Genomic DNA, 482,574 nt, shown 5'->3' on the forward strand with positions numbered 1-482,574 from the left:
TTTCACTTTTTGCAAGACTGTTTGTGTGATTCTTGTTTTAAGGGGGAGGAAAGGAGGAAACATTAGGAGAATCCAGTCTGCCTTAAAGCACCCTGGATTGCTTGAGCTAAAAGACTAAGACTAGGACCCTCCTACCTACGGGACTGCCTCTCCTGGTATGCCCTGCGGAGGACTTTAAGGTCCATACATAGCAACACCCTAGAGGTCCTGGGCCCTAAGGAAGTCAGATTAGCCTTAGCCAGAGCCAGGGCCTTTTCAGCACTGGCCCCGGCCTGGTGGAACGCTCTGTCTCATAAGACCAGGGCCCTGAGGGATCTGATTTCTTTCCGTAGGGCTTGTAAGACAGACTTGTTCAGCCTGGACTTTGGCTTGGAATCAACTTGATCTCCTTCCCCTCTTTCCTTTCTCCTTCTGTGATGGAACTCCTATTTGGGGACTTCCCTGGCTTTTTTCTGGCCCACGTAGGACCAGTCTGGATAGTTGGCCTTGGTGAAGACTTGACATTTTCATCCCCAAAAAGTTTTTGATTTGAGTTCCTACTGAAATGAGGCTGCATTTTAATGTATTTTAATCTTGTTTTTAAGTTGTATTTCATTTAATTGTTTTTAATACCTGGTGTTAGCCGCTCTGAGCCCGGTCTTGGCAGGGGAGGGCGGGGTATAAATTATTATTATTATTATTATTATTATTATTATTATTATTATTATTATTTATAAAAGTTTCCCCTTTAAGCTGCAAAGGGATGGCACTCTGCTGAACTCACAATGGAAGGAAGGAAGAAAGGAAGGAAACATAATATCTAATAAATATATCCTCTCCTAGCATCTAGTCACATCCCAACATTAGGAACATTTGCATTGCAGACCAGAGAGCCAGTGTGGTGTCCTGGTTAGAGTGTTGGGCTGGGTCTTGGAAGGTAAAGGTAAAGGGACCCCTGACCATTAGGTCCAGTCGTGACCGACTCTGGGGTTGGGGCACTCATCTCGCTTTACTGGCCGAGGGAGCCTGCGTACAGCTTCCAGGTCATGTGGCCAGCATGACTAAGCCGCTTCTTGCGAACCAGAGCAGCGCATGGAAACGCCGTTTCCCTTCCCGCCGGAGCGGTACCTATTTATCTACTTGCACTTTAACGTGCTTTCGAACTGCTAGGTGGGCAGGAGCAGGGACTGAGCAACGGGAGCTCACCCCGTTGCGGGGATTCAAACCGCTGACCTTCTGATCAGCAAGTCCTAGGCTCTGCAGTTTAATCCACAGCGACACCTGCATCCCTGGGACCTGGGAGACCAGGATTCAAATCCCCCACCCCCAGCTGGGTGACCTTGGACCAGTCACTGCCTCTCAGCTACCTCACAGGGTCCTTGTGGAGACTGAATGAGGAGGCAGAGAACCACACATGCCCCCTCAAGCTCCTTGGATGAAAAAAGCTGCAACCAATACAATAAGCAAACAAATACTCTCCCGCTGAGTCTCTTCTTCCCTATAGCAGGCCACCCTTTTCCCACACACACACTGTGGGGCTTTGGGGGACTTGCAGCTTAGGCACCCCCTCCTGCACCCGCAGGAAGGATCCTGCTGCCCAAGAAGCCAGGCCGAGCCCCGTGGACTTAGGAGCCAGCCTTGCCCCCATCCCCATCCACGAGTGGCGTGCCTGGCGATCTGCAAGTGACCACGGGGGCAGCTGCCCAGTGGGCAAGAGAGAGGGGGCCAGGTGGCAGGTGGCAGGGGGTGCGTGTTGTGCAGGAATCTTGGCAGGTGCCTGCCAGGCCCAACAGATGTTTCAGGCCCTCATTAGCCTCCTCCTTCAGCACGGCTGCCAGCTCCCATCTTCATCACCCCCTCTTTGCCCGCATCTTCCTGGCTCCCCTGTGTGGGCCGGTGCATTGTTCCCTGAGCGGTGCCAGCCTCACCCTCCTTCCCTAACCCTCCCCTTCTTCTGCCCGCTTGCAACCCACCCCCCGAAAAAGGCAAGGTGGGGGGGCAGGGCATAAAGAGGGGAGGCTTGGGGTGCAGTGGGGAAAGCTGGCAAAAGCCCCCTGCCTCGGATTGTGGGCTCAGTTCAGAATGTGACTGTTATAAGAAAATACTGCTCCTTTTCCCTTATGGGGTACCCAAGAGCCCCTATAGAGTCCTTAAGTGGGTTCCCTATCAGTAGGAGAAAATAACAGAGGCCAACCAGAGAATATTGAGAAGCAAAGCAGCTAGCAAGCCTGATTTTTATTGAACTGTTGCAACAGGGTCCTCACTCACCACACGCAGGAGGCAGGAGAGACCCCGAACAATGGTGTGCAAGCCCTTATATAGACTTTTGAAGCTGCCCACCCTGTAGCTCAAGACCACCCCCCAATACATCATTCATACATCACAGAAGGAAACAGTCTACAGCAGAAATCCTGTCTGCCAGGATACCTGATAATGGCCACTGATTCCTCTACTGGGCATCTTGGCCATTCTTTTGGGATGGTAAATACTTTGTTCCTGATTCCAGGTCACAGGCTCACCTATTCATACACAAATATGCCCTTAAGATAGGATTTCTGAGCAAAGAGACATTGGGGAGGTTTTCCCATTTCCTTCCTCACTGCAGAGAATATTTGAGGTGGCTGGAAGAGTCAGAATGGCTTCAGGATTGCTCTCCTGTGCTATTTCAGACCTGTGGTTTATATACAGTGGTACCTCGGGTTAAGAACTTAATTCGTTCTGGAGATCCGTTCTTAACCTGAAACTGTTCTTAACCTGAAGCACCACTTTAGCTAATGGGGCCTCCCGCTGCCAGTGGAGCACGATTTCTGTTCTCATCCTGAAGCAAAGTTCTTAACCCGAGGTACTATTTCTGCGTTAGCGGAGTCTGTAACCTGAAGCGTCTGTAACCTGAAGCGTATGTAACCTGAGGTACAACTGTACTTATGTATGTGCTTGCCTTGTAGATTTATGAACATATGATTTATATAGATGAGACCTTAGAAGGGTGGGATTTTGCCCAGCAGGTGGGCAGGAGCAGGAGCTACACCTCCAGCCCCTAAAACCAGAGCCAGCAAACCTGGTTGCTGAGCAGCTAAAATGAGATGATAGATCCCTGGAATCGGAAGGGTTCTCAAAGGTCATCTAATCCAACCCCCTGCCATGCAGGAACCACGGCCAAAGCATCCCTAACAGATGGCCATCCAACCTCCATTTAGAAACCTCCAGCAAAGGAGAAACCACCACCTTCTGAGGTTGTCCGTTCCACTGTTGAATATCTCTCAACCTCAGAAAGTCCTTCCTAATGTTGAGTCAGAATCTCCTTTCCTGTCCCTTGGCTCCATTGGTTTGGGTCCTCCCTTCTGGAACAGCAGAAAACGAACTTGCTCCGTCTTCCGTGCGACTCAAAGCTGCCCGGAAATAAGACGCCTTTTCTCTTCTTCCTCTATACCAGTTTCCAGGGCGAATGTGAAGACGGCTGTCCGTTTCCTTGTCATTTTCAGGGTGGAGGGTGTGCGGAGCTGGCTGTCCACTGTTGGAAACAGGAGGCTGAACTAGGTGGGCTGGCCTTGGTGTGAGCCAGCAGGTCTCTTCCAGTGTTCCCAGTTTGTTGAGATCCCTGAAGGAAACGGACTCAGCTTCATATCCCAGGGGTCTGCCCTGGCCTCCAAAACAAGTTTGTGTGTTACAGTGGTACCTCAGGTTACAGATGCTTCAGGTTACATACGCTTCAGGTTACAGACTCTGCTAACCCAGAAATAGTACCTCAGGTTAAGAACTTTGCTTCAGGATGAGAACAGAAATCATGCTCTGGCGGCAGGAGGTTCCATTAGCTAAAGTGGTGCTTCAGGTTAAGAACAGTTTCAGGTTAAGAACGGACCTCCAGAATGAATTAAGTTCTTAACCAGAGGTACCGCTGTATTCCTGTGTTCCTGACTCCCCTAGGCGAGCAAATGTTTTTCGGAAGGAAATTTGTTTGGGATCTGAAAGAATCAGATTATATCCTTTCTTTCCACTGAGTGACCCTTTGACACAATGGTTCTCAAACTTCTTTCTCTGGGCCAGAGAAAAATTTCCTTGTGCCACACCGAGTTTTTCTTGTTGATAAGAAATACATTGGAAGGGTGGGTGCTGTGGTCTAAACCACAGAGCCTAGGGCTTGCCGATTAGAAGGTCGGCGATTCGAATCCCTGCGACGGGGTGAGCTCCCGTTGCTCGGTCCCTGCTCCTGCCAACCTAGCAGTTCAAAAGCACATCAAGGTGCAAGTAGATAAATAGGTACCACTCCGGCGGGAAGGTAAACGGCTTTTCCGTGCGCTGCTCTGGTTCGCCAGAAGCGGCTTAGTCCTGCTGGCCACATGACCCAGAAGCTGTATGCCGGCTCCCTTGGACAGTAAAGCGAGATAAGCTCCGCAACCCCAGAGTCGGCCACAACTGGACTTAACAGTCAGGGGTCCTTTAATACATTGGAAAGTGAAAAGAAACAACTTCTAGCAGTGCTTGATTTATAACACAGAATACAGTTTATCTTTAGAAGCTTTTTTAGAGACAAGGTTGCATAACCTTCTAGAACAATTATCATATCCGAGGATGATTAGGCCAGCTTGGATGGTCTTGTCTCCTATATCTCTCTCTCAACAAATAAATCACTCCCAGTCTGCCTAAGTAAACAAGACAATATACAAGGTTTGCCCACTTAAAAGTCTTGCCAGGATTCAACAGTTACAGCAGTGAAAATCAGACAGGCAGCAACCCTTAAAAGTTGCAAAAGTCAATAGTCCAGTTCCAAATGGAGTGTGCTCCCTGGAGGAAAGTTCACAAACACCCTGTCCCATTGCAGGTATGAAGAAGAGTGTGCAGTGACAGGGAAAAGAAGATTAAATTTATATTGTTCCAAAAGCTTAGAGGATGTGACATCATGCTAGATATCAGTCATGTCATGGAAACCGCTTGCCAAAAAAAATTTCAATCTCTAATATTCTGATTATTATCAAAGCGCTGTGAACGTACATGGAGCTTCACAGAGCTTCATCAGCATAAATGAAATAAAAATTAAACCCCTAAATAGTCTGATCCCCAAGTCCAAGGGAGCATGGAGTCTTTAAAAAGTCTCTGGGGTTGAAAGCAGAGGGTGGCCGAGGAGACTGCAGGGCCAAGAGAAGTGTCCATGAACACATTGTCACGGTCCGGTTCGCGGGCGATCAAAATCCCAGCAGGGGGCGTCAGGACCGGGGGCAAGATGACGGGGTGGGAGCAGGAACGGGGGTCCAGAAGCCAGGATTCAGGAAGCCAAGAGTCCGAGGGTCAGAGAGCTGGGAGTCAAGAAGCCAAGGGTCAGGAAGCAAGAAGTCATGAAGATGAGGGTCCAAGGATCAAGAAGCCAAACACAGCAAGGCAGGGAACGTGTTGCTGTGGCAAAGATCCGAAGGGAAATGCTGACCTTATATCCCTTCCCGGCTTTTGCCACCAGGTGCTGTGAGTTACCAAGTCGCCTCACCTGTGCGGCCGCACCTTGCCTCTTCAGAACAAACTGAGGAAGGCCCCAGTCCTGCAAAGTACTATTGGTCACAGGGCCTGCCTCCTGCACGCACACCTGACACACATGCTGGCCCAAGCGCAAGGCTCCACACGCTCAGCTGTGATTCCTTCATTGCAGGGGGTTGGACTAGATGGCCCTTGGGTGTCCCTTACAACTCTAAAATTCCATTCTATGATTTTCCTGGGGGGCCATTAGAGGGCTCAAAGGTGGGCAACTTTCCCCCTCCTCCCCCAAACGCTCCCTGCCTCTCTCCTCCCCACCAGCAGAAGTTGTGGCCAAGGCAGTGGACAACGCAGCAGCAGCCAAAGGAATAAACTTTTTGCACCCTCCCCAGACACAGACAGACACCCACCCCAGCCCACAATTGCTAAAGAAGTCGAATGGACTTGCTTGGAAGGCGGTGGACTCTCCTTCCAGAGGTCAGATTTGTCATGGATGTTTTTGCAGAGGGTTGGGATGGATGGCCTTCAGGGTGCCCTCCTACACTTCTGAGGTTTTAAGAGAGCCCCCCTCCAGGAACCTCTTGGACCCTGCCCAGCCTGGCTTCCTGCCTGCCTGCCTTCCCTTTTCCACCGCAGGATTTCCAGAGTCCTCTCCTCCAGCTCCAGGTGGCATCATTGCAGTCTGCCTGGCCTTGCCAGCTTTGCAGTTCTGCATGCGAACCAGGGCAGGCGGGCGGTTGGGGGGGTGTTGCGCCCCGATGGCAGGGCCTGTCCCACTCTGCCTCGTCACACATCAGATGTTGCCGTCGTTAATCAGTTTAATTGCTCCGGCTCCCCCCTCCTGCTGTGCTGTCTGCTCACTTTCTCCCCACACCTGCTTGGGGCATCCCTATTGCACCGGAGGAACACGCCAGTCCGTGCGCCATTCTGCTTGCACACGCAAACACGCTCCGGCCACACATATTTGGTGTCCCTGCAGCGCACGTGGGGGATTCGGGATCTGCCGCAGGATTTGGCTTCCAGGGAAACTTAGCTTTTCGTTTGCGAAAACAGGGAGCAAGTTTCTGACACTTATGATCGTGGAGAAAATACTGAAGAAACCTTGGTGGAGAAGGGAGCAACAGTATACAGAGCAATGCTGAGATCACAGGGCCCTGCCTCCTGTCCTCTGATCTATCTCCATTGATTTATATTTTTTTAAAAAATAATTTTTATTATGAATTTCAACATAGCAATTTATCAAAAACATATCATCCTCATCCCCCCTCCAGTTTTCTCTCCCTCCTCCCCAAGAAGAACGCACCATTGCGCCCCCGCCCGGACTTCCCTCAGCCCCTCTCTCTAGTTTTTCAACACACGTTATTCTCTGCATCTTATAAAATTGTAAAAATCCTTAAATTATCTGTCTGTATGTTACCAATAATGAATTTGTGATTGTTTATTCAAAACCTGCCAAGGAGTCCAGTTCATTTTGTTGTTTCTTTAAGTACTTTGTAAAAGGTTCCCATTCTCCTTTAAAGTCACAGTTGTCCTTGTCACGCAATTTGTGCGTCAGTTTCGCCAGTTCCACATAGTCCATCATCCATTGATTGATTGGGTTTACCTGCCTGCTGCTTTCCCACAATGAGCTGTGCCCAAAGTGCCTTACAGCAAACATTCAAAACATCAAAATGCAGAGCATTGGAAATACAAATAAAACATTGGCAAATTCAGAAATTGCAAAATTCAAAAACTTGGCAAACACAGAATAAATTCAATATTATGATAAATAAATAAAGATAGGGTTAAGTACTGTTGTTGCTGTTTAGTCCTTTAGTCGTGTCCGCCTCTTCGTGACCCCCTGGACCAGAGCACGCCAGGCACTCCTGTCTTCCACTGCCTCCCCCAGTTTGGTCAAACTCATGCTGGTAGCTTCAAAAACACTGTCCCACCATCTCATCCTCTGTCGTCCCCTTCTCCTTGTGCCCTCCATCTTTCCCAACATCAGGGCCTTTTCCAGGGAGTCTTCTCTTCTCCTGAGCTGGCCAAAGTCTTGGAGCCTCAGCTTCACGATCTGTCCTTCCAGTGAGCACTCAGGGCTGATTTCCTTCAGAATGGATAGGTTTGATCTTCTTGCAGTCCATGGGACTCTCCAGAGTCTCCTCCAGCACCAGAATTCAAAAGCATCCATTCTTCGGTGATCAGCCTTCTTTATGGTCCAGCTCTCACTTCACTGCTGGGAAAACCATAGCTTTAAAGCAAGTCAAGAGTTATCAATTATGGTGTCCAGTTCTGGGCACCACAATTTAAGAAAGACGTTGACAAGCTGGAAAGTGTGCAGAGGAGGGCAACCAAGATGATCAAGGGTCTGGAAACCAAGCCTGATGAGGAACGGTTGAAGGAGCTGGGTACGTTTAGCCTGGGAAGGAAGAGACTGAGAGGAGATATGAGAGCCATCATCAAATATCTTAAGAGATGTCACATGGAAGATGGAGCAAGCTTGTTTTCTCCTCCTTTGGAGGGTACGACTCAAACCAATGGCTTCAAGTTGCAGGAAAGAAGATTCCGACTAAACATCAGGAAGAACTTTGTAACCATAAGAACAGTTCAGCAGCAGAATGGACTTCCTGTGGAGGTGCTGGACTCTCCTTCCTTGGAGGTTTTTAAGCAGAGGTTGGAAAGCCATCAGCCATGGATGTTTTAGTTGAGATTCTTGCATTGCAGAGGGTTGGGCTAGATGGCCTTTGGCAGTCCCTTCCAACTCTACAATTCTATGATTCTATGTTTAGAAGAGCCTTCTGGGTCAGATCAAAGGCCGGTTACCTAGTCCAGTCTCCCATTTTCCACAATAATCAGCCAATATTGCAAATGCAGTCGACTCTCAACTTACGGTCCAGGGATAGCACATAAAGCCAAAAATTTGGGCGCTCTCCCAAGGTGAGTGCAATGGCAGGTAAGATTGGTAATGTTACCCCCTGCAGTCCCACCCTCTTTCTTTCTTTATTTCTTTCTTTCTTTTTTCCCCCAACCAAGTGCAAAGAGCTGAATTTGCACAAATTAAATGTGTGTAAGTTGCGAGCCTACTGTAATTTGAAAATGTTAAGCTTGGGCGGAAAATGAGGCATGAAAATTGTGAGCTTTTCGTATGGTGCTTTTATGCTGCACAAACCCCCTTGAGTGATGGGCCAACGAAGGCAGCAGAATTGGGGAGGGCGAAAAGAACAGCCCTTACCCTGTAGGACCTGTGGGCTGAGGGCAGCAGAAGGTAGCCTGACTCTTTACTAGAAAAGTCTGGAGGTGAGACTGTCCCAACACAGCTTGAAAAAAGAAAAGTATAAAGAAAATGAAGATTTACAGAAGGTGTGGGGAACTTTTGGCCCTCCAGAGGTTGCTAAACTCCCATCATCCCTGGCCATGGTCCATGCTTGCTGATGCCAACAGGCAGGGAGTTCCAGAGTGCATGTGCTGCCACACTAAAATATTGCTTTCTTACAAATTACCTGTAGCAGAGCCACTTCTGCAGATCTAAGTGGTCAGGGAGGTGCATGTGGGGAGTAGCAATGGGGAAACATCAATAAATAGAAAATAAGAGAATGCCGTGTGGGCGGCCCTGCACAAATCCACCAGGAATGTACTATTATTGGGTCAATGACAAGTTGCAGGAAATACACCTGCAAAAAACAACAACCCATCAGATTGGAACGGGAGGCAGTTTTGCAGTCTTCCAGAATGGCTGTAGCCCCCACTCCCTTCACCTCATCACCAGAGAGGACCCAAAGCTGATTTTAGAAGGTGTGTGTGATCAGAGAGCACTGCAAATGCAAGCAAGCAAGGAAAGGATACGGTTCTTAGTGCATCTGATGGAGTCAGCAGCCTGCCACAGCGAGCGAACGAACAGGAGAGTCTCTTAGGTGCAACCCTGCATTTTTATTCTCCGTTCTGTGCGACGGATTAACCCTGGGCTGGAACATTTCAGAAAGGCCGCTGCAACTACGGGGTGGGGGTGGGGGGAAGCCGGGCCAGCTGGCTCACAGTCCCCACCCCCACCCCTGGTCCATGACATGCCTGTGCCCCCAAAATGGAAGACCACCCTCCTCTGAGCAAAAGATCTGGCTGGCAAATGCCAAGGACACACACACACACACACACACACTGACTGTCCCAGAAGCAACAGCAGCTCAGGTTGCCAGCAGGCAGGAAGAAGAGGCCACCCTCTGCGACATCAGCTGCTGGGGAGCCAGAGGAGGTGCTGAGTGCCAGCACCTTCTCCCAGGTCAGGGGATGTCCCACCAAGGGCGGAGTCAGCTGGGCTCCCACCAGAGCTGCAGCTACTGGAGAGAGGGGCTCAGGCTGGGCCAACTTGGTCTTAGTTCAGCAGAGGCGGCAGAGGATGTGTGGGAATGTTCAGGGATGCAGGAGAGGATATATTGTCTGGTAATACCCTTTCCAATTTGTGTAAACTAGTTCACAGTTTAGCAGAGTAACATTCCCCTTTTTAAACTCGCAGCGGATGCATTTGCTCAGGCTCGCTAAAACCTCTATAATAACTGTTCTGGTATTTTCCCCTTATTCCCTCATAAAAGATAAGACACGACACAGTCTTCTATAAAAGTATAAAAAGGTTTACTCACACATCATTCTGTTCACAATAGGATCCCAGAAGGCAGACTTAGCTTAGAAAACTATCTGGAAACTATCTCATCAGGAGACAGTCCCTTTGTCCTCTCTTGGCTGGAAGCCAAGAGAGCATCTTTGGCTAAGCAGATATTGCTTCTTCGATGCATGTAGTCAAAGAGAGAGAGGTGGCTGCCCTGCCCTGTGCTTTTGTCATTACCTGCACAGGTGAGGCCACACCCACCCCTAGTCACATGCAGAGGAAGTCTGTCCCAGCCCAGAAGGAAACAGGAAGTTTACCTGCTGGCTGGACAAACATTCCTCCCCATGAGTAAACATGTTGACTCTAGGAATGTTGTACTTGACTGCTCTTGTGTTTCACATCCCACAGGATGGAGAGGGCCCTGTGGCCAGGTGTGCCCAGGGACACCGACCCCCTGTTCCCACTGGCCTGTCCTCCTGCCCCTAGCCTCCCCCAGAGGTTGCCAGAGCTCTGCCAGGCCGGGTCCCTCTGAGGGCAAGCGCAGGCCCTGGCTGAGCCATTCTGTGCTGGAAGAAAATCTATTCCAAACGTTTCCAGATTGAAAGGCCACATGGTGTCCACCTGTCAATGGAGGATAGCAAACTTCCAGAGCAAACTTTGTTTTCATTTTTGCTTGAGCAACAGGTCATCTGCCCTCTTCATGCCCCACAAAGCCAGAGGCTCTCTTCTGCCTTGGTGAAGCCCCACCTGGAATCTGGTTTACTGCTCTGGACACCACAGCTGGAGAAGGATATCGACAATCTGGAAGGTTGGCAGAGAAGGGAGACCAAGAGTCATGTAGCCCAACTCGCCGCAATGCAGGAATCTCAACCAAAGCATCCTTGAAAGATGGCCGCCCAACCTCTGCTGGAAAACCTCCAAGGAAGGAGAATCCACCACCCTCCCAGGGCGTCCGATCCGCCGTCCAGTAGCTCTTACCAGCAGAAAAGTTATTCCTGATGTTGTGTTGGAATCACTTTTCTGGCAATTTGAATCCATGAGTTCATGTCCTGCCCTCTGGAGCAGGAGGGAACAAGCATGTGCCATCTTCCATGTGGCAACCCTTGAGATAATTGGGGACCCTGCCCCCACCTCTGGCCCTTTCGTGGGTCGTCCTGCAAGGGACAGGGCAGAGGTTTGAGCTGGCCTGGAGGCAGACCTGGGGGAAACACCTCCCCCCAGTGGCGTAGCGTGGGTTGTCAGCACCCGGGGCAAGGCAAGTAATTTGTGCCCCCTAACCCGTGGATTTGCGCCCCCTAACCCGTGGATTTCCACCCCCTAACCCTAACCCCCAGATGTTGCGCCCGGTGCGGCCGGCTCCCCCTGCACCCCCCACGCTACGCCACTGCCTCCCCCTTCCCAAGAAAGACATTGAGATGGTTCTAGTTACCGGTAGGTAGCCGTGTTGGTCTGCTGTAGCCAAAACAAAATTTAAAAAATCCTTCTAGTAGCACCTTAGAGACCGACTAAGTTTGTTATTGGTATGTTTGAACATGTGTTGGAAATGTAAGGAAAAAGAAGGGACTTTTTACCATATGTGGTGGGACGGTAGCAAAATTCAGAAATTTTGGGAAATGATATATAATGAGTTGAAGAAAATGTTCCAATTAACATTTGTTAAAGAAACCTGAAGCATTTCTATTAGAGACTGTAGGAAAAGACCTGCCAAGGAAACTGAAGAACATTTTCATGTCTGTGACAACGGCGGCCAGAGTCTTAATAGCACAAGGACGCAGAATGAAGAAATCCCAACCAAAGAACTGTGGCAAGAGAAACCAATGGATTATGTGGAAATGGTGAAACTGACACATAAACTGTGACAAGGACAACTGTGACTTTAAAGAAGAATGGGAACCTTTTACAAAGTACTTAAAGACACAACAAAATGAACTGGACTCCTTGGCAGGTTTTGAATAAACATACACAAATTTATTATTAGCAACATACAGATAGATAAATTAAGGTTCTTTACAATTTTATAATATGCAGAGAATTACATGTATTGAAAAACCAGAGAGAGAAGCTGAGGGAAGTCTGGGGGGGGAGGGGGGTTCTTTCTCGGGAGGGGGGAGGGGGAAAATAGGGGGGAACTAAGGATGATATGTCTATTGATAAAATGTTATGTTGAAATTTCTAATAAAAACTTTATTTAAAAAATAGTTTGTTATTGGTATGAGCATTCGTGTGCATGCACACTTCTTCAGATACCTGAAGAAGTGTGTTTTCTGAAGAAGTGTGCACACGAAAGCTCATACCAATAACAGACTTAGTTGACCTCTAAGGTGCTACTGGAAGGAATTTTTGTATTGAGATGGCTGTCACCTGGAATATGGAGCAAGCTTGTTTCCTCCTGCTCTGGAGCTCAGGACTCAAACCAGTGGCTTCAGGTTACAAGAGATTCCGACTAAGCCTCAGGAAGAACTTTCTGGTGGCAAGAGCTGTTGGGCAGTGGAACGGCCTCCCAGGAGAGGACTCACTCTCCTTCCCTGGAGGTCTTGAAGCAGAGGTTGGACGGCCACCTGTCCTGGATGCTTCAGCTGAGATTCCTGCATTGGAGGGGGGGTTGGACTAGATGATCCTCGGGGTCCCTTCCAACGTTACGATTCTATCCTTCTCAGGGAGACCCCGGCACGCCTGGCTGGGGGAGAGCCAGAGGGTTGGGCGCTAGGACCCATAGCAGCTCTCCTGCCCCCCCACGCCCCCCCACGCGCCTTTGTGCTCCGCTCCTTGTCACTGGCCGCAAATGAAGCGGTAAATAAAGAAACAGATCAGCTTCTCTCCCCCCCCCCTCGGGGGAGGCCGCAGGCAGCCGCCCGCCCAGCGGGGGGGGGGGATGGAGAGGGGGAGAGAAGGAGAGTTCATTAGTTGTGGATGGAGTCTGTTTCATTGTTCACTCTATAAAAGCAATTAAAGGGGGTCGCCTCGCACAGCCGTGGAGCTGAACGGCGGGGGGGGGAGCTCCATTACATGCCCTGCCACACCAGCACGGCTGCTGCTGCAGTGGGAGGAATGGGCTGGGGAGGGAAGCCGGGAGTGGGGGCTCATCAGGCCATCCCTGTTGGAGCGCCTTGCTTCCCAACTTCAGTGGGGGAGTGCGGGGAGAGCCGCCAGGTTACTAGTCCCTGTGGATTTCCTCTGGGTTTGCAAGGAGCCGGACAGAGCTCGGAGGGAGAGGGGTGAAGGCTCACAGCCCAGCCCCCCCCCCGTTGCTGCTTGGCACCCACAGTCGCGCCCCGCTTTCCTGGGTGCCGGGCAACCTGTGGGTGCTGGAGAACTGGGGGTGGGCTGGCGGGCTGGCTCAGGAAATGATAAAAGAGGGGTTTTGGAGTCGCTGGAAGTGAGAGAAGAGAGCGCCTTCGTGAAAGGGCCTCTCAGCCTCATCTACCTTGCAGGGTCGTTGTGTTGATGAAATGAGGAGAGCAGCGCACGTCACTCACTGCAGATGGTGACAGCAGTCACGAAATTAAAAGACGGCTGCTTCTGGGGAGAAAAGCAATCACAAAACCTAGACAGCATCTTAAAAAGCAGAGACATCACCTTGCCAACAAAGGTCCGTATAGTTAAAGCTATGGTCTTCCCAGTAGTGATGTATGGAAGTGAGAGCTGGACCATCAAGAAGGCTGATCGCCGAAGAATGGATGCTTTTGAATTCTGGTGCTGGAGGAGACTCTTGAGAGTCCCATGGACTGCAAGAAGATCAAACCTATGAAGGAAATCAGCCCTGAGTGCTCACTGGAAGGACAGATCCTGAAGCTGAGGCTCCAAGACTTTGGCCACCTCATGAGAAGAGAAGACTCCCTGGAAAAGACCCTGATGTTGGGAAAGATGGAGGGCACAAGGAGAAGGGGACGGCAGAGGACGAGATGGTTGGACAGTGTTCTTGAAGCTACAAACATGAGTCTGACCAAACTGCGGGGGGCAGTGGAAGACAGGAGGGCCTGGCGGGCTCTGGTCCAGGGGGTCACAAAGAGGCGGACACGACTAAACAACCATAACACACGTCACCTGGAGCTCCTTGGGGGAAATGGTGGATCAATAAAACAATGCAAAACAACAACAACATCTGGTGCCCTCCATATGCTACAGCGTCCGTCATCTCCAAATTTCCTCACGAGCAGGCCCATATGCCAACCAGGCACCTGTGAGCCACTTGCAGAGGTCTTCCCTGGCGTCCACAGGGTATGCCTTCCTGCCCCCTCCCTCCCCAGTTGAAATTAGGCTTGAAATAAGCATCCAGGTGTTACCTGTAGGGGAAGGTTTGGGAGGCACACAGTGCTCACACCTGTCTCCTCGTGTTTGCAAACATGTCCAGGGGCCCCAAAAGGTTGGAGAGCCCGGCAGCGCCACACAACCCTCCGAGATGCAGGAAAAGGACATTGCAAGAGGTAAAAACTGAGAGAAGATGCTTTGCTCCCTCTGTCACAATCAGTCCTATTTTTCAGGGGGTACTCAGGGGTACACAGGACCAGCACCTCCTTTTTTGTTGTTAAAAATGTGGCACTTAATGTAACAACTTCATGGTGTGAGGACCGGTACATATTTTTCTAGAAAAAAAGCACTGGTCACAATACTAGATTCCAGGTTCACTCAGGGCAACTGACTGAGTACATGGCAGATTTTATACAAATAATTTTTATCTGAATGCATTCAGTGCCCCAAGTTGCGGCAACTGCAACCGAAGGGTGTTTATTTTTTAATTTTAAAAAAAAGTGTTAGCAAAGCGTACCACTTTGTTCCTGCTGTTGAGACTGTTTGAAGGTCAAATGTCCTCCCCCCCCCCCCCCGACCATTGAACTTCTAGCTCTGAAATGGTGAACAAAAACCCTGTGGTTTTTAATTCAGCATTTCAGAGTTGCAAATTCTGGGAACTTTCTGTTCAAGGATCTTTAGCCATGAATTAATAATCCCGAAGACAAGCTAAATGGACCCTCCATGGTCCAAGATAGTCTACCTCTGGACACTAGTTGCAGGCAGACTAACAAGGGAAGGGAGGTTTGCTGACTTCATGCCCTTACCTGTGGGCTTTCCAAGGGCATCTCCTTGGCACCTGGGGGAAAACAGGATGCTGGAGCAGGCAGCCTGCTGGTCTGGTGCAAATGCCAAACTCTCCTGTTGTTTGGATGCCCTGGGAGCTCCAGGCAAGATGGATCCTCCTGGAAGAGGCTTCTGCTGATAATGCTTCGCACACAGTCAAGAATTGCTTCCAACTCGTTCCCCTGTGATATGGGATGCAGGTGGCACTGTGGGTTAAACCACAGAGCCTAGGACTTGCCGATCAGAAGGTCGGCGGTTCAAATCCCCACAAGCTCCCATTGTTCGGTCCCAGCTCCTGCCAACCTAGCAGTTCGAAAGCACGTCAAAGTGCAAGTAGATAAATAGGTACCTCTCTGGTGGGAAGGTAAACGGCATTTCCGTGCACTGCTCTGGTTCGCCAGAAGTGGCTTAGTCATGCTGGCCACATGACCCGGAAGCTGTACTCCAGCTCCCTCCACCAATAAAGCGAGATGAGCGCCGCAACCCCAGAGTCGGCCACGACTGGACCTAATGGTCAGGGATCCCTTTACCTTTATATTCCCCTGTGATGGAGATGTGATGGGGGGCAATGGCTGTACCTCCCGGGCAGGAGTTACACCCTCAGGAGAGCAGAGAAAGGAGGCCAGGCAAACACACATACACACACACACACACCTGCAACTCCAAGCCTGATCACACACCCTTGACCCCAGGGAGCAGGGGTTGAAAGATGGATGGGTGAAGGTGGCCGCAGCGATAAGGCTAATGAAAGCAGGAGTCCAGAGAGAGACTCCTCTCCTGGGAGTGCCACGAAGATCTGGGGCACTAGAACAGGGGTCAGCAAACTTTTTCAGCAGGGGGCCGGTCCACTGTCCCTCAGACCTTGTGAGGGGCCAGACTATATTTTGGGGGGGGGGAAATATGAATGAATTTCTATGCCCAACAAATATCCCAGAAATGCATTTTAAATAAAAGGACACATTCTACTCAGGTAAAAACACACTGATTCCCGGACCGTCTGCAGGCCGGATTTAGAAGGCGATTGGGCCGGATCCGGGCCCCGGGCCTTAGTTTGCCTACCTGTGGACTAGAATGTTGAAGGCCTTGGATTGGCCTCCACGGCAGACAGCAAGGACAGGGAAAAGGAGGTCCTTCTTCACACGGCACACAGTTAACCTGTGGAACTCTCTCCCTCAGGAGGCAGGGATGGCCACCACCTTGGACAGCTTTAAAAGAGGACTGGAAAAATTCACGGAGGGGGGGAGGGCTGCCGATGGCTCCTAGCCAGGATGGCTCTCCTGCGCTTCCACAGTCAGAGGCAGCCATGCTTCCAAATGTCTCTTGCTGGAAACCACAGGAGGGGAGAGTTGCTCTTGCGCTCAAGTCATGCTTGCTGGTTCCCTGGAAGAGGAATCTTAGGTTTTTATGAATCACAGGACCAGAGAATTGGAAGAGTCAGCAGGGACCCCAAGGAGGGAGAAGGGCAATCGTGCTCGAATCCTGCTTGCTGGTTGTGGGATGTGAAGCACAAGAGCAGTCAAGTACAACATTCCTAGAGTGAACATGTTTGCACATGGGGAGGAATGTTTGTCCAGCCAGCAGGTCAACTTCCTGTTTCCTTCTGGGCTGGGACAGACTTCCTCTGCATGTGACTAGAAGTGGGCGTGGTCTCACCTGTGCAGGTAACGACAAAAGCACAGGGCAGGGCAGCCATCTCTCTCTCTGTGACTACATGCATTAAATAAGCAACATCTGCTTAGCCAAAGATGCTTCCAGCCAAGAGAGGAGAAAGGGGCTGTCTCCTTATGGGATAGTTTCCAGGTATATGTTACTTTTCTAAGCTAAGTCTGCCTTCTAGGATCCTATTGTGAACAGAATTATGTGTGAGTAAACCTTTTTATACTTTTATAGAAGACTGTGTCGTGTCTTATCTTTTATGAGGGAATAAGGGGAAAATACCAGAACAGTTATAATAGAGGCTTTAGCGAGCCTGAGCAAACGCATCCTCTGTGAGTTTAAAAAGGGGAATGTTACTCTGCTAAATTGTGAACTTGTTAACACAAGTTGGAAAGGCTATAATCAAACAATATATCCTCTCCTGCATCCCTGAACATTCCCACACTGGTTTCCCACTGAGGCATCTGGTTGGCCACTGTGAGCACAGGATGCTGGACTAGGTGGGCCATTGGCCTGATCCTGCAGGCTCTCCTTATGTTCTTATGCGCATGGAATGATTCCCAGGAAGGGAGTGGAGGTGGGGCTCCTGGGTCTTTCAATGAGTTAACTTTGACACCACCTTTGTTTTGGAGGTTCACAAACAGTCTTCTAACTGCAACCCCTGTGCTCCATGTACACACAAACTCTCAGAGTCTGAAGGCTCATCCTCTGAATGAGCCTGTCTGTCGTTTGGGGACACAGGTGTCTGTGGGAGCATCTTTGGCTAAGCAGATGTTGCTTCTTCGATGCATGTAGTCAAAAAAAGAGAGAGAGCTGTCCTACCCTGTGCTTTTGTCGTTACCTGCACAGGTGAGGCCCTGCCCACCTCTAGTCACATGCAGAGGAAGTCTGTCCCAGCCCAGAAGGAAACAGGAAGCTTACCTGCTGGCTGGACAAACATTCCTCCCCATGTGTAAACATGTTCACTCTAGGAATGTTGTACTTGACTGCTCTTGTGTTTCACATCCCACAGGATGGAGAGGGTCCTGTAGCCAGGTGTGCCCAGGGACACCGACCCCCTGTTCCCACTGGCCTGTTCTCCTGCCCCTAGCCTCCCCCAGAGGTTGCCAGGGCTCTGCCAGGCCGGGTCCCTCTGAGGGCAGGCGCAGGCCCTGGCTGAGCCATTCTGTGCTGGAAGTAAATCGAACGTTTCCAGATTCAAAGGCCACATGGTGTCCATGTGTCAAAGGAGGATAGCAAACTTCCAGAGCAGACTTTGTTTTCATTTTTGCTTGAGCCTCCCAGGAGCTTAAGCTGCCTAGACTGGGACAACCTGCCTGCAGCCGCCACCTTTGCTTTGGTAACCTTGAGGTCGGATTCCTGCAATGCGCTTTCTGTGGGGCTGCCTTGGAAGTTGGTTCAGAAACTGCAAGTGGTGTGCAATGTGGCCGCCCAATCACAGGCAGGCTCAAGGCAAGCAGCTCCTATTTCACCAATCCTGGCACAGCGGAGCTGGCTGTCTGGAGGTTGCCAAACCCGATTCAAGTGCTGGTTTTGACCTAAGAAGCCCAGTACGGATCAGGACCCCAGTATCTTTCAGGGCGCCTCTCCCAGTAGGAACCGACTTTCCTATCTTCATCTGAGACCTTTCTCTGGGTGCCTCCTCTGAGGGGAGTTGGGGGGGGTCTCTACTAACGGAATACCCTTTCCAGTGGGGTCCACCTTGGGCAGCTGCTCCCAAACCTGTTTCCCGCAAACCACCAGCCGGAGAAATGGCACGGGGGTGGGCTCATGCCCTGCTCCGGTGCAAGGAGAAAATTAACGGGGCGGGGGTGTTGTTGGGGGTATCTCAGCTGCAGAGGAAAAGTTCACTGCTCTGAGCACATTCAGAGCCTCCCCAAGCTGTATTTTAGCATTTTCAACAAACCCTCCCGTGCCCCTCTCCGGGTCCTAACCTTCAGTAACTCGTTTAATCCTGCCTCCCACCCGCTCTCGTTTCCCACAATTTTTAAGCATGGCGCACATGTGTCGGGGGCTGGGCTAGGCGGCCCTTTCGGTCCCTCCTCCTCCTCTCGACTCTACAGTTCTCTGTGCAAAGCGGGGCAGTCTTGGGAGCCAAGTGGCGGCGCCGGGACTGCAGCTGGCAAGGCAGAGTCGCTTGGAGGACGCGCTGCAGCAGCGCGCGCGGGGTGGAGATGCGATTCCGTGCTGCTGCAATGGGCCGCAGTGGGAGAGCTGAGCAGGCGCCTCTGGAAGGTGCGCAGGCGGCCACAGGGAAAGAGAAAGTTGCCCCTCTCTCCGAAAGCCCACTTCCCCACCACCCTCGCCCAAAGCCAACGGCAAGTCTCCTATGCCCGGAGCCTCTGCACAGCCCTTGTCCCTGTCCGCCCGCCCTTGGCTGGTCCCTGCCTTCTGCTGGAAGGGAGGAAGGAGATGGGCTGGGGAGCCAGCAAAGAACTTTCCCAAATTCTCAGCGCAGCAGCCAGCGGCTCAGCAGAGGCCCCGAGTCAAAGTCAAGGAGCGCCATCTAGTGGGTGAAGGGGGGCGACAGGAGAGCAAGGAGAGAGAACACTCCCCCCCCCCCGCCCCGAGGCTGCAGGGTGGGGGTCCAGCTGTGGGACCCCGGTTGGTGCAGGATTCCCATCAGCCCATGGCAGCTTGGCCAGCGCTCAGGGAGGAGATGGGAGTTGGAGCCCAAGAAAAGTCCCACCATCTGGACCGCTGAAATGGGTGCAACTGGGTTCTGAAATCCGCACACAAGCAAGCACACCTGGGTTCAGACTGATGCTTGGAATATTTCTGTAAATAGTCCTTAAATTTCTTCCAATCAGAAGAAGACTGGAAGAAATTTAAGGACTATTTACAGAAATATTGTAAAATTAATGAACTTTGAAAGATGCTGGATTGAACTTATGTGGTCTCTAGCTGTTATGATAAAAAGAACTGGGATTAATATTGTTTAAGTTATAAAATTTAAAAAGTTGATTGGGAAAAAAAAGGTGTTAGTTAAAAGGAATGTTAAGAGATTAGGATTTGCTGGATTAACAATTTGAACTAGAAAACAAGAAGGGGAGGTATGAGGAAGTCAAAGAAATATGTTATTGAAAAATTGATATTGAAATTGATTTGTTTTTAATATTTTTCTTTTTCTTTTTGTCTTTGTATAAAATTGGAAAAATTGAATAAATTTTTTTTTTTAAAGGAATTCAAGCTACTGAAAGTTTGGCATTCACTTTAGCGAAATGAGCAGGATGCTTCGGAGTAGGAAAAGGCGGCGGGAATCAAGCCTTGCTTTCCCCCAGAGAGCTGTGGAAAGGCTGAACTGAGCATTGCAGAGTGCTCTGGCTCAGAGCCTGGTTTAAAAATCAATTCATTTGCTGCACCCCCAGCTTCTCTCCTTGTTTGGGGGGCTGTAGGTGACCAAAAAGGGACATGGGTGGCGCTGTGGGTTAAACCACAGAGCCTAGAACTTGCCGATCAGAAGGTCGGGGGTTCGAATCCCCGCAACGGGGTGAGCTCCCGTTGCTCGGTCCCTGCTCCTGCCAACCTAGCAGTTCAAAAGCACGCCAGTGCAAGTAGATAAATAGGTACCGCTCCAGCGGGAAGGTAAATGGCGTTTCCGTGTGCTGCTCTGGTTCGCCAGAAGCGGCTTAGTCATGCTGGCCACATGACCCGGAAGCTGTATGGCAGCTCCCTTGGCCAATAAAGCGAGATAAGCGCCACAACCCCAGAGTCGGTCACGACTGGACCTAATGGTCAGGGGTCCCTTTACCTTTTTAGGTGACCAAAAAGGACAAAGGAGATGGTGTTGGACTTTCGGAGGAAGAGAGAACTAGCCCCACTGTACATCGGGGAGGGCTGTGTGGAGAGAGTCTCTTCCTTTAAATTCCTAGGAGTTTATCTCAGTGAAGACCTTACTTGGAAAATCAATACAACCCAGGTGGTTAAGAAAGCCCAACAGAGACTCCATCTCCTCAGAATATTGTGGAAGAACGATGTCAATCAACATTTGATGATCTCCTTCTACCGGTCCACAATAGAAAGTGTCCTTTCCTACTGCATCACGGTGTGGGATGCTGGTTTGACATCATCTGATAGGAAGTGCCTACAGAGGGTGGTGAATACAGCACAAGATATTATGGGCTGTCCCGTGAATCTGCTGGATGAAATAGCGGAAGAACGTTGCCTCAGGAGAGTGAGGAAAATTCTCAGGGATGATACACACCCTGGCCGGCACTTTCTTGATCTCCTGCCCTCGGTCAGAAGATATAGAAGCAGGATTAGTGGCACCAACAGGGTAAAGAACAGCTTCTATCCTGGGCTGTTAGGCTGCTGAATGAAAAGATAACCACAGGGCAACTGACTTTCGGGTTTGGTGGGTGTGCGTCCGTAAACGAGGGGAATTAAGACTAAGAGAGCTGAGTGGGGGTGCTTGTGTAACCTCACTGTATACAAGTTGTACAAGTGACAATAAAGAGCCAGTGTGATGTAGTGGTTAAGAGCGGCGGACTTGTAATCTGGTGTAGTGATAAAGCGGGGTATCAAATCCAAACTCTTCTATTTCAGTTTCAAAAGTCGGGGATAGCAGCAACTACCAGAGAGTCAGACTTGACTGGCTGCTCCACAGGGCAGGGTTAAGCTCCTCTTAAAGAAGAAGAGTTTGGATTTGATATCCCGCTTTATCACTACCTGAAGGAGTCTCAAAGCGGCTCACATTCTCCTTCCTGCCCCACAACAAACCCTCTGTGAGGTGAGTGGGGCTGAGAGACTTCAAAGAAGTGTGACTGGCCCAAGGTCACCCAGCAGCTGCAGGTGGAGGAGCGGAGACACGAACCCAGTTCCCCAGATTACGAGTCCGCCACTCTTACCCACTAGGAGCTGGGCAACAGATAGGCTTTCAGGATGAATTTGGGTGGAGTTCCTCTTGGACCACTCCAGCGCCAAGAGGTTTTTGGGTCTGGTCATGCTGGAACCATTCCTCCCAGTTCCTTTGGGCCACCCACCCTCCTTCTCCCATTCCATGGAGATCTCCCCAGGATTGAACCTTTGTAGACACAAAGCAGCTCAGAAGACATCTGCTGAAGGACAGAGAAGAAAGGAACCAGGCAGACCCTGGCAAAGGACACACTTTGGACACAATCATCACCCAGAACAGAGTGCCCACCTTTAATAGCCAAGCACACACCCACCCCTGCCCGCTCCCCTCACACACTCGTGTTCTCCCCGTAGTCCATGTCGTCGTCGTCGTCGTCGTACCTCTCCGGCGGAAGGTGTCTGATGACGTGACGCGTGGAGACATCCTCATAGTCAAAGAAGTTGAGGTTGAGGTTGCGGGCGATGCGGCGCCCCACGGAATCGAGAAGCTGGGGGGAGACACAGGCAAGGTGGGGCAGGTTGAGCAGGCCTGGAAGGATGGAGCGTGTTTTCACCCCTCCAACTCTCAAACGTGGGGAGAGCTGGGCAGTGAGCCCCAGGGGCACCTGAGGCCTGCGGGGGAAGCAGAGGGAGCCCCCTAACCCTCACCACCCCTTTTGCTGGACCTCTGCGGTTACTTGACAGAAAGGCCCTTTTTACATACAGATGGGAGTCAAATCCAAAAGTGGAAATGAAGACAAGGTGGGTGCTAGGAAGTGAACTCCGTCAAGAGCAGTAGGAGTAGACTTCAGATAAGATAGCGGTCCAATAGCAGTCCATTTATTTATTTGATTTTATTTTTTGAATTTCTATACAGTGGTACCTCGCAAGACGAAATTAATTCGTTCTGCGAGTTTTTTCGTCTTGCGAATTTTTCGTCTTGCGAAGCACGGATTCCCTGGGTATTAACGGTTTTAAGAAAAAGGAAACAAACTCGCAAGACGTTTTCGTCTTGCGAAGCAAGCCCATAGGGAAATTCGTCTTGCGAAGCAACTCAAAAAACGAAAAACTCTTTCGTCTTGCGAGTTTTTCGTCTTACGAGGCATTCGTCTTGCGAGGTACCACTGTACCGCTTTATACTTTTAAGAAAAATCTCAAAGCGGTTTGAAGCATATTAAGTCAATAAAACATAAATAAAACAACCTGGAGAAAGTCCAATATAGAGCATACAGTCAAAGCAACGTAACAGAAAACTAAAATATTACCATTGCAGGGGGTTGGAGTAGATGACTCTACGATTCTACGATTCCGTCATTCAGTGGGAAGGGTAATGTGAAACACGTCTCCCTTTCTCATTCAGAAATCTAACATATGGGACAAAGCCCAAAGCCCTTCAGAAATGTGGCTTGCCCCTTCTATACACACACACACTGAGAGAGATGCTTATGATGTGTGACCAGAAGCTGCAGGTGGGCATTAGTGCTTAGAATTCCACGGCTAGATCCCAGGATTGGGGTGGGGTCAGTAAAATAGTAGGTCTTATCTGAGAGGGTTAATTATATTTGGAATGCAATCATAAATACACTTGTACCTCCGGTTACATAAACTTTGGGACACATAAGCGGCAAACCTGGAAGTATATTTCCAGGTTTTTGCCGCACACGCATGCGCAGAAGCAATAGACCGCTTTTGTGCATGCAGAGAAGCACTCTAACACTGCGCTTACGTGCGCAGAAGCGGTCTCTCCAGTTGCAAAAACCTTGGGATCCGGCCAGACCTCCAGAACGGATCCTGTCTGCAACCGGAGGTGCCACTGGACTGTTATGTAGTCAGTGGTCTGTGTTTGCCTGAGCTTGAGTCTAGACTAAGGGTCCTCCTGTGTTCTGAATCGATACATGGTATCCAATCACAGAGCATTTCAGGATTTGGGCCTCTGCCATTGGCCCTTGAACTCTGAGTTGTGATTTGCAGCTTGGACGTTTAGACAGCCAATCATGTTGGGAGAGGGAGTGGCCCAGGCTTTCAGAAATGTATATAAGCTGTTGCTTTGCCCCTGTTTCCCAGTTATGTAGTTCAAAAAAGTTTCTTGCTGTTATCGCTGTGCTTTGCCTTGTGGGAACCCACCTACACTTCAACTACCTAAAGAGCTACCCAGGAGACCGACAGGAGCAGCGCCCCCTTTAAGAACAAGGAAAGAAAAATCAACATGCACACACCGAAGCACACATGCACACGAGAACCAACCACCAGGTGGCACATGTGCAATGTCTCTCCCTATGATCACAGAATGGTAGAGTTGGAAGAGACCCCGAGGGTCATCTAGTCCAACCCGCTGCAATGCAGGAATCACAATGGAAGCACCCGTGATGGTTTAGATCATACTGGAAAGGAAGTCAAGCAACGGGTACTAGTGGTGTGTTGACGACAACCTAGAGAAACTTTGTGGCCCCATAGCTTTGTGAGAAAGCGTTGGATTTTTCTCCCAGTGTAGGGATTTCCCCCAGTGTAGAGATTTTTCTCCCATTGCAGGGGGATCAGAACATGGGAGAGGCTGGATCCATCCCTGGGATCGTGGGTAAGCGACTCGGAGTGTCTTGAGGGTTTGCTGCTGTAGTTGGGAAATCTTGGTATGTCAAACGCTCTTGCCCTGGTACTTCGCCTGGGGCGTTTGCCCAGTGAAAGGACTCGCTGTGTTTTGAACTATTGTTGCTGTGTGAGTGTGGGTTTAGCTAGTTATATTTTACACTTTCCTAGACGCAGAGACCAAGAAATGGAGAACCATTAAGGTTTAGGAATCTGCAGGGCCAACGTCTTTACTGCAGTTACCATTCGGATTGTTTTGGAAGGTGCTCCAACCATTAGGCGCGGAAGTGGAGTATCTACATGTATATCAAGCCAATAAATGCATCAGATATCCTGTGTGAGGCTGGACCTTTGGTCCTCCATCTGCCATGCATCTGGTCAAGACACAAAGCCCTATAACTGGCCCAGTAAGGGTCCACCCCATACCTCAAACTGGTCCGTCAGTGCAGCCAGAGTGAGCACCTCCAGGCGGTATCCATTGATAATGAGGCTGTAGTAGCGTTTTCCGTAGGCTGGAACAAGGAGGAAACAGAGTGTTACTATGGAGGCTGCCATTGCAGAGTCCGAGCTCTCCTGGTCCAGTATATGGAGTGCAAAATAGATAGATGTAGATCACCTGTGTGGGGTAATTAATAAAAGAATTGACTAGATCCCTAGATCCAAAGTATGGGGCTATACACACTTTAGAAAGAGATCACAGCAGAGTATTAAAATCATGCAGCGCAGTGAAGCACGAGGAATAGAGGCTGTTTGACATTTTAAATATCCTGTTTACAGGACTACCCCTCTCTACCCCTCTCTCAATAAACAGACCACACCGTTAGTAGGTTTAAATTATGGGTAGGCAAACTAAGGCCCAAGGACCGGATGCGGCCCAATCACCTTCTCAATCCAGCCCATGGACAGTCCGGGAATCAGCGTGTTTTTACATGAGTAGAATGTGTCCTTTTATTTAAAATGCATCTCTGGGTTATTTGTGGGGCACAGGAATTTGTTAATTTTCTTCTTCTTCTTCAAAATATAGTCCAGTCTCCCACAAGGTCTGAGGGACAGTGGACCAGCCCCCTGCTGAAAAAGTTTGCTGACCCCTGATTTAAATGCTTTACTTACAAACTCTAAAGGTCAGGTTCATGTGTTATCCCATGCAGCAGCAAGAAGAACAGAGGCTCTTCTTCAAACATCAGGAAGAACTTTCTGGCAGTAAGAGTTGTTTGACAGGTTGTGAATTCTCCTACCTTGAAGGTTTTAAAGCAGGGGCTGAATGGCCATCTGTCCGGGATGCTTTAGCTGAGATCCCTGCATTGGAGCGGGTTGGACTGGATGACCCTCAGGACCCCTTCCAATTCTATAATTCTGTGATAAGCCTTGGGCTTACAAAATACAGGAAATTATTTCTGAGCACGTGGTCAGGGCTTGAAAAAGTCAAGCCCAGACATGTTGCCTGGTCAATTTCACATGGTGGAATGAGAACTTCACTTCCTCCTCCACGTGAGGTGAAGTCTAGGAAGAGCACTCTGTGGTCTTAACCCCTTCATGCATTAACTAGTCCTAAGCATGCTAGTTATCTTTGGCTGCACACAGGAGCGGCCGTAGCTGTCATACCAGGTGCAGCTGGTAAAAGGCACGTTGTCTAGCCATGGAGCAATGAGCCTGGGTCCAGGAGCAGCCCAGAGCGCATGCCTCCTCCTTCAGGGGCTGATGGGGGTTACAGTCAAAAACAGCAGTGCAAAGGCTTAAGTGAAGCTTTCATAAGAGCATAGAAATATCCAGCTGGATCAGGCCCATGGCCCATCTAGTCCCGCATTCTGCGGCCAGTTTGCTACCAGCTCAAGTCCTAGGTCTTCCTAATACAGTGGTACCTTGGTTCTCAAACGCCTTGGTTCTCAAACTGTTATGTACTGAGTTGAATAGGATCCAAACTGCAGCAGTCTGATTGGTCCTAGAACAATAGGATTCAGAATGCAGCAGTCTGATTGGTCCTAGAACAATGCAGCAGTATGATTGGTTGGCAGGAACCACCCAATCATGCTCCAGATAGAAGTGAATCCACAACCTGATTGGCTTACAGTAGAATTCCGGAATTAGCCAATCATGTGCAGCCCATTGTGTAAATAATGTATATAAAGCAGATACTTTGAGGACTTTCATTCATTCCTCCTCACCACCATGAGCTGAATAAAGAGCATGAAATCACTTTGCGACTCTGAGTATATTTCACTGGCGACGAAGGTGGGATCCCGCTGAGCTGACTGCCACACACAGCACCGCAGCACCGCCACCTGCCACACCGCTGCCTCGCACCGTGTATCCAGGCTTCAGCTCCGGGACACAAGGAACTCAGAATGGCAACCGACAGCAGCTTCTCGCCGTTCAACCCAGCATCTGGAGACTGGGAAGCGTACGCCTCCCGTTTCACCTTCCTCCTAGAAGCCAAAGGGGTCACCGAGGAAGAAGACGCCAAGAAGAGGGCAATATTCTTCAGCGTCTGCGGAGAGGAGACGTTTGAAATCGCCCGGGCTCTCCTTGCGCCTGAAGACGTTGCTACTGTTCCATACAAAACAATAATGGGACAGCTGAAGGGGCACTTTTCGCCACAGCCCTCAGTGGTGGCTCGTCGAAATGCCTTCTACGCAAAGCGGCAAGCCCCTGGGGAAACCATAACTGGGTTTGTGACCTCTCTCCGCCAAGCTGCCCGGTTCTGCAACTTCTCAGAGCTGGAGAACATGCTTCGTGACCGCCTCGTCGGTGGCCTGAAGGATGAGAAGCTGCAACGACGCCTCTACGCTAAGAAGGACCTAACGTTCCAGGTCGCTCTGGAGGAGGCCCTGGCAACGGAAGCTGCCGAGAGGTCGACGCAAGAGGCACGGCCGAGCCAGCCGTCCCAACAGAGGGTCCACCATGAAGACCTCACCGACGACTCAGGATCTGACAAGGAGGAGGTGCACCGAGTACAGCAGCGCACTCAAGCAGCCCACATACCACAGCTGCCTCGACGAGAAGGAGGGAACTGCGCAAGCTGCGGGGAAAGTCACGAGAGGAGGACCTGCCGTTTCCGCAACGCAGAGTGCAGGCAGTGCAGAAAATTGGGACACATCGCCCGGGTGTGTCGAGCTCGGCCCGCCCGACGCCAGGCATCAGATGACCTATCCAAGAGCCCCAGGTCCCGGGGCCCAACGCACCAAGGCAACTCGACGGAGCTCACGGACTTCCAGGTATACCAGTTGCCCCACCCCAACGTAGAGAAAATTTATGTAGAGGTACAGATAGAGGGGGCCCCATGCCGCATGGAGCTTGACACGGGTTCAACTCTATCCATAATCTCGGCAAGGACCTTAAGGAAACTGTGTCCTACTGGGGGTCCCAAACTCAGGCCGGCCCCATTCACCCTCCGGGACTTCCAGAAACGTAAGGTCCCCACAATGGGGGTGGGGACCTTCAGGGTGCAATACCGAGGGCGGACGCGGCAACTGGACTTGCTTGTGGTCAAGGGCCCCTACATTAGCTTACTGGGATTGGCATGGTTTGGACCACTGGGGCTAGCCGTCACCGGGGTGAACCACACAAGCTTACAAGTGGACGTGGACGCCATATGCAAGGAATTTCCGGGGGTTTTCGATGGGAAATTGGGACAGTATACGGGCCCCCCCATTGCTCTACAGCTTGACCCCGCAGTACGACCAGTCAGGCTCAAGGCCCGCCGGGTCCCGTTCGCTCTGAAACCCCGTATAGACGAGGAATTGGACCGACTCGTGGAGCAAGGAGTGCTGGAGCCGGTGCCTAATGCCCCCTGGGAAACCCCAATCGTCACACCCGTCAAGCCTAATGGTTCGGTCCGCATCTGCGCAGACTACAAATGTACCATAAACAAGGCCCTCACGGCCCATGCATACCCAGTGCCAGTGGTCAGCCATGTCCTTGCTACCCTGGCTGGGTCGAAAATTTTTGGCAAGCTGGACTTGGCCCAAGCATATCAACAGCTGCCAGTAGATGAGGCCACAGCAGAGGCACAGACGATTGTGACGCACAGAGGAGCGTTCAGGGTAAAGCGGCTGCAATTTGGTGTCAGCGTGGCACCAGGCATATTCCAGAATCTAATGGACTCTCTCCTTAAAGGGATTCCTGGTGTCACCCCCTTCTTCGATGATGTGTTGATTGCCGGGCCCACACCAGAGGAGTTTGAGGACCGCCTCCGCACCGTTCTGCACCGTTTCCAGACGGCGGGCCTCAAGGTGAAGCGGGAAAAATGTCTACTAGGAGTGCCTCAGGTGGACTTTCTGGGATTTATGGTGGACGCAGAAGGGGTCCACCCAACTGGGGACAAGGTACGGGCCATTTGTGATGCCCCAGCGCCCAAGAACAAGACTGAACTTCAGGCCTTCTTGGGACTATTGAACTTTTACCATTCCTTCCTTCCCCACAAGGCGGCGGTAGCGGAGCCCCTACACAGACTCCTGGACAAGCGGGCCCCTTGGGTGTGGGGCCAGCGCCAGGAGGCCGCATTCCAGGCAGTCAAGGACTTGCTGGTCTCAAACTCGGTCTTGGCACACTTCGACGAGAGGCTGCCAGTGGTGCTAGCATGCGACGCCTCGCCCTATGGCATTGGCGCTGTCCTGGGACACCAACTCCCGGATGGAAGAGAGGTACCGGTGGCATACTTTTCCCAGACACTCAACGCAACCGAGCGGAACTACTCGCAAATCGACAAGGAGGGTCTGGCAATCGTGAAGGGAGTAAAAAAATTCCATGATTTCTTGTACGGGCGGCCCTTCACCGTGGTGACTGACCACAAGCCGTTGCTTGGCTTGTTTGCCCCCGAAAAGCAGACCCCCCAAGTGCTGTCTCCTCGCGTCCTCAGGTGGTCAATTTTCCTTGCCAGCTACCAGTATGCACTGATTCACCGCCCTGGGAAGGCGATGGGCCATGCGGACGCCCTCAGCAGGCTACCACTACCGGAAACAGGCCCTGACCCAGCACCTGCACAAGAAGTTATGAGCCTGGAGCTGCTTCCTGACCGCCCCATTCAGGCACAAGAAGTTGCACACCATTCCAAGAAAGATAGGGTCATCTCCCGGGTCCTGGACTGGGTGTGGAGGGGATGGCCCAGCAGCAGCCCTGGGCCAGAATTCGCCAGCTACACAACCCGCAAACATGAACTGTCGGCCCACAAGGGGTGCCTGTTATGGGGAAGCAGGGTCGTTGTTCCCCAGCCCCTCCGCAAAAGGGTCCTCACAGCCCTACACGAGACACATCCAGGGGTAGTAAGAATGAAGGCCCTTGCCAGGAGTTATGTGTGGTGGCCGGGGATCGACGGAGAGATAGAGGCCTGGGTCAAACACTGCCAGGCCTGCCAAGAATCCCGCCCAGATCCCCCAAGGGCCCCAGTCCAGTCCTGGGAGTCCGCCCGAGCACCATGGTCACGCCTGCATGTGGACTTCGCTGGCCCCTTTCAGGGGAAAACATTCTTCATCGTGGTGGACTCCTACACCAAATGGCTGGAAGTCGCACTGGTACCGTCCACTTCTACGTCCGCAGCCATCCGAGTACTACGCAGGCTGTTTGCAACCCACGGGCTCCCTGACACTCTCGTCTCAGACAACGGGACTGCATTTACGTCAGGAGAATTCCAAACCTTCACAGCGCAGAACGCCATCCGCCACATCCGTTCGGCGCCATTCCACCCTGCCACCAATGGCCAAGCAGAACGCATGGTGCGGACCACCAAGGACACCCTTCGCCGCATGACGCAAGGGGATTGGGAGTACCGCCTTGCCACATTCCTTCTAGCACAGCACAGCACCCCCAGCTCAACGACTGGCCGGAGCCCCGCTGAACTACTAATGGGTCGGCGCCTTGCAATCAGATTGGACCGCCTTCACCCCGATAGAGCTCAGGATGAGGTAGTGGTGGGGGAAGGCAGGAACCCCCGGACCTTCGAGGCCCAGGACCCAGTGTACACAAAGAATTTTGGGGCGGGCCCTGCATGGGTACCCGCCACAGTCACCAGGGTCACTGGCCCCGTGTCGTACGAGGTGCTAACAGATGGGGGGCAATGCTGGCGCCGCCACTGCGACCAGATACGGCGACGATTCCCGGGAGAAAACCAGGAGGAGGAGGACAGGTCAGGGAACAGTGGGGCAGGGAGGCCCATAGAGCAGCAGGAGCAAGCAGGAGAGGCAGAATCAGTAAATACAGAGGGGACCCGTGAGGCCGAAAGGACACCGGAACCAGAACCACGACTGAGCGAGCCGGTTGCGCCAGACCAAACAGCCCTATCACAGCCAGCATCCTTGGAACACGAGCCAGAACCTGAACCCCGGACCAGGGAACACCCCAGGCCGCAACGCACACGTCGGCCGCCGGCGTACCTCGAGGACTATGAATGCGACCTCCCGGGCAGGACTGGAACTTAGAGGGGAGGGGTGTTATGTACTGAGTTGAATAGGATCCAAACTGCAGCAGTCTGATTGGTCCTAGAACAATAGGATTCAGAATGCAGCAGTCTGATTGGTCCTAGAACAATGCAGCAGTATGATTGGTTGGCAGGAACCACCCAATCATGCTCCAGATAGAAGTGAATCCACAACCTGATTGGCTTACAGTAGAATTCCGGAATTAGCCAATCATGTGCAGCCCATTGTGTAAATAATGTATATAAAGCAGATACTTTGAGGACTTTCATTCATTCCTCCTCACCACCATGAGCTGAATAAAGAGCATGAAATCACTTTGCGACTCTGAGTATATTTCACAAACGCTGAAAACCCGGAAGTAAGTGTTCCGGTTTTCTAACGTTTTTCGGAAGCCGAACATCCAATGCGGCTGTCGGTTATTGTTTCCAGGGCACCTGCACCAAGCCGCGCCTTGGTTTTTGAACATTTTGGAAGTCAAACGGACTTCTGGAATGGATTAAGTTTGACACTTTTGCTATTGATTTTGCATCTTTGTTTTTGAGGCTTTTTCGGTTAATTTGTTTTTGTGACTGTGTGGAACCCAGTTCAGCTACTGACTGATTGATTGTGTGACCGCAGAAATGGATAAAAGCCCCCCATCCAAACAATGACTATAATTAGTGCAGGTAAGAAAAAATAATAATTTTAACTTTTATCATCTACAATACTGCCTTATTTATTTCATAGTACGGTACATTGATTATTGCTTTCATTTTATGGGTCTCATTAGAGAGTAAAATTCATGTTAAATTGCTGTTTTAGGGGTTGTTTATAAAAGTCTGGAACGGATTAATCCATTTTGCATTACTTTCTATGGGAAAGCGCGTCTTGGTTTTGGAACGCTTTGGTTTTGGAACAGATTTCCGGAATGCATAAAGTTTGAGAACCAAGGTACCACTGTATATAAACCCCATAGCAGATTGGGACCAGTTAACCTGTGTGTCACCCGCTTCAGTCTGTGGAGCTGGCGCTGTTTCAAGTGCCACATTGCCCTCATTCCGCACTTGTAAGAAGTCTTTTAGTGTGGCAGCACCTTCACTTGGGGAACTCCCTGCCTCTTGACACTAGCTAGGTGCCGTCGCTGTAATCTTTGGGGTCCCTGATTTTCTGGAAGCAAGCCTAACCGGACTTGTAGAAGCTGAATCGTGTCTTTTTAACCTATGGTTGAATTTTCATTGTATTTTGAATGCTTTTAAATATTTGTTATTAGCAATCTTTTACTGATAACATCAACGTGCAATTTTAATCATGTGTAGGCTGCTCGCAGGGTAAAACTGTAAAAAAAAGCTCACCAACTTTGGGGTAAAACTGTAAAAAAAGCTCACCAACTTCAATCCTAAAAAAAGCTCACCAGCTTTGGTCAGCCCTCACGCATGTTCACTTCGTTAAATCTGGCCCTCTTTGAAAAAAGTTTGGGCATCCCTGGAGGTTTTATTACCATCAGATGGTTATTAAATGTTATTAGTTAAAATGCAAAAATAGGATAAGACTGAGTGGGACTCAGCAAGTAGCTTAGCAGGGGGGAGAGATTTGAGGAGAGGTGTTATGTACTGAGTTGTATAGGATACAAAATGCAGCAGTCTGATTGGTCCTAGAACAATAGGATTCAGAACGCAGCAGTCTGATTGGTCCACAGGAGCCACCCAATCCAGCTCCAGGTGGAAGTGAATCCGCAACCTGATTGGCCTACAGGTGAATCCCGGAATTAGCCAATCACGTGGGGCCCATTGTGTAAATAATGTATATAAAGCAGACATTCTGGGGGAACTTCCATTCCTCCTCACCACTATGAGCTGAATAAAGAGCATGAAATCCACTCTCGACTCCGAGTATATTTCAAGAGGGAAGGCCTGGACGTAATGGGAGAGGAGGAGGAGGAGGAGTTTAGCAGAGGAGGCGACAAGGGTGCCTTCTACATGCCCCCCCCCCCCCGCCATGCTGGTGGTACCATCGGGCTGCGCTATCAACCGCACGTAGATCTGATGCAGAGGTCCCTCCTGCCAGAGGATGCCTTTGATGTAGAACTGGTAGACCTCCTTGATGTGGTTGATGATCAGCCGGCGCTTGTGGATGTTGCTGATGGACAGCCAGAGTCCGGTCAACATGCCAAAGACGAAGAAAACTGTGAAGTCTTGAGTGCCCTGAAAGGAGAGCAAAGGGTCCAGGCAGAGAAGGTTAGGGGTGCCAGGGGGGAAATGAAGCTTAGAAAGAGGTCCATCAGCTGGAAAACCCTGCTCCTCATCAGGGTCAACCCGTTGCCTCCAGGAATCTCAAAAACAGGGGAATCGAAGGCAAAATCTCTGCCCACAGCTGCTCCTCGGAGCCAGGTGTTCACCTGGACCAGTGTTCCCCAGCCTGGTGGCGTCCAGATGTTTTCCAGTCAGGCCTGAGCCAAATGGGACTGATGAGGATTGCAGTACGAAACATCTGGAGGACACCAGCTTGGGGTATATTGGTCCAACTAATCTGTTTTCTTCATCCCCACCAAAAAAACAACAACCTGGAGAATCTCCTCCCCAGCTTGGCCGATTCCCTTGTCCAGATGTGGGAGATCTGAGATAAGTCAGCTCAGAAGGACTGAGCAGGGACGTCTCCTGTGAATCTAAGTTTGGCCTTATTGAAGGGAGAACAGGATGCCTGACTAGATGGGCCATTGGCTTCATCCAGCAAGCTCTTCCTAATACCAATTTGCACAAACACACGTGCAGACCCTTAACTTCACAGAAGAAGCACAGTTGAGGCTGTGTACTTGATTGCATCAGTTCCCGAGACGCAAAATGGGAGCAATGATGATCTCCCTTACAGGACAACTCCCTTTTATATTGCTATTCAATTCCATGAATGTACAGTGGAACCTCAGGTTGTGAACGATCCATGCGGGAGGCACGTTCACAACCTGCAGCATTGGCAACCCTGTGCATGCGCAAAGCACGATTTAGCTCTTCTGCGCATGTGCGAGCACCGAAACCTGGAAGTTCCGGTACTTCCGGGTTTCGGCGCATCCTTAACCTGAAAATGCGTAACCTGAAGCATCTGTAACCCAAGGTACCACTGTACCTGGTAGTTTGTGGAGGAATTAGCTGGTGCCCAACTGCAAAGCGGTGTCAGGAGAGACAACAGAAAGAAGGCAAAGTCAAGAGAGCAGCGAGGGAGGAATGTGAGTTAGCGCAGTCGCACAGACCCTTTGGGGTGTGGGCCAAGTGACTAGCTCAATACTTTCAGGGGAAATCTGTGTTCCCACAGCGGGGGAATTGTGGCAAGACAAATACATCTCGTTGGTACCTGGTTCTCAATAGTGGCAAGAATCATGTGCCTACCCGTGGCGCTTTGAAGTGAAGTATGCTGAGCCCCAAAGAAAGCAGGAAAATCACCAGTCCTTTCCAGATCATGTCCTTGTAATATTCAATCACAAATACTGTAGGGGGGGGAGGCAGAAAGGGCAAAATTCAGGACTAAGCCCCGCGGAGCTGAGCTATAGGCCACCACACCCCGGGCTGAAAGTCCCCAACCTCCCTCCCTCCCTCAGCCCAGGCCACAGAATCCAGCATCCCCATGGCCAGAGCTGTGAAGCACCCAGAACACAAAATTAGAGCTCCTGATGCGCATAAAATTGAAATTGTGTTGCATATTTCAATGATACAAAACATGCAACAGCGGAGAACTGTTTAGACACCTTTTTATTTGGGTGAGTAAGCTAAGACACAGACTCCCCCTTGCTATCATGAAGATATTCTGAAACACGGAAGTTTAAGCAGCTAAGTTTCCCTGCCTAACCCCAGACATGCATCTTGCATGAGAGTAACTCCGGAGAATAGCTCCCTGTCTTCTCCCGTGTCAGAGACAGGAATAGGGCTGGGTTTGTGGTATGAAAATAGATCTGACCCATGTGTGGGTAAATTAACAAAAGAATCGGCTGGGTGCCTGGATTCAAAATGTGGGGCTTTGCACACTCTCAAGGGGGAGACAGCCCCCAGCAGGGTTAAAAACACTCTTAAGTTAACCAGCAGCATAGTGTGAAATATGAGTTATTAGACCCTTCTCCATATCCCATTTAGTCTGCCTTAAAACACGTCCCCTCTCTCTACCCCTGCAGCAATGACACACAGTCTTAAGTATGTTTAAAGGCTTTCCTTACTAAATCCAAAGGTCTGATTCAAGCACTGATCCATGCAGCAGCAAGGGGTAACACAGGCAGATTACTCTTGGGTGCAAAATGCACAATATCGTTTCAAACATGCCATCTGAACTTGCTGCAAGTTCAGACATGTCCATACTGGTTGGTCACATGGCTGGAAGAAGTAGTAGCCATGTTGGTCTGCCATAGTCGAAACAAAATAAAAAATTCCTTGCAGTAGCACCTTAAGAGACCAAGTTTGGTATTGGTATGAGCTTTCGTGTGCATGCATGAATCTGAAGAAGTGTGCATGCACATGAAAGCTCATACCAATACCAAACTTAGTTGGTCTCTAAGGTGCTACTGGAAGGAATTTTTTAATTGTTTTGATGGCTGGAAGAGAGTGTGAGAAAGGAAGAGAAGCACTTTCACTTCCTCACAGGGGAGGCATGACCTAGCTGAGTCTAGGAACATGACTCTGTTGCCTTAACTCCTTCATGCATGAAGTAGCCCTCCTGCACAGTTATGTTTGACTGCAGTTTCCAGCACTGGGGAGGCTGGGGTGGGGGGAGATACCGTTTGACGGTTCCCTACGATGTGTGCAATGGTTGCCAGAGCAGACTTCAAGTATAACGGTGGCCCGTCTCAGGCAGTCCTCCAACCGCACAATCACAAAGACCCAAGAAGCCTTCCTAAGGCTTCGCTCCTCACCTTTGGGCTGCTGCACTTGGAACGGAAAATACTTGTTCTCCTTGAGCAGCTCAGGCAGGTTTTTCTCTCTGCTGGCAAAGCTGCAATGCCAGAGGACCAGGGGGCCCTTGAGTATAGCCTTGGCCATCCTGCTGGGTCTTTAAGGGAGCGTCTCTGCACTTTCTCCTTCCTGGAAAAGAACTGCTGGGGAGAAGAGGGAGGACACTCGTCACGGGCCGGACAGACTGTGGCTGCAACTCCTATCAGCCCTTTTTGAATGGTAAGCATTTGCAGATTCTTAAGGTAAAGGTAAAGGGACCCCTGACCATTAGGTCCAGTCGTAACCGACCCTGGGCTTGCGGCGCTCATCTCGTTTTATTGGCCAAGGGAGCTGGCGTTTGTCCGCAGACAGCTTCCGGGTCATGTGGCCAGCATGACTAAGCCGCTTCTGGCGAACCAGAGCAGCACATGGAAACGCTGTTTACCTTCCCGCCAGAGCGGTACCTATTTATATACTTGCACGGACGTGCTTTCGAACTGCCAGGTTGGCAGGAGCTGGGACCGAGCAACGGGAGCTCACCCCATTGCAGGGATTCGAACCGCCGACCTTCTGATCGGCAAGTCCTAGGCTCTGTGGTTTAACCCACAGCGCCACCCGCGTCCCCTTTGCAGATTCTTACTTACCCCTTAAGAATCTGACTTCCTTTCCTTATAAAGACTGCCTCTGTCTTTCAGAGAAGGCGTTGCTAAGAAAAAGCCAGGACCAAGAACCAGGACCAACCAGTGCCCAAATTATTTCTGTGCACCTGTTCCCACCTGGTCCTGCAGCAGGTGTGGGACAGTCACGGGACAGCTTCCGTAGCAACGGCGGCCAACAGAATCCCTCATCCCCATGGAAACTGGGCTTACTCCACAGACAAGACCACAGCTGCTGCCCTCTGCAGAATCACGGAGGAAAGTGCTTACCGGTAATTCAAGGAGTGCCACACACACACCCCGTGCCTCCCTCTTCACTTTCTCCTCCCCAAGAGCTGCACATAAGACCACCTCTCACCAAACTGAATGGGAAGCTTGCTAGAGTTAAAGTGGAATGTCATTCATTTATTTATTAAAAACAGTTGTATACCACTGTGCCATAAAAATGCGTATCAAAGCGCTTTCAAGCAGTAAAACATAAACCTGTACAATAAAAATCATGTTAAGAAGATAAAAACAGACAGAAATTGACTACTGTGGAATGATGTATTCTTAATTGCCTGCATAGGCCTGGTGGAACAGGAAAGCTTTCAGCAGGCATATGAAAGTTGGCACAGAAGGCACTCACTGAATCTCTAGTAGGAGAGAGTTCCACAGGACTGGGCCAATGACACTAAAAGCTCGCTAAAGGATCTTCTAAATCACATCCCTGACATGGGTAGGCAAAACAAGTCAACGTTCAATGGCAGCAACTTCACGCAGATGTTACGAATAGCAGCTCCCCCTTATCTTCCTAGTCTAGATTGGACAAAGTGTTTTTAGGGGGTCCAGGTGCAAGGATAAGAAAACATCCAGAAGTTGCTGGATAACTCCTGTTTGAGCAACCAGCTTTCTACAACCCAGGCCCAGAGAGAACACAGAGTCACACCCACTGTGCAAATTTTAAAAAAACTCTTTTATTCTGGTAGAGTTTGGAGCTACAAACAATAGAAAAGACAACAGAAATAAGTTACAAAAAAGGTGGGGACACAGCAAGTAGAATGTTTCCCCTCCCAGTAGTGCAGCGAGAACATCACAGTCTCTTTTCTCCTTGCAAGGGACAGATCCTGCACCTCTGCTGCCTTGAGAAAGGTGTAAGACCCCTCTGGGAAAGGTGTAGGTGCTGAAAAGGGCAGGAACTTGGCTTGCTGAGGCAAGGAGAGACAGAACTGATCCTCCTGTTACGGTATTCCTGGAGAGGCAGCTGCTATGAGGCATCTCCTGGTGTGGCTGGCTCTTCCGAGCTGGTCAGGAGCTGCTGCAAACACTGCCGGATTTCACCGTAACCCCGGTACACCTTCTTCATGCCCCGTGGCAAATGGCGGCAGGATGACAGGTTGAGGTAGCTGAGAGCAGGGCAGTTGGCAATCAGGGTGCTTATGGGGAGAAGGAAAGGAGATCAATGTTAAGCTCCTTCTCAACCTTTCTGGTGTGGGGAATTGGCAAAACATTAGATTATCACAAGGCCACTCGTAATGTGAAGGTCAGTAACAGGAAGAAACACCAATAGGGTTCCAAAGGGCTGACATGCCTGTGCTTTTCCCCTGAAGGCCACAAGTCTGATCAACCCAAAGCTTGGAGAAAGACGCACATGCCTTCCAAAATGTCTCAAATGGATTGAGAACAAGAGATTCCATAAATGTGAAAACAGTGCAAAGTTCCTCCCAACTACTCAGGAATGTGGCTTCCGTCCCATCGGGGACAGGGGGCTTGTGGGTGGGAAAGCTGGCCTGAAAAGCAGCCATTATTCAGGCCAGGCCTGCCAACAAGTGAATTCTGCAGGGTGCAGCATTCCGGGCCTGGAGCTCAAGCCAAGGGATTGTGGTGGGTCTGGGCATTCCCAGGGCAGACTTGCCTGCCAGGCAAACTGAAGCCAGCACAGGGAGCACCATTCAGCAGAGGTCATGTTGTGAGTGGCACTTGCTACTTTTTGGTCTAACCATAATCCTACACAAACCAGAAGAAATCCACCGCCTCTGCTTTTGTACTGCTGGCAGTCATCTACACAGCTGCCTTTCAGCACCAGACAGAGGGTGTTTTCATTTCCCCAAAGATCCAGATAGTGATGAAACTGTTTTTGACTATTGCCATTTTATTTTCTTAAAAAAATTATTAAGATGTATGTTTTAAGCCATAGTGAAATTGTTTGCTTGTTTTTACTTTGAAGGGTTATGGATATTAAATGATTACATATATTCAACAGTAGCAAGACACAGCCCAGAAGCGGTTCTGTCCAAAGATTCTCGCCTTTCCTCAAAGGAAGGTAGCATCCAAGTAGTATATAAGTGGCCCCCACATTGTTTCCCTCAAGAGTTGAAGAGAGGTGGGTTGGGACCTAGTTGCAGGAGGGGGAAAGATGATCTCAGGGAAAACCCCCGCGGCTCACCTGACTGTATGGAGGGCAGCCTTGGTTCCCGTGAGGTTGAGGGAGCGCAGGACTGGCTCCCCTCTGGCGCTGTCTCCCTGAGTGAAAGCAGCCATTGCTTGCTCCAGATCATTTTCGCTGAAGCTCTGGCCGGTCAGATCCAGCTCTCTCAAGCTGTGGTTCCACTTCCAGGTGATGAGGGGGCTGCCTTGGAGGGGCAGGTGCAGGTGGCTGGCACTACAGTACAGGCCCAGGTAGAGCTGCTCTAGGTCTGCGGAAGACATCTGGTGTCAGGAGGGACAAGCGTAGTGACAGCATGGAAACGTACAATGATTAAATAATATAATCACATGATACAACCGCCACGTGGGTGTATCTTACACCAAACAGGGTTGGAAGGCCAAACTCATTATCCAGTGATAAAGCCATGTTTCACTGAAACAAATATCATCGCTATCGCCACTGCTTTTGACTGGGGCAGTCCTGTTTTAGATAACTCCTAAAAATCCCATGTACCATCCTCTTGCCATAAACTGCAGGCCGGACAACTCTGCTATGGGCCCCTTATGAGGTGGCCAAGAGGACCTCCCTACACCCAAGATCTGTGTAGTCTCAACTTCATGTGCCTGAGAACTCTAAAACTACACACAACAAAAGCAGAGCTGTGTGCTCCACACACACAATTTACTTCACTTGGTTTTGCATTCAAATTCCCCTTTCCCCTCGCTGAGTTCTTTTGTCTTTTGGGGGAATAAATGCCTGAAAGAATGGCTGCACAGAGATAATGGACGCAGAAGGGGAAGGCTCAGCTTCCTCCACAAGCATGGCACCCATATTGAAGAGGAGACCTTATTCCCTCAGGCAGCAGCCCAGCAGTACAGTGGTACCTCAGGTCACATACGCTTCAGGTTACAGACTCCGCTAACCCAGAAATAGTGCTTCAGGTTAAGAACTTTGCTTCAGGATGAGAACAGAAATCATGCTCCGGTGGCACAGCGGCAGCAGGAGGCCCTATTAGCTAAAGTGGTGCTTCAGGTTAAGAACAGTTTCAGGTTAAGAATGGACCTCCGGAACGAATTAAGTACTTAACCTGAGGTACCACTGTATTAGGTAATTCAGCTCAGCATAAGGGAGCTCCTAAAAGGAGGAGTCCCAACACGCAGGTTATAAATGACTGAGCCAGGTCTTGCTTTAAACAAGCAGATTTGCCAACTAAGGTAAGTATGAGCATGAGTGATGGGATGATGATGATGATAATTAGGCTGCCCAGAAAGTGGCCTAGAAAACTCAGAGGCGACAGATCCTTCCACACCCACCTGGACAGGGCAGCAGCTCCAACCCCTTGGGGGTGACACGGAAGCAGCCGCGCAGGTCGAGCACACGGAGTCGGCTCGAAGTGCACAGGATCCGTTTCAGCATGCTGTCGTCGACGAAGGAGAAAGAGGTTGTGGCCAGGCACAGCTCCTGCAGCTGCGGGAAGCCAGGGGAAGTGGGAGCCGAGCGGGGAATGGGCTTTGGGTAGCAGATGAGGTTGAGCAAGCGCAAGACCTGGAAGGAACAGGCAGAACAGGAGGGTGAGGAGGGCAGCCCTGAGCTCCGAATTACTCATCAGCCACAGGGCAAGGAGACACCAAACCCAAATCCCTGCCCCGAGGGAAAATCCTCCCGCCTGAGTTCCTCTCTCAGACATACCAACAAATAAAGCCACACCCACCGTGCATCTGTGGAGCGGTTAAAAAATCCAGGTAACTCAAGCAAGAAAGCCAAGCCAGGCCATCTGTTACCGGATAATTGGAAGGGGGGAGAGAAACCTCCCTCCCCCCGGCTTGCCTCTCCACACCACAAAGCAAAGACTCTGCTGCACATTACCAAACCATTCACTCACTCGCAAACCACACAGAGCTATTTCCCTGTCCTGGCTGAAGTCTCTTGCTTGTGACCCCCGACCTGAACCCAAGGGAGTCAAGGTTAGGCGACTGTGGGGTGCTCCAAGGTCTCCCTGTTACACATCTCAGAAGAAGAGAAGGCAGCCCCACAGCCCCCGTTAATCCACACACACCTGCAGCTGTGGACAAGCTACTTGAAGCTGTTCAATCGGAAGCTGAAAGTGCTGAGTACTTTGCTCTATCTCTGTGTTCACCTCTAGAAGCTGCAGTTCTGGGCAGCTGCCATTCTGGAAAGCAAAGTCAGATATAAATGACAACCGAAAATGGCACTGGGGTCCAGCAGGACTAGTTAAAACCTAGATTCCATGAGAAGGTCTGATCCTGCACGCCCACCAGCCTAGCCTCAGACAACAGTGGGGTACGAAGTCAAGCTTTCTCTAAAGATCTCAGCTGGTGATCAGTCTCGCTTGGACTACTGCAATGCGCTCTATGTGGGGCTACCTTTGAAGGTGACCCGGAAACTACAACTAATCCAGAATGCGGCAGCTAGACTGGAGACTGGGAATGGCCACCGAGACCATATAACACCGGTCTTGAAAGACCTACACTGGCTCCCAGTACATTTCCAAGCACATTTCAAAGTGTTGGTGCTGACCTTTAAAGCCCTAAACGGCCTCGGTCCAGTATACCTGAAGGAGCGTCTCCACCCCCATCGTTCTACCCGGATACGGAGGTCCAGAGCCGAGGGCCTTCTGGCGGTTCCCTCCCTGCGAGAAGCCAAGTTACAGGGAACCGGGCAGAGGGCCTTCTCGGTAGTGGCACCTGCCATGTGGAACACCCTCCCACCGGATGTCGAAGAGAAAAATAACTACCAAACTTTTAGAAGACAACTGAAGGCAGCCCTGTTTAGGGAAGTTTCTAATGTTTAATAGGTTATTGTATTTTAGTGTTTTGTTGGAAGCCGCCCAGAGCGGCTGGGAAAACCCAGCCAGATGGGCAGGGTATAAATAAATTATTATTATGATTATTATTATTATTATTACTACCATATGCCAGGAAGTGTTCCTTCAGACACCCTGAGCCAAAGCTGTTCTTAATACAGTGGTACCTCTAGTTACGAACTTAATTCATTCCGGAGGTTGTACATGATTAGAAGTAAAAAACGGCATTTTGAATTGGGGCCGGAAACTGACTGTGAGCCAATGCAGCTCAAAAAGAATGTTGGTCAACAGATGTTGGACATCCAAATCCTATTGGCTTCAGCCACATGGCCAATGGTTAAGCTTGATGGGAGATGCAGCCTCTGCCCCCCCCCCCCATTCCTGGTTTAAGAATAAATACATTTACACCCAGTATCTCCATTGACAAGTTCATGGGAGGGGGGCTTGGATAAACTAAATGCTTTAAGCTGCTAGGGTGGACAAGAGTCAAGCATTCAGGTGGTTTGCCTCAAAGTTCCCTAGGATCTTTTTCACATCCTCAAGCTGAACAAACTGAAAAAATATGCATCACAAAACCTCCAGAGTGTAGTCCTTAAGAGACTTCCTTTTTTGGATGTGAGCTGCAGTACTCCAACTACACATCATTAAAATCATTACATTTTTATACAATACTCCTAATGGGCAAAGTTGTTGCGCACATTGCGCCCTCTCCTCTGTCTTTACAACTCTATGGAGTTGGCCACCCTGGAAGAGAGGTACATGACAAATGCAACATGACCCAGAGAGTCCATTGGATAAGCAATTCCGTTACCTTGGTTCTTCCAGATCTACATCCAAGGCTCTACCCCTTGGACCACACTCTCTCTCCAACCCGAACCTTAGGAACAAAAGTGCTACTATGAGGCCAACTGAACGAGAGACTGCAAAGCACTTTCTTTCCAAAAAACAGAAAGGTTTTCAAGCGCAGCCTAAGGATTGCATCTGCTGGGGGTGTTTCAGTTCTGCATGTCCTGCACTGAGTCCCAGGGGGCTGAAGTAAATGCACTATGCACCCACTCCAACTCTATCATTTGTGAGCTGCCCCCTCAGGGAGGACTGCTCCCCAGCCAGAGATACAACATTGGTTACAATAGTTATTCTGTGACAAGTCAATCCCTCCATGGGGTTTCAGCTAAGTTTACCAAAAGCACAGAAAATATGGCATTCAGCCGACTGCTGTACGTTAACCATAAATGGCGGATCCGAGTGCCAGCAGCTTCCAGAAAGCTGACCACGGCCGAAGGGTCAACCTGGAAACGCAGAAGAGAGACATCGGTTATGGAGCTCAATACTGCAACCAATCTGCAGCTGAACATCTACAAGAGAAGGCAGTGGGATCCAGGTTCAAGCCATTGGGATCCAGGAACTCTGCCCTCTCCTTGAGACACGACCTTGCAGTTGCTGAGCACAGCCACCATTCACCTGAGAATTCTGCAAGTTCAGGCTTTCCAGTTGCAGGCAGCCTCCGGCCAGTGTGCACAGAGACTCAGTGGTCACGCCACGGCAATGGGACAGCTTGAGAGATGCAAGGAGTGGGCAGGATTTGCCAATTGCCTAAATAGTCCAGGACAGAAAAGGGAGATTAGCTGACAGAAGATACCTTGCCTCAGGTGTCAAGGTGTTCTACACATTACGGAAAAACACAGCACTGTATCACAAAAATTAAACAAAATGGTAGCGGTTGTCTTGTTTTGCATCTTTTGCCCGCTTCCAAAATTCGGGTTTTTGCATGCCAGTAAAAAGGATGCGGGTGGCGCTGTGGGTTAAACCACAGAGCCTAGGGCTTGCCGATCAGAAGGTTGGCGGTTCGAATCCCTGTGACGGGGTGAGCTCCCGTTGCTCAGTCCCTGCTCCTGCCAACCTAGCAGTTCGAAAGCACGTCAAAGTGCAAGTAGATAAATAGGTACCGCTCCAGCGGGAAGGTAAACGGCATTTCTGTGCGCTGCTCTGGTTTCGCCAGAAGCGGCTTAGTCATGCTGGCCACATGACCCGGAAGCTGTACGCCGGCTCCCTCGGCCCATAGAGCGAGATGAGCGCCGCAACCCCAGAGTCAGCCACGACTGGACCTAATGGTCAAGGGTCCCTTTACCTTTACCTTTAAAAAGGAATAAGATTGCAGTAGCCTCACCCACCTTCAGGACAAAAGGCACGTGGCTTTTCCAGTGGCAAAGAGCAAAGTCTCGGAGGTGAGAAAACCTGCAAGGAGCAAGAGCATAAAATGATTCCGCGTTCCGGACCTGATGCATATAGGCTCCAGAGGAGCAGGGAGACGGCTAGGGAAGCCACAGAGTCACTGCCAAAGAAAAGGCGGTGGAATCTGGCGGGTGACTTAGGCTCCTCACATTCAAAGACTGTATCCCCCACAAAGAAAAGCAAATACTCACCGGTTGGCAACCAGCCACCCCATTGTGTCCAGGACTTTCTTCTCTAGAACAGAATGTTTCTGGCCTGGGGCAACCCAGCAGTGGCCAACAGTCACCTTCTGCCAAAGCGCAGGGTTGGAAGCTGCTCCGTACCAGAGCCGGCACACGCGAGCCACCCTAGAGATAAAACCAGCAATGACTGTCACATCTCACAGGGCCACTGGGCATTACAGCTACTCACTGTGAGTATCTGGGAAAATAATGCATGCTCTATGGCTGCCTTTGCCAAGCTGGTGCCCTCCAGATGTTTCGGACTACAACTCCCATCAGTCCCAGCCCGCACAGCACAGGCCAAACCACGAAGCCAGGACCAGGTTGACAAAGGCTGCCCTGTGGGATCTCTTGCTTCTCCTCAGGCAGGATGCTTTCCTGCCCCTTGGCTGCGGCCACAGCACTCCATTTACCTACAGAGGAACGGCACTGAGCCTTCCGATGCCACAACATGGTGGAATATCTGGACCAGGATCTCCACTGGGAGGCACTCGCCCCAGGAACTTCCAGGTGCTGGCTGGGTGCTGAGGGGGAGGGCCTTGCTTTCTTCTCCTTGATCCTCAGAAGCCACATGCCGGTTTGCCAAAGTCTCTCCTTTTACGCGTTTCCTCCCATGTGGAAGCGCCTGCTTCTTCAATACCTTCTTCTTCTGCTGCTGCTTCCCTTTCTTCTTGGGCACTTTCCGGAGCGGCCGCTGTCGTGTCTCCTCCACGTTGGAAACTATCAGCAGCATGTCATTGTCCGTCTCGTGCACAAGGTAATGAGGGGCAACTCTCCGTGGGGCTTTGCGAGCCGCCTTCTTCTTCTTTGCTGGGGCCTGGCCGGCAAGCCCCGTCTTCCCACTCACTTCTGCCCCCCTCTTGCGGGGAACCCGTCTCAGAGAGGAGGGGGGCAGCCCTGGAGACAGCTCACTCCTTCCAGGCTTCTCATCCATGCTGGCCGTCTCATTTATGATCATAAGGGGGTGTCCAGTGAATTCTTCCTGGGGAAACGTGAAAGAACAACCATTGTGGCAAGAAGGGATAACAGAATTTATATACCCCTGGTGGTTATACAGTCATACCTCGAGTTGAAGTTATACTTCAAGTTAAGTATTTTCGGGTTGCGCTCCGCGGCGACCTGGAAGTAATGGAGCGCGTTACTTCCAGCTTTCGCCGTTCATGCATGCGCAGACGCTCAAAATGACATCACGCGCATGCGCACAAGCGGCAAAACACGACCCGCGCAGATGCGTCTTATGTTTGCTTCAGGATGCGAACGGGGCTCCAGAACGGATCCCGTTTGTATCCAGAGGTACCACTGTACAGTTCTTTCCCCCAAGTTATCCAAGTCCTTGAAATGTACTATTTCAGTAAGTCATAAAGCAGGCCTGTCTCATTATTCCCACGCTGTGTGCGCGCGCACAAACACACATGTGTCCATGGCACTTGCTTAAGGCCACATCATGAGCTTATGGCTCAGCTGAGCTGGGGCTTCCACCTCACAGCTCCTACTTGCAACTAGAATCTTCTCCACATTCAAGGAAGTCTAAGGTCTGACTCTGACCGGCCTTGCCTAGAGCAGGAAGCCACCCCCTTCTCTATTATGGCCACACCTGAACCACTGAGGATTACCGGCTTCCTGCTGCCAGGGCACAAGCGGGCTGAAGCCGCCTTCCAGAGCCCCCTTTCCTGCCGAATGCCAATGGAGTGGCTGGGGAAACCCAGCCAGATGGGCGGGGTATAAATAATAATAATAATAATAATAATAATAATAATAATAATAAATGCCTATAGGGCATGAGAGAGTAGCTCAAGGACCCTCTTCTTCTTCCCCTGCTGCCCAGGCGCTGCCTCATCCAAGCCCCATCCCTCCACTCCTGCCAGCAACGCTCAGCCTCTTCTTGCTTTGGCTGGGGAAATCGCAGCTGCCAACGGAGCCAGGTGCTGGGCAGTTTGGCCCTGTTATAAGAATTTTAAGGTCATATATATATATATATATATATATATATACACACACACACACACACACACACACATATACATACATATATATATAATAAATGTTCATAAATGTACCAATGTCTGGAGCAGCACAGGGAGACCTTCCTGAAACCATTCTGACTCCCAAACTGACCAAATGTTTTCTCTGCAAGGGGGGAGGGGGCGAGGGAACCTTCCCATTGTCTCAGGAATTGGGTAATCACCATCTCAAAGGAATGGCCAGACTACCAGGAAAGGCGATCAGATAAGGCATTATCAGATAACCTGCCAGACAGGAGGTAAACAACGCACTCAGATTTCTGTTGCAGACCGCCTTTTCTGTGATGTATGTATGATGTGTCTGGGGGGGGGTCTTGGACTCCAGGGCGGGCAATTTAAAATGTCTAAATAAGGGTGGACACACCTTGGTTCTGGGTCCTCCTCATTTCCTGCGTGTGAGGGGAGCACCCTGTTGCAACAGATCAATAAAGATCAGGCTTACTAGCTGCTTTGCTTCTCAATATTCTCTGCTTGGCCTCTGTTATTTTCTCTGACGGATGGGGAACCTGCAAAGGGCTCTATGAGGGCTCTTGTGTCCCCCATAAGGGAATAAGGGCGGATTTTCGTTTACAACAGTGGACCAAGGGCATCCCGGAGGACCCTGGGAAGGAGGAGCTGCTCCCTCGCTCCTGGGTCAAGGGCGCCGCGGGGCATTGTGGGAAGGCAGCCCGGGCGGAGAGGCGCGCAGGGGATGCTGGGACAGAGCCGGGGGGGGGCTGGGCTGCTCCTGAGGGGGGAGATGGACGCAGGCCGCGCAGGCCAAGGCGCCGCGGGGCATTGTGGGAAGGCGGCGGGGGGGCGGGGCATTGTGGGCCGCCGGGAGGGAAGGGGGGCCCCCGAGGGCCCGCTGGGCATTGTGGGAAGGAGCGCGGGGGATGCCGGGAAGGGGGCCGAGCGGAGGCCCGCCGCGCGCTTACCTGGCCTGCGGGGCTTCCGCCGCGTCCCCTCAGCCGGGGCGGGGGCCTGGGAGGGGCGGGGCTCCGGGAGGAAGGGGCGGGGCTTCCGGCGAGGGCGGGGCCTCCAGGCTGCGTCCCGGTCGCCGCCGCCGCCGGCAGCACGTGAGTCGCCCGGGAGCGCGGGAAGGGGGGGGTCTTCCCGGGGAAATAGCGCCTGCTCCCCCCCCCCGCCCCCTTCAGCCGCTCCTCGGGGTCTCCCTCCCCCCGGCGCCCCCCCGAGACCGAGCTTCCCTCGGGGTCGGAGTTGGGGCTCCGCCGGGAGACTCCGGGTTCTCTCCTCTGAGGAGACCCCTCGGAGCAGCAGGGGAGGCGAGGAGAGGCTTCGCTTTCCGGCAGGCCGGGACCCCTCGAGGTCATCCAGCTGGGTCCCCCGTGACAGCCTCCCAGTCGGGAGAGCCCTCCGGCCCTCAGAAAGGGCTTCCCCGTCTCCTTTCTTGCCCCCGGAAGCCCCGGGTTCGGGTCCTGCCCTCCGGAGCGGGAGGAGGCCAGCGGGGTCAGGCCGGGACGGGCGCCCTGGAAAGTGCCTTCGGGAGGGAGGCAAAGTCTGCCTGGTGCGGCGCCCTTTGTCCCTCGGGGACCGGCCAAGCGCTTCGGGGAAGGCCACAGGCAGGGTAGAAATGTAATTATTATTATTATTAATAATAATAATAATGGCTGTTTGTTTTCCCCACCTGACAGCCCAGTCATCGATATTCAGTGGTATAGTTCCTCTGAACATGGAGGTTCTGTTTAGACAGAACGGCTTATGGCCGGTAATAGTTCTGTCACCCTCCATGAATTTGTCTAATCCTCTTTCAAAGCTGCCTAAGCCTGTAGCCATTGCCTCTTCTCAGGGCACTCAGTTCCATAACTTAATTCTGGATTTTGTCTGCTCTGAAATCAATTTTGCTGGCCTGAATTCTAAAATTATGAGAGAGGGGGGGGGGAACCTATCTCTGTCCACCTTCTTTACACTATGCATAATTTTGTAAGCAATCATGGCTTTCCTTAATCTTTTTTTCCCTTTCTAAACTAACATGAGGCACTCATGCCAGGCACTTTAATCTTTCCTAGCAGGGAAGGTGTTCTTTGCCCTTGGTCACACTGGCTGCCCTTTTCTGCATCTACAATTCATTTTTGGAGATGTGACCAGAACTGAACACGTTATTCCCAGTGTGGTCGCACCGTAGATTTGTGTAAAGCCAAGATTCTGGCCGTCATGTTTTCTGTACCTTTCCTGATAGCGCTGAGCACAGAATTTTCCTTCTCCCTCACCCTGAGTTATTGCATATTAATTTGACATTTTCATTGAGTTACCCACCAGTGATCTCTTTCCTGGTCAGTCACTGCCTGTTCAGCCCCCAGGCCTGTACCCGAAGGGGTTGGGGGGGTGTTTGCCCTTTTAATGCCCATTCACCCACTTTGGAGAGGGGCTTCTGGAGCTGTCTGAAGGCCACTTGGCCTTTTGCCATCCTGAATAATTTGTTGTTATCTACAGCCTAGGTCACTACGCTGCTCACGCCTGGCTCCAGATAAGTTACATACAAGTTCAAAAGCACAAGTCCTCTAGACTAGAGGCTCAGCTTCTCACTTCCCTCCATTGTGGGACCTGTCTGCTTACTCCTACCATCTGCTTCCTATTCTTTGCCCAGGTGCTAAATCACGGAAGGCCCTTTTCTTTCATCCCTTGTGCTGTGCCTCTTAGACTTCAAAGTGTAGAAATATTCTTTGTTTTTGCTGCGGCAGACTTACTCCCTTTCCTGTTTGGAAGCTCTTGATAACGTTCTCCCTTGGAGTTGTAAAGGGCAATGAGTAACTTAAGGGGTGAGGAGCAAAGTCTGCTGCTGCTGTTGTGCTACTGGGGAACTTGCAGCTGCCTGGTTCAGAGAAAGGCTGATGGGAGCAGGGATGTCCCGGTTCAGGTGCTGAGGATATTAGAGAAATTAGCTTAATGGCTTGGTGGAGGTGGCAAGTAAGAGAATTGCAGAGGGCATTAAGAGAATCTGGAGAGATTGATAAGAACTCCTCTGTTTTGTAGTACCCCACAATGAAGATTTGGCTGGAGGAGAGTGCAGGGGAAGAAGGACATGCATTGAAAGAGTGAGTTACCCTTTTGGTCTTACGTCTTACATTTGCATCTTAGCCTTATTCTTAAGGCAAGTATAAGGAACATACGTGGCCCTTCTGGTATTGATACGCTCCAACTCCTACCTGCCCTGACCGTGGACAGTTCTAGCTGTGGCAGATGGGAGTTGGAGTCCAACAAGACTGGGAGGACGACCGTTTGTTCAGAAAGAGACAGGGACCTGTCCAAGGCCATCAAGCTGAGCTGGAATTCGACTCTGGTCACCACTTTCATTCCAGCAGCACATGCTGGCTTTCGATTCTGCTGATGATAGGCTCTGTGCTTCCAGGTTCCTTGACCCGGGAGAAGTCAGCCGGTGTTGCTGTGACATCGCTTGAACTTTCCGTCCTCTTCCTTGGTTGGCGACCTCAGAAGTGATGCTTCTCCCTCTGCAGTCTCCCAGAGGGGTTTGCGCCTGAGGCTGGTGGAAGGTAAGGTTTCTGTGCCTCTTCTCTTTCTAGTTACAGGTAGGTAGCCGTGTTGGTCTGCCGTAGTCTACAAATTCCTTCCAGTAGCACCTTAGATACCAACTAAGTTTGTTATTGGTATGAGCTTTCGAGTGCATGCACACACATCTTCAGATACACTGAAACAGAAGTCAACAGGTTTACCACACCTATCAGCCAACCATCCATTCCCACCACCCTTTTGAGTAATACCCCTCCCCACCCTCTCACCCTTCTGTTTCAGTGTATCTGAAGAAGTGTGCATGCAGACGAAAGCTCATTCCAAGAACAAACGTAGTTGGTCTCTAAGGTGCTACTGGAAGGATTTTTTTTGTTTTGTTTCTTCTCTTTCTGCCTCCCTCGATGTTGGCAGTTGGGAATGTTTCTGGCAGGAATGCAAGAGAGTGTTGTGCAACTATTTCTGCATATGAAGCCCATCCCTAGAATGTGCAGAAATAAAATTAAAAAGTGCCGTGGGGGTGGGGGCAGCTTCTTGCCTGTTGGGGCTGGATTTTGGCAGGCAGAGCAGATGTTTGTGGTGCCATTTCTGTTCCTTTCAGACAGGATGAAACATGCTCCATGGTAAATGAGGCAGCCTGCCTGCCATTTTCCCTTCTAAGGCAAACTTGTTTTGGTGAAGGGAAGCTGTGCTGGAACATCAGCTATTCCTGCACAAGGTCCTCTGCTTTCATCTGCAAATCCAGGTGCCTTGTACCAGGGTCCGAAACTCCCATTGTTCTGGGCGCATTTTGCGACGGAATTTCAATTAGCGCAAGCAGTTTCTGAGCTCTGGGTGCAGTCCTGCACCTGAGATTTCAGAGTAAAACTGCAGAGTGGAAGGAAAGAGGGACCTTTTTTGCCTCCCTACTTCCAGCTCCTCTCTGAAGACTGGAGAAGAGCCCCTCTTAGGAATATTAGCGGGGTGGGAAGAGGAATTACCAGACCATGTGAAAAATGAGCACAATATTTTAGCTGCAGTTCATTGATTTTCAGCTTTGTATTCTTGTTATAAAAAAGAGCACACCTAGACATTCCGTTGTGGCGCCCATAACCTTGGTTTAAGGTGCCCTTCAGCTCCTGGCTTTCCTGTCTCCGTTTCTAACACTGCCGGGCACACATCACTTGGAGAGCACTGCGGTGATTAGGCAGGGAACAGGTGGTGGTTCTGGAACGGTAAACAATCATGGAAAACGGAGGGGAATTACATTGGCCTGTGCCGACATGGGAGTGGTGGCTTTAACGTCCCAGCGCGCATTTTTGTAAATTTCGGAGGGGATTTTTCTTATTCAAGTTGGGGGAAACTGAGGGGAACATTTTGGTTCCTTTGCGACCGTTGCTTTTGCAAGAACAGGTGGAACGGTCTCTCTTTAGCAACCCGTCTCCTCGGCTGAAGGGAACATAGTTTATTCAGAGAGTAGGAGCATTTGCCTTGACGTGTTCTCAGAACGTGTGGTGGTAGGAGCGAGGCCGCGTGCACAAGTCCCACCCCCTTCTCAACCAACTCCACCTCCAACCTTTGCACATACAGAAGGGAGATCTGAAGCGAGGATCTCTGCAAGTTCAGCTTGCCATCCTCCCATGTCACCAGAAACCCTAGTGGATTTCTGATGCAATAACTTCCCTCTTCAGGCCTTCCCACTTTGCATGCAGAAGTCTGAAGCTATAGCCAATGGGGATGCCTATTCCTGTTCCTCCCTCGCCATGCACACACTGAACGCTGGGGGAGGGGGCTGTTGGCGCAGGAGAAACTCCAGTTGCAGCATCCTATAGCCTTTTCTGGCAGACAGAACTGGAACCTCCTGATATTGAGGACAGAACTCAGTATGCCACGGGCCTTTAAGATCAAATTGAATACTGAGTGCATGGCAGAGTGATATAAACTCAGGTCCACACATGCTTTCTTTGCAGCCGTTTAGTCTGTCTGTCTTTTACTCATTCAGAAGTATGTCATCCAACAGGGGTGGGGAACCTCCAGCCCCCAGGCCAAGTATGGTCTCACGTGAGTCCCAGTTTGTCCCCCGAGACGGTTTCCCCCAAAGCATGCCCACCCTTCCCACAACTTTCATCAAGTTCCCCGTGATTGCACAGCCAGTCACTGCCCAAAGCAGGCTGGAAGCCCATCAGCTGACAGCGGTGCCTTCAAGCCCACTGGGTCAGAGGCTTTTCAAAGCATCAAGCGGGGCTCTTTGCAAGCCCCGTGATAATCCCCGTGCTTGAATTCCTAATCACAGGTCCTTGAATCTGACCCTTGGCTATCAACCAGATCAGGTTCCCAACCCCTGCACTCAGAGGTTAGGCAAATCCCACAGCCGCCTTGTCTTTAAGCAGAAGCCCGGAAGCCAGGAATTGGACGTAGACAAGTAAATGGAGGAGGAAAGGAACTCCCTGCCCTTCCGCTGCCTAGAAACCAGGCAGGTTGTTGTTGGAGGAAAACCCAGCATCAAAATGCAGCTCTCTTTAGGGAAGTTTTTAATGTTTGAAGTTTTGTTCTGTTTTTAATGTTCTGTTGAAAGCTGCCCAGAGTGCCTGGGGAAACCTAGCGGGGTAGAAATAATAATTATTATTACCTATGTTCCTCCTCCGCCAGCCACAAGCAGTCTAGTGAATAAAAAATCAGGCTGGTAAAGTTTGTGAGCTTATTTACAAGGCTAACCTAGAGGGTTTGAACTTAATTGTGCATCATGTCATTGCATGTTAGCATATCCTGTAGTGATGCCTATGCATGTAATTAAGGGAAATTGCAGCTACCCTTTAGTTTGTTGCACCATTAAGTGCCATATTTCAGAAGTAAAGTTCACTACAACCACTGCTCTGCCTGTTATATTTCCAAGTAAGGCACCTTTAATGATTTCCACTTATGTAAGTAAATACAAAATACGTAACAGATCATTAGCTGCAAGTCAGTTGCATGGAATAGACTTGCAGAGAAATCTGCAGTGTCATGCTCCTTGGCAGTGAATTTACAATTTCATGCTCCTTGTCAGAAAATGGTGCTTAGGAGCATCACTTCTAGATAAGGAAAGTCAAGAAACGCCCCTCTTGTCTCTTCATTGCTGATTACACACCCTCCTCAAAGGTAAGGTTTTATTGGGGTGGCAAATCAGGGTGTCAATGGGCAGGACAGATTCCTGTTTTGTGCTGCATTTTCATGCAGAGCCTTAGCTTAAAATGAGCTGAGGCTTTTTGAACTTACCAGCTATGAATTTTTCACTCCTGTTATTAAATGCAGGGTGTTTGATCACTACAACCTTATGGTAAAAGTGAAGCCACCTTCTCAGTTCTTATTTTTTAAATATTATTCAAGGGGGAAACTTGTGTGAGTGTGTCTCTGAAAGGCAGGGAGAGGGAGAGGCACACAGGATTGCAATTCACTGGAGGAAGAGGACACATCAAAACCAGAAACCATGATGGTGCACCAAACAACAAATGAGGGCACCATCCGGATGGGAAAGGGCCATAGCTCAGTTCCAGAGCATCTCTGCTTTGCATGCAGAAGGTCCCAGGTTCAAGTCCCAGTGGTATCTCTAGGGAGGACCAAGTGAGCAGAGTCTGACATCCTGGAGAACCATTGCTTCCAGTCAGCGTAGGCGAGATAACTGAGCCAGACAGACTGCAGCTTCCTATGTTCCGCCTGCCTCTTTTGACTCACTCACTGGAGGGCTTGGAGCCGCTCATTGCCGTGGGTGACCCAACTGGTCAGACCAGCCAGGCAGCAAAGGACAGGAGCCCTTTCTCGTGGGCACAAAGGGCTCGGCTGCTCCTTTTTCAGGCAGCCACGGAGTGGCTTTTCTCCTTCCAGAGCTGACTCAGCAGTTCAGAGCAGTCCTCTGACTCGGACCCCTCCTTACTCTGTCCATGCAGCCTCATGCCCAGGTGACCACCTCCATCTTCCCCCACACTGACCACGGAAGGACACGAAAGAGAGAGCCGCTAACTGCCGGTCTGTGATTCTTTCTACACAGAAGCTGATTCCCAGCACATCATCTTTTGCTTCATAATAATAATAAGGTAAGTGATGTACATGCAGCAACATATTTGGAAAGACAGAAGTACTAACTGGAAGCTGGTTTTTGCTTCCAGTGGTTTTGCTTGGTTTCTGTGGAGAATGTGTTATATTGTCTTATACTGATTACTTCGTTTTGTATTGATTTTGTGTTTTGCTTGCTGGAAAATCTCAGATAAGGAGGGAGATCTTGGCTACCTGTTTTTATAGTATCACTGGTTGTGGCCTTCTGCTCTTTCAAGCAACTGCTCTTGAAAAGTAGAATATGCCGTCACCTCTTCATGTTGGATTCAGAGTGCAGCCGCAGGCAAGCAAGAATTCTTGTCTAAATTGCACTTTTTGCTTGATTTATCTTGTGTGCAGAAACTTGGGAATCCTTCCTGCATGCAGCAAGCACCACATTCAGCCCCCAGTTTTAAAATGGGTTGGAGAGGCGAGGAGGTGATGGCAAAGTCTCTCTGCCCGTTCTCAGCCCTGGTAGGGCCACTGCCAAACTGGATGTTCTCAGACTAGATAGGCCAAGGGTCTGGCTCTGCTTCAAAAGGCTTCTTCTCGTCATCATCTGCGCATTGGGCCTCTGATTAAATAGATGTGCATTTCCTCCCCTCCCTCTAGGGATGGCTAGTGTTGTCCCATAAAGTCTCCTGGCATTGCTTATGCTGCAAGATACAGCCTTGCTTTAGATTTCCGGACCGGCTGTCTTCACTCAAGGTAAAAGCTGCGTTGCTCTTGACTTTCCATTCCTCTTGGTTCCAAAAGTCAGTTGTCCCCACAGAGCAGGCTGGCATGTGCTTCCTGACGCCGGGCATGGAGTGCCCTGCCAGGCATTTTGCAGGCCTCTGAGTATCCTGTGTGCAAGCAGGCAGGAGGTATTCACCCATTGCCATCCCTGCCCCATGCTGCTTTACTGCAGCGTAAAGCTGTGTGCTTGGAGGGAGGGAGGCGCTGCCCCAAGGAGCTTGCACCCTAAATCAGTGCTTCTCAAACTTGGGTCTCTGGCTGTTGTTGGACTACAACTCCCATCATGGCCAACCACTGGTCCTGCTAGTGAGGCATGATGGGAGTTGTAGTCCAACAACAGCTAGGGACCCAGGTTTGAGGAACGCTGCCTAAATCTTCCTTCCCCAGCCTGATGGCCTCCAAGTGTTTTGGAGCGCAGCTCCCTCCAGCCCCAGCCAGCCTGGCTGAGGCTGCCAGATTTAGCCATTCCATTTATAATCTGCCCTTCAACCTCAGGTCTTGCAGGGCAGTACACAGCTGAATTACTTTCCTTTTTAAAACAAAAAAACTAAAGCTTAAAGTATGACACACACGTAATGGATCTTGTGAACTGCCCTGAGACCTGCGGGTATAGGGTTGTATGCCAATAATAATAATACATCAGTCTTGCATTAGAAGAGAGCAGTTCTTCAGCTCAGCCTTCCCCAAATGCCAGGAAGAGAAGGTACGCATTTGCTGACTCCAAAAACAACAAGGCGGAAACGCCACCCCTTGGTTCTGTGACCATGGAGGCCCTTCTCCGGGCTCTTAACTGCGAAATTATATTGGTTGGTCACTGCTGCAGACCTGAAGGCGTTAAGGTCAGCAGATTAGAGGAGAGGCACTCCGTCCCAGCCCGCCATACTGGCCTTTAAACTCCAGCATCAACACCTTAAATTGGCCCTGGTAGCAAACAGCCAGTCGCTGTAGATCCTTAAAGATCAGGGACACCTGTCAGCATCTTGGCTGCCACATCTTGCATCGCCTGCAGCTTCCGGGTCATCTTCCAGGGCGTATTGCGGTCGTCTGGCCAAGAGGTTACCAGAACCTGCCCTCCTGTGGTGGTTCTGCTCCAATATATTCCTCTTGGGGTGGCTGCTCTAGTGTTCGCCAGTGAGAAGAGAACAGAAGGAGGGGAGGGACCAGCGAGGCCGGGGTGGCATACGGGGGTGCATGTGGGCAGTTTGGATTCCTTTGCAGCCGAAGGTGAAGAGCCCACTGGCTCGTCTGTCCTCCCTCCCTCTCTCTCCCCAGGCAAAGAGGATGTCGGCCTCGCTGAGCAGTCGGGCCATCGCCTCCCACGTCCTCGTGGCCCTCTTTGGGATGGGCTCCTGGGTCTCGGTGAACTCCCTGTGGGTGGAGCTCCCCGTCGTGGTGAAACTGCTGCCAGAAGGTGAGGAGCAGGGCCTGGGGGCTGGCTGGCCCCTCTGGCGGGAGGGAAGGAGCCTTGGCTGCATCAGGAAGGAAGCTGCTCCTGTGGGGAGGCAGGAAGGGGCGAGAGGGATCAGCCAGGCTCTTGGGGGGCAGGACAAAGAAGGAGGGCCTGGAGGGGTGTGCCCAGACAATGCCACCTCTTTCCTGGCCTTGGGAGGGGCTTTGGTGTCCTGGCTGGGGAGACTCCACAGGCTGCAGCCCCTGCTGGGCTCTGAAAGCATATGGCAGGGCCGCACCCACTTTGGCTGGACCTGGAAGCAGACGTTCTAGGTGTCTCCTCTCCCCCTGTGGAAAAGTAGCCAGCTTCTCGCTTGCAGATGCTAAGAGGCACCAGAAACTGCTGTAGCCATATTTCTGAGAAGTCCAGAGTGGGGGGCTGGCTCCTCTCCAGGGCTGCCTCCATGCAAGCCATAAGACTTGGGACGGGTTTCTTATCTTAAAAGACATGCAAACAGGGTGTGTGTAAGAGACAACACGATAGCAGCTTATAAAACTATGCATGCATGGAGAAAGTGGATAGAGAAAGGTTTTCCTCCCTCTCTCACGTAACGCTGTAACTCGTGGGCATCCAAGGAAGCTGTCAGGGCACTGCCATCAGAACCGGGGAGGGAGGCAGGGGGGCCGTTGGGATGCAGAGAGCCTCCGAAACTCCTGAGGAGCAGTTCCTCTTCCAGCGATGGGAAAAGCCACACCTCCAGTGGAGAAGAGGGGGAAGGGGCAGCCGAGTGAGGAAAGGGCTTGCGGAGAGCCCTGGCACCTCACCTGGCCAAGCTGGCCAGGAGGGACGCATGCCCCTTCCGTCGCCCACCTTGTGCAGAGGGGTGAAACGCAAGGAGGGGAGGAGGAGGCTTGGGGTGCCAAAGTTCTTACGTTGGGGGAGAAGCCGGAAGGGGCCACTCCCGGATTCTGCAAGTGACTGAGACAGACATGAACTTGGTAGATCTGCACTGTAAATAGTTTGCACAATAAAACCTGTAAGAGTCAGGTCGGAGTCCTGCCTGCCTGGTTACTCACGAGCAACCACCACCAGCATCTGACAGAAGCTGATAGTTGGGTGATTGAGGACAGATCCAAGTACTTCTTTATTCAGTGCATAGTTAACCTGTGGAACTCCCTCCCACAGGAGACAGTGGGGGCCACCAACCAATAAGGCTTTAGAAGACAATGAGACAAACTCGCGGAGGAGGGCAAAGGGGGGCTCCTCGCCAGGACGGCTCTGCTCTGCCCCCACAGTCGGAGGCAGTGATGCTCCTGAATCCCAAGGGCTGGAAAGCACAGGAGGGAGAGTTGCTCTTGCACCCGGGTCCTGGTTTCCCTTTGGGGCACCTGACTGGCCTCTGTGAGAACAGGATGCTGGTCTAGGTGGGTCACTGACCGCATCCAGCAGGCTCTTGAAGAGCTCCAGGGAGACCCTTGGCTTCCTGGTCCTTGGGGAGCGTGTGCTGAGTCCACGACGGCCCCTCCACGGCTGAACCCAGTGATTGCAATGAAAGGAGACTGTTCTTTGCCGCCTTGCCTGGGGAAGGGAGGGGATTATGCTGCTTTCCTTTAGAAAACAAAATAAGGCAGGGAGGCTCCCTGTGATAAGCCCTTCTTTGTGAGAACTCCTTGTTCTGGGCAGAAGCTGCCCTGCCTGGCGTCTGTGTGGAGGCATCACGCTTGCTCCCTCATGGGGGACACAGGGCCTGGCAGACAAAGGAGGCCTTTCTTGCTCCCTTACTTTGCTCGACCCTTCGTGGCCGGGTCGGGGGACGTTCTGTAATTGCAGCAGAAAAGGAGAACGTTTCTCCACGTGTCGCTACAAATGTCCTGGCCTTGTGCTGCCTCTTTGAATGGCCGTGGTTGGGCTTCTGCAGAGTTCTAGCTGGGGGGGCGGGGGAGGCAAGAAGTGTGTCGGTTGATGAATGACTGGAGAGCAAGAGTTCAGCTGCAGAGAGAGGATGCAATAGCCAAAGTCACCTTGTTTCTGAGCCGCCCAGAAAGCCCCTAATGGAGCTGCTGCTTCTTCTTCCTCCCAGGCTGGAACTTGCCTGCCTACCTGACCGTCCTGATTGCCCTGGGCAACGTGGGCCCCGTGAGTGTGACCCTGGCTCACCACTTCGCCCCCGGGCGGCTGAAGGAGCGCTGGCTGATCCACGGGATCCAGCTCCTGGCCGTGGTGGCGGCCTTCTTCCTGGCCTTCTTCTGGGACCGCATCGTGGTGGTAGCCGGTGAGCCCCACAGCCTGGCCTTCCTGGTGCTGGCCTTCCTGCTGGCCCTGGTCTGCTGCACCTCCAACGTCTCCTTCCTGCCCTTCATGTACCAGTTTCCCCAGCTGTACATCCGCACCTTCTTCATTGGGCAGGGCCTCAGCGCCCTCCTCCCTTGCGTGCTGGCCCTGGGCCAGGGCGTGGGGCAGCTGGAGTGCCGCAACGGCACCAACGGCACCCAGCCGCACTTTCTGGAGGAGAACTTCTCGGCCACCACCTACTTCTGGATGCTCCTGGCCCTGCTGGTCGTCTCCGCGCTGGCCTTTGCGGCTCTGGTGCTCTGGCACAGCCGCAGCGGCCCTGCGGAGGAGAAGAGCTCTTCCCAGGACAGCGTGAAGACGGAGGAGTCTTTCCCGCTGCAGTCTGAGAGCGTGCCCGCCTCCAAGCATGCCACAGAGGATGCCGCGGCCGGAGAGCCCACCAAGCAGCCAGCTTCCACCTTCTGGACAGCAAGAAACATTTACCTGCTGGTGCTGCTGGGGGTCTCCAACGCCCTGACCAATGGGGTCCTGCCTTCTGTGCAGAGCTACTCCTGCTTGCCTTACGGGAACATGGCCTATCACCTCTCTGTGGTGCTCAGCAACATTGCCAACCCCGTGGCCTGCTTCACTGCTATGTTCCTGCTGTGCAGGTGGGTGGGCAAAGGCTGGGCTGGGCTGGGGGCTCCCCTTGGGACGGGGGCCGCTGTTTCTCATCTCTTGTCTCATGGCACAAGCACAAACACCCTGGCTACATTTTAAGAGGTGCTGGTACATTGTGAACTAATTTACTGTAATGCAGCTTTTCTGGTCTTAGAAGATACAAGAGAGATCCACTAGCTCTTCTGAACCAAACAGCATGTCCCCTGCTAGAAGTTGCTTATCTGTATTATCTGGTCATTCTATACCGTGACTAGAGTTCTGCGTTGAGAAAAAGGCCCACAAGATTTCCCCACTTTGAGCTGTACCGCCTCTGGGATGAGGAATGGCTTGGGGCTTTGATGGGGGGGGGCTGCCCTGCAGTCCTGCTTCAAATGCCCACCTGCCCAAGGCTGTAGTTTGTCCCTGAAACGGGAGAATTGCTCCAAGTTAAAATTCTTGCGAACACTGAAGGTTTCTGTAGGGCGATGCTGCCCCACTGGACCACAAGGAGGCAGCATGTGGCCAATGTTTCAGTGGGGAAAGGCTCTGGCGAGATTTCTCCTGACTGCAGGGGAAAATCTGGGGTGGGAGCGTGTGTCCCTTTCACATGTTCACAAACGCCTGGAGACGGGGGGGGGGGGGCGTAACTTGCTGCTTGAGTTCAAGCCGTCTTCTCTGCATCAGCTCCAGATCTCAAGGGCTTCCCTGTTTCTCTGCCTCTTTCCAGGTCGTCCCTGGGCCTGGGCATCATCTCTGCCGTGGGGTGTGTGTTTGGAGCCTATCTGATGGTGCTGGCGGCCCTCAGCCCCTGCCCTCCCCTGGTGGGCAGCCCTGCAGGAGTTGCTCTGGTGGTGAGTATGGCTGTTGATCTCTGGGCACAGGGGGAGGCCGCCAGGATGCTGGTCCTTCCCCCAAGGAGGAGGAGGAGCTGCTGCTGCTGCCGTGGCTGCTGAGCCCTTCCTCTGGCCAGGAGCAGATCCTGCACGTTCTTCCACAAGCCCTTTTCCAGGTCAGGCTGCAGTGGCAGCAGCGTTGCCCGCAGGGTGAGTCTCCCCCCGTTCACCACAACGAGGGTGAGCTCCGATCCCCAAGTCACAACAGCCTTCTAGTCCCCCTGCTTCCTCCGCCTTCGCCTGCCCAGCTGCCCAGGTGTTGCTGTTTCAGCTGACGGTTTCTTCTCTCGGCAGGTGATCTCCTGGATCCTCTTCATGGGCCTCTTCTCCTACCTGAAGGTGGTGATCGGCAGTTTGCTGCATGAGGCCGGCCACGCCGCCCTGGTCTGGTGTGGCGCCATCATCCAGGCGGGCTCTCTGCTGGGGGCACTCGTCATGTTCCCCCTCGCCAGCATCTACAAGCTCTTCTCGAGTGGGCAGGACTGTGTGGACAACTGCAGGCTGTGACGGCCGGTGACGGCGAGGAGGAGCAGCAGGAGGCCATGCTTCTGAGAGCCACCCTCTGCCGCCCCTCTCCAGGGCTGTCAGCACTTGGAGGGGGTTCAGTCCTGGCTGCTCTTCCTGGCTCCCCTCCAGCGCTGCCAGTTGAACCATCTCATGCTCTTGCCCCCTGGGCAGAGGAGAGAAACTGAGGGGCGAAGCGCACAGACCCCCAGTCCACCTTGCTTGGTCGCAGCCTCTCCTCTGCTCCCCACGGGTTAGTTAGAGCCATCTTGGGGCAACAGGTAGCAGCTTCCTGTTTGGAGGGGCTGGGTGGCCACGTGCTTAGGAGCGAGGGGTGCTGCTGCAGACACAGAGGCCTTAAGAACCAAGCTCTCCCGCCCCCCTTGGGACCAAAGCACTTCACCCCCCCCTCCCCACACATACCAACTCTGCAGACCCCACTTGCCTCCTCCCTGTTGGTGACCAGGCCCCTTTAACCTCTCAGGAATGGTGTCTTCAGAGGAGACAACTGGCTGCCATGGGGGGCTGCATTGTGGAAGTGGGGAGAGGGAGGGGCACCCCCCTGTGACTGGGGGGGGAGGAGTCAGGAATACTTTTATTTTTTAAGATCGGTTGACTACAGTTCCATTGGCTTTTAAAAACGAAACACCCACCCACCCCCTAATAGAAATAAATTAGGTAACCTGGACACGTTTTATGTACCTTGCGTTCTGTGCAAAATCTGCACAATTGCTGTTGAGGTTTTACACTAAACCGGGGGTTGGGGGGGTGTTTGTAGTGGCAAGAGTGTTGGACCTGGGAGTTTGTCCCCACTCAGCCCTGAAGCTCTTACTGAGCAGCCTTGGAGTCAGTCCCTGCCTCTCAGCCTAGCCTACCTTCCAGGGTTGTTGTGAGGATAAAATGGGGAGAAGAATCCACACTACCTGGAGTTCCTTGGAAGAAAAGGGGCATAACTGTGATGAAACAAGAGGGACAGCTAAGAAAGGGCTGGGACTCTTGGGGAAAGCAGGGGAGAGAGCAGAATAAGTCAGGAAGGTCCCAGGATGGGGAACTAGACTTTGCCGAAAGTGGCCCACCCTCAGAATTATGGAGCCTCCCCTCAGGCCTGTTCTATGCAAGTCTCGTCTAGAGCAACTGGTCTTTTTTCATACTTCCCTGTGACACTGGAGAGGCTAGAACAGGGCAGACCATTGAGGCAATTTTGTCCCGTTCCCCCCTCCCTGCAGCCTTTGTGCCACCTCCCCAAAGCCGGGTAAGTGAGGCGCTGGGCTCTGGGAAGGCGGCGCTGGGCTCCAACAGGGTCTGAGCGTCCGGCCACCTCCTTCCCAAAGCCTAGTTAGCGCTTTCCCAGCTTTGGGAAGAGCTGGAGGTGATGGGAAGGGTAAAAGGGCCCCTTGGTAGTTATCATCTCATGAGAGCGCCAAGAATATAGCTGGACTCCTTCCGATAGCTGGGTGCAAAGCCGTTTAGAGCAGTATAAACCAGGGTCGGCACCTTGAATTGGGCTCTGTAGTGAATGAGCAGCCAGTGCAAACCTTTCAAGACCAATGTTTTGTGATCTCTCACAGCTGTGCCAGTGAAGTCTCTCTGTTTTGCACCAGCTGCAGCCTCTGAAGAAAAGCAGGATACAACTGGCTTTTAAGTAAAACGGCACTTGCAGTGCAATCTTGTACATGTCTTCTTGGAAGTAAGTCCCATTGCATTTGGTGGGGCTTACTCCCAGGAAAGAGGGTTTAGGATCACTGCCTTGAACTGTATTGGTCGGCTAATTAACGCTGAGTAAGCCCTAGCCAGCCTGCCAGCGGCTGTGGCGGGTCCTCCGTGGGGCTGCCCAGCATGGCAGTTTGGGAAGTTCACCTGGCTCAGAAAGCGCCAGCAGCCAGTTCGTTCAACGGGACTTCTCAACCTGGTGACGGTTTGCCAGTCCTTAGAAGATCTGCCCCGGCTTCTGGCCACAACTGAATGTGCTGGTTTATTTATTTATTTAAACCGGATGCCCTTAAATGCAGGAAGGGCCCCCCCTCACTCCCTGCCAGTTCCTTTTCTGGGGTCCTTCTTGGGTTTCCCCCTCTGGCTCGATGGAAGCCACTGCAGACGGGCCGCAGGCACACCCAGCCGCCAGTCTCTCTTAGGCATCCGTTAAACCTTCAGTTGCCAAGTCCTGGGCAGTATGGAACCTCGATTGTTCTTCCAAGGATCATACAGATGGCTAACTTGTTGTAATTGATTGTTTCGTTCATTGTAAGCTGCTTTGAGCGGGGCTGGGGACCAAAGACGAGAGATATATTTTACTCTCTTTTTTTTGTATTTTATTTGCGATATTTTTAGGATGTTCTAAAGCACTTAGAGATCTTGGAAACCTGACGCTTATATGTCTATTTTGTATGTGATGCATTTCTTTTACGGATGTAATTTTACTGTTTTTCTTACGGTGCACACTACTGGAATATATTTTTCCCTTAATGCTGATGGGGTAAAAACTTTTGCAAAGAAAGTATAAATTGCCTAAATGAATAATGCATTTTAAATGAATAAAATGAATCAGAGTCAGACTTTACCAACTGGGTTGTCTTCAATTCATCATGTCCCACATAAAATGGAGAATACACATCTCAGGGTAGATAGGTGGATCTTCAGCATTTGCCAAAAGCTGTATATTAACGCATCTCTCTGGGGAGGGACTTACACAACTTGGGGGCTGCCACAGAGAAGGCCCTCTTCGGCTGCCACCACCCCGGACTTCTGTGGGAGCTGGAACTGTCAAGACAGCCCCTTCTTCTGATTTCTAATACCCAAAAGTGTCTGAAGGAGGCAGCTCTTTAGGTATTTGGGGCCCAAATCATTTAGGGCTTTAAGCATGAGCCCCTTGAACTAGGCCCAGAAACAAACTGGTAGCCAGTGGAGCTGTTTTGGAGGGGGGGTGTTAATGGGAGTTCTGAAAGCATCCCAGCCGGTGATTTGGCCGCTGCAATTGAGACCAGCTGAACTTCCCCAGTCTGCCAGAACAGCCCTTTTGTCCTTCCTCTGTTGCGGACTCTGGCTGCAAACCACCACAGTTAGTGCTGCCATCCCTTGAGGCCAATGGCCTTGATCATCTGCCACGGATTTGCAGTCCCTAAACTTTATTTTTTTTTATAATAATGTTTTATTAGGTTTAACAACAAAAAGATACATCCAGACATAATACAATAAACACACACAAAAATAAAAAACACAACAATGCAATCTTTCACAAAAAAGAAAGAAACAGTCAACACACCACAAATAACATAAATAACAAAAGGCAAACACAAATCTCTCTTTTCTAGTTATTCATCTTTGATTAACTTGTTTTCCTGACTTCCTCACACCTCCCTTTTTTGTATCCCTCTTTAACAGTTAACTCAGCAAATTCATATCATACTACTTTGTCCTTAAATATTTTACCTCCCAAATTTATAATTTCCAATTTTTATCTCTTGTTACTAGAACTTCTTTTTATTTCAATATCATCCACATTCATACATTTTACAGTGCTTCTGTAAATAAATTTTGAATTTCCTCCAATCTTCTTCCACCAACTCTTCTCCCTGGTCTTGGATTCTGCCAGTCATCTCAGCCATTTCCATATAGTCAATTACTTGCATCTGCCATTCTTCCAAGGTGGGTAGATCTTGCGTCTTCCAATGCTTCGCAATAAGTATTCTTGCTGCTGCTGTAGCATACATAAAGAAAGTTCTGTCCTTCTTTGGCACCAATTGGCCAACTATGCCTAGGAGAAAGGCCTCTGGTTTCTTCACAAATGTGCATTTAAGCACCTTTTTCATTTCATTATAAATCATTTCCCAGAAAGCCTTAATCTTCGGACATGTCCACCAAAGGTGAAAGAATGTACCTTTAATTTCATTACATTTCCAACATTTATTCTCGGGCAAATGGTAGATTTTTGCAAGCTTGACTGGGGTCATGTACCACCTATGCAGTCCCTAAACTTTAAGAGCACAGGGCAAACACTCCAGGGCAGCATTTCCCCAACTTTTTCCTGCCAGGGGAATGTTCAGGGAAAGGAAGATCTCCCAGGGTGGGCGGAGAAAGGGAAGCTCACAGGTGAGAGCCAGAAGGGATCACCTTTCTCTGCGTGGGACAAGATCTACCTGTGATCTTGCATTCTTTCTACTATGTTTAGATGGTGGTGGTGGTGATGATTCTAATGTACTAGGAAAAGTTTTAATATAATATTTTTTTAGCCTTTGGCTTGGAATCAATTTGATTCCCTCCCCCTCTTTCCTCTTTCCTTTTTCCTTTCTCCTCCTGTGATGGAACTCCTATTTGGGGACTTCCCTGGCTTTTTTCTGGCCCACGTAGGACCAGTCTGGATAGCTAGCCTTGGTGAAGACTTGACGTTTTCATCCCCAAAAAAGTTTTTGATTTGAGTTCCTATTGAAATGAGGTTGCATTTTAATGTTTTAATGTTGTATTTTAATCTTGTTTTTTAAGCTGTATTTCAATGAATTGTTTTTATATTTGGTTGTTTTTTTTAAAAGATATTTATTGAAGTTTTACAAAAACAAATTTACAAAATGAAAAAAGGTCATATAAAAAGAAAAAGATACAAAAAAAACAGAAAAATACATGAAAAAGAAAAAAGAAGAATAAAAATACAAAAGACAAATAGCTAAAAAAGAATTAAAAACAAATCCGTTTTTTGTAACTTTAAACTCATTATCTTATTTCCTTGGCCTCCTCACACCTCCCCTTTTTGTATTCCCATTTAATCAAATCAGCAAATCCTTACCCTCTTTCGTTTATCTTAACTCTGTATCTTAACATATTATAACTCTATATTTTCATCCATTATCAATTCATTTTTGCATATTCTTGTTAACTTTGTTGCTAATGCCACTTATTTTCAATCCAACATCATTTTAACATTCATTAATTTTACAGTATTTCTGAAGATAGTCTTTAAATTTCTTCCAGTCTTCTTCCACCAACTCTTCTCCCAGGTCTCGGATTCTGCCAGTCATTTCCGCCAATTCCATATAGTCCATCACCTTCATCTGCCACTCTTCCAGGGTGGGTAGCTCTTGTGTCTTCCAATACTTTGCAATCAGTATTCTTGCTGCTGTTGTTGCATACATGAAGAAAGTTCTATCCTTCTTTGGCACCAATTGGCCTACCATGCCCAGGAGAAAGGCCTCTGGTTTCTTCAGGAAGGTATATTTAAATACCTTTTTCATTTCATTATATATCATCTCCCAGAAAGCCTTAATCTTTGGGCACGTCCACCAAAGGTGAAAGAATGTACCTTCATTTTCTTTACATTTCCAACATTTATTATCGGGCAAATGATATATTTTTGCAAGCTTGACTGGTGTCATGTACCACCTGTAAATCATTTTCATAATATTCTCTCTTAAGGCATTACATGCCGTAAATTTCATACCGGTGGTCCACAACTGTTCCCAGTCAGCAAACATAATGTTGTGACCAATATCTTGTGCCCATTTAATCATAGCAGATTTAACCGTTTCATCCTGCGTATTCCATTTTAACAGCAAGTTATACATTCTTGAAAGTATCTTAGTTTTGGGATCTAACAGTTCTGTTTCCAATTTTGATTTTTCCACCTGGAAGCCAATTTTTTAATCCAAATTATAGGCCTCTCTTATTTGATAATAATGAAGCCAGTCTCGCACTTTATCTTTTAATTTCTCAAAACTCTGCAATTTCAATTTGTCTCCTTCTTGTTCCAATATTTCCCAATATTTCGGCCATTTAGCCTCCATATTGAGCTTTTTCTGAGCCTTCGCTTCCATTGGTGACAACCACCTTGGGGTTTTATTTTCCAGTAAATCTTTGTATCTTATCCAGACATTGAACAATGCTTTCCTGACAATTTTTTTTTAAAATGCTTTATGTGCTTTAACCTTGTCGTACCACAAATATGCATGCCATCCAAAAACGTTGTTAAAACCTTCTAGGTCCAAAATGTCTGTGTTCTCAAGAAGCAGCCAGTCTTTCAACCAGCAGAATGCTGCTGATTCATAATAAAGTTTAAGGTCTGGCAGGGCAAATCCACCTCTTTCCTTTGCGTCAGTTAATATTTTAAATTTTATTCTAGGCTTCTTGCCCTGCCAGACAAATCTGGAAATGTCTCTCTGCCACTTCTTGAAACAGTCCATCCTGTCCAATATTTGCAATGATTGAAACAGAAATAACATTTTTTGGCAATACATTCATCTTTATAGCTGCAATTCGACCCAACAAGGAAAGCTTCAAATTTGACCATATTTCCAAGTCTTTTTTCACTTCTATCCAACATTTCTCATAGTTATCTTTAAATAAGTTTAAGTTCTTAGCAGTCATATTAACCCCCAAATATTTGACTTTCTTAGCTAATGTTAAACCTGTCTCCTTCTGAAACCTCTCTTTCTCAATCGGTGTTAAGTTTTTCTCAAGAACTTTAGTTTTTGACTTGTTCAGCTTAAATCCTGCCACATGACCAAATTCTTGAATCAGTTCTAATACTCTTTTCGTACTAGATTCTGGCTCCTGTAACGTCAAAACTAGGTCATCTGCAAAGGCTTTCGGTGTTAGCCGCCCTGAGCCCGGTCTTGACTGGGGAGGGCAGGGTATAAATTATGATGATGATAATTACTACTAATATTACTTTTATTACTATTATTATTTTAAAAAGGAGCATCCAGCACCAAACTGGTTAGCAGGACCCAGTGATGCTCTCTGCTCTGCCAGAGACTCCATCCTTTTCACTCCACCCTGATTTCCCTGAGGCTGTGGAGCTCTGGAAAGCCTTTGTGCCAAACAGACCCCCCTCTGTCTGAGGCCACAGGAAGAGGGGTGGGGAGCTGCGTCACAGACAAACTCGGGACCAGAGGGCAACCCAGGGCTCTTGAAAGCAGGCGTCCTCTTGCAAGCTCATGGAGTGCCTCTGGGCCGACAAACGCCCTCCCTGCAAGGGTGACCCACCAGGGAGGTGTTTACTGCTAAGGCAGGCAGGGCTGGAGTGCATAGCTGTCAACTTTCAGATTTGAAAATAAGGGATCAGCAGCCTCACCTGTCCCAGGGACAGTCCACGGGATATCTAACAATCCGGGATAGCAGCAGGAAATGGTGCTGGAATAAGGGGATTTCCCGCAAAAAAAGGGAAGGTTGACAGCTATGGGAGCGTGGCCACTGCCCTGGTGCTGTTGCGTCTTCTGCTGCAAATCCACACCATGATCAACTCCTGCCCGGAAACCAATGTCCCCACTGTGGAAAGACGTGTGGATCCAGAATTGGCCTCCACAGTCACTTACGGACTCATTGTTCAAACCGTGTTTATGGAAGAAGAAGAAGAGGAGTTTGGATTTGATATCCCACTTTATCACTACCCGAAGGAGTCTCAAAGCGGCTAACAATCTCCTTTCCCTTCCTCCCCCACAACAAACACTCTGTGAGGTGAGTGAGGCTGAGAGACTTCAAAGGAGTATGACTAGCTCAAGATCACCCAGCAGCTGCAGGTGGAGGAGCGGGGAAGCGAACCCAGTTCACCAGATTACAAGTCCACAACTCTTAACCAGTACACCACACTGGCTCTCTCTGGAAGACAATTTTACTCGGCTATGAGGGATCACCAAAAATGAAAAGAAGAAGGCATGCCTAAGACCATCATCAGAGCCCTGCTGGATCAGGCCAATGGCCCATTTAGTCCAGCACCCTGTTCTCACAATGGCTGAATGAGCAGTTGCCTGTGGGAAACCTGCAAGCTCAGGATTCGAGCACAAGATCAACTCTCCCCTCCTGTGGTTTCCAAGAAGCGGTATTCTGAACCATCTCTGCCTCCAACGGACTACTACTCTGTGTGGCCAGTAGCCACGTACAGCCTCATCCTCCGTGAATTTGTCTAACCCCCTTTTGAAGCCTGTGGCAGGGAGTTCCATAGTCAAATCATGCGCTGCCCTGAATATTCCCGCATTCAGCTTCCTGGGATGTTAGGAGAGAGGGAAGAGAACTTCTCCCCATCCTCTGCCTCCGGGCCATGCATCACTTTCTAACCTCCTGTCTCTTCTCCAAGCCAAGGAGCCCCCAAGGCTGCAACCTTTCCCTGCCCGCCACACCCCCTGGGAAGGCAGGGTGTGACATCTGCAAGCTGACAGATGTGCCAGATCTGTGGTGGGGAGGAGGAAGCCCATCATGTGCTCCTGCTCAGCTCAGCTCGGCTCAGTGGAGCAGGGAGCCCCAGGGGCCAGGAGGAGAAGGAGGAGCATGAGCCTCCCTTGAGCAGGTAGGAGGTCAGCCTGGGGGGTGCTGGGGGGGGTCTGGACGGACACTGCAGGTGGTAGCAGCGAGGAGAGGGAGAGACTTGGGGTAAATGCGGGGGCAATCTGGCAGCCTCTGTGCCCCTTCTTTTGGGGAGGGTTGTTTTAAACGGCTCCTCACCTGCCGGACAGCCTTTCCACCTTTTCCTCCTCCAGCCCCCCAGAAGTTAAATTTCTACAAAATGCAGTTTTGCAATGTTCCCTTCTTTAGCCCTTCCCGCTAATGATTGATTCGGCATTCTTGAGTCAGGAGCTGGGGAAAAGGTTATGGGTAGTTTACTTAGACTCCCGGCTTCAGAAGGCAAGCGCAACAAACAGATGGAGCCAGGATGGCGCCTTCCCTGAACCACAGAATTGCAGAGTTGGAAGAGACCCCCACCCCAATGGTTCCATGGAATTCAGGGTGACCCTCTGGTTTCAGAGCAAAGGAGTTCCAAGTCCACAAAGGCGTCCCCATTTTCATCTACCTGGTGGGGGGACAGAGACACAAGGTGGGGGGGTTTATTAGCAGCATAAGTCAGAGTTGCTCTTTAAGGTAAAGGGACCCCTGACCATTAGGTCCAGTCGCGGACTCCTCTGGGGTTGCGGCGCTCATCTCACTTTACTGGCCGAGGGAGCCGGCATACAGCTTCCGGGTCATGTGGCCAGCATGACGAAGCAGCTTCTGGCGAACCAGAGCAGCGCACGGAAATACCGTTTACCTTCCCGCTGGAGTGGTACCTATTTATCTACTTGCACTTTGATGTGCTTTCGAACTGCTAGGTTGGCAGGAGCAGGGACCGAGCAACGGGAGCTCACCCCGTCACGGGGATTGGAACCCCCGACCTTCTGATCGGCAAGCCCTAGGCTCTGTGGTTTAACCCACAGCGCCACCCGCGTCCCTGTTGCTCTTTAGCCATACCTTAATTCCCAGGTGGAGGGGTGTTGAGTCTTAACCTGAGGGCAATTTCCCTGCCTGGAGAAATCATGGGCTCCCCCGACCACCAGATGGGGTTGGGGCCCTCAGCTGTCACTCACTGCAAGGGGGAAATAATCTCTGCCATTCCCCATTTGCTGTGTGTGTGTTTTTGTGTGTGTCTACATCTGCTTTCATAGAATCTTAGAATTGGAAGGGACACCAAAGGCCATCTAGTCCAACCCCCTGCGATGCAGGAATCTCATTTCTCTGTTCATTTTTCTGTCACAGTTGTGAGGAAGCTACTGAGAAAAATTGAAACTGAAAATTCAAAACAAAACGCTTCAGTGGTGCAATTTAACTCCCCATCCATCCCTGAAGTCAATGGGCATGCCTTTCATTAGGGAAGCAGCCCAAGGCTGCTAATGGGTCTACTCTATGCAGACAGTAATGCCCTGGACTGGGCCAGGGGTGTGGGGGAGGGGGGGCAAATGGCATCTTCTACCTTTTAAAGAAAGTAAGGTAAGAAGACAGTGGAAGACAGGAGTGCCTGGTGTGGTCCATGGGGTCACGAAGAGTCGGACACGACTAAACAGCAAGGTAAGAAAGAAGAAATAGAAAAGGTGAGAGCAGCAGCGGCAGTTCTTGATAGCCAAAAAACTAGGAGGCAGCTCCTGGGGCATCAACAGGTGGTGGTTTTTTTGGGGGGGTCAGAACTATTTCTGTCCTTGCTGCCTGCCTCTTTGTCCACCCCCACCCCCAAATCCTACCTATGTTTCCTCCTCCCCCAAGGTTCCCCCATAGCTCCAGATTGCAGCAGGCCCCCTTTTGCAGACTGCAACAATTCTCCTCTTTGGGAGGGGCAGGGGCAGTTTAAAATGAGGCCCCGATGTGGAAAAGGTGGCGGGACTTTGCCCCTTCTTGGGCCAAGTCCCAAGACCGTGTCTGCAAGAGGAGGAGGAAGAGACGGCTGCCTGAGAGCTCCATGGAGAGGAGGTTAAAGCCTAATTCTGCCAGGCTCCACAAGCACGGTGCCCCTTTGCCCCTTTGCCTGAACAGGGAGATTCCTGGCCAAGAACAGGAGAGATGGGAGGTATGGAGATTGTCCCTGGACATAACCAGCCTCCGAAACGCGCTTCAGTGCACATTTAAACATGCATCTCCCTAATTCACACTTTTCAAACACTCAGGGACTCAAAACACATCTAGCTTTCAAAATCTGCATTTCTCTGAATTTTGCAGTGCAGTTCACCAGCCACATAATATGTGCAAAAATGCATATATCGGGGAGAAGTGTCGATAATGACGTACATGCTAATGAAAGCAGCATAATTTTAGGGGAAATTGTGTAATTCGGGCAATGTTGCATACTAATATGCCCATTAGGAGAAATTTCTACTAGAAAGCTGGTGAATTTTCATGAGGACCATAGCTGTCAACCTTCCCCTTTTTGTGGGAAATTCCCTTATTCCAGCGCCGTTTCCCGCTGCTATCCCGGATTGTTAGATATCCCGTAGACTGTCCCCGGGACAGGTGAGGCTGCTGATCCCTTATTTTCAAATCTGAAAGTTGACAGCTATGGTGAGGACCTTTTAAAGAAATTGAAAACTGATGTGGAAATGTGGAGAAAGGAACTCAAGGGTGGAAAAGCAAGAAACCAAGAGAAACTGAAGTTGGCAGATTCGCCTCTTCCTGCCCCCCAGCAACACCTTGGGGGATTTGCTCCCCAGACCCTGAAAGACTTCTTTCTGCTGGAGGAGACAGACTGATGGATTCTACCTGGGTAGCAGCCGGAGCAAGCCTGACCCACAGACACTCTCTGCTTGTTTCTTGGCATAATATCACAGGGAGATTCACCTGCAGCACAGGCTCCTCCGACACTCCTGCTTTGTGTCGCCCAAAAGGAGAGCCCGAGAAAAAAGCAGGCAGACGAGTCAGACCAACAGAAGAGGTGCAAACAGCAGCAACAAAGATCTTGGGACCTTCAGTGATCACAAGCCCAACACGAGTCAGCTGTGTGATGCTGGAGGGAGGGAAAACTCAGGGGAGAATCGTCTTGGGGGGGTGGACCCAGGAGAGGCCTGCTGTTGCCCTCAACTCCTGCCTGGGGGTTTCCCTTAGAGCAGGGATCGGCACCCTGTTCAGACCCCCTATTAACCCAAACATTCATTGGGGAGCTGCCATTTAATCCTAATCTGCATGGTGGTCGTGCTCCTGTTGTGACCCAGCTTGAGTTTGGCCTCCACACACTAGTGGGTCCCGACCCACAGTGACATGGGGGGCGTCTCATTCTCTGCTGGGAGGGGAGCGGGGCCTGGGCCAGATGGGCCCCCTTTGGCCTGATCCAGCTGCTGCAGCTGGGCTTCTCTGACGCTCCCCAAGGCCACTTCCAGACCTATTTATCTGGATTTGTTCAATGTGGCTGGTGGTCTGATTTATTAGCAGGGAGTTGAGCTGGCCTTGGCGCAAGCAAGGGGGCATTTTCCTGTTCCTTGGTTGCGTAAAAGCGCCAAAGGAACTTTAACCATGCAACCGGATTCGGCTGAGATGGACTTGAATCCCAACCCAGACTAGCGGCAGTCTGCAAGGACCACAAATAATAATAAAACGTAATGATAATAATAATAAGATCCTAGGCGAGGAATCCGGGTGACGACACTGATGTCATTCAGATAGCAGCTCTCAGTCTCAATGTTCTCTCGATAAATTTGGCAACCTTCTCTGTTGTCGAGCTGTTCTGGTCGGCTAGGAGTGAGAACAATTTGGCTTCACAAGAGCGGCCCGGGATGGCAGATAGGAGCGGCGTGATGGTCTCGTCCCTGAGATCTTTATATAGGGAGCAAGACAAGAGAACGTGTGACACAGTCTCTACGTAGCCAGCTCCACAGGGGCAGAGCCGGTTCTCGAATGAAATTTTTTGATATCTACCTTCAAGAGCAGCTGAGGGTAACATTTAGTCTGGCCAGTGTAAAGGCCCACCTGAGTTTTGGAATGGTTAAGGTAGACAAATAAGGTGCCCGAAAATCAAAGTGGGAGGGGGGCAGATAAGCGTACCAAGCACTAAATTTCTTAATATAGGCCAGATTATTCTGCTGCTCAATATCCTTCATGCACTGGTCAATAAAGGTTTTTGCCTTGGGGAGACCCATTTTCAGGAGATGCTGTGCTTGGAGGCCACATGCAAGTAGTTTTTGATGCACTACTTTGGACCACCGACTTAATAGGTCATAAGATTTTATGGTAACTATATTCGTAATGTATTTTTGTCGGTGTTTGTCCTTTGATGCTATGGCCTGTCGGCTACGCAAATAAAGTCTATTCTATTCTTCAGGACCACAAATATTTGAAACCCTTTGCCTGACTGGCTTCCAGAAGCAGCACCCACCCACCCCCCAACATCTGCAACTGTTAAGCCTGCAGCCCAAACCCACCTCTCAAAAACGGAGGCGGATTGGCAGAGGGAGACACCGGATGGCTTGCCTTGCAGAAAAGGCCAGGCATTCACTCAAACCCCAGGGAATCTCAGGGCATTAACCACATTAACCATGCAGTTAACCTGTGGAACTCCCTGCCACAGGAGGGAGTGATGGCCACCAGTTTGAATGGCTTTAAAAGAGGATGAGACAAATTCATGGAGGAGGAAGAGAGGGCTATTGATGGCTCCTAGTCAGGATGGCTCTGCATTGCCTCCACAGTCAGAGGCAGCAATGCTTGCTGGAAACTACAAGAGGGGAGAGGGCGCTTGTGCTGGGGTCCTGTTTGTGGGTTTCCCTTTGGGGCATCTGTTGGCCCCCGTGAGAACCAGGTGGGCCCTGGCCTGATCCATCAGCCTCTCCTTATGCTCTTCTCTTCTTTTCTTTTTTTAATATTTTTTTTTATTCATTTTTCATTTTCGTTCATTACATCCATCTTGAATTCTTAACGTTTACTACATGTTCCCTCCTTCCCCTCCAAGACTTCCCCCAACTTGCGTTTCTGGTTTGTTTCTGTTTTCACCCACTTTGCTATCTCTCCACAGAAAAAGTTATTAATAACATCACATCAAACATCAAAAACATAAAAATAAAATTAAATACATCATCTTATTTCACTTTCTTCCAAACATTTTCTGATGCTAATACTGTGGATGTCTATTTAAATCCTGCCATCAAGTCTATTGCCTTTCTTTGTTTCTGCAAGTATAATATGAATGGTTCCCAATCTTTTTCAAAGTCTCTGTTGTCTTTTTCTCTTTGTCTGTCTGTCATTTTTGCCAATTCTGCATAGTTCATCAACTTCTCTTGCCATTGTTCTTTAGTTGGTATTTCTCCAGTCTTCCAATTTTGTGCGATCAACATTCTCGCTGCTGTAGTGGCATACATAAATAAAGTCCTCTTTTTCAGTATATCTTGGCCTAAAATACCTAATAGAAAGGCTTCTGGTTTTTTTACAAAAGTTATTTTCAACATTTTCTTCAATTCATTATATATCATTTCCCAGTAGGATTTTACCTTTTTGCAATCCCACCACATATGATAGAATGTACCTTCTGTTTCACATCTCCAGCACTTTTTCTTTGCGTTTTTATACATTTTTGCCAATTTAACCGGTGATAAATACCATCTGCTCTTCTCTCCTTAATCCGCTGCCTCCTTTTACTCTTCCAGAAGCGGCCGGCAGCTGCCAACCCGCCTCCCCCTGACCCTCCCGCCACAGCGATGAGCTTGGTGGTGCACGCCCTGGTCTGCCTGCTGGGCACCGGCTCTTGGGTGGCCATCAACGGCATGTGGGTGGAGCTGCCCCTCATCGTGCCCAGCGCCCCGGAGGGCTGGTTCCTGCCATCCTGCCTGACCGTCATCACCCAGCTGGCCAATGTAGGGCCCCTGGCCGTCACCCTGGCGCACCGATTCCTCCCGGGGCGGCTCAGTGAAGTGGGCGTCATCTACGTCATCCTCTCCCTCGGCTCCCTGGCCTGCCTGCTGCTGGCCTTCTTCTGGGGGGAGACCAGCGTGGTGGGCGGCTCCCCCCGGAGCGTGGCCCTGCTCAGCCTCTTCTTCCTCCTGGCCCTGGTGGACTGCACCTCCTCCGTCACCTTCCTGCCCTACATGCAGAGGCTGCGGGCGCCCTACCTCAGCACCTACTTCGTGGGCGAGGGACTGAGCGGCCTCCTGCCAGGGCTGGTGGCGCTGGGCCAGGGGGTGGGCACGCTCCGCTGCGTCAACGGGAGCCAGCAGGGCAACAGCACAGGCCTGCGGGCAGAGTACCAGCCGGCCCGCTTCTCCGCCACCGCCTTCTTCCTCTTCCTCTGTGCCATGACGGCCTCTTGCCTAGCTTCCTTCCTCCTCCTCAACCACCTGCCAGCCGCCAGGCGGGAGCAGGCCAAGGAAAAGTACCGGGTGCGAGTCCAGATGGAGGTGGCGGGCGGCGGGCGGGCCACGGTGGAGGAGCGGCCCAGGCTCAGCGACCCCGCGGGCAGCCTCTTCGGATCCGGAACCTACTCCTGGCCCCAGGTAGCCTACATCTTTGGGCTGCTGGGCTGGGTGAACGCCCTGACCAACGGCGTCCTCCCTGCGGTGCAGTCCTACTCCTGCCTGCCCTATGGAAACACCACGTACCACCTCTCTGCCACGCTGGCTGCCTTGGCCAACCCCCTGGCCTGCCTCCTGGGGATGTACCTGCCCAGCAGGTGAGTGGGCTGCTGGGAAGGGGGGCAGAAGGCACACACAGGGCCCTTGGCTGGGGTCAGTTCACAATATGTGCAGACGGTCTGGCTGAGTCAGGGCTTGCGCTGTCAATGGAGGGGCGTGGGGCAGACCTCCAGGATTTCCTAGAATTGGACGGGACCCTAGGAGTCCTCTACCTGTAGTCCAACCCCCTTCAGTGCAGGAATTGCAGCCGAAGAATCCCTAATCCAGAAGCCATCCAACTTCTCCAACAAAGGAGAACTCCGCCACCTTCCAAGGGAGTCCGTTCCACAATAATAATAATAATAATAATAATAATAATAATAATTATTATTATTATTATTTATTATTTATACCCTGCCCATCTGGCTGGGTTTCCCCAGCTACTCTGGGCAGCTTCCAACACAATGTTAAAATACAGTAATGCATCAAACATTAAAAGCTTCCCCAAAAAGCTTCAGATGTCTTCTAAAAATCTGGTAGTTTTTTTTTCTCTTTGACATCCGATGGGAGGGCATTCCACAGGGCGGGTGCCACTACCAAGAAGGCCCTCTGCCTGCTTCCTGGTAACTTGGCTTCTCGCAATGAGGGAACCGCCAGAAGGCCCTCGGAGCTGGACCTCAGTGTCTGGGCTGAACAATGGGGGTGGAGACGCTCCTTCAGGTCTACTGGACCGAGGCCGTTTAGGGCTTTCAAGGTCAGCACCAACACTTTGAATTGTGCTCGGAAACATATTGGGTTTCTTATGGTCAGAAAGTTCTTCCTGACATTTAGTCAGAATCTCCTCCCTTGCAATTTGACTATGTTGGTTCGGGTCCTCTCCTCTGGAGCAGCAGAAAACAAGCTGGCCCCATCTGCTGAGTGGCAGCCCTATAGAAGTTTGAAGGTGGCTCTCAGGTCACCTCTCTCGCCCTTCCGTCTTCTCTTCATGCCCTTTGCAGGCCCCCTTGGGGTCTGTGGGGACGGAAGACGTTTTTCAACAAGAAATGTAACCAATAATGGAGCTGGCCCAGGAAGGGTGGCTGGCATTAAGGCAGCGTGCCCAGGTTGGCTCCAGCACCAAATCCCTCAATCATCCCGATTTGAGCAGGACATCCTGGAAATACAGAAGCCGTCCCAGGTCCCGAATGGACCCCAGAATGTCCTGTTTTTTGGTCCCATGTTCTCACGGGAGCCGGCTGACTCACGCAAGAGCATGAGACCAAAAACTAGCACCTCTGTTTTGATTAGAGGGGGGTTGGAGGGAATGCAGCCCCCCAGCAGAGGCGCCGCTGAACCTGGAGAGGGCAGGATGCCCTGGGGTTAAGCCTGGCGGCCTCCAGCAGGCCAGGGCTGTTGGGAGGCTCCTGAGCTGGGATCCTGAGCCATTTCTCTCCCCCTCCCCGACTTCTTCCCCCCCCCCCCAGATCCTTGATGCTCATGGGAGTTTTGTCGCTTGTGGGATCCCTGTTTGCTTGCTACATCATGGCCATGGCAGTGCTCAGCCCTTGCCCTCTCCTGCTGCATGGATCCCATGGAGTCGTCCTCATTGTAAGTATCAGTGGGGGGGCAGGATAAGCACCCTTCCTCCCACTTCAGCTTCCTCAGGCACCCGGAGGCAATGCCTTCCACCACCGTCTCCCAAATCGGATGCCGAGCTGCCTCACCGTGGAATACACACACACACACACACACACACACACACACACACACACCGGAAGTCAGGCCTGCTCCACCAGTCCAGCATCAGCAAGCAAGCAAGTACAGGAGGGGCCAGGAAAGTGGGCAGGGGGAGAGAAACCCCCACCTCTTGTTTATTATGGGACATCTAAACAGACGTAAGGGGACGCGGGTGGCGCTGTGGTCTAAACCACAGAGACTAGGGCTTGCCGATCAGAAGGTCAGCGGTTCGAATCTCCGCAACGGGGTGAGCTCCTGTTGCTCGGTCCCTGCTCCTGCCAACTTAGCAGTTCGAAAGCACGTCAAAGTGCAAGTAGATAAATAGGTACCGCTCTGGTGGGAAGGTAAACGGCATTTCCGTGTGCTGCTCTGGTTCGCCAGAAGCGGCTTAGTCATGCTGGCCACATGACTCGGAAGCTGTACGCCGGCTCCCTCGGCCAGTAAAGTGAGATGAGCGCTGCAACCCCAGAGTCGGCCACGACTGGACCTAATGGTCAGGGGTCCCTTTACCTTTTTATCCTTCTTTTTTATTACTTTCAGGACAGCAATAAGAATTATAAAACCAACATACAGTGGTACCTTGGTTCTCAAACTTAATCCGTTCCAGAAGTCCATTCCAAAACCAAAGCGTTCCAAACCCAAGGCGCACTTTCCCATAGAAAGTAATGCAAAATGGATTAATTCGTTCCAGGCTGTTAAAAACAACCCCTAAAACAGCAATTGAACATGAATTTTACTATCTAACGAGACCATTGATCCATAAAATGAAAGCAATAAACAATGTACTGCAGTCACACAATCAATCAATCAGTAGCTGAACTGGGTTCCACACAGTCACAAGAACAAAAAAAACAGAGCCACAAAAACACAAAATAACGAGCTAAAACAGACAGACCTCAGCGTAATACTCAAAATGGAAGAGTAACACTCAAATCAGAAGCGTAACACTCAAAATGGAGCATGTTCGGCTTCTGAAAAACAGTTCATGAACCAGAGCACTTACTTCCGGGTTTGCAGTGTTTGGGTTCCAAGTTGTTTGAGTACCAAGGTACCACTGTATTAAGGAAAATATTTTAGCCAGCTGAACCGGCAGAAGGCATAGGTTGGCAGACATATCTAATGGGCTCCCATTTAACTCAGTATTGCCTGCATGAACTGACAGCTGTGGATCTCTGGGGTCTCCGTCAGGGAGCCCTTGTTAAGCAAGGAAGCAGCAGGATCAGTGGTGACCCAGGTGAGGGTTGAAGAGGCCAGGAGGGCGAAGAGGTCCTCGCCTGAGAGTCCAGGGTGTCACAACCAAAAAGGCCCTCCCTCCAGGCACTACCAGGCACATGACCTCATTGGGTGAGGGGCACCCAGGGAAAGACCCCTGGCAGCTGTTTTGGAGGCGGGCAGCTTCATGTGAGAAAAGGCAGCGCTTGATATCATGGCCTCCGAACAGAGACTAGTATCCTCTTCTCCCCACTGTGGACTGCAGAGCCCCTACGGATCAATCATGCACAAGATCTAACACCTGAAGGTGGCCCAATGTCAGGGTGCTTCAATGAACCTGCATTTGGTGGCCTTGAGACCCTGTGCCTTCACCCACTGCTCATCGATAGGGCACCCAGAGGCCCTTGGCCACCCCCTGCTGACGCTTGGCTTCCTTTGCAGATCCTGTGCTGGGTGCTCTTCGTCGGCCTTCTCTCCTACGTCAAGCTGATGATCGGGGTGGTCTTGCGGGATGAGGGGCACAGCGCCCTGGTCTGGTGCGGGGCGATGGTGCAGCTGGGCTCCATGGTGGGGGCCCTCCTCATGTTCCCCTTGGTCAACGTCTACAACCTCTTCCGCTCCGGAGACCCTTGCAACACCAGCTGCCCTGTCTAGAGGGGTCTCAGAGGCCCACGACTTTGCGAGCCAAGGATGGTGTCCATTAAACTTTAATTAGTTTAATGTTAAGTAAACGTCCAGTGCGCTTCCAACGCCATAAATCTTATCTCAGCAGAGAATTTCGTGCAGCGGTTGAAGAAGGCAGGAGAGTCAGTACCTTTCAATGAAGAATCCTGGAGCAAGCACTTTGGAACTCAGGAAAAAACTTTATTTACAAAAGAAAAACCCTGGCGATAAAGCACACATGCTTTTATCTCCGGCATAAAGAAAACTTTACTCTAAACTTAACTCATATCAGCAAACACGCCCATGGCCACAAACTGAGTCTGCGAGTCAGGTCAAGGGGGGGGAAACACACGGGTGAACTGACTATTTATACAAACTAACTCACATTCCTGGATGCTTAATGACTTCCAGCTGCTCAGTGATTAGAGCGCCTTGTTACCTCTTAACCCTTTAGTACCAACAGATGGTTGTGCAATCTCAACAACCCAGAGGGAACTTGGAACCCAGTGCCTAGAACCCTGCACAGCTGCATCAGATCAGGTGGACCTGAGACACAGTGCTTGGGACCTGGGGAGATGCTACAACTGCACCCACCCCCATGATGGTTGCAATGGCTGTGTGGAAATGTGCTTGCGCAAGTGTCACGGGCACAGATGGTGCAACATTTGCAGTTCATGGCAAATGGCATCAAGAGCTGCCCCTGCTGAGCCAACTCATGTGCAAGAGCAGGCGGACCAGCCCAGCTCAAAGCAGCGAAATGAAGGTCTCCCCTGGGCAGCTGGATCAGCTGCTGCTGCTGCTGCCTCATTCTAGCCCAGAGAGGCTACTTTCCTTGCCCTGACACCAGACAGGACATGGGGACCAAACATTCCTGAACTACAGGTCATCTCTATCGCTTGCGCAAAGCTGTGAATTACATTTTCACTGTGTTTTCTTTTTCCAACTTGGAGGCTCTGCTGTTCTGACATACCACTCGGACTGAAAACGACTAAGCACCCATCTGCAAAAGCTGATCCCCAAACCCTTCGGGTACAACATGGGTTCAGATAACTCATTGCCTTGTTTGCAGCCCCACCTGATGGTTTAACATCAATGCACCTTTCTGGGCTGTTTCTTTCCTCTTCACTCACACTAGGAGGAAACAAACCACAGTCCCTGGGATGGCCTTACGCTTGGATCGGGAACTGTCCTTTGCTTTGTCCAGCAAACCACAGTCTGCAACGCTACGGATTCTGGTTTGTTTGGAAAGAAACATGCAGGTCACGCTAAGCCAGAGGTGGTGGTTGGTTGCATGAACCAGGGAGAGCAAAAGGAGTGAGATTAATTTATGCACACTAAGCAAAGGTTTCTGGCAGGGGTGGGGAACCTGTGTTGCCCCCCTTGTATTGTTGGACTCCCATCAGCCTCAGTAGGCATGGCCAGTGGTCGGGGGGGGAGTGCTGGTCCAGCAACATCTGGAGGGTACAATGCGATGTGTGGACATGGGCTCTGTTGGCAAAGCAGCAACTTCTCCAACTGCTCAGAATCCCGAAGCTATTATTCCCCTCCCCTTTTAATTTCCAAGGCATTGCAGATGCTGCTTTGAAACAAATCGACATCACGTTTTCTTTTGAAATAAAGAGCAGAAGGCTGACAGTTTAGACAAGGTGTCCCAGTCTTGCCTGCCTTCATCTTCATACCGAAGGCAAATTGTTTTTCTTATCCATCTTAATTGATGGTTCTGTTTCTTCTCCCCACTGTTCAGCATACACACCCCGTGGCATTATGGTCACATCCGTAACCATTTCTCTATTATTTCTAATAGTAGTAATAATAATCCTCCTATATGTTAGGAGGGAGCAAAATAGGATCCGGCTGAATCTCATAACCTCAGACCCATGACTTGGTGCCACTCAGAATAGTCCTATGCTCAACAAATGAAACTAATTTGTAAAAATGTTACATGGGGGGGGGGGAATACGAGAGAGAGACATTACACACACTTTTGTAAATCAACAAAATCTTCAATTAAAAACAAATAATAATAATAATAATAATAATAATAATAATAATAATAATAATGTCCTGTGCTACCAACATGGCAGGAGTGCCTTGGGTGCTCTGGTCCATGGGGTCACGAAGAGTCAGACACGACTAAACGACTAAACAACAACCACCACCAACACAGTGTCAATCCAACCAACTCCCAGGGACTTACATCACGCACATGAAGAAAAACATACCCTTTTCCTGGAAAATACAACTCATGGGGTAGCAAAAGAGATTCCCTGTGCTCAGGGCCAGATTGAGGTTTGATGAGGCCCTAAGCTACTGAAGAGGAGCTTTATATGGCCAGCTGTCCTTTGTCAACAACAAATTGTTGCTGTTTTTTGTGTTCTGCAGGCTAGCAGGTAGGGCCCATGACTTACATCATAAGAGCCTACACAACACAAAACACTGTTGCTGTATGTAGCTTTTATTTTATTTGTTTTATATTTTGGAAATGTACATCCAGGTTTTTTCCCTTTCATTTTTTTGGGGGGGCCCAAGAGAGTGGGACCCTAGGCTATAGCTTGTTTAGCTTATACATAAATCTGGCACTGCCTGTGTTGTATTTAGCAGAAGCTTCAGATTGAAAGAGATCTGAAATTCAATTTCCTCCAGAAATGTAGAGCCCAGCCACGATCTGCAGTGCCGCACGGAGCTCCCAGGGGGCAGCAGAACCCCCCAAAAGACACAGCCAGGCACCCAGAAAGATGTGCAGGGGGGGCACATTCCAGGCAGCAGGACTCAAGAGAGAAGGGAGGCAGCGTCGCTGGCAAGAGCGCTGAGTGTGCCCATTGTCCTGTGTGGGCTGTGCCACCCGCCCTCTAGAAATGACCCCCCTCATGTCTTCCATAATCACTGGAATTAAAAGTGGGGGGGACTGGGAGGCACAGCCTCCTTCTGCCTCTCAGTGGCAGCAGCTCACAGGTGGTTGGGTTTAATTTCACGCTGTGAAAACTCCACCTGAGGACCAGTGCTCTCACCTGGCGACACCAGCAGATCCAAGCGTAGCAGCAGCGCTCCGTTCACAGGAAGCTGTGCAAAGGGACTGCGCTTGTTTCCTGAGAGCCTGAATTCCCACAAGGACAACGCAAAGTCTTGGGCACTTTGAAAACGTCCAAGTCCTCTCTGGCATCATGACGGAAGCAGGGAGTGGGCCGTAGCCCACAAACGCTGCCGCCACCATATGTGTTAGCCTTCAAGGTCTCACAAAGACTCTTCATCATTGCTCTAGCAAAGGCTAACATGGTTTTGCTCCCCCTCAAGAAACTGGGTTCACACCTGCCTGTGCTGAGCCTGGCAGGCACCCCTCTTTCTTCTTCTTTGGCTATCCCTCGTAGCCAAGTAAGATTGTCTTCCATGAACATGGTCTTAACATTGAGTCCATAAGTGACTGTGGAGGCCAATTCTGGATCCACACGTCCTTCCACAGTGGAGACATAGGTTTCCGGGTGGGAGTTGATCATGGTGTAGATTTTCCAAGTGTGCCTTCCTCTTAGCACGTTTCTCCCTTGCATCCTGAGTTCGAGTGTCTTCAAAACCCACAACACCTTTGGTAAAGGCTGTTCTCCAACTGGAGCACTCACTGGCCATTGTTTCCCATTTGTCGATGTTTATACTGCATTTTTTTAGATTTGCCTTGAGACAGTCCTTAAACCTCTTTTGTTGACCACCAGCATTACACTTTCCATTTTTAAGTTTGGAATAGAATAGTTGCTTTGGAAGACGATCATCAGGCATCCGCACAACATGACCAGTCCAACGAAGTTGATGTTGAAGAATCATTGCTTCAACACTGGTGATCTTTGCTTCTTCCGGTATATTAGTTCACCTGTCTTCCCAAGTGATGTGTAAAATTTTTCAGAGACACCGTTGATGTAATCTTTCGAGGAGTTGGAGATAGCGTTTATAACTGGTCCACGTTTCACAAGCATACAGTAAGGTTGGTAGTACAATGGCTTTGTAAACAAGCATCTTGGTTTCCCTGCGAATGTCCTGGTCCTCAAACACTCTGCACTTCAATCAGGAGAAAGCTGCACTCGCAGAGCTCAGGAGATGCTGGATTTCAGCATCAATGTTGGCCTTGTGGAAAGATAACTGCCCAGGTAGGAGAAGTGACCGACATTTTCCTTTTTTTTTTTTATAAGATATTTATTGAGATTTTACAAAAACATAAGTTTACAAAATAGAAAAAAGTCATATAGAAAGAAAAAGATAAAAAAGAGAACATACAAAAATACATTAAAAAGAAAAAAGAAGAAGAAAAATACAAAATACAAAAAACAAATAGATAAAAAGGAATTAAAAACAAATCCGTTTTTTGTAACTTTAAACTCATTAGCTTGTTTCCTTGGCCTCCTCACACCTCCCCTTTTTGTATTCCCATTTAAATAATCAAATCAGCAAATCCTTACCCTCTTTCGTTTATCTTAACTCTGTATCTTAACATATTATAACTCTATATTTTCATCCATTATCAATTCATTTTTGCATATTCTTATTAACTTTGTTGCTAATGCCACTTATTTTCAATCCAACATCATTTTAACATTCATTAATTTTACAGTGTTTCTGCAGATAGTCTTTAAATTTCTTCCAGTCTTCTTCCACCAGCTCTTCTCCCAGGTCTCGGATTCTGCCAGTCATTTCTGCCAGGCCCATGTAGTCTATCACCTTCATCTGCCATTCTTCCAGGGTGGGTAACTCTTGTGTCTTCCAATACTTTGCAATAAGTATTCTTGCTGCTGTTGTTGCATAGTGACCGACATTTTCCAATGTTACACCATTGAGTTGGATTTGTGACGCTGCAGAAGGGTTAATTTGTACTTGTTGGTGCAGCACTTTGGTTTTTTGGATGTTGATTGATAGGCCAAGCTTTTCGTAAGCTTCTGCGAAGACATTTAGGATGGTTTGGAGGTCATCCTCTGAGTGTGCACACACTATGTTGTTGTGACGGAAGTTATTGTAACCTTACTCTTTGCCTTCAGCCTGCTCTAATCTGAGGCGCCCCTCACCCCAATCCAGGTGGGGCATTCCCTACCCCCATGTTAGAGGGATCCCCCTGGTAGTTTTGCAGGAACCAATTCCCAAAACCTTCCTAATGCAACTTGCAACATTGAAATATGAGCTTTGGCGTCTCTGCTTCCCACAGGCAACCTGCGTGCAGATGGATTGTGTGAATAGTCCCTCCCGCTTTTGCTGCCCTTGAGTTGAAGTCCAGAGAAGCCCCCTCCTCTGCCTTTGGGTCCAGGCGGGAGGCCGCTGCTGCCGGTCCACTCCTGTCTGGGCCAGAGCACTGGTGGTGACTCCAAGGCTGGCTGGCAAGCTGGCCTGTCATTATGAAGATGGTGGTTGCGGCGCTGCCTCCAGAGCCCCCCTGAGCCCCACACTCTCGGGAGGCCCCAGAGCCCAATCGCACTCTGCAATCTCCTGAGCCACCCCTCCTGGAGACCCTTTCATCTGGGAACAAAAGCGCATTGAGCCCGGAGCAAAGAGCCCCTTGTTCTGCCAGGCCCAGGGAGGTGGGGGGAAGAATGCCAGGAGGGAGGGGCTGCCGCCCTTCGCAGACATCCAGGCTACACCTGCCTGCTCAGGGGATTAAAAGCCCCCCCTTCCCGACCCCTGGGGGGCATCCGTGGCCTACCTGGGTGCAAAGAGGGGGAGCCAACTACACAACTGCTTAGAGCAGAAAGGTTTCAGGAGGGAGTTTGTTGCGGATTTACTGGAGCATCTCCAACCTGGCACCCTCCTGGTGTTTTAGACTACAACTCCCATGAGCCCCAGTCAGGATGTGGGAGCTGTAGTCTGAAACCTCTGGAGGGTGCTCCGTCGAGGAAGGCTGTTCTATTGCCATCTTTTAATGTCAAGAAACCCAGCTGTACCCCCAGGAACAACTAACCTGGTGAGACACATGCTTCAGGCCTGCAAGATGCCTGCGTTGACAATCACAGGGCTGTAGATCTGGAAGGGACCCCAAGGGTCATCTAGTCCAACCCCCCGCAAGGCAGGAATATTTTGCCCAACACGGGGCTCAAACCTGCGACCCTGAGGTTAAGAGTCTCATGCTCAATATACGAGTTGAAGAAAATGTTCCAACTAACATTTGTAAAAAAGCCTGAAGCATTTTTGTTAGGGATCATAGGAAAAGACCTGCCAAGGAAATTGAAAAATATCTTTATGTATGCGACAACGGCGGCAACAGTCTTAATAGCACAAGGATGGAAGAATGAAGAAACCCCGACTAAAGAACTGTGGCAAGAGAAACTGATGGACTGTGCGGAATTGGCGAAACTGACACACAAACTGCGTGACAAGAACAACTGTGACTTTAAAGAAGAATGGGAACCTTTTACAAAGTACTTAAAGAAACAACAAATTGAGCTGGACTCCTTGGCAGGTTTTGAATAAACATTCACAAATTTATTATTGGTAACATGAAGATAGATAAATTAAGGATCTTTACAATTTTATAATATGCTGAGATTAACATGTGCTGAAAAACCAGAGAGAGGAATTGAGGGACGTTGGGGAGGGGGGTTCTGGTTTGGGGAGGGGGGAGGGGAAATGGGGGGGAATAAGGATGATATGTTTTTGATAAATTGTTATGTTGAAATCCTTAATAATTTTTTTAAAAAAAGAGAATCTTATGGTCGACCTACTAAGTTACCCCAGGCATTTGGTGAGGGACAGGGGCGGGTGCCCCCGCAGCCCTCCTCTGCTCAGAGGTCGCCCTCCCGCCCCAGACTGGTGTGGCGCATGCAGGGCTCCTGCTGGCAGCCTCCCCTCGCCTTCCCCCCCATGGCTCGCTCCGGGCTTGGCTCTGCTCAGCTGGGACCCTGGAGGCGCCCGGAATGCGCGCTGCCCCGCCGGCCGCAAGCGGCCCTGCTCAGGTGCGGCGGGGCTTCTGGCGCAGCTGGCCCCCTTCATCTGGCGCGCCGGCCAGCGCAGCCCCTTTCCCCGCCTGCAGCCAGGTGCCAGAAGCCCCGTCCCGGAGGGCCAGGCCCCGGGGACTCCCTGGAGCCCGCGCACATGGCTGCAGGCGAGAGCTGATCCCGGGGAAGGCTTTACGAGCCGACGGGGAGCCTGGCGGCTGCCTTTCATGCGCCCCAGCTTGGTTGCCGGCCAGCTGCCGGGCCGGGGTCTGCACAGTGTTCTCCAGGCAGGTGGGAGGAGGGGGGAGCAGGAAACCCACCCCCACCCCCAGCAGCTCCCCGCTCCTTCGGCTGCATTGTCCGGGGGCCAAATTTCCAGGTTACGAAGCATGACTTCTCCTTCCTCCAAGCCCTTCGTCTCCAGAGATGCACATCAAAGGCTGCTGCTCCCTGTTCAAGAATCAGGGCGGTCGCCTTAGCAAGGCCTGGACTTGCAAGCAGGAAGGAGGCAGCGGTCACAGCCAACGGGAAGGGTTCGCAAGTCATCTAGTCCACCCCCCCCCCCTCTGCAGTGTAGGAATCCTTTGCCCAAGGTGGGCTTGAAAGTGTAAAGACAAAGGCTTTGATCCTGCCCGGAGTATGGTAAATTTGGCAGTTTCAAGTCTGGCGGATGAGCCTAAGATTACAAGTCTCAGGCTCTGCCAAGCTGTAGCTAAGTTTCCTGCGTTGCGGGGTGTTGACTAGATGACCCGGGGGTGTTCTTCTAACTCTACAATTTTGCTAATTCTAACGTTCTCTGTCTCTCTCTCTGTCTCTCTCTCTGTCTCTCTCTGTCTCTCTCTCTCTCTCACACACACACACACACAGGGAGAGAGAGAGAGAGAGAGAGAGAGAGAGAGAGAGAGAGAGAGAGATCCTGCTTTGGTTCCACACTCCCATCAGTCTTCCATCCAGTGGGGATCTGCATTTGGCCCCACTTTAAAAAGGCACCAGGAACCTCTCCATTCTGAAGGAAATCAGGCCTGAGTGCTCACTGGAAGGACAGATCCTGAAGCTGAGGCTCCAAGACTTTGGCCACCTCATGAGAAGAGAAGACACCCTGGAAAAGACCCTGATGTTGGGAAAGATGGAGGGCACAAGGAGAAGGGGACGACAGAGGACGAGATGGTTGGATGGTGTTCTCAAAGCTATCAGCATGAGTTTGAACAAACTGCGGGAGGCAGTGGAAGACAGGAGGGCCTGGCGTGCTCTGGTCCAGGGGGTCACAAAGAGTCGGACATGACTAAAAGACTAAACAACAAGAATAATTGCGATCAATTCCTGCCTAGAGACCTATGTCTCCACTGTGGAAGGAGGTGTGGATCCAGAATTGGCCTCCACAGTCGGTTACGGACTCACTGTTAAAACTGCATTCATGGAAGACAATCTTGCTCGGCTGTGAGGAAGCCAAGGATCAATTGGTGGCACAATTTAAGGCTCCAGATTCCTTCTCAGCCCCTCTGATGCCACTGCTGGGACAAGCAGATACTTGTGATGGCTTCAGGTCATATATGGCTCTGTTTTTACTGAAGATGTGAGCTGCTTTATGGAGTGTGTGCTCAGAAAGCAAATTATAAATCTTTTGTTTCTGTTATCTCCTTTCCCCCCCCTTTGGGTATTTGCCCAGGACGATGTCTGCCTTTGCCTCCCCACCCCCATTTTATGTTATGCTGTTATTTCTATGTATGTTGTGCTATGGCCACACGGCTAATGCAATAAAATCTATATATATATATATAAATCTTTTAAATAAATAGAATAGCGTTTTATTTTAAAAGCATGACATCCCACACCCGCTCTCTCTGTTTGGGGCTCAGTTCAGGTTTGGTCTGGCTTCCACAAAGAGAGAAATGGGCCAGCAGTGAGATGGGCAACAAGGCTCCAGGGGCCAGTTGCATCGAGTTCCTGGCCCCGTTCAGGGGACCCCTTGGGCAGCCAGCCCTTTCCCCCTGTGGGGAGATTGTGGGCTCCCCCTTCTGAGGAGGCAGAGGTAGGGAGACGGAGCACGTCCAGCCCCCACCCCTCTTCAGACCCTCTTTGGAGGACAGGGAGCTGGCAGAAGACACTGGCAGTGGGTGGGGGAGCTGGCACAGGAGCGGCCTGGGTGCCAGGGGCCACTGCAGCTGCCTCAGTCCTCCCGGGGGCAGGCAGTCAGGCAGCCCTTGCAACCAGATCCAGCCCCACAGGCCCTGTGTCACCCCTGAGAAAGCCTTTAATCCAGGAGAGCTGAGAGAGGCCCCGAACAAAAGCGCATTGAGATGCTCCACAGCCACAAAGGGAGCTTTGTTCTGGCACTGGCACCTTCCGCATTGCTGGGGGGGGGGGCGTGGAGAGGTGTATCTGGCTGGGGGGGCAAGGGGGGCTTCATCTGCTCAGGCGATGAGGAGGGAGGACCCCAGGCCTGGACCGTCCTGGCAGGCTCTTCCTACAGTCATGGCTTGTGGGTGGGTGGGTGGGTGGATAGATAGATAGATAGATAGATAGATAGATAGATAGATAGATAGATAGATAGACAGACAGACAGACAGACAGACAGACAGACAGACAGACAGATACTGTATAGATAATCCATCATCAGAGCAAAGTTGTTCTTTCTAATCTTTGCACCCACACTTCTTCTTTGGCGATCCCTCATAGCCGAATTGTCTTTCATAAGCACGGTTTTAACAATGAGTCCGTAAGTGACTGTGGAGGCCACTTCTGGATCCACACGTCCTTCCACAATAGGGACTGAGTGGTGACCCCACTGGGCAAGGTAATCCAATCAGGGAAAAAGGGAGGCAGACTATGCTTAGGGCACCTTTTCTAGCCCCTCCCCCTTTTCGGGGTGAGCAGAGTGGATCCTAAAAAGGGCTGCTCAGTCATGGATACATCTGCTGATCTGCTCAACTGCCTCCTTCCTTGAGCCAGAACAACTGAATCTGTATCCACCGCCCACGTGCCGGTTCATGACTAGGGGCTTCCAGATTTCACAATCCTGCCCCCATTACCATTTGCCGATCGCCATGGAACTTTTGGGTTTGGGGATGGGTTTTTGGAAGACGCCTGTGAATGAATTTGTTTTGTGTGTGTAGATCAGTGCACGCTGACCAACGCACAGTCTTCGCAGTAGGGCTCTGTTCCGATCCAGCGAGTGAGGGCACCACCCACACCCCCCGCACTGAACTCCCAATTGTCCTTTGTGCTAATAAAGGGGTCCTTGCGTTCCACCGAACAAACTCCCCTCTTTGCTGCCTGGGTTAATTGATGGGGAGCAGGTGCCAAGGTCCAGGAAGGGCACCTGAGACTTTCATCATGGCGTAAATAATCCCTCCGGTTAAAAGCATCTCAGCTAGCAAAGTCTCCCTGGGAAGGCCCTCTCTCTCTCTCTCTCTCTCTCTCTCTCTCTCTCTCTCTCTCTCTCTCTCTCTGCTTGAGGAGCTGCTGGCAGCCTGAGAGAAGCAGGCGATGCCGGGGTACCTGTGCCCGGGTCTGGGGCTGGACTTGGGCTGGTGTCAGGCAGGGCGAGGAAGGGCTGCCCCTCATGGCTGGGCACCCCTCACCTTTGCTGCACAGCGGCAGGTGGTGGTGGGGAGGAAGCCCCCTGCCCCTCAGGAAGGGAGCCCAGGGGCTGCTCAGGGGCCTCTGTGGCTCTGCCCCTCCCACAGCAGCCACCCATCGCCCTCCTGCCCGCCTCTGGATTGGCTGGCCCCTCGCAGCCGGCTCCCCCCTGGAGGGGACAGACCCATATAATGGGCCTCCCGTGGCTCAGCACACAGAGTGTTTCTGCCTCCCCCAGAGTTCCTGAGACTGGACCCCAGCACCGCCCCAAGCGCCAGACGCCCAGGATCATGCGGGCACAGCACAGGTGGGTGCCAACTTTGCTTGGGTGCAGAAAGGGGACCCTGTGGGTGGGCTGGGTCCATGCACCTGTTTGCCCCAGGTGAATCCAGGTTTAGATCCCTGCCCAGGTGTGGGCAGAACAGATCAGCCTCCCCTCTCTCTCTTCTCCTCAGTTTCCCTCCTGTTATACCTGCTGCCAGGGAGCCTGGCTCAGTGTCTGGGGGAAAAGCCTGTCGGCCAGAAAGCTGACCAACTGTGGACCCCACTGGTCAGTGGGTGGTCTGGAGTCAGTCACCTGTTGAAGGATGGCCTTGCAGCAGGGTCCGTGTGCATCGGGGGCTGGGCACCTGCTGAGTTGCCCCCAGGACCGGAGGAGGCGTGGGGGTGGCACCCAGAGGAGGGGGAAGCCAGGGTCCCCAGGGTCCCCCCCTCCAGTGCTGTGCTCTTGCCCTGGCCTGTGGTTCAGCCATGGAGCTTCTGTTTGGACTCAGGAGGTCCCAGACTCAGTTCCCCATGGCATCTCCTGGTGGGCCTGATAAAAGACTCCTTTTCTTCCTAGAACCCGGGGGAGCTGATTCTGTTGCTCAGTAGCCATTGCACTTTTTAATTATTTCCTCCTGCAAATGTTGACCAAAATGCAATATTTAACAGTCGCTATGCTTTATAATCTACTTTGAATTGACAAATGCAAAAATATGTTTTATCCACAAAAATGTAAACCCCAAAGCACTGTTCAACTGAATATTTATTTATTCATTTAATTTCCTTTATGAATTGCTTCTTGTAAAGCTTCCCAAAGTGATTTCACAATGAAAACATATGTATATACCGGCTGGCTTATCCACACCTCCCCTTGTTCTGCTGCTTCCCTCACCCTCCTGGAAAAAACCCTGCTCTTTAGTGCTCAATCGGAGCTAACAGGAATTTGGGTTTTCCCCAGATTGCCATTTGTTCTGATGTATCACTAAAGAGCAGGTTTTCCCTTGGAAGGCAGAGGGCCAAAAGGGAAAACTTCCAGGACTCACCTGCATATGACAGCTATGTACATTTTACAATTTGTTATGTGCTGTAAGCCTCCCAGAGTGGCTGGGGAAACCCGGCCAGATGGGTGGGGTATCAATAATAAAATCATCACCATCAAGGAATCAGCAGGGTCTCACTTCTACAGCAGGGTCTCTCCAGCAGCTCCTCTCCACTGCCATGTGGTTGTTCTGCAGGAGATTTGCGGAGGGAATCGTGCCCCATCATAGCTGGGCAGGAGAGGAGCTGCCTTGTTGGGGGGCGGGGTGTCTCCCACTTCAGGCAGCCCCAGAGTGGTTCTGGCAGTTCCTGGGCTTCTAACAAACAAGGCAAGACTTGCTGGCAACACAGACTTTGGAGGACCCTAAGTCAGAGTGAGATTCAGGTCTCATTCCCAATATCCGTTTTGAGTGCCAAGAGCCAGCCTAGAAAACAAAGTTGAACGGGAGTGCCACTGAGCATGTACAGAATGCCCCCCACTTCTGGGATCAGGGGTGTGACTTCCCAGCAGGCCCCTCTCTGCTGTTGAAGAACCTGATGAACTTTTAAAACAATAATATTTCTGATTTAAGTGCTTAAAGCTCTTCCCATACCTTTGCACAACCAGCCATCCTTACAACACAGCCACGAGGCAGGACCAGGGACTTCACGGCTGAGCTGAGATTTCTGGCGTGGCTCAAAGCTCAGACTCTTAACCACTGTTATGTTAATGCTCCAGCCCCCTCTCCACTCTCAGCCCCCTCTTCCTTTCCGCCCCGCAGGTTCCTCTTGCTCACGGCAGCTGCGGTTCTGCTCCTGGCCATTGTGGTGGCAGATGGTGAGTTGCAGTCAGCACTTGGGGGGAGGGAGGGGGGCCTGAAGTTGGGGGTGTGGGACCCCCAGAAAGGAAAGAGGAAGAGGCACTTGTAGCTGGCCAGCATCCTGCAAAGCAGAGAAGCAGCTTGCCCCCCAAATACACAACCTCTGAGCGGTGAGAGACTCCAGGGATTCCCAGCACTTTTCCACTGTCCAGTTTCCTTGGGAAGAAGGTGAGCAGTTTAGAATACAGTGGTACCTCGGGTTAAGAACTTTATTCGTTCCAGAGGTCCGTTCTTTACCTGAAACTGTTCTTAACCTGAAGCACCACTTTAGCTAATAGGGCCTCCTGCTGCCGCTGCACCGCCAGAGCACGATTTCTGTTCTTATCCTGAAACAAAGTTCTTAACCTGAGGTACTATTTCTGGGTTAGCGGAGTCTGTAACCTGAAGCATCTGTAACCCGGGGTACCACTGTATAGGGGTTTTTAAAAAGCACATATATGCAATGAGCAGAGGCTGAAGGGGCTCATAGTGTTAACCCCACAACAGATCCTGCTTCTATATTAGTCGCAGCTTTGGATCCAGCACAGATCAAGCAGGTCTCTGTGTCTCCAGCTTCCGGCCTTCTTGCAGCTCGTATGAACATCCTCTGGCTATTGTTTTCCTAAATAGCAGCCAGGGGAGGGGAGGGTGGAGGAAAAGCACCCCCCAATTAGCCTGGAGGGCCCCCTCACTTAGTTGGAGCTCTTGCATCCCAGCTCACGCTTTTGTGACGCTGATGAGGACACTTAAGCAGCCAGCTAAGGCCATGGTCTTACACATGGCTAGGCAAACTAAGGCCCAGGGGCCGGATCCGGCATAATCGCCTTCTCAATCCGGCCCATGGTCTGGGAATCAGTGTGTTTTTACATGACTGGAATGTGTGCTTTTATTTAAAATGCATCTCTGGGTTATTTGTGGGGCATAGAAATTCGTTCATTATTTCCCGCCCCCCCAAAAAAAAATATAGTCCGGCCCCCCACAAGGTCTGAGGGACGGTGGACCGGCCCCCTGCTGAAAAAGTTTGCTGACCCCTGCTCTTACAAAGAGGCTGGACCAACTAGTTCAGGAACCTCCTCTGTACGATTCGATCCCTTGCTGGGTGCAGGACCCCGAGAAATGGAGGGGACTTGGGGCATCATGCAGACTGACCCTCACAACCCACGACAGCGATAATAAACAACCGCTTCTCTCTCCCTCTCTGCAGAGCCCCTGAGCTCCCCAAGTCCCACTTCCCCCGCAGGCAGCCAGACAACAGGTATGTCTAAGGGGGCTTGACTTTTGAGGGGCAAAGTCCTTCCCCTTTGCAGGCAGAGCAGCTGCTCCACTTGCCAGGGCAGGAACCAAGTGCTGCTGTGATCAGCTCAGCTCTCAGAGCAAAGGACTGGGTCCCAGGGATTCACTTTCTTGCTCCAGAATCCCCTGCGATGAAGAGAGCAGCAGAAAGGCTGAGCCGGGAGGGGGGTCCAGAAAGCAGGAAGGAAAGCAGACTCCCTGCAGTCCTCCAGTTCCAGATGTTTGGGACTACAACTCCCATCAGCCTGAATCAGGCGCTGTGCTGTCTGCTGGAAGCTGTAGTTCAAAACATCTGGAGGACACCAGGTTGGGGGCAGCTGGCCTGAACCTGTTTGGGGCTCTGGGTGGCTGAGGGGGAAATGCCCAAAGGGGCTTCATCGCACGGGACCCCCGGCCCCCCTTCAGCTTCTCTCTCTCCCCCCGTCTCTTGCAGAGCCCATGGCAAACTCAGAGCCCATCATCTCCGGTAAATCGGAGGCCTCGGGAGAAAGTAAGTGGAATCCTGGAAGCCAGAGGATCAGAGAACCAGAGAAGTCCAGCCCCTAATAAATTATTATTATTATTATTATTATTATTATTATTATTATTATTATTATTATTATTATTATTTATATCCTGCCCATCCAGCAGGAATCACAGCTAAAGAATCTCTGAGATGGCTCAAGCCAGGGGGAGATGGCTGTGGCACCTCAGGTGTGAGAGCGACGCCCTCTGCTCATGCCCAGGGACACTCTCGCCCTTGCTGCTACTTCACAACATCCCCCTGGAGAAGAGCTCTAGCAGTCCAAGGGTGGCCACAAACTGCTGCCTGCATGAGTTGCATGCTGCTCCTCCCCCCCCCCCCCCGTTACGCCTTCCTTGGCCATGCAGAGGCTCAGCCCCTGAGCTGGGTCCACGTTCTAAAATGAGCTGTTCAAGCTTGGGACTCGCTTTGGCTCCTGACCGACAGCCCACAGAGAGATGGAGGCCTGGACTGGAATGTCATCCAATGTCCAGAGGCTAAAGGGTTGTGGGGAGGCAGAAGATGGAGTGGGGTTCAGCCTCTCTGCCGTGCATCATTTGAACACCTGTCTCCATGTCCACAGGTGAGATCGGAACTCCTGCAGATCCCATGACCACAGGTAGGCTGCCCCCAGGCGAGGTGGAGGGTGTGCCGCCCCCATTGCCAGCCCACGACTCGAAGGCCTGACCCAGCTGCCAGTCTAGGCAGCTTCCCAGCAGCCAAGGGGTGGGGAGCACCTTGTCCTTTGGACCTCAGGTAGCAAAATGCCTTGGGCTGGGCTGGCACCATCCCTGCTCACTTTGAGGGCCCCCAGCCCCCCAGTATGACCCCCTCGTACCAAGAGGCAATGCCCCTGTTTGCTGATTCCTCTCTCGCTCCATCCCTGGACAGAGGTGGCCCCCGTGAGCTTTGCAGGGGCCAATCGCGCCCACACAGATGAGGTCAACGGAGACATGATGCTGAACAGTGATGCCTCCAACCTAGGATCCTTCAGCTTGGACCCGCTGCCCGGAGACACCCAGAGTGGTACGTCTGCCAGTCTGGCTGCCCTTGCCTTCTCATGGGTCCTTAGAATCTTAGGGACCCTGTGGGTCATCTAGTCCAACCCCCTGCAATTCAGGAACCTCATCTAAAGCATCCAGGTGGCCCCTGGTTAAGAACCTCCAAGGAAGGAGAGTCCATCACCTCCTGAGGGAGTCCGTTCCACTGTCTAGCAACCCCTCCTGTCAACTCCCCTATTCCCTTCTTATGGGGGGCTCTGACCTCAGCTGCCCTGACTTACAAGCCAGCCCTCCCCCAGGCCTGGCTGCGACTCCACAGAAAGCCCTGCCAGTGTCTCTTCTGATCCTCTCAAGGTTCGGGTCCAAAGGGGCCAACTTGAATAAAATATGGGGCGTCCTGGTAAGCCCCACACCGCATAATCAATCACATTGCCGGCACAACAATTGAATGGCAATGCCCATCAAATGGGGGGGGGAGCTCTTAGGCTCCTTGGAGACCTTTGAAAAAACCCCTGGGAGGGCAGTGGAGAGTCCTTGAGACTCAGCACTGCCCATCTGTGGGATATGGAAGGGACCTCTGTCTCTCTCTGGTTTCTCTAGGTCCCGCCATGGATGTTCCTGCTCATTCGCACGAGTCCCAAGAAAGTAAGTTCTTCCCGGGTTGGGAGTCACATCAGGGGTCTTGGAAAATGGGCGACTCCACAGAGGGTCTCTTGCGCTTGATGCGAAGTCTCTGTGTGGGGAGAACCCCTCCAGAGGGCTGTGCAAGGCTCTCTCCTGGGGGAGGCAAGCAGCGTGGGAGATTTAGGGGAGACCCGTCTGGGGCAAGGCTTGGCCCAACGGCTGCTACTCATGGCGGTTCTGCCTCTGAAGGACAACTGCTGGGAATCACAAGGGGGGAAATGGCTCTTGCGCACAAATCCTGCTTTCGGGTTTCCCTTAATGGGCATCTGGTTGGATGCTGGACTGGGTGGGCCCCCTTTGGCCTGATCCTGCAGGCTCCTCTTACCTTTACTCTAGCTGTAATCTGGGATGTTTTCCTCCCCAGGCTTGGACCATGAAGTGGATTCAGAGGAGACCCTCGCCTCCCAAGATAAGTGTCCCACAAAGGGCCACAGCACTGGTTGGCCCCTGGGAGAACAGGCTGCTGGCCTGATTCTGAGGTTCATTTCACCTTGAGTTAGTGGGATGCCTCTCCAATGCTCTCATCCGCCGGGGCCCCATTCCTGATTTTTCATGCTGACCCCTGAAATGTCCCCACTTTTGACCCCTGAAGGCATTGCAGTTGGGGCTGGTTCCTGCTCAAGGCCGCTGTGGCCTCTACTGTGAAATGCACTTCTGACCCCTAAAATCAGGGGTGGGGTGTTCCAGATGTTGCCAGGCTCCAGCTTGCACCAGCCCGTAAGGCAGTGAGGATTCTGCCGTCCCACATTTGCAGGGTCACCAATTTGCCGCATGTCCTCTTGTCCCTCGAGTGTCGGGGAGCAGAGCTGTTTCAGAACGTGCCGTTCCCAGGAACAAAGACCTCCTCCCTGGCACCACGGAGCCCTGGGAAGTGGGCATGCCACTGTGTCTGGGGGGGAAACCCTGATGCACTCCAGGCCCACCCCATGCCCTACACAGAGGGAGCATGTGGGGCAGGTTGTGCCCATTGGGCACCCAACCAGATTTGTTTGCAGGAACCTTGCAAAGGAGGTGATACGACCCCCTTTCCTTATTGAGCATTTGTTCCCATCGGATTTTTGGGAGGTTGTACAGCAAGGAGTGTTTCCAGGTTGCGGCAGGGGCCACAGCTCAGCGACACAGGAGCATCTGCCTGGCAGCAGAAGGTTCCAGGTTCAACGTTCAACGGCAGCTGCAGGCAGGGTTGGACACCCTGGAGAGCTGCCTGTCAGTGTAGGCAATACTGGGCTCTAAATCAGGGGTCAGCAAACTTTTACAGCAGGGGGCCGGTCCACTGTCCCTTAGACCTTGTGGGGGGCAGGACTATATTTTTTTTGGGGGGGATGAATAATCTCCTATGCCCCACAAATAACCCAGAGATTCATTTTAGATAAAAGCACACATTCTACTCATGTAAAAACACACTGATTCCTGGACCGTCTGCGGGAAGGCAACTGGGCCGGATCCAGCCCCCGGGCCTTAGTTTGCCTACCCATGCTCTAGATGGACCAGGGCTCTGATGTGGTGCAAGGGAGTGCCCTATGTGCCATCCAAATCTCCCTTCCTCCACCACCATGGATTTTAGTGCGTTTCCTGGTGCATTTTGTACTATCAAAATGTGTATTTTAAAAAAGTAGATTTGCTGTGCCAGAACACTTCAGGCATGAGCCTTGATTCCCTGTGTTCCTGCAAAAGAGTGGCAGCCTGGGGGGGGGGGGGCTCACTCAAGTCTCCCGAAGCAGCAGCTCCAGGCCTCCTTGCAGGGCCCTTTCAAAGGAGGCTTGTCCCAGGAGGTCCTTCAACTGCCGCCCCCCTCCAAACATCACCAAGGACCATCCTTGGTCCAACAGATCCGGCACTGACTCTGCAGTGGCTCAGGAATCACAGAAACAGCGTTGGGAGTTCCACGCAGGAGACCCATGGCTTATTTGAGAGGCTTGTGGGGGTCTGTGAGGCTGGCCGGTTGGCCTGAGGTATCGGCCAGGGAGATGAGGTGAGCGGCTTCTTCTCTTTTCTTCTCCACAGGCATGTGAGCAGCGCTGCTGCCTCCTCCTCCTCCCCCCCTTGCTGAAGGCCCTGAGATGCCCCAGTGGACAGCCATCGCCCGCCTGCTCCTGCGCTGCTGACTGAGCCTTTGCTTCCTCCTGCAGACTCCCCTCTCTCCACCCCCTTGTGCTTTTCATGCCTCCTTTCCTGCCACGGCTGGCCACAGGATACGCTTGGGGTGGGGGAGCAGGAGGTGCCACCCCCGGTTTGCACTGAGCCACCCAGCCTCCTCCTCTTCTCCTCCAGCCATGCCCACCGGCCTGAGCTGCTCCTCGGACACAGAGGCTCAAGGACTGGGGCTTTTTCTAGAGCCTTGGAGTTGAAAGGGACCCCAGGGCCATGTAGCCTGACTCGTGTTCAAATGCAGGAACCTGTCCACTGCCCCAGGCGTGCCAGGGGGCACAAGCCAAAGCTCCAGTCAGAGAGCCAAGCCACACGCTGCCTGCCTGCCTGCACACAGGAACCCAAATGAAGGTGTCCTAGAGGAAAAGGCCTCTCCGCCGTCCGCAGCCAAGCAACCAAGCCTGGTCATTAGCAGAGCAAAACCTGGGACAGCAGCTTTGACCCGCTGCTCTCTGGTGTCCTGCTTCCAGCTGCAGGAGCCTCCTCCCCAGGCTTTGCTTCCAGATCCTAGGCAGCTAGTCCCAGCCGCGTGTTGGGTCTCAGGGTACCCCAGCTCCCTCTCACCCCAGCCTTCAGGAGTCTTGGTTGCCTTCTTGGCCAGCCCAAGCAAGTTTCTAGCCAGAGCTTTCTGTGGCCTTTGGGCCAGTGGTGGGGTGTGAGAACGTGTCCCAGCATGGAAGGTGAGGCCCCAAGAAGCGGAGGGAGAACAAAGCAGAGTCCGGTTGTCTGGGAGCTTGGAGTAGCTCACAGAACAGAGGGGTTTCCTGCTGTGTCTGCACGAGGACCCATAACTGGCCAGCAATGAGCTAGGCGGTCCGGGGGTCACTGGTATGCCATTTGCTGTGCAAGCAGAAGCAGAAACTCCCAGATAGCCTCTCTAGGAAGGGCTGAGATTCCCTCTGCTATCCAGGAGAGCTGCTGCCAGCCTGTGCAGGCAATACTGAGCTAAGTGGAGCGACAGTCTGACTCGGCAGAAGGCAGCTTCCTAGATTGCAGGGTGGGAGGCTGGCTGGCTGGCTGGCAACAGTGCCAGTCTTTGATTCGTGCCCCAGAATTTGGGTGGGTGTGGGAAGCACATAGGACTAGACCAGGGGGCTACAACTCCCACCAGCCCCTGCCAGGCAGGAGAGGTAGTCCAAACCCTCTGGAGGGCACCAGTTTCTGCCATCAGCTCCACCCCCTCCCCCAGCTGGATTGTGACCAGGCCTGCTGCAGGGCGGAGGAGCCCCGTCCTAATTCCGAGGCTTGGGTTTCTGAGGGCAGTGCCCACCTTGAGGCAGCGCCTGGGTGCTGGCCAGGAGTCAGGCTGCTGTGTGTGTTTGGTTTGGGGAGGGGGCTGCTGTTCCCAAGGGGTCGTGTGGCTAGCCAGTGCCTCGCCAGCCTTTTCCCTGTGGCCCTGGGGGTTGGGGTGCCTTTTCTGTTGCTGTCCTGACCTGCTCTTGCCGTCCTGTGTCCTGCTCATGCACGCAGGTGTGGGCCTGCCTCCTTGTTCAATAAAGACAAGCAAACCACGTTAAGAGTCGGTGTCCCAGCACAGCAGGGGTGGCGCTGGCCCTTGAGCCACGTTCCAACTGGGGCCTCAGAACGCCGGGAGGGAGGCAGGGAGGGAGAAGACAGAGGTGAAATTTCAGAAAGAGCCATATGACAATGGAACAGACTCCTTGGGAACGTGGGGTGTCAGGGATTACAGTCATACCTCCGGTTGAATGTGCTTCGGGTTGAGCGCGTTTGAGTTGCGCTCCGCAGCAACCCCGAAGTTATTTCCGGGTTTCGCCGCTCACACATGCGCAGACACTCAAAATGACGTCACGTGCATGCACAGAAGCGGCAAAACGTGACCCATGCACATGTGCCGTCACGCCTTACGTTGCATTCAGGATGCGAACGGGGAGGGGGGGTGCCCTTTTCAACTCTACAATTCCATAATTCTAAAGGCTTGAAAAGGCTAACCAAAACCACATCCCACCCCGAAAGGTCATGTCAGGGCAAGCGCGGCGTATTTTTGCCCAGTTCAGTGTAGCAGGGCTGGAGCTGTCAGAGTTCAGCAGTTCACCAAGCTGAATTTGTGACTGACCAGGAGACTTGCAGCCAATTTTAAGGCTAGCTGTCTGTTGCCAGCTCTTCTCCCTAACCCACACAGCCCCTCTTGACCAGAAGCCCTATGACTCCGCGTGTGTTCCCCTGACTTGCCCTCGCTGTCACATTCCACATGCCACCCCCTCCGCTCCGCTAACACATTCCCCTGAAGGTCTTGGGCCAGCGGCCTGATCCTCCCTTGCCAAATGAGAAAACGGGGATTGCTACATGGAGGCCATTATAAGGGAGGAGGTCCAGAGTCAGAAAAGCATAAAAAGCATTTGGAGCATGAAAAGCTTCATAGCTGGGAAATCCAGAGCTGAAGGCCAAGGTCCCTGGCACCCCACAATGGCCCCTCTGCAAGCCCAGTGAGCTGTGGGGCAATCGTACTGGGCTGACGGACGCCCCAGGCTTGGCTGGAGCCTCATAGAATCATAGAGTTGGAAGAGCCCACAAGGGCCATCGAGTCCAACCCCCTGCCAAGCAGGAAACACCATCAGAGCACTCCTGACATATGGTTGTCAAGCCTCTGCTTAAAGACCTCCAAAGAAGGAGACTCCACCACACTCCTTGGCAGCAAATTCCACTGTTGAACAGCTCTTACTGTCAGGAAGTTCTTCCTAATGTTTAGGTGGAATCTTCTTTCTTGTAGTTTGGATCCATTGCTCCGTGTCCGCTAGTCTGGAGCAGCAGAAAACAACCTTTCTCCCTCCTCTATGTGACATCCTTTTATATATTTGAACATGGCTATCATATCACCCCTTAACCTCCTCTTCTCCAGGCTAAACATGCCCAGCTCCCTTAGCCGTTCCTCATAAGGCATCGTTTCCAGGCCTTTGACCATTTTGGTTGCCCTCCTCTGGACACGTTCCAGTTTGTCAGTGTCCTTCTTGAACTGTGGTGCCCAGAACTGGACACAGTACTCCAGGTGAGGTCTGACCAGAGCAGAATACAGTGGCACTATTACTTCCCTTGATCTAGATGCTATGCTCCTATTGATGCAGCTTCACAGCCCCCCACCTTGGTTTTTGTAAGGAGGTGGCCAGTTTGCAAGGCCCTTCTGCTCCCTGCTTGGAGGGCCCAAATTCTCCACCTCCTCTGGACAGGAGAGCCTGAGAAGATCAGCAGAGAGAGCCCCCTGCCTTGCTTTTCTTTCGAAGGCTGCAACTGGCTCATTTTCCTGCTTCAACCAAGAGCCTTGCCTGGAGTGGGTGGGTGGGAGGCAACCCACTGGCTTCTCTGAAGGATCCCGCCCCCCGGCTGCTTGGGCAAGGCAGGCCACAGTTCACTGATCCTGATCCGCAAACTCAGCGCTCTGGCCTCCCCCCCGTCAGCTGGTTCCAGCTGCTAAATGGAGCTTGGCAGGATTTGCTGGCTGGCCAGCTGGAAGGCTCAGGACCACTTTAGAGACCTGAGAGCAGAGGAGGAAGCGTCCAGCTGATGAAGGAGTGAACCTGACAGACAAAAGGCCACGGGGGGGGGGGCAGTGAAGACAGACACCACTGGCACCCTGCTCTATCTAGACCTTTGCAGAGACAGGATATTGTGGGGGTGGGAGCAGAAAAGGACCCGTAGTCTGTCAGGTGGTAGATGGGGCCCTTCTCCCCACTCTTCCGGTGTGGGTGGGAGGAATATTCCCTGGGCAGCAACTGGGATCCGCTTCCCAGTATTGGCTGGCAGGGTGGGCCCCACGGTGAGTGCGCCTCGTCCATTTTGGAAATAAAAGTGTGCTGCGCCTGGAGAGTGATGGGCCACTTCACGTATAGATACAGATATATAGATATATTTGAATATGTATATATAGGTATTTATATAGCAGGAGAGAGGAAGGCTGAGGGGGAGGAGGGGGCTTCTTCTCTCATGTAAAAATCCAAAATACAATTTTCTTCTAGTAACAATCAAAATGCAAATGTACAAATTCTTTACTGCTAAGCCAAGGGAAACAAGCCCCATGGGGGAGGGGGGCATGGGGTGGGGCAGCCTCCTCCCGCCCGGGCGCCCTGTAACATTCGGGGACACACGCAACAGCAGACGTGACAAAGGGACCCAGCCCTTGAGCCCCGGGTGCGAGAGGCACTCTCACTTCTCTTGAAATGCCAACAAGTCCATCCCAACGGGAGGGGGAATTCTCCACCTCCTTTTCTCCTTCCCCTCCCCAGTGAGAGCGACCCCCTCCTCGCTCACTTGCTCTCCTTCCTCTCCGCCTAGAGGGCAGGGCAAGGGGTCGGCGCTTAGCGTCCAGGCCTAGGGCGCCTGGCACCCGAAACAGGCGGTGGCAGCAGCCAAGGAACACACACACGTCTTCCGCCAATGGGCATCCCCCCGCCCCCCCAGAGCCGCCGCCCAGAGGGTGGGCACCCGAAGCACAGACACAAACACACCCTCGCAGCCTGGCCAAAGGGGAGAGCAGGGGGCTCGTCCGCAACGTCACTGGAGCAAAGCAAGGGGGCGGCTGGCCCTTCCTGAAGTCCGGCCTTCCTTCCACACTGGCCCGGCCTTAGGAGACGGAGGGGTCCTTCGGCTTGGGCGTCTCCGCCCCCGAGAGGAGGGCGATGGTGGGGTCCTCCAAGTACTCGTCCTCCGTGAAGCAGGGTCCTTCGTCCAGCTCAAAGAAGATGGGCATTTCCGTGTTGGCCATGTCCATGGAGCTCGAGTCAACCAGGAAGAGGGGCTGCGCTGTGTAGTGGACCAGCTGCTTGCCTACAGGAAGGGCAGAGACACCATCAGAAAGGGGGTGGGCGGCAAGGCTGCAGGCCCAGGGTGCAGGTGGGAGGACTGTATTGCAAGGGGTGGGCCAGATGACCCTTGGGGTCCCCCCAAGCCTAAAATTCTAGGATTCTGAGGCCGTGGGAAGGAGGACCCTCTCTCGGTTGGAAAGTCATGACTGCCCCCAGAGCAAGGCAGACCCCCCACTGCGGCAGCGTGACTTGCAGGGAGAGGAGGCGGGTCAAACAGGCGACAGAAACACACACACCCCCGCATGCCTCAGTTTCCCCCTGCATGGGCCAGGATGGCTCGTTCAGCTGTGAGGATGTCCATGCTCCTGCCTGGCCTTGGAGAAAAGGTCAATGCAGAGAAGCAGCGTGTGGAATTGGCAGGCGGGTGGGGGCAGGGAGAGGAGAGGAGCAGCCATGATGCCCACCTGTGTCTGCTGCAGAGTCTTCCACCTCCGCCGGCTTCTGCTGCTCCTGGCAGGAGAGGAGGTCTTGGATCTGCAAAGGGAGAGGAGGCGCTGTTGAGCCAAAGCCTGCGAGGCCCAGAGAGCACGGAGGGGGCTTTGCTGGGCATGTCTCACGGGAGTCAAGCCCCAGCCGCACACCCCCCCAGCCTTCCACCCATCCCCACACACAGGAGAGCCCTAGCTGGCTGGCACTACGTGGGTCTACCACCTCCCTGACTCCAGGGCACAATCCAGCAGGAAGTTCTCCCGCACAAGCCCCACTGAAATAAACAAGAGCTCCGGTTCACTTCAATGGGGCTGGTGCAGGAGAGCCTCCTGGGGAACTGCACCCTCCAGGATCAGATCTGGACCAGTCTTCTGCAGCCTCCAGGCTGTGCCTTGGTGGGTGGCGGTGAATAAACGGGGGAAGGGCTTTGGAGGGATGTGTTGGGAGTTAGGCAGCCTCCGTCTCAGCATCATCTTCCCATCATCACATCCAGAGAGCAACTCTGGGGAGTCTGCTCAGCTGATGGCAGGGCTGATCAGAAGTCTGCGCTGAGAAAGGCCCACTCAGCACCTCATTAGCAGCGCCTGAGAAGAGGTGCTGATGGGATGACATCACCCGACGGGGTTCTCCGAGGAGGCAGGGCGGGTGGAGAGCACTTTCAGACTCGCCATGTGGGGCTGGCCTACAAATGAAGAAAGGGGAGGTCCTTGACGGATAACTCCCTCAGCAAACTCACACTGGCCAAGCTGCTGTCCAGATCTGGCAAGTTCAAATCTGTCGCTGAAGGACTGAAGAGCTGTTGGCGAGAGAGAGAGAGAGGGGGAGGGAGGGAGGGAAAGCAGAGATTAATGTTAGCAGAGGGAGGAACAACCCCCCCCCAACTGCCCCTCCCGCTAGGCATAAGGACTCCCAAGCGGAAGACTCACATCCAGCAAGGCGCTGGTGTCCACGCTGAAGCCGTGGGTGCTCAGCATGGTCTGAAGGTTATCCAAGCTGGAGTCGATGGTGTCCAAGTGCTCGTTCAGCTCGTTCCTGGGGACACGAGAGAAGAGATGGCAGCGAGGGCCAGGATGGCTGCCTGCTTCCTCCAGGACCAGAGGCCCGTGTCTCTGAACTGCCAGCGGCTGGGGAACAGCAGGAAGGAGGAGAGGGCTGCCACAGAGTTCAACTCCTGCTCGAGGGGCTTCCCCACAAGAGGCACCTGGTTGGCCACAAGGTGAGGAGGGCTTCTTTGGGTTTCATCCAGCAGGGCTCTCCTCATGGTTCCTAGGGGTCCTCCTGGGCCAAGTGCATCTCCATCCCATCTTCCTGGCCCCCTTGTGCTCCCCTCACCTACCAAGGGCTCCAGCTTGCTCTTTGGTCGAGGAGGAAATGGCTTTGAGCCCGGCTGCCTCTCAGAAGCCTCCTTGCCCAAAACCTTAAGAGGAGCAAGACATCCCTTCCTGCCTGCTCTGGAATAGCTGTTGCACAGGCCTGCCATCACCCCCCCCCCCCAACAGACCCAGTGGCTATGGCTTCCAGTGTGTTGTCATGGCTAAAATGGCCGCTGTTTCTTTAACGCTTAAAAAGCTGGGTCAGCATGAGTCAGCGGCCTGCACTGGGTTGTATATAGAGAGTGAGAAATGTTAGTTTGTTGTTGGGTTGGTTGGCTGGTTAGTGAAAGCTGGTAGTGGAGTTGGTCAGTCGCTTTTGCACAAAGACTTTTAAGAATAAAAGCAGAAAGCACTCTGCAAGGATATTCTTGTGGACTCTTTTATGCCGACAAGGGTCTGAGGACCAGGCTGAGGAGACAAAGGGAGGTCAGAACCCTTTCCTTTTTTTTTTTAACAAACACTGACATGTGTAACCCTTCCGGTTTCTGCAAGCCTGCCTTGGTTCAGTTTACAGATCAGCAGGAAAAGCCTCACTGCTTAGACTCGGGGCTCTCAAGGGCCAGCGCCCTCCCCAAGCAGCAGAAGCAGCCTAAACCTGGTGCTGGTGAAGAGCCAATGGGCACGCAAGGGCTGGGCCCAAGCCCCTGCTGTGGAGCGGAAGGCGGGGGCCGCCCCAGAGTTGCCCAATCAGATTATAGACGTGGACTGAAGATGGGGACTGGGAAGGGCGGAGCCATTCAAAGACAAACGGGGAACGAGGGATGTGCATTTGGGGCAAACTCTCCACCAGGAGTTGTGGCCGCTCAGTCCGAAGGCAAATCGCCTGAAGCAGGCTTGACAGCTCAGGCAGGAGGTCAGTTCTGTACATGTTTTAAAAGCCAGGAAACCTGCTGCCAGTCACAAAGAACTCCACCAAGGAAGAAGGGGCAAGTGAAGAGCTACATCGAGCAGGGTTGGGGGAGACTGGCAGCACCTCCTGTTCGCCAAGAGGCCGCTGTAGGGGCAGCATTTGGGGCAGGGGCACAGATTTGACCTTCAAGGAGTGCACTGTGGCTGTTGCTGCCATTGCAGCACTAACGGTGTGAGGATACCCAGAGCTTACAGGGTTAGCTCTAGGGAAGTGAAAACGTCTTCACTTTCTGTTTTGGCTGCGACAGGAGAAGCATGTCTTCGCTTTCTCCTGGCAGCTGTTGTTTTGCTGCTGTACAATAAACGCTTCGTAGAATAGAAGAAGCAGTTGTACGAGAGTTTCTCTGCGTGCCTGAGATTCCTTCCGCACAGGCACACCACTGCGCAAGACACTCTGCTGTAGCCGGGAGAAGCAGGGAGACGCAGAGGAAGCAGGCTGGACGCCCCAGCGCTGCCGCTGTTCGCAGCGAGACGGACATTCAACAGAACAAGCGGGGGGCACAGTTCTTAGGGGCAGGATCTGTGGACCCTGCCGCCTGAGACCATCGCCTTGCCTTGCCTCATGGGTGGGCCGGCCCTGCAGCAGGGATTGGACCTGGGATCTTCTGGCGCTCCACCACAGAGATACGGTTTCCCTCAATGGGGTGCCCCATATTGGGAGGGATTACTTCAGCGTACGAAGGTGCTTCAGGATTTACCTTTCTCCACCCCACCCCCCGAGCCACAAGGGACGGGTGTTTCAAAAAGGTGTTTTCAACGTTGTGGGTTCAACTCCGGTTTGAAAGGAGTGTGGCACCCAATCCCCAAAGTAAATGACCCTCCCAGCACAATGTGGAAGAAGCGCCGAGGGCCTGGCAGAAAGGACACCTCCCCCCAGCACTCCCTGGTGGCGCAGTGCCTGGGGGGCAGCAAGCAATGTAAATGCTAACCCTTGCTGTGGTCTGTAGTGCAGTGAGGCAGAGGAAGGGCTGGGGAAAAGGCGGGTGACTTCGGACATCTGCGGAGGGCGAGCCAAACTGAAAGATACAAAGAGAAGAGGAACACTCGGATTCAGGAGCCCCAGAGAGTTCGGCACCTTCAGGGAGGAAACAGAGGTTACTTTCCAAAGGCAAGGAAGGGCAGGCAGCCGACCCCCTCCAGGAAGAGCAAGAGGGAGGCCCTGGGTGTGAATCAACTCTGGGAAGAGAGCAAAGAGCAGCTGACCGGAGGGATCCCACATCGGGGCAGGCAGGGAGAGAAGGGAAGGTGGGATGCTGCCTGCACAGGGGAACCAGCAAGCGCATTCCTGGGGCCACAGAGTCCTGTTCCTTGGGGCAGGTGCCTGATCCAAACTGCGCTTCTCTGGGGGACTGAGGGCCAAAACCTCCAAATTCCACCAGCAGAACCAGGTATTTGCAACTCACTGGCCTCAACCGGCTTGTTTTGCATCCAAATGCTGACTTTCCCAAGACAGGAAGTGCATGTCCTCTGCCCCCTGGTGGTGAGAACCTAAGAGGAAGTCTGCTGGACCAGGCCAATAGCCCATCTAGTCCAGCATCCTATTCCCACAGTGGCCAACCAGGTGTCCCCATGGGAAGCCCGCAAGCAGGATCCAAGTGCCAGAGCAGCCCTCTACCCTCCTGCGTTTTCCAGCAACAGGCAAGCAGCATCCCTCTCAGCACGTCTGTGATCCACCATCTTCTCCTTGTTCCTGGGGAGCAAAAGTAGGTGCCTCCCCACCCCCCGACAGATCACCTCTCCCTTCAGTTCCAGATCTCCAGGTTCCTTGGCAGGCCTCCACTGAAAGTGTGCAATCTGAGTGTGTCCTGTGGCATGGGCTACTGAACCGCACCCCCTGATCTCTGCCAAGCAGCCCCTAGGAGTTCCTGCTTCCTCACACACAGAATGCCCAGAGCACAGAGCAACGAGGGCCGTGGGCCTGGGAAGACAGGATGCTTTGTCCGGAGCTGAAATCCAGTTGCAACTGTGGGAGGGGCACAGTGGCATGAGCAGCCAGCACTATGAAGCCCCCATGAGTGGTCCCGTTGGCAAGGCCCACACCCAACCCTTGCAGAGGAGGAGAAACAGCCCACACCTGTCTCCAAATATGCCACTGAGAACTGGGCATCCTCTGCTAGGACCCATGTGCTTCTGCCAGTGCCGCAGGACCACCCTCTTATCTGGCCCAGGGAACCCCCTCCTGAATTTTGGAGCCTTCCTTCCTCCACCGCTGACAGCGCCACCACTCTAGCAGGCGATGAGGGAGGCCAGGAGTCCACAGCCAGACTGGAGAGAGAGAGAAAGGAAGGGAAGGGGCTGCCGCCTCTTGCTCTCCTGGGAACCAGGTGCTCCTGGCTTCCCTCACTGACCACCCGCTGGCTCTTGTGGCTAAGCTGTTGGGATGGGCTGGCTAGAAGTTTAAAACCAGCCTTAAGATAGTCTGCTCCAAGACCTGGAGGGTCAAGACATCCACAGCTGGCTCTCCTGGCACTGCAAAGAGATCTCAGGATCCCTGGGCTGGAGGGGAATCCTGGCCTTTCCTCTTCTCGGGACAAATGGAGACATGCAGAAGCCCAGCTCCCCCTGAGCCTCGGCTGCAGCAGAGGGCTGAAGAGGCCAAGATGAAACAGTGCGCCTGAAGGTTGGTGGTTCGAGCCCACCCAGGGACAAGTGGGGGAAAGATTCCTGCATTGCCGGTGGTTGAACCAGATGACCCTTTCGTGTCCTTTCCAACTCTATACAGTTCTATGACTCTATGGAAGAAGCTCAAGACTTGCAGGCCGGGGGGCAGACTAGCCTAGTGATCTTCTCCCTTGCAAGTTAGCTTTCTTCCAGCCCCATAGCCTCCAGCTTCAGATCGAATGGCTTCAGTCCAGCTGCAGACTCACTGCCTCTGCCAGAACTGATGCGAGAGCATGAGAAGAGCCTGGCTGCTAAATCAGCCCAGTGGCCCATCTTGCCCCACAGTGGCCAACCAGGTGCCCCAGAGGGAGACGGGCAAGCAGGATTCGAGTCTGGGACAAAGTGGCTCAGCTCAGGGCTGCAGCAATTGGCAATCCAGGCTGCACCGTGCCTGAAGAACGGGCTACAGCCACTTTGCGAGAGGCAGCGCTGGACCAGGACTTGAGAGACCAGGTTCACATCGCCACTTGGGCCAGTCACTGCCTCCTCTCAGCCCAACCTCCCTTGAAGGGTTGTGGGGATAAAATGAGGAGGAGCACCTAGTGCACCACCTTGAACTCCTTGGGGGGGAAGGTGGGATATAAATGCTGTCAATAAAACCACCCCCCTCCCCCCGGACAAAGAAGCAGGTACGCAAAGAGAAAGAGGGTAGGGATAAGGATGGCGATGGTGACGGCAGGACAGGGTGAGGGACCCACTGGATCCAGCCCGTAACCCTCGGGCAGCAGCCAGGTGCTCCCTGCGCACCCCACACTTACTTGTCCAGGCAGGCGACGCTGAGGCACTTTTCGGGGGACTGGGCCTGTTCAGCGGCTGTGCTGCTGCCGCCACTGTCGGCAAGAGGGGCTGTGGCCATGACGCCCCTGGGCTTCTCATCCTGCAAGATGGAGTCGATGAAGGCGGAGGGAGAGAGGGGGCTCTCGATGGCAGGAGTGCCGATGGGGCTGGTTTCTTCAATCAGAGGGCTGCGAGAGGGGCTGGGGGGCTCCTCTTTGATGTGGATCACGGGACTACTCCTAAGACAGAAGGATGGAAAGAAAGTAAGACGTGAGCCCTGGGCAGACAGCGGTATTCCTACATGGTCAGCAGCTGCCACCAGTCGCTCTCTACAACAGTGGGTGCCAAACTTTTTCTGGCCCCCACCCCCTTGGTCCCATTAACTCATCCCCAGTGCCCCCTGCCCTACCCTGTAAAAATTATTCAGAATAGCAGTTTGCACACTCCATCAAGGAAGATTAATAATACAATAAACTTAATTCATTAATTCAACAAAACTGAGGAGCGTGATCCAGCGCTACCAGCTTTCCAAAGTCATTTACAGCCCCAGAGCCCCCTTGCCAGGGGACACCACGGCCCACTCTGGGAAACACAGGACTCTCAGACAACCCCAGGAAGCTTCCGCCCTTTGGATCTGCTCATCCTGCCGCACGTTTCCTCTCTTCCGAGGTTTGGGAAATGAATCAGTCTAAGCTCTGCCACCCCCTCCTCCACCCGTGGCTTCTCAGCAGTGGGGATTTTTAAAAGAGAGACGAAGATGGGAAGGGGGGGTGAACATAGTTTCTCTGGCAGATGGAAATTCCCTCCAGTACCCAAACTCCCCGAAACGGCTTTATGTGGGAGGTTCAATTAGCCCCACTGGAATTGTCGCCAGGTATAAAAGAACAAAGCTGTGATGACCCACTTAGGCAAGCATCTGGTTCCCATTTCGAAGCGAAGGTTCCTGGCGGAGAGGCACACTCAGGGCAAGAGACGGGGGCTGCCGCTGTGGCGAGTGATTCTGCCCCATGCCAGCAGCGTCCGGCTCACAACTCAGCTGGCCTTGGGAACTGTCTGGGGCAGAGAACCAGGAAGGTCCCCTCCACTTCAAGGGCCAGGAGATACAGGTTCCTGTACGCAGAGAAGGCTTTGCCAAGCGGACCCTTCATGGCTCAGCAGCACAGGACAAAGGGCTTCTGGGCACAGGGCTCAGAGAAAAACGCCCTTGGTGGCCCTCCAGGAGCTCAGGCTCTGTGCGCAGGGATGGGGAACGTGCGGCTGCAGTGGCGCAGCAGTGGGCTCAGTGCAGCTCCTCCAAAGGGAGTGCCCTCAATGAGGCGAAGGCAGCTCTGCCCATATGCAAAGTTACACAGCAAGAAAGCTCCTGCATCTGCCGCGAATCTCAGGCTGGCATTCCAAGCACCAACAGAAAATGCTGCTCGCACACTTTGGGTCCGTTTACACAGCCAGGCCTCCTTGGGCTCAGCTCAGTCCACCAGCCTTGAGTGAGTCAAAGGGAGCAGAAGGAAAATCAACCACACCTGGGAAGAAGGGGGACTCCTGGGCAAAACCTCTTGTGAACGAAAAGCAGGAGGCGCTTCTCTCTCCCTCCCTCTTTGGGTGGCAGAATTCAGGCTTCCACAGAAGCACACAGTGACCCAGAATACCTAACCCCAGCAAAGGGTGTGTAAATTAACACCCTGTAAGGCCTGGACTGAGCAGTTCTTCTGCGGGAAGAACCACCCTGAGATTACCGCCTCTGAAACTTGATTGGCCCTTAATAATAATAATAATAATAATAATAATAATAATAATAATAATAAAATTTATTTATATCCCGCCCTCCCCGAAGCCGGGCTCAGGGCGGCTAACAACAATAAAACAGTACAACAGTGACTTCCGTGCCACACCCCGTCACTTTGATTTAGAAATTTGCTGAAAATCTTGACTGACTCAAATGAATTTTTAGCTACCCACTTTTCAGCCATCCTGGACACAGAGGGAAAAGTTGCCGGCCACATCTGCCAAAGGCCAGGAGTCGCAAGAGAGCCTTGGCTGGGAGAGAGCCTTGGGGCCTGTGCAGTCGGCAGTTCTGTTCCACCCCCACCCCCCAGGCAGCTTCCCCATTTCTGTGCCTTGGACGTCCCCTCCCCCTGCAACCAGAAGTGCCTGTGCCCTCCAGGCCCATCTGGGCGCCCACACAGGGAACCAAGCAAAGGCGGGCTGCTGCATACCTTCCATCAAGGCTGTTGCTGGGAGAGGCAGAGGGGCTGGACTGGGCCAGTTCTGTGACGTCAGAGATGATGGGGCCGGAGTTGGCGGAGGGGTCCGGGGAGTACAGGTTCGCACCACTGTATGCCGGGGGGGAGGCCTGTGAGGAGGACAGATATTGGCATGAGGCCCTAGGAGCCTTGAGGGCCCAAAAGGTGGTTGCCTCCTTGGGGCTGCCCCGGAGCCCAGCTTCCCTCTGCCCCAGCCAAATACTTACGGAGTAGGGAGGCTGGCTGTGGACGTGCTCCAAAGAGTACTGGCGACTGTACTTGGGCATGGCGTGGGCTGAACTGCTGTCGTTCAACATCAAGGGGCTGGAAGGGAAAGCCAGAGAGAGCCGTGAGGCACAGAGAGCAGAGGCGGCAGGCAGGCACCAAAGGGGCTACCAGACCGTTTACAGAACTTCTGAAGAGATCGCTCCTGACAGGCAGTTTCAGGCAGCCCACCCTCTAGGTCAGGCATAGGCAAACTCGGCCCTCCAGATGTTTTGAGACTACAATTCCCATCATCCCTGACCACTGGTCCTGTTAGCTAGGGATGATGGGAGTTGTAGTCCCAAAACATCTGGAGGCGAGAGTTTGCCTGTGCCTGCTCTAGGGTCAGCTCAGACACTGCAGGATGCTTTCTGGAAGCAGGAGCCCTGAAACGGTTTTGGGTTTGCAGGTTGTGTTGCTACTCTGGCTGACAGGGACCAGAGCAGGTGTGCAGCCCACAGGGGGCTGAGCTGGCCTTGGGGGTTCCTCCCATTTCACTGGACCCAGGAGTGTGGGACTAGCCCACCGAAGCCACTTCATGTGTCCACTCCAGGACTGCCTTCTTGCAAAGGAGCATCTGAGCCCATCTGTAGCCTTAAGACATCTCCTGCTTTCCTGCTGGAGCAAAGAGAGCTGCCCTCTTGCAAAATCATATAGCCATATCCCTTCCTGTGTGTTTGGTTTTAAAGACACCCCCCGCCCCCACCTCACAAGCAGCATGTAGGTGCTTCTCAGCCTTATGCAGAGGAAGAAAATTAAGAATCACAGAATTATAGAATTGTAAGGGACACCAAGGGTCATCTAGTCCAACCCCGTCATATAGGAATCACAGATCATAAAGCTACAAAAAGGAGACTCAAAGCACAACAGAAACATAATCAATGGATCAGGAGTGGGGAGGAGGAGTGTTTAGGGGGGAATGAGCAGATAACCATGCCCAAAGTATTCCTGCAGAAACGGCAGGAGTAGAGACAGGAAGAGGCAGGCGCAGATGGGAATTCCTCCCAGAGGTGCTTCTCGAGGGCAAGTCTGGAGTTTTCCAGGTGCAAATGTCTCAATGAGAGGCTGGGCTTAAACGCCACGGATGGTTCTTGAGAGTCACCCTGGGAGATGCTCCCAGCCAAGAGGAGAATCAAAGCACGGCCTCTGGATGAAGCCCACTTACATCTTCCTCTTCACTCCAAGGATACGGTTGGACTGCACCAGCGAGATCAAGAACTGGATGAGCTGTGGGAGAGAAAACGAAATGTCACCAAGCGCAATGCACACTTCTAGCTGGAGGAGGGGGGATCCTGCTGGACTGAGATCCAAAGGCACTCTGGAAAGGACCACCCTGCTCAGATCTCCCCCAGCACACGCACAGCTGACCACCAGCATGTAAAACCCAGCAGGCTGGACTCAAGACCTCTCCCAGTGACAGGTATGTGGGGTTCTTTCATGAGCAAACAGAAGCCGCTCTGTACATGCTCTGTAGTCCATGAGCGCTTTCTGATGTGGAATTGGCACTGCTCATGCACGCAGGGGAAATTGCTGTTATTGGTTTTAGAACGGTGCATACTCAGGGGAAAAATATCTGTGCATGTGCCCGAAAGAGGTGGAAGGGGGGAATCCCCCTACATTCTGCGAGGCTCTCCTGACTGGTGTGTATGGCAGGTGGTGGAACAGCAACACAAATCCATGACCGAAAAAACAGAATGTGGGGATCTGATGGGCCAACTACGCAGAGAGAGAAATTGGATCGGAAAGACCGTGATATAAAACTTCCAATCTAGAATCATGCCAAGGCAGTGGAAGGCTGGCTGAAAGAGGTCTTGTTTCCTGTCCTTAAGAGACAACGGCCCTTCACCCTCGAGGCTCTGGGGGGTCCATTGGCCAAGCCCCCTGCAGGTCAGCAGCCCCAGGCCTCCAGCTGACTGTGTGGCCTGCAGGGCAGGGAGGAAGCTGCCTTTTGCTGAGAAGTGAAGGCTGGGCTTACCTTGTTCACCACCTTCTGCTGCTGGGCGTGCTTCTGCCGCAAACTGGCCACCTCCCGCCACAGCGCTTCGTTCTCACTGAAAAGGAAGAAGGCAGCCAAATTAGCCTGGTCATGTCTGTGAGAGTCACAAGTGCGGCAGCCTCCCCGTCTCTACTTTCTCCTTTTCATTCTGAATTTGGGCATTTAAACGACCCAAGCTTTTTGTTTGAATTCTGCAATAGAGAGAGTCTTCCTGCCACAAAATAGAGTTGGGGGGGGCTGCTTCATGCTGGCACCCAATGCCCAGGTGGGATGTGGAAGCACCTGCCTTCTGCAATGCTTTTTGAAGAGGCTGGGCACTTCAGGTGTGGGGTGGGCAGGATGGCTCAGAGCCTCGCTCCTCCAGCCAGTGGCCCGACAGAGGACCCTTACTCCACCTGAGCTAGTGCTGCCCTCCGGCCCACTCTTCCCCCTCCATGCAAGTCTCCAGGCTGTACTCCAAAGGGACTGTGGAAATACTATTTCATGGATCAGAGGACTGGGGACTGAAAGGGGGATGGCTCAGGGTGGCTCAGGACTGCAGCTGAATGCGGCCTGGTGAAGACAGAAAAAGCTGCAGCACAGTAACCGATTCGTTTCAAGAAGCTGATGGAAACCGACTCCTAGGAGATGCTGAGAAATCTGTGCTGCCCCAGCTCCAATCCGTTTGGGAGCGGCAGCTTTCTTGCCTGCCTGAGGAAGCCTGCAGGGCTGAATGAACATCTCACAGGGCCCTCAGCACTTAAAATACGGTGCCCCCATAAATATCCAGTTCAAAATAGAAACAATAAACTGTAAATCAAAAGTTTATTTTTTTCAAAATGAAACAAAACCTACAGAAAGATGGAAAATAGTGTTTATTTTTATATACTTCCACTATTTATATTTGAAAAATATACATGCCCATTTTTATTCTGGGCTAGACATACTGGAAGCTTCATTTACTTTTAAAATTGCTGTTGTTGTTGTTGTTGTTTATTAAATTCCTATACTGCCCTTCATTTGCATCACACTTTAAACATCAAAGCAGCTTGCGGCAGCTAGCCGTATAAAAGCAAGCATCACAAAATTTGCAAAAGCAATTAACGACCCAGAATGCAGGCAAGCAATAAAAAGCAGCAGAAATGCGCAGACACCCAGCGCTCTCTCCTTGGGGAAGCTTTTCATATAGGCACGCGGGTGGGTGGTCCACCAAGTGAAACAAATTTGAGGGAGGCAGGTCGGTGGGCAGCTATTCAGCACCACAGCTAAAGGAGCCTCTCCCTTCAGGGGTAGCAAGGCAGCAACTGGGCTGGGGGTACATCAAGGGAATGCCTCTGCTTGTGGGCTCCCCAGGCACATCTGGGTGGCGGCTGGTGGAACCCGGATGCTGAGCTAGAGGAGGACCCTGGGTCTGGCCCAGGAGGGATGTCCTAGCAGTGTCTTTGGAAAACCCTGACCATAATTTCCGGCAGGTTTTCTTAGGGAAGTACCCCAAACTGGGAAGACCCCATTTCACACCCTTCCCTATTTCACGCATTAGCAAGGCAGAACTGGAAGCAGGATGTCTCCTCAGGAACAAGAGGGCTTAGAAACTCTAAAACCTAGCGTAAATTTATTGTAACTTTGGATAGAATTGTAGAGTTGGAAGGGACCTTCAGGGTTGTCTGGTCCAGTCCAATCCCCTGCAATGAAGGAATCTCAGCTAGGTGCTGTCGGTGATGTAGCTGCAGCCATGGTATGCTCTCTCATCAAAGACAGAGGCTACCGAGGTTCATTTGCCACTAAAAAGCCCCTCCCCACAAACTGTGCTTGCAAATACAAAAGTATTTGAGCCCCCTGAAGGCCTCTCAGGATCAGGGCGGTCGGATCCTGGGTCAGATGTTGAGCCCCACCTGCCTCCTCACTTTACAAACTGCTTGGGAGGAGGATGTGGAAAGGTAGGCCTGGGAGTCTGGACTCTGGCCCTCCCCTGGGGGCGGGGAGGGGGAGTTTTAAGAGAGGCAGGTGGGCAGAGGGTAAGAGTTTATGTCATTCTGGTACAAAATTGGATAAATAAAACACTCCTAAGATCTTTTCATAACCCCTGAAATGAAACCTTTGAAGTCGGCCCATATAAACTCTTCACCGCCATTTAATTGCTCTATAAAACAGTGTGCGAAGGAAAGTCTTTGAGTTTCCCTCCTCCCACTCAAAAAAAGGGCTGTTAACTCTTTGCAGGCCTTCTGGAGACCGCCGCCCCTCTGCGTGCTCTCCTAAAAACTATGAGGCCGCTAGAGGAGTCAGAAGACTGTCCCTTTGCTCTGCTGATGATGGGAGGCGGTGCACTGGGTGTGGGTGTGGCAGAAATGGCACCCTATGCCTTATATATGGCTCACATGGGGATTGGGGAGCTAGCTCAGGGTCACCTGGTGAGCATCATGTCCAAACTCGGCCAAAACTCTGCATCATATGGGTTCCAGATCTTTCTGCAGAGGACGGACAGCCCCCTGGGCTTTCCTGGAGCCGCCCTAGGAAAGGTGCTCACAAATGCACACAAAATTGCACCGCTGAAGGCGGCAAGCGACAGCTGACTCCTTCCACAGCCTCAGTTGCACCCAACACTCCGATCAGCATTTCCTTCCCACAGGCAGCCCCTACTTTGCCCTGGTATTTCCTGAGTGCAGAAGACCCATTTTCTGCTCGCAGGAAGCTCTGGGGATGTGCTAAAGAAAGGCGTCTGCTGGTCACCCGCATTGTCCTAAGGTGGGGTCTCCAAAGGGGTCCCTTGCAGAAGGGATGAAAGGTTGCTCTCAGTTAGTAGGTGGATGTTTGTGATCCCAGGACTTATTCTCTGCAGGGTGGGAAAACACTTTCTGTTTATAAAAATATTTATAGAACGCTATTTCATTTGAAAAAATCAAAGCAATTTGCAACAAAAATGTATAAAACCATGCAGTAAAAACATGTTTTTTAAAAAAAGGTTATAAACAGACATCAATAAACCACTGCAGGGAAATGTATTCTTAATTGCCTGCATAGGCCTGGGGGAATAGGAGTTTTCAGTAGACATATAAAAGTTAAACCAGAAGGCACCTGCTTATTAGAAACTGAACAGGCAACCACCGGCTGCACCAACTCCTTTGCAGAGTGGCTGGGGAAACCCAGCCAGATGGGCAGGGTATAAATAATAAATTATTATTATTAATAATAATAATAATAATAATAATAATAATAATAATAATAATAATGTGTGGGTTCACCCCACTCCTTCCAAGAAAGAGGAGCTTCTCCACCCACACATTCCCTTGGCTCTGGTCTTTAAACAAAAGGCCCTTGCGCCAGGGCACTTGGGGACCTGCATGGGGACTGGGGTGTTACAGACCCTCGCAAGTCATTACGATGAGAGGCATGCCATGTGGTGGGAAAACCAGGGGTGCAGTGGGTGGTTTGCGCCTGCAGTTCAGAATTAAAATCCTCTGGGGAACTATTTTAACAGGATTCTGAAAGGAGCCCCCTCCCATTTGGTCATTACAGCGCTGGGAGATGAGGCCATCAATCGAGGGTCCCAGCACGGCACTGCTGAGCCCTCTGCCCTCTCCCCTGCACTGTGCAATGTTTAAACATCAAAGGGAGCCAGGGTGGATGGTACGACTCAGAAAGAGCAGAGAGGGGCTTGCCGCACAGCACCTGTAGACAGGCCTTGTCAAAGGCCTGGAGGAAGCCAAACAGCGACTTCATCACATGGCTGCTGGCAGGAATTTGGGAGGAAGGGAAAGGAGAGTCTTGCAAAAAAAAAAAAAGAATATGGCAAGGGTGATAACAGCAGGTGCCCAAGTAGAAGCAGCTAAGAAAGGAGGGAGATGCAGCCATCTTGTTTGAGGGGTGGGCTTGTTGCTGGCTTGAGCCTGCTGCCTCTTCACTTTGCAGGATGCAAAGCTGCTCCCTTCTCCAGAATCAAACGGAACTGGGCAATGGCTGCACAGGGTCAAAGCCTGCCTGTCCACAGTAGGGAAACAAAAATCCCAGACTGCACACCACAAGCTCTGCAAGGGCGGCAGTTTTTTCTATTTTTCAGAAATCTGATGGGCTATACAAAACAACGTATTAAACACAAACACAGACACACACACACAAAATGGGTCTGGGAGAATTAAAATTTCTTTGGTGCTGAAATGACAACAAGGTTGGCAGGTCCATACAGGAAGGGAATGCCACAATAATGGGGCCACCACTGCAAAATTGTCTCAGCAGTTGCCACCCGCCTCACCTCAGACTGGGGTGCTGTGGGTGACATGGTGCTGCTAAATTGCATGGGGCATTAAAGGTGGGATAGGGATGCGGGTGGTGCTGTGGGTTAAACCACAGAGCCTAGGACTTGCCGATCAGAAGGCTGGCGGTTCGAATCCCTGCAATGGGGTGAGCTCCCGTTGCTCGGTCCCTGCTCCTGCCAACCTAGCAGTTCGAAAGCACGAAGTGCAAGTAGATAAATAGGTACCGCTCCGGTGGGAAGGTAAACAGTGTTTCCGTGCACTGCTCTGGTTCGCCAGAAGCAGCTTAGTCATGCTGGCCACATGACCCGGAAGCTGTACGCCAGCTCCCTCGGCCAATAAAGCGAGATGAGCGCCACAACCCCAGAGTTGGCCACGACTGGACCTAATGGTCAGGGGTCCCTTTACCCTTTACCTTTAAGGTGGGCCCTGACACTTCATATATAACTGTGGTCAGGTTTTTTCTGCCACTAGCCCAAGATGATGAAAGCGACCCCTTGCCAGGAGTAGCGCCCCCCCCACTACAAAACCTGATCGCAGCCAGAACAGGCTGAACACCATGTCTCTGAAGAGATGGAGCACCTCCTCTTGGTACTTTTCCCGGCCCTCCCCCAGCACCCTCCCCTGGGGCAAGTGGTGGGTGCCCGTTGAGAGGCCACTTTAGGCGCAGGACAAGGTGCCTCGGCACGCAAAGCAGCAAGCCTACAGTCAGAAGCACAGGTTTTCCTGGCACGGCCTCAGGACGCAGCTGGCAGCGGCTCACACATCTGAGCCCGCCATAAACTACGACTTCAGCAGTCCTTAACCTCATGGAACACCGTGGCCAGTAAAACCAGCTTCAGATGATCTCAAGCAGTGACTAAGCCCAAAGCGCAGCTGTGCGCAAGGAGGAAGAAAGGAGAAGGAAAAAAGACAGACGCAGAGCGAGAGAGTTCACAACGAGTGTCTTGCTCAGAGCCCATCAAAGCAATTCTGAGACGAAGCTGACGGTTGACTGTGGGCCAGCAAAGTCCCCCGTGACAAGCAGGGGCTGCGGTGCAACTCGCCAGAACAGCTGGAATCCATGCAGCATCTCGCACAGAGAGGCAGTAACACACCACATTACAACCGTCTAATGTAGAGGTCATAAAAGCCTGGCCCAGCGTCTCTGCCTCAGGCAGGATCAGCCAGAAGACTGGAGTCGTTAAAGTCAGCAAGGCGGAGAGGGCCGTGCACACTATGTGTGTGGGTGCAGGGGGGAGACCAGCCCTTCAGACAGGCTGTGGAGTCACCCCACCGCTCCCATCACTCCTGACCAGCGGCTAAGCTGCCTGGGGATGGTGGGAGTTGCGGCCCAACACCTGGGGCTCAAGAACACTGGCCGTGGCTTAAGACACCTGAAGCCCAGAAGATGGAGCAGAAGCAGCTTCCCCACCAGCCCCACAAGGAGGAAGTGGAGGGCTGGAGCTGGACTAGAAAGAACATGAGAAGAAGCTGCTGGATCAGGCCTGTGGCCCAACCCGTTCAGCAACCTGCTCTCACCGTGGTCAGCCAGATGCCCCCGTGGAAAGTCCAGAGGACCCAAGCAGAAGAGCCCTCTCAGGTTCCAGCAACTGAGATCTAAAGGATTGCTGCCTCTGATCCTGGTGGCACAGAAGAGCCATCGTGCCTTCTACAACCCTCTCCTTCATGAATTTGCCTAATCCTCTTTTAAAGCCATCCGGGTTGGTGGCCACCAATGACTCCTCGGCAAAGGCATTCCACAGTTTGCGCTGCATGAAGAATCTTCCCACATTCAGAAAGCTTCACCTGCCTTCCATATGCACCCCTCAGATGCTCCAGCTAATTGGAGCTCTTGACAAGGCAAGGCTGAACCTGGAAACATGGGCCAGGGGGCAGAGGGAAGAAGGAAACTGACCGGCCAGCTTCCTTGGCTAGGCTAGGCTGGAGCCCCACGAGCTCTGACTCTTGGTGCACAAGGGGGCCGGGGTCACCGTCAGAGAGGCAGGAGGCCACCATGCCACCACTCTGGTTTTCTGAAGGATGAAGCCTACTTGATAGGAGACAGCTGGAAAGGAAGAGGCCAGGGAGCCTCCTCCACGCCAGCGCTCCAGTCTCCTGCACCTCCTTAATGGAAGCAAGGCATTTATTTCCCTTCCCTGAGATTTACAGCCATTCTTCTTCCCCTTGTCCAGGCCTTGCAAGTGATGTCTCATTCCCAAACCTCAGCCAGCTGCACAGGCAGGGTATTGGCCTCCTCCCAACACAGCACACGGCAGAGTGCCGGCAGGGAAGCCTCCTTCCTTGCCCTGGGGGGAGGCAGGTGGGGGGAGTCTTAAAGGAGAGAATCGGGAACTCAAGAGGCTGGCTGCTGATCCTGGCAAGGGCTGGGCCAAGCCTCCTTTTCAAAATAAAGGTAAAGGGACCCCTGACCATTAGGTCCAGTCATGACCGACTCTGGGGTTGCAGCGCTCATCTCGCTTTATTGGCCGAGGGAGCCGGCGTACAGCTTCCGGCTCATGTGGCCAGCAGGACTAAGCCGCTTCTGGCAAACCAGAGCAGCGCACGGAAACGCCATTTACCTTCCCGCCGGAGCAGTACCTATTTATCTACTTGCACTTTGACGTGCTTTTGAACTTCTAGGTTGGCAGGAGCAGGGACCGAGCAATGGGAGCTCACCCCGTCGCGAGGATTCGAACCGCCAACCTTCTGATCGGCAAGTCCTAGGCTCTGTGGTTTAACCCACAGTGCAATACCTGTCTTGAAAAGTGATGAAATTGGCAGCTGGAAACTTGATCCAACCCACTGGGAAGCACATGCGCGCGCGCACACAGGAGGGGGAGATAATTTCCCCCGAGATCCCCTTCTACCCCCCCATTTAAACCAGTGGTTCCCAAAGTGGGTGGTAGCGCCCCCTGGGGGTGAGTACCCAGGGAGGTGCTAAGAGGTGAGGGGGCAGAAGTGGGGAAGTGCCTATCCGACTTTGAAAAGCTGGTATCACTGGATCAAGTTAATTGAATTAATTTAATTACACAGTGTTAATTGGGTTTGGAATAACTGTGCAATTCATTGTTACTGTTTCGAATGTTATTGTGCCATGATCTTCCTTAGTGGGCTGTACAAACCGCTGATCTGAATAATGCTTTTTATACAGTAGGGGGCACTGGGGATGATTTGATTGAACCGAGAGGGCAGGGCCCCCGAAACAAAACGCTTGGGAAGCACCAGCTTAAACCAATAATCAGGACACAATCTGCATGCAGAAGGGGAGTCAGGAGAAGCAGCGAACCCTCACGCCACCGCTCCCAGCCTAGACCTTTTTCCTTTTCCTGCTTGTCCACCGCTAGCCAAGGCTGCTTTCGGGCCCCGGGGCCCTGCAGGCCGGCAGCTTCCTCTAATGAGGCATTTCCGAGGCGGCTGGCGGCTCCAGCTTGGCCATCCCTTCTCTGGCTCCATTAGGCCCAAGCTCAGCTTTTCTGCAGCCCGTTACTGACAGACACAATCTTTTCTGCAAATGTTCCAGCGCAAAAAATATCCCCTCTGGTGAGTGTCAGAAGGATAATATATATTGTTGCTTTTGGAACCATAAAGAGAGCAACACAGGTCAGAATTATTATTTGGTATGATTTAGCGGGGGGGGGGGGGAGGAGAAGGAGAGGTGCCGCATCAGGGAAACTAATTCCGTTAGAGGGAAGAAGAGGATGGTGGCGGCAGAAGGCCAGATAAGGGTGTCTGCTCGGATTTATTTTTACCAAGAGAAATTTTAAACCTCCTCGTTCTGTGGGCGACGGGGGCCTTGTAAAAACGGCAGGGCCTTGTAAACGCAGTCTGGCCAGGAGGAAGTACTTGCGGCGTCCCCGCGGCAGGCCTTCGACATGCCGAGCCAAGCTAAACGGAGCCCCCAAAGGCGGCTGGGGGAAGGCCCCGGTAAACACAGGTGCAGTCACCCCGCTCGGCCCCCGCTCCCAGAAATCTGTTTAGAATTAGGCTCACGGAGAAGACACTGCAGCAAGACCAACTGGAGCCCTCCTGCCTCGCTTTCCTGCTTGGAAAGAAAGGCCTGCGAGGATTCAGAGACCAGAGAGAGAGAGAGAGGAGCAGGACCGGCTGATTTCACCTTCCCAGCCTCGCCAACTTGGTGGTGAACTTATCAAAGCTATCATATTTAAGATGATTTGCACCCTTTCTTTTGTTATCCCCCAAAATAGGCCTATCAGGGTGGATAAAAATCAATGATTAAAAAAATACATATCAAAAAAATCGGATTTTTTTTTATTTAAATTGGATTTTTAAAATAAAATGCTTTTGGAGGAAAAATATTTATAAAGATAGTTTTCTATTCAAGTTACATTATAGTCCAAAGGCTATTCATCAGGAACTAAGGATTTGTTTTAAGTTTTTCATGTGTGCTAAAACTCAGTCTAAGTTCTTTTGTAAAAAAAATTGTTTAACCACATCCGTTAACAAACATGGATACATATGCTATAATGCTATTGTTTTATTTAAACAAATTGTTTAAATTGTTATTAAGGAAATTATTTTTCTCCTTCCAATAAAGTACAGCAGAAAAGCTGTCCAAATATAAACAGTTCACTTACTAAATCTGTTAAGTCCTTGGCGATACCTTGAAGTGCTTGCCAGTTAACTAATAAGCGTTCACAGTTAACTTATTAAACCTCACAATAATTTCATAATTATCTGTCTATGTATTTCTAGTAGTATAACCAAATCAGTGATTTTTGATAACTGCAAAAACTACTCTGAAAATTTATTTTTCCAAAAATGAAGCCTTCATCTGGTTGTAAATGTTAAGATTATACCAGCAAAACTGAGTCTTTCTGTAAAAAAATTATTTAAATCAAGTCTTACTGACTAGTGATTTAAATTGTGATTTAAATCAAATCCACCCTGACTCTTATACTGGAAGTTTGGTAGAGGCTGCTGCTGCTGCTGCTGCTGTCACCATTCCACCCCTCAGCAGGAGACCCCAGGGCTGGTTACAATAACATAAATGATACCATTTAAATCAAGCCAACAAGCAAAACAGTCTTATATTAACTAAGAATTTCCAGGCAGGTCATAAACATGTTACATAATTACAGTGATATCCGGATTTACTTTCCACTCAAGGCCAGAATAAATGGGTTAATGTCCACAGCACAGGGATGGCCGCCCTCTAAACGCTGATTGGCTCCAAGCCACCCTATTGGTCCCGGTCAGCCTGGCCAACTGTCAGGGAGCATACTGGGAGTTGGAGTCCAGCAGCATCTTGAGAGTCACCAGAAATGCCCCACCCCGATGCCGTACTTTGAGTGTCAGGTGCTGCCCCACCACTGCAAGCATGATTCCACAGCCAAGATGACCAAAGCAGAGCGCACGCGACTCACCTGGTGCCATTTCCCTCACCACCCTCAGCCTCAGCCCAGCTGGTTGTGGGATCTGGAACCAGGCCTAAGGCCATTACTCTTGCATTTGACATGAGTCTGGCTTCCCAAGCCCCCAAGAAGCGTTTGCTAGGCTCACCTAGGAGACATCAAGCTCAGGAGCTACACGTCTCGTGATAAAAGAGCCAACAGCAGCTTTTAAAAGGCAGCTATCAGGTTCAAAACCACAACCGCTCCAAACTTTAAAAAAAAATCCCTGAAAGGAAGCTTCTGGCTCACAGATTCCATTTTTAGGAGGTGGTTAGGAATTGAAAACAAATGAAAACATAGGAAGGGGAAAGAGAGGCCAGCGGAAGCTGACGCTCTCAAAGGCCGAGAGGGAGATTTTCCAAAGCGAAGCACTGCCAAGCTTGGGCCCCCAAAGCCCACCTGCCTTCCCCACAGCAGCCCCCCTAAGTGTTGTTCTGGCTTTGGAGGGACTGGCTAGTTATTAAACATTAACATCTCCTATACAGCACTATGCACCACAAGGTGCAGGCCCATCGGCCTTTACAAGCATGCATTGGAGGCGGACAATAGAAACATTCCCTTTCGCAGTCAGGGCAGGATTCGAAGCCAGGGCTCTAAAAGCCCCCTTGGGCCAAAATGGCCTCTTGCATTTACCCATCCAACCTTTCACTACAAACACTTTATTCCTTGAGATCTCCCCTGCCCCCTCTTTTTTTTAACACCCAGCGCTTTAAATGCCACGCTGAGAAACATCAGAGTGCTCTTACGCTCATGTCCTGCTTGTGGTCTCCCCAGAGGGCCCACTGGTCGGATGCAGCACCTAAGCTCTTCGGACGCACGCCAAAACATGGGCCTACTAATTTTCCCAATAATAATAATAATAATAATTTATTTATATCCTGCCCTCCCCAGCCGAAGCTGGGCTCAGAGCTGCTAACAACAATAAAAGTAACACAGCATTCTAAAATCAATTCATTATAAAATCAGTTCAAATCAAATTGATGGCAACCACTGGACTAGAGTTCTGTGAGGATTACCAAAGGAGGGGGTCAGGCTGTGCCTCGGCCAAAGGCCTGGTGGAACAGCTCCGTCTTGCAGGCCCTGCGGAAAGATGTCAAGTCCCGCAGGGCCCTAGTCTCTTGTGAAAGAGTGTTCCACCAGATCGGGGCCACGGCCGAAAAAGCCCTCGCTCTGGTTGAGGCCAGCCTAACCTCCCTGTGGCCTGGGACCTCCAAGATGTTTTTGTTTGAAGACTGTAAGCTCTTCCATGGGACATACCAAAAAGAAGGCCAGCTATGTGGAGGTGGACTTGATCACAGCCACCCCACATTAGGCCAGCCTCTCCCTTACCTCCCAACCAAAGACTGAGTGATCTTTTGGGGGGGGGCTAATGAGGGACCAGTTTTCTGTTTTGTACTCCTTGAGGTGCCACTTGAACTGATGGTGTTACAATTAACGAAAAAGAGGGCCAATCTTCCTATGTGGATCTTGTGTTTAGACCCTTCAAGTTCGGGATCGCTAAACTCAAGAAGGCCACTGTAGGTATTGCCCTTACCCCTCCCTTCTTCCAGGGCACTGTGATTTTGCACAGTGAGAACAAGGTGCTCCCGGCAATTGGCTTGGCCTGCGCAGGCCACAGCAGCGGTCAGTAGTTCTGCACTGCATGCAGAAGCTAAGAAGAATCAGCCCAGGAAGCTGCCCTGGGAAGGCTTGTCTCTTTGGGGCCCGTGAGAGTTTGCTACAACCCTGGATTGGCCAGAGGGGAGGACCAAGATGAAGCACAGCTAACAAACCTTCACACTCCTGGCTCCTCAAGAACTTCAGAGTTTATGCTTAAGCAAGTAGGCTTTGTGCCCTCTACGGACAGCAGAAAGCACCCCCTCAGCTTTTTGATCTCTTAAGTCAGTCATTTCCTTGTTTACATGAGGAGTATATATATATATATATATACACACAAGACACACGCGGGCAGAAACACACCAGCACACACACTGTCCCTCCTCCACAGATGAGAAGGGGTTTGGCAACTCACTCCCCTCTTCCCTTGCCCACTCATCACAGCCTCAAACTGATGGTGAGGGGAGGAGGCAAGTTGCCATACCCAGCACTGAGTCTACTTTGAAATACTGTTTTCCTTTTTTTGCAGTTATTGTCAAAATTGGCAGAGTCTTGATGGAGCAGGAACAAAATCACTGTGGAGCTGAATCACCCCTGGTCTACACCAAGGAGAATGAGGTTCTGAAAAGGCACCATTGGGCTTCTTTCTTCTGCCAGATAGGGAGGTGGTACTGAAGCCCTTAATTCCCAGACACCACTGTCTAACCAAGACAGGGAGGCCAAGCTTCGCCACACTATGACCCCGAGCAGCACCGCTGTGGGCAGGCAAGAAGCATGCAGGCCTGGTCTCTGGGCTTGAAGAGGAACTCTAGGGCACAGCCAGGCAACAAGTCCGCCTGGAATACCCTCCCTTCTGTAAGCAGTTTCAAGCAGCTTGGCAAAACCTGACCTTGGCCAGCAACATTTCAGAATGGCCAAAGCCCCACCAGAAAGCCGCAAGACTGGATGACTCAAGAGACCGAGTGGTCATCAAGCTCCACATTCCATGGGCGAGGAGTCAAGCTGTTTACGGCTGGAGGGATCAGAGTTCCTGTCCTGGCAAGAGAACAGCTGGGCCCAAAGCTGCCAGGAGGGGCATCACAGCAGCCATAAAACAGGAAGGGGTTGCTGCTTCAAGCCACTGACTAATCTTCCAGGAAAAGTGGGATTTGCAAGCCTTTGCCTTCATGCCCCCACTCACCAAAATGAGCCATCCTCTGCAGCTGCAGATGATTTACAGAGGGACTTCATTGCTGGCCATCAAACCAGCCTGAAGAAATGTCCCCTGGGCTCCAGAACTCTTCCCTTTAAGTTCTCAAATGTGTGGGTGCAGGAAAAGTGCTCTGGGGAATTCTGGTGCAAGCTAAGCCCTCCTTTCGAGGCTCCACTCCCCAGGGGAAAGCATCAGACACTCCTTCCTGGGTCTCCCCTACAACTGAGCCGGAACACAAACTGCCAACCGCCAGCTGCTCACTGCATGCCTCACCTTCCACCTGTGCCTGGAGAGAAGGCAAGGCAAATTTTTCAAGTCCTCAATAGCCTGGGATAAGCAAACGTTAAGCAGTTGTCCCACACAGGCAAGAAACTCCCTGCTCTGTAAACTCCAAGTGGAGCGCATACGAGCCCCGGGGCTGGATCAGGGCGAAGGGGGCTCATCATGTCCCACATCCTGTTCTCGCAGTGGCCAAACAGAAAGCGGAAGCCCGCAAGCAGGACATGCTGAGTGCAGATGCCTTTCTCCTGCCCTTCACAACTATGGTGGTCTAAAAAAAGGCCTTTCCCAAGTTGGAACCAGCCTGTGCCTCCATCTGTCAGTGTCAAAATAAAGCAGCACTGTTCCACCAAGAGTTTAATTTGTAAAAAAAAATTAATCTTAGCTGCTGATGTAATTTTTAAAAATTAGTACCGTATGTTCCGGCATACAAGACGACTTTTTATCCCTGGAAAATCACCCCAAAAGTCGGGGGTTGTCTTATACGCCAGGTATACGCGTTGGGAAGGAGGAGAGGGAGCCGGTGAGAAGAGGCGCTCCTTCTGCCGTCGCTCCTCCTCCCTCCCCACAGAGGGGGACACGGAAAGTCCTTCCGAGTGCAGCGCTCGCCCACCCGCCAAACGCCTCGCCTCGGGCTGCTGCTGCTGCTGCTGTGACAGCAGAGGCAGTGGAGGGGTGCGTGCTCTGCCCCTGGCGGCGCTCAAACTCTCTAACTCTAAAACTCTAAAATAGAACAGCAAAAGTTGCAGGTCGTTTTATACGCCCAGTCGCCTAATATGTCAGAATCTATGGTATTTATTCTTCTCTTAACAAGGGCACTACTGTACAAGAGGAAAACTGATCAATAACAGGGCAAAGTCCACATGGTAAAGTGCCACAAGTTACACAGCAAGGACATGTCAGAAGGGCTGCTAACTAGTTTAACAACTGTGGTTGCCGCTTGTCATTTTAAGTGTGCTATGGGTGCATCAATAGTTGCTTTGCTATTATTAACGTTACCCTGGCGGCTAATGGGTGATACACCACCCTAGATGGAAGAGACAACGTTAGCATTGAAAACTCAACATGCTGGGTGAGAGAATTGAAGACAAAAACACAGCAGTCCATCACCGGGCAAGAAAGTTTGCTAAGGAGTGAGTTCAATTCCTGCAGCCATCAGGCGGTTAGCATATTATGCTACCTGCCAGCAGAGGGGGCTAGAACACAAAGCAAGGTAGACTCCCCCTCCCAAACCCAGAATACCCTTTCCCCCCTGCCCCTTGCATTGTACATACTGCTTCATGGCTATCAGCTTGGAGTCCATGCTCTCCTGCTTGCCCTTCATTGCCTGGACATCAGTCAATATCTTTGTCACGCTGTCCTGGCGAACCTTGATATCTTCATTCTTTATGCCAGATACCTGCAGGCAGAGGAAGATTTCTTACTTATGGCTCTTCATGGCTTCCAAACGAGAAAATAGCTGGCTGAGCATCACAGACAGAGTGTGCACTGCCTCTTCTCAAAGACAGCTACAGTCAGAGTCCAACAAAGCTGCTGAAGACCAATGCCGTATAAACTGCACACCCTGGCAAAGGCGGTTCCTGAGCCCATCTCAAAAAGTGGTAGGATCACCCATTTGCCAGCACAGCAGGCAAGCACACAGTTCACTGAAGTGTAATTTTATTTGCTTGTGCTTCCCAGCATGCACTGCCACTCTGCTCCTTGGCTACTGCATGGCAGAGTATGATGTACTTCTGAATTTTCTAGCGCTCTCTCTCTCTTTCTCTCTCTCTCTCTGTTTGTCTGTCTTTGTGTGTGTACTGCAATTTTGCACACACACATTTGACTGTTAAAAAAAACACCCTCAAGCATGGCTCAGGGGGCATGGCTCAGGGAAGTAACAGAAACAAGCAAGTTTGAACAGTGGGGGGCAGGGCAGTGAGAGTATGGAAACAGGGGCACATAGGTAAGGGTTCTGTGTAGCTTCTGCCTTCTCCTCAGTTAGGCTAATCTCAGTTTCAGAGAGAAAGCTATTTGCTGCTTTCATGAAACAATTTTGGGAATGCGGTTTGTTGCTTCTGGTGAACAGTTTACATGCACAAGGGGCACTACAGATAAGCAGAGACCGAAGAGGCACGAGGACAGCCAACAGACTGCAGAATTTACAGACAGGCTTATTTAGGGAGCATTCTCAATGCAAGAGAGGTGCACTGATTAACGTGACATGATATGCAAGACATCCTAGCCTACAAGATGGCTTCAGCTGAGCAAGGGACTTCCAGGCTGCTCAGCAAGGCAAGCAGTGCAAAAAGAAAAGTTCAACAAGAGGAGAGATTGCCAGGGCCTCCTGCCATACACAGAAGCACACAGGAGAAGGTGGCGCGTTGGCAAGTTCATATTCTTCTGTGAGCTCACTTATGCATGCGCACACTCTCACCCACCCAGGTGCCTATCACAGGCCACCTCAAATTGGGTGATCTGAGCCAAAGTTCAGACAAGACAAGGCAAAAGCCAAAAACACTGAGAAGGAAGAAGCAGAAATCTGCTCTCTGCACTATCCTGAAGCACCAAGGCAGGTAATGGCTGAAAGAAACAGTGCTGTTTCCATCCCGTTCCTCAAAAGCTCCTTTGAATCTGGGCCAGCGACTGTTACGAAGGACTCACATTGGTTACTTTCCTCTTGATGTTCTCTAGGAGGTGTTCTTGGCCGCGGAGGAAGTAGTGGTGCTGGAATTCAGTGTCATCCTTCTCAGGCTTCACCAGACCACCCTGCTCGATGTGGATTACTTTCCGGAAGCCATCTGGAAGGCAAAGGAGCAGAGCAGGTTGGCAAGAAGGTCAGGAGAATGCTGGAGAAGCCAGCCTGTATTTCACATGCAGCGTAAGCCTGTAGGGCAACTGGACCTCCCAACTCCGAGACTTTGCTTTCCCCCAGCATCAGAACCAGAAAGTAGTATCTGCTGAGTCTGCAGGTTGCTTAATGCTGTCATTTTCCTGAGCCAACTTTCCAAAGTGAATCATACAAAATAGCACATCAGCGAATGATCTCAGCTCCCAAAATGCAAGGCAGGTGTTCCAGGAGGAGGAAACACAAATTGCCTTGCTAGAGCAGAGCACGGTTCACCTAGTCCAAACTCGTCCCCCCCCGAGGCACCTGGCTGGCCACAAGCAGTGATGGACGTTCCTGTTTAGAACTCAGAATACGCCCTCTCTGAAGATGGAGTTCTCGTTTTTCACATTTAGAGCCATTAGCTGTTCACAGTCATGTTCTCCATGAACCTTCTACCTCCTGTTTGAGTCCCACGTAAGGAGGCACAAGCTCCTCCATGACAGACCCCTTGTAGTCCAGCTTGCAGGCCTGGTAATCAACCTTTTCTTTAACCCAGACACTTTTCGTAGACAATGCCAATTCTATGTTAACAGTGCCAAACATTTGATCCTAACCTAATTGTGCCAAGATGATCCGCCGTACGGCAGAAGAGGACTTCACTCTTTTCTTCACTACACCTGAAGAAGCTACTAGGCCAGCCTGAGAAGCCCCTGCACTTTTGCCCACAAGTCCTGCACGGTGCAGCTCATGTTCTGACGAACTGCCAAGGTGCCCTAACCCTACCTTCAGGCAAGCCCCTCGTGTTCACAAGAGACTTCTGAAGTCAAGCACACAAACTGTGCACCAAACAGAGAATATACTTACACATATTCAGCTGCCGGACAAAGCTGGCCATGTTGTTGTGTTTGAAGTATTTAGGAAGGACTTCCTTGGCAAACTGGCCTTGGTCGAAGACATGGAAGCTGTTTCCACTCTGCAACAACAGAAAGAGAGATGAGCAAGGCTGTGCGGCAGCATCGCCACTGACCTCAAGCAGCTGTTCTGGCCCCCATGGCTGGCAACCCCACACAGAGGGGTCATCCTTCAGGGCTTTGCCTCCAGCCAGTAGAAATAGGGGCCAGGTTCAGGCAATCAAGAACCAGATGGCAGCCACTTAAATGCACACAAGGGCAAAACATAAAAGCCCACAGTGGTTGAAGGTAATCACTGATCACGGCATTCAATCATGAGAAACTGGGAAGTCTGGGAAGCAGAAGGGTGGGTACACTGGGCTTAGTCACCTGACAAGTGGATTTTTACACCCTTTACAATGGGTGTGGTTGCTCACACATCACTCTCAAAATGTCAACCCCTGGAAAAAACCCAGAAGAATGTTTTTTTTGGGGGGAGGGGTTCAATTTTTCCATTACCCCCCTGGCAAAACTTTCCTATTTCTACACTACTCTTGGTCCATATGAAGATTTGACCAATAGGATTCTTCAGGAGGCCTGTGCAGAAGGCCTGTGTGGCTTGTTTAGTATCCTAAACCTGAGGAACTCCCTGAGCCAAAGCCCTCTGAGAAATCCACACAGGCAAAGGGTTGACCACAGATCTGCAGGGGGACTGAGCAGCTATTGTAGGCCTGCCAGATGCAGAAACCCGCCTGCTGCAACTATGGCAAAGTGGGCAGAGAGATGAGGCAAAAGGGCAGCCCATGTCAATGGCTGGAAGACTGTGTGGCATCTGCTGATCTTACTGCCTCAGTAGCCAGGCTGCCTTCTTCCTAACTCAGGCACAGAGTTCCCAAGAGCTGGAGGGTGGAGCAAGAGGGGAGGACAGAGAAGCAAGGCAGCCGGCAAGAATGTGTGGCTGACTCACCCAACATTCCTTAACTGGTGCCAACCCCACTGGATAGCACGGCAGCCCCAGAGTTTCAGCTACATACACAGGAGCCAAGTTTCTTAGCTCCACGGCAGACTAGGGAAAGACCTATGAAGTGAGGGACTCAACAGTGCCTGTGGTTTGCTCAGTGTGTCCCCATGTGAAGAACAGATAAGCTAAAACCTTGAGATTTACTTGAGTGCACTGGCCAAGGCAGTAGCTAACTGGGGCTCTCTTATCCAGAACTGTATGCCTTCTCTTAGGAGATGCAAAGACAGAGGGCAGAGGGGAGTCGGAGCAAGGCACTGAGAAGTGCCCACAAACAGCACATCTCTTGGTGCACTGCAGGTGGCCACAGGCCTCCTCTTGCCCTCTGCTTTCTCCATATACAGTCAAATAACACCAAAAACTCAGACGTGTTCCGGTTTTCAAATGTTTTTTAGAAACCAAACATCCGACGAAGCTTCCGATTGAGTGCAGGAAGCTCCTGCAGCCAATCGGAAGCCGCACCTCAGTTGTCAAACCTTTCAGAAGCCAAACGGGCTTCTGGAACAGATTCCGTTCGACAACCGAGGTTTGATTGCATTTTTTTGTTTTGTCTTAACCACATTTCCCTTCCTTTGAGGAATTTCCCTTCCCTCCTGCATGCTCACTTGAGCCAAAGGGCTGCCCAGGAACTCTAGCTTGACAATAGCCATCCCAGCTCAGAATTGCCTCAAGACTAGAAGCTGCCCAGCAGGAGCAATATTTCAACCTTTGACTATGCGAAAAGCATGCAACCCTTTTTACTGAGCAAGATGACATGACTTCTCTGTCTCACATAGCAGGAATTTTATTATCAAAATATAATAGTCTCTACAGGAGACAAAGAGAGAGAGAGATTTCAATCTGGCAGAGTGATATAAAATAGTGAAAGGCTTTTTACAACTGGATTTTCTTTCATGGCAGGAAAAAGCTCTGCCACTGAGTCATCTTCTTTTTAAGACAATTCCATATGGTGGGAGAACAAAACCAGCTAATGCCAATACTAGGATAGGTGGGAACCAAACCAGACCAGCTGTAGACAAATCACAACCCTGCAACAAAAGCATGCTAGCTCCAGAGCAAGAGGACGGCATCTCGGACCACCCAAAAATGCAGCAGAGAAGGATGCGCCGACCGCCAAAGCCCTGCTCACATGCACCCTGCACCTCTCCAAGGTTGCCTACCCTGGGCGAGGGTCTGCTACAAGAGCCCCGTCTCTGGAGCCACCGCTAGCAAAAGGATCACTTGGCACATTGCCCCCAAGCGCAAGGTCACACATCCCCCACATCTCCGCCAGGCCCTTCCTAGTCACTCCAAACACCAGATGTGGGCTTATCCACACAAGAGGCTCCAGCTTGAAAGGATCAGAACACCACTGACTCAAGTGGAAATAAATACCATTTGCTACACCAAGTGCCTAAAATAATGAGGTGCGGTACAAAGTTTTAGTACGCACATGGCCTTAGATCACTCAATACCAAAAGCCAACAATAACCAGGGTCTTACTGTCCACTTATTTGCCTTCTGAAAAAGCCAAGATTCAAGAGTCTGGAGGGACAGGGCAGCCTGATGCTGGAAGAGACAAGGTGCCGAGTTTTTCATTTTCTGTCATTTTAAAGACAGCAAAGCCTGTCTCTGCAGAAGGTGAGATGTGAAGGGCCCAGAAGGGGGAAAACACAAATTTTAAAAGGGGGAAAAGTTTTCTTGAATTTTCCTGAGGATTATTTCAATTATTCCCCAAGGAAAACCTGGAAATTTTGGGAAACACTAAAAAACAAAAACAAACAAAAACACCTCTTATTATTCTCTCCTACCGGCCCACTTTTTTGGGTGGGGGGGCAGTTTAACCCTTGGATCACATCGGAGTGCTGAAGAAGGATAAGGAGATTGCAGAAAAGCCGAATGAATTATTTACATCTGTCTTCACAGCGGAAGATGCAGAGCAGATTGCTGCGCCTGAACTAACTTTTGCAGGCAAGGAGTCCAAGGCCCCCCCCCCAACCCCAAGGATCAGTACTGAGAGCCGTGCTTAACTTGTTCACAAAGGACTTAAAGCTAGGGGTGAGAAGTGAGGCAGCCAAGTGTGTTGATAATACCAAACTGTTTGAGGTGATAAAATGAAGACAGACTGTGCAGAGTTCCAAAAGGATCTCCAAAAGGATCTAATAACTGCACAATGGATTCCATTCCATCAGACTGATGGGGCAGCAGCACTGCAGGACCTCCTCATTGCTTCTGCTGCAAGACCACAAACATTTGGGTCCTCTCCAAATCGTTTCACTCCTGCTGCTCACTACAAGGTCTCTGTAACTAGACCAGGGGTCGGCAAAGTTTTGGTGGCTTGGGCCAGTTCACGATCCCGCAGACGCTGCGGTGGGCCGGAGTGTGCGTGCGTGCATGCGCAAACGCTATTTCCGGTGCGGAGGAGGCATGCGCAGCTTCCCACTGGCTGCAGGAGCTTCCTTCAGCCAATGGGAAGCTGGCAAACGTCGCGGAAGGCAGTCCCCGCTCTGCTCTGGTTTAGCACGCCGCATGGGAGCCAACCGAGTGGGCGGTGGGGGTCCATGGGCCGGTTAAACGACTCCCATGGGCCACTTGTGGCCCATGGGCCTTAGGTTGCAGACCCCTGAACTAGACAAATGCTGGCTCCCTCGGCCTGAAAGCGAGATGAGTGCCGCAACCCCATAGTCACCTTTGACTGGACTTAACTGCCCAGGGGTCCTTTACCTTTACATTTTTACCTCTGTAACTAAGAACGAGTGCCTGAGCTGACTTTTTCCATTATCCCTTCCAGTCTGTTTCCCTTTTGTTGTGTGTCTTAAGATGGTGAGCCTGAGGGAGAAGACTGCCTTCTTATCAATCACTGTAAGCCACTTTGGAAGACCTTTTCAGCTGAAGAGTCTTGAATGTATCACAATTTAAATCACTAGTCAGTAAGACTTTTTTTACAGAAAGACTCATTCTTGCTGGTATAATCTTAATATTTACAACTGCCCCAAATAATCTTACAGAAACCTCTGGAAAATTCATTTACCGAAAAATTTAAGCATTTGGACTATAATGTAACTTAAATAGAAAACTATCATTAGAAAGATTTTTCCTCCCAAAGCATCTTATTTTTTAAAATGTGATTTAAATTTTAAAAATCTGGTTTTTGGGTTTGTTTGTTGATTTTTATCCACCCTGTCTCCCTTCCACCCAACCTTCCATTTCTACCTTGAAAAAATGATCACACACAGCAGGGCCTTTTGGCTGTGACATCTGCCTTTACGAATGCATAAAGTATCAAGGAAGATCCACCTGGCCTCATCATTTGTTAAGAATTTTGCCTTTTGGCTTGGCCTGGGGAAATTGTTGGTTTGTGCTGCTCTTGCTTGCACTTTCTGCCGATTAATTTTTACCTGCTGGTCTAGTGTTGCTATTTGTGTTGTGCTGCTGCTGCTGCTGCCGCCTTTCGCTCTTCTCATTTTTCATTTGTTTATTGCTTTGTTGGTTGCAGTTTAAACTTGGTTTCTTTATTTTTAGCTACTTTGGCTGCCTTGCCAAAACAGGAGGGTGTGAACTCTTTGAAATTAAAATCCATTGCACATTATCTGTCACAATCAATCAAAACTTCAATAAGGTAGATGAGTCAGAAATCTAACATCCAGGTTTAGGGTACATTTCTAAATTCTGATCTTGGCAAGCTGCAGCCGACCTCAGATTGACTGAGTCAATAAAGGCACTTGGGAGAGCTACATGAAGTCAGTAAAGCTTAATTTGGCATATGACACAGACCCTGTGAAGAGGCCATGCTAGTAAGCAATAGTATATTTATTATTTTATTTAGAGTAATTGTAACCTGTTCTTCAGCCAAAAATGCTCCCAGAGCAGCTTACATGAAATCAAAACAAGACACTCCCTACCTACAGGCTAATATGCTAAATAAATAAATAAATACACAATACACAAAGGAAAAGGGACAAGGAAGAAGAGGAAAATAAAATTCAAAACATAGGCACCAATGTCTCCTATACTGACCAGCTGGCATAGTTCAGAGGCTGGAGGAGCCTGATGGAGCTGGCTAGCTGCTAAAGGTGTCAGCTTGCCAATCAATACACAACTATTAGTAACATAATCACAGGGCGCTTTACAATATACACCCATGCCTTGCTTACAAGGGATACTTCTAACATATATGTTCACCACATTTTATCAAGACTGCAAGGAATCTTCCTAGTTTATTAATGGAGGCACATTTATAAGTGACAGCCTTCCGTTGAGATGGAAGCTATCACACAAATCAACTCCAGACCGGCTGTCACTTTGGTCAGCCCACAAAATTATGACCAGGAAGTCTGAAGATAAAGACGGAAAGAACAGTTGTCTCTGGTTTCTAACCCAAGGAAGACAGTCAACACACTCGCGAAGGGTCTACTTCTCCTTTCGGCAGCTGTTGGAAGACCCCGTGGAGCTGAATTTGAGTGGGCATGGGGAGAGAAAAGGAACAGAATTCCATGCTGGATATATCTCAAAGTCTTTAAGGGGCACCTAGAAGTATTCATTCCACTAAACCCCTATTCAACAGTTAATGGCAAGGCCATTTTGAAGGGAGGGCCTTAAGAGGTGGTAATGGTGGGCCAACCTCAGACACAAGAAATTACCAGCTACCAGTTATAGCGCCAAAAACTAAGCCCCTGCACCTTCCACACACTCCACCCAGTTTTGCAGCTGAATAACGTCCTTAAACGGGGCCTTAACACACCTTCTGCCAAAGTCAGAAGAGCCATGACTTGATTAACAAAGAAAGAACCCACTACTTGAGTAGAAGTTACAAACAGGCAGCAATATTAATATTTTGTATATTTATTTTGGATCCTATGATTTATGTGGAAATTGTTCTATTTGGTTGTGTACTTTTTGATGTTTTGTTTATTGTTTATGACTACTTTCATTACATTTGTAGTTCTGTAATTTTTTAAGCCCCCTTGCCTCTGAAGTAATCAGAAATACTGGGAGCAGCTAATCCCTTTCCCCTACCCCTAACTAGGGTTATGGACTTTCACTACTATTTTTTTAAACGAATACAGGATTATTTGTATAACTCTTTTATTTATTATTTTATCTATATTATAAAATTGCCTTCCAGTAACTTTTAATATTAGTATGAAGTCCAAAAGAGCACAAATAGTTTAGCATCTCTATCTGGCAGCACTGTAAATGATAATAATAATAATAATAATAATAATAATAATAGTAATTTATTACTTATACCCTGCTCATCTGGCTGGGTTTCGCCAGCCGCTATGGGCAGCTTCCAACAAAAGATTAAAAATACATTAAATCAACAGTCGTTAAAAGCTTCCCTAAAGAGGGCTGCCTTCAGATGTCTTCTAAACGTCAGATAGTTGTTTATTTCTTTGACATCTGATGGGAGGGTGTTCCACAAGGTGGGTGCTACTACCGAGAAGGACCTCTGCCTGGTTCCCTGTAACTTCCCTTCTCACAGTGAGGGAACCGCCAGAAGGGCCTCGGAGCTGGACCTCAGTGTCCGGGCAGAACGATGGGGGTGGAGACACTCCTTCAGGTATACAGTGATACCTTGGGTTAAGTACTTAAGTCGTTCCGGAGGTCCATTCTTAACCTGAAGCACCACTTTAGCTAATAGGGCCTCCTGCTGCTGCCGCGCCGCCGGAGCACGATTTCTGTTCTCCTCCTGAAGCAAAGTTCTTAACCCGAGGTACTATTTCTGGGTTAGCCGAGTCTGTAACCTGAAGTGTATGTAACCTGAGGTACCACTGTACTGGGCCAAGGCAGTTTAATGCCTTAAAGGTCAGCACTGACACTTTGAATTGTGCTCGAAAATGTACCAAAACCAGCTGATGACATGGCTCCCCAAATCTCTTTTCTGTTGAGAGCAGCTTTTGCATCTCATTTGGAAACCAAGGACCCAGAGTCTGGAGGAAGAATGGGGAAGCACACAATGCCAGATGCTTGAAGTCCAGTGTGAAGTTTCCACAGTCTGTGTTGATTTGGGGAGCCCTGTCATCAGCTGGTGTTGGTCCACTGTGCTTCATTAAGTTCAGGGTCAACGCAGCCATCTACCAAGAGATTTTGGAGCACTTCATGCTTCCTTCCGCAGATGAGCTTTATGGGGATGCTGACTTCATTTTCCAGCAGGACTTTGACACCTGCCCACACTGCCAAAAGTACCAAAACCTGATTCAATGCCCATGGGATTACTGTGCTTGATTGGCCAGCAAACTCACCTAACCTGAACCCCATAGAGAATCTATGGGGCAATGGCAAGAGAAAGATGAGAGACATGAGACTGAGCAATGCAGAAGAGCTGAAGGCTGCTATTGAAGCATCCTGGTCTTCCATAACACCTCAGCAGTGCCACAGGCTGATATCATCCATGCCACGCCGCACTGAGGCAGTAATTGATGCAAAAGGGGCCCAAACCAAGTACTGAGTACATATGCATGCTTCTACTTCTCAGAGGTCCAATATTGCTCTATTTGCAGTCCTTGTTCTGCTGATTTCATTTAATATTCTAATTTTCTGAGATTGTTAATTTGGGGTTTTCATCAGCTGTACGAAATAATCATCACAATTATAACAAATAAAGGCTTGACATATCTCACTTTGCATGTCATGAGTCTATCTCATATTTTAGTTTCACCTTTTAAGTTGAATTACTGAAATAAATGAACTTTTCCGCAATATTCTAAATTTCCAAGTTTCACCTGTAGTCCACCATTTGGTTACCACTTCAGCCAACCAGGCACCCCTTTTAAGAACCCAAGAAGTAAGACCTCAACACAGTGCAACGCTCCTGCTATTGTTCCCCAGCAACTGAGGTTCAGAGACAGGCTGCTGCCTGTGATTCTCTCCCAGCAATAGTATATTTTTTTTACTTACAGAGAAGAGTGGGATTTGCCCTTCTCTTCAAGCAACTATTTCCTCATGTTAATGAGCACATGGCTGTATAAAACCAACATTTTCAATCCTATAATTAGGTCATCAATCCTATAATTGGGACTCCATGAATTACTTCCCGCTGTATTGAATTAAGCTGCTGTTCATTCTCATTAGGTTGATGCTTACTTCAGAAACCCCTCAAGAGTACAGAAGAAAAGAATGAGAGGCTTTGCTTTCCTGCTCTCAAGGGCTTCAACCTAAATCAAACATCTGAGATGACACAAAAAGTTTAAAGAACTAAGGTTGCACTGCTAACTACACATACCTCAGAACAAACTAAACACATGCACAGATTGATGTGCAAAGTCAACAAAACTTTGTTTGAGGGAAGCCTGTATTCCAATGGGGTGGAACACTGGATATTCCTGTTTCATTTCTTTACATAGAAGCGTTCTGTACTGGGTCACTGCCTCTGAAACAGAATAAGCTGGGCACAACAAGCACCCTTTGCCACCCAGTGGCCCTCTTGCTAAGACTCAGGCAAGTGCTCCTTATGACAGGAATTCCCAATATGTCTTTCGGTAGGAATGTCCGTGGGGGGAGAAGGGGAATCTAACTACGTGCTTTCACTTTAGAGAATTGAGAAGAAGCAAAGAGGTCAGTGTTATGCATTCTCCTCTACACCTCGTGGCATTAAAGCTGAACAATCTGGAGAACAGATACTGAATCTCGCTGCAAGAGACATAAACATTCCCACGAAAACTAGTGACCAGCTTCACTCAGCTGTGCTGGAACCACAAAGCTTGGAATTCTGACCACAACCTTGACACTGAAAAAGACAGCTAAATATAAACTGGAGGTTATGTGATTGGAAAAGGTCACAAATGGTCTAGAATAAAAAGGCAAACAGGAACCATGTGGTAGAAAGAGCAGGGGGGCAAGGAGAAGATGACAAAACCAGCAACGGATATGGGAAATCAATGGCTACAATGATAGGGAAGAGGCAGGAAAGGACCAGTAAGTGTAGCCTGTTGGCAGGGGCCAGAATTACTGTAAAGAAATACTGATCTCTGTAGCCAGAATGACATAGCACCAGGGAGCAACCAGAATGTGGACACTGCCTGCAGATTGTGGCCTCCGGTCAGCATGGGCTCCTAGGCCAGGGGAAAGAGTTTCTAACCAAGACTGTCTTCTAGGCTGCATCAAGAGAAGTATAATGTCCAGGTCAAGGGAAGCAATAGTACTGCTCTATTCTGTGTTCATCAGACCACACCTGAAATAATGTGCCTAGCTCAGGGCACAGCAATTTAAAAAGGATACCGACAAGCTGGAACATGTGCCGCTGGCAACCAACATGATCAAGGGTGTGGAAACCAAGCCTTATGAGAAGTGGTTAAGGGAGCTGAGTATGTTTAGGTTGGAAAAGAGAATTGAGTGGAGATATGATAGCTATCTTCAAACATCTTGAAGGTCTGTCATGTGGAAGTTGGACCAAGCTTGTTTTCTCCTGATCTGGAGGACAGAACCTGAACCAATGGGTTTAAGCTACAAGGAGATTCTGACAAATCATCAGGAAAAACTTTCTGATGACAAGAGCTGTTTAGAGAAACAAACTTGTTTGGGAGCTGTTGGGCTGTCCTTGGAGATTTTTAAGCAGCGTTTGGATGGCCATATATAATAGATGCTTTAGTTGAGAGTTGGACTAGTTGACCCTCAGAGTCCTTTCCAACTCTATAATCCCATGATTCTATTATTCATATTGGAAAACTTGAAAATGTACTGCTTATTACCATGGCATCTTTTGAATCTGCAAAACTTCATTCTCAGAAACCCTGTAAGGTGAAATTCAGAAATGCTAGTGCAAAATTTGAGTGAAAGATGGAAAGTAGCATTAGCCATGTAATGGTAACTGGCAGCAGCCAATAAACTCGCACTTTATATTGATCCCACAGGGATGGGGGACCTGTGGCTTTTCCTATGTTGCAGGACTCCAAATTCCCTCACCCCAAACAGCATGGCTGCTGACCAAAGCTACAGTTTAATGAAGTCTGGATGGCCAGAGATTTCCCTTCCCTGCAGCATGTTGAACGACATTCGCTCTCCATGACCCAAACACTCCCATTGAGAGTTTCTCCGGAACAACAAAGCCCAACTATACATGAAGCCGAAACACTAAAACAAGTTTCCAGGCAAAACCACGCGCTCCCTTCCTTCATCTGGAAACGCCAGGCAGCCCTGACAGGGGATCGCACGGGACACCGGCGAAGGTCCCGCCGCGGGAAGCGGCGCATCTCCTGCGCACCAGAGTCCCAGCCGCAAGAGAGGAGCTGGGAGGGCCGGGGGCACCGGAGCCCAGAGACCGAAGAGTCGGGCAGGGGCGGAAGAAGGCGGCTCAGCCTCCGCCTCGCAAGGAGGACGTCCCGGGTTCAACCCCCAGCGGCCTCTCCTGCCCCACAGCCGGGGAGCCGCCGCCGCTGCCAGCCAGGGCCGGCAATAGCGGGGCCGATGGGCGAAGGGTCTGGCTCGGCGGCTTCAGGTCCGCCGCGGCCCGTGAGCGAAGGCCCCGGAGAGCCTCCGTGGGGCGGGGAGGGGAGGAGGGCGCCCCCCCCCGAGACCCCCGCCCGACTCCCCTCCCTCACCGGGCTCCAGCAGATGAGCGGGTCGGTCTCCGGGTCCTCCACGAGGGTCCACAGCTTGGTGAGGAAGGCGGGCACGTTGCTGCCCCCGCCCGCCACGCCGCCGCCGCCGCCGCCCTCCATGCCGCCCCTCGCCGAGGCCTCCGGGACCCGGGCCGGGCCTGCCTCCGCCGCCCGCAGGCCAGGCCTCCCTCTCCGCCAAGAGCCAGGCGCCGCCGCCGCCCCTCCTGAGGCTGCTTCCGCCGGCCCCCGAGCGAGAGAGCGGGCCGGGGGTGGTGGGGGGTGGGCGGGCGCGGCGGCCCCGGAGCAGCCTCCTTCCTGCGCCCTCAGCCCCTCAGAAGGAGCCAGGCATGGCCGCCGCCATCTTGTGACGCCGGATACACACGCAGCGCGCAGGCGCCGGGAAGAGGCTCCGCCCCCTCGCGCCTGGGCGGCCAGGGAGGGAAAAGGGCGCCGCGCGCATGCGCCGCCACTCCCCCTCCCCCGAGAGAATGCTGCCCCTTCAAAACACACGCTTTGCCTGCAGAAATGACCGGCAGAATCCGCGACCAGGGAGAAAAGTCAGCAGAAGAAGATTGGAAGAAATTTAAGGACTATTTACAGAAATACTATAAAATTAATGAACTCTGAAAAGATGTTGGTTTGAGTTTTGGTGGTCTCTAGCTGTTATGATAAAGATAATGGGAATTAAGATTGTTTAAGTTATTATCTAAAAAAGTGGAATGAAAATAAGGTTTATTTTAAAAGGAACGTTAAGAGATTAGGATTTGCTGAACTATTGGGATGAACTAGAAAACAAGAAGGGGAGGTATGAGGAAGTCAAAGAAATATGTTATTGAAAGACTGTTATCGAAATTGATCTGTTTTTAATATTTTTCTTTTCTTTTTCTTTTTGTGTTTATATAAAATTGGAAAATCTAATAAATATTTATATAAACAAAACACACGCTTTGCCTGCAGAAGCCCGGGGGGTGTATAGGGATGGAGGTTGTGCAGGTTTGCAGGTGTATCAGTCCATTCTGCCCCTATTGAACTCAGAGGGGGCGTGGCACGCAGAAGGGGGTGAAACTGTGCAGGAGAGGGTTATCAATAACTCGCCAGGATGGATACACTCTTCCCTTATGGCTGGAGGCAGCAGCAATAATAAGAATAAGAAGAATAAGAATAAGTTTTTATTTATACCCTGCCCTTCCCACTTCAGAAAACCGGGCTCAGGGCAGCTAACAGCAAATTTCAAATACTTAATTGATGCAAGAACAACAGCATAAAATACAGTATAAAATATATTGTTCAGAATTAAAAAATCAATTTACGGGGAAAATTCATCCAATAAACACTAGCTGGATAAATTAGTCCTATTTGGGCCAGCAAGGAAGCCAGGGAAGAATTAGCTGTGGGATCCCAGAGCGGGTAATCTTCATAGGGAGGGGAGGAAGGGGAATAAAAGATCAGGCTGAATTCAAATTAAAGGCCAGTCGGAATAGCTCTGTCTTACAGGCCCGCCGGAAGGAGGTTAAATCCTGCAGGGCCCTGGTCTCCTGGGACAGAGCATTCCACCAGGTCGGAGCCACCACTGAGAAGGCCCTGGCCCTGGGCGAGGATAGTCTGACTTCCTTTGGGCCCGGGACATCTAAACTATGATTATTCATAGACCTTAAGGTCCTCTGCGGGGCAGACCAGGAGAGGCGGTTCCGTAAATAGTTCCCGTACAATGCTTCTAAATCCCAGTTGGTGGAAACCACAGGAGGGAAGAGCTGCTCTTGTGCTCAGGTTCTGCTTGTGAGCTTCCCAGAAGAGGCTCCTGCCTCAATCTTCCTTGGCTGAAGAGTGGTATTCAAAATATTTAAATAAACATTTGCTTACTTTTATACATACTCGCAATGGCTCACAAAATATCATTAGCATCATATACACAGGATAATTTAGTTTCCTATGCATAGCAGGTATATAATGCTTTCAGACAATTTGCAGAACATCTGCAGCGCTTCCAGTCCAGGCCCCATGACCTTTCTTTTACTCGGCCGCCTGCCAGCCATTCTGCCTGGCTAATGCATCAAACTTGTTCCTAGCTCTTAAAATCCCCCCCCACTCTGGCTCCACCTTTAATATTACAGATGTTGGGAGGAAGGAGTGTTGGAGGTGGGGTGGGCATGGTTACGACAACCGTGTAATGTAGTCCATTGTTAACGCAGCAGGTTATAGGTGTGGTGTGGATGAAGCTGGTGTGTGTTTGCTGCTGCACTCACCCCATACAAACAAAAAACCCTCCCCTGTACTTTGCAGGAAAGATAAAAACTGCCATCTGGATCTTAATTTTGGAGGGAATCTGAAACAGGTGTTTAAATATCACATGGAGTTTAGTCTGGACTATGGAAATGGGGCTGATCTGCTGAAAAGGGTCAAAAACATTACTAAGCTGGAGTTCCCACGAGTGAAAGGAAAATATGAAGAAGAGTCGTGGAAGGGACATGGAAGAGACTTGAGGGCCTCGGATATAAGGATACCAGGTTAATGCGCTAGATTAATGGGACAAAAAGGACTGACAAAATCCGGGACCAGGAGGAAGGGATGCTGGATGAAGATTGGATTGTTTTACTTTTTTTTTTCCTTTTATCATTAGGACTGTATTAAAAAATTGATGAATGTTAGAAAAATGTTGAAATGGAACTACTTGGTTCTAGTAAAAATGTTTAAAGAATTAGGTTAATGATATGGTTATGAGAAGTTGGTAAAAATAAGATTTAAGTTTTAAGTTTTAAGGTTTGCTATAAGACAAGACGAAAATAGATTAAGGTAATGTAAGGACAAAATATTATGAACTATGGAAAGGATTTGCTGTTATAATTATTAACCAGGATACAAGAAAGGGGAGGAGGAGGAGGTCAAAGAAAGAAGGTAATGAAAGTTGAAAATTTGAGAATGATGGATGTATTTTTTCTTTTTCTTTTTCTGTTTTGTCTTTTTTTTGTTTTTTGTTTTTTATAATTTTAAAAAATCTTTAATAAATATTAAAAAAAGATAGTTTTCACTCAGGTCCACATATGCAAATAAGGAATTGAAAGTGACGTTCAGTGATTGGATAGTTACAGAAAGTTGCTACTGTTGCGTTGTAGTGGAGCTCTATATAAGCAGGCTGGTTGAACCCTTCAGTTCAGTTCTGTTCAGGCCTGTGAATAAACAAGAGCTGTCTGAAGAATCGCTGTGTCATCTGATATGTTCACCCACAACTTCACACCTGCCCTATGGGAAGCTGCAAGCAACATTTGAGCACAAGGGAACACTCCCTTCCTGTTGTTCCCCGCAACTGATATTCTCAGAAGCGTTGCTTTCTCATGTAGACAGAGCATGGCCTCCATTGGCCAACCCACCCATGAGGCAAAGTGAGGCAGTGCGCAGCACATCTGGCAGTGCTCTCCTTGGAGGCCAAATCTGCCTGGCATGCTGCCTCTACAGTGGCCTCTTCACTTACCCCTCCTTCACAATAAAAAAAATTCCTTCCAGTAGCACCTTAGAGACCAACTAAGTTTGTTACTGGTATGAGCTTTCGTGTTGTTATATCAGTGTGCATGCACACTTCTTCTGGTATCTGAAGAAGTGTGCATGCACACAAAGCTCATACCAATAACAAACTTAGTTGGTCTCTAAGGTGCTACTGGAAAGAATTTTTTTATTTTGTTTCGACTTGTTACGGTAAAAATCTGGGTGCGAGGCTGCTCAGCCACCCAGCTCGTCGGACTAAGTCCGCGGGTCCCTGCGGAGAAAAATGAGCTCAGCCGGAGACAGGAGCAAGCTGCAGAAGATCCAAGTTTATTGCGCAACAGGTTCAAGGCGAGATTGAACCGCGAGAAAGGGGTGACATAAACTTTTGAAACTTCCCTCCATGTCCCAGAATACAGTGCAAAATACATCCCAGTTACATCATGAATACATTAAGGAAAGGTTGGGTTACACAGATTACATCATGAATACATTAAGAAGAGGTTGGGTTACACAGGATTAACATATGGAGGAGGGAGGGGGGAATATGCAGAGCTGGAGATATGCGCAGATAAGCACATCCTGATGAGAAGACAATGGTCCATGTACTGGCATTTCCTGGAGGAAAGGCTTGGCAGAGTGATTTGACAGGATTAGGGTCTTGACACCTTGCTTGAGGGATTATGGAGGACAGGGGAGGTGTGATGGGGTCCTAGAGAAATTGAGCAAATTGGTACATTGATTTTCTATGAATTTTATAGATTTTAGTCCCTTTTGACATTGACAATTGGAAATAAATTGATATATTGTAGCGAAGAAGAAGGTGAAGAAGACATGCCCCCCCTTCCGTATCAGACTACAGCAGACCAACCCGGCTACCCTTCTTCACAGACAGGTGGGGGGAATCATTTTGTGGTTTGCCTCAGCTTCCAGCATGTTGAGCCAGCCATTGATCTGAGTACTAAACTGAGAGTTTCCCTCATTGTCCAAATTACGACCAAAATTCCATGCGCTAACCTTGTGCTTCATTACTTTGCATATAACTGTGCCGTGTGTTTCTGTGATTGACAGCAGTCACACAAAGGGAAAGGAGGAGAGCTTTTCTTTTTGCTGCTAGCTTTCCTTGAGAAAGGGGGGGGGGTTGGTTTGGAGTGACAGCTGCCTGTTGCTCAATCACAACTATGCTGAAGTCTTGCAGTTTTCTATTGTTTAAGAACAGGGGAAGAACCTGCTGGATCAGGCCAAGGGCCCATCTAGTCCACCATCTCGGCTCTGACAGCGGACGTGGTGGAAAAAAAATAATAATAATAATAATAATAATAATAATAATAATAATAATAATAATAATTTGTTTATCGCCCTCCCCAGCCGAAGCCACTGTGACGGCAGCAGAATATTATTGGCACAAAATGGAAGCAAGAAGAATTACTGACGATGGAAGAATGGCGGATGAAATTGATGGACTATGCAGAATTGGATAAATTAACTGGAAGGATTCGAAACCTGCGGGATCAGAGATTCTTAGAAGACTAGAGTAAATATACAAACTATTTGAAAAGTAATAGTATTGAACAGATTACACTAGTAGGACTGTAAGAAGTTTTGTAAGGAGAATTATATGAAATATTACAAGAAAGACTGAGGAGAATTATTAGTTGGTGACAAGAGTGATAGATATATTAAGAAATGCAGAATAAGTGCTAAAAAACGGAAAGCCAGAGGTGTTGACAGAAGTCTAAAACAACGTATAAGATAACTTATGTTATGTGATTGTTGGAAATGATATGCTAAAAAAACTAATAAATATATATATATATTTAATATTAGAAATATTGCAAAAATGGAGAAGGAGATGTGATGTGTTAAGAGATGTAAAGGCAATATTAAGTTAAGAAATGCATAAGAAGTGATTAAGACGGAGGATTATCAGAGGTGCTGATGAAAGTCCAATAAGAATGTATTTGTGATAAATTGTGTAGTATGTTTTATAATTTTGTATGTTAAAAACCAATAAAAATATTTTTTTTAAAAAATTTTTTTAAAGGAAATATACCCCTTGTAAGGAGCAGCTTTCTCTACGGACAGCTCTCATTTCGGAGGAAATGAGTTCCAAAGTCAGCCCGGAAGTTGCACTCGATGTGCACATCTACCCTTCGTGTGTCTATGTGCATCAGGGTCCCTTCGAAGCCATTCCTGCGACCATAGACTTACGCCATCGTGGCGCCTGCGCAGTAGGCGCGATTTTATTTTTTTTGCAGCTCGGGCCTGTGGGGCGCATGCGCGGAGCCGAGAGACCGGCGCGCGTGTGTTGACGTCACAGCTTCACCTCTGACCTTTCCCCTCAGGTTCCCCTCAGACCCGCTTTCCCCGCCGGTATTCGAATAATCCTATCGCTGAGGGAAAGGCGGCGACCCCGCCGTGAGGGAACCGAAGGGAGACCGCGCTCGGCTGGGAGGCGAAGGCCGCGAGGCGACGCGAGCGAGCGAGGGGGGCGGGGCGTGCTCCTTCCCGGCGCGCCTGCGCACTGGCCGGCAGCTGGAGCGGCGAGCGCACGCGGCGGGGACGTGAGGGGAAGCATGAAGGCCGCCGGGGGAGAAGGGAGCAGCCGAGGCGGAGGCAGCAGCCGGGTGAGGGCCGGGACGGGCGGAGGGCCGAGGCTGGGGGCGGAGAAGAGGGGCAGCCCCTTCCCCACGCGAGACCCCCGGGAGAAAAAGGGACCGGGAAGGTCCTCCGGGAGTTGCTGGGCCCTCAGGGGCCGGGGACCTGGCCCGCCCCTGCCTCATCCCCTTCCTCAACAGCCCCTGAGCCCCCCAGGCCACGCCCCCTGAGCTTCACGTGGCCCCGCGGAGGATTCGAACCCAGGCCTGCCTCAGCCGCCCTGCTACCCGCTCTGCCGCCCCAGGCTCTCCCTCTGGCAGGTGGAGCCCCGAGAAGCGCCTGGAGAGCCAGGGCAGGCAGCCCCAGCCCTGGCTGCAGAATGGTGGCGAGATCCTGGGGGGCGGCTGCCAGTCAGAGTGGGCAGTGCTAGGTCAGGTGGGCCAGGGGCCTGAGGTGTGGGGTGAGGCACCTTCCCGTGTCCTGTTGTAAATCACCATCTTGTCCTCTGATGAAGGGCACCATAGAAATCTAGTAATGGGGATGAGGATGGTGCCCCAAGAGCTCCCGATGAGCAGCAGTCTCTCGCTTATCAGGAGGCGGAAGGGCTCACTGGGCACTGGGCACCAGCCTCATCACCATTACTAAAAAAATAAAAATAAATTCTTTTTGGAAATGAATCAAGGGCAAGTTCTTTACAACACATCAAGCAAAACTGGGCCTTTTTCTTTGGCGATCACTTGTAGCAGAGTAAGATTGTCTTCCATGAACACAGTTTTACCATTCAGTCCGTAAGTGACTGTGGAGGCCAGTTCTGGATCCACACGTCCTTCCACAGTGGGGACATTGGTGTCCGGGCGGGAGTTGATCCCGTTGTGGATTTGCCAAGCGTGCCTTCCTCTTAGCACATTTCTCCCTTGCGTCCTGAGTTCGAGTGTCTTCAAAGCCCATTACACCTTTGGTAAAGGCTGTTCTCCAACTGGAGCACTCGCAGACAAGTGTTTCCCAATTGTTGGTGTTTATACTACAATTTTTTTAGATTTGCCTTGAGAGAGTCTGTAAGCCTGTTGTTGACCACCACCGTTACGCTTTCAGTTTTTAAGTTTGGACTGAAAACTGGGTAGCGATGCTGGAAGCTGGGTAAAATTGTCTCAACAAGAACTGGGTCTAGCATTGTTGGGTGGGTGGGTTGTTGAAGACAAGAGGCATATCTGAATGGCAGGGTATATGTTTCTGGTGCCCAAGGCAATTATTGGAAGGATGGTAATTAGTTATTGTCTCTGCAGGCTATTGACAACACAAGTGATGTTTGTAGCATTGTTTGGGAGAACCTTTTGGCCTACAAGGGGATGGTGATGATGATGATGATGATTTATTAAATTTCTATGCTGCTTTTCATCCGAAGATCACAGGGTGGCTTACAATATAGGGATTTGACACCCCTGCTAGTACACTCTTCTAATGTTTTCTGTTTCCTTCTGGCAGCCTCTCTTCAGCATCCTTCCCCTTGAGGAGCAAGAAGGGCAAAGTGATGATCTGACAGACAGTGATGAAAGTGTATTCTCTGGACTAGAGGATTCTGGAAGTGACAGCATCACAGAGGATGAGGAGGAAGACCACGACAGTGGGGTCGAGGAAAAGTCAGAAGGCGTCTTGCCCCCTGAAAATACACTTGTAAGTATAGAATACTCCGGAGTGCTGCATCTATGGCACTGTGTCTTTAGGTGATTCTTTTCGTGTAGCTTTTCAGGAGGGAGGTTCTGGACAAAGAAATCACATACAGTGGACACTCGGGTTGCGAACGTGATTCGTGCAGGATGCACGTTCACAACCCGCAGTGTTGTGTCTGCGCACGCTCGGGTTGTGATTTGGCGCCTATGCGCAAAGCACAATTTAGCACTTCTGTGGATGCGCAACCCCTGAAACCCAGAAGTAACCCGTTCCAGTACTTCCTGGTTTCGGCAGGTACGTAACCTGAAAAAACACAACCTGAAGCATCTGTAACCCGAGGTATGACTGTATTCCTTCAGTGGCAACACTTCAGAGGTTGTCATCCTGTCACTGTTCTACACATACATTGCATTTCATAGAATTATAGAGTTGGAAGGGACTTGCAAGGGTCATTTAGTCCAACTCCTGCAAGGTAAGAACCTTTGCCCCAAGTGGGACTCAAACCCACAACCCTGAGATTAGGAGCCTTGTGCTCTGCCATCTGAGCTATCCCTTCAGTTCGTATGTCATGCCTGTCATTTTGCAGTGAAGTTGGTTTTCCTTGGGAAGTTTCCCGTTTAAGAAGTTCAGGTGCACATACAATGTTAGACAAGCTCAGCAGCTTCAAAGTTGTAATTCATGTTTTGCAGGTGATTGTATGCCAAGCTGTGCAAGCGGAGTTTCACTTATGCAACAGAAGTTCCCCTTCCCCCTTTCTCCCTGTGCACCCCCAAAATTGCTCCAGAAAGTGTATTCTCGGGGTGCATGGAGGCTGCAGGAGGGAGGATGAGGAGGAGCCATTGTGCAAATGGGAGTACAGTGGTACCTCGGGTTACAGATGCTTCAGGTTACAGATGCTTCAGGTTACAGACTCCGCTAGCCCAGAAATAGTACCTCGGGTTAAGAACTTTGCTTCAGGATGAGAACAGAAATCATGCTACGGCGGCAGCGGGAGACCCCATTAGCTAAAGTGGTACCTCAGGTTAAGAACAGTTTCAGGGTGCGGAAATTTCAGCTCATGGTCCTCATTCCCTCATAGGCAGCCTTCCAGCGGACACATGTTAATTGTGGGTGAAGCAAAGAAAGTGACTTAGCTTTGTATGTTCTAGCCATGCAAAAGTAAAGGAAAGTGCACACACCTCCATCCAGGCAAGGAAGAGGCATTAGCACATTCAAGGACATGTTCCAGCCATGCAACAGCACCTCAAGAGGGTGCAGAGGAGGGCTGGTAAGGTGTGCGGCCTGTGGACAGTCTCAAGGACCTGTCAGAGAGGTGGCAAGGGAGGGGCTCAACTTCTCTGCCATATTTTTTTTTTAAACATAACATTGAAATCTCTATAAGTATGCTTTAATTTCTCTTCTCACATATTTTAGATCAAATACGTGTATTGTATTGGTACAAAATGTTTAACATGGGGTATCTTTTTTAGTTTTGCTTACTAAATACAAGTAAAATAAATGTGCTAAATTAGATTACTCTCTAGAGGGCATCAGAAAATATCCCAATGTGAACTAAAATATTATCGATGCAAATTATCCTAATATGCCCTGGGGCGTTTTCCAGATCAAAATTTTCTGGACCCATATCATTGTCACATTGCAAGGTATCTTCCTTAAAAGCAAAATAAAAGGCTTTAAATAAATAACAAAGCAAACAAATTTATATGCATGTGCAGAGAGAGAGAGAGACATCCTCAGTGAAAGAACTCTGTTGCAACCTGGATGAGCTTTTCTCCCATTGAATATAAAATGTGCTTCCCTAGGGAAGAGCAGGGATGTTTTATTCTTAGTAAGGATATACTGAGGGGAATTTCCCCCCTGACATAATCATGCAGATACCTAAAGGAGAATTGACAATTGCCATTTAAATGTTTTCAACTTCATGTTTTATCCATGGTGTTTTGATTTTTTAAAGCTACCTTTAGTCCCGGTTCTGGGGAAAAGGCGGGATATAAATAAATATTGCCATCCCCAATAGCTACTAGCCATGATGACTGTCTTTGTCCATGGAGTTTTCTTGGCAGGGATACTGGAGCGGCTTGCCGGTTCCTCCTCCAGGTGGATCACGTTTGGTCAAAACTCTCCACTATGACCTGTTCATCTTGGGTGCCCTGCTCGGCATAGTTCATAGCTTCTTTGAGTTATTCAAGCCCCTTCGCCACGGCAAGGCAGTGATCCATGTAGGGAGTGATCCATGAAGAAAGTGATCCATGAAGAAAGTGATCCATGAAGAAATGGAGGCAGTGAGAGATTTTACTTTCTTGGGCTCCATGATCACTGCAGATGGTGACAGCAGCCACGAAATTAAGAGACACCTGCTTCTTGGGAGAAAAGCAATGACAAACCTAGACAGCATCTTAAAAAGCAGAGACATCACCTTGCCAACAAAGGTCCGTATAGTAAAAGCTATGGTTTTCCCAGTAGTGATATATGGAAGTGAGAGCTGGACCATAAAGAAGGCTGATCGCCGAAGAATTGATGCTTTTGAATTCTGGTGCTGGAGGAGACTCTTGAGAGTCCCATGGACTGCAAGAAGATCAAACCTCTCCATTCTCAAGGAAATCAGCCCTCAGTGCTCACTGGAAGGACAGATCGTGAAGCTGAGGCTCCAATACTTTGTCCACCTCATGAGAAGAGAAGACTCCCTGGAAAAGACCCTGATGTTGGGAAAGATGGAGGGCACAAGGAGAAGGGGACGGCAGAGGACGAGATGGTTGGACAGTGTTCTCAAAGCTACCAGCATGAGTTTGACCAAACTGCGGGAGGCAGTGGAAGACAGGAGGGCCTGGCGTGCTCTGGTCCAGGGGGTCACGAAGAGTTGGACACGACTAAACAACAACAACAACAACATGATGACTGTGTTGCACCTCCGCTGTCCGAGACAGTAGGCCTAATAATACTCTTAATATTGGGAACTGCAGGTGGGCAGAGTGCTGTTGCACTCATGTCCTGCTTGCAGGTTTGCCACAGGGATCTGGTCACTGCGAGAACAGAATGCTGGGCCATTGGCAGGGAGGAAATTCTTGTATCTGTGCTGAATCTTCCAACGTTCTGCTTCATTTCGCGCTCATGAGTTCCAGTGTTGTGTGTGAGAGAGAAAAACTTTTCTCTGTCCACTACCTCTATCCCAGACATAACTTTATAAATTTCTTATTGCGTCCCACCTTACTCACCTTTTCTCAAAATTAAAAAGTCCCAAACAAAGCAACTTTTATTCATAGGGGACTCAATCCATCCCCTTGATTATTTTGATGGCTCATTTCTGAACCCTTTCCTTTTTGAGATGAGGTGACTAGGCAAGCTTTTCAATATGTGGATTGACGTGCTTACTTGAGTAACTGGTTTTCAACAGGCCTCCTAGTGCGGTTGGCATATTTGCATTCCCATATTTGCATTCCTATTAGGCCTCCCTGATACGTTGATCTGTGAGGCTTTGCTGCTGTCCATGATCCGACCTGTTTTGACTAAGAGAACATGTCAGTGCCTTTCATGCTCTGGCCTTCCTGTTGCAGCTGAGCTGAGCAGCTGCTTTTGGCGTGTGGGGCTCACTTCCCTCTCTCAGCACACAATTTTTCCTCTGGCTTGGCTTTAGACAGTAAGTTTCTTCGGTGTCAAGAGCCTGATGCTCTGTGCATTGTAAATAAAAATAATAGCAAATAGATAGATATATATATGCGCAAGGCCTCTCTGCTTCTGTCATCAGCCTTATTCATCAGGGCTTGGCAGCCAGTCAACTTGGCAGGGATCCTGGGGAGCATGAACGTGTAGAACGGAATAGACAACCATCAGCCGCCGATGGAGATGGAAGGCTCCTGTGCGTGCTGCAGCTCTGCCGCGTGCTCCAAAGTTGGGAATTCTTCTATATAGTTACTGGTGGCTCACCTTCCTCAAGGCAGAACCTCCTCTCTGGTGCATAGAAGCAGGAGGAGGTGGAGGAAGCAAAGGAAGACGCTTCACCCAGGGCTTAAGAAACTTCCCTTGATTTTGCTGGCTCAGGAGGGATAAATTTGTGATAACTAGACGATTCTTTGTCCCTGGAAGGCTGTCTTAAGTTGCAAGCATGCACAATTCTGTGGAGTGTTCAGACACAAAACAGCGGGAGGCAAGGCAGTTTCATCTTTGGAAAACTCTGGCAGGCCTTCAGCTTGAGTGGCCAGCTTTTGCCTGGGTAGTTCATTGGGCGACAGGTTGCTGGCCTAAGGAGCCTGGGTGCCATTTCCGTTCTGTTGTGAAGCTCAAAGGTTGGCCTTGGGCACATCCTTGTCTTAGCTTAACCTACCTCACACAGAGTTAGAACTGTAGAGGCATTTTGTGTGTGCTGGCCTTAGCTCCCTGAAGGAAGGGTAGGATTCAGGTTTCAAATAATGAAGAGGGCACTCGACTTCACAGACCTCCGAGGAAGCCGGGTGGTAAGGAAGAGAGGAACTTGCCTCCCTCTAACCTTGACAGGGAGGGAGCTTGGTTCTCTTCCAGCTGGCAATGGAGAGTTGCATGGGACCAGCATCCTCTGCACAGAGGAGCTCAGTCCTGCTAGTCCTGGATTTCCTTGGTGATGCCCCGAGGTGCCAGAGAGAGAATTGAAGAAGCACTTGTAGGGCTTCTGACGAAAAGGCATTTGCCATGTTAGAAGAGTTTTCATGGTGGACAGTACAAATGTAATAAATATTGCAGCACAGTTTTCAGATTAAAGGAGTCATACAGACGGTTACCGAAAAGCGGAGAAGAGTTGCAGAACAGACCCTTGTGCCACCCGTTCAAGAACTGAACTCTCTCAGTGGCTTCCATGGTGAGTTTTCAGCACCAGCCAGTGCTTCTCACCTGGCCACAAGCATTGCTGAATCAGCAGATGCAGGCACATCGGCTTACAGCCTGACCTCTTCACCTCGGAAGCCCTGGCTGCCGCAGCTGCTGCAATTACTCCTTCCGATTGCTTTTCCTGGCTGTCTCTCCTGCCCCCTGCTCCCCCCTGCACATTCCTTTTGGAGTTGCATGCTGCCCTCTGGTGGCCTCTTTGCCCACCTTCCTGCAGGAGACTCTGAACTGACTGCTCAGGGCAGGAAGCAAGGCCCTGTTTTGTGTCCATTAATCAAAAGTGCAGAGAGTGTGGCTGTAGAAAAATCCAAGAACAAGACTGCTGTGCAAGAAGGATGGTTCCCAGCATGTATCCAGGCTAGCTGTCACCAAGGGAATTCTTTTATATGCCTCTTGATAAAAGCTGCTTGGGAGAACCTTACACTTCATCTCACCTAAGCTGAGAGCCCTACCCTACATCTCCTGAGTCAGGAGGGTGGCACAAGCCTGCCCCTCCATCTTGAAAATGAACAAATGAGAATCAAAGCGTGAGCCTTGGAACGTTCTGCCAGAGGAGAAGCACTGGGTGGTGTTGTCTGAAGAACCCGCACCAGCCTGCCTTGTCCTAGCTCTCTTCCAGCTGATTGCCAGAGGGACAGGAGCGCAGCAACAGGAAGGGAAGCTTGGTCATTCTAGGGGCGCTTTGGACTGTGGGTGTCTCCACAGCAGCATTGCTCCACATGTCTTGTTCTGGAGGTGTACTGAGAGGCAGCTCTGGTGCCTGTAAGGGATGAGGAACTGGGCCAGTCTTGCTAGGCCAGGGTGCCCTTGGCAGTGACCCTGGGCCTCCTTGGCATGACCTGGCAGGTCGCCAGGGTGGCTTGCTGCACCAGTGGCCCATTTCTGCAGCATGGGGCTCTGCTCCAAGCTCGTGGAGTGTTGGGAGGAAGGAGAATTAGGGGGGGGAGAGCGGGAGAGACAGACAAAACCTTCTCAATGCCAAAAGCCTGGGAAAAAACTTACCTCCGATCTCCTTTTTTCAAAGACTTTAATAAAGCCTTTGTTTTTGCTGTAATCCCATCTTCTAGTTGGCCCTGTACTTTCTAGGCCCCCAGCCCCACTTTCTCCCCTTGGCCAGAAGGGTGGAAGTCAGAGAGGGGGGCAGAAAGGGCTGTGTTATGGGTTGCGTACAGCAGAAGGTGATCACACACTGTGCAGATTTTACTGCTCCCAGGAGGGGTGCTTTGTAGGGCTGCTTTTCTGATTATTCTGTCAAATCCTCCGGTAAAGCCCACTCCAGGCTGGGTCCCCTCTGAGCGGGGGAGGAGGGTGAATCTCTTTAACAGGGAAGGATGTGCAGTTCTGCCTGCACCCGCACGCCAGGCCAAGGCGTAGGTGCAGTCTGGAACGCCAGGCCCGTGGGCTGGAATCTGGCTGGGCTGGATCCTGTCCTGTCTCAGATCCTAAGAAGAGCCCTGATGGACCAGACTAAGGTGGTTCCATCTAGCCCAGCCTCTTATTGCCAGGAGTGGCCAGCCAGATGCCTTCAGGAAGCCCACAAACACGGCGTAGAAAGTAGGAGCCTTCTCCTGCTGTTATTGTATATGCAGACGCCTGCTGCCTCTTAGCTCATGGCTGCTGATAGGCCAAGCCATCTAAAGTACTGAAAGTTTCCATTCTGTCCATGCGTAAAGCATAGAGAGCACTGCTTGCTGTGTCATCTGGGGTTTGCACAGTATGCTCTAGGTAAGCCTTCCCAAGAAAAGTGCCCTTTGGCTGCTTTGGACTACAACTGTCAACTGCCCTAGGCAGCATGACCAGATGATGCTGGGGCTGATGGGGTTTGTAGTCCAAAACAGTGAGGAAGGATGACCTATATGTAGAATTGCTCATCTACCTCCCTGACTTTACATAAGGGGATGGCCATCACGACATCCTCTGACAACTAACTTGGGGGATTCATTCTGCATTCTGCAAAGAAATGCTTTCTGTTGTCTGTCCTGGATCAGACCAATGGCCCGTCTTGTCCAGCATCCTGTTCTGACAGGAGACAAACAGATGCCTGCAGGCAGGACGTGAGCAGAAGAGTCCTCTCCCCCCTGTGGTTTCCAGCAACTGGTATTCATTCAGCAGCCTCCCAGGTGAGGAGGTGGAGCATTGCTTTCGTGGTCCCTCCATCTGTGGAGGCAGAGAATAGCCTCCATCACGACTAGTGGCCATTGAAAGCCTTTTTTCATGAATCTGTCTAATCTTCACTTAAAGGCATCCAAGTTGGTGGCGAGTGAGTTCCACAGTTTAACTATGAGCTGCATGAATAAGCACTTGGTTTCATCTGTCCTGAATCTTTGAACATTCAACTTGATTTGATGCCTGCAAAGTTTGAGTGTTATAAGAGAGGGATAAAACTTTTCTCTGTCCACTTTCTCCATACTCAAATATCTGTCACATGGGACTGTCACACGGAAGAGGGAGCAAGATTGTTTTCTCCTGCTCCGGAGGGTAGGACTCAAACCAATGGCGTCAAGTTACAAGAAAGAGATTCCAACTAAACATCAGGAAAAAATGTCTGACTGTAAGAGTTGTTCAACAGTGGAACAAACTCCCTTGGAAGGTGGTGGACTCTCTTGGAAGGTGGTGGTTTTTAAGCAGAGCTTTGATGGCCATCTGCCATGGATGCTTTAGCTGAGATTCCTGCGTTGCAGGAGGTTGGGCTAGATGACCCTTCCAAATCTACGATTCTTAGATTCTCCTGGGAGAGGGTGGCTGCAGGTCTCAACTTTGTGGACTGTAACGATTTCTTTTTCATGTGTTGAGAGGGAGCGCCAGGATCTATGTAGTAGAAGACCTTAGCCTATAGCCCGAGGGAGGGAGGCCCTCACTACACAGAGTGTTCATTGCTGGCCATTTTGTGTAGTTTGGGGGGGTCTCCCATGCAATTGTGCAAGACACACAGCCTCTCGCTGCCTGTACATGGTAACTCTTTCTGCCATCCTGCTTGTCTTTCAGGCTGAAGAGGTTTCCAAGAAGAAAGTGCGATCGCACCGTAAGATCAAGGACACAGAACACAATCCACAGGAGGAGCCACTCTTGCAGAATGAATATGTGGAAGACAGCTCCGATGAGGAGGTAAGGTGGTCTCCTATGTTACTCTGTGGGCAGTGATGGCTTGCCAGGCCGTGCAATGCTAAACAAATCAAGGTCTCCTGCTCTTTGAATGAAAAGTGAGTTGGCTCCTTGTGTCTCTGTGTTTCCTGTGTGCTTTCTCAGCCACTGCTGACCCAATTTTTCTGTCATATGGACATTTGGCTGCATGGGTTACACTGATGTTTGTTCTTTACAGAGGAACTGGTGGTGTTGGGGTGAGGAGAGAGAGAGAGAGACTGACAACATCCTGCAAGAAGCTTAAGAGCAGTAGATGAGGCTGTGAGTCACACACAGGGCCCAGAGAGGTGGATTATGGGGTGGCTCCAGGGCAGTGAGAAAAAGGCTGGTGGAGGGGGGACAATTAGGTTGGCTTGTGCCTGCAGAGTTGCAAGAGGATGTGTGTGGGATTTGAGGCAGGAGGAGGACCATTGTTTACCTTTCCTCAGGCAAAATGTAAGAGGCTGCATTTTTCTGGGCTCATGGTCTGAGGAAGAAAAAAAACTGATGGTTTAGTGTTGAACGCTAAGTAACTGGACTAAATTCCAGGTGAATGAGGAAGGTAAATGGTGGTAAACACAAGTGAGGAAAATATTGACAACACTGAAGAGAGGATAATTGGATAGACATCGCAGCAGAAAAGGGTCTGGAGGTTACAGTAGGTAATGCACTTCGAATGAGCCCTTGATGGTCTTGTTGCAAAATTGCCAAGACCTCTTAAAGTTGTATTCTTTATTATTATTAACTTTCTATACCGCCCTTCATCCAAGGATCACAGGGCAGTTTACAATATATAAACACAAAAATACATACCGTTGTAACAAACAAAAACAACACCTCCCCTCCTCACACACGCAGTTTAAAAGGCCGTAGATTGCTTAATTATCCAAAGGCCTAGGAGGAGAATGTTTTTGCCTGGTGCCTAAAGATATGTAACGGAGGTACCAGGCAAGCCTCCTTGGGGAGAGCATTCCTCAAACGGGGAGCCAACCCACAGACCTGCCACAAAAGATGCTGCTTTCAGGGGACCAGGTCAGTTCATATGGGCAGAGGTGGTTCTTGAGAAGTTGCAGTCCTGAGCCATAAACTGCAGAAATAGTCATGTCCAAGGGCAGACACCTAATCAAGTTCTGGGCACTCTGTTTCTAGGCAGTTCAGAGCAAAATAGTGGGAGACTGTAAAGAAAGACCTCAAAAGAGAGGCAGGAGCTCTGTGTGGTGTATTTAGCCTGCACAAAAAGCTAGCGGGTGGGAAAAATACTGCCCCTAGCAGGGTGGAAAGTTCAGAAGTGTGCAAAGAAATAGGGAGGTCTCTGAGTTTGAGACATTGGGGCAGAATTGTTCCATGTTGACTGTTGTGGCCTGAGTGTCATGTAGCTCTGGTGAGTCACATGGACACAGCTGTTTCTCCTTGACAGAATCAGCACAAGGAGGTGGCTTTTTTGTTTTGTTTTTGTTTTTACAAAAGTCTGCTCTGTAAGACATAATTGAATTATTTGTTGGCATTTTAGTTGAAGAAGACAGGGATTTCCTTGCTGCCTTTGTCATTCTTGTGGAAACATCTGCCCCGAGTAATGCAGTGGAATAACTTGTTAGTTCCTTCTCAGCAAGCAGAATGTGGGTCAGCATTCCTAACCTCCTGTCACCTCCCGAGTCCTTGAACTCTCTCAGTTTCTGGCTGAAGGACAGGAAAGCTCCCTCCCCATTCCCCTGTCCCACCAGCCTGCCATTGGTTCCCTCCAGTTCTGCTTTCCCAACCAGCAGCCTGATCTCTTCCCCACAATGCCTGCCACAGCAGCATTAGCACTGCCTGTCATTCCTTTTTAGCAAGCGTGTGGCTGCATTTGCAACTGCTTGCCTCCAGTTCCCATTCTTCCACCCGGTCTATCAGATTCCCTATGTGGTAGTCCCAATCTAAGCAACGGAAGCAGCTTGAAGACTTGCTTAAAGCTGGCTGGGTTCGTCTTCTGTGAAGCAGGAAATGAGGGACATGGGGGGGGCAGGTTTGTGAATGTTGTCAATCCAGAGAAGGACCTGATGGTGTTTACTAATACCCAAGAGCTGGATGGTAAGGAGTGCATTCTGGAGGGTCTTCCTGTCACTTTGAGAGAGGCTATTTGAACCAGCAGCCAGTTGGGAAAGACTGGGGACAGGCTTCCCTATCAAATTCTCGTGTAGCTTTTAGTCAGTCAGAGCCAGCTGCCCAGGGTGACACAGAGGAGTGCTTCTTGCATATGGTGTTGTCTGAGTGGGATGATTATTTGGGGAGTCTGAGTGGGTGAGGCCACAAGAGAGCAGGGGGCTTGGACCTGGACTTGGCATCCCAAGGAATGAAATCCCTGCTTGCTTTTCTGACCCAGCAGAGTCATGTGTTCAGGGCATCCACAGACTAGAAGCCCACCTGGTCTGGAGCGGGAGCTGCGGAAGTGCCGGGTCTGGAATAGAGATTGAGAGCGTAATGAAATATATGGCCATACAAAACGCACGCTTGTGTAATGTCTCGAGCATTACCCAGGGACGCAGCTCTTTCATGTCTGAATCCAAGGTCTCTCCCTCCCCAGCTGGTCCTATTTCAGGGCCCCATTGAGGGGAGCACTGATTCAGAACCTGTTGACATCAGAGAGGCTTCCAGTGGCTTTGTTCCTGCCTCCCTCTCTTTCTGTAATTGCATTTATCTCTCCTCCAGAAGAGTCTGGATGCTGCTGCTTCCTGTGCCCAGGACGTGCGCTTCTCGCTGTGCATTGTAACCCCCAGGCACAAGCTTGCTCCCTTGAACTCTAGATTGGCAAGGCCAGTGTCCCCAGGGCTTCTGGTTAGAGACGCAAAGCTTTGGGTAATTAAAGTCCCTCTATCTTCAGGCCTGAGGACTGGGAGCCCAGAACGTTGTTTCAAGGAGCCTAAGGACACAAACTGAAAAACTCAGGTTTAGCAAAGAGCTTTGTACTCCTGATAGGTTGGAACTTAGAAGTGTGACAATCCCTGCTCTGGAGTCTTCCAGCCTACATTCAGAAGAAAAGCTTGATGATCACACTGAGGATAATAAAATGGGCGTGAAAACCCAGTGATGGAAGCAAAGGATGAGCTTCACCACACAACCCACTCACTTACCCTCTCTGTCTCCTGCGGGGGAAAATGGGACTGGCCCCCATTGGAAACAGGATGCTGGGCTTGCTGAACCCGTAGCGTGACTCAGCCTGGCAAGTGTCAGATTGTGAGTGGCCTGGCGCCTGTCCTGCGCAGCTGCAGGCTTGGCAAAGTCCTCCTTTGGGGATGGGCATAGAACGGAGGCGTGGGGAGAATGAGTGGAATGAGCGCGCGCGCACTCCTACGGAGGAGCTCTGCTTCCTTTCCTCTGCTCCGCCATCTTTCCTCTTGGTTTCCCCAGCCTTCCCCTTTCGGATCTGCCCTGCCCGGGGCTTTCTGTCTGGGCACATTCCTCTACCCATTTCCAAATGGAACGGCAAGTGGAGGTGTTTTGCTATGAGGTCATGGATTTAAAAAGAGAAGCCCTTCTAGGTTTGCAGTTTGTCTCCTTCCCAAGGCAGTTCTGTCCAGCTGGATGATTGTTCTTGCAGCTGTGCCACTAAGTGTTACCAGCCAAAGCAGCAGCGAGGAGAGCTGGCAATGGGTCTTTGCTCTTTGCTGGGCAGTGCCAAGGCTTGCAAGGCAGAAGGTGTCCTGCCAGAAGAGGTGCCTTTTCCAGAGGCAGCAGCTGGGTGCAGCCCTTTCCCCTCACCCCCTGGATGTGCCTGGCTTGTGAGGTTTGGCCCGGCCGGGCAGCGTCCTGTGGGGACGGGAGGCTGGCCCCAGGAGCCTTGGCCCAGGGCCTGGCTGGGACAAAGTGTGTTATCCACATCTGTGATTGTACACATAGGTATGCAGTTTGGGATCTGGTGCAGAACTGTCCTCTGATCTCTTGCAGTTTCCAAACTTGGGGCCGAGGGGAAGGGATCCAGGGGGCGTTCACAACTCTTGGTTCTTCAGTCCTGCCTACAGACCCAGTATCCCTCTTTTCCATGCCCTTTCCTCCTGGCATAGCCCTGTTTCCCTTCCTGATTATTTGCAAACCTGGTTCCTGTCTGCATCGTAGAGGTAGCAAGGTGAGCAGAAGGCAGTGAAAGTGTGCAAATTGCTGAGTTGCCTTGTTGGCAGCAGAACTGGGCTTCCTTAGCAGAGAATGGGGTGGGGAGGGATGATTCTGCTTCCTTTCCGGAGCATGACTGCCGTGCTAGCAGTGTTGTGGCTCAGCTCCTGTTCACCTGCCTGCCCCCTCTGCCCCAAGCGCTGGTGCTTCTCCCCCCTACGCCACCCCACCTTCGCCGCCCTCCTGGCCTGCGTGGGTTTGTGTAGCGAAGACTAGCAAGCAGCGGAGGGAGGCCCACACGGCTGCCCCTGCGCTGAGCACAGACTAAACTTCCTCCTACTGAGCTCCTGCTCAGTTGGCAGCCGCCGGCGTTGGGCCTGGCGTGCCGCCCAACTCCTTCTCTACCGTGTGTTCTGGGAAGAGACACAACAAAATAAATTGGTTTCCTGGCGTGGCCTGGCTGGGCCGTCCCGGATAAGGCAGCTCTGCTCGCCTTGCCTCCTCGCAGCAGCGCCTTGGACCGTCTCCCACTGCACCCCCGCTTGGCTGCAGAGGTGGCTGTTGCACAGTGGGGAGAGCAGAGGTGCCGCCTGTGCAGCTATGTCCCCGTCAGGCGGAGGGCTGGAGCTGGGGAAATCCCCGGCCCCCTTGCTCTTGCGCTCCTTCCCCTCCCTGCCCCCCAACACTGCCTGTGTGTGCCGCACTTGCTTGCTTGCTGGGCAGACCGAACGTCCCTCCTCCCGCCCCTTCAGCTGCCCGGAGATGAATGGCCGGGAGCTGGAGAGGCTGTCAAGGCCTCGCTGGGAGGAAGCAGTTTGGGGCTCTTGTTTGGTTCTGCTTCCTCCCACAATGACTATTCCATATGTCGGTGGATAATGAATGACGGCGCGTTGAGTGCTCCTCCGCGAGCCAGCGGCTGTTCCAAGCCCACTTCCCTCCTTCATGGTGCAGCTGACCAGGAGGTGGGTGGCGGGGGGAGAGTGTGCAGCGCCTGGCAGGACGGAGGGAGCTCTTCTTTCAGTAGCTGATTAGCTGAGGGAGGGGGGAATCATTCAGAATGTGCTCCTGGCAGGCGGCTTCTTGAACTCACTGCGCCACGAGCGGGCATGGCTTCCCAACCCACCAGCGCTCACAGCTGCTCGGCCTTCCCTCCTGCAGACGGTGTGAAGCTCAGCAAAGCTGTCTGTGAATGTCTGCTTCTCTGCCAGACCCACGGCAGAGGGGACATGCTTTGAGGTGCTGCTGCTGCTGCTGAAATCCATGCCAGCACTTTCTCCCAACTTTGAAAAGCTGACTGGGTGTCTTAGCCGCATGTTAGAGGGGAATCAACGGGGCTTCATCCAAGGGCTGCAGCCCTCTCCCTGCTGTGTAGGGAGCCACTGCTTTGCACTCATTATCAGTCTTTGCTCATACCAAAGTTGCTTTGACAAGACTTTGAAGGGGCTTAAAGGAAAACACAGCAAAGGGTGGCAGCTCTGGGGCACAGATTCTCCAAAGGCTTAATCTGCCTTCCCCTTGAGAGTCATGGAAAGTTGCCAGGGGAGCCCTGAGGTTCTCTGTGGCTCTTCCCAGTTAGTGACTTTGAGTGTCCTATGGTAGACATGCCTTCGCCAACCTGGTGCCCTCCTGGTGTTGTTGGACTATAGCTCCCATTATCCCCACCCATCATAGCCAGGGATGATGGGAGCTCGTATCCACCAGCACCTGGAGTGCACCAGGTCAGGAGTTGCTATGGTAGCCTGGTGTTCTTCAATGACACTGTTTGCTACCCTGGGGCATGCCTCACAAAGTCTGTTACTCCTGGCAACCCCTTGAACCCTGGACACAGTTCAGTGCTGCAGCTTCACTGGTGCAAGGGACTTCCTCTCCCTCTCTTCCCGCCTCCCTCTGCCTCTCAAAATAAGCTCTGGACTGTTGAGGGACCAGTGGGAGCAGATTTTGGGGGCATATATGGGTTGGGGAGAGGAAGAAGCGGAAGTCTCATTGGATGCATCCCCAGGTGTCTTCCATGTGTGCTTATGCAGAGACCAATAAGGAAATGAAGGCTGGGCTTGAGAGTGGGACTGGGCAGCCACCAGGAGGAAGAGCAGGGGTCAGCAACCCCCCCCCCAGTGGAAGTAGAAGGTTAAATTAGCATTCTAAGTTAACCTAATTTAAGAATATATTGTATGTGTATGTGTGAAGTTAAATCTGTATTGAGATTAATTAACGTCAATAAAGAATTTTTTCATCCAAAAAAAACAACACTTTTCCAGCACTTTTTCTACTGACCCTCAGACCTTGGGAGGGGGGTGGACTAGATTTTGGAAAAAAATTATATGAATGAATTCCTATGCCCCACAAATAACCCAGAGATGCATTTTAAATAAAATAACACATTCTACTCATGTAAAAACACGCTGATTCCCATGCTAGATTTAGAAGGTGATTGGGCTGGATCCGGCCTCCGGGCCTTAGTTTGCCTACCCATGAGTAAGAGGAAGATGTAAGGGCAGAAGGTTTTTTAGCATCTGGCTGTGAAAGCTGGATGGCCATTCTTTGTCACATGGACCGCACCCTGCTCTCCATGTGGAAGCCCCCAGGATTCGAGCATCCCCCCACCCACGCCCCACATTTATTTCCCCTGGGGCATGAGAGTTTGCTGGGGTCTCCTGCAGCCCTGCTTGCTCTGGGCTACTTCGGAAAGGAGGCCCTTCCAGGCGTAATTTGCAGGGTTCTGAATGCAGAAGGAGTCCGTGTTGGGGGAGTTGGGAGGGAAGCCATTCCATGAGCATCAGCTGTGGAGAAAGCAGAATGCCTTGGGCAGGAGGTGCAGGAAACAGGAGGGAATCCTGCAGAAAGGGCTGTGGTGACGCCACAGGAATGAATGTGATGCTTCAGGAGAGCTGGATTCTGGCCTTCGCCCCGCTGTCGTAGAGAGGGGAGCTCAGAACTGGGTGTAGCGAGCATATTTAAAGCCTGGGGAGAAAATATGGTTTCTTAATCTGGAGGCTGTTAAACCAGGCTCTCCTCGGTGTGCAAGGGAAAGCAGAGCATAATGAAGAAATCATGCCAGCAAATATGATGCAGGAGAAATGGGCACCGAGTCACGCTGAGGAATCTTTTGAAATGCCTTTGGGAGGCATATCAGACTCCACTGAGCTGGTTGGGATTCCAGAGTTTCAGCAGGGAACGTGCAATTGGGATCCCACTCCTGAGTTTGTTTGGTTTCTGCTTGCCTCTGGATAGATGATTTTCTTCCTGCTGGCAATAGGGAAAGGCTTAAGGCTCTGCCTCCTGCCCTTGGGACACTTCTACCACCTCATGGATCTGGGCCTCACACGTTTTCAAGGCTACACAAAGAAGCCTGCTTTTTTAAATTGTATTTATTTATTTGAATTTATATTTGCCCTTCACCACTAGGTCCCAGGGTGGTGTGCATTTATTCATTTAAAAAATCACTTAAAATCATACTTTAAACACTAAGATTACTGCGGCTTTCACAAGTCTCTGCAGTTGGTCTTCTTAACCCAATATGAGATGTTGTGCTTTTTCACTGCTTGCATGGAATTGCAGAATAGACACAGCCCTGCAAAGCTCAACCTTTTGCTTTTCATACAGATAGTAGTCACATCTGGGTTAGATTACGGCAGAGTACTGTATGTGGGATTTCCCTTGAAAAGTGCCGTGGTTAGAATTGCTATCATTATTTAAACGTATATGCCACCAAAAGACCATAGGGTGGTTTGCAATACAGAAAACAAATGTCCGTGCTTAACATAATAGCTGTACAATATAAAAATCAAAACAGGTGTAGAAATACAATTATAATCATAAGAGATCCATAATAAAATGCAGATTTTCCCTTTTTCTAAATATATTCTACCAGTCTTGTTTAAGTTGCAATTCATTCCAATTTGTTTCTGGCCCCAGTTCAAGGTGCTGGCTCTTACCAATAAAGCCATCGAGGGCTTGAGACCCTCAGGGCATCTGAAGGATTGCCTCTTCCTGCCTGGACCTGCCTCTCAATTGCTCTCATCTCTGGAGGGCCTGTTCTGCGTTCTGCCTTGAAGGAGACAGGGCAGAGCCTTTTCAAGGGTGACTGCTCAAAGGAGGTGAGACTGGTCCATTTGGTGACCTTTTCAAGAAGCACAGGAGGCATTCAGGGCACTGGAATCTTGCTGGCTGTGGGTTTGTTTTAGTTGGTTTTACTCTGACTTCTTAATGGTTCCCGGTTTTAATTGTACTGGAAATGTAATTGTTGGAAGTCTTGAGTGCCTTCTTTACTTTTTATATATAAGCACAGTTTAAAAAAACATTAGGGATCTCTGTGTGGGTGTAGAGAACTGGTGTTCAGGACCAGCTCACTTATAACAAAAACCAGCCGGAAATGGCAAGTCGGCAGCCACAGGACCTTGGCTGGTGCTAACAGCATTGAGGAGTGGTGGGAAGGACCAGCAGTTGGAGGGGGGTGGAGGTTGAGACTGGAGGGGCTGAAGAGGGTTAGCTAGATTAGGGGCAGGTAGCAAGGAGGGTCTGAGGAGACTGACTAGGATGCTGTGGCCAGCAGCAGTAGGAAGAGTCGTGGATGGTGGCACCTCCTGAGTTTGGGCAAGGAGCTGCTTGAAAAATAGGTTGTATTTGCTGTGCAGTGTGAAACATAACCTGCAGGGATGACTGAAAACCACTTTTTGCTTTGACTTCCCAGACCCAACAGTCAAGAGCAGCGCCCGAAATTAGCAGGCACCAGTTGCATTTTGCGACTGGCAGCCGGCCTTTTGCAACTGGATGGAGATGCCACCTTTGGCTCCTAGCATCTCCACCTGCCTGGCCGGGTGATTCAGGGGGTCAGCAGGGTAGTGCAGCAGCAAAAGACATGTCTGTTGCTACTGCGATACCCCGCCAAACAGCTGATTCACCTGGTAGCGCAGCAGCAGCAGCAGCAGCAAAAACAAAGATATGTCTTTTGCTGTTTTGCTAGTCTGCTGACCCCCTGAATCACCAGGCAGCAATTTTTTATTTTATTATTATTATTTTTTGCTGCTGCTGTTGCACTACCAAGTGAATCAGGTGTTTGGCGGGGGGTAGCACGGTAGCAAAAGAGGTGTCTTTTGCTGCTTCCCTAGCCTGCTAATCCCCTCATTCACCCTGCAGCAAAAAAATAAAATTAAAGTAAAACTACTGCTATCTGTCTTTTTTTTAAAAAATCCATTAAAGAAAGAAAATTGGTGACCAGGCATTCTGTTTTTGTGCCCACAATCCAGGTCCCAGGAGCCATATGGCTCCTAACTTTTGTACCCCAGTTTCTAATGCTGGAAGAGAGAGCATTGCAGACATGGGTTAAACCATTCAGAAACCAAATCCAGCCTTGTTTGTTAGCTGTGTTCATAAGCTGCCCTAGAAGAGAGTTCTCAAGGCCCCTGATGAGAGAGAAAACCATTGACAGCTCCAGCCTGGTTGGCTGCTGTGAGAACAGGGTGCTGCACTTGGTGGGCCAGGGGCCTGATCCAGCTCGCTTGTCTTTTGTCCTTCTGCCTTGGGCTCTCTCTCTGTGTGTGTGGCTGGCATTGGAACCCAAGCCTTGTATTCTGCCTCCTGGGCTTTGCCAGGGGTGTTGCAAGTGGGCATCTTGGGCTGCTGAGGGCTTGCTTGTTCGTTTCAGCTTCTCTCCCATCCTCTGAGCACACAGCAAGGCCCAGCACGCATGCCAGCCAGGAAACCAGGGTGGCTGGGTTATTGGGCAGTGGCGGGCAGACTGCTTTGCCTGCTGTTGCCCTCAGAGAGGTCAGTGCTGCCTGGCATCCTGCTCTGGTCCAGCTTAGCCACTTGGCTGACGTATCACCGCCTGTGTGCAGACGCCGGCATGGCAAGGAAGCCCAGCGGCACTTCTATTTTGGGCTCTCCAGGCAGAGAGCTGCCCTCTCTCTCGGCTTGGGGCTGGGTGTGGTGTGAGGCCCCCCTGCCGAAGAACGGGTGTGGGTGCCCTCATAAAAAGAGGGAAGGAATTACTCTGTCTTCTGGCCTCCCCCAAATTGATTTTTGAAGTGTTTGCATAGAAGTGTGTTATGTGGGAGGAAAAAGAGAGGGGGTTGGCAGGGAGAGCTTTTTTTATCCTGGAAAAAATGACATCAGTGAATAGTTGAAACGATCATCTCTCTCTCTCTCTCTGACCCAGAAAGGGAGAGAAACCCGCAGCAGCTTTGAGGTGAGGAGTGGAAACTTTCTTTCCATTTATTTCCCCCCTCTGTGCTCTGGGTTCGTCTCGGCTTACGGCTGCCCTTTTGGAGGCAGGTTTACCTCCATTCCGCCGGGGTCTGCTGGGATTCCTGCCTTGCTGCCGGAACCAGAGCTCCAAAGAGGAAGGAAAGTGGGCTTAGTCAACCCAGCCGTGTCTGGTGCTGTCGGCACCCGGCAGCTGCTGCTGCTGCTGCTGCTGCTACTTGCCTTTGCTTTCTCCAAAACGCCCGGCGCAGGTTGCAGAAGCTCAGCAGGGCTGCTTTCTGAGAGCTGTGCTCCACGGGCCATTTCTTCCACCTGTGCAGTTGTTAGAAGTGATGGATAGCTACGGCCTTCTCAGTTCATGGTACGAGACATCAGGTGTCACCTAGAGAGGTTATGCACAAATGTGGTCTCTGGCCATCGCAGGTCTCTTTGGGTGACTCTGGTTGTCCAACGTGCTGTGAAAGATTTCTCTTCTTCCCCAGGCCAGGGAACAGGTATCTCTTGCAAACTATGGAGAAAGAAAAAGCAGGGTGGATTTGATTTAAATCAAATCGATTTCAATCACTAGTCAGTAAGACTTGATTTAAATCACTAGTCAGTAAGATTTTATTTAAATCTTTTTTTTTTTTTTTACAGAAAGACTCGTTCTTACTGGTATAATTTTAATATTGACAACCAGATGAAGGTTTCGTTTTTGGAATAATAAATTTTCAGAGTAGTTTTTACAGTTATATCAAAAATCACTGATTTGGTTATACTATTAGGAATACACAGACAGATAATTATGAAATTATTGTGAGGTTTAATAAGTTAACTGTTTATATTTGGACAACTGTTATGCTGTACTTTATTGGAAGGAGAAAAATAATCATTTCCTTAATAACAATTTATTTAACTAAAACAATAGGATTATAGCATATGTATCCATGTTTGTTAACTGATTTGGTAAATGGTTTTTTTGTTAAAAAAAACTTGGACTGAGTTTTAGCGCACATGAAAAACTTAAAACAAATCCTTATTTCCTGATGAATAGCCTTTGGACTATAATGTAACCTAAATAGAAAATTATCTTTAGAACGATTTTTTCCACCAAAACCATTTTATTTTAAAATCTGATTTAAACCAAAAAAATCATTGATTTTTATCCACCCTGAGGAAAAGCAAATCTGGTCCTGTACCAAGTTCCTTGGCATTGTCTGCCTTCTCTCCCGTCATCCCTAGTGATGGAGGCACTTGGAAGCAGCAGCCGTGGTTCTCCCTTTTTGGTTGTCTCCAGAGCCCACCATGGCCAAAGTGCCCCCCTCAGCTCCCAAATGGGGAGCTGCTCATTTGGCTCTAACACATTGCAGTGCCTTTTCAAAGGTGGCTCCCTGCTTGTGGAACACACTTCAGGGTGAGGGGCATCTTTCTCCCTCATTATTTACTTTTAGGAGGAATTTAAAACATTCCTGTTTACCCAGGCATGTGATGATACTGAAAGATGCTGTTCCTGGAAATACTGAGTTCGCTGGTTGAGAATTTTTTTAACTGTTTTTAGAATGTGTTTCAAAATGTTTTTATTTCCTTTTGGAGGGAGAATAAATAAATAATTCCTTTCTACGTCCTGGTTGGGTGGGAACCACAAAACTGGCCAATTACCATGAAAATTCAAGATTTGTGGACTTCTCATTCCTGGAGCCCATCCTGGCTACTACAGTTTTTTTAAAAAAATAATAATATTTATTACTTTTCCAACAATTTAGACACTACAAAATAAACAATACAATACAAAAACACTACATGACACTAACACATTAAACTAACAAAACAAAACAAAAACAGTTTAAAACACATCAAACAATTTCAATATCTTATCTTTCATTCACTTTTTCAACGACCTCCTCACACCTCCCTTTTTGTATTCCACTTCTATTAATCGTTTCAGCAATTCCTTTCCATCTTCCTCTGTTTTCTATCCTATAATTATCTTAACATATTTTTACCTTATTTTTTCCTTTAATGCTCTATTAACCTATTTATACTTAATTCCTTATAACATTTCTACTAAAGCCATATAACTTCATTCCAATGTTTTTCTAACATTCATTAATTTTACAGTATTTCTGTAAATAGTCTTTAAACTTTTTCCAGTCTTCTTCCACCGACTCTTCTCCCTGGTCTCGGATTCTGCCAGTTCCATATAGTCCATCAACTTCATCTGCCATTCTTCCCGGGTGGGTAAATCTTGTGTCTTCCAGTACTTCACGATGAGTATTCTTGCTGCTGTTGTTGCATACATAAAAAAAGTTCTATCCTTCTTTGGCACCAATTGGCCAACCATGCCCAGGAGAAAGGCTTCTTCAGGAAGGTATATTTAAATACCCTTTTCATTTCATTATAAACCATCTCCCAGAATGTCTTAATCCTTGGGCATGTCCACCAAAGGTGAAAGAATGTACCTTCAGTCTCATTACATTTCCAACATTTATTGTCGGGCAAATAGTAAATTTTTGCAAGCTTGACTGGTGTCATGTACCACCTATAAATCATTTTCATTAAATTTTCTCTTAGGACATTACATGCCGTGAATTTCATACCTGTGGTCCATAACTGTTCCCAGTCAGCCATCATTATGTTATGTCCAACGTCTTGTGCCCATTTAATCATAGCTGATTTCACCATTTCATCCTGAGTGTTCCATTTCAACAGCAAGTTATACATTCTTGACAAATTCTTGGTTTTTGAATCTAACAATTCTGTTTCCAATTTTGATTTTTCCACCTGGAAACCAACTTTTTTGTCCAAATTGTATGCCTCCATTATTTGATAATAATGGAGCCAATCTCGCACTTTGTTTTTCAATTTTTCAAAGCTCTGCAATTTTATTTTGTCTCCATCTTGTTCCAGAATTTCCCAATATTTCGGCCATTTGGCCTCCATATTGAGTTTTTTCTGAGCCTTCGCTTCCATTGGTGACAACCACCTTGGGGTTTTATTTTCTAGCAAGTCCTTATATCTTATCCAGACATTAAACAGTGCTTTTCTGACAATATGGTTTTTAAACGCTTTATGTGCTTTGACCTTATCGTCTGGCTACTACAGTTTGAAGAAGAATTCTGTGGAACTTGAAAGCTTGCAAAATGCATTGTAAACTTTGGTCCTAAGCATCATATTAACCCAGCCCATTTTGGTGTTAGTAAAGTAGATTTCATTTCTTGCTGCAATTAAGAGACGTTGGTGCTTGGGTAATAATTAGAAAATGAAGGGGCACCGTTGCTCAACGGAAGGGTAATGAGTTGTTGTAACATCTACATCTTCAGAAATGGGTTGTGAAGTTGGTAAAGCGGATCTTAGGGTTGGAGAGGGCAGACCAGTGGGTGGCCCAGGTGTCTGGTCTCCAGCCAAAGCTGGGGGCATTGTGGAGCCCTTCAGAAATACTTTGGTTGCTTCCCACATTGCCATTCAGCCACGTGCTTGTCTGGGGGGCACCTGGGGGAGACATAGAGACACATCAGTGGGAAATGATGATAAGAACAGAAGACCCAAGTTCTTCCTTTTCTGCTTGGAGAGCTTATGGGCAGTGAGATGATGGATCCCGGTGGCATGGAGGTGAGGAGGGGCAAACCTGGCAAAGACCTGATCTCCTTTTCCTCGGTAGGTGAGCCTTGGGCTGCCTCCCATCCACGTGCATTTGTGTACATTCCCGCAGCAGGCAGCTCTCCTCGCCATGCTCAGGAATGTCTTGGCACCAGGGACGATGCTCCGATGCTTGAGCCCCACGTCATCCTGTCCTCTGCCCGTCTTTCCCCCCAGGCTGCTGCTGCTACGTTGGTTTTAATTTACACCCAGCATGAAGTATTTTATTTTTCTGGAAGGCAAGGGTAGGGTTTCAGAGTTCCTTTCCCCTCAGTTTAATTGAGCTTTAATGAAGATGGATCCAGAAAGATTTCTCAGGAAGAAAAGCAGTTCCTCTGCAGGGTTTATACTTAAGGCTAGGAATTCACTCGTCATCGGATCGGCTAGACTGGAAGATGCCAGCTCACGGGTACTTATTATTTTTATGTGAAAAGGAGTAGACAGTCCTTGTTGATTTCAAATAAGCCACAAATCTGGAGGCAATTGCAATCGCTTTTGACAGTGAAAGCCATGAGATATAGTTCCCCAACTCAAGAAATGATAAACCTTTAGGAGGGAAGGGACCGCAAATGGTGCGCCCACACAAGTGAAGCCCAAACTAGCATAAGCTGTACTTGAAAGTGCAGTAATGGATCTACCCTTGTTCCAACCTCCATGCTTGAGAAGAGAGTCTAAATTTATGTGGCAAACTCTTGAACGTGGAAAGTGCCCTCAGTGCAGCTAGCTCAGTATTGGCTCTCCAGGATTTCGGGCACAGCTCTCTCCCAGCTGTTACTGGTTTCTACTTGTAATGGAGCTGACAGCTTTGGAAGGAGCTGCCGGGAGCCCTGGGCATCCTGTCTATGGCACTCTCTTTGCTTCTCACCTGCTCCATTTCCCCATTCTTTTGGGAAGAAGCATAATAATGGCCCAACAGGGTTATCTTATAAAAGCTGAATGTTGGACAATTCAGGACAGACTCACCACTCCCACTCGATGTAGTGGTGGCCACCAGCTTAGCTGGATTTAAAAGAGAATTTCAACAGATTCATAGAGGATGACTACCAATGGGTCCTAGTCTTGCTTGCACAGTATGAGAATCAGTCTGCCTATGAATGTCAGTTGCTGAGAATCACTGCTGTTGCCCTCCAGTCCTGCTTGTGGGCTTCCCAGAAGAGGCAGCTGGTTGACTACTGTGAGAACCGGAACCTGGGCTAGAGCGGCCAGCTTTGGCCTGATCCAGCTGCAGCCAAGCTCTTCTTACGTAAGAGCTCCTTGATTGTGGCGCCTGTATCTTGAGGTTTGTCGCTCAAAGCGGAGGTGCCAGGTTGCAAGCGCAGCTCCAGCGCCTCATTTTTTTCACTCCCTCCCTCCCTTATGGCTTTCCGGGGTCAGTTGGGCTGAAGAAGGGGACTCTATCCAGATCCCCTCTCTCCCAATTTGCCCACACCCAGGAAATTTTTGTATCTTTCCTTTGCTAGAGTCAGGTTTTCCTATCACAGAAAAACAGCAGTTTTTCTCATTTGCACATTGCATGCAGATGGCAACCAAAGACCCGCGTCCGGATGTGAAGCCCTCTTTTCCATAGATAGGCTGCTGAAGGGGCCAAGCCCCTCCCCAGAGTGAGGAAAATGGCTGTTGGGGCAGTTGGCTGCAGGGCATGATTTGGAAAGCTCTCTGAAAGTTGCCCGCCTTAGCCTTAAACTCCTAGAACAGGCCCTTGCCTTCATGAAGGTTGCCAGAGGAAACCTTTAAAAGATGAAGGGAGGGGAAAAACATTGCAGAGCTGAGGACTGTCAGAGCATCTTGACTCTGGAAGAGAACTTGGGGGGGGGTGGAGGGAGAGTGGAATTCTTAGAGCAGAGTTACAACTGCATCAAGAATCTCATCATACAGTCTTTAACACAGATAAAAAATGATCCTGGGGGAAATTGGAGAATTGATTTAAAAACAGTAAGGTGGAGCTCAACAAATCTGTAAAATATTATGTATGGGGAAGGAGAAACCAAATAGTAGACTTGGAAGTGGCAAAAGGCTGTCTAGTCCTCTTCCACCCACCCACTCAAAAGACGCCTCCCAAGCCCACACAGTGCAGGAGCTCAGAGCAGACAGAAGGTGCCCTGAGCAAAGTGCTTTGAGAGCAAACGGCTCCAGATGTCTCAGACACACCAGCCGAGCTACATGCTGCGAAGAGAGAGAAGCACTTTCCTCTGCTCATCAGTTGGTCTGCAGAGGGTTCAGTCCTGCTGGCTGCTGCTTTGTGTTGCCCTCATGGATCAACATTGGCAGGTGCACATGGCTGCCTATTAGTCACTTGACATCATCATGATACCCACCTGTCAGAGTTGGCTCGCAGGGGTGGGGGGAGATAAAGGCTTGGTCTCCTGGGCCAAAGAGGTTCTCCACCCCTGCTGCAGCTTGACAGCTGCTGCCCCCAGTGTTGTTAGGACACAGGCCTCTTTCCAAGTCACTGTGGCTGTGAAGCTGATGTGGCTTGCTCTGTGAGATAGAGGATTCCCTGGTGGTTGTACAGGCGTCTGATGCCCTTACTTGAAGGAGGATGAGACATCTGTACCTCCACCCCATGATGTTGTTGGACTCCAGCTCCCTTCAGTGTTGTGGTCAATGGTCAGGGATGGTGATGAGGCGAGTCGTAGTCTGGAGGAGCACAGCATCTGGAGGCCCACAAGCTCCCCACCCTGACTGTAAGCAAACATCCCAAATGAGAAACACCTGCGAAGACTAAGGGACCTCCGGTCTATACAAGTTTGGGGTTGGGTCTCTGCGGCAGATGCACAGTCTTATATGCAGGGCTCTGCTCCCCGTGAATGTGTCCTCAGCTCTGTGGTTTGCCTTCCTCTGCTCTGGAATTGCAAAGAGGCCTGCAGCGTTGCTTTGATGGTAATCTTCGTTGTTACTACAGTTCTGCCATGGAGTCTTGGCAAGGCTTTGAGCTCCCTCCGTTTGCTTGCTCTGCCTCCTGAAGGAAATCTTTATTTAATGGGCTTTTCTGCAGAGCAGGGCCTGTGTTTGCCTAAGCAGGAGGGATATTGACATGGAAGTCTTGGCAGCTTCTCTCTGACAGTTTTCTGGGATTCTGGGCTGCCTTGTTACGCTTTCGGAGAGTTTGTGTGCGTTTGTGTGGTTTCAGCATTCTGGAGGGGTATGGGCCAAGGCCAACCTTTGTCACCTTTATTGTTTTCCTATGTCCAGTGCCTCTTAGCCATTTTGTCTCATCCACAATCTGTGATCCCACCTGATTACTAACACTGCATGCAGAGAAAGTATACAAGAACAGAGTCTCATCCTGAGTCAGAGCATTGGCCCATCCAGCTCAGTGTTGTCTACACTGACTGGCAAAAACTCTCCAGGCTTCTACACTACTTGGAAGTGCCGGAGATTAAAGCTGGGACTTTCTGTGTGGAAATCAGATCCTCCAGCACTGCGTTATGGCCCTTTCCTGAAGGTGAAAGCCTTGGTGCTTTGAGAGGGGTAAAAGGAGGAAGATTATAATTCTTTCAGAACAAAAATTACTGCTTAAGAATGGCACCAGTCACGGCTGTGTGTGTAAGTTCTTCTGAGAGGCAGCCAGGAAAGCAGAGGGATGGACACGTGCACAGGCTCATATCCCTTCTCAGCCATGACCTTGGGACACCCCATTATTGCTTTGCCACCATTTCCCACCTGTAAAATGGGAAGAACAGTGGCTTGCTTGGCTGGTGTGTTGTGACAAAGTAATAATAACGGCTGCAGCAAGGCAGTTTGTGAAGTGCTTGATTGTGATTGAAAAGGAGAAAGTAATTAGTCTGCTACAGTTAGAAAGATGTGAACCACTCTGATTCTGATTTGATTCTAATTGATTTTGATTTTAATTGATTGCTTGATTTTATCTTGATGTGTTATATAATTGATGTTAGTCACTCTGAGCCCAGTTTCGGCCAGAGAGGGCGGGGTATAAATAAAAATTATTATTATTATTATTATTATTATTATTACTATTATTCAGGCTTAGCTACCCTCCAGCTTTGTGCTGCCTCAGGACCCAACTGTGATGCTGCCTTGCTTCCTCCTCATTCTGGGGAGGGGCAGGGAAGTTTGCTTACCCACCCAGTTTGAGGCTGACATAGGGCTGTGCTTCATCTGTGTCTCTTATAACCTTTAACAAGCTGGGCCTGGTTTGCACAGAAGCAAGATCTGGGTGGTTCCTTTATAAGGGAGCTGTGGAGGATGGTTTGGGGGGGGGGCAGTGAGCAGTTTTTGCCCCTGGACTGCACAGTGTTGGAAGGTGCCCTGGGTACTTCTCCAGTGAGAACATGCAGCCTTGGGGGTAGCGAGTCCTTTGCCAGAGAGATGTGTGTGTTGCTGCCAAATGCAGACGCACCCTGTAACTCCAAAACTTCCAGCTACATGGAGCTCTCTGGAGTCTTCAGCAACGTGCTGCCATCCCACCAGCCAGGCAGTTAATAAGCAGGCCTGGTCTGCTTAACAGAGAGGGCTGGAAGGGGTCCTGCTGCAATGAGCCCTTCTTCCCATTCCCAGCCAGCTTGAGGGAAGGCTGGCCTGGAGCAGAGAGTTTCGTTTCTTCCTCTTGCCGGAGGACCTTGGCAAATCCCAGGGCACCAACAAGGGATATCTGTGCCCTTTGGGAGTGGCTCTTGAGGTGTCTAGAATGGAAAAGTCCAGTTGTCAAAGCTGAGAGCAGGACGCGCCAGTAGCAACAGCCGATTGGGGTAGTGGCAGCTGAGGCCAAAACACAAGGAATCTTGGAGGCAGAAAGAGAAACTTTCTCTGCAGGCCATAAATCAGCCTGGAAAAGAGGGGAGTTCAGGATCTGGCATGGAAGAGCTGTTGACTGCCTGGAAGCTGGGGTGCTGCTGTGCCCCCAAAGGAGAGTTTGAGTCTCTGCCGGGATGTGCAGGGGGAGAGAGGCAGAAACTGGAACAATCTTGCTGGGGAAAGGAAGGAGACCCTTGAGGACTTAATGCCCTAAAGGGAGTGCTGCATACCTTGGCCTGATGGGAGGATTGCTTCTGCTGCTTTGGGACGCAAATGCACACAAAGGGAGAGAAAGAAACATGGACTTCTTTCATAGAATCACAGAACTGTAGAGTTGGAAGGGATCCCAAGGGTCATGTAGTCCATCCCCTGCAGTGCAAGAATCTCAACCCACAGTGCCCCATCCAATTTGAAACCATACTGGACCCTGCTTAGCTTTGCAAATGTGCTAGTAGTTTTATTGCTTTGTGTTTGCTTTGCTATCTCTTAGTTCTGTGTCTTTTCTTTCCCCAATAAAATGCACCAGTTGTTTTAAGAGCTCCTTACTGATTTCACTGGCAGGTTCTGCCTACATCTCATATCTTCTAATCCTTGAAATTCACACTCCTGAATAGTGCTACAGGCTCCCCCCCACCAAATCAGTGCTACAGTCTTAAAGAGGGAGGGGGGTATCTGGAATGCTGTATGGCTTAAAAGTACTGTAGGACAGACAGACACCTCTGCAACCATTCACTATGGCAGATCCTATGGGATAATCCCAATAATATAAGCCGCCCTGATGTGAGCTATGAAAGACCGTGCTCAGGACAGCGACTGCTTTGATAATTGAGATTCTGAGCTGCTGTTTCTGCTCCTTTGGGCCTGTTGGGCTCTCGCCGTTGTGAGCTGGCCCCCTCCGTGGCGGAGGGGTGCCTGTGCTTGTGCAAACAAGGGTCTGCCTGTGCCCCCTCTTCCGCCCGCTGCCGCGTGCTCCCCTTCCCGCCCCATTCCCTTCAATTGGAGCTGACGCACGCTATTTGTCGGAGATAAAAAATAGCAGAGGAGTAATGGAAAGACAGAAGGCACAGGAAGGCGGTTTGGTCGTTAGAGACAGAAGAGCAGAATTAACGTGCAGTGGGGGATTTGGAGCGAACACTGCCTGCATTGTAATCGGAGAGGGGCAAGGGGGGGAGAGAGAGACCGAGTGAGCGAGACTGACCCCCAATCCCCTGGAGGGACGCGGGGAGAGTAGCAACGAGGAGAGAGTGAAGGATTCCAGAGGTGGACTGGCTTCCTCTTTCACCAGACAGACACAAGGGAGACGGGCAGGGCGCCAGCTCCTGTACCTGCACTTCCAATCTGGGCCATTGACAGCTGGAGCTACTTTGCAGGGGGGGGAGGGGGAGGCAGGCAGGGCAGCAGCATGCAGGCTCTTCCGCTGGAAAGGGGAGGGATGGTGCCTTGTGAAGTCGGGCGGCTGCTGCTGCCGCTGCCGCTGCTGCCGGTGGACGTGGTGGAGGAGGTGCAGGAGCCGTAGTCTCAAAGCAGTGGCAATGGAGGGGTGCCAGGGTACCCTGTCCCCAGAGGAGCCAGCCAGAGACCCTCAGCCAGGCAGTCTGCAACCCTGAGCTCAGGCGAGACGGGACGGACCTGGGGACAGATCTGCAGACACCGTCCCAGCTGGCAAGCGTTGAGCAAGCAGGCCAGCCTCCCTGGGGGAGGGAGAGCCTCGCAGCAGCTAAATCAGAGGAAGAAAGGGCTGCCACGCCAGTCCCACCGGGGGAAGAGGGAGGGGGGCACATGTGTTTCTTGGCAGCCTTGCAGGTGCAAAACAGTGACGCAGGCATAAGCACCTTGTGATGGATCATGTGGTGAGGGCAGCAGTTCATTCACTCTTCCACCCACCCAATTTGGGGCAGGAGGCCCAGGTCCTCAGTCCTCTTCCCCCTGGGTGTAGAGGAAGCCCCGCCAGGAGTGCCAAGGTCCCTCTTTGGGACAGCTGTGCATGTGGCTGATGGACCCAAAATGTGATGCCTTTCCCTCTTATTGTGGGGAGAGGAGAGTGTTTCAGTGCAGGGTGGGAAAGTGGGAGAAGGGCTGGGAGGGGTTGGAGGGCAGCTGGGCCCCCAGTACACCTGAGCCCTTCTCCGGGCTCCTCTGGCCTGCCTACTTTTCAGCTGCTTCTCCAATACAAATACATGCATGCATATAGAATCTTATTTGTATGCCGCCTTTGCACAGTTCAAGGCGGCTTACCACATGAAAAAAGTAGTCATAAGCAATAAATAAAGCATTTAAAAACAAAGCTGATCAATTTCCACATCAATCACAACATGATCTATAATACAAAAAACCAACAACCCCCCCCCCACTACTACCAAGCAGCACCCCAGCCCAAGAGTCTGTTCAGCAGCCTCAACTTTTGTAGCTGGAGTCAGTCAGGTGCTGCTCAGAGCACAGATGGGGCCAGGCAAGGTGTGGGGAGGGAAGGTGGAGTGGCGTTGTTGGAGCAGAAAGAGCAGGGCTGGTGGGGAGGAGAGTTGAGGCACTGCAGCCTGATTGCTGTGTTAAGACTGTGGATTGCACAGATCCATGGAGGCGTCTTCATGTGGTGGCTGCAGTGACATGTTGCGGGGGCACAAGAAGTGCTACGGTTTGCATTTGACTTTTTAGTGGCACCCGAGATGGTGTGTGAAGCATTGACATCTGCTTCTTTCCTCATCCCAGCCCCACACAGTGGGGGAGGGGGGCTTTTATAGGAGGCCCAAACGTGCCAAAGATGCCCAAGCCAGTTGTCCCTGTTCTGAACTCATGAATACTCGAGGCATCTTCTTGTCTTTACCTTGTTCCAAGCAGGGATTGAAGCCAGAGTGGCATCCTTTCCACCCCAGCCATCTGTGGGTTCCTGGAGGATTAGGAAGAGGAAATCTGGACTTAGGTTACTCTCAATATTGTGTTTTAATTTTCTTTGATTCTGATCGTGTTGGCTCTCTAGTCTCTCTTCTCCCCAGCCCCAAAGCCCTTAATAGCTTGGCTTTGAGCAATTCCTCTCCACGTGCTCCTCTGGCTTCTTGTTTCTAGAGCACCCTGGGGAGGTCCGTAGCCTTGTGGAAGATGACTGGAACTTGGTCCATGGGGTGGGAGCACCGGAGGGCTTGGCGCTTCATCTGACGTTGAGCGGGCTTGCTGGCTCCCACTTACTCTTGTGTTCTTCCACACTGGAAGATTTCACTTGCCCTATGGGACCAAAGGCTGGAGGCTTGTAAATCGAGATCCAGCTTGTGGCGTGTGCATTTGCTCTGGAGAAAATCCCCACCAGGGCGGGAGAGCAGAGGCTCCTCCTGCCAGTTCTGGTAATGCTTAGCAATGCTGCACATGCTCCTCACCTGTGCTCTTTGACTGCTTGGCCTATTTCAAACTAGCAAAGTTGGGTGTGGAGGAATGGTGCCTGTAAGAGGAGGAGGAGGAGGAGGAGGTGTGGAAGGGATTTCTTCAAATAAGTATATTGAACTCATGAAACACTCTTTGTCAGATGAACAAGTAAAGCAGTTGAAGCTGCTGACATGTTCATCAGTAGAGGACCAGAGTCTTCTGTCTTAGAGTGACCTCCCAGTTACTTACCACCTTCGGTTGTAGACTACTTTTGAAGTCTTTCTCAGCCCTGTAGACGCTGCACTCCTGAACCGAAGCTGGATGCTTTTATTTTTCTTGAAACCAGTTTGCTGGTCCTTCTGGGTTGAGATGAGTATTGGTACAGACAGTGTTTCAATGATTTCCTACTGCATGCAAACTTGTCTTACTGGACAATACATTGAGGATGTTTCTCTAAAAAGCTTCTCTAAAGCTTTTATACAAAATGGCTCTGTGAGTGTGAAGAGGCCCCCCCCCCTTTTAACTGCTCTCAGCCCCCTGTCATTCAAGTCCTCTCTCACTCTCTCTGTTTGCCGAAGGGCATTCGTTCTGGCAGTTGACCTCTTCTTCTGCCCCCACAGCTCTGCAATGTTCTTCATTGCCACGTTGGTGTTCAGATTTGAGAGCCATTGAGCAACCACCTGTTCAGAAGAGGCGCCACTTTGTATTAGGATGGAGGCACAGCTCTTGGAGATGCCTCTCCCAGCTTGCCCTCATGCTTTGTTGGAAGCTACCCAGAGTAGCTGAGGCAACCCAGTCAGATGGGTAGAGTACAAGAAATACTTATTATTATCATAATCATTATTACTGAAGCCCGTTGCCCATGGGCGCTGCAGGATTGGGGCCATGGCGTGCTCCACTCCCTTTCTGGCAGGTCCTGAGAGTGCTTTGCCAGCTGCCAAGTCCAGACACACATCCCATCCTATCTACGTCAAGAATCTTTTTCCTGGTGCATGGATTTAGAGCTACTCCAAAGAGCAGCTATTCCCATCTGGGAGTTTCCTTCCTGGGAGTGCCCAGCCTGCGTTTTTAGCTCTCTCTCCTCCAATGGGACACCCCTGAAAGTGATCCAGAAAGGAAATGCCTTTGCTTTGTTTATGCTTCCCTTGCTTGGTTAACCCCCCCAAAAAAAATATGGCTTCCTAAAAGCATAAGCCTGGCCACCAAACGTGGGCCCAGATGAAAAGCTGCTCTGATGCTTCCAGGAGACGTTCAGCCCTGCGGGACAACCGCTGAGTGAATAGTTCACCTCTCAGGCTCTTGCCATCTGGACTTGCCATTCAGGTGAGGCTTCAAGAGAATGTACTTAGTTAATTGTAGGCTTATAGGGCTCTGTCAGCCAAAGTATACAGAAACAATGCGGCATCAAACAAGCCCATTGTCAGGATACATTATGCACCCCGGGCAACCTTCATATTCAGAGCATGTATAAACAGCCTGATGTTTTATAAAACTTTTAAGTGGTATACAATATAAAAACAATATCACTGAAACAGAAATGCAACATAAAACCAGTAAAACAGGTGAATGAAAGAAAGGAATATTAGGAATATTAGAAGGGAATATTAAAAGCATTAATTTAAACAAATAGTCCCAGTTTATGGGTCAGGGAAACCTGGGCAAGAAGACAAGCCTATCCAAAAGAAGAGCCTAAGGCTGTGGGAAACCTGCAATCAGGCTTCAACGTTTATTCCCCTCCTGTGGCTTCCAGCAACTGGGATTCAGAAGCATTGCCTCCTCCAAGTGTAGAGGCAGAGCAGAGTCATCAGGGCTAGAAGCCACCATAGTTCTCTCTTCCATGAATTTGCCTGATCCTCTTGTAAAGCCATCCAAGTTGGTGGCCATCACTGCCTCCCGTGGGAGTGAGTTCCATAGTTTAACCCTCAAAGCATCTCAGTTGAAACATGCAAAGAGATCAGGTCCCATAGTTCTACACCTGTACTGCCATCTGCAGGTGTGGTCTGCTGCAGATGAGGGTAATTTTAACCTGATGTTTAAAGAGTCGGGCAAAGGTGTGTCTCCATGTGGAAGCAGACTCCCAAGTCTCAAAGAAGGAAGTGAGTCTCTGGAAATGTCCTTTTCCCTCCCCCAGTTGTGGAATACAGACAGATATTTAGGACTGTTAAAGCAGTCTCCTAGACCCTGTCATCGGTGATGTCCCACACCTGGGAAAGATTTCCATACTTCCTGTGCTAATAACTGCAGCTTATTGTGCCCCAAGCTGAGGACTACTGTCATCACAAATTGGGTCAGTTCTCTCACCTGGCCCCAGTTTAACCTCTTGGCTAGAGGGGCACCCTCTGGGGCAGATTGGGGGGGAACTGCATAGGGGAGGAGAGGAAAGGGAATCCCATCATGCAAGCACAGGCCCACTCACACAACATTAGATATCCCCACAGTGTTTTTGGATTTTATTTTTAATTCTAAAATAGTGTTTATGCTAGCTTATCTATACTGTGAGCCATATTTGCCTTGAAAAGCAAGATGTAAAAAAAGAGTCACAACATTTTGTGAGAATATACTGAACTTTCCACGAGGCAAAGCTTTTTACCATTCTTCTGAGCATGCACGTGCAAACTTAGTCAAACTAGTTTTTTTCAAAGACCTTTTTTTAGAAAGGAAAAGAGAAATTGACTTTTGGTTATTGCGCCTTTTTAAAAAAAATGAAATGTGAGTGTTGAGAGTCTCCCTTCTCTGCCCACCCCGCAGCCTTCAGCAACCTGGTGCTCCCCAGTTTCTGTTGAACCACAGCTCCCATCAGCCTCAGCATCACAGGGCCACACTGGCTGGGAGTTATAGTCTGCAGTGCCTGGAGGCAGCAGGTTGGCTTCATCGGACCCCACTTGACGTTAAGGTCCCTAGGACAAGGCTCTCGCCTCTCACCTCACAGCTGCAAAGCATTGTGTGAAACTGACCCGCTGTAAATGCCAAGGAGCACGGTGGGGCTTGGAAGGCCTCTTGGCGGTTTCTTCAGAGCTGTGGCTAGCCCACATGCATGGAGCACTAGTCCACCCAGGCACAGCCTTGCCAGTAAATTCGGTGCCCTGGGGCAACTCTTTTCAACAGCCGCCGGAAAGGTGTGCATAAAAAGGCTTTCCCTTTCTTCTGCGGGACCTTTGCAACTTTAACAGCCACCCTATAATTTTCACCTGTGTTCTTTTAATGCCTTCCCAGCTGTGTGCGTTGCCAGAGGGTATCTGGCAGGGGGCCTGCATGGGGAAGGCATGCGCATGGAAGCAATCGGGAGGCAGGCTCCAGGGCTGCAAGCCAGTCCTCCTGAGGGCTGGTGCTCAGGGCAACCCTGTCGCCTCCCACAGGCTGGCTGTCCCCTCTGCAGGCCAGGGGCACAGAGCAAATGGGGAGCACCCCTTCGCTCTTAGGTGGCTCTCACTTGCCCTCCCGTGTTTGGGGGGTGGGGTGGGGTGCTGGGGATGGGATGGACTCCAGCCAGCGAGGCATCTGCTGCTCAGCTGCTGCCAGGCAATGGCTCCCCGGGTGCTTATTTGGCTAATGTGTATGAAAGTGCCATAAAGCTTCTCGGCTGGCAGACGGCCCGTTGTCTTGGCTCTTGGCTCAACAAGTGGCCGGTGTTGAAGCCCCACCACCACACTGTGGTCAGTATGGGGGGAGGGAGACTCGGGTGATGGAGGCCCCGTGCTGCCTTGGTGGTGACAGCCGAGGCTCGGGTTGCTGCTGGTGCTTTGGAGTCTCTAATTTGCCCCAGATCCGTGACGGGGGGCTGGAGGCCAGCACCTCCCCACCACCTTTGCTGCTAAGGAAAAATGCAATGTTGAGGAAACTGTAGACACAGACCCACCAGCGAGGAGGTGGCTCAGAATTATGCAAGGGCAATGCAGCTCCTCACAAAACACAGAATGTTAGAAAGCAAACCACCTCTTTCCCCCATTCAGCTAATAGTAACCCGTGGCTTCTGAACTGACAGCCCCAGAGGCTCAGAACACCATCGTTTTGCTTCTGTTTCCATGCTTCTGGCTGCAAAAGCCTCAAGGGGTTGTGGATGCTGACACATCTGGGAGCCAGCCTGAACCACTGGGTGCTAGCCGCATGCCTGGTCATCTCAGTGTTCAACCCCAACTTCAGGTCATTTATGAACAAGTTTAAAAGCCCCTTTCCTGATGCAAGTCATGGGGGTACGCCAGTTCTTGTATCCTAGCCCAGCACTATGTTTCGTATGGCAGCAAAACTGCCTTGAGAGACAAGGAGAGGGGTGTGTGACCCTGCTTATTCTCTTACACTGTTTTGCAGCTTTTGATTCTGCTGCTCACAGTAATCTCCTGGAATGGATCAATGTGGTGGTGGTTGGGGGCATTGCATTACAGCGGTTCCTGTCCTGTCTTTGGGCCTGTTTTCCAGAGTAGTTATGGGCGTAGGAGCTCAGCAGCATGGGAGTTAATCCTGTGGCACCCCACAAGGTTCCATTCTTTCCCCCGTACTATTTAATATCTGTAGGGAGCTGTCATCAGAGGATTTGGAGTGTTGTGTCACCAATAAGCTGGTGGCATATCTATCTCTGAGCCACCTGAATCATGAGAGGCAGTTCAAGTGCTTGGAGACAGTGATAGGTTGGATATGGGCCAACAGAAGGCAAGACAGTTTTTTTCTGTCCAAGAGGCAGGGAGACAGCCTATTTTGGACAGGGTTGCAGACCCCTGGAAGGAGCAGGCAAGTAGGAACCAGCATTGTCATTGGAGATCCAGGCACCCTTGATGACTGGGAGTGCCTGTTTCCATTGCCAGTTGGTTTACCAGATCAAAGATAAGTTGGCTGCTCTAATCCATGCTCTGGTAACTTCTACATTGGATCACACTCTATGTGCCCCTCCCCCCCTTGAAGATGGTTCAGAATGAGGCAGCCAGGTTACTGGCCAGGGTGACATGTAGAAAACACACAATTTCTGTTCTAAACAGTTTATCCCATTCTCCTACATGACTTGGGCCCCACATACCTGAAAGACTGCCTCCTTCCCTACAGACCCTGCCAGATGTTAGATTGGTAGAGGAGGCTGTCTGGGCACATTCACCTCTCTCAGAGGTTCAAGGGCTCTTTCTGTGGTGGCACCTCAGCTGTGGGATTTTCCCCTTTATGGGTGTGTCTGGTGTCTTCGCTATATAGCTTTCAGTGTATGCTGAAAGCATACCTGTTTCTTTACTCTGGTCTTTGACAGTTAAAAAGATTGTTTTCACAACCTATCTGGACATTGTTAATTAAAGAATTACAGTTTTGTTTTACTGTACTTTTCCATGTATCAGACAAGGTTTTTTTTTTATTTAAAAGTTATGTTAAAAATTGGGGGTCGTCTTATACATGGATCGTACATGGGGGGACATGGGATTGGTTGGTGTAGCCAGCTGGAGATTTTCAGCGGTTCTTGGGCATGTTATTAGTGTCTGCGGGAAGGGCTGATGTTGATTGGTTGTTGCTGCAGCAGTTGGGCGGGCGATTGGCGGCTTCTTTTGGCAAGGGGACAGATGATAGGTGGCTTTTGTAATGCATGCGAGTGGCAGCGTAGGTCCATCGGGTGAGTGACTTTTGGCAATCCCCCCCTAAAGAAAGCTCAGCAACTCTGGGCAATCTCCCCCAAAAAAGCTCAGCAACTCTGGGCAATATTCCCCCATTTGCTTAATTTTGAGTCCCCAAAAATAGGGGACGTCTTATACATGGGGGCGTCTTACACACAGAAAAATATACGGTATTTTGTGGTTAAGCTATATTATTATTAGCCATTGACTGTTTGGAAAAAATTTGCTTACGACCCTTCTAGGTCAACAACCCAACACGCTTTATTCACATCTTCCACGTAAGCTCCCTCCAGTTGGGATGGGCGGATCCAGTGTCAGTGGCATTTTCAACCAGGAATGGGAGGAATGTTTTTGCAAATTGTAACCTACTGGATGCTTCCCCTACAACATGTGATGGCAGCGGCTGGGAAAGGAGAGGGCTTCTTGCTAGGAAGCCCTGCTGCGTAGAATAGCAGCGGTTGTGAGTGCCTGGAGATTGTGTCATCTCCAGTACGAGGCATCCAGTTAAACCTTCTCTCTTTTGTCTCTCTTCTTTTGCAATCCTGGCTCTTTCATGCCAGAAACCATTCCAAAAATCTAGGTTAGCTGTATTTTGGTCCCCAGAGCACTGGGGACTGGGGAACCTGTGTTCACCCCCTTCTTCCTGTGGTAGGAGAGCCCCTGCTGGCAGTGGCGGTGCAGGGCCAGGTGTCCTACAGAGGTGTAACACACCAGACAGCATGTTAATGTAGTGTTACTCTTGTCCAGGATACGGCTATTTGGAATACCAGCCACTAAGAGCCAAAGGTTGATCCGCCTGCCTGCCTGCCAGGCTTGTCTAGCATGACCATGAAGAAGGATAACCATGGACTGGAGGGTGGCTGTGCTCTGCCTTCAGGGACAGAGGCAGTAGTGCTTCTGACTACTTGTTGCTGGAAGCTCTTGTGCTCGGATCCTGCTTGAGAGTTTCCCTTATCGGCATATGGTTGGCCACTGGGAGAACAGGAAGCTAGACTAGATGGGCCATCGGCCTGACCCAGCAGCCAGGCTCTTACATGCTTATTGCGATCCGGTGGCAACTTCCTCTGCTAAATGTTGACCACTCTCTACGAGTGGTATCTGACGAAGTGTGCATGCACACGAAAGCTCATACCAAGAACTAACTTAGTTGGTCTTTAAGGTGCTACTGGAAAGAAAAAAAATTTTTTTTTTTTGTTTTCACTCTCTACGAGGAAGTAAGTTGCCAGTTTCTCCAGGGTGTCTTGCACTTGCCTCATTATTCCCCTTGAACGTTTTTTAGTTGTTCAAAGTCATTGACTTAAGAGGACCTGAAGCTAGAAGTTTCTCTCCTTTGAATTAAGGAGGTGTGTTCCATTTTTTAAGGGCACAGCATGCATGTAGAATCTAATTTGGATGATGCAGTATGTGACAGAAGGCTTTGTTTATGCTCTGTGCTAACTAGAAATTGCTAATCACAGCCGCAATAAAATAATAATATTTTTGTTCTGGCGTAGCATTTTCCTCTACAACCAAATAAGAATTTTGGCTATGAACATGGCTGTTTTTTTGTGTTTATTTCCTTAAAGTGTTTGGTTTTGTTCCATTTTTCTCTGAATAAACCTCTTTTATTGTTCAATATTCCTCTCTTACTCTAGTTATGTAAAAGTTCTGGCTTGCTGGTGAGAATTCTCACCATTTGATACTATTGAACATAGTATTCCTCTGGGGGGGGGGACGACGGATTTTTAGGGACACTAAAGGACTTTGGAGGCTCCAGGCTTACCTTAGTTGCTCCTTCTCATAGTCATCTGCTGCCCGCAAGCTAGATTTGAGGTCGTCACTAATAGGCAGATAGTGTATAAATTCGCACCATGCTTTGTAGGTTTCTATAACTTCCCTTAATAACCTGAGCTCAGCAGGCAAATTAATTCTGTCCATGTTTGGAAAAACAGCTTTTGTTTAGGTTTGAATCCTTGCTGTTGTTAAAAGTATATGAGCACCTGTTCTTCCTCTGATGGAAGAGCCCCATTTGAAGAGGGCCACAGCTCAGTGGCACATCACCTGCTTGGCATGCAGAAGATCCCTGGTTCAGTCCCCAGTGGCATCTCCAGGTAGGGCTTGCCTGGAACCCTAGTCGCCTCTGCGTTAGATGGACCCAGTTGTCTGATTCAATATAAGGCAGTTTCCTAGGTTCGCCACCAGCTCAAAGCACTGCTGTTTGGCACCTAAGCGTTTCTGCCTGCTTGGCGGGTGGCAGGTAGTCTGGATAGCTCTGTAGGCCTGTATCTGATCCCGTGGGATAGCTCAATCAGTGGAGCCTGAGACTCTTAATCTCAGGGTTGTGGGTTTGAACCCTGCATTGGGGAAAAGATTCCTGCATTGCAGGGAGTTGGTCTTGATGAGCCTTGTGGTCCCTTCCAACTCTACAATTTTATGATTCTATTGAATGTTATGATTTTATAATGCTATGGTTTTATTTAATCTGCCTGGGATCTAAGGCAAGCGGACCTCTTAGGAGACAGCTGGGTGCTCCCGTAAGTTGGTTGCAGCTCAGTTCCTTGTCTGCCCCCTTTTCCCATGGATAGCCTGACTAGCATCCCATGCCTTGCTCGGGTCCAGTGACCCTTTCTTGCTTGCCCACAAGCTCACATCTCGGTGAGACTCCTGGGAGGAGCTTCAGCTTCTGCCCCCAGCCTCCCACAGCTGCTGCCTTACCTGCAGGCAGAGCCCCCATGTGCTCCTGCCTTCTCTTTTGGCACTGAGCAAAGGGCTTATTCAGTTCCCTACCACAAGATGTAGTAGTTCATGGAGGGTAAGGCTGTCACTGGCCAATAGCCACAGGGATGGCTCTTCTTGCCTTCTCTTCTCTACACAAGGCATACCTTGGATGCTGCCAACCTCAGGATTGGCTTTGGGGTCTAACTGTCCACTTTTGATTTATTTCCCTCCCTGCCTGATTTATTTCCCCAGGATGCTCCACTCTGAGGCAGCGCCTCTTTCTCCCCCCACCAGTGATTGTTTTACGATGGCCATAGCGCTGGCAAGTGGCCTCTTGCCTCTTTCTCAGAGTTGCCTCCCGCCCGCCTCACACACCTACACAAATGCTGCAGAAGTGGAGTAAGCATTCCCCCCCCAAAAAAAACCTTTAAATTCGTCTAGAAATGCCAAGACCCAGGACGCTGTTGGCCAAATGGCTTGAGCCTAAAAGGAAGTTTGCATCCGGTCAGTACGACATAGTCTTCTCTCACCATACAAGCAAGTTGGATTTATATTATTATCAATGACATGAAACTCCAGCATGTATTGATTGTAACCCCACCCGAGGTTCTGAGAACAGGATGACCCATAACTATGGATTTGAAGGCAAGTCCAGGGGTTGCGCTGCGGTCATTCTTCTTGCTTCCCCCACGGGGAACCATGCCTTCCTCCTCCCTATAGCGGGATTCAGATCCGTGAGGATTGTTCTGCCGTGTGCAAGTCCATGTCCTTCTGCTTGCTGGTCAGGAAAGCCCCCCTCTCCAGTTGCCCCAGTGGCCACGCCTAGGGTCCCCGGCTCACTCGCCTCCCAGCACTGCAGAGCAGAGTCATTCAGAGTCCTGCTTCTCTTTGCAGATGAAAGCCTGCTTTTCTTGCTTGCAAAGCCAGGCCTAGAGGGTGCTCAGTCTCTCCCCAGGGATGGGCTGCCGTAAGTTCATCTTGGGTAGAACCACAGGGCTCCCAGTGGCAGCAGCAGCAGCCAGGCACAGGCCGGAAGATTCTGTCTTTGTTTTGCGCGTGTGGCTTTTCCATCTTTCCCCTCATAATCTCCTCCTCCTCCTCCTTCCTGAATCCATAATCATTTAACTCCGAATCGCCGACTTCCTGTCTCGGTCTTTACTCTGCAGAGGGCCAGAGTTGGAAAAGAAGAGAGTTAGACAAACACACCTGGGACCGCAAGCTGCAAGTGTGGCTGTTCCAAAGCTCCAGAGAGCAGCCAGGTGCACAAGGGATTTTGCTCATTATTTCTCTCTTTATTAAAAATATTTATAACCTGCCCCTCGATCTGCGCAAATTTCAGGACTAGTTCTGGAGCATGAAATAGCGAACAATGCAACAACCAACTATAAAACACATCATCAAAGACAAATAGCTTCATCTGAAACAGAAGAGCATGTTAAACAATCGCCAATTAAAATTTTTTTTAATACCTGGGCAAATAAGTTTTAACCTGGCACCAAGACGGTAACAGTGTTTGCGCCTTTCTCACTGCGAAGGGCACCATTTCACAGATGGGCACCATTCTCCCAGCTATACCCGTCGCCATGATGGATCACAAGTTTTTCTTTAGCAAACCCTCCAGGCTGATATAGGAAGAGGCGCTGCTTCAGGTATTTGGGCCTCAGCAGCTTGAATGGGGCTCGGAACCAAACAGGCAGTCAGTGTCATTTGTTCAGAACCGGTGCCACATGGTTCCATCCTGCTTTTCACTAGTTTCTACCCAGCAAGAGGCTGGGCCAAAACTCATTTGTGCCAAGGCCATTTTCTAACCCTGCAAAAAAAACAACAACAAAAAACCTTCCTTCCCTTGGGCGCTCTCTGCACCTCCCTCCACCCCACCCCCCAAATCACTGGCCGTTTCTCCCATGTAGCCTCTCCTGCTATTATACTATTACTTTGTTTAACAAAATGTATATACTGTTTGATCGTAAAAACAACAACAACTTTATAAAATAAAATGTTAAAAATACATCCAGCACAACCACAGTTACTTCATGTTTTCCAGTGATGCTAGCTCACAACACGGCACTCATTTTTCTGTGGATGCTGAAACCTGGCTTCCTGCTGCAAAATTTCATCTTCCATTCCCCTCCATCCTTCTGCAGCTAAAACAGAGGAGCCCTTTTTCCATCAGTGGGATCTGTTTCTGTTGCTGCGTACAGATCACAGGAGGGCTCGTTTGGTCTGAATAGATCACAACACTACGGCGTTTGTGAAATGTGCAAGGCAGGACTAGCTTTAGACTGAGTAGACCCAGTGCCCGGAGAAGCAGGTCCCTTCTACACAGAGCACGTGTTATCTCTTGCGAGATTGGGGTCGCCTGCCGAGCAGCCCATTGTGGCAAACCCCACCCCAACGCTGGGCAGAGGGGGGGGGGTCCTTGGGGACGTGGGATGTGGGAGTGCTGTGAGTGGGGCCTCTGCTTCTCAAGGAGCTGCCTGGTGCCTCACCCCAGCACCACACGCTGCACCCCGGCATGGCTTCCTGGCTGCCACAGCCACCCGTAACAGGCAACCTCATCCTTTGTTAAAGGGGAGATGGGGGGAGGAGGGGGGAGCGCAGAAATGGTAAAATTAAATTTCCCAGATGTTCAGGCCCCAGGAGCTCTCTTGCTGTCTGGAGAGGAAATGGGGATTCGGAAAATCCCGCCTCATATTTTTTCCCCTATCACCTTGCCTTTCCGCTGCCATTAAGTTAAGCAGGAACAGTAAATTAAGGGGATTGCAAAGCGGGTCCATCTTTGGGGGAGGGGGAGGGCAGGAAAGGCCCCTCCAAGCTGCTGCCTTGCGCCAAGCAGAGAGCAGCACGGCCGGCCTCCAGGTCCCGTCCCCCCCTCTTGCCACTGGAAGAAAGGGTGGCAGAGGACAGAAGGACCCTGGAGTAGCTTCTCCTGCCTTTTAACTGCCTAGGTGCTGCTTGCTTCAGCCCCCTCCCCCCACCCCATATGTGCTGTGCTCTGGCTGGAGCTTAAGAGGGAATGGATTGGGGGGGCAGTGCTGTAGCACTCTTAGGTCACAGGGGGTCTTCTAATGAACTAGCATTCATCTGCAAAAGCGTGTAAGCACAAGTAGAAAGGTGGTCACCAAAATCATCCCATAATATTTTGCCAGGGGGTGGGAGGTGCAAATAGGACTCCTTTACCCAGCATTAAGCAGCAGTGCCCCCTATCTCTCTCCTGATCCACCTTGAGTTTATGTGGACTAGGAAGCCACTGGGTCCACAGGCCACGTCACCATGGAGAGCTAGCACAAGGCAGAGGGCCTCTTGTGTGTGATGTTCACCTTGGGTTCCAGATGGGGAAGGTGGCTCTTAAAACCACATCCCTGGTCATCTTCACCGTGGCGTAGCAGCAGGCACAAACAGCCTTTGCTCATGCTTTTAACTTTCCACAGTGAGCTCCTGAGCTTCGTCTAACCTCCAGGAGAGGTTCTTGTTTTGGACGAGGTGGGGAAGGTTTTTGCTGAATGCGTCAAGCAAGCAACAGCTGCCTGTTGCACAATTTCTCCCTTTCCACACCATATTAGTTAAGCTTGCTTTTTCTATCACTTGCATGAGTGAGAATTCCCACGTGGCACTTTCCCTGTTTCTCAGAGGGGCCTCCTGGGAGTGGAGCTCAAGGAATTGGCTCCCTGGTGGCTCCAGTCACACCTGAATTTGAAGAGGTGGAGAAAAAGCCCTTTTATATCTTCAGGAAGCTTGCTGCTTATTCTGTCCCTGCTTTTTACTTCTTCTTTATTTAAATATATTTTTATTAAAGATTTCTTGGTTTGCAAAAGTATGTGCAACGTCTCTTTTTTCAAGATACATTTTTTGCAGATCAGATTCACTTGTTGAGACATTAGCGTTATATAGGAACCTGCTTTTCACTTCTGACCTGGACTTTTCTTGCAGCTCCCACTCAGCCTGGGGGGGGGGCAGCACTGTCTTGCTGTTTCTCTCCCCCCTCCTCCCCCCCTTCCCTGTCCTGAATGCCTGACCCCCATAGACCTCAGGAGGTGCGGCTGCCTCTATAGCTTTTGAGTCCACTTAGCCCCCTGCTGAGCTGGGACTTCAAAGTGGCAGCCTTTTCCTGCTCTTAAAGAAACAGCTGCTGGGGGGGGTTACAGCGCAGTTCTTTGCTGGGGGAGTCCTCAGCAAGCCAACTGTGCTTGCTTCCATTGACTTCACCAGTGTTGAAGCAATGATTCTTCAACATCAACTCCGTTGGACTGGTAATGTTGTGTGGATGCCTGATTATCGTCTTCCATAGCAACTACTCTATTCCGAACTTAAAAATGGAAAGCGTAATAATAATAATAATAATAATAATAATAATAATAATAATAATTTATTATTTATACCCTGCCCATCTGGCTGGGCTTCCCCAGCCACTCTGGGTGGCTTCCAAAAAAACAATAAAATACTGTAATACACCAGCGTAATGCTGGTGGTCAACAAAAGAGGTTTAAAGAGTGTCTCATGGCAAATCTGAAAAAATGTAGTATAAACACTGACAACTGGGAAACACTAGCCTGTGAGCGCTCCAGTTGGAGAACAGCCTTTACCAAAGGTGTCAAGGGCTTTGAAGACACTCGAACTCAGGACGCAAGGGAGAAACGTGCTAAGAGGAAGACACGCTTGGCAAATCCACACCGTGATCAGTTCCCGCCCGGAAACCAATGTCCCCACTGTGGAAGGACGTGTGGATCCAGAACTGGCCTCCACAGTCACTTACGGACTCACTGTTAAAACCATGCTTATGGAAGACAGTCTTACTCGACTACAAGTGATCGCCAAAGAGAAAGAGACTCTTCCCGTCCCCAAGCCTCCTCTCGGGGAACCAGGGACAGCCAAAAGGCATTCAAGGCATCCTGTCCTGCTACAGCCCACAAACTGCTCTTTGCATTCCAAGAAGCCCAAATACTTTATCTCTCCCCAACACCCAATCTCCTTTTTTGTAAATAGCCATTATTGCAGAGAGATGTTGTGGTTCAAAAAAGGCAATGGTCAGATCAGGTGGCAAGGAAAAAGCAGCCCAGTTTAATTGCTTCGAAGGCTGCGCTTGCACTTTTTGCTGCTGAAAAGTGCCTCAAGGAGTACTGCTTGCATGATGGCTTTGGGGGCCAGTTCTTTCTGCTTTGTGTTTTGTTGATTTTTAAAAATCTGTGGACTGCCCAAGGGGCGTGGTTAATTGGGTGGCATAAAAATATAAATAAAAAGCCTGTTTGTATCTCTGAAATGAGGGGCAATGTGGCATTACAGCCTTGTGTTGACACCAATCTCCCCACCACCCGACTAGCTCTGTGAACTTGGGACAGCAACTTCAACAGCAGTCGTGCCAGTTTGCTGGGGAGAACCCAGCCCATCTACTAAGAAAAAAACCCCAAACCACAACAACATTTGAAATGGCAAGAGACAGGTATGGGTGCCCCTCATGCTTGATGCATGTGCCACATTTTGCATGTGTGGCCAGTACAAAAACACCACACATTTTTGCTCTGGCCAGCAGGCAGTGCCTCAGCGCATTTATCAAACATTTTGAAATGATGCTTCAAAATGGCGACTCACGCCATTACAGTTTGCTCTGCTTCATTGCCTTATTGATGAACGTGCCGTTACTTGAGTGCAGCTAAATAGACCTAGCCGCAGCCTTCAATTTAGCAATCCATTCCCAGTGCAGGTGCCCCCCCCTCTCTCAGAGCTTTCTACCCTCTGCTTTCCATGGATCAGGTCAGCCAACTGGTGGAAGGTTCAGGGTGGGCAAGCTCACCTCCTCCTTGGGGACTGGTTTATAAGCCTCCCTAGGCATGGCGACTGGCACTGAAGGCACAGGGCGTGCACTTTAGAAATAAATAAATAAAATGCTCTTTAAAACCCTCTGGCCACTGTGGGGAACCGGATGCTGGACCACATACACCTGTGGTCCGCTCCTGCATTGATGCATGTTGGGGCAAGTGGCAGCTGCCACAGCCAGTGAAAGAGGTGGTGGTCTTCTAAAATCACTGGTAGCTGCCAGCTGTGTTTCTTCACAGCAGGAGAGCAGCTCTGTGTGAAGGGGGAGCAGCGACGTAGGGACGTGTACATGGCAAGTTCCATTCCTAGTGTATCTGCCTGCGCTTCCTCTCCGTCAGTCGTACCTAGTTGGCATGATGGGAGAGGCAGCAGCAATGGTGGCCTGGAAGAAGGAGCCCTGGAGATCAGGTCAAAGGGCAGTTTGCCCCAGGAAAGTATTGGCAAGGCTGGACTGCATAGGGGACACAAGTTGAAGGAGCCAGTGGGACAAAGGAGAGGACTTGGCCCTTCTTTGAACCAGCCTCTATAAGTCTTGGCTCCTGTGAGTGCCCCTGACACGCTTCTAACTTGCTCTTTTCCCTTCCTTCTGGGTGGGTGGGAAACTGGAGCTCGGTGGTACAGCACCATGTATGGAGAAGGCTCCAGGTTCGAAACCTGATGGGCATCTCCAGGTAAAAAGGTTAGATAGGAGGTGATGGAGAAGGGAGCCCTCCCACCCCCTCCAGACCCTGAGAAGCCACTGCCAACTAGAGTGGACCATACTGGGCCAGGCAGGCAGTGAGTCTCAGGCTGCTGCTGCTTCTGTTCCACAAAGCAAAGACACCAAAATGGACACCAAATGGATGTCTTTGCATCCATCTTCTCACTAGCAGCCCCCATCTCCACCCACACTCAGGGCAGCAAGAAAGCAATTCAGTGGGATTAAGAAACTGCTCCTTCACTTTTCTCTCCATGCAAAGAAGAAGAAAGAGGGCAGCAGTCTCTGACTTAGGGAGACGGGAGGCACTGCCACGGATTAGGCTACTCTTCCCCGTTGTGTCTGTGCTGCTACCTTTAACCGTTCAGGCATCCCCAGTGAAAAACAGGGGACTTGCTGGGTCAGACATAGGCAGATCTCACAGGAATGTGGCAGTATCAACAATGTCAGCAGTAAAATGCCCATAAGAGTACAAATTGAGGGCATTCTCTCCACTTTTGCTTCCTCTGCATAGCATTTGAGCATCCCTACAGCAGGGAGAATCAAAAGCCTTCCTTCCAGGCTGCTTCTCAGCAGTTCCCTTCTTCCACGTCATTAATTGCAAATAAATTGCACTCAACCTCTGCACTACTCCTTAGGGACATTCCTCAATTTTCCCAGCTTTTTTTTTTTTAATTGAGGGGGAGTATTTTCAGAATCCTATCTTAATCATTGTTTGTCTATTTCATATTGAATTAATTGATAAGCTAAGAAATGCCACTCAGTCTCTTTTTTGAAGAGTGGAGAAATGAGTTCTTGCACTGCCATAACTAGGCTGTTATGATGGGGCAAGCCAGTGTTTAGCAGATCAGTTGATAATAGTAGAAGGAGGTTTGCTCTGCGCAGGAAATGTTTGGCAAAGTATTAAGGCAAAAGCCAGTGGGGTGCTGGAGATGGTCACTTTTCCTGACCTGTATCTCCCCCTCTATTGTTCGGGGTGGAGCTTCCTCTGCCATGACCTTTTGAAGTCCCCCTGCCTCACAGATAAGTTTACAGATTTAGTTTCTGTTGCAAATCTCCCTTTTCACGCTGCTGAAACTCAAGAAGGTGCCTTTCCCCAGCTTCCTCCAGAGCTCCTTGCCTGAGTCTGGAGGCCTCTCTGTTCCCATGTGCCACATGCATGCCCACCTATCCAACATGCTGCTCCCCCAGAATGTCAAGAGCGTTCTTCCGCCAACACCCCCATGAAAGCAAGTTGCTCCTTGCTTTTTCTTCCCCTTGGTCTACATTGCTTTATGTGGGGATCTGCACATAGGCTGGAGTGGGCTGAGCTTTTTGGAACAGCTTTGAGGCTGCTCCTCTGCGCTTTCTGCCCCAAGAAGCCTTAAGAATTTGGCTGCTAGGAAGCTGTGCCCCTGCCCTCGCCACATGCTCAAATCCCCTTAGCTTGGGCATTTTGAACTCTCAGCTTTGGGTTCGTGTGGTGTAGGAATTTGCTCATTCTGAAATGCAGAAGCCAAGAGCTCATCAAATAGACCAATAATGTAGATTTACGCACCTTTTAAATTTGCGTGATAACGGGTCTCAGAGGCACAATCTTCTCTCAACAATTTCAGCCCAAAGACAGCAACTCTGAGAGTGAAAGCAATTTGGAAATTACACTGCGAATTCAGGGCTATACCACTTTTTTAAAAACAGCTTGCTTTTTAAGCAGTGTGTTCTTTGTCAGTGCCCCACAAATAGCAAAGATATTTGTTTTGCAGTGTCCTAAACCTTCCTTCCTTCCTTCCTTCACTCCACATAGATCAGTTGGGGGATCTGTTTATGACACACCATTTCAGTTAGGAAGAACTTGACTGGAATGTGGCAGTTGCCAAGCCTTGTGCCCTAGACAGCTGAGGGCATGTGAGACGAGGGGGTCAAAGGAGCAGAGGTCCCAGCTGGCATAGCAGCCTGCCTGCCTTTCCCCCTCTGCCCCTGTCATTCTTGCTCATGCTGCTTTGCTCAGCAGCTTAAGGGATCTGAGCCTCACCCTTCTATGCACCAACTTCCTTGCATATCCTATGTATGGTCTGCACAGCAAAGTCACACTTATCAACTGCCCTTCCTTTTCTGCCCCTCATGGGCTGAGAGTTTGCAGAAAGGAGAACTGCCCCCCTTGCGTTGTCTTTCTGGGAGGGTGAAGGTGGAATGGACCGTCCAGGGGATGCCTGTGGTTCTACCCAGAGCTGCTGGAGTCTGATGTTTAGGTGGATGGAGCCGTCTTGGCACTTGAGGCTCCTTGGACTCCCTGCCTCTTTTACTCTGATAGGAAAACAAAGGCTGTGTGGGGCGCTTTGTCTACACACGCACACAAGCCCAGAACTTTCTCCTTTTCTTGGGGACTGTTGCAGATGTACAGCACCTTAGTCAGTTGGTTCCTCTCTGTAAACAAAGGGCTGAGGTGAAGCAGCCTGAACTGCCAGGATTGGATTTTTATCCTTTTTCCTCTTCCCACATTTTTCCATATGCCATAAACGTCTTTATTTACTGCATATTTAAGAGCTTCATCACACCTTAACTGCAGTTGAGGTTTCGTAACTGGGCGCAAGAAGAGGGCAGAGTGGTGTGTCTGAACCAAGAGAGATTTGGGGACGGGAAGGAGGTTGGCTTTGGGAATGCTTCCAAATGCATTGCAGTGCGTCGTTTGCATGGCCCTCTCCTGCCGGGGCTGGAAGTAGCAAATGCAGAGGGCGACCTCGCTGCCAGAGGGGGCTTTGCTAAGCCCCCAGCCCTCTGACTGGTATGCTCACAGGCAAGCCATACTGGGGGCCACTCTCTGGATTCGGTCCCCAACACCTGATGGCTCCAGCCTGTCAGCCATGGGTAGCCTCCCTCTTAAAACAACGGCCACACCAGCAGCTGTTGGCAAGGAACTCTGCCGGTCACTATTTGTTAGTCCTGAACCCGCTTCTAGCCAATTTCGTTTGATGATCCTGACTGCGAAGGAGTCACTTCTCTTTCTGCATTGCCAGTGGATTCATCAGTTTCCACTCCCCATGTTACCTTCTTCCCCCTCTCCACCCCACACAATGCAGAAAACAGCTACAAGGTGAAGGCTTCATCAGCTATTATTATTATTATTATTATTATTATTATTATTATTATTATTATTATTATTATTTACAGCCCATGCCAACAACCAGGTTGTTTTGCTGGCCCATTTTCTGCCTTCTCTCTGCAGAGTTTCCAAATGTGGACACACTGCATTTCCTAACAACTTCCATTATGCAATTAGTGTGAGTAAGGAATTTTTCTCTCTCTCTCTCTCCCCCTCTCCCTCTCCCTCTCCCCCCCCCCCAAGATTTCAGACTAAAATGCAGGCGGTTCCCAGTAGCTTGGAAGTCCAAACCAATAATCTGATAAAATATATTAACCCCAGGTTTCAAATGTGGGGTTTTAAAACTAGAACCTTCCATCTTCTAAGGGGGTCAACAGCACAAAAAGATTGCTAGGCGATTTTCCACGTTATTTGCTTTCATGCTAGCTGAAAGGATATTCCTTGTTAAAACACAGTCAAAATAGCCCTTTCTGCTGGAGTATGTTAAAACTCCCTTTTGGGTTAATTTTTCCCTGTTGTTCAAATGGAAATTGCTGGAGCACTTGTTAAACTAACCTGCTTAATAAGAGACCAGCGTACAGCTGTTGCATATTCAATGGATATGTTTTTCTGGGGAGTGGGGAGTAGGAATCAGGGGGGTGGGCTGGTGACCCTCTGCATTCTGGAAAGGACCGTTGTTCTGGCTTTCTTCCTTACTTTCCTAATTTTATTTTCACAACACCCCTCCAAAGCAGTTGAGACTGAAAGCTGCTTGCCTCAGGATTCCTATTACACTTCAGGGCTGAATAAAGATCAGAATGGGACGAGGTGGACGTGTCTCAACCTCCCAACCTAAACTTTTTTGGGGCTGAGAATATATCTCCTGCTAAACAGGGGATAGTGCTCATGGCAGAACAGGCTGCAAATCCAGCCACTGCACAAGAAGACAAAAGTAAGCTTACAGCTACGCTAAGGGGGGCTGGTTTCTCCTCTACAGAGAAAATCCCCCCCTTTGGTTTATGAGAGGAGCAGTACAGAGGATGAGGGGCAAAGATGGTGAGAGATCTGTGCTTGCTGCCCATAACTTGGCTGGGTTGAAGTAAAGGAGGAATCTCAAGCAGCCCAAACCACCATGCCTGGGACTAAGGTTGGGAAGGGGGCAGGCAAGGTGGTTGCTCACTGGGGAGAGAAAAGCTAAGGAGATGAATGTGGGAAGTGATGGGTGGACAGGCAGTGACTTAAAATCCTTCCTTCCTTCCTTCCTTCCTTCCTTCCTTCCTTCCTTCCTTCCTTCCTTGGAAGCCCCGTCTAGCTCTTCATCTTGGGCATTTCCCCCAGACTGAAGAAGTGGCAGCGAAACTGGCGGTTTGGGTGATAGCTGAGAATTGGTGCAGGACAGCTGAGTTGCCATTGCTCAGGGCTGGGGAGTGGAGTATTCCTTCTCTCTACCCCAGACTCACCAAGGAGCTCAAGCCACTCATTCTCTGGACAGAGACATTTTTACCCAACCCTCTCAAGCACTGCGGTGAAGTAGGTGTTGCCTCGGACAGATGCCCCTCAGAAAGCCACCCCACCCCCCATGCTGGCTTGCCATTTGTGATGTGCAAACCAAGTGTGACCTCGGGGTCTTGGTGAGGGTGTGTATTCTCTGAGCCCCTTCACCAACACCTCTGGCTTCTCCCTGGTCTCTTGAGCGGTCCTGTTTCTCCTGCTTTCCTTGCACTTATCAGCTCCCCTCCCAGTCCTTTCCAAGCACCATCTCTCTTGGGCCTGCTTATGAGAGAAGTTCAATAATTTCCTCTGGAAGTGAAGTCTCCCAGAACCCTGTGGCACATGGAGGAGTTTATCCACTTTGACGGCAGTGCTGACTGTTCCTTCCCGCATCCCAGAATCGTCTTAACCTGCAGTTTCTTTGTGCTCCTTCCACCCCCTCCGCGCCCCCTGCAAGCCAGGAGAGCCCAGGACTTACCATCTTCCTCTGGTTGCTGAGGCAGAAAGTGCAGATCTGTTTGGGCTGGGAATTTTCGCTCTCCCTCATGGGGGGACTACTGCTGCTGCTGCCGCTGCTGTGACGGAAGAAGGCTGGCGTGGTGTGGCACGGCTGCCCATCTCCGCACGCGTCCCCCACCAGGAGGACGTTGCCCAGGTGTGAGATGTAGCTGGAGGCCAGGCGGAGCGTCTCGATCTTGGAGAGTTTCCTGTCGGCTGGCTCGGTGGGGATGAGTGTCCTCAGGGCAGTGAAGGCCGTGTTGACACTGTTGGTTCGGTCCCGCTCCCGCGCGTTGGCCGTGTGGCGCTGCCGGGGCTCCCTGTTGATCCGGTTTGCCTTCTTGCTGCGGCGCTTGCTGCTCTTGAGTCCGTACCCGCCAGCGTCCAGGTGGTAGGGCTTGTCCTCTGACCCCGAGCTCTCGCTCCCATCCTCCTCGTCCTCCGAGAGCATGCTGATGTCCGGGTAGAGGAAGCGGCTGGGGGCCGAGCGCAGCATGGCAAAGGAGGACATGGCCAGGAGGTCGGTGAGAAGAGAGTGGGGGGGGGCTTCCTCCTTGTGGACCTGCTGCCCTGTTACCTCTGCTCTCTCATCCTTTCGTAGTTCTGCGCAGTGCAAGGAAGAGGGGGGCAGGCAGCTCCCAGAAACGCCTTCCCCCTGACACCTTGCCGGTGGTTCTCATCCACTTTCTCTGACTGCTCTCCTAGCTGAGAAGGAGTTAAGCTCCGTGGTCACACACTGCACAGCTGGTGTCTCCTCTTTGCACACGTGTGTGTGTGTGTGTGCGTGCTTGCATGCGCTTAAAGCTGCTTTTGGAGTGTGGCAGGAGCCAGAGAGCATTTTATAGCACCAGTGAGTGGTCTGTCAGACAAGCCCCTCCTTCCCCTCTCCTCCTCTTGCTCTGCTTGCAGCAGTTTCACGCCTACCTGAGCATTCCTTCTTTTTCCGTTTGGGATGGAGGAGGGGTTGTCAGCCGGTGGCCGGAGGCTGTGGGGAGAGGGGGAGCCCTGTGTGGGCTTCACCTGTTGCTGCCTCCAGGACCCCAGACTCCCAGCCTGGCAGATGTGCTTGTGGGGTGGAGACCACAGAGGTCTTTGTCCATAGAAATTCTTCCCCTGCAATCGTGCGCTCAGACTAGAGTAGCTTGGAGACGTCTAGCCCTGCACAGCGTATTATTTGAAAGGATGGGGTGTGAAGCGCATGGTGACTGCTCTCTTGTCTTGAAAGGATGGGGTTTTGGGTTGGGGGGAGGGCGCAAATGTCTCCACTTGGTTGCTCAGAAGCCGCCACATGCCCAGGAGAGCAAATGCTGGAGCAGAGGTGGAAGATGAAGGGGAGCCACGCTAGACCCCCTGGCAAGGGGCTTTCCCTCCCCCTTGGAAGAAAGCCCACTTGGGGACGAAGCTGAGCCAGTTTGGAAATTAGTCATTCCTGGAGAGAAGTGAAGAACAAAGAGCACTCCAGTCTCTCTTCCCTAGTCACTTCCCACCAAGCAGAACCAAATCGATCCTGCTGCTAATGGAGCACAGCAGGAAGGAGAAGCCCTCCTGCTTCCACCAGGTCTGCTCTGGAGAAGCAGCAGAGGCAGCTCCCTCTCCTCTTTCTCGCCCGGATGCCTGCCTTTTCAGAGCCCCCCAGGACCCACGGAGCAGCACTTGCCTTTCCACCTTATGAGGGCATTCATTCATTCATCTCCTCCAGCCACACTCCTAATGCCTGATACCCTAAGCCAGGCTTTCCCAAACTTGGGTCTCCGGCTGTTTTTGGGCTACAACTCCCGTCGTCCCTGACCACTGGTCCTGCCAGCTAAGGATGATGGGAGTTGTAGTCCAAAAACAGCCGGAGACCCAAGTTTGGGAAAGCCTGCCCTAAGCTAAGGCAGGGAGCACACCACTCCTTCCTTTTGCCTTTGTGGCCCCACCCTGAGCTTTCTCTCCTGTGGCGCTTACGCATACGGATGGTGCCTTGGAATGAGCCGGACTATTTGGTCCATATATAGCCCAATATTGCCTGGCTCTCACTGGCAGCATGTGGCCTTTGCCAGCACCTGCCCTCTGGAGATACCAGGGCTTTTGAGCCTGGGACTTTCTGCCACTCAGCTACATACCCAGTAGCTTTTCTCCCAAACGGGTGGAGGCAGGGTAAAGCCTTCACTGAGGTGCAGAACAATTGGGCGCCTCCTAGCTGTTTCTCTGCAGAAGCTCAGAAGCCAGGAGATTGGGGGGTGGGGGATAAATGCACAAGAAGAGACCAGGATGCCAGGCTGACTTTTCTCCCTTGCCTAGCCGGCTAGACACCCCCAGGATTTGGCCTCCCTCCCACAGCCAAGAGGATAACCAACTTAGCACATAAAAAATAGCCCTTTTCATTAGCAGGTGGCCAGCAGGAGTAGTCTGGAATAACCAGGTTTGATATTCCTCCTCTTCCGCCTGAGAGCAGCAAGACTCTTCCCAACCCTCCTTCTCCCAGATCAGCCCTTCCATGGGAATGCAGAGCGCAGGGTAGCTGTCTCAGGTGGGGTTTTTTTTGGGGGGTGGAGCCTAGTGACCAGGTTGCCCTCCTTGCCATCCATTCACTTCCCACTTCCTTCCTAAGAAGGTGAAGAAACGCCATAAAGGAGGGGAGAGATCTGAGCAGTCTGGTGTGTGGAGGGGGGCACCCCTTCCTCTTCCCTCTCCACCCCCCCAGTCCCACATCCCTCCACTCTCCTGCCTTTCCCCCTGCCCCTCTCTTCTCCCCCTTCCCCCTTCCTCCACGTGGACCAGCTATTTTCAAGAAAGTGCTACTGGGAAAAGAATCCTTTCCCTTGCCAGGAATGCACACCGAGGAATGCCTGGGCTGTTCCAAGAGCAACTTCCAGACGTGTGGCTGAGTGACGGCAGCTCCTTGTGGAGTGGGGGGAGGACTATGGCGGGGGGGGGGGTAGAGGGCTGCAGCCTCCTTTGTGAGTAAGCGCTCAGGCTGATGTGTTAACTACACGGGAGGCGGGAGGGAGGGGATGGATGGATGGCTACTGGCTGCTTCCACAGAGGAGGGGAAAAACTCCCCTGGAGCAGCTCTTGGCTGCTGCCCTCTGCCTTGGCAGGCGCTTGAAATCCAAGCAAGGAAGGGGGCGTTGATTGTCTTGCCCTGACCTTTGTGGTGGCAACTGCAGCAGATTCACCAGGCACCCCCAGCCCCTCTCAGCCCTCTCCTGGCAGGCCAGCTTGACCTCTTCCCCAGTTGAAAAGAAAAGGCTCAAAATTCTGCACCAAGAGGATTCTGCCCAACCCGCCATTGTGTTTCTGAGGACTTTGCAAGAGAAGCTTGAAGCCCATCAGACACACTTGGCAAAGCCGCGGGGGACCGAAGCAAGTGGGAGCTGAGACCTGAGGCTGACACCAGAGCAGGATGCTGCTCTGGCCAGTTATTTCCCTCTTGGTGTGGGTGCTTGGAACCTTCTTTGGGGGGGGTGCGCTTTCCAGTGATTCCACGCCAAAGGCAACTGGTAGGCAGAAAATATGGACCTGGCAGCCTGCTAGCCAAGAAGGAATGCAGGGGGTGGCATGGGGACGGGTGAACTGTTTCTTCCTTGCAAGCCTGCTGTAATCCAGGAGTGCGGCTGGGATCACCAGCCAGTGTTGTGGCTAAGGCAGCAGCACCCCAGACACTTCTCCCTGGCGCAGTGCGCAGAGGGGCTCTGCAGTGCTCTTTGCACGTGCAGCCTGGTCATGCCGGGGGAATGCCTTGGAAGGGAGTCAGTTGGACGCCCTTGGAGCTGGCATCTTCCTCCTCCTCCCCAGGCCCAGCCAAACCTTCCCAGCTGGAAAATTCCTGGCAGGACCCTAGAAAGGGAGACCAGGGGTGCTGAGTGGACAGACCAGGGGAGCCTCTCTCTCTCTCTCTTCCGGGGACCTTAACCACCCACTTCCACCACCGTCACCCCAGCCACTTGTTGCTTCCTGTGTGTGCGCTTATGGGAACCAGATGGTGCAGCCTCTGAGTATGCAAGGGCAGAGGTCACATTCACACCTCCCTCCCAGACAGCCTGTAATTGGGAGGAGGGGTCCCCTTCTCTTGTGCGCTCTGCCCTTGAGCAAGAGGGAGAGGGGGTGCTGTCTGTGTGTGTGTGTGTGTGAGAGAGAGAGAGAGAGAGAGAGAGAGAGAGCGTGCAATGGCTGTAAGGAGTCAAACAAGGAGATCTATCTATCTGTATATCTCCACCCCCCGCCCCCCGGGAAGGGGTTTCTGTCTGGTTTTCTTCACTCTCCCCCATCACCACATGTGGCACCCCCATTTCCCGCAGAAGAGGATGGGTTGGGGGGTGCTCCCTGGGGTGCCCTCCAGTCTCACGCCCAAAGGCAAAGGAGCTGCATCTCCTGCCGCCTCTGCTCCCTCTTTCCAGAGCATGCCAAAAGTGGTAAATTCAGTTGTGTCTGCAGTGCCTTTTGGGTTCCACTCTGATGGCGCTGAGGAGCCCATGAATGAAGGGCTTGACATCTCCCACCTCTGGGGGGAAAAGAGCTTTAGATATCCGCAAGCGCCTGTGCCTTAAACCAAACCTTGGGCACATTGCATTCTGGGACACATGGTCTGCCTTGACGTGCTTCTCCAGATGTGTTTCCAGCCGTGTCCTTTGGCAAGTCAAGATGCTACACACTCACAGTGGTGATGGTGGTTTTGCCACCTAAAGGTGGCAATCTAATCAGCATGTGGGGGGGGGGGGGAATGTAGACTGAGTTCTGCTTTCCCAGCTGGGGGCCAATCCAGCGAAGATGGAATCACAGCAGATGCGGAGCTGGCCAAGCCCAGAGCTGGGGGCTGCCAGTCCTGCGAGTGCTGGAAAGTGTGAGGCTCCCTCCTCTGCGCACGGCTGCTGACCACCCCCACCCCCTCTGTACTTTAACAAGTTTCTGAAGGGCGCCCATAAATCCCCAGCTCTGCCTTTAATGAGCCGCTTGCCGCGCTCGGTGGTGGCGCCCGGCCGTGGTTCCAATCATGGAGCCATTAGAGGCAGCAGCTGAGTGTAGCCCTTTTCGGGATTTGCCAGATGCCGGCCTTGATGGGCCTCCCGCCTCCCCACACACACCCCGGCAGAGGAACCGAGGGGTGGCCATGCTGGAAAGAGAGGCACAGGAGGAGGAGGAAGAAGAGGAGGAGACTTTGCCCCCTGGCGGGAGCCCTGAAACCATAGGCTGCCCTGCCTGCTGGCCTTGTTCCACTTGCCCCGGGCCAGGGCAGCCCCCTTAGGCCCATGCTGTCTTTTCAAACAGGCAGCCTCTTCAGCTGCAAAGAGGTCTTTCCCAGCCCTGCTCCTTGGTCCTCTTCGCTGGAGAGAGAGGGGCTATCCAGGGATCGCATCTGGGACCTTCTGCGTACAAAGCAGGGCCTCCTCCCTGCATGCCGTCAGGAGGGAGGAGGGAAGCTGGTTGCATCTGGTGTTGTTTTTGTGGTCCCCTGGGAAGGTCTTCAGAAGCATCCCTCTGAGTCCGTGGTACAGGCCAGGCCAACCCATTGCTCTGCCCCACCTTCACCTGTGGTGGCTGAAGCTCCTCATTACTCTGACACACCTGGCTCCCTTATGAAGCCGTCCCTACCAGATGGTGCCAGCTGCAAGCCAGCAGGGTGGGTGAGGCTGCCTTCATTGGGTGGGTAGGGAGAGGCTGTCAGCAGCAGGCATTGTGGCTCTCTCTCTGTGCCTCTGCATCCACCCTGCCTGGTTTGGGGGTGCAGAGTCAGGATTTGAGGCCAAGCCAGGGGTGGTGCTGTTCCCTTGGACATCCTGCAAGAGCCCATTCATGGGTGAGGGAGGGGAGCAGGTTTGGACCTGCCATTGTGGGATGTGTGTGCGAGAGAGATGCCCTCCAGACCTTCCCCTGAACCTGAGCAGCTGCCTTCAGGCCTCCAGAGCTGGCTTTTGTCTTATCCCTCGCCCTCTTCCTCCTCCAGGACATCCGCAACACAGTGGGCAACATCCCCATGGAGTGGTACCAGGACTTCCCCCACATTGGCTATGACTTGGATGGGAAGAAGATCTACAGGCCCATCCGCACCAAGGATGAGCTGGACAAGTTTTTGGAGAAGATGGAGAGCCCCGACTACTGGTGAGGGGCTCTGAGCTGGCAGAGGATGGCAAGGGGAGGGGGGAAACACCGAGCAGGTCAGTCATGTCCTCTGCACATCCAAAGTGCTTCGTGTGCAGCATTATCTCGCCAGTCTTTGCAGCTGCCCCAGAAAGTCAGCCAGTGCCGTTGCAGACAGGGCTGAGACCGAGAAAGTGTGGCCAGCACAGGGCGAGCCTGAGACTCGGGTCCTGCCAACAACTCAGGCCCTTATAGTTCTGCCACCTGTGCCCAACAAGGGCTGGTCGGCAGGGTGGGCAGCCTGTCTCTCCCCCCCTTCACCCTCCCCTTTCACCCTACCCCAGGCGGACGGTCCAGGACAAGATGACCGGAGTGGACATCAAGCTATCTGACGAGCAGGTGGATCTGGTGCACCGTCTCCAGAGGGGCCAGTTTGGGGATGTAAATTTCAACCCATACGAGGTAAGGAAAGGCCTGCCGCCCAATGGCAATGAGGCTCCTCCTCTTCCCCGCCACTCTTCAGCTCTGCCCTCCTAAGCCCCGCCTCTCTTGCAGCCCGCCATCGACTTCTTCAGCAGCCAGGTGATGATCCATCCTGTGACGAACCGCCCAGCCGACAAGCGGAGCTTCATCCCCTCCCTCATTGAGAAGGAGAAGGTGAGCAGGGAAGGGAGGGGTCTGGGCCAGGCGTCTCCCATCAAGCACAGGTGGGGCAGGGGGCAGGGACAGAAGATTCAGGCATTATGAGGCCTGGATTTTCAAGCTGGGCTGGATCTCATGAGGTGCTCTCATTAATCCCCACATGCTCCTCCCCAACTAGAGGGCCCCACCCTGGTGGAGAGAAGGACCCCCCCATCAGTATACCCTGGAGGCAGCCCTGCCCCTGAGGAGCCCCATGCTGGAAATGCCTTGAGCCACAGCGAGCATTTGGCTCTGGGCACAGAAGCCAGGGCACTGAACTGGCTACAGCAGTTACTGCACACCAAGATGTTGCTGGTCAAGCCTGGTCAGAAGAGACATCCACTCAGTGCAAAACATGACCTCTGCATCAGCCAGCTGCTCCCCAGGCAGGTGGAGGCACCTGGTCCTAAATGTTCGCCTGCAGCAATTCTGGGTCCAGCAAGGGGCCCTGGAGGGCTTGCCAGCACTGTCTGCCCCTGAAAACACTCACTAGCATGCAGAAAGCAACATCTGGGCCAGGGGTCAGCAAACTTTTTTGGGAGGGGGCCGGTTCACCGTCCCCCAGACCTTGTGGCGGGCCAGACTGCACGCGCGGCAGAGAGGGCTTTTCTCTCTCCCCCAGCCCCTCCCCCTGCCTACCTATGGTGCTGCCAGTGCAAGGGTGGGCTGGCTCCAGAGAGGCTCTGTAGACTGCAGCTCCTGTGCCTGCCCTTGCAAGCGGCAGAGGGACGATTGGCCCGAAGGGGCTGGCTGGCTCCGGAGAGGAGCTGCCCAAAATGGCGCTCAGCCAGCTCAGCCCAGCCCCCTTCCTCCTCTAGGCAGGGCGGGGAGAAGTCAGGAGGAGGCGCCACGGTGTGTGATTAACGAAAAAAATTAAGGAAGGAATCCACACAATCCATGGAGGGCAATTGGGCCGGATGCAGCCCGTGGCCGTAGTTTGCCGACCCCTGATTTAGGCGGTCAGGAAAGCTTAAATGTACCTGAGCAAGAAGAAAGTTTATTGCCTGGAACACAGGAAAACAAGGAAACTGTTAGTGTTAAAAAGCAGGTTCCTAGGAAGGAAGCAATTCTGTGGCCCCACTTGAGGAAAAGAGAGGCATCAGCTCAGTCTCTGGCCAAGGGGAGCCTTGAGCACCATGAAGGCAGCCTCTTCCCAGGTTCTCCTTCCACCCACGGGGAGGAACAGGCAGCTCTCTCTCCTTTGCCAGGAGCTGCTTCCTTACTGAGCAGGTCCCCATTTGCAGGTCTCCAAGTTGGTCCACGCCATCAAGATGGGCTGGATCAAGCCCCGGAAGCCCAAGGAGGACACGCCGGCTTTCTATGACCTTTGGGCTCAGGAAGATCCCAATTCCATCCTGGGCCGGCACAAGATGCATGTTCCTGCCCCCAAGCTCCCTCTGCCCGGCCATGAGGAATCGTACAACCCTCCGCCAGAGTACCTCCCTACTGAGGAAGAGGTGAGTCGGAAGGAGGTGGAGCAGGCTGGGGGTGGCTGGGGTGTGTTTGGATCAGGGAAAGAGCGTCTGTGGGCCCCACTCGGGTGGGGAGGCAGAACACGCAGAGGGTCTCCTGGGGTCCCATCTCCAGCCGCTTTTCTACTTCCAGGTGACCTCGGTCTCTTTCTCTCCCTCTTCCTGCAGAAGCTGGCCTGGGAGCAGCAGGAGCCTTCGGAGCGCAAGCTGAACTTTGTGCCCCGCCGGCATGACTGTCTGCGCCGGGTGCCTGCCTACCCCCGCTTCATCCACGAGCGCTTTGAGCGCTGCCTGGACCTCTACCTCTGCCCACGCCAGAGGAAGATGCGGGTATGTAGAAGCTGCGGGTCTCTCCGGGGGGGGGGGGGGAATGCAGGTTGGCTGGCACCAAGGCCCGCCTGCCTTCCCTGAGTGGGACAGGATGATGAACAAATGAAGGAATATGCCACTCACCTTCCCAGATGGCTTCTAAGCGGCTTGCAAGTACAAAACCCACACCAAATTAAAATCCACAGTGGAACAGTTCCATCCAACCATTAAACACATCCATAAAATGTACACTAACACAAGGCAGTTAAGGGGCAGGATTGGAACAGAGTCACCACCTGAGATGCTGGTGTGCAGGAGAGTGGCAGGGGGCTCGGCAGTCACAAAGCTGAGACTGCAAAGGTCGGTCCGGCTTCCAGAGGCAGACATCTCCTCTGGAAGGAGGCGGCGGCAGGGATATGCCCCCCTGGGAGCCTGCGCAAAGGAGCCAGGCCTCTCCCCTTAAGGCAAGCTGCCTTCCTGGAGCAGAGGGCCCTGAGGAAGGCGGGAGCCCTTTGCATGCCATTTGCTCACAGCTTCCTTCTCTTCTAGGTCAACGTGGATCCTGAGGATTTGATCCCCAAACTGCCCAAGCCGCGGGATCTGCAGCCGTTCCCCACCGTGCAGGCCTTGGTAAGGCTTCGAAGGGACCCCACCAAGGGGAGGCAGGGGCCCCCTCTGGCTTTTATGCTGTGGGTGGGAGCAGGGTATAGAAGTCAAGGCTGTAAATGAGGGAAGAGACAGCCAGGGGTCCAGCACTGCCCTAGTCAATGGAGTGGGCAGTGAGAGCGCCGTGTGAGGAGTCTCTGGCCCATCCTTCCAGCCTTGCCTGCTTCACTCCCCTCCTTCTCTCGCCAGGTCTATCGTGGCCACACCAGCCTGGTGCGCTGCCTCAGCGTCTCCCCCAGTGGACAGTGGCTGGCCTCAGGTAAGCAGCAGCTCTGGACGGGCACCAGGAGCACAAGCCGCTTCTCGGTGGGGAGGGGAGCAGGGGCCACTTAGCCCTGCCCACCCTCACCCTGGTTGTGCCTGGGGTTGTGCAGGTTCCGATGACGGGACGGTGAAGTTCTGGGAGGTCTGCACGGCCCGGTGTGTGAAGACCCTCCCAGTGGAAGGCGCAGTGAAGAGCTTGGCTTGGAACCCCAACCCCACCGTCTGCCTGGTGGGCATTGCCGTGTGAGTACCCTCGCCCTTCTGGGAGCAGCCAAGGCGGAGAATCCTTCAGGGCGAAGGAGGGAAGGCAGCAGGGTCTCTGAAGGATCTGCAGACAGGGCTCTTCTGGCTGGGTGAATAGCACAAAAGGGATCCTAAGCGAAAGGCCGGCTCGTGCTTGGTGTCCTTGGGGAAGCAGTCACAAACAAAACTGCCCATGTCGCCCTGGCAGGGCCTTTACACAAACCTTGTGGCAGCTCAGCTAGAGATGCCGAGCACAGTTCTGCCACCACCTCAAAAGGAGGAGATGGTGCAGCTGGGAAGGGTGCCTGCCATGGGGAAGACACTGGGGCCCTTCTGCATAGGCCTACTCTTAACTAGTGGGGGAAGTGACAGCGTAGTTTGTGAACTCTTGAGAGAGGAGAAATGCACAGACACCCCCAGGACCCTCGAACTCGGGGCAGAGGGGAGAGGGAGGTCGTCCCATGAAGCTGTTTGCCAGGAGACGCAGGAGACAGAGGAGGAGCCCCTTCTTCACACAGCATGGGGTCTGTTGCTGCTGCAAGATGCGCTGAGTGCCTGCTTAGGTAGCTCCGAAAGAGGGCTGTGAGGGTTCGTGCACGGAGGAAGGGCAGTCTTGCACAGGGTGGCTGGATGGGAGCTCCAGGGGCAGAGGCAGCCTGTGCCACCAAAAGGCTTGGGCAGGTGGACAGCAGAAGAGGGCTACTCCCATCGTGTCCTGCTTGTGGGGAACCTGTGGCACATCTGGCTGGCCTCTAGTTCCTTCTGTTAAAATGTTTGCATGCCCCCTTTTGGCAGCTTTCAGTACAGCCAGTAAAACTGGGCCCAGAACGTGGGACTTGAGGAGCCCCCTTCTGATCCTGCCCAGCCAGGGTGTCCTTGCGCCACAAGCCAGGTTTCATCTGGGGGCTTCTGCAGACCCACCTCAGGGGCAGCTCCAGGCCGCATTGGCTGGGACCGTTGCTTCTCTGTGCCCCTGGGACTCAGCAAGCACAATGTCCTCCTCCTCCTCACCTTTGTTTTCCATTCCCCGCCTTGCAGGGAGCAGTCAGTGCTCCTGGTGAACCCCAGCCTTGGGGACAAGCTGCTGTCTGGGGCCACTGACCAGCTTCTGGATGCCTACGTGCCCCCCGAGGAGGAGCGGCCACAGCCTGTCACCTGGGAGGAGGCAACCGGAGAGGAGAGGAGCCGGGGTGTGCGCCTCATTGTCCGGCATGGGAAGGTACCCAAGGAGAGGAAGGGGGGGCTTTGGAGCCCAGGGTGGGAGGAGGCTTTTGCTATGGGGGTTGGGGCTGGACTCTCCCTGCTCTGTTAAGCCCAAAGCAAGGAGGGGAGCCCCCTCTCTGCTTATGAACCTTATTTGTGTCTCATCTAAGAAACGGTGCTTGTGATGAATTTTGCCTGAGCACCGAGAGCCTTGTCTTGCCTCCCTCCTGCAGTCCCTGAAGCAGGTGACTTGGCACGCGAAAGGCGACTACTTTGCCACGGTGGTGCAGGACAACAGCCACCTGCAGGTGCTGATCCACCAGGCCAGCAAACGCTGGAGCCAGGCGCCCTTCCGGCGCAGCAAGGGGCAAGTGCAGCGCGTCCTCTTCCACCCGCTGAGGCCCTTCTTCTTCGTGGCCACGCAGCGCTTCATCCGCGTCTACAACCTCCTCAAGCAGGAGCTCACCAAGAAGCTGCACGCCAACTGCCAGTGGGTCTCCAGTGTGGCCCTCCATCCGGCAGGTGAGCGGAGCCTGGGCGGCGGCAGCAGCATCCACGGGGAAGACCCACTTGGCACATGGGGGGGGGCAGCTGGACAGGGGTGGGCGTGGTGGGCCCTCCAAGGGGGAGATGCCTGCCCGCTGCCCAAGAGGATGAGTTATGCCTCCCCTCCCCTGGGTGCTGCCCTTGCCCGCTGGGGCCAGACTGGAGCTGCAGCGCTCGGGCGTCCTTAGGGGGAGAGGCCCCTGCTGAAGGCTCCCTGCTTCCTTCCCCCCTCAGGTGACAACCTGATCTGCGGCAGCTACGACAGCAAACTCGCCTGGTTTGATCTGGACCTGTCCACCAAGCCCTACCGGGTGCTGAGGTCAGTCAGCAGAGAAGCCAGGGATGGGTGCAGGGCCAAGCCGGATCTTGGTGGAGGGCCTCTAGGCTCCCCCCTTTCCCACCCACCGCCCAAAGACCTGCAGCTGCCCTTGACTGGCAAGGCAACACCCTCTTCCTGCCCCCCCCCCGCCTGTGTGGCTGCAGAGACGAGAAGGCAGGTTCAGCCCCCTCCTGTATCCACTCCAGCTGTTAACTCCCAGTGGAAGTTGGATGGATCTCAATTCACACCCCCATTTGCCAGCAGAACTGTTGGTTGTCTGACTCTTCCCCTCCCCGTGCAGAGAAGCACAACAGGTTGCCTGCAAGGCGGTGGTGCCCTCTTGTCTTGGGAATGGCCCTGAAAGGGATCTTACAATGGCCGCCCATTGGGATAGTTGCTTGAGTGCGAGGCTGACCTCCCTTGGCCAGACGCCCTGCCTCTATCCCACTGTAGACTCACATTTGCACAGATTGACTGCGTCTCCCTCTCACACACGCTTGCTGGCAGAAGGAGGGGTGAGAGGCAAAGAAATCCCCCATCCCTTTCCTTGCACGGAGGTTCTCCTGCTGGCGCTTGCGAAGCAATAGAGGAGCACCGCCGTGGCTGGATGAGGTTGACCTTCTCTCTCCCGGCAGGCACCACAAGGCAGCGCTGAGGGCCGTGGCTTTCCACCCGCACTACCCGCTCTTTGCCTCTGGCTCAGACGACGGCAGCGTCATCGTTTGCCATGGCATGGTTTACAAGTGAGTAGGAGGGTGAGGGGGGGGGGTAGAAGGATTGTTGGGGGAAACCCTCCTGCATAAGAGCCAGTGTGTGAGAGGGAATCAAACTCCTCTCCCCCCCCCCCATGCAGTGACCTGCTTCAGAATCCGCTCATCGTTCCGGTGAAAGTGCTGAAGGGCCACACGCTGACCCACGACCTGGGGGTCCTGGACGTCGTCTTCCACCCCAGCCAGCCCTGGGTCTTCTCTGCAGGCGCAGATGCCACCGTCCGGCTCTTCACGTAACCTCCCTCCCCGGGTGGGACTGCGCATACTGACTCGCTTTCCCAGGGCAGCGGAAGTGCCCTGGGCAGAGACTGAAGCCTGAAATACTTGTTTTATGATTAAATGGTTTAGATACATGATCGTGGATGGGCTCCTTTGTCCCAGGAAAGGAAGGATTCCTAAAAAATAGAGGGCAGAGCGGACGGTGGCCTCAAGGAAGGTCTTCCTGCACTATTTTTATTAGTAATTAAATGTCTATACCTATTTACACCTTTATATTGGAATACAGCTGTGCATGGCCCTGAGGGTCATCTAGTCCAACCCTCTGCAATGCAGGAATCCGTTAAGCATCCCTGTCAGGAGGCCACCCAACCTCTGCTTAGAGAGGCCCCCCACCTTCCAAGGGAGTCTGACCTACTTGTCAAACAGCTCTTTCCCTCAGAAAGTTGGCATCTCCTTTTTGGTAACTTGAAGCCATGGGTTTGAGTCCTACAAAATCCTAGGCCAAGTTCTGGCCCCCAATAGCCAAGGAAGCCTTGACACGGTGTTTCTGAGAAGCAATACTTTATTAAAAATAGGTTGTCTGGTTTTATGTACAAATTCTACTGAGGAACAATGGATGAACCTGTGGAAGCTCTTGGAAGGGGCCGGAGAGAGAGTGCAGGAGGGAAGGGGTCTTGCCAGCTCCTCTGTGCACAGTGGGAGAAGTGCCCCCGCTTCTCCCCAAAGTCCCAGATCCGTGTTAAGAAGATAGTCCACACCTGATGGGGGGAGAGAGGGAGAAGAAGCCCGTGGGGGTGGAAGAGGCAGCACTGGAAAGGGTTTTTCTGTGCTCTGGTGCCTGGACCAGCCGGCTCGTGCAGAGCAGCTCTGGCCTGTCCCTCGGGGGGGGGGGGGGTGCGCTTGGGACACGTGACTGCAGACTGTACAAGTGGGGGTCGTGGCACCGCCGGAAGAGTCCTGGGGTCGTGGGCCTCCCCTGCCCCAGGCGGACGGCGTTCAGTGAGTGCTGTGGAAGACGTGAGGTGCCTGGGAGAGGCCTCCTGCAGGCCAAGGCGGGCTTGAGGTGCAGCAGGGAGGAAGATCGTCCGGTGAAGACGCCCTGCCAGGGTCCCACACGGGATGCTTGGAGGCCCTCAAACAATCCTGACGAGGCGGCCCAGGGTCTCGGCCACCTTCACCCGCACGGCTGTCACGGGGTCCTTCAGCAGCACAGTCAGAGCTGGGGGGGGAGCAGAGCCCGTCAGCAAGAAGCCGAACAACTCCCTTTGCTGCGCAAGACGCAAGCTGGGGCCCAAGTGGCCCTTCTTATCCTCGGCCTCCCGTGTGCCCTCAGACTCCTCCATCCCAAGACCCCCAACTGGGCCCTATCCTGCTTGGGAGCCAGAGCCCCACTCTGCGACCTGGAGGGCCAGACGGCACGCAGCCTGGCAAACCCCGCCAGAGCCTCTGAAGGGCCCTGGGCCGCTCCGCCTGCTGGCACAGACCCAACTGCGAAGGGGAGCGCACGCCAAGAGTTCCTCTCGAGCAGCAGAGATACAATAATATTTTTCCAGTAGCATGTTTACACTGCAAATCCGAGACTCTCGCGTCCCTGCAGAGCGAGCGAGGCGGCCTGATTTATGTGCAGAGCCGCTTCCCGTGGCTCAGCACTGGCCAGCTGCAGGAGCTCCCCCCCCCCGGGGGCGCTGGCAGGCAGAGCGCCTCCCGCTCAATACGGGAAGCTGCGGTGACCCCATCCGGAGCCTGGCCTCCCCGCTCCCCAGTTGCATCCCCCACTCCGGCAAACAGACGGGCCTCTCTTCAGGACCACTCCAACAGCCAACGGAAAGATAGTTTTCCCTTTTTTAGTGGTTTTTAAGCTCTGCTGGAAAGCTCAGAGATTTTCCGAGTCTTACTCGAAGCGATGAGGTCACTGCTGACAAGGAAAAACAGCCCCGAAATCCAGGAAAGTTCGTTACTCAAACTGGCTTCCTCTGCTGCGCTTTGAATGGCAGGTCCCTGCTCAGGGAGGGACATGCGCTGGGCATGTCTGATCGCCCCACTTCACATCGCTGGGCCTCCAGCCCCAGCACGCCTGAGGGCAGCCAGAGGTGCAGGTGACCCCCCATCTCCCCAGGTCCCACGCAAAGGACAGGCAGCCCTCGCCTGCAATGCCCGGGTGGTCCCTGACCGTGTGCTGCCTGCGCTTTGAAGGAAGGTTTCCAGCTCTCTCCAGTTCCCACCTCCCCATAGACAGAACCCTCATTAACAACCTCCTTGTACAGGAAGACCAATAAAGGGGGCAATGGTCCCCAAGGAAGAGAAGGAGAACATTTGGCCCATTAGCACAGCACGCATGCTTGGTCCCTGCATTTTTCCGGCTCCTTCCGAGATGGGTGTCAAGGCCGACTCTGCCTCCACTGAACCTCAGGTGGAGACACTTCACTGCCAGCCTCTGCCACCTGCAGGCTGTCTCTGCCCCAGGACCCCAGTGCCCAGCTGCAAGGGCACAAGGCAAGCCGAGCAAAAGCCCCCCAGGAGCTGCCGTCCTCACCCCTGCCGGGGGGCACCAAATTTTGAGCACCCTGAAAGGGTACCACAGCAGGAAGGACCAGCCTCAGCTGCCAAAGGGACAGGAGCTGGCCTTGGGCACCAGGAACCACCTGGGTGGAGGGGGAGACCTCGGGCGGCAAAGCGTCCTGCGCCAGCCCTGAGACTCACCGGCAATGAGCTCATCCAGGTCCAGCTGTTGGCTGTGCTCTCTGTCCACGTGGAGAACAAGGAAGCCTGGAAGGGAAGGGCAAGAGGGTGACGCTCAGGGCAATGCAAGCGGCGAATCCCCTGATGCCCACCCAGCTGGGGGACAAAGGGGTGGCCAGGATCCGCTCTGCCCAGGGTGCCCCTTGCCCGCCTCACCTACGAACATGGGGGCAGCCGCCCGGATGTCCGGCCAGTTGCTCTTGAAGTAGAAGAGGTTTGTGGCCACCAGACGACTCAGCGTGTCGGGGTAAGACTGCATCTGCCAAGAGAGAGGGGAGACCCAGTGGAGGTGAGCAGTTGGCGCTGGAGGGGAGACCCCCCCTCAGGAGAGCCCGTCCACCTGCCCCCGCCCCGGCCCCACCAGAGCTGGAGGAAGGGAGCAGCAGAGACATCTCTCTTCTCCACCCCCCCCTCCCAACAGCACCCAGAGTAAGGGAGGTTCTGCTTCCATTGCCTGCCCCATTTGTTCCCCAACCCACTTTGGAGTCCTTTGAAGCCCTAAACAGGACCTCTCAAGAGCGGCTCCCACCCCCGTGAGCCCAGCTGAGCTCTCAGGGAAAACGCCCAAGGCTCTGCTCAGCGTCCGATTTGGAAGACGGGCACGAGCAGCGGGGCCTTTTCAGCCAGGGCACCAAGGCTGCTCTTTGCCATCTGGGTTGTCACAACACTCGGGCTTGTTTAAAATATCATTTATTAGACTTCCTGTATACCTGAAAGAGCATCTCCACCCCCATTGTTCAGCCCGGACACTGAGGTCCAGCACCGAGGGCCTTCTGGTTCCCTCATTGCGAGAAGTGAGGTTACCGGGTACCAGATAGAGGGCCTTCTCGGTAGTGGCGCCTGCCCTGTGGAAGGCCCTCCCTTCAGATGTAAAGGAAATACTGTATTTTTTGCACCATAACACTCACTTTTTTCCTCCTAGAAAGTAAGGGGAAATGTCTGTGTGTGTTATGGAGGGAATGCCTGCGGGTGGCAGGGGGGATCTGCTGCAGTCGTGAGCAGAGGATCCATGGTTCCCCTTCCTTCCCTCCTCCGTGGTTACAAAGCATGGATCCACATGGATTCTCAGGATTTTTGCATTGGGCTACTCCAAACTCACTGTCAGATAACATGTCTGTGGCCACAGCATGAACCACAAAAATCATATATCCACTATTTCGTTTAGAATATTTTTTTTCTTGTTTTCCTCTAAAAACTACATGCGTGTTATGGTCTGGTGCGTGTTATAGAGCGAAAAATACGGTAAGCAGCTATCTTCTCTTTAAAAGACATCTGAAGGCAGCCCTGTTTAGGGAAGTTTTTAATACTTGATGCTGTATTGTTTTTAACATTTGATTGGAAGTCGCCCAGAGTGGTTGGGGAAACGCAGCCCAATGGGTGGGGTGGGGTATAAATAATATATTATTATTGTTATTATTATTGCTAGGCACTCACTAGAAAAATATCCGAGTGACTTTCCAAACATTAAAACCAAAAAACACGGGGGTAGATGATAATACAGTGGTACCTCAGGTTAAGTACTTAATTCGTTCTGGAGGTCCGTTCTTAACCTGAAACCATTATTAACCTGAAGCACCACTTTAGCTAATGGGGCCTCCCGTTGACGCCGCGCCGCCGGAGCATGATTTTTGTTCTCATCCTGAAGCAAAGTTCTTAACCTGAAGCACTATTTCTGGGTTAGCGGAGTCTGTAACCTGAAGCGTCTGTAACCCAAGGTACCACTGTAAAAGCATTGCAGTGGTCCAGAGACAGACTGGGTAAAATTTAAAAAGGTGGCTGCCAGTTGCCCAGGGAGGGAAAGGGGGTCTCTGAGGCAGAGAGGGGGACTGACTCCTTGCTGTGCCGTTTCGGAGGGAGGGCTTGGGGGCCATGCGCTCTGATCAGGCAGGGTCTCAGCGACCCCGCCCCCCACTTCATACTCACCAGGTGTTTGCAGACGTCATTCATGAACTCGCCATAGTGGAGGCTCCGGTCCTCATGGAGGTGGTTTTGGAACATGTCGCAAAGGACGGGGCAGCCCATGCTGGGGCCACACTGGCGCAGGGCAAACTTGCAAGCCTGCAAGGAGAACATGGAGGGCGGCCTGTCAGCTGCCCCAAGAGCAAATCCTGCCCGCCCCCCGTGCCAGCCACAGCCCCTCCAACCGAAGAGACACGCACCTTGACGACCTCTGGCTTTGGGTCCTGCAGGTGAAGCAGCAGAGTGACCAGCCCATTCAGGATCTGCTCAAAGAAAGCCTCTTCGCAGCTGCCGGCACTGAACTTGGTCAGGTGGCCAAAGAGGAGGATGGACGACCGGCGGAGCTCATGCTTCTCCTGCAAGCGAAGCAGCGCCAGCTGTTGGGCTGTGGCGAAAGCGGCCCAGGGAGGGCCCTGCCTGTCCTCTGCCATCCAGCCTCCTCAGGGGGGTGTCCCAAGAGACCAGGGCCCTGCGGGGCTTGACATCTTTCCGCAGGGCCTGCAAGACAGAGCTGTTCTGCCTGGCCTTCGGTTCCGACTCAGTCTGACCCTTATGGTTTCCCTCCCCTTATGGTTTTGTTGAGGCTGCCTTTTAACCTGTATTTTAAATTGGTTTCCTTTTCCTTTTCCCTATTATGTTTTTACTGTAGTTAGCTGCCCTGAGCCTGGCTCTGGCAGGGGAGGGCGGGGTATAAATAAAACTTATTTTTATTATTAATATTATTATTATTAAATGCAAGCTCCTCCCCCCAGCCACGGACCAGGATCCCCACCAGCAGGGAAGGATCCAAACCTGCCATAGGAAGAGCTCTGGTGTGCTGTTCCTTCCCCCCCGCTCCCCCCGGGGGCTGAGCTGCCTTCTGCCCCAGCAGCCCCTTGGCCAGGGCAGCATCCAGGCCAGCTTCCCCTCCCGGAAACGCTTACGCTATCGAAGAAGGGCCGGATGCGGATGGCGATGTGGAGCAGCATGGAGCGGACGTCCCTCTCCTCCAGAAAGCCCAGGATCTTGGCAAAGCCCCCCATGGCTTCCAGGGCCACCAGGCTGTGGGGGTCGTCCTTGTCGTCCATGCCGTTCATCATGGAAGCCAGGAGCTGAGCCCCGTGACGCCTCACCTGCGGGGGGGGGGGCACACACCAGGCACCGTCAGTGGCAGTGCCAGGGGTGGGTGTGCCCCAGCGCCTCTGCTGCAGTTGCTGCCCCTCCGACCAGGGTGGCAGCACTGATCCAGAGGGGGCCAGGGCCAAAGCCCACCCTGGCACCCCTCCTGTGCCTGCTCTGCCCAAGCGAGAGCAGCCTCGTCCTGGCAGATATTGGGGAGGAGGAAAGGGAAGGTGCCCCCCTGAGCAGGGGAAGCAGAGGGGGCCCACTGGCATCTGCCCTCACCTTCTCCGGCGAGCCGGAAGCCATATTGCCCAAGCCGCGCAGGGCCAGCATCCGCACAGAGGTGCAGGGGTCCCTCTGCCGAGCCGTCATGCTGTCCATCACGGACGCCAGCAGGACCAGGTCGTTCACCACGTTGCTGCTGAGGAGCTGAAAGGCACAAGTGGTGAACACAGAGACACACCGGCCACCCTCCCCAGAGTCTGAGTCTGCAGCTCCCCTTGAGGCGCCCCAGGACCCCCCACCTTCCAGAGGAGGCTCCCCAGGGCTCAGGGTCAGGCCAGAAGGGAGAAGGATCAAGGCCCCCCCAGCCCTGCTCTCTTGCCTCGGAGCCTTTCCTGGCCAGACGACTCCCTCTGTCCCTGGCACATCGGGCGAGAGTGCAGGGCAGCTCACACCTCATCACCTTCCTGAGGGGGCTGGGGGGGGGGCGCAGGCGCCTGCTCCTCAGAGCTGCTATTTTAAAGCTTCAGCCGGACGGCAGGCCCAGGCAGGCAGCCAGCCCTTCGGCTCTGGGCCCACATCCAGCCACAGGACTCCCCACCGCTCAATCCCAGGCCACTCCATCAGCGGAGATGCAAAGAGGTGGTTTATGAGCCAGGATCGAGCCGGGCAGCGACAAGGCCACTTGGAAAGCCCCAGCTGGAGGTGGGGAGTCGGGCAAGGAGGTATAGGGGTTACAGCAGCAGCAGCAGGGAGGGGGGGAGGGGGGGCCTAACACAGCAGCTGGACTCCATTCCTCAGAGTGGCATGGCAGGAGGGATGAAGCGATGTGTTGCTGGCTGCTGGGGCTGAGGGGCAGACTTCCCTCTGGCGGGAAAAAGGGAGCTAAGCGGCAAAGCCCCTGCCTTGCATGCAGTGGGTCCCAGGTTCAGTCCCCACTGGCAGCCGTTCCTGCTGCTGCCAGTCAGTGCAGGCAATAGGGAGCAAGACAGGGAAAGTCAGCTTCCCAGGTTCCGCAGTCTTGGCTAGGGAGGGGCCCCCCTTGGCCACCTTCCTACCAGTCTACTAGTCAGGGGTGGGGGGAGAGGACAAATATTCAGAGAGTCTCCAGGGAGGGGTCCATGGCCACAACACACACAGACACGGCCAGACCAGAAGCTCTTGGCAGTCTCCCCTCTCATGACTGCCTTGCCCACCCTGGCTAAGGCCAACAGCAGGACCCCCAGCCCCCGGCCCCTTCGTGGACCCACCTCCGCAAAGAAGGCCGTGGTGGTCAAGCGCTGGCTGTCGTAGATGCTGTTCAGCATTGGGGAGAGGGTCTTCACTATCAGGGGCAGCTTGGGCCCAGCGTGCTTCGCCATGGCGCTGCGGAAGGAGAGGGCACCCACCCCAATTGAGATCGCCTCTCGCCACGTAGGGGGCAGCCCCCCCATGCCAGCTCTGCTCCTTGGGAAGTGGGAGGGGAGGGGGCTCCCATGTCCACCACTGCTTCCCCCTCCCAATGACTCCACAGCCCTGCCAGGAGATTCAGCCCAGCGGCTCTTCCTCTCCTGTCTCCCTGCCATCTCCCCGAGCTCCGCTCAGTCCCAGGGCCAAATTGGGAGGCTCAGTAGCCAAGAGCCTGGGGTGCAAAGAGAGATAACCAGAACTGACTGAATGCTGCCCGCCCCCAGGGCAACAGGACAGGATGTATGTCTCTGGGATTGGCAAACAGGTTTCCTGGGACTGCAGCATCTCAACACAAGAGCCCCTTCCGCTCCTGGCCTAACTGTGCCTGACTTGGCGAGAGTCCGGGACGCGGGTGGCGCTGTGGGTTAAACCACAGAGCCTAGGGCTTGCCGATCAGTAGGTCGGCGGTTCGAATCCCCGCGACAGGGTGAGCTCCCGTTGCTCAGTCCCTGCTCCTGCCAACCTAGCAGTTCAAAAGCACATCAAGTGCAAGTAGATAAATAGGTACCGCTCCAGCAGGAAGGTAAACGGCGTTTCTGTGTGCGGCTCTGGTTCGCCAGAAGTGGCTTAGTCATGCTGGCCACGTGACCCGAAAGCTGTACGCCGGCTCCCTCGGCCAGTAAAGTGAGATGAGTGCTGCAACCCCAGAGTCGGCCACGACTGGACCTAATGGTCAGGGGTCCCTTTACCTTTACCTTGGCGAGAGGCCAGGAACTGGTCCCAGGCTCTTCCAGCTGAGCCACGTCCCCCTGCCCAGGGCAGCCCCAGGAGATGGGCTCAAGCGGGCAGAGCCACCTCTGCCTGCCACCCAGCCGCTCACCTGGCCAGGACGGCAACGCCATCGTGGTGCCTCTCCACGCTTCTCAGGGACTCCCAGCCGCCCGAGGCCGACACTGCCCTGGCCACCTCTTCGCTGCCCCCCTGCGTCAGCATGGCCTTGAGGGTCTCCACGGCAGAGCTTGGGAGGGGGGGGGGAGAGAGAGAAAAGGTCCACTCGATTCTGCCTCTGAGAGAGGGGAGGGGGGGAGAGGGGCCGGATCCGGGGCTCCTGCCACCCCAGGCGCCTCTTGGAGCTGCTCAAGGCTGTCGGCTGCAATGCCAAGAAGCCCCGGGCGGCCGGCGCGGCTGCTCAGAGGAGGTTTTGCCTGCATTAGTGTTTTATGGGGGTGGGATTATTGCGCCATGAGCGGAGCGTGACATCTGGAAAACCTCCATTGTCCTATCACACTAAGCCCAAAATACGAGGGGAGGATATGATGATTTGGGGTCCCCCAAAACAGGAAACCAGCATTCGCACACAGACCAGGAGGGCAGCCTGCTCTTCTCTACCAGCGTCCCAGAGGAGAGACAGGTGCCCTTCTCTGGACCCAGCCTGGCTACGTGGGCAGGGGGGGGGACCTGGCATGGAGACTCCCAACTCGCTCCAGCCATTGCCAGGATCCTGCTCGCCAACCAGTTGGGAATCTGTTTGCTGTCTGCACACTGCTCTGGTGGAACACACCAAGGGAGTTTGCAGACTCTGACCAGGGAGGGGCGTGATTCTGCGGCCCCCCAGGGACGTTGCTGGACTCCCATCTCCCAGCATCCCTTTCCACTGGCCCTGCTGGGAGTCCAAGAACCTCTGGGGGATGGCAGGCTCCCCATCTCTGGCGCAGGGAAAGGAAGCCCGCAGTTGGGGCAGCGAAGCCAAAGTTGTGCCTTGCTTGCCAGTAGCCCAGCGAGGTGCACCCACCACCCCGGGGAGGCTGACCCGGTGGGCTTCTAAGTGGAGCAGCCAACTTGAAATGGCGTAGAAGCGGTGAGCACCCACAGGCACACGGGCCAAGGGACCCCCTGGCCAAACAGACCCTTCCTTCCCACGCCAAAGGACCCTTGGCAGGCGAATGCCGCTGTGGCCCCTGGACGGGTGTTGACACCATTAAGAAACACGATCGCATTGAAGTACCCAGTGCAGCCGCTGCCTGCCAGGCCAAGGTGCCAGGGGGAGCCAGGGGGAGCCAGGGGGCGCAGGGTCGTCCCCCAGCCGATGCAAGTGGCGCAGGAGCACCACACTCTGCACGCAGGAGAAACACCTGCTGCGTCTGACACTGCCCCACAGAAACCAAAAAAGCAAGCCCCACCTCCCTGAGGAGGGGCAGGGAGTGGATGAAGGAAGTGCAGGCGATGGCCAGAGGTGCCCAATGCCCCCCCCCCCCAGGGACAAGGCATCCACAGCACTGCTGCTCTGCATGTCGCAGGGGGGAGAGCCAGGCTCCCAGCGATTCACAGCAAGGCTGCTCTGAATGTGCACCCCACCCCCAAAAATTCAATTTTTATTCAGGAAAATGCTTCCCTGGCCTGTGCAGCACTGAGCAGCTCCTCCCTGCCTTGCTGGAGAGGCAGACGTAACCCAACCCGGCAGCCGTGAGAGAGAGAGAGCACGCGCGAGGGCACCTCTGCACGCATCATGCAAAGAATGCGAAGGCGAAAACCACAAGCCAGGCTGCAACAGGAAGAGCGATTTAATATTTCCTGATTTAGGGGGAGGCGAGTGTGTGGAAAGCGAGGGGGGAGCTAATCTCCCCACCGAGGTCAGGCCTGCCTTCATACCTAATACGTTATGGGCCGTGGCGCATTACCCAACCATCAGATTACGTGCGGAGACCTCGCTGCTGCTGCCGCCGTGTTGGTGAAAAAAACAAACCCCCAACAAAATCAGTTCCACATGGCAGGTAGAGGGAGGCAGCTGAGGGGGCTGGCCCAACGGTACCTGCAGGGGTCCAGCGGCCGGAGAGGCTGCCCGCGGCCGGCGCTCTTCCTCTCCTTGGACTGCATGTTCTTGGGGAGATGGACGCCCACCGTGCAGCTTACACGGAGCAGGAGGGAGACGAAGAGCTCTGCGTAGAGGCCCACGATGGCCGGGCCACACTCCGGGACAGACATGATCTCATGCAGAGCGCAGGTGGCCTGGAGGGGGGAGAGGGGAGGTCAGGAGGGGGCACCAAGAGCCGGGAGAGGCACCCTGGGGCGCTCAAGCAGGCTGCCCCCAAGGCAGAGGGCTCAAACGTCCCTGGGAGGATGGAGGCGCCCCTGGGGCTTTCTGGGGGGCAGGAGGTAACCCCTTTCCACAGCTTGAGCCCCACAAGGAAACCCCGGGAGCCTTTGCTGCCGGCCAGTGTGGAGAGATGGGCCTGCTCTGCTCCTGGGGGCCCCCCAAGTGTGGGCTGCTGGGAGGCAGGTGGGGCTGAAGAGCAACGCGCAGGTCTGAAGGCTGAAGCAGAACTTCGCGGGGTCAAGCAACCACAGCAGACACACCCCAATTTGTGTGTGTGTTTGTGTGTCGCATCTCGCTGCCGTGGCCACTTGAAAGCGGAGAGGCTGGGCTGCTCCTGAACAATGGCCCTGGGGTGGGCCGGGGGGGGGGGGTTGCAGAGTCCGGGGTCGGCTTTCAAGCATGACGGATCCGCTGGCATCTGCATCTGGTTCGGCGGAGGAGGAGGAAATTTTCACAGCTGCTTTCCTGCTCACAGAGCTGCCAAGCGGCGGCGTTTATTTTCTTGGGGGGATAAAACGCAAAGCGATCTCCCTGGAGGACGAACACCTGAGAGGGCCTTTATGAGCCGGCAGATTAGCACTAATAGGCATTATATGGCAAGGCCTCTTTTCCAGGGACCAGGCCTGGCACAGACACCCGAGGGGAGGAAATGAGGGCAGCGGAGGGGGCGCGGCAGCAGCCCAGGTGTGGGGGGCGGGGGGGGAGGAAGAGGCAGCAGCAGGAGGAGGAGGAGGGCTTCTTAGCAAGCAGGCCGGACACTCACCGCCAGGGGGAAGAAAGTGGCCACGCGCTCGGAGCCGCTGCCCCGCAAGAAGGACTTGTTCTCTTTGTAGGGGACGTCCCGGTTCACTTTCTCCAGCAGCAGCTCCAAGACCTGGGTGGCGAGGGGGGGCTCCGAGGCCAGGGCCCGCCACATCAGGCAGCTGCAGCTGAAATGGGGAAGGGGAAGGAGGAGAAGGCCAGCGTCAGAGGCTCCCCAGACCAAGGAGTGCCTCCACCTCCATCGTTCAGCCCGGACACTGAGGCCCATCTCCGAGGGCCTTCTGGTGGTTCCCTCCCTGCGAGAAGTGGATCTACAGGGAACCAGGCAGAGGGCCTTCTCAGTGGTGGCACCCGCCCTGTGGAACACCCTTCCATCATATGTCAAAGAGAAGAACAACTACCTGAGATTTAGAAGGCATCTGAAGGCAGCCCTGTTCAGGGAAGTTTTTAATGTGTGACATTTTATTGTATTTTCAATCTTTGTTGGAAGCCGCCCAGAGTGGCTGGGGAGACCCAGCCAGAGGGGTGGGGTACAAATAATAAATTATTATTATTATTATTATTATTATTATTAGAAGGCTGCGGGAGGAACAGCTTGCTCTGGGAGACGGGGAGCCATGTGCTTTCGGGCATCGGCCAGATACAGGGGCTCTCCCAGCCCAGGATGCTCAGTCACAGGGTCTTCTGGCTCCAGCTCCTGACCCAGCAGAGCTCCCTCCCCCGCTTGGCCTCGTAGTCCCCGGGGCTGAACTCAAGAGGGGCTCCCAAGAGCCACAGCCAGACCCTTGGCAGGAGAGACCCTCTGGGCTGCAGGAAGCAGAAGTGCAAAGGGTCAAGAGAGAAAGAGACCCCTTGGGCAGCATCAGGGCTTCCTCCTGGCCTGGCTGACCTCGGCCGGAGCCTTCCTGAGGGTTGTGCGCCACCTCCTTACCCTGGGGGGGGAGAAGGGAGACGGGGAGAAAAGCCCCCCCCCCCTGCAGCAAGGCCACCAGGAGCAGCTGCAGCGGCAAAGGCTTTGGCCAAAGGGCTCCAGCAGACGCAGGTGCAGAGCCGCCTACCTGTCCAAGGGCAGAGGGTTGCCCAGGAGGCTGGAGACCACGGCGGCCTTGTGCTGCGTGGCCAGGATGTGGACCGTCTGCTGGGCCGCCTTCCGGACAGCCTCCTCCTCCACCTCCTGCAGCTTGGAGTGCACCATCGCCAGGATCTCCGGCACCTGCGGGGGCACAGGGGGCTCAGAGGAGGCTGCTGCGACAGGAACCCCTCAGGCAGATCTGGAGGAAGGAGGGACCCCTCAGCTCCATCCTCCCTCCACCTGTGGGTCCCCAGAGTTGTTGGACTACAACTCCCATCGTCCCTAGATAGCAAGGCCAGAACTCAGGGACGATAGGAGTTGTAATCCAACATCATCTGGGGACCCACAGGTGGAGAACCACTGCCCTAGGGGGGAGCACGTAAGGGCTTCTGGAGTCCCCGTTGCCTCAATGCCGCTGCAGAGGCGCCCCCCCCCCAACTTGGCACTTGTTGCCAACTCCTCTACAAGAATGCAGGAATCACATCACAACTGAAACACCTGCGACAGGGGAAACCCGTTAGGGATGATTTAGTAGCAACCTCTGCATTGCAGGGGGCTGGACTTAGAGCTGTCAACGTTTCCCTTTTTTTACGGGGAATTCCCTTATTCCGAATAGGATTCCTTGCAAGAAAAGGGAAAAGTTGACAGCTATGGTTGGACTAGACAACCCTGGGTGGGGGGGTCTCTTCCAATTCTACAATTCTTTCATTAAGAAGGGGCAGCACAGAGAAGCCCGCTGAGCCTCTGCCCCAAAGACCCAGGATCCCAATCCAGGGAGAGCCCCCCCCCAGCCTTCCTCCTAGCACCCATGGACATTCAAAAGCCCAAGGTGGGAGGGAGGGGAGCCCCCCCCCCCGCCTCACCTTCTCCAGCAGGACAGCCCCGCGCTCCTTCAGGAGGGAGTTGACCACCACGGTGGCTGCGCGGGAACAGTTCTTGTCCGGATCCGCCAAGCCCTCCAGCATGGAGAGGAGGAGGCTGAGCAGCTGGTCGGGGGGGAGGCGCTTGGCTATTACCTGTTGGGCCAAGCAATAATAATAATAATTTATTATTTGTACCCCACCCATCCGGCTGGGCTTCCCCAGCCATTCTGGGCGGCTTCCAACAAAGATTAAAAATACATTAAAAGGAGGAGGAGGAGGACAGGAACTCACCAGGCACGGAACCGGCCCAGCTGCCCCAAGAGACCAAAGGGAAGCCCCCGACCCCCTCGGGCAACAAGCGCCCCCCCCCGCCCAGGCTGAGCATCTCAGGGTCCCACCTGGGCTATGTTGCAGCAGGCCTGGAAGAGGGTGTTGACGTTGGGGTCTCTCAGGCCGGTCTTCAGGGCTTTCAGCTTCTCCAGAGACTCGTCCTTGTGATCTCGAGCAAACCCTGTGCAGACGGAGAAGGGCAGCCAGGTCTTTGGGGGCATCGGGGGGGGGCTTTGCCCATCTGGGCCACACAGCTGCCCTTCCAGGACCATCTCCCCCCTCCCCTGCAAGCCCCCTTGGCAATCCCAGCAGCTCCTGCATGTGCAAGCAATATACCCCCCTCTGCTGTCCAGAGAAGGAACCAGCAGCCCAAATAACCGCTGCTCTTCATCTTTTTTTTTGGGGGGGGACTGGACTGAGTGCCAGCGAGTTCAAGGGAAAGGGCGAGATCAAGTTCTCCAGTTCCCACTCGTTTTGCTTTCCCCCCACCAGGAAAAAGAAGGCCGGTGGGAGCCAGGAGGTGGGAGCATGTCCTGGTTAAAATACTCTTTCGTTGAATTTGGGATTTTAATGAATTGCTTTCCGTAAAGCTTGACAATAGAAACACGTGAATGCGATGTCAAGTCCAGATACAGAGATGAGCAAATCACTTAAAAGGCTGGTTGACAAAGCAAAGTCCTCTTTGGGCCCCAGAAAGGCCCCTGTATGGGATGTCACAGGAGGGAGAGCGCAAGCAGCAGGGGGCCCCTGTTTCTGCATGGTATGCAAGGGGCCCTCCTGGGGAGATGGGATCTGCAGGGGCCCCTGAGATTGGGGTACGGAAGGGGTGGGAGATTGTTAGGGATCCTGGCGCCAAGATACACAAGGCTTCCTGCACCTCAGCCTTGGCAGAGCCAAGTATTGCAGAGGCCAGGCTGGCCCTACACAGGAGGAGAGGGAGGGACAGAGAGATCCCACCAGGAAGGTTCACGCTTCCCCCCCCGCAAGAAACAAGCGCTGGCCCTGGCTCTTACCCTCATAGTACAGCTGGATGTACAAAAGGCTGTGGACGCAGTCGACCGCGTGCTGGCGGGTGCCGGCCAGGGAGTCGGTGCAGCGGGGGGCGAAGAGCGCGATCAGCAGCCCCACGTTGTAGAAAGGGACCACCGTCTGGGCACAGGGAACACAAGGCACCAGGGAGGCCCATTGAGAGCACGGCGGCAAGGGGGCTGCCATGCCATGCCCCAGTTACAGTCCCCGCAAGGGGGCAACACTGGGCCACAACAACCCAAGCTGCTGTCGGTCAAACTCACGCAAGCCAGCAGGGCCAAGGGCTCACAGGAGCCCCCCAGGAGCAGGCAGGAGCCAGAGAGAGCCTCAAACCCTCTTGCAAGAGCTTGGCTCGCATCGGGAGCTCTTTTGGCACAGAAGGGGCCTGCCCTGCAGAATGCCCTCCCGTCAAATGATAATAATAAATAATAATAATACCTTTATTGTCATTGTACAACCTGTGTACAGTGAAATTAAATGAGCCTCCCTCCCCCTGCCAAACACTCAATCTCTTATTGAACAACACACCATCTCGCAAGTCAATTTCGCTATGTTCTTTTCCGTTCAACAGCCTAACAGCCCACGGATAGAAGCTATTTTTTAGCCTGTTGGTACGGCTGATTATACTTCTATATCTCCTGCCCAAGGGCAGAAGATTAAGGAGGTGCTGGCCGGGGTGTGAGTCATCCCTGAGAATTTCTCTCGCAAGGAGATAAACAGCTCTATGGCATTCAGAAGACACCTGAAGGCAGCCCTGGGCAGGGAAGCTTTTAACGTACGAGGTCTTCCTTTTTATATTCTGTTGGAAGCCGCCTAGAGTGGTTGGGGCAACCCAGTCCGATGGGTGAGTTACAATTACAATTGTTGAGTAAACTGAGCACTGTGAATGGCAGTTCTCTGCCACATGCACAGTCCAGTCAGGCACGATGTTTCGCACTCTCCACCAGGCACCACACAGGCCAAGCATGGAGCCGGGGAGACACGGCCAGTGTGCCACATTGGGAGGACTGCTGGCAGCACCAGCCGGGCACCAGGCCCCGCTCCCCATTAGCTCTGGGTCTGGTGTCAACACAAGGTGCCACAAACGCGGGATAAGATGCTCCAGACACACCTGTGGGCCTGAGCAGCCCAAATACCAGGCAATAGTAATAGTAATAATAATAATAATAATAATAATAATTTTACTATTTATACCCCGCCCATCTGCCTGGGCTTCCCCAGCCACTCTGGGCGGCTTCCAACACAATATTAAAATACAGTAATGTATCAAACATTAAAATCTTCCCTAAACAGGGCTGCCTCCAGATGTCGTCTACAAGTCTGGTAGTTGTTGTTCTCTTTGACATCTGGTGGGAGGGTGTTCCACAGGGCAGGCGCCACCACCAAGAAGGCCCTCTGCCTGGTTCCCTGTAACTTGGCTTCTCGCAGGGAGGGAACCGCCAGAAGGCCCTCGGCGCTGGACCTCAAAGTCCGGGCAGAACGATGGGGGTGGAGACGCTCCTTCAGGTCTACTGGACCAAGGCCGCAAATCAAAACAAAGGCAGCCCTGTGGCTGCGGGAGGGAGGGGGAGGCAGGCAACTCACGTTGACGTTCAGCTTCTCCCGATAGAACTCCAAGACTGCCGCGCTCACTTCCACGCCCCGCTCTCTCTCGTGCTCCTTGGCGGACTTGATCCAGGGGCTCAGGTGCTGCGGAGGGAGAAGGCGGAAATGGCAGCTCGGCCAGAGAGATCCCACAGAGGGTCCCCTTGCAAGAGCTCCCGGAAGGCGGCAGCAGAGACAGGGCAAAGGGAGGCCCTGGGAGGAAAGATCTCTCAGCCCTTTGCCCGGAAGGAGGGAAGAGAAGGAGGGAGCTGGTGTCTTGGAGCAAGAGGGTGGGGGAGAAGGGGGCAGACAGGATGCCTCCCCCTCTCTCCAGGGACTGCCACAGGTGGGCCGGGGCGGCTGCTCAATGCGCAGGGCCCGCCCACTGCAGGAGGGCTGTGGGAGCCCCCTGGGCCTCTCTCCTTGCTCCCCCTACCTCAAACATGGTCTGCAAGCCGTGGGGCGTCATGTGTCTGTGCAGGATGCTCTTCAGCAGGTCCTTGAGGGCACGAAGGGTGTCGCACCACAGAGGCTGAGCGTGGAAAAGGAAGGGAAGGTGAGGCCCAGGGGCCGCTTCCTGCCTCCCACCTGGGTGTGAAAGCTCCACACAGCTTCTCTCACCCCCATCCCACCCCAGAAGCCCAGTCCCACGTCCTGTGGAGCCCAGAGAGACTCCTGGGCAGGTCTCTGCCTCTGCCCGTCCCAGGCGCCAAAGGCCCGTCTGAGCACTCCCAAGTGGAGGGGACCCAGGGATGCAGCTCCCCCACTCAAAGCCACCTGGAACTCCCCCCAGGAGGGGGGCCGGTTGACAAACGCCAGAGGAGGAAGCATGTCGACCTGCGGCAAGGAGTTCCGCCAGTGCCACTGGACAAGGGCAGCCGGGTGCTTGCCAGAGCCCGTCCCTGCATGCCCAACAAAGCGGCCAGCTGTGGACGGAAGGGGCTGCTCAGGCAGGCAGGGAAGGGGGGGAGGCAGAGGGAGCTCCGTCTGGCCGTACCTCTTTCTGCTCCGCCTCCAGCCCCCCGTCCTTCTCCCTGGGGGCTTCCGGCAGGGGCAGGGGGAGGACGCTGCCCAGACACGTCTCCACCAGCTCAGCCTTCTCAGCCTCGCTCAGAGGCGGCTCCAGGACCCTGCAGAGCAAGTTAAGGGGGCCTGGGAAAATCTCCTGAGCAGGGGCACCCCTAGGGGCAGGAAAGGGAAGAGCTTCACCCAAAGCATCGTTCATGTGTGGCTCTCAGATCTGGTGGGCTTAGTTCATTTTATGGAGTGGCACTAGACAGGTTTGGAGGCCAAAGACACCAGCTGGGCACTGGACAGCTCTTGGCTTCCTGGCCAACCTCTCAGCAAACCCCTAAGTCTGAATCCCCCCCCAAAAAACCTCATCTGGGCACCCTGTGGCATCCCCGGCTGGTGTTCCTAGTTGTGCCTCAGATACAGGCTGGGGGGGAGAAAGGATACACCAGGAACATGCAGGCCGTCATCGCCTTCTGGCGGATGGGAGTTCGCAGGGAGTCCAGAGGCTCCGCCTTGATAAAATCCTGCGGAAGAGAAAGCGTGAGAAGAGGGAGGCTGGCCGCCACAGCCCCTTCCCCTCCCGGGATGACGCCCCCTCCCACACTGCAAGCCTCACGGGGGACGTGGAGGCAGATTAAAAGGGCAGACAAGGCAGAGGGGAGATCTCCACTGTCTTTCAAAGCTGAGCAAAGGAGGAAGAGGGGTAGCCAAGGGGTAGCCCAGCAGGTGTGCATCTACGACCCCTCTGCAGATGGAGCAGGCGGCCCAGAGAAACTGGGTCCCAGGCAGGGAGGGGAATGCACTCTGCACGGGCTCAGAGCACGCTGCAGCATGTCACGTTCTGCAAGTGCTGGCCCTACGGACCATCCCCGGGGCCGAATCGCTCTCCTGCCACGGGCATGCTCAGGGCTTGGGAGATGAGGCTAAACTGAGAGCCAAACGGGAGGAGCAGGTGAGGAGGACACAGGCCAAAAGCGGCTGCGAGTCCCAGCCATGGCAACATCCTCTCCTCACCATCATCTGCGAAACCAGCTCCGCCTTGCGGGAGAAGGTGAAGTCGCCCGACTGGGTGCTGTTGCAGATGGCCTGGCAGATGAGGCAGATGCTCCGGATGAGACACAGCTTCAGCATCAGGTCCTGAGGGCAAAGATACAGGGTGGCACCGAGGGCACCAGAGCCAGCCTCACAGGCCCTCTCTCGCTCGGAGGCGGAGGGTCGACTGCCACCCACCCGCCCAGGGGGGCTTTTGCAGGCCCAGAGGGGCAGGCATGGTCAGGAGAGGAAGGCCAAGTGCAGGAGGAATGTGGAAGGGGCTGAGCACCCGCCTCCCCCTGAAACGTGGCCAGAAGAGGGGGTGCTCCATCCCAAAGCCTTTCTCTGCATGGCAGAGGAAAGCAAAGACGCACCCCAGGAAAGAAAACTCCAGGGGACCCGGGGTCAAAGGGAGCCGTGGCCAAACCTCCAGCTGCTCGGAAGCAAGTCTGGTTCTGCTGCCCTGGGCTCTTCTGCTCAGGAGTGCCCTCGGCCCCCCTGGGGCCCCCCATCCCACCCCCTGCAGGGCCCTCGCGGCCGGGGGCCTCAAGGTCAAACCCCCCCCCAGTGAGGGGAGGAGGACGTAGCGCCAACTGGGCTTCCAGGCCAGCATCTCAGAACACCCAGCGTGACCCCACCAGAGAGATTAGTGCAAAGGACAGACCAGGAGAAAAATGTTAGTGTGAAGACTCCTTGCAATGGGCGTACACACCCCAACACACACCCCTTTCCAGGGGCACTGGGGGCCTCAGCCTCACCTCGGGGTGAGGGCAGAGTTAGAAAGTGGGCAGCCCTTTATGATGCCCTTTACATGGAGAGCTGCCTTATACCGCTCTATCCAGCTCAGTATTGCCTACACTGGTCGGCAGCCGCGGCTCCGCAGGGGTTCAAGCAAGCGTCTCTCCCAACCTTACTGGGAGATTCCAGGGGGGACTGAACCCTCTCCTTTCAAGGCAGATGCTCTCCTCACTGAGCTACACAGCCCTTCCCCTTTCTGTGGACCAGCTGCCCAAAGCCCTGCAAGGGGGCAGCAGTAGCCGGCAAGAGCTTGCCCTAAGCAGACTGGGCCTGCGCTTCCAAGATCAGCTGGCAAACCAGGGGTGGGATTCAGGGACCCTCTTCTGTGCGGCAGGAAATTGCCATCAGTTTCCTTATCCTGCCCTTGACAGGACAGATAGGCACCAGCCACAGGTGCTGAGTTGTGCCAGTTGAACCAATGGGAGCCACGGGGCAGGGAGCCTTGCCCCCCAGCCTTGCCCCCCAACCTTCCTCCTAAGAGCTGACTAGAGAAGAGAGAGAGGCAGACCGAGAGGACAGAGCAAGTGCAAGCCAAGGGCCTGACACTGTACCTTGGTTTCTACTTTTATTCCCAGAACCTGGACAAAATAAAGGAGACACGCATTAACCCTCCAGGAGGCCAGGACTGAGAGGCCACTGAAGCTGCCCTCCTCCCGCCCCCCTGGTCACTCCTGACCCCAACACCCCAGGCTCACCTTGGTGTTGAAGTAGAGGAAGATGTTGCGCAGGATGTCGGCATCGATCCGCGCCAGAACCAGCTCCTTGGGGGCGTGCTTGGCCACAAAGCCGTAGCACAGAATGAGGGTGCTCTTCACCTTCTCCACCTCGTTGTCACTGCGATCCTGGAGGAGGGGGAGGGGGGAGAGTTACGGGTCGAGTCGGCTGTGGATCACTGATGGAAAGATTTCAAGCAGCAATTTATTACGCTTCTATTTTATGATTGATGCTAATCTTGTCCAATTTATTTACATACATACCATATTTTTCGCTCCATAAGACACTTTTTTCCTCCTAAAAAGTAAGGGGAAATGTCTGTGCATCTTAGGGAGTGAATGCACTGGGCGGCAGAGGGATCCCTCAGCTACCGCTGCAGTCACGAGCTGAGGGATGCCTCCACAGCCGGAGCCATGGCTCCCCATCCGTCGCTTGCTGTGAAGCCAGGAGAGCAAGAGCCACTGCGCAGCTATCGTTCTTGCTCTGCTGGCTTCACAGCGAAGCGGGATGAGGGACGGACAGGAACAAGAAAAGCGAGAGCCGCTTACGTGCTCTGCGCAGAATATTTTTTTTCTTGCTTTCCCCCCTCTAAAAACTAGGTGCGTCTTATGGAGCAAAAAATAGGTTATTTACATACATGTTCTCTCCAGATATTTAGTTGTTATAAGTTAATTATGCTTAGCATACATAAGCATACATAGAATAGATCCATCTGGGTGTTGTACAAACACACAGGTCCTTTAAAAAAGATAAACAGGACAGGGCATGAATCTCCAGTTAAAGTAACAGAACCAAACACCTCAGAGAATAACTTTTCGCCTGCTGTCCACATGAGGAAAAAGTGTGTCTTGGTGATACTCATACCTTGAAGATACTGAACAGCCCTGCAGATTTTTTGAAGACGTCCGACTTCACGAACTCCTCCAGCTTGGCAAGGGTCTCATCCAGGTGACTGATGGCACACAGCCCCAGGCAGGAGGCAAGGCCCTGGAGGGAAGGGAGCAGACCCAGGCGTCAGGGGACAGAAGCAGGTCCAGCTGGAAGGCAAAGGAGACCAGGCAGGGGCCCCCCTTCCTCGCACAGAGAGCTGCGCAGAGGCCTCCTTCTGCCCACCCTTTGGGGCAGGTGGGGCTGTTTGGGCAGCCATTCCAGCCTCCTCACCTCTCGCTCAGCCTCCTCCTGATATCTGGCCGTTTCCAGGAGCTCCTGGAGTTGCTTCCGCACCAGATCCTTATTTGGGCAAGCGGCCAAGGCCGTCCCGATGCATTTGTAGAGGAAGTTCTGGTGCACAAGGAAAAAAAGGGGAATGAGGGCCGGAATATGAGCTCAGCTGTAACGACTGCCCACCGGGAACTGTCCAGAATTTGCCCCCCAGGACACAGCAGACCCCCAAGGAGAGAGGGGGAGCTGGGCAGTCCCTGGCCTAAAGAGAGCGGCAACCCCACAGCCCCCTGGCAGGAATCACTCAGCCCAGGTCAAGAGCCAGGAGGTTTGATCCTGGCCCTGCTCTCTCCTCGCCCCCTCCCCATACAGCCCAGGCCACAGACCTTCTCCAGAGGAGACCCGTTGTAACTGCTTAGCTGTCTGCCCATTTCCAGGATCAGCTGACTGGTCCAAGGTGTGTCCGAAATGGCCTCCAGGGTCTGTCGAAGGAACTGCGGGCAGAGGCATTGGCATTGAGGGAGAGCCCAAGGGCACTGTCAAGGATTTTGATAAAGTCCCCAGCAGAGAAGAATGGCAGATCAAATGGGTGGATTATGCCGAAATGGCAAAAATCACCAAGAGAATCAGAAATCAGGAAGACCAAAATTTTAATAAGGAATTTTATAATTTATCTTAAAAACCATTGTAAACAGTTAAAATCGTCAGTAGGCTTGGAATGACACTTGTAGTTTAATGGTGAATTTTGGACATAATGAAGGAGTAAAAGATTTGGATTATCATAAAAGATGCAGAAGGAAATGACTAACAGTAGGACCCACAAAGGGGAGGAGGGAAGAAGTCCAGGAGATCCTTTAGAATTGTTTTAAAAAAATAAATGTATTTATTCAGTTTTCAAATTAAAATTTTACAATCACAAACATACAACATAAAAACAAGATTCCAAGGAATATCCCGGACTTCCCTCCTCCTCCTCTTTGTGGGTCCTGCTATTGATCATTTCCCCCTCCATCTTCTATAATAGTCCAAATGGTCTTTAGAGCCTTGTTTCTATGTTGCATGTTGGATATGTGACTGTAAATTTTTAATCTGAAAAACCAAATAAATAAATTCATTTAAAATAAATAAATAAATCAAGTATTTTGACTCCAGTTGCTGGAAACGGCAGGAGGGGAGAGAGCTGCTCTTGCGTCCGAATCCTGCTTGCGAGTTTCCCTTTGGGGCCCCTGCTTGGCCCCTGCGAGAACAAGAGGCTGGACCAGATGGGCCCCCTTGGGCCTGATCCAGCTGTTCAGAAGCTCCCTTGCCCTCCCCTCAGGCTCTGCAGCAACCAGAAGCACCACAGAGCCCTGAAGGAAAGCCAAGTGCACCGAGAGAAGCTGCGCATGAATCCCAGGGCTGCAGCCTCAGAAGCACAGGTGGGTCTCACCTGAGCCCCTAGACTGGGGGGGGGGGAGGGAGGCACCCAGAAACAGATGAGGAAACATCTGATTGTGTTGCTCAAGTGCGCAAGGAGCAGCAAGGTGGGCATGTCGCTCTCCAGGAAGACAAGGACCCCGTCACTGTCACGGAGCCAAGGTTAAGAGGCTGGAATTGGGGGAGTGTGGCATCTGGACAGTGGCATCAGCAAACTTCCCGGTGGGCCATCAAGAGTGATGCTCAACTCTGTCTGTTTTTATCTGTTTACAATTTATCTGTAAATATTCAATATTCAGTAAACAGATAAAAACATTAGCAGGATTACTGCAATAACCTGCAAGTTTTATAACGGTATATATTTAAGGAAGATAATTAAATGAGCAAGTTAAATGAATTTGGATCTGCAGAAGATATTAAAAAATAAATTTAAGGAACAGCAGAAAGAGGGGGAAGGGAGTCAAATTCTGGAATATTAAATGGATTGTAAAACTAACGAAATGTATAAATTTGAAAAGTGCATATACTGAAAGGATTGATGCTCCGCTCTGAGGGGCCCCTCACTCCGAGGAGGAAGGAGGAGACTCGCTCACCTTGAGCAGCTGGTCTTCCCATTCCTTCTGGGACAGAGAAGCCTTCGTATTTGCTGGAAGACAGAGGAGAGGGGATTTGCACAAGGATTCCTGCTCCGCATCACGATACCCAAGGACCCACCAAGCTCAGTTCTCTGTCCCCTCCTGGCTGGGACTGGCTTCTCTTCACATCCAAGGGGGAGTCTTCCTCCACAACCCCCCCCCCAAAGCTATGCAGTTCGGGCTCCTGACACGGAAATGACAGACCCAACACCTGCCATATTTGAACAACTGGCGCACCCCCAATAGAGCGGCTGTTTCTGCTTCTACTGCCACAGATTCCCTGGAAGGATCCTGTGGACACAGTAGCCTCAGGGGGCTGCTCTGTATTCGGGGCCAGGCTCGTAGCTCCCATTCTGTGTGGAGGTGCCCCCCCCGGTCAAAAAGGGGGCGGCAGAAGAGTCAAGGGCTGGGGTCCCTTCCCGAGAGAGGTGCTCTGCAGCTGCCTCCACACCTTTACCTTCCAGGTGTTCCACCAACGCGGGGATCTGCTTGCCCCACAGCGGCCCCAGAGCCTTGTGGACGCTGAGGTGGAGCACGTTCAGGAGGCGAAGGACGGCGGCAGCACGGCCCTCCCCCACGTAAGGCTGGGAAGACACGACCTGGGAGGGAGAAGAGCAAGGGGGGGTTGCATATGGAGACCTGGCAGGCCAAAGGCCTGTAAAGATGGATTTAAAGGAAAAGACAAATCTGATCAGAGTGGAAGCAGGAGTCTTTGGGACATTTGGACTTAAAAGAAGTAAAAAACAAGATTTGGATTACAATTTTAAATATGGAGGCCTGGCAGGAAGAAGTATGAACTTTATGGGGACAGAGCTTCTCCGAGATTTGGCGTTTAACATAAAGGACTATCAAAAAAACCGGCAGAGAGGAAAGGAGAGAGACTTAAGGGCCTCGGATGTGAGATCACCAGGCTGATACCAGATGGATTGATGGACATTGGTTGGAGATTGAAACCGGGAAAAGCGGGGAGTGGGGTTTTGGGTATCCAAAGGCGGTACAAATCTTTCTTGTAAATAATTTGTTTTGTTATTCTAGATTAAAATGGGGAAATCGTGAAATGGAATTGGGGTTGACTTTAGAAAAAAGTATTAAGAATAAGATTTGATGTATTAAGATTGAGATTTATGTTAAAATTGGTTAAACAAAAAGGATTTAAATATAATAAGGTAAAATTTGGGGATAGGAACTTGTTGAATTAAAAATTGAATTGGAATACAAGAAGGGGAGATGTGGGGAAGTCAAGGAAAAATGTTATTGAAAGGTATATGTTTGTTTTTGGCTTTTTTTCTTTTTTTGTGTCTGTTTTGTTTTTCTTTAAATTTTTTGAAAACTTCAATAAATATTTTATTAAAAAAAAAAAAAGAGCAAGGGGGGGTTGCAAGGCGGCCTTCCTGGAGCCACACGCCAGAGCCACAGGCAGAAAGCCCTTCCCAGTTGGGGAGGAGGGAGCTTCCAAGCACAGCCTTTGGCTGAGAGCAGCACCCGGGCTCTGCTGGGATTCGCAGGATGGTGAGTAAGTCTGCAGGCTTCAACAGGCTGATGCAATACTCTGTGAAGTGCTGGGTCAGAGTTTACTCAGCAGGAATGTGACTGGCTATCACCTGTTTTAAAAGGAAAGCCTGTTCAACAGTAACTGTGGTGGTTGTGGTGGTGCTGTGGTGGAGAGTATTCATTTGCCTTAAGGAGCAGGTACTCTGTATGGACTGTTTTTGTAAATACTTGTATATAGCTCACATTAAAAAGACTGCACTGAAAAGAAACCTGGGACTCTGAGCGTTTCTGCTGAAAGCGCCGCGAGGAATTCGCGACAGGCTCTCCCTGGGGCAAGAGGGGGATGGTCAGCGGGAGACAGCAAAGGACCACCTCTCAGGAATGCTTCAGCTGTGATTCCAGCATGGCAGGAGTTTGGACTAGACCTAGGAGTCTAAATCAGGGGTCGGCAACCTAAGGCCCATGGGCCACAAGCAGCCCACAGGGGTCGTTCAACCGGTGCATGAGCTGCCCCCAAACCAAGCCGCCCGCTCAGCGAGTCCCCATGCGCTGTGCTAAACTGGCCCGACGCAGCATGGGGACTCGCTTCTGCGGCATCACAAATTGCATCTGCGCAGATGCAAACGCCGAAAATCACTGCCGTGCGTGCACTTGCGCGCACACATACACACACACACTCACAATCTGGCCCACAAAGGAATCTCTGCTGGAGTGAACTGGCCCAGGCAAGGTAAACTGTGGGAGTGCAAATATCCAGAGTGTGGGGATCAGGTGGGATTGCTATGAGGAATTATGAAATATGGAGCAAGCCATTGTGTCCGCCATGAAAGCATTGCATTGACTGGGTTTGATTCATTGACAATCATTTCTGATCGAATCCCACAGGCCTCTCCACCTCTGCCATTTGCTTTCTCTACACCTGACAGGCATGTATAAGCATTCCAAAACACAGGCCAGTTGCTTCATCTGGCATCCTCAGTACGTAAAGATAGTAGGTTACTTTGATGTAGTTTAATCTTTAGATAGATCTTAAGGGCCAGGAAGTGAGTTCACAAGATGGCGGCAAATACTGCCATCCTGTTTATTCCTGTCTATGACCTCCGGGGTTTTGCTGAATGCATTCCTCCTTTTATTCCTATTTTATTTACTCTGGACTACTATGCATGCTCAAGTAGGAAATAGTTTCTGTGTAATTAACAGAATTTCTTCTGATCTGACTTTGTCCCACATGGGGTTTTTGAAATGCTCAGAGGAAATCTGATTGGTTCTTACAAACACTGTGTAAAAAGTTCTTTTGTGCATAAAACGACCTGGGCCGAGGGGTGGAGAGGAATTATTATACGCACTCTTCCCAGAGTCTTGCTGGTCAAGCCTTGTGTATATTTTATTAATCAGAGTCCAATCTTTCCTTGCTTTGGGAACGCTACAGTAAACCTTGCCGACCCCTGGTCTAAATCCTGTTTTCACTAGAGATCCGGGCAACTGCAACAGCAGAGGACCCGGCCTGTGGAACGAACAGCTTCTGGATTGAGGATGGCACAACGTAATAATTTATGGGTGTCCCTATGGGTGTCTGGCTGGCCACTGAGAGAGCAGGACGGTGAGAGGGATGGGCGTCCCTGGGCCTGATCCCGCAGGGATGCTCTTGGGCTTGCTGCAGGAAGCTGGGAGCCACCAACCTTTCCTAGGCCAATGAGCCCCCATGCAGCTCAGGAGCCCCAGTGAGGCAGGTTCTGCTCTAGGAGGGGAAACTGCCTGCAGAGAAGACTTGCGCCACATGCCTAAGTGGAGGGCGGTTGGGCCCAGGGAGAGAGCGCCTGGACTGGGGGGGGGGGGAAGAGGCGTTCTCCAGGGCATGGGGGCATCTTTGCTGGGGTTGCCAACGCACCACCCGGTGTGGCTCCACAGGCGTTCTCACCCGTGGATCAGACTGGCTCCTCACACTTACCAGAAGCCTTGCCAGGAGAGCATGAGGGGTCGGGAGCGTTGCTGCAAATAAAGAGGGAAATAAACGGTAAGGCAAGACCGCCTGCCCAGGCACTGTGGGGCAGCAACAGCATCTGCATTTGGAGCACAACAGCCCTGCAAGGGGCAGAAGAGCCTCAAGCAAAACCCTAAGGTCTCCGCCAGGCTCCTTGCAGGGAAGAGTTTGGGTCCCGGGGCCTGGCCTGCACAGAAGCTTCAGAAATCAGAGCCGGTCTGTGCAGGACTCAAGCTGCAGCCCCCGCCCCCATTAGGCCCTCTGCAGCCCCACCCTCAGAAAGGTAGTTTGCAGAAGAACAGCATTTACAACAGCTGCCCAAATCAGGCGGCATCTGCCTTCCGCTTGCACAAGCTGACTTCATGAAAGCGGAGATTTCAGCAAAGAGCCAGCGCCCCCGGCAAGGGCGCACCCAGCCGGCCTCAGAGCAGCGGGATACGAACCCCCAGCTTCGTAGAGGAGCTGGAAGTCAGGCTCATCCTTCTCTTGCCTCTGCGCAGCCAGGAAGATGAGGCTCTTGCAGAGCGGGGTCAGGGCGTTGCTCAAGTGGATGGGGATCACAAACTCCAGGAGGTACGGCCAGAGGACCTGCAAGGGGAAAGGGAGAAGCAGGCCTTTGCGAGGCAGAACAGCAGGTGCTCCCTGGAGCAGGCAGGCAAAGCCAGGTGATGCAGGAGGCTCCCCACCTCCCCAGCGCAGCCACTGCAGACTGATGAGCACATGCCTCAAAATCTGGCCCTAGCCAGAGCATTCCCAGCAAGGCAGAAGCCGCTGGTGCAGCGTCCAGGGGCCCGGAGCAAGACCCACACGCAGCTCAGCGCCTGCCGCTCTTCCCAGGCTCCAAACGCTTTGGAAGTTCTCTGCGCTCCCTTTGGTGCAGCCCACCAGGAGCCAAGGGGAGGCCTGCAAATCCCTGGGACACTTTCCAGGTCAGGCAACGGACTGTACCACACACACTGCAGGGAGCACAGGTTGGTCATAGCTGCCCCGTGTGAGAGCCCAGGATGGGACGGCCATTCTGCAGCTGGTTTTAAAGAGGCCTCTGCGTGATTAGCCTTTGCTAGATGTTTGACACCACTTGGTGGAGCCCGGCAGGTGGAGCCTTGATCTGCAACCCGGGAAGCAGCCACGTCGAGCCCTTTCCTTAGGGAGACTCACGTCGGCCATCCTGTCGACCGTGGTGCTGATGAGGAAAAGCGTGTTCACGCTGATGTCCCGGACGTGGCCGTCTGTCAAGTCCTCCGTTTCCAGGGAATGTCTCCGCGGGAGCTGGGGGGGCTGGGCAGAATCAAAGTTACATAGGTAGGGAGCCCAAGCCCAACACCCAAAAAACCCCACTTCACTTCTCACAAGGCCTTTGCAAAGTGAAGCCACCGTGGGCACGAGAATGGCAGGTGGGTCCCACAAACCCTCGCTGAGACCCTCGACACCCCATCAACCCACGTGGGGAGATTGGGGACCCACCCTGAGGACTGTGTGGGCCTGGAATTCCCAGGGCCAGGTCAAGGGAACTGAACCAGAAAAACCGGCCATTGCCTTGGACACAGAGGAGATGCATATAAATGGCTCCCAAGGGTCAGCCCCCTGCTTGTTCCACAGATCTTGAGTTGGGGAGAGGCCTGGCCTTGAGGCTGCCTGCCTGGGCCCTGCTGCTCCTCTGCAAGAGCCTCACCTGGTCCGCGGGGAGGGCACACTGCCGGACGAGGAACTCGATCAGGGCTTCTCCGCCTGGCTGCTCCAGGTACCCGTGGTGGGCCATGGCGCTGATCAGTTGCACAACGGCCCGCTTCACCTGCGGAAAAGCACCCGGAGAGTTGTCAGCTAGGTGGGCTGCCCTTGGGACCCTCCCCCCTCCTCCTGCCCCCCCCCCAAGACTTCAAGGGAGGGGACTGCACAGGACTGCCCTGCACACAGGTCTCCAGAGGAGAGTGTAGTGATCAGATGGGATTACTATGAAGAATTATGAAATATGCATCAAGCCATTGTGTCGGCAATGAAAGCATTGCGTTGACTGGGTTTGATTCATTGATAATAATTTCTGATCAAATCCCACAGGCCTCTCCATCTATGCCATTTTTCCTCTACTGCCCATTTCTCTATGTCTGACAAGCATGTATAAGCATTCTGAAACACAGGCCAGTTGCTTCACTGGGCATCCTCAGTACATAAAGGTTACTTTGATGTAGTTTGTTAATCTTTAGATAGATCTTAACGGCCAGGAATACTACCCACCCTTCCTCTCATGTCTACTGCTTGTTTATGACCTCCGGAGTTTCCTAAAAGCATTCCTCCTTGCTCCCTATTTTATTTACTCTGGACTACTATGCATGCTCAAATTAGCTCTTTGTAATTTTAACTTTTAACTTTGTCCCCAGGTGGATTTTTTTTTAAATGCTCAGAGGAAATCTGATTGGTTCTAACGAACACCGTGTAAAAAGTTCTTTTGTGAATAAAACGACCTGGGCCAGAGGGTGGAGAGGAATTATTATTATACGCACTCCTCCCAGAGTCTTGCTGGTCAGGCCTCTGTGTGTATTTTATTAATCAGAGTCCAATCCTTCCTTGCTTTGGGAATGCTACAGAGAGCGGGGCTCTTGCTGCCCTGGGAGTGCTCCCCCAACACCATGGAAAGGCCTTCCAAAACATCAGGTTGCACAATTCCAGCCTCCCTGGCCTGACTTTAACTGCAACCTTTCAGGGCAGCTGCCCTGAGTGGGATGGTGAATTTCCTACATGAAATACAGAGCTAGGCAGCAGCTCCAGGCCCACTGCCCAGAAAGGGGAGCCACGTTCAGCCCTGGTATGGATGAGGGGCTTGGCCTGGCCATGTCCTCTGCAAGATCCAGACTGTCGCCAAGGGCAGCAGCTGCACTGGGCTGGGCAAACTCCTGCCCCACAGGGAGCCTTAGGCAGGAGGAGCAACTCCCCCCCCCCATCTCTAAGTGGAAACCACAAGCTGGGCACAGGGGACGCCACTGTCCCCTCTGGCCCTCCGGCATAAAGGACAACCCAGAGGGACCTTGCAGAGCAGAGAGGGCTTGAGGGAGGCATACAAATGCTTGCAAGAAGCTTCTGGTGTGCACTGAGCCCGGCCGGAAGTTAGCAGAGCAGGCCTGGAGGGGAGGAGAGCTGCCTCTTTCTGTCCCTCCACTCACCTTATTGCTGTTGTCCTGCAAGGGCAGCTTCATGGAAGAAAGGATGAAGGGCTTCTTAATCTCCATCTGAGAGGCTGGGAGGAAGGACAAGCAGAAAGGGCCATTTAGCCGGCCAAAGCTCCATGCAGGTGCAAGGCAGCCCTGCACCACCGCCACCCCAGCCCCACATCCAGCCCTCCATGCTCCTTCGACCAGGGAGCACAGCGTGGGACCCCCAACTGCCTCCCAACCCGGAGCTCTGAAGACTGCCACCCATGGAGGAAAGGAGCGTGGCCGAGGCCACGGAGGCTATTTGGGCAGTGCTGGCCAGCAGCCAGGCAATGCAGCGCTTCTCATGCGGAGACACCCAGCTGCTTCTCTGTCCCGGCATCAGAGCAGGCTGTCCTAGCAAGAGCCCAGGAGCCTGGCTGAACCGAGGAGAGGGATAATCTGCTTCTGCTGCAGATGCACCCACAACACCCTCCCTTTGCAGTCCTGGCTTGCTCATTCTGAATTGGCACCGCCTGCTGTGCAGCCCCCAAGCCTGCCTCTGGTGGGACCTCACACCTTTCTCTTTCCAAAAGGGACCAGGAAAGACTGCTGCAGAGTTGCACTTCCTGGCCCAGACCTTTTCAGACAAGCCAACAGAACGACCCCAAAGAGTCACAGCAAGGAGGACAAACAGGGTCTAGACCTGGGGTTCCCCACAGGGGGGCAATTTGATGCTTAAGGGGGGCAGTTCGAGAATGAGTTATTAACAGTGAATGCCCTTTTAGGCTTCCTCCCAGTGAACAGGAGCTCACTTTTTGAAGAAGAAGAATTATATGTCACGGGGAAAGGGGGGGGGTCAGGATTTTAGAGATGCTTAGGTGGGGCATGGCCCAAAAAAGGTTGGGACTCAAAGAAGGCGAGAGGCAGCCAACTCAAAGCTCACCCACCCTTGCCCAAACCGGACGCAGGATGAGCCACACAGCAACCATGGGGACCCAAGTGCAGCAGGGGGGCTGGTGCCAAGTCCCTGGCCTGGGAGCTTGGAGGCCCCCAAGGACTGGGCGGGGGGCGCTCAGCTTGCAAGGGCCCCTGAGGAAGTGCTGCTGCTCCTCTGGGGAGCCTGGGAGAGGCAGCCCCCCCCCCTCCGCCACTCACAGGCACTGTTGATGATCTGGCGCAGAATGGCGAGGCTTCCCACTCGCGTCCGCTCGTTGCCCGACTCCAGCTTTGGAAGCAGAAATCCCAGCAAGCGGTCCGGGAAGGAAGAGGCTGCAAGAGGGAGAAGTCGAGACCAGGATCATCACCGTCGTGCGAGGAAGATGAGTGTCCTCAGTCCTGGACTGGTGACCCTTTCTTAAGCTGGGCTCCAGGCTGGATAAACTATGAGGAAGGGGGGGGCTTGCGTCTTCTTGCAGAGTTATTTCCCCCATTTAATTGTTTCTTGTTTAAATGCATCTCTTTGTGCTGAAGGGGGGCGTTTATATTGGCCTATTAACAGCGGTAAAATAAGCTGTAGTCCTATCTTAAAGGAGCAGGTGGTTGATGAGGCCAGAAGATGTCTTTAATGATTTTATAGCAGGTCATTTGCTAAGCCGTGTTTCCTTTGGGCGAGTGTCCCATATTGCAAACTCTTTTGGGGTATAGTTTTGATTTCGAGTTTAAACTGTAAAATGTGAAATATAAAGTGTTTCTAATCTGTTGTAAAATCAGGCAATTGCATTTCATCCAGCAGCTTTGCTGCTACTGAAGTCAAATGAGCATAATGGTCACAAATCCAATACATTCAGGATTCGCATAGTCCATAAGAAATCCAGTTGCAGCAGACTTAACTTAAACTTACAATAACTTGATGTCAAATCCCGCAGGGCCCTGGTCTCTTGTGACAGAGTGTTCCACCAAGTCAGGGCCAGTGCTAAAAAGGCCCTGGCCCTAGTTGAGACCAATATAAACTCCTTGAGGCTTGGGACCTCCAAAGTCTTGTTGTTTATGGACCTTAAGGTCCTCCGTGGGGCATACCAGGAGGGGTGGTCCCATAGGTATGAGGGTCCTAGGCCACATAGGGCTCTAAAGGTCAAAACCAGCACCTTAAACCTGACCCTGGACTCCACCAGGAGCCAGTGCAGCTGGTAAAGCATACTGTGTTCACTCAGCCACTGCCAGCGGTGGCCGGACAACCAGGTCAGCCTTCCAGGCAGACACACAAAGGGCTCCAACCCAGGATCTGGACTCACAGGGCAGCCTCCCCAGACCTCCTCAGCCTTAGACCAGGCCAATCCCTGCACCAGTCCGGGAACCAGGGGGGTCCTGTGCAGCAACAAAGGAGCCAAAATGGACATGTGTCACAAAACCATTTGATGACCAGGTCAGGCAGCAGGAGAGAAGGACTTAAGGATTTGTTGGCTGAATGTTATAAGCTGCCGTTCAAGCCAAAATGAAAAAAGATTCCAAGGCAGTGTATAAAGAAATGCAAAGTTACAACTATGTTGCAACATATACAATACAACTAAGAGCAATAAAAGCATTCTACCAACTAAAGATACCATAATTCAAAAAGCCTGGGCAAATGAGGTCTTAAGTTGACACTGAAAAGTTTGCGGTGTCAGTGCCAGAGGCTCTCGCTTGCGAGGGCGTTGCACTCACTCAAGGAGCCACCACAGAAAAGGCCCTGCCCCGCTGCACTGAGAAATGTGCTCCATCACCTTCAACATGTTGTGGCTCTTTTCTGAACCTTTTCCAGCTGGGAACTTGAAGACCCCTCAGCTCAAAACACTGAAGCAGAAATCCCCCAGCGCCCCCTTCTGAAAGTAGAGGAGCCAGAGTTTTGCTCCAGAGCTGATCCCACAAAACACCACGACCAAAAGCCAACGCGAGAGCCAAGAGAATCCACATGGGCCCCCTCCTCCCCTGTCGGGACACGGGTTATCCATCAAAGCGGCTCCTGGGCCAAACCCTGGCTCAAAAGCTTAACTGCAACTTGACCCCGTTCCATCCCACAGTGCCTGGAGACAGGCTGCCCCCAGACACTTCAAGCACCTCGTCCCAAAAGGGGGGTATTGGAAAATGGGAGGTGGTTGTTCTAATCTTTTGGGTCCAGTCAGGATTTTTTTTTTAGACAAAATGGTCTCACGACCGCCTCCTTCAACCGTACTGATGTGCTGGGACTGCAGCAAGGCCCTCTGTGCTTCATAAAGAGATAGCAGCAGGGCTGTAAGGAAATACAGGCTTGCCCAAAGATTACTCAAGAGATGTGGGGAGGTGGAGAGAGAAAGAGGAAGAGCTCTTGCACAACGGAAGTGCGAACTGGAGGGCGAAAAGAAAAGAAGTCGCACTTCGACAGTGGACAAACGTGGCCAGAAGTCCGTGTGCCTGCCAGAAACGGCTCCTTGAAGAGTGACGGCTAGAGAGCCCTGCGATTTATGGCGCTGCAGGAACCCCAAAGTGGGAAGGGGGCAAAACACAGCAGGGCCAGAGGCGGCACAGCAGCAGGGCAGCCAACCTTTGCAACCCTGAGTGCCAAAAAGGAAGTTCTGAATTTCATTCTAAGTCACACGCACATGGGCTCCTATTGCTCAACATGCCACCCCCCACACCCAGAACTTTAAACTCTGCACTGTCACCAGGAACTGCGGCACCTGCAGCGGGCAATGCCCTCCTGATCAAGGACTCGTGACGCAGGACATCCTGTTGGCTATTTGCAGATTAGTAGCGCTGCAGAGAGCTTGCTGGGGAGACCATGCAATACAAGGAACTCCAAAAGAACTTTAACAAGGTTTTAATAACAGAAACAAAATCTCCTTTTACACTAAAGATAACAACAAACATGACCCAGCCCATCCCCCAGGGTGATGAGAGAGCTAGGTGCTGCCCCTTATATACTACACTCAATTGCTGACACAGCTTGATTAACACAACTCAGCAGCACCTGCTATGTTTCACAGCTGTAAGACTGGGTCTCGTTATTTGCCCTGGCCCTTAAAGACATACACAACTTGTGAAACAATAACGAACCTTTACATTTTAAAGTGACCATTCAACACATCCAACCCTACATTTTTGCCCCGGAGGACAGACTTATCAGGTGCACTACACAGCAGGTGCCCATAAGCCACAAGCCCCCAAGCAGGCAGAGGCTATGCAAGCTCTGCACTTTGGAGAACGGGAAGGAAAAAGCTCCTCCGTAACCGGAAGGGCAGAGGTCTGCTCCTCTCCAAGATTAGCAAAATTAAAAGCGGGACTTTGACTTGCAATGGATGGAGTGCTTGCAAAAAGCAACACAAGGTCCTGATGTCCCACCCTCAGCGCCCTGAAAGCCCTGCCCACCCCCCTCTCCCTCCAAACATTTCACCACACTCTGCCCAGGTCAGCTTCGCAGCCTTGAGGACTAGTAAGCTGGTTGCTTCTTTAAAAAAAAAAAGATTACCAGGAAACTCAGCTCCACAATCAGCAGCAGCCACAACCAACTCACAGTGGTTATCCAGCGAAAGAGAGAGAGAGAGAGAGAGGAGATATATCCCTGGGCTCTTACCAAGCACCGTGAAGCAGCGAAGGACCTCATTGTGATTCTTCAGTTGGACTGGCGTGGAGGAGTCCAGAGGGGAGCAGATCTGCTCGAGGAAGGAGGAGAAAAGGCCAGTGAGGCAGGAACTACATTTATTGTAGGGGTGCAGATATCCAGAGTGTGGGGTTCTCTATGTCTGACAGGCATGTATCAGCATTCTGAAACACAGGCCAGTTGCTTCACCAGGCACCCTGGGTCATAAAGATGATAGCTTTGATGTAGTTTAATCTTTAGATAGATCTTAAGGGCCAGGAAGGAGATGGCAAATACTGCCATCCTGCCTCTCCTGTTTATGACCTCAGGGTTTCCTAAAAGCATTGCTTCCTATTTTATTTACTCTGGACTACTATGCATGCTCAGAATAGTCTTTGTAGTTAAAAGAATTGCTTCTGATCTGACTTTGTTCCACGTGGGGATTTTGAAATGCTCAGAGGAAATCTGATTGGTTCTTACAAACACTGTGTAAAAAGTTCTTTTGTGAATAAAACAACCTGGGCTGAGGGGTGGAGAGGAATTATTATTGACACCTCCTCCCAGAGTGTTGCTGGTGAAGCCTCGTGTGCATTCTATTAATCAGAGTCTAATCCTTCCTTTGTTTTGGGAACGCCTTTATTGTTATCTGGGGCTGATGGGAGGGGTGGTCCAAAGAGCTTGGAGGGCCCCTGCCTCGGCTGGAGAGGCAGAGTTTAAAGGGTCGTCTCCCCCCCCCCGGCCCCCTTTCCCCACCTGCAGCTGCAGGGCGTTGAGCAGGGCTTCCAGCTGCGTGTCCAGCGTGCGGCTGCCGATGTTGACTGCTGCCTCGAGGATCTGGCACAAGCTCTGCTCGGAGGACACAGGGCAGGAGAAACACAGCGCAGCCCCAAGTTAGCAGCCCCACCCTCTGGGGAAGCAGCAGGGGAGAAGAGCCCTTTCCCAGCCCCACACCCAGGTGAGGCCCCCCCCCCCACACCGGCAGACCAAGGGGAGAGTGGCTCCTCGGCATCCTGTCTTGGCATGACTGTCCAGCCCACAAAGCAGACGGGACGCTTGGCAGCTTGGCCTCTGCCTCTCGGGAAGGCAAGGGCGAGCTTTGGCAGCAAAGCCCAAGGACAGAGGCCCGCAAACCCCCGTCCTCTCTCCCCGGCACCCTTCTCCATGCCTACCTTGGACACATAGTAGGCCTCTGCTGGCTTCCTGTAGAGGGCCAGGATCCCTGGGATGAGGCGAGGGAGCTGCTCCTCCAGCTTCTCACTGGGCAGCAGGTGACTCATGGGGCCAAGCGCCTCCACGACAGCCAGTCGAAGCTGCAAAGAGGGGCAGGGAGGTCATGGGCCTTCTATTTTGTATTTATTTAATTTTTATTGCATTTTCAATTTTATCATAATCATAGCTTCCATACATAATTCAATAAACTGAAACATCACTCTATCTGAGCACGGACTTCCTCCCGCCCCTCTCTCTGACTTCCGTACATATTTACTTTGTTCTTAGCTTTCCATAACCACCTTTTTACCTTCTCTCTTATTTTTACATTTCCCCTCATTAAATGTAAATCAGTTCCTTATATTCCCATTACAAAACATTTCAATTCAAAGCTACAAACGTTTTCAGGTGTCCACAATGTTCTTTCATATATAATATAAGGGCCACTGGCCTTCTAAGAGCCCTGGCCAGGGGGGGCTCTTTGAACCCGGCTCTGCTGCTGCTGCTGCAGCCAGGAAGGCTGGGGGTGCAGACCTCAGTCGGCCTCCGCCATCAACACAGGGCAGAAGGGAGCAGCCTCCATACTGGAAATGGGCATTCATGAGATGGGGACTGGAACCACCCTGAGAACACGGACTCAGCTCCCTTTCTAAATGGTGCCTTCAAAGCCAGCTACTGGGCCCTCACAGGAGTCATAGCATTGCTCCCAAACAAGCCACCCCAGCAAAGAGAACCAGGTTTAGTTGAGATCCTGATAATTTCTTTCGGTTTTTTTTACTGCCTCATATACAATTAAATAAAATTTTGTAAAGATGTTCTATAGGTGGTACTTAATGCCAGCTAAATTGGCAAAGATATACAAATTGAAATCCAACCTCTGTTGGAGATGTGGTGGAGAAATAGGAACAACAATACATATGTGGTGGAGGTGTGCGGAAATTAAGAAATTTTGGATAGCAGTACACGAAAAACTAAAGATGATGTCGAAAATATCAATAACAAAGAAACCAGAGACATATCTCCTTGGATTGATAGATGAAGAGATACCACCGGGGGGGGGGGGGGGAGAGAATTTTTCTATATGCAAGTACAGCTGCTAGAATAGAGATTGCTGCTAGGTGGAAGTCACAAACTATACCCACAAACGAGGAATGGATTTGTAAACTTAATTAATATTTAATTTTGGCAAAATTAACTGCTATAATAAGAAATCAGTCGAATCAAAAATTTTAAAAGGAGTGGAAATCTTTTGATGAATATATAGCAAAATATCGCTCAAAAAAAGATATGCTAATATGCCTAGATTAAAATGTGAAGTACTGGATGGAAGAAAAACTAATAAGGAAATATAATAAGAATATATAGATGATTTGAGAAGAATGTAGAATGCAAAGATTATTGTAAACTGTACAATGTGGAGGAAATCGAGTGGGGGCGGAGGGAAGTGGGAGGAAAGAGAAAAGAATAATATGACGTATTGAGGAAATAGAAACGTAAATGTATGGGGGGATGGGGAGGAAATGGTGTTGGCTTTGGTAAATCTGTATTGTAATGCAATATGTGAAAACCAAGAAAAAAAGATCCTGATAATTTCAAAAGCTCTCCCTTCCCATGCCCTCTTCCTCCCAGTCCTCAGTCCCTGGCTCTTCCAGGCCCCATCGAAGGACTTCCTCCTTCTGCCCAAATGGCTCCACCTCCTGCCATGGCTGCCATCTTGCTTGCTCTCTAAAGGTGCTGCATCTCACCCTGGAAGGGCGATTTACTCTGCAGGACATACAGAGCAAGGCACGTGCGCAAGGGAGAGACTGGGAACCAGCTGACGTCAGCCGCCTGCAGCGTCATCTATGGAAAGGCAGGTCTAGAAATAAAGGCGACCGACCCTCGTGGATAGAGGAGTCACAGGGCCAAAAAGGAGAGCCCAGCGGCAGAGATTTGTCTGAAGTGGCAGGCGGGGGGGGAGGGAGGGAAAGGCTCTCCTCTCCCCAGGGACCCCCGACCCCCAGCTCAACATCTCGCCCCACCTTTGTTTCCCGGGTCTGCAGCCAGTTGTTGAAAAGGACTTCGTAAGCACTGAAGATGTCGTTGGAGAAGGTGTCTCGCCTCACCGTCGGGTCCGGTGCCTGGTCCAGATTCGCCATGTACTCCTGGATGCTCTCGCTGAAGTTCTGCAAAGCTACGGGACAGATTTCATGCCAGCTGTGACTCCACACTGCCCCCCCAAGTCGTCCCTCAGCACATCTGGACGGCTTTAAAACAGGAATTCGCTTTTATCCTCCACAAATTGGTCTCCCGGCCATGAGATGCCTCCGGGATCAGAAGCAGCAGTCCCTGGGGCACCCAAGTGAGGGAAGGGGGTTGTGGAGCTCCTGTTCTGCTTGCGGGGTTCCCATAATGGCCCCTTGGCTGGGTCCTGGGGGGCACAGCCCACCCCCTCTTAGCTTGATCCAGCAAGCAGGCTCTTGTGATGCTCAAAACTACCAGCTGCTCTTCAGCTTCCCAGCAGCCTTGGGGCAAGGCAGTTATCAAGATCTAGGCCCCTTGCCTGCAAGTTCAACATGCACAGCGCCCGCCCCCTGCTGGCCCCACCCTCAAGACTTTGTTTGAGGGGTGGGCAGGAGACCCTTCACCCTCCTCTGATCACCCAGACCAGAAGGAGCCCATTGCAACTAGTCACCTTGTGTAGGATCTGTTTGATGTGAAGGCTGGCTCAGGATTCCTGGACCTCAGCAGGGAGAAAAGCTTCTCCAGAAATTGTCCTGAGCACAGCCTCCCCACCCAACGTATTCTACAGAGGTTTGGGGCTTCTCTGCACCTCCCCTTTCCTCAACTCTTTCCAGGCACAGCCTGCGCTTCAAAGCTCCGTGTCCGGGCACCTTTTGGGGGTTCTGGAGATCTCCCCGTGGAAGCCTGCTCTTTAAAGCTCCATCGGAGCAAATGGCAATCTGTGGAAAACCTGATGTTTGCTCCGATTGAGCACTAAAGAGCAGGTTTTCACGGGGAAAGCTCTGGGGCAAAAAAAGATCTATGCTCAGACACAGCGCTTTAGAATGTGGACCTACGCCTGGAAAGAGCAGGGCTAAAGCTAAGTGTGGATAAGCTCCAAGATGGGTTTTTAAAAAAGTTTTAACACAAAATCAAACATACAAGATGTACATGTAAAGGAGGTCAGTGAGAATTAATACCACAATAAACAGGCTAAGCACTCAAAGCTGGAAATCTGACTTTTAAGAAGCCAGTCATGGGTATGGCTAATGGGTGCAAATGTTATTGTCATGATGCATTCAAGAAGGGGTCGGCAACCTAAGGCCCAGGGGCCGGAAGCGGTCCAAAGAGGCTGTTTAACCGGCCCAAGAGCTGCCCCCGAACTGAATTGCGAGTCCCCACACGCTGCACTAAATCGGCGCAGCGCGACGCAGGAACTGTCTTCCGCAACTCTGGAAATTGCTTCTGCACCGTCGCAATTTCCGGCATCTGGGCATGCGCAGCAGTGATTTCTGGCGTCACACTGCGCCGGCCCAGCCCATGGAGGATCTCCGCAGGAGTGATCCGGCCCCTGCCTGGTAAGCCTTGCCGACCCCTGCGTTCAAAGGTCAAAACATTAAGAGGGGGAGAGGACAAACATTTTCCCCAACTTCAATTAGTTATTTTAAAGAAGAGAGAGTCCAACCGTGTTTAGTAGTAAATGCAGTCCCACCAACACATTCTCTGACAGTTTTGCACTAATCAGAAGACAGAGAGATGCACAGGCAAGCGTGTTCTTGGGCAACAGCCATGGCTTTGGGATGAGCCCAACGTGGCCATCGCAGCCCAGAACATGAAGACCACCACTAATTCAGCCGGGGAAACTGGAGCCACAATGCCTTTCCTACCTGATGGAACGCGGGGCCTATTTATCCCACTTCCTGTCCAAGAATCCTAAATAAAATAAAAATTGGCTCCTGGGCATTCAGTGGCTTGACCCACGGCCCTCCAGGGACAAATGTAAGCCGTGTCCTGTTAATACGGACACAGGCAAGAAATCTGCAAGAGAACGACCAGGAGCAGAGTTCGGTTTGCAGGAGACAGTTAGAGGCAAGGAGCTTTTTGGGTTTGAAGCCAACTCCCTCAGCAATGGATGGCCAGAGTGGCCCTATATTCATCGTTAGCAAGAAGCCTCACTGATTAACCTTGGAACGGTTGGGGGTTGAGTGCCATTTAATGTCACAGCTAATGTGGGGCATTTAGAAGACGCCATTCTTTTTAAGGGAAAATGCTCTTCACGGAGAGAAGGAGAACACACACAACTTCAGCATATTCCGTTGTTTGGCCTGAGATTCCTTTCTGCCCAACCACTGAGCACACGCAGCCCTGCCTGCTCCCCTTCCACAAGGGCACCTACGAGCCACAGCTCCTGCCTGAGCCACCAGAGAGCAGGGGGGGGACCCTGGCCGCCTTACCGTAGCAGAAGACGGTCCTCATGTTGTCCTGCTTGGCCATCCCCAGCATGGGCAGCATGGTCCCCAGAATGGAGTTCAGGAAGGGCACCATCCCAAACACTGGCAGGGAGGAGGAGAGGGAGGGAAGCTGGATGAAACCAAGTCCTTGGGGAACTCGAACTCAGAGCGTCAGCCTGGATAACCTATGGGGAGCTGGTGGTGGTGCTGCAGAGGGGGCCCCCTGCACCTGGTCTTTGCCCCCAGAGGACACCTGTGGTCTCCTAGCCACACCGTGGTTCCAGACCACCCATTCATCTCCTGGCCCCTCTCCTCTCCAGGGGGACAGAACTGCTAGGGATTTGGGGGGGGGGCAGAGGAGAGAACCACTGACCGTTGGTCATGGAGAGGTTGGCGAACGTCTGCACAATGAAGTAATGGGGCAGGATTCCAGGCTGGAACTTGGTCAGCACCTCCTCCATCACCTTGTTGATGAAGCGCCTGCCAACCGCCACCAGGACGTTGCTGGCCGCCTGCTGCCACTCAAAGATGATCTCCTGGAGCAAACGGGAAGAAGAGGCCTCTGCTGCATCACAGGCCTGCACCCCTCATGCCTGGGCACCCCATGGGGTGGGCAGGAGGACCAGGGAGCACCCACAGGCGGGTCTGTCGTGGCTCAAAGGCAGCCAGAGGTCATTTATTAATAATAATAATAATAATAAATTTTATTTATACCCCGCACTCCCCAGCCAGAGCCAGGCTCAGGGCAGCTAACACCAGTAAAATTTCAGTAAAAACATAATAGGAAAAAAACCCAATTTAAAATACATGTTAAAATGCAGTCTCATTTTAAAAGTAGGCCATAGATCAAAACCCTAAGGGGAGGGAAACATAAGGGTTAGACAGAGTCCAAACCAAAGGCCCGGTGGAAGAGCTCTGTCTTGCAGGCCCTGTGGAAAGATGTCAAGTCCCGCAGGGCCCTAGTCTTTTATGACAGAGCGTTCCACCAAGTTGGGGCCAGTACTGAAAAGGCCCTGGCCCTAGTTGAGACCAATCTAACTACCTTGTGGCTTGGGACCTGCAAAATGTTGTCATTTGTGCATCTTAAGGTCCTCCGCGGGCAGACCAAGAGCAAGAGGAGAAATCCCAGGTCCTCAGAAGGTGGTGGTCTGCGTGCCCAGAGCAGCTTGCAGGCATCTCCGCAACCTGGGAAAGCCCCCTCCAGCCAGGCCCCCGAGCGAAGAAGCAGCGCTCCCTGTACCTTTGACTTGGTCATCTCGTTGGAGGCCAAGAAGATGACGATCTTGGCTGTGCTCTTGTCCAGCTGAGCCAGGTTGCTCCTCACCACCGCCTCCATGGCCCTCAGGATGATGATGCGGTGCGGGTAAGCCAGCTGGAAAGGGGGAAAGGGGAAGGACGGGGGTCAGGGGCTGCCCAGAACAGTCCTGCACTCCAGGCCAAAAATCCAAGGTCACTTGTGCATTGCCCCCCACCCCAATATGGGGCACAATCCACAGGAGGTTGTTGAATGGTTTCTTTAACTATTAAGGTTCATTATTGTTTCGCAAGATGTGAATTTCTTTAAAGGCCAGAGCAAATAACATGACCTAGTTTTACAGCTGTGAAGCAGTATAGCAGGTGCTGTTAAGTTGTGGTAATTAAGCTGTGTCAGCAATTGGGTATAGTATATAAAGAGCAGCACCTAGCTCTCTCAGTACCCTGGTGAATGGGTCATGCTTATTGATACAAAGTAATTTAGTGTAAAAGGAGTTTTTGTTTTTAAAACCTAGCAAAAGTTATTTTGCCTTTCTTGAATGTGTGGTCCCCCCAGCAAGCCTTCTGCAGCGCAACTAACCTGCAAATAACCAGCAGAGGTTCCCTGGCACCAGAATCCCGATTCTAAAGGTGAGTTTCCTAGCACTTAAAGCAGCAGCAAAAATAAAAATAAAAAGCCCAGATGTCTTCAATATTGGGTGGGGAAGGAGAAGAAACTTTTGTTGACCTCAAAGCCTCCTGCTCTCTCTCCCCCTCAGCCCAAAGCGCATTCAGCCTCCCTCTCCTGCTTCCATGCGCCAAGAGGCTCTTCTCCATGCGCCACAGGCATCGCAGGGGCCCCATCCAACTTCACGATTTTGTGCCATTCGGCCAGAGCCAACCAAGCAGCCAGGCCTGCCCTGACTCACCTTGTCGTGCTGCCGCAGGTACTCCTCGCAGGCGTTCAAGATCTCCTCCGGCTCCGCTCCTCCCAGGTAGCACAGAGCGCTAAATATTTGCTCGTGGACCAGAGGGTCTTTATCTGTTGTGGCATCCATCAGGGTCATGGCCAGCCCTGAAAAAGAGACAGCAGGAAGCGAAGGATGGAGAGGAAGTCCACAAGCATGTCCATTACAGCATTCCCCCCCCCCAGTCATCCAGGGGTTGCGACAGGCACCCTCCTCCGAGGTCAGTACTCCTGCCAAGCTCATTCCATGGGCCCTGCCTATGCCCACACCTCAAGGAGTCCGACTGGTGGTGCTGTTGTGTTTACAGAGCCAGGAGCGACTATCTTGGCTCCTTCCTTCTTTCCTCTCAGGGAGCAAGAGGCCTCTGCACCACTGATGGAGCTCCCCAGCCCTGGGCTTCCACCTGGATCTGTGCAAATGTGGCCTCTTGGTTAGCACAGCACCCCAAACCCAACCCTCGTCTCTGGCACACAGCTCTCAGGTTTGGGAAGGCAACACCTGCCCCCTGGGATTCCTGCCTTGCTGGCAGAAGGGCCTTGGGGTCTCCAGGCAGGATTAGGAAAAGATTCCTGCTGGAGAGAGACGCTGCTGATTAGAGAGAGAGGAGAAGGGTTAAAGTTGTGGGTTATTGGAAAGAAAACAGCTTTGTGCCTTTATCACCTGGCCTTGCAGTCTAAAAGGCATCTTTGGGTTCAAGAGATCTCCTAACACCATGTACTGTTTTTAACATTCGATTGGGAGCCGCCCAGAGTGGCTGGGGAAACCCAGGCAGATGGGCGGGGTATAAATAAAAAAATAATAATAATAATAATTATTATTATTATTATTATTATTATTATTATTATTATTATTTTATTATTATTATTTATTTCCTCAAGGCACCCTCCTCTCTTGCTGTGGGCAATGTTTTCCTGTTTATGCTTTATACTGCGGGGGCTATACTTATCTTCTCGGACATGTCTTTTTTATTGTTGAGGCTCTTTAAGTATGATCCTACCACAGAAAAGAAGGACATAGGAGTAAAAAAATAAATAAATGCATTGAGGCTCCATGGAAAGATCCAGAATGGTGTGGTTTTTTTAATGAATACAGAAAGTGGTCAAGGTCAACTGGGAGCAGGCCAGGCTGCAGCAGACAAACTGCCAAGCTGCCCGAGTCTCGGAGCCCCAAGCTGCAGAACGAGATGAGGAGCAAAGGGGAAGGGCTTGGCCTGGTCTCGGGGCTGGAGGCTTCATTCCATCTTCCCAAGCAACACTGCCCTGTCACAGGGCACACAGACCCGGCTACGCACCTGGGACCACCCTACTTGAGACGCCACCATCCTTTTTTTTTATATATAAATATTTATTCAATTTTTCCAATTTTATACAAAGACAAAAAGAAAAAGAAAAATATTAAAAACAAATCAATTTCAACCACAGTTTTTCAATAACATGTTTCTTTGACTTCCTCATACCTCCCCTTCTTGTTTTCTAGTTCAAATTGTTAATCCAGCAAATCCTAATCTCTTAACATTCCTTTTAACTAACACCTTTTTTCCAATCAACTTTTTAAATTTTTTAACTTAATATTAATCCCAGTTCTTTTTATCATAACAGCTAGAGACCACATAAGTTCAATCCAGCATCTTTCAAAGTTCATTAATTTTATAATATTTCTGTAGATATTCCTTAAATTTCTTCCAATCTTCTTCTGCCGACTCTTCTCCCTGGTCGCGGATTCTGCCGGTCATTTCTGCCAGTCCCATACAGTCAATCAACTTCATCTGCCATTCTTCCAGAGTGGGTAGATCTTGAGTCTTCCAGTGCTTTGCTATAAGTATTCTTGCTGCCGTTGTAGCATACGAGACGCCACCATCCTAGCTAGGTGCTCTGTGCAAAGACTTAAGAGCGCCATAGAAAATATTCCATTCTTCCACCAGGCACTCGGAGCACCCAGAATTCGCCACAACCTCCTCTCGTCAGCCCTCCTCAACATCAGCCTCGCCAGCTCCCACCCAGCTCTTCTGCTGCTTGTGAATCCGAGGAAGAAAGTACGCGAAGGGAAACCCAGAGCACGCACAGCTGCCCCTCTGCTCTTGGAAGAGCCTGCCAGGGCCATGCCAATGTCAAGGAGCCCTTTTGCTCCAGGCACAGACCACTCCGGGGGCCGCTGTGGCACTCAAGAGGACGCAGAGGACTCTCCACAAGCCTCCTTGGCCTCACAAGAGGACCATGACGACAGCAGCCCTCCAGGAGAGTCCCTGGGCAGTGAGGCGACTGCCAAGCTGCTTAGTATTCTCTGTGCTGCCTCCTAATCAGCACACGAGGAACACGATGGGATGCTGGTAAGAGGAGCATTTCTGCCCCCTGGGAGAAAGATGAGAGGCCCTGGGTATTGGAGAGGACGGTGATGATTACCGTATTTTTTGCACCATAACACTCACTTTTTTCCTCCTAGAAAGTAAGGGGAAATGTCTGTGCGTGTTATGGAGGGAATGCCTACGGGCGGCATGCCTACGGATTTTCCTCCTCTAAAAACTATGTGCGTGTTATGGTCGGGTGCAGGTTATAGAGCGAAAAATACGGTAATTTTCTTCTCATTTCTATACCGTACAGATTTTAAAGAAAAAAGATCTCAGAGCGGTTTTCCAGATATTAAAACATCAAATAAAACAATCCAGACTAAACGGGGGCTGAGATGGTGCTGGTGTCTGCACTGGCAGAGCATGGCCAAATCCTGCATGGGGACGATGGGGCAAAGCGCCCCTTGAAGCCCACTGGCCCTTACAGCACAGGGGCAGGGAACCTTCGGTGGCTCTCTGGAGAGCCCTGGGCTCCAACCCCACCAGCCACAGCAAGAGTCAGGGATGATGGGAGATGTGATCCTATTGTGGCTCTGTCATAGGCCTCTGAATAGGAATCAAATCAAGTGGAATGCGGCTGCACTTGTGGGCTGCCCCCTTGGAAGCATCTAGCGGGCCACTGCGAGACCCAGAAGGCTGGCCTAGAGGGACCTTTTGTTTGACCCACGGGGCTCCCGTTGCTCCCGGAGGGAGATGGCGTGCTGCATAGAAGGTGAAATTAGCTGCATGATTATTCATTGCTAAAGGTTGGAGGTGCTAAGAAGCTCAGCCAGGAGCAGGAAGCCTCGTGTGTGCTCTGCAGAGGCTGCACATCTTGGCTGCAGCGCAGGAAAGGCTGAACAAAGCAAACCCCTTTCGGAGCTACGTGGCAAACATCCACGCCACTTCTCACATGAGCCATGGCAGACACGGAGGGGTCCGCCATGGAACGCCACTGGAAGTCTGTCACAGAAGGTGGCATCTCAGGAACCAAACTTCATTAAAAGGCTTTCCGTGACCATGAGGGTACCTTCCATCTTCTCACACAAATTTTGGCCACCTTTGGCCTAAATTGGCTTAAGACAGAATGCAGCAAAAACATGCAAAAATGTGGTACTTCCGTCCGTCTGATCATTCTACCAAAAGTCAAATCCACAGGCAAGAATGATCTGTCTGCCTCCACACCCTGCGGGAGACACGGGTCCCTTTCAAAGGGCATTTTGACTCTCAAGATGACCCAGAGGTGGTGCCCCGAGGGACCGCCTAGCCCGGGCACGTCCGGCAGCTGCTTTCAAGCCTCCAGCCGCCTTCCACAATGACCAGGAGGCCGAATCCTGCTTTCCCACCAGCTTTGCAACAGGAATATTGCTGCGCAGCAAAAGCTCTTCTGCATGAATCTGCCACGTTCTAGTCTATTCCTAAGTAGAAAATGCAAAGGCCGACGCCTGCTGCATGCGGAATAAGGGTTCCCTGACTTGCTGCCGGCTCTACAGCGATCTCAAAGCATATTTGCTCTGCATTAACGGGGAAGACAAGCGCACAGGCAGGCTGGCCAGACTGCATTATGAAATGCGAATCGTTCTGCTAGCCTGGTCAATTTATTTTCTATCATATTTTATTCACTCTCTCAGCTGCTGGATCCCTCTCCTCTACTGCTAAAAAGTACTAAAGGGGCAGAATGCTTTTTTTGGGGGGGTATTCTGCATCAGCAGCCCAGATGGACAGCATTCTGCAATGCATAAGCAAGAGAAATCTCATGCAGCTGTAAAATTTGCCTGTGTGTCTAAAGGGGGAGCAAGTCAAGAATCTCGCACCCGAGACACCATCCTTGCAGGAGTCCCAAAGTTAATTAGCCGACTTATTGAAGCCATTAACTTCAGTGAGGCTACATTAAAAAGCTTCCCTTTCCAATCTCAGAAGAGTTGCGGGTGCAGGAAGGAAGCCAAGCATAATATGTAGCAGGTCAAGGCAACTTCCAATCTATGGGTCAGGGAGAAATTTCAGCCAGGAGAAGTGGTTTGTGACAGGAGGTGCAGCCCTGGTCAACATAAACTCAGTCCAAACCCACCTGAACTGCCCCTTGAGAGATCTTCACCTACCAAACTTCCAGGCCTGGAAACTGATAGGCGAGAGTCACCTTGGCATATCAGATTCTTCCTGCAAACAGAGCTACAACCTGCTTTCTCCTCCCTCCTTCAACTGTTGTTCTGGCTGCCTAGGAAGCTGCCTTATACAGAGTGAGGCCATTGGTCCATCTGGCTCCATATTGTCCACACAGACTGGCAGCAGTGGCTCTGCAGGTTTCGGGCAGCGTTCTCCCCCAGCCCTCCTTGGCAATGGGTGCAAGGAGGATGGTTAATAGTGATATGCTGCCTTCTCCCCAGTCCAGGTGGCTTACACAGATAGAACAGAAAAAGGTAGAATCACAGAAAAGACCATCATTAAAATGTAATTAAACATTAATAGATTTTTAAAAAACAACAACTAAAAACACAGACAACAATAAATACATCACGGCACCAACCCTTTCTTCAAAAACAATCAGATCCTGAAGGCCTGGGGGAATTTTAAAAAAAAGTCTTCACCTGCCGAGGGAAGGACAGCAAGGAGAGAGCCAGCCTGACTTCCCTCTGAAGGGAGTTCTATTGAAAAAATAAAAAAGAAGGGAGTTCCATAGTTCTCTGGGGGCAGCCACGGAGAAGGCCGTCTCCCAAGGCCTCATCCAGCATGGCCTGTGAGGAAGAAGGGCCTCCCCGAGGAATCTGGGTAGGTTCGTATGAAGGAATGCAGTCTTTCAGACTGAACATGGGGGGCCCCTCTCCGCCAGGCTGGTGCTGTGCCCCTGAGCCCTGGCGCTTAGCCTGGCATTGGGCTCCGTCTTCTCCTTCTGGCTCAGCAGGAGCCCCAGGAAGCCACTAGAAAACGGTCTCCTTATCCACACCCCAAGACCACCGTGCCCAGCAAGCAGGTGGGGACTGGGGATGTTCCTGGCTGCTAACAGCGCTGGCGAAGCACTAGTCAAAGTGCAACCAGAAACCATTCACAGTCTGGAGCACGAGAGAAACCTGACTCTGCTGTAAAGGCATTTGGAAGGGTGGCTAGGAACCTAAAACTGGAAGCGGTTACTTTTGCCCTGACCAAGTCTAGTTAGGCAAGAAAACCTTAAATTGGAGTTTGTGGGGGAGGCAGATGATTGTCCCAGCAATTCCACTAAGACCAAGACCAATGGCTGCAGTAACCTCTGAAGCCCCTAAAAGTGATCACGTCTTTGGAAAAATTGCCCCCAAGCCCCCGAGCCTTTTACCTGCACACAAATACACACACAGAGAGAGACACACCAATCCTGCCTTCCATGGTTCTGCCGTACTTACGTTTCACCCGTGACTCAGACATCCTCCTTGTCTTTGGGTTTCCAGCCCAGTGAACCGAGTCCCGCTGCTCAATGTGTGAGGTTCCAGAAGACCCTATTTTGGTGCCGGAGGAGGAGGACACACTCCCGGGCAAATGCCTCTCGTGGTCTGGGAGCAAAGGCTAAGAGTCACTGCTCAGCTCCAGAGCTGGAAGGGCCAGAGTTCATCTTCTGAGGCTCAAGGAAGGGTTGGGGTTGGGAAGCCCCCAGTGAGCCAATTCCCAGTTCCAGAGAGACAACAAACAACCAGCAGAGGAGCTCTATGTCTCCAGATCTCTGGCCATTTCCAGACGACAGGTAACAGTGGTTGCCTCCAGCTCCCTCATCCTTTCAAAGCGAACGTCCGAGAAGAACACGCGGGAGGGAACTGGGTTCTCAAGCCGCTTCCTTCTTTCTTGCCTGGCCTGTGAAAAAGACAGAAGCTCTTCAGACAGGTCTTCACACGTGCTCTTCATGCTCACGTCTATTCATGCTGGAATCTCAATGGGTTTCATCGAGGCAGGAGAAGCAGAAGTAACTTACGGGCCAAGCAAGCTCAAAGCAACTCAGCTGCATCAATATTGCTGGGAAAGAGCAGAGGATTTGAAAAACGAGTGACACAGAGGCAGTGCCTTTCTGGACCAGGGTGTCCACTGAGGGCAGCATGCACAGCTAAAACCAGAAGTCAAAACACAATCCTGGCCCACATGAGAGAGGCAACCAAACAAGCCACACAATTAGCATTATTTGGAACCTCAAGTCTCCAAAGCACAAGGGAATTTCCCTTCCTCAGACACTTTGAATTCGCACAACACCCCTAGAAGAGGAGCGCCACGAGTAATAATAATAATAATAATAATAATAATGATTTATTATTTATACCCCGCCCATCTGGCTGGGCTTTCCCAGCCACTCTGGGCAGCTTCCAACAAAATATTAAAATATAGTAGTGCATCAAACATTAAGAGCTTCCCTAAACAGGTAAGTAAACAGAGTAATGAGGAGATGCCCCCTTCTCATTTATCCAGGTTCAATCCCGCTATGAAAAAAGACACAAGACATGCTCTCAGCAGAAACTAAACATACGGGACGAAAACGGCAAGGAAGCAAACTCTCCCATTAGTCCGATGCCTCCTCCGTCAAACAGACACGGCCAGGGCCCGTTCAGCGCCTGCAGTCCATCCATCAAACTAGCCCAAGGCCCCCCTGGCATCATGCATGACACTGACAGACACTAGACAGACAATGAAGCCATGAAGGGAGTTGCATACAGATTGTGTAATTGTCAAGAATCCTCTTGACAATTAATAGCTAGTTGGTTTAAATTATTTGCCCTAACCTCCCTAGCTGATAGAACATAGGTGATAGAACATAGATAACAACTTTAGAGGTTGTAAAATCGGTGGCTTCACTCAGCAGCCGCTTCACCCTCTCCGCCCCTTGCACAGCCAAGCCCAGAAATGGCGCAAGAGCTTATCCCGAAGGCAGGAGAGCTTCTCCGCCACACTCAGTAATCAGCCCCTGCATCTGGGATTAAAGAGAGGGGTGTGAGCACTGAAACCTCCGTTTCAAAGCAGAGCACCATTTAACAGGCCTCTTGCTCAGGGAATGGCAAGACCCAACAGTCCTCCAGACAGAATTTTAGGAGAACCCGAGATTCATTACAGCCACCCAAGCAAATCCCAGGCTGCATTCTGAATGTAGAGGGAGCCCAGCAGGTGAGGAAAACCCCAGAGAAAAACCCTTTGCAAAAGCCACAGACACTTCAAGCCTCAAGGAATTTCCAAGGACTTTAGAGGCGGCCCCTCAAACACTACAGCTGCTTGTGGTGGAGGAGAACTCTTCCTGCATCTGAGGAGCTGGACCCGGGTCCCCAAAGCTGCCCTAAGCCTGCCAGCCTTCCAGGGGCACCAAGGCCGCCTCTTGCTTTTGCTGCAGCAGCAGCAGCAGACCCCAAAACCCGGGCTCTGGAAGTCAGGACGCCGCAGACATCGCAACCTTGAGGACGGAAGGGGAAAATGAACATTTCTGGAGGGCTCTTTAAATGCACGGAGCAGTCGGGTGATGCAAGGGATGCAAGAGGAGAGGAGGGGAAAGGAGAGAATTTGCAGCTGCGAAGCAGAAGCCGGGAAGGGGAAGCCACGAGGGACGCCGAGAAGGCGGAAGGGGAGCAGCGGGGCCGGGGAGAGAGGAGGCGGATCGGGGCGACGGAAGCGGGCAGAGGCATCTCCCTTCCCGCGCCCCCTCCAGGCACCAGCCGCGCCCGGGAAGAGGGGCGCGAAGCCGGGAGGGGGAGAAAGGGCAGGCGGGGGTCTCCGGAGACCCCGAAAAGCTCGGGGGGAGGAGGAGGCCGCTGAGCCCCCCCCCGGACACCGCCGGCTGCCCAGGAAAGGAGGGAGGGAGAAGCCGAGGGAGCTGCAGCGGGGGGGGGGAGCAGCAGCAGCAGCAGCCCCCCCTCCTTACCTGCTCCGCCTTCCTCCGCGGCGCCCCCTGCGCGTCTCACCTGCCCGACTCCGCTTCCGGGTATTTAAGGCCCCGCCCCTCACCTGCGGGAGGGGGCGTGGCGTGGAGGAGAGGCCCCGCCCCCTGGCGCGCTTCCCCTAGAGGGGCGGGGAGAGCCAGGCGGGGCGGGGGGGACTCGGCGCCGGCCAGGGGGAGAGAGAGGCGCCCCCCCCCCCGCCTTGCACCCGAGAAGGGCTCCGCTTGCTGCGCCTGGAGAGGGGGGTCTCAGCCGGGGATGGGAGCAGTGGCGTAGCGTGGGTTGTCAGCACCCGGGGCAAGGCAAGTAATTTGCGCCCCCTAACCCTAACCCCCAGATGTTGCGCCCGGTGCGGCCGGCCCCCCTGCACCCCCCACGCTACGCCACTGGATGGGAGCAAGAAGGGGCCGCACCGCCCCCCCGAACACGGGTGCAAGGGGGCTCTTGAAAGGACAGCAAGGATAAGCAGTCGGAAGAAAGGAGGGCTTGGCATGGGATGCCCCCGACGGGCGCTTGATGCCCCCGGGCAGCCTGGGGACGGGCGAGGGTCCTCTTCTCCAGGACGCCGGGCAGGAAGAGGGGGCGCCCGAGTCCCGCGGCTCTTTCGGAGCCCAGCGCGGCAGAAAGCCCTCCTGCCCGCGGGTCTCTGCGCGGTCAGCCAGACCTCCTTTGTCCGGAGCCCCCCAGGGAGCGTCCCAGGGCCGCTAGCGAAAGGGAGGCGGGCAGCAGAGGCGCCCCTGGTCGGGAAACGGGGCCCTCCTGGGAAAGGGCTCCGAGGGTCATCCATCCCAACCCCGCTCCTTTGGCTTCCCAAGCCTCACCTGAGCCCGAGCTCGCGCATATTCGCTCTCGGGGGAAAAGCCGCTTTCTCCCCGGGAAACTGGAAAGGGCGAGCTCAGCTGGAAAGAAGCGCCCCGTCCCCGCTTGCCCCGCTCCAGCCGCAATCCCACCGGAAGTGAGGGCTCCCTGTTTCGCTCTCTACCTCTATGGCGCGCTCTCGCGACTCCGCCCCTTTTCGCGTAAGACAGAGAAACCGGCGCGTGCGCAGTGAGGAGCAGCTGCCCCGCCCCGCCCCGCCTTTCTCGGGCTGACTGGTCTCGTGACGAGCGACGCGGAGGGAGGCGCCGCCCCTTCCCTTTCGCCATTGGCTAGCAGACCCCCGTCGCGCTCTCTATTGGTCCGCCCCGCACAACGTAGCCCAGTTTGCGAGGAAACGCCTCGGTCTCCTAAAGCCATTGGCGGAGAAGGACGCCCGTCACTGAGGAGACACCCCGCCCCCTGGCTGAACTGCCGGCAGGCGCGGCCAAACTACACATCCCATCATCCCTGACCACTGGTCCTGCTAGCGAGGGATGATGGGAGTTGTAGTCCCAAAACAGCTGGCGGGTCAAGTTTGGCCACGCCTGTAATGGAGGCCGCCCAGAGGCATGCAAATAAGCAAACATATATATATATATATATATATATATATATATATATATATATATATATATATATATATATATATATATATATACACACACACACACACACACACACACACACACACACACACACACACACAGTGCATGAACCGCCTCGAGCCCCAGCCTGGCTAATATATATATATTTCTTAATATTTTTATTTATATATATTATTTGTAATAATATCTATCTATCTCTATATATATTATTTTAATGATATATATATGGTGAGCTCCCGTTGCTCGGTCCCTGCTCCTGCCAACCTAGCAGTTCGAAAGCATGTCAAAGTAAGTAGATAAATAGGTACCACTCCGGCGGGAAGGTAAACGGCGTTTCCGTGCGCTGCTCTGGTTCACCAGAAGTGGCCTAGTCCTGCTGGCCCCATGACCCGGAAGCTGTACGCCGGCTCCCTCGGCTAATACAGCGAGATGAGCGCCGCAACCACAGAGTCGGCCATGACTGGACCTAATGGTCAGGGGCCCCTTATTATTATTAGCCAGGCTGGGGCTCGAGGCGGCATGCAAAAAAGTGACAGGCACAAAAATTCCTCAAGCCCTGAATCGAGTTCAAGCCCCATTGAGGCTCTTCTGGTTCCCACTCGGACTCCAGAGAGACTTTGGTGCTGGTCTCCTCAGGCAAGCCAGTGCCAGGGGAGGGGAGGCCAGAGTCTCCTTCCTCCTCCCCCCCCCCCCCGTGGTGGCTGGGCTGCCCTGTCCCCATTTCCCAGAGGGAAGCCCCCTCCAGGGGGCAGAGCCTTCCTTGGCGGTGGCCTCCCGCTCCCCGCATACATCACATCCCGAGAGAACGCAGCAAAGTCACGTTTCTGCAAGACGCCAAGGACACGTGTTAAGGTCTTAAAAAGAGAAGGGGGTCACGGTGCTCTTTTGCTGATGCTTCAAAGATGTGGCAGGTTCCCCCCCCCACACCCCCCAAAGGCGCCCTCCTCCTCCATGGCCAAGGACAGGGTCCCCTTTAGTCCAGGGGGCGCTTCTAGGCCCCAGACGGACCAGCTTGGCTGCTCATTGATGTCCCCACCCAGCAGAGATGGACCCGGCAGCTCAGGGGTTGGCACTGGGCAGCCCACGTCAAGATGGGAATTCTCACAAAAAGGACAACATTCCCTGGGCTGATGCACAAACTTTTTGCCTGGCAAAGGCGCTGTGAAACTAAAATCCTTGCCTGATTGCTACAATAGGGAGTAACAGCTCACAGATCCTCTGTCCATATTTTTGAACATTTTACTCTCTCATGATTCAGCACATGCTTGCAAAATCCAGTGAGTTCCAGTCTTGGGTACAGTTCAGAACACAGAACAGTATGTGCAGCATCTCTGGAATAAGTTAAAACTATACACCGTCATCCTACCATTCAGTCCTACCATAAAATAAAGTCATTCTGCCGTTCTGGAAGAACCACATTGCACACATCGCTAGGTACAGTAATACATTTCAGCCTCCTACCACAAATCCTCTGGCTTTTTCTTTTTTGCAAAGGAAAATTAACGAACGAATGAATGCTTTGATTCCTCCACAGAGCCCCTTCAGAAAGGCCCCCTTCCTCATCCCCCCACGCCAGAGAAGTTACTTAGGAAACATGCTTAAAATCACGTTCAACTGCCGTTACACTCGAAGGTGGCTAAAGAGTGGCAAAGAGGTGAACTTCCCCTGCGCTGTTTAACAAATAAGAACATGGCCTAAGAAGAATAGGGCTGGCGCTCGGTGGCAGAGAATTTGTCTTGGACGCAGAAGGTACCACATTCACTCCCTGGCATCCACACTTTCAATAAATAAAAGCTAAGAAGACAGTTGCAGTTCAGGGAGTGCAGGCAGCCCCATGTTCAGTCCCCAGTGGCATCTCCCCTGGACCAGAAATGCTGGAGAGCCGTTGCTGCAAGTCAGTATAGAATATAATACTGAGCTGGATCAGGGACGCGGGTGGCGCTGTGGGTTAAACCACAGAGCCTAGGGCTCACCGATCGGAAGGTTGGCGGTTCGAATCCCCACGACAGGGTGAGCTCCCATTGCTCGGTCCCTGCTCCTGCCAACCTAGCAGTTCAAAAGCACGTCAAAGTGCAAGTAGATAAATAGGTACCACTCCGGCAGGAAGGTAAACGGCGTTTCCGTGCGCTGCTCTGGTTTGCCAGAAGCAGCTTAGTCATGCTGGCCACATGACCCGGAAGCTGTACGCCGTCTCTCTCGGCCAATAAAGCGAGATGAGTGCCGCAACCCCAGAGTCATCCGCAACTGGACCTAATGGTCAGGGGTCCCTTTACCTTACTGAGCTGGATCACAGACCCAGCAAGGTCTGACTGGTTACAGAGCAGCTTCTTCTGTTCCCAAGACCCCTCCTCAATCAGACCCAAGGCTCATTGGGTTCGGCCTCCTGTTCCCTGCAGTGGGCAAGTAGGTGCCCCAGAAAGCCCACAGGCAAAATCCAGCTTGTAATACAGTAAGAGTTTAAAAAGAAGCAATAAAATAGAATTGAAAATCCATTTGAAGATTTAAAGCAGACATGCTGCAAGCCACGTGAATTACTGTGATCCGTGGACCACTTTTTCTTCTCTGAGCCTGCCCTTCCCCAGCCCCCAACCCCACATCCAGCAAGCGCTGGTAGGTCAGATCCCAGCAGGGATCTCTCCAATATATTTGATCCATCTTGTCGCTGGGTCCTCGGTGCTGACCAAGGTTGCTATCTGACACAAAGATCAAACACTGGTTCTTACTTGGGATTCCTGCCTGAAGCAAAAGCGTGCGACTGTTTTTCACCAACCTCTAAGCAAGAGGGAGCTTCAGCTGATGGCAAAGGCTTCTAGGAGGAGATGATGGCATCAGCACACAGGTTCTACTCGGATGCCACTGAATCTGCCAGTTAGTAAGTGCCGGTTGCCGTCCTTGAGCCGTGTTCAGAGTCTGTTATCTCCATGAGCCAAGTTTCTGGCCAGAGGCATCTTCCAGCCCCAGAGAAGAGAGTGGGGGGCTTACCTTGCCAAGGGAACGTGGGACCCGGTCAGAGCTATTAGACCTCAGATCTATTGCTAACTCGCCCACAGCAAGAGGAGTCTTGCCTTCCTTCTTGACCCCCCGTTTTCGTTCCTGCAGGGAGGGTTTGGCTGTCCTGCCTGCCTTGCTGCTGCAGGAGCAAGAGAGGAAGGAGGAGAAATACATCCAGCGCTGCAAGATTGCTGGGGACCAGCCTCTGTCCAGGACGCTCCCAGAGAAGAGGCCGGGAAGGACCTCTGTGCCACCTGCTGGAGCGGCTTGGAAATGATTCCACTGATCCTCACGGCTACTTGCTTCAGGGATGATCTGTATTCTGTCGTAGCACAAGGCTGCGACTGGATAGGGACATGTTTTGGCTGCCAAAGTCACAGAAGCTGGGGAGGCTTGGCACCTGCTGGGAATGTGTCAGTTTTGCTCGCTGCTCCAGGCCCTCCAGGGTGGTGTGAGAGCTGGACTGAGAATATAGGGAGCTGCCTCAGGCTCTTGGTTCATTGACGCCAGTATTGCCTACACTGACTGGCAACAGCTCTCCAGGGTTTCAGGTAGGAATCTTTACCAGGCCTCCCTAGAAATGCCAGGAACCAAGACGGAGACCTTCCGCATGCCAAGCAGGCCCTCTGTCACTGAACTGTGGCCACAGGAACCAGGAGACCCGAGTTCAAATCCTCTGTCGGTCACCAGGCTCACTGGGCCACTCACTGCCAACCGTCCTTTCTAAGCAATAACAATAACTCAAGCCAAACGACCCACAACTCACCTGGCTTCTGCGACTGCCCACCTGAGAAGCAGCCCTGCGTGTTGTGAAGCAGTGATGGGCTTGCCGCTGCCTGTGCCCTTTGCGGCTGCTACCTGTGGGGACCCCGGTGGGAGTGACCCAGGGCAGCGCCTGCCCCCCTCCCCGAGGCCGCAGGTTCTAAAACTGCTTGTTACGCCTCGGTTCTAGAACTCTGCCTCTGGAATGCTTGTTCCGCCCCCGTCACTGTGGAAACTTCTGCATCTGAATAGCAACAAGGACTCTCTGGTCTTGCCCTTCCCTGTGCTCGGCCAGTGGCAGCCAAACCACTCAAAAGATGCGAAGAGGGCCGTGCTAAGAGCGAGAGAGAGGCCACCACTGGGGTGCTTTCCCTGCCTTGTAGAGCTGATGTGTTTATCTGGACTCTGGTTCCTCTGGAGTTTCCTGCCCGCCTGGGTGCAGCCCCTGCCCCTTGGCCTGTCGCAAGAGAGGGTCCTCCTTGCCGCCCTCCCGAGAGAGAGAGCCGCGGGCCATGAAGAGCTTCTCTAAGCGCGAGGCGGACAGGAGGACGTTCCTGGAGCAGGTTCGGGAAAGCAAGGAAAATGGCTACCTCCTCTCTTCCAAGAAGATAGGCTCGGGAGCTTTCTCCAAAGTCTACCTGGGTTATGCCACCCAAGAGAAAATGATGCAGAACTACAAGCTGGCCTCAGACCTCAGGAGCAAGCGGCACTCCATGGTGGGCACAAGAGCAGGGCTGGGAGGGAGGGAGGTGGGGAGTGCCAGCAGGTGGGGGCACCAGGAAAGAGTCTTGCCCAGCAGAAGTCTCACCACAGCTTGGCTGGCTCCCGTTCCTCCCAAGAAGCCTCTTTCGGGCTCTGTTGTGGAACTGCCCACTCCGCTTGCCACAGTTCCTACAGCATACATTGGCCTGCTGGGTCCGGCCAAAAGAGGCCTGTCCAGCCCACCACCCTCTTCTCACAGGGGCCAACCAAGGTGACCATTATGGGAAGCCCACAAGCCGTTTCTGAGCACAGCAGCAGCGCACACCAGGCTTGTGCTCTCCAGCGACTGGCATTCAGGGGCACAATAACTGCCTCCTGCAGTGGACGTAGAACCTAGATACCATGAGTTGGTAGCTCCGGCCCACCCAGAACCAATTGGACTGCTGGGTCCAAAAGTGATGCCCAGGAGTGGCACCATGAATGGGCTCTGGCAGGATTCTGGGCACCAGCCACTGCCCAAGGATGTTAGCTGTGGTCGCTGACCCCTTGGGCAGCCCACAAGCAAGCGATTAATTCAAAAGACACCTGGAAACTGTCACCTTTTCCCCAGCCTATCTTCCTTCCTTCCTTCCTTTGCCCCGACTTGACCAAATTGTTGTGTGTGCAGCTGTCATCGCGTGTTGGGTCTCTGTGCTTTGTGGCAACATTCTCCCCTTTCCCCCATACAAACACCTCCACACCCCAGACTGAAGGCAACTGTGCAAGGTGGGGGGGGGGCACGTCTGGATGCTCTGCTGCCTGCCTGCCTCCACCCCAAGACAGGGCATCTTGGTGCAGCAAATACCAGACCAGTCTGGGAGGGTTGCTCACCCATAGGGAGATTTCCCCACAGGGGGAATGGAGTGTTGTGAATGGAGTCCAGCCAGGAAGATCTGCTTCCTGGATTAAGAAGTTTGGGACAGACCTGCTTCCTAGAGATGGCCTTGTACAGCAGATCCTCACCTGCCCACAGACACCAGTGGGCTTCCATTGTGCTGGGTTGATGCAGAAACCGCCCCCCCCCCCAGGAAGTTGCCCTTGCAGGCGAAGGCAGAATGGCTCAATTCACACACACTTCCTTGAGGTCCACATTCAAACTCTGCTTTCTCTTCTCCCAGGTTGCTATAAAGATCATCTCAACGGCAGAAGCACCTGTAGAATATACCAAAAAGTTCCTCCCAAGAGAAATCTACTCCCTCAATGTTACCTACAAGCATCTTAATGTGGTGAGTCTGCTCTGGGCCGTTTGCGCTTTGGACAGGAAGTTTCACGAGTTCCACCTGCTGACCTCACCCCCACCCCATGTCAGGTGTGAAGGACAACCTGTAATTCAGACGCAGGCTTTGCAGACCCAGACGTAATGGATGAGGCACACAGACCCTACTGGCAGGGGCAGAGAGCTGGCAGGAGCCAAAAGGGGTTAAAAGACAAGTTGACTCCAGAGCCCAGACTAGAAGTCACAGCAACAAGCTGGGCATGTTGGGAAAGTGAGAAAAGAGAGGCCGACCCTTCACAGCCCAGCCCCAAGACAGAAATCCTTTATTTCCCAGGGACATTGATAGAATTGCAACCTTAACTAGTGAGCAAACACCCTGTGGCTGGCTTCTTATGCAGTAGAAACTGGGAGGATATTCTCACAAATTTGACCCCCAAAACTCAACACAAGGCTTTGGATTTTGCTCCCCACCCTGATTATGCGCAGAGGACACTGGTTGGTGCAGAGCAGCCCTCACTCAAACCAAGCTCCCTTTGAGAATCCCAGAGTCTGTGCATGTGCATTAGAGCGGCTGTCACCCGCATGGCTGCTGTTTGCCACAACATCCAAGACCACAGGGGCTTCCGTGGTCCTTGTGTCCAGGCAGAGGGCAGCCATTTGTGTGTGTGTGTGTGTGTGTGATTCATGTGGCACATCTTGCATTGCATGCCTTGCACTCAGGCAGTCAAGTTTGCTGCAGTTCCAAAGGATAATGGGGGTATCCAAACAGTTCCACTAGCATAACCACTTAAAAAAAAAAGTTTATTGGTTTTTTCACTAATTTATACATTTTAGCTTAACCGTTTCAAACATTAAAATACAATGTTCTTTTGAACATTCAGGCCTGCCTCCCTCCCTGGGTTCCATGTTCAAGATCAGCTTTGCTGCATCTTTTACCCTTATCCATCTATTAAATTCCTGCCAACCTAGCAGTCTGAAAGCACGTCCTAGTGCAAGTAGATGAATAGGTACCGCTCCGGCGGGAAGGTAAACGGCGTTTCCGTGTGCTGCTCTGGCTCGCCAGAAGCGGCTTAGTCCTGCTGGCCACATGACCCGGAAGCTGTATGCCGGCTGCCTCGGCCAGTAAAGCGAGATGAGCGCTGCAACCCCAGAGTCGGTCACGACTGGACCTAATGGTCAGGGGTCCCTTTACGTTTGTTTATTAAATATCTATAATTTTCATTAAAAATTCACATTACAAGTGTCATTACATCCCTACCAATAATTTTAACTGTTTACAGTGATCTTCTAAATAAGTTTAAAATGTACTCCAGTCTTTTAAAAATACTTGATCTTCCTGGTTTTGGACCTTCCCCGTCAGTTTCGCCATCTCTGCATAGTCCATCAGTTTCATCTGCCGTTCTTCTTTTGTTGGTACTTCTCCTTCCTTCCTAGCACTTTTGTCTGTTCAGCAGAACTTTTGCTCCTCTCCCACTGACCCTACACAGGTCTGGGTTCTTTCCCCAACATTCTGGGGCACAGGTGGGCAGAGGAAAGGAAGGCGAAGCTCCTTTGCGCTTGTGGAACTGCTTAGCTCAGTGGATGCCAAACTCTTTTGGGTCCCCCATCCTCTTGGGCAATCCATCCGGGTCCCCTTGTGACGAGGGTGGGCCGCTCCCCTGCAGATCCAGCTCTACGAGATGTACCGGAACAGTAAGCGCACCTACCTGGTCCTGGAACTGGCCTCCCGGGGAGACCTCCTGGAGCACATCAACGCCACATCGGACAGGAGGGAGCTTCCTGGGCTGGAGGAAGAGGAGGCGCGAAGGCTTTTCCGGCAGATTGTCAGTGCCGTGGCACACTGCCACAATGTTGGCATCGTCCACAGGTGACAGAAATGGCTGGGGGGGGGGAGGAGGGGAATAGCTGGGAGGCGGTGGCACGGAAGAGTCACTTCTGGGGCCTGGAAGACCTCCAGGGTCACCCCCAGATTCCCTCTCGGGAAGAGGAAGGCGGCACCAGGCGTCCAGCCCCAGAGAAAAGGGCTGCCTTGTTGTCTTTCTGGGCCGCGGTGGGAAATGATTTTTAGGCTAAGAGTTTGTTTGCTTAAAATATACATCACTTCCAACCAAAAAGTGACTCACAATCCAAGGACAGCAATAAAACCGCATCACAACATTCCCAAAAGCTCTGCTGTAGCAGCAGCAGCAGGATCTGACCAAATGTTCCACACTCCCCTTGTTCTGCTGTAAGCCACCCAGAGGGGCTGGGATAAATACCCAGATGGGCAGGGTATAAATAAATTATTATTATTATTATTATTATTATTATTATTATTATTATTATTATTCTGGCTGGTGACTGTGAGATGCCCCAAAGGGAAGCCTGAAAGCAGGACCTGAGTGAACAGGCATAACAACAACAACAACAACAACAACAATTTATTCTTGATACCCCCCCCCAATCTGGCTGGGCTTCCCCAGCCACTCTGGGCGGCTTCCAACACAATATTAAAACACAGCAATGCATCAAACATTGAAAGCTTCCCTGAACAGGGCTGCCTTCAGATGTCCTCTAAATGTCATATAGTTGTTCTTCTCTTTGACATCTGGTGGGAGGGCGTTCCACAGGACGGGCACCACCACCGAGAAGGCCCTCTGCCTGGTTCCCTGTAGCTTTGCTTCCTACAGGGAGGGAACCGCCAGAAGGCCCTCGGCGCTGGACCTCAGCGTCCAGGCAGAACGATGGGAGTGGAGACGCTCTGGGTGCTGCTCAAATTCCCAGGAAAACAGAGTGTTTGGCCTGGCACCAGAGTTATGACAAGTTTAGTGCACCGGAAAGGTCTCCCTGGGGAGAGCACCCACAGGCCCCATTCCCAGCTGGGAACCCTCAATGGGGGGGGTAGGGGGAGAGGCTGAAGTGATAGGTGGGGCTAGGAGAGAAAATGAGCAAGAGCAGAGACAAAATTGGGCTGAGCCATGGGCAGGACTCAGGACTCCAGGGGACATTCTGACCGTTTAAAAACCAGGTGTTTCTACCAGTTCCCACATCTTTCTATCCGTTGTCCAGGCAGGCAAGAGGCACTGTCTCTGGACATATTCCAGCCAGGCAAGTATAGGCCATTGATCAAGATGGGTGAGCAGAGCAGTCCGAGGAGAAAACATGGCTCAGAGTCCCAAGAGGCTTGGTACTTGAAAGGCTGGCTGCATTTTTAAAAAAGTTTTGGAAAGCTATGATGATATATGCATACTGCTTGTCCTTCAAGAACAGATGAAATATAAGAGGGCAAAAGTCCAAGTGATGAAGCAAAAATATGCGCAATAGACTTAACATAAGGAACACTAATTATCTAGCTGAAATGGTAAAGATAATAGTTTGCCCAGCTTCCTATAACTTTCATTTATTGAATTCATGGGTGAAATCCTAATTAACTGTGTTGTGAGACATTTCTGCAGTAGTCATTAATAAAGTTTTATAGCATTGGAAATGGAAAAAAATATATATGAAAGGCTGGCTGTATTTGGTCCTCAGTCCTGAGGTGCCTCACCCCTAACTTGCCATCTTTCACAAAAAGGGCCCAGAACACACAAATATCGCTTTGAATTCGACTTCCTAGTTCTGCCTTCATACTCACCAGTTTTGGACTGATACACAGATTGTTTAATAACCCAAAAGGGCACTGCAGGTCTGCACACTTTCCAGGATACGACTCATTCATTTGAGTGTTTTCAAGTTGGCCTTCATTCTGACAGCACTGAAGGGCCAGGACGACTCTGGGCGAAACATTCCTAGACAGCCATGCAAACACAGCTCGTTGCCTGAGACGGGCTCTATCATTTTATATTATTCTCTTTTAGCTTTTCTGCCCGTGGCCAAAGATTGCAAGGCAGGCAGGCAATGTCTGCTGGATGTTTCAGAGCCATCTTGTGCGCGGGCCTGAGCATGGGAGCTTCCTCAAGCATCTGTGGGCCCCTCTGGCTGATGTGCTGCTTCGCCTTCTGCCACAGCAGACCCAGATTGTTGCAAAAAGCCCCAAACAGCAGTTGAAAATAAATAAGCAACCTTAAGGGAAACATGCAGATTGTTTGGATTCTTTGTAGCAGGTCTGTTTCCAGGCTCTTCCTAGCGCTTACTAATGAGTCTCCAAACCTCAGTGCACATTCTTGTTCTTTCCTACATCTGCACATCTGCATGCTCTCATGGTGCACCTGGGTAAGTAGAGAGAGTGAAGATCTGTAGCTGATTCAAGCTCCTTTTGCTGCTTTTTGTTCCCTCAGAGACTTGAAATGTGAGAACATTTTACTGGATGAACGTGGCTTCATTAAGCTGACTGGTGAGTTTCCTTCCATTGGGACAGAGAGAGCAGCCTCCCATCAGCCAACATCATTTGTTTATGTCAAGTGAGCACTGGGTTCAAAATACAGCAGCCAGTAACCCAGATAAGGGAGCCATGGCCAGAGGACCTCATGGCATTCACTTAGCAAAATAAGAGCAGGTTTTAAGGACATCAAATTAGGCTCTGCCTTCTACATAAAAGGGACGCGGGTGGCGCTGTGGGTTAAACCACAGAGCCTAGGACTTGCCAATCAGAAGGTCGGCGGTTTGAATCCCCACGACGACGGGCTGAGGTCTCGTTGCTCGGTCCCTGCTCCTGCCAACCTAGCAGTTCGAAAGCACGTCCAAGTGCAAGTAGATAAATAGGTTCCGCTCCGGCGGGAAGGTAAACGGCGTTTCCGTGCACTGCTCTGGCTCGCCAGAATATAGTCATACTGGCCACATAACCCGGAAGCTGTACGCCGGCTCCCTCGGCCAGTAAAGCGAGATGAGTGCTGCAACCCCAGAGTCATCCGCAAGTGGACCTAATGGTCAGGGGTCCCCTTTACTTTTACCTTCTACATAAATCAGCCATTTCCCTCCTTTCAGCGCCGTGACATGAGGTCTCGCCGCCCGCCACCCCACCCCAAGTTTAATGTTTTCAGAAATTCAACTGGGACACACTAATTCCGTTGTGAGATGTATATAGAGAATTTATGACCCCAAAGCATTTCTGTATCTCAAGGGAAATTGGACGGATAAAATCTGCTCAGCAAAGCTGCATCCTCCAGTCGCCTCAAGTGAATTAAAATGGAAGGATTTCTTGGTCTTTATTGGCAGAGGCTGTGGAAACCTCACTCCCAGAAGCAGGAGCTTCTTAGTGGGAGCTTCTGCCTCCTTTTATCATCTGTGGCCAAGCCTCCCTTTCTGTTGCTCCCACTGGCCCACCCAGTTCCCAAAAGCAATAATGACCAGCTGGGAAACTTGGGCATGGATAAAGTGGTTGAGGGATGCAGCCCCTAAAACAGCCATTAATTCGCTTTCTTACTTGTTTATTGGTTTGTTTGTTTGTCTGTCTGTTTCCTGCCTTTTTCTCTGACAGCTTACAGATAAAAACAAGAAAACCTGCTGAAAACCTGGAAAAACCAATAATAAACAAACAATAAGCCATTGACAGAATTAAAACTACAGTGGTACCTCGGGTTACAGATGCTTCAGGTTACAGACTCCGCTCACCCAGAAATAGTACCTCAGGTTAAGAACTTTGCTTCAGGGTGAGAACAGAAATCGTGCTCTGGCGGCAGAAGGAGGCCCCATTAGCTAAAGTGGTGCTTCAGGTTAAGAACAGTTTCAGGTTAAGAACGGACCTCTGGAACGAATTAAGTATGTAACCAGAGGTACCACTGTATATTCATATATAAAACCGGTTTAAAACATGCCACTAAGTACAATGGAGACAGCTCTTTGATTAAAAGCAGTCCATTCCCCGAAGTCGGTTGGAACAAGGAAGTTTTCGCCTGCGGGCGGAAGGACAGAAAGGAGGGAGCCCCTCCCCAGCTGGTGCCTTCCAGGTGTTGGGCGCCCAAAATGCCCGGAGAGCCCGAGGCTGGCAAAGGCTCTTCTAAGCTGCCAGATGGTCTTCTTCTCTGCCCCCGTTGCAGATTTTGGGTTTGCCAATCGCTATTCCCTGAAGAATTCCCTAATGAACACCTTTTGTGGCTCCGTGGCCTACACTGCCCCCGAAATCCTCATGAGCAAGAAGTACAATGGGGAGCTGGCTGACCTATGGAGCCTGTGAGTACAATTGGGGGGCAGAACTGCTGGAGCATGTGGGGGGGGGGGCACCAGGGTCATGCCAGGGATGGGGCCTGGGCAGGCACAGGCAACAAGCCAAAAGGGCTGCGTGTCTCATTGGTTAGAGAGCATCTGCTCTGCAGGTTGAAGGCATCTCAAGGTAGGTCTGGAAATATCCTGTAAGGAACCCTGGAGAGCCCTTGAGGCAGCCAGGGCAGGCCATACTGGGCTAGATAGACCTACAATGGATGCTCTGGCCCAGAGAGGAAGCCTCTTGCCCTGGGCCAGCACCCCTCTCTGAACTCCTCCTTCCCGCAGTGGGGTGATCCTCTACGCCATGGTGACAGGGAAGCTCCCCTTCAAGGAGCGCCAGCCACACAAGATGATCCACGTGATCAAGCAGGGACTGGCTTTCCGACAGCCCATCTCACCAGGTAACAACGGCGTGGCAACACACGGCTCTGCTGCAGGGGCCCAGGGGGGAGAGGGGAGGCTCAGCTGGGCCCACACCTGCCACCCCAGCACCCAAGAAGAGGGGGAGACGGGCGTGCCTTCTTGAAAACCACTAGGACATTTTTTAAATGCCATTAGAGTTGCATTTCCTTACAGCTCTAGAGCCCTGAGGCCGTTCTGTAATCTCCAGGTACTTTGCAGAATCTCCTGTACCGCACTTGCAGAATTCCCTGTTGGTGGTCAGGAGGAACAGCAGCACCTGGGAGCCACTCTCAGCCAGTGCCAGGGAAGAGGATGCAGCCGCCGCAGACACATTGCCTGGAGCAGCCCCTTCCCACTGGCACCATCACCTCCAAGCAAATTATTGCTGGAGCTAGAGTCAAGTCAAAGCAGGCAGTGCCCAAGGCTGTGGCTCTCGCCCCAGGGCTTTGCTCCTCCTTCCTCTGGTACATGGGTAGGCAAACTAAGGCCCAGGGGCCGGATCTGGCCCTATTGCCTTCTAAATCCAGCCCACAGACGGTCCAGGAATCAGCATGTTTTTACATGAGTAGAATGTGCCCTTTTATTTAAAATGCATCTCTGGGGTATTTGTGGGGCATAGGATTTTGTTCATCCCCCCCCCAAACAAAAATAGTCCGACCCCCAGGAAGGTCTGAGGGACAGTGGACCGGCCCCCTGCTAAAAAAGTTTGCTGACCCCTGCTCTGGTGTCTCAAGTTCACCCAGTGCTTCTGGCTAGACTCTGGCAAAAGTCACATGGTCATTCACACTGCATCCCAGTGCTGTGAGCCCGACCACATGCATCAGGCTTGCTGGCATCAGTGGTTCCTTTACAGCATTTCCAATGGAGGCATCTGATCACGAGGCTCTACAGCTACCTGCACTGCGGGCATGTGATTAGTTCTGTGCCCTGTGCCACTGCAGGATGCCAGTGAAGGGGTGCGGCCATAACCCCTTACCCTGTGCCAGAGGGTGCAAGGACAAGATGCAGGGCTGCAAGCCAGCCAGCGGCACTTGAGATTCCACAAGGGAAACGGAGGCAGGTCTCCTGGCCCAGGCACCGCTGTGCTGGCTCCCTGAGCCCTGTGCTGTGGGTCTCACCAGCTCTTCTCCCTGCTGCAGAATGTCAGAACCTGATTGAGGGCTTGCTCCAGCTGAAGCCAGCTGCCCGCCTGGGCCTGCAGCAAGTGGCCACGCACCGATGGATGCTGCCTGCCACGTCGGCCATCTTCCACCGAGTGATGAGCTCCATGGGGGTCCACCCAGAGTGCAACCTAAGCCCGGAGAAGTCCCAAGCGGCACAAGGTAAGCGGACAGGCCCTGGACCCCCAGCTGCCCCCCTGAGGGAAGCAGATAAGGACAGGCAGGACAGACCCACACACCATCACCCAGGGAAGCAGGGAGCCACCCTGGAAGTGCAGCACAGCCTCTGCCTCTTTGGGTAACAGGGAACCCCGTTCGGGAAAGGTACAACAGACGAGGCCTCTGTGTGTGTACAGAGCTGCCCTGTCCTGGGCACCGTTTCTGGGCCAGAGGCTCTGCCCCCTGCAGGCAGCCAACTCCAGGACCAGACCCCTTGGGTGGCAGCCAGGCCAGAGAGCGGCAGGCGAATGAACAGTGGCAGGCTTTTCCTAGCCCTGGGGCACAATGGGGGTTCTCCTGCCGTCCTGCTCCTTAGGCTGGGCTGAGGCTGACAGGGAAAAGAAATACCCGGGGGCTGCAAGTGGGGGGCGGGAAGTGGGGAGGTGACAAGGCTCAGAGTTATCGGGGTGACTTGGGAAGGCTCCTTCTGAGCCAGTGTCGTAGCGTGGGTTGCTGGCACCCGGGGCGTCCAAGTGTTGTGCCCGATATGCCCCCTCAGAAATGTGTGCCTGGGGCCACAGCCCCCCTACCCCCCGTTCTGACGCCCTTCGCCTGCAGCTGGGCTCCTCCCAGAAGTAGGAGTCCTTGCAGAGCCCCTGGCGAGCCCCATGTGTTGCTGGAAAGCGCCCACCTCGTCGGGCAGAAAGGGCGATGCAGCCCCTGACCCTCCACTAACCAACTCCCTTTTTGCAGCGGAGCCCCTGGGCGCCACGTCGCAGCTGCCGGACCTGGAGAGCTCGGCCAAGGCGTCAGAGGGCGCCAAGGAGGGCCAGGTGCGCCCCACGCCGCGCGCCGCCTCGGCTACGGGTGCCTTCCCTGTGCGGGCGGCCAAGGTGGCGGCAGAGAAGAAGAGCAGCCCCGACGGGGCGGCCGGCGCGGCCAACTGCATCCTCCAGCTGCCGTCGCCGCGCAAGACGGAGCGCCCGCCGCGCCTCTCGCTCTACCGGCCCAGCCTACTCAGCAGCCTGCAGCCCTTCCACCACCTGCCCAACTTCCGAAAGCCCGGCTCGGGCTTCTCCACCAGCGCCTACGTGAGCAGCAAGCGGCTGGCCGACAAGGTGCCCGCCAGGGCGGCGGCGCTGGGTGCGGGCGGCGGCAGCGGCAGCGCGGGCGGCTCGGCCAGCCTCTCCAAGCAAGTGCACTCCCTGTACACCATGACGCCATGCCCGTGAGCCGCTGCCGCTGTGCGCCGCCGCGCAAGTCCCCGCGCAAGCAGCAGCCGTCCGCCTGTCTGTGCGCCCGTCCGGTGGGGCCGGTGCCTCCCCTCGCCGCCTCCGGCCGGGGGACGCAGCGCCCAAGGACCGGATGCAGTGAGCACTATTAAAGATTATTCAGAGTCCCTCCGCGCTGCTGCCTGCTCGTGTGTGCCCGCGCGGCACCGACCGGCGGCCGACCTGGGACTGAGGAGGCGCCGCACCGCCGGGGAGCCTGCGTGCTCCTGGCTCGACCGACTGCGCGTCTGCTGTTTTCTCTATATACAACAGTGTATCCTGGCTTGGCGTGGCTCTTCTTGCCGTGTGTGTGCGCGCGCAGAGGGGCAGGGGCACCCCCCCAAGGCGCCTCGCGGGAGGAAACTGGCTCCCACTCCCCCCAAAAATGGAACCCGTTGCTCGCAGGCGCCTCTGCATTCATGCCCGGAGCAGCTCCCCAGTTTCCCCAGGGCAGCCCATTCCCACGTGGAGGTTGCATGCGGGGCATTCTGAATCCTGCCCCCGACACCCCCTCAAAAAGGCCAGTGTTGCTTCCTGTCTCCTTTGCATCAGGAGCTGCTGCTGAACCAGCCCCACAACACAGCCCGGGGGGGGGGGGCTGGTCCCTGCTCAGGGCAGGTTTTGTTTTTTCCAGAAAGGAGATCTCCTGTCCCTCGTCCCCGGCCCCTCCCTCCTCCTTCCCAGGGATCCCTGTGGGCTTTTCAAAAACTTCCCACTCGCTTGCCTGGCTCAGATCTTCTTGCAGTTGATTCAGCCTCTTCTAAATCCACATTTTCAAATAAACGCAGCACAGACCCAGCGGAGACTGAGCTCTGCAGTCCGTTCAAGCCCCTGGTCCCAAGCCACCTTTGAGGGAATCCACCTACTGTATTTTTCGCTCTATAAGACGCACCTAGTTTTTGGAAGAGGAAAACAACAAGAAGAAAAATCCTAAATCCCAGAAGCCAGGACAGCAAGCGGGATTGCTGCACTGCGATCCCGTTGGCTGTCCTGGCTGTCCCCGGCAGGGGATGAAGGCTCCCTGGGCAAGGGAAAAGCCCCAACACACACTCCATGCGGCTCTTTAAAGGGAGTGCTGAGCAGAGCCTCCCGCCTGCATTTCCTCCATAAGACACACACACATTTCCCCTTACTTTTTAGGAGGGAAAAAGTGTGTCTTATAGAGTGAAAAATACGGTATTTCAGACCCTGGAAGGGGCAGAGAGAAAAAAAGGCAGCCAGCGGCTTCAGAGGCCAGTGTTGCCGGGACCAAGGCTGGCCAGGAAATAGTTAATTGCTCCCTCCTGTTGAATCCCATAAGACCACCACACCTCCCTGTGGAGCCGCTTAAGGGATGCCCTCATTTGCACCAATGCAATCCATGTCCCCCCTGGCCTGGCCCTCCAGGCCCTCCAGTTTCTGCTTAGCAAGAGACAGAGAATCTTTCTTCCGCCCTCAATCTGCTCCCAGAGCTGCCCTCTGCCTGGATCCCATCAGCTGCCACAGCCCTTTGCCAGATGACCCTCATTGTCCCTTCCAGCTCTACCTGAGCCCCCCTCACCTGCCTGGAGATTCTTCCCCATTGAGCCACAGGAGAGCAGCCCTGTCAGATCAGACCCTTCAAGTCCCAGCCAGCCCAGAGTCGCCTTCCCCCCCTCCCTCAGGCAGGGAAGGGGCCCTTCGAGAGAAGATGGGCATCTCACTCTCTCCTATTGCCACAGCTCCTGGGCAGCCCATGAAGCTGAGTGTTGGGAGGTCCAGGGCAGACAGAAGAAAGGCCTTCTGGACACAGCCCAGGGTTAAGACTGTGGAACACCCTCCCCAGGCAGAGGCAGAGGCGGCCACCCATCTGGAGGGCTTTAAAAGACAAATCCATGGAGGAGTCGGCTGTGGATGGCTACTATCTGAAGGCTGCAAATGCTACTTTGTGAGCTACCAAGAGCCTCATGCAACTAAGAGCAGCCGATAAAATTGCTCTCCCTTGGTAGGATCGCACTCTTTGCCCAGCCTTAAGCCCCTGCAGCCGCCTGAATCCATCTCTTCCTAGTATTTCAAGCTCCCTGCAATTTCAGCTCAGAGCAGAGTCTCTCATGTTGGAAATGGCTGAGGACCTCTGGAATGGGGGGGGGAGGAGTGAAGGGGAGCAGACGAGGAGCAGGGAAGGCGGGTTGCACCTAAGAGGAGCCCTTCCGCTGGATCAGGCCCAAAGCCCACCTAGTCTCGCATCCTGTTTTTTCAGTGGCCACCCAGATGGGAAGCCTTGAACAGGAGTCTTCCCCCCTCCCTGGGCAGGAAACAGGCAGCTCATCACTGACGGACCAAGAAGGCAGCCCAGAAATGTTCCTGTCCTTTCCAGGCTTAGAGCAGCCTTCCCCCACCTGTTGCCTTCCAGATGTTTTGGACTACAACTCCCATCATCCCCAGGGTTGTAGTACAAAACATGCAGAAGGCAGCAGGCTGGGGAAGTCTGGAGGAGAACATCCTGGAAGAGGTCCTTGTGCTGAAAGGCAGTCCAGACATCGCTGGTGTGGATCACAGCACATCTGGGGAGCACATCCGCCATTGAAGCAGACACACTGCTTGGAAGGAGGCTGGGGGGCAAGCGGCTGGGGGGATGGACACCTATAGCCAGGCAGAACTGGCCAGACTCACAGAGCTGCCTTCTTGCTCAGACTCCAGAAGAAGGGCAGGAACCTCAGAGAATCAAATGCCATATACAAACTGGGTCTTTCTGTGCTGGCAAACATTTTATTGGAGGGCAGTAGTGTCCTTGGGGCTGACAACTCATCGCCCTCTTTCTGTAGGTGGTGGCAGAATTATTATTATTATTTGTTTACTGAAATTATAGAACTCCCTATACCCGGAGGTCCCAGAGCAGTTCACAGAAAAGATCAACATAAAAGCCCACAATATTATCAAAATAAAAACACCCCCCCCGCCCTGGGCAGGCCAGCCCCCTCCCGGCCCAGGGAGGGCACCCAGCTCTGCCTGGACAAACTGCTGGCAGGGAGGGCCCACGCTCCACCTCCTGCCCTTTCCATTCCTGATGGGGCTCAGTTCTGTCGCCCCACTGCTGGCTGCTCCTTGGCCCAGGTCCTTGGCCAGCTCTCCTTTGCAGTCGCAGGGGCTTTGGCCTCAAGGCTGGCCGGGGCGGAGGGAGAGAAGGACTCGGGGTCTTTGTTTTCCCAGTTATCTGCACCTCATCTCTGCAGCCCTTCAGAGCCGGACGCTTGGCTCCTGCACTGCTGCTGCTGCTGCAGCTGATCTTCCTCCTCCAGATCCAGGCACTGCAGCTGCTCCTCAACCTCCGCAGGGATCTCCACCTCCAGCAGGTTCTCCATCCCAGCCTCCGGCTCGTCCCCAATGAGGACCTGCTCAGGGCAGAGGGAGGAGGGAAAGCGACCATCAGGCCTGAGCCCCAAGCAACATCCGTCCCGACCCCAAACAGCTGCGTAAGAGCATCAGGTCAAACCGGAAGGGCCCGGGGGGGGGGCGGAAAGCCCCCCCCACTGCACATCCCAGGGGGTTACAGAAGCAGAAACAGAACAGGGGGCAGGGATTCCAATGAACAAGCGGAAAGGGGGGAAATATTCTGAGTGCTCAGCTTCTGCATCGCTTCCTTGTGTGGCCCGAGTTATCCAGTCCAGTTATCCAGAAACCCAACTGGATCTCACAAACTTCAATCACCACCAAGCAAAGGTTTTGTCTCCCCACCCGCCTCACGGGCTCTGCCTGGATGCTTGGAGATTATTCGCCGTTTTAGTTCCCTGCTTCCTGATTAAAAAGAGCATCACGTTCTCCCTTTAATCTTTCCTCCAAGCTAAACACATCGGGATCAACTTGCTTTTTCCTTTAAAGCAGAATACGTTGGACTCTTCATCACCTGAACCCCTCTCTGATGGGTCACGCTGCTCGCTCTCCCTCCTGTCCCAAAGGAGCCCCCCCCCCACACAACAGGACCCAATCCAGAGCAGCCCGCGGTCATTCAGAGATTCCTCCACCCCAAGCATCTCCCAGCCATCCCTGGGTCTGAGTGACCAGAGAGAGCCAGGGTGCCAATCCTTGACCCCCCCCCACTCCTTCCTGCCCACCTGAATCAGCTTTTCACAGGCGGCCAGGACACCTGGGTCCTTTTCCCATTTGTGCAGCTCCCGCAGGATGAGGTAGGTGCCTTTCTCTCGCACCAGTCGGCGCCCTGGCTTGGTGGCTGTGAGCTGTGGAGAGAAATGGCAAAGGGTCGCCTGTGGCTGGGGTGGCGTGCAGAGGGTCTGCCTGGAGGCACAGGGTGGGAATCGAGCACCCCCCGAGGAAGCTGAACGAGGGAGGGGCTCCTCCATGCGGACGACAAAGAGTCCCCATGCACTGCCTCCAGGGGAACTGGGCAAAGGCGGTTTTCCTGTCCCAGCAAATATGAATCTGTTTAGGATCAGGCCGGCCGGAAGCAGCAGCAGACCTAGACGTGAAAGGGGTGCGGGGAACCTGGAGGAGGGAAGAGGCTCAACAGGCCAGGAGGGTGAGATGGAAGACGGTCAGCTGTGTGTGCTTGTGGAGCCTACAAGTTGTCTCCCCCAACACCCAAAGGGAGGACCTTCTCTTCTCTGGGGCAAATCTGCCCACAGGTCCCAGCAGTGCCTCAAACACTCCGGCTGCTCTGGGGCTGCTGAATTAGCTGCGAGGTTTTTCTCTGCAGGAGGGGGCTAACAAGGGCTCTGCCCTGCCTCCATGATCAGGGGCAGAAGCGGGTCTGGATCCCAGTCGCTGGAAACCCCAAGGGAGGAAGGTGCCCTTGCGCCCGGGCCCTGCATCCCCATTCCCCTTTGGGGCCCCTGGGAGAACAGGAGGCTGGACCAGGGGGGCCCCATGGCATCCTCCAGCAGATGCTCTCCTTCAGTTCTTCAGAGTTGGAGGCAGGGAGGGCAAAATCCACTTTCTCCAACTCTGCAATCCACATGGATTTAAGTTTGCATAGAGCTGAACTTTCTTTCCAAGACCCAAGCTTCCAGGAGTCTGAAGACTGAGAAAGTGGAGGAGAGGGGAGGACAGGACGACGGCAGAGATTTGGAAAAGGCCCTTCCTTGCCCAGGGGTCTGAAGGCCATCTCAGGCCAGGACTCACCAGCATAATGGCCTCCAGCAGCATCTTGCGGATGTCGGGGTCTGGCTCCCTCTTCTTCTCCGCTGGCAAGTACTGGAGGTCCAGGGGCAGCCCTGGGGCCAAGACAGCGCAGGCTGAGAGGGGCAAGCGAGCGGCCACAGCGCCCCACAGTCCCACCTCCCCAGGAGGCCCACTTCCCCAAGGCCCCCGCAGGACTGAGGTGGCCAAGACATCCCTGCCCACCCCCCGCCCCCGCTGGGGCTTCCTGGGGCAGACTCTGATCTCCTCTCCCCCCCCCTCCCCGCCTTCCCAAAGGGACCCACTTTCCATCTCGTCCTCCGGAAACTCCTCAGGTCCAGCCAAAGGGAGGAGGAGGAAGGGGAGAAGGTCCACCTCTTCGCTCAGCAGCCACTCGTGGTGCCCTGGGGGAAACAAGCGAGGCAAAGACCCTGCTGGGGTGGGTTTCTGACATGACCGAGGATCGCAGAGCCAGAGACAGTTGGAGAGATAAAATCGATATATGGAAATATCGATGAGAGGCAGAACCGAGATTTTGAGATGCTTTAAGGTTCAGACTGTGAGAAGCCGTGAAATCAAAATTACAATTCGGAAGACAATTTTTACTTATTTATTTTTATTGGATTATGAATTGATATGTTAATTGGATGTTTTTTATTGGAAAATTGATAAATGCTCTAACAGCAACAATGAAAACACCCTGCTGGGGTGGGGTCCAAGCCCCCCCTGCAAGAGACTGGGGGCACTGGCAGCGAAAGGAGTGCAGAAACTGCAGGACCTGCAGACTCCAGATGCAGGGACAAATTAAGCAGCCCCCACCAACCCACAGCCAAAGAAAGGCAGCAGGTTTATCTGGGCCAGGAGAGAGAGAGAGAGAGAGAGAGAGAGAGAGAGAGAGAGAGCGCACACCCCCAAACCCCCCACTTACCATATTCAAAGCAGCAGTTGCGGAGCGTGCCCACCACCCCTCCTCGGCGGATGGATGAGCGCGAGTACTGCGTGAAAGGCAGCAACCTCTGCACCACACACCTGGCAGGAAGAGGGGATCTGGGGTCAAGGAGGAGCCCTAAGGAAAAGCAGGGGCTTCCCTCCCTCCCATAATGCACTGCAGGCCCCTCAGAGGCACCTGTCACTCAAGCAGGGGGCATCTCAAGCGCTGAATGAAAGGCCTCCCTTCCAAAAAAGAATGACCTCTCCCTGCCCAGGTAGATCCCTCCTGTCAGAGCTCCACCCTCCCTGTTTGTTTTCTCTTTAGTTTCTCTGGTTTTAGAAAGCACAGAAACGTCATTTACCTTCCCGCCGGAGTTGTACCTATTTATCTACTTGCACTTTGACGTGCTTTCGAACTGTTAGGTTGGCAGGAGCTGGGACCAAGCAATGGGAGCTCACCCCCTCGCGGGGATTCAAACCACCGACCTTGGGCAAGCCCAAGAGGCTCAGTGGCTTAGACCCCAGCACCGCCTGTGCTCCTTTTTACTATTTGTATCACCTGGGGGAAAGAAGCTCCCCCTCCCAGCTGCCTTAGAACAAATTGGTGAAGGGGGGGGGGGAGCTCACCAAATTCAGAGAGGAAACATAGAATCAGAGAATTGTAACGTTGGAAGGGACACTGGGGGTCATCCAGTCCAACCCCTATGATGCAGGAATCTCAATTAACTCATACATGGCAGATAACCATCAAACCTCTGCTTAAAGTCTGCCACCTCTCATGGGAATCTGTTCCCTAGGACCCTCGTACCTACGGGACTGCCTCTCCTGGTATGCCCCGTGGAGGACCTTAAGGTCCCTAAATAGCAGCACCCTAGAGGTCCCAGGCCCTAAGGAAGTCAGATTAGCCTCAACCAGAGCCAGGGCCTTTTCAACTCTGGCCCCGGCCTGGTGGAACGCTCTGCCTCATGAGACCAGGGCCCTGCAGGATCTGATTTATTTCCGCAGGGCCTGTAAGGCAGAGTTGTTCCGCCTGGCCTTTGGCTTGGAATCAACTTGATTCCTTCCCCCTCTTTCCTCTCTCCTTCTGTGATGGAGCGCCTATTTGGGGACTTCCCTGGCTTTTTTCTGGCCCACGTAGGACCAGTCTGGATAGCTGGCCTTGGTGAAGACTTGACGTTTTCATCCCCTAAAAAGTTTTTGAGTTTCTGCTGAAACGAGGCTGCATTTTAACGTTGTATTTTAATCTTGTTTTTAAGTTGTATTTCAATCAATTGTTTTTATACCTGGTGTTAGCCACCCTGAGCCCGGTCTCGGCTGGGGAGGGCGGGGTATAAATAAATGGATTATTATTATTATTATTATTATTATTATTATTATTATTATTATTATTCCACTGTCAGTTCTTCCTGATGTTTAGTTGGAATCTCCTTTCTTGCAACTTGAAGCCCCTGGTTTGAGTCCTGCCCTCGGGAACAGGAGAACAGCAGCTTGCACTTGCTTTTCAGAACATGCCTCTGTTGGGACTGATATATATTTGCTACTCCCCCTTTCTTCCCGGCAGTCCTCACAGCAACCCCCCCTCAGCAATTCCTCCACATGCAGAGACACCCCATAACCCCCCCTCGACCCCAGCGCCCTCCCCCCTGCCCACACCTGCCTGGATCTGTCCAAGAGGAAGTCTCGGGCTTCCGGCAGCTGGCTGAGGTTCGACAGCAAGGGCCCCAGGTAGTGCAGAGAGGCCTCGGGGTTGAAGTCTTCGGTGCAGAAGGCGTCCACCAGGGCCGGCAGCCCCCCCAGGCTCTCCTGCTGGAGGGCGGCCAAGAGTGCTCTGCACGAGGCCTCCTCCCGAGACAGGTTGGAGAGCAGCGTGCAGACCTCGTTGGCCATGGGGAAGGCCGGATCCAGCAAGCGCTTCAGCAGGACGGGAAGCCCTTCCTTCAGGGCCCCGTGGGCAGCGGGCTCCGTGGCCAGGTTGATGAGGGCGAGGTAAGCGTCCGTGGCCATGCAGGGGGAGCGGTCGCTGGTCAGGGCCAGCAGGGCGGACACAAGTTCCGGATCCGAGGCCAGCAGCCGCCTGCCCTCCGGGTCGCCTGTCAGCCCCATCACATAGTGCGTGGCCCGGTCCTTCAGGTCCACACGGGTATCTGGGCGGAGGAAATCCAGCAGCTCGTGGGTCGGCTGCTCTGCCATGCTGGAAAAAAGGGGGTCTGCAGAGAGAGAGAGAGGGGGCACCCCATGAGCCAGCCTGTGTTCGGAGACCCCCAACTACGCAGGGAGGGTGCTTCATGATGATCCCCCTTCCTCTTAAAAATAAATGCTTGAAAAACAGGCACGATCCTGGACTATGCAGAATTAAATAAATTAACAGGAAAGGTTCGAAACCTGCAGGACCAGAGATTCTTAGAAGACTGGAGTAAATATATTAACTATTTGAAAAGTAATTGTGATGAACAGATTACTCCAGTAGGACTGCAAGAAGTTCTGTAAGGAGGACTATTTGAAATATTGCAAGGAAGACTATGAGGAGAGTTGTTAGTTAATGATAATTAAGGGTAATAGAGAAATTAAGAAATGCAGAATAAGTGATAAAGAACGAAAAATCATCAGAGGAGTTGATGGAAGTATAAAATATTGTATAAGATAAGCCCCCCCGGACTGTGGTGTGGGGCTGGTTTAGCAGCAGCTCCTGATGCAAAGGATCCAGGAAGCATATTGTATATGATTGTCGGAAATGATATGTTTAAAAAACCAATAAAAATGTATATATATAAAAAAGAAAAACAGGCAGGATTGAAGTTTATGCAATTATGCATGGCAGGGAGAGAGTGGATAGAACAGTTTTCCTCCTTCTCATGAGACGAGACCTTGTGGACATGCCATGAAGATGAACGTGGGAAGATTCAGGATGGATGAAAGCAAGTCCTTCTTCGTGCAGCACATCGCCAACCTGTGGAACTCCCTCCTGCAGGAAGCAGGAACCTGGATGGCTTCAACAGAGAATTAGACAATTCACAGGAGGAGGAGAGGGCTATGACCTACCAGCATAGCTCTGCTCTGCCTCCACCATCTGAGGGAGCAGCGCTTCTGAATCCCAGTTGCTGGAAACCCCAGGAGGGGAGAGGGCTGCTCTTGTGCTCGGATCCTGCCTGGGGGTCTCCAACAGGCAAATCACCCCAAAGGACATCAGAAGCCTCCACTGCCTTCCAGCTGTGAAGGGCAGAGCCAGACATTGTGGTGACCAGCCATCAAGAGCCAGCTCCTCCTCCCTGAATGTGTCTTTCAAAGCCCTCCAGATGGGTGCCTCTGCCTGGGGGAGGGAGTTCCACAGTCCAACCCTGGGCTGTGTCCAGAAGGCCTTTCTTCCGCCTGCCCTGGACCTCCCAACACTCAGCTTCATGGGCTGCCCAGGAGCTCTGGCGTTAGGAGAGAGTGAGGCGCCCATCTTCTCTCGAAGGGCCCCTTCCCCGCCTGAGGGAGGGGGGGAAGGCGACTCTGGGCTGGCTGGGACCTGAAGGGTCTGATCCGACAGGGCTGCTCTCCAGTGGCTCAATGGGGAAGAATCTCCAGGCAGGTGAGGGGGGCTCAGGTAGAGCTGGAAGGGACAATGAGGGTCATCTGGCAAAGGGCTGTGGCAGCTGATGGGATCCAGGCAGAGGGCAGCTCTGGGAGCAGATTGAGGGCGGAAAAAAGATTCTCTGTCTCTTGCTAAGCAGAAACTGCATGGCCTGGAGGGCCAAGCCAGGGAAGACATGGATTGCATGGGTGCAAATGAGGGCATCCCTTAAGCGGCTCAACGGGGAGGGGGGGCTCTTTCCTGGCCAGCCTTGGTCCTGGCAACACCGGCTGCCTTTCAAGAGAGATGCTTTTCTCTCTGCCTCTCCAGGGTCTGAAACAGGTGGACTCCCTCAAAGGTGGCTTGGGACCCGGGGCTTGAAGGGACTGCAGAGCTCAGTCTCCGCTGGGTCTGTGCTGCGTTTATTTGAAGATGTGGATTTAGAAGAGGCTGAATCAACTGCAAGAAGATCTGAGCCAAGCAAGCGAGTGGGAAGTTTTTGAAAAGCCCACAGGAATCCCTGGGAAGGAGGAGGGAGGGGCCGGGGACGAGGGACACGGGCTTAAACCCCAATCCCTGCCCTGATCAGGACCCAGCCCCCCCGGACTGAGTTGTGGGGCTGGTTCAGCAGCAGCTCCTGATGCAAAGGATCCAGGAAGCAACCCTGGCCTTTTCCAGGGGGTGTCGGGGGCAGGATTCGGAATGCCCCGCATGCAACCTCCACGTGGGAATGGGCTGCCCTGGGCATCAACGCGGAGGCGCCTGGGAGCGACGGGGTTCGTTTTTTGGGGTGGGAAGTGTTTGCCCCTTTCCTCCCGCGAGGCGCGCCCCCGCCCCTGCCCCTCCGCGCGCGCCCCCGCCCAGCCCGGAGTCCCGGCTCCTCACCCGCCTCTCCGCAGCCGCCACGCGCCCAGCCTCTTCCGGGGTGGCGGGAGCTCGGCCAATCGCTGCGCGAGGGCGGAGAGCGAAGCGTAGGACCCGGATGCTCCGGGCCAATGAGAAGCGGCACCCGAGCGCAAGGCCCGCTGGGACTTGTAGTCTGCAGCTGCCAGACCCTCCCCCGGCGGGTTTGGCAGGCGGTGGAGCTGCGGGGCGCAACTTGGCTGTTATGCACTGAGCCAGGATCCGAGAATGGGCAGGTAGGATCCTAGAATGCAACAACCAGATGGACCTGTTGGGTCGGGAGAATCCTAGAATGCAACAACTGATTGGCCTGCAGTATCAGCCCAATTTCTTGGGAGAAAAGCAATGACAAACCTAGACAGCGTCTTAAAAAGCAGAGACATCACCTTGCCAACAAAGGTCCGAATAGTTAAAGCCATGGTTTTCCCAGTAGTGATGTATGGAAGTGAGAGCTGGACCATCAAGAAGGCTGATCGCCAAAGAATGGATGCTTTTGAATTCTGGTGCTGGAGGAGACTCTTGAGAGTCCCATGGACTGCAAGAAGATCAAACCTCTCCATTCTGAAGGAAATCAGCCCTGAGTGCTCACTGGAAGGACAGATCCTGAAGCTGAGGCTCCAAGATTTGGCCACCTCATGAGAAGAGAAGACTCCCTGGAAAAGACCCTGATGTTGGGAATGATGGCGGGCACAAGGAGAAGGGGACGACAGAGGACGAGATGGTGGGACAGTGTTCTCGAAGCTACCAGCATGACTTTGACCAAGCTGCGGGAGGCAGTGGAAGACAGGAGGGCCTGGTGTGCTCTGGTCCAGGGGGTCACAAAGAGTCGGACACGACTAAACGATGAAACAACAGGATCCTAGAACAATAGGCAGGTAGGATCCTAGAATGCAACAAGGAGCAGCCCAATCAGGCCCCAGGAAGCAGAATCAGCCAATCAAACGGGACCCATTGTGCAAATAATGTATATAAAGCCTGAGGTTTTGGGGGGGAATTCAATTCACTGTTCATGAGATGCAGTAAAGAGCATGAAATCACTATGGGACTCCAAGTACAGTATATTTCAGGCTCCTTCCACACTGTTCCCCTGTTCTCCTGCCTGAGGGAGCCTGTCCTGGGATGGCCACGAGGGTCTGCTTCCCTTCTTGGGGCAAGGACAGGCTCTTTTGCTGACACCAGCAGAGATCTCTGTGCCCACATCCCCGGACCCCCAGCCCTGTAGAGCTGGAAGGGACTTTGAGGGTCCAAGCTCCTGCAGGCAGGGATCTCTTTTTGTCCTGGCAATTAATTATTATTAATTTTCCAAATCTGAAACAAATTATCAGCAAATTAATCCGAATTTAACACCAATTTTAAAAAAAAGACTTTCCAGCCGCCTCCAAGATGCTTCTTTTCCCTCCCTCCTTTGCTGCTCACAGTAAAATACTTTTTCTTAGGAATGGATGAAAAACAATTAGAAGCTATTTCCATTGACTGCACAAGCTCAATTCCTGTTTAGACATTTACCCAACAACTTCCTCAATTAATCAAATATAATTTATCTTTTTTTAATCGATCCATTAGTCATAATTTCAAATCCTATTTCCTCCCATACAACTTAATCATCCTGCCTTTTTGCGTTCACTGCATGTTACTTAAAATACAGACTCCATAAACATCCAGGGAAGTCTGTTTTACTTTGTTGTGCAATTCCCTTTTCACAAAACAGACCTCAGTCCATTTCCCCAGGCTTAACACGCTCCCCTCCCAGTCTTGCTATGCAGTTCTTAAGCCCAAACACAGCATGTTCTTATCTTTTCTCCCAGACTTGTTATTCTCATAACAAATACCAGAGAGCCTTACATCCCCCTTCCCTCTTTCTGAAAATACTTTAAACACCAAAGGACACCCCTCCTCCTGCATATCAACATCCCCGGGGGGTCCCCAAATCTGAAATAGCACGTTTAAGCAAAATCAGTCTTTAACAGTATTTTCTTTCAGAGATCCCATCCTTTGGTCCCTTTCATACTGTCCCTACTAAGTAATGAATACTGAGAGGGGAATGGAACTTCTACCCAATATGTTTTATATCGTATGTTGCCCAATGCAGGGATCTCAACCAGATCACACACGACAGATGGGACATCCAGCCATTCCACTCAGTGTCAGAAAGCTCTTCTTCCTGGGGGTCTTTCTGAGCTCCCCTGGCCCTTGCCTCTCCATAGGCTCAGAACAAGCCAGCCAGCCAGCCAGCCACTAACCCCCCACCCCAGGATAGGGGCCACCAAGATCAGGCCTTCACCTTCTCCTGGGTGTTGGTGTTTGGGGCAGGGGCAGGTCACATATTAACATTGCAAAGTCTTAAACAGCTAACAAAAACACTTAAACCTGACAAGCTATTTCCCCTCCATTGCCCCCATCCAGCAGATTCCTCCCTTTATGCATTGGGACTGAGGCTCTTCCATCCCCAGCACTGAGGTGGCTGCTGTCTCCAGCTCTCAGAATCACCAGCCCATTGCACAACTGGGCACCCCCAAAAATGGGTCTGGGGAGGCCATGACCAATGCCATCCTCGGACATCAAAGCCAAGGTTGGAGAGGGCCGGTCTCTGAGCATGTTCAGTGTGCTTTCATACTCAGTACCAAGATGGCCCTCGTAGGACTATATTCTACACTATCCTTCAAGACTGCTTGGGGAGAGGGAGGAGGAACTGGTGCACTTTTATATTTCCAATTTGCCCAATGTGACCTCTAGCTTGGTAGCTCATTCCTTCAGGTGAAAGGGAACTGTCTGGGGGAATAAAGGTGTCAGAAATTCTACTCAGTATTGATCCAGAGCAGAACTCTGACGTATAGTTAGCAGAGTAAAAACTTAAACAGGTTGCAGGATTCCCCAAAAATAGACCAGAGGCAATTAATATTTCATCCAGCAGAGCTTTGCTGCTACTGAAGGCAAATAAGCATAATGGTCAGAAATCCAATACATTCAGGATTGGCACAGACCATAAGAAATCCAGTTGCAGCAGACTTCACTTAAACTTGCAATAACTTATCATAAGACTAAAGCTTAACACTATATATACTATGTACAGAACATCACACTAGAAGGAAGATAGAGACAGTGAAACCCAGGCGCCTTCTGGCCTCTTATTATAGTCAGCGTGACCTTGACAGAAGAGATAGGAGAACCACTTTAAGCCAACTGTACTCCGCTTCCCAGAAGGAATAACCCAAACATCATGAACCCTCTGCTTGTTTCTTTTACGCAGAGAAGCTTCCAGAACCCTCTTGAACGAAGTAGAATAGGAATGATCTCTGCACATCAGATCAATACTACAGTGGTACCTCAGGTTACATACGCTTCATGTTACAGACTCTGCTAACCCAGAAATATTACCTCGGGTTAAGAACTTTGCTTCAGGATGAGAACAGAAATCGTGCTCTGGCGGCGCGGCGGCAGCAGGAGGCCCCATTAGCTAAAGTGGTGCTTCAGGTTAAGAACAGTTTCAGGTTAATAACGGACCTCCGGAATGAATTAAGTTCTTAACCCGAGGTACCACTGTACCAAGAAATGCAAACTGGCAAAAGGTGCTGGAAGATGTGCAAAGATGGCAGGAGATCGACACACTTGAGTCCTCTGGTACAAGTAACACGAGCACACTTGGGGGTTGGACTAGATGAGCCTTGGGGTCCCTTCCGACTCTACTATTCTATAAACTCCCCAGCCCTTGACTCTGTCAACTGCTTCCTTTGGACTCTATAGGTTTCCACGCTCCTTACTGTATCCAGATCAGGGAACCCATTTCACCTGTTGCACTGAGTTTAAGTCAAGAAGAAAACCTTGTTCTGGAATACATGCTGCCCCACATGGGTGCCCCCATCACCAACCCACACCGCTTCTGGCCTGGTTCACACCCAGACAAGGTGGGCCTGGTGGGAACAAGAACCACTCAGCAGACATTCATGGTTACTAAACATACTTTATTAGTCCTGTAAATGTCCTGAATCACATCTTTGAGCTCATGAGACTCCCTTTTGTGCCCTGTTTCTAGGAACCGGTCTGGCCGTCCCAGGTCTGTGTCTGAGCGGTTTCATCTTGCTCCAGTGCTTTCCCCAGAAAAAGCGGGGTTTTACCACTGAATCGGAGCAAACGGCCAATGGACTTCCTGCGGATTGCTGTGGGCTCCAATTCATGGCGAAATGTGGATTTTCCCAGGGAAAGTACCAGGACAAAAACAGAAACAAAACTCGCTAGCACACATTCCTGGAAAGCCCAGACCTGTGCCTGGAAAGGGCAGAGCAAAGTGGGGGTAATATAATAACAATAATAGTAATAATAATAATAGTAATAATAATAATAATAATAAACAACTCCAATCGTGGGTCCCACCCCCCACTGGGCTGCTCAGTTGCTGACCCTCAGTTAACTAGCCAGGGAATTCTTAGAACTTTTGTTTTAGAAGCACAAGAAGGCAGGGACAGAAGTGCAGGATGCCAGAAAAATGGCAATGGGGAGCGACGGGAGCCCTGCAAACAGAAAGAGGCTGACAGCCACAAAAGTTAAGGAGCACTTTGTGGTGTAAGTATTTCCCAAGAGCACGTGGCTTTGGAAAGAAAGAAACTCTACTCAGCTGCCAGGCAGACAAACCCCTGAAAGGGTCTGTAGGGCAAAGCGGAGAGGAAAAGCAGCGAGAAAGGCCAGCGGGAAATCGAGAGTCCGTAAGGCTTCCTCTGGTCAGAATACCTTCTCTGCAGGCTGCTGTCCGGTTCAACTACAGATATTGGGGTGTTTGTGTGTGTGGGAGAGAGAGAGAGAGAGAGAGAGAGAGAGAGAGAGAGAAAGAAAGAGAGAAAGAGAGAAAGAAAGAAAGAAAGAAAGAAAGAAAGAAAGAAAGAAAGAAAGAAAGATTGTTGAAAAACCAACAAGGTAAGTGTGTGGATATCCCTCACTGAGACTCCAAAAAGACATGAGATTCAAATAGGGGAGGTGTTGGTGGGACAGTGACCAGAAGGTTTTGTAGCTGCTTGTAGAGAGCAAAACACAGACCCCCCTGGCAAAGGTGCAAGAGAACCAGGGCTCCTTCCCTGCCCCCCCTTACAGGCGTAAGGGCAGCTCCTGAAAAACAGGGCAGGCATGAGAAACCCTGCGCCATCCAAGCAGTGAGGATGGAGAGAAAGGGCTCTTTTGCTTCACCCTTTGACCGCAAGGGGGGGCAGCTGGGATCAGGGGGGCAACAGCTGCCCCAGGAGCTCCTCCTGCACTCCCAACGCAGAGCTGCCCCCGCCGGCTCTGGGCAGCCAGCTTATCCACAAACAGTGTCCCCCACCCCAAACACTGATTCCACAAACACAACTCCAGGCCAACATCATTATTTTGTGTTGAGTGATGAAGGTCGGCCTGTCCGACTTATTTCCCCCAGAAGACGCCACAGAAGCTCTAAATAAAGCAGGGAGGGGCTCTGCAAGATTTATCTGGCAATATCTGCATTGGGGGGGTCATGATCCAACTTGGTAGCCATTAACTTGCAAGAGCCCCCCCCCCTGCCCGCTCTCGTGTCTGTCTCTGCTTTGCCAACGTAGCTCTCGGCTCCAGGTTGTCAAATGCAGAGAAAGAGACACACACACACACACACAGAAATAATGGGCTTGACAGCTTTTGCAGGAAACTCCTGCAAGGTCCCTGTGGAAGTGGGAGGCTTCCAAACCAAGAGACCTCAGTGGGTCATCCAGGCGGCACCGGCAGGGCAAGGGCCCGTCTCCATCTTCTCAGCCTTCAGCTTCCCACTCGCCTCTTCCTTCTCGGCGCTGCAAGTCGAACGCTTCCCCCAGATTCCCTCTTTGGCCCAGACATGGAGGACACCTGCCGTTTGGAAAAGGAGGAGAAGGAGGCATGAGGCTTCATGGGCACGGCAAAGCGATGGCCTGCAGGAGATTAAAACCCCAGGCAGGGACACAATCCGTCTCCTGGCATCACCTACACTTCGGAACTCCCTGCCCATTGATATGAAGCAGGCGCTTTCCCTAAATTATTTTCAGTGCCTGCTAAAAACATTGTTCCGACAAGCTGGCCCAGATGCTTAGAAAGTTGATGTGAGTTTTAATCTGTTTTTAGTCTTTTGCTTAAATTGGGACGCGGGTGGCGCTGTGGGTTAAACCACAGAGCCTAGGACTTGCCGATCAGAAGGTCAGCGGTTCGAATCCCCGCGACGGGGTGAGCTCCTGCTGCTCAGTCCCTGCTCCTGCCCACCTAGCAGTTCGAAAGCACCTCAAAGTGCAAGTAGATAAATAGGTACCACTCCGGCGGGAAGGTAAACGGCTTTTCCGTGCGCTGCTCTGGTTCGCCAGAAGCGGCTTAGTCCTGATGGCCACATGACCCGGAAGCTGTACGCCGGCTCCCTCGGCCAATAAAGGGAGATGAGCGCTGCAACCCCAGAGTCGGCCACAACTGGACCTAATGGTCAGGGGTCCCTTTACCTTTACGCCCTTAAATTATAGTTAAACCTTCTGAGTGATTTATCTTTTTTTTCCAAACCACTTTAATAATAATAATAAATTTTTATTTATACCCCGCCCTTCCTGGCACAGAAACCAGGCTCAGGGCGGCTAACAACAAATTTAAAACATTTAATTGATGCTTCAAAAAACAGCATAAAATACAGAATAAAACATGAATAACAATAAAATCAAAAATCAATTTAGGAGGAAGATCCATCCAATAAACATTAGATGATCCCCAGGGCTAGCTGGCTAAATTAGTCCTATTTGGGCCAGTGAGGAGACCAGGGGAGAATTAGCTGTGGGATCCCAGAGCAGGTAATCTTCATAAAAAGGGGAGGGGGAGGGAAGGAAGGGGAATAAAAGATCAGGCTAAGTTCAAGTTGAAAGCCAGGCGGAATAGCTCTGTCTTACAGGCCCAGCGAAAGGAGGTTAAATCCTGCAGGGCCCTGGTCTCCTGGGACAGAGCATTCCACCAGGTGGGAGCCATCACTGAGAAGGCCCTGGCCCTGGTGGAAGATAGTCTGACTTCCTTTGGGCCCGGGACCTCTAAACTATCGTTATTCATGGACCTTAAGGTCCTCTGCAGGGCAGACCAGGAGAGGCAGTCCCATAAACTTTGACGGGTTTCTTTCCCGCCCAGACAAGCTGTGCATAATTTTTATGAAATCACCACCACCATCTCCCTGGCCCAGGCTCCCCTCTCCCTGCTCTGCTCTCTAGCACTAGAATGGACCACTGAGCCAAAACCCAAGAGGGGGCTCCCATCTCCGTCGCCAGGCAGCACACAGGCCCCTTCCTGTCCAAAGGCAGCACTTTTTCCACCCCTATGAAGGCTTCCTCCCCCCTTAAGAAAACCCCTCTTATAACTACTATTAAGGCGGGTTAGCGCCTTTGGTAATGGCGGAATTCCTCTGATCGGGAGGAATTTGCTCTGTGGAAACTGGGTCTGGCCGCCGCGGCGAAGGCGGAGAGCCTTCAAAAATCACAGGCGGGTGAAGCCTGTGAACGTGGGATTCGGCGGGCACCTTTGGCGCCTCCCCTACTCGCAGGGAAACCCGATTTCGGGGCTCCGGAGCAAAGTGGGGTGAGCAGCGCGGTGCTGTGAATCGACTGCTTTTTCCATGGAGCGAAGCCGCACAGCCGTTGCCGGAGAGCGCTGACTTTTTCCTGTGGACAATTTGATTCTAAAAGAAACTACCCGTGAGTAGAACAAATTGGAAACTTTTAAAGAAAAAAAAAAAGACTTAATTTGGTACTGTAGCGGGGAGGCATAAACAGGAAGTCCGCCTTCCGCTTTTGTAAATAGATCTTTTTTCTTTCTGTAATCCTTAAACCTTTAATAAATATTACTTAAAAAACAAACAAACTACTATTAAGCCCAGAGTCCTCGTTTTGAGTCCATGCCAACTGTTTGAAGCCGAACAACAGCCCTTGTCTCCCGCAGAACTTCCCTCCCTGGGGAGGCACCTGGCAAAGGGGCCATTTACAAGCAGAGGTTGGACGGACACCTGTCAGGAACTGCTGGAGGCTGTGCCACCCACTTCACTCCATCCAAGTAATTCTTGTGTGTTTTACCTGCTGAACCAGAGATAGCAAACTGCTCACTTTCCACTTTCACAGGCACCTGGGGGGGGCGAAACAAGGGGGGGGCAGAGGATTTTATTTGCCATTTCTGGCTTTCAAGTCATCTAAAGCCATAAAAAAAAAAAAGAACTCTGACCATAGCTGTCAACTTTTCCCTTTTCTTGTGAGGAATCCTATTTGGAATAAGGGAATTTCCCTGTAAAAATGGGAAACGTTGACAGCTATGACTCTGACTAGCCTCCCAGAGAATCTTTCTCCATCCAACAAAAAAGGATTTGAGCACAAGTCATCACCCCCCCACCCCCGCCTTGCGGTTTCCCCAAACTGGCGTTCAGAAGCTTTGCTGCTGCCTTTGAGGGGGGAGGAAGGGCAGAGCCATGGCGACTAAGGGCTCCTCCTCTCCTCCATGAATTTGCCTAATCCTTTTTCAAAGCCATCCAGGTTAGGGGCCATCCTGTGGGAGGGAGTTCCACAGTTGAACTCTGCACCCTTAAAAGGGATCCTGGCCCGCAGGTTCACGGGCTGCAGGAGATCAACAACTACAGTGGTACTTCGGGTTACATACACTTCAGGTTACAGACTCCTCTAACCCAGAAATATTACCTCGGGTTAAGAACTTTGCTTCAGGATGAGAAGAGAAATCGTGCTCTGGCGGCGCAGCGGCAGCGGGAGGCCTCATTAGCTAAGGTGGTACCTCAGGTTAAGAACAGTTTCAGGTTAAGAACGGACCTCCGGAACAAATTAAGTACTTAACCCGAGGTACCACTGTACCAGACTTTTAGAAGACATCTGAAGACAGCCCTGTTTAGGGAAGCTTTTAATGTCTGGTGTATTACAGTATTTTAATATTTTGTTGGAAGCCGCCCAGAGTGGCTGGAGAAGCCCAGCCAGATTGGGGGGGGGGTATAAATAATAAATTATTACTATTATTATGACTCCTTCTGAGAAGACGCTTTCAACCAGAGCTTCTGGGTCCCAGGGCAGCACTTACGTGGGGCTGAGGGGCTCCAAAGAGAAGGCCTGTCTCCTGCTGGCAGCCCTCCAGAGCTGGGGGGGAGGTCCCCGGCTTGGCTTCCATGGTCCCCCTGTAGCTGGAGAAAGCCAAGTTGGGAAAGAGCTCAGTCACCAGCATGAGCCCCACCCTCCGCGTCCAACACAAGGGGGGGCTGCTCCCATTCCGCACCCTCCCAGATCCTCTCTCCTGACTAACATGGATGAATGGCCCAAGAGCAGGCAGGGGCTCTCCTGGCAAGTCCCAGGGCAGACCAGCAACTTGCGTCAAGCACCCTGGATCTGGCCCCTTTCGTTGAGGAGGAGGAGTTCCTGCAGCTGGAGTATTTTTAGCTGTGGTTCCAGGACCCTTGAGCTCCCCCCTCCAGCTCTAAAATCTTGTGATTCTGTTGGTCGCCAGGAATTGCTCTAGAGCAGCTTACCTCGGAGAGGGGAGCCCGGCAGGGCCACATCCTGCCCCAGGCGCTGCGGCCTGGCCTTTGTGCTTCTTCTCCAGCCGTGGTTGGAGGAGCTCCCCTGCCCTCTTGGAGCCATACGGGTACAGAGTCACCTGAGGGGGTTGAGGGGCAACAGAAGATATTAAAACAAATTAAGGAGCATACGAAGTTTCTAAACATCTGGGTAGGCTTGTCTAAGTATGAATGTCCTCAGCAGGGGCCAAAAGGAATAGAGTGGTACCCCGGTTTACAAACTTAATCCGTTCCGGCAGTCCGTTCTTAAACTGAAACCGTTCTTAAACCGACGTGCACTTTCTCTAATGAGGCCCCCCCACCGCCGGTGCCCTTCCACCGTTCAGATTCTGTTCTTAGGTAAAAGGAACCCTGACCATTAGGTCCAGTTGCGAATGACTCTGGGGTTGCAGCACTCATCTCGCTTTATTGGCCGAGGGAGCCGGTGTTTGTCCACAGACAGCTTCTGGGTCATGTGGCCAGCATGACTAAGCCACTTCTGGCAAACCAGAGCAGCGCACGGAAACGCCATTTACCTTCCCGCCGGAGCGGTACCTATCTATCTACTTGCACTTTGACGTGCTTTCAAACTGCAAGGTTGGCAGGAGCAGGGACCGAGCAATGGGAGCTCACCCCATCACGGGGATTCAAACTGCCGACCTTCTGATTGGCAAGCCCAAGACTCAGTGGTTTGGACCACAGTGTGCTTCAAAATGCTAACATCTGCAAAAGTAACATGCAAAGGCCCATTGTATATGGGGAAATTGCCATGCAAAACTGTGTTGACCAGTTGATAGTAAAGGTAAAGGGACCCCTGACCATTAGGTCCAGTCGAGGATGACTCTGGGGTTGCGGCGCTCATCTCACTTTATTGGCCGAGGGAGCTGGCGCACAGCTTCCGGGTCATGTGGCTAGCATGACTAAGCCGCTTCTGGTGAACCAGAGCAGCACACGGAAACGCCGTTTACCTTCCCGCCGGAGGGGTCCCTATTTATCTACTTGCACTTTGACATGCTTTCAAACTGCTAGGTTGGCAGGAGCAGGGACTGAGCAACGGGAGCTCACCCCGTCATTGCGGGGATTCGAACTGCCGACCTTCTGATCGGCAAGTCCTACGCTCTGTGGTTTAACCCACAGTGCCACCTGCATTCTGGTCTTAGACCGAGGTAAAGTTCTCAAACCGGGACACTATTTCTGGTTTTGCAGAGTTTGTAAACCAAATTGTTCTTAAACTGGACTGTTCTCAAACTGAGGTACGACTGTATAGTGAGTTACACAGTTATATGTTACTATGTTACAATTAAATATACGTAGAGAAGCGTTTTAAAAAAATAAAATTCTGATTAACCTGCAGCTTTGTTTCCTAAAACAGATCCTGGAGCATCCCTCCGATCAAAACACAAAGAATCAAAATTCAGGTGGGGAAGCAAAATCAGGCAGAGGCAGAGAAGGGGGCGCCTGCTTGGGACTGGAGGCACAGAAGGGGCTCCCCTGGGATTCGTCCCAAGGCTCAAACTATTGAATTTGTACACCCCCTTCACCCGCAGATCTCAGAAAAGTTCACAACACAAAAACGCAAGATAAAAAAAGCAAAATACATAATAAAAACCAGGACAAAAGCAAACCAATAACCCCCGTCCCCGCAGAAACACATTTGAAAGGGTATCGGATGTTAATTCGTTTTACCTGGACGGGTGCGAGAGAGATGGCTCCGATCCCGACATCCATGCATGTGGCCAAGGAGCTCGGGAGATCCTGACTTCCCTGCAGGACCCTCCTCATTTCGGGGAAACTGTCCTCTCCTTGTGTGGGGCAGGGAAGGATGTAACTGACGCAGGAGCGCCTACAAATCTTGTCAACCTTGGCGCAGATGGTCATTAATTCTGTTGGGGGGGGAAGGAACCCAAAAAGCCTGTTAATCTCTCTCTTTAGGCCCCACAAACCCAGCCATGACCACCTGAACCCCACACCCCTTTGTTCCCCTGGGTCTTCCATAGCCTCCCCTGGCAAGCAAAGACTTAGGGGCCAAACAGGTGCTTCCGAACTATGTCCAAGAATCAGCAACCCTCAGATCTTTTTCACACACAGAAGTGGGCCACGTGTGTGGCAGGGGCACAGGAAATGCCCCCCTCACCCCTTGGCAAGATTCCCACCCACAAGCATAAGAAAAAGCAGCCCCCACTTGGCTACCAGACACCGTGGAATCTGTTTTTCCAAATGCTTATTACGTATATAAGGTGGTATGAAACACAGTTCTACTCGGAGTAAACCTGCTGAAGTTAAAAAGCTCCAATGTCTGCATGTAAGAGCTGTTTGAGAACGGAAGGGGCTCTCATTCCTTGAAGGCCTTTAAGCAGAGGTTGGATGCTCACCCCTCATGGACCAATTATCATAGAATCGTAGACTGGGAAGGGACCCAAGATGCCAGTGACACGGCAGGGCATCGTAAAACGCAGCCCAGGCCAAGACGAGCCGCAGAAAACCCACATTAATAGCTGTCCACTTGCGCTTTCCCGGAGAACGGTCGGATTCAGCGGAAGATGGTCCTGGAAAGAGGAGTTTCTAAAACTTGCCTCCACCCCTGGAGCATCAAGGCTGCATGTTCCTCCGAGGGAAGGGGGGGCCGTGGATGGTGGGGGGCGGGGGGGGGGGACGGACAGCCGTACCTGAGGTTATCTTTGCGTTCTTCTGGACAGGCTTCAGCAGCGGCTCCAGCTGCATTTTCAGGGATGTCTGCAGCTCCTGGGCCAAATCCTGAAACCTCACTCCGATGTGTTGCTGGAAGGAAACAGTGCCACACTGAGGCAGTTGACCCAAGAAGTGCCCCCCCCCACTTGCTCCTTCTACCGCCTGCCCCGCTCTGAGCACGGGGGGGACGGGGACCCAGAGCCAGCTGTGCACAACACGGGGGCTTTCCTTCCAACAGAGAGACACGGGTGGGGAGATCCTGTGGCCCTGGCAGATCGCAGACTGGATGACCCTCGGGTTCCCTCCCCACTTTACAATTCTATGGTCCTGGACTTCTGGTTTCCTGCTGACTGAGAAGGGAGCGCGGAACCGATCGACCTATCAGTCCGAGACCCGCAGGGGAAAGAGGGGAGAGTGCCAAGGCAAGGCACCCCCCCAGAAAGTTCTGCTAGGGTTTCTCTCTCTGGAACCTCCCACAGACTCACCTGCAGCAGTTTCAGCCGCTCCTGCAGCAAGTTTGCAGCCGAATCAAAGACGGTGTGTTTCTCCGTGCTGATGAAATGCTCCATGCAGGCCTTCATCCGCTGGAAGTAGCCAGGGCCCGACATCTGGGTGCAAGCTGGAGGGGGAGCACATGGCACATCAGCACAACGCAGAGCCCTGACGCTTGGGACCCCCCAACTCTGCCCCCCAAGCCTGCCTTGCTGAACTGGATCCTACCATACTGCAAAACCCTTCCAGCTTCCTCAGAGACTCCCCCCGCCCATCACACTCTGAGCGCTCTCCCCTCCTGGGGTTTCCATAAGGGCATAAGAGCTTGCAGGATCAGGCCAGTGGCCCATTGGTCCAGCACCCTGTTCTCACAATGACTTTTTTAGGAATGCAAGAATCTAGACAGACTGCCTCTGGATCAGGAAGTTCCATAAGAGCTTAAGAGCAGCCTGCTGGGTCAGGCCAAAGGGGGCTCACTGAGACCCACATCCTATGGGAAACCCACAAGCAAGGTCTGATTTCCCCCCCTCCTGGGGTTTCCAGCTGCCTCCCACCGTGGGGGCAGAGCAAGGGCCATCTCAGCCAGCAGCACACCCCCCCCCAGCCCTTCTATTCTTCACCTGCATACGCTGGCTCCATGCGTTTCCGGATCTCTGGCGTCAGGATGCGGGAAAAGCTCCTCTGCCTTTCAGTGATGTAATCCATCAGACTCAGGGTGAAGTTGAGCAACTGAGGGAAGAGTTCAGGAGTCCGGATGAGCCTTCGATCCACGTGGTCCCTCAAAAACCCACCACTCACCCCATGTGACCCCAACGTGTTTGCAAATCCACTTTATAAAACAACAGCTATTCAATTTGCACACTGTCCTTCATCTGTAGATCTCAGGGCGATTTGCAGCATAAAAAACACAAAATACAGAATAAAAACAAGAACGAAACAACAACAGCACACAAACACAACCTAATAACGCCCCCCCTGGACCTCAGGGGCAACCGAGGCAGAGGGGCCCCCCCCACTTCCCCAGCCTCACCCTCGCTGAAGCCGCCTCCAACTGCTGGCGGCGATAGGTGTGTATTGCAGCTGCCGCCCCGCTGTGCTTGCAGAGCTTCTTCCGGAGGTCTTTGAAGAAGCGCCTCAGCTTGTCCAAGATGGCAGCAGCAAAGCCCTGAATGGACTCTTTCAGCTGACAGCTAGGAGGAAGCACATGCGCAGAAGGGTTGGGAGAGAGCCGGCTGGTCCAGCTCCCTCCTCCGGGTCCCCTTGCAAGGGCACAGCACCCACCTCCCCATCCCTGGCCTCCCCGAGTCCCATCCACGCAGCCTTTGGCCCCCGAGACCCTCGCAGGGGTGTCTCTGGCTGGCAGCAGCCATGCAGCTCTTCCCTCCAGGGCTGCAACTCAGCCAGCCAGCCCTTCTCTGAGAGTGCCATTGGAGCTGGCCTCAGAACTGCGTGCCCAGACCAGTTGGTCAATGAGAGTAGGCTGGGAGAGAAGATTTCATGCGCAGGAGGAAGAGGAGGAGGGGTGCAGGTCCCCCCCCCCCCGTGCATAAGGTTCACCCTCATCCTGCTCTGTTTCATTATTTATTGATATTTAGCCGAATGTTTCATTGATAGCTTCTCTGTTTCTACCAATGTACTTCTTGGCATGCTTCGTTTTTAAATTGTGGCACATGCATTTTCCCTCTTTGATTTATCTTACTGTGTTTTATGTTAACCACTTTGGGAATTCACATAGGAAGCGGTATCTAAATGTCGAGGATGACAGAACGGAGTCGCTCAGAAGGTTGCGGACTCACCTCCCTTGGAGGTTTTCCGAGCAGAGGTTAAATGGCCACATGCCAGGGATTCTTGAGCTGGGATCCCTGCACTGAAGTGGATGACCCTTGGGCCCCTGCCAATGTTACAATTCTATGATGGTTTTTTAAAAAAGGTAAAGAACCCCTGGACGGTTAAGTCCAGTCAAGGGTGACTATGGGGTTGCGGCGCCCATCTCGCTTTCAGGCCGAGGGAGCCGGCGTTTGTCCACAGACAGCTTTCTGGGTCATGTGGCCAGAATGACTAAACCACTTCTGGCACAACGGGACACCATGATGGACACCAGAGCGCACAGAAATGCCATTTACCTTCCCGCTGCAGCGGTACCTGTTTATCTACTTGCACTGGTGTGCTTTCGAACTGCTAGGCTGGCAAGAGCTGGGACAGAGCAAGGGGAGCTCACCCCGTTGCAGGGATTTGAATCATCGACCTTCCGATCAGCAAGCCCAAGAGGCTCAGTGGTTTAGACCACAGCGCCACCCACGTCTGTTTTAATACTATTACGACAACTAGCCTGGACCCTCGTTCCCACGGCTGCCCCAAGCAAAATGGGACGTACTTGAAGACCTCGTTCCACGTCACAGCCAGGGCCTCCCAGATCGGTTTGGCGAGGTGGCTGTTGAAATCCACCACGCAGTTGAGGGTCGGAGAGGCGTAGAGACCGTGGTGGTTGCAGACGGCCCGGTATGTGGCATGTGGGTAGCCATTCACCTGCGATGGGAGGAACAGAGAGCGTGGCTTGAAAAGTGGAGCTGGCCAAGGCTGGGCGGGGATGTTCTCCGGGGGCAGAGGCATGGAAGAAAACCCCACAGAATCAGACGACCAACGCAAGGACACAAATGGAAGCCTTCCCTGGCAGTGGCCAAACCAAGGAGGCAGAGGGTGGGCGCTCCCTCTGGGTGGCTCCCCTTCCCCACCCCCAGTTTGGGCACATGAGACTCTGCGCTCTTCTGCCTAAGCTCCACAGAAAGGAGCAGGAGATGCAAGGAGAGCCTGCAGGATCAGGCCAATGGCCCATCAGTCCAGCATCCTGCTCTCCTGGTGGCTGAACTGTGGGACACCAGCGAGCAGGATCTGAGCCCAAGAGCCCTGCAGTTTCCACCAACCGATGTTCAGAGGCGTCGCTGCCTCCCACGCCTAGCAGTGCTGCAAGGAGGACTCCCTTTTCTCTCCCGAGTCTCCCAACACTCAGCGTCACGGGGTGCCCACCCATTCCAGCCAGTGCTAAAAGGATCCTGGTGGATCGTGCCCTTTGCAAAGCGGGCTGGCTTTTGTATATCATTCTTTAGAAGACGGTCTGTATCCCGCTATATCATAAAAATGGAGGAATTAAGCCAGCAGCGGAGGCCAGGCTTTTGACTTCCCTCCTGCCTTGCTTCTATCAGCCTTACCCAGCCTGGCGCCCAAGATACTTTGGACTCCCCTAAGTCAGCGGAGGGTGGGGTGGGTGGCCATTTAAGCATTCTTGTTGGGAGGGGGCAGAGTGCTCTGCAGCAACATCATATTTAAGCAGAAACGAACACACAATAAATGTGGTTGCTGCTGCCTCAAGACCTGGGACTTGCTATTGAAAAAGGGCTTCATCTTTTAAAACGCCGGCCAACACCAGCTTGGTCTCTCTCCATGCATCTTCTGTGGCACAAAAGGCTTTCAGGAAGAGAGGAGCTCTGACTTACAGGGCAGCCCCAGCTCCTGACGACATCCTGGCACAGCTCCTTGGCCCGGCTGATGCCCTTGGCCAGGCTGGCGAAGAGAAGGCCTTCCAAGCAGCGCCGGGTGTCGCGGAGGCTGCAGTCGATGGCCTCCTGGAGGAGGCTGGGGAGCTGCTGCAGGGACTGCCACACACTCTCCTGGATGTCGCTCTGGGGAGGAATAGTAGTAGTAGTAGTAATATTTTTAAATTTATATCCCACCCTCCCCAGCCGAAGCCAGGCTCAGAGCAGCTAACAGTAAAAGTAACACAGTTTACATAAAATTACAATCAATTAATTGAAATACATTCTAAAATCAATTCATTATAAAATCAATTCAAAAGCAAATTAATGGCAACCACTGGGCTAGAGTTCTGTGAGGATTACCAAAGGAGGGGGTCAGGCTGTGCCTTGGCCAAAGGCCTGGTGGAACGGCTCTGTCTTGCAGGAAAGATGTCAAGTCCCACAGGGCCCTGGTCTCTTGTGACAGAGCGTTCCACCAGATCGGGGCCACAGCCGGAAAAGCCCTGGCTCTAGTTGAGGCCAGCCTAACCTCCCTGTGGCCTGGGACCTCCGAGATGTTTTTGTTTGAAGATTGTAAGGTCCTCCGTGGGACATCCCAGGAGAGGCGGCCCGTAGGTACGAGGGTCCTAGGCCGTATAGGGCTTTAAAGGTTAAAACCAGCACCTGATCCTGTACTCCACCGGGAGCCAGTGCAGCTGGTATAGGGATATGAGAGGCTGCAGGGCTCTCTGTAAGCAGCAACCGAGAGGCGATTCCACAGGTTGAGGGCACAAGTCACCTTGCACCCTTCTTCCAAGCCCTCCTAAGAACAGTGGAAGAGCCTGGCTGCAGGATCAGGCCACAGGGGGCCTACCAAGGGGTGGAGGGAACTCCCTTAGCCAGCTCTGGGAAAAAGCAATTCATTTTCCCGAAGCCTGAGCCCCAATGGGACGCTGCTGGACCCCAGACTATTATTATTTAACTGGTAATACAGCAGAGTCTTCTCTCTCTCCCCACCAGGCTTCCGCTCACACCTGCCACCTCCTGGCCTCGGACACTATTTTGGCTGCAGGAGAATGCACCTCTCATCGCAAATGATTCTGCGGCAGGGCAGGATAGGAGGGGAAGTGCGCCTTATGCTCAGCGCCTGGTTATACAGTGGGACCTTGGATCCTGAACGGCTTGGCTCCCAAACAAATTGCCGCAAACCTGGAAGTAAGTTTTTTCGGAAGCCAAACGCTAGCGCAGGAAGCTTCTGCAGCCAATCGGAAGCCGTGCCTAGGTTTCCGAACGGTTTCAGGAGTCAAACAGACTCCTGGAACGGATTAAGTTTAAGAACCGAGGTAGCACTGTAGTAGGACACCAGGCCTAAGGCAGTTCTTCTCTAGCTCAGATTGAAGTCTGAGCCACAGGAGAATGCCGGAGGCAAGCGTAATTTCTAAGGGCTCATATGCCCTTGTTCCACGGCTTCCCTTCTGCATGCAATTGGAGCAAAGGGCAATTCGGGTTCTCCCCTGACCGCCATTTGTTCTGATCCATCGCTAAAGAGCAGAGCGCAGCAAGGGGACAACCACACAAACGCCGGCTTCCTAGGCTTGGCTCCAGCAGAAGGGTGGATGAGCCCTACAGTGGGAAATACAACTTTTGGTGCTCGTCCTACTACAGGCAAGCTTCTAACTACTGCTGTTTTCATGAGAAAGAAGCCCGTTCCCAAGCCTTTGGCCCCTGCTCACCTCTGCCCTCTGGCTGGTCAGGTAATTCACTATTTGGCTGAGGACCCGAGCCAAGTCCCGGATGAGCTTCTCTGCCGCCCCCATGCTGTGCTTCAAGGCTGTGCGCATGGCAAACGCCTTCAAGGCCGGTATTTCTGGATAAAAGGAAAACAGGGAATAAACGCACAGCAGGCGCACCTTCCTTCACCTTCCGGAAGAGGTGCCCTGCGTGTCGACAGAGGATGGGGTCCACCCACCGCAAACGGCCGCAGGTTTGTGCATCTGACTTGCAGAAGGCAGCCTGTTCTCCTGAGGAAGAGGAGTACCTGTATCCTGGGGGTCGTGGAAGACTTGAGGCTGGCCGTCTCTGATCAGCTTCCCGCAGAGCTTGAGATATTCCGTAGAACTGACCGTGAACACCTGAAGCTTGCCGCGAAGGGATTCAACTTCCCCAGCGTTGCCAGAGTCCAACCTGGTGGCATCGCCTTCCTCCAGGTCTTCTTCACCGTCCTCCTCGCTCTCAGGAGATGCTGCTTTCCTGGTCATGTCCTACAACAAGAAGCTCTACCGTTATTAGAAGGTCGTTATCACTTTGCCAACAAAGGTCCATATAGTTAAAGCTCTGGTTTTCCCAGTAGTGATGTATGGAAGTGAGAGCTGGACCATAAAGAAGGCTGATCGCCGAAGAATGGATGCTTTTGAATTCTGGTGCTGAAGGAGACTCTGGAGAGTCCCATGGAGTGCAAGAAGATCCAACCTCTCCATTCTGAAGGAAATCAGCCCTGAGTGCTCCCTGGAAGGACAGATCCTGAAGCTGAGGCTCCAAGACTTTGGCCACCTCATGAGAAGAGAAGACTCCCTGGAAAAGACCCTGATGTTGGGAAAGATGGAGGGCACAAGGAGAAGGGGAAGACAGAGGACGAGATGGTGGGACAGTGTTCTTGAAGCTACCAGCATGAGTTTGACCAAACTGCGGGAGGCAGTGGAAGACAGGAGTGCCTGGCGTGCTCTGGTCCAGGGGGTCATGAAGAGTCGGACACGACTAAACGACTAAACAACAACAACAACATATAAAGCCTGGGAAAGACATCAAAGATTGTTAGAGCCCAAAACCCCATGGTGGATATCACTATTAGAGGTATTAACTGTTAAAAAGAAAAATACGGAAGGCAAATGGGCCACATATCAGCAATTAGTAAAAGAAGATCAAGACCAATTAACATCAAGACCATATGAAGAACTTAGCCAATATTGTAACACATGGCTACAATATTACCAAATTGATCACCTATTCAAGCACGATAAGATTACCGGATTTGGCAAAGAAGAATCAAAATTACAAACGAAGTTATTAAAAAATCCTAAAAAGATATTATCTAAAATGTATAATCTATTATTAGAATGGGAATTAAAAGATGAAGAGGTGAAGGACGTTATGATTAAGTGGGTCAGAGATATAGGCCACACAATTCGATTAGACCAATGGGAGAAATTATGGAAATATGATATCAATTTCACAGCCTGCGTCACAATTAAGAGAAAATATAATGAAAATGATACATCAATGGTATTTAACCCCGGTTATATTGGCGAAAATTTATAAATCAAAATCTAATTTGTGCTGGAGATGCAAAACAAAGAAAGGAACAATGTATCATATGTGGTGAGAGTGTGCGGATATCAAACAATTTTGGAGCAACATTCAAGAGGAACTTTTAAAAATGCTTAAAATATCATGTAATGAAAAACCAGAGGCATTCCTCTTGTGAATTATATCGACTGACATGCCTGCCACTAGGAAAAGAGTTTTCTTATATGCAACTGCTGCGGCCAGAATGATTATAGCAAAAAATTGGAAGGGAGAAAAAACTCCCTCAATAAGAGAATGGCAAATAAGATTTTGTGAATACATAGAATTAGCAAGACTTACAGCAGTGGTAAGAGGCCAGTCAGACCCAAAACTGATAGAGGAGTGGACTTGCGTGAAGGAATACATTAAAAAACATTGTTCTGGTATTCATACAGTCATACCTCGGGTTACAGACGCTTCAGGTTGCATTTTTTGGGTTATGGACCAGCCGAAACCCGGAAGTACCGGAACGGGTTACTTCCGGGTATCAGGGGTCGCATATGTGCAGAAGCGCTAAATCATGCTTTGCGCAGAAGCACTGAATCACAACCTGCGCATGCGCAGACGCACCGCTGTGGGTTGTGAACATCAGAAAGTCCTTCCTAATGTTTCGTAGGAACCTCCTTTCTTTCCATTAGTTTGGGTCCTACTCTCTTGGAGCAGAATATTGCTCCACCTGCCATGTGGCAGCCCTGAACCCTGCAGGTATAGGAGGGCGGCCCCCATCTCAGCTGTGTTTCATGTGCGTTTTGTGCAGCAGGTTCTCCCCCCGGCTAATGCCCCTGTGGACCTGCTGCCAAGGCAAATGCCAGCATGCCAGCCCCTTGCTCCTCCGCCCTAGCAGCTCAGTCCTACCTCCAGGCTGGCGCTGAACTCCAACTGAATCTGCTCCTTGGAATAATTATTCCGGGCCCGGACACAGATCAGGCTAATCTCGCGCAGCTTCGCCTCCTTCTGCCTCTGCAAGGCACTGATCTAGACAGGAGAGAGGCAACAAGGGGGGAACTGAGGCACAAGCAAAACCAGATACAACCACGGGAAGGTTGCGGGGGGACGGACCAGGGGGGCTTTCCCAAGCAAGGGGGAAGCAAGGAGGACAAAAAGCAGCCATGCCTGGGCTTGGAGGTGGCAAGATACAAGACTCACCCTGAACTCCTTCTCCAGAAGGTCATGGCGTCTTTGGAGCCAGGCTGAGTCGGAGGCATCGCATCCTGGTCTCTCCCACGGCGACGGCTGCTGCTCAAAAACACACAGAGCGTTATCATCTGTGGCTTGTGATAGCAAGAGAACAAAAAGCAGCCGCTGCCCCAAAGGCCTGGCTAGAGTTTAGCCTAGAGAAACTGGGTTTCTTCCTGCCTCTGAGCCCTCCCCAGGAAGAAAGCACATCTCTGGCGCTAAGCTGGGTCTTTGTTGCCATACGGCATTAGCCAGGGTTGCAGGAATATCCAGCCTAGCAGGGATCGGGGCGGCCCAAGACACCTTGCCACCTGAGGCAAACCACAAAATGGTCCCCCCCCCGCCCCACCCAGCCAGGGAAGAAGCAGGGAGCGAAGATCAACACCAGGAACAAAGAGAGAATAAAGATCTATATCATGATCCTCTTCCGCGGGGATCCTGCTGCCTCCCCTTGCCTCATGGGTGGTCCAGCCCTGGCAGGAATCAAACACACACAATTCACACAGGTGAAAGAATTCTGCTTTGCCCGGTGCCAAATTTGAATTCTGAGTTGTTCTTTTTAAACTACAAAATTGAGATGGCCCTGGAGAAGAAGGCGCTCCCTCGACTCAGATGGGCCTTGTGAGACATCAGTGGCATCTCCTGCTCTCGGTCTGCTCATCTCGCAAGCCTTAAAAGCAGGCTCTGTCGAGAGGCGTGCAGAGTCTGGGCACAGCTCTCCCAACACAGAAGGGGCCGTCTTTCAAGAGGGGCAAGCAAGGCTGATCTCCTGGGCCCAGATTCACCCCTCCAAGAGACAGCCAGAAGGCCACCCTGCAAGGCCGTGGGAATAAGGGCCTCTTCCCCCTCCCCAGCACCAGGAGGCACAGGCCCCCAACTCAAGGGAGGGAGAAAGACAGGGAGCTTTGCTCAGGACCCTTCCAACTCTGCAGTTCTGCGAATCTCTTGCTGCAGCTGGTTCAGCAGGGGAGCAAAGAAGGTTTCCGAAACGGCACATCCAGCTGGTTCAGCAGGGGGAAACCGCTTTGATGGGTGGTTTTTACAAACCTCTTGCTGCAAAGATGCGTAGAGCCTTTCCTTCTCCCTCTCGGCTTGCATTTTCTGATTATCCAGCTCTCTCACTTCATCTTCGATGGACTGAATCTCGCTTCTCAAGTCCAGGTTCCTGCAAGATTCGGGCGACTGAGCACTTTCAGGGGGAGCCCAGCCTCCTCTCACCAGAGAGTCCACTTTAACCACTAGCTTTCCAGCAGCGCTGATGGGATGACAGAATCCTAGGCTACCCAACAGCTCAATGTCCTCCACTTGCTTTAGACTACCAACTCCCATGATCCCTGGCAACTGGAAAGGCTGGCTGTGGCTGATGGGCCTTGCAGTCCAAAACACCTGGGAGGGCTGCTGTCTCAGAGCATCCTCTGCCCCACTGGCCATTAAGCAGCCAGCCAAACCTGCCCCCCCCCACGGTCCAAGCACAATGCCCAGGCAGCCTGGGATCTTGAAATCATCAACACAGCAGCTCACAAGGGCCAAGCAAGAGCATTGTGCGATTTGGGGATGCTGATCTACGGTGCCTCTCTCTGCCCATCCACAACAGAGGAGCATAAACCGAGGTTACCTGACTATATCTGTAATGTTGAAGCTGTCCGACTTGGTGCAAACAAAAGCCAGGCTGCCGTACAGACCGTCCATCAGCAGCTGCCTGCGCACACTCGCACTCAGGGTCTCCTTCGCCGTCTTGTCGTCCACGGCTCGGGTGATGCTGGCAACCACCCACACGGCACGGCAGTTCTTCAGGTACTGCGGGGGAGGAAGGAAGCGTCTGCTAAGCCAAGGCGGCTCTGCCGACACGCGGCAGACCCGCAACCTGGCGGCTTGAGCAAAAAGTAATGATACGCAACCAGGATCATGCCAGGGAGAAACGCTCCGGGGTCCAGCAGAGCAAAGATGTTGGCTATTTGCAGATTAGTTGTGCTACAGAAGGTGTGCTGGGGAGACCATACATTACAAGGAACGCAAAAGTAACTTTTGCTAGGTTTTAATAACAAAAACAAAATCTTCTTTTACAATACAGTGGTACCTTGGGTTACGTACGCTTCAGGTTACAGATGCTTCAGGTTTCAGATGCTTCAGGTTACAGACTCTGCTAACCCAGAAATAGTGCTTCAGGTTAAGAACTTTGCTTCAGGATAAGAACAGATATCATGCTCCGGCGGCGCGGCGGCAGCAGGAGGCCCCATTAGCTAAAGTGGTGCTTCAGGTTAAGAACGGACCTCCAGAACGAATTAAGTACTTAACCTGAGGTACCACTGCATATCAATAAGCATCACCCAACCACCAACCCATCCACCAGGGTACTGAGAGAGCTAGATGCCGCTCTTTATATACTATACCCAACAGCTTAATTAACATAACTTAACAGCACCTGCTATACTGCTTCACAGCTGTAAAACTAGGTCACGTTATTTGCTCTGGCCCTTAAAGAAATACACATCTTGTGGAACCTTCAAATTTAAAGAGAGCATTCAACAAACGCTTGTCCAACCCACAAACACACAGAGCCAGTTCCCCACCTCTTTGGCCACGCTGTCTCTGGCCGCGTTGGCGTCTCGGACGCCGGGCAAGTCCACCAGCACAGCCCCCGTCCTCAACACTTCAGCCTTGGCGAGACGGATCCGGACACATTTCACAATGGGCCAAAACTCCCCGCCTTTCATCTCCCGCAAATTGTCAGTTCGGGAATCAATGAACCTCTCAATGGCGGCGCGAAACTCTGTCGCCTGCGAGGGAAGCAGGGAGGTCAGCATCCGAAACCTGCCTTTTCAAGATATGCCTGGAACAAGTCAGAAAGCTGGAAGGGACCCCAAGAGTCATCTATAATAACAATAATAGTTTATTATTTATACCCCGCCCATCTGGCTGAGTTTCCCCAGCTACTCTGGCCCAACCCCCTGCGATGCAGGATCCACCACTAGCCCTTCAACTGGAGGACTCGGTTTCCTTGATACAAAGCCAGTCTCCTCTGCTTACACTGACGCAACAAAGCCGATTTCAGAATTTCAAAGGCACACGCCAATAAACGCTTCACTTGCCGTCTCAGCGCAGACGTGTTTCACCATCCCCAGGTGCTGCGTCACCTCCTGCATCTCCACCAGCTTCTCCAGCTCATCGACTCTCCCGTAGACGGCCTTCACGCGGCTGTAGGCGGCCCCAGCTTCCGTCTTGCGATCCGGGCAGCGCCTCTTCAGGTGGCCAAACTTGTCCTTCATGTCTTCAAGGAGAGCCTTCAGCTCCTTATCCCACTCCTGCAGGAGGGAAAAACACCATGGAGAACGGAAGAGAGAAATAAATAATAATAATAATAATTTTATTTATATCCCGCCCTCCCCAGCCAAAGCCGGGCTCAGAGCAGCTAACAAGAGTAAAATATTTCGAGTAAAATTACTTGAAAAGCAACTCCCATCATCCCCAACCAGCACAAAGGCGATGGGAGCTGGGAGTCCAGTCTGGAGGGCACCAGGTTGACAAAGGATGCTTTTGCATAGAATCACAGAACCCTAGAGTTGGAAGGGACCCCACAGGGTCATCTAGTCCAACCTCCTGCAATGCAGGAATCCCAGCTGGGAAGTCCCTGGCAAACAGCCCCCCAACCTCTGCTTGGAAACCTCTAAGGAAGGAAGAAGAGTTTGGATTTGATATCCTGATTTATCACTCCCCGAAGGAGTCTCAAAGCGGCTCGCCATCTCCTTTCCCTTCCTGCCCCACAAGGTGAGGGGGCTGAGAGACTTCAGAGAAGTGTGACTGGCCCAAGGTCACCCAGCAGCTGCAGGTGGAGGAGCGGGGAAGCGAACCCGGTTCCCCAGATTACGAGTCTACCGCTCTTAACCACTACACCACACTGGCTCTCAGGAGAGTTCACAACCTCCTGAGGGAGACCCTTCCGCTGTCAAGCAACTCTTACTGTCAGAAAGTCTTTCCTAAAGTTTAGAGGGAATCCCTTTTCTTGTAACTTGAATCCACTGGTTTGAGTCCTGTCTTTCAGAGCAGGAGTAAGCAAGCTTGTTCACTCTTCCATGGGACAGCCCTTCAGATATTGGAAGATGGCTCTCCTATCTCTTCTCAGTCTTGGTCATGCTGGCCACATGACCCGGAATCTGTATGCCGGCTCCCTCGGCCAGTAAAGCAAGATGAGCGCCGCAACCCCAGAGTCAGCCACGACTGGCCCTAACGGTTAGGGGTCCCTTTACCTTTTTATATATAAACCACATGTCTGAAACCCCACAGAAAAGGTCCAGAAACCATTTTGTCCCTCTCAAATTGACCTCAAACATTTCTCTGCAAGGTCGAAGGAAAATGGAAAAGCCTCCCCATTGTCTTTTCTTACACAAATCCTGTCTTAAGGGTATATCTATGTATGAATAGGGTGAGCCTGTGATCTGGCTCAGGAACTAAGTATTTATCATTACAAAAGACTAGCCAGGCTCCCCAGGGTATCCAATCAAGTGAGCATTAACAGGCAACCTGCCAGACAGGAGGTAAACAACACACTCAGATTTCTGTTGTAGACCGCCTTTTCTGTGATGTAGGTATGATGTGTCTGGGGGTGGTCTTGGACTCCAGGGCGGGCAATTTAAAATGTCTATATAAGGGCAGGCACACCTTTGTACTGGGTCCTCCTCCATCCTCCTGTGTGTAAGGGGAGCACCCTGTTGCAACAGATCAATAAAGATCAGGCTTACAAGCTGCTTTGCTTCTCAATATTCTCTGGTTGGCCTCTGTTATTTTCTCTGACGGATGGGGAACCTACAAAGGACTCTATAAGGGCTCTTGTGTCCCCCATAAGGGAAGAAGGGCAGATTTTTGTTTATTACATGATACTGGGGCAGTTTTATTTACCATTCCTCCATAACGATCCCAGGCTGCTTTGTTCCCCTCCGCTCCCCACTAGCCCCTTCCAGGTTGTCTTAGCCTCCGGTGCCCCCACGGACCCCAATTCAAGAGACCAGCCCCCACAGAAAAGAGCCGGAGGGGACCTGCCCCCCAACCGCCCAACCTACCTCTCGGGAGAGAAACTCCACATCCGCCTCGTAAGGGCTGCTTCCCTCCGCCCGGGAGACCTCCACCACCACGGCGGTGCAGGCTCTCATGGCCGAGGTGGGCAGCACAGCCTCCTCGTCCAGAAGGGCGTTCAGCAGGCAGCTCTTCCCTGCCCCTGTGTTGCCCACCACCGCAATGTGGGTCTGGGGCATCTGGGTGGCCTTCTGGAGAGATGCAACCTGTTCTCTTCAGGGGAGGAAGAAAACGAAGAATCAGCAACCAGCAGCTTCACTCTAATACGCAAACAGTTTAAATTCCATTGAAGTTTGATTACCTTTTCAAACAGTTATCTTTGCGGGTGTAATGTGGGAAATGGGTGAACCCGTGTCTTGAGCAGCCCAACCAGCCTCACTCCTGAGACTATTGGCACCAGGTCCTAGGTTTGGTTCCTATTCAAGGAATCCATTTCAGCCTTCATGGCATTAAGCCATGGTTCAGCATCTTTAGAGGTTAATTCCTGCACCTCTTTGAAGCTTGATGGTTCCCACACCTTCTCTGAGCTACCAAGAACAGCAGGTGCCGTCTTAGCAAACTCATCAGCAAATCTCTTTGGAGGTTTGCCTTTTGTGGCCCTTTCAGATCTGCGTACTAGAGGCAAGGCTTCTGCACTCATCTCCTCTTTCTTAGGAGAAAAGTGGCCAGTGGTGAACAGTGGTTCTTCAAGCTCAGTGTCAGACCCATCAGATGGTCTGATTGAGGCCTTTGCACTCTTGTAGTCTGCTGTGTCATCGTTGTCGCTGACACCAGCAGCAGCGCCGCCCACTGACCTGGAATCCGAACTCTGATCATCATCCTCATCCTCTGAGTGACTCTGGGAAATTCCCACATCTGGGTTAGTTCAGGGTTCTCACGCCAGCTGCCCTGGGTGGCCAAGAAGCAGTCCAAGGCCAAAGGGCCGAAACAGGACTCCTCCTCTACGAAACTGGCATTAAGCCAAGGCTGCCTTCAGCAGCACTGGCAAGAGGGAGAGGGATTTGCTCAGAAGAGGAGATGAAGGGGACATGCTGTTTGGTTCAGAAGAGCATGGAGAGCTAGTGGATCTCTCTTGTCTCTTTACAAGGTTTACTTCTAAGACCAGAAAAACAGTAGATTAGTTCATGATGTACCAGAATCTCTTAAAAGTTTATGTGGCTAGGGTGTTTGAGCTTGTGCCATGAGGCGATAAACACTTTATACTCTGAACTGAACCTAGTGGGAAAGGAGTTTTTTTTAACCAGGAACTCTGGAAAAGGCTGACTCCTGGGAAGCAGGAAGACTCGTGTTCTGCCGGAGCTGTGCAAACTCTGCTGATCACATCTAAGCCACACCTCACCTGCTGGGCGCTCTCTTTCTTTCCCATGCAAGATTTACCATTATTTAGTAGGAAGTCAGGTCGCTGAAAGTATTGGAGCCAAAGCTGATCCATTTAATTAGAGAAAAGCTATTGCTGACCCCTTTTGGACTTTTTGTGTGGAAAGTAAAATGAACTCATGATATTTAGGTTTGAAAACTGGAAAAATACTGGTTTATAGAAGGTAGAATAAATAAAAAATTGTCCAGTAGCACCTTAGAGACCAACTAAGTTTGTGCTGGGTAAAAGCTTTCGTGTGCATGCACACTTCTTCAGATATCTGAATTATTTTTTTCCAACTGCGTCAGACCAACACGGCTACCTACCTGAATCTAGAAGGTAGAATAGTTAGACGCTATCATGGAGCAAATGTTTTGATTATTTTTTTTTTATGTAACTGGCAGACAGAGAATGAGACACCCTTTTTCTTTTCCTTTCTTCTTCTCTCCCCCCATACACCCTTCTCTCTCTCATTTTCTTGTTTGTATACAGATTTTTTTCATCTTGTATCATAAAAAGCTGTAATAAAAATTTACGACTAAAAGAAAGTGGGAACATTTTACCTCCACTTCTCCATATGCAGCCGGTCTATCCCTTCCAGGGACTCCAGGGACTGCAAGATCTCTCCGAGGACAGACTGGCACTCCTGCAACTGAAACTCCACGTCTTGCTCGCAGGATGCCCAGTCTTTCAGGGCATCACTCTGTGCTCCAGCAGCGTAAGGCCAGCGGTCGCTCTGTGACTGGGTACCAGAAGCCCTGGGATGGCCTCTCGACTTGGAGGAAGAGCCTGCGTCTTCAGAGCCCGGAGGGGAAGGGCAGGGCACAGACTCATCGTCAGAGCCACCCTGTTCCCCATCCAACTGCCCCGTCACCTCAGCCTTCCGAGGTGCAGAAGGCCCAGCACCGTCTCCTGACACGGAGGAGTCTCTTTCAGAGCCCGGAGAAGGAGGACAGGCCACAGATTCATCGTCTGAGCACACGCGCTCCGTATCCAGCTGCGAGCTCAACTCAGTACCTTCTAGCCAACAAGGAAGGAGCAACCGGTCTCTGTTTCCAAAGTCTCCAGAGCTTGTGAAACCCTCTGGCTGCCTGTTTGCTGAGGCTTTGGGTTTATGCAGGACTGTGATGACTGGGGAGCAAGCCGTGGGGTACGCTGTGTCACAGCTGGGGCCGCCCTGCCTTTCTCCAGGACCACACGGGTCCTTTTCTTCCTTGAAGCGCTGCGAAACCCAAGGCACACCTGCCAAGCAACCCAGAGCACCATCTTTCTGTTTTGAGGGGCTGCAAGCAGGCACCTGATCGCCAGACACACCTGTGACCAGCAAGGAGTTCCCTGGAGCTTCTTGTGGAGGGCTGCTGGAGTCCTCAGGTCCTTCCCATCCTGCCCCACGGCTGCCACTGATCAGGTCCTGCTCAGGATCTTTCCCGATGCTCCCAGCCATGCTGGCAGAACCAGGATCCTCAGAGGCGGGCAGAGGCGAGCCTGGTCTGTTCAGCACCAAGGGATGCTCACCTGGATTGCTCACCTGAGGTGGGCTGGAGCAAGAAGCAGCCAGATCTTCGCTCTTCATGTCACCCAACAGGGGGCAGCTGGCTGGCTCACAAGCAGCAGCAACAGACGTTGTCCTGGAGGGAGAGGAAGTGAGATTTCCACCGCCGTCTGGGCAGAGATGCTCTTCGTTGGGCCACGGAGGATGTTCCACGTCTCTCCTCGCATCAGGAGACGATAATGCAGAAGGCGGGTCAACACCAAGGTCACGCTCCATATCTGAGGAAAGAATTTTGGAGCAAGGTGGCTGAAAGGGTTGCGGTGGGACCACTGCAAGCGTTCCTAGAAGTTACAGAATGTCTAAACCTTCGTCGTTCCCTTGGTTCTATAAAACCATCCTCAGGTCCTCCTTACCCTACACTATAAAAACATTCTTCAGAACAGCAGTTTGCACGACTCACTCAAGAAAATTCAGCAACTATGAATTGCAGGCTTATTTAACATCCAGTGAAAACTATTCAATATAATCAATTCAACAGAATTGATGGAGCTTGGTTCTGGGATATGAGCTTTTCGAAGTCTGATAGTCGTTTGCACCTCCAGTGCCCCCCTGCTGCCCCCCTAGGTAATCCTCCCTAGGGGGCAGCACTGCCCACTTGGGCAACCACTGGTCTAGACCCCTTCCAGTCTGGGACTCAACTGGCCTCGATGTCCTGACGGGTGGCCTTTATCCAGAGAGGGACGGTGGAAGAGTGATTTCTACAGTGTCTTCCGACACCACCTGCCATGGTGGTCCCTCCTGAACCAGCTCTGCAAGGTACGAACTGGAAGCACTGCTCTTCCTTTCCCTTAGGAACCATGTGGAAGAGCTCCCAGGTGCCACCCAAGCCAGGACAGGTTGGGCTGGGTCAGCTGGTTACCTCTGGTCTACCCTAGCAGTGGGGTGGTTTTCCTGGTGGAGACGCCAGGAGCTCCTCCTCCACCACCCGACTCTCCAAGCACAACAGCCTTGCTTTTCTGGCACCCTTTTGAATGGGTGACATTTGCCGCTATGTCTACATGCAGACAAATCACACGATCCTGAGACTGTACCATTCCAGACTCCAGATGGGAAGTCTGAAATTCCCACGTACCTAGAAAGAACAGCTCCAAGCCATTTCCCGCTTGTCCCATTATTTACAGGCACTTGTCCAAACAGTTTTGCCTTCGCCCTGTCATTTCCCCCCAGAAAACCAGTCTTTGGAACTGAATTGGAGCAAATGTCATTCCAGAGAAAACTCAGCTGACATTTGCTCCCATTCAATGGTAAAGAACAGGTTTTCCCAAGAGGCAGAGCAAGTGCAAGTCTGGATGAGCCCTAAATTGCCCTCCACCTCCCACTGCCTCTTAATTAATAATAATAATAATAATAATAATAATAATAATAATAATAATAATAATAATATACTGCCCATCTGACTGGGTTGCCTCAGCCACTCTGGCTGGCTCCCAACAAAAATTAGTAAAAGCCAAATACAGCACCACACCCTGAAACCTTCCCTGAGCAGGGCTGCCCTGGAGAGGCAGGCCCAATCCGTTCTGCCTCCCTTCCCCCTTCAGAAGATGCTTTTGAAACATACCTTGGCATGATGAACCTCCAGGGCTTCTCTGGAGAAGGACTCTCTCTGGCCTCTGACCAAGACCCCCTGTCTCCATTTCCATCACCACCTCTTGCTCTTCCTCCTCCCCATCAGTTGTGGGGCTCATAGAGGGGGCAGCCCATCCAGACCCCTCTACACTGGGAGCCTCGTTGCCGCCCTCTCCCTTGAAGGCGCCACCCTCTTCTTGGAGGTCGTGGGCGTCACATTCACCGGGAGCAAAGCTGATGGGATAGTCAGGCTCAGATGGGGGGTCACCGCTAGGAGTTGGGGTGCTTTCCCTGGGGGACACAGGCTGATGGGACGGCGTCTGTGGGTCTTCGTCAAACCAGTCCATGTCAGAAGTTTCTGGGTCAGAGGAAGAATCTGGTTCCACGTTTGCCTCGGCCCCCTTCCCCACCCAGTCAGAACCCCCTGTGGGTAGCCCATCGCCTTCTGCCCCAGAAGCGTCCCTGCCAGGCGGCCTGGGAGAACGTTCACAAGAGTGAGATTCGGCTGAACTGTTGGAGATGTCAGAGAAGAAAAAGTCCCCGTTCTTCTGACTGGGAGCACTTTCTGCCTCAGGGGACTTTGCAGGAGAGCTAGGGGGAGAATTCTGTACCCCCGAACACACAGACAACTGGAAGCTCTCCTCTTCTGAGAAATAGGTGTCCCACACGCTCTCCGGAATAGGGTCGGACATGTCTTTGTCTTGTTCATGAGAGAGGTGGCCTGACTGGCCAGACGGGGCGCCAGGGGTTGAACCTGGTTCATCCAGGGAGGGGTCCCGAGACTGGACTTTGCTGACTCCCTCTTCAGGTGAGCTGGGTTCACCTGAGCTTGGACGTCTCCCAGCCTCTATGATCTCGGCCGACTGGCAATCCTCCCCTCCAGTAGTTTCAGCTTCGTCTGCCTTTTCGTTTTCGCTTGCTGGCTTATCGGAGCAAAGTGTGTTTTCAAAGCACTCTCTCGTCTTCTGGGCAGAGCTCTCCCCGTTCTTCTGTTCTGCTTCGCCCAGGGACAGGGTTGCCTGGCTGTCGTGCTGGTTTGGAGGCTTCCCTGCAGCTCTGCCAAAGTGGCCCGGAAGCCCTTCTGGGTTCAGAGGAGCAGGAGGTGTCATGGTCAAAGGGTGCAGGTCAGGTGTAGATGCCCGAACTGAAACAGAATCCAGCAAGCAGAGCCTCTCCTCACACACGCTGGTCAACCTGGCAGCCTGATCTTCACTGAAATGTCTTTTTCTGAAGGAAGAGGCTTTTGACTCTTCCTCTTCCTTCTCCTGCAAAAGTCTTCTGCAATGCCCTGAGCCATCAAAAGCCTCACCAAACTCCCCAGAAGGGTCTGAACCACCTTCCTGTTGGCACCCATCTCCTGGGCACGGCACTGTTTCCATCTCTTGATGCTGGAGTAGCGGCGCTTCTGCTCCTCCCTTCAGGAAACCTGCCTCTTCCCCTGGAGTGCGGCTGGCAGGTGTTTCACAGCCCGAAGACTCTCTGATTGTTTCTCCAACTTCAAGAGATGCACCTGAGATTCCCACTCTGGGTTGGCCAGGAAACTCATCAACCGCCAGCTGATTTTCCTGAACAAGATCCAAACCAGAATCTCCAGCCAATCCTCCAGGACTCTCTGGGGCTTGATCCTCTGCACCAAATTTGGCATCGCCTTCTGCCAGGCAAGGAGATTCCACAGGAAGGCAGGCGAGATTGACAGCCACATGGTCAGCTCCTTCGACAGCTCGATCCTCCAGCTCCTCTCTCACCACGGCAGTTCTTGGCAAAGGAGGAGATTTCACCCCCACGGCCACCTCTGGGTTGTGGGTCTGAGGTACAGCAGCTGAAGCATCTTCTGGGTCACAGCACACCTCATCGTGGGAAGAATCGTTTTGTTCCAAACCTGCATCCAACATCCCCGAACCCTCCGGCGGCTCAGCACTTGCATCACATGACTCGCGAGCTGTGGATTCCTCAGGTGGCTTCCTCCAGGCCTCGTGATTCTCTGAAACACTGCCTGAACGCCAAAGCGGACTTCTCCCTCTCTGAAGGCTGCCTCTGTCCTCCTCCTCCTTTCCAACTTCAGAGCCAGAGAGGAGCAAGCTGAGCTGACGGCCACAAGAGGACTCTGGGACCTCTGCAGGATCAGTGTGGGTCTCCCTTGGGGCGTCTCCAGCAGTGACCCCCTCTCCGGCCCCAGGGCTTCCAGAGCCAGCACTAGGCGTGTCCAACGGGAGGCTGCCTCTTCCCTCGGTGCAATGGCAGCTCTCGGGGGTCTGTCCAAGCCCGGCCCCTTCCTCCCCAGAGTGGCCCCTTCCGTTCTCTCTTTCGGGGTCTGCCCGCTCAGCAGCCCCGTTTCCTTCACAGGCTTCCTCCCAAACGCAGCCTTCCATGCGGGAGTCTTCAGGGTAAAACAGCTCTCTCCCAACATCAGTTCCCCATCGGGGCTTCACTGCAAAGTTATCTTCCAGATCCTCAGGCTCAGGAGGCTGCAGCTGTCGCTGACCAGGCGCAGGAGACTCTTGCTGGCGTTCTAGGTGGGCAGAGGTCCCAAGAGGCTCGTTCTGGTCAGGATCCACCTTCACCCCATCCGAGCATCTTGCCCTGACACCGGACTCTTGGGCCTCGGCTGCACTTTCTCCATTCGGGTCCGTACCGTCTTCCCTGTCAATGCCACCTTGGTGGGCCAAAAGGGGACCCTTTTTAGCTTCCAAGCTCCTTCCTGCTTCCTTTTCGCTTGCCTGAGAAGACACCTGTGTGTTTGCACAGTAACTTTCCGTGTGGGGGACCTCTCCCACTTCAAGGTCATCTCCACTTATCTCAGGAGGACACTCCCTTGTCTTTCTTCCCTCCGAGTCTGGAGAGGATGGTGCCCAGCTCCCACCAGGGCTTTGGAGCGTCCCTTCGGCCCTGGCGCTGCCAACCATCTCCTCCCGCACTGCATCTGGACTCGGATCTCTCTCCAGGCCACCTTCTCCATTGGCTTCATCTTGGCCACCAGCTGCCCTGACGCTCCTTCCTTCCCTCTTCACCTCCCTGCCCTCAGGAAGATCATTGTTGTCCATCCCCTCTTGGCATTCCATCTCACCATTGATGACACAACTGGACTGTCCAGACAACTCAGCCGCTGATGCACCACCGGTAACAGTTTCAAGCAAAAGCCCATCATTTTCACTCATCCCTCCTTCGGCCTCAAGGATGGAATCAGCGGCACAGTCCTCTGGGCCTCTGTCAGATCCGGCACATGCATCCTCCATTCTTCGTTTGCTCACAACAACAGTGCCCTCCCCCCACTCTTCAAAGGGAGGTGTCTTTCTTTTGGAAACAGCCCCACAGAAAAGCTTCCCATCAACAGCCTCTGGATGTCCAAACGTTTCAACAGACTCTTCAGGGATCGCCCCTCCTGCCCAGGGACAGGAGGTTGAAGGCAATGCAGCCACCACAGCAGTCCCCTCCTCCTTAGTATCTGGTAGATCTCCTGAAGACAGGATCTCCTGCGTTCCTCCAGAGGATGCCACAGGATCCTCTTCTACTTGTGGGGAGAACTCGCCCTTGGCCTGCTCATTGTCAGCTGGGGCACCTACTTCTGAAGTTCTGGGCAGTTGCTGAAGGAGCCCCTCCGTCACCTTCTCTGTGTTTAACTTGCTGCCCTCTTCACAAGCCATTCCGCCGGGGTCGTCTTCTTTCAAAGGCTCTGCAGTCTCTACACCCAACTTCCTTCTTTTTGCACACTCAGTCTGGGTTCCCACTTCGGCATAAGACCGTTTTGCAACGCAGACCTTGCCACTTGCAGCCTCTGCATCCCCTGAGCCCGTCTCTGGCTCAAGGAAACTGCCATCTCCTGCAGCAGCAGCAGCAGTGTCCATCGCTAGCAGGCTTGCATTTGCAGGGGGCTCCGTGTCCATGTTGTCACTGCTGTCAGAAGCCCACTCCTGCAAGCTGATTTCGTCGTCGCTCCTCCGGGTCTCACAGGACAGGTTCCTTGGCCGCAAAGCAGGACTCTCTCTCTCGGAGTCAAACTCCTCTGGACTCCACTTTGCAGAAGAGTCACTATCCAGTAAGTCGCCATCTGTTTCTTCAGCAGAAGAAAAGTCATCAGAAGCTCTGCTCGCTGCATCCAGCTCAGCCTCTCCTGATTCAGCAGGGAGCTGTGCCAAATTCTGCACAGTGAGGTTGCTTGCCCTGTTTTCTGCCCAGCCAGAAGCTTCAGGTAAGGCCTTCTCCCTAGAGCTCTCCTGGTGTTCTTCTCTGGGGCTCTGAATTTCCATTCTGCTTGCAGCCCCTCTGACTTGCGCCTGGGCACCAGGTCCAGCTATGTCTTCAGGTCCTTGATCCACGTCCGCCTCTCTCATCTCTTCAGCGTGGTCAGAGTCACCAGGAACTAGCTCTTCTGTGCTGGAAACAGAGATCTCAGAACCCCCCACCGGAGAGACATCTGGGACCTGCGGCAGATCCTCCGGGAGCCCGGCTGCTGCGCTAACTGATATTCCGCTTTGGGGGTCATCTGCAACGGTCTCCTCGCTGCCACTTGAGGTGGAGGGATTCTTGGATTCTGGACTTCCCTGAGAGAAGGGGAAGTGTGTCGCCTCAAGGCTGCTCCAGGGAGAAGATTCTGCGGTGGTGCGCGAACCCTCCCCAGGCGAAGCAGAATGCAGAAGCGGAGGGACAGGCCTGGGAGCATCTCCTGGGGCAGAAGGAGGCAATGTCCCCAGCATTGGCTGACCAGGTGCTTCTGGCAAACTGGAAGCCAGGTTGAGAGAATTTATGGATGCTGATGATGTAGCTGGAGGAAGGAATGAAGCTGCAGAGGACAGATTGCTGATGGCCAGACGTTGGTGGGCTGAGCCAGACAGAGCGCCAGGTGGGTCCCCTGCGAGTGTGGGTGCAAATCCCATCCTTGAGCTCACTGGCACCGATGCCCCAGCAGATGCCAACGCAGGAAACTAGATGGAAGAAAGGAATCAAGGTTAGAATGGAGCGTGGGTTACTCACTGCGAAAATGACTTCTTTACAGCACCACGTGGCCCCTGAAGCTGGGGGTTGTGTCCCTCTATCAGCCCAGTCAGGAAACCTCCATGGTTATTTTGCATAGCTCCTCCTCCTGATGGCATCTTGATTGAATGATGGGTTTACTTATGAGCTGAGCCCAAAGCAGCTTTACAGCAAACATTCAAAACATAGAGAACTGGAGATACAAATATGCAACAGACAGAGCATGTCAGCAGATTAAAAAATTTCTTCAGTTTTCCTTGCTGGCGAGACCCTACGGCAAGTTGAGGACCTGTGAATTCAGCCTATAGAGCAAAACAACCCCAAGTGGGTACCAACCTGCACTGACCTAAGAAACAAAAAACACATCGGAACGTGTAATGGGAGAACCTAGAGAGGGTGTGGATGTGAGGGGTGAGGGTGGCTGTATGAAGAAGAGAAGAGTTTGGATTTGATACCCCGCTTTATCACTACCCGAAGGAGTCTCAAAGCGGCTCACATTCTCCTTTCCCTTCCTCCCCCACAACAAACCCTCTGTGAGGTGAGTGGGGCTGAGAGACTTCAGAGAAGTGTGACTGGCCCAAGGTCACCCAGCAGCAGCATGTGGAGGAGCGGGGAAGCAAACGTGGTTCACCAGAGTCCACCGCTCTGAACCACTACACCACACTGGCTCTCGTTTATGGCCCCATTTGCCATAAAAAGGCCTTATCAGAGAAAGCAACTGCATCGTAGACATTCAGCCTCTGTGAAACAAGGAAAACTTTTAGGATACCTAAAAAACCTCCTTCCTGTGGGATCACAGATCTTTGGGGCAGGAGCCTAGCATCCCTGCCTCAGGTGCCCCAAAATTCCCTATCCACTCTGGCCCTGTCTTAAATTCCCCAGGACATTATACTTAAGGAAGTGAATGCAGACACAAGGCTAAGAGGCCTGCTTCCTTGTGCATGCCAGAGAGCGGGGAACCTCCAGGCAAGGTCCTGATTCAGCGCTGCAGGGGTCCTCGCGTGGCCCCCATGCCACGCCCATCCGCCCCACACCTGCCGTCACAGGTGGAGTCAGATCTGGGGCAGGTAAAGGCACGTTGGGGAGGAATAAGCAGGAGCCCTGGGCAAGGGAGACTAACAGGCAGACCCTTGTAAATTTGGCAAGAAGCAGAGGCCCACTTGGGAGGTCCTGAGGGGAGCCGGTCACTGCCTAAAGCAGGGCTGGCCACAAACCCCACTTCTGTGCCCCACACAATCCGAAATCAAAGCATGCAGATAAAGGAAAAACCTTCCCCTGACGCCCTGGGGATGGGGGGGGGGGGCGATGGAGAGTTAGGCAGCCCCCACCACCTGACCAGGTCGCCTGTGGGGGTTGTCAGTGGGATTGACTCCCCGCCCCCCAAGTGCTGCTTTACACCCACCCACCCCACTGCTGCACCCATGGAGAAAGCAAGATGTCTGCGGTTTTCCATTTTACCCTTCGGGGGAAAGGTCTCCTCTCTCCGCACAGGCCTTGCACTTGCTCCACACTGCAGCTGCACGGCTCAAACTGAAAAGGGAACCAAAGAAGGAGGATTAATGAACATCACAAGAGTCCTCCTGGGTAAGCCCAGCCAGTCCAGTCTCTCCCCAATCAAATTTTGAACATTGCTATTTCCATGCCCTCCTTGAGCTGGCAGGAACAGCCCACACCAATAAAACAATTGAAGGTGTGAGCAGGGCAGAGGGAGGGCGCATGGGGGGGGGGGTGAGCACACCAAGGGACTCGGGGGCCACACCAAGGAGAGCCACAGGACTCGTGCATTGCGAGGGGGGCTGGACTAGAGGACCTTTGGAGACCCTCACAACTCTACAATTGTATGATTCTATCTCAGACAGACAGATAAATGTGCAAAGGAAGGCAGAGTCCTACCAAGTAATAAAACGGAGAATTTGGCTGCCGGACGCGACTCCCGGGGTTAACGCTCCTCCAGCACGGATGCCCAAAAGTAACCGTATCGCCTTCTTGCAGCACGACATTTTCTACGTAGAAATAAGATTTGAAACAATCAGTTTAAAGCTTTAAAAACAACAGCAAATCTCCTTGGCCAGACTTCTGATACAAAAGCAAATACACCAGAAATATGTCTATGTTTTTTCTGTTTTAAAATACTGCTTTTACCTGTGAGCTGCCGTGAGGTGGTTTATTATTATAATAAAAAACACCAGGCAGCCCTCACCAAGCACAATGATAATTTATTTATTTACCATTTTATTAAATTTGTATACTGCCCTTAATCTGTGGATCTCATGGCAGTTCACAATGTAAAGGACCAACTCTTCCTGCTGCAAGGAGAAAAACCGCAAGAGCAAAGCTTCGTTGATTTACTGCATTGTATGGACCTTGTATGGGACACGGGTGGCGCTGTGGTCTAAACCACTGCGCCTCCTGGGCTTGCCGTTCAAAAGGTTGGCAGTTCGAATCCCCGCGACGGGGTGAGCTCCTGTTGCTCGGTCCCTGCTCCTGCCAACCTAGCAGTTCAAAAGCATCTCAAAGTGCAAGTAGATAAATAGGTACCGCTCCAGCGGGAAGGTAAACGGCGTTTCTGTGCGCCGCTCTGGTTTCGCCAGAAGCAGCTTAGTCATGCTGGTCACATGACCCTGAAAAACTGTCTGCGGACAAATGCTGGCTCCCTCGGCCTGTAAAGCGAGATGAGCGCGCAACCCGAGTCGTTCACAACTGGACTTAATGGTCAGGGGTCCTTTACTTTTACCTTTCTGGACCTTCAGGGGAAGCAGGGACAGGTTGCCCACCTCTGCCCACATCAAGAGCCACCCAGGGCTGGAGATTTCAGGGAAGAGAGGACTCTCGACGGCCACGAGCCAGAATGGCTCTGCAGCCACAGGAAGTCCTGCTTCTGAATCCCAGTTGCTAGAAGAGGGGAGAGTTGCTCTTGGGTTTGGATCCTGCTCGCAAGATCCTCTTGGGGGCACCTGGTTGGCCACTGGGTGACTAGATGGGCCACTGGCCTGTTCCTTTGCTCAAGGTCATCTGCTGCAACCCGACAGCAGGCTCCGTGTCGGCCTCCCTTCTTTTCCAGAAGGTGCCCAGAGCAAGTATTTCCAATACAGTTGTACCTTGGAATCTATTCGACTTCCAATACATTCAGAAACCAAGGCGCAGCTTCCAAGTGGCTGCCGGAAGCTCCTGCAGCCAATCAGAAGCCGCGTTGGACGTTCAGGTTCCAAAGAATGTTCGCAGACCAGAACAATCACTTCTGAGTTTGCAGTGTTCAGGAGCCAATAAGTTTGTCTCGCAAGGCGTTTGGGATCCAAGGTATGACTGTAATTATCTGAAGCACATGAGACTTGGGCATGGGTTTGCCTGAGGCCACCCTGTGAGGTCTGTGCAGGGACTCAGACTAGACTTTCTAACACCCAGGCAGCACCAGCGCCCTGCCTGGCCCACTCTCTCGCTGCTGGCAGGCTTCCTCTGAGCTTAACTCTTTGGGCTTGCCTCATCATGTAGAAGGCTCCTGTCCAGGTGACAGAGGCTGCGTGTATTTCAGAAAATGACTTCACTCCTCTTTGTTCTTTCTCTAAAGAATCGGGACTGTTCTTGCTTGCCTGACAAGGCCATTGATTGCGTTGGGGGTTTCCAGAGAAGTGAGAGAGGATGGTGCGGATCCAGGTGCGCTTGTGTGGGGAGCCTGATGCAGGAGGAGTTGCTCACCTTCTGAACAAAGATGGAGCCCCCCCCCCAACTGGGGAACCTGACTCTGGGCTGGCATAGATGTGTGCAAACCATATCTAATTCTGATTTCTGCTAGACATGACGCTTGTTGAGATAACCTAGATACGTTTGTTATGCCTCCACGACTAAAGGAACATGTTCTCAAGGGGAAACATTACAAAAGTCACCACCTGGTGATCTTTGGATCTTCATCCAATATACAAATTTATGTGATATACAAATTTAATAAGAAGAATTCATTTAATAAAGTGTCCTTGTGTCCTGGCCACAGCACTCACCGCTGATCCGGACGTCATTGATATACACCCCGGTTAGGCTGGAATCCACGAGCTTGTAGGCCCCAGCCGTGCGGATCACCCGGGCGTGGATGCGGGAGATGTACTCGCGACTCCTCTGGGCAGCAGAGCTGAGGAAGGCGTCCACGGCGGCCACACTTCGGCCAACCAGCGTGACGGTGTTAGGAAAACTTGGAGGAGAGAAAGAGAAAGGGGGTGGGTACTGGGGGTCCTGTTATTGGACAGCAACAGCAGAGTGTGTGTGTGTGTCTATGGGGAGGGAGGAAATCAATACCATGCAATAGGACTGGGTGGTATCTGGTTTTCAACACTGATATATCGCAAGCTAAGCATCACAATATATCAATATATCATTATGTCTGAAATAAAGGTAAAGTTACGTAGACACATAGCATCTTAAAAAGCAGAGACATCACCTTGCCAACAAAGGCCCGTATAGTTCAAGCTATGGTTTTCCCAGTAGTAATGTATGGAAGCGAGAGCTGGACCATAAAGAAGGCTGATCGCCGAAGAATGGATGCTTTTGAATTCTGGTGCTGGAGGAGACTCTGGAGAGTCCCATGGACTGCAAGAAGATCAAACCTCTCCATTCTGAAGGAAATCAGCCCTGAGTGCTCACTGGAAGGACAGATCCTGAAGCTGAGGCTCCAATACTTTGGCCACCTCATGAGAAGAGAGGACTCCCTGGAAAAGACCCTGATGTTGGGAAAGATGGAGGGCGCAAGGAGAAGGGGACGGCAGAGGACGAGATGGTGGGACAGTGTTCTTGAAGCTACCAGCATGAGTTTGACCAAACTGTGGGAGGCAGTGGAAGACAGAAGTGCCTGGCGTGCTCTGGTCCAGGGGATCACGAAGAGTCGGACACGACTCAACGACTCAACAAATGTAGACGCATTGACTGGCTTCATGCTTTCCCCCAAATTGTGATTTTTGCTAAACACACACACACACACACACACACACCACAATTTGTGGTATGTTGCCAGGTCAAAAATTATGAAGCCGATATCATGATATGAACTTCAAACTGGTTTTGGATGATATATTTCCCAGCACAAACACACATCATGATTCACAACATATCGCCAGGTCAAAAACTATGAAACCGATACCACACAATGGACTTCAAACCAGTTTGGGATGAAATATTGATATACCTCCCAGCCCTCCTGTGCGATCCCCACAGCAAGAACCAGCAGGACGTCGGTGCTATCCCACAGAAAGCATGAAGTTGCCTGCAGTTGTGGGGGAAGGGGGGAAAGCGGCCATCGCTGAGCTCCTTCTTGTTTTTGCATTACGCCATGCCCCCCCCCCGCATTCATTTTGCGCCTGACGCTCCCAGCCCTTCCTCAAATGCTGAAATCTTCTCGCTGGTCAAGAAAGCCTGGCAGCCTGAGCAAGGGGAACGCCAGAGAAGAATGTGGAGGTGAGCAAAGCAGGAGTGCAAAGAGGCCGAACGCAAGGCATCAGGTCTTCAAGGCAGCCCAGCAGCCCCCAGCAATGTCTGGCACAGAGAAAGCCCCTCCATGGTGTAATAAACGAAAATCTGCCCTTATTCCCTTATGGGGGACACAAGAGCCCTCTTAAGAGTCCTTTTCAGGTTCTCCATCAGTCGGAGAAGATAACAGAAGCCAACCAGAAAATACTGAGAAGCAAAGCAGGTGGTAAGCCTGATCTTTACTGAACTTGCAACAGGGTGCTCACACCCCCCACGCAGGAGAAGGAGGAGGACCCAGAACCAAGGTGTGTCCACCCCCTATATAGACATTTTAAATTGCCCACCCTGGAGTCCAAGACCACCCCCAGATACATCATACCTACCATCAAAGAAAAGGTGGTTTACAACAGAAATCTGAGTGCATTGTTTACCTCCTGTCTGGCAGGTTGCCTGTTAATGCTCACTTGATTGGATACCCTGGGGAGCCTGGCCAGTCTTTTGTAGTGACAAATACTTAGTTCCTGAGCCAGATCACAGGCTCACCCTATTCATACACAGATATACCCTTAAGATAGGTTTTGTGAATGAAAAGACAATGGGGAGGCTTTTCCATTTTCCTTTGACCTTGCAGAGAAAACATTTGGTCAGTCTGGGAGCCAAAATGGTTCCAGGGATGTTTTCCTGTGCTGCTTGAGACATGTGGTTTATATATTTATGTACGTGTTTGCTTGGTACATTTATGAACATTTATTATATAAATATATACATATGACCTTAATTTTTTTATTTCAATGGACACAGCCCTCAGCCGGGACCACCCAGGCTACTTACTGGATGAAGTCAGCATGGTCGGGGGCTGCAGCTCGGCAGCCGATCCTGCGCAGGTGACAGGGTCTCCGTCCCTCACGGCAGGGCTGGCAGGGGGCTGGCATTTCAGGAGAGTCCCGCTTGCTCAGCAACCAACTTGCAGGAGGGCAGGTGCTGGGGAAAAGCAGCCAAGGTTTCTGTTAACAGAAAGCAAAAGACCCAAACATGGAGACAGGGAACTGGGAAATGAGCCAAGGGGAAGCAGGGCAAATTCTTGCACACCATGTAAAAACGGAGTCCGTCACCCACTCTTGAAAGGAGAAGCAACCATTAACTCCCCAGAGAATGGAGATCTACCACGGAGTTGTATAACGGCATGATGATAACCAGACCAAGCCCATCTCTACAAATCCTGTTTCCCAGCCACCTGCTTGCTTGGAAAAGAGAAGCAAAGTTTGTCCTCTGGGAGCAGAAGCCTGTGATTCCCATCCCCTTCATGCTTTTACTTAAAGAGTACCGTATTTTTAGCTCCATAAGACACACTTTTTTCCTCCTAAAAAGGGGAAATGTCTGTGCGTCTTATGGAGCGATTGTGTGGTCCCTGCAGCTGGATTGCCCAGGGGCAAAAAGCAGATCATGCTCTTTATTTGAAAGAGGGAAGTGGGTGTTGAAACAAAGCCGCTGATCATTTGCCGGGGAGAGAGATAAGGGACGCTAGAGATAAAGGAGGCTGCCTGGGAGGGGGGAGGAAAAGACAGCAAACTTGCAAGGAGAGGAGACAGGAAGACTAAAGCAATGAGGAGAGAAATTAGAAAAAAGGAAGAACAAAAAACTGCTCCAGCTGAGGAAAAAACACTAAGGCAAACAAGAGGGAAGGGGGTGTTGAAAGGAAGCAGCTGATCGGCAAGCGATCGGGAAGGAGATAAGGGATGCGATAAAGGAGGCTGCCTGGGAGGGGGAGGTAAAAGCCCATGGATTTTTGCATTGGGTCACCCCAAATTCACCATCAGATCACATAGCATGTCCATGGCTACAGCCTGCACCAAAAAAATCACACATCCACTGTTGCGTGGGGCCGCGATGGCGCAAAAACATGGTTACAAAGAACAGATCGACATGGATTCTCAGGATTTTTGCATTGGGCTACCCCAAACTCACCGTCAAGCAATGCAGTTGTTTTAAAACAGGGGTTATGTGAGATCTCACGGAAACCCAAGCTAGCAAGTTGGCCTTCTGGACCAGCTCAAGTTTCTGAGTTGCGTCACCAAGGGCAGCCCCACAAAGAGTGCATTGCAGCAATCCAATCTGGAAGCAACCTGAGCATGGAGCATAGTGGCTGAGTCATCTCTGTCCAAAAGGGCTCATAGCTGGCAAACGAACCAGAGTGGGAAAAGGACTCACAACTACAGAGGACAGCGTTGATCCAGAAGCACATCATCAAGTCCCAAACAGGCGGCTACCCAACTGGAATTCATAGTTTAGTTATACTACACACTTAACAAAAAACACCCTGATGTTTCCACTGGAAATTGGGAGGCCGGCACAGGAGAGAGGCCTATAAAATCCTGGCCTGCATAGGAAGAATAGATTGGGAAGCAGAGATCTGCACTTCCTTCAGGAACATTCATTTGGGTTTTATAAAGCTGAAAGAAAATATTTTTGTAATGTGTCACAGTAAACAATTAACTGCAGGAGGGGCTGACTGGTGCTTGGAGCAGAACCTTCTACCCAGGCGCCAAAGCAAAGGCAGCCATGATTCATACCTCGTAATTTGAACAAAAACACAAACCGAAAGTATCAAGAAGAAAAGGGAGTTACCGTATTTTCCGCTCTGTAAGATGCACCAGACCACAAGACGCACAGTGTTTTTGGAGGAGGAAAACAAGAAAAAAAATATTCTGAATCTCAGAAGCCAGAACAGCAAGAGGGATCACTGCGCAGTGAAAGCAGCAATCCCTCTTGCTGTTCTGGCTTCTGGGAAAGCTGCGCAGCCTGCATTCGCTCCTTAAGATGCACACACATTTCCCCTTACTTTTTAGGAGGGAAAAAGTGAGTCTTATAGAGCAAAAAATACGGTATTTTATTCAACAGCATTCTTTTTATTTCTTGCACGTTAATTAATTCTATTTTAAAAAAAGAAAAGAAATATGCAAGGTTTTACTAGCCTGCTTTTCACCCTCCTGAGGGGCCAAGGGAGGAGGAAAGGAGGAGGGTCTGCCCCTCCTTCACAGAAGCATTGTGTTGGAAGGGACCCTCCAGGGTCATCTAGCTCACCCCCCGCAAAGCAGGATAAGGGGATGCCAAAATTATCAATCTCTTTTAAAAAGATGACAGAACTGATTGCGGAAACTATCAAGGCATCTCTCTATTAGCTGCGGCCGGCAAAATTCTTGCAAGGATCTTAGCAAACCGTCTCGTAACAACATCCAAACAACATTCCTGAATCCCGAAATGGCTTTCGGCCTTCTAAGGGGACAGTGGACATGATTTTCACCGCTCGACTGCTTCAAGAAAAATGCAGAGAGCAAAACCAACCCCTGTATATGGCATTTATAGACCTGACTAAGGCTTTCGACACTGTAAATCGTAATGCCCTGTGGACTGTCCTTCTGAAAATTAGCTGCCCAGATAAAGTTGTGAACATCATTCGGCTCCTCCACGATAATATGACACCAACAATCACAGATCATAATGGCTCTCAAAGTGAACCATTCACAGTGGGATCAGGTGCTAAACAGGGTTGTGTTATTGCCCCAACTCTATTCATTATTTTCATTGCCATGATCCTACACTTTGTCGAAGGGAAACTCCCCACTGGGGTAGAAATCATATATCAAACAGATGGAAAGCTCTTCAATCTGAGCAGGCGGAAAGCAAAGAGGAAGGTTATCGTAACTTCCGTCATGGCAACGTAGTGTGCGCACGCTCAGATGATGACCTCCGAACTATCCTAAATATCTTCGCAGAAGCTTATGAAAAGCTTGACCTATCACTCAACATCCAAAAAACCAAAGTGCTGCACCAAGTACAAAATAACCCCTCTGCAGCACCACAAATCCAACTCAACGGTGTAACGTTAATCACATTAACTGTTACAGGAGAACATTTCCTAATTCACCAGCATAATGAATGATGATTCACACCCTGGCCGGCACTTTCTTGATCTCCTGCCCTCGGGCAGAAGATACAGAAGCACGATTAGTCGCACCAACAGGGTAAAGAACAGCTTCTATCCGTGGGCTGTTAGGCTGCTGAATGAAAAGATAACCACAGGGCAACTGACTTTTGGGTTTGGTGGGTGTGCGTCAGTAAACGAGGGGAATGAAGACTAAGAGAGCTGAGTGGGGGTGCTCCTGTAATCTCACTGTGTACAAGTTGTACAAGTGACAATAAAGTAATTCAATTTCAATTCAATTCCAATTCATAAGCAGGAAAAGGTTTTCCACAGGGTGGAATGGAAGACATCTAAAGGCAGCCCTGTTTAGGGAAGCTTTTAATGTTTGATGTATTACGGTATTTTAATATTTTTTTGGAAGCCGCCCAGAGTGGCTGGGGAAGCCCAGCCAGATGGGCAGGGTATAAATAATCAATTATTATTATTATTATTATTATTATTATTATTATTATTATTATTATTATTATGGTACCAGATGAAGAGTCCTGCAGGACTCGGAAAGCAGAGTCACAGCTCTGGGATGTTGTGGTTAGATGAGGGCAGCTTCGTCCTTCTCCTTTGTGAGGATGCAACCTCCCTCTTCCTCTGCTTCCCTCTGAGTAAATGGGGTTCCTTCCGCCTGCAGAGGCTGCCAAAGAAGACCCAGGGAGGGTTTGCCCCTGCTCTCCTGGCGCTCGCAAGAAGGGTCTCTGGGAAACGAGGAGGCGAGGGCTGAGATCCAAAAGGGAAGGTCTGCTTCCAAACCAGCGGCAAGGGATATTTTCTGGAATATCTGGAACTGGGACGTTCTCCGCCCCCCTTTCTAGCCTGTCCTCTTTGCCCCCATCAGGGAGGCCAGAGAGCTCAGAAAAAGCTCTCAGAAAGCTGCACAACTGCAAGGAGAAGCAGCAGAGGGAGCGAGAGGAGGAGGAGGAGGAGGAGAAGAAGAAGAAGAGGAGGAAGAGGAGGTTGGGCTTGATATCTCACCTTTCACTCCCCTTAAGACAGGCATATCCAAAGCCAACCATAGCTGTCAACTTTTCCCTTTTCTTGTGAGGAATCCTATTCGGAATAAGGGAAATTTCCCTTAAAAAAAGGGAAAAGTTGACAGCTATGAATCCAACCCACCAGTTGATTTAATCCAGCCCCTGTGGGAGTATACTATGTCCTGGGGTAAAATCCTTAAAAAACAAAACTCAACAACTTTTGGGGTAAAATTGTAAGTAAAACTCAACAACTTTGGGTTTGAATCCTAAAAAAAGTTCAAAAACCTCAATCCCAAAAATAGCTGAACAACTTTGGGGTAAAATTATAAGAAAAGCTCAACAACTTCAGCCCTAAAAAAAACTCTACAACTCTGGGTTTAAATCCTAAAGAAAGCTCAAAACTTCAATCCTAAGGAAAGCTCAGCAACTCTGGTCGGCCCTCAAGCATGTTCACTTCATCAACTCTGGCCCTCTTGGGAAAAAGTCTGGGCCCCCCTGCGGCTGAAGGAGTCTCCAAGCGGATCACCATCTCCTTTCCCTTCCTCTCCCACAAGGCGAGGGGGCTGAGAGACTGCAGAGAAGGGGGACTGGCCCAAGGTCACCCAGCAGCTGCAGGTGGAGGAGCGGGGAAGCGAACCCGGTTCACCAGATTACGAGACTACCGCTCTTCACCACTCCACCTTGCTGACCAGGAGCCCTGCAAAATGGCACCCTGCCACATCATTTTTAAAAATAATATTAATTTTCATCCGTTTTCAATTGCAACCCAATGATGGCCCCATTGTAACCATGCCAAATGAGTTACAGATAGGTAGCCGTGTTGGTCTGCCATAGTCAAAACAAAAAAATTTTTTCCTTCCAGTAGCACCTTAAAGACCAACTAAGTTAGTTCTTGGTATGAGCTTTCGTGTGCATGCACACTTCGTCAGATATGCACACTTCTTCAGGTATCTGAAGAAGTGTGCATGCACACGAAAGCTCATACCAAGAACTAACTTAGTTGGTCTTTAAGGTGCTACTGGAAGGGAATTTTTTTTTTGTTTTGACCATGCCAAATGAGGATACAATTACTAATACCAATAATCCAAATACCCAATTAAATAATTTAGGTTCCCCCCCCCCCCCGCATGCTAGAGTTGTCTTTCTTCCATCTCCCCTGCAGGCCGAGGACTCGGGCCGCCCCGCCTCAGTTGCTCAGCCCAGAAATGGGCGCAAGGGCTGCTCGGGGCCGGGCGACCCTCCCCCCCCCCCGGGCTCACCTGCCCTCCGGACTCTCCCCGCTCGGCGCGCTCCCGCTTTGGCGCCACGCAGACCCGGCCCCGCCCCCGCGCGCCTCCCGCGCCCCCATTGGCTCTCGCCCGCGCCCAAGCCCCGCCCCCCGCGGCGCGGCACGAGGAGGGCGGGAAGCGAAAGCGAAAGCCGAGGCGGCGGCGCTCCTGCGCCTGCGCGGAAGTCTCCCGCGCTCCCGGCTCGGGCGGGGCTGACCCGCGGCGCCGACACGTGTCCGCCCGCTCCCACGTGCGCGGAGCCCCGGGGGGCGCGGCTCCTCCCTCCTCGCTCCAGCCCCGCCAGGTGGGCTCGGCGGAGAGGCAGGAGCGGCCCCCGAGGCGGCTGAGCCCGACACGCGACCTGGCTCTCTGCACGTCGGAAGGGCTCCGGGGCGAGGGGAAGAGGGCCCGGGGTCCCAGGGCCGGAACCAGGCTGTGCTGGACCCGAGTCAGAGACCCAGTTGGGCACACACAGGCAGGCAGCCTCCATGGAGGCTCCACCTGGGGCAAAAAAAGGGGGAAAGGGACCATTCCCCCCCCCCCCCGCAAATGGTGCACGTGTGCTGCGCATAGCTGTCCACTTTCAGATTGGAAAAGAAGGGATCGGCAGCCTCCCCTGTCCCGGGGACAGCCTAAGGGATATCTAACAAAGCAGCGGGAAACGGCGCTGGAATAAGGGGATTTCCCGCAAAAAAAGGGAAGGTTGTGTCACGGCTGAAAATTGGCCGCTGTTTCTTTAATGTGAATAAAGCTGGGTCAGCATGAGTCAGCGGCCTGCACTGGGTTGTATATAGAGAGTGAGAAATGTTACCATAGTTTGGTGTTGGGTTGGTTGGTTAGTGAAAGCTGGTAATGTACTACAGTATTTTAATATTTTTTTGGAAGCCGCCCAGAGCGGCTGGGGAAGCCCAGCCAGATGGGCGGGGTATAAATAATAAAATTATTATTATTAGTGTTGACGTGTGTGCAGTTGGTCAGTCGCTTTTGCAGAAAGACTTTTAAGAATAAAAGCAGAAAGTACTCTGCAAGGATACCTTTCTCGTGGACTCTTTTATGCCGACAAGGGTCTGAGGACCAGGCTGAGGCAACAAAGGGAGGTCAGAACCCCTTTTTTTTTTACAAACACTGACAGGTTGACAGCTATGGTGCTGCTGCCCCTTCTTGCGACCCACATTCCCTTCCCGATGCCCCTTCTTCCAAGAGAAGAGCTCTGCCCACGAAGAGCTTTCCCTGGCATTGCCCTACGGAGCTGAGGCAGGGAAAGGGAGGCTTTCCTCCACCCCCTGGGCACCTTGGAGGCAGGCAGCCCGCCCAGGAGGCCCCGGGTTCAAACCAGCTCATATCCCCAGCAAGTCAGCCTTGCAGAGTTTGAAGGGATCCTCAGGGCCATCTAGTCCAACCCCCTCCAATGCCAGAATCGGCTCGTTTGGCTCGGCTTCTTTCTGACCTGCCTGGCACCGTGGAGAATCCAGCTGTGTGGCTGCCTTTCTCCTCTCTCCCGGCAAAGTTTTGCAGTTATTTCGGAGGCAGTCCGTGGCAGTGGACCTTGCTTAGCCTGCTGGGCTGCTGCTGAGTACAATTTTCTGGCACCGCTGCCTTGCACAAGTTGCGCAGGGGGAAGCTGGACCCTTCTGCGTCCTGCGCATTAAGCAAAAGTTCAAGTGTGCTGGAAAACGCCACCTCCCTGGTTCGCCAGGAGTGCTGCCATTTAACAAACAATCCTTCCTGATAACAGAACCATGCATGGTTCCTAAGCTGGGCAACACCCAGGGTGGCAGCTGCCCGTCGCAATTTGAAAATGATTAGGAAACTACAAAAAGCATGACCAGACAGAGAGGTTTTGGGTGACCTTGGGCATAAGTTTGCTTTTATTGACTTTTCATTTTGTCTGGATGCATCTGTGGCGGGCAGGCGGGCGGCCTCCCATCGCTGCCATCTGCCTGGTTGGGGCACCATGAGACGTGGCGCTGGCCAGCCCTCCAGCCATTGCCAGCCAGAAGGAATTTCACCTCTCGGATGGAACTTCAGGAGTCTCCTGAAGCCTTCAAGGGTAGTTGTCGGCGTATGAAAACTTGGGGATGAAATACTTCCGTACCAACTGCTGCATGGCGGTGAAAGACTTTGGTGATGCCGGCCTCGCCAGAATGGGTGGGAAGGGGTCCAAGTTGATTCTCGGCAAGGGAAGTTTCACAAAGGGCGCAAACCCCTTCATGAGGTAGCGCGGGAAGATGTACGGGCAGTAGAAGCCTGTGTTTGAGGGAGACAACAAAGAGGAAGAGGAAGGCCGTTGGGCGTGGGAGAAGCCCCTGGACTCCCCTTTCCTTCCTCGCCCCCGACTCTAATCCAGCAGAGATCAGCTGGGAAACAACTCGGCTGTCCGTTTTTCAACCAGCCACTGTACTTCTGCTTTCAACAACAGCTCAATGCACTGGCATCTTTTTTATTTAAATATTTATATAACTGCTTTTTTAAAAAAGACCTACAAAGGTAAAGGTAAAGGGACCCCTGACCATTAGGTCCAGTCGTGACCGACTCTGGGGTTGCGGCGCTCATCTCGCTTTATTGGACGAGGGAACCAGTGTACAGCTTCCGGGTCATGTGGCCATCAGGACTAAGCCGCTTCTGGCAAACCAGAGCAGCGCACGGAAACGCCGTTTACCTTCCCGCCAGAGCAGTACCTATTTATCTACTTGCACTTTGACGTGCTTTCGAACTGCTAGGTGGGCAGGAGCAGGGACCGAGCAACGGGAGCTGATTTGAACTGCCAACCTTCAGATCGGCAAGTCCTAGGCTCTGTGGTTTAACCCACAATGCCACCCGCGTCCCTAAGACCTACAAAGCAGCTCATAAAAATGTAAGAAATTGTGTACATCCAATAAAAAAACAATTCAAGTGGATCAAAGAAGATAAAGGAGCAGAGTAGCCATAAAATTCTAACGTCAATCTAGCCAGCGCTTTGAATTGTGCTTGGATATGAACTAGCAGCTAATGTAATAATAATAATAATAATAATAATAATAATAATAATAATAATTTATTATTTATACCCCGCCCATCTGGCTGGGCCTCCCCAGCCACTCTGGGCGGCTTCCATAGAAACCAAAAATACAGTAAAATATCACACGTTAAAAACTTCCCTGAACAGGGCGGCCTGTAGACAGAAGAATGGCGGAATAAAATAGCCCACGTCTTGAGCTCCCAAGAGGAGCCTGGTCACAGCGTTCTGAGATGCTAAACATGTTCAGAAGCAGGACCATGCGCCAACCCAGCCTAGATGTGATCATGACGGCAGGTGCGACTCTGGACAGCTCTGCCTTCTGCAGAACAAGTTGCATCAGGTGCACAAGCCACAGCTGTGCTCAGGCACTCCTGGCCAACGTTGCTCCAAGGTCCTAGGAGCACCCCAGATGGAGAGGAGTCCCTCATCCAAAAACCTGGACCAGCATCCCTGGGTCTTGCTTGGATTAGCGGGTGATGATAGTGTTATGGGCTGGGTCCCTTCTCATGCCTGGATCCAGCACAGTTTCAGTTCCTGGAATAGCCAGGTTAGCTTCCTAGTGAGGTAAGGGCCCTCTCCGTCTGGGCCATGAAGGTAACAAAGGAAGTGGCTGTGTGCCGGAAACCAAATGGGTGGGGCCCCTCCCTTCCCTCAAAGACAAAGGCCAGAGCTGCAAGTTGCTTTTTCAGGCTGGAAGCTGGCAGGCTGCAGGTTGAGCAGCTGAGAGTCAGAGCTCTGCCTGATTTCAGTTGTGTCTACGGGAAAAGCAAGACCCTCTTGGGGTGTTAATGCTGTGAACTCCTCCATCGCAGGCTCAGGTGGTGTACACATAAGCAAGAGATGCCAAAGCCACCGCGGTCTCTGCTGCCCTGCATTCCAAAGGAAACAAACCCTGGAAAAGTACCTGGAACACCTGGAATTTCATGCTGCCCAGAGATTGGGGTGGTGTGCAACAATAGTCACAATATTTACCTCCATTCTATGAAAATCTTCACCTTCCTGCTTTGTGCAGACAGGAATATTGGCTTGCTCACTGTGAGTGGGATAAATCTCTTCTGGGTAGAAACAGCGCCCCCCCCGGAATGCTTTCCCACCAGTGACACCCCAGAATACACAGGACACACCTCTTGCCCAAGGCTAGGCATCTAGGAGGGATTGTCGGATTAATCTGCCAGGTGTGTGCAGAGCTGCCACAGAAAAGTCTCCAAAGCTGTCTCTGGGATTATGATGGCCCTGAATCGCAGCCAGTTGCTTTAAAAAAGGCCAAGCCTGGGCATCTAAGTGCAAGCGCCAAAACTGGCAAGATGGTGCCAGCCGCTGGCACATACAAAGACGTGTCTGTTCATCTCCTCCTCTAACCTGGCCCTTGATTTGCCAGTCTTGTTTTAGAGATAAAAAAGGCAGAGTATAAACATCCTAGCAAGCAAAGACTGAAATAAATCTTTCCACATGTCAATTGTAGTCACAGAAAGCAATCTGGGGTCAAACTGAAGAACCAGTTAGTTTCTCCTGCTGCAGGAGGAAGGGTGGGCAGGGTCTGGGTGGGGGGCGGCAGAGCATTTGCCCCCAGTGCCATCCAGGCCCATTCACATCTGTTTGGGGGCAAGCAGATACAAGCCACAGGGCCAGGCAGTGGGGTGAAGACCCTCCCCCCGGCCACCGCAGCTACTTACGCTCGGGTATTCTCTTCCTCAACATGGCGTTGGTTTCTCCGAGCCGCAGGATGGCACGCTTCCTGTCACAACAAGGGCACGGGTTTACCAAGAGCAGCAGAAGTCCACGGAAATGGCACTTGCCCCCGTGCACAGCCTGTGATCCGTTGTGCGGGGAGCAGGCACAGGTGAGGCCAGGCTCACCCGCTGCACTTTTAGGAAGACACCACATATGGGAGAAGCAGCTGTGAGCCTGGCTGTGCTGGGCCCGGGGGTGACCCGAGTAACACGGTCCAGGTCCGGTCCCGAATCCGAAGGTTCCACTAGGAGTCAGTCCAACAGGGCAGGATCTAGCATACAGCAATGTTGCTCCTGCAACCTGGGCCGGGGTCCGACAGCCTTTTATCTTTGTTGGGGTAAGGGCCGGTCCTGATCCCCCAGTGACTCACTTCCCTGTCTCGCCCGGAGGCGAGCACTCCTCCTGCGAGTACTCAGGTCTCTCCTTCTCTCAGACCTCAGTCTCTGCAGCTAGGGAGATGTCCGTGGGTTAATGGACCCAGAGGCCGCCTCAGCCTCTCCTGACCCAACCGGTAGTGGAGCAGCTGTGAGTGATGGCCCAGCTGGAGGCAACGAGGGAATCCCCGCATCTGGAGCCAGGGCAGGCTCAGGCCCCTGACTCGGCCCAGCTGGTGTTTGTTGCAGGGGAACCTGTGCAGACTGGGACTCTTCAGGATCAGGCCCCAGACTTGGTTCAGATGATGCCTGAGGCAAAGGATCAGGTGCAGACTGAGACTCCTCTGGTTCCGAGTCTGAGCCCGAGTCCCAGGCCATCACACCGGCCTAAACTGGGGGCAGCGTTGTAGAGAGAGAAACACCCCCCCCAAAGTTCCAGAGTTGTTGGATCCTTCTATACTCTACCACAGCCACGGAAAGCCTGTGCCCCCCCCCACTTGGGTCTTGCTCTGGGGCTCCAACTCCCATCACCACCCCTGACTTTTAGCCCTGGTGGTTGGGGAAGCTGGAGTCCAGCAACCTCTGGAGGGCCACGCAGGACCCCCAGCCCTTCACTGCCCCCAGAAATCTGTGGGGAGGACAGACAGAATCATTCTGCCAAACTTGGGGGAACTGATCTGCCTTGTGGAGCCCGGGTGCGAATTCTCAGTGTTGCAGATCTAGCGAGTAGCCATTGTGCGGTCAATATTTTTTTGGGGGGGGGGGAGGCAGCAGCAACAGCAGCACCCCGAAAAGCCATGCATTTGCCTGGGCTTCCTCAAGTGTCCCGTGTGACAGCCCCCTCTTACTTCTTAATGGGAGGCAAGGCCATGACGGTGTCCTTGGGCGAGATCAGCGAAGAAGAGACCAGCTGCTTCATCTCCTCCAGTTCCTTCTCCAGCTGCTTTTCGACGAAGTAATGGATGGCGTCGATGGGGCAGACGGGCTGCATCCAAAACTGAGCCGCCTCCACCTGCAAGAGGAGAGCAGCCCTGAGAGTCCCTGGCGTGGCCACTTCCATCGCCCTGGGGGGCAGCTGGGGGTTTAGCGTGGGGCAAAGCTGGGCCTGGACAGGAAGCATCGGGGCACTTGGGCTTCCTCTCCAGAGGTGTCCAGTCTCTGGGCTGCTGTGTCCTGAGCCCAACTTGGGCCAGCAGGCCCTGGCACGGGAGGAGGAAGAAGCAGGTGGGGGGAACCTGAGTCTGGGGGGTGCGGGGAATCTCCCCTTTTCACTCCACCAACAAGGGGCTTTCTGAACTGGTGGCCTCACCTCCTTTTTTAATTTTTAATTCATCTTTATTGATTTAAAATATCATCTTACATATGTATTACATCAAAATTAAACACAAAAATATAATAGAAAAAAGATAAAGAAAATAAAAATAAAAAGCAAAAAAGAGTTAACAATAAGAAATGAATATTAGTTATAACATCCTGTCTTTTCTAATAAAGTCTTCTGAAAGAGACTTCCAATTGTTCTCGTACTTTTTCTAATGTCAATTTTATTGCACAGTTTGTTTTATAACTTTTCCTGTATATTCATCTAGTATATTTATTCCATTTGTTTATTATATACAAGTATCATTCAGTTCTGTTAGGATGTCATTGTTACAATATAATCTTATATATTCTTTGAATAGTCTCCATTCTTTGAATATTTTTTTATTTGGGGCTCCTCTGGCTTTTCCGGTCAGCTTTGCTAATTGAAAGTACTCTAGCATGAGTGATTGCCAATCTATTATACTTTCTGAACTGGTGGCCTCACCTCCAGGCTTCCTGACTCCTCCGTCTTTGGCTGCTCTGCATCGTCCGTGACGTCACCACTCTCTGGCTCCTAAGTCAGAGGAAAACGCACCAGTCAGAGTCCAATTGGGCAAATGTTTCTGACACATGGAAAAAACATGGCAGGATATCTCCAGCTATAGAGAACCAGGCAGAGGGCCTTCTCGGTGGTGGTGCCCGCCCTGTGGAACGCCCTCCCATCAGATGTCAAGGAGATAAACAACTATCTGACGTTTAGAAGACATCTGAAGGCTGTTTGGGGAAGTTTTTAATGACTGATGTTTTAATGTATCTTTAACCTCTTGGAAGCCACCCAGAGTGGCTGGGGAAACCCAGCTAGATAGGCGGGGTAGAAATAATAAATGCCGTATTTTTTGCCCTATAGGACGCACTTTTTCCCCTCCAAAAATGAAGGTGAAATGTGTGTGCGTCCTATGGGCCAAATGCAGGCTTTCGCTGAAGCCTGGAGAGCGAGAGGGGTCGGTGTGCACCGACCCCTCTCGCTCTCCAGGCTTCAGGAAGCTATCCGCAAGCCTTGGGAGTCCGCGGGAGTTCCCGCAGGGCTCCCACGGCTTGCGGAGAGCTGCCTGTTCTGGGGGCTGGGGTTGGGGGAAGCTCGGGCTTCCCCCGCCCCAGCCCCGTGCCTGGAGGGGAAATATTTTTTTTCCTTTATTTCCCCCCCAAAAAACTAGGTGCACCCTATGGGCCGGTGCGCCCTATGGGCCAAAAAATACGGTAATAAATTCTTGTTGCTGTTGTTGTTATCCAGTCTCCGAATGCATTGCTCATGTTCAGGGTTTCAGGCAACTTAGATCAGGAGGTTTGCAAGTCTTCTCCAGGCCTCACTCTGTCTTATTTATGGAAGATCCCTTTTCATTTAGTATTTCTGTTATTTATATATAATAGAAGGTGGCCTACAGATGTACTAAGAACAGCTGAAAACTTAGAAAAACAACCACTAAAAACAATTCAACATTAAAACTCTCTCTCTCTAAAATCTCATTAAAAAACCTCACTAAAAATGACAGATACTCTCACCCTTATGCATCTATTACAAAAACATAATTACCATAAATAATTGAATATTACAAGTGTCATTACAACCGTGCCAAAGATTTTAACTGTTTACAGTGGTCTTTTAAATAAATTACAAATTTACTCCAATCTCTAGAAGATACTTGATCTTCCTGGTTTCAGTAAAAGATGCAATAAACCTAAATTTAAATATGGAACCCATGGAGGGAGAGGAGGAGGTCTGAAGGTTTGAAAGAACCTTGTACTTTAATGTTTGAAATGGTTTTGTTTTAGATGTATAATATTATCTAAAACTCAATATTTTATTTTTTAATTTTTTTTTTTTAAAAAATGACAGATACTCAACCATCCAGGTTCACTCTTAGAGGGAATGTTTATAGCAGGTACCTTTTGTTAGACAACAAGGGGCATTTTGGGTGGTGAGCTCAAGGGGGTCTTCCCGTACCTGTGGACTCTCCTCCTTCCTCGCCCTCTTCTCCTTCGCAAGGGATCTCCTCTCTGCCCTCTCCTTCTTGCTCAGGTCTTTTCCCACCTGGAATGAAGACGCCAACAAGAGCCTCACTTTGCAGTTCAATACTTGCAATATGGTAGCTGTCGGCTGTTGTAGGCGGCCAGGGGAAAGGATTGGATGTTCCAGCCTGTCTTTTTAGGATATTTGGATTCACGTCTTTTGTCCGATATGCTCTGTGGTTCGGTGGAGGGTGACGGGGGGGGGCACTGTCCCCAAACTACCCCCACCTGCCTAGCTGCCCTCTTTCCTGGGGTGGCCTTGGCTGTCAATATTCCTCCTGCTCCTTCGTCTCAGCGTTCCCTGTAGAGAACTCAACAGGGAAGGGGAGGACGGGCTGGTCATTGGCTCTGGGGGCCAAAGCTGTGGGGCTCCCTGCCTTCTGCCCCACCAGTCTCCATGGGAACCACCCACCACTGGACTGAGCATTCTCTCTCTCTCCTGCAAGCCACCCAGAATAAAGAATAAAATTAAACAAATCTGGCCTTCCCTGGAGGGAAAAGAAATGTGATTCATAGAAATGTAAAGTCGGAAGGGTCCCAGGGGTCATCTAGTCCAACCCCCTGCAACACAAGAATCACAGAGGAAGAAGAGGCCCCTCCTTACCTGGCACAGGGACAGCCCCTCGCTCTCAGGTGCCACCCTGCCTGGTTTTGCAGGATTCTTCGGCAGACCTTACCTCTTTGTAGCTCTCGGGGGAATATTTCCCCTCCAGCCGCCTCTCTTGGTCCACGCTAGAGCCGCTCCACTCCTGGGTCAGACAGAGAAGATATACCAAGGGGCTTTTGAGGGGTGGTTGGAGGGTTAGCCTTTGGCCAGCCTGGCATCCCCCAGAGGTTTTGGACAGGTGGCTGATGGAAGCTGCAAGAGCTGCCTGGAAGGAACGGCCGCCCCTCCAGGCACCCAGCCTGGGCTGCCTTCACAAGATTCCTCTGTAAGTCTCCTCACCTCTTGGTAGCTTTCCGGAGAGGACATCTTGCTCTCCGTCTCCATGGTGGAGCGTCTCTTCTGCTGGAACAAGGAGGACAACATGTGAGCCAGAGCCCAGCTTTGAAATCACTTAGCATGCGTTTCAACCACTGTGGCTAGATAGGCAATGGATTATTCATTTCAGTTCATATGTAAATTATATATACCATATTTTTCGCTCCATAAGACACACTTTTTTCCTCCTAAAAAGTAAGGGGAAATGTTTGTGCGTCTTATGGGGCGAATGTGTGGTTGATCGCTGGCTCCCTTTTCGCCCCCTTGCCCAGGCCTCCATCGTTGAATGTTCTGCAGACGGAGGCCGTTTGTTTCCCCAGTGACATGTGACTGGCTGATTAGATTATCTGTCCGGAAATTGTAGAAACGGCTCCCTTTCCTTTCCCAAAGAAGCAGCAGAACTGTGAGTTGAACCCCATAAAAACAAGATTTTTTTCCCTTTGCAAAGTAAGCTCAACAACTTTGAGCTGATCCTCAAAAAAGGGGCTTTTCCCCTTTGCAAAAGAAGCTGCACAACTGTGAGCTGATTCCCCCAAAAACGGGGCTTTCCCCCTTTCCTCCTCTAAAAACTAGGCGCATCTTATGGAGCGAAAAATACGGTGATTTTCAGACATCTTTCTTTACAGATATTGTAATGGACGGACTGTCATTTCATTTGCTTTTTTTGTAATTGCCTGGAGTATCGATAAACAAGGCGGAGTAGAAAATTTAAAAAAAACCTGGATGAGCTGGGGGGCTCTGAAGGATGGAGACCCCCTGGGTGGGGGACAAGGGAGCTAATCTGAGAGGTGCAGGAAGGTGGGGGCAAAGGAGGAAGAGGAGGAGGAGGAGTGTTAAGTTGTGGACGAACATATCAGACGACACAGCGATTCTTCAAACAGCTCTTGTTTATTCCGAGGCCAGAGCAGAACTGAGCTGAAGGGCTCAGTCAGCCTGCTTATATCGAGCTCCAGTACAACGTTACTGTAGCAACTTTCTAAAACTATCCAATCACTAACGTCACTTTCGATCCTTCATTTGCATAACTATCTACAGTATCCCCCTGCTGGCCCAGGGTGAGAACTTCAGTACATAACACGGAGGAGGAAGGTGAGAACTGCCCTCACCCTTCCCGCAGTAATCAGCAAAGACCAGGCTGGACGCACAATACTTCTTACCTTCTGGAAAGGTTTAAAGGAATAATGCCTTCTGGATGGAACCTTCTGCGCCAAAAGCTGAGCTCTGTGCTCCTGGGAGGAAGAGAATCATCATGTGCCGCTTCCAGCGTGGAGAAAATAGTGTTTGTTTGTTGCCCAAAGGGCAAATCCCTTTGCTGTGCAAAAATGTGGCCTGGGACCCCACCCCAGGCCCCCACTGGAGGCAGCTTTCAAAAGCAGGAGCCCCCGGGTCATGGGCAGGCAGAGGGACACGCTGACCCGTAATATATATATATATATATATATATATTTTTTAAATATTTTTATTTTTCCATATAAACACAATACAACAAACATAAACATACAAAAACAAAAACAAAACAAAAAACATGTATCATTTCATATCCTAATTTCATATCCTATCTTCCCCGACTTCCTCATGCCTCCCCTTTCTGTATTCCAAATTCTTATCGATTGTTCAGCAAATCTTCCCTTATTTTAATTTAAATTTAGACTATTCTTCCTTATTTTCCTTGTCTTAACCATTGCTAATAGTAACCATTTACTTTCCAGTCCAACATCATTCTAACTTTCATTAACTTTGTGATATTTCTTTAAATAGTCCTTGAATTTTTTCCATTCTTCTTGCGCTGCTTCTCTTCCCTGGTTTCGGATTCTGCTCGTCATTTCTGCCAAGCCCATATAGTCTATCACCTTCATCTGCCATTCTTCCAGTGTGGGTAGTTCTTGCGTCTTCCAGTACTTCGCAATGAGTATTCTAGCTGCTGTTGTAGCATACATAAAGAAAGTTATATCCGTCTTTAACACCCCTTGGCCGACAATACCCAAGAGAAAGGCCTCTGGTTTCTTGGGGAAAGTATATTTAAATACCTTTTTAAGTTCATTATAGATCATTTCCCAGAATGCCTTAATCTTCGGGCAGGTCCACCAAAGATGAAAAAATGTACCTTCAGTTTCTTTACATTTCCAACATTTGTTGTCAGGCACATGGTAAATCTTTGCAAGCTTGACTGGGGTTATGTACCACCTATATATCATTTTCATAATGTTTTCTCTTAAGGCATTACATGCCGTAAATTTTATCCCGGTGGTCCACAACTTTTCCCAATCAGCAAACAAAATATTATGACCAATGTCCTGAGCCCATTTAATCATGACCGATTTAACCGTTTCATCTTGTGTATTCCATTTCAGCAGCAAATTGTACATTTTGGACAAATTCTTAGTACTGGGTTCTAACAGTTCTGTCTCCAATTTTGATTTTTCCACCTGGAAGCCAATTTTACTGTCCAGTTTAAACGCTTCATTTATTTGATGGTAGTGGAACCAGTCTCTCACCTTCCCTTTTAATTTCTCAAAACTCTGCAATCTCAATTTGTCCCCTTCCTTTTCCAAAATTTCCCAGTATCTTGGCCACTTGGACTCCATATTTAACTTTTTAACTGCCTTAGCTTCCATTGGCGACAGCCACCTTGGAGTTTTATTTTCCAGCAAGTCTTTATATCTGTCCCAGACATTTAGTAGTGCTTTTCTGACAATATGATTTTTAAAACTTTTATGTGCTTTAACCTTGTCATACCACAAATATGCATGCCACCCAAAAATGTTATTAAAACCTTCCAAATCCAAAATGTCTGTGTTTTCAAGAAGTAGCCATTCTTTCAGCCAGCAGAAAGCTGCCGCTTCGTAGTAAAGTTTAAAGTCTGGCAGGGCAAGCCCCCCTCTTTCCTTTGAATCCGTTAGTATCTTAAATTTAATTCTGGGCTTTTTGCCCTGCCAGACAAATTTAGATATGTCTTTTTGCCACCTCTTGAAACAATCCATTTTATCAATTATTTGCAATGCTTGGAACAAAAACAACATTCTTGGCAATACATTCATCTTTATAGCTGCAATACGGCCTAACAAGGAAAGCTTCAAGTTGGACCAAATCTCCAAATCTTTTTTCACTTCTCTCCAAGTTTTTTCATAATTATCTTTAAACAAATTCACATTTTTAGCTGTCATATTTATACCCAAATATTTCACTTTTTTAACCACAGTCAACCCTGTCTCATTCTGGAACCTTTCCTTTTCTATCTGTGTCAGATTTTTCTCCAAAACCTTTGTCTTAGACTTATTCAATTTAAATCCTGCCATTTGACCAAACTCTTGAATTATTTCCAAAACTCTTTTCGTGCTAGCTTCTGGCTCTTGCAATGTAAGTACTAAGTCATCTGCAAATGCTCTCAATTTATATTGTTTAGCTCCGACCTGAATCCCTTTAACCAGCTGGTCCCTCCTAATCATATTAAGCAAAACCTCCAGGACCGATATAAAAAGTAATGGGGAGATAGGGCACCCCTGGCGTGTCCCTTTTTCAATCTTGAACTCTTCTGTAACCACATTATTTACAATTAGTTTGGCTTTCTGTTCAGAGTATATTGCACCTATACCATTTTCAAACCCTTGGCCTACCCCCATCCCCCGGAGGTTCTTCAACATAAAACTCCAAGAAATGTTGTCAAAGGCTTTCTCGGCATCCACAAATATCAAAACAGCTTTAGTGTTTATGTTCACTTCCAGCTTTTCCAAAATGTCAATTATATTCCTTACATTGTTCGACAAGTGCCTTTTTGGGAGAAAGCCCGCTTGGTCCCCGTGAATCTCCTCCATCAAAACTCTCTTCAGTCTTTTTGCCAAAATATCAGCAAAGATTTTGTAATCCACATTCAATAACGAGATGGGTCGGTAGTTTTTAAGTTGGGTCTTTTCAGTCTCTGTCTTTGGTATAAGTGTAATGTAGGCCTCTCTCCACGTATCGGGTGCCCTTTTCCCCTCCATAATCTCATTGCAGACTTCCTTCAAAGGTTGTATCAACCCTTCCTTCAAAACTTTGTAGTATTTGGAAGTCAGTCCATCCGGTCCAGGGGATTTGCCCAGCGTCATGCCTTGAATGGCATCTTCTATTTCTTGTGCTGATATCTCCTGGTTCAATATTATCTTACTTTCATGCGAAACCTTTTTCAGCCCATTTTCCTCGAGGAACTGTTGTATGTCCATTTCTTTTTGCGGCCCTTGTGTGTAAAGTTGTCTAAAGTAGTTCTGAAAACAATTCCTAATTTCCGCTGGGTTGCTTATGTTTTTTCCTTCCACTTCTATATTTGTTACCGTGTTGAGTTTTTGTCTCTTCTTTATTTGCCAAGCCAGTAACTTGCCACATTTATCAGCAGATTCAAAAGTCTTTTGTCTCATTTGTTTAATTCTCCACTCTAATTCTTGATTCATCAGTTCCATATATTGTGTTTGATGAAATTTGATTTCTCTTAGAATCTCTTGGGATTTTGGCTTCGATCTTAATTGTTTTTCCCCTTCTTTTATCTTTTCCAAAATTCTCTCCTTTTTCTCATTTTGCTTTCTCTTCTTTAAAGTATTTTGCTGAATCAAAAACCCTCTCATCACGGCTTTGCTAGCGTCCCATACTATTCTTTTTTCTACTTCAGACCTTAAGTTGATTTCAAAATAGTCTTTCAAGGTTTTTTGGGCCTTCTTGCAGATCTCCTCGTCTCTAAATAAGGTGTCATTCATTCTCCATCTGAAGGAACCAGTTGTTGTTTGCCTCATCACCATCTTTACAGCATTATGGTCGGAGAAAGTTTTTGGGCAGATTTCTACTTTTTTTATATTCGGAGCCATACTGCTAGTCACCCAGATTTGGTCAATCCTTGTCCATGTCATTTTGGCTTCAGAAAAGAAGGTTCCCTCTCTTTCTAATGGTGTTTTGTTCTCCAAATATCAATCAAGTCCATATTGTCAGTCATTTCAAAAAAAGTCTTTGGTAGTCTTCCATCTTTTGTTATTACCTGTCTTTGTGCCTTGTCCATATTTGTTGAAACCACTCCATTCATATCTCCCATCAAAATTAAGTTGTAATCCATATGGTCCATCAAAATTTCATGCAACTTCTTAAAAAATTCAGCTTTCCCTTCGTTTGGTGCATAGATTCCCACTATCAAATACTTCTCTCCTTGAGATTGAATTTCAATTGCCAAATATCTTCCTTGATCATCTTTAAAAATTTGTTTCGGTTGCAATTTTTCTTTTGCATAGATCACCACTCCTCTCTTTTTTACTCTGTCTGAAGATATAAATTCCTGTCCCAGTCTTTTATTTATTAATAATTTTCTGTGTGCTCTTGTCACGTGGGTCTCTTGTAGGCAAATCAAGTCCAATTGGTCTTTCTTTAAGGCATGAAATATATTTTTTCTCTTCCTGGGAATATTTAAGCCATTACAATTCCAGGTTAGAAGTTGCAGAGCCATGATGGGATTATTTACTCCTTCCTCCTACAGCTCCCTGTTTTTGTTCCTCGTCTGTCGGTGGTACCGTATTCGTGTCCAGTGATGGATGCCCTTGTCCTGGAAATGTCTCTTTCTGTAGGTCTTCTTCGTGTTCTCCCAAGAACTTGTCTTTATCACTTACAGTCTTTATTCTTCTCTTCTTTCCCTTATATTTAAAAGACAAGCCTTGGGGAAATTCCCACCTGAATGGTATGTAGTTCTTCTTCAGCAGTGTCACCAGGTCTTTATAATGTCCTCTTGCGTCCAAGATACTCTTAGGGATGTCTTTAAAGATCTCAATAAAAAAGTCTTCAATTCGAAGGGCTGTTTGGTAGTGCAGGTTCAATATTTTATCTCGCTCCTCCTTTGATCTTAAGGTAATAAGACAATCTCTGGGTCGATTTCTCTTCTGTCTTATTCCCAATCTAAATGCACTTTCTATCTTAAAATCTTCTTTCTTCAGCTCCTGCTTCCAAAAATCAGAAAATTCTTTTGTCAAATCATCCACCAAGTTCTCTCCTTCCTTTTCCGGCACAAGTCTGATCCTCAGGTTCCTCTCCTTGCGTTGCATATCCTGCATAGAGAGTGCCAGTTCATATTCATCCAATTTCTTGTAAACTGGTGGAAATTTTTCCTCCGCAGCAGTTGCAATTTCCTTAGCTTCCTCGGCTATCTTTCGTGTTATAGATGAATCTTCCAATAATTTCCCAATTGCTTCTGCATTTGAGTTCACTTTATTCCCTAGGTCAGTTATACTTTTAGTATTTAGGTCAATTTTCCCAGAGATTTCTTCAATTTTTTTATTTGTTTCAGCAACTTGTACTTTAGTTTCAGCAACTTGCAATTTAGTCTCCGCACCTTGCTTTTTTAGTTCCTCCAAAGAGTCATTTATCTTCTCCAATACCTTAGCAAATGATTCTTCTGTAGACATTGCTTTCACTTTTGGCTTTGCAGCCACTATAGTTCCAGAGGCTCCTGTTACAGAAGCCCTTCTTTGCATGTAAGTGTCAATTTTGTATTGTCTGCCAGATCTCAAGGTTGTTTCTTGTAACTCCCCTTTCTCTTTACCATCTGCCATAACAAAGTCTTTTAGTCAAGGTCATTCCCAGACTTTGAAACTCACAAACAAAGTTCTCAAATTTTAAACTCCACTTGTTGCTGAAACAATTTGTAGGTCCTCTAGGGGGCGTAGAGTCAGTTCTATGCTGAAACAATTTGTAGGTCCTCTAGGGGGCGTAGAGTCAGTTCTATGCTTCTCAAAGTAATCCCACACTCTTCAAAAAAGAAGGAATAAAAGTTTCCTAGTCCCTTTCAATTTTTCTTTCCTTTTTCAAGGGGATCCCAGTCAATAGTGTCCTGTAAGTAACTTTGTAATACCACAGAAACAGTGTTTCAAATTGGAAGTAACCAAAGTCAATTTGAGATATTTTTTAGCTTCTTATAGCAACAGTCCTTAGCCGGTTCCTTTTCTCCGGCAGTCCGATCCCAGGTTAAAGAGCAGCGATACTTAATCCAATTCTTTTAAATTGGCAGGGAAACACTTTTAAAATCTTCTTCCCCCCCCTCCTGCCTTCGGGGGGGGGGGGGAGTTCTTTGCTTTGGTGGTGGATTTCTTAAATCCCGCAAGTTTCCTCTCAAGCAGTTACAGCTAGAATGCCTTTCGCTTTGATCTTGCTACAGAACGGAAAGCAGACTTCCTTTTTAGTGCTTGTCCGTCTCGGTGCCCAATTTCTTTACTTTTAGTGTCCAATTATATTTTAGCGGTCAATCCTACTCACGGATAGTTGTTCTTTTAATCCAATTTCCCGGGAAGAAGTCAGCGCTCTCCGCTAATGGCGACGCGGCTTCGCTTCGCAGGCTGGGTGAAGACGACTCTCAGCACCGCTCCAAGACCCCTCCGCTCCTCCGGAGCCTTTAAAAAGGCTATTTCGCAGCGTCGGGGGGGCGCAAAGGTGCCCGCCGAGTCTCCAGTTCACAGGCAACGCGCCTGTGATTTTTAGGGGTCCCCGCTTCGCCGTAGCTGACAGGACCCGAACCCACGAAGCAGATCTCTCCCGGAGCTCCGGTTGAGATCCGCCATTAAGCGCCGGCGCTAACCGGAAGTCCTCCCGTAATATATATATTTTTAAGTGACAAGTTTCGGGTGAGGTCTTTGGGGCCCACCAAATAAAAAACCTTTGGTGTCGCAGTATCCTAGCAGGTGATCTATAGAAATAGTCGGTGAAAAATGGCTTTTAGTTCATTTTTCTCAGGAAATAATTAAGCTTTTTTTTATTTTAAAAAAGCACATTTGGGGTGTCACTAAAAGCTTTTGGTGTCATAGCATCCCAGCAAGGGATCCACAGGAGGAGTTGATTTCTTTTTAATGGCAAATTGGAGGGGGCATAAAAATATTAATTTTAATATTTTGTTGAAAGCTACTCAGAGTGGCTGGGGAAGCCCAGCCAGATGGGCGGCGTATAAATATATTATTATTATTATTATTATTATTATTATTATTATTATTATTATTTTGCAGCGGGGGGGGGGAAGGTGAGTCATTCCTGCTTAAAATGCTGGCAGATTAGAGGTGGTTAAGTGGAGCATCTATAGGCTGGCACATCAACCATATTCTCCTAATCGATTCTCCCTGACATTTGGACTGGATTCTGGTGCTACAGCTTGGGCTCCTGGCTGCTGAGGTTGGAATCCAGCCGATGCCTGTAGGCGGAGCAATGAATGTAAAACTCTCCCTTGTCCAACATGCTGGCATCTACACACACAATCGCATCTCTCTGCAAGAGTCGTCGTCACAGTTCAAGATCAGGATTCCAGCCTGGCTAAATCACTCAAGGAGCTCATAGCTCCCAAGGGCCAGATAGAGAGGCCCGAGGGGGCCATATTTGAAGTTCCCAACCCCTGAAGTTCACTGGGCTGAAAGCCTTAATGAAAGTTAGCTTTTTAGCTGAAGGTTGTACTCAGCCGATGTAAGCCAGACCGTCCTCTCTGACGAAGGGAGATAATTCTAGCTACCCAGACAACTCAAGTAGGGAAGCTGCTGGCTGGGGAACTTCACTGGCAAATGACTGGTTTCTTCCCAGAGGAGGGAACCTTACTTTCTGAGCCGCACCTGTATGAAAACAGACCCTGACTCCTCCCTGACACGCTAGAGAAAAGGCCAGGAGAGAATGGGTGCGTTGCAGATTTCAGCCTGGCTCCTGCTTGCGGAGTTTGACAGATTCTGTAGCGGGGGGGGGGGGGCCTGGAGCCAGGGGACCCCTCCCCAGCCGAAGGAAGAGAGAAGGAGGAAGAGGAACCTTGAGCTCCTGCATCTTCCCTTCCAGCCAGCGGTCGCAGGTTCCTCGCATCGTCTCTTTGGAGTCGCTCGCCTTCACCGGCCAGGAGCTCAGCTCCTTGGTGAAATAGCTGTGGGCGTCCTGTATTCCCACCTCCTGCATCAGATTGTGAATAACGACCCTGAAAGGAGAAAGAGGCAGGTGGGCTCACGCTGCAAGGCGGGGGAATTGCACCCCCATGACCACTCCACCACATTTGCTGACCTGAGCCATAAAATACCTGTCAGAGCAATGAGTTAGAGGAATGTTTTTCCTTAAACACCCCTTCTCCCCTGCCGGTTGCTGTCCACCTGCTCTTTGAGAATGTGCATCTAGGCAAGGATGGAAGGGGGTGGTCTCTGCTGCCTGTAACTTGCTAACTGAAGGCAAACATGAGGGAACAGATTTGGGCGGGCAATTTGGAAATCCACGTGGTCCTAAAACCTGATTTCAAAACCATGCGGATAAAAGAAGCTGTGCTGAAATCAATTCACCTGTGGCATTTGTTTTGTTTCCCTTTAAACAAAACTTCAACACAGCCCTTTCAGTAAAATCTTTTAAAATCGTTTTCTTTTAAAGAGGGGGAGTTTTGTTTATTGAGAGAGCAATCAAGATAGAGCCAGCCAGAGCAGCTGGCAACTTTGAAAAGCTGGACAAACTGTCCTGAAGCCTTTTGTTTCCTCTGCCCCCCTTAAGGCTTAGGCTCCTACCAGTGACCCCCCCCCCGGCCCTTACTTGTCTGGGGTGTAAGCCTGCATGTAAAAGGTCATGAGCTCCACTATCAGGTCCTTGTTGTCCTTGTCCATCTTCACGAGGGCCTGCAAGGTGCCCAGGATGAACTTCCGATGCCTCCTTTCCTGGAATGTCGAGAGAAGACAAAGGCATCTTGGCAGGCAGACACAGGAGCCCACAAAGCCAAGGGCCAGCCTGGGCCAGCAGTGCCTACTCTGGCTGGCAGTGGCTCCCCACGGGCTTTGGCAAAGAGAGGAGGAGAGACAGAGGTCTTTTCCAAACTCCCTAACCTGGAGATGACGAACCTGGGTGTGTGGGGATGTCTTGGATATGCAAAGCAGCTGCCCTGAGATACAGCATTCCTGGATTACAGGGGGTTGGGCTGAATGACCTTTGGGGTCCCCTCCAATGATACAATTCTATGGCCCTGCAAGTCACTCCTGGGTCTGGCCAGCAGGGAAGTTGAAATCTATTGACAGGCGGGGGGGCTCCCTCTCTGGTGGGGTGAAGGGGGACACATTCCATCTGGCACGCACAACACTGGGGACTGCTGGCTGTGGGAAGAGCTGCCTTTTGCACACAATCTCTTTCCCCTCCTGGGAAAATGCAGTTTCCACCAGAAGGAAAGAACTGTCTTCAGGAACGACGTCTGCAGCACTTGCAACCGCTGGCTCCCCTTCCTCCCCTTGTTGCTTTGCTTCAAAAACATCTCCCACCCCTTTAAAAGTTCCCTTGGGCCTAAGTACCTTCTCCACCAGACCCAGTGGGGAGAAGAAGAAGAGAAGAAGAAGAAGAGTTTGGATTTGATATCCCGCTTTATCACTACCCTACGGAGTCTCAAAGCAGCTAACATTCTCCTTTCCCTTCCTCTCCCATAAGGTGAATGGGGCTGAGAGACTTCAGAGAAGTGTGATTGGCCCAAGGTCACCCAGCAGCTGCAGGTGGAGGAGCGGAGACGCGAACCCGGTTCACCAGATTACAAGTCTACTGCTCTTAACCATTACACCACACTGGCTCTCAAAAGGAGATCCCAGCTTCCTTTTGAGGGGCTGCTCAGTTATGAAGACCAGAAACTTTAGCCAGCGGCTGGGGATGGTAGAAGGCCAGCCCTCCACGCATGCGTGTGTGTGTGTTCCCCCAGCAGAATATGCAAGGCAAGATCTGCATGGCAGCACAAAGCGAGGAGCCCAGAGTGACCCTCACCCGGAGGGAGGGAGGGTCGTCCTTCTTGTTCAACACCTGGATAAAGGTGCTGCAGACCAGCTCGTTCATCCGATTCCCCATCTCGTCCTTCAGGCTGGCGATGGCTGCAACCAGCTCTGCCTTTTGGCCAAAGTCTCTGGTGGTAACCAAGAAGGCCATCATCTTCGTCAAGAACTCGTTCAAGGTCATCTCCGGCGGAAAGCCCTGGTGAGAGGGAAGGGAAGCTGCCTTGTGGGGGTTTGGACCAGACGACCCAGGGGGTCCCTTCCAATTCGAGGACTCTAGGAGCGCCTCTGAGCTGATGCCCTTCCTCCGGGAGAACCAGAAGAGCCTGCTGGGTCTTGAAAGAGCAAAAGAAATGGCCCCAGCAGTCGCAGGAGCTGCGGGAGGCCAACTTACCCAAAGGAACGGTCACACAGCCTGCCCCAGACCCACACGCTGCCCCGGAGGAATCTGCTCATTCATACCACCCTCTCACCCTCCCATAGAGATAAAATGTGCACAGCTTATCTTCTCTCTCTGGGGGTCTCTAGCAGCAAATGTTCTACCAGTGAGTAACAGCCCTCCTTCCCTCTAAGGTGAAAACCTAATGTTACTTTTACAACACCCCAACCTTCCAGAACTGGCTAGTTCTTTTGCAATGGGAGTTTAGGAAGAACTATGGAGGTGTAAACAGCCTCTGAATACCCTTCTGGCCATTGGGACCACTGGCAAAGAGATGGAGCTTCTCTTTACACTGGCCCAGACAACGCCCCCCCCCCATCGCCATTAAGAAACGGGGGCTTATCGGTCTCAAATTGCCATAAAGGGGAGGCGTCCCCTCAACCTCCTCTGTCTCCTCAGAACCATCCAAGGAGGTGAGGAAAGAAGCTCACTCTCGCTCTCTCTGAATCTCTTTTCTGCACAGAACTCTGCACATCCTCTGAAACCCAAGACTCACTCAAGCAGGTGAAACGCAACTAGCTAAGTTACATGTCGTCTGTGAGCGAAATATTGTCACCTTTCCCTTTTCTTTGCTTCTCTCCCCTCACATTTCCCAAATAAAATTGTTTATACTTTGATATTTGAATTCATTGGTTTACACAGGAATTTGGAGTCTCTCGTTAAAATTATTCCCCATGTGATAGGTGGCATGGCTGTTAAGCTTTCTCTCTTTCTCTCTCACACACACAGTTGTTCTGTTCTGCATCCTCTGGGCTTTCAAAACACAAATCTAAAGCTCTTTTTCATTTGACCTTTCTAGAGCTTAAGGGAGGGGTCCTTGTCAGCTGGGTTTAGAGATCCCTTCAGATCACAGTTGGACAGCAAAGTCGTTTCCAGGCTAGTCGGTTCTGCCCGGACACTGAGGTCCAGCTCCGAGGGCCTTCTGGCGGTTCCCTCGCTGTGAGAAGCCAAATTACAGGGAACCAGGCAGAGGGCCTTCTCGGTGGTGGCACCCGCCCTGTGGAACGCCCTCCCACCAGATATCAAAGAGAAAAATAACTATCCAACTTTTAGAAGACATCTGAAGGCAGCCCTGTTTAGGGAAGCTTCTAATGTTTAATAGGTTATTGTATTTTAGTGTTTTGTTGGAAGCCGCCCAGAGTGGCTGGGGAAGCCCAGCCAGATGGGTGGGGTATAAATAATAAATTATTATTATTGTTATATATAGGATCAGCCTGTGGTTGCAGGCCTGTTGCCATTCTTCCTTTGGGAGAAGACCATTTATACCAAAAGTGGCTCTGCCAGTAGAGGAAATCTTTGTCTTCCAGGTCTGTGGCAAGCAGAGCCCCAACTATACAAGGGACGGGGCAGGGAGAAGGTCCTGTGGGCAGCCGGACTCCTTGGCCCTCCTTGGCCCTCAGGGATGGTCTCCAGATCCTCGTTGTCCTTCAGCCTCTCACCTCAGGAAAAAGATCTTGGAACCACAGCATGTCCAGGAATGGCAAGACAAAGAAGGGAGGCTCTTTCTTCGGCTCTGGGTATTGAGATTCATCCAGCTGCGTCAGGAAGACCTCAGGAAGATCCATCTGGAATAAAGAGGAGGAACCATTTTTCACAATGTTCCTCCAAAACATTGCCAAAAATGCCAGTTTCCCATAAACCCGTTGGAGTGGTTAATATGCATTCCTTTCTAAATTAACCATAGTTACCATAGACCAAATTTTCTCCATTCAGATATAGGCAGATATATGCTTCCCCACATTTTTAGCTATTTATATCTTAGCAGCAGTTATAAGGTTAAACACAGTTTCTTGACCATTTTCTGGAATAACATATTTTACATAATATTTAGTAGAAATATTTTTTGTCCAATGGTATGTGACATCCTAATAGATATAATAGCCTGAACCAATTTTCAGAATATTTATTTTTGAGAACAATTCCAGATGTATGTGTAAAAACAAAAAATTTTTTTCCTTCCAGTAGCACCTTAAAGACCAACTAAGTTAGTTCTTGGTATGAGCTTTCGTGTGCATGCACACTTCTTCAGATACACATATCTGAAGAAGTGTGCATGCACACGAAAGCTCATACCAAGAACTAACTTAGTTGGTCTTTAAGGTGCTACTGGAAGGAAAAAAATTTTTTTGTTTTGACTATGGCAGACCAACACGGCTACCTATCTGTAACTAGATGTATGTGTAATTTGCTTTATTTAATCCACATCGCTGACATTTTATCCGATCCTAACTTACCTATTAAGTTCAATTTCTAAGGCATTAAATACTTTAAGCTATTTATCTTTTGTTTGTTTTGTTTATTTAAAACAAAACAAAATGAGGAAAAACCAAAGGAGACCCCCACACAGAGAGAGAAACTTGGGGGTCCCTGGCTTATGGGTCCCTTGCCACACAGGACCCTCTCAGGACATCCCTTGCCAGCAGCAGGAGAGAGGCAGGAGGACCATGCCAGGTAAGGAAGAGGTGCCCGCTTACCTGTTTTGTACTCGGTTTGATGCTGCTGATCTCTTCAGAAACCCGTGTCCTGGGCTCCTCGCCCTCCTTCCACCCTGGGAACGTTCTCAAGTGGCTTTCTGTCTCCTAGCAAAAGCAGAAGGGAAAGTGCAGGCCCCCTCGGCCAAGAGGAGACCCCCCCCCTTGTGTCCCACAGTGCCCCACCCACAGACAGCCTCCTGAGATGGCTGCACTTCCCAAGCTAAGCAGGTCTGAACCGGGACAGCTTCCAAGTGGGAGGCCAATTTGGAGCCCCCAGGCACGTCCAACAGGTAGATTGCGATCGACCGGTAGATCACTGGACGTCTGTGGTAGATCACCGGTAGATCACTGGCTCCCCCCCAAAGAAGCCAAACAACTTTGAAGTTGTTTGAAGTTGCTCCCCGCAAAGAAGCTCAACAACTTTGACCTGAACCCCCAAAAACTGGGGTAGATCACTGCCAGGATTTAACTCTTGGGAAGACCAGCAGTTAGAGCTAGGTTGGAGCAGCAAAGCAAGCAGGCATTGCGTTGTGGTTTTGCCCCAGGGTGTCTCAAACGTGTCTTGCACGCTCCCTGCCAAGGTTTGTCCTCTCTGGGTGCTGAGTTTATTTCCTGCCTGCTCCTTTCACAGGCTTCCAGGCAGCCCAGGCCCGCAGCCTCTCTGCTCAGCCGCAGCCAGCCGCCCCCCCAGCAGGCCGGGCACTGAGGGTGCAGGGGGGACGCCCTGCTCCGCCTTACCGGCTCCACCACCCTCACGAGTCTCTCATCTCTCTCATCCGCCAGCATCTCCTGGCTGTGAAACTGCAGGGCGGCCACCGAGTTGGGGATGAAGCCAGACGATAGCCTGGGCAGCGGCGCGTGGTGGCTCTCCAGCTCCTGGCAAGGGAGAGAAAGGCAGTTCAGACAGCAGCCGCCTTCCGCACCCCAACAGCAAACCTTGGGGGCTTGCCCCACCCCTTCTGGAATTTTTGTAAACCTTGTCTCATTGGAAAACTTCATAGGGAATATTGGGTGACTTTCGACAGGTGCCTGCATTTCAGTTCTCGTATTCTTTTGGAAAGTGGGAATTTGCTAAATTCAGCTTTAGGTGTGAGCGGAATTGGATTTCTTCCCCTACTCCCTCCTGTGAAGGTCACACAGAGCTTGTCAGCCATACACACATGCTCTTTAGTGCTCAGGTCTCCCTCGTGGGTGTCCCCCAGAGAGGCACCTGGCTGCTGGACTAGATGAGCCATGGGCCTGATCCAGCAGGCTCTTCTTACAGAGGTCTGCTTCGAAGGCAGAACCTCCACACCCAGGAACAGTCTACATCTAAATCCCAGGTAATGGGGGGCAACGAGGGGAGAATAGCGTTGCGTTCAGGTCCTGCTGGGGAGCTTCCCTTAATGCCCATCTGGTTGGCCACTGTGAGGACATGATGCTGGACCAGGTGGGCCTGATCCAGCAGACAGGCTCTTCTTAGCTTCTTATGCCCAGCCAGAGCACACCTAAGCAGTGGTCCCCCAGCTTAGCTTTTCTAGGGAGAGAGAGCCCCCCCCCCCTCGCCCGGCCCTGACACTGGAAATGCAGCTGCTCAGGGCGCTGCCAGAGAGGAGGAGCATTGCCAACTCTCTGCCTCAGGCCCTGGCAGCAGACTGGCTTGTGGCCTCTCCTTGGAGCTAGAGGAGGAGGAGGAGGACAAGGGCGAAGGAGCCAGTGGCCCAGAGAAGCCTCACAACCTGCAGTCTGAAGTATTCCTTGCTGCCAGAAGGCGGCCTCTCGGGAAAGAAGCCCTTGATGATGCTGGAAGATGTCTGGCTCTTTATGCGGGAAACGGAGCCCAGGGACTTGGGCGAAGACTCCTGGCTCCTGGCAGGCGAGGAGGGAGACAGCTCCTGGCTCCCGACTGGCAGAGATGGATGGGACTCCTGGCTCTTGGCTGCGAAAGATGGAGACGACGTCCGGCTCCTGGCTGGCAAGGGAGGAGACCCCTGGCTCTTGTCAAGCGAGGAAGGAGACCCCTGGCTCTTGCCTGGCGACAAAGGAGACCCCTGGCTCTTGTCAAGCGAGGAAGGAGACCCCTGGCTCTTGCCTGGCGACAAAGGAGACCCCTGGCTCTTGTCAAGCGAGGAAGGAGACCCCTGACTCTTGCCTGGCGATGAAGGAGACTCCTGGCTCTTGTCTGTCGAGGGAGACTCCTTGAAGACGACACTCTAGGCACACAATCCATGGTCGCCCAGGTGAGGCACAGAGGAGGACACCTGCGTACCCCACTCCTTTCCCCCTCACCTCGCTTGCACCTTCTGCCCCCATCTCCAAAATGCCTCCCGCCAGCCAGGGAATGGCACAGGACACAGAACCACCCCAACACCCGCCAACGTCCACCTCGGGGGACTTGCCAGACCCTCCTGCGCTGGAGCCCAAAGACATAGAATTACACCCACAGTGGGTGGGCCGTTTCTTTTACAGGGGAGGGGGAGATTCTCCCTCTGGCGGTGGCTGAGAGAAATGGGGAACTGCGGGGGGGGGGGTTTCTGCTGGGCTCTGGGGTGGCGTCAGAACTCCAGCGAAGCTGAGAGTAGGAAGATTCTGGACAAATAAAACTAAGTCCTTCTTCACGCACCACAGAGCGAAACTGTGGAACTCCCTCCCTCATGAGGCAATGATGGCCCCAACCTGTTCATTTCCGTGGTTTGGTTGGAAGTCACTTTGGGGTGCCTTGGGCAGGATAAAGCTTTGGTCAGGGTGCTGAGGGAGGACATCCCATGAAAGCCGCACCTGCCAATTGCAGCCCCCGAGGGAGGCAAGGATGCGGCAGCAGCAGGTGAGCCAAGGTGGGCCCCCTCTTACCTTCTCGCTCTTGATGGGCTCCCCAGGGAAACTGGGGGTTGAGGAGAGTTGTGAAGGGGGTGAGACGGAAGCACCCATTTTGGACTCTTTGATTGCATCCAAGTCTTTATTCAGCTGAAGAAGAAGAAGAGTTTGGATTTGATATCCCGCTTTATCGCTACCCGAAGGAGTCTCAAAGCGGCTCACAATCTCTTTTCCCTTCCTCCCCCACAACAAACACTCTGTGAGGTGAGTGAGGCTGAGAGACTTCAGAGAAGAGTGACTGGCCGAAGGTTACCCAGCAGCTGCTTGTGGAGGAGCAGAGACACAAACCCGATTCCCCAGATTACGAGTCCACCACTCTTAACCACTCCACCACACTGGCTCTAGGGTGAAAGGCGAGGAAAAGGAGGAGCTCGGGTTAACTTTGCAGGCCAAACTCAGAAGGGTCTTTTGCCAGACTTCAGTCCTCTCTTGGGACTATAATGATTATTATTAATGACCCGCCCTTCACCCTAAGGTCCCTGGGTGGGTTGCAACATTCAAACACAATGTCATTGTGGGCTGGGGCAGGGCGGGGGGTTCAGTCTGGATGATGCCCCGAGTCCCTTCCAATACTTGGAGCCCTGCATGTAGGGAGGGTTAGAATTCAACAGAATAAGTTGCCAAACTAGTCAGAAAAGATCCATTGTAAGACTATTATTTATTATTTATTTATTATTATTTATTATTTATTAAATTTCTATACCACCCTCCAACTGAGGATCACAGGGTGGTTTACAATATAAAAATGAAAAAATACATACCATAGTAATAAACAAAAACAATGTCACCCCATCTCCCCACTGTTTAAAAAGCCATAGATTGTCTAATTAGCCAAAGGCCTTCGGAGAAGAGGAATGCTTTTGCCTGGCACCTAAAGATATGTAAGGAAGGCCCCAGGTGAGCCTCCCTGGAGAGAGCATCCCACAGGTGGGGAGCCACCACAGAAAAGGCCCTCCTGCCATAAAACATGTCTCTCCTGTATTGGTCTGTACAGCCCCCGCAGGCGCCGTAACTCTCCAGCAGTTTGACTTTACCCCTGAAGAGAGACTCTTCCATGGTCTTCCAAGACAGATGGAGGCAACACACTAGCTGGCCATGGAAGTGTCCTCACCAGCCTCCCAAAATACTGTCCCACCCCCAGCTGTGTGTGTTTGTGAGCTGGGCTGGGCTGGAAGCTGGAACCACAGAGACCTGCTTGCTCTGTGCTGGATCCAAAGCTGAGACTGATGAAGAAGCAGGCTGGGCCGGGTGTGGATGCTGTGAGGCTCCTCCATCCGATGCTCAGATTGCAGAGATGTGTGAGTGAAACCATCTCAGCATACAAAAGGTCCCGGGTTCAATCTTTCACAGCATCTCAAGCTCAAAGGGCCTTACTGCCCAAATAGCCCACCCTAGTTAAAGGGCTCTGAGGAAGACCCTGCAGAGAGAGTGATTGCTGCCAGCCAGAGAAGACAGCACTGGGCTGGACAGACCAAAGATCAGGCTCAGGGTCAGGTAGCAGCTTCAAGTCCGCCAACAACTTCTGGGATCAGGCGAGCACACATTTTAAACAACAGATATGGTGTGTGCCCATTTGTCAGTCCGTGGGCTTCCTGCTTCCATGCCCCCCTGCCCCCACCTCTGGAATCTCACCGTTGCCCGACGGATCTTGACCTTGCTGCCCCTGGTGTCCATGCCAGAGAGTATGAGGCCTGGGGAAGGACGTCTTGTGCTGGGGGGAGATATCTCCGCTTCGTCCAAGGGAGGGCTAGAGCTGGGCTCCAGGACCTCCTCAGGGGCTATCACCACTGGCGGGGGCACCGGAGGGGGCAGCCTCCTCCTCTTCTCCTTGGGGGGTCTCTTTCCCTTTTGTGCCAGGCCTAACTGGGAGACAAGAGGGGCACTCTCAGTCCTCTGCCGCTGCCCCAGCCCCTTCCCCACTCCAGCTGCCCCCCAAAGACCCTCACCTGCTCACTCTTGGTCCTCCTCACTCCAAAAAGCGGGAATCTCGCTGGAGGAGGAAGCGGGGTTAAAGCTTCTTTGATTTCAGACACAGACGGGGCTGTTGAGAGGACGGCCTGTGGGCTCCCCTCTGCAGGGGGGCTGGTGTCCTGTGGGGAAGGCGGGAGGAAGGGGGTCTCTCACAAACCAAGATGGCGCCACACAGTCGCCCCAAGGTGCCACCTTGGACAAGGACTCAGTGGCATCACCTCAGGCAACCCAAAATAATAATAATAATAATAATAATAATAATAATAATAATAATAATAATAATTTATACCCTGCCCATCTGGCTGGGTTTCTCTAGTCACTCTGGGCAGCTTCCAACAGAATATTAAAATACAACAGTCTCTTAAACATTAAAAGCTTCCCTAAAAAGGGCTGCCTTCAGATGTCTTCTAAAAGTCTGGTAGTTGTTTTTCTCTTTGACATCTGGTGGGAGGGTGTTCCAAAGGGCAGGTGCCACCACCGAGAAGGCCCTCTGCCTGGTTCCCTGTAGCTTTGCTTCTCGCAGTGAGGGAACCGCCAGAAGGCCCTCGGCGCTGGACCTCAGTGTCCGGGCAGAACGATGGGGGTGGAGATGCTCCTTCAGGTATACAGGACCGAGGAGGCAAAAGGCTTTGGCAAGCCCTGGCGGAAAGGCTGACGCTCAGCCTCAGGGCCGTATCCCCCTGTTGGCTTCAAAGGCATCTCTCGCCAAGGGAAACCGAGGAAGGGCCAGTGGGAGTCGGCCTTTGGCTCAGAGCCACCGATGACAGGGCAGGGACACCAGGCAGGAGACCCCATGGCTCCTGGGGCAGAGCATGGAGGGGGGGGCGCCCCACAAGTTACCTCCAGCGTCTCTGGACCTTGCAGGGAAATGGGTGGAGGGAAGGACCCCAGGAACATGCCGTCTGGCCCATAGAGCTCCGAAATGGACTTTGCCCGGCACATGGCTTCCAGCACCTCATCAGCATTGAAGGTGTCCTCCACCGGGATCTGGGAGGAGAGAAAAGGCGGAGGGGCGGAGACGCAATAAACGCCACCTGTGAGGATGAACATGCAAAACTACCCCCCCCCCTCTCTCTTCCATGGCTCTGCAGAGGAGATGCTCAAAGGACCAAAAGCTCCTGGGAAGTCTGACCTCTCCTCCCCTCGCCCTTCCATCTGAGGCAGGGAGGGGCTGCAGGACCTCCTCCACGGAGACCCCCTAGCCTGGAAGGTGCCCCTTCCCTGCCACCAAGTCCCATCGACCCCCCAGCCCAGTTCAGCAGCCCAGCCCCACCTCAATTTTGGGTTGCGGCTTGTAGAATATCTGCAGGTATTTCTCAAAGGCCTCTTCCTTCATTTCCTTGGTGGGCCGCGATTTCTTGGTCACGCTCACTTTCCCCTTCTGGACCAGCTCCAGATCCTGGTCCCTGTCGGCCATCTGGGAGAGTCCCTGCAAGAGGGTGCAGGACTCAAGGCATCTCTGCCCCTCTCTCCTCCCTCCCATGCTCTGCCCCACGGCCAGAGAGCCCCTTGCCCAGCCAGATTCAGCCTTGGGCATGTGGGCCTCCCTTCTCCCCCCCTCCAGACACGCTCTCCCCTCCCGCAGCCTGCTTTCCCCTTGGGAAGTGCCTGATCTTTGCTCTCCCTTGAACCCTCTTGTGGAGCTGGCCTTGGCACCAGCGAGGGCACTGCTGCCCTTTGAAGCAGCTCTGGTCTCCTCAGGGGGAGCGGCAGGCCTTACCTCCGCCCTGGCGTGGATGTCGCGGAGCACTCTGGACTCCTGCAAGGCCATCCTGCGGGCTCCAGGCACAGGGGACCTGTGTGTGGAGAACAAAAGAGAGACAGACAGAGGAGACGCCAGAGGCAGCTTGGCATCCTGACTTTGGACCTCTCCCCAGGGATGCTCAGCTGCTCCTCTGTCCGAAAACAGCCGCCAGCACCACCCTGGGCCACCCAGTGGCCTCTTTGCCCTGGGAACTGCCTCCCCAAACAGAACCACAGAATGGTAGAGCTGGAAGGGATCCAGCAGGATTCTTTCTCTGCCCTCCTTCCTCTCCCTTCTAAAACCAACCTTTCTATGGTGCCTTTGCCACAACACCTCAAGCTCCTGCAGCCCCCCCCCCAGGCACACTGCAGCTTAGCCTACGCAGGGATTGACAAAACAAACGCTCCAATTCCTCTGTTTCTTCCCTGCCTCCATTTCCTTTCCCCTCCTAAAATGACAGAATGTAAAGTCCTCGGGGCAGAGACCTGTCATTTTGCACCCTCAACTTGCCCTGTGTGCATGGATAGCGCTAGATCCATAGGTGTCCTCGTCTCCGCAGCCCTGCTAAGGGGCACCAGAGCGAGGGAAGGAGCCAGATGCTGTACCCCTGGCGCTGGGTGCTCAGTGCCAAGGCTGCTTTCCAGAATCTTACTCGGTCTCCTCCAAGGGCGGGTCCTGCTTCAGCCGCCGGACGTTCTCCTTGACCAGAGCCTCAAAGTGGGAGTCGCTGATGGGGAGAGGGATGCCCTTGAGGGGCTCCAGGAACCTGGCGCACAGCAGCTGCAAGAGACAGGAAAGGGTCTTTGTCCCAGGGCACAGACTTCCCCAGCAAAGAGCACGGGGGCAGCAGCAGGGAGCCTGGCCGGGTGGCCTGCCCCCCACCCCCAAGGGACGCCAGGCGCCCCACCTTCATCCTGTAGTAGTTGGGCAGGTACTTGTTGTGGTGGATGAGGAAGACGTGCTTCTCCAGCCCAACCAGCAGGTCCCCCCAGTGGTTGGCAAAGGCCAGGCTCTCTGGGATGCTGTTCATCTTCAGGTGCCTGCAGGGCAGAAATGCGGGGGGGTGAGCTTGTCTTCCAGGGACCCTTCCCCAAACCCCCACAAGCCCCGGTTGGGCAACCAGAGCAGAGGACCTAGCACAGACTCTCCGCCATGGATGGAAACATTAAAACCACAAGGCGCATGGAGAACGCCTTAAGCTCCGCTTTAAAACCCCAGCAAAACATTTGGTTGTCACGTGTGGGAAAGGCGCGGTCGCCTGAAAGGTAGATATGGATATAAAGTCTCATTGGATCCTTCAGCTGGGATTCCTGCATTGGGGGGGGGGGTTGGGATGGATGACCCAGGGGAGTCCCTTCCAAATCTACAGTTCTAAATAGAAACAAGAAATGGATGGATCAGGAAAATTAAAGGGAAGGTGGGAAAGGAATTTTGAGAACAGCAGCGATGGAAACTCCAAACGCTGGTGGGGAAGTGGAGGAGGAGGGTTGTCTGCAGCTATTTTCTTTTATTTTCCTCGGGTGTCGGGAGAGGTGTCAGGAGAGCAAACATTTCAAACTTCCAACAGCCTCCAAAACAATCAGGGGGCACCACACTGCCCTGCAAGCAAAGCAGGCACCCCTGTGTGGGACACGACATAGAGTTGGCTTGCTCCGAATGAAGCCTGCTGGATCCCCATGGCGCTTGCTCCCAACTGAGTGGGTGCCAGACTGGGGCTGGTCCCTGGGCGTCTCCAGACAAGGCTGGGGGAGAGCCCTGCTCAAAGCCTGCCAGAACCATTGCTACCAGTCAGTGTAGACCAGGGTTCCCCAAACTTGGGTCCCCAGCTGGTTTTGTACTACAGTTCCCATTATCCCTGACCGCTGGTCCTGTGAGCTTTGGATGATGGGCATTGTAGTTCAGCAACAGCTGGAGACCAAGTCTGGGGAGACCCTGGTGTGGATGATGCTGAGTTGGAGGAACCTGTGGCCTGCAGCTTCCGATGCCCCTGTGCTTGCTCACCAAAGGCATGCCAGCAGACATAGGATCGTAGAGATGGGCTCCCCAAGGGCCATCCAGCCCAACCCCCTGCGATGCTGGAATGGCAACCAAAGCATCCCGGACAGATGGCCCCCAGCCTCTCCTTAAAGGCCACCTGCTTTCCAGTGCTGGGTGCAAAAGCTGCAAGGAGGAGAGAGCCCCATTGGGAGCAGGAGGCTGCCCCAGCCCACAGGACACCCCCATTCCCCATTCAGAATCCAGCCCGTCAGTCACCGCAGCAGCTTGTTCTCAATGTCCCAGATCTTCACGGATCCATCTCTGCTGGACGAGGCGAAGAGCTTCAGGTTGGGGCAGCAGCAGAGGCCTGGAGGAAGGGAGGCAGCGAGGGGGCGGCAGCCGTGAGACAGGAGAGCCGAGCCCCCCTTCCCTCCCCCCCGGCCTGGCCTTTGCGCCCTCCCGGCTCCCACGCACCTGTGATGTCGTCCTGGGCGTCGTCTTCGGGTTTGTGCTCGGAGCGCGTCTGCTTCATCAGGTTGTAGTAGACGACGCTATAGGTGGCCGTCTGGGGGTCCTGGAAGGCCACCGCCAGCGTCTCCCCCAGGGAGCACAGGTGCAAGGCAGGGGAGGCACAGGAGAAGCTCAGCAGCGGGACCAGGCACTCCGTGGTGTAGGGGAAGACGCGCCACATCTTCACCGTGCGATCGGCACCTGCCCCAGGGGCAAGGAGAGGCACAGGGTCAGCCCCAGCAGATCTACACCATGTTATTGCCTTGAGTTTGGAGGGGCTGGTCTGCATGATGCCCGAGTCCCTTCTAACCAGGGGTCTTGTTCAGTGGCAGAGCTTCATGCTCCAGCACCAGGGGGGCAGAGAGCAGGCTGGGGCAGGGCTGGTGCGTGTCCTGGGGGCGGGGCATGCCACCTGTATGGGTATGGTGCCCAGCGCAGACGGGGGGCAGCCATGATGGCACCCCACCAGGACTGCACTGCCGGGGGCGGTGCACTCCCCCCCCCCACTCCTCTTCCTCCACCAGTGGTCTTGGTTCCAGCAAATATTCTAAATATCTAATGGTGGATTCCACTGTTTAACTCGCCATAGAATTTTGCTGTAGCCACTTAGCAGAATTACCGTATTTTTCCGTGTATAAGACTAGGTTTTTCCCTTTAAAAATAATGTCAAAAATTAGGGGGCGTCTTATACACGGATACGTCTCCTGCCCTTTTCTTACATCTGAGTCCCCAAAAATAGAATGAATGGTTTGATTTTTGTATCCCTGTATTTCTATCCACCTCTGAACTGCTAAATTCCTGGCCCCTGTCTCTCTCTAAGTACTGTACTACTGAAGGGCCCAAATCATTAAGATGTTTAGGCTGGAAACTGTACCTTCCTTGCAGTGGGGCAGGAGAGCTGAAAACATTCCCAATATACCGTATTTACATGAATCTAATGCGCCGTCAAATCCAATGCGCACCTCAAGGTGAGCATTACATTCAAGTAAGCGTGATATTTCACATCTGGCAACCAAGGTGCCCCCTGGGTTTCAGATAGCGCATGGGCAGACAAATCCAAAAAGGCCCAGACACAAATTTTCATGCCTCTTTAGCAGCTCTGGTGGCTCACTGACCAGAAGCGATGTATTTAGCATTAACTCTGGAAGGGTAGATTCGATTCTGACCAAACTAAGTCTCCTAGAGCAAAATATACATCCAGAGGCTTCTTTGAATTTACCTCATCCTCTTTTAAAGCCATCCACGTTGGTCAGGGTCTCCTGGGGGAGGGAGCTCCAGAGCTGGACTACCAAAAGACCTTCTCTGACCTTTGGGGACACCAACTATAGAGGGCAGAAGGGGCTTCATCCCCCTCAATATTTGTGGGTTGGGGGTCTGAGCTCCTCCCCGTATTACCACCGGGCAGCACTCGTGTGCCTGGGGGGGCAGATACATGGAGGGTGAAGATCTGCACCCCCCATCCCTGATATTTGGGTTTGCCTAACCAGAGGACTCACCTGCCGAAATGATACACATCTGCGTGGGGTATTCAGCCAAGGCTGTGACCGCTTGGGAGCCGTGAGCGTCCACCTTGTACCGGTTTCGGGCCAGAAACCACTCCACCACGGTCAGGAAGCCCGTTTTGTGCCCCAAAATTAGCAGGAACCTGGGGGGGGGGAGGGGAAGAGAAGCGTCCTTTGATAAGCATGTTCAGACAGATATGCATGGTGGAATGGCAGCTTCTGGGGTCGGGGGAAGGATTAGTGCAATCTGGATGTGGTAAAAGAAAATAAAAAGGTTTGCACAAGGACAAATTCAAAAAGAGAGTTTTGCTGCAACCTGGGTTGACTTTATAGATTTCGTGAGCATAGCCAAACCTGGTAATCTTCTTGCACCAGCGCTTTGAACTGTGTGCTTGGCATCATTTCCTAACCCCCCCCTCTCCCCGCCCAGGTTCTTGGGTGAACCTGGCTCACCTGGGGGAAAAATAACATCCTTCTGCCATGTGGCTCTTTAGTTATATGAATAGTCTAAGGTTTCATTTTTGTTCTCACTTCAAGCCACCTCAAAGCATTATTTATTTTAAGACTTTCCATGATACTTTTATTTCATTTCATTTTTTTATGTGTATCATGACTTGGTATAGATATTACTTGTAGTTTGATTAGTTTGTCAAACTCTATCATGATTTTATATGTTGACACCAAATCAGTGACTGTGCATGTTTCTAATGGGGAAATTCCAGTTTTGGTGTTCTACAGCTCCTGCTTTTGAAATGTGATGTTTGATGTTCTTATTGTTAAAATATTAATAAAAAATACAGTATTAATAAATAAAAAAACAAATAGCGGGGGTGGGGTGGGGAAAGGCAGGCAGACATGGGGAATGTAAAGCACAGGATTTAAGGCACATGGAAAAGCAATGTCTGCTGTGGTCTGCTGTGTCTCAGGAGGACAGCCCAGGTGCCTTGGCCCTTCCAGCAGAGCGGGGAGCCTGGCTACCGCTAGGCAGGGCAGACTCTGGTTTTCAGCATCCCATGTGCCGGGACGCCTGGAGCCTCTGCTACTGGGAGTTTAGGAATGGAGTTGCAAGGGAAGCTTTTAATATTTGATGAATTATTGTATTTTAATGTTTTGCTGGAAGCCGCCCAGAGTGGCTGGGGAAACCCAGCCAGATGGGTGGAGTATAAATAAATTATTATTATTATTATTATTATTATTATTATTATTATTAACCCCGCAGGCTCTTCTGAGGGTCTTCTGATGAGAGTGTGGGCTCCCTTTACACGCCAAATTAACTCATAAGGGAACGTTGACCAGCAACTGCTTTGCTGCACCCCAGGCAGGATGAAGGAGTAGTTGGGAAGGAGGGTGGCAGCAGCACCTACCGGAGAGTAAGACCCACTGGCAGCCCTGGCAATGAAGGAGGTGAGAGGGGCTTCTCTCAAAAGATGTTAAATTATTTTTGTATGCCACAACTGCTGCTCGTATTTTGTTAGCTAAAAAGTGGAAAACCCAAGAATTACCAACGATAGAAGAATGGCAGATGAAGATGATGGATTTTTCGGAGCTAGCCGACCTAACCGGAAGAGTCCGCGACCAGAAGGAGGAGGAGTATCAGGAAGATTGGATCAAATTTAATGATTACTTAGATAAATATGTTAAGTTAAATTAACTGAAAACAGCTTGCAGATACTTAATTGGCTTAGGATTTTATTTATGTTAAGTGATGAATTAATATGTTTAATTTCATAATGTGAAGATTTAAGAATGTTAATGTTTAAGTTAAATTTTATAAGAACTGTGATTTGGAAAACCGTTAAAAGGATATGCAATGAAATTCAACCAAGGGGAAGCAAGGAAGTCATTTAACAATGTTAATAAGTGTAATTTTCAATAAGGCTATGATTTATGTTTGTTTGTTTATAATGTTGTGAAAACCAATAAAATTTTGAAAAAAAAGAGAGGGGCTTCTCTCGAGTCCCGCCCCGTCCATCCCACCCGCTTTACCTGTTTTTATCCGGGAGTTTCAGCCACTGCTTCCTGTAGCCCTTGCAATCCACCACATCCAGCCACTGGGAATAGGCCTTCTCTGGGTCCAGCACGTGGCTGTAGACCAGGAGGCAGCAGGGGGCAGACGCCCAGGTGTGGCCCGGAAGGCTCTTCTTGACCTGCATGGGGTCCTGGGCGCTGTTGACCCACAGCACGGCCCCATCCTCCATCAGCACAAAGAGGGTCTCCCGGGGCAGGCAGTACGCCACGTCCAGACCCTGGCGGGGGCTGTCCAGGAAGAGGATGCCGATGATGACTCCGCTCTGAGCATCCACCATCCGCACGGTGGAGTCCTGGCAGACGCAGAGGGCGCGGACGGGGAAGGGACCCAGGGCCTCCAGGTTGACGCAGCTGATGCGCCGGACGCGGCAGCCCACGGGCGTGTACAGCGAGTAGAGCTTGTTGATCTTCCAGAGGGTCAGGGAAGAGCCGGAGACGGAGACGACGTGAGAAAGGGTCACGGCCTTCAGGGTCTCCACGGGCTCCGACAAATGGACCTGGTCCACCTGGTCAATGGTGTTGAGGTTCCAGGTGCGGATGGTGCCGTCCTGGGAGGCGGAGAAGATGAGGGGCCTCTGAGGGTAGATGGTCACAGCAACGACCGGACCTGGGGGCACAAGGTGGGGGGGCACAAGAAGCTCAAAGGGGGCCAAAGCCAGTCACAGCTACGTGGGGATGGAGACAGGAGCGGATCAATGCCTTCGCGCATCTTCAGAAGAGCTGCAGGAAGGAGAACAGGCTCCACCTGGTCCTGCTTTGAGCTCTTGGTTCTCCTTACTGTGGGATGTGAAGCACAAGAGCAGTCAAGTACAACATTCCTAGAGTCAACATGTTTACTCATGGGGAGGAATGTTTGTCCAGCCAGCAGGTAAACTTCCTGTTTCCTTCTGGGCCGGGACAGACTTCCTCTGCATGTGACTAGAGGTGGGCAGGGCCTCACCTGTGCAGGTAATGACAAAAGCACAGGGCAGGGCAGCCATCTCTCTCTCTGTGACTACATGCATTAAATAAGCAACATCTGCTTAGCCAAAGATGCTCTTTTGGCCTCCAGCCAAGAGAGGACAAACTATCTCCTTATGAGATAGTTTCCACGTGTATGTTACTTTTCGAAGCTAAGTCTGCCTTCTGGGATCCAACTGTGAACAGAATGTGAGTAAACTCTTTTTATACTTTTATAGAAGACTGGTCGTGTCTTATCTTTTATAGAAGCTTTAGAGCGTCTGAGCAAACGCATCTGCTGTGAGTTTAAAAAGGGGAATGTTACTCTGCTAAATTGTGAACTTGTTAACACAAGCTGGAAAGGCTATTATCAGACAATATATCCTCTCCTGAATCCCTGAACATTCCCGCACTTACAACCCAGTACTAATTCATATAGCTAGATGTCTTGGCCAGGATAGATATTCAAATGTCCAACGGTGGCTCAGCAGACCTTATCAAAGACCTAGAGACATTCAACATCAACAACTGCTCGGCACCCTTATGCCTTTTAGCAGCTGCGTGCTAGGCAGAAATTCAACAGGTTCAGCCTCCCATCGTTGTATTTTCATGTTGGGAAAAACTCCCCCATTGACTTTCTGGCCATAAAACTATCCTGTAGGAGGAAAGAGTGGCTATTGCAGCCAGGGCTGCCCCCATGACGATGAGGCACCCCTCTTGGACACGCCACTCCTGCGAGGGAGGCAGCAGCCAGAGGTGCTGCAAATGTGAGTGTGTCCCAGCCTAAGGGGGAAAGAGGCGTCGGTCTCTTGCCAAAGGCCTTCCTAGCGGCTGGGGGGGGGATTCTTCAGTTGCCCTTATCTCCGCATCCTGGCTGAGAGTGACGCACCCACGCTCACCCGTGTGGCCCACAAAGACCATCTGAATGTGCCAGTTCTTGTCCCAGACCTTGATGGTTGTGTCCCGTGAGGCCGTGATGGCACAGCCGATCACTTCGCAGTAGGTGAGGTCTGTGATCACCCTGGGAGAGAAGACGAAGAAGAGCAGCCCGGGTTACATCAGGTCCTTCTTGGACTGCGTGGTCTCCAGGATCCCTTACAACTCTACCACTCTACGATCTTATGTTTCCATGGACCATGCAGACCAGCCCTCCGCTTCCCAAAGCAGCTCAGTCAGGTGGCTCTGAGGTATTAGCAGCAGGACACAAACCAAGAACTGCCACCCTTTTCAGAGCCCCAGGGTTCAGTCACCACCACCACAACTTGTGGGAGAGAATTCTGGATGTTGTGCTTTGTGCGCGAAGAGACATTCTCTCTCTCTCTCTCCCGTGTCTTCGGGATCTACTTCCCATTGGCTTCCTTGGATAAATGCACCCCCTCCCGCCTCTAGTCTCAAGTTTGGTTGTAAGTTGCTTTGGGTTGCCTTGGGCAAGATAAAGTCACTAACAAATTTAAGAAATCATAAAAACAAATAACGCTGGGGCCACAGGAGGTCAAGTGGAGGTGCTTCTCAGTCATGGGGGTGGGGTGGGGGTCAAACTAGCCGCAGCCTGGGTGGTGCGCAGTGGGAAATTCCACTGGGCCATTCTGAAGCTCTCTAAGCGCGTTAATGATTAACTGATAATGTTCTCTGCTCTTACAGGTGAGTGTTTAACCTTAAGTCACATGATTAAGGTATTCAATTGCAAATTTGCCATTTTGAAAGGGAGTTGCCTTTGGGCTCTTTGTTCTCAGGCACAGCGGGAGAAGGAGGTGTAAATTACCCTCTCTGGGAGCTGTATAGACTCAGGCTGGATCCAGGTTCGTGCAAGCTATGGAATAAACAGAGCTTTGATTTTTGCAGATTGTAATTATGTTATATATTTAAGTTATGCTTGAATATACACGCACTTTATACAACTTTCTGGAGGTACCATTGTTTTGTACCTGTTTTTGAAGAAGTTCCAGTTAGTGAAGCTTTGAATCTGATTTATGGGTCTGGACAATTTGTATTCTAATAGGGTTCAGTTTTTATGCATCCGATTGGTTCAAGCTGCACAATATTAATATCTCCAATAATTATCTCCCTTAGTGGGTTGTGCAAGCCATTGCTCCGAATGATGTTTTTTATAAAGTAGGGTGCGGGGGCCACTGGAAATGAATTAACGGAACCAAGTGGGTGGCAGACCAGAAAAGTTTGGAAACCGCTGCCTTATATAGTCGAAGATGGAACAAGGAGGAACCTGCCCCAGCTCTGTGCCCAAGAGAGCAGCACTGAAAGCCCATCCTTCCATGGGGGCATCCTGTTCCCAGTGGGGCCTCTCTCCTTGCTGGGAAGACCGGCTCTCTGCGGGGCCCGGCAGGAGCCTCACCTGTTGTGGAGCTCCTTCTTGAAAGAGAGGAGTTTCCCACTGGAGATATCCCAGGCCGCAGCGCCTGTCGTGCTGGAGGTGAAGCAGCGCTGGGGCTGGAAGCTGCTGGTGTCCAGGGCGATGTGGGAGAAGACGTCTCCGGGCCCCAGGCCCTCGCTCAGGACGACGCGGCACTGCAGGCTCCGGCAGCCGTAGCGGAAGTCCCAGATGGTCAGGTTCCCGTCCCCCGCGGTCACGATCCGGTTCAGGTTCTCGCTGTAGATCCCGCATCGGATGGGCATGGTGGAGCGGACCTGGGAGAGCAGCTGGAAGCCGGAGTCGAGGACCTGGAGGCCGCCCTCGTCCCAAGCCACAAACTGGTTGACCAGGGAGGCGTGCAGGATTCCCGCCATGGGGGCAGGGGCCCTCAGGCAGCTCTTGTAGGAGCCCTCCTCCTTCAAGGAGTGCAGCTTGTTCTCCGAGTCGAGCACCACAAAGCGATTCCCGTGCACATCGTGCGTCACGCACCGCACGGGGCTGCCCAAGGCTGAGCGACTCAGGTGCTGCAGGCCGTGGCTCAGGTGGATGGGCTTCAAGTCCTCCTTCTTCATCTGCAAGAGCAAGACGAGGGACAGGCAGCGTTGGCCCCCCACCAGCAAGAGCATCGGGCCGAGGGGAGTGCTCTCTGCGCAAGCTTATTCCAGGACTGCATGAGCCTCGGGTCCCTTCCAACTCTTCCATGTTATGATTCCTTTTCTGGAAGCGTCATGGGAGCTGCCCGTTCCTTGGACATGGGCAGAGACCCCTATGAGGGCACCAGGGGCTCAGGCCAGTGGCGGAGGAAGGGGGTGCAGGGGGTGTGGTCAGCCCCGGGTGTCATCACTGAGGGGTGTGTGTGTGACAAAATGAATTTTTAAAAAATTGGGCTCACAAAACTTTTAAGGAGTGACGTGGTGCCTTAGGTGCCTGCAGGTTCCACATTGCCTGTAACAGCAGCGTGGGTCTTGCGTCTGCCTACTGCCTCTCAGCCGCCCTACAGCTGAGGGGGAGGTGGAAGACCCTCGTGCCTATGGGACCGCCTCTCCCGGTATGCCCCACAGAGGACCTTAAGGTCCATAAATAACAACACCCTAGAGGCCCTAAGGAAGTCAGATTAGCCTCAACCAGAGCCAGGGCCTTTTCAACACTGGCCCCGGCCTGGTGGAACGCTCTGTCTCATGAGACCAGGGCCCTGCGGGATCTGATTTCTTTCCACAGAGCCTGTAAGACAGAGTTGTTCCGCCTGGCCTTTGGCTTAGAATCAGTTTGATTCCCTTCCCCTCTTTCCTCTTTCCTTTTTCCTTCTGTGATGGAACTCCTATTTGGGGACTTCCCTGGCTTTTTTCTGGCCCACGTAGGACCAGTCTGGATAGTTGGCCTTGGTGAAGACTTGACGTTTTCATCCCCAAAAAGTTTTTGATTTGAGTTCCTACTGAAATGAGGCTGCATTTTAATGTTGTATTTTAATCTTGTTTTTAAGTTGTATTTCAATCAATTGTTTTTATATTGGTGTTAGCCGCCCTGAGCCTGGTCTTGGCTGGGGAGGGTGGGGTATAATAATAATAATAATAATAATAATAATAATAATAATAATAATAATAAAGGCTCCAAGCGTCAGAGAGGCTTGCCCCGCCCCCATGGGCACAGATCGCCCCCCCCCCCAGCTGCAGGACACGCCCCCGCACCCGGCACCTGAACGGCCAGCTACGCCGCTGGCTCTAGCTATGAGGTCCCAGAGACCTTGGAGAGCTCTCGGGGGATCAGGAGGCTGGGAAACACCTTGATGGCAGAACAAAACAGGTTAAGGCAGGCCCCACAAAGGGAGCAGCAAATATTGTCTGCTTCTGCGAGGGGCTCAGAACGCGAGGCAGAGGAGCTCAGGACAACCAACAGGGCTTGGCCCTGACATTCTCCTTCAATTTCATACAGTTTGGATTTCAGCTCCTACTACCCAAATATGCTGGGGCACCACAGTATGCAGCACATAGTTTTAAAAATGGAATTTGCTCCCCAAAGATGCCGTCATGGTCACCTACTTAGATTTCTTTAAAAGGGGATGTGCCACATTCATGGAGTAAAAGGCGAGCAAAAGCTGCTCGCTTCAACAGCTGTGTTTTACTGCCACCTGTTGGAGGCAGAAAATGCCTCTGAATGCCTGGAACCCCAGATGAGGGAGGAGAGCCCTGAGGGACGTGGGTCTTTCTCGAGGGCTCACCCAGGCATCTTGTTGGCCCCTGATATTCAGAGCACATTTGCAGGGAGCAGGAAGAGAGGAATAAGGTACCAACGGATGACCATTCAAGGCACTGGATGTTCCCTTCCACAAGAGGGTTCATGTGAGCCCCCTCCAAAAGCCTGTTTGCAATGGCAGGAAACATCTCTGGGACACCTGAAGCAGCAGGAGGATACTTGAGACAGGTGCATGGTGCCATTTTCTGAGCAGGTCCAAGTGGCTGGTGCCCTGGCACCTCTCCTCTCCTGATCCCCAGGTGCTGAGGATTTCACTGAGATACAGCTGCCACACCTGGATCCCCCTGGCCAGACTGGCTTCTCCCCCAAGAAATGTACCAGGTCCAGAGCGCGGCGGAGGCGTTTCTGGAGTTTGATCCAGTGTAGGTACGCCCTGCTTGGCTGAGCCTTGGGTACCGGCTGTGGCTCATTCTGCTTCTCCTCCTCCGCTCCCACCTCCTTCGTATTTTCAAAGGGCTCCAAGGACAGGCGCAGCCGCTTCCTTCGCTCTCCACGAGTGGCTGTTGGAGGAAGATGGGAGCTGTAACGATGTCACTCACAAGTGACCCATCGGTTCCCTCCACACCCCTGTGAGGTGCTGTTCCATTTCCCCCTTTTTACAGGAAGTACTCTTTTGTACAGGGGGACGCGGGTGGCGCTGTGGGTTAAACTACAGAGCCCAGGGCTTGCTGATCAGAAGGTTGGCGGTTCAAATCCCCGTGACGGGGTGAGCTCCCATTGCTCAGTCCCTGCTCCTGCCAACCTAGCAGTTTGAAAGCACATCAAAGTGCAAGTAGATAAATAGGCACCACTCCAGCAGGAAGGTAAACGGCGTTTCCGTGCGCTGCTCTGGTTTGCCAGAAGCGGCTTAGTCATGCTGGCCACATGACCCGGAAGCTGCACGCCGGCTCTCTCAGCCAATAAAGCGAGATGAGCGCCGCAACCCCAGAGTCGGCCACGACTGGACCTAATGGTCAGGGGTCCCTTTACCTTTACTTACTCATTTGTACCCATTTGTCTCTGGGTCTCTCCCTCCCCACACAAGCCCCTGAGAGCATCACCCCTTGGGGACAACTCCTGGCTTAGCTCAGCAGCATGATGAGGCTGGTGAACACACTCAGGGGCAGGATCTGGACCCCTCAGGGCTGCTATTAACACCACCCCACCCCGATGCAACCCTGCTTACAGCTTCTGCGTTCCGCCTCCATCGTCCCTGTAAGTTCTGCCTTACTCTGGACAGCAGACTCCTCGTATCAGGGGAGAACAGAGCAGCTCATCCACACAGAGGATGCTGAAGGGCAAAGGGAACCAAACACCCTCCTATAACCTGCAAAGCTGGACTTGGAACCAGCTTTCAAGGCACGGGGTCCGCAGTGGAACCTGAAAAAGTAGCAATAATATTTTTTTTTAAATAATGATGTTATTAAAAGCCCAGCCACCCTGGGTAACCATTAACCATGAGAGTGTTTCTGTAGAGGACTGGCTGAGATGACTGGCAGAATCCATGACCAAGGGAAAGAGACGGTGGAAGAAGATTGGAAGAAATTTAAAGTTTATCTTAAGAACTGTTGTAAAATTAATGAGTGCTAAAATGTCATGGGTAATGTAAAACAGAATTGCAGTGACAAATAATTGGGTAAGAGAAAAAGGATTAAAGTGAATTATAAGTAATTGAAATTAGGGGTTGCTGGAAAAGTTTAAAACAGGGATGCAGAAAAGGGAGGTATGGGGAAGTCGTTGAAACAAGGTTTAAGGAAAAGAGGTTATGAAATTATACGTGTTTATATGTTTGTTTGTTTATGTGTTGTCAGTTGTATTGTGTTTTAATATATGTTGGAAAATCAATAAAAATTTATTTAAAAAAAAAAAGAGAGAGTGTTTCTGTAGAAATGCAGAGGGCTTTCAGCTCATCTGTTGGAAGCGACAAGGCAGAATTGCAAATTATAGTCCATATTTATTGGAAGTACTGTGCTTTTTCATATGTACATCCAGCTCAGTATTCCCCACAACAGTAGGCATGTCATAGGGAATTGGGGAGAAGATCTAATGAGAGCCGCCCAAGGAAGCCACCCATCCTAGGTCTCATCGCACATCAACCTAAACCATGGATTCTTTAACCATAAAATCACCATGAGTTTTGTTCCGATGGTGGTGGTGGTGGCGATTTATTATTATTATTATTATTTCTTACACTCCCTTCACCACAGGGTCCCAGGGAAGGTTGCAACAATTTAAAATTCAGTATTAAAAACAGTTTAATACCAATTACAATCACAACTAGAGAGCGTCCTATCTCAGCACATAGCTGTCAACTTTTCCCTTTTCTTGCAAGGAATCCTATTTGGAATAAGGGAATTTCCCTTAAAAAAAGGAAAACGTTGACAGCTATGTCTCAGCAGGCAAAGGCCAGGCGAGGTAAAAGAGATGCATGTTTCTTAATAAGATATCAATATCCATCCCATCATCAGACAGAATCTTTCCAGGGCAGGTTAGATGATGAAATGCAGATGATTAAAAGCAACGTAAAAACCAGCCTGGACAATTGTTCAATGTATGAGTTGCGCTTTCCACCTGCTACATGCAAAGCCACAAAATGCAGACCTGTGTATCATCAGAAGACCCCAATGACATACACAGAGAGATCTCAGTGAAAAGCTCTAGCACCCATTTCTTACACAGCTCCCCCCCCCAAAAGTGAGGTACCTCTCTGGAGGACCACCCTCTGGAGCTCCGGCCCAAACACCTGACAACTCCACTTTCCTCCAGAGTGACAGCCCCGTTTCTCTCAGAAAGCCCTCCCAGGCCTCAGCTCAGGCTGCCTCCAGGAAGGGCACAGGATCAGGGCCTGGGAGGAGGAGCTGGCACCTCCAGGGGTGCCAGGCCCTGCCCAGGCTTTTGCCCAGCCCCATCCCTGGGGGGTGGCAGCAGCAGGAGAGCCTCCCCTCGTCTCCTTTGGCTCCCAGGGCTTCGCACTGCCCACTCGCAAGATGGCAGCATTTACCTGGGGCCTGCGGGAGCCTGGGCCAGCCGAGCCTCGTTGCCATGGAGACAGGCGTTCTGTTGTCTAGCAGGGCAGGCCTGGCCTGGTCCTCAGGGCAGGAAACGCAACCGGAGAGGGATGCAGGCGGGCGCAGGGAGCCCTCCAGGCAGGGCGCTGGGCTTGGCACACCCAGAGGGGGCGCAATGAGATGCCACCCAGTCCTCAGGAGGGAACAGAGGTCCCTGCCTGTCCGCACTTGCATGTTGGCCCAGGGATGCCAACCTTGTGAGTGTGGACAGAGGGCGGGCGAGGAGGGCGGCCAGCTTAGTTCTCCCCGTCCCTGCAGAATAGTGAGCATCCCTTTGGTCTCCTAGGTGGCCACGCTCTGGCCTGCCTTCTCTGATGAAGAAGTTTTATTGTTATTTATTTACTTATATATTGTGTTTCCACCCCCCCCTTTTCCTTCAAGGAGCTCAAGGGGGCCCGTATGGGTTTTCTTCCTTCTCATGTTCTCCTCAGAGCAATCCTACAAAGCAGGCTAGGCTGAGAGGGAGCGAATGGCCTCCAAGGTCATTCACGGCTAAGCAGGGATTGGAATGCTGGTCTCTCCCAGATCCTGGCAGGGCGCTCTAACCACTGCCCCACCCTGCAACCCAAGGAGGTCTTTGAGGATGAGATGGCCGTCTCTCACCCCAGCAAGGGGTCAGTTTCCTCAAGAGCCCCGGAAGAGGGAGAAAGGCTTCCTCCGGACTCAGTTCAGTTAGGGGTCTTCCTTCTATGACGCCTGTGCAGCTTTAGGGAGAGGGTGCAATTCCAAAGGGGGCTCCGTATTGTTAGCAGAGGAGGAGCGGCTTCTCACGGACACACCACCAGGAGCAGGAAGCCAGGCCGTGGCCCCCCAACCAGGCTGTGTCCCCTTCAGTGCCCACCTTTCGGAATGAGTTCTTGAAGGGCAGCAGGAGGGAAGCAGGAGAGGATGGAGAGACTCGCCTGTGAAGAAAAGCTGCAGCGTCTTGGGGAAGGAAGATTAAGGCGTGACATGGCAGAAGTTCATGGAGAAAGTTGAGAGAGAGAAGTTTTCTCCCTCTCACAACCCTAGAACTTGCAGACATCCCAGGAAGCTGAATGTTGGGAGATTCAGAAAGTCCTTCTTCACACAGCACAGAGTTAAACCGTAGAACTCCCTCCCCCGGGAGACAGTGGTGGATGGCTTTGAGAGAGAATTAGGCAAACGGGTACCAATAATAATAATAATTTATTATTTATACCCCGCCCATCTTGCTGAGTTTCCCCAGCCACTCTGGGCAGCTCCCAATCGAGTGTTAAACACAATGCAGCATTAAGTATTAAAAACTTCCCTAAACAGGGCTGCCTTCAGGTGTCTTTAAAGATAAGATAGTTGCTTATTTACTTGACATCTGATGGGAGGGCCTTCCACAGGGCGGGTGCCACTACCAAGAAGGCCCTCCGCCTGGTTCCCTGTAACCTCACTTCTCGCAATGAGGGAACCGCCAGAAGGCCCTCAGCGCTGGATCCCAATGACTACCAGCCCGAGTGATTCTGCTCTGCCTCCATGGTGGCTCTGCTCTGCACTCCCCGTTGCGAGGAATCAAGGCTTCCAAACGCCTGCTGCTGGAAACCTGGGTGCTGGCACCCTAGAAACCCCAGCCAGCTCTCCCTTGCAGGGCAACAGCACAAAGCGTAGGCCAAGGGCCGTGAGTCGCACAGCACTGGCACCAGATCAAGCAGCTGCCAATGGTCAGTGTCCCCAGTGACTTCCTGGAACCAGCAGGAAGAGGAAAATGATGAGCAGGAAGCATTCAGGTGCCACAGGTGACCCCCCCCCATGCCAGGGCAAACTTTTAAGGAATATTGTGGGACTTCTGTCGGGAAGGGGGAATACTGACCAGGACAGACACCAGACACTTGAACCCAGCAGCTGAAACTGAGGCAGGCCCAGTTGAATTCCATTAGCCTTCCCTACCACAAGGAGTCAGAAGAATATAAAATTGCCAGCATCTTTTCCTCACAGCGGCTGACCAGATGTCCTTTATTTTCCTTCCTTTATACACCACCTTTATCTTCTAAGGATCTCAAGGCGGCCTGCGTGGTTCTCCTCTCCATTTCATCCTCACAACCACCCTGTGAGGGAGGTTAGGGTTTTTTTGAGAGAGCCCAGCAGGCACTAGAGTTTGTTACACACACTGTCTCTTTACCCGCCTGCATTTGTTTTGGGGCAGGAGACATATGGGAGGACGAGGGCAATGTTAATTGGTTGATAATGATTTATGTAGAAAGGTGGGGAGAATGTATTAGAAATAAAGGTTGAGCACAGTCCCCCGAATACTCCCCCCCAGTAGTTGGTGGAGCTGCCCCCTTGTCCCACAAATTAAGGCAGACTTGGTCTGAAATGCTTGCAGTGCTGCAACTTTGCCCCCCTCTCAAATGTCAGTGGAGAAACAGGAACTTCAGAAGTGAAGAAGCCGATGGAAAACATTGAGAGTCACCACTGGCAACATCTCTCCCACCCAGTTGGCACCAGTGGACGGAAGCAATGCAAAGCAGAGGGTCTTTTGCCAGAATCCAATTTTGGCACAGGCTAACATGGCTGTGGTCTAAACCACTGAGCCTCTTGGGCTTGCCGATCAGAAGGTCGGCAGTTCGAATCCCCACAACGGGGTGAGCTCCCCTTGCTCTGTCCCTGCTCCTGCCAATCTAGCAGTTCAAAAGCACGTCAAAGTGCAAGTAGATCAATAGGTACCGCTCCAGCGGGAAGGTAAACGACGTTTCCGTGCATCACTCTGGTTTTGCCAGAAGCGGCTTAGTCGTGCTGGCCACATGACCCGGAAAAACTGTCTGCGGACAAACGCCGGCTCCCTCGGCCTGTAAAGTGAGATGAACACCACAACCCCAGAGTCGTTCGCGGCTGGACTGAACTGTCAGGGGTCCTTTGCCCTTTTTCTTTTTAAAAAAACACTGGCTTCCTGGGTGTGGTCTTGCAGGTTCCTCCTGAAGACGGGGCCTCCAGCTCTGGCCTGAGGCTGCTCCTCCCCCAGTAACCCCATGCAGTGGAGGCGAGGGGGGCAAGCTTCAGATGACACAGACACCCTCCTTGTTGAGACTTTCTTGTCCCAGCAGGCATTTTAAGGAAGTGTTCTGGTTTATGATACTTTTATTATTTCAACGTCTATATGGTTTTTAGACACCACTTAGAAATGCTACTGATTAAATGGTATATAACTGTCTTAAATAAATAACACACACACAAACACACATTCAAACCAGTTAGATTGAAGGCTTGACTGTCTAGGCTCAGTGAAGATACAACTGCCCCACGTCCCTCTACCAAGGTGTGAGCCAGGACTGGCTGACCTTTGCATGTTGCTGGCAGGGTGGAGGAAGAGGCCGCAGAGTACTGGCGCATGTGGATGATGTCACCACCCCCCAACCCGTGAGCCACACTGTGGTCCAGACCCAGACCCCTGAAGTTGTGCCAGTTCAGGGGCAAGAGTGCCATTTCTCAACCCTCCAGAACTACCCTCTGTCTGTCCACACATACAATTCACCACTGGGATATCAAGGCAGACTTACCAGGGACAGGGAGAGAATTCTAGAAATCATTTTGCTCTGTTGTTCTTTGCCTGCCCCAAAGAGAGCGAAAGAGGCTGGGGCAGAAATGCAAGAGCAATCCTGAAGGATGAGGCTGACCCACAGAAGCGCACAACACCCCACCTGTTGCGCTCACAGCTACAGCTTCCCAGGCAACAAATAAGTTCTGAGAGGGCTGTGGGGGGCAGTCACAGAGCAGACCCTTCCCTCTGGCACCCTCTCCCCCTAGCCGGATGCTCCTTCGAGGAAACAGAACGATGTCAAGTCACAGGGAGAAAAACGTTTATAACTGCAACAATAAAATTGCTAGGCAACAGAATTAAACAGGAGGTGGCAAACAAGCCAGTGGATCTAAAGGGAAAGAGGCCAAGGGGTGCTCCAAAATCACTTGCTGCCTAGCACAGGGGCAAGGGAAGCAGCGGGAAGCAGCAGTGGGGAAGCCTCAAGGGGACCAAAGGCAGGCTACTTCTCAATCCAACCTTTTTTGGGGGGGCGTTGAACAGGGGACCAGGCCTGTTGTTCTTGGCAGGTTGCTCCAAATGGTGGGCCTGGAGTGATTTTGCCCCAATGAGAAGCCAAGGGATAGAAGCTCCTACAGGCATAGCCCTCTGGAATCAGATCACAAGACTGCAGAAAAGACGGCAAGACACCCCCTGCGCCCCCGGAGGGAATCCAAGTCAGTGCAAGAGAAAGGGGGGAGCGAGAAAGGGGGGCACTTTCACAGACCCATAGTATGATGGCAAGGGCACGAGAGCAGCCCCCTCCTGCTCTGCCAGCACCAATGTTCCTTCAGCTCTTGAGCAGAGGAGGTAGCAAGCGCTCCCTCCTACCAACCCAGAAATGAGTCCGTTGGGCTACGGAGTGGAGCCTGAAAGGAGGAAGAGGTGGGCATCAGGTGGAAGGAGGCTGGCATTGGAAAGGGTCAGGGAGGGTGGACGGGGGAGACATGAGCACAGAGGTTTGGGCTGGAATATAAAAATAAAACTCTATGAGCCCTTGGGGGAAAGCAAAGCAGCCAAGCCACCAAGGTGCCCAACCCCTGACTTCTGCCAGTCCAGGACACTCGGCACCAATGTCTTTTGCGGTCAAAAACAAGGGAGGGGGAGATGCCATCCTCAGGAAATCCAGCTTCTGCATGTTGTGCAGTCTTTAGCAGGTTGTAGCGTCTGGAAGTCAGCAGAAAGGGGCCACAGACACTTGAAACTGACGGACAAATCTCCAGGGAGGGTCAGTCTGAGAGGGTCCAGTGTCCTGAGGATAGAGAGGCACAGCCCCAAACCCAGACAGGGGCAGCCTCTCCACCATGGTGGCTGCAGCTGCGGCTGCAGATGAACGGAGGGCATTTGCTCTGACGCCACTTGGAACAGAAAAGTGCTTCTCGGGGGCCGGACAAAGTTTCCAGTGCTGCAGGGGTGCCAAAGCCTGCAGGGGGCAAAGGGACTGGCTGGCAGCATCCTTGGGAGTCTGGAGGCACCAGCTGGTCAGGCAGCATCCACAGGGCCAATAGGCAGAGCAACACGACGACGCCAGGCTAGTCTGGGGGGACACGCGGGAGGAGCTGTCTTCAGAGGGGGCGCAAAAGAGCCCAAGAAGTCACATGCAGATCACTTGTCTCCTGCAGACAGGAAAGGAGGTCCTCAGCACCCCACGGCCTTTGTCTCCAGCCACAGGGAGAAGCAAAGCCCACCCAGCCCCTCGCTCCCAGGAGGGGCCACCACCTGAGCTGCAGGCCACAAAGAGGTTGCTGCTGTCCCCAGCTGGGATCCCTAGGCCTTTACAGCTCTGGCAAACTCCAGTGGTGGGAGCAGGCACACAGGGGCTTCTGACACCAAGCCCCCTCACCTATCCTCCTCAATGCTGGCCCCGTCCTCGTCGCGGGGGCCGGCCGCCTCCTCCTCCTCCGCATCATCCTCGCTCAGATCCATGTTCAGCTCATTTCCCGCTTCGGGGTGAGGGTATGTGGAGCCACTGCAGAAAGAGAAGCCCCCCACATTATGTCTCCCAAGGCCTCAAGCTGCCCGTTGGACCAGGAAGGGGACCCAGGGAGCAGGGGGGGTGGGGAGGCCTCGAAACCGGCCACTTTGGCAGGGACCCTGACCTGATGGAACGGCAGGTGAAAAAGACAATCCGCTTCAATCGTTTGTTGTAGAAGAAGTAGTTGAAGGACCACAGGCTGCCCTCCTCTCCGAAGGGATCCGAGTCCAGGTCCGGGTTGTAGCTACATTGGCAGAAAAAGCATAATAATAATAATAATAATAATAATAATAATAATAATAATAATAGTTTGTTAGCCGCTCTGAGCCCGGCTTTGGCTGGGGAGGGCGGGATATAAGTAAAATGTATTATTATTTATTATTATCCCCCGCCCATCTGACTGGGTTTCCCCAGCCACCCTGGGCAGCTCCCAACAGAATAGTGAAAATGCAATAAAACATGAAATGTTAAAAACTTCCTTAAACAGGGCTGCCTTCAGATGCCTTCTAAAAGACAGATAGTTGTTTATTTCCTTGACATCTGATGTGAGGGTGTTCCACAGGGTGGGCTGCTAGCAAAGCAGCACCCACCCACCCACCCCTTGGTGCCCGAGAGCAGCACTGGGAGTCCACCTGTAGATGTCGCACTCCGAGAGGCAGATCTCCTGGTCCACAGCGTCCCACAGGTGGGGCTTCAGGGCGCTGAAATCCTCCCGCACAGCAGAAAAGAGGCTGCAGTTCACAGCGTTCACCACCTGAAACAGACCCAGAGGGGAGCTTGGTGAGGGCTTGGTGCTGCAAAGAGGGAAGGGGCGCGTGTGTACGTTTGCCCCCCACCATCCCTGCACTGTCCCCAGGAGGCTACAGCGTGGCCCTGCAGCAGCTCAAGCGTGGGAGGCTTCAGGTAGACAGAAAGGATGCAGCTCCTCCCAGTCCTAGACCAGGTGAAGGGGCCAGGGAAGCCCCAGCCTTGAGCTGGACTGAAGAGGGGCATCCTCCAAGAGATGGACTGGTGGGGCCTGTCTAGGACAGCAGATGCAGGTTCCAGCGGGAGAGCTGGGTGGGATCCAGGGGCATCCAAGCTGGAAAAGGGACCAGATATGCCAACGGGTTGGCCTGATCCATCCCATACAGGTAACCTTTTCACCAGTTTGCAAAAATCCTAGGGGGCAGGAAGCAGGTCCTCAGAAGCACCACCAACCGCAGGGAGGGGTTTCATGCCAGGCGGATGTTTCCCCACCCCAAGCATCTCAGGGGCAAACGATGCCCCTTCCTCTGTGGGAAGAGGGCAAAAAATGGGAGGGAGATGGAGGCTTTGGTTCAACATGAAGGAAATCCTGCCCCACCTTCTCTAGAAGCCACTCCCTGGGACCCTGGCACTTTTCAATGGGGGGGGGGGAGAGAAGAATTGGCAGGCATCCACACAAAAAGCAGCGCTGGAGAACTGCTATCACATGTGGGGCTATGAGACCCGGGATGACAAGGAGGGCCAAGAGATCTGCTGACGTGTGGGGTCTGAAGGCCAGATTATCACAGCAGGGTGCGGGCTTACCCAGTTGAGACTCGGCTCCCGGCTGAATTCGTGGCTCTTGGCAGCGCTGAAGTCGTAGTCAGGACGGAAGGACTCGTTGAGGGTGGCTATCAGGTAGAAGAGGGTCTTGCGGCTGCATTTGTCGCTGAGGGGGCCCTCCTCATCGCCACTTTGGCTCTTGCTGAGCCTAGCACACAAGGGAGAGGATGTGGTCTGTTACCTCCTCCTGGAGGAAGCTGTGGTCATCAGGCCATGGCCTTGGAATCTGCCATGCACTTCTCCCACTTCTAAGGTGCAGGAAGATCTGGGTGGTGTGGAATGATCTTGACACAACAGTCTCAAAGCACCAGCTCCACAGAGAACAGAAGCAGCATTTCATGCAGCATTAAACCAAGAATGGGGGACTCCAGTGTTACTGGACTCCCAACTCCCATCGGCCCCGGCAAGCTGGGAACAGGAAGTTCTGAGTTTCCCCTGGCAATATTTTTAATATTTTATTACAAGCCGCCCAGAGTGGCTGGGAAAACCCAGCCAGATGGGTGGGATATAAACAAACAACAACAATAATTATATGGTGAGACTCTCCTGGCTTACAGAACTCTGATCCAGCCCACCGACCTGCAAAGCTAGGTGAAGCTGGTGATGATGAGCCAGCTCTGCCTCCTCTGTGTGGGGCAAGGAAGGGACAGCACATACCTGCTGGGGCTGATCCCGGTGGTTTGAGGTGGAGACAGGGCCTCAAGCACGTGGGGCTGCCCTTCCTGGCAAAACTGCTTGAAGAGGTGCTTGTCGTCCCCGGCCATCTTGCAAGAGTAGCTCTCAATCCTGAAGGAAGACAGGCAAGACTCAGCTGGAGGGGAGGTGGGGGTGTCTCTCAATTTGGAGAGCTGCAGAAAAGCACCCTTGGGGCCACATGGCAAGATGACCCAGTTCAGGAGCTGCCTTGCCACTCACCTGCCAATGATGTGTGCATCTCCCGTTTCCACCGTCAGCTGGGAGTTTAGGGCTTCAAAACTTGAGTTTTCCAACAGCTTCATTTTTTGTACCTCCTGGCGCTGGACTAAATTCTCAGTATTACCGCTTCTAGGTTGGAACTTCCTGGCAGTGACAGAGAGAGAAGGGCCTGTTAATAGACACCTCTGAAAAACAGAAGACGTTGGGCTAGGAGCTAGGAGGCCAGCACTGGCTCTGGAAGACCAGCAAGGCAGTGACTCATACAGGGATGTAGATGGCACCCCCCCCCCAGCTCTAGTCAGCACCTGTGAAATACTTCAGTGGAAAAGGTGAGTTTTGTGATACCCAAGTCCTGACATTTCCCATCTTGGCCTCAACTCCCAAAACGCCACCCAACTCAGAGCTCACCATCATTCCCTGCACTCAGTTGCACTTGGCCTCTAGCTCTACGTTAACTAAAACAACAGTCTCTGCGGAGGAGGCAGCTGGAAAATTATCTGAGGAGAACTGTGAGGTTAAGAAGAAAGCGGATGTGGTGCAGGGGGATGTGACAGCATTAAAAGGGGAGAGAAAAAAGTTACGTGATCAAATGTTGATCCTAGAAATGTGCCCACAGAATCCTCCTCGAGATTTTGTGGGGTCCTTTCTGTTTTGATTTTCTAAGGGAAAGGTGGTTTACAAAAAACGTTCTCGGAGGCTAGCGAGCATTTACTTTGCTCTCCGTCACCTTCGGAAAAATCGCCTGGGTGTTTTGTTCCGACTAGTTCTAAAGCCACCTCTGGCTGGGATGGGAAAGAGGATACACGGAAGGGCGGGGGAGTTGGAGGGACCCCCAGAGTCATCTAGACCAACCCCCCCCCGCGGGGCTGGAATCAGAAGACCGGCCAGCCCCCCCCCCCGAGGAGCTTCGGGCGCTTCAGCCTCGGGGGCGGAACGCGGCTCGGCTCCGCGGGAGGGAGGAGGACGAGCGCCAAAGACCCCGAGCAGCGCCCGCGCCCGCGAAGGAGACGGGCCCCAACTCCACTTCCCGCCCGCCCTCCCTTCCCCAGGCCGGGCCTCCGAAGACTCGGCTTCCCATGATGCCCCGCGGCCCCAAGACCGGCGCCCGCCGAGGCGGCCCCCGCGCGGGGCATGCCGGGGAGCGCAGTCCCGCCCCTCGCGGCCCGGGCAGGCCCCGGGCAGGCCCCGTTACCCACCTGCCGCCGCCTCCTCCTTCAGGGGCTGCGCGCCGTCGAGCAGCGCAGGCCGCGGGGGGAACTCGAAGCGGGCGTGGCCGCCTCAGCCGCCGTCGCCTCGGCCGCCGCCTGGGCCCGTCTCCGCCCGGCGGCCCTCAGGGGCCCCGCAGACCCGGCCATGGCCCCGCTTGCTCGGCACGACCAGGCCGCTAGTCGAGCGCCCGACTCGGAGTCGCTTTCCCGGCCTCCCTTCCTTCCCTCTTTCCTGTCAGGCGAAGCGACCGACTTGACTCTTCGGGCTTCGAGCAGAGGACGACAACAAGAGCGAGCGGCTCCGCCCCCGCGGGCAGCCATTGGGCGCCAGCCAGATCCGCCATCTCCATTGGAGGAAACGGGTGCCCATCACTCGGGCTGACGCATCCCAGTGGCTCCCCTGCACGCTAATCAACGGCCTGTGTCCGGCCCCACCCGTTGGGATAGAGCCGGGCTCTCATTGGCGGCCGCCTCAAGGCGCTGTCGAGCCGAGGGGGAACAAAGAAGGGGCGGGGCAGCTGTCACTCAAGGAGAGGGGCCACGCCCCTTTCCCAGGTTTGATTGATTGATGGCGCCGCCGGAGAGATGCCGCGCGTGTCCAGCTGCGGAATCGGGACCTGCTTCGCCAATGCAGCCGCAGTTCTTTTCCTTCTGGGAAGGCCAAGCATTTCAGGCAATCTTTAAAATGACCAGGATTATTCATTTCATTTCATTTTAGAAATCGCTCGCTGCTTTTTCCATATGAAGCAGCCACAAGAAAGATGCTAATAATTTAAAACCAATCTAGCATATCTCCACAGCAAAACCAGCGCAAATTCATTGAAAGGAATGTTGTTGTTGTTGTTGAGTCGTTTAGTGGTGTCGGCCTCTTCGTGACCCCCTGGACCAGAGCACGCCAGGCCCTCCTGTCTTCCACTGGCTCCTGCAGTTTGGTCAAACTCATGCTGGTAGCTTCGAGAACACCGTCCCACCATCTCGTCCTCCATCGTCCCCTTCTCCTTGTGCCCTCCATCTTTCCCAACATCAGGGTTGTAGCAGGAAAACCCCCCCCCCCAATCATTCAGTTTGTACAAACTTCACACACACTCACACTCACACACTACATACGCTACGCTTCTGTTATAAATTCATAGAAAATCAACCATACATCAGATTTGCACTGTTCCACTTTTATTTTACTCCATGAAGGAAGGACTACAAAATGGGGAAGGTTTGATACAGGCCAGCCATAATCCCTTCACCATCCCAGCACATCCACAGGAGCCCTGCCCAGTTGCTATGCCAACCCTGATGGTCCTAGACAGAAGACCATCAAGATCACAAAGAACTTGCATATGGGAGTGGATTCAGCATGGACTGAAACAAAGGACAATGATCAGGTCTTCCCTCTGGGGGCAGGAAACTGCCAACTCCCCTTTGTCTCCTGGAAGTGACTCGTGGGGAGGGGGAGAGAAGGGAATCAGCCAGGTGACAGGACACTCAGGTTACCACCACAACTCCCTCAACCCCTTTTCTGTAATGTATGCATGATGTTTCTGGGGGTGGGCTTGACCTACAGGGTGGGAATTTCAAAAGTTTTTATAAGGTCTTGCACACCATCTTTCTGGGTCTTTCCTCTCACCTGCAAGTGAGGGGAGCACCCTGTCGCGACAGTCTTTCTTCAATAAAGACCAAGCCTACAGGCTGCTGATTTGCTCCAATTTACTCTGGTTGGTGTCTTTACTTTTTGTCCAAGGGAGCCCTCGGATTTTTCCGGTAACAGTGTCTTTTCCAGGGAGTCTTCTCTTCTCATGAGGGGTCTTGGAGCCTCAGCTTCAGGATCTGTCCTTCCAGTGAGCACTCAGGGCTGGTTTCCTTAAGAATGGATGCGTTTGATCTTCTTGCAGTCCATGGGACTCTCCAGAGTCTCCTCCAGCACCAGAATTCAAATCCATTCTTCGGGGATCAGCCTTCTTTATGGTCCAGCTCTCACTTCCATACATCACTACTGGGAAAACCATAGCTTGAACTATATGGACCTTTGTTGGCAAGGTGATGTCGAAAGGAATAAAAAAGCACAATTCTGCTCCAGATGGCTCACTAGTCCAAAAGCATTATAGAGTGACACAGCCCTAGCCTCTGTATTGGAATACCAGGGAAGGAACATTAGGTTCGTGTCCCTCAGGAGGGAGTTCCACAAAATTGGTGCCACCACCGACAAGCCCATGGGCCTTATCAGGGGTGAGTATGTGGCAGCAAGCCTCTGAGGAAGGATTTAGCATGGAAGCTGGCTCCCTTGGTAGAAGGCCGTCCTTCAAGCCTGCGAGATGTGTCTATTGTGGGCAAACGTATTGCAATCAGTTTTGGTTGCCCTCTTTCATAGAAGACATAGCAGTCAGTCACTAATTATTATTAATAAACATGACAGGACACTAGCTCTCCTGTGGCAATTTGGATTGCAAACTATGGCGATCACACAGGGTCCCCGGACGTTTGTCTATTGATCCCTGTGCCACCACTGTGATTGCTTCCCCGCTGCCACCAACCCGTTTCTCTTGGGTACACACAGAGTCCAGACAGTTGTTAACATTAAAACAAATAATCAAGTTTATTTTATAAGCCTTAACAAGTTTATGGTTTCAGATAATTTTTCTTGTCAGTTTCTTAATCGTAGTTTCTTTACTGACCTAAACATTCCTAACAACTTCAAACTCCACCTAACAGTTCCTCTCACTCTCTCACCACACAACTCGTCCAACCCACAGACTTATCCCCCCTCTTCCTTCTCCAACTCCCAACTCTCAACTGACTTCCAAACAACACCAACTCTAACTCCTCCCCTTGGGTCCCACTGGCCAATCACTTCCCACTCATTTAACCCTTTCCTTATGACCCACCTAGGAGGGCAAACACCACACAAACAAATGCAGATGTTAAGTTCTTTCAGAGGGCTGTCCTAAGCAGAAAGCCCAGCTGCAGACGGGTTCTCAAAGGGAATAGAAGTCTCCTTTGGTGTAACTCCTCAAACATGCTCCTTTGCCAATGGGAAAAAATGTGCTGGTGGAAGGAGCTCACTGTAGAGCAGAGGGCGCACAGCCCATGCTCCCTGTTGACAGCGCTGCTCCACACCAGCCTGAGAGCTGGCACAAGGCCTATTCTTCCCGCCAAGCTCCAAGGGGGAGCAGACTTCGCTCACAAGGTGCCATCATAGCATCACAGAATTGTAGAGTTGGAAGGGATCCCAAGGGTCATCTAGTCCAACCCCCTACGATGCAGGTAGGTAGCATTGGACTACAACTCCCATCAGCCCCAGCCAGCGGGGCCAGGAGGGCTGGGCATTGAACTGCGGAAGGCAGGCGAGTTCTTTCCAGGCTGCAGCAACTCCAGGGGGGGCCGCAACCATCTTTTAAGAAGCCCAAGTGCTGAATCAAACATGTCGCCCAAATATATATATAGGAGGGCCAGGGCTGGATTTAGGTTTGATGAGGCCCTAAGCTCCTGAAGGTAATGGGGCCCTTTGTCAGCAACAAATTGTTGCTGTTTTTTGTGTTGAATATATGCTATATGGTAATTTATGGACCTAATAGGTCCAAACAGAACACAAAACACTGTTTCTGTATGAAGGTTTTATCTTATTTCTTTTTTATCTTATATTTTGGAAATGTACATCCAGATTTTTTGGGGGGGCCCCAAGAGAGTGGGGCCCTAACCAAGCTATAGGTTGTTTAGCTTATAGGTGAATCCGGCCCTGGCTGCCTCCAATATGCGTTCAAGTATATCTATTAGAGGGCTCCCCCGCCCGCTTCCGGGGAGAGGGTCCCCTCCTGGCCCGGAACCTCGGAGTCGGGCGGCGGGGGGGAAGTGGACGGAGGCGCGCCGGAAGCGCCCCGCGGGAGCCGCGCTCGGCTTCCGGTTCCGGGCGGCGACTCGATGGCGGCGGCGCCGGGCTGCTCGCCCTCCCCGTCGGGCCTGGTGCTGCTGGCCTCGGCCAAGGCCTGGGTGCCGCGCTCGCCGGACGCGCCCTCCGCGCCGCCCTCGGCCTCCTCCGCCGCCTCGCCGCCCGGCCGGGAAGCCCAGCGCCTCTTCCGGCTCCAGCTGAGCGCCGCGCCCGGCCCCGAGCGCTTCCGATTCGGCTTGCGGGGCGCGGCGGAGTCGGGGGGCGAAGCGGTGAGAGGGGAAGGGAAGGGAGGGAAGGGCCCCCCGGTCTTGGGGAGGGGGAGGCAGCGGGACCCCTGCCCTGGGCCGCCCTTGGCTCGGCGTCGCGCCTTCCTTCTCCAGGGAGCTCAACGGGGGCGTGTGCTCCTCCTCCTCCTCCTCCTCCTCCTCCTCTCACCCCCCCAACAACAACCCTGCGAGGCCGACTGGCCCCAAGGTCACGCCCCCCAACAACAACCCTGCGAGGTAGGGCGAGGCCGACCGGCCCCCGAGGTCACGCCCACTGAGCTCCGTGGCCCAAAGGGAATTTGAACCCAGGTCCTGGTCCGCCCCTCTGGCCCGGCCACACAGGCTCGTCTGGCCCGCTGCTGCTGCTGCCTCCTTCGCCTCCTCCTCCTCCCTGCCTTTCTTCCTCACAGGCCCTTGAAGCTCTTGGGCCGGCAGCTGCTGCCCCAACCCGTCAGACCAGAGTGGGCGCATTTCAGCTGCTGGAGGGGGCTGCCCAGCCGCGGGGAAGCAGCGCCAGGGGCAAAGCCCAGGCGGTTTGGGGCCTTCTAGCCGCTGTCAGTCTTTGCTGGAAAATGTGCCTCTTCTCTGAGTGGCGCTGAAGGCTTGCCTCTTTCACAAGAGGTGCCCAAGAGGCCAGCAAAGTCATCCTTTACAGGATCTGTTTCTCCCCACCCACCCCACGTTTTACAGGATGTCTCAATGTATGAACAATGCTTAGAAAAAGAACTAGGTGCTTCCTAAGCGTTTATTGATAACAACCAACAACATCCAGGGATTTGATCATAGGCTATCCAGCTCATCTATCCAAGCAAGGATCATGGTAGCAGCCTGTTTCTGTTTCCCTTGCACTTCCATTTTGTTAAATGCACTGATTTATTGGATCAAGTAGAAAGGCCAGGTCCGTTCCTCGACATACCTTAGTCCATTGTGTGCTTCAAGTATGCCTGCTCATAATGTACTACTCATTAAAAACAATTACATCCCCACCTTTCAATCACATACAGAAGTACCCAAAATGGCTTGCAGTCAACATGTTTAACAACAGTTTGAGTCCTTGAGACGGTATTGGTGATCCAGCTCAAGGCATGCTTGGGGGAAACTGATTATCTGGACCCATTTAAATCCAGTTTCAGGCCTGGGTGCAGCACTGAAACTGCTTTGGTTAGTGGCATTTGTGGATTGTGCCTCATACCTTCTTGTTACCTCTGTAACACCCTGCCTACCACACACAGGCCTCACACTCATCATGAGGGGCTGTAAACAAATAGGGCAGAACAGGAAAGGACGTGCAGGCTCCTCTTGCTTCTGCCAGTGGAGTTATAAAGACACCCTCACCCCAAGGTAGTATGCAATGTTCCTGCAAGAGACTTGGGTGTTTTCGAAAGAGGACTGGACAAATTCACAAAGGAGAGGGCTATTGATGGCTGCTAGTCATAATGGCTAAGCTCTGCCTTTGCAGTCAGAGGCAGTAATGCTTCTGAATAGCAGTTGAGGGGAGAGGGCTCTTGGGCTTGAATCCTGCTTGTGGCTTTCCTGGAGGCATCTAGTTGGCCACTGTAAGAACAGGATTCTGGACTAGATGGGGCATTGGCCTGATTCAGCAGGTTCTCCTTCTGTTCTTAGGAGTTCCACTTGCAGAATGGAACTTTCCCCTCTTCTCTCTCTCCCCTGCAGTCCATACACCCTCAAAATCAGCTCTGGAGGGATGGGAGAACCTCTCAAGCAGTTTTGCACAGAGGGAGGAGAGGAAGGGGGCAAGTCCTGTTGTGCAAGGAGAGGTCCATCCTTTGAGCTCTTCAGCAGTGGGAGCAGCTTTCGGCATGAGCACTGATGAGGGGGAGCCTGATGAGACTTGGCTGAAGAATAGAATGGGTGCTTTGACCCCCGTGTTGCTTGAGGTAAAGAGGCCTCAACAAGAGCTGGTTGGGGCTATTTGACTTTGCACTCACCCACTAATGCTTTTCTGCTCCCAGGGCCTTGTTGAGTACAACCTCAGAGACATTTCCTATGAGGTGAAGACTGCCACGTGTCATGAGCTGAAGTTCTTAGCCCGCCCAGACGACCCCCTTGTTTTCCACTTTGAGGATGAGCATGAGGCACAGAAGTGGTGGACAGTCGTCAGCAGCTCCCTCCAGGAGCTCCAGAAAGGTCAGCTCCTGCCCCAGAAAGCACTTGCAATGCCAGGGTCCGGCTTCTGGTAGTGAGAGAGGGCATGGCTCTTACACATGCCATGGTTTGTCAGTTCTGAAGAGGAGAGGCCTGCCCTCTTGATGCAATCAGATGCACCTGTCTTGATCTGTAGGGCAGTTAGTAAAGCAAGAAGGTTGAGAAAATGGGTTGTTGTGGCTGAACAGCTCTGGGGTGGGGGAAACAATGTGCCTCTGCACCGCCCCCAGTCACCCCCAGGCTCTCGCTTCTAGCTATACACCTGAGCTGTACCATAGACTCCTTTTCCAGGGCTGCTTCTGCTCCTAAGCTCAGGAGGCTCTGCAGGTTGTAAGCTGTGCTATAGCTACCTGATGTCTAGCTGCATGTCAGGTGCATTTGCAGTGCTGACCAAGAGCCAGCAGTGATGAAACCTGGTGGGGCAGGAGGGTGGAGACAGACTTGCTCTGCCCTCCAGAAAACCCCCGAGGGAAACTGGTTAATTCTGCATCTTTATTCTTTGGTAAACTCTCCAGCTTATTATTCTGAAGCATAATCATTTCCTGTGTTAATGGAGTAGTCTCTGAATAGGCTCTGGTGCTCGAATCCTGCTTGTGGGTTTCCCACAGGCATTTGATTGGCCCCTGTGAGAACAGGATGCTGGACTAGATGGCCCATCGGCCTGATCCAGGGGGCTAGTCTGATCTTCTTATGTTCTGTGTCTGCCTGCTGGAGCACTTCTTCTAAAGTCTTTTCTCTCCCCAGCTACTGAGGGAAGCGGTTTGCTGACAGGACGGCCTTCTCCCCTTCCCTTGGCACTTTTCAACTCTCTGTCAGACATCGATGTCTCCCTGCCCTTGGAGCTTGCCAGGAAAGGTGGGTGGCTGATGGCACAGGACACTTGTCCACTGGCAGTGTGCCCTTGAAGACACATCATAAATGCTGCTCAGCTGCCAGGAAATATGATGTTTGCATATCTGAAATTTCCTTCTGCCTGTATCAGGTTAGGCAGCTGGTTTTGTTGCACAATGGTAGTGAGGAGTGGGTGCATTTCGTGAAGTATTGCTGAGAAGGTGAATTGAGAGGGAACTGGGTTTCGGTAATTGCCCAAAATCTCCCCCATATTTCTATGGCTTAGAAGCCATTTTGACAAGCAAGAGGTAAACAGATGAATAAATAATATCCATTTAAAAAACAAACTATGTTTATACTTCCTGTTGAACCTTTCCTTCCCATTGACGCTAATCCACTGGGATTCATTTGGTGCCCATGCAAGTATTCATTGATTGATTGCATTAAAAGCACTTGGTTGGTTTTATTTCCTTTTATGTTGACCTCTTCCCTGAGTGCCTGCTTGATCCACCACCTCAGTGATGAGGAGTCGCTGGAAATACCCAGGGGCCAGATGCAGTTAAGTAGGGGGCCACATCCAGGGCTTGGGTTGGAGGCTCCCCAGCCGTGCTTTGCGGTTTGCCCTGTATAACTCACCAGAGCAGCATAAATGTCCTGAAAGAGCGGCTGCTTGAGCTGGATGAGGAAGAGGGGGCTGCCCTTGCCAGCGATATTGTGAGCCCCTCCAACTGCCCCACCTTTTTTTCATTTTTTTAAAAAAGTAAAAAACCAACCGGTCAACATAAATGAAGAGAAGAGTGTCATTTATTGCATTCATATCCCACCTTTCCTCAAGGAGCTCAAGGTTGTTGACACAGGTCCCCTCCTCCCCATTTTATCCTCGCAGGAACCCTTTGAGGTAGGTTAGTCCGAGGGTGAATGACTAGCCTAGGTCCACACCCAGTGAGCTTTGTGGCTAACTGGGGATTCGAACCCTGGCCTCCCAGGTCCTCGCCCGAGTTCTGCTGCAACTGAAGACAACTAAAACCAATCCAATAGCTGCACGAGGCCTCTGTGTGACTAAGAAAAGAGCAGAGTACAAATGCTCAAACCAGAATAAGATAAGAAAGCTTTTAGAACTCATTTGGAAGGAAGTCTTGGGCCTGACCACCTGCAGCAGCAAGCCAAGTGTGGGGCAGGGGGTGGGGCTGCTTTTGAGAGCTCTTGCTCAGCAGTGGGTGGCTCCCTAGGAGGTTTTCCATCACAGACCTTGGAGAAGTGGGGGAGGCGGAAGGCTTGCCTGAGATGGGGGGCGCACAACTTAACCTGGCTGGCTCATGCCTGGCTTTGTCTCCTCCTCAGAGGACCTGGCGTTCCACCTGTCCACTGCCATTGAGCTCGGGGACGAGGAGGAGGCCATGCGCTGTGCCACGCTGCTCGCCCAGCAACACGCTGCTCTGCGGATCCTGCTGAAGGAGTCCTGCTACCCCACAAGCGAGATCAGGTGGGCGTGGAGGGCTGGGCAGGGAGCCGGTGTCTCTGGAGGAGGCTGGGTGGGTTAGGCTGTGTGATTTGGGGCCAATCCCCTGCACACCTCCTCTTCTGAAGATGGCTGGTTGCGGGACACGCTGCGCTCGTCTCACTGGCCGATTCCCTTCCTTTTAGCATGAAGGTGCAGGTGGAAGACGCCACTTGCTCGACGAGCATCACCACCCGCGTCCACACGTACACCACCATTGCAGGGCTCAGGCAGAAGGTAACCTGGGCACAGCTTTCCAGAGGCGGGGATGCTGTCTTCTGGCTCCCTCCCTGGGGCAGCTTCTGGGGGAAAGCGCCAATGACTGCCTGGCTGCTTGGCCTGCTGCAGAGGCCTTCAGACTCCCACTGACCCTGTCTCTGCTTCCCACAGGTCTTTCAGGATTACGGATTCCACCCCAGCGTCCAGCGCTGGATTATTGGCCAGTGTCTCTGCGTGGATGACCGAACCGTTGGCTCTTACGGGATACGGAAGGACGGCGACACGGCCTTCCTCTACCTGCTCTCGGCAAAGGGCGCCCACCTCTCTGAGCAGCGCTTCAAGGAGGACAGGGACTGGGTGGTGCTGCAGCCGCCCCCCTCGCCCCCGGCGGACAAGACGGATGCCAGGAACAAATTCAGCACCTTGCCCACCTGTCTGCCCAAGAAAAGTGAGCAGGCAGGGAGCCCTTTGGGGACGGCGGGGGCTCCTTAGTCAGGAAAAAAGGGGAAGAGGTTGCATCTGGCTAGAAGCAGGTGGTTCATTTCAGAACCCTCAGAACAGGTTACACCTCTCCCCAACGGCTTTTCCGCCTGCAAGTCAAGGCAATTTAAATCAGGAAGACAAAAGGCCAAATTCAGTTACTAAAGTCCAGTTTCTCATTTATTCATATCTTTCCTCCTCTGTGGTGCAATTCTGACCACTAATTTACAACTAAATGGCATATTGTTAACGTTGTTGCATCCTTACAGCCAAGCTTTGCATCTCTTTCTTACATCTGGATACACAGCTTGTGACAGTATGTGGTTAAAGGTCCAATCCTAAAACAGGGTATAAATTCACAAATTATACTAATAGGAATCTGTCCCTTTGTGCTGGGGGGGGGGGCAGGCGCTTAGGTTTGGCTGAGGGAGGGAGGGACATAGGAACTTGCACGCTGAGCACTCGTAGCTCCTCCCTCTTCTTGTCCCTGTTGCTCCTTCTTGCTTTGCTCTGCCTTGGCCCCCCCCACCCCAAAAAGAGGAAACCAAGAGCAACAAAAATGAGCTGCCCATGACCAGTGCAGTGGCACCTCTGGATACGAACGGGATCCGCTCCAGAGCCCCGTTCGCATCCTGAAGTGAACATAAGGCGCGTTTGCGCGGGTCGCGTTTTACCGCTTCTGCGCATGCATGTGACGTCATTTTGAGCGTCTGCACATGCGCAAGCAGCAAAACCCAGAAGTAACGCGCTCCGTTACTTCTGGGTCGCTGTGGAGCGCAACCCGAAAATATTCATCCCGAAGCTACTTCGACCCAAAATATGACTGTAGGTGGCAGTCAGGCCTGATGGCCTCTGGGAGTCAGGAGGACTTCATAGAATCATAGAATCATAGAGTTGGAAGAGACCACAAGGGCCATCGAGTCCAACCCCCTGCCAAGCAGGAAACACCATCAGAGCACTCCTGACATATGGTTGTCAAGCCTCTGCTTAAAGACCTCCAAAGGAGGAGACTCCACCACACTCCTTGGCAGCAAATTCCACTGTCGAACAGCTCTTACTGTCAGGAAGTTCTTCCTAATGTTTAGGTGGAATCTTCTTTCTTGTAGTTTGGATCCATTGCTCTGTGTCCGCTTGTATTTCCTGAAAAGGAAACGTATCTGATTTTTGTTAGAGTGCAAATCTGCATACCTGAGAAATGATCCAACCAGTTTTTCATGTTCGTAGAAAAGCCTCTAATGTATCTGGAAGAGTTTAGAGATTAACCATAGGGACAACATTTATTTGTTTACCTTTATTTAAACAAAGCTTGTGAACAGTCATTAAAATCTCTCCAATAGTTAACATGCTTATATTCAGACTGATCGATATTAACCTAGCTTTTGTTTAAGAGAAACTTTGCAATTGCAAAGTTCTTAGACCTTCTTCTTCTAAGCCGCCTTCTTCCGTTGCAGGTGTGAAAAATTCTAACAGGAAGAGGGATGTCGGTGAGAGCAGCCACTTCCTGGGAAAATTCCTCCCTGGCCACTCGCGAGCCCCTCCACCCCCGGCTGCCGCCCCTCCTCCCTCTCCTGTGCCGGTATGTACTCCCTCTGCTAAGGGGCGAAACTCAAGGCAGCCGTCTCCCCATATATATAGCCCCTCTCTCTTTCCCAGTCCCTGGGCTCCCTGTGGCCTTGTCTCCCCTCACCCCATAGTCTGCTCAAGAAAGGGGCCAGAGCGCCTTCTGGGGTGGGCCTCATCGCCCAGCAGGAAGCCCAAGTGGGAGAGGAGTGGTCCTGGGGCACGTGGCTGCATCCTGGCCCACGGCCTCTTGGACAGGGGCTGTCCTTGCAGGCGCCACGTCTAGCGGCCTCTTCCTCTTTCTCCTCATCTCCCATTGCAGACTGGCTGGTCTTGCCCCACCTGCACCTTCATCAACAAGCCCACCCGGCCCGGCTGCGAGATGTGCAGCACAGACCGGCCTGCCAACTATGTGGTTCCTGGGAGCTACAGGCCGGATGAGGTGGAGCTGTGGCGGATGCAGCAGGAGAAGGAGGGCATCTTACAGTACCAGAAGGTAGGTCCTGGTAGCTCCCTTTCTGTGCCTCACAGTCCGCTGGAGAAGCTCCCTGCAGGGGTCTGAAGCTTTGTGCGCTGCTCCCAGCTCTCTCAGCTCTTTTCTCGAGCTCCCTCTCCTTATGCAGCTCCTTAATGTGGCGTTCCCAAAGCAAAGGAAGGATTGGACTCTGATTAATAGAATACACACAAAGGCTTGACCAGCAAGACTCTGGGAGGAGTGTGTATAATAATTCCCGTCCACCCCCTTGGCCCAGGTCGTTTTATTCACAAAAGAACTTTTTATACAGTGTTCATAAGAACCAATCAGATTTCCTCTGAGCGTTTCAAAAAAACCCATGTGGGACAAAGTTAAAGTTAAAACTACAAAGAGCTAATTTCTTAGTTGAGCATGCATACATAATTCAGAGTAAATAAAGGAGGAAGCAAGGAGGAATGCTTTTAGGAAACTCCGGAGGTCATAAGCAGCAGTAAACGAGAGGAAGGATAGGTAGTATTTACCATCTCCTTGTGAACGATTAACAAACTACATCAAAGCTAATTATCAAGTTCAGCTTATTAAATTTATTGATCACGTCATCAAAGCGAGTCCCAAAGCTATTTATAAGGGAAGTGCTATAAATTTACATAATAAGAAATGTGCTAAAAAAGTGTTCATCCAAAATCACTTTAGTTCTGCACTGGGGTAGGTTGCTGCCATTGTGGTCTACGAGTGGAGTATAAATTAAGGAATAAAACTGCTGAATGGAGTGGAAGCAGGGTGGAAATGAACATGTCCTCTTTACGAGGCCGCAGGTGCCTGGAGTCCACTTCCAGGACAGTCCTGAGAGTGAGGTCAGGTTCCCCCTTCCCCTCTGTCATGGCCGACGTCACACCTCTGAGTTTAAACATCTTTGGACACAATCTCTGCCTGCAAAGGGAGGGAGGGAGGGAGGAAAGAGCCCCTTACCTTTCTCATGAAGTTGTCTCCCAACATCTTGGTGATGTCAGCTGGTTCGTCAGATGGGGAGCTAAGGGTCTAACATACTGGCCAAATCCTGCTCCTCAACTATGTAGGTGATGTTTAGTTCTTGCTTGATTCATTTTCTTAAATAATGAGATAATAATTATGATTTGGTTGTCCCTTTTAATGCTTCATCGGTGGTATATTTTTAGTGTATTGTTTTCGTCACATTTCCTGTAAATACGAAAAACATGTTGTTGTAGAGTGCGCCAGAGAAGGAATAGAATTTCAAAATCTCTTGGGCTCCGTCCTCCTCCTTCTGTGCTTTCCAAGGAGGGCGGGCTCTCAGGGAGGGCTGCAGTCCATTCTGGGCTGTGTTGGTGTTGGTGGTGGTGAAGGTGCGTCAGGCTCCAGGCAGCAATCTCTGGCGGCAGCAGCAGTGGTGGCGGCAGCAGCACCTGACGACTCTCTTCTCTTCTTTCTTCTTTCTCTTGTGGCAGGAAAAAGGAAGGAGAGAAGATGGTTCCGCTGTGCCCTGTGCCCACAGCCTGGGAACCCCGGACGACTTTATCCACCTCTCCTCGGAGTTCTCATAGCCCTCCTCAGAGCCGGGGCCGCCATCGCCACCACTGCCCCTCCCAGCCTTGCAGTGGGGATGTGTGTTAGTCCCGGCTGCCGCACCAAAGGCTGCCAAGATGAGCCAAGCGGACAGTGAAGCCCAAGGGGCAGGGCAGGGGTGGGCTTCTGTGGCTGCCCCCCACCTTCCTCTCTGAGAACAAGCAGCTGAGAGTGGCCCTTGGCGTCTTCACTGGCTGGCCGGCCTTTGAGCAAGCTGTGGGGTGCGAAGCCATATTGGGGGGGTTGTGCTTTGAGAGCCCCCTGCAACAGCCACAAGTTCTGCGTCCCACCTGAGCAGCTTTTGGGGCGCAGCCATGCAACACTTGTGGGTTTGCCTAGCCTTCCCCCTTGCCCCTCCATTCCACCTGGGTCTTGGAGCTCGGCCCATTTCCCAGCTCAGCTGGCAGCAGCCCAGAGCCTCCCTGCCTCTCACTCATGGAAGAGTGGAGCTGTGTGAGCCTCAGAGGCTGGAGCCAGGTTGGTCTCCTGGGCCACAAGAGCCCCTGCAGTGGGGCTGCCACCTGAATACCATGAGCTGTTCATAGGTTGTGATCCCCACCATGAAAATGTGCGTGTGTGTGCACTGTTTGCCCAGTGGAGGCAGTCGATCTGCTGTATTTGACGCTGTGCATCGGATCTGTGGGCTGCCTGCCCAACCCATGGAGCCCGTTGCCCTGTGAGAGCTTCCTTTTTGCCCCGCAGTGCCTTCCTCCCTCAGTTGCCTCTGGCTCTCCTCCGCTCTGCCCTCAGGCCTGCACAGCCAGGGTGTCGTTGCTGCTTGCCGGGAGCCTCCCGCTTGCTGCCTTTGTGCTCCTCGCTCCGTAGGGGCCTGCGTTGAAGGTCTCTCCCCCCCTGCCCCCCATGGAGGCTGCTCTCCCCGTGTGCCTTTGACCAGGAGAAGCCATGGCCTGCCCAGCCCCACAGGTCAGGCAGCGTTTGAACCGCAAGGCCAGGCTCTGCCTTGGGGACTTGCTTATGCTGAAGCTGGACTAGAAAGAAAGAGCCTCTGCCGTGATAGCACTTTGAAAGAGAAATGCTGTAACCCCCTCCCCTGAAGGTGGCTGTTTCTCAGTGGGTCAGGGGATGCTGCTGCCTGAGCCTTGGGGGTCTGCCCCAGCTCCTGCTCATCCCAGCCCGCAGATCTTGGAGCAGGTGGCTCCCCTCGCCGTGGGGCAGTCGTTGCTGCCCTGGCCCCTGATGGGGCAGCAAACGCCCTTCTCTCCCTCTCTGTACTGAACACTGATTATTCAGCAGCAGAAGTTTCGGGACCTGTTTTGAAATGGCTTGATTTCTGCATAACGTGTTTGTAAATTTGATTTTTTTAAAAATGAATTGGAGAGCAAATGCTTTGTTCTATTAAATGATTCATTTGGGCTTGACGGTCCATCCTGGTACTTCTCTGTAGCGTCACTGATGGGGAAAGGGGGCAGGGGCTGTTCAGGAGGTATGCGCGTGGGTGGGGGGATGAGAGATGGGGGTCCTCCTGCTCCAAATAAGTCTCCCCACTGTCCTCCCTGAGCCACAAAGTGGGGACTGAGGGGTCTCTGCTGTGAGCTTCCCCTCAAGAGAATTTCAGTGAGGCTCTCTTTGCCACAGGCGGCCCTTTTGCCTGCGAAAGAGTTGCTACAGCCACTTCAAGGGTTGGAGCAGCCTCACTGCCTCGCCCCCCCTTGCTGATTTCATGGGCGTCTCATGTCTGGGGAACTGCAGCAGGTTTGCATTCCTTGCTTTAGTGGGGTACATAAAAACAAGCCACCAAAAATGGGACAGCAAAAGAATAAAAACGTATCATAAAACTGAGCACTGCCTTAAATTGTTTGCCGGAACAAGGAAGTCTTAGTCATGTGCCTAATTTCAGCTAGCAGGGAGTTCCACAGCTTCAGGCCCACTACACGGAAGGGGCAGGAATTAAGCTGTTGCATGGACAATGAGGTCTGCCTGCACATGGGAGTTTTTTCCCTCCCTTCACATCCCTCACCCGCTAAATCTCTGAAGGTTTGGGGGATACCCCAGAATGGGTTTAGCAGCCCCCCAGAGGCGTGAGAAGTCCTGTTGTGCAAGCAGACCCCCCACACACACCTAGCACTACACTGGATTCCACCCACTGTTTTATTCTGTCACGGCTTTTAAAACTTTGCTAAGTTCTGCATATTAAATATTTTATGAATTGCTTTGAGACATTTTGCAAAAAAGTGAGGCACAATTAGACAAGCATAGAGGAGGAGGGAGCCAGCAAAAAGCTCATTCCATTGCCGGGGGTTGGACTAGATGACCCCTGGGTTCCAACTCACTCAGTTCCGTAATTCTGTGAATGCTGCTGTGATGTGCTTGCCAGACATCTCAGGATCCCGATTCCCCGAGAGTTGGAGACTGAAAGCAGGAAGAAGCTGTCCTTCCCCTCTGTCCTTTCTAGAGCAGAGAGCCATGTGGAATGCAAACAAGCCCTATAATAAAATCGCAGAAGAATAAAGCACACCCATTGGGTTGGGTCAACAGCAAAGGCCTTCAGAGGCCTAAGCAAGCAGATCCGTCTTGGCTGAGTCTTGGCAAGATCCTGCGGGTGCCAGTTGCCCTGGTCAGGGGAGGGTCTTCCGCAGGTGGTGAGGTAACCCCCTTTATTAAGTCTTGCTCTCTGCCTTGCCCCCTTGCCAAAACATGCATGCAGTTGCTGGACTGCCTTAGAGGAGGTGTTGCAAAAGGGTTCCCGAGATCAGCCACCCAAAGTGTGCATTATCTTCCAACATTCTTGCTGCGCTTCAGAAGCTGATGCTTTGGGACACCACCTTCGTTTTATGCCTCTTCCCAGAGCATTTGTTCCAGAGTCTTGCATCCTACTTTTCCCATCAGGCTTTTTTTGGGGGGGGGGACTGGCACCTTCACTCCATTTCTGTCATGGGCCGGCTGGATGCAGAGGAATGGTGTGAGGCGCCAGCCGGGGAACCCCCAGGGGAAGAAGACTCAGAGCCCGGGAATTGGTGGTGGGACAAGGATGCCTGGTCAGAGGGAGCAGACTGGGAGCAGCAGGCGTTGGAAGCTGAAGAGGCAACAGGGCTTAGTGAGCAGGAAGAGGCTGTGGCAGAGAGCAGTCCAGACTCAGAGGCAGGAGAGGAGGGGAGACCGGCTGCTGAAGAGTCCAGGGGGTCCCTCCCTCCTGCTGCAACCGCTGGTCTCCCAGAACATGCAGAGAAACGGAAAGGGCAGAGGAGGAGAGCTGCCACAGTCTCTGCTCCCTTGAAACAAACCCTGGAGAGGAGGGGACTTTGGCAGCTGTGGGAAGGCGGGGGTCTTCAGTCCTTGCAACTGCCTTATTGGGGCAAGACCTGCTGGGGAAAGTTGCTGAGATCACTGGGCCTGAGGTGTTTTGGTTCCTTTGAATAAAGAGTTAACTTCAACTATACTGGTGGGTTTTTTAATTGCTGACCTTCAACCGACTCCGGCTCGTGATAATATCTTTAGGCACCAGGCAAAAATGCTCCTCTTCCACTGTTAAAACAATCTGCAGCCTTTTAAATGTGCCTGGCGGTGGGCGGGTTGTGTTTTTTTGTTATTATGTTACGCATTTTGCATTTTTATGTTGTAAACCACTCTCTGATCTTTGGGGAAAGGTAGTATTACAGTGGTACCTCGGGTTACAGATGCTTCAGTTTACAGACCCCGCTAACCCAGAAATAGTACCTCAGATTAAGAACTTTGCTTCAGGATGAGAACAGAAATCGTGCTCCAGTGGCGCGGCAGCAGCGGGAGGCCCCATTAGCTAAAGTGGTGCTTCAGGTTAAGAACAGTTTCAGGTTAAGAACGGACCTTCGGAATGAATTAAGTACGTAACCAGAGGTACCACTGTGGTATAATAATAATAGTAGTAGTAGTAGTAGTAGTAGTAGTAGTAGTAGTAGGGCTTCTGCCCCTTTTTGCAGAGTTAGGAGGCTCTCCGACGGGTTACAGCTGACCCTCCAAATCTCACCCGCCTGGGTGGTGGGTGTGCCCAGGCTGAGCCCCCTACCCACCTTTAACCAGGGGCCTGCGGCCTGCCTGCTGGGCAACCACCCCCTGCCCCTCTTTGCCCCCTCCAGGCCCTGGAGCAAGAGCGGCAGCAGAACTTCCAGCAGTTGCAGCAGCTGGACGAGGCGGCGCTGGTGCCCAACCGGGAGGAGATTGAGTGCCGCATCTGCTACCTGAACGTGGAGCCTGGCGAGGGCGTCCTGCTTCGGGAGTGCCTGCACAGCTTCTGCAGGTAACCTGGCCTGCCTGGGGCAGGAGGGCCCAGGGGGTGGGGAAAGGAAGGGAGGGTGCTGTGGCCTGATCCCACTGCCGTCCCCCCTTCTCCCTCCCCAGGGACTGCCTGCGCCAGCTGATCAACTGCAGTGAGGAGCCCCAGGTGGCCTGTCCCTTCCGGGACGACTCCTATGCCTGCAGCAGCCACCTCCAGGACAGGGAGATCCGGGCGGTGAGTCTGCAAGGCTCAAGGATCCCTCCGGCCGGGTCTCTTGGGCAGGCTGGCAGGGCAGCTCAGCTCCCCCTTGTCCTGCCACCGTCATCAAGAGCGGTTGGAGATTCAGAGTGGCATTTTGAGCAGGCCAGCTCTGGAGGTCTTTTTTGCAGAGCTCGGTCCTCCTGCAGACGGAGGGAGTGGAGGAGGCTGCCATGGCCAGACGCTCCTTTGATTTCCACCCCCTTCCGGCCACGGAAGCCAGGGGGTGCCCCCCGGCCAGCCCATGCCCTGCCCTCCCTCTCTCTGGGGCTCTGAGCCAGCTCCCTGGTCTCCGCAGCTGGTGTCGTGGGACGAGTATGAGCGCTTCCTGGAGCGGCGGCTGGCCGTGGCAGAGAGCAGGGCCCAGAACAGCTACCACTGCCAGACGGCCGACTGCCTGGGCTGGTGCATCTACGAGGACGACGTCAACGAGTTCCGCTGCCCCATCTGCTGGGCCCTCAACTGCCTCGTCTGCAAGGTGAGCCCAGGCAGGGGCAGCACTGTGCCCTCGGAGGGCAAAGGAGGTGGTCACAGTAGGGGGGAGCCTGGGTCGACACATGCAAAGAGCCAGTTTGCAGGGGAAGGGCAAGGCCCCTTGGGGATGTTTCACCACATAAAAAGGCCCTGCAAGGAGGTGTAAGAACATAAAGAGAATCTGCTGGATCAGGCCAGTGGCTCACCTAGTCCAGCCTCCCGCTCTCAAGAGTGGAGAAGCAGATGCTCCAAAGGGAAACAGGCAGCAGGATCTGAGTACAAGAGCAACTTTCCCATCCAGCGGTTTCCAGAAACTGGTCTTCAGAAGCATCACTGCCTCCGACTCCGGCGGCTGAGCAGAGCCCTCCTGGCTGGGCACCATCAACAGTCCTGCCCTCCATGAATTTTCATCCATCTTGGTGGCCGTCCCTGCCTCCTGGGGGCGGGAGTTCCACAGTTTAACTAGGCGCTGCCAAGCTCTCCGTCTCCAGGTTGTGGCAGCTTTTGACTTTCCGAGAGTGACGGTTAAAATTGGTGTGAGGCGATGCCTGTTCTGCCGTCTGTGTGTGTCGGCTTGGCTTTAGACACCTCGGCCACTCAGGGAGGGTCCTGGGGCTGCTGCCCACCCCCCCCGCCAGTTTGAGCAGCAGGAAGGAACCCTTTGCAGGGACGCCGGGGGTTTGATTCTCTGCCCTCCACCCGCAGGCCATCCACGAGGGCATGAACTGCAAGCAATACCAGGACAAGCTGCAGTTCCAGGCTCACAACGACGCTGCCGCCCGCCAGACCAGCAACATGCTGAAGGTGAGCTGGCCGGGAGGTGGAGGGGGCTGTATTTCACGGCAGGCGCTGGGGCCGCCTCGCTTCTTCCCACCCCAATGAAACGTTCAAAGCCCAAGTTCCTTGGCACGGTATTCAGCCCTATTGCCTGGGCTGTGGGCACTGGCAGAGCCAACCCTTGGGATACCTCGAGGGTATCAATGCTGGGGGGGGGGTAAGATGGAGAGCAGCTCAAAGGGACTGGACAAGGGCCTTTTCTGCCCCGCCCCCGACGGCCTCTGGGTGCATTTTCCTCTTGGCTGACAGTCTCCACATAGGGCATGACAGAGGGTTGGACTAGATGACCTGTGGGATCCTTTGCCCTCTATGGATCTATGGCCACCCTCTTTCTGTCTCCGCCAGACGCTGGTGCAGCTAGGAGAGGCCATGCACTGTCCCGTCTGCCGCATCGTGGTGCAGAAGAAGGGGGGCTGCGACTGGCTCCGCTGCCCTGTCTGCCAGACGGAGATCTGCTGGGTGACCAAGGGGCCGCGCTGGGGGCCTGGGGTAAGCACCGGAGGGAGGGGGCTCAGGGGCTGGCACACCAGGCAGGAGGAGGGGTGAGAGCCAGGCTTTGCCTCCCAAAGGGACTAACGGGGGGGCTGGACGAAAAGGGAGGCTGGTTGGTGAGCTACTACCCAATCTTCAAACCGTCCAACAGATGATGTGGCCCAGAAAGCTTTGCAATGTGCAGAGGGTATCCCAGTAGAGAGATACATGGCGGGGTGAGGGCGGCCAGAGGATAGGAAGTATTAAGGGCTTTCTCAGAGGGAGATGGACTGTGTGCTGAAGCAAGTCTGAGGCCAGCAATGCCCTGCCTTGCGGACTTTGGGAGACAGGCTCCTTGGGAAGGGGGCTTGGGTGCCTCCAAAGCACCAGACCATTAGGAAGCTCCACTCTGCGGAACTCCCTTCCGGCCGGGCGGCTGGTCTCCCCCTGATGCGCTTTGTCCTCCTCCCTGGCAGGGTCCCGGTGACACCAGCGGAGGCTGCCGGTGCAACGTGGATGGGGAAAGGTGCCACCCCCAATGCCAGAACTGCCACTGAGCGCCTGCCAAAGGGGCACCAGATGCTGCCAGGACTCCCATCGGCAAGGAAGGAGCCTCTGCACCCGGAGATGAGAAGCGGCCCGTTGGAAGCCGGCCCTGGGGAGAGGCCTCACGAAGGCTGGCTGCTCCCTCCCCAGACTTTAGAGGATGCAGCAGATGAAAGACCCACCCGCCCCGCCCACTGCGGCTGCAGCAGATGCTCTGCCCCCCACTCCCTGCACTGACCTCCGAGGGGCGGCCACGCTCCCCTGCCTGAGGGAAGAAGGGGCTGCTTTGGCCCTGCCCTGCCTCCGCCCCACTGTGCCTTTGAACCCCAACCCTCACCCCTTTTGCACTACCAGAATCTCACTCCGCAACCCCCTGGCCAAGGAGACGGGGCTCCCCAAAGGGGTCCCACTCCTGGAAGCACCCTCGCCTCAACTGACAGCCCCCGGCGTGGGGTGCTAAGCTTTGGGGGGCAATATCAGCACCAAGGAAGGGGGACGGTGCCCAGGATGTATGCTGCTGCACAGGAGGGGTCAAAAACCCCTTCAATAAAAAAGAAAAGTATAAATGCAAGGCATGCGCAGGAGATTTTTTCCCGGGGGGAGTGTGTGTGTGTGTGTGTGTGTGTGTATAAAACAGCCAGTCAAGACAATCCATACGATGTACTACCTGGATTTCAACACAGACACCAGCCGCTTATTTCTGGTTGAAGAAATGCGTTTTATTGGGTGCCTGCCACCCCTGCACCCAGGGTCCTCTTCCCAAGGCTTTGTGGGTGACCGAACGGATGGAGACGTTAAATAACAGCAAATGCATGGAGACGAGCGCCTGTCCGCCTGCCAGTCTGTGCATACATTCCCAGGGCAGTAGAGGCAGCGCAGCTCAGGCATCAGAGAGAGGTCCGCCCCACCGGCAGCATGGGTCACTTGGGGGGCCGGTAGGCAATCTTCCTGCTCTTTAGAACGGACCACCTGTGCCGCTTCAGGTAGTAGATGAGGGGCAACAGCATACCCATAATCAGCATCATCTGGGGAGGGGAGGGAGACAGTCGAGGGGGGGGGCATAAGGTCACTTTTCTACAGAAAGATTTCAGGAAATGAATCACTGGAGTCCCCACCCCCTGGCATGCCTAGGAGAGCAGCACACAGGCAGAAGGGGGCCGTTTCAGCAGGCCTGTTTGCGTGTTCCCAGACCTCCCACCCGCTCGCTCTCTGGGGGGAGCCAAGCTCCTGCCGCCTGGAAGGCTCCCTACCCCACGGGGAGAGGCAGACCCACCTTCAGGCCCATCCGCTTGCGGTGGTCGTGCTCCGGCTCTGCCGCCCACCGCAAGAAGGTGCAGACGTCCTTGGCAATCTGCGACATGGTGGCCGGGGTGCCTGCACAGGAGAGGGCAGAGGTTTCAGTCCTTTATTTTTATTCCGCTGTGGGGCTCCACAACCGGCCCAAGGGAAGTCCTGCCCGGCCCCACTCACCATCATCATACTCCAGGATCTCGTTGTAGATCGGGGGTGCCATGCCAATCGCCTCCCCAGGGAAGAAGGGGTTGTAATGAAGCCCCTCTCGCAAGCTCACACCGCCGGGTGGATCACAGTAGCCAGTGAGGAGGGAAAACACGTAGTCCTCACCTCCGTGCCTGGAACATAAGGGCAAGGGAGGCTCAAACCACCAAAGGCGACTCGGCTCCTTCGCCAGGAATAGCACAAAAACGTGCCAGAGGCCACCCGCCTTACTCCAGTCCTGGTTTGGGCAGCGTTACCTGGCATTGACGATGTAGCTGAGGTCGGGGGGCAACGCCCCGTTGTTTGCAGCTCGCGCTGCTTCAGGATTTGGGTAGGGCTTGGGAAAGTAATCCGAGAGCTTTCCAGGCCGCGTGAACATCTCGCCATCCTCATTGGGTCCATCCAGCACCTCAGCCTAATGCGGGACATGCCAGACTTGAGTGCCAGGGTCCCAAGCCGCCCCAGGGAGCCAGGCTTCCCCCCACTCCCCCCCCCCACTTCCAGTATGATTTGGTCTCACCCACCAGCCCTCCAATACCGCCGACCAAGCCATCCATAAAGCCAGCCAGCGCAGGAGAGCCCCTGAGTCAGGGACCAGCTGTGCAAGGGGCTCCGGGCCATAGCTTTGCCAGCCACAGCAACCCCTGCCCCCGCCCCACTTCCCTGTGCCCTCCCCCACTCAAAGCCTACCTCTTCAGCCAGGGCCTTGGCTTCCGCTTCAGTGTGGCTGACACCAACAAGGTTGCGAAAGGCCAGGTACTCCATGCTGTGGCAAGCGGAACACACCTGCTTGTACACCTGGTAGCCGCGCCGGACACTGGAGACAAGCCAAAGAAGGTTCTGGTGTGTTTCTAGCCCCCCCTTCCAGTTATTACCCTCCTGTGACAGCTCATAACCAATACAATATTTCAAACAATATATTTTAAAAAAGAAAGAAAAACCAAACTTCTAAGTCAAACAATTAAAGATAGCAGCAGCCAATAGGGAAGATGAAGGCAGGCAAGAGTTTTCCTTCTTTCTTAGAGGATTGGGGTGGTGGATGGTACACTCTGGGGCACGGGTCAGCAACCTAAGGCCCATGGGCCGGAAGTGGCCCGTGGAGGTCATTTGACCGACCCACGAGCCGCTCCTAAATCGAGCTGCCTGCTCTTGCGCTGCGCTAACCAGCGCAGCACGGTGACTCGCTTCCGCAGCACCAAAAATCGCATCTGCGCAAACACAGACGCTGAAAATCACGGGTGCGCGATTCAGCCCACAAGAGGGATCTCCATGGGACTGATCTGGCCCAGCCAAGATAAACCTTCCTGGCTCTGGGGCAACTCCCCCAGCAGGCAGGCAGGCAGGAAGCATCTTCTGGGAGCAAAGGCAATGGCACCTATGCAAGGGAATGGGGAGTGTGGCACCCACTGCAGAAAAAAGGGTACAGTCAGTGCCCGGGCTGGTGAAAGGTGAGAGCACAAAGCAAGGCAGGGCATGACTGTGTGGACTTGAGGAGAGAGACAACGGGGTCACAGTGACAGGGAATAAAGCAGCCTTTGCTTCCTGCTTGGGGAGAGGGTGGGAGACCCAGCAGGGAAGCGGCTCCAGCATCCTCACTGAGGTACCACTGTACAGGCCTTGGTGGTCAAGGAAGGCCAAGGAGGTGGCAGGTCCTGGCAAGTGCCAGCTGCTGGAAGGGCGCTGACAGAGATGAACTTTAGTTCTGACCTGTACATCTCTGGGGCTGGGAAGAGGAAGCAGAGCATGGGGGCGGGGGGAGGGGAGGAGCTTGTGCTTGGTGTGAGTCATCCGACTGAGAAACCAAGACAGGGACGCGGGCACAGGGCAGCCACTGGCACAGCCAACACCACACGTCTCCAACGGCTCCCTAGCAGGCTGCAAAGGGGAAGGGATGCCCCAGTTTCCATAAATCTCCCCCCCCCCCCCGCTGCTCTGCCTCCCTCCCTCGCCACCTCTGCCCCGTCCGCACCTGCTGTGATCCAGGGACGACAGCATGCCGTTGTGACTCCAAGGGTAGTTGGGGGGGTGCAGCTCCAGCTCGCCGGCATTCACTGCGGTGTGGAGGGCCAGGGCCAGGCCTGCTCCGCCTGCCGTCAGCACCCCCAGCGTGGTCAGCGCCACCTTCTTGCCTCGGGAGAGACCTGCCAAGGAGGTCAGGTTGGCCTGAGGGGAAAGGACAACAGAGTGAACTTGTGGCCAGACCCTGGCTGGAGAGGAGTCGCGGCGGCGACAACAGGAGGGGCTTCACCGAGGCCTTACAAAAGCAAGACTTAGGCTCCTGTCGAGGACTTTTGCCTAGTATTGTTCTGTGAACCACCCTGAGACCTCCAGGTATAGGGCAGTACAGTCATACCTTGGGTTAAATATGGCTCAGGTTGAGCATTTTCAGGTTACACACTGCAGCAACCGGGAAGTAACAGAACGTGTTACTTCTGGGTTTCACTGCTCACACATGCGCAGACGCTCAAAATGACATCACGCGCATGCGCGGAAGTGGCGAATCGCGACCTGCGCATACGCGGGTTGCATTTGCTTCAGGATGCGAATGGGGCTCTGGAACGGATTCCATTCGCATCCAGAGGTACTACTGTATACAAATTATAATAATAATAATACACTCATACTTTGGAAGTTGAATGGAATCAGTTCCGGAAGTCTGTTCAACTTTCAAAACGTTGGAAACCAGAGTGCGGCTTCTGATTGGCTGCAATCAGAAGCCACAGAAGCCGCGCCAGATGTTCAGCTTCCAAAAATCATTTGAAAACTGGAACATCCACTTCTGGTTTTCAATCGTTCGGGAGTCAAAACATACGGGTCCAAGGCGTTCAGCGACCAAGGTATGACTGTAATCATAGTAATAGTAATAATAATAATAATAATATTAATAATAAAGCAGTCTCCCAAACACCACGTCAGACGATCCATTCATCTAGTCTCATCTATTCTGTGAGGGGGGGGATTGTTAAACAGGGTCTAAACTACCTAAATGAATGAATGAATGAACTAGCAGCAGCTCCCCAGCCGAAGACCTCTGCTCCTTTTAGCTGGGAGATACTGGGAGACCAGAAACTGGGGCATTCTGCATGGAAAGCAGGCAATCCTCTACAAGCCAAGAACATGCCTTGTGGGGGTGGAGGAAAGCGGGCATGAAAAGCAGCCTGAAAATGTTATTACTGTACGGTTTTATAGTTTTACATTGTTGTAATATATTTCTATGATACAGCACTATATGGTTTTCTAAGTAAAATAGATAAGACTATAGGATGAGCAATGCTACAACCATTAGGAGATGCCTCAATGTTCCTGGGGAGGGGGTCCCTTGGCAAAGTCATCGTGCCGCATCCGGCACACGCAGAGGGATTCTTGAGAAGAGACCACGAACAAGAACAGCAAGCAAACCCCAAGCACACACATCTAGGCTTTGCGGCCAGAACTGACGCGTTCTTCATGCAAAACCTAGAGGTGACAATAAGCTGCGGATCGACCTCTATTCCTGCAGCCTCTGCAGGTGCCCCAAATTGCCAGCTCTGAAGCACACAAGCTGCACTTCAGGTGCTCACGACAAGAATCCCAGAGAAGCTTCCACTCCCTACGGCCCTCGGGACCCAGCAGACCAGAGACCCGGACCCCCTTCTTGCCCTGCTTTGCGTGGTCCCCGTCCCCACGCCTGGCTGCCCACTCTCCAGGCGCATCCTTAGGGTTAGAGTCGCATCCTGAGCAGGGCCGGATTCAGTTTCTGGACCTAATAGGTATCTAAAGCCATTTGCAGATGCAGAATGTAGGCACCCTATATAAGACACGGGCAGGCTGGCAGGCGGGGCCACGGCTTACATCAGAGGAGCTTACACAACACAAAACACTGCCGCTGTGTGCAGGTTTCATTCTATGTGTTTTTAACCTTATATTTTGGAAATGCACATCCAGTTTTTCCCCTTTAATTTTTTGGGGGACCCTAAGCTAGAGCTTGTTTAGCTTCTACGTCCATCCGGCCCTGATCCCGAGAAGCAGGCTGGCCCTCCGCTCCGCCTGCCCCGCTCCAGCCCGGGCAGGGCCTCCCTGCCGCAGCCCCCTCGACGCGCGGGGAGAGGGAGAGAAACGCGGCCTCCTCCTCCTCCTCCTCCCGCCTCCCCGGGAGAAAAGCCGGCCTGGCAGCGGGGTCGCCGGGCTCCCCCCCCCCGCCGCCTCAGCGCGACCCGCGGAACTCCCCGCCACGGGAAGGAGAGCGGCTCTCCGCCCCGCCCGCCGCCCGGGACGCCTCTGGCGGAGCCCCGGGCGAGGGGCGGCGGGTGACCCCTCGGGGGACGCGGTGACCTTGGGCCGCCCCGGTCGGGGCGGGGCGGGGCCTGCGGGGGCGGCGGGGCGGGGCGGGGCCGGCTCTTACCCGCGCGCGGGGCCCCCCGGGCAGGGGAGGCAGCAGGAGGCCCCCCCGGGATCGCGCCAGGCTCCGCGCCGCCGCCGCCGCCGCCGCCATCTTGCAGAGGAGCCGGCCAGCCCAGCCGCCCACAAGGCACCGCGCGGCGGAAGGCGGTCGGGCGTCACTTCCGGAGGGGCGGGGCTTCCCGGTCGGAGGCGGAGACAGGGGCGGGGGGGGGTCAGAAGGGACACTCAGGGGGCATCTAGTCCAGCCCCGGCCAAAGCCCCGGGACGGGTGGGCGCCCAGCCTCTGCTTGAAGGTCTCCCCTCCGCCGCCAGGCAGAAAGCTCTTCTGGATGTTGAGGCGAATCTCCTTCCTCGCCGCCTGAAGCCCCGGGTTCGAGTCCTGCGCTCCAGAGCAGAAGAGGCGGGGCAGCCCCGAGAGCCGGGCGGGCGGGGCTCCCAGTCCCTTCCTCGGAGCTGCGTGTTGGGAGAGCCAGAGCCAGAGCTCAGCTGCGGAACTCCCTGCCACGCGAGGAAGAAGCCCCCTGGCCCCCAAGAGGACCAGGCAAATGCATGGAGGAGGAGGAGGAGGAGGGGAAGCAGTCATGCCGGGGGTCTGGCGGCTTTTCCCCCGGGGAGGCTGGACTCGACGGGCCCCTTGGCCTGATCCAGCTGGGGGGGGGCCTCTCCTTCCTCGGTTCCTCTGCCAGGCTTTTCTATTGTTCCCGGAAGTTCAGGCTGCGTGTCACTCTTCATAGCTGTAGCTCTATGGGGAGGGCGAAAGAATTCCCATAGAGCTATAAAAGTGAAGAGAGGGCCTTCTCCCCCTGCGGACGGGACGTTTCCGCGTTGAGATGGAGAGGCGCCCCCGAGTCTATTCCTCAGGGGAAGCGGGGCCGCCCAACGCCAGCCCTGCAGTGCAGCCCGCTTGGAGTCTCGCCCAGCTCCCGCCCCTCCCCTGGGCGAGGAGCCGCTCTACAGTGTCATCTCGTTGCGCTTGCTATGTCCCCTCTAGGAACGGCGTGCTCCGTCGCTTTAACCCCTTAATGACCCTCGTAGGGGTGGAAATGACAAACCTAGACAGCATCTTAAAAAGCAGAGACATCACCTTGCCAACAAAGGTCCGTATAGTTAAAGCTATGGTTTTCCCAGTAGTGATGTATGGAAGTGAGAGCTGGACCATAAAGAAGGCTGATCGCCAAAGAATGGATGCTTTTGAATTCTGGTGCTGGAGGAGACTCTGGAGAGTCCCATGGACTGCAAGAAGATCAAACCTCTCCATTCTGAAGGAAATCAGCCCTGAGTGCTCACTGGAAGGACAGATCCTGAAGCTGAGGCTCCAAGACTTTGGCCACCTCATGAGAAGAGAAGACTCCCTGGAAAAGACCCTGATGTTGGGAAAGATGGAGGGCACAAGGAGAAGGGGGCGGCAGAGGACGAGATGGTGGGACAGTGTTCTGGAAGGGACCAGCATGAGTTTGACCAAACTGCAGTGGAAGACAGGAGTGCCTGGCGTGCTCTGGTCCAGGGGGTCATGAAGAGGCGGACACGACTAAACAACAAGGGGTGGAAAAGGAGCCCAGCCAGCTGCCTTCTAGACCCAGCTGCCCACCCACCTCAGTACTGCTGACACTGACCGGCAGCAATGGCTCTCCAGGGTTCAGGCGGGAGCCTCTCACCTTCCCCAGCGCCTCCTTTTGTTGTACATGAAAAGGGGGTCAGTGGGGTCAGTATGTGCTGCTTCTAAGCCTTGCTTTGCAGCCCCAACCCTCTGCTCCCTCAGCTCAGGCTGGCAGAGGCACAGGGAGAAATCTGCCCAGGAGCAGCTGAGGCTCTTGCCCAAGGGACCTTAGGCTGAAGGGCAGGTGCACATTCCTGGCCCAATTCAAAGTGTGTAGTGGCTTCCTGTCTGTGAAATGCTCTCCCCCAGGGAGTTTTGTCTGACACCTTCATTATATGCCTTTAGACGCTAGGCAAAAAACGTTCTTCCACTAGGCCTTGGGCTGAATAACATTTGATACCCTTTTAAATGTGTGTGTGTGGGTATTGGTTTGTTTTGTTCTTGTTTTATAGAGTGAGAGAATCTTGTATTTTTCTGTTGTGAACCACCCTGAAATCTATGGATGAAGGGCAGTATACAACTTTGATTAATAAATAACAAAATAAAATAAAAACAAAAATATCTAAGCTGTGTACAATGTAAAACCAACCAGTATCATTAGAACAAAACCCAGTATCATTACAACAAAAAAAACATGAAACCAGTGAAACTGCAGCAGTATAAAAGCATGCCCTGCCATGTCCAGCCACATCTGCAGGGTCAAAGATGCCCCCCCCCCCCGTTATAACAGGACCAGCTGCTGCTTTGCTTTACTCTTTTAGTACATCTTAAGTGCAAGGTTATGGTTGATATTTTGAATTGTTAGCAGACGCCCCAAGAGCTGTGTTTCTGGTGAGGAGTCTGGATGAAAATAAGTGCAAGCACTGTATCAAAACCTTTTGTCTTTATTTTTATTTAAAGATTGTACACAGCTACCCTCCCCAACCTCCCCCCCCTCAATATCATCTTGCATTGCTAACATCAGAGCTGGTTCTTGGCCCCACGTGGTCCACATGCAAGCTGAAGCCACCGAGAAAAGGACCAGCCACACCCCAGGCTGGCCCCCTGCCCCGAGAGTCACACTCATGACTTAAAGCAGTCCCACCACAAAAGAACCAGGATCCAGTTACCCCAGCCCAAGCTCCCCCTCTCCTGCAAGCTCTGAGCAGCTGCCCAGCCTGCCCCACACCCACACCCAGAACTATGAACCGTGGCTGCAGCTGCCGCAGACGTCAAATCCCACAAGACCAGGATACTCCCCAAGCAGGCATCCCCTACAGCGTTCCAGCTGATGGCTTCAGGAGGCCTCACCCGCCTGCCCCAGAGTTTCACATTTCTGAAATCACAGTGGCACCCAGCAGGATGGAAGTCTCCCCTGGCTGCCCCAGGGAAGTCCAAAGTGGATTGGGGCAGGCCAGTTCAAGCACAGAGGCAGCGTCAGGGGGCTACTTCCAGAAAAGCACATTCCAGAGTAGAAGCCAGCAGGGGTAGACGAAGATGGCGATGAAGGGGAAGACGATGGAGCCGTAGAGGTGGTGGTCCAACAGCCCTTCAGCAATCGCCTGCAAGAAGCGCTGCCAGCCCTCCAGCAGGGAGATGGGGTACTCAGTGAGCTCCTGGTACAGGAAGATGCAGAAGAGGAGTGTGGCCGCTGGCGTGACCAGGACCAGCAGCACAGCGTAGAGGTACCTGGGGAAGAAGTGGGGAAAGAAAGCTCTGGGCTCCTGCGGGCACACGGGCAGGGGCAGGCCCACTCCCGAAAGGGCAGCATGCATTGTGGGGCTTGTTGTTAAAATTTGCATGCCACCCTTTGTCTGTAGATCACAGGGCAGTTCACAAGATAGAAGCACAAGATAAAAACAGAGAATACACAAGAAAAACATTTCCAAGTCGCACAGCACAACTTCATCCCTCCCTGCTACTTCAAGATGAAAACCCAGATGTTACATACTCAATTGCTAGATTTTGCGCTGCCATGATGGATATTCGTCAAAGGGTGGTTTGCGCCACAAACTAAGCCCCAAATGCAAGACCTGTGCTCCTTCACGCTCCCTCTCTTACAGTCACTTTTAACCGTTTGTCCTTGTTTCTATCTTTTTAAGTTATGTATGATATCACTTTTTAACTACTAGTTTTTATCCCTTACCTGATTTAAGTCTTACGCATTCTATTTAGCAGTATTTTTTATCTTATGCAGGTCTGTGACCAAAATAAAGTTTGATACCAATACTGAGGAACAAAAACAAACCGAGAACCCCCACCTTCCTAAAGCGACCGTTCCTTCTTCGGCCATGGACAGGGTTGAAACACCCACCGCCCCGAAGGACAGGACCAGGGTCCGGGGCCACAAATCTGAAAAGCTGAGAAGCTTGCCTGGGGGACACACTCCCCACCCCTAAATTCTGCAACACCCCCACAGGAGGATAATGGGGAGGACTCTATTCCCGCAAAGCACCTTCTGGACAAAAGAGTCCTATTTGTATCTCCATTTTGAAACTAAGGCCAAACACATCGTGGGCAGCTCTGCTTTGCGTGTCCTGAGGAAGCCCGACATACAGAAACAAATTTGGCTCTGTCCAGCGTTTGCCTTCTTGCTTCCTCCTCTGGAGAGGCCCTTGGCTTTCCCCGCAAAGAACTGGCCCAGAAGAGGGGGAACACGGCCACTTCATTAGGCCAGGGATGGGGAGGCTGCAAGTGTCCAACTGATGCCGTAAGGCTACAACAGCAACCTTCCCTGATGTGTTGGCTGCAGCTGAGGGCAGCTGCGAACTCCCAGCAACACTGAAAGGCCTCTGTCTCCCTTTGTGGCTGGAGGACAGCGCTCAGGGGGAGGAGTGGCAAGGAGACGCCCCGTCATCTGCCATGGGCAATTCTGGGGATCCCTGTCCTTTGCAGCCCAGTTCTTGTGGGGTGGGGGCAGAGAGGGAAGCAGGAAGCAGCCTCAGGGCGTACGTACTTGGGCCCCGTGGGCTGGACAAGGGCAGCGACAGGCACCATGGTGACGGCCAGCAGGAAGCCCAGGGAGAAGTTGATGAGGGCGATGCAGCCCAGCTGCATGGCCAGGTAGAGGAGCGAGACCAGCTTCAGCGTCATCCAGCCACGGTCGCTTCCCGAGCCCGTCAGGACCCTGCGGGGCAGAGAGACAGCGCCAGTCTGCAGGCGGCACAAGCACAGCCCCTTGAAAAGAAGAGCAGCAGCAGCCCGGCCCTTGACCCAGAGAGCGCTGGGCAATCAGGCACCCCTTTAAGCTCTACACGTCTCGCCCTCTCCCTGCCTTGTGCCGGGGCAGGCAAGAGTCGCACCAGGGCCCACACCTGGCCTGGCCGTCTCCTCCCCTCCCTCCCCGTCACCTGTGCGTGTTGTGGGGCAACGCCAGCCCCGCCACGTAGATGGCAATGACCGTCAGCACCACAGCCTCCGACTCCGAGACGGGGAAGTGCTGCGTGGCCACCTGCTGCCCCAGGATGGGCACGAAGTAGAGGGCGAGCCCCGTGGCGTGGCAGATCAGCAGCGGGGGCACCAGCGTGAGCAGGCTGGGCTTGGGCTCCTGGGTGAGAGAGGAGGGCGGAGGGGTCAGGAGAAGGGCCCCCTCCCTGGATGGGAAGGCCAGGAGTCGCGGCTAAGGCTGGTGGGGGTTTCGGGGGGGGGGCAAAAACAACCCCACCCTTTCCCCAAAGAAGAGTTCATTGTGCGTTTGGGGATCTCTGCTGGAACAAGTGCAGCAACTGCACCGAAAAGCAGGACGACTTTGACCCCCACAGCATGCCTGGCCCAGGGTAGAAGAGGGGAGGGGGCTGGCAAAGCCTGGCTCTTCGGGGCCTGCAGACTCAGGAGGATCTTCAAGCGCATTTTAGTCTCAAGGTGTCCAGGGAGCATCACATTTCCAAGCCGTTCTCTTCCTCAACCAGCCATGGCTTTTTGGGGTGCAGATATCCAGAGTGTGGGGGTCAGGTGGGATTGCTATGAGGAATGATGAAATATGGAGCAAGCCATCGTGACAGCAATGAAAGCATTGCGCTGACTGGGTTGGATTCATTGACAATAGTTTCTGATCGAATCCCACAAGTCTCTGCACCTCTGCCATTTGCTTTCTCTACGCCTGACAGGCACGTATAAGCATTCTGAAACACAGACCAGCTGCATCAGGCATCCTGGGTCATCAAGATAGAAGGTAGCTTTGATGTACATCTTAAGGGCCAGGAAGAGAGTTCACAAGGAGATGGCAAATACTGCCATCCTACCTCTCCTGTGTACTCCTGTTTATGACCTCCGGGGTTTTGCTGAATGCATTCCTCCTTTTATTCCTATTTTATTTACTCTGGACTACTATGCATGCTCAAGTAGGAGATAGTTTCTTTGTAGTTAAAAGAATTTCTTCTGATCTGACTTTGTCCCACATGGGTTTTTTTGAAATGCTCAGAGGAAATCTGATTGGTTCTTACAAACACTGTGTAAAAAGTTCTTTTGTGAATAAAACGACCTGGGCCAAGGAGTGGAAAGGAATTATTATTATACGCATCCCTCCCAGCCTCGTGTGTATCTTATTAATCAAAGTCCAATCCTTCCTTTACTTTGGAAACACTACAATGCCATGCGCTGGAAGCAGCCAGTGTGAGAGGACTGGCCGTTCCAGGAGCAGACAAGCAGCACCCATGTTTTTTTCAGGGGGGGGTGCAGGATTGCAGGAATGGGCTGTGCGGGGCTCCAGGGTGACTGCAAGAGGCGAGCAATGCCCATGCAGGTCCTTTCCCACCACTGAGTCCCTTCTCCGCCCCCTCCCCAGGGACCCCGACACTCCCTGCCACATCATCTCACCTCCAGAGCAACAGGACTAGGACCTTGGTCTCCGTCGCAGAGCCGGTCGTCTGGGTCCACGTCGTAGCGGCTCAGCTTCATCCACAGGTCCAGAGCGTGAAGAGGAAGGAGGAGTCAAGGGAAAGGCAGGACCTCAGAGGACGCGATGAGCCAAGCCAGGAACTCCCCTCACCCAAATCCTAGGGGACACCAACCAGACATCCCCTCCCCAAGTATCCAGAGGAGCACCAAGGGGGGTGGGCTTCCAGGGTCTAGCTAAGGCGATGCCAGGGAACCTAACACCCCTCGACCTCTTGTCGGAACACCTCTGGCATTTGCCAGAGCTCTGCTGAGATGAATGACAAGTGGAGGGAGACGCACAGGGTAGAGCGAGGCTGAGCCTGGCCAGCCAGACACAGGGAGCACCCAAGGGAGGCCTCTCGCCCACTGATCGGGGCTGCGGCAAACCAGGGCTGCTCCTGAAGGGCTTGGCTGCCAGGCCTATGGGCCGCAGTTGCTGCATGGAAGAGAGGAGTCCAGAGGGACGCAGCCAGTGACAGGAGAAGCTGCGTTTGCTGAAATTCTTCCTTCTGGCACAGGAACAACATTGCACAAGGACGCTGTCCGGCTGAAGGGTAGGGCTGGCAGCCTGGCACCATGGAAGTCTGCTCAGGCCACCTTCCCAACAGGGGATGCCCCAGGCCTATCAGCTTCTGTTCATCCTCGCAGCTGGTCAGGGCAGAAGCTCCAGAGCCTGTCCCGTCCTCTGGCTCCCAAGAGGTACAGAAAAAGCCACCCTCAGGCCAGAGGACCCTCGAGTTGGGCTCCCAAGCGCCTCCCTGCAAGGCCCCAACGCTTGGGGGTCAGAGGGAGCCTCTCCTGGAGACAGACGCAGCTGCCTCGGCTGGGACCATCAGTCCGTCTGCTTCCTGGGGAGTCCTCCACTATGTGGCCCCACAGCTGGGCTCCTCAAGTGGGAGCTTCTCCTCTGACCCTGCCCTGGATCCCAGCTCAGAAGCAGCAAGAGACAGAAACACCCCGCAGACCCCCTCCCTGCTCCCCCCACAGAGGAGGAGGAGGATATCTTGAGGACCAGGATGAGGATGAGGAACCCGAAGGCCGGCATGTAGAGCCCGATGGAGACGAAGCGGGAGAGAGACGGGAGCAGGTAGAAGAAGTACGACTGGTGGAGGCGCTCCAGCAGGTTGTTCAGCTTCCGGAACATTCCCTCCAGGGTCCTGGGGAAGGCAAGCGACGGGGTGAGAGGCAGAATTCTTGGCTTTGAAAGAGGATGGGACCAATTCATGGAGGAGGAGAGGGCTACGGATGGCTACTGGCCAGGATGGCTCTGCTCTGCATCCACAATCAGAAGCGGCAGGGCTGCTGAGAACCAATTGCCAGAAAGTACAAGAAGGAGGAGAGCAGCTCCTGGGTTCGAGTCCTGCTTGTGGCCTTCTTCCCCTTGGGGCATCTGGTTGGCCACTGTGAGAACAGGAGGTTGGACTAGAGGGGCTCTTCTTTGGCCTGAACCAACAACCAGGCCCCACTTATGCTCTCATGGAACCTCCAAGCCCAGAGGCAGTCTACCTGGATTCCTAGGTTTTCAGGGGCATTCTGCCACTGGGAGAGCAGGATGCCAGACCAGTACCCATGCAATTCTGATGATCGCCTCCCCCTCCTGAGGCCGGTGTGGGCGTATCCCAACCCTTCTCAGCTTCCTCACCAGCGGAAGCCTGCTCCCGCTCCCCAAACAGGGTCCTTCGCACCCATGCCCTGCCAAGGCCGCCTACTCACGTGCCAACCATGCCCATGTCAAACTTGTACTGGCGGAAGCTGTTGATGCCGCGCAGGGTGATGGCCTCGATGTGGTAGCGCAGGAAGAGCCCGTGGTCCCCCTGCGGCCGGCCGGAGCCCTGCTTGAGCACCATCAGAAGCATCGTCTGCAGAGAGTGGACGAAGGCCGGCAGGGAGTCCCAGTCGGTCCGCTGCAGCTGGAGGGGAGCGGAGAGGGGACTCAGGACAATTGGCCCAAAGCAGCTCCCTGCCCTCACAACCCACGGACAGGACAGGGAAAGAGGCAAGGCCGGAGCCTCCCCTCCAGCCAGCTGGGGCCTTTGCCTAGGGGGCTCTGGGCCGGGCCCAAATGGCCTCCCCCTCCAGCAGCCCCCCAGGGCCCCCTCCCCACCTACCTTGCCCTGAATGGTGCAGAGCAGACCGTTCTTCTGGCAGAAGGAGTAAAAGAGGTGGACGAGGTCCAGGTTGGGCAGCTGCCCGTTCAGCCCCTCCACGGCCACGTCAAAGCTGGTGATGACGTCGCTGCTCAGCTCCAGGGAAATGGCGGCCTGGATGGCTCCTGCCCGACCCAACATCCCTGACGAGTGCACCTCTGCGGGGGGAGAGAAAGGATGGCCCCAGGTTGCTAAAATAAAAGCCGATGAGGGTGATAGCCGCTCGCATCACAGGGTTGGGGCGCTGCCCTTCATTCCCAGAGGACGGGAGCCAGTTGTTCTGCGACAGGGCAGGGCAGAAGCCCGGGGGGGGGGGCGTTGGGAGATGAGCCTTTCTGGCTGGATAACAGGACCCTGGAAGAGCTGGCTGGGTGAAGGGACGTTGGGGGTCTGGGCCAGGCCTAGGGAATGCAGGCAGAGGAGACAGGGAAAGAACTGGCAGGGAGACACATGGGGGCCGCTCTGGAGAAACAAGAGGAGGGAGGAAGCAACTTCCCTCCCCCCCAGCAGCTCCAAGACAGGTGCTCCAGGCAGACTCCCCCAGGGCGGCTGTGCAAATCCCCCAGGCAGCGCCCTCTCACCTGTGACGTTGACGTCATGATACGCCTCCAGCCAGGCCTCCATCCCAATCAGGTCGTGCTCGTTCACCAGGAAGATGATGTCTTTGGCCCAATAGATCTGACCTAGGACAGAGGGGAAGCTCAGCAGCCCCCTGAACCCCCTGGGCAGGCCCAGCACTGGCACACATCACCCCCACGGGCAGAGCCAGTTCTTCCCTCCCAGCCAGGGGAAGGGAAACCAGGGAGGAAGCTGGATCCTACCCCCATCTCGTTCTAAGAAATTTCATGCATTACAGTTCCGGGCAGGTTGAGATACGGGAAACCCAGATTTAAACTTGCACAAATGCAAATGAGCCTATTTGGCCTGGATTCCAACTGGCTTGGGTTGCACTCCTCCATTTTTTGGGAAACAAATAGAGGGGAACAGGGGACACCCCCAACACCTTCACATCTCTAGCTTAGCCACGATCAGCTGAAGGATCTCTAAAGGTGTGGCAAAGGGCAGCCAAAGCCCCAACTCTCCCAGCTCACCTCGGAAGTGGGAGGCCAGCGCCAGCATCAGCCCCACGGCCTGGTTGTTCTGCTGCCCCTCACTGCAGGGGACGCTCAGCACCAAGGACTCTGTACTGGCTGCCCGGGGAGCCCGCAGGATCCCATAGACGTTGGTGCCCTTGACCATCTGCAGAGAGAAGGGCAGCCCCGAGGGTTCATCTCCCCAGCAGTGGAACAGCCGCACCCCGGCCGGCCCACCTGCCCACAGAGGAGCCTGGAAGCCCAGAACCTACGTATCTCTCTCGCATCTCGTCAGGGAAAGGCAGCGTGCGGGAGAAGGACTGCTTGTACACCTCCAGGCCCAGGTTCCACATGGTCTTCTCCAGCCAGGCCACTGGCATGCCCCTGGGGAGAGAGGAAGGGGCACCGGGGGCGGGTGAGGGCCCAGCTCTCCTCTTCTGCTCCACCAGCTTTTACAGCAATGCCCCCCTTGAGGAGGGAGGGGGTCTCCACCAGATGGCAGAAGGGCCAGTTAGGCTGGCTGAGTTATCCTACACTGCGTCACCACAGTGTGAAGAGAGGTGCAATGAGATCATCTGCATTATACTTTTATAATAATAAAAATAATATTATTACTTATACCCCACCCATCTAGTTGGGTTTCCCCAGCCACTCTGGGTGGCTCACACCACATATCAGAACATACTCAAACATCATTCCTTAAAAACTTCCCTATACAGGACTGCAGGGGGACGCAGGTGGCGCTGTCATCTAAACCACAGAGCCTAGAACATTGGTAGGCAAACTAAGGCCTGGGGTCCGGATGCAGCCCATTCGCCTTCTAAATCCAGCCCATGGATGTTCCGGGAATCACCGTGTTTTGACATGAGTAGAATGTGTCCTTTTATTTAAAATACATCTCTGGGTTATTTGTGGGGCATAGGAATTCGTTCATTCCACCCCCCCCAAAAAAAATATAGTCTGAATCCCCCACAAGGTCTGAGGGACAGTGGACCGGCCCCCTGCTGAAAAAGTTTGCTGACCCCTGGCCTAGGGCTTGCTGATCAGAAGGTTGGCGGTTTGAATCCCCGTGACGGGGTGAGCTCCCGTTGCTCGGTCCCTGCTCCTGCCAACCTAGCAGTTTGAAAGAACATCAAAGTGCAAGTAGATAAATAGGCACCACTCCAGCAGGAAGGTAAACGGCGTTTCCGTGTGCGGCTCTGGTTCGCCAGAAGTGGCTTAGTCATGCTGGCCACGTGACCCGGAAGCTGTCTGCAGACAAATGCCAGCTCCCTCGGCCTATAGAGCGAGATGAGCGCTGAAACCCCAGAGTCGGCCACGACTGGACCTAATGCTCAGGGGTACCTTTACCTTTATACAGGGCTGCCTTCGGATGTCTTCTAAAAGCCAGATAGCTGTTTATTTCCTTGACATCTGATGGGAGGGTGTTCCACAGGGTGGGTGCCACCACCGAGAAGGCCCTCTGCCTGCTGCATTTAAGCACCTGCGTACTTTACATCATGTGCACATTTGAAGAACCCTGTTCTCAACCTCCGGAATTTCTGCTTTTATAAAGGAAAAATCTTGCACTGTCTCCAGAAGAAATCCAGGCTTGGATTTGGGTGGACCTCCAATGGAAGGGAACACTCAACACTAACAATTTATTCTTCACTATATAAGAGTTTAAAGGGGAGGCAAGGCTTATCCGTGCACCGGAAAAGCACGCGCAGAATGCTCACTTTCTATTGCCATTGTTAAGAGATTGGAAGACAGTTGCCAAGGCGTGCCAAGCCCAACCCACTGGGGGCAGAAAGACCCTAAGCTGCACTGGGGGCAAAACTGCTTCTTCTGTTTGATATCCCACTCCTGGCAGAACCGAAGACTTTCCTTCTTGTAGAGTCCGGGAGTGTTGGGGTTTATCTGAACCTGATGGGCAAAACCCTGGGTCAGCAATGCTGAGGGTGGCACCAAAATGCCCGCTCTGAGCCACTGGGTTCATCTGGGGGGCTGCAGAGGCCCGAGAGTGCCAGCCCCCCGCACAGCCCCGGACACACTCGGGGTGCAGCCCAGAAGGTCCTCTGCACCCCAGGGGGCTCCCAAGCCCCTCACTCACCCCGCCTTCTTCTTGTGGCCGGCAAACTCCCGGGCGTAGGAGAGGGCGCGCTCCCCGTGGACGAAATGCTCCTCCACCATGGTGGAGCCCATGGCATTCTCCGACATGTAGATGCGCAGCGTGAACGGGTGGAAGGCCAAGCCCAGGAACCAGCCCAGCCCGGCCAGGAAGCTGATGATGCTGCCGAGAGAAGGAGAGGGAGGTCGTTGGGGGGGGGCAGGGGGTCTTTGCCCCACGGAGCCCCCCCCCCGGGGTCTTGCCCCCATGCTACTTACCAGAGCGGGGTGTTGAGGCGCAGCAGGAGGCGGGAGAGGGCCCGCCGGCGGTAGGGGTCCGAAAGCAGCCCCATGGCCGCGCAGAGCTCTCAGGGCCTGGGGGGCGGAGAAGGGGGGGGCAACGCCCTTAATGATAATAGCATCCACCCCTCCCGTCCCCGCTTCATTGGGCTCAGACCTGACAGGGACCTGGGTTCGAATCCCGCTCCCTCTCAGCCCCCCCCCCGCTTGGCCTCCCTCGCAGGGCCCTCGGGGGCCAGGCAGGCGGAAGGAGGACCCCCCCACACCGCGAGGGGCGGGGCGAGGGGAGGGGGCGGGGAAAACGGGCCCCGCACCCACCGTCCACGCGGGGCTCCTTCCGGGGCGGCGAGCGCACGGGAGCAGCGAGAGGAGCCGGCCAGAGCGGCTCCCGGCCCTGGCGGAGGGGAAGCGGAAGGGCGGGCGCAGCGAGGGGCCCGCCGGAAGTTCCGCCTCCGGAACGGCTGCTCCAGCCCACGGCGGAGTCTATGGTCTGGCGGCGCTTCCGGGCCCAAGAAGGTCACTCTCTCGAGGGGGGAGGACGCAAGAGGACCTCTGAGCATGTGCAGAGTGCGCTCGGGGCCTCTCTCGCCAAGGGAAGCTGGGGTTCCCGCACTGCAGAAACCCGCTTCCAACTCTCATTCTCCGCCGGGGGGATTGTAATTTCATTTAATTTTGCATTTCTCCCTGGAGCTGGAGGCAGGCAGCAGAGACAGCTGTCTCCGGGCTCCCCTCAGTGTGAGCCTCACAAGGCCAGCTGGAGGCCGGATCCTGGCCCCCTCCCAGGGCCAGAAGGGGCTGCTCCGCCTGGCGCCCTCCCTGCGCCCCAGAATCCCCGGGGCCTCTGCGTCTTGGCTCCTGGTCTTCCAGGCTGTGTCCTGGGCCAAGTCTGGCAGGTCGGAGAGGGTGACTTGCTCAAGGGCAAGTCATGAAGCCCCCCTGGAGCCCCAGGCCAGGCCCCCTCCCTCCCTCCCGCCCAGTTTGATGGCGCAGCAGACAGGTCTTCTCCACAAGAGCAGCTCCTCTCAGCGCCAGCCTACGGTCGCCTCTCAGGGACAGGCCCTGCTGCTTCTCTCCAAGGACCGCCTGCCACCAGCAGGGATCACCTGAACATCCACGGGCAGCTGTGTGGGCAGCTGTGTTTTCCTCGTCTGGGAATGAGCCCACAGCCTCCACTGTGCATGCCGTGCTCAGTCCCTGCTGCCATCTCCTGCCTGACCCCCCTGAGATCCACTGAGCTAGGGGGCCTGAGGCAGCTTCCCACATGCCCACTTTTTGCTCCTGCAAGGACACGTTGTCTCCAAGGTCTTTGCTGGGAAATGTTGCAGCTCACTCAGCCTGGCCATGGCTCTTGCATTTATTATCTGCAGACTTTGGTACCTCCGTGGCACAGCAACAGTTCTCAGACCACGTGGGATGGGGCTGTGCTGGTGCCCCTCCTTGAGGTTAACCCCTTTCCCCCGAAGCTTGAGACTGGCATGTGCCCCTCGCCTGACCCCAGGGCCACTGAAGGAGCTCCTGCCCAGGCTAGCGCCCCCTCTTCACTTGCATTCTTCCACAATGTGGGCTGCAAGCAAAGCATGAGGTTGGAAGGTTCCAAGAAGTGACCCACTCCAACTCCCCCCACCTGCTCAGGGCAGAACCAGTCACCCACCATCAGTGGCGTAGCGTGGGGGGTGCAGGGGGGGGGCGGGCCGCACCGGGCGCAACATCTGGGGTTAGGGCAAATCCATGGGTTAGGGGGCGCAAATCCACGGGTTAGGGGGCGCAAAAAACTTGCCTTGCCCCGGGTGCTGACAACCGGCGCTACGCCACTGCCCACCATGCCAGCCAGGAGCCAAAATGACCTGCAGAGAGAAGCCAGGATGCATGTGTCATGCTGCAGGCACCATCGTGTGCAAAGAGCACATGGCATAAACACTTGCCAACCTTGCTGGGCACTCTGTGGATGGGCTGTTTCTGGAGAGAACTGTAGTGGAAGTTATAGTATGTGCTTTGCTAGATCTCCTATCCAGTGTTAGAAACTAACCAGGCACCAGGCATGTTTTGCAACTGGTGCGGGTCCAACCGCGGCGACCATGTGGAGATCCCTGGATGCCGGGTTGGGGAATGAGGAAAGCCAAATGTCACTTAGAGAGGGATCTGAAATATTTTCCTTGAAGCTTGAATCTGTTTTATTCTGGATTGTTTTATGTGATTTTTAATGTGTTGTAAACTGCTTTGAGATTTGTTATTGAAAATATAAAGTGGTATATAAATTAGGGACGCGGGTGGCGCTGTGGTCTAAACCACTGAGCCTCTTGGGCTTGCTGATCAGGTCGGCGGTTTGAATCCCCACTAGGGGTTGAGCTCCCGTTGCTCTGTCCCAGCTCCTGCATACCACCGGTGGGGGGCAGTGCCTGGGTATTTCATTGTGGCAACCATAACCTAGGTTTAAGGTGCCATTTGGGCAATTCGATTATATATCTGAGTTTCTAACACCGGTTAGCTCTGATAATGCAGGCATGCTTTTCCTCTGAGAGTGCAACTTAATTTCTATGCACGTGTACAGCTAAGATGAAGGAATGGCTCCATCTAAGCTGTGCAAAGTTACAGGCCTTTGGACTCCGCTTCTGTGGCCCCCCAGCGGCCAGAGTTGTTCTGGCCAAGTCAAGCGTCACAACAGTGTGTTTACCGAAGACACGCACACAGAACCCCAGGTCAGGAGGGGGCGAGGCTCACCCGTTCTTAAATCTCAACCAGTCCTGAGCTGAGGCCAGAGAGGGAAGCCACGTGACGTGTGCCCAAGTGATCCACGCTCTGTACATTCTTTGGAAGAATATTTAATTCTCTGGCATGTAAAAAAGAAGCAACCCTGTACAAAAAGGCTTAGTGCAAAGCACCGCAGGAAGTGCAACACACGCCTGCATCTAGCTGCGCATTCCTCTCCCACAGAGAGCGGCTCAGTTCAGGGAGGAAGGGGGCGCCACCTGAGCTGGCGCCACCTGAGCAAACGGCAGAGGAGGAGGAGTCGTCTTCCGCCGCTCTGCGCCCCCATAGTGCAGCCAGGAGGGGGCTCACTTGCCCAGCAGAGCGGTGACCTCGCGCAGATGCTCCCGCACCACCTGGTCCAGCACGGCGTAGACGTCCTTGCAGGCCTTGCTAGCGGCTTCCATGATGCGCTCCAGGTGGTCCTCGTGCAGCCGGGCGTTCATCTCCAGCAGCGCAATCTGCTCCGACTTGGGCAGCAGCGCCAGGGCCATCTGGGGGCCGCCAGCCGCCTCCTCCACGTAGTTCAGGTCGGCCAGGGGCGTGTCCTCCAGGAAGCCGGCCGAGATGGCGCAGACGTAGTCCCGCATGGGGATGCCGGCGTCAATGACCGCCAGAGTGGCCGCGTTCACCGAGGCACAGTAGTTGCCGCCGTCCGCCTGCAGGATCTGGAAGGCACAGGAAAGGCTTCCTCAGGACCCGGCGGAAGGAGCCCCTCCCCACCCATGGCCCCTGGCCAGAGCTGGACCCTCAAGCACCCAGCACACCGGGCAAGGGCACCCACTGCCCACAGCTCTGTCTTGCAGGGGGAGCGAGGAAAGAGGCAAGGAGGAGTCAAGGGCTATTGGACTTTGCAAAGCTGGGATCACTGGATCAAGCTCGCCCCTCTTGTTGAATTAATTAAACTGAGTAATTTTCACTGCATTTTGAATCAAAGTACAGTTAATTATTACTGTTTTGAATTTTATGATGTTATTTTCCTTAGTGGGTTGTGCAAACTGCTATTCTGAACTATGCTTTTTATAGAGTGATGGTGATGATAATAATTTATTTACAGGGAGGTAGCGATGTTGGTCTGCCGTAGTCAAAACGAAATTAAAAAAATCCTTCCAGTAGCACCTTGGAGACCAAGAAGTGTGCATGCACACGAAAGCTCATACCAGTAGCAAACTTAGTTGGTCTCTAAGGTGCTACTGGAAGGAATTTTAATAATTTATTTATTATATGCCACTCATCCGACAGGGTTGATATTATATTATTAGATTGTTATTATTATTCTATTACTTATATGCCACTCATCTGACTGGGTTGCCCCAGCCACTCTGGGCGGCTTCCAAATGGGAACGATGAGTCTTAATTAATTAGGGTGGGGGGGCACTGGGATGGATTTGTGGGACCAAAGCACCCCCCAGGTTTGCTGCTCTCTCAGAGGATAATGGGGTGGGGGGCTGCACCATCCCCCCCAGTCTCCCCGGGGGAGCCTTCCAGCCCCTCCCCCCCGCTCCCACCTGCACGTAGATGTCGATCTGCGACCGCGGGTAGAGCTGCGTGAGGATGGCGGCGTCGAAGGTCTGCTTGAGCTGCAGGCTCATCTCGCCCGCCTGCCGGTCGCCGTGGGGCCGCCGCTTGCGCTCGCCGGTGCTGAAGGTGGCCAGGCTGAACTGGCAGTTGAGCAGCGCCTGGTCGGGCAGCGCTTTGCCGCGGGAGCCGCGCATCTGCGGGAGAGAGGAGCGGAGAGGAGGGCAGCGCGGGCCGGAGAGCCCTGCGCCCGGGGTCCCGCCATCCCTCCCGCCATCCCTCCGCCCGCCCGCCCGGCCGGCCTACCTCGTGGGGCCCGTAGACCACGGCCAGCGCCTTGGTGTTGCCCTGCTCCAGGTAGGCGGAGCCGTCGGCCTGCGCGAAGACGCCCAGCCGGGCGCGGATCTGGCGCAGCTCCCCGGCGCGCCGCCCGTCCACGCGGTAGCCCTGCTCCGAGAGCAGCTCCAGCCCCGCCATGAGGAGGCAGGCAGCCCGAGCAGGAGGAGGAAGCCGGGCCCGCTCCGCCCCTCGCCGCCGGCCTCGCCCCCTTCGCCGCCGCCGCCGCCGCCGCCACGCGGGGCGCTCTGACCGGCGCAAGCGGCTCCGAGGGTTGCGCGCCCCCCCAGCCAAGCCGGGAAGCGGGATCGAGGAAAGGGGGGGGGCCGCCGGCGCCTGAAGTTTCTGCCGGGCGCCCCCCGTCGGGGCGGGGCACGAACCGCCTTTCAGGGCATCCCCTCTCTCGGCCCGTCGGGGGGGAGTCTTGAGGGGGCGCCTGGAGCCTCCTGGTCCTGCTCGGTTTCGCGGGAGGGAGCGGGCTTGGGGGTCTCCCGGGAGAGGAGGGGGCCGCGTCCCGGGACGGCACTTGCACGCCTGTTCGACGGGGGGTGAGGCGCCCCCCTCGCCTCGCCTCGCCGGCGCCCCCTGCCCTGCCCTGCCCTGCGCCAACCCGTCCAGCAAGTCAGGCGGGGCGCCTCGCCGGCCCCTCCCGCGGCAGGAGGAGCTTCCCGAGCGGAGGTCTCGGCCAGGGCGCGCCGTCGAGCCAGTCTCCTCCGCCGGGGACCCCGTGAGGCGCTGAAGCCGGGCTGCGGGGACCCCGGGGTTTCTGCACGCCTCCCTCGGCCGTCCCTTCGATCCCCGCCGCCCCTCCGGCGGGCGCTCCGTCGGGCCATGGCTGCGCCCGGCAAGTTCCAGTTCGCCATCGACCGCGGCGGCACCTTCACGGACGTCTTCGCCCGCTGCCCCGGAGGGAAGGCGCGCCTGCTGAAGCTGCTCTCCGAGGACCCGGCCAACTACCGCGACGCGCCCACCGAGGGCATCCGCCGCGTCCTGGAGGAGGTGAGGCGGCCGCGAAGGGCCGGGAAAGCCCTCGGGGCGCGGGGCAGAGAGTCCCCCGGGCGCCTGGCAAGGACGCGCCTTCGGGTTGCCTCTGCCAAGAAAGCGGCAGCAGGAGGAAAGGATTGTGGCCCGGAGGAAGCAGGAGCTCCTACAAGCCCTTCTGCAAGGAGAGGCCAACCTGGAGAGCCCCCCAGCCCTAGTGTGAGGCTAGTTGAAGCCCCCCAGCCCCAGGTAAAGGGGAGGGTTTCGCAGAGGGCGACCAGGACGCCCAGCAGCTCTTCCAGCAGTTGGGGTGCCATCCCAGAAAAGGCCCTGCTCCCTGCCCACCTGAGGGCACCTGGAGGAAGCCCCTGAAGACCATCTCAGCAGCTGGACGGGGGTCTTAAAGAGGGGCTTTAAAGGCAGCCCTTGGATGGAGCTGGAAAATAGGGGGCCACGTGCATGCCCCCTGGTGGGGCTGGGAGGGTCCCTTGCCAGGCACCCTGGAGAGCCACCTGCTGCCAGTCAGTGTCAGGCATTGGTGCCCAAGCTGTGTGTTCCCTGTGTGGGGAGTCGGAGCCATGGGTCTGGACAGCAGCACCCTGGTGGGCAGGTGGGTGTCCTCCCCTGGCTGCTGTGGTCCTCCTGGGGGGCTGGAGGGGGCTGGTTCTTTGCTTCGCAGAGCAGGAGTGTCCCTTAGGAGCTTAGTCCAGAAGACGACAGGAGCACCTTCCAAGCCATTATGCGCAAGGGCTGTGCAGGAGCTTTTCCTGTCCTCTTGTCCTGTGTGTGTGTTCAGCCTGACAGGCCATGACGGACGCTTTGCTCCCCCCCCCAGGAATGTGGCGTCCCCTTCCCCAAAGACCAGCCCCTGGACACCTCGCGCATCGAGTGGATCCGCATGGGCACCACGGTGGCCACCAACGCCCTTCTGGAGCGCAAGGGGGAGCGCCTGGCACTGCTCATCACCAAAGGCTTCAGGGACCTGCTACACATTGGCAACCAGGCGCGGCCGCACATCTTTGACCTGGTCAGTGCCGGGACTCTCCCCCCCCGCCCCCCTCCTTCCTCTGTGTCCAACAGGAGAGGGGGCTCAGACGTCCCCTTCTGCCCTCAAGAGGCAGCGGTCTGGACTCCAGCCTGTGCCAGCCGGTGCCACCTTCCTGGGCAGCCTGGAGGGGTGGGTGGGTGCTGTGCCACTCTCGGGATTGGCTGGCAGCGCTGGAACGTTCCTGCTGGCTGGGCATGGAGGGGGCATGTGGGAACAGCGTAGAGGTCCCTCGGCAGAGACGACTGGGCAGCCAGCCAGCTGGGAAGGGGGGGGGCTTTGCTCCTGCTTTCCATGGAGGCTGGAGAAGGTGCTTTCCTGGCAGGCTGGGGGGGGGGGGAGCAGCGACGGCTGCCATGTGCTGGTGCCCCCACCCCTGGGTGCCTTGAGCATCTCCCTCCCTTCCTGCCACCCCAATCACTGCTGCTCACTCTGGTCTGGGCCCTCCCTCCCCTGCCGGCAAGTTCTGCGAAGAATCTCTGTGGAGCAGCACATTTTTCATGGCTGGGCTTGCCCTCAAATGCCCTAAATTCTTCTTGTGCCATGCGGGGGGGGGGGGGGAGGAAACAGGATAGAATCATAGAATTGCAGAGTTGGAAGGGATCCTCAGGGGTCATTACCCAATCGCCTGCGATGCAGGAAGAATCTCTGACGGACGGCCATAGCCATAGGAGAAGAGCCATAGCTCAGTCGCGGAGCATCTGTGCTGCATGCAGAAGGTTTGATCCCAGGCGTCTCCAGGTGGGGCTGGGAGAGGCCTCTGGAGAGGGGCTGCCGGCCAGAGTAGGCAAGACTGAACTAGATGGACCAACAGCCTGGCACAGTTTCCTATGCTCTTAGCTTGGTTGCTGACAACGATGCCAGCGCATGAAAGCTCTGCTCAGAGATCTGCTCTGGCTGCTGATTTGCTCCTGAGCCAAGTTTAAGGTTTTGCTTTTAATACCCGAGGCCATTCTGCACTTTAGGGGCTGCCTTGCCCCCCTGGCAGCTTTCCCTGGGGAGCCAGGCCTCCTGCAAGCACCACCCAATGTGGCTCCACAGAGGAGGCTGACCTGCGCTTGGCATTCTGGTTACACGCACAGGAACATGTTGCAGGGAGCGGCGGCAGCCGTTTGTGGCACCAAACCCAACACGTTTATGACGGCAGAGTCCCCCCCCCACAGCAGATGGAGGAGGAGCCAGTGGTTGTGATCCCAGGGTTGTGGGGGTTGGACTAGATGACCCAGGGAGCCCCTTCCGAATCTGCATTTCTGTGGTTCTGTGAAAGGGGTGCAGATCCCTCTCCCGGCCTGCGAGTGAGGATGTCCATCCCCTGATGATGAGGAGGATAATAATAATAATAATAATAATAATAATAATAATAATGATATTTATACCCCACCCATCTGGATAGGTTTTCCCAGCCACTCTGGGCGGCTTCCAACAGAATATTAAAATACAGTAGTCTATTAAACATTAAAAGCTTCCCTAAACAGGGCTGACTTCAGATGTCTTCTAAAAGTCTGGTAGTTGTTTATCTCCTTGACATCTGATGTTGGGCACCACTACTGAGAAGGCCCTCTGCCTGGTTCCCTGTAACCTCACTTCTCGCAGGGAGGGAACCACCAGAAGGCCCTCGGTGCTGGACCTCAGCGTCTGGGCAGAATGATGGGGGTGGAGATGTTCCTTCAGGTATACTGGCCTTTGAGGCCATTTAGGGCTTTCAAGGTCAGCACCAACACTTTGAATTGTGCTCGGAAACGTACAGTGATCTGCCTGTGACCCCCCCCCGCCACCCCCTCCTTCTCCCCAGGCAGTCTCCATGCCAGACCTGCTGTACGAAGCTGTGCTGGAGGTGGACGAGCGCCTGGTCCTCCATCGCGAGGGATGCCAGCTCTACGGCTCTGCCCCCAAAGTCACAGGTGGGAGCTCCTTCCTAGGCAAGGGCACTGTTGCCTCCATCTGCCCTAGAGGGCTGGCGCTGGCTCCGTGGGGCTGTGTGAGGATGATGCAGGGAGGGTCTCCCAGACGGAGGTTCACCTGGCAGTTCTCTTCCTCTTCACCCCCCCCCCCCAGGTTTGACAGGGGAGTCCCTCGTGGTACACCGGCCGTTGGACCTGGATGCCCTGCGAGGGCAGCTGGAGGGGTTGCTGGCCCAGGGCATCCGCAGCCTGGCAGTGGTTCTTCTGCATTCCTACATGTGAGTTCTGCTCCCGAGGTGGGAGGGAGTCTTGCGCTGTGGGTTGAGGGTGTGGGGCTGCCTTTAATAATATGATCATAATTTATTATTTATACCCCACCCATCTGGCTGGGCTTCCCCAGCCACTCTGGGCAGCCCCCAACAGATTAAAAACAGAATAAAACATCAGACGTTAAAAACTTCCCTAAACAGGGCTGCCTTCAGATGTCTTCTAAGCGTCAGATAGTTGTCTATTTCCTTGACATCTGGTGGGAGGGTGCTCCATAGGGTGGGCGCCACCACCGAGAAGGCCCTCTGTCTGCTTCCCTGTAACCTCACTTATCACAGGGAGGGAACCGCCAGAAGGCCCTCGGCGCTGGACCTCAGTGTCCAGGCAGAACGATGGGGGTGGAGACGCTCCTTCAGGTATACTGGGCCTTCAAGGCCGTTTAGGGCTTTAAAGGTCAAACACCAACACTTTGAATTGTGCTCGGAAACGTACTGGGAGCCAATGTAGGTCTTTCAAGACCGGTGTTATGTGGTCTCCACTCCCAGTCCCCTGTCTAGCTGCCGCATTCTGGATTAGTTGTAGTTTCCGGGTCACCTTCAAAGGTAGCCCCACACAGAGCGCATTGCAGTAGTCCAAGAGGGAGATAACCAGAGCATGCACCACTCTGGTGAGATAGTACGCAGGCAGGTAGGGTCTCATCCTGCATACCAGATGGAGCTGGCAGACAGCTGCCCTGGACACAGCCTAGTTCCTCTCCAGCCCCAGAGCCTTTATTCGCAACCCACATCCAGCCCTTTGCCAGCAGAACCCGGCAGCTAAGCCAGCTAGGCAGCCTCAGCGGAAAAGGAAGTGCAATCGTGGAACTGCAGAGCTGGAAGGGATCCCAAGGATCACCAGATCCCCTGCAAGGCAGGAATCTTTTACGTGGGGCTCGGACCATAGCCCTGAGATTAGGAGTCTTGTGCTGAGCTGTGTTTACATTGGCAAACAGTGGAAAAGCTGAATGTTGGAAGATTCAGGGCAGAGGAAGAAAGCCCATCTTCACGCAGCGCAGAGTCCGACTCTGGAACTTGGTCCTGCAGGAGGGATGAGAGGAGGATGGGCCCGATTCATGGAGGAGAAGGAGAAGGAGGCCTTGCAGAGCGCCCAGCCGGGATGGTTATCCTCTGCCCCCTGGCTGGAGGCTGGCGTGCTTCTGAATCCCAGTTGCTGGAAACCAAGGAGCTGAGAGCTGGTCTTGGGCTCAAATTCTGCTGGTTTCCCTGTGGGACATCTGGTCGGCCACTGGGAGAGGAGGAGGCTGGGCTGGATGGGCCCCCTTTGGCCTGATCCAGAACAGAGCCCCCGAGGAAGCAACGGCCAAGACAGTGAGGCAGCTTCAGAAGAAAAGCAGGGGCTGCTCTGTAACAAATAATAATAATAATAATAATAATAATAATAATAATAATAATAATCGTTTTTATTTATACCCCGCCCTCCCCGGCCAAAGTTGGGCTCAGGGCAGCTAACACCAGTAAAATTACAGTAAAAACATAATAGGGGAAAAAAACAATTTAAAATACAGGTTAAAATGCAATTTTAAATGCAGCCTCATTTTAAAAGTAGCCAATAGATCAAGACCATAAGGGGAGGGAAACATAAGGGTCAGACTGAGTCCAGACCAAAGGCCAGGCGGAACAGCTCTGTCTTGCAGGCCCTGCGGAAAGATGTCAAGTCCTGCGTTGGCGCCCAGGGCAGGGGGTGATCAGCGCTGAGCATCTCCTCCCCCCGCAGGTGGCCGGAGCACGAGCGTCAGGTGGGGCGCCTGGCGAAGGAGCTGGGCTTCCAGCAGGTCTCCCTCTCCTCCCAGGTGATGCCCATGGTGCGGGCAGTGCCCCGGGGCTACACGGCCTGCGCAGACGCCTACCTCACGCCCTGCATCCACCGCTACCTGAGCAGCTTCCGGGACGGCTTCGCTCAGCAGCTCCAGGTGGGAAACGGGGGAGGACTTGTCCGGGGAGACCTGGGTTCGAGTCCCGCCTCTGGCAGTCTCCCTCCCTCCCTCTCTCTCTCTAGAAAACGGAGAGGGGTGGTCTGCTTTGCACCCAGTCTCCTTGGGGGCATCGCAGCAGAGTGGGGCACCCTGCAAGGGCACCGCTAGATGGACATCCTCTCCCCAGCCTGGCCTACCCTGCCCCCTGGCCTCTCTCCGCAGGGCGTGCCGGTCATGTTCATGCGCTCTGACGGGGGCCTGACCCCCATGGAGGCCTTCAGCGGCTCCCGTGCCATCCTCTCTGGCCCAGCAGGGGGCGTCGTGGGCTATGCCGTCACCACCTACCGCCGGGAAGATGGACAGCCCGTCATTGGCTTTGACATGGGAGGTAAGAGGGACCACGGGGCGTGGAGAGGACATCCGACACCCTTTTGAAACGTGGCTCTCTTTGAGGGGGAGCGTTATTGGGTTATTGTTTTCATTTTGACTTTATGTACAGTCATACCTCGGGTTACAGCCACTTCAGGTTGTGTTTTTTCGGGCTGCAGACTGCCGAAACCCAGAAGTACCGGAAGGGGTTACTTCTGGGTTTCGGCAGTTGCGCATGCGCAGAAGCACTAAATTACACTTGGCGCATGCGCAGAAGCACCAAATCGCAACCCGCGCGTGCAAAGACTTGCCGCTGCAGGTTGCGGACACTGTGGGTTGTGAACGTGCTTCCCTCACGGATCACGTTCACAACCTGAATGTCCACTGTATTGCGGTCTTTTCTGGGAGACCTGAGAGCTCCCGGTATAGGGTGGTATATAAATTAAGTAAATAAATAAAATTAAAAAACAGTGTGGGTCTGTTTGGGCGGGTCCCTCACCCGGGGTCTCTCGCCCAGGCACCTCCACTGACGTGAGCCGCTACGCTGGGGAGTACGAGCACGTCTTTGAGGCCACGACGGCCGGGGTCAGCATCCAGGCCCCACAGCTGGACATTAACACCGTGGCGGCCGGAGGGGGCTCACGGCTCTTCTTCAGGTCAGGTTCACAGCCCCCAGGATCTGTGGGGTGCTGCTGCTCCCTCTTCTGGCTGCTGGGCCCCTGCCTATCCAGTTCCCTCCGTCCCGTCTTCCTTCGATGGGGTGGGCGTCCTTGTGACCCCACGGCCCCCGGCTCCTTTGAGGGCCACTTCCTTGGGGCCCACGCCCTGCCTCACTTGCTGCTGGGCTTTCTCTCCCACTCTCCCTGCCTTGAGTTCAACTATGGAACTCCCTGCCACAGGAGGGCCACGAACCGGGATGAAAGAGAATTGGATAATTTCATGGAAGAGGAGGGGGCCACAGATAGCTCCTAGGCAGGACAGCTCTGCGCGATCTCCGCAGGAGAAGAGGGGTGCTCTTGGCTCCAATCCTGCTTGCAGGTTTCCCCTTGGGCTGCTGGACTGGATGGACCCCTTTGGCCTGATCCAGCGGGCTCTCCTCCTCCTCTGGCCTGGCAGCTCCTTGCACCCCCCACCCCCTATTTGCCACAGGGTCAATTAATTTCCTCCTCTCTCTTTTTCCTCCCCTCCAGGTCCGGGCTCTTTGTCGTTGGCCCCGAGTCTGCTGGGGCGCATCCTGGCCCTGCTTGCTACCGGAAGGGTGAGGCTGCCGTGTGGGGCACGGGGTGGTGGTGTGTGGGGGGGAACAGGGTGCTGGCGGCGGGTGCCTGACTGCGCCTCTCCCTCTGTGCCCCCAGGAGGTCCCCTGACAGTGACGGACGCCAACCTGTGCCTGGGCCGCCTCCTGCCCAGCTACTTCCCCCACATCTTTGGACCCACGGAGAACCTCCCCCTCTCGCCGGAGGCCACCCTGCAGGCCTTTGAGGAGCTGGCCGCCAGGGTCAACGCCTTCCGTGGGGCCAGCCCCCCACTCAGCGTCGAGGAGGTGGCCATGGGCTTCATCCGCGTGGCCAACGAGGCCATGTGCAGACCCATCCGTGCCCTGACGCAGGTAGTGGCTGCGCCAAGGCTCCCGGGGCAGAGACCCCCTCCTCTGCACCAGGGGAAAGAGGGGCTTTCTCCTGGCTTGCTCTGGGAGCCCCTGAAGGGGGAGCAGAGAGAGCAGAGTGGCTCCAGAGGCTGGGGGGCAGCTGCCAGGTGGGAAGGCGGGAGAGCAGGCCCCTTGCGGATCGGGGCAGCAGCCTCGGTCTGCTTCTAGGGATCACAAAGATAGATAAACCTTATTCACGTTAGCCGATGGCCATAGCAACATAAAACAAGCAATATATACAAATAAAATATATACAAATAAAAAAGACAGCAATCAAATGGTCAAGATTATCGTTCAGATAGTGGCCTCATTGCACCTTTGATAAACCTAGCAACCTTTGCTGCTGTCTGATCCTTTTGATCTGATAACAGAAAGAACAGTGTGGCCTCAGATGGGCGGCCTGGGACGGTAAGCAGGAGTGGCATGATGATCTCATTCCTCAGATCTTTATAAAGGGGACAGGACAGGAGAACATGAGCCACTGTTTCCAGATTACCATCTCCACAGGGGCAGAGTCGTTTCTCAGTTGGAATCTTTTGGGATCTGCCCTCAAGTACGGCAGAGGGCATCACATCCAGTCTGGCCAGTGTGAAGGCACGTCTGTATTTTGGGATAGTTAATTTATACAAATATGGTGCCAGGGAATCAAACTGAGAAGGGGAAAAGAAGGCATACCAAGGACAGCGTTTCTTTATAATGGCCAGATTGTTCTGTTGCTCTAAGTCTTTCAGACGCTGTTCAATTAGCCTTTTTGCTTTAATAAAGCCCGTCATGAGAAGCTGATGTGGGTGGAGTCCACAGGAGAGGAATTTTTGGTGCACAATTTTGGACCACACACTTTTATGGGGGTCCTAGAATCATAGAATCATAGAGTTGGAAGAGACCACAAGGGCCATCGAGTCCAACCCCCTGCCAAGCAGGAAACACCATCAGAGCACTCTTGTGTCACTAAGGGCAGTAGACCGGGAGGATTTAGATTTAGACGGAGCCAATAATTAAGAGTTCTTTCCCAGGACCAAGCTTCTGCAGAGGGAAGACTTGCCTCCAGTCGTAATGATGCATTCGGGACACAGGGTGGTACAGAAAAAATCTGCCTTAAAAATTTGGATTGGACAGTTTCAAGAATGCTACAATGATTACCCGTCCAAATTTGGGCTGCTTCTAGGGAAGGAAGGTTCAGTGGTTTCAGACGCAGCTCCTTAAGGGTGGTTGAAATCTCCTAGTAAGAAGGGGGGGTGGGGGAGACCCCCCCCAAGGGTGGGAGGCAGTCTGATTTTTAATATTCGGTTGGAAGCTGCCCAGAGTGGCTGGGGAAACCCAGCCAGATGGGCAGGGTATAAATATTATTATTATTATTATTATTATTATTATTATTATTATTATTATATCAAGAGCCCAGTCCATAGAGCAGGGCTGTGGGTTTGAGCCCCATGTTGGGCACTGCATTGCAGGGGGTTGGACTAGATGACTCTTGGTGTCCCAGCCGACTCTCCAGCTCTCGGGTTCAACAGCCGCTTGGGGGGTTGGCTGGGGAGGTGCCTCTGAGCCGCTGCTCTCTGGGGCTGCAACTTCTGGGCTGTTTTAAGGAGCTCCAAAGGATTCCCCCCAGCCTGGGAACGGGAGGGCAGGGACTGCCATGGGGGGCTCTGAGGGAGGAGGGGGTGAGCTGTGGGGCCAGGCTGTTGGAGGGGGAGCAGTCCTACACACAAACAGCAGCAGCTTCATAGAATCACAGAACTGTAGAGTTGGAAGGGACACCCAGGGCTCATCTAGTCTGGCAATGCAGGAATTGACGTCCTGAGCCTTTGATGAGGCTCCAGGCACATTCCCATTCAGCAGAGAATCAAAGCAGCACGCGAAAGTGATGAGATTTATGGCTGCATCACTATGCTTTATTTTCTAGCTACGCAGACAGAAAAGAAATCACCCTCTCTCTGTGAGAGCAGAGAGCAACTGGAAAACAAAGGAACAGGAAACCAGTAATGTCACATCCGTCTTCTGTGAGACTTCCAACAGCCTGGAATGTCTCTGGAATGTAAACAGAGTCTTGTGACTCTAAGCAGCTGCACAGGGGCAAACAGAAACTAACAGCACCTTCCATGGGACGGCCCTTGAGATATTTGAAGAAGGGGGTCAGAGCTTCCCTTTCCCGAATCCTGTTGCCCCCCTGTGGGAGGTGGGGTGGGGTGAGAGTGCCTGCTCTTTCTCTCTCTCTCTGGGCTCCAACGGCCGCTCTGTCCTTCCAGGCTCGGGGCCACGACACGTCCCGCCACATCCTGGCCTGCTTTGGGGGAGCTGGCGGGCAGCACGCCTGTGCCATCGCCCGGGCCTTGGGCATGAGCAAGGTCTTCATCCACAAGTAGGTGCCCAGGGCAGGGAAGGGAGGGGGGTCTCCGGCCCCAGGACCCCTCGCTTGACCTGGCAGAGGAAGACCCCCCCCCCCACTCACTCGCTCCCTTCCTCCTCCTGGCAGGTACAGCGGGATCCTGTCCGCCTTTGGCCTGGCTCTGGCAGACGTGGTTCACGAGACGCAGCAGCCCTGCTCCCTGGCCTACGGCCCCGAGGCTTACGCCCAGCTGGACGAGACAGTCGCTGCCCTGGAGGCCAAGTGTGTGCAGGCTCTGGAGGCCCAGGGCTTCGCCAGGTGAGCGCCACCCCTGCAGGGCAGGGCAGGGGCCTGGGGGGAGAAGGCCCTGCAAGCCGCTGTGGGCAACCCGGCCTGCTGTCCAGGGAAGGCAGAGTCCTGGGGGCTGCATGTGAGAAAGGGGGGCTGGCGTTACATTTGCGGGGAGCTGGGCAAAACAGCCTCCACCCAGCCGCTTGCTGACTGCTCTCCCCTTGGCCTTCCCCAGATCCCAGATCAGCACGGAGCCCTTCCTGCACCTTCGCTACGAGCGCACGGACTGCGCCCTCATGTGCTCCGCCAAGGGCTACCCGGCCACTGCCCAGTCCTGCCGCAGCGGGGACTTTGGCGCTGCCTTTGCCACCAGGTCAGTGGGCTCCCCTCGCGCCTGGCGCCACGGCTCGGAAGTGCCCGGCTGCCCCTTTTCTGCAGCAGGGGCCAGGAGATGGTTTGCAGTCGCCCCCCTGAGCCTGCGCTTGGCCCCCCAGGTACCAGCAGGAGTTTGGCTTCACCATCCCCGGCCGAGCCGTCCTGGTGGACGACGTGCGCGTGAGGGGCACAGCCAGCTCCGGACTGGGCCAGGAAGAGCCGGTGCCGGCCAGTGAGCAGCACCCCCGCCGGGAAAGGGTGAGGACCCCCCTGCCCCTCTTCCCCAGCCCCCTCCTGGCTGGTTGCCCTTGCGAGCCCCCTCCTCCATGCATTTGGGCAATCCTCTTTGAAAGCCGTCCCTGTGGGAGGGAGTTCCGCAGTTTAACTCTGCGCTCTGGCTCCTCCCCTCCCGGCAGTCCCAGCTGGCCCAGGGGCTGATGGGAGCTGAAGTCCAGAGCATCCGGGGGGCACTGAGTTGGGGGGAAGCTGGACTCCCCCGACTGCTGGGTGCTCAGGTGCTTTTGGAACCTGCAGTCTGAGAAGAGCCCCCTCCCAATTTCAAATGCTCTCTTTCGTCGGAAGGGGACACTTTTATTTTCAAGGTCACACATTTCCTGATACAATATATATCCCAGCGGACCATCGCAGAGCTGTGGGGCAGGAAGGTGGGGAGCGCAAGGCGCCATTTCTCTGGCAGGATTAGGTCCTGGAGTCACGGGTGACCTTTTTGCAATACGTACATACCTCAGAAGTTGAACGGAATCTGTTCCGGAATTCTGTTCGACTTCTGAAAAGTTAGAAAACCAAGGGGCGGCTTCCGACTGGTTCCTGATTGCGCAGGCGTGCCGGAAACAAGAGCGGTGTCTGCAGTGGATGTTCGGCTTCCCAAAAAACATTCAAAAACTGGAACAATCACTTCTAGTTTCCGATCGTTTGGGAGCCGGAACAGTCGACTCCCAAGGTGTTCAGGAGCCCAGGTACGGCTGGATCCAATTGTTTGCAAATACAAAAGGCCAGCCTGGGAGAGGGGCCTGGTCCCCCCAGACCCCGCTGCCAACAGCTTGGGGCTCCTGCGTTGGACTCTGCTGGTTCTGTCCTTCTTCCTCTCTGGGTGGGTCAGAAATAGAAAAGGAATGTTTTCTGCCGCACCTCTCTTTGCTTCGGGAAAGCAGCTTAAATTCCTAGGCTCCCTTACTCCTCATGTCCAAGGCTGAAAGTTGCTTTTGGCGGTGTAGCTCCCCCTGGGACTCCGGGTGGAGGGGGGGCAATAAATTAGAATAATAGAATTGCAGAGTTGGGGCGGACCCCCTGCAATGCAGGAAGCTCAACTACAACAGTTAAACCAGCAGTCCTTCGTATTAACCATCCAGCCCCACTGTCTGCCCCCCAGGTGTCCCGCTGCTATTTTGAGGGCGGCTACCTGGACACCAGCGTCTACCTGCTGGAGGAGCTCACCTGGGGCCACTCCATCCCTGGTCCCAGCATCATCATTGACAAGAACAGGTGAGGGGGGGGCTTTATCCCTGCCCTGCGATGAGTCCATGAGCCTTTGACGCTGGCTGGCTGTGGGGCACCCAGGGTGGGGGCTGCTTCCAGGAAGGGCAAAGAGGCGGGAGGGGAGGGGGGTTGGGGAAGAAGGAGCTGAGCTGCAACCTCTGTGCCCCCCGCCCAGCACCATCCTCGTGGAGCCCTCCTGCACGGCCTCCGTGACCCGACTCGGAGACATCTGCATCACTGTGGGGTCCGGGACGGAGCGCCCTGTTGGCCCCCAAATCGACCCCATCCAGCTCTCCATCTTCTCCCATCGCTTCATGAGCATTGCAGGTGAGTGAGGGGTGTGCTCTGCCCAGGGGGGACGAGGGGGGGCTTGGAGAGTGTGTCCTTGGAGGAGATTCCTGGCGGGATGGGGAAATCATAATAATACTGTAATAATAATCAATAATAATAATAATAATAATTGGTGGTTCCCTCATTGCAAGAAGGGAGGTTACGTGGAACCAGGCAGAGGGCCTTCTCGGTGGTGGTGCCTGCCCTGTGGAACGCCCTCCCATCAGATGTCAAGGAAATAAAGAACTATCTGACTTGTAGAAGACGTCTGAAGGCAGCCCTGTTTAGGGAAGTTTTTAATGTCTGATGTTTTATCATGTTTTTAATATTCTGTTGGGAGCCACCCAGAGTGGCTGGGGAAACTCAGCCAGATGGGTGGGGTATAAATAAATTATTATTATTATTATTATTATTATTATTATTATTATTATTATTATTATTCCCCGCCCACCTGGCTGGGTTTCCCCAGCCGCTCTTTGTGGCTCCCGACAGAATATTAAAAACCCTGACCCTCTTCCCCCGCCAAACAGAGCAGATGGGACGCATCCTGCAGCGCACGGCCATCTCCACCAACATCAAGGAGAGGCTGGATTTCTCCTGCGCCCTCTTTGGCCCTGATGGGGGGCTGGTCTCCAACGCGCCCCACATCCCGGTCCACCTGGGCGCCATGCAGGAGACGGTGCAGTTTCAGGTAGGCCTCCCCCCCACCGCCCCCCCAGACTTCCACAAGGGGACTCTGCGAAGCTGCACTCAAGCCAGGGAGGGGGCCAAGGCGCCCGGCTCCCCCCTTTCCATCCAGAACCCTATATGTATTTTCATATATGGTCTTGAGTTGCCATGGGCCTTGGGCCGCATGTATAAAATAATTATACTTTTCAGATATCTACATTTCACTTATTTTACATTCATTTTGACATTTTAAAACTTGACTTCCTTCCCCCTCTTTCTGCGGTTCCTTAGATTTATTTTTAACATCTTCTGCATATCCAAATTAACTTAACTTGATCATTTATTAATTTTCTTTATATATATACTCTTATATAGATGCAGGTTTTTACAATAATCCTGCCATTGTTTTTATCTGTTCATAATTTATCTGTAAATATTCAATAAACCATTTCCATTCTTTTATAAAATGTTTGTTATCTTGATTTCTTATTCTTCCGGTGAGTTTAGCCGTTTCTGCATATTCCATTCTTCCTTTGCTGGGACTCCCAAAAATGGAAAAATGGAAAGTGGCCTTCTCTCTCTTATTCTTTTTTTTTTTTAAATAATTTTTTATTAACAGGCCAATCACATCACATTATTCAGATCACATTAGTTCCGAATTATACAGCCAAATTTTAAATTTTTTTTGAGGGTACCCATATATCAAGCTCCGCACGAGTCCAAAATTCCGGATAACTCCAGACATCACTCATTTTACTGCATTAATTAATCAGTTCTATCCAGTTCAATCCGGATAGTCCTTTATTACTTTCTTTCTCATCTTGTTGTAGTCATATATTCCTTTCTTTGCGATCTCTGATGATTCTCACAAGCAGAATGAAAGCTGGCGTCTCTGTGTGGGTTTTGTACTCTTCAAAAGCTATATCACTCCGGGACAGCCTCTGTTTAACGCTTCCATAAACAAAGTTAATCTTCGGTCTGTCCTTTATTTTTTCCAGGCTAGCCAAATAAATCAAATAGATCAGGGGGCTCTGTCAGGTCAAACTTGCAATTCCGACACTCCTTCTCTTTCAAACAATCCTGATTCTCCTCTCCCCTGTCCTTCTTTCTCCGGCAAGCCTGTCTTGGCGAGACGCCATTTTTTAACTGCGCCATAAAATTTTTCCACTTTCTCACCGTTCACCAATCTTCCCTCCTGTTGTAATCCATCCCCACACAGTTCTTAAAATCCTGCTTATGATTATTAAAAACGCGACGATCTTGTTTCTTTCTGGGGTGGAGGGTTATTATTATCACATCGTGCAAAGAGGAAAAAGGGTTTTTCCTCCACCCCCCCTTCGTTCCAAACATACAGTCTCCTGGTTCTCTCTCTTATTCTTTATCCCCTTTGAATCCCGCCTTTCCTCCAAGGAGCTCAATGTAGAGCTGCTGGTTCCCCACGGCCATGACGGTCGGGTGGGGATTTGAACCCAGTCCCTAGCCCAGCACCCTGACCACTAGGCCACACTGCCTGGATGGAGCAGCTGGACTCTGCTGGCAGCCAGAGCTCCCTCCTCCAGCTCAGCCGTCTTGGGACCTCAGGACTCAGGGGCCGGAGGAACTGTCCCTTTTGGCCCTGGGGAGCCCCTGGGACCCCTCCTCACTCGAGGGGCTTCGCTCCCCCTTTCTCTTTCCTGCCACCCTTCCAGATCCGGAACCTGGGCTCCGACCTCCACGAGGGGGACGTTCTCCTCAGCAACCACCCGTGTGCGGGGGGCAGCCACCTGCCGGACCTGACCGTCATCACCCCTGTGAGTTGGGGTCTCCTGGTGGGCAGGGGTCCCAGGGGCGCAGCCTGGCCTGGCATCCCTGTCCTGGCAGACCGACAGCCGTGCCCGGGTGTGTGGCTTGGGCCCCTTCAGGACTGGGGAGGGTTGGGGTGCCCAGTGCCCTTGGAGCTGGGGGGGGTGGCAGTCCCAGGAGCTCCCCCCGTTGCCCTGTGGCTCCCTCCATCCCTGCCCCACAGCCCTGCGCCATGCCCGCTCTCCGTGGACTAAGCCTGCTCCGTTCTTCTGCCCCCTCGCAGGTCTTCTGGCCAGGAGAGGCCAGGCCGGTCTTCTTTGTGGCCAGCCGGGGGCACCATGCGGACATTGGGGGGATCACGCCGGGCTCCATGCCCCCCCACTCCCGCTCCCTCCAGGAGGAGGGGGCCGTCTTCATTTCCTTCAAGCTGGTCAAGGGTGGCGTCTTCCAGGAGGAGGGTATGTGGGGGCTGAGCCAAGGAGGGGGAGAATCAAGGGGTCTCTCTGCCCACCGGTGGCCTTTGACCTTCCCTGCCCCACCAGCCGTGCTGGGGGGCTCACCTGCCTCCACCCGCTCCCCCCACAGCCGTCACGGAGGCCCTGATGGCTCCCGCCCGCTTCCCTGGCAGCAGTGGCACGCGCAACCTGCAGGACAACCTCTCCGACCTTCGCGCTCAGGTGGCAGCCAATCAGAAGGGGATCCAGCTGGTGAACGAGCTGATTGGCCAGTACGGCTTAGAAGTGGTGCAGGCCTACATGGCTCACATCCAGGTGAGCAGGAAGACCGCAAGGGGGGCCGGGGGGGGGGCTTAAATCAGCCCTTGAAAATGAGAAAGGCTTGTAGGAGTGGACAGCCTCTGATCGTTGCTGCGAGGGACCCTGAGGGTCATCCAGCCCAACCCTCTGCAAGGCAGCAATTGCGACTGAAGAATCCCTGAGGGATGGCTGAACAACCTCGGATGTGGATATTATTGTAAACTGGAGGGACGGAGCCATCCATTTCCTTTGCAGTTCCAGGGCTGGAAGCAGCAGCTGTTGCCGCCCTGGGCCAGCCAGGGTCTGTCTCTCCCCCCCCCCCAAAAAAAAAAACACATGGTCCTCTGTCGCCAATTCTCCGCGGCGCTTTAGCTCAGTTCCAGGTTCTTCAGTGCAGTGCAGTGTATTTATTGTGATATACACACACACACACAAATATATACAATAATCTATGGGCCATAATACATGAGCAGTTCATACAGTCAAACAGAGTACCTGGCTGCACCATACTAATAATAATAATAATAATTTTTTTTAAAAAAATTATATCCCGCCCTCCCCAGCCGAAGCTGGGCTCAGAGCAGCTAACAACAATAAAAGTAACACAGCATTCTAAAATCAATTCATTTTAAAACCAATTCAAAATCAGATTCATGGCAACCATTGGGCTACAGCTCTATGAGGATTACAGAAGGAGGGGGTCAGGCTGTGCCTTGGCCAAAGGCCTGGTGGAACAGCTCCATCTTGCAGGCCCTGCAGAAAGATGTCAAGTCCCGCAGGACCCTAGTCTTAAGGCAAATAGGCAAATAGGAAGACCTTTCTATCTCTCTCTCTCTCTCTCTGACCACACTCTTCTATACCACCACTTACTGCTGGACAGGTTTCCCTTTTAAACCGATGACAGCCAATCAACTGACAGCACATTACTGCAAATCTTTCTGACCCAGCGCTTCCATAGAAAGTATTGCAGGCTGGTTGCATCAGCCAGTTGCATCAGCCAGCAACCTCAAGCCTGCAGACTTACTATCTCACACAGCATTCTGTGAATCCCGACATCCTTGCATGTTGGTCTGCATCCCAAACTCCCACCTTGGAATCCTATTAGAAGTGTGCAGTAACACCCTCAAGGCCTTCCTTAATCCATGGGGTTATATGTGCGTATAATTTCACGTATTTCAACCCAAACCTTTCCAGAGCAGCCCTCAGTATAAAACGGGAAGCCAGAGCAATGTTACAGATGCCACTGGACGGTTGTCACAAAACACCCAAACGCCTCCCCAGCTCCGACGTGGGCGCAGGTTGGAGAGTGAGGTGGGCGGAGGAGTCTGCTGGACTCGGGTGGGCAAGTGGGCAGGGGGAGAGAGACCTGCAGGGCCAACCCCCAAGTCTCTGCTGTCCTTTGTGCCCCCCCGCAATGCCCCTGCCCCCCCTCCAGGCCAACGCAGAAGTGGCCGTGCAAGACATGCTGAAGGACTTTGCCGCCCGCCAGGGGGAACCGGGACGCCCCCTGCAGGTGGAGGCGGAGGACTTCCTGGACGATGGCTCCCCCATTCGCCTGAAGGTGACGGTGGATCCCCAGCAGGTGAGCGCAGGTGGCTCAGGGGGGATGCTGTGTCTCCTCACCTCCAGAAGGAGCTGGGGGAGCTGGAAAAGGTTCAGGAAAGGGCAGCCAGGAGGATCGAGCAGGGGATGGATGGAAGAAAGGCGGCAGCTTTTGGGACCTTGTAGGGGACGCGGGTGGCGCTGTGGGTTAAACCACAGAGCCTGGGGCTTGCCGATCAGAAGGTCGGTGGTTTGAATCCCCACGACGGGGTGAGCTCCCGTTGCTCGATCCCTGCTCCTGCCAACCTAGCAGTTTGAAAGCATGTCAAAGTGCAAGTAGAAAAATAGGTACCGCTCCGGCGGGAAGGTCAACGGCGTTTCCGTGCGCTGCTCTGGTTCGCCAGAAGCGGCTTAGTCACGCTGGCCACATGACCCGGAAGCTGTACGCCGGCTCCCTCGGCCAGTAAAGCGAGATGAGCGCCGCAACCCCAGAGTCGGCCACGACTGGACCTAGTGGTCAGGGCTCCCTTTACCTTTACCTTTTAGTTTATAGAGAAGGGGAGCAATAAGAGGCAGGAAAAAAGTTTGTCAAATGATGGAGAGAGGAAAGCTTTTCTCGCTTTTTCGTAATGCTCAGCCTTGTGGACATCCAGAGGATATAACTGTTGGGAAATTCAGGACAGAGAAGAGAAAGTCCTTTGTGTAGCACAGAGTTCATCTGTGGAACTCCCTCCCACAAGAGGCAGTGGGCCGGGGGGCCGGGACCCCTGCCTCTCCCCCTTTCCTCCTCCAGCCTCCTCTCTTCTCCCCCCGCAGGGCACGGCTGTCTTTGACTTCCGGGGCTCCGGCCACGAGGTCTACGGCAACTGCAACGCCCCTCGAGCCATCACCCTCTCGGCCCTCATCTACTGCCTGCGCTGCATGGTGGGCCAGGAGATCCCCCTCAACCAGGTAGGGCGGGGGGAGGAGAGCGGCCCCTGGGGGGGTACTGCCTCCCCCCAGCGGAAAGGAGTGGGGAGGACCCCTGCCCTCAGAGGAGCCTTCCAGCCCCAGGAGAGGGATGGCCCCACTCAAAACTCCCCTTTGGGGGAGGCAGTGTGGCGCAGTGGTCAGAGTGCTGGACTAGGGCCGAAGGGCAGGTGGTGAGGAGCTTCCCCTCCCTCCCACTGGCCCTGCTGGCTGCTGGGAGTTGGAGTCCATCCCTGCCTGGGGCCCCCATAGTGTGCCCCCCGTCTGCTTGGGTTTGGCCCTCTTGGTCAGGCTGGTCCTTGGCATCCCTCCCTCCCCGCAGGGTTGCCTGGCGCCCGTGCAGATCCTCATCCCCAAAGGCTCCCTGCTGGACCCCTCCCCAGACGCAGCCGTGGTCGGGGGCAACGTCCTGACCTCCCAGAGGGTGGTCGACGTCATCTTCCGGGCCTTTGAGGCCTGCGCAGCTTCTCAGGTGAGAGGAGGGACAGGTGAGGGTGGGCCGAGCCGGGGGGGTCCTGAGAGGGCAAGTTGGGGGCTCTCCAGCTGAGGGGGAAAGGGGACCCCCATGGACTGGCCCAGCCCTCAGCTGGCGGCAGGGAACCTGTGGTCTCTGGCTCCCGGCAGCTCCTGCAGCCAGCCTGGCAAATGGTCAGGGAGGTAGGGGTGGGTGGGACTTGTGGAGCTGGGATCCCAGGGGTCATCCAGTCCAGCCCCTGTAATGCAGGAGTCGCAGCTCAAGCATCCCTGATCCACCTTTGTGTGGGGGGGCTCTTCAGATGCAGCAACGATCAGCTTCTCTCCTTCTCTCCTCTGGGCTGGGGGCCTTGAGGCTTCTGGGGCCCTTCGCTCTGCAGGGCCCCTCCTGTTGTGGCAGGGGGAGGTTGGGGGGGGGTCGTTTCCTCACCCCAACCTGGCTCTGGGTGCAGCAATGGGTTGAGGCCGCCCACGGCAGCGTCACAAGCTGCTCTCTTGGATTTTGTTAGCTTGATGGATTATAGTTCCAGGCCGCTTCTCATTGAAATGAAGGCCACGGCAGCTTGCAAATAATAAATAAAATTATAGAACGTAGTAGAACATCACAAATACAACAGAAATCATATAGAATCATTAAGAAGTCACCAGCAAAACAATTGGTAAGAAAGGAATAACTGAAAAAATAAGCTAAACACCACAGTTAAAGGAAAAGCCCCACAACCTTCCCTGCCCCTCATAAAGGGGGGGGGTCCTTGCCCTGCCTGCTCCCCAGAGCCTCCCCCTGGCTGATGTGGGTGGGGAGGGGGAGGCCAAGCGTGGCTCCCGTTTCCCATCATCCCCTGGGAAGAGTCTAGATGGGGAGGGAGGCGGTTGGGGGCTGGCGGGGGCCTTGGCCCCTGGGAGTCTGGGGGGCGTCTTCCTCACCGCCCCTCCCTCTCCCCAGGGCTGCATGAACAACGTCACCTTTGGCAATGAGCGCATCGGCTACTACGAGACGGTGGCTGGCGGGTGTGGGGCAGGGCCCCACTGGCACGGCCGCAGTGGGGTGCACAGCCACATGACCAACACCCGCATTACGGACCCTGAGATCTTGGAGAAGCGGTGGGTGCTTTCTGGGAGGGTGGGGGGCCTCCAGGGGCTCTGGGGGGAGGTGGAGAAGGGGGGACCGGGGGGCTCTGTCCCAGACATCTAGCTGAGCCCCCTGGGAGGCTCACTCTGGGATGACCTGCAATGTGGATCACAGAACTGCAGAGTTGGAAGGGACCCCCAAGGGTTCTCTAGTCTGACCCCTGCAAGGCAAGAGCCACAGCAAAGACCTGGGCTGTTGCTGTGCCCCCAGCCCCACAGGACCCTCCATAAGTTTGGGGCTTCAATTCCTGTGAGCTGTGGGAGTTCTAGTTCTAAACCTTTGTAGGGTCCGCTGTGTGTCCCTCTCAGCCCCCATCTCTGCAGCCCCTCACCCTTTTTTTTAGGGGGGAAATTTTGTGGCATGTCCTGAATGACCCCCACCACTTTCCCTCCCCCCCGCAAGGTATCCAGTGGTCCTGAGGTGCTTTGAGCTGGCCCCGGGCACCGGGGGTGCCGGTCGCTTCCGAGGTGGGGACGGGGTGCGTCGGGAACTGCAGTTCCGGGAGGAGATGGTGCTGTCGGTGCTGAGCGAGAGGCGGGCCTTCCGCCCCTACGGCCTGCAAGGTAAGGGGGCTCCCGGCTCCCATCGCTCGCCCCCCACCTTCTGCCCAGGTTGCTTTGTGGGTGGGGGGCAGAGAGGGGTACTTTGTGGGGACGGGGAGGCTTGGAGGTTGGCTGAATCTGGGGGGAGGGTTGTGTCATGGTCAGAGAACAGAGGCACCATTCCCCCCCAACTCTCCTTGCCCTCTCAGTTTGGCTCTTGGGGACTCCCTCCCCGCTGTAATGACTTTATCCCCCCACCCCACTGATTCCAGGGGGTGAGTCTGGCTCCCCAGGCCTCAACCTGCTGATTCGACACGATGGCCACACCATCAACCTGGGCGGCAAGACGACTGTGAAAGTGATGCCTGGGGTAAGGATCCGGTCTGCGCATGCGCACCCCCTCCCCCTGCTCCTGGCTCTGGACCCCCAGACCCATCTCGGTTTCCTCGCCTGCCTGCCCCCCAAGGGGACCTTCCCCCCAGCACGGAGTTCCTCCTCTGCCCTACCCCAAACATCTCCCTTCTCCTTCCCTTCAGGACGTCTTCTGCCTGCAGACCCCGGGAGGAGGGGGCTTCGGACCACCTGCCGCGCCCCCAGGACCCCCCAAAGGGCAGGCAGCCCCTCCCAGAGGCTGGCCCTTCCTGGAGCGAGGGAGCCTCTATGACTACCGCCTGGCCCAGGAGAGAGCGTGATGGGGCCCCCTCCTCACCAGGGGGTCTGCAGGGGGGCAGTCTCTGTCAGCCGTGGGGCAAGAGTGGGAGTTGAAAGGCTCCCTCCGAGGGGAGCAGATGTTGCATGCAAGCAGTATTCAGCGCTCGTCCTGCTCAGGGTAGACCCACTGAACTGAATGAGCCTAGGTCAGCCATGCCATGCGCTCCAGGGGGCCCCCCACTCCCCATGTGGGGGGAGAAGACCTGCACCTGCCACTCCCCTTCTTCCCACCAGGGGGCAGCGAGGCCTGAGGTTTGCTCCTGGGCAATGTGGGCTGGGATGAAGGGGGAAGAACCCTGCAGTTGCCCCACAAATTCCTCTCTTCCGGCTTTGGAAAGAGGGGGTCTAGGGGTTTTCTGGCCTGGCTGGGCTTGCTCACTGCTTGGCCTTTCCTCCTCCAGCCCCCCCCCAAGCACCAGGAGGGCCAGCCCCACTTTGTCTGGGGGTCCCAGCAGTACCTCCCTGGCCAAGGCCTTTATATGCCCTCCCCTCTAGGCTTCTGGGAGACCCTCCACTCTCTGCCGGCTCCCAAGCCGGGCTCCTCTCTCAACCCCACCACCACCACCGAAACCACTCCAGTGGCCAGCTGTGGGGCTTTGTGGCCCCCCAAGGCCTCGGGCAGAGTGGGTCCTGCAGTTGGAGCCCCTCGGATCTCCCCTGGGAAGGAGGGTTTTTCGGCTGGGATGATTCCGAGCTTCACGTCCAAGTCTGTGGGCTGAATAAAGCTGCAACCAGCAAGTTCCCCCGCTGTTTGTGTCGTTTTTGCAGCTGGGGCAGACCAGGTGTTGGGTTGAGGGGGTGCTGCAGAAGGATCCTTGTCCCCCTCCCACATGTTGTGCTGGGAGGGTCTTTCGTTCCTGTTCTTGACCCCCCCCCCCAGACGGGGGCCAGGCTCTCCTGGGGGTTTCACTCTTGGAAGGAAGGGAGAAGGTCAGGGCTAGCATTGCTCTTCCCGAAAAAGGAGCCCCAACGCACCCGAATGTCCTGGAGCTGGCCTGCCTTCCGGCCTCAGGCCCAGCATGGAAGCAGCGCCCGAGGAGGGTCTTGGCTCCTTCTGCCCCAAACAGCTCTCTCTGCGAAGCCCACAAGATCCTGGTGGCCAGACTCCTGCAGGAAGAAGCTGGTGGTGTCCGATAATCATAATAATAATACAATACAGCACTACCAAATCCCTGATCAATTAAGAACCGCTAATTTTCTTTATAATGACCCAGTCTTTCTACATGGACAGCACTCAAAAATTCAGCCACTGTTAAAGTAATTTGATCATTCCTGTCCGAAAGCAGGAACCGTTGGTAGCATAGAAATCAGCCTATTGAGTTGCAAGGCTTCTAATAATTGTCTTCTGGCATAAATGCCAAAATCACAAGGAAAGAAAATACGCTCCAAAGTATCCGGTTCCTGTTTACTACATTTGCAGAGACGCTCTGATTCTGGGAGAGCTAAATATCTTCCTCTTACTGTCATCGAGGGAAACATATTAAATCTGGCTAACATAAACAGCCTGCACAATTCATGATTCTTCAGATTTGCTCAGGACAGTTAAGGGTGGCCAGAAGCCCCTCGGGGGTCTGCATGAGGCATCATTTGTGCTCTCGACCAGCACACTTGGAACTGGCCACATTTATTTTGAAGGAGAAGCAGGGGCTCTCGCTGCTCCAACAGTTTCCTGCTGAAAACACAAAGCTCCCACACCTTTGAGGGCAGGTGGAGGGGGTGGGTTTTCCAGGCCCCCTTGTCTCCATAGACACATCCTCAAGGACATGCAAAGTCCTTAAAACTGCCCCCCCCCAGGCTGTGGGCTGGATCTTAAGAGCAGCATCCAGACCAGGCCTGTGCCTGGCCCTCCCAGCCCCCCCCCACCACCCAGGGGTGGGAGCAGAGGAAGGGGGTGTGGTGGGGGCGGACCACCCTGGGTGTCTTCGCTGAGGGGGGTGACATTTGGCTCGCCGACCGCCCATGACTCCCAAGCCTACCCTGTACTGTTGGGGTGTTGCAGGAATTTATATAAGGGTTGGAGGGGGGGGTTGCCCCTCCAGCAGATATCATGCACATGCAGCCCACTACCAAAACCAGCACAATCACTTGTCCCCACAAAACACTTCATGGCTTCTTCCTATCTATTCAAAGGACCTCTGCTGCACGATACCGAATGTAACAATTCACTGATAAATTTATCTCTGCTGGCCACTGGGAAACCCTCAGCTCCTCAGCAGCCCCTCTGCCTGAGGGATAATCCCTGGCCTCCTGATACCCGAGTGCCAGACAGGTAGCCATTCCAGAAATAACAAACCCAGATGAAGACAAAAGGGTGTGATGAACTTGGCTGGGAAACGTAAATATCTCTTTTGTTCCACTTGATGGGTGTTTGGTGGAGGGCAAGGGGAACCATGGGGCAGGGTCCAGGATGCTCAGATTATGGCCACCAGACCTCCCCTTTCGTGATGTATGAGTGATGTAGTGTTTGGGGGGGTGTAACGTGGGGATTGAGGTAAAGGGACCCCTGGCCGTTTGGTCCAGTCGTGGCCGACTCTGGGGTTGCGGCGCTCATCTCGCTTTACTGGCCGAGGGAGCCGGCGTACAGCTTCCGGGTCATGTGGCCAGCATGACTAAGCCGCTTCTGGCGAACCAGAGCAGCGCACAGAAACAGCAACATAGGGATTAGCAGCTAATAAAAGTTTGGGGGCTCTTTTGTTCTGGGCTTCCATCTTGTTCCACCTTGAGGCAGGTGGGAGTCCTGTTGCGACAGTCTTCAATCAAGACCAAGCCTACAGGCTGCTGTTTTGCTCTGGGATTCCTGGCTGGTGTCCTTGTTTTTTGTCCAAGGGAGCCCTCAGATTTCTCCGTTAACAGTTGGAAGGGGAGGAGCTGCGCTGCTTTGCTGGCATCATTCCCCCTTTCCCCCTTTGTTTTGACAGCTTGGGGTGGCTTGGGAGTCGCAGGCGGGCGGCACGCCGAATGTCCACCCTGGGTGGCTTGCTCCAGCCCCGACTGCAGGGCATGTGCACCGCTCTGGGCACCCGAGCAGTTTCCTGCCCCTGGGAGAGCGCCCTCCGTGCCCCGCCTCCCTCAGGAGTGCGCCTGCCCTGGGCAGTGTGGGCACATGCTCTTCCACTGCCCAGGGGAGCTGATTCAGAGGCTGGAGGTGGCTGTGAGGCCTTCCAGTTCCTCTGGTTTGCATTCCCCAGCTGCCTTGTAAAGGGGCCTCTTCATAAGGGGGGTGTTTACTTTAGAGGCTTGCACAGGCATTCTCCAAGACAGAGGTCTTTGTCCAGCAATCAGTCATTTCTCCGCATCCTCTGCCAGGTGCTCCTTTGTGAGGTTCAAAGGGGCTGGGGGGGGCAGCATTCCTTCCTTGCAGGTGGGATTTGCAAGGGCAGTTTCTGAGCAGAGCGGCCCACTCCGGGGCTTTGCTTTCATGCCTGGCCAGCAAATCTTTGAAAAGTTAACTTTCAAAAGACATGTCCTTCCTTTCGGCTCTTTTCGCCTTCGGATGTCACTGCAGTATAACTTTTTGTTTTGTTTTATTGTGTCACAGCCACTTTCTTGTTTAAAGAGTTTAAAACAACATACAGTCACAAAAATAAGGTGCATCCTAAAATGTACACCCCAGCTGTCAGAAAGCCACAGCAAAGGGTTGCATCTTCATCTTCCAGAAGCAGCCCCACATGACTTAGACTGGAGCCTTAGATCGGAAGTTTATCAGTGGTTGGTCAGGATTTGCGTCGTGTTGGAAAAAACGCCCGGGAAGGCTACCACCTTCCCAAGACACTGGGGCATCTCTCCGGTGGTCACTCTCTGGCTGTAAATCTTCCTCAGTCCAGAGAGACCGGTGATAAGTGACCCCTCCCTCCTGAGAGCACGCTCGTCTTCTGGAATCTCATAGCAGAAGAGTCAATTAGTAGCTCTAAAACTACTTTATTTACAGTCTGTATACAAGGACTCTATCAGCATGTCTGTGCTCTCTGAGCACCAGTACAGAAAAGCAACACACAGAAGTGAAACTAACTTCTCCAGCAGTAAACCTCCACAGTCCTGAGACTACCTCTGGTTACGCACTTAATTCGTTCTAGAGGTCCGTTCTTAACCTGAAACTGTTCTTAACCTGAAGCACCATTTTAGCTAACGGGGCCATGATTTCTGTTCTCATCCTGAAGCAAAGTTCTTAACCCGAGGTAATATTTCTGGGTTAGCGGAGTCTGTAACCTGAAGTGTCTGTAACCCGAGGTACCACTGTATAAACAACCATAGAGCTACTACTGAGCAGCTTGGGGAGATAAAAATCCTAACACGTCCTGCCTCTCTATAGCGAGAAATGCAAGGCGACCTGTTCTGTGATCGAGATACAAATCTACCTGGAGAGAAAGGCAGGCTGAGAGGGCCTGCCATTTTCCTATGGGTCATTTCATGGGCCTGGAGAGCACGAGGGCTGCCTCCCCAGCCTGCTTCCGGAGTCTGGCAGGCAGCGTGTGGGGAGGTAATGAAGGGGTTTGCGAGGCAGCAGTCACGGTGGCTGCAACGTGCCTCAACAGGCTTCCTTCTGCGTTTGTGGGATAGTATCTCCTGCTGCTGCCAAGAGCTCTGCTGGATCACGGAGGATGCTGCTGAAGGAGTGTGAGAAGAGTCTGCTGCAGCTGGATCAGGCCAAGGGGGACCCATCGTAGCGCAGCATCCTGTTCTCACATGCTCATGGAAAGCCTCTTCCCACCTGTGAGTCAGAGCAACAGGTGTTTGGACAAATAGGCCTTTCTCCTTTCCATGGAAAAGAGGGCTCTCGGTGGCTCCTAGCTGGAAGGATCCTGCAAAGGGCCCTGCATTTCAGGGGAGCCTGACGGCAGCTCTTGGGCTGCAAGCACTGGCTCTCTCCCTGCCTGCAAGCGTTGAGTCCCCGTGGCGCACCCGGCCGTGCAGAGGAGGCTGTGTTCCAGGCTTCCTGACAGGAATGAAGTCTGCCTGGACACGCTGACCTCTGCAGCCGACTGGGCCGTGACTATCTCCAGTTACTCAGCGATAAGGGAGCAAGACGTGCCTCACTTCACCCAAACAGGTTCTGCGGCCTCTAGAGGGATTTGCATGGACTGTTGGATTCAGGTGTAGCTGTTTCATGAGCAGTTGCACATTGGCAAGTTGATTTCCCGCTTTGCAAAAGTGAGAGCCTGACTTGGCCTTGCCTGGAGCGAGTCTATGAAGCTGGGAGGACTCTCACTGTGCTCAGCAACAACGGTCACCTCCAGCCTCTCCTGGGGGCTCCTCAAGCCTTTCCTTGCTTTGGGGAAGGGCCACAGCTCAGGGCGGGGCAGATGCGCTGCATGCGAAGGGTCTCCCCCAGGATTGCCCGGCAAGACTGGGAAGCACCTGAGAGGCACCAGCAGTTGGCAAAGACCAGCCTTCCTCCAGCTGAGGCTGTTGGGAGCCCAGAACACCAAGCAGTGGTCACCAGTGCTCCACCACTTTCATTCAGGTGGTCCACGGTATTTCTCTCGCAATAAAGCAGTGGTTTAAAGCAGTATACTTGGCCCAGTATAGTTGAAGGAGCAACTCCACCCACATAATTCAGCCTGGACACTGAAGTCCCTCTCCGAGGGTCTTCTGCTGGTACCCTCACTGCAATAAGTGAAGTTACAGTGAACCAGGCAGAGGGCCTTCTCAGTGGTGGCACCCGCCGTGTGAAATGCCCTCCCATCAGATGTCAAGGAGATAAAGAACTGCATAACTGAAGGAAGCTCTGTATCAGGAGGTTTTTAATGTTTGAGGTTTTACTATGTTTTTATATGTACTGTAAGTCACCCAGAGTGGCTGGGGAAACCCAGCCGGATGGGTGTGCTATTAAGAATAAAATTATTATTATTATTGGTTCCCGAAGTGGGTGGTAAAAAATGGGATTGCCTATCAGACTTTGAAAAGCTGATGCCACTGGATCAACTTCATCAGTTTTCTTGAATTGATTAAACCAACTAGTTTAATAATAATAATAATAAATGTGCAATTAATTGTTACTGTTTTGAATTCTCTTGTCTTATTATCTTCCTTAGTGGGCCGTGCAAACCTCTATTCTGAATACTGCTTTTTATAGGGTGCGTGGGCACTGGGGGTGGGCAAGGGAGCAGTGCCCCCCTCAAAGTTTGGGAATCACTGGCTTGAAGTGCCTTGCATGGCACATTCCGATGGCCGCAACAGGCAGACAAACCATTGTGTGGTTTCCCTGGACCCTCCGCAGTTTCCAAGTGGTCCAGTTGTAGTGGTGGGTGGAAACTGGTGGCACAGGCCTCCCTGAGCTGGATGGGCCCCTGCCCCAGATTGAGGCCAAAGAGGCTCCCGTGGGCATTGCCAACACCTAAATCAACTCCTGCCTTTGGCCAACACGCAGTCAAGGTCGCCTCAGCCTTCAGGGCAAAGGTGTATCTAAAGCTGCAAATGCTTTGTCAGTGAGAAAGTTTGCAAAATCCCCGACGCGCAATAAATCAGCTGGGAAGGGTGCACCCCAGGGGCAGAAACTTGCCTTGCAAGATGCCAGGGAGGAAATGCTCGGGTGGTCCAAGGTGAGGCACGCCAATAGGCACGGAGGAGAACATAGGTGCCAACTCCCTGGGTGCCCCAGCACCCACAAAATTCCCCATGAAGGGGCCAGTCACCCACAAATTCCATGGCACGGCACCCAGGGCCAAGCTGGCACTTCTGGAGGAGAGGACTATTGATGGCTGCCCGCCACAACGGCTGGGCTCTGCCCTCCCCAGCTGGAGACAGCGATGCTTCTGGAAAACAACGGAGGGGAGAGTGCTGCTCTTGTGCAGGATCCTGCCTGCTGGCTTCCCCTTGGGGCACCTGCTTGGCGGCACTGAGAAAAGGATGCCGGACTAGACGAGCCCTCCTTCGGCCTCATCCAGCAAGGCTCTTCTGATGTTCTTAGGACTGGCTGGTAGGTGGGGGCTGGCTCTGCTCCCACGGAGGCTCCCCGCCCCATTGCCAGGGGGGTGGACTGCAGCAGTGGCTCTGCCGGGATCAGCTCAGTTTTAGCCCCAGACTAAGGATGGCACTTTGTCAGGAAGCTGATCCTGGAAGGAAGAACAGCAAAAGAGGCTTGGACAACAGGAGTCAGCCTCTTTTCTTTTGGCCTTGGGCCCACCCCCGGCCGGCCGTCCATTGTCCTCCCTGGCTGAGGGCGGGTCAAAGGCCAGCTCAAGCAGGTGGGTGGCACCTGCCCAGGTGAGCCCTGCTATGCTGCAAACCCCGCCCACCTGTGGGGAAGGGAGGGCGGATATTGTCAAGAAGGTGCTCCTGGGAGGGAATCACCTTGTCTGGGGTTGGTCCTGTTGCAGGAATTTATGTATTGGTTGGGGGGGGGTGCCCCTCATGCACATGCAGCCCACTACCAAAATCAGCACAATCACTTTTGTGACTTTTGTGATTTGTCCCCACAAAACACTTTATCACAGTTTCTTCCTATCTATTCAAAGGGCCTCTGCTGCACAATACCAAATGATCAATGTCTCTATGTACTGGCTCACTGGGGAAACATCAGAAATTCATCTAGACATGTGAGCTCAGCTCCTCAGCAGCCCCTCTGCCTGAGGGATAATCCCTGGCATCCTGGTACCTGAGTGCCAGACAGGTAGCCATTCCAGAAATACCAAACCCAGATGAAGACAAAAGGGTGGGATTAGCTTGGCTGGGAAACAGGGAAATGTAAATATCTCTTTTGTTACACTTTATGGGTGTTTGGTGGAGGGCAAGGGGAACCATGGGGCAGGGTCCAGGATGCTCAGATTACTGCCCGCAGACCTCCCCTTTCAGGATGTAACCGTGATGTATTAGTGATGTAGTTGGGGGGGTGTAACATGGGGATTAGCAGCTAATAAAAGTTTGGGTTCTCTTTTGTGTGGGGCTTCCATCTTGTTCCACCTTGAGGCAGGTGGGAGTCCTGTCGCGACAGTCTTCAATAAAGACCAAGCCGACTGGCTGCTGTTTTGCTCTGGGATTCCTGGCTGGTGTCCTTGTTTTTTGTCCAAGGGAGCCCTCGGATTTCTCCGTTAACAGTCCTCCTGCCCACCCTGAAGACCCAGCTCCCTGGCTGCAAACCTGGAGCAGGACTGGCTGTGCAGGAGGAGGAGGGATGGAAGTGGTAGGAGAGAGGCAGCAGTTGATAAAAATGTGGCAGCCAGACTGGTGACTGGGAGCGGCTGCCAAGACCATATAACACCGGTCTTGAAAGACCTACACTGGCTCCCAGTTCGTTTCCGAGCACAATTCAAAGTGTTGGTGCTGACCTTTAAAGCCCTAAACAGCCTCGGTCCAGTATACCGTATTTTTCGCCCTATAGGGCACACCAGCCCATAGGGCGCACCTAGTTTTTTGGGGGGGAAATAAAAAAAAGCTTCCCCCGACCCCAGAACAGGCTGCTATCCGCAAGCCTAGGGTATCTGAAGGAGCGTCTCCACCCCCATCGTTCTGCCCGGACATGTAGGTCAAGCTCCGAGGGTCTTCTGGTGGTTCCCTCGCTACGAGAAGCCAAGTTACAGGGAACTAGGCAGAGGGCCTTCTTGGTGGTGGCGCCTGCCCTGTGGAACGGCCTCCCACCAGATGTCAAAGAGAACAACAACTACCAAACTTTTAGAAGACATCTGAAGGCAGCCCTGTTTAGGGAAGCTTTTAGTGTTTAATAGGTTATTGTATTTTAGTGTTTTGTTGGAAGCCGCCCAGAGTGGCTGGGGAAACCCAGCCAGATGGGCGGCGTATAAATAATAAATTATTACTATAATTATTATTAGGAGAAAGGGAAAGGCATGGAAGAGGAAGCTTCCGGAACAAGACGCCTCCTCCTGACAGTCCACAATCCTCATCTTGCCAAGTGCAGTGGGCGGTCCTGTTCTCTCTGCCTTGAAAATGGAGGCTCAGCCAGAGATTGGGTGGCCAGCCTCCCATCCAAGTTTGGCACTAGGGGGCTCCTGGTTGGTCCCGGCCAACAGCCCAGACAGGGCAAGATGCCTGCGGATCCCCTGGCCAGGCTCCCCTCCAGGACGAGGCAAGACCCTTTGGGACACCTCAACTAAATTAAATTAAATTAAATTAAACCGCAACTCAATTTAATAAGCAAATCCTTTCAAGCCTACTCAGAAGGAAGGCCGATCTTTTGACTGGGTGCATAGGAGTGTAATCACAGCACTGATGCGGAATGAAACCGGCTCAGTGGCCTTTAAAAATTAAATTGTAAAATGGCAAGACTTTGAAAACTACAAAACCCTTTTCATTAGGGAAATATGTTTCTTCAGTGTGTGAGAATCTGAGTTTATTCAAACATCGCCCAATGGAAGGGCCCACTCTGTATATAATATTGGGTTCACTGTCTTAATTATTCAGTGACTAAACTATTATTTTATTATTTAGTGATTAAATAACTGGAACATAATTAATCCTGCAGTATTCATAAGATAACCAGAAACAACAGTATAAGACCCTGGGCAGGGGCTTCTCAGTTCTAAGTGAATAAGAAGAGTCAACCCAGAGAAAGTTAAAAATCCCCATGTTTCCTCTGTTGTCACAGGAGATTGGTCTCCTTCTGCAAACGCCGATTGATGGCAAACAGGATTTCCGTCCTCCTGGCACTTCAAAGGGTGCATGGAGTTTTCCAGCTGTGACTGCGCTGTCTTCCCTGGGGAATTCCAGAGCAGAGACCTGAGGCTGCTCTGTCGCTGTGGGGAACTGCTTCTCATAGCAGCCCCTGACAGCCTGGGCTGGGAGTCAGTTAGGATGCAGCAGCTGCCTCTGCCACACAAGGCTCGGGCTCACTTGGTTTCTTGCTGAAGCGACTCAGAATTCTGCCCAGCCCGAGATCAGTGCCCACCTGGCAGGGGGTGCCCACATTTTGTTCTGGTTTCCAAATGTACCTGGGGGTCCTGAAAACGGTTGGCCCCCACCTAGGCCACAGGAATGATATCAGCACTGTCATGGCTGCTATTTGTTCATCTTTTTTATCCCCCTTTCCTTACAAGTGCTTCATGCAACTTTTCTCTCTTTCCTACCTGCTCTAGTCTGTGGGTGATGCCCTGCTCCGGGGATTCAGCAACTACCTGTTTGGCAGGTAGCTCACACTGCAATCCCGCACCTGTCTGCTCAGAACAAACCCCTCCAGCCATCCTTTTTGCAGAAGATTCCTCAGGATGTTATCGGAGCTCTTATATGAAAGGAAGCAGACCACCAACCAAGACAGTTTCACACCAGGAGTTTGAGCCGAAGGAAAATCTACGCAGGCAAGTTTTTCTCTCTGCAATGATTCCATGGGGGAAACCTGAAAGGTCTGAGAAGGACGTCCCCAGATATTGTGTGCTCAGTCCCACGATGCACGTACATCTCCTGAGAGATGCTTGTGAGAGGGCAAAATGCTGCACCCGCCCCCAGCTCTCCCCCCCAGTCCGCCTTCCAGCAGCCGGCAGCCCAGAGGTGCCAAGCAGCAGTGGGATTGCTGCATCCCTTCCTGCCCTGACCTGCACTCCTGGCGGAGTCACCAGACTCAACTCCTAGGCATGCCTCTGCTGCAGGTGATGGACCTTCTCCAGAAATCCTGGTTCATTTTGATTTTGGGCAAGTGGCAGAGAAGGTGATGCCAGGCAGGCATGGCGGAGGCAGGAAGGCAAGGCCAGACAGCGAGAGAAAAAGGGGTGGGGGAAGAAAGGATAGAAATATTCAAGAAAGTAAAGAAGCAGAGGGGAAGGGACAGGGCCCAGCGTGGAGGAGGAGGAGGATGGTTTTGAAGAAGTGGGAGGAGATGGGACGAGGGGCTCAATGGTACCCTGTGCCCAAAATGGACCTCCCAGAAACTTGAAGCTGGCTCCCCTCCCTCAGCAAGACCAAAGGGCCAGACTTGTCAGGAAGTACAGTGGTACCTCGGGTTAAGTACTTAATTCGTTCCGGAGGTCTGCACTTAACCTGAAACTGTTCTTAACCTGAAGCACCACTTTAGCTAATGGGGCCTCCTGCTGCCACAGCACAATTTCTGTTCTTATCCTGAAGCAAAGTTCTTAACCTGAAGCACTATTTCTGGGTTAGCGGAGTCTGTAAGCTGAAGCGTATGTAACCCGAGGTACCACTGTAGACAGACCTCTTCCTCCTAAGAATGATAGCAGTGTAGAGAGGAAGGATATCCAGGGTTCTCTGTCTAGCCCCCTGCAATGCAGGAATCCATGCCAGAGAAGGCAGAGGAACCTCTCCCTGCAGGCAGCCTCCAGCCAAGGGTCTCCTGCCCTGCCTGCTCCTGTCCTGTCTCCTGTCCTGCCCTGCTCACGCCATGAGACACAGAAGTCTCCTTCCACATGACCATGTGCAGCCACCGGGGCAGCTCTGCTCAAGACGCGAACGGAGGGTGGGCCGGCGATCTTGGCAGCAGTCAGAACTATCTCAGCAGAAGCCGTCTTAACCTGCTTTTTTACAAACAGTTAAACCTGCAGTGCTCAGAGCGGACGTCAAAGGGAACTGCGCTTATTTGGGATGGCAGTGAGTGCAGCCCAGCCTCAGGGCTCCACGGATCTCAAGAAGGTGAGCTGCTGGGACTCTGGCCAGGCGCCACTCCAAAGCCACAGGTCTTGCACAAAAACGAGCAGAAGTTTATTGAAAGGTATGAAGGTGAGCAGGTAGGCACTCACCTTCGGCACAGAGGGGCTAAGAAGTCCTTCTGCATTTCACAAACTGTTGGGTGAAAACACAAGCATTTGGGGTGGGGAAACTTCAGCCCTGAAGCAGGCGATGGCCATCATGGCAGTCCCAGAGGGTAGGCCACGCCAGCCGTGCTCCCCTATTTCCGCCAAGCTGAGTGGTGCTGCCACCCCCCAGGCACCATCCCTCACGCTTGGGGGGGCACCTTGAGCTGACAAATGAGGGTCACCCCTCCAATTCCACGCCCCACAGGGCCTTCGAGGGACAAGTCACAATCACGCCACGCAGGACATTTGTTTTTAAGCCTCAGTTTGGTAAAACCCTCGATAGCTTGCAAGTGCTGGGGGTGATGGCCATTGCAGGCCTGCCCTTTGGCCCTGGGGCAGCAACTGGGGTTCCTGAAGGTCGTTCTCAGATTGGCAGGTGGAGGGGGTGCCTCGCCCACAAAGCGGCCTGCCAGGACAGCCCCCTCCCACACTCCAGGTTGGCCTGAGGCCTCCTCTGCCCCAGGAAACCCTGCCCCGTACAGAAGCACGGCTCCTCCTCGCCACTCAAACTGGGCCCAGGGCCTGATCCTGCCGCTGCTGCTGAGCTGTGAGGCGGGTGTGTGTCTTCTGGCTCACAGACGCCTCCCTGGCTTGGCATGGGAAGAGTTCACGCTTCCGGCTGTGTTGTCAGGCGAAGCTGCAGGCCCACTGGCAGGTGGTCTGAGAAGGTGGCCAGGCGAGTGATGAAGAAGAACTTCTCCACAGCCTGCAAGCAAGGGAGGGGGGCGGAGAGGGACCATGAGGGCAGGGAGGTGAGCCCAGAGGCAGGAGCCCCTTGGGCACCCCTGCAATACCCACCTCCTCAGTTCATGAGCAAGAGAGCATTTAAGGGCCCCCCAGGGCACTGCGCACTTGCAGCTTCTGACTCACCGTTTTCAGCTCCAGGGGATTCAGGTGTTCCCGGTAAAGGATGTAGTCAATGCGCCGCCCCTCGCTTGAGGTCACCGAGGGGTCAGGGGTCCCGTCCTCCGTGATGGGGCCGGCCAGGTACTTCCGCCGCCCCTTGGGCTCTGTGAGGGTTCTGAGAGGCAACGGAAAGACGTGTCCAGCAAGAAGGGGCTGTGGGTCTCAGGGCAGCCCCTCATTTGGGGTCCCGCACTGGGACACCTCATGCTGATAGTCCACTGCAAACGCCCCCAGAAAAGTCCACCCAGCACCTTGTTCTTCTTCAGAGGAGGGCTTTCCCCCCCTCTTATTGGGAGGTGGCCCAGTTCAACATGGAAAAGACCATGTGCAAAGTCCCCCCCTGCAAAACCCAATTTTTATCCTGTCAATTTTGCCGTTGCCCGCCCCCCAGCAAAGGAAGAAAGCAGCCGCCACCCCCAGCTCTGCCAAGTCCAGCAATCCTGCCATGGAAGGAACCCCCCAGCCCAGTTCAGCCCCTCACCTCTGCATGCGCTTTGGGGTCGACACAGCCTTGCTATAGATCTTCAGGTAATTCATCAGGGTGCCTGTGGGGGGGGGGAGACAGTTGTCAGTTCAAGGTGTGGCACTTTTGCACTCTCCCCCCACCTGTTCATGCTTCGGGGGCTGCCCTCCAAGACTAGCTGTAGAGTTGGGAAAAGAAGAGGTGGTCTTTCTGCAGTCAGGCCAGCAGCACAGCCCACCCCCATCTGACTTGCCATGATGCCCCTCTACCTGCCCCCCCCCCGCAAAAGCACCTAGCCTCTGCCCAACAGCAGAGCACAGAGAGAAAAACCCATCCTTGCGCCACAGGGTAGAGTGCAGGAAGGTCTAGAAGCAGAGGCAAGGCCAAGGTGGGGCAGGCATGCTGTGTGGGGGCAAAGACCCACCGATAGCCCAAGGCTTGTCCTTCCGGGGTCCGATGCGGCACGGATCTGTGTAGACGTTGAAGATCTCATGCACTTGCTCCAACGCATCCCCTGTGGAGAAAGGAGCAGGGAGGGAGGACGGCAGGTGAGGGGGAATCCTCAGACACACACCCCTTGCCAGCCCCCTCCAGGAACCCCACCTGCATACCTGTTGAGCAGTTGTCAAAGTTGAGGTCCCCACAGTAGATGTCGAAGGCCACAATGTCCCCGGGCTGAGCATTTGCATCCTGGAATTGCTGGGCCCAAAGCAGACTCAGAGTCAGCTGGTCGTACCGGACCTGGCTGTCAGCTGGGAGAAAGTGGGAGGAGGCGTCAGCCCAAGAGGGCACAGCAAGCGGGGGGGGGGGGTGGAGAGGCCAGAGCTCCCCCGGAGAGGCCTGAGGGACCCTCCCTCTCCTGCCAGGGATGTGGGGAGAGCAGAGCAAGAGGGCAGGAGGAGGAGGCGGCCAGGGGAGAGTCAGGGAGGGGCAGGCACACAAGACCCTCAGAGCCTGCTGGGTCAGGCCTATGGTCCAAGTTGGTGGCTCTTGCTGCCTCCTGGGGAAGCGAGTGCCATAGTTGAACTCTGCATGAAGGAGGACTTTCTTTTATCCAACCTGAATTAATATAATAATAATTATTATAATTATTAATTTAATTTATATACCGCCCTACACCCGCAGGTCTCAGGGCAGTTCACAGGATAAAACCAGAATATAAAATTCAAAAAGTACATAATCAAAATAAAAACAACAACCACCCAATAACCCCCAACACATTTTAAAAGGGCATAGGATGTCAATCAAATCAACCAAAAGCCTGGTTAAAGAGGAATGTTTTTGCCAGGCGCCTAAAGATATATAATGAAGGTGCCAGGAAAACTTCCCTGGGGAGAGCACCTCACAGATGGGGAGCCACTGCAGAGAAGGCCTTGTTTTTGTGTTGCCACCCTCCGAACTTCTCGAGGAGGGGGCACACAAAGGAGGGCCTCAGAAGATGATCTCAAGGTCTGGGTAGATTCATGCAGCTTCATTGGATGTCTACAAGGTATGTTATATATAGTGTCATGTGAGAGAGGGAGAAGAAGACACCCTCTCCCCATCCTTCACTTACCTTCTGGAGCGTGCATGTGGGTGCAGTTCAGGTACCCCACAATCCTTTGCCCTTGAGAAGCTCCCAGTTGCACCTGAGACACACAGGAAACATGGCAGGTCAAGCATCACCAAGGGAAACCTTCTAAGGGGAGGCACTCCAGGGAGAAAACAGATTCCAGCAAGCAGCCCCGAGACCATCTTGGTCCATTCTCCAGCCCCCAGGAGACCCCCTTACAGACCTCCTGGAAAACAACTCCCGCCTCTAAATGAGGGCAGAATCTGCAGAAGGCACAGGCAGTTGTCGTCATCGTCCCCCGCCCCCTGCCATGCTTCTGAGGACCCTCACTCAAATGTGTCTTTTGCTAACTCTGGGGCTGCTGTAAGGGAACCCCAAACACACCCCAAAGGCAGGAAACAGAACCACTTTTGCAACTTCCACACCTGCAAGCGTGCACCCGCACACTCGCACTCGCACACTGGAGCAACTTTCTGATCAGGTTCAGCTTGGTCTTCCAGTTAATGTTTGCCAAGGGCTGGAGAAAGTGCAAATCTTGGACAAACAAGAGTGGTTTTGATTTTGGGCAGGGAGGCATGTGGAGGGCAGGGCTAGGAAATCCTCGGACCAGTGGAGAATTTTTTTCCTGGAATGGGTCTTTCGGGTGTGAGGCCGGGTGTGGGATGAGACCAGTTCTTGATGCTCGGCTAGGAGACCCAATCTGCTGCTGGGCCCCAGCAGTGCGTCTCCATTTCCAGGCGGGGAGGAGGGTTGCCATGAAATCAGGAGACCTCATTGTGGTTGCCCAGCTGCAAGAGAAAGCACCTTCCACCCACGCTCAAGGACAACGTATGTTTGAAGCGTATGGCTTCACAGCCGTAATCTGTTAAGGGTGCTGAGAACTGTAGCTCTCTGAGGGGGTAAACCAGTTCCCGGAATTCTCTGCGGGAAGCCATGTGCTTTAAATGCACAGAGAGAAGCCCTGCAGCAGATCCAAGGGAGGGAGCATGGGAGGGAGGGAGGGGGGGCTGCTCCCCAGGCAATCTCTTTGCTCCCTCGCCCCCCCTCCCGGTTCTGGGTTCCCATGCTGATCAGAAAATGGCAGCAAAGTGACAAGCTCTCTTTGGAGGTGGCTGCACCTAATCCAGCCACGTCGCTGCTGGCACAGGAAGCACAGGAGCAGCAGCAAGGGCACAGCACTGCCAACCTTCCTTAGCAAAGACTCCTGCCAACGCAACAGCACCCTCAATGCTGCCTGGTCCTCCCAGGACTGCCTGGGGGCAGCAGCAGCAGCAGCCCTTCAGCACCCAGTTCAGCCCTCCGGAAGTGAAATGGCCCCCCCATGTCATTTCCTTCTGTGCCAGCGACTCTGAGGGGGGCATTGCTAGGGTTCAGCATTAGTTGTGGGTCCCATAAAGGAGAAGCAGGAGTCCTGCTTTTAGGAGAGGGGGGAGAAGAGGCAGGCAGGCAGGCGAAGGGCTTCCCTGCTTTGGTCACAGAAACACCCCACAAGAGAGCAACATGGGGGGCTGCCAAATGTAGGTCTGTCTAGTGTAGAGTGGGAAGGAACCCCCAAGGGTCATCTAGTCCAACCCCAGAAATCAAGCTTATTGTATTAATTTACAAATCCCTGAACAACTAGGGTCCTGTCTGAACCGTCATATCCCAGCTTGGTTACTGAGATCATCTGCAGCGTCATTGGGGGAGTTGTTGTTTGACAAGAAGATACTGAGCCTTTAGTGTCATGGGCCCAGTCCTGTGGAACTACCTGCCACTAGTGATTCAGCAGGCACCTTCTGTTTCAACTTTTAAATACCTGCCGAAAAATTTTCTATTCCGCCAGGCCTATGTAGGCAGTTGAGAGAACATCCCCCACAATGGTCTGCTGATGTTTGTTTTTAATTCTTTTTCTTTCAACTTGTTTTTATGTTTATGATATATTTCTATGACATAGCGGTATGGAAATATTGTTGTAAATAAACAAGCAAGCAAGCCAAGGAGCCTCCCTCCCTCCCCCCCCGCCTCTCACCTGCACAGAGAGCAGCCCTTTGGCGCTGAAGGCATCCTCGCCAGTGCCGTTGGGGTAGCAGCGGTACTGCACGGCCAGGACCGGGTAGCGGCTGGCCAGGAAGAGCCCGCTGTTCAGGAGCTTCAAGGCCGAGCAGCCCACCACCCCGAGGGTGCCCACGTCGTAGATGATGTGCTCATAGCAGGGGGCGAGGAAATGGCGCACCTGCCCCGAGGCCTGCCGGTCAAAGACCTCCTGCAGGCACACAACGTCCGCGTAGGGGGGGAAGTGGGTCGTGATCTCCCCGGGCGACCCGGCAGCCGCTCCTTCCTCTTCGAGGGGCACCTCAAGTATCACATCCCCGCTGAGCTGAGGGGAGCCCTGGCCGGACCGTGGGGGGCTGGCCTCCATGGACCCATACTTCCTCACGCCCGAGGGGCTGAAGCCAACCTGGAAGTCCCCCCGGGGGCCTGGCTCGTGAGATGGTGGGGAGCCGGAGGCCGCCCGCGCCAGCGCATGGCCGATGTGCTTGGCACGCCACTGTGTCCGCGACAGGTTGCTGAACTTGGCCAAGCCAACGGGAAGCAGGCAGAGGTTGCCGCTGACCACACTGAAGGTCTTTGCTGGGCCGGGGAGCACCCACGGGTCTGGCGGGGCCTGGTTTGGCGTGTGTTGGTAGGCAAAGGGGCGGCGGGCGGCCTGCAGGGGCAGCCACAGCAGGAAGGCCAGCAGCGAGAAAGGGGCAGAGAGGAGCAGCAGGGGCACCAAGACGATCCCCTTGCCCGCCGCCTCCAGGGCATAGGGCAGCCCGTGCTGGTGTTCTTGCTTTTCCTGGGTGGTCTGCTGCAAGGCCAGCAGCTGGTTCACCAGCCAATAGCTGGGGAAGAGGATGTGCCGCAGCACAGAGTCCATGGCCCCCAGGACACAGTTGGAGTAGGGCGACTCGCGCAGACCCATCCTAGGGCTGCAGTAGCAGCAGCAACAGGGCCTTCTGAGGGGGGCTGCTCCGGGCCCCAAATGGATCCTGGGTGGCTGGCCTCTGGGTCACCAGGCCTCGTGGCTCTGGGGGGCCGGATCCTGTGGAAGAGAAGTGGTAAAAGTGAGAGGCTACTCTGGGTAAAGGAGGGGGGTCTTGGGCTCAGTGGTGTGGTCTGGCAGTTAGATTCTGCCTCCTCCCTTCTCTCTAAAGGGAGCAGAGTGAGGATGGAGGGTCCAACTAGGACTTTGAGCAGGGCAGAATTGGAGGAGGTGCTGGAGTGAGGAAACCAAACTGGCCCGCCTGTTTGTGCTCAGCCACCGTTTTTTCAACCCTACATTTGAAAAAGGCCTTCTCAACATCAGCTCTTTTTTGGCAGTTGGAACACAAGGAACATTGAGGGGGAAATATCAGAATAGATAGAATGCCGGAAGGGCGAAGAGCGCGTCAAGCCCCAAGGGCCTGATCTCCTTCCAAGCGTCGCTCCGCAGGTGCGCCTTGCAGAGAAGGCTCTCCGGTTTCTGGGGCTAAATAAATGCTCTTTGAAGCAGATGCAAAGAGGGGGCGTCCCAGGGGGAGAAGGTGCCCACGTGGGGGGGGGAGGCTGGGCTGAAGTTGCTGCTGCTGTGCAGCCTCCACACTCACCCCCACCTCGGGCAGACGGGATAGCTGCCCCCTCCACGGAAAGAGGGTCCCCCTGCTCCTTCCCGCAGATGCCTCACCCGCCTCTCCACCCAGCCACCTCGCGCGTCCAGAAGCGGAGTAGTCAGCGCGCCCGGCCGCCTCCCTCTGGGCGCGCCTCGCCTCTCGCCCCGGCAGGGGAGGACCGCCCGCCCCCTCCAGGACCCGCCTCGGCCCCGTCCGCCCGGCCTCCCTGCTTGCCCGGCGACCGGGGGCGGCGCTGGCTGGCGCGCCCTCGCACCTGGCGGGCGAGTTAATGGTTAGCCAGCCTCCCTCGGGCAGCTCGCTTGGAAGAGACGCTCCGGCTCGTCCCGTCCAACCTTGCATGATGCAGGGCGCGCAGCGCAAGCATCCCGGGCAGTTGGTGGCGGTTGAGGGCGAGCCCAGCAGTTGGCACCCGCGGAGCGCCAGGACGCGCCACCGCCGCCGCACGACGAGGGCGGGCAGAGAGGAAAGGAAGGGGGATCCTGTGCCCGCCCCGCGGGATCATTATCATGGCCGCCCCGACAGCCCCCTTGATCCAGGCGGGGAAGAGGAGCCCCAGGGAAATCCCCACTGAGCTTACCGCCTCGGGCGCCTGGGCTCTGCGGGCGCCACCCCGGGCGGAGGCGCCCGCCCGCCTCCTTCCCGTTGCCGCGGGCGGGAGAGAGAACGGAGGAGCGCGGCAGGGAAGGGAGGGGCCCCGGCCCATGTGCAAAGGGCCTGCCGCCACCCCACTTGCCCCACATCGGGGGGGCAGTTCCTATAACCCCCTCTGCTCTTCCAACCAACCTGCTCTCAACAAAGCAGCCTAAATGTCTTCTTCAGGAGAGGGCGTTTCCCCTCTCCAGGGACCACTACCACGCCCCCCCATCTACCCCAGTTCTACTGGACACCCCTTTCCACCCACCGCCCCCCCTATTGTTTCATTGTATTAATTATATTCTATTTATTATATTAACAATATAACAGTTAAAAGTCCTTAAACTGAAGGGGAATATTTCCAAGGCCTGGTTGAAGAGGATTATTACTATCATTAACCTTTACCTCACTGGAGTTCTAGTCCCCACTGGGCCATGAGGCTCCCAGGTGAGCGTGGGCCAGTCTCCACCTGTCAGCAGAGGCAGATTTAGGGGAGTGTGTGTCACTTCGGCTGCAGTGGGTGCAGAGCCTCAGGGGCAGAATGGAAGGCAAGAGGTGGAGGGGCATCAGATGATGGCATCCCGAATGACGCTGCTGAAATTTGAGAGCCCAAAGTCCAACGCTGCTCCCAGCCTAACCTACCTGACAGGGTTGTTGTGGGGGATTAACAGTGGGGGGGGCGGGAGAGAACCACGTGTGCCACCTGGGAGAAAGAGGTGGCACAGAAATGCAGTAAATGAAAAGAGAAAAGTGGACAGCGCTGAGCTAGAGGGACCAAGAGCCTGGATCTAAGGCCGCTACTTGGAGGCTGTGCAGCAAACCTGCCCTGGGACCACCCTGCTCCTCAGGAGCCCTCACAACCTCTGCCACAGACGCACCAGCTGCCTGGAGTTTTTGAGGGCGAGTTAGGGGGCGCTGATGTAGGGTGAAACACTACCTCCCTCTAGGTGTCTCTATCCCCCTCCCCCCATATAAGCCTCCCGTGGGGCACCCCTAAGAGAGTGGGCAATGCTGGTGGACCTGGGTTCAGATCCCTTCTATGCTGTGCCGCAGAAACAACAGGGACCCGTTTGACCAGGTTGTGGGTTTGAGTGAGCAAAGCAATTTGGACGCCACAAGCACAACAACGTCAACATCCTTGTCATTAGAATTCTCCTAATCATCCTAATTACCACAATTCCAAGGCACAGGCAGGCCTGCTGAGTGCCTTCGAGAGCAAGCACACCTGAGCCTGTGCTGGTGGGCGGAGGCCAGAACATCCGCTCTTTTTTCACATTCATGAGCTGGTGAAATGGCAGCACTTTTTCATTGACATACCACATTGGTGGGGCTGCCAGCTGAGTGGCTGTTGGATTCTGGAATGGAGAGGGGGAGGGGAGAGGTGCAAATGTGCCAGCAGAGCCAATCTTGCTGAAGCATTTGCACTGCGCCATCCTCGTCCCTCCATCCCAAGATGCAGCAGTGGCTCAGCTGGAGAGAGGTCAGGTGAGCAGCGCAGGCCATCCTTTTCCCATGCCAAGAGCCTCCTCATAAGAGCCTGGTTACAGCTGGATCAGTCCAAGGGGGGGGGGTGACCCACCTAGTTCAGCACATCCTGTTTTCCACAATGGCCAACCAGACTCCCCACTGAGGGAAGCCACCACTGCAGGAGTTTGAATAGATGACCCCCAGGATCCCTTCCAATGCTACAGTTCTATGAAAGAGAAGCGCATGAAGACCATAGAATGGTATCCCTGGAAGGGACCCAACAGGCCATCTAGTCCAACCCCCTGCAATGCGGGGATCACAGCCAAGGGCTCCAAAGAAAATGTTGCTCATGGAAGTAAAAATGCAAAGGCACCATTGGGGTAGAGCAGCAAACAAGATAAGATAAATGCTTTCCTAGTGTGTCAAAAGGAAGAGGAAGAGAATAATAATTAGGTCTGTTTATCAGCAGAGAAGATGAGATATAAAGATACACAGAGTACACTGAACCATTTTTGTATTCAAGGAACAGGACGTGGGCGCTAGAGGATTAACAGAATTACCACAGGTCACGAGGTGGGCCAGACTTGCATGCGTGTTTATAATTATTTGCAAACTGCTTTTTACATATGTCTCAAGGCCAGTGCTTTTTTTCTTTAAAAAAGAAAAGAGGAGTCACATCACACAACACCTTCACCTGCAAGCTATGACCAAACCCCTCTGCTTTTGAGCCATGTTTGAGAAGCAGTGGACTCTTCTTCATTGGAGGATTTTAAACAGAGGTTGGGTGGCCATTTGCCAGGAACTCTCCAGCTGTGATTCCTGCATTTCAGTGGGTTGGACTAGATGACCCTTGGCAGTCCCTTCCAACTCCACAATTATATGAGAGCAAGTTCCTTAGGGATCTGAAGCCAGAAGGGGGCCCAGAAGGAGGTTCAGATGAGGCTGGAGGAATGAGCCTTTTCCCCCGTGCCCTCCTGGGCATGGACAGACCTCCTCTGCCCAACTACAGTGCGAGGGCAAAGGGAACAGCCCCAACCCAAAGCACTCACCTCTCTGGGTGCTTGTCCAAAGCGGTCCAGGGGTAACCGGCTGGCTGCTGGTTGTGTCCAGCTGAGATCCTCCTCAAGAGCACCTGAGAGAAGAAGGCCTGGTGGGGAAGTGAGGCACAGCTGGGATCTAGGCAGCCACTCTAGGTGTCCTGTCATGTGTTCTAAATAGCCAGGCACTCAGTCATGCCTCATTGTGATCCAGCTGCTTCGCCAGAGAGCTCCTGAAGGGCAGGCGCTTTGGGCAATCCAGCTCAGACCCAGCGGCTGACTAACAGGTCTTGCACCCGGACTTCCTTCAGCTTCCTGGTTTGATTGCAGATTAAATGCTGCAGAGTTACAAATTCGCAGGAGCCTGCCCAGAGGTAAAAGGTCTAATTATGGTCTCACGTGAGGAGGTGATGATGGCAGTGGTGATAAGGCAGCTCATGTGCTGCAGCCAGAGTGCAGTGGCAGGCGAGTGCAGGGGAGGGTTTTACACTCCAGGGAAAGAGGGCGTTCTCTCCAGGCAAACAGTGTTCTGCCAAGCTTCAGATAATGAGATGCAGATTATTTAGGAGGGAGCACATCCCAGTCATAAACACATTTGCCTGGAAGCAGATTTCCCTCTTCCTCTTTCCTGGCATGGCACTGAGAAAGTCATCAACATCAAACATATGTTAGCAGAACTCCTTGCCACCACACTCCACTTCTGATGCCATGCTTTGTGTTTGTAGCTGGCAGAATAGCTGACACACACCTCCACCGGCCGGGTCATGCAGCATTCAGGCCTGGAAAGTACCGTATTTTTTTCTCTATAAGACTCACCCTAAAAAGACTAAAAGACTCACCCTAAAAAGACTTTCCCTCCTAAAAAGTAAGGGGAAATGTGTGTGCGTCTTATGGAGCGAATGCAGGCTGCGCAGCTTTCCCAGAAGCCAGAACAGCAAGAGGGATTGCTGCTTTCACTGCACAGCGATCCCTCTTGCTGTTCTGGCTTCTGAGATTCAGAATATTTTTTTTCTTGTTTTCCTCCTCCAAAAACTAGGTGCGTCTTGTGGTCTGGTGCGTCTTATAGAGCGAAAAATACGGTATTTCTTACTTGCCATGTTTTGCTTACTGTCTTTGGGACCTTTCAGCATTTTCTAGACTGAATTCAAAGCACCAAACTGGAGCTGAAATGTTGCCAGTGAGTCTCTGCCTCTGGGGGGGGGGCAGCATTTTAGAGATTTCCAAAAAGGTGCTTCAAATTTGTGAAGCTTCGTATTAGGAGCTGAAGGTGCTCAGGATTACTCCCATGATGAGGTGACACCTTCCAGATGTTGCACGTTCTGTGTGTGGCTGCAGCCAGCTAATGGTTCTTCTATATGTTTGATTATCTTATCTTTAACCATGCTTTCCACTAGTTTTCCAGGGACAGACATTAAGCTAACTGGCCTGTAATTTCCATAATCCACCCTGCATCCCCTTTTAAAAATTGGCTACTTTCCAGTCCTTGGGTGTAATGGCTTTAGGGGTTGCTTGTGCGTAAGTTGCCGCCGCTCTGGGCTAGGTTGGCTGGTTAAACCATTTCTCGCTGGACAGCCACCCACTCCGTGGCTGTTCAGTCACTGGCAGAATCCGTCAGTGGGCGTTTCTTAAACCTTTTCCAACATAAAAGTTGTTTGACGCCCAGTCTCCTCCTACTCTCCCTGCGCGGAAGTCTTCTGCGCAGGGAGGGCATGGGTAGCAGAGGACCTGTGCTCTCCCCGCTGATGTCCAGTGAAGAGTCCCGGAGCCTGCTCTCTGCTTCCCCCATTGGCCCCCCTCTATCCCTGGTGTAGCGCTGATTTTCTTCCCCAACAGGAGACCTGCCTCTCTCCCTGCTTGGCCCCTCTCCAGCATCGCTGTGGAGCCTCGCCTCCTCCTCTAGTTCCGATGGCAGTTCCCTGACATTGGGTATAGAAGGTTATAAGTTACATATTTTTGTTAGAAAACCAGCAGTCGTGTGACTTATTCAACCTAGAGCTACCACCACCTTTCCCCCATTCCTGGTGAATTCTGAGTTGACTTGGAGGATGCATCTGCTCTCTTAACACTGGTCTTGAAAGACCTACACAGGCTCCCAGTACGTTTCCGAGCACATTTCAAAGTGTTGGTGCTGACCTTGAAAGCCCTAAATGGCCTCAAAGGCCCTGTATACCTGAAGGAGTGTCTCCACCCCCATCATTCTGCCTGGACACTTAGGTCCAGCGACGAGGGCCTTCTGGTGGTTCCCTCATTGCGTGAAGCAAAGCTACAGGGAACCAAGCAGAGGGCTTTCTGGGTAGTGGCGAATGCCCTGTGGAACGCGCTCCCATCAGATGTCAAAGAGATAAACAACTACTTGACATTTAGAAGACATCTTAAGGCAGCCCTGTTCAGGGAAGGTTTTAATGTGTGACATCTTAGTGTATTTTTGGTCTTTGTGGAAGCCGCCCAGAGTGGCTGGGGAAACCCAACCAGATGGCGGAGTACAAATAATAAATTATTATTATTATTATTGGTGTTATGAAGGCATAAGCAGAAAGGCCTTCCATAGGCCCTTGCAAGTACAAGCTGCATCACAGTCACACACACACACATATAGAACCAAAGACTTGGCTGTCTGTCATGCTGCCCCCAAGGCTGAGGAGGAGAGGCAGGTCCTCACCTGCTTACCTGACAGTTGGGATGGTTCCAGGAGTAGCATGTTTTTCCACATGTGGCGATATAAATACATATGTTTATTGCATCTGCCCAGATGTTGCGCAAGCGCCTCTTGCTGCAAACGCTTTCAGGAGATCTTATCTCCCCGTGTTTCTGAGATGATATTGTTGTGCATCACTGATAGGCCGTGGGGTTCAACAGCTGAGGGGCCATGCAGGCTGCTCAGAGGCAGCCCTCCCTCAAAGCTAGATGATGACTCCACAGACAGTCCCATCCCTAGTGTGCACATAGGTGCTGTGATGCTTGAGCCTGAGGAGAATGGCATCAGGACAGAGTGGGCATGCAGAGCAAAGAAGCCCCTGCTTCCCCAGGAGCTCCAGGTGGGCTTCAGGTGTCCCATGAACTCTGGGTCTGGGCTTCTACATCCATCTTCCATGCTTTTGCACAACTCCCATTCTTTTTGGTGTCACTTGCACAGTGGCTCATGCCCAGCACCTAGTCTCACCCTCACCCTTTCTGGCAAGACTTCCAGCCCCTTTCTCTGCCAGGTAACCTCCCTTTCCAGAAGAGAGTGTAGGTGGTTTTATTGATTTGTGGATGAGGAATTCATCTCCCAAGTTACTTGCTGTCAAAAAAGATTGATGAGATATGAGCTGAGTTTATTTTCAGGCACTCTGCCTGTTCTTGTCACGTTTATCTCACACCTGGTATTTAATGGGGAGTTATGAAACAGGATTTGGCCCAGGGCCCTTTTCTGCTGAGCCAGCGGGGTCTGCTTGGATGTGGTTCTGGGAATCCAGTCTTCTTTGCCAATGTGGGCACTGGGTGGGTTGCTGACTCCCCCAGGCACAGCTCCATGGAGGGCTAGGAGGATCTCAGAAGCAATTTCTATCAAGTCCAGGTTCATTTTTAAAAGGCTAAATATCACCTGACATGCAGTCTTGGTTACCCGCATTGGAATCTCTTTCCCTTCATGACTGACTCTACTAATGAATGGTAATTATTTAACATCTTCCTCAATTACTGTGACAAAGGTGACACAGTTCTCTCCATGTTGAATGTACGGCATCCACCTTGCTTGGTCAACATGCTTTAGGGTCAGGTTGTGGATGCCAGAATCCTGGTGTGCCTTCTGGCCACTCAGCACCTTCCTCTGACCACCAAGTTGCCTTGGATCAGCTTCCGTACCCGCTGACTTATTAAGAACAGAAGAGCCCTGTTGGCAAGGCCGACCCTGGGGAGGAGGGCAAGAGGTGTGTGCGCCCTGTGACTAGATGGCTGGGCTGGCAAATGGAATCTTGACTTCTTCATCCTCATCGGTGGGGCAGCATCCTGCACTGCGCCTGAGGGCTGGCTGAAGGGGGTGCAGGGCACACACACCGCTCTCACTCGGCAGCATGTTTCCAGCCATTCTCTGGACCATGTGGAAAGCCTTGGGGAGTGAACATGACTGGGCTTTTAAAAAGAAAAAAAGTAGAAGGGAAGGTGAGCCAACAACCAGGCCACCTCTGCAAATTCCTAAGAAATCTGCACTCCACAAAAAGTCCTTTGCAGCCAAAGACCAGTGACCTCCTGCGCTCCAGTCACCTCTGTTGGATTTTAACTCAGGGCTCCTGTTGGTTTGAAACACTGACTCCAAAGGTCTCAGGAAGATCCTTCTTGTATAAGGAATGAAAATACAGAGGGCCAGTCCAGTGGGACATTCCGCTGCGCAAGCTGAAAATAATCATCTAATGATAACAGGTACCTTGTCTTTAGATCAGCCTCTGTACTTAAAAATTGTAGTCACCAATGGAATGCCAGGTTTTAAAATTGGATCCAGAGGATACCCAGAAAATTACAGGCTAGTAACATCAGTTCCAGGAAAATGATAATAAAATTATTATCAACAGAATTACCAAACGTGGAGAAGAACATGCCTTACTAAAGTGGAACCAGCATGGCTTCTGTGAGGGCAAGTCCTGTCTCAAGCCCCACGTTGGGGAGAAGATTCCTGCGTTGCAGGGGGTTGGACTAGATGACCCTCACGGTCCCTTCCAAGTCTACAATTCTATGATTCTGTCAGCTGGGCTCCCTTGCACAGGAGAGCTTCCCTGTGGATCTTGGCCAGAGTGTCGTCTTGACTTCCTTGTAGATTCTGAACTAGATTAAGATGTTTCAGGGGCTTTTGAAGTAAGCACAGCCTTTGCATTAGATTTGTGTGGTGGACTGAGGCAACACCCCCAGAAACAGGTTAAAGTCTAACAGGAAGGCATAGCAGGAAAATGAGACAGTAACTTGAACAACTTCTGGAGGAAGGGCAGCCGTGTTAGTCCGCTGCATCAAAAGCAACAAATAGCCTTGTAGCACCTTGACAATGGGAAGAAACTTTTATGGCATAAGCTTTCCTGGGCGCTCCCTCAGGTATCAATGTTCAAAGTGTCAACGTGGCATCATATTATTGAGTTTCCTTTTGAAGGGTTGCTTTGAATGTCCATACCTGAAGAAGAGCTTGAAGATTCTTTGAGGATTTCAAAAACTACTTGGTGCAACCCTATTAGTTGTTCTGAGGGCTTTGTTTCATTATTGTTATTGATGCTACTGCATTTCTATACCTTTATCTGAGGATCACAGGCAATGTGTGTGTGTTTTGCTTGGTGTCTAAACCTAGTGAGGCCGCCAGTTGAGCCCCCCTGTGGAGATGTGGAGAACATTTCACAAATGGGGAGCCATGGCAGAAGAGGCCTTTTCTCATGTTGTCACCCTCTGGACAAATATTTTGTGGACGGGGCACATGAAGGGCCTCAGAGGATAATTGCAGGGTCCGGGTTGGTTCAGATGGGGAGAGGAAGTCCTTGAGCCACTTAAGGCTTTATAGGTCAAAACCAGCATGTTGAATTGGGCGTGGAAACTAAATGGCAGCCAGTGCAGCCAGGCCAGGATCGGTGTAACATGCTCAGACTGTCTTGCCCCAGTGAGCAACTTGGCCACTGAATTTCTGAACCGTCTTCAGAGGCAGCACCATGTATAATGCATTGCAGTAATCTAACCAAGAGGTTAGCAGAGTGTATAGAATCATAGAATCATAGAATCATAGAGTTGGAAGAGACCACAAGGGCCATCGAGTCCAACCCCCTGCCAAGCAGGAAACACCATCAGAGCACTCCTGACATATGGTTGTCAAGCCTCTGCTTAAAGACCTCCAAAGAAGGAGACTCCACCACACTCCTTGACAGCAAATTCCACTGTCGAACAGCTCTTACTGTCAGGAAGTTCTTCCTAATGTTTAATTGTACTGTAGACAGTACAATCCTGTGCATACTCAGAAGTAAACCCAGAACCAGAACATTTGCAGTACAAAAAGTTAGAGGGTTTAGCCAGCAACTATGGGAGATGCACAGCTTGCAGCTGAAGTAGTACAACTGCCCCCAAACTGTTTTTGGTGCGTATGGTATGGTACAATTGTACTGTGAGCATAAACCACAATGAATGCACAATGAGAAGGACACTTGTGGGGAGGGGGGGGCCCTTTTGGTGGCAGCTGTGGGAGGGAGACACCACTGGTGGCTGGATAGTGGCATCTTCCCCAGCTCCTCCTACTTCTTCTCCCTTCCCCTCCGGGCAAGATCTGTTTGTGGTCTCAGAATGGAAAGGGGACAAGATCTCTGTCTGGACATTGATCACTTGATCCTGTGCATGTTTAAAGGAAGCCCCGCTAATCCAAGGGTGCTCTCTACCAAACAGGTGTGCATGAATTGGTGGCTTCTGCCCCTCCACTTCTCATGGCAAATTGTGGTGGGGGCAGGGAGGGGGGTGGACCATGGAGAACGCAGAGGCCATGTGGGGGCTGAGAGTGTATGTGTAGCAGTGAAGGGGTTTCCAGTTCTGCTATGACTCTGAAAGAGCAGCAGCAGCGAAGGGCCCCAAAGCCTGTATGGCTCTGAATGCAGTCCTTCACCTGAACTGCACTCTGGTCAATGGCCCTCATAGAACTGTAGAGTTGGAAGGGCTCCTAGGGGTCATCTAGTCCAACCCCCACAAAGCAAGTATAAAAATCCTCCCCATTCAAGCCACCCTTGCCATCGGGCCCAGGAGAAAGAGGCAAATGATGGTGCACTCCAGTGAAGGGGAAGGGAGCGGGTGGTGAGGAGGGGGCCACATGCCCCAAGCCTGGTAAGCATGTGCTGGATCCACGTGCTGGATCCTGATAAGGATCTGGTCCACGGAGCCAAAAATGTTCCCCCACCCCTGCTCTGGGCCTGGAGGGGGAAAGGAAGAAGGAGCATTGGCTTCAAAGAGGCTGTTAAGTTAATGTCAAGGTGTTGAGGGGAATGAGTCACAGCCTTGGCAAACCTCCCTCAAACCCCAGGAAAATCCCAGCAGCTCTGTGGCCAGGACCTCCAGAAGAAGGTGGGGAGGAATTGGGCTGGAGAGACTCAAGTTCAAGCCCAGCCCTTTTCAGACATGGAGCGTGTAGCTGTGGCTCTCAGCCTCAGGCCCTCATCTGCGCAATAAGAAGAACGGACTCAAGAGGACTAGGGCGCACGGCAGGAAAGCTGGACCAATTACCTGGATGCTGTCTTTGAGGCCTCTTTTCTCCAGTTCACTAGCTATGATAGCTTATGCCAGGGGTAGGCAAACTGAGGCCCGGGGGCTGGATGTGGCCCAATCGCCTTCTCCATCTGGCCCACGGATGGTCCGGGAATCACAACGTGTTTTTACATGAGTAGCATGTGTCCTTTTATTTAAACTGCATCTCTGGGTTATTTGTGGGGGCTGCCTGGTGTTTTTACATGAGTAGAATGTGTGCTTTCATTTAAAATGCTTCTCTGGGTTATTTGCAGGGCATAGGAATTTGTTCATTTTTTTCCCTTCAAAATATAGTCCAGCCCATGTGGTCTGAGGGATGGTGGACTGGCCCACGGCTGAAAAAGGTTGCTGACCCCTGGCTTATGCTCTGCCCTCCACAGCTGTGGCTGGGAACCATGGACCGGGACAGGGGGAGTTACTCTTGTGCTTGAATCTTGCTTGTGGGCTTGCCACTGGGGCCTGTTTGGCTTCTGTGAGAACAGGATGCTAGACTAGATGGGCCCCTTTGGCTTGATCCAGCAGACTCACCTTATGTTCTTATGAGTTATGGTTCAACTTCAATGAAAGGAAAGCAAAAGCTAAACCAAACCTGTGAATTACCTACCTTAAGCAAGAGCTCCACCTGCTGCCATCTTTGAAAAAGCCAGTTAACTGCAGTACCTCCAGTGAAGCGGCTGGCCTTGCGTTTATTGTGAACATTTGGTTAGACCACAAGATGTAATGCTGTAATATAATAAGGAATGTATGTCTAAAGTATAACACAAAAATTTATTAAGGAATTATAGATATTTATAGAATGTATATATAGTAAACATGCTTAAGCAAGAGCAATGTAGAGAAGCCCAAAGAGGGGCGGAGGGAAGTTAATTCGGATAAGACATGGGTAGGCAAACTAAGGCCCGGGGGCCGGATCCGGCCCAAGCAACTGCTTCTTGTGCTTTTGAGCAGCCCTCTTTGGGCAGAAGTTTCCTCTTTGAAGGCCAGACGTGACTCTTGGGACTTGATGCCAACCTTCCTCTTGGTTGCATTTCTTCTTCTTTTACTTCTGATTTTCCATTTTACACATTTCAGCAAGTTTACAATCCTTTTAACATTTCAAGACTTGACTTCCTTCCCCCTCTTTCTGTGGTTTCTTAAATTTATATTTTTATATTTTATATTTATATTACAGTATATTGCAGGGTTTTGTTTATGTTAAGTGATAAATTAATATGTTTAACTCTATAAGGAGGAGATTTAAGGATGTTAATGTTTAAGTTAAATTTCAAAAAAATTGGGATTTGGAAAACCGTTACAAGGACATGCAATGAAATTCAACCAAGGGGAAGCGAGGAAGTCATTTAACAAAGTTAATAACTGTAATTTTCAATAAGGCTATGATTTTTCAGTTACAGATAGGTAGCCGTGTTGGTCTGCCATAGTCAAAACAAAATTTTTTTTTTCTTCCAGTAGCACCTTAAAGACCAATATCTGACGAAGTGTGCATGCACACGAAAGCTCATACCAAGAACTAACTTAGTTGGTCTTTAAGGTGCTACTGGAAGGAAAATTTTTTTTTGTTTTGGCTGCGATTTTTGTTTGTTATTTTTGTTTGTCTTGTGTGTGTGTGTGTTTGTTGTTTATAATATTGTAAAAACCAATAAAATTTTGGGGGGAAAAATATATTATGCTTATTTAAATATGCATTCTATATCTAACCTATTTTTTCCCCATGGACGAAGGTGGTCCTGATATAGATTATATAAATATAGAAAACTCTTTCCGCTTCTGTTTTCATTGTTTCTTTCTGTGGAGGAAGGTTCTCTCTCTCTTTCTCTGTATATATAAAAAATACTTTTTATTATCCCCCCCCCCCTTTGTGCTCCCCCCGCCTAATCTGTAGTCCGCCTTCAGCCCTTTCCCGGAGAGAGAGAGAGAGAGAGAGAGAGAGAGAGAGAGAGAGAGAGAGAGAGAGAGAGAGAGAGAGAGAGAGAGAGAGCGAGCGCTACCTCCTCCCGCGGCCTCGTCCCGCTTCTCTGTCCAAGTGGCGCCTCCTTTTCCCGCCTTTTCCCTTCTCCTCTCTTGGCGCCATTTTCCCTCTCTGAGGGGATGTGTGGGGTTCGCGTTTGGGGGGCAGCTCCTTGCCCCGGCGCCATGGGACCTGGGGGGATTGGGGGCGCCTGAAGAAGGGAGCCCCCCGTCTTGCTGCCCCCATCTCTCCCGTCGGGGCTCCCGCTTCCTCTGGAGAGCGAGGCCGGCCTGAGGCGCCTGGGCGCTTTGAGGGCAAAACCCCCTCGCCTCTTAATATGGGGGGCTCAGAGGCAGCCGCCATCCTTCGACTGATTTGCCTTTCAGGACACCCCCCACCTCAGGCGGGCTTTCCCCAGAGCCCCCCATGGCAGCCTGAAGAAGGAAAAGCTTTTGTGAGGGAACTGGCTCTGCTGCTGCGCCCCCCAAGTCTCTCCCCTCAGATTTCACCCCCAGACGCCCCTCCAGAACCTGACCCAGTGGGTCTGTGAGGGGGTCCATGGGGGGCCAGCCAAAAAAGGTCCTGGGGCCCCCACAGAAGCGCCCCAGAACCTGGCCTGGCGTCTTGTGGGGGGGGAGACGAGATACCCCTGTCACAACAAGGACCCCCCCAAGCTATGGGGCTCCTTCCCCACAGGGGCTCCTTCCGCCTGGCGCCTTCGCGACTCCCTTTCCGCAGGACGAGGTTCTTCTCGGGACGCTGGAGGCGTAAGTTTGGAGGGCTTTTTGATGGTTGCCTGTGATTTCAGACGGGTTCTTTCGAGATGTAGATTGTGTTTTCACCGTTTTCCGAATGGGGGGCTAGAAATAAGGGGGGGGAGCCCGGCCCGAAGGAGCCCCGACTAGGCCTTTGCCTTTGCCTCGGGGCTCCTCTCTGGATATAGGAGCCGGAAAGGTCGGGGAAGGCCGCAAGGAAGGAGGCCTTTCTGACGTTTAAAAGTAGGTCAGGTTCAGGTTCTAGATGGAGCTCAAGGTTCAACTTTCCTAGTAGGAAATAAAACGTTTCGGCTGGATTATAGCTTGAAAAGGTTCTCCCAATGGTTTACTTGTAATGCCCGCCATGCAGAAAGGTATCCAAGAAGGGGCGTAGACTTCCTCTTCATCCCCCCACTTTGCCAAATTGATTTAGGCTGTAATAGGAATTTTATGGTCTTAAATATATGGTAATGTTCCTAAGTGTACCAACCAAGGACATACCTAGATCAGCCCAGGAAGGCCAACCTGGAACCATTTTGATTCCTAAACTGACTCTCTGCAAGGTCAAACTGGAAAAGCCTCCCCATTGTCTTTTCCTTCACAAATCCTGTCTTAAGGGCACATTTAAGATATGAATAAGGTGTGAGCCTGTGACCTGGCCCAGGAACTACCGTATTTTTTGCACCATAACACTTACTTTTTTCCTCCTAGAAAGTAAGGGGAAATGTCTGTGCGTGTTATGGAGGGAATGCCTACGGGTGGCATGCCTACGGATTTTCCTCCTCTAAAAACTACATGTGTGTTATGGTCGTGTGCGTGTTATAGAGCGAAAAATACGATAAGTATTTATCATTACAAAAGACTGGCCAGGCTCCCCAGGAAATCCAATCAAGTAACCTGCCAGACAGGAGATAAACAACAACAGGAGAAAAACAATATTAAAATTTCTATTTTGGACCGCCTCTTCTATGATGTATGTAGGATGTTTCTGGGGGTGGTCTTGATCTACAGGGTGGCAATTTCAAAAGTCTTTATAAGGCCTTGCACACCATTTTTCTGGGTCCCTCCTCTCGCCTGCAAGTGAGGGGAGCACCCTGTTG

The 482,574-nt window shown here is 52.5% G+C and overlaps 19 protein-coding genes and 1 long non-coding RNA gene across 49 annotated transcripts; 6 read left to right on the plus strand and 14 right to left on the minus strand.

Moving 5' to 3' along the window:
* Positions 1–21,865: 21,865 nt before the first annotated feature.
* TMEM249 (transmembrane protein 249) lies at positions 21,866–36,316 on the minus strand. 6 transcript variants are annotated; one of them, XM_083622334.1, is made up of 6 exons: positions 36,098–36,283; positions 35,435–35,614; positions 33,927–34,024; positions 32,558–32,750; positions 24,587–24,672; positions 21,866–22,086 (listed from the first exon to the last, which is right to left on the minus strand). In XM_083622334.1, exons 2-6 carry the CDS (start codon positions 35,559–35,561, stop codon positions 21,928–21,930), a joined length of 663 nt encoding a protein of 220 aa, XP_083478460.1. In that variant the 5' UTR covers positions 35,562–35,614; positions 36,098–36,283; the 3' UTR covers positions 21,866–21,927. The 6 variants fall into 6 exon arrangements, with proteins under 6 accessions (XP_083478460.1, XP_083478459.1, XP_083478461.1 ...); XM_083622333.1 differs by having other exon boundaries at positions 35,435–35,617; XM_083622335.1 differs by having other exon boundaries at positions 35,435–35,617; positions 36,230–36,281.
* A 730-nt stretch (positions 36,317–37,046) lies between these two features.
* FBXL6 (F-box and leucine rich repeat protein 6) lies at positions 37,047–46,786 on the minus strand. 3 transcript variants are annotated; one of them, XM_083622063.1, is made up of 10 exons: positions 46,732–46,786; positions 44,207–44,775; positions 43,764–43,919; positions 43,512–43,575; positions 42,802–42,933; positions 42,522–42,629; positions 40,573–40,686; positions 39,830–40,061; positions 38,535–38,784; positions 37,047–37,524 (listed from the first exon to the last, which is right to left on the minus strand). In XM_083622063.1, exons 2-10 carry the CDS (start codon positions 44,749–44,751, stop codon positions 37,356–37,358), a joined length of 1,770 nt encoding a protein of 589 aa, XP_083478189.1. In that variant the 5' UTR covers positions 44,752–44,775; positions 46,732–46,786; the 3' UTR covers positions 37,047–37,355. The 3 variants fall into 3 exon arrangements, with proteins under 3 accessions (XP_083478189.1, XP_083478188.1, XP_083478190.1); XM_083622062.1 differs by lacking the exon at positions 46,732–46,786 and adding an exon at positions 45,851–46,437; XM_083622064.1 differs by lacking the exons at positions 37,047–37,524; positions 46,732–46,786 and adding an exon at positions 45,851–46,437 and having other exon boundaries at positions 38,602–38,797.
* Positions 46,787–48,467: 1,681 nt separating this feature from the next.
* Positions 48,468–352,689, plus strand: SLC52A2 (solute carrier family 52 member 2). Its single transcript, XM_083624236.1, has 13 exons — positions 48,468–48,671; positions 48,788–48,849; positions 49,164–49,305; positions 53,182–53,328; positions 55,337–55,475; positions 57,535–58,396; positions 59,113–59,236; positions 59,573–59,774; positions 61,009–61,034; positions 73,624–74,642; positions 76,047–76,170; positions 77,953–78,204; positions 352,600–352,689. The coding sequence occupies exons 5-12, from the start codon at positions 55,346–55,348 to the stop codon at positions 78,163–78,165; spliced, it is 2,700 nt and encodes an 899-aa protein (XP_083480362.1). The 5' UTR covers positions 48,468–48,671; positions 48,788–48,849; positions 49,164–49,305; positions 53,182–53,328; positions 55,337–55,345; the 3' UTR covers positions 78,166–78,204; positions 352,600–352,689.
* LOC310766345 (uncharacterized protein) lies at positions 88,826–95,167 on the plus strand. The gene is made up of 8 exons (XM_083622395.1): positions 88,826–88,956; positions 90,713–90,768; positions 91,995–92,045; positions 92,517–92,573; positions 93,169–93,204; positions 93,477–93,611; positions 94,187–94,231; positions 94,635–95,167. Exons 1-8 carry the CDS (start codon positions 88,841–88,843, stop codon positions 94,763–94,765), a joined length of 627 nt encoding a protein of 208 aa, XP_083478521.1. The 5' UTR covers positions 88,826–88,840; the 3' UTR covers positions 94,766–95,167.
* HSF1 (heat shock transcription factor 1) lies at positions 100,258–138,957 on the minus strand. 2 transcript variants are annotated; one of them, XM_083622102.1, is made up of 14 exons: positions 138,803–138,957; positions 128,241–128,349; positions 127,211–127,347; positions 125,842–125,966; positions 111,861–111,936; positions 111,051–111,112; positions 109,849–109,945; positions 109,595–109,731; positions 107,363–107,620; positions 104,873–104,959; positions 102,588–102,693; positions 102,398–102,457; positions 101,637–101,706; positions 100,258–101,194 (listed from the first exon to the last, which is right to left on the minus strand). In XM_083622102.1, the coding sequence occupies exons 1-14, from the start codon at positions 138,920–138,922 to the stop codon at positions 100,992–100,994; spliced, it is 1,647 nt and encodes a 548-aa protein (XP_083478228.1). In that variant the 5' UTR covers positions 138,923–138,957; the 3' UTR covers positions 100,258–100,991. The 2 variants fall into 2 exon arrangements, with proteins under 2 accessions (XP_083478228.1, XP_083478229.1); XM_083622103.1 differs by lacking the exon at positions 104,873–104,959.
* Positions 144,818–209,235, plus strand: BOP1 (BOP1 ribosomal biogenesis factor). 2 transcript variants are annotated; one of them, XM_083622033.1, is made up of 16 exons: positions 144,818–144,903; positions 146,357–146,545; positions 154,379–154,498; positions 202,276–202,430; positions 202,754–202,871; positions 202,965–203,066; positions 204,335–204,547; positions 204,731–204,892; positions 205,421–205,501; positions 205,727–205,796; positions 205,912–206,044; positions 207,083–207,263; positions 207,481–207,769; positions 208,028–208,112; positions 208,748–208,855; positions 208,966–209,235. In XM_083622033.1, the coding sequence occupies exons 1-16, from the start codon at positions 144,853–144,855 to the stop codon at positions 209,117–209,119; spliced, it is 2,211 nt and encodes a 736-aa protein (XP_083478159.1). In that variant the 5' UTR covers positions 144,818–144,852; the 3' UTR covers positions 209,120–209,235. The 2 variants fall into 2 exon arrangements, with proteins under 2 accessions (XP_083478159.1, XP_083478158.1); XM_083622032.1 differs by lacking the exon at positions 144,818–144,903 and having other exon boundaries at positions 146,097–146,545.
* On the minus strand, positions 182,339–198,042 carry SCX (scleraxis bHLH transcription factor). 2 transcript variants are annotated; one of them, XM_083624177.1, is made up of 3 exons: positions 196,330–198,042; positions 183,299–185,954; positions 182,339–183,182 (listed from the first exon to the last, which is right to left on the minus strand). In XM_083624177.1, exons 1-2 carry the CDS (start codon positions 196,858–196,860, stop codon positions 185,916–185,918), a joined length of 570 nt encoding a protein of 189 aa, XP_083480303.1. In that variant the 5' UTR covers positions 196,861–198,042; the 3' UTR covers positions 182,339–183,182; positions 183,299–185,915. The 2 variants fall into 2 exon arrangements, with proteins under 2 accessions (XP_083480303.1, XP_083480302.1); XM_083624176.1 differs by lacking the exon at positions 182,339–183,182 and adding an exon at positions 192,840–192,913 and having other exon boundaries at positions 185,261–185,954.
* On the minus strand, positions 209,646–264,598 carry MROH1 (maestro heat like repeat family member 1). 12 transcript variants are annotated; one of them, XM_083621818.1, is made up of 43 exons: positions 264,397–264,532; positions 256,681–257,122; positions 250,948–251,093; positions 250,026–250,157; positions 249,159–249,321; positions 248,789–248,887; positions 246,374–246,525; positions 244,313–244,453; positions 243,897–243,989; positions 243,138–243,216; positions 239,768–239,881; positions 238,643–238,716; positions 237,160–237,279; positions 236,646–236,765; positions 235,931–236,075; positions 235,455–235,495; positions 232,473–232,614; positions 231,974–232,026; positions 230,351–230,458; positions 229,965–230,084; positions 229,668–229,790; positions 228,785–228,931; positions 228,641–228,667; positions 227,274–227,396; positions 226,704–226,783; positions 226,243–226,375; positions 225,682–225,777; positions 225,246–225,350; positions 223,646–223,781; positions 222,701–222,813; positions 222,303–222,455; positions 221,426–221,580; positions 220,369–220,534; positions 219,321–219,517; positions 217,392–217,529; positions 216,373–216,487; positions 215,183–215,329; positions 214,723–214,911; positions 214,000–214,155; positions 213,764–213,898; positions 211,997–212,099; positions 211,802–211,867; positions 209,646–210,320 (listed from the first exon to the last, which is right to left on the minus strand). In XM_083621818.1, exons 2-43 carry the CDS (start codon positions 256,700–256,702, stop codon positions 210,235–210,237), a joined length of 4,953 nt encoding a protein of 1,650 aa, XP_083477944.1. In that variant the 5' UTR covers positions 256,703–257,122; positions 264,397–264,532; the 3' UTR covers positions 209,646–210,234. The 12 variants fall into 12 exon arrangements, with proteins under 12 accessions (XP_083477944.1, XP_083477935.1, XP_083477946.1 ...); XM_083621809.1 differs by having other exon boundaries at positions 232,467–232,614; XM_083621820.1 differs by having other exon boundaries at positions 264,418–264,505.
* LOC310766141 (testis-specific serine/threonine-protein kinase 5-like) lies at positions 264,631–275,743 on the plus strand. The gene is made up of 8 exons (XM_083622142.1): positions 264,631–265,108; positions 266,252–266,359; positions 268,014–268,216; positions 270,606–270,661; positions 272,304–272,436; positions 272,755–272,870; positions 274,011–274,193; positions 274,944–275,743. The coding sequence occupies exons 1-8, from the start codon at positions 264,905–264,907 to the stop codon at positions 275,420–275,422; spliced, it is 1,482 nt and encodes a 493-aa protein (XP_083478268.1). The 5' UTR covers positions 264,631–264,904; the 3' UTR covers positions 275,423–275,743.
* On the minus strand, positions 278,169–285,959 carry HGH1 (HGH1 homolog). The gene is made up of 7 exons (XM_083622434.1): positions 285,921–285,959; positions 283,140–283,689; positions 281,481–281,581; positions 280,858–280,956; positions 280,556–280,647; positions 279,532–279,654; positions 278,169–278,811 (listed from the first exon to the last, which is right to left on the minus strand). Exons 2-7 carry the CDS (start codon positions 283,670–283,672, stop codon positions 278,641–278,643), a joined length of 1,119 nt encoding a protein of 372 aa, XP_083478560.1. The 5' UTR covers positions 283,673–283,689; positions 285,921–285,959; the 3' UTR covers positions 278,169–278,640.
* On the minus strand, positions 290,825–327,625 carry NUGGC (nuclear GTPase, germinal center associated). Its single transcript, XM_083621793.1, has 26 exons — positions 327,455–327,625; positions 325,168–325,355; positions 323,069–323,178; positions 322,634–322,705; positions 316,200–321,126; positions 313,653–314,859; positions 311,720–311,945; positions 309,755–309,967; positions 309,236–309,442; positions 308,281–308,462; positions 307,713–307,830; positions 306,636–306,725; positions 306,345–306,464; positions 304,186–304,408; positions 303,881–304,014; positions 302,130–302,315; positions 301,013–301,164; positions 299,669–299,828; positions 299,259–299,367; positions 298,632–298,765; positions 298,125–298,236; positions 297,145–297,341; positions 295,432–295,559; positions 294,990–295,089; positions 293,990–294,038; positions 290,825–291,776 (listed from the first exon to the last, which is right to left on the minus strand). Exons 1-26 carry the CDS (start codon positions 327,553–327,555, stop codon positions 291,631–291,633), a joined length of 9,591 nt encoding a protein of 3,196 aa, XP_083477919.1. The 5' UTR covers positions 327,556–327,625; the 3' UTR covers positions 290,825–291,630.
* Positions 334,677–380,882, minus strand: WDR97 (WD repeat domain 97). Of its 5 annotated transcripts, none has more exons than XM_083621806.1 (32): positions 380,625–380,882; positions 375,240–375,433; positions 374,393–374,574; positions 371,807–372,396; positions 370,356–370,477; positions 368,476–369,124; positions 366,484–366,632; positions 364,952–365,188; positions 364,754–364,844; positions 363,408–363,540; positions 363,153–363,280; positions 362,477–362,552; positions 362,030–362,185; positions 361,597–361,743; positions 360,732–360,875; positions 360,418–360,648; positions 358,762–358,875; positions 357,651–358,124; positions 356,671–356,808; positions 355,933–356,037; positions 354,898–355,023; positions 353,015–353,218; positions 351,815–351,936; positions 351,062–351,221; positions 343,447–343,518; positions 342,254–342,316; positions 341,985–342,056; positions 341,243–341,329; positions 339,746–339,814; positions 338,790–338,953; positions 337,510–337,571; positions 334,677–335,085 (listed from the first exon to the last, which is right to left on the minus strand). In XM_083621806.1, exons 2-32 carry the CDS (start codon positions 375,259–375,261, stop codon positions 334,883–334,885), a joined length of 5,292 nt encoding a protein of 1,763 aa, XP_083477932.1. In that variant the 5' UTR covers positions 375,262–375,433; positions 380,625–380,882; the 3' UTR covers positions 334,677–334,882. The 5 variants fall into 5 exon arrangements, 4 of the variants coding, with proteins under 4 accessions (XP_083477932.1, XP_083477933.1, XP_083477931.1 ...); XM_083621807.1 differs by lacking the exon at positions 380,625–380,882 and adding an exon at positions 377,055–377,158 and having other exon boundaries at positions 342,254–342,313; XM_083621805.1 differs by lacking the exon at positions 380,625–380,882 and adding an exon at positions 377,055–377,158.
* Positions 380,883–380,907: 25 nt separating this feature from the next.
* MAF1 (MAF1 homolog, negative regulator of RNA polymerase III) lies at positions 380,908–386,601 on the minus strand. The gene is made up of 8 exons (XM_083622319.1): positions 386,297–386,601; positions 385,101–385,244; positions 384,843–384,971; positions 384,168–384,333; positions 383,249–383,370; positions 382,741–382,860; positions 382,485–382,610; positions 380,908–382,257 (listed from the first exon to the last, which is right to left on the minus strand). Exons 2-8 carry the CDS (start codon positions 385,181–385,183, stop codon positions 382,236–382,238), a joined length of 768 nt encoding a protein of 255 aa, XP_083478445.1. The 5' UTR covers positions 385,184–385,244; positions 386,297–386,601; the 3' UTR covers positions 380,908–382,235.
* Positions 386,602–390,184: 3,583 nt separating this feature from the next.
* SHARPIN (SHANK associated RH domain interactor) lies at positions 390,185–406,577 on the plus strand. Of its 2 annotated transcripts, none has more exons than XM_083622035.1 (14): positions 390,185–390,454; positions 392,425–392,599; positions 393,362–393,472; positions 394,790–394,931; positions 395,093–395,183; positions 395,337–395,613; positions 397,097–397,221; positions 397,528–397,701; positions 403,332–403,492; positions 403,594–403,705; positions 404,028–404,207; positions 404,909–405,007; positions 405,386–405,529; positions 405,988–406,577. In XM_083622035.1, exons 1-14 carry the CDS (start codon positions 390,218–390,220, stop codon positions 406,066–406,068), a joined length of 2,109 nt encoding a protein of 702 aa, XP_083478161.1. In that variant the 5' UTR covers positions 390,185–390,217; the 3' UTR covers positions 406,069–406,577. The 2 variants fall into 2 exon arrangements, with proteins under 2 accessions (XP_083478161.1, XP_083478162.1); XM_083622036.1 differs by lacking the exon at positions 390,185–390,454 and adding an exon at positions 391,449–392,349.
* A 174-nt stretch (positions 406,578–406,751) lies between these two features.
* On the minus strand, positions 406,752–412,061 carry CYC1 (cytochrome c1). The gene is made up of 7 exons (XM_083622287.1): positions 411,936–412,061; positions 409,524–409,717; positions 408,245–408,371; positions 407,812–407,969; positions 407,528–407,688; positions 407,331–407,431; positions 406,752–407,082 (listed from the first exon to the last, which is right to left on the minus strand). The coding sequence occupies exons 1-7, from the start codon at positions 412,023–412,025 to the stop codon at positions 406,978–406,980; spliced, it is 936 nt and encodes a 311-aa protein (XP_083478413.1). The 5' UTR covers positions 412,026–412,061; the 3' UTR covers positions 406,752–406,977.
* A 2,338-nt stretch (positions 412,062–414,399) lies between these two features.
* Positions 414,400–424,387, minus strand: GPAA1 (glycosylphosphatidylinositol anchor attachment 1). 2 transcript variants are annotated; one of them, XM_083622059.1, is made up of 13 exons: positions 424,312–424,387; positions 423,973–424,068; positions 423,698–423,877; positions 421,878–421,989; positions 421,624–421,771; positions 421,114–421,215; positions 420,494–420,690; positions 420,099–420,295; positions 419,389–419,542; positions 418,326–418,421; positions 416,861–417,057; positions 416,467–416,637; positions 414,400–415,199 (listed from the first exon to the last, which is right to left on the minus strand). In XM_083622059.1, the coding sequence occupies exons 2-13, from the start codon at positions 424,044–424,046 to the stop codon at positions 414,956–414,958; spliced, it is 1,872 nt and encodes a 623-aa protein (XP_083478185.1). In that variant the 5' UTR covers positions 424,047–424,068; positions 424,312–424,387; the 3' UTR covers positions 414,400–414,955. The 2 variants fall into 2 exon arrangements, with proteins under 2 accessions (XP_083478185.1, XP_083478184.1); XM_083622058.1 differs by lacking the exon at positions 424,312–424,387 and adding an exon at positions 424,150–424,228 and having other exon boundaries at positions 420,494–420,723.
* Positions 424,388–426,796: 2,409 nt separating this feature from the next.
* EXOSC4 (exosome component 4) lies at positions 426,797–428,733 on the minus strand (the record flags this gene model as incomplete). Its single annotated transcript, XM_083622325.1, has 3 exons — positions 426,797–427,406; positions 428,247–428,453; positions 428,563–428,733. The coding sequence occupies 3 exons, from the start codon at positions 428,731–428,733 to the stop codon at positions 427,047–427,049; spliced, it is 738 nt and encodes a 245-aa protein (XP_083478451.1). The 3' UTR covers positions 426,797–427,046.
* A 3-nt stretch (positions 428,734–428,736) lies between these two features.
* On the plus strand, positions 428,737–450,909 carry OPLAH (5-oxoprolinase, ATP-hydrolysing). The gene is made up of 26 exons (XM_083621860.1): positions 428,737–429,591; positions 430,409–430,600; positions 432,411–432,519; positions 432,674–432,797; positions 434,560–434,755; positions 434,981–435,146; positions 435,645–435,783; positions 436,318–436,385; positions 436,483–436,736; positions 439,022–439,134; positions 439,249–439,419; positions 439,628–439,765; positions 439,887–440,025; positions 441,158–441,270; positions 441,440–441,591; positions 442,125–442,285; positions 443,952–444,053; positions 444,329–444,503; positions 444,631–444,815; positions 446,236–446,382; positions 447,159–447,293; positions 447,634–447,783; positions 448,729–448,886; positions 449,317–449,477; positions 449,729–449,826; positions 449,993–450,909. The coding sequence occupies exons 1-26, from the start codon at positions 429,424–429,426 to the stop codon at positions 450,146–450,148; spliced, it is 3,870 nt and encodes a 1,289-aa protein (XP_083477986.1). The 5' UTR covers positions 428,737–429,423; the 3' UTR covers positions 450,149–450,909.
* LOC310766297 lies at positions 446,442–447,152 on the minus strand. Its single transcript, XR_014550032.1, has 2 exons — positions 446,882–447,152; positions 446,442–446,521 (listed from the first exon to the last, which is right to left on the minus strand). It is a non-coding gene; the product is annotated as an uncharacterized lncRNA (long non-coding RNA).
* Positions 450,910–461,740: 10,831 nt separating the features above from the next.
* Positions 461,741–479,489, minus strand: LOC310766131 (sphingomyelin phosphodiesterase 5-like). Of its 3 annotated transcripts, none has more exons than XM_083622120.1 (8): positions 479,376–479,489; positions 466,787–467,842; positions 464,782–464,854; positions 463,838–463,978; positions 463,651–463,740; positions 463,245–463,308; positions 462,728–462,878; positions 461,741–462,563 (listed from the first exon to the last, which is right to left on the minus strand). In XM_083622120.1, exons 2-8 carry the CDS (start codon positions 467,720–467,722, stop codon positions 462,465–462,467), a joined length of 1,554 nt encoding a protein of 517 aa, XP_083478246.1. In that variant the 5' UTR covers positions 467,723–467,842; positions 479,376–479,489; the 3' UTR covers positions 461,741–462,464. The 3 variants fall into 3 exon arrangements, with proteins under 3 accessions (XP_083478246.1, XP_083478244.1, XP_083478245.1); XM_083622118.1 differs by lacking the exon at positions 479,376–479,489 and adding an exon at positions 471,560–472,015; XM_083622119.1 differs by lacking the exon at positions 479,376–479,489 and adding an exon at positions 468,988–469,080.
* Between the last annotated feature and the right edge of the window lie 3,085 nt (positions 479,490–482,574).

Source organism: Podarcis filfolensis, assembly GCF_964270895.1.
Source record: "Podarcis filfolensis genome assembly, chromosome: 7".
Taxonomy (NCBI): Eukaryota; Metazoa; Chordata; class Lepidosauria; order Squamata; family Lacertidae; genus Podarcis; species Podarcis filfolensis.

Coding starts and splice junctions, on each gene's coding strand:
- LOC310766141 (XM_083622142.1), top strand. CDS start 264,905: ATGAAGAGCTTCTCTAAGCGCGAGGCGGACAGGAGGACGTTCCTGGAG. Junction 266,360..268,013: donor CCTACAAGCATCTTAATGTG/GTGAGTCTGCTC, acceptor GCTCCCCTGCAG/ATCCAGCTCTACGAGATGTA. Junction 268,217..270,605: donor AATGTTGGCATCGTCCACAG/GTGACAGAAATG, acceptor TTGTTCCCTCAG/AGACTTGAAATGTGAGAACA.
- SHARPIN (XM_083622035.1), top strand. CDS start 390,218: ATGGCGGCGGCGCCGGGCTGCTCGCCCTCCCCGTCGGGCCTGGTGCTG. Junction 395,184..395,336: donor TTGCAGGGCTCAGGCAGAAG/GTAACCTGGGCA, acceptor TGCTTCCCACAG/GTCTTTCAGGATTACGGATT. Junction 403,706..404,027: donor AGGACAGGGAGATCCGGGCG/GTGAGTCTGCAA, acceptor TGGTCTCCGCAG/CTGGTGTCGTGGGACGAGTA.
- GPAA1 (XM_083622058.1), bottom strand. CDS start 424,046: ATGGGGCTGCTTTCGGACCCCTACCGCCGGCGGGCCCTCTCCCGCCTC. Junction 420,724..421,113: donor TCATGACGTCAACGTCACAG/GTGAGAGGGCGC, acceptor CTTTTATTTTAG/CAACCTGGGGCCATCCTTTC. Junction 420,296..420,493: donor TCTGCACCATTCAGGGCAAG/GTAGGTGGGGAG, acceptor GCTCCCCTCCAG/CTGCAGCGGACCGACTGGGA.
- TMEM249 (XM_083622331.1), bottom strand. CDS start 36,307: ATGGGGATGAGGGATTCTGTTGGCCGCCGTTGCTACGGAAGCTGTCCC. Junction 35,618..36,229: donor CACACCTGCTGCAGGACCAG/GTGGGAACAGGT, acceptor TCTTCTCCCCAG/CAGTTCTTTTCCAGGAAGGA. Junction 32,751..35,434: donor CCAAGTGCAGCAGCCCAAAG/GTGAGGAGCGAA, acceptor CTCTCCTTTCAG/GGCACTCAAGACTTCACAGT.
- HGH1 (XM_083622434.1), bottom strand. CDS start 283,672: ATGGCAGAGCAGCCGACCCACGAGCTGCTGGATTTCCTCCGCCCAGAT. Junction 281,582..283,139: donor TTCCTCTTGGACAGATCCAG/GCAGGTGTGGGC, acceptor TCTTCCTGCCAG/GTGTGTGGTGCAGAGGTTGC. Junction 278,812..279,531: donor CCTGTGAAAAGCTGATTCAG/GTGGGCAGGAAG, acceptor TGCCCTGAGCAG/GTCCTCATTGGGGACGAGCC.
- NUGGC (XM_083621793.1), bottom strand. CDS start 327,555: ATGCCAGCCCCCTGCCAGCCCTGCCGTGAGGGACGGAGACCCTGTCAC. Junction 306,465..306,635: donor TTCTGGAGAAGGAGTTCAGG/GTGAGTCTTGTA, acceptor TCTCCTGTCTAG/ATCAGTGCCTTGCAGAGGCA. Junction 302,316..303,880: donor TGACCAGCCAGAGGGCAGAG/GTGAGCAGGGGC, acceptor ATTCCTCCCCAG/AGCGACATCCAGGAGAGTGT.
- FBXL6 (XM_083622062.1), bottom strand. CDS start 45,955: ATGGGAAGGTTCCCTCGCCCCCTCCCCCCTTGCAGAGAAAACATTTGG. Junction 40,687..42,521: donor CCATATTTTCTGTGCTTTTG/GTAAACTTAGCT, acceptor TTTGCTTTCCAG/AATGGCAGCTGCCCAGAACT. Junction 37,525..38,534: donor GCTGCCCTCCATACAGTCAG/GTGAGCCGCGGG, acceptor TCTCCCCATAAG/CACCCTGATTGCCAACTGCC.
- LOC310766345 (XM_083622395.1), top strand. CDS start 88,841: ATGGGCCTCCCGTGGCTCAGCACACAGAGTGTTTCTGCCTCCCCCAGA. Junction 90,769..91,994: donor GGCCATTGTGGTGGCAGATG/GTGAGTTGCAGT, acceptor CCCTCTCTGCAG/AGCCCCTGAGCTCCCCAAGT. Junction 94,232..94,634: donor TTCGCACGAGTCCCAAGAAA/GTAAGTTCTTCC, acceptor TTTCCTCCCCAG/GCTTGGACCATGAAGTGGAT.
- LOC310766131 (XM_083622120.1), bottom strand. CDS start 467,722: ATGGGTCTGCGCGAGTCGCCCTACTCCAACTGTGTCCTGGGGGCCATG. Junction 463,741..463,837: donor CTTTGACAACTGCTCAACAG/GTATGCAGGTGG, acceptor CTTTCTCCACAG/GGGATGCGTTGGAGCAAGTG. Junction 463,309..463,650: donor GGACAAGCCTTGGGCTATCG/GTGGGTCTTTGC, acceptor CCCCCCCCACAG/GCACCCTGATGAATTACCTG.
- MAF1 (XM_083622319.1), bottom strand. CDS start 385,183: ATGAAGCTGTTGGAAAACTCAAGTTTTGAAGCCCTAAACTCCCAGCTG. Junction 384,972..385,100: donor GATGCACACATCATTGGCAG/GTGAGTGGCAAG, acceptor GTCTTCCTTCAG/GATTGAGAGCTACTCTTGCA. Junction 382,861..383,248: donor TCGGAGTGCGACATCTACAG/GTGGACTCCCAG, acceptor CTGCCAATGTAG/CTACAACCCGGACCTGGACT.
- SLC52A2 (XM_083624236.1), top strand. CDS start 55,346: ATGTCGGCCTCGCTGAGCAGTCGGGCCATCGCCTCCCACGTCCTCGTG. Junction 58,397..59,112: donor GCTATGTTCCTGCTGTGCAG/GTGGGTGGGCAA, acceptor GCCTCTTTCCAG/GTCGTCCCTGGGCCTGGGCA. Junction 61,035..73,623: donor TGCCACCTCCCCAAAGCCGG/GTAAGTGAGGCG, acceptor TTACTCTTCCAG/AAGCGGCCGGCAGCTGCCAA.
- CYC1 (XM_083622287.1), bottom strand. CDS start 412,025: ATGGCGGCGGCGGCGGCGGCGGCGCGGAGCCTGGCGCGATCCCGGGGG. Junction 409,718..411,935: donor CCGGGGGGCCCCGCGCGCGG/GTAAGAGCCGGC, acceptor CTTTCCCCTCAG/GCCAACCTGACCTCCTTGGC. Junction 407,083..407,330: donor GCAAGCGGATGGGCCTGAAG/GTGGGTCTGCCT, acceptor TCCCCTCCCCAG/ATGATGCTGATTATGGGTAT.
- WDR97 (XM_083621806.1), bottom strand. CDS start 375,261: ATGGAGGCGGAACGCAGAAGCT. Junction 351,222..351,814: donor CAGGCTTACACCCCAGACAA/GTAAGGGCCGGG, acceptor TTCTCCTTTCAG/GGTCGTTATTCACAATCTGA. Junction 342,057..342,253: donor CTCCGGAAAGCTACCAAGAG/GTGAGGAGACTT, acceptor TGTCTGACCCAG/GAGTGGAGCGGCTCTAGCGT.
- BOP1 (XM_083622033.1), top strand. CDS start 144,853: ATGAAGGCCGCCGGGGGAGAAGGGAGCAGCCGAGGCGGAGGCAGCAGC. Junction 208,113..208,747: donor AAGCCCTACCGGGTGCTGAG/GTCAGTCAGCAG, acceptor CTCTCCCGGCAG/GCACCACAAGGCAGCGCTGA. Junction 208,856..208,965: donor TGCCATGGCATGGTTTACAA/GTGAGTAGGAGG, acceptor CCCCCCATGCAG/TGACCTGCTTCAGAATCCGC.
- OPLAH (XM_083621860.1), top strand. CDS start 429,424: ATGGCTGCGCCCGGCAAGTTCCAGTTCGCCATCGACCGCGGCGGCACC. Junction 435,784..436,317: donor GGCTCACGGCTCTTCTTCAG/GTCAGGTTCACA, acceptor CCTCCCCTCCAG/GTCCGGGCTCTTTGTCGTTG. Junction 447,784..448,728: donor AGGCCTGCGCAGCTTCTCAG/GTGAGAGGAGGG, acceptor CCCTCTCCCCAG/GGCTGCATGAACAACGTCAC.
- HSF1 (XM_083622102.1), bottom strand. CDS start 138,922: ATGGAGGGCGGCGGCGGCGGCGGCGTGGCGGGCGGGGGCAGCAACGTG. Junction 111,113..111,860: donor AGCAGAAGGTGGTGAACAAG/GTAAGCCCAGCC, acceptor TCTCTCCCACAG/CTCATCCAGTTCTTGATCTC. Junction 101,707..102,397: donor TGGACAGCAGCTTGGCCAGT/GTGAGTTTGCTG, acceptor CTCCCTTTGCAG/ATCCAAGACCTCCTCTCCTG.
- MROH1 (XM_083621809.1), bottom strand. CDS start 256,702: ATGTCTGAGTCACGGGTGAAAC. Junction 225,351..225,681: donor GCTTGCAGACCATGTTTGAG/GTAGGGGGAGCA, acceptor CTCCCTCCGCAG/CACCTGAGCCCCTGGATCAA. Junction 214,912..215,182: donor CTTCCGGCTCGCCGGAGAAG/GTGAGGGCAGAT, acceptor CCCCCCCCGCAG/GTGAGGCGTCACGGGGCTCA.
- SCX (XM_083624176.1), bottom strand. CDS start 196,860: ATGTCCTCCTTTGCCATGCTGCGCTCGGCCCCCAGCCGCTTCCTCTAC. Junction 192,914..196,329: donor TCAGCAACCAGAGGAAGATG/GTAAGTCCTGGG, acceptor TTTCACTCTCAG/AGTTGCTGTCTTTGGGCTGA.